Here is a 576,716-nt window from a genome sequence, read left to right on the forward strand (position 1 = left end):
TTTTATTTGTATAATTTTTAACCTTGTCAATTTGGGCTTTTATGTTATCTAAAATTTGTTTTTTTTTTACTACGTAATTTGATATAGCTCTTATGTAGAAAAATGTATTTTGTCAATTTATGTCACTTGGATTTTATTAGTTCATGCGATACAATATAAATCACCATTATAAGGGAAAATTGGTCCATAAAATTGTATATACAGAACTCCTTTGGGTGATCGGGTCACTAATGGACTTAATAATATTGTAAATCTAACGCTGTCGTCCAATACAGTGTTTTAACTTCCCACTGTAGAAAGTTATTGTAAAGGGTCCGATTTTCGAAACTTCTTTGCGTTTCATGGTTAGGATAAGGCATTAACACTAATTTGGCGAAAAAGAACGTAGGCATTTATTTCGTCGTCGATATCGCACGAACAAAAAATTATATCGACTTCGTTGAGATTTCGATCGATTTGTATTAAAAGCAATATGATCCGAAAATAATTTCATAACATTCGATCGAGCCGTTTCGAGTCGGCGAGCTTTTTCTTAAATTTTATTCTGATAGATATCGCGGGGACAAAAATTGATATCGACTTCGATGAATATCGACTCCAATCGAAGCGTATTCACGGCAATATAATTCCGTTATAACTATTTATTATACTGGGAAATTCTTCGTGTTCAGACTCTATCCACGGCTTGTTTAAAAAACATTCTAGTCTTCTAGTATTGGAACTTTTCTTTCCAGCAATTTTTCAATATCGTTAGAGTAGTATTCAACACATATTAAGTCGAAACTGTTAATTCTAATTAATCAAGTAGCCTGCCAAATTATCGTTAACTGAGCTTCTTACTTTTAAAATTATTAATAAAGAAAAAGAAGGATGTAACACCACAGTTTTAAAACAAAAAGAGTAAAATGTTTAAGATATTTATTAATCACTATTTCTCAGATTTTAAAAAAGAATCATGTGAATCTTTCACTACCCAAATGGCATCAATTATTTTGCCTTGGTCAATCGAAACAAAGTCCATATACAAGTGAGTGTGATTAAATACTTTTAAAGTACTGTAACCATAATCCCTGGACCGAAATGCTGAATATTCAGGTGCTGGAATAAAATTATTATGCCCCTCTGAACAACCTGCTGATCCGGTTGTTACATGAACCGGTGCTTTAGGATTCACATAAGGAAATTCCATGCTACCATTCATTACTGTATAATTATAAACTGGATAAAACCGTTCGTATATATGTTCATGGGCCCAAATTTCCATATCAACACCATATTTATAAAATACGGATTCCAGACCATATTTTGGTGGCTCACCAATTCCAATACGAGTTGCTGCTTTCTTAAAATTACAGTCATCTTTGTCGTCACTGGTACAATACATCGGACGATGCGCCAAAACAATAATCCATGGATGTTTATCACGATTTTTAGGCCTTGTTGCTTCTTCTAAATCTTTAATTATCCATTTATATTGTTCTTCTGGTCCAGTAAAATATTGTGGATAATAATAAAATTCTGATGAGAAGCAAATAAAATGTATAGGTCCAATATTTACGCTGTAATACAATCCGTCATTGTCGCCGGGCATTGTAAATCGTTCTTTGTAGTGGCTAAAATTACTATAATTTTGAATAATTAGTTTCGTTTCAAAAGGCAGTTAAAAAAATTTAAATACATGTTTCTACAATAATATACTTACTAAGCCTCTTCATGATTTCCAACTGTAGTCATATATGGTACATAAGCAGCAACAGATTCAATTTGTCGCATAAATTCATCACCAAATTGTCCATCATCCTAAAACAAAACCGAAATTTCAAATAAAATAATTATGCGTGAAAAAATCAAAAGTTAATTTACCATATCCATGTCGTATGAAAAATCACCATTATGTATTATAGCATTATATAAACCATCTTGGGCTTCCTTTTGTAATTGAGGAAGTGATCTACCCTCTTCATTACCCAAGTCACCATAAATAGCTATGTTTGGTATCCAATTATCACCATCAGGGAATGTTTTAAACCAAAATATAGGCGACCATCCTTGTTCTCCACCACATCGATATTCTAAAAACAAAACAAAATTATTTGCTATTCTTTTCCTAAACAATGTGCGCCGTTTGTATCATTAATATGAATACTATTATTTGTAAAAAAGTTGAGACTCCAAACTTTGGAGTCTCATAAACATAGCTGCAAACTGATTAAGAAGCCAATAACACAAGAGATCGATAATTAAATTCTTGGACTATGTGTGTTTTTTTAGATTCTTTATAAATTAAAAATAACAAAGAAATTAGTCATAAAATTATCAATAAAAAAATAATTACTGTAAGTAGTATTTGCTTTTAAATCGGTTAGTGTAACACGATGTACATATTGTGCTCTCTTTGCTTTTCCACCATCCACAAATTTTTTTCGATAGCCCACAGATCGTAAATTAATTTTATCGACACCATATTCAACAATACTTTTACCAAAGGTTTTATCGGGTGTTGACCAAGTAACAATTATATCACGACTATTATCACTCAGCGATAAATGTATTTGTTCCGGTTGATATCGAACGTAACCGTAAACTGCTAAACTAAAATAAGTTATGCTTAGTAAAAAGCGATAACAAAACATCATTTCTTAAATATTTTAGTTGAAAGAGTATATAAATTATCGCCCGAACTTATAAAATATTATTTTAATTGAAAATAATATGATGTTTAGGTTATCAACAATGACAGATCAGGATAATTAAATCAATTATATTATTTTTAAACTAATGATAAACATTTAAATAACAATTTATATGAATACTATACTTTGTTTTGACTACCATTTTGTACCTTGATATTGAATTTTTTTTTTTATTAGACACTTTAAAATAATTTAATTTTTGTTGTCTTTATCGATTATTACAAAATCAATTGTTTATATTATTATAAAAATTAAGATATTCTTAAGATAAAAGTTGTATCATATACTTAACGATAATAGTATGGATGTATAGGGAATTCAGGTTAATATAATGTTTCAATATACACACATTTCGAAAACATTTGTTTGCGTTCTTTAATCTTCATTGTTACTAAATATTGTTAACTTCTATTCGCGTTTTTGCAAAAAAAAAAAAAACGGAAAATAGAAGTTATTGTAAACAAATTATAAACAAAATTTTAATCCTCTCCTAAATTTGAGTTTTACGTTTCTGAATACGTAGATTTCAAAAACATTAACAAAATTCTATTTATAATTCTGAAACTGTCGGAGATTGAAAGTTGAAATGGTGTAAGTATCCAACGAGGGCCAAAATTTATTCAATGATTACGGTTACGGGTGGGTACCAAAACTTTGCTGGAATTTGGATTGATATTAAATTATTACAAAAAGTTTTGTTTTCAAGATAATATTTTAAATATTTTGTAAATTTTACTTTATACTTTTTCATTGTTATCATGTTTACATATTTTGACATTTAATATGGCATACAGTTTACATGCTTTTTTTATTTTGATAAAGTCAACTCAAGTGGTTATTGATAAAAATAATGAGAGCACAAACATAAAAATTAATCTTTATACTAAACAATGTATTTATACAATTATCAATTAACTGATTTTTTACTATACACGAGCATAACAATTGGAAAGTGATCAACACAGCTTGGATTGTTTTACCCGTTCAGATTAGAATTTCTTACATAAATAAATAGGCAACTATATTGAACATCAAATGTTGTCAAAAAATCCCCCTTGAGCAAGGCACTTACTATGAACTATTTTTTTTTTTTTTAAATAGCGTAAATTAGGTACTATTTGAATTATTTCTATTTCTATTATGATAACATGTATTAATAAAAAAATAATAATTTATTGCAATATTTGAAACAAAATAGCATTTGTTTAAATATTATCATTATTACAAACAATTATTTACAAGTTTGACGTTAAATTAAACAATTATTTACCAGTTTGACGAAGTTAAGTGCAATGTCTAACCATTTTAGTTTGTTAATAGTCAATAATAATCACAAATAAACACGACCTTAAAGGTAATCCACACGATTTACAAGTCCTAAACACTAAAATAAACTCAGTACAAATACATAAAAAAATCAGAAAAGCAAATACGTTCTTATTAACAACGGAGACTAAGTTTACGAAACAATTTAATAATTTCTGATTCGATAATATATTCCTTGATCGAATTACACAAAAATATATTTATATAGAGGAAAGAAATATATGCTACGACACTGGTAAATTGTTCGGGTAAATATTAAACAAAGCGATAAAGGTATTGAAAAAGCAATTCATTTATATAAATTGCATAAACCTTCATAATTATAAGCATTACATACCTGCTATAAAATTTTAAAACATCACGAAGTGTAGAATCAACAAATTTTTTTTATTGGGCTTCAATATCATTATGTTTTGGCTCAGTTTAGTACTAGTATTAGTTAACTTTAATTATATACAGAGTTATGTAAGATATCAACCCGAACAAATTCATTTGTCGTTAGGTGATAATGGAAGAGATGTAGTTGTTACATGGTCCACTCCGGATGTAGTTGGTGAAAGTATAGTTGAATATGGAATCGGAGAAATTACCTTAAGAGCTATTGGCAATCCAGGGGGTGTTTTTACTGACGATGGAATCGAAAAACGTAGACAAGAAATTCACCGTGTTAAGATATCAAATTTGGAACCAAATACTATTTATAGTAAGTACTATTATTATACCTCGGGTACTAAAGTCAATTTTTTTTTTAATTTGATTTATTTTTGAAGGATCGTGATAGACGTGCAAATATTTCATTGATTAAACTTTAAGCACGCCTCACTTATAACATCGCAATAGTCAAGGTTTTTTAATTTTCCTCATTTTAGAATATCGTTGTGGAAGCAGAAAAGGCTGGTCTTCGGTATATTGGTTTAAAACACTGCCAGCAGGTGATTCTTGGATACCCAATATTGCTATTTATGGTGATTTAGGTAACATCGAAGCTATTTCACTACCTCAGTTACAAAAAGAAGCCCAAAACGGGATGTATCATGCCATTTTTCACATTGGTGATTTTGCTTACGATATGGAAGTTGTATGTTTGTTTTTTACATAACTCTCCGCTTGTATTTTGATAATTAACCATTTACTGTTTTGTAGGATAATGGTCGATATGGAGACGAATTTATGCGACAAATTGAGCCAATAGCCGGATACGTGCCTTATATGACATGCCCTGGAAATCACGAAAGTGCATAGTAAGTTATTTAAAAGTTATTGTCCTACGGTAAAAATGTTAATTATTAGCGAATGTTTTTTTCAGTAATTTCAGTCATTATAGAACGCGATTCACAATGCCTGGTGGGAATCAAGGATTATATTACAGTTTAAATATGGGACCTGTTCATTTTATATTCTTTTCATCTGAAGTATACTATGACTCACAATATCCGGGACCTCAACGCCAATACAATTGGATTGTAGATGATTTAAAAGAGGCTACTAAACCTGAAAATCGTGCTAAACGCCCATGGATTATTGCATTAGCGCATCAACCAATGTATTGCACCAGTTTTAATCAAGATGATTGTACAGTAAGTAGAACAAAAACCCGTGTTGGAATGGGAAACCCACCAAAGTATGGATTAGAACCATTATTTTATGAAAATGGTGTTGATATGCAAATTTGGGCACATGAACATACTTATGAACGTTTTTATCCCATCTATGATTATAAAGTCTTGAATGGAAGTATCGATGAACCTTATGTGAATCCAAAAGCACCCGTGCACATCATTACTGGTTCTGCTGGATGTGAAGAGGGTCATGACTTTTTTACTCCAAAATCTCCAGAGTGGAGTGCTTATCGGTCACGTGATTATGGATATAGTAGGTTGAAAGTGTATAATAATACACATTTATATATGGAACAGGTTTCAACTACAGCTGACAAAGTAATTGATGAATTTTGGATTATTAAAAATAGTCATGGTCCTTACAATTCCCTTTAGTTTATTTTGTACATATCACATATTTTCTAATAAAACTTCGTTTTTATACTTTACAAATAATTAACAAATTTAAATCAAGTAACTGAAAGCTTTTGATTGTTACGACATGATCACAAATTCATTTATAAAATTTTTGTTCAGCAGCCCATTTAAGAAGGGCTGCCAGAAAAATGCTGTTACAGAAAGATTCCGTTACGGTGAGTACAAGGATATTGCTTTTTGTCAAGTTGAAAGCTATAAATTTCAATCACTATATCTCTCCATTGTCAAACATTTCTTACTCCCTTCACTTAACTTTTCACTATTTATTTACAAATCTATATCCATTAATCAACACATAAATATAGTTAGTCTATTCGGTGAAGTAAAACCTCCCGAATAATACTTCTTAAATTCTTGATGTTAAGATACTAAAACCCTTAAACTCTTTGGTGAACTAATCCCATAATCCATGCAAGTTAAATATCTAAGAATAACAACCGTAGATGTTAAAATTATATGAAATCCTCAATTCGACAGCATAGCCCTGAGAGTGACAGTATCCCTGATATAAATCGAACACGATCCTATTGTTGGGTGTATGATCTAGAATAATGCCAACAGGATATAAATTTAAGAGACCATTTTAAATAAAATTATTCGGCAAATGCCGCGTCGTCATTGAACAACAACGTTATTCCTTTTGACAGACAAGATAGAATCTGATCCTCGAGCGAATCCAAAACTGAAACCGAAGAATGCTCAGGAATATAATCTTAATAAACGAGAATAGACATCTTTTTAAGCCTTGGTAAATATGCCTCGAAGTTCCAAGCTTAAGTGCATGCCATCTATCATTTTCAATCAAGAAGGACAGGAGCTTTAAAATTATCCCAGAAGCACAACCTATAGGATTAAAAAAATTCTAAAAAAATTTACTCCATCACGATTTTGAGTTATAAGATGAAATATTGCAGATATAACTAGGACGATACTTAAGTTTTTAGGACGAGGAAAAAAGTTTTTGTATATATTAACTTTCCCCAACCATAATTAGAAAAAGGCTTTACTTACCTCTACGAGAGACCCATCAAAAAAGTCCAAATAATGTTTTTTTTTTACTGTCCAGAACAGCATTCTCCCTGTATTATATAATTGCCGCATTTACGCTAACTAATATAGCCCGGTGGCTATACTCACAGTAAAAATTTACAATTATCAACTGATTTCTAAAAAGAAAAGCTAGCCGTTTCATCCTCGTGTAAAAATATTCATATAAGAAGAAAAAAAAAATTTATAATATAACTTTTCTTTTAATTTAAATATTTCCCACATTAAGTTGTAATAGGTTTTATTGTATATTTTATAGAATTGCCATTGCATTAACATTAACGAAATACTATAAGCAAATATTATTGGCGTCTCATAAAAACATTTCAATTATCTTTCATTTAACAATACATCAGAATAATAATTATTATCAGTAATCAGTCGATAATTTTATTTTTAATTTTGTTGGTAAATAACAAATCTGTGCTAATATAATAACTATTGTATTAATTTTGTAAACACCAAAATAAAATAACCAGTGTCGGATCTAATTTTCGGAGGCCCATGGACCAGAAAAAATTTTGAAGGTCTTTGTCTTCGTAGGAATTCAGGATTTTCTGAATAACTAAAGAATTTGTTTCACAACGATTCACAATTTTTTAGCCTTGCTTTGATTGCCTCTGTCAATTATGTTAAAACTAAAATCAAAATTAAACTGATTTTATATTTACCCAATTGTTGTTAGTTAATTTATGTCAACAATTTTAATTGCGTAAGTGTGTTCTGTTGAATTTGCCACACTATCCATAAAAATGTAGAAGTAAACTTGATACCATAACAAAATTTGAAAGTTAAATTAAAATTGATTAAAATATTAAGAAGTTATAAGTATATTCAAAGATTGTTGCCCGTCTCTTTCTTACAAAACATAACTTTATATGTAATCTCTATGGCGATACTCAAGAATGACGTCACTTTTAAAGTATCTTCGTCTTTGTTTAATCAGGAGTATTATCATAATTTTTTATAAAAAATCTGTAGCACCCTTTTAAATATGGCTTCATAAGGTACTCGGGCCTATAAGGCTTGTTCACTTCAATACAATATATGTGATGTAAGATACGAGTAAACCAGTTAAATCTCAATTTGCCCATTTTTTTACGAGGAAAGTACTTGTAATACTGCAAGATAGGTATAATCGAATACGCCAGTAAAATCTTACAAAAAACTAGATAGAAAAACTAAAATAGCAAAACCAGACAATGTTTTTTCACCTATTACGCAGGTAGCACAACTTTTTTTTGCTTACAAAATTTAAAATCACTATAAAGAGCCTCTATAATCTATAATCAATATCGTTTCAGTGAACTCAAATTACTATGAAGCCAACATTGTAAATGTTTACCAGTTACATGTGACTCTCAAATATTGTTAAAAGAAGGTACAACTTTTGCGAGTCTGCAGATCTGAGATGACAATCAAACAACTTTTTCACTATTAATAAATGGGTTATTCCTCTACTCTTATTGCTAGTTTCTAAATAAGCTAATAAATAAGCTCTTAATGAATGTTAAAAAAGAGTTTTAATGTAACTTAAATGCATACAATTGATTAGTGTTTATAAAGACTATAATCCATCGTGTTCATTCAATAATGTGCTATAACAATCTTTGTCATATTTACTAAGAATAAACTTTTACAATTAGATTAAATCAAAAAATTAAAATGGGGACATACAATGAGTTCATTTGATCAGATATCTGTTGACAATGCCGTCTATTAATTTATCTAAGCACCTAAATAAGCATAATAATTAATTAATTAATTAATTATACATTAATTATAAATAATAAGTATTCAATAATAATATACAAAACTATACACACCATATCGTAGCAATAGGAGTTATTATGAGGAGACACCCACAACTCAAAATTTTAAAAATAAACCCTTCTTTCTTCTTTACATCCAAACAAAAATTATTTAATTTATACAAAGAGGTAGATTTTCTCTCAGAAAGGTTTATATACAAGGTGGACTATTTAAATATTTATTGGCTAATCAGATTCGACCTAGTTCTTCGGATTTCGTTTATAGCCAATTTAGATCCTAAACAGTAAGAAATAAAGTAGCACTTGAAATTAGAAAGTTGATCTTCATAAAAAAGCTAACATTTTTCATCTAAACCATTTTTTCGAAAATCGTCAGCTTTGGAAGGAAATGCGACTTCAAAATATGTCATTATTGCATTTAATCGAAAAAAACACGCTAACTACGAAAAAATGCTTTAACTAAAAATTATCAAAGGCGATAGAGGACATTCGCCTTTTCTTTCGATTAAATGCAATAATTACATATTTTTAAGTCGCATTTAATGCGAAAGCTAACATTCTACAATTTTTCTTCAAGTAATTTTTGACTGGTTAGCTAAAAAACGAGCTGTAAACCATTATCGATTAAAATGGTCCATCCTATATAACTCAAGAGCCAAAACCTATCAAAATTTCGTGCATTCGACTACCTCTATTAATATATATATATATATATATATATATATATATATATATATATATATATATATATATATATATATATATATATATCAAAAAGGCAGGCCATAAAAATTTATCATGAATGTAACGTTCAAAACACCATTGTTCGCGTTATAATTACAGTACCTACATGCCATTTTGTTCAAATATTTCTATTGTGGATTCTGAATGGGATATATTTTTATAACCATTTGTTTGTCAAAGAAAAAGAACAAGATCTTTCGACAGCAAATAAACTTTATCAATGGAATGTTTGTTTTGTAAAGAAATATGAAAAAATACCATTACTCTGGAAACAAGTTGCCAAATTCTGCGACACTGATATTTAAAATAAAAACAATTATTAACGATAAAATCAGTTCTGTAGAAAAGTAAATAGAAGAAGAATATAAATTCACCGCAATTTTTACTTCGATAAGAGAAATAAGTAAATTATTTCCTTAAGTAAAAAAATTGACACAAAAAATAATTATGTTTTATTCAATTTTTCTTTTACTATTAATTCAATTTCATTTTATCCAAAGTTATGTTGAATATCAACCTGAACAAATACATTTGTCGTTAAGTAACAATGGTCGTGATATGGTCGTTACATGGTCCACTCCAGATTCAACTGGTGACAGTATTGTTGAATATGGGATCGATAAAATTAATTTAGAAGCAATTGGCAAAGAAACAATATTTGTTGATGGTGGACCTGAAAAACGAAAACAAGAAATTCATCGAGTGCTCCTGCCAAATTTGAAGCCAGATACTGTTTATAGTGAGTAAAACGTGAAACTATTACCGTAGTTCTTAACAATTTTACTAATTGACTAAAAAAATTTTTAGAATACCGTTGTGGCGGAGAAAAAGGTTGGTCACCCGTCTTTTGGTTTAAAACATTTCCAGCAGGTGATGATTGGATACCCAGTATTGCTATTTATGGAGATTTGGGCAATAAAGAAGCACTCTCACTTCCCTATTTACAAAAAGAAGCTCAAAATGGAGTATATGATGCTGTATTGCATATTGGTGATTTTGCATATGACATGGAAACGGTAATTTAAACTCATATCATTTTTAAGCCTTCTGTACATCATTTTATTTTTACTATTTTACAGGATAATGGAGGCTATGGAGATGAGTTCATGCGTCAAATAGAACCAGTTGCAGCATATTTGCCTTATATGACAAGTCCTGGGAATCATGAAAATGCTTAGTAAGTAATATCCTTTCGAATTTAACGCCGTTTTAAAAAAATTTATAATATTCAAAATTCATTCAGAAAATGACAAACTATAAAAAGCTTTATTTGGGAAACTATTGGGTCTACGGAGGCAAATGTAGTCTCATATTGTAGTAAATTTAGCCTACTTTTAAAAAAATCCAGAAAAGGTCCTATCAAGAACTAGTCGTTTAGAATCGCTTTTTTAAAATAGCCTTCTGCGCTCGAGGTCACAAATTTGGATTATTCATTGGGCCAACATCATAAATAAAGAAGTCTAGGTCTGCAAAAAATCTAAAAACTACTGGATTTGGTGCAAGCTCTGATGTATACAGCTACGTTGATAAACTTTGAAATTGGGTCTACAGAGACAATTCTGATCTCATACTGTAGCAAATTTAGTCTACTTTAAATACGTTCTTTCAAGCGACAATGTTACTAGATTATTATTACACCATTTTTATTTTGGCCTACTAAGAAATTTCTTTTTAACACATATATAAAACTATTTAAAATTTTCAGTAATTTCAGTCACTATAAGGAACGATTCACAATGCCTGGCGATAACCAAGGATTATATTACAGTTTAAATATTGGCCCTGTTCATTTTCTATTCTTTTCGTCCGAGCTTTACTATTACACAGAATACTTAGGACCCGAAAAACAATACGAATGGATTATTAATGATTTGGAAGAGGCTACAAAACCAGAAAATCGAGCTAAGCATCCATGGATTATTGTTTTAGCGCATCGTCCAATGTATTGTACAAGTTTCAATTCAGATGACTGTACATTTAAAAATACAAAAACTCGTGTTGGGCTTGGAATTCCACGAAAATATGGTTTAGAATCTGTATTTTATAAATATGGTGTTGATATGGAAATTTGGGCACATGAACATACTTATGAACGGTTTTATCCGCTGTATGATTATAAGGTTTATAATGGTAGCATGGATGAACCTTATGTAAATCCAAAAGCTCCAATTCATATTATATCTGGATCTGCTGGTTGCCAAGAAGGGCATGATCAATTTACTCCAAAACAACCTTCATATAGTGCTTTCCGTACTCGTGACTATGGATATACTAGATTTAAAGCCTACAACCATACACATTTGTACTTAGAGCAAGTTTCTATTAATGCTCGTAAGGTGGTTGACCAATTTTGGGTAGTTAAGGATAGTCATAAACCGTACACTATTTTATAAAAAAAATTTTTAGTATATACTTATGGAGTATTTTTATTTTATTTCCAATAAACATTTTAAGTATTTAAGTTTTTTATATGCTTATGCAAGTTGTATATCATTTAAGTAACAATTAATAAAAATATTATACTCAGTTGTCTTCTAAAAAAATATTTATAAATTAATTAGAAGATATCTGCCCGCATTACTGGGCATTTTCTGCTTTTTGAAACAAAGACTATCACGTTATATCTCTCTTTTGTTCACAATTTTATGGATTTTAATTTTTCAGAGGGGAACTTTTTTGAAAATGAAGTTTTGCCCATGATAATCCCTAACATTGTAGCTTTCTATAGGTCCAATCATTAAATTAACCTAATTTTTATACTTTTTGGATCAACAGAGATCCATTGAGCTTCATCCAATTTCAAAACAAATTGTTTTTCCCGTTTTTCTCGATTTTTTCAAAGGGGTACCCCTTAAAAAAATTGCAAAAAATCGAAAAATTTTTGTATCTCCAATTTCGATAAAACTCAGTTTATAAGGTAATTTTGACCCAAAGAGTACAAAAATCGGGTGCAATTGTTGACTGCTCGAATAGTTTTTGAGATACGGGCTAAGATTGATCCAAATATTGCGATATCTCAGAAACTCTGCATCCAATCATTAAATAAACCCGATTTTTATACTTTTTGGATCAAAATTACCCCATCCACATTTCAGCCGTCGATAAAGACAAATTAATTTTTTTATATTAATCTGACACAAGCGAAGTTTTTTACGCGTTGTTTTCATCACAAGTAATGATTTATCGAAACTATGAAAAATAAAAGTAATTGAAAAGAGTAATTTAAGCGAGTGTTATATCATTTCAATTTAAATCGATAAAAATCGCATTCGCATTTGCGAATATTGGAGATCAACATTCGCATTCGCAAAAGTGCAAAATTATACATTCGTCCCATGGCTAAGATGTAGATATGCGTACGAATAATTCTTGTTATTTGTGGTACCCGTCACTATTTAACGACGATTCTCGATATCGTTGTTGTTGGAGGCTTAGTGAAGCCTAAAATAAATATTCGGATGTTATGAGTTCTTGACATCGATTGTCACAATAAACACCATCATCAGAAATTCAGAACTAAATTTGCTGTCGTTCACTAAGCTTAACATTACCCCCTGGCTTAGACAATGCGATTTTCATCTGGATATAGGATAAGTAAAAAAAAACAAACGATATAAATATTTCTTTGCATTTTATTAACGTTAACTGAATTTTCTGTCTTAGTAATTGACCAAAATATTGTTAATTATTATATATCAAACGCATACATCTTTGGAATGTTTTTACAATAATGCTACGAAATTTTACTGTCAAAAGAGAATACGTTTATGTACGCGGTATGTCTTCTTACAATAGTTACTAACATTAAAAACTATGTAAACAATAATTAATAATAATAAAATAATTTTGTTCATAAGAAATTCAAAAACTAAATATATCACACAAAAATGGTCCCTAAATTTATGTCGAATTAATGTATTTTGATCACAAATTAATTGAAAAATAAAATGTAACATTATTTTGGTTGTCTTTAAAAGAGAATTAAACTAAAAAGGGTAAAAAGTGATTAAACTTTTAAATTTAACGTGTCATTAACTTCTGTTTGTGTATCATCAGTTCGTTGTATTTCACTTGGTTTCGCTGTCATCGTTAACATTGGTGATAATTCAGCAATATCATCTGGATCTTTTTCTAAATGTTCACAATTACTGCCACCACAAATTTTACATTCGAATAGATCGGGCAAAACTGCTTTTAACATTTTCTGAAAATAGTAAATATTTAAATAAGAAATTGATATTTGTTAAGTTTTAGACAAAAGACAGAATAATGCACAAATTTATAAATGGATAATGTGATAAATACAGTTTCTCGTCAGTGATAGGTAGGTAGTAGCTATTTCCTTATATTTTCCTAACATTTTGTATCATCACGAATTTAATATTGAGAATCTTCTTTTTTCCTTTACAAAGTCCAATGAGCTCGGAGGTTATCGGTAATCACTTTAGCGCGAAATAATGCATTTGCTAAAGACATTCTTTAACAGATGCAATGCAGCAGAAAGTTTTCTTACGATTCCTTGTTTTCGGAAACTTTTAATCAATTACTTAATTTTATTAAATATTGAACAAAAAGTTCAAACCTTTTTGTTCAATATATTCTGGTGTGACTGTTTACTGAAACTGTTTACATGTATATGTCAGATTGAAAATGTGATATTTAAAGGAGTCTCTTCATTCACATATCTCGGAGAGCAAGTAAATAACGAAGGAAAAACTAGCACAGCGATAAAAGAAAGACTCCAGAGAGGCAATCGAGCATACTTTGCAAATGTGAAGCTCTTGAAAAGCAAGCTGATTACAAGAAGGACAAAGTTGAAAATATACAAGACTTTGGTTCGACCAGTAATAACCTATGGAAGTGAAAACTGGACACTCACGGTAGAAGATCAGGAGAAGATAAGAAGGTTCGAACGGAAAATAATCAGAAGAATCTATGGAGCGGGACAAATCAATGAGACAGAATGGTCGGAACGACAGCGAGATATTAGAAATCCTGGACGGTGAAGATATTGTTAAGTTCATCAAATCCCAAAGACTTCGTTGTTTTGGGCACGTCCAGAGAATGGAAGACGATTTGAGGACAATGCGAGTCACTGGATGGGGAGCCAAGACCCAGGACCGCAACGTCTGGAGGCGCATTGTGGAGGAGGCCAAGGCCCACGTCGGGCTGTAGCGCCTATTGTTGTTGTTATTCTGGTATGACTGGTTAGTTATTCGATTTTGTAATCGACTTTAATTTAAATAGGTTTTTTTTTTTAATTGCCACCGACTAGTTTTGGAGAAATCTATGAAAACATATCATCCAACTACTTTTTTCCCAAAAGATCAATCACCAGTCCAGTCAGTCTTCAACTTCATATAAAAAAAAAAACAAGCTTTTTATCCAAAACTGCGCTAGCGGTCGTACGTCCTTAATATAAATGTATAAAAATGTATTCTGTTTAAAATTACCTCTTTCCAAGTCTTTCCCTCTGATTTAATGAACACAATTATGGCAAATGCTGGAATGCATATTAATGATAATGAAGATATAAACCATCCAAGTCCTATTGCCCAATCCGGATACGTATAATTTCCATTATCATATGTTGGAGGTGTGTAATCAATCAAGGCGAATATCCATAAAAATAATAATAACAATGGTGCTAAAATCAACCAACAAAATCGAAAATATAATGATGGCGGATGTCCTGTCATATCTTCAACATTCTTGGATAATCTCCATGCACCATAAAACCATGCAACAGCAATTATTTCAAAGAAAGCTAAATACATAATCGATATGGAAGCGGCATAATGATCGATTAATTGAAAATAGTAAATTCCTCCCTATTAAAAAGATTAATTATTTTTAATAAATATTAAAAAAATTTTAATTACAAAATAAAATGTAGTTAAAAATACCTGTGTAACATTTGGTAGACCAAATATAAACGATATTACACATATAACTAACACAACCATTTCATGGCATACCAAATTTTTACGAATCCATCTAGGAAAACCATCTTGAATTGATGTCACAACTACTTCAACTATGGCAAACTGAAATATAAAGAATTCAAAATTACAATCCAAAAAAACCAAAGTAATATTAGTTTTTTCACTAATAAGCAACATAAAAATAATATAAACAGGTTTCCTGCGAATAAATTCGGAGCGTATTCCTTTTATTAATTTTCGGAGTATTTCTTGAACATTTCGAATTCAAAGTTATCTTATATACTTGTATCAAAAACCCAGATGAACTATTGATACTCTAGTCTTCAGTATCATCATTAATCATTCGGTGCTGAAGGAATTTAGTACCGCCTCACGGCTTAATTTAAGTTAGTAAAGAATCATGTAAAAGGCGCTCATTAATTGACATAAAGTCATAAAGTTAAAAAACTCGATTTTTTTGATAACACAGGCAAATTTGATCCGATCTTATAGGATTTTTTTTTGAGACCCACTAATTTTGGGTCACTCTTTTCAGCTGTAATGTTAATTTTTCGCTAGCTATCATTTATGTGCACAATTCCGGGACCAATACTCCACATTCTTGAAACCTAGGTCATTTTGGATCACAAATTTGAAAAGTATGGCCCCAATTTACTAGGATTACATACTCGGTTTATTAAAATTGGATAAAATTTGGATGTGATAGAGCAAAATTAAATTTTTTGGATTCTGATGACGTCATAAAGTTAAAAAATTATATATTTTTGATATTACAGGCAAATTTGATCCGATCTTATTGGAATTTTTTTTGAAACCCACTAATTTTGGGGCATTCTTTTCAGCTATGATGTTAATTTTTCGCTAGCTATCATTTATGTGCTTAATTCCGGGACCAGGACTCCACATTCTTGAAGCCTGTTAGAACTAGGTTAATTTTGATCACAAATTTGAAAAGTATTGCCCAAATTTAGTAGGATTACATACTCGGTTTATCAAAATTGGATAAAATTTGGATGTGATACAGCAAAATTAAATTTTTTGGATTCTGATGACGTCATAAAGTTAAAAAATTATATATTTTTGATATTACAGGCAAATTTGATCCGTTCTTATTGGAATTTTTTTTGAAACCCACTAATTTTGGGGCATTCTTTTCAGCTATGATGTTAATTTTTCGCTAGCTATCATTTATGTGCTTAATTCCGGGACCAGGACTCCACATTCTTGAAGCCTGCTAGAACTAGGTTAATTTTGATCACAAATTTGAAAAGTATGGCCCAAATTTAGTAGGATTACATACTCAGTTTATCAAAATTGGATAAAATTTGGATGTGATAGAGCAAAATTAAATTTTTTGGATTCTGATGACGTCATAAAGTTAAAAAATTATATATTTTTGATATTACAGGCAAATTTGATCCGATCTTATTGGAATTTTTTTTGAAACCCACTAATTTTGGGGCATTCTTTTCAGCTATGATGTTAATTTTTCGCTAGCTATCATTTATGTGCTTAATTCCGGGACCAGGACTCCACATTCTTGAAGCCTGTTAGAACTAGGTTAATTTTGATCACAAATTTGAAAAGTATGGCCCAAATTTAGTAGGATTACATACTCGGTTTATCAAAATTGGATAAAATTTGGATGTGATAGAGCAAAATTAAATTTTTTGGATTCTGATGACGTCATAAAGTTCAAAAATTCGATTTTTTTGATAACACAGGCAAATTTGATCCGATTTTATTGGAATTTTTTTTTGAAATCCACTAATTTTGGATCATTCTTTTCAGCTGTGATGTTAATTTTTCGTTAGCTATCATTTATGTGCTTAATTCCGGGACCAGGACTCCACATTCTTGAAACCTATTAGAGCTAGGTTAATTTGGATCACAAATTTGAAAAGTCTGACCAAAATTTAGTAGGATTACATACTCTGTTTATCAAAATTGGATAAAATTTGGATGTGAAAGAGCAAAATTAAATTTTTTGGATAGTATGATATGTAATCCGTTCATTTTTTGTGACACTGAGATACCAGTAACTTTAAAGCTTCCTGACCGTAGAGCTTTTCTACTATTTTTCCACTTGAAATTTTAGTCTCCTGTTTTTTATGAGTGAAATTTGTATACGGAACCCTATAATAATATTACAGGCGAAACACATTGTAAGAAATGTAATAAATAATAATAAATATTTCTAGCTGCTAAGCAATTATAATAATAATGTATTTATTTACATTATTATATCCAACTTTTTACGAGTAGAAAATTTATTGTTCATTGTTTCCATCTATTATATTTCATACAACTTACTCACACAAAAAAATAAATACTATTTTGTTTGTTTTTTATGATGAAAAATAAAAAATTATACATTTTATTTTTTTTTTTTTTGTGTTTTTTTGTTTTTACAAATAAACTCAAATGTGTTATATGCAAAATATAATGTTGGTAATAAAAATAATAGTTAATATTTTGTATTTAATAATAATTTTATTTACCTGACTATTTAGTCCTAAACAAAGCATCATAAAAAAGAATAACACAGACCATACTTGTGATGCGGGCATTTTGGCCATTGCTTGTGGGTATACAACAAATACCAAACCAGGGCCTGAAATAATAATATTAAAAATGCATGTTAATTTTTTTTTATATGAAGCTTTCAATCAGTGTAGAGCTAACTGGACCATAGACATTATATTCAACAGTAGACTGTAACAATTGTATTTTTATAGGGGAATGTCTGATTATCAACGTCTGATTAAAGATATAAAATTGAAAAAACTCCCTTACCATCGTCAATTACATCCTCAATTGATGTATTCTGTTCAGTTGCAATATTCCCAATCGTTGCAAATGCAAATATTCCAACCAATAACGACGTAATGGCATTTACAAATGAAACCGCTAAAGTGTCATGTAAAATTGTGTTATTATACTTATTATAACTAGCAAATGATATCATTGATCCAAATGCAATACCCAAAGAATTAAAATTTTGAGCAACGGCATTTACCCAAACCTAGAAAAAATTAAATTATTGAATTCCATTGCCAGAAAAATTATTCATTTGATAAATTTACCTTTGCATCTAATAGTAATTCCATTCGTGGTGTGAAAAAATATCGTAAACCACGATCAGCACCTTCTAAAGTTAATGATCGAGCTAGGAACAAAATAATTAATAAAAATGGAAATGTTGCGGTGAAATATCGGGCACGTGCTGATGATTTGATGCTCTTCCATATAGCGAAATATACAATTACCCATGCGCATAATAAACAAGCGACTAGATCCCATCTTAATACTCCTGGTTCTTCAATTCCAGAACTTATTTTTAATACTTTATAGCTAAAACAAAACACAACAAACGTTAATTTTCCAAAATATAGAACATTATTTAAATGTATTAATATTTGCATTCATTTCCTAAATTAAGATAGAAAAATATTACGGCAAACTCTTTGAAGGGCCAAAACAAATCTTTTCCTAAATGTGGCCCGAATTCCAGACCGTTATCATTATAGCACAATGAAACTAAATATCTCAAAGGAAAAAGAAGAAAAATTCCATAGTTTTTTACTAGGTTGTAATAACTGCGTACTAAAAAGTCGCCCTCTCAGGGTAAGTCTTAAGACTTTATATCTGGAAGTTTTACAATTTTGCTTCTTATGGCGCTAACTCTGCACAAAACTAATACCAAAAGCTATTTTCAATTATTAATGAAAAATGTTCATTATTTAATGTTCATTATTTGTTTATTTTAACTATAAATATTTTTATCCAATTAAATGAATCTCTCGCTTCCTAAGCAGTGTCGGTCCCTTAAAAAAATTGCAAAAAATCGAAAAAAATTTGGTATTTAAATAAAAAGGAGTCGATTATTATAATATTTTTTAAATAAAATTTTGCTTTGTCTCAATTAATTTATGAATAACTTTTAGTAAATTTTTTTCATCTTACTCAAAAAATTCTTCTGACGGTGTTCTTGAATTATTTGGCCTTGTAATATTATGAACATGATGTGGATGATTATTTATTGGTGGTATCCAGCATGCAAGTGTATTCCAACTACCATGACAATGACTCCATGGTGCATTTGGACGAAATGCAGCAAAAATATAATATATGGCATATGCAATTAAAACACTATAATAGGTAGACATTAAAAATGATATAACTACACTGGCAAGACCAGCACCTGAAAAAAAAAAAACAACAACCAAATATAAATCATTATAACTCTTTAATTATAATTCAAAATCGTAATAAAATATTTAAATATGTAATAATTATTTTATTCGTTACATCCGACTAAACACGACCTCAATATGTTTTTATTGCAAATGGTTTTTAATTTAATCATGTTTTTACGCAATTTTTATGTCATCAAACTATCAAATTTATTTTATTTTTCTACCAGTTTTAATGTCGAACTGAATTGGTGATTAAAGAGAATTGAAAAAAATACTACTCGAGCCAGGACTCGAACCCGGCTTCTTGGATTCATTTCAAGCGCCCTACTAATTAGGCTATTCTAGTTCTAGACACAGAGTGCAATTTTTCCAAATCATTAAACTTTTATTTTTACTTTGTTTATTCACTTATTTATTATTAGTTTACGCTGTATGTATCATATTAAAAATCATCAATTATAATCGAGAGACCATGATGTAAATAAATATCGTATACATGATTACAAGTAAACAAAAACAATGAATTGGCGATGCTTGAATCTATGATTCTAAAATTGATTCAATCTGTTTACTTGCACAATAATTTAGAAGAAAAATTTTAGAAAAAATTAAAGAAACACTCAAGTACTTATAGCATATTTTTTTAAAGCTCCTTTTCCCGTCAATTTTTGAGCTATTCAAAAAAACATGCTTTTGAGGAAGTGCATAAAAAAAGCAGTAGAACAAAAGTTTGTTATTGCAAAAAATACTATCAAAGTTGATTTGAGGTGTTTGTTTCCCTACAGTATTGAAAAAAGTTTTGGTTTATTGCACGGTACATACATATAAACCAAATGCATGCTTTGTAGTCATATAATGTGTTATTTTTAACTTTGCAATACTACGCAACTACAAAAATATCTAATATATTGTGTGCAAGTGCTGCTTATAAATTTGATAATATAGATATCTTCAATCATCAATATTCTAACTACAGTCGTCTCTGTTCATCAAATGATGGATCTTCGATGAACTCATAATTAAATTGAAATTTTGTTTTTATATCATCGACAACCTTTTATTTTTATGGTATCATTATAAACTACAAGATTGTCTAAATATTTTAGATAGTTTTTTATCACAATCTCTAGATTTTTTGATATAGAAATATCTAATTGAAAAGGATAATCTATATGATTCATCATTTTTTCAGCCAACTTTGAACGATAAAATAATAATAAAAAGCCCGATGACCTAAGAATTTTTTGTGATTTTTGGAAACTTTGTTAATCAAAAAATATGCCAATTAATAAATATTGTATACCTTTAAATATTGGACAAAGATGACCGATTGCTCCAATTGGACCACGTCCAGTAAATTGTCCCACAGCCAATTCCATATACAACATTGGAATGCCACATATGATTAAAATTATAAAATATGGTATTAAAAATACACCTGAAAAGATTTTTAAGCTCAGTTAATAATTTATTATATATAATAATTTGAGCTAAATAATTTCAATAAAGAATAATAGGGAATTAAGTTTGAGTAAACCAAATTTAAGTTAGGTAGGATCGATGAACATTTGAAGAATTTTGTTCAAAATCCCATCATCAATACAAAAGCAATAGCTCCATTTCCTTTGGCAATTTGCTAAAAACTACTCTATATAGTAAATCGTTGTTGAAAAAGGTGCCTCAAATTGTTTTCTGCCGATATTGACGGATTTTACTTAGATCAACTTATCAACATTTAAAGTTTGTATTAATGACTTTTTGTATGTATATCTTATTCGTATTCCTCAGACTGAGTTATGTAGTTTTCAAATGCAATTACCTTGCATAAAAATTCTATTTGTAACATGACCTAAAAATCTATGGCTACACAGTAGGCAGGTAATAATAATTCATTAATCATTTCTTAATTGCTTTTGTGTGTTTTGTGAATTCAGTTCATGCAACTTATTTATTGATTTTTTTTTAAATAAAACAGTAAGTAATAAGTATCATATGTGAAGTAAAATAGCCTTAATTATGCAAAACAAATAAAAATGTGTAGTAAATTTATCTGTGCTAAATAAATTCAATGACATAATTTTAATAAATAAAATATTATTAGCAAAGGTTTGATAACTAATGAAATAAATATTATTTATTACCTCCGCCACTCTTGTAACAAAGATATGGAAACCTCCATACATTGCCAAGGCCAACACTGTATCCTATACATGCAAGAACAAATTGCATTTTTGACGCCCATTGTTGTCGACGTGTTGGCTTCAGGTACAAACTATCAGTATCTTCGGTTGTTGCGCCACCACCTAGACTAGAATCATCGAAACTTCTTGTATCCTCTGGTGGTCTGTAACAAATAAACAAAAAAAAAAAAAAGATTAAATTGAGTGAAAAACTCGGCGAAAAGAAAATATATAGGTATTAAGGTGGTTCTGGTGTTAAAATTAACGATATTGGTAAATGTTCCCGCAGTTTTTATGTAAATTAGATTTGACTGGAAATTTCTAAAACTAAAGATTTTTATTGAGGTTTCCAGGACCACAAAGTTCTAATCGCATGAATTCTTTGAGAACGTGAATTTTTCCTACTAACGTAACTCAACTTACAAGTGAAATTAACCCTCGACAAATTTTTCAGGGATACAAGCTCGTACTTGAAACATATCTAAGAATACTTTCCACCAAATTACTTTTTTCCTTAGTGCCTTCTAAAAACTGAACCGATTTCACAGCGGTCAATCTTATAAAACCCTTATTTTCGTCCTATGAACCAGCCTTGATTTAAAAATTATTTGAAGGATAAGATTCAGAAAAAGACTCCAAACAAAATTTGTAGACTTCGTAAAAAAGTTTGACTTTTCGGACAGCAATGGTCATAAAAGCCGCTAAAGTGGCTAAAGTCGCTATGTAAACTATACTGACTGTATTTAATACAGCCTTGTTTTTAATTTTATTAATTATTATTTTTTTATACAAATAAACAACAAACGTTTATCAATAGCTACACTTTATCATTTTAATGAGACTGTTATTTTTACGACGATACGCTTACGATTTCATTAATAATCTGTTAAATATTTCTTGGCACATATATACCTATCGAGTATAAATCGCTGCGCTGTATTTAATCACGTACACAATGTTTTTCAACGATTTATATTACTATAGTTTTACAAACTTCACTTTTAATTATTGTTTCTCGGTAATGTTTTATGAAAGAATGTTATGTATGGCCTCCGAGAGTAAATACCTTACAGTGCAAATGGAAGAGACCCGTAGTGCGTTATTGCCACACGACAAGAACACAAGAAGCACGTTTTTTTTTTCATTATATCATATACGGCTTCATCTTTTCTTTTCTAGATGAAATTCTAAAAGTTAAACATTGAAAACGTGTCTAATCCACTAATATACCGGAGCGTATTGGCTCTATGAAAAAATTGCATTCTGTTCATTGAATTTGTTAAAAAAAACTAAGCCTTTTGTTAATTAAAGATTTACAGTTTTCTAAGAAAGTTAAAGCAATCCAAATCACAAAAATTGATAAAAATTTATCAATATACTACCAATTCTATATGGCCTAATACAAAAATTGTATTAAAATTATCGTGGATCGTTTAATAAACAACTGAAAAGGCCGGTAAATGAAATATATTAAGAATAGAAGTTGAAAATTGTCAATTAGTTTTGTTAAAACCTTTCAAACTACCAAGCTAAACCAAAATATTATAGATTTTGTGTTTTCTACGAAGGCAATCCCGGATAAATTAAAAATAAACAATAATGATAAATATTTTGACTCCCCACTCGCAAAAACAACGATAAAACATTCATATAATCGAGATAATGAAATTACCTACATAGATAAAATTTTTGTGCGAAACAAATTGACTAATTATAATAATTAAATCATAATAAATCATAATAACTAATCATTTAATAAATAATAACTTAAGTAAATTATATAGATTTTACATAACAACCTCAAATTTACATAAATTTTTATTCACATCAATTGATAGAAAAACATGTTTACTTTAACACAAAACTAATGTCTTTTAATAATTCATAAATACATTAAAATATTATAACCTGATATTATGTAGGTAGCTCTGCTCTTAAGAGTTAACAAGGGAATTATCGTGAATATATCATAGAATATTCTAAAGGTGGGTTATGACATCTCTATAGTATTGAGTTAGAAAATTAAATGTTACATATTTGATAATTTTATTACATTTTAAAATGGAAAAATTGTGTCAAATATAAGTTAGTAATATTTATTTTAAACTATAAAATAATCCATAAACTTTTTATTCGACAATTTGTTGAATTAAATTGGTGAACATCAACTGAATGTTTATGAAGGAAATCAGGAAATTGAGAAAACCATTATTTTCTCACTTAACTTTTCTTGAGAATCGGCATATGTTAAAGACAACTGTGGTGTGAAGATAATTGTGGTGTCAATGTAATGCGAGAATAAAGAATACGTATTTTCGAGATATTGAAACCTGAGAATGGATCAATATTACAGCTGTGATAGCTAATCATATTTCATACATTTATTATAATTAACATCCAAAACTCAAATATTAAAGATGCGATTTTAAACATCTATAACGTGGTTTATTTCTCAACTTTTGTATGAGCTTAAAGAGTAATTTTTCGGACCAAGTTCTTTTAAATCTAAGCTTACTTAAGATATTCCGATACTTAAGGTATTTCGAAAGTGTTACCAAAAAACTGAAATTTGTGTGTCAATTAATGAGTATTTAAAACGCCTTCGGTATAAATTTCGATTTGAGTCGATCTCTGTACGGTTTACGAGATGTTAATTATTTAAATAGCCCTTTTTACATGGATTACAGCCCTTTTTTATGAAGAATTCGTAATAAATTTGGTTTTTAGTCAGTAAGTGCTTTTAAAATTAAATATATATATAAAAAAATTTTAGATCGAAGGAAGATTGTGGCGGTTTGGGAAAATGTGTAACGAAAATTTTGCACTTGCCAAGCGTAAATCTCGGAAATAATTTAACATTTTATACGAAACTGATTGGTATGCTTTTCAGCACTCTCTGAAAGAGGTACATCATTGACCTGACATCATCTTCCGATCTATAAATAATATTTGATATTTTTAGACATAAGCGACTTTGAAATAAAATCATTATCGATTTTTAATCTTGAATTATATTTTAATTTATTACTATAATGAAAGCCTGAGTATCGAAAAATTATTTATATGTGTATATGTATGTGTGAATAAGAATGATCATAACATTGGCGTGAAGCCAAAACTAATTATGTTATTCGATTTTATTTTAATTGTATATCATGGGTTTTCTAATATACAACTTCAGACGACATTTTATATGCAACATGTGTCTTAAATATTAAAAGTAGATAAATAATATTGATTGGATTCAGTTGTTTATTTCATCAGTGCGAATTGTTTTTATTTATCAAAGTCATTTTATTTTTCAAAATATATTAAGACATACACATCGTTAAAAGTTGTCTTGTTTAAAATTTGTTTTACTTTTGATTTTCCCCGTAAAAATTATCCTCCACATTCCAACCTATATGAAAGTGAAGTGTAAGTAACTTCAAAATTTCCAATGAAAACGCTTACTTTTTAATGCTTTTGGGGACTTATACCTGGCCAAAAATTTAAAATCTCTGAACAACCTGATAAATGGCTCGTTAACATAGTGTCATTTATAATTTGAAATATGCTTGAAACTCGATCAATAAATTTTATCGAGGAACAAAAATCTTCAAGCAAAGGATGTGATGCATCATTGAGAGCAAGGGATGTGAAGGCTATAACACGGTGGTCTTTACCAGTCTTTACTTTCAAAACCAGCGAAGCGAACGGGTTTCTAGCTAGAAAACAAATAAAACTATTTTTGTATAATTAAAAAAGACCCTTTAAAAATATCAAACTCGTAGCCCATTATTCGATAATTCAATTAAAATGTATTTGAACACTCAGTTTCAATGGGAGTATAATTCAATATTATTACAAACAACAAAAAATTGTGTAAAAGTACAGTAAAAACCTTTTAAAAAATCAATCATTCAAAATATTTAGTTACAAAAAATTAGTTAAATTAAATTTTTTTTGGCAAATTTATATTCTCACTCAGGAAACTGTTTCGAATGTGAATATGAACAAAATCAAATGGGAAAAGGTTTTTCTATACAATGCAATCTTTCATTTGGTCCAATGTTTTCAATATAGAAAATCCTAATAAATTTTTTTTACATATTTATAAAAATAAATAAATTATAATTGAATTGCTTTAAGGTCATCAACTGTGTTGATATAATAACAAATAAAGAAAATAATATTCATAAAATTATACATAATATACTATTTTTATTAAAATTAATAAAAATCGTATAGTTTTCTTACACACAACTGAAAAAAAATTATCAAATTTAGGTTCTATTTTACATTGGTAAGAGGTCAGTAATAAAGTGACTTTTATCAGTGAAATTCTTGCTAGGCATAGAGATTTCAATTTCTTTTCAAGTAATTTTTATTGCAAAAAAACTCATTCTGCCTTAAGTTTTCATAGCCAAAATATTTAAATGTCTTGTACGGCAAATATTTCCAAGCAATTTTAATTTTGTCACTCCGCATAGCTCTGTTACAATGGCCTGATCCTAAACTCTGCATTGATCTAAACTAATATTACATCCGACTTTTACTATAGACAAAAACTACATGGACTTATGTAGTTGATTATGGTAAAAATGTATTTATTAAAATCTTAAATAAATAGAAGGGCATTTAAAAATATGTATTTGTAAAAATAAATACAGGTATTTTTATTAATTAAATTAGTAATTTTTAAATAAATAAATTAATTAATACATATCCTGAATATATTTGGAGTAAAGATTTAATTTTATCTCAACATTTGCATATAAATTTAAGTAAGTCAGTAAGTTTTGTATTAATTTTTTCAAAAATCTCAAAGGTCAAATTACCTACTATCTGTCCACTCTGATCCTCGGGTTAGTCGTGCCTTTAATGGGATCAAGTTAGCACGATTCTGTAGTTTTAGGGCCCTTGCGTTTACCCTGTGATTCAGTCTAATCCACGGGTTGACATTTCTATAATGAAATCGAATTACCACGGGTTTGCGGGCTTTGATAATTTGCGTTATATGTTATCTTATTTGTTCTTTTTCAGCGATTAAAGCTAAAAATTCTCCATATTTTATTTCCACGGGTTGGCATTTCTATAATGAAATCGAATTACCACGGGTTTGCGGGCTTTGATAGTTTGCGTTATATGTTATCTTATTTGTTCTTTTTCAGCGATTAATGTTAAAAATTCTCCATTTTGTTCTAATATTCTTGTATATTTTCTTAAGAGATATTTTATCTGAAGATACTTTCTCGTGGGAACATTTCGCCAAGGCGATATTCTGTCTAAGTTGTTTCAACTATTCGTATAGTACATAAAAAACATTTATTTCCTTCGAATGCTAAACAATATATTAATTCAGTTATGTTATCTAATATTTAAATAGAAACAAAACAAGTGAAAACAAACAATTGACTGAGTTAATTGTTGAAATACCATGTAAAGACAGTGTTGATTAATCTGTCACATTACACAAACATACATATCACACAAATATAACTGATGCAGCCATAACATACATACTATACAATTTGCGCTCTCACGGGTTAACAGTGATGTTTATGAAAAAATGTCTCAAACAAAAGTTGTTTATTTTTTTATAAGGAACATTTTTTATATTTAAATTTTTGTTCTATCTCTAATGGTTTCAAAATGGGTCGTACGGACTCAAGACCCAATTGACCTATGTTGCTCATTTACGAACTTGGCCTCACTTTTTACGTCCTCAGCACGCTATTAAAATTTCAGTTTGATGAGACAACCGGAAATGGACTAATAAGGTGATTTTATGAACACCTATACCAAAATTTTGTTCATAGCATCAATATTTTTAAGCGTTACAAACTTGGGACTAAACTTAGTATACCTTGGTATATTTCATATACATGGTATAAAAAGACAGATGATGTTTATGATTTGATTATCATGAATATATTTTGAAATTCAACTATAAATATTTACATTACAAAAAAATTAATTTTATAATTGATTGTTTCCTTTAGATTGCATGTTAGTATTTTTTTCGTAGGTAAAATCTATATATAATTAAATGAGTGGCCTTAAAATAGTCAATGCACTTTGAAGTGGCTCACGCAAAAAGTTATTTTTAAATATAAGATAAAGAGTTAAAAATAAACAAATCAACATTTTTTATCGATTTATTAATTTAAATATGCATCATCTTGTTTTTAAATAGTATATTCTGTGAGATTTCAAATCATTTTTTCAAGAATCTTGAATAATGTATAACCTTATTCTTATTCAGTGGCGTAGCTCTCCTTGGAGAGGCCCTGTATCACAATAAAGGGGTCCAAATGAAGCGAAAAGGTTTCTCACACTTATCACTTCCTCCCAGGAATTTAGCTAGCCAAACAATTCAAATAAAATATACACTTTGCTTGCCTTTTTTCGGTAAATTTATTAAATTATCTATACCTTTTTTGGTTACACACGTTAGGGGCCTCTGTAGCCCGGGGCCTCCGTAACATTTATACGGCTGATACGGCGGTAGCTACGCCCCTGTTCTTATTTAACCCTAAAGTAATTTTTATGTTATTTTTTGAAACAATACATAAAATAATTAAAAGCACACACTTTTTATGGGCTCTACAATCACTAAACCCATTGATATATCCTCCTTCCCTTAAAAAAAAACATCACAAAGACATATCTCTTTGTATACCTACATCTCTGGAAAGTAATTTCTGGAAAAACTTTTAATGATTATTCTGAAAGATAGGTGGTGCGCAAATGAAACAGCATTATTATAGAAATAAATAAATTTTAGAAATAATTTACTTGTTTAATTTTAACTGATTACACATGTAAATAGTGTTCTTCATCTTTAAATTATTAAAAAGTATATTATGTAACATTAAGTAATATTAAATTTTCATATCTCATAATTATATTTTAATGTCTATATTGTAGATCTTCTATTCTTTTAGTACAGTCATAGCCATACAATATTTTTCTATTATAAAATAGTTTGCAAATATTAAAAAAATGAACAAAAAGAAAGGTTATGTTAGGTTAGGTTATATTGTCTGTCCACGAAGGACACACTTAGGCTATAGAGCCCATTGTGATATCTAATTTGTGTTCTACCACCTTTTTCTCTGATAATTTCATTTATCAGCTACTTAATTATTTTCAGAGGCTGAGTGCACCTCCTCCATGCATATACCATGCACTTTACCAACCCATCACTATCCAAACCACCGCGCACCGTTTTTCCATCTTCCGCAAAAGTAGTTAATTTTTTATCGATGAAATTTTATACTGTCAACTTAAGTTTTCATATAATCAACGAATGTTTTAAGAAAACCCAATTAACACATATTTTTCTCATAAGTGCTTTTTCCTATGCTATACACGAATTGTAGGCAGAAACTGGAAAATTTTTTAAGTTTATAGATGTTTAGCAAATAAAAAAATCATAAAAAATAAAGACATGTACTATGTACACAATAAAAGTTATAATAATTTGTCTTTGTTTCGCTGTACAACAATTTTATTATTTTTTGTATTATTAAACACTTTCTTTTGTTCTGGTTTTTATTATGAATCAAGATAAATGCAATATTAATATAAAAGCTGTCTCTGCACCGGAATTGAATTCACAAAATTCGATGAGCATTACGTTAAGCTGCTTATAAAAGAATTTAGAAACATTTCCCGCAGTAAACTTAGAGTTATGGTAATTGGCTTTTAACAGATTTTTCGTTACTTAAAGGTTAACTGGAGGTATTAAACGGGGTTTTACCGCTCTTCTCTGCTATTAGAAGAGGTTGTTTAACCGATGACTTTTTCAAAATGGAAAAATCTTTATCGACTTTAAAGGCACGCATATTTACATCCAATTCTTATTACTATTACAAATTATGAACAATGTTTCTTTCTAAGGTCTAATGAATAACTTTATAATTTTCTTTCTCAGGTCTTCTATGTATCCTAACGATACATGAAACTCGAAAAAGAAGTTTAATCGAGGAAAATGCTTCAAACAAAAAGTTTCAAAAGCACACATCCTATACAAGTATCGAATTCGAACTTAGTATTCAGGTTCCTCACACTGATTCATAGCTGACAAACATTAAACGAACACTTTAAATTAGAAAGTTGTTCGTTTATAAAAACGCTAACATTTTTTGGATAAAGCTCTAAAAAAAAGAAAAATGGAATAGAAAAAACCATACAAAAATGATTTTAAGAAGGTATCTATCTACTCAATCCCGGTCATTAATTATATTTTTGATACGATAAAAAAAATAATATTATGCACATTAAAAATAAAACATTAATTATTATTATTTATTTATGAATAATTGATTGACAAGAATGTTAATAAAAAATAATTATTTATATACATATTATTTTATCTACCATACTCATGTAATATATCTTTGCTATAAATTATAAAGAAAATATTTATCATTGCAACGATATGAAATTCTTATTGTCCGAAGAGAAAATGTATGTCTAAGCTAATTTTATAATTTCCTCATTGTACTCAAACATTAGCCATGTAAAGATTTCGAAATCGCAACCATTTATTGCATTTGTCCTTATCCTTACGTTTAGGGCACTCTCAACCTGAAGACAAGAAATTGGCCCAATTTGGTGCTTTTAAAATTGCAATGATAATTATAATGTCCAATTTCAAAAGCGTCATTATGAATCTCGCAAATTTCTTGTCTTTAGGCTTAGGCTGTCCTTACCAAATGAAAAATTAGAGCCCATATTTTGTGTTGGAAAGTACTTTCTGTAAAAAATGACATTGATATGAAAACTTAATAAAAAAAAATATGTAAAACAACTTTAACCAAAAGCTGAACGAGCTTTCCACCTGTTTAGACTGTTATTATCTAAATAAATTTCGATTTTTGCCCCAATTTTAAACTGATCTAGGAAATTGGGGCAAAAGTCGAAATTTATTTCGACATATCCTAGAGTTCTCATTTATTATCTTCGATAATATTTATGTTATTATCTAATAGAATTTTTACTTTTTTTCCCCACTTTCAGGCATCAGAAGGATCGGAAATTATTCACAACAGATAATAACATAACGAAATTAAATTAACTATAAATTTAAAAGTGTTGGAGATCACGAGGTGTATTAGGTTAGCGTTAGCGTTGGACTTTAGTCTTCAATTAAGTATTGTAAAAAAAGTATTAGAAAGTGTTAGAAAATATGTTGTTAAAATTATAGCAAGCAAATATTTTCTGTAGGTAACCAAAACCTTTTTCAATCGAAAAAACGACAACTATGTAATAATAATTAAAGCTGTACAATTAACAATTAACTAAGTGATTCTTATCTTTGGTAGCTTTCGATTACCGTTCATAGATGGCGAACAACAAAGTGCATTTTAATATTTCTTTGACTAGGTACCTACGGTTACACGGTAGTGTTGGTTTGCTACAGACCTAACTAGTTTTTTAATGTTCTGTAATTGCAAATAGATTAAATAATCATATGTTTCATATAAATCATAATAGTTTGTTGATATGAATCATTTGTAATAGATTAGTAGAATTAAATTAAAATTTAATAGTATCTTAAGAAAAAAATAAATATCTATGGTGATTAGGGAAATAACATAGATTTACAAAATACCCTTTCAAAACATACACATTTTTCCTACAATATAAAAGATAAAGAATTTCTAAGTAAATTTGTTGAAATCGCCATCCTATTTGCAAGTCCTTGCAAATAAATTCGCCTAAACACGAAATATTTTCTTAACACTGGCCATTCATTAAAAATCGAAATTACGAAACCTAACATAAAACTTTATCTTTAAGTATATTTCAAGTTTCTTTGTTCTTACTATAAAGATATCATAAACATTAATAAGTTTATACATACACACTGGCAAAGTCTTAAAAATAACTTGTTATTTACATAAAAAAGAAACGGGACAACAAAGAAAATATAGCAATAATTAAAAGAAATTATTGTTGCTAAAAATAACTACATTACACTACATATAACTTCTCTATATATATATAAATAAATATATCCCCAGTATGGTTAAAATATGGCGCCAAATAATTATCGAACAACAACATTCCTAAGGTGGAACTGGTATTAAAGGTATGTTGTACGTTTTACTACATTAAGTATTATTCATTGTAGTAGTACATACTTTATTTACACAAAATTGAAATATAACAGTACAGAAATAGCTGTGATCTTGGAGATTATGTAAGCGAAAAGTTGTTGGTTTCGTTAGCATGCTCTCTTTCTCAAACAAAAAGGTGAAAACCCCTTTGAAAAAATTGAGAAAAACGCAAAAAAAAATTTGATGGAACTCGTTGGATGGAGTAATTTTGATCCAAAAAGTATAAAAATTAGATTAATTTAATTTAATGAGAGTTTCTCAGATATCGCAATATTTGTATCAATTTTAGTCCGTATCTCAAAAACTTCACCCGATTTTTGTACTTTTTGGGTCAAAATTACCTTATATACTAAGTTTTATCGAAATTGGAGATAAAAAAAATGTTTCGATTTTTTGCAATTTTTTTTAAAAATCGAAGAAAACGCAAACAAAATTTTGTTTTGGAATTTGATAAAACTCAGTGGATGGGGTAATTTTCATCCAAAAGTATAAAAATCAGGTTAATTTAATGATTGGACCTATTAGAAAGTTACAATGTCAGCGAGTATCATCGGCAAAACTTCATTTTCAAAAAATTTAGTTGAGTTCCCCATCTAAAATTCCCAATTTAAAAATAGTTTTTTTTTTCACAATACTATTTAACTTCACACATCTTTGTATTTATTCAGAAATTCACGTCTACATGTAAACACGTATACGTATATTGGTTTATACTTACCTTCCTTCACCATCCAGGTGAATATTTAGTATCCACTTCAAAGAAAACATGGTCAATTTATAAAGTAGGTACTTTAAAGTATATGTCTATAAATATATTACATACATTTATTCTATGTAAATTACACTTTAGTACAAACATTGCAAAACCAATAATTAAATTTTCATTTTTTACAGCATAGCAATTAGTTAAGTACAAAAACAAACATTCATCACATTTCATACAAATTTTAGAAAAACTATATGTTAACCCCATATATAACTTCGTTATTGGCAAAAAATGATTGAGACAGTTTTGTACCTGATGTATTTTAGGAAATTTTTGGAACGGTCGAGGGTATAATAGACTCACATTACATCCTGGATGTTAAAAATGTTTCGGAACTACAGCCAAGCACGAAAAATAACAGTTTTGGAGAAAAAGTTTCATACAAAAAAGTTGTAGAGCAAAAGAAATAGTATAATTTCTGATATTGTGAGTGAATATGGTTTTCAAGGTCACTGAAAAGTAAACTCTAACTTTAAGTTGGTAAAACATAAAATTTTAAACTTCAAAGTTGTTACTCCAACAACCAAAAGAAATCAACAACTTTTGTTCGAAACATCATTCCTAGGACTCAATTGAACTCGAAATTATATCGATTCTTGTGTGGAATAGGTTTTTCATTGTAGTCATCATAATAGACAAAAACTAGTATTTCTGCTCTGTTCGAAATCGAATATGGCGGCTTTTTAAGAAAAAATTGGGCCTACTTATTGTTCGAATAAACGCATAAAAGATAAGGAGTTTAACAGGCAGGCTAGCCTATGAAAGTTCGACTGTAGCTCAAAAAATATTGATTCTATAGTAACGTCCAGTGAGGTGACAGTTAATTCTTAACAGTTACGTTTTTCTAGGTTTAAATTCCTATACTATTTTGCGTATATATGCGCGAAAAACTTTTATTTTTCAGAGGATAGCTCAAGATTTTTTATATTTATTTCACTATAGATTTCTATAAATAAAATAATCTAAAATTTAATCATTTTTACATTATAAAATACAAAAATTGAACCAGTTTATCTGCAATATGGTTTATTTATTATAGAATTAACGGAACATTGGGTGTGTGAATAACGACTTAAAATGCAATGGCTTTTATTCTTAAGCTATATTACTAACATTATCATAAATCAAAAGTTTAAAAAACTAGCTTGTGCATTTTTTTTTTACTTATTCTAACATACCTACACTTACAGGTAATATATTTCAAGATATATTGTCATGATTCATTCTTGATATTTTTATATTCATATAGAAAAATCTATTTGCACAGCTAACACTCTAGGGATATTGTGACAAATGGCTATATGTGTGTTTTTTTCTTAATGAGCGTTGAATATTTACCATTATAATTGCAGTGAGTATTTTTTTATTGATTAATTCAAATAATTAGTTTTAGGTTTGATTTTAAGTTCACTAACATTAATCTTTATATAACTATATATTATAAATGTTAAAGTAAGGATGTTTGTTTGCTTGTTTGTTCGGTTGTTTGTTACGATTTTACGCAAAAAAATGAATGGATTTGAATGAAACTGAACAATAATGTAACTGATACATCAGAATAACACATAAGCTATAAATTTATAAAATTATATTTAAAAAAAAAAATTTAATTTAATCTGACATTTTACTGTTCCATCTATGGTCATCATTTTGAAAAATAGAATTAAAGATTTCTGTCAAAATTTAAAATAGTAAATGTCAAACAATTCATGACCATCTTTTCTGATATACTCTATGAGCTATGACTATTTTACACTTAAAAAAATTGAAAAGAAAAATTGAATTTGTCTACTTTTTAAGATAAGCGGCAGAGAACATATCTTTTTATACCATGTATATATGAAATATACATAGTATTATAAGTTTAGTCCCAAGTTTGTAACGCCTAAAAATATTGATGCTACAAAAAAAAAATTGTTATAGGTGTTCATAAAATCACCTAATTAATCCATTTCCGGTTGTCCGTCCGTCCGTCCGTCCGGCCGTCCGTCTGTCCGTCTGTGGTCACGATTACTCAAAAACGAAAAGGATATCAAGCTGAAATTTTTACAGCGTGCTTAGGACGTAAAAAGTGAGGTCAAGTTCGTAAATGAGCAACATGGGTCAATTGGGTCATGGGTCCGTAGTACCCATCTTGTAAACCGTTAGGGATAGAATAAAAGTTTAAGTGTAAAAAATGTTTCTTACAAAAAAATAAACAACTTTTGTTTGAAACATTTTTTTGTAAACATCACTGTTTACCCACGAGGGCGTTAATTAGGTACAAATTTTATAGTATGTATTAATATAGGAATATCAAAGTGAATATCTTTTGTTATTTACATGACGTCAAAAAAAAACAAACGATTGCGCATCAACACTTGCGCATTATATGAGAATATCAGTTAAATATGTCAGATATGTATGTATGTGAAATGTGACAGAGTTATCAACACTGCCTATACATGGTATTTCAACAATTAACTCAGTCAATTGTTTGTTTTCACTTGTTTAAATTTTCTTTTTTACTAAAATTACCTTTATTAATCCTTAAAAAAGGCAGACAAAAACAATCAAACCGTTTTTACTTCATTATGGACTCCCGTATGGTAATCTTTAAAATTGTCTTAATTTCTAGTAAGTTAATATTTGATATTGCGCATAATACACATTCGTCATAAGTGGAGATTTCTTCTAACAAGTTTTTTTTTCAAATTTCACAACTCTTATACTATTTTTTTCATTAATCACCATTTATTTGCTCATAATATTGGCTGATTTGAACTTTGTAACTATGAGCAAATACAATATATACAACTAGCCTGATACCCGCCCGTTTCACTGGACTTAAAAGTAAAAAACACCGTTTTATAGCATCCACCTGTCTTGATGTGCACAGTTTTCAATTTTTTTAAATAATAGTCATAATTCATTGAGTATATCAGAAAAGTTGGTCATGAATGGTTTGACATTAGCTATTTTAAATTTTTACAGAATACTCTAATTTATGCTTCAAAATAATGAGATTTGCTTCATCTATAATCATCATTTTGAACCATCAATTACAGATTTCTGTTAAAATTTAAAATAGTCAATGTCAGATTAAATTTTTTTTTTTTTAAATATATCGTTATAAATTATAGCTCATGTGTTATTCTGCAGTATGAGGTATATTGCAGTTGCTGCAGTTTCATTAAAAACCATTCGTTAGTTTTAGCGCGAAAGCGTAACAAACAAGCAAACAATCAAACATCCTTACTTTCGCATTTATAATATATAGAGATAGAGATGGAGATTAATAATATTACTTTTTATTACCTACTTCTATTAATCCCATCACCGTGGTTTACTATGAAAGGATGATCGTATAATTACAAAAAGAATAAATTATGCTATAAAAAAATTAACCTTCAATCAACTAATGAGAATTTTTGTTATGTTTCAATGAATTATAAGATCCATATTGACTTTTTAAATTTTGTACTTATTGTATAAATACAAAAATATATTGACTTAAAAATGACGTCAACAATCATAATCAGCCTGTTGGGTTTTATTATCTCTACAAAACTTTTTTGTTTGAATTATAAAATTTTGAAACAAAAAAATTTATTCAAAAAAATGTTTTATGATACAAAAAGTTTTTAATTAGCTTATCAACAATTTAAAAATAGAATTTTATAGTCTAAGATACGAATTAAGGTCGACCATCCCCTATATGCTTGTGGAATGAGAGTTATTATGATTATTTATTAAAATATCCCCTATTATTTTTGAAATATAAAATAGGTTGTCAAGAGTAAATTTTTGATTTAGTCCTACAAGGTATCGAAGTTTTGGAATTTTTATTAATAGTAACCTTGATCAAATTTTTTAGGCAACCCAGTGTGTGAAATATTAATTAATATATTGTTTTAGCGGTCAGTATTCCTAGAACTGAGTGTGGTCAATGTTGCTTGACTTCAGTGATCAGGTGAGAGCCGATGTTTTCAATGTGCTATATATGGAGTGTGACGATGACGCAAGTCACATCATTTTTGTTCATCCAAAAAGTGCTCAACATGCCTAAAGAAGTTTTCGCTTCAAAAATATAGTAAAAAATCTCTCCCTTTCTAGTCGCGAAAAATGTATAATTTTCAAGTGTCTATCCGGAGATAGACGTTTTCGATAACTCCACGTAATTATAAAAGATAATGAGCTTTTACAGACAGTATAAATTAAAAACCCTTCAATAAGTTCACTTTTTCCCAGAAAAATATAAATAAATCAAAAAAAAGCTTTGTGACAATTTTGTGTATTTTCTAGGTCTGTTTAGAACATACCCATCAATCGAGGGAATTAATTAAATTTTTCGAATGAAGGCATATTATTCTCCAATAGCATCTAATCATACAAATAATTCAGTCATTAGCATTCGATTTCCGGAGCTGTTATAGACTAAAATCACATAAAATATTTAAGCAAAATATTTCAAGAGAATAATAGCAAATAAAACAACGTAAATCAGTACCTTGGAAATACAAGCATTTTTATTTTTATATAAAACAATTACTGGAAATGGGCACGTCTTTAATAATAATTCAATGAAATAATACCTAAGTGTTTTATTGATTTCTAAGTATTAATGAATACATAAATTAAAAATTCATATTTCAATCAGATATGTTCAAACTGTGCAGTCAATTATAAAGAAATAATACCTCTCCAAGCAAATACTTAAATCAATACATATTTAATTTTTAAGATATAAAAAAAGCAAACAAAAATAATTAAAAAATAAATAAAACCAATTTCAAAACAATAAACTAAGAAGTAAATTATAATTTAATACGATATACTGAGCCATTTGATTAAACTGAGTCAGAAATGATTAAATATGGCGCACTTTAAGAAATAAATTATGGAATACGTCGTACCCAAGAAGAAAAAAACGGAGGTGCAGCGTAAAAATGCTGGCAAGTCTGAATAGATTTACAACATTGCATATGTTATATAAAGTAAATTTTCAATTTATAGGATATTATAACAGCGCTTTTTAAAATACGTTCATGCCTAAAATCATTGTCATCTTTCTTCGATAAAGTATAGAGTGTGGGTAATAGAGGATCGAAATAAATTTTTTTATTACTTTAGATGAAGAATTCTCACTTCATAAATAGAAAAGTGAAGTTGGTTTTTAAAAATCTTTACTTGTATGCAATATATGAACGTTTAAAACTCATAATTAAACAAAGAGGAAGATACCCACTATTGACGTCATACGTGGGTATCGCCATAGAGATTTAGATATAAAACTTTGTTTTGCTAAAAGGACATGGGAATCTTTGAATGCAATCTTTGATTGCTTATAACTTCTTCGGTTTTTTATCAATTTTAATTTCATTTTCAAATTTTGTAATGGTATAAAGTAAAGTTTTACATTTTAATGGGTAGGTAATACGGCAAACCGACATCAGGATTATTCTCTATTATGTTATTTTGTCTTTTGCATTTTAAATGTGCCCTTCGTCTCTTTATTATTTTTACATGATGCCCATTTTGAAAGTCTTTGTCAATACAGTTTGTTTTGAACATTATAAAATACGAAATATAAAAATTTTATTAAACTTTATATATTTTAAAACAATATGCAATACACGGTAACCAATTGGTGTGGATATCGCGAAGTCAGTATAGTTGTATAGAAGCCTATTCAATACAAAAATATTACTTAGACTAACATAGATGCCACAGTATCTGTTTCTATACCATACTAGCATTGTAGTAAACGCAATACAAATAACATAAGTATTAAGAACGTAAAACTCGAATGGAGAAGGTAGAACGAAAATAAGCCCTACCTGGGCGAGGTCTAGTTCTCTCGGTAGTTCCGTACTTTGCACTGCGCATCAGACTGTTTTTGTTTTCAATTTTTTTTTCTTTTTCAATCAATTGAAACTGATTGAAAACATCTTCAATCACTCAGACAGTCTGATGCACAGTACGAACTACATAACGACCTATGACTAGACCCCGCCCAGATAGGGGGTATAGAATTAAATTCAGCCACGGGCTTTTATGTCCTTATTATATACGTTCTTGCGTAATGCATTTCTTACCGTGTACTTTCTTTTGCCAATGTAACATAATAGTTACGCTTAATTGAATACCTGCCCCAGGGAATAATTGTTACGTAATACTTAAATGTTTCCTATCGATAATTTACTTAACGTAGGTACTCTTGTAGAACGATACTCGCATCATCTACTCATATTGATATTAATATTTATTCATAAAAAAGTGTATTATTTTTTAGCCAATGTTTTATTTAAATTTTCTATTCTTTTTCGTATATTCCTCGTATGATAAACTCGTACAGAAACCAATTGGTCGATGACAAACGAAATACGACAAAAGATCCGGTGAACAAATAATTCAAGCCAAAATAACCATGATCAAACGAGATTAAAATAATCGATGGCAAGTTATCAAATATAACTAGTGACAATATTTGGGATTCTGTGATTACGATCCTCCTTTGATCCATGAGTTGTTCAGGATTAATTGGGGTCTAATAAGCCCAAGTCTGCGGATTTTTATTATATAAAGAGGTAATTTATTACGACTAATAGCTTGTTTTGAAGAAAAAATGCAAAATTTGATCGGTTATTTTAGACAAAGGTTATTTTGTCATTGATTCTTTAATCATCAGTGATGAAACCAATAAACTGTGTTAATTGACAGTTTTTTATTGCCCTTCTATTATTACGGGCCTGTAAATTCATACCGGAAATTCTTACATTATTAAATTTTTTTATTCAACATTATTATAAAATTCACATGTTTATTTCAATTGTTGCTATTTTCTATTTTTTATTAAGGTCAATCAATACCTAAAATAACTCAAAACTAAATTACATCGAACATTAAGGCTTTCTATATTTGATATAAAAAATCTTAATAGAACTGAAAATTGTTTACTTATTACTAGACTATATTTTTAATGCATTAAACAAGTAATGTGCAAATATATAATATTCCCCGGAGGACAATTTAAAAAATTATTATTATATGCATAACATGATTGATTTGTTATCAATTAAATCACAATTGATTTAACATTAACGATATGATTATCATATTAATTAAATCGAAGATAAAATTTACAACTTAATAAAAATTATCATAATTATATATTGTTAGTATAATTATATTGCCAATGCACGGATATAAAAATGTAAAAAATGAAATTTATCTGTTATATGTTTTTTTTTCACAATTTTAAATGAAACGCCTACATAAAACAATATATTAGTTTCTTGATATTTAGCTGTTTTTCACTGGGGAATTTCCTATTCAAAACATTGATTGTAGAACTCAATAAACTATGCAGTAATTTTGTAAAATAAATCAACAAAAATCAAAAAGGATGGAAACAAAGGACCACATTTAACACTGATTTCATTTTTGGTTGAGAATTTCTTGAAACTCTAGATACAAGAATTAAAATCCTTGAAATAGCAAAAATGTGGACTTTCTATATACCCAGACAATAAGCTGTATCAAGAAAAACGCTCTAAACGAAAAAAGAGAGGCTCAAAGAGATACATCTTACATCGGCATTGATTTCGACCTAATCGTTCAAATTTAATTAAAAGCTCACTCTGATCTATAACTAGTACGAATTAGAAGAACACTTTATATAAGGTTAGCTTATATTGACTGTCCACGAAGGGCACACTTAGGCTACAGAACCCATTGTAGTAACATACATGTGTTTTACCACCCTTTCCGCTGATAATTTCATTCATCAGCTCCTCAATTTCAGAGCCCGAGTGCACCTCCTTCATGGATATACCATGCACTATACCAGTCCATCACACCTTTTAATTAAATTAATTTTTGTTGGGACGACGGGAATCGAACCCGCTACCCTATGCATACCGCGAACGGAATTGGATACGGTTAAGGTGTATGTACTGAACTATTAGGGTTGGGAAAACTTTATATTAAAATGTTGATTCTTATGAAAAGTCATACATCATTACCCGACTGCGCGACGCAAAAGAGTGGTAATGTTTCTATCAGTTTATGTACTGCCGCACTTAAGACATCCAAGGACCAACACTTTTATTGATTAAATTTATGACCAAAATAGTAATCTTGAAAATATTGCGAACAAGTCCCAAAAATATTTCAATATAAGCAAAAATCATTTACTAAGAAATTATTCATCTTTTGTTTTGTCTATATACCACGTAGACCTTTGATCACGTTTTTGCAACGCATAAATTTATCAAATGTTGTATAAATTTATCGTTTGTGATAGGGTTAAAGATTACCAACTGTCTAAATATCACTAAACAAAATATGGTGATTATTTTCAATAAACTTCTAGTTTGCATTTTATAGAAGGTATATAGGAGGTAACTTAAATTCAAGTTAGCTTGTCAAACAACATAACGAATTGTTCTGTTAAGGTCGTTCACATTTAGCTAATTCATTAAAATGAATAAATAAATTTATAAACCTATTATTACCACCATCCGTAAAGATCTTACCTTTATCAAACAGTACAGTCATATTTAATTTATATTTAAGGCGTGATGGTATACAGTGAATACCAATTAAAACTTATATAAGCATATAATAATTAATCTTGTATAATCAATTTCAATAATAGACCAATTACACAGGTCAGCCAAAAAAATATTTGCAAGTAACATTTATAGGATATTATTGATAAACTAGCAGATACCCGCCCGCATTGTTCGGCAACTTCTCCTTTAAAAACTATCACTATCACGTTATAGCCCTCCCTTTTGTTCACAAATTTATGGATTTTAAATTTTTTGGCGGTGAATTGTTTTTGAAAACGAAGTTTTGCCCATGATACTAGCTGGCATTGTAACTTTCTGTAGGTCAATCATTAAATTAACCCGATTTTTATACTTTTTGGATCAAAATTAACCTATCCACCGAATTTTATCAAATTCCAAAACAAAAATTATTTTGCGTTTTTCTCGATTTGTTCAAAGGGACACGCCAAAAAACTTCTAAAAAATCGAGTCTCTTAATCGAGGCCCAAAGAGATCAAAGAGTTAAGAGCTTTCATTTAATTTTTATTGAGAAATTAACAAGATAAAAAAACGTTCAAATTCAGTCTATTTTAACAATTGTTCGAAGCTCTTAATGTGAATTATGATGCCATTATTTCTACTATGACGGTGTTTCCAGATAAATGTTTTGCGTTGGTTGTGTATGGATCCAGAAACACAAGATTTTTAAATGGAAGTCACTGTGTATATCATTCATTTGTTTATAAACATTCCTATAAAAATATGTTATTCTTTTTTTTTATAATATACAAAGTGGGTCTGCAAGGTAGACAAGAAATTAAATTTTTTACTTAATCTCTTTCTTAAAAATCAATTTTTTTGTATCATAACTTTATTTACCAAGAAGAATAAGATATGAGCTGCTAATGATAAAATAAGGAAGATATTTTCTTGAAAGAATTAAATCATTAATTAATTTTAATACTTGTTTTTTTTTCTTTGATAAAATCCAAAATTTTTATGTCTCAAAACTTAAAGTACTGTTTATCAATAATTTTTTATAAAAGAATAATTTATCCAAATACATACATATTATGTTTACATAATATCATAAAACCGCCTTGATAATGAATTTTGAGCCTCTCAAATTAAAATAGTCGTTTAACCTTTTAATTTTCTGACAGAAAGTGATTGCTTTCAGTCGGAAATTAGAAATCAAACACTTGCTGATATCTTTACTCTTTGAGTCGTTCAGCATTAACTGCTAATTCTAGGTCATTAGGAGTGCAAAGTTTTAATGGTTTACATAATGGTGTTGATAGTTTGTAACGAAAGAGAGCGCATGATTAGTAGAAATCCACGAGCACCGAATATCTGAGGACCTTTAAAAATATACATACATTATATACCAAATTTTGACAGGAATGACTAAGTTACTTTATAAGACCGTCAATAATTTTTGGTGAAGTGTATTCTGTGTATTTGGAACTTTCAAAATCATAGCTCTGTTCTACTGTTCAAGCGATCGTACCCCAGAAGTTTTTGGAGCAGTCCGAGATTGCTGTTCTAGATTAGCCTAGTACCGTGTGATTTTGGTCTCTTTCCACAGATCATCAGGTAGTTCGAAGATCTAGCTAGTGGAATATAATATATATTACGCGGTTTGAATGTATACATAAGTGTATCGGCAGAATTTTATTTTTTTATATCTAGCTAGGATTTTATATACTTAAGAAACACTCTGGCATGTGCTAGTTTCAACGAGTTTATGATATTTCGATCCCATCAGATTAGCAGCCGCAATAAAGGAGAAGAGAAAATAATTTTGTAATCATGTAACAAATTTTTTAAACAAGTTTAAATGTTTTAATATTTACGTTTGTTCTAGATCGTATGCTCTAAAATACAAAATTATTAGCTAAAATAGAAGTTTATTCAAAGTTTCAAAAAATGTAATTTTCCTGAATTTTACGTGACCAAAAAGTTGTTAATTTGATATATAAAGATCATACCCCCATCATGGTTTATTACGATTGTTTTAGTCACTCTATGTTCAACAAGTTATTAACTACAAAAGAAATACCGCTCTGATAAATAATTTTGATAGTGAAAGCTAATGTAAAAACTTTTTCATATAACCTTTACGATTATCAAAATCACATTTTTAATGAATTCTTTGATGTGATAGTATGTTTGTTACTATGACGATAATTATTAAAATCATTGCAAATGAGTGACATAGTAGTTTCTTAGTATATTCCATTTGAAAATTAATTAAACTCGTTTTGCATCATTATAAAATACATTAGATTAGATTCTAAGAAATTTAAATCATTTATAACCTAGAAACTTTTAACAAATTTCATTAGAATAATTACTCAAGACACACCAAGGTAACTAAGCTTTTCTAAGACCTTTCTTGAATAACGGGAAAATTGTTTTTTTCTAGCTACAGGCCGACAGAAATTTAATTTTCTTATGCAATGCAGTGTTATATGTTCTAGGTCAAACTGTACCTACAATAGTTGTTTAACATAACTTTTAGCCGTTTTACAGAACAGTTCCGTTATGCATAACAGCTGAACGACGTTCAGCTGTGATAATTGATAATTGGGACCTGCAACACGCCAACTGGCGATATTAATTCGTACTAATTAAAACAGATAGTGCACCCGCTTCCGATAGTTCGAATTTACACTACCAGATAGCAATAAATGTACTAACCATTTTAAAGGCTAATCAAAATATTCAAATTCATAGCACATTAATCTCGCCAACTGACGATAATAATTTGTAATAACTAAAACAGGATGTGGATCCATTTTCAGTAATATGTATTTAGACTACCAGGTTACTCACCATTCTTCAATGATAGGATAATCTTTAATTGAATACATATATTTTTGCAATGCGAAAGTGATTGATTTGCTCAATTTTGTTAAGGGAAAATTCTATTAGTTGACGCAGCCCCTGTATTACCGGATTTTTTTTTCCAATTAGAGTTGGAAGGTTGATAAGGATTATTAATCACTTATGGAGAGTTAAAATTAAGCTCAAATTAATTTTAGCTGGTAGAGTTTATTTAAACCAAAATGGCACCGACCAAGACAGAGTGTATGATGTATATGTATGTGCATTTGTATCTGCACTCTTTCTTGTTCGGTGCTACTTTGGTTTGAACGAATTTTACGAATACGAGTTATAACAAAAACATCAGCATACAGGAATAACTATTACTTTTTGTTTTTGTTTACTTTGAATCATGCATACGATATTTATTTACATCATGGTCTCTCGATTATAATTGATGATTTTTAATATGTACATACAGCGTAAACTAAATATTGACAAATATCTTGTCTAGTAATCTTAATTAAAATTTATTTAGGAATAACTAGTTTAACTAATAAAAAATTAACTTTCAGTTTTAGTAAGACCAACCAAATTTTCTCTATACAAAATTCAAATTCAACAAACAAAAACGAAATTTGCAATTAAAATCCAATTATTATTAATAAACAATTTATCCAAATATTTATGAAATTTACTTTCGCAATATTCATAAAATTATACCTTAAGGATTCAAATTTAAATAAAGTTTATTTAATTATAAATATTAAAAAAAAGAAAAAAGATAGATAACTTGTTTCCTATCAAACAAGTGAAAACAAACAATTGACTGAGTTATTTGTTGAAATACCATGTATAGTCAGTGTTGATTACTCTGCCACATTACACATACATACATGTCACACATATATAACGGATATACCCATAAAATACATACTACACAATTTGCTCTCTCACGGATAAACAATGGTATTAACGAAAAAATGTTTCAAACAAAAATTGTTTATTTTTTACATTTAAACTGTTAAGCTATCCTTAACGGTTTACAAAATGTGGCAAGAACCAATTGACCTATGTTGCTCATTTACGAACTTGACCTCACTTTTTACGTCTTAAACACGCTATAAAAATTTCAGCTTGATATCTCTTTTCTTTTTTGAGTAATCGTGACAGACGTCAGACAGCAGACGACAGACAGACCACCGGAAATGGACTAATTAGGTGATTTTATGAACACCTATACCAAAATTTTGTTCATAGCATTAATATTTTTAAGCGTTACAAACTTGGAACTAAACTTAGTATAACTTGATATATTTCATATACATGGTATAAAAATGTATAAACAATATCTATCAAAAAGAAGAAACAATATTTCTAATTTGTAAAAAAAAAAACATCTCGCACGCAAATTGACAATTAAAAAGATTTTTTAATTTCATTTTTATTTTGTTCTTTTATTATTAGTTTAATTAAATAATTATTCGAGTACAAGTTGACCCATTTCTTTCTTAATTAATTTATATTGCTTTTTCATTATATATCGTTTTGTATTGATATATTCTGTATATATAAACCCTTTCGGCAAACATAATTACATTCAGTTTGTTCGTTTGTATAAATGAAAATAAAAATATATTTTATATATTGCATGTGTATTTACTTTAATCAATAATATCGAGGAAAGCGCCTAATTAGTAAAGCCAATTATCCCTATAATAAATGTGAAAGTAAGGATGTTTGTTTGTTTGTTTGTTTGTTACGCTTTCACGCCAAAACTACCGAATGATTTTTAATGAAACTGTACAGCAATATAGCTCATATATCAGAAGAACACATGAGCTATAAATTATAAAGATGTAGATAGATATTTATAAAACAAAATTTAAAAAAAGTGTTGTGGAAGGGGAATAATTGAGATCAAGAGAGGTGGAGGCTATAAAGCGGTGGTTTTTCGGAAACTTTAAAGAAGCGTTTGAAAAATAATTGAAATTAGGCAATATTTGATCAAATCGACAAAATGCACGATCCTTTATAACAACACACGTGCGATTATTTCTTTCTTCTCGTTTATTTTATGGGCACATCTTCTGGAAATTTTAAATTTATACAAGCCTTGTCATTCAAAACAAGCACTTAATTTTAAATCATGAAACATCTTGTTGTCATTGAGAATTTTATTTATAGAATTACTTTTCCAACAGCTTTTAATTCCGTTTTATATAATTTTTTTTATTTCCTCTGAAAAAATGGCTTCATTTTTTAGTGAAATTAGAATAAAATTCAAGAAGAATAAAATTATTTTTTTTCTTGGGAAAACATGAATTCGCGGTGGAATCTCTATCTATGCAAAAATAGAAATAATGATTTTCTTCTCAAGTGCTTTCTCTATTTTTACTGTCCGGGTAGAATTTTATAATGGATTTTAAACTAACTTCCCGGTGAGCTAGAAACTTGAAATTTGGACTATAGCTCAAAAGTGGATGACAATGCATAAAAAAAAGAAGAATAACGAAAGAGAATATTTTTTGATTTGATAAAATTAAAGCTTAGGATAAAAATGCAAATTCACATCAATTTCTTTTAATTTAAAAACAAAAATTAAAAAACTTACTTTGATACAATAAGATATGGAATTCCATTCTTCAAAATAGCGCGTTTTCTATGATCACTTCGAATTTCAACATGCCCGTATTTATTATTATTATTTGATGATAAATTACATTTTTCAGAATTATTAACAGCACTATTTCCCGCCCTTTCAGTCATTTCAATAATTGAGTGTGTTGGAGATTTATTAATAACTTCCTATTAAAAATAATAAAACTAAATCATAACCCATGTAGGTACAGACGATGAACATAAACAATCACTAGCTTCAGACAGAACATACATCAAACTGTAGGTATGATCGTTTTAATTCAGACTAAAAAACTATATTTTCTCACCTGAGATTTACAACAAATATGAATATTATTAGCACATGGATAGCAGTGTATCAAGTCACGGACTCGTGACAAAATATTTGCAAACATATTTATTTTTTATATTATTAATCATATAATTATTATTGTTTACTTATTTTTTAACACTAAACGGAAATTTATGAATAAAAAATTTATTAAATTATATGTATTATATCAACAACAAAAAAAAGGATAATAATAAAATCTATTTCAAAATTACTAGTTTTTGGCATATTTTAATTATAATAATTTTTTGCATTATTTGTAACAAGCGCCGTTTTAGTGCAAACTAATGATCATAAAATTTATGTAAAAATATACCTAAATATTCTGATTTCGAGTCATAAAAGCACATTTTTCTTTTATAATATTAAAATTAAAAATCGTAATTTTTAAACTGTATATCACGTGACCTAAAACGCGGGTAAGCCCTGATGTGATGTCATATCGGTATGAATCATAGACCATCAGTTAGTTCAGTGTAGACAGCTGGGTATAATATATCCATGGATAATAAATATTTATATTTATTATAATTAGTTGTCTATGAATATATCTGTCAAACTTATCTGTGTTATTTCGTATAACGATGCCGATATTATGTCACTGAATTGGATGCCCGCGTTTTTGACAGTTTAAAAAAGGTTTAAAATTTAATTTAAGTTTTTGGCAAGAAAACGTGTGTATTTTTTCGAAATAAATTTTTGGTGGCTTTTTATTAGCAAAATCAACATTTTGAGGTACTTTTTCATATATAGTAGAATACCCTATTTCAATTGTATCAAAAAAATTAAATATAGTAATAACTCGAACTTACGTGATAGGTGGGACCGAATGATAACCGTGAAACTCGAATACGCGTATGTCTAGGGTAGGACTCCTTTTTTATTTCTCGAGGGATGAGAATTATCAAGTTTCTAGAGTTATTTTTAAATTTTTGCTTTAGAAACATTTAAGATATCCAATGGACGGTTTCGAATTTCAAACCCTTGTTACTGAGCCCTTCACAAAGCTTGTGCAAAAATTGTTTGTACACCTTAATTCAATTAATTCCTTTTCTTTCGCTAGGGTTATCTGTATTACTCGTATCAACGATCACTTTTTCATTTTTTTCTTGTATTGTGATGAAGATAATCGTAATAAAGATTCTTGCTTTTAATGTATCAAATTACAGTTCTTCTAAGAAAAATGATACAATTATTCGATATGTGAAACGACTTCTGACTCGTCTGCTTTTTTTGCGACAGCATTTTTCTATTACAGATAATTTTGAAATTTAAAATAATTGGTCTGGTTTGCTGTAATGTATTTCCATAGAAAATATTTCTAGTGTGTGTATTTTTATTTTATGATTCGTAAACTATGTCTTAGAATATTTCTTTTCACATTAATCTCTCGATAAGTACTTAGTTGAAAATATACAATGTTCAATTTTGTTTTTTTGAAAATTATTTAATATGGTACATTAAATTCTGTTTTTAATGTAAAGAATCGTCTTATATTTCTTGAAATTGAAATATTAGTATATTATGGCTATAAATAGAATGTTTTTTCGAGAAAAAAAGATCATTCCATTGAAAGTAGGTGTATGTATTCTAGTTAAACGCATATGTTTAAAAACATTTTCCCCGTGGTATTTATTATGATATGTTTTATGAAACCTTCTAAACGTATGTATAACCGAAACTCTCTTCTCAAATACATCAGAGTTTTTTCACAAATTAAAAAATGTAGTTCTAGAAAAAATCGGGAGAAAATTTTTGTTTCCGATTTCGACAAAACTCTGTATATAAGGTAATTTTGACCCAAAACACACAAAAACCGGATGTAAATATCGATTGGATGCATAGTTTCTGAAAAAATCGCTCTTTGTGTCCAATTTTGGATTATATCTGAAAAGCCACGCATCCAATCATTAAATAAACCCGATTTTTGTATTTTTTGGGTCAAAATTACCTTAAATAATGAATTTTAACGATATCGAAGGCAAAAATTGGGTTTATTTAATGATTGGATGCGTGGCTTTTGAGATATTATCCAAAATTGGATATAAAGAGCGATTTTCTCAGAAACTATGCATCCAATCGATATATACATCCGATTTGTGTGTTTTTCGGTTCAAATTACCTTATATACAGAGTTTTATCGAAATCGGAAACAAAAATTTTTTCCCGATTTTTTAAAGGGGTACCCCTTAAGAAAATTGCAAAAAATCGGGAAAAAATTTTTGTTTCCGATTTCGATAAAACTCTGTATATAAGGTAATTTGAACCGAAAAACACACAAATCGGATGTATATATCGATTGGATGCATAGTTTCTGAGAAAATCGCTCTTTATATCCAATTTTGGATAATATCTCAAAAGCCACGCATCCAATCATTAAATAAACCCAATTTTTGTATTTTTTGGGTCAAAATTATATTATATAATCAATTTTAACGATATCGGTCCCTGGCGGATCGGGTGATCTCAAGGGTCGCATCAGATCCTACCCACGGCTTTTTCTATTTGTTTATGGTTAATATTGTGTGTAACAGCAATTTGGGAAGAGTATGTCAGAAAAATTTTTACACATCCTTGGAGACCCATCGGTTCCGAAACGTGGCTTAGAACTTTCAAGTTATAAATGGAAAAACGCGTTTTTCACTTTGTCGAAGGTAAAATTTACTTTTGAATGTAGCAAATTAAATTTATTATCCGTGCGTTTAATTATTTATTCAAACGTAACAATTTTTAATTTATGCAAAATGACTAAAATATCTAGCGATTAATTAAATAAATATTACATATAAAAAGTAAAATTAGTTTATTTTCATGCAAATTATTATTGAATAAAAGTGTGAATACGCAAATTTTATGGAAAAAAAAATCACTTTCAAAAATCATTAGTTTGCACTATTTTCAATTTATAAATATATTATTGTCGGTAAATTGATTTTTTCGATCAATTTCTTTTTTTTTTATTTTTGTGTAAAATAAGTTTTATAAGTTTCGTTTTTCTTAAATTGAAAGATTTCGATAATACACAAGAACTTTTTAAATTGAATTTTTTCCCAATTTATCCACTTTACTTGGTTAAATAGAATATATATTCGATATATACTTTAAACACAAATTAAATAATTTTATATAAAAAAATAAAATAAAATAAAATTACGCACTATTTACTAAATTTTTATCAGAACTAAAATCTTTTCGTTTATTTGGTAACCATTTATATAGAATATTTTTTATGTAATCCTTGACAAAATGGTAATAAATTAAATGTAGTTAATTGTATTCACTATTTAACAAAATTAAATAATGTAAGCATTGATTTTTTAACAAGAACGTAATTATATTTGCCGAAAAATTGAAAAAAAAATGACACCTATAAATAAATAATTAGTACATTAAATAAGCCATAAAATATGTATTTCTATCGTTAAAATATTGTACTCTTATTTGTTTTATCAAAATCCAAGGTTTTATGTCATCACAATGATACCATTTTACTTTTTATACTATTTATATATGAAATATACATAGTATATTAAGTTTAGTCCCAAGTTTGTAATGCTTAAAAATATTGATTCTACGAACAAAATTTTGGTATGGGTGTTCATAAAATCACCTAATTAGTTCATTTCCAATTGTCCGTCTGTTAGTCTGTCTGTACGTCTGTCATCACGATAACTCAAAAACGAAAAAAGATATCAAGTTGAAATTTTTACAACGTGCTCAGGTCGTAAAAAGTGAGGCAATTTATAATATAAATAATTCATATATCTGGTGGAAGCGCAGATAACATTTCATAGAGAAATTTTTTTCTCTAAAATCGATAAAACTTAGTATCTAAGGTGATTTTGACCCAGAAAGTACAAAAATCAGTTGCATTTGATCACTGGTCGAATAGTTTTTGAGATACGGACTAAAATCGATCCAAATATTGCGATATCTCAGAAACTCTGTATCCAATCGATAAATTAACCCGATTTTTATACTTTTTGGATCAAAATTACCCCATCCATCGAATTTCATCAAATTCCAAAGTAAAAAAACCTTAAAAAAATTACAAAAAATCTATAAGTTTTTTCTATATCCACTGTCGATAAAACTCACTATATAAAGTTCTTGAAAACTTAAGAATGCTATTCGATTTTAAGAAAAATGTATCATTAGTTTTTAATTTCCTAAGAGGGAAATCGCTTAGCTAACGCAGCTCTGGTACTAAGATTTTTTTTTTTTACACGTTAGTACAATGCCATAGTCTTCGATACATTGTCTAGAGATGGAATATTATATTTGTTGCAGATAATCGGTTTTTGAGAATATTTTGAGAAAATTAATTGATAGACCAAACATATCCATACAACTCTTTTTGTTGAAGAGAAAAAAATTTACTTAAATCATTGTTGATAACAGTGAAGATTGTTAATAACGGCTGTAAATTTTTTTAATACCACCGTGTTCAAAAAAAAAAACATTCCATCATCGGTGTTATATGTGAACTTTAATCTTTTGGTTTCATATAGACATGGGCAGCTGAGGAAAAATTTCTTCTAATCTAATCTACAAATTAACATGAAAGTTAACAGTTTGTATAGATTTCAATAGTGGGTGTAAGATATTTTATAAGTATAATTACATAGTTAAGAACTAAATTAATATTTAATTATTTTATTCTAATTTGTCATGGTTAATTAAAACTAACTTTATTAAAATTCCATCTCAATATATAAAAGTTTTCAAACAATAAACCAACCACCCACATAATAAAAGTTATGCATTTTGACTGAACTGATTTTCAATGATTTATGTAGGTGAATCGTGAAAGTAGATTCGCTAGTAATATAATAATAGTATTTTCTTTTACCCAAGTTCCAAAACTTTTGCTCAGATTTCAATATTTGATCAATATAATATTATTAATAAACTAGATATAAATTTTGTGTTGTATATTTACTAAATAACAAAATATATGAAGAGTGAAAGAGAGAAATAGAGATATCGAGAGCATAGGGATTTATATTTATATACATACTATTAGAGTAATAGAATATTTGTTCACACAAAATATTACTCAAACAGAAAATATTCCACTGTGTATTGACTATAAACTCACTTACTAAATATAATACGATCCGATGTACTAGAAGCAATACTGGTACTGAGTAGTCTACTGGGTGAGTAATATAAAATTATAATGTTCAGCTTTTATCTTAAAATGAATTTGGGATACAAAAATATCGCTATTAGATATAAAGCTAGTGCACCTTTTTTGGACTTATTTGCTATAGGTAAAAAATTTATGGGAGCGTAGTCTTTAAGTCATCCATGAGCAAACGTGGCTTAGAGAAGCCACTCAGACTTCTGTCTCTATCATACGAGTAAGACAGTGATACCCTAACCAGTGTCAACCAACAATACGAGTAAGACAGAGACAACATTTTTTTTCTACCTATCTCATTACTATTAGAGAAACTGAGATAGGTACTAGAGACATGACACCTTTCTCGCTTCCTCCTCTATGAGCAAGCAATACGGGTTTGTATAAAGACACACAATAAACTTTATGGCACGCAATAAACTTATAACAATGGTGGCTTTGATTTAAATAACTCGCCCACGCCTGCTTTAAGTAGTCTAACAGCACTAAGCAAGGGATATTGACAGAGCTGCTCTTTTCAAGATATAAAACGGGAAAATTTTAATAAATCCTCCAACACAAAATTCATAAATATCTGCTTTTTTATATTCTCAAATGATGATTACCGGCTCCCAATTTCAATTATGGCCAGACAAAAAAAAAATTGTCATTATTCAGAAAAATTTTTAAATTCGATTTGATGAATAGTGAAAGTTGAGAAGCTCCGACAGTCGATTATCTTCTTAGAATAGAAAATAAACGGATGTTCATCAATTTTAAGATGAAGAGGCAATTAAAATTTGCCGGATTCGCTAAAAAGGCAGCTTTCTCATCATATTTTCTTAGTATTGCTAGACCTAAAGAATACGTTCAAACAAATTGAATTGTTGCAAAATAAGTACACGGCCTTTATACCTATATGTATATGTGGGAAAAAATATCTATTATCAAGAGGAAAATATTAATATCAGCAAGTAATATTTGTATGTAAAATCTATCTTAGCTGATAAGGAAAAGGTTTCTTCCGTAGGTTTTCCTTATGAAGGTATTTTTTAACACTAAGAAAATCCAACTTAAGGTTTCTTAACAGATTGTATTTTTTTTTTTTTTTTTTTGATAACTGTTAAAATTAAACTATGAGAAATATTTCTTATGGTTAGCTAAATTTTTATGATGGCATTGATTAACTTTCAGGGTCGTTTTAAAAGCAAGTCACGTTAATAAACTATAGATAAAGAATACTTTAAATAAGAAAGTTGTTTCTTATCAAAAATATATCAGGTTTTGTTGAAATAAATTTTGAAAGTTGTGTGCTTTGTAAATAAGTTCACTTTTGTGTAAAATATGTTTAATACACAAATCGCTTGGAAGTTCAACACGTACTACTATGTTAAGCTTGGAGCTGTGAAGTTACGACATCGATTCCCAACAGAGGCAGTCGTTATATAATTAGTAACGAAGTACCATGTTTGTGGAGGTTTTCTTCAGTATCCCCCTTTACAGCCGCCCCCCCTAGTCCATTTACCGTCTTCACGCAACCTACTTTCCTTTCACGCAATATAATGAAATTGATTGTAATTGGATGTAGTTTAATAAATAAACATTAAAAAATAAATGATAAAGGTAGGTGGTGGTTCTGTTATGAACAGATATGTTTGAAAAACTGTAATTGATGGGTACGTATGAGTAAAAAAGACAATTATGTATTATTTATATTATTTATGCATTAACTTGCGTTCCCACTTATAATCATTCTTATTAAATAAAAATCTTCAAATACTACCTATATACAAGTTTTATCTGGAACATTATTGAGTCTTATCGTTGCTTAAGGTAGTTGTCTTGCTATGGGCATATCGACAGAAAATTCTAAACTTGTGTATACTTATTAGGAATATAATAATACGTAGTCGTAAACGAAGTCGATTGACCGTCTCTAACTCGAATTAAATACAATTAAAGTTCGGATACTCAACATGGAGAGCATAGGAAAGGTTGCGTTCTGTTGTGTTTTTAACAAGTTTTTTAATTCCAGAAAAAAACTAGGTTTAAGATATTTTCAAAAAACTAACTGAACATTCATGAATTTGTGCGTGTGAGTTTAAAAAAAAACCAAAACTATTGACCGCTTCATTCTTGAGATATAGTCACTCAAAGTTATTTAAATTTTTGTATAACAGAAACAATTATATTTAGAGTATAAGTAGTTTAAGAGAGATGTCTATTATATACAGAATTACAGATCTTTATTATCATGATATTATCATACAGAATACGTGATAAATGGACAGTCGAGTTAAAAGCATGTTAAAATTAATACTTATTTGAGTGTGCTAAGCATATCTATACGTACATACCACTGCTGCATGATGTAGTACACTATTTTTACAATATTGTACCAAGACCAATACCTTAATTTAAAACATTTAATTTTGGCTTAGCGATATGAAAATTAACTATTTTCTATCGTTTTGCTATATTTAAAAAAAAATGTAACTTATCCGAAATGTGTACCTAACAAGTATTACTTGCCGAACTGTTAATATCATATTTCAATGAGTAAGCTTATATTTTAAAATGAATCAAATGTTTTAGTAAATGATGAAAATTTGTGGAGTTAAACAAAATTCCCTCTTGAATAGTTAGTATCTCTATAATTAAATAATTAGATAAATTATATGAAAATTTACTAATTATTGATAATCCAATTCTATATGGTATTAAAATTTTCTAATGAAACACGTTAAATGAATTTAAGTTAACGAATACCTATATTAGAAACTGCATAGAAAAACCACCTATAGATAATCCAATAATATGACAGTCTTAGGCTTGGTATCTCAGAAAACAAATCCTTATCTTAGAAATTATTTCTTAGTAAATTTCAAACCTTACACGTGCATAAAATTGCCTGTAACTAAGTTGAATAATAATAATAAAGTCATTTCTAGCGATGCCAGCCATGAAAGTTTGAAAAAAGAATAAAAACTATTTTAATCGGTATAACATTTACGAGAATTTAAAACAGGAATGCTTTATAAATAACTTTTACAATACCCAATATTTCCATGCTTTAATTTTTTTTTTGCAGCATTTTGTCACTTACCTGCAAATAAAAAAAAAAACAAAATAATTAATAAAATTAGTATTGTAAAATTCATTTCTGTGACAATTTCCTCCGTATAAAAATATTTATAATTTATTAAATTACATTTGTATTGATTTAAAGATGTATTATGAGCATAAAAGCAATTTTAAATAAAAAGCTTGATTATATATTATATGAAGTTGGACTAAGTCTGGATCAGGCATATTTAACATTGGTTTTATGGTATGATATGTTTTTATAGATTTCTCCAAAACTAGTCAGTGGAAATTTAAAAAAAAAAAACAACTATTTAAAAGAAAAAATTGTTTTTTCAATTTTGTAAAAAATTTTATAATTCGACAATATAAGACGAAAAGTTTTTGATATATCGAGTAATTTTCAAAATATCGAAAATTTTGATGAATTATTTAGCTTTAAAATATTTCGAGAAACCAAGGTAGATATCGAAAAATTGTATCCCTATTTTTCGTCTTCATTCATGAAGTTATAACAAAATTCATCAAAGTTGAAAATAAAGTACAAATAATTTCAACCACAAGTATAAAATTGCCTTGGCGTTCGTACTTAACGCATAAAACGCACAACGATTTTGAACTAAAATATCAGTATCGTAAGAAATATGATACTTAAATGGTAGTAAAATTTATTTTTTCAATTTTGTTGGTGATAAATATTTTCATTGAACTGATATAACTCAAATTTTTTTAATTTTTTGTTGATAATTATTGCTGTAAAATTGTAGGTACCATCTTAGTCAAAAAAATTTTGTATAATTGAAAACGCCTTTCTTAAATCGACAACTTTCTTATTTTATTGGTAATCTGTTTAGATTTTACTAGATTTTCCATCCACACACATTGAATTTGAATATAAAAATTTTTTCCAATTTTAAAACAATCACATAGTTTTCTTGCTTCTTTTCCAGTGTATTTATTTCCATTTACGTATAATTCTAGGAATATCGGTTCATTGATAAAAAGCTTTTATTTAAACTCAATTCCTGTATTTGCTAGTTTAGTTTTTTGTTTAACCTCTATGTAAAAATTATAATGTTGGGGAAAAAATTTTTTACTTAGCAAAAGAAAATACATTTATGATTTTATGACTATTAATTTATGTATACTCAGTGTCACAAAAAATACTTTTCTTCAGAGAAATAAAGGCTTTGAGAAATAAAACCTATCTGATGAGTAAAAAAGGGAATTTATCTGTTTTTTTAGTTACAAATTATAGTTATATTCAACGGTTTAATTAGGTCAAAGCTGTACTGTTCCTCTAGCTTTTCATCAATATTACGAAAATTTCAATTTTATTAAGTATAAACCTATATATCTGATTACTAACAGTAAAATTAGTTTTGAAATCAAAAACTTAGCATGTTCATAAAATTTTGATTATAGCGTAGTTCCTAAGAGCTAGAAAAGTAAAAAGTTTGGTAGGAGGCTTGTGTAGGCTGAAGATTCAGGAAAAAATCATTAAGTCTTGCAAATTTAATATAAATTAGGCACATTGAGTTACATAAGATTTAACAACAGAAAAAACGGAATACTTTCATGAAATTTCGATTTTAGATATGAATCCGACGACTCATTTACGAATTTAACCTCCGTTTAACCATTCATTCCTCATTCATCTATTCAGACCAATGCAATGCCTACAAATGGTATTTTTATAATCTCAGAATTTCATGGAAGTTTGAAACTCAATGATACATTAAAAACTCGCCATTGAATTTTCAATTGGAAAACATGGCCATATAGATATATCCAACTTCTATTAATTTCATTTTATACATGGAGGTAGTATGGCGTCTTCCCAACGTTATCCTTCCTCCATAGAAAACCTACATTTATTTATTACACACATGTCTAACGCCTACACTTACAATATGTCGACAACTTATAACCCAAAAATCTTTTATAAACACACAATACAATAATTGATGTTAGTAGGACATTTTATACTACACTGACAGAATTCTAAATGGTAAGTAACTTGGGTAAAAAAAAACAAAATTTTGATAAATTAAAATCCACTTATAGTTTAGGAGCCCAGTTTCATTCCGTAACGTGACACACAAGGTATTTTTTAAAAGCTTTAGAATGAATTCGTTTATGTGGAAGCTATCCTTATAGGCTACACATTCAACTGCCCAGATTAATTACTAATTATTTTATAAGAAAAGCGATGATTTTAAAAATGGTAAATAATATTTCTCTATAATAGCTTTCGTTTTGTAATTTCTGAACTTCCTCTTGTATATGTCTGGCATAAGATTTGGACCTAAATGGTTATGTTTTTGACAAATATTGCAAAGTAGAGCCTCCGAGCAGAACATACCTTACAGCTTTAAAGACAACATTCAATTCTTACAAAGGTAAAAAGCACACTCTCGTAAAAGTAATTGTTCAAGCATAACATATCGAATGCTAAAACTTGATATTTTTAACTTTAAAAATTAATTTTCATGATTGAAAAATTTCATTATCATATTAACAGTTTAAAAAATCTATTCAACAAAATTATTTATCTATAAGGTAAAATACATCTATGAAGAAAAAAAAATGGTTATTGAGAAACATTGTACACTATATTACAGAATCTCTATATATTATCAATGCGAAAGTATTCATGTTTGTTTGTTTGTTTGTTTGTTTGTTTGTATGTTTGTTTGTTTGTTACACTTTCACGCTAAAACAAGCAAATGGTTTTTAATGAAACTGTACAGCAATATAGCTCACACTTTAGATAATAACACATGAGATATAATTTATAAAGTTATATTAATAAAAAAAAAAAAAAAATTTAAATTAATTTAATTTGACATTACCATAATACTCAATTTCTGATATACTCAATGAATAATTACGACTATTATACATTTAAAAAAATAGAAAACCATACATATATTTTACCTGTGTAAAACAATCCTTACCATTATTTCGAGTGTTATAGAAAGAGGATAAGCGAGAGCAATCTTGCTTTTAAACTCAGCGAAGCGGGTGGGCATCACTCTAGTAATAATATAATCTCATGGGTAGAAAATTTTCTAAATACATTATTCATATGGTATATATAGAGAAATTCTAAAACAAACATTACAGAAGATAACCATTCGATTTACAAGTTCTTAATTAACAAGTGTAAAGATGTTGATACACCATCAAAACAAGTTTCATGAAATATTCAAAACAATTTTAATAACTATTTGTAAACTCTAAATGTATGTATATTATTAGCACTTAAATTACTGTAGCAATTTAATTTCTTTGAAAACTTAGAGTCATGAAAACTTAGGTGTAGAAGGTTAAGCACTGGGTCAATATTGGATGTCACAAGTTAAATGAAGTCTGGACATTTAATTTCGCCTTTTTTTTTTTTGGTCACACCGTGCCTAGTTTTTACATGGATCGATTTAATTAAAACATATTTGAAAGTATATTTATTAAACGGATTTGGCACATCTGGGATCTGAACCATAACATATGTTTACTGCCAGTTGAAAGTCTTGGTTGACGCGATTTTTTGAACTCCCATTAAAAGAAAAAATTTTTACTAATTAAGAACCAACTTGGTTCATTAGTTTCGGTTAAGGCTTATGCAGGAGCTGGCAAACCAAGATTTACGCTAGCAAGCTTAGCATTTCCAATTTGTGTATTTATCAAATAGTGAAAAATTAAGGAGGATTCGCACCGATTTCGCACAAGTATAAAATAATACATAATACGAATAAATTACTTGAACAAAATTTAATCTTACAACACAAAACTCAATCTTAAATAACATGACAATTAGAATTGTATAAATACTCTATATATACATATATCTAGTCATAAAGACAGAAATTAGTTACTAGATTTTAATAAATACATTAATCTAATGTATTATTTTCTGCCCATACTTTCCAAGCGCTCGAGAAGTTGAACACCCAAGAGTTCGACGGAAAATTGGCTCATGCAACACACGACAAACCCCGATTAACTTTTTCGTAATTATTCGGACAACAATTATTTTCTCCAGTGTGTAAAATAGCCTTTATATTCTGATGTCGTTTATTCATATTAGTGATGTATCAGATACCCGTATCCGTTTTCTTGAATACCTGCCATAAATAAAAGATCGGTATCCGTTTCATTTTTTAGCGGATCTCATACGGATATTTTGTATGATTTTTTCATACCAAATAAAAGAAGTTAAAAATTAAAATAACAATAATTCGACCCTTTTAAATTGTACGAGTATATTCATCGTTTAGAAGTGCTCGACGCATATCATAACATACAAGTCTGCTTAAAGAAAACAAACCTTAATTTTTTACTATATTTCTGTCTGATTCAGTTTGAGCAGACATCAAATAAAATTATACATTCTTGCCGATCCGGCACATCACTAATTTATATACAGTTGTTACACACATTTGATATTATAAAATATAAATTGCTAGAGTGTAAAGCTAACAAACAGTAAGTAAAGTAGATAATACACATATCTATCTATATTTGCAAAAACTGAATCTATCCATAGATACATGTACAAAATAGACACATACAAGGTGCACCAAAAATTTAAATAAAAAATACTTTTTTTACCGACAAGCTTTTATTTGTACTAAAAGTAAAAAATAGTTTTTCTTATGAATCACTCACAATTGACTATTTGTCAAAGATGGGCGCCCAATTTAGAATATCATGGACGATTCGTAGCGTATTTTCTTACGAGTGATGAAAAATTATTTTCTACTTAATATTTTCTAAATATGGTGGAAGCGATGGGAAAATCAAGGCATACTTATCATAAAAATGCATTGTCATTCAATTTTCATATGCATTCTCGAATGGAGCTCAATTGGAAACCAGGAAGTGATTTAAATTTAACTTGCATAATTTCAGGACATCCTACATTCATTCAAGTGAAGTACCAGGGAAATTTACAAAATATAAAAACCTCCGACAAATGCATTAATTCCTTGTAAACCGATTTTTGGAAACTAAGCTATAAAATGTTCTCAATGGAGTCGGTTCGACCGTTTAGGGGCTACGATGAAACTAGGAAACAAACAGACGCGCAGATAAACACTTTAAACTTATAACCCTCCTTCGGAATTCAATATTAAAATGATGGTCAAGGACATCAGATGAGATGAAAAGGATACTTAGAGAGCTATCATTTTTTAGGACAAATTTTTGGAAATATTTAAATTGATTTTAAATATTTGAGTTGACTTAACCGATTGTCAAGGAGTGGTTATGTTTTTCGCCCGTATCTTGTATGTATGTATGAATGTATGTAATTATGTATATTTATTTGTAACTTTTTTTTTACCTCGTATCTTCCAAACGGCTCAATGAATTTCAACATTTAAGGTATATTTAAACTCAAGTGTTCTTAAATAGGTGTTGGAAAAAAGAAAACAAAATAGCGGATTTTTTGAGCGAAAAGGTAATACATTAATAAAAAGAATTAACTATTGAAAGGGGTATCAAAATAAAGGAAATTAAAAGGAGATTACAAAATTATATAAAAGTTATATGTTTAAATTTAAGTATGAATAATAAATTGATTTCAAAGTTTTAATATAGTATAATAAGAGGGTTTTTTTAGTGCGGGGCCATTAAAAACTCAAAAATAAAATAAGTAATAAAAAAAAAATCAAAACCCGACTGTGTTAAATACAATCTGAAAGAAACAAATGCAGTAGTTTACGTAACCACTTTAACAGTCGGGGCCCATTAAAATCTAGACCAACTAAAATCTTTCCAATAATGAGCCCCGACTGTTAAAGTCACTATGTAAACTACTGGACTTGTCGGGGCCCATTAAAATCTTGACCAACTCTATGTAAACTACTGGACTTGTTTCTTTATTTTCAGATTTTATTTAACACAGTCGGGTTTTTTATTTTTTTTTAATTATTTATTTTATTTCAGATTTCACAGATAGATACTATACTCGGATCACCCAGTATATCTATAAAAGTACTAATTAATCTTTATATACATAGTAATTAATATGTTTAACACTTGAAGTGTTTTTGAAAATGACTGATATATATGAAGTAACATTACCATTAACATAATTATTAAATGAATTATATTATGTTTAAATAGGTGTAAAAGTACATAAACGTACCTATATAGCATACATGTGATAAATAACTAATACACCTATAAATAAATGATAACAATATTTTAACAAAAAAAAAAATTATGTCGTGTTCTTGAAAAAAATGAACAAATAAAATTTATTACTTTTGTTGAAAAATAACAAAAATTATATTTTATGTATAATAGCGTTGAAAGTACGATGATAATTTATGATAAAAAATTAAATTTGGTATCTTAGCAAAACATTTGATAATTTTATTATGAAACACAAGTGAAATTTACAAAATTTAAAAAACCCCCGACAAATGCGATTTATTCTTTGTAAACCGATTTTTGGAAACTTAAATATAAAATGTTCTCAATCAAGTCGGTTCGATGGTTTAAGGGCTACGATTCCACTGAGAAACACACAGACGCACAGATAAAGATGGTCAAGGACATAAGATGAGATGAAAAGATACTTAGAGAGCTTTAATTTTTGGGACAAATTTTTGGAAATATTTTAATTGAAATTGAAATATTTGAGTTGACTTTGTTCTTTAATTATTGTTTTGAATTACCTAATTATTTTACCATTTCACTTTTCGAAATGACTTGAGTCTGGTTTATTTGATCATTCATTTCCATAGTAATTATTTATATGTTAAAATTATATGCCATGCCTTTTCCAAACTGAATCGATTTTGAAGATTTTCGCCAATTTTTTAATTTTTTCGCCTTCAAAACTCTAAGCTCTCACTATGAAACATAGAGAACACTTTCCGTTAAATTACCTTTCAAATGAATCAAAAAAATTAAAATCGGTTCATCTGTTTATCCGCTACGATGCCACAGACAGACACACACACAAAACGGTTAAACTTATAACACCCCTTTTTTTAATTCGGGGGTTAAAAATAAGGAACACCAAAGACGTATATGGTCACCAAATTAGACGCATGAAGATGAAATTGAATTCTCATTGAAAACTCATGTCCACTTCGAAAACACATGTTGTTGGAAAATTTTAAAAATATGGAATTTAACTAATTTCTGATAACATGTAGTTAGTATACAAAACAAATTTTAAGCAAACTTCTTGTCATTTTTTATCATAACGTCACTTTTTATTTCAAGGATTTCAAAATTGAAATAAATAGTAAAAATCGATAAATAAATAATATTCAGAGTAATAAGAAATTCAATCTAAATAATATATGCATACCTACTCATTAAATTTAATTATACAGAAAATCATATTTTCACGAAAATTACACCATAATTTTGTGAATTGTTTTAATAAATTAAAATAATTGATAGAACTATTGAACAAAAAATATATTCCATACCTACTATTTATTAATATTTTAAAAAACATTTACTGTTCAAATTACATTCATTTGGGGACATAATATAAGCTACATTTACTGTTTTATATACCTAAATTTGATATATAGTTTTCTTTAAAGAGGTCAAGGAAAGAGTTAATCTAACAAGTTGTAGAAAAAAATAAGAAAATATAATGAAATTCAACTTTTGTAAAGCATATAAATTTTATCTTTCTTTATGATAAAAAGCTGATAAAAAGTATATTACATTTTTTATTTTATAAAAATGCTAAAAGACAAATGTATGTTCATTCATACGGGGACTATAGAATACATATTAGCAGGGCCGTAACGAGGATACATAGCGCCGGTGGCAAGTATTTAGGTTGCGCCTCATAGGGAATCATATGGAAGGCAAAATAGAGGAGAGTTGCCATAATCGTGTCTTTTTACCTTAAAGAGTCGGTACATAATTTATAAACTTTTTAAATTTATTCAAACCTAGCTCTAATAGGTTTCAATAATGTGAAGTCCTGATTTCGGAATTAAGCACATAAGTGATAGCTAGCAAAAAATTGACAACACAGCTGGAAAGAATGACCCAAAATTAGTGAGTTTCAAAAAAAATTCCAGTCAGATCGCATCAAATTTTCCTGTGTTCTCAAAAAATCGAATTTTTCAACTTTGTGACGTCATCAGAATTCAAAAAATTTAATTTTGCTCTATCACACCCCAGTTTTATCCAATTTCGATAAATAAAGTATGTAATCCGACTAAATTTGGGTCATACTTTTCAAAATTACCCTAGCGCTAATAGGTTTTAAGAATATGGAATCCTGGTCCCGGAATTAAGCCCATGAGTGATAGCTAGTGAAACACTGACTTCACAGTTGAAAAGAATGACCCAAAATTAGTGGGTTTCAAAAAAAATTCCAATAAGATCGGATCAAATTTTATCAAAAAAATCGAATTTTTTTAACTTTATGACGTCATCAGAATCCAAAAAATTAAATTTTGCTCTATGACATTCAAGTTTTATCCAATTTTGTTAAATCAACTATGTAATCCTACTAAATTTGGGCCATAGTTTTCAAATTTATGATCAAAATTAACCTAGCTCTAATAGGTTTCAAGAAAGTGGAGTCCTGGTCCCGGAATGAAGCAAATAAGTGATAGCTAGCAAAAAATTGATATCATAGCTGAAAAGAATGACCCAAATTTAGTAGGATTACATACTAGTGGTTGAAACTTTTTCTATCTTCATATCTTCACCCGGACGGATTATTGATCAAATATGTTGGCAAATCAATCCAAGTATAACGTCCTTCAATCTTTGCATAGAATTATCAAACACTCTATATTTTTAAATCAATATGACATCTGTTATGTATTATTTCATTTTTTAATTTATTAGGTATTTAGTAGATTATTACCTGAACTGTAGAACAAAAAATAAGTCATGAAATGATAATCTCTCAATATACAATAAAAAAAATGCAATAAACATTTATCGTATAGTTAAATTGTTAAATCATCCACAGATAATATCTATAACTTACTTGTACGTTCTTCGTTCTCATATAATTTCTATAGAACTTTTACCTTGATAAAATATATATCATATTGGAAAAACAATTAATTTAAAAAAAGAAAAAATATGATCATTTATTTATTATTAAAAAATTTATATATTTATTAAATTATATAACTTTATTTATTAAATTATATATTATAAGTAATGCTTTTAAAAACGAAGATAGTATTTTTGATTGCATTCTTGTAAGAAGAAATGGGCATTTGAACAAGAATTCAACCCACAATCTCTAGCTCTCTCGTCAGTACTCCCCCTATAATCAGTTTAGTTATTTTTTAATTCGCACAAGCTTCGAACAAACTAGAAAATTCTGGCTAAATGAGGGTAAAAGCCATACCGAAATCAATATTATAGTTTAGAGGAAGTAAACGAACACAAATTCGTTATTTCGATTGGTTAATGCGACAATCAGGTACACCTTACAATTTTGGAACTACAGGGCTTCTAAATAAATTCAATATTTTATAGTAACTCTGTATACTAAATAAAAAAAAAAGGATTTCATGCACTCCAACGGTTCATTGTGAATATAAACCTTTAGTTACTACTTTCGAAGCAAATAAATAGATATCCATTCTTATGTAGATACTTTCTCTCTAATGATAGAAAATAATTCAATAAGTCTACTTATATTTTAATTGATGAAATTAGGGTGTAGGTACTACAAGTAATATTAATAAGTATCATTTCCATTAGCTATATATCCTAATTTAATTTTATAACACTTAATATTTATCTTGATTTCATCAATTTAAAACAGTTATTAAAATAGATAGTTGTATAATATATTACAGAGTGGTTTCAAACTTATCCACACCCTTATGGAACTTTAATGCTAGAAAAACTCTATATTTTAACTCTGTTAAAATTTAAATTTAGTTTAATCTGTTAAAATCAGTTCGATTCTGAAATGTGCGTTTGTCATGAACACGAACACAGTTTGATATTGGAGAGTTTGATATTGACAGAGCCTAAGTGGGCGAGCGCTAGTCTTCCGATCGTTTGTCCACTTAGACTTTGGTTGCGGGTTCGAATCCAGGCAGCGGCAGTGTGAACAATATATAATAAATGGGGGCTGTAGAATTGATCACATTGTCGTCGCTTAGATAAGAACGTAGTAACCGACTCCACACACATCAAAAATGTAATTGTAAAATATGTTTGTAAATGAATAAATAAAGATTAACAAATAATGATGTGGGTGGCCTCTGTTATTGGCGTATATGTCAGAGAAACGGAGGTTAAACCCCATTATTATTATTATATTGAAGGTATTGATACGTGGTTGATGGTATTTGATAGTTAACAGTTAAAATTTACATTTGCTGTTGACATAAAGCTTGTGTTGTATTTAAATTAAACAAGTTATTATCGCTAAAAACTTTTAACTCTTTAGTAATAATTTTGGGACAGCCTGCATACGTAATTCAATTAATAACAGTTGTGACAAGAAACTCAATCGATTAGCAGACTTCAAGTTAAATTTAGTTTGAAAAACTGATATAAATTTTGTGAAATTATACATTAAAATTGCCCATATAATTTCAGAAAATACAGAATATTTCAAAAACCATGAACTTAATTAAAGTGAGGTAAACCTATGAAAAACACATTTATTTTGATCGTAGAACCTGAAAATGAAATAATAAACAAATGTTCCGTTAAAAAAAAAAAAAAAAAAAAAAAAAAAAAAACTTTTATACATTCCACGTTTCTGGTCACTCTGTATATTCTGAAAATAATTTAAAATGTACATCCCTCCATATATTCCTGAAAGACAATTTGGTTAAAATCAAGCCGTTTAGCCATAATCTTCCGAGTCGTATAGCTTGAACAATCCTGTATATAATAAATACATACAGTAAATCAACAGGTTCCAAGTTTATCGATTTTGTTCGCCGTTTCTTCAAGTATTCAATTTTTTTTTTTCGATTTGGACTAGTGGCGCAAATACACAATGACATTCTTCTATCCAAAGACAAACAGAAGGAAAGAGACTGTCGTATATTAATTAATCTATATCTGATCTTTCTCGTACGGTTTTTCATTTCAAAGTGGAGTATTTTTGTGAGCCATTTATTCAATTTATAATTCAATAAAATAGTACATGACTGTATTTGAATACGATTGCCATTTGCATGCTCAACTCACAAAGACCCTTTCTAATGTAATATCATACATAATGTCTTCAGTATAATTTAATATATAAATCTGTTCAATTATAAATAAATCAATTAAGAAGTACAGGAAGAATGAATGACCGCCTACAACAAAGTACTTTGTTAATTTTAAATGTAATTCTTAACATTCATGTTAAAAGTTATTAGTTTCGACCCGTAAAACAAAAATGTCATGATATCATCAATCTTGGCATCGATTTTAGTCCGTATCTCAAAAACTATTCGACCAGTCATCAAATACACCCGATTTTTGTACTTTTTGGGTCAAAATTACCTTATATATTGAGTTTTATCGAGATTGGAGATTAAAAAAATTTCTCGTTTTTTTTGCAATTTTTTTAAGGGGTACCCCTTCGAAAAAATCGAGAAAACGCAAAAAAAATTCACTTTTGGAATTTGATGAAACTCGGTGAATGGGGTAATTTTGATCCAAAAAGTATAAAAGTCGGGTTAATTTAATGATTGGATGCACAGTTTCTGAGATATCGCAATATTTCTATCGATTTTAGTCCGTATCTCAAAATCTATTCGACCAGTCAACAAATACACCCAATTTGTGTACTTTTTGGGTCAAAATTACCTTATATATTAAGTTTTATGGAAATTGGAGATAAAAAAGTTTTTTTTTGCAATTTTTCGTTTAGTATAATAGTAACTGAATTCATTATAGCCCTATAGCGGGTATGAATTCATTATCACACTAGGGCGGTAATGAACAATTTTTCTCACGCATACTGAATGAGAAAAGTACTACTTTTCTCGTGGGCGTAAGTAAACTTTGCTAGAATGTATCAAAATATGCAATCATTTACTTAATTGAAAAGTAATTGATCTGGTCTTTGAAAGCCAAATCTCGTACATGTTGAATTTTTTGTAGAATACTTAATAATCTGATTCATTTCATAATGATGATCACATTTTATATAACGGACTAAAAGTCTTTGTAGCCGCTAGTTATAGTATAGCTACTTTGCGTGTGATTAGTTTATAACTACATTAATTATATGTATAAATGTGATTATTGATGTAAAAAAGGTTTGCAAATGAATTAATTCAACAATTTAAAGAATTTCAATATAATTAATTTTTTTTATATTATATTCGCTTAGAAAATATTTTAGAAATGTTAATAAATTATAATGAATATTTTAATATTGTTTGAATCATCGGTATTCGATTGAATACAGTTTCCTGTCGAATAGAACCTTGATGAGACTAAACTATGAATGAATCACATGTGTTGATCAAACAGAATAAAAGGAATAAACTAAAATAAGCACTAAATATAGCCGACATAACTGGCTTTAATAATAATGTTAAACTGGCTTAAATATTAAGATAAAACACTTTTCAAGCAAGGCTTATTATTTTTCTTGGTGCTTATCGTATACTCAGACTATCTTCTTCTATTTTCACACCCTGTATATATGAAATATATATCAACGTATATTAAAATGAATTAGAACTTCGAAATATCGAAGATTGAAAATTTCGGTGTAATTATATTCAGTCTTCATTCTTTCGAAAATTAAGCCAAATATCGAAAAATTGTATTCTTAATTTCCGTCTTACTACATCAAGTTAAAACAAAATTCATCATCAAAGTTGAAAATTTGAGAAATAATCCTGCTAGCTTACCTAATCTACCTAGCTCGAACATATTTCAGGTATTTCCAGAATATGGACGGACTTGTCGACAGCATCAAAATAATGTAAGCTGTGAGATCTCGAAGTTTCAGAATTTTTTGTCGTTTGGATCGCGAGATAATCAGCTTCAAAGCGATTTCCCCATTCAAAGTAAGTAAAATTAAGGAATGATTAATGTTATGGAAATAGAGTATTAAAAAAAGATATTTAACCATAATTTTGCAATTTGTTAAATAATTTGTCTGTAAATAATTTTTCTGTATATGTGTTATAATCTTTTTCCTTCCTATTTAGAGTAATGGATGATTCATTTGGAAGTACTTTCCTCTTTATCATACAAAACAAGCATTATTGTTTATCTCTTTTAAATTATATCGTTCAAATATTGGCCGAAACTGCGGTTACCATGGTCTACTATGCAGTCTTAGTTTTCGAAGATGCATTCGACCATTTTAAGTGGTATTTGGCATGTTAATGTTGGCTGCCAGTTGCTCCATCCTACAGACTATTTAGACTTTGGACTTTATTTAACCCCCGTGGCGCCGTATTGTTAGTACTAAATGTCCTGGAGATCATAGGCATCAATTTCAGGAAACAAATAGACCGTTGTCATCGAACGATAGTCGTCATTGACAGTTACGTTTAAGCTAGACTAAAAAAAACTAAAAATAGACTTTAAAGGGATGTTATTAGTTTGGCCGCTATGAGTGTGTGTCTGTCTGTGGCGTCGTAGCTCTGAAACGAATGAATCGATTTTGATTTTTCTTGTTTCGTTTGAAAAGAAATTCAATGGAGAATGTTCTAAGCTAGGTTTCAAGTGCACGTTTAGGGTTCCGTACACGAAAAAAAAATTGGCGATAATGTTCAAAATCGAATCAATTTGAAAAAGGCTTTAAGGAAACCGGTAATTTAATGGAGAGTCTTCTTAGATATGTTTCAAGTGCGATTTAAGGTTACCGTAGCCGAAAAATTTGTCGGAGTTTTTTTTTTTGTAAATTTCACTTGTATATTTTTCTTTTTTGAAAAAAGTACCATTGAATGAATCACTCATTACAATCCACACATCAAATACATACAAAATTACATATAATAAAAATAAATATTATTAAAATGAATATGAAATAATAACGCATATCCTGCGTGTGAAATTTATGTGAGAAAATGAATAATTTGCAATCCTTGAGGGCCACTTAAATACATTTTATTTATAAAGAATGTAAATGATAATGATGATTATTATTATCCATGGATTAATTTTATTAATTCGTATAAATTATTTTTGAATGAATGATAAATGAATGCATAAATATACATATAGGCAAGCAGAACTGAAAATGTAACTATAGTCATAACAAATGAAAACAAACAATTGATTGAGTTAATTATTGAAATACCAAGTATAAAAAGTGTTTATTCATCTGTCACATTACACATACAAACATGTCACACATACATAACTGATATTACCATATAATACATAGCGCCCTCGCAGGTAAACAGTGATGTTTACAAAAATGTTTCAAACAAAAATTGTTTATTTTTTTATAAGAAACATTTTTTACAATTAAACTTTTGTTCTATCTCTTACGGTGAACAAGATAGGTCCTACGGACTCAAGACCCAATTGACTCATGTTACTCATTTACGTACTCGACCTCACTTTTTACGTCCTGAGCACGCTATAAAAATTTCAGCTTGGTATCTCTTTTCGTCGTTGAGTTATCGTATTGACAGACAGACAACCAGAAATGAAATAATTATGTGATTTTATGAACACCTATATCAAAATTTTGTTCGTAGCATCAATATTTTTAAGCGTTACAAACTTGGGACTAAAATTACTATACTATGATATATAATACATACATACATGGTATAATAATAAGTAATCTAAATTAAGTGAACTTCATATAATAATGACCTTACATTTAATATTTACTATGTGCAATTGAAATTTGCATTTGTACTAATATTGATGAATAAATTAGTTGAAAGCATTTATTATTCATTAAATTCTACACCATGCTTGGATTCCAATGTTCATGTGTGGGACCATTCATAATAAATATTGTTGTTTTCAATTTTCTATGAATTACGTTTTTCTTTACCTCTATAAATCTAATATTATAGAAATAATGTATTTGTTTGTATGTTTGTTTTTAACCACCGGACTAAAAAAATGGGGTTTTATAAGTTTGACCGCTGTGTGTGTGTGTATCTGTGTGTTTGTCTGTCTGTGGCATCGTAGCGCCTGAACGGATGACCCGATTTTAATTTGTTTGGTTTTATTAGAAAGGTTATTTAACGAAGAGTATTCTTAGCTATGTTTCAAGTGCGAGCTTAGGTTTTCGTACCCGAAAAAAAACTAAAAAATTGGCGATGATCTTCAAAATCGATTCAGATTGGAAACGACATGGCATATAGATAATTACTATGGAAATTAATGGTCAAATAAACCTGGTTCAATTCATTTCGAAAAGTGAAATGGTCCAATAATTAGGTAATTTAAAACAATAATTTAAAAGAACAAAGTCAACTCAAATATTTCAATTTCAATTAAAATATTTCCAAAAATGTGTCCCAATAAATGATAGATAGCTCTCTCAGTATCCTTTTCATCTCATCTGATGCCCTTGACCATCACTTTGATATTGATTTCAGAAGGAGTGTTATTAGTTTAAAATGTTTATCTGTGCGCCTATGTGTTTCTCAGTAGCATCCTAGACCCTAAACGGTCGAATCGGCTCGATTTAGAACATTTTACAACAAAGTTTCCAAAATCGGTTTACAAGAAATAAATCGCATTTGTCGGGAGTTTTTTAACTTTTGTAAATTTCACTTGTAATGAATGAAGTTTCCTTGAATTTGTCTAAGGTAATTAAGGATATTAATATAGTTTCAAAATTAAAAATGAATTTATCGTTTTCGAACTTCAAAACTATCACAAAGATCACTTTACATTCATATCATTTTATATCTACTTCAACATTAAAAAAAATTCGTAGCACAGGAGCTGCGTTAGCTAAGCGAATTCCCCCAGAGATGGAAAAATATAACGTCTTTTTCTTAACATGTCATAACTTAAGAAAGTTTTAATTTATTGAATATAATGTTAAAGGATATAGCCTTTTATTTTGCTTAAGTTTTTGATGTAAGTTGATAATATAATTGCACGGTCAATTTATTTTGTGGTCAAAAGATGGTTTATTTATTTTATGGTTCAAATCACTTTAAAGTTTAAACTATTTATTTATTACTTACGTATTTTATGTCTTCTAAATTATTTGTTAAAAATATTTACTCACCTGTAAAAAAGAAAAAAAGAAATTAATAAAAATTTTATCATTAGTTTATTTAAATATTAAAATGCAAAATGTATCGACTATGTAAAGCAATCTTTTAGAGACCTTATTGGTCTAATTTCATACGAATGGTAGGCTTTATTCTAACTCCCTTTTATAGACCCTAGAACGATTTATGGGGATTTTTCGGGATATCCATTTTTGTGTGTGTATATTTCTGTCTAGATTTAATTACTGTCAATGAAATACCTGTTAAAGGTATCAATTTTCGTGATCTTATTGGTCTAATTTCATACAAGTGGTAGTATTTATTCTAACTCCCTTTGATAAACCCTAGAACGATTTATGGGGAGTTATGGGGAGTTTTGAGGAAGACTTTCATCTCTACAGCCCCTCCATAATAAGCTAGAGCCTCGAAAATTTCAAAGTGAGTTCAATTAGTGTCAATAAAGTTCTTTTTGATATAGTCAACTTTTCACCACTTCTTCTTCCCCTGGCAAGAATCTTTTGTCAGTAAAAAAATCCCATTTCAAGGGAATAATAATAATCACAATCTAATGAAGAGAAATATAACCTTAATGATCTCTGCCACTTTAAAACTTTTTTTTCTAATGCACGTATTAAATAAACGATAATCTACATATTTTCAACAAGCTACTTATGAAAATTGGTAAAAAACACACCTTTTAGGCTTTCCTTCTATAATTAAACGGTTAGTTTATACAATCAAATAAACCTACACCATATGCTCTAAACTCTAGAGCTATAGACCGTTTTTACCTAAAGATATCTGGTATCAAATTCTATTTCTAATTATATAATTGTTCTATATATATATACATTTTCTTCCTACGGAAATTAGTAATATAAATTGTTTTTGTGTATTTGCATAATTTTATCATATTATTATTATAACAATAATATATGTAGGTAATATGATTATATTATTAAATTAGAGATGAAGTTTTTTACATACAATTTGCATAATATAATATTTTGTTGAAATAATATTAGGTCATGAAAATTGTGTAATAAGTTATAGTTGTGCTTGTGTCAGAATAGATAGTGACTGGCCAACATAATAAAATATACACCAGTCTGTCAGTCAGTTGTCACACAAGTTTAGTAATACAACAATAGGAAAATTAATATACCTACGTTTCTAATATAATTCTTTAGTTCTTGGTTTATACTAGGGTTACTGGTTTCTAGACCTTTTTTATTTCTCGAGACAGGATAATTCTTGACAAAGATTTCTCGAGTTTCTCAAGTAAGTATTTCGAGAAATATTAGTCCTTTTTTAGTTACTCTAAATTGTATTTATTAATTAATAAATCAACAACAATCAATTAAGAAAACTAGACACGACTGTTCTATATGAAGATTAAATTATCTTTTTTGTAGCTGTCAGTTTCCAAATGTACAATAATCTTTAATTAAATAAAAAATATTTTGTAAAATTAAATCACTAGAACTACTATAGTATATGGCACGCCATTTTACTATTTAATGTCCGAAAAAAAATGATCGTAATAATAATACATTATTATTATGTTATCATCATAATAATAATCATTTCCATTATGTACATTATTTTAATTCAATCATTTTTATTATGTACATAATTTTAATTCTCATCTCTCTTTTCTCATCTAATCTTATATCAATCTCTCTTTTACTAAGATTTATTTTACAAAATATAAAATATAAAATATAAAAATTCTGATTGAAAAAAAATAATTAATTAATTTTTTTCTCGATAAAAATTTGCCTATTAAATAATAAAATGGCGTGCCATAATAGTACATATTTTGATAACAATAAACTTGTTTAACAGAAAAAACATTTTGCTAACATTTTAAAATAAAATTAAACTATTTATGAACTACTATATGCAAATAACATTACAGTCTTTGGATTAAACAAATCATAATTCACTTTCAATACAATGAGAGCATAGTATGCCAACTAAAACTAAACCAGTTACCCGCAAAATAATCCAAAAAGAAATAAAATTTTAATTCAAAGCTTTTTCGTTATGCAGTAGACTTTCAGGAATACAAGATCATCAACAGCATAAACTGATGGTTTCTTATTTTAGTTTTAACAAAGTTTCACTATAACGAGAAAATACGTTCATTCTCCGTCGATGTTGGATTAATAATCACTGCATCTTTGTAAATTTTTGAAGATTAGGCCTTCGCTGTCCTGGAGACTCAAATAATTGTCTTTTTTTCTAAATTAATTTGTATCTATGTGAGTATGACTGCAGGCTTTGCCTTCAGGGCGCGCGGCGGTTTGACATTGATGCCATACTGTAGGCTCGTTACGTGTTATATGCGTGTATTTTCTAGTTAACTATTTTCGAGGCGTTGAGTTTTTTCCCCGGCTCTATTAAAGACAAATTTATTAAGAATTCTCGAGGCTAGAATTCTTGAGCAGAAACCCTAGTTTATACCTATATAAAGGTATACCTAATGTAGGTACATATATGCAAAAGTAATAATAAACAACTTTACATGTGCCTTCTATTTAAAGTAAATAATATTTACAGGGTTGGCATTTAGCATCTTAATACCTGATCGAGGAGCCAGTGCCTAGCATTTATACAAATACTAATTTTCGTTGATTACTCCTTGTTTATGTATCATTTGGATCTTGGCCGATTTGAAACAATTTCTGTACTGAAACTCCTTTACCGAACTATAAGCGCTCGTGGCGCGAATTTACGGCGCCTATCTAGGCGAGGTCTAGTCATCGATCGTTGCGAATTTTGTACTGCGTATAAGGCTTTCTTTCTCTATTTCTCTCGAACGACGATGTTAAGTGATTGAAAACAAAATATAGCCTGATAGCAGTACAAAGTACAGAACGCTACCTCAAAATTCTCAAGTCTAGATAATATTTTATATTGAAATAGATACAAGAGAAACAGAGCTTCCTAAACATAAAATATTTAAAATATTTGTTAGAAATTTTTCCAAATTTTATATGTACGACCTACTTAAATTGAGAAGATTAAATTTTTTACCACTACAAATAAAAATATTTTTACTTTTTTAGTATGCATTATTAATTTATAACACTAAATAAATAATCCATGGTTTATAGTTGCAATTCACCAAGAGCATCGACGAATAAGGTCATGATGAAATAAATTTAATTTTTATTTACAAATTCTGAATTAAAAATGCATATACACATTGTTCGAGGTGAAATATGTATACAAGGTAATAATTTTATTTTATTTGTAAAATTTGTGACGCCTTTAACCACCACGGTCATCCACATCACATAAATCAATATCAAGAATATACCTTAATTAAACGCATAAGATTTCATTTCTTCTATAGATTCATTTGTAGTCTTCTTTTTATTGTGTTTTTAGCTATAATTTTTAATAAATCTAGTGCGACATTACCCAGATAGATAATAAATTTAATACAGTTCTGTTTATAAAGACAAATATTTAAATCATTTGAAATATAGAGAAAATAATGTCTATACAAGATGTTTCAAAATGTGTGTCTATAGTCGCATCAATGAATGTTTTTACTCGGGAGTCCTCAATAACAGCTCCGATTTTAATAAAAGAAATAATCCGAAATAATCTGAAGGGGGAAAAGGCAATGTCACGACTGATATATCTACGCCCAGCCTAAATCGATAGTGATAGAAGTTTCAAATTTCAAGAAAATATTGATTTTATACTGTAGATGTCACGTAAGAAAGGATTTTTCGAAATTCATCCCGTAAAAGGGTGAAATAAGGGATGAAAGTAAAAATCCATTTTTACTTTTTAACCGATCCATTTTTAACCGATTTTAAAAATTCTTTCATCTATCGAATACCATATTTTCAACAAGTGACTTGGCCATTTCTCTGTTATCTCTTTTCGTTTTTTGCGTTATCGTATTCACAGACATAGACGGACAGTCAAACTAATAATCAGAAATGGATTTTATGAACACGTATACTAAAATTTTGTTCGTAGCATGAATATTTTTAAGCGTTACAAACTTGGGACTAAACTAAATATACCTTGATATATTTCATATACACATGGTAAAAAAATATGGTGCTGAATTTTAAACGTAACAGAGTCTTAGATTGAAACAAACCAGATATTTTATTTACTGAATTTGGTTTTCTTGTTAAAAAATGTGTCACTTTTGTTGAAAACATCACCTTTACAAATTTAATGCAAATTATTAAAGAAGTTATAAAAGAAATGCTAATATTTTTGTCATATATGGTTTAGGTTAGGTTAGGTTATATTGGCTGCCCACAAAGGACACACTTAGGCTATAGAGCCCATTGTGATACCATATATGTGTTTTACCACCTTTCCGCTGATAATTTCATTTATCAGCTCCTCAATACCATGCACTACACAAGTCCATCACAACTGTTAATTAAATTAATATTGTTGCGATAGCGGGAATCGAACCCGCTATCCATGCATACCGCGAACGGAATGGGTTACGCCTTAACCAACTGAGCTAATAGCGCGACTTTGTTATATATACACAGATCAGTTTTCGATGTCTAAATATTCTAAGAGCTCTACTAATTACTTAGCTATCCATACTTTTACATCCTGTACAATAGATACATTAAAATTTATCCTCCTATTCATAATACAAATATTAAAATTACAATATTTATAATAAGTCATTTAATTAACTATATAAGGTCCACATAATTTTATCATTTTCAAAGCAATTTTGAATATATGTATATAATAAAATAATATAAACAAAAGAGAATAAAATATATTTCATATATTTATGGAGCCATCAATAATTTTCCTTTAATTTTCAAAATTCTAATGAAATATTTATCTCCATTGAATATTTTCATATAAAGCATATTTTCAAAATTAGAATATGATAATCTTTTTATCTATTTGTTCAAGAAATATAATTTTGAACGATATTTATCTAGTGTTAATTTTATAGAAATAAGAGATATTTGTATAATTCTTTTTTTTTAATATTTGTCAAGAATAATATAAATACGATAAGTAACAGGTTAGGTTAGGTTAGGTTAGGTTAGAGTGGCTGTCATGGGGTGGAACACACTTAGACCATAGAATCCGTTGTGATACCGAAAAAGGGTTGGCCCATCCCGGGCCACTACACCATGAACCATTTGGAGCTGTTTAAGAACAGCAGGAGAGCTTTGACGTCGACGGACTTCAGGTCGGAGACTGATAAGTAACAAGTAATCAACCTTTTTTAACACGCTTATATTAACTTCACTTGTAACTAATAATGTAATAAAATCTTAAAAGTCAATTTTAACCAACTTCTAAATAATTGATTAACTTGAAAATTTGCACATGTATCAAGGTCTGATGACAATACAATAATTTAATCATTTTATCTCAGTATCCCGACTAAGATCAATAGGAATAATATATTTTTTCCTGTAACTAGCATGATACCCACCCGCTTCGCTGGGTTTAAAAGTTAAAGCTGGTAAAGATCACCGCGTTATAATCTTCACTACTTTTGCTCTCATTTACCTCTCTTCCATAACACTCGAAATAGGGGTAGGGATTGTTTTACACAGGTAAAATATATGTACAGTTTTCAATGATTTTTTTAAACGGAAGCTAGTCAAAATTCATTGAGTATATCAGAACAGATGGCCATCAATTATATTTTGTTCATCATTTTTCAAGAAATCTTTAATTTATGGTTCAACATATAAAACATATAAGTGTAGGAATTGATTAGGATTGGTTAGAATGATTGAAACAACCCGTTAAATTATGTATAAAGGCAAGCATGGCCAGTATATAATCGGGACTTTAGTAAAATAGTTCAGATATCATTTATAATAGATTAGGATAATATTAATATTATTAGACACTCTCCATACGGAAAGTCGTCAGTTCGAGACCCAGGCACATTAATAGATGTTGTAGACCTTTTTAAAAATTTCGTAATTTTCTTTAAGAATAAACATTCTCGAAATACGAAAATCGAAGCATAAAATTAAAAATGTCTATTTCCATAAATTCAACACTCGAACCACGGTTAAATCTCTGTTCTGTTTATTAACAAACTAACTCAATCAACTCTAAACTTTTTTCAACTGACTGAAAACTTTATGGTTAGATATTGCTTTGTTATGGATCAATAAATTTTCACTTATTGTTAGATTCATGTGAATATCGCATAAAAACAATTAAAGTTAAGTGAAAAAATTTTCAATAATTAATTACAATAATATAAAACTAATTATTGTTATAGTAGTTACCGGATTCATTGAAAATTCAATTACCATCCATAGAGTGATAGAATAATATTTTTAAGGGAACATCGTGTAAAACGGTAAGTAATACATATAGTACCTAACCATGGTTCATAGGAGCCTTCTGTGAGGAATTATGATTAAACGAAAAGTTTCTTTTGTATGACCTCCTAGAAGCAAAGTTTATTGCCACTGTCTCAGTTAAGAAATGTTCTGCTTCCACTTTTTAGAAGAATTCGATATCGACGACGAAAAAAATGTCTACAGACGTATACTCAGTGTCACAAAAAATGCTCGTTTTAAAACATTCTAAGTGTTACTATTATAACATAACATATAATGAGTACGCTTAGAATGTTTTAACTGTGGCACTTTTTTTGACAGTGAGTGTACGTTAAAGTTATTTATTAAGCATTCTCCTTTTTAATTTTCGAAACTGTTATACCGATTAAAATTACTTTTATTCTTATTAACTTCCCAATATAGGAAGTTATCGTAATGGGTTCGATTTGGGTCCATGGGTCCAAACGCACGTACGTATGTACACACACGCACACACACATACACATAAGTCTTCCCCCAATTTTATGTTAATGCCTTGCCCTAACCATGAAACGTATAGATATGCTGAAAATTTCCATTTCGAAAATCGAACCCATTACAATAACTTCCTATAGTGGGAAGATATATTTAACAAATATAATTATCATCGGTTTTGACCCGTATTACCCTACATACATATCGAATTTTATTAATTAATTTGTGAAATTTAATTTAAATTTTAATCAGTTACCATGTATTATTTAGACGCATTAACATATTTTAAAATAAATTTACCTACAATCAGTATTATGAATTTTAAATACTATGTTATAATTTTAGTAAAAAGTACGTAAACTTCTGTATCATATGGAATGCAAATTTTTCATTTTTAAATTGATATCTAGTACGACATTAGAATGCCCATTAAAATTATAATATTTAAATAAATTTTAGAAAGTTTTTCATCATTTTCCAATTTAGTTTCCATTAAATTAAAAACATATTCATGTTTACAAGATAATCTGGTTATCAATTCAACTGTATTTTTAGCCCCCGAAGTAAAAAAAAATGGGTGTTATAAGTTTGACCGCTATGTGTCTGTGTCAGTGTCTGTCTGTGGCGTCGTAGGCCTAAACGGATGAACTGTTTGAAAGATAATTTAACAGAGAGTGTTCTTAGCTATGTTTCAAGTGCGTGCTTAGGTTTTCGTATCCAAAAAAACTAAAAAATTGGCGATGATTTTCAAAATCGATTCAGTTTGGAAAAGGCATGACATATAATTTTAACATATAAATAATTACTATGGAAATGAATGGTCAAATAAACCTGGCTCAATTCATTTCGAAAAATGAAATGGTAAAATATCTAGGTAATTCAAAACAATAATTCAAAAAGAACAAAGTCAACTCAAAAATTTCAATTTCATTTAAAATATTTCCAAAAATTTCTCCAAAAAATGTTAGCGCATTCATCAGAGCTTTAACTCAGTAAAAGTTTTTAAAGAGGAGTTCTCAGGTCTCAAATTTTCCCTATTCATTTTTTTTAAACGCTCTGTATGTAGATACAATTGTATAATTTTTTAATTGTTTTGTTCCGCAATAAAAACTATTGCAGTTTTTAAGATATACTGTGTCAGATTTCTTACCATTGTATATGCAAAAAACTTTTTTCATTTAACAAGGCCAAGACAAAACAAATAAATCTGTTTTTTATGAATTATTATTATAAGAATTTTTTAATTGTTTATTTGTTTTATAAAATAAAAAGTAATAGATTATATAATTAGTTACTTGTCAGTATTTCATTTATAAATTGTTATAGACGTCATAATCTATAAGATAAAGGAATGATAAATTTATTGCAATTTGTTTTATTGCATAACAGAGATTATCAAGACTTTTTTTTTTTAATTTTTAGTTGACCAACAAATTTTTATTTCATATGTAAGGCGTACAAAATATTGAGATATATTTTTATACCATGCATATATGAAATATACATAGTATATTAAGTTTGGTCACAAGTTTGTAACGCTTAAAAATAATGATGCTAGGAAAAAAATTTTGTCATAGGTGTTCATAAAATCACCTAATTAGTCCATTTTCGGTTGTCCGTCCGTCCGTCTGTGGACACGATAACTCAAAAACGAAATAGATATCGAGCTGAAATTTTTACAGCGTACTCAGGACGTAAAAAGTGAGGTCAAGTTCGTAAATGAGCATCATAGGTCAATTGGGTCTTGGGTCCGTAGGACTCATCTTGTAAACCGTTAGAGATAGAACAAAAGTTCAAATGTAAAAAATGTTTCTTATCAAAAATTAAACTTTTGTTTGAACATTTTTTCGTAAACATCACTGTTTACCCGTGAGGGCGCCAATTAGGCTGAAATTTTATAATATCTACTATACTTGATTATCAGTTATGTATGTATCACATGTCTGTATGTGTTATGTGATAAAGAAATCAACACTGACTGTGCATGGTATTTCAATAATTAACTCAGTCAATTGTTTCTTTTCACTTGTTTGTTATTATTATTGCAACAGATGCAAAAAATATTGTCAACATGAAACAATTATTTGAACGATGTTATTCATGCAATTATGGCGCCAAAACTTAATTTAAAAGTCCAATAGGTTGATAATACTCTAGTACACAATATACAATTGTCCCACCTGATAATCAGAGTTAGGAAATTTTATTACGTTCTTGGCAACAAATTTTCCTAAAACAAATCTTCTTAACACTAACATTGATATTGAACATATTAAACACCGTAATTGTTTGCTTTTTTTTACAATAGTGTGTAAAATATTTACACTCACTGAGTGGAAATAGAAAAAAATACAATGTAAGAGCACTATCTTTTTCTATACTTACAATTTAGTATTTTATACCGAGCCAAAAAAGAACAAAATCATTATTTTATACAGCATTGTAATCTGTATACCGGGGGTAACAGAATAAAAATATTCAATAGTCTAAGGGTTGTCACGGTTCACGAAAACATGTATTTTGGTATGCGAACATGTGCCCGGAAACACTATCTTTCAGAACTTTACCGTTAGAAATTATTTAATTATTTAATCGTTAGAAATTTACAAGAATACGTCTAATAGCTGGCGATTCTGTTGGCATTATTCATTGTGTATACAATACATCAGTCCCTTTGTAAGAAATATATGATGCTACAAATTTTGGTATAGGTGTGCTCATAAAATCACCGAATTAGTCTATTTGCCTTTTGTCCGCCCGTGGGCACGAAGATCATAGCCCTTCCGTAAGGACTCGAATAAGGTCAAGATTTCAGATTCCTTTTTCTCCAAAACTATATAAGATAGAAGGTTAAAAATTTGTAAGTAGCTTCAAATAGTGAATTTATAAAAAATGATGCAAACCCTGATATTCAACACTATCTCTACAGACTATTTCAACAAATCTATACAGGCTATTAACTCACTCAATTGATTATTTTCAATTGTACGAAAGATTGTTTCGAAGAAAAGTTGCTGATATTATTAATTGAGAAACATTTTTGCTAGTTTAAGATTTGATCTATCTCCAACGATGTATTACATTTAGAGCTAATTTCTTTTTTCCATAATTCTGGTACACAATGTGTTAAAGATACCGCAAATCTTTTTTCGAACGAATTCGACACGGTAGGTATGCAAGCTTCCTATGTTTGTAGCTTATGAGAGGAGTGAATCAGGATACATGTTCTCCACATCACAATTCGTATGTCTTCGACTATATCTTTTTTGACGATTTATATCATGTAATTGATGCACCCTGTATAGAAATATATGAATATAATAAGTAGCTGTTCCAAAGTATTTAAATTTCATAAATTTTTATTTGACACAAAAAAGAATAGTCTGATTATAGTATTAATGGTGCCAAGTTTCAAACATAAATTGATTCAACGGTTAAATACAAAATATCATTGGCAATGATTTCAAATATTTTTTTAATATAGAACAAAAATTTATTTTTAAAATTGATCGTTTATTAATTTTAATTATTTGTTGATGTAATTATTCTTAATAGAGAGAGTATTACTATCATGACACTAATATTTTATCCAAAAAATATTTTACAAAAAGAACTGTTTTTGTTCTAGATAATATAATAATTATTCAGTAGTTTACCGGTGCAAAATTTTTCCAAATTATTCTCTTCCCACGTTTACTTCGCCTCCTTTAAGCACAAGTAGGCACCCGACCTGAAAATTTCCTCCGACAATCTATGAAATAATCTTATTCCGGTAAATTATTTATTCATCAAACCTGAGGCATTTGAATTAACTCAATTCAACCGTCTCAAGAAATATTCCCATGAAAATCGATAGGTTCTTAATGAGAAATTTTATTACCGAAAATAAGGGAATTTATTTGTATAAATATTTTTCTTATTAATAGATAAATTTTCATAAAAAAATCGATTGAACAAGACAAATTTAACGAGAATTATGCTAAATTTACTAAAGTAAATACAGAATATATCAGTTCTTAAAAAAAAATTGTGATTGTAATTTCTGATAAACGTATGTTGTTATCCAAATTAGATTATAATATACAATTTAAAAAAACTCATGAGCAGAAGATCTCTGTCACTTTGGTCATATTTTCCTCATCAGAGGATTCTATTTATGTAATGTTTACTATTGAAGTGGGATGTTTTTAAAAATACGAAATATATACAAAAAAGAGCATGAAGAAAGACCGAGGAGTTAGCACTAAAACACACTATTTTTAACATTAATTCAATTATCAATTAAATTTACAATCCTCTCTGCTTCATCAACGGTGATTAAAACTTTAAAAACATCGACAAAATCGCTTTTATCTTTAGGAATTCGCTTCAATATATATTCGCTTCAATATTCCTGTTATAATTTTTTTTTAAATCAAGCCGTTTAGCCATAATCTGTGTCGTATAGCGTGAACAATCTTGTTTACATACAAATAGATCATTCTTTAAAAAGTTTAATTTTCTTTTCATTAGATAGATTTTAAAAAAATCTTATTTTTTCGTTTTTCAATCAGTGTGCATTTTTCTAGTTTTATGACTGTTCCCATACATTTTGTTGACTTTCCATACAAAGCATAAGTCTATATTTTATTGTGAAAAAGTGACAAAAAGAAAACCTTGGAGATAGATACGATTACACGAGTGTATATGTATAAAACATTGATAAAAAACTTTTAACAAAAAGAAAACCAACTTCAAAAGAAAAGCTTTTCCAAAACAAATTAATATGCACTAAAATAATTTTAACTACATTATATTATCGTTATTTTTTTACTTTTTAGTGCATATTAATTTATTTTGGAAAAGTTTTTCTTTTGAAGTCGGTTTTCTTTTTGTTAAAAGTTTTTTTATTTTGTAATTTTTAGTGAATCTGAGGTACACTAATCAATTTGTCACTTAAAAAAGAACCATCGAAATCGGTTGGCGTGATATTGAGTTATTCATCCTCTTGTCGTGAATACTTAATGTAAATTTAAAACTTTTATGGTTTTCTCATGAATGCCGTTGTCAGAACTGGGCCAAAATGAAATGGAACCACACGGAAAGCACCAGATATTCAAACAGATAAACAATCATCAAAATCGGTTCACCCAGTCAAAATTTAACACACATAAAAAAAATAATAATAATACAGTCGAATTGATAACCTCCCTCTTTTTTTTCGAAGTCGGTTAATAAAAAACAACATATATACGTAAAAGCCGAAAAATAATTTTTTTTCCAAACTTCATGAATAAAATATTGATTCATAAAATCAAATTATTTTCATATATGAAGAAACTTTTTTTTATACGTTTTCATAACAAGTTTATAAAAAATTAAAATGTCATTTTCTTTGATGTGACTTTTTTTGGGGTTCTGTTTTTGTTTGTTATACCTAACCTATTATTATTACACAATAGCGGCATAATATAGTTAATAAAAAAGTTTAATAGATTTATTCTTGATTTAAGTAATACAATTTGGATTGAAATCTTTCATGTAATCTAAACGTGTTCCAAAAATTTGAGCTTCATATGAGAAACATGATTCATATGAATCGCGAAAAATAAAGCCCCTCACGTTTTGGTCTTGTCTCGTGTAGTCTCCTAGAAAAAAAACCTAATATTTTAGCGCCTGCACTAATAGAACACAGAATAATCAGATTTATTTCTATTTTAATTTTAAAAGATCGTTTTTTGAGGAAATAATTAAAGGAAAAACATTATTTTTTTAATTTTTATGGTATAATTACATAATTACTCCATATAAAAATACTATGTAGGTACTATATACAAAAATAATAAAAATAACTTGATAAAAACTCTAATTTACAAAACTACATGTATAAATTATTGAAAAATACGTACTATTACAAGTAATAAAATTGAAAGTTACATGTATAAATTATTGAAAATATGTACAAGTAATAAAATTGAAAGTTAACTATTTTATGAGAGTCATTATAATACTAATTTCAATCAAAAAACAAGTGAAAACAAACAATTGACTGAGTTAATTGTTGAAATACCATGCATAGTCAGTGTTGTTTTCTTTATCACATTACACATACAAACATGTGACACATACATAACTGATAATCAAGTATAGTACATATTATAAAATTTCCGCCTAATTGGCGCCCTCACGGGTATACAGTGATGTTTACGAAAAAATATTCCAAACAAAAGTTGTTTAATTTATGATAAGGAACATTTTTTACATTTAAACTTTTGTTCTATCTCTAACGGTTTACAAGATGGGTCCTACGGACCCAAGACCCAATTGACCTATGATGCTCATTTACGAACTTGACCTCATTTTTTACGTCCTGAGTACGCTGTAAAAACTTCAGCTCGATATCTTTTTTCGTTTTTGAGTTATCGTGTCCACAGACGGACGGACGGACAGACGGACAACTGGAAATGGACGAATTAGGTGATTTTATGATTTAACACCTATGACAAAAATTTTTTCCTAGCATCATTATTTTTAAGCGTTACAAACTTGGGACTAAACTTAATATACTATGTATATTTCATATATACATGGTATAAAAATATACAGTGATGTTCATTCTTTCAATTTTGTACAGGAAACATCTTTGGTAAATGTTGTAGATCGAATACCTACTTTGTAGTGAAACGTAAGGATGCTAGAGGTAAGATAAGTCAATTAGAAGAGAAGTTAAATTATACCGATTTCTTGTATCAATTATTGGTTCAGATAAAAATTGGTGTTGTCAAGTGAATCGTGTATGTGTAACAGCTAGTTATTAATAAAGTCAAACTTTATACGCTCGATTACATAATTAAATACAATAATTAGCTTATTATGATTATAAAACAGATTTTTGTTCATTTTTTTTATATGTTCTCAAAATAATAAATATTAAATTCTTGCCTTTGGTTAAATTCCACAAATAGTTTTATATTTCATTTTTATACACTCACAAACATGCATGTATCATCAGATTATATATATAATTAAACAAAAGTCAAGGACCTTTAATTTTAAAAATATGGAGTGGCAGAAAAATAATACCAGAATTTCAAAATGCATTTACTTTCAGTCTAAGCCAATATAAAAATTCTACCAAAAAATTTAAGCAAGAATTCACAAATTTTGTTTCTTAATAGAGAGAAAAAGTATTGCGATCGCAGTAGAAAGTTCTCTGGAAGGATATTCCCATTGTTGGAATTTCGGAAAGGTTTCATTACGAACTGTTTTTTTAAGATACAATATTTAATTTTTTCGAATTATTAAAACAAAATCTATTTGAAATAGAACATGTTCCAATTGACTGATCTCCCTACAAATATTAGAAATGCGTCGATAGAAATGCGCAAAAGAAATTTAACATACAATGTGCCTGATATTTTTTTGAAACACTCTACAAATTTATGAATTACATGCACTAATTCCAAAATATATATTATTTTTAGCATTTTAAATTTGGTTTTTATTTTTGTTATTGTTTCTTTTTCAGTTTTTTTTTAATGATTATTTTTAATACGGTCATTGGACAATCCTCAAAATTTTAAAGTAAAAATATAATATTTATAATCTCTATAAACGTCACACAACGTCTGTATATTTGTCGCATTGAGCTATCTTAATTAGTCGTTCAATTATTGGGCTAACGTCTAATACAACATTTAATGAACTGGCTGGCTAATACTTTGTCCATTCGTATACAATAATAATAGGGCGACCATTTGACAAAAAACTTATTCACCTTCAAACCAATAACACTAAATAGCCCCACTTTAAACCATGTTGATTTTTTGGAATAATTTTCTGAAGCTAATACAAAAAACCGCAAGTCAATTCACCTAGCAAACAATTTTTTCGTAAGAAAAAGGTTCGCTTACTATACTAAATTAAAAATTTGTCGACAAAAGTTAAACTTCCATGGCATTTTTATACGCAAAGAATTTTATTTTTAAAACAAGCACATATTATTACGACACTGATTGCCAGGTAGCCTACAATTAAACACTTTTGGAATTCCTAGCCACCGAAAGGTGACAGACTTGCCACATCCCAAACTAACAATACAATAACTCAAAATAATTGACTGGCAAAATAATTTTTAGATTCTTTTGTCAAGTTTTCGTGACATTCATCTGTACATAGAGGTGTACAGAAAACTGTAGTGTTAATTATAATTACAGACATGTGTGTACAAGGCGTATGTATAGTAAATGTAATCTTAGATTTAAATTTTGATGTTAATATATACAGTTATTAACTACATACATGATTATTAGCATAACTGTAATGAGATAATAATATAATGTCCATACACGTGACGGTGACGGACGATTTATATGAAGAAGCACAGAGAAAAAAAAACAGTTCAAGGTTTCACGCGATGATAATCATCAATTTATTAGACTTAAGTATTTAATTTATCTAATCAATTTTACCATTATTTGTGTACATTGAACGTATGCTTCCGATGCTAATTGAAATGATTAAATCTTATTAAAGTGGGACTAAAGTTACATTGAAGGTTACGTTGACCCGACATACAAGGACGAAGTAAAGTCAAATGTAGCTTTTGTCAGCATTAAAAGCAACAACTATTTCTTAAGAAGATCCTTTCGCCGAAAATGTTAATTAAAAATATAATATTACAAAGAACATAATTTCTTTATAATATTTGTAGTAGTGAAGAAAAAATTTTTCAAAAATGTTAACATTTGTTGGCAGTCTTCCGAGAAGGTAAGACCCTACCACCTTTTCTTGAAATATACTACCAGTTAACGATCAAAAGGAGTGAAAAAAAAACTGAAAATTAGTTTTTCAAAATATTCAGGTTTCAATTTCTGCACTAAAATATATACTTTACCGTTCCTTTGATCGAAATTTATTGAGAAATAAATAATAAACAGAAAAAAAGTAAGTATTACCAGAAAAATTTGTTCTTATAAGGCAGCAGAAAACTACTTAGATTTAAGATCATATTTTTTTTACTATATAATTTTTAAAAAGTCAAATACTTATTTTAATCAATTAAGAATGTTCTTTCGCCGCTCAGAGGGCGAAATCACCAATTTAGGTGGACAAAAGTTTGAAATTTCTGAGTGCTTGAACTGTATTAATTTGTCACAAATAAATGACGTATTTAGGTTTGTACATTGTATCTACAAATATGGCCATCTTGAAATTACATATTTTATTATGATCTTCAATTATGATGTTAATACCATAACAAAGTTTATGTGAAGTTAACACTTCCAAATATACATCATCCCGTTAATGGTTTTGTTATAAACAATTTTACAAAGACCAGCATAAAGCGGACAATTGAAAAAGCGCTCATTAGTTTACAACATTGACGTCACACGACTCATAAAGTAAATAAATTCGATTTTTTTAATAACACAGGCAAATTTGATCCGATCTGATTGGAATTCTTTTTGAATCCCACTAATTTTGGGTCATTCTTTTCAGCTGTTATGTTTGTTTTTCGCTAACTATTACTTATGTGCTTAATTTCGGGACCAGGATTCCATATTCTTGAAACATATTAAAGCTAGATTAATTTTCGTCACAAATTTTTAAAATATGACCCAAATTTAGTAGGATTACATATTTGATTTATCAAAATTGGATAAAATTTGGATGTGATAGAGCAAAATTAAATTTTTTTTTATTTTGATGACGTCATAAGATTGAAAAATTCTATTTTTTGATATCACAAATCTGATCAAATGACAAATTTGATCCGATCTTATTATATACTCTTTAAGATAAAACGACACGATTATGGCGACTCTGAAACAAAAATTATACCAGCTACCTTGCCTATACTCCAAATGTCGAGTCTTAAATTTTTGAAAATACCCATTTTTTCATTTGTTATAATATTCGCATTTTCGGATGTAAACTTCACACAACTCATTATACAACATTATAAAACATTAAATACGATGAAAGAAATTGAACTAAGAAGCAATCTCCGCCTGCTTAGCACTTCCTTGGTAGATTTTACTAGTATTGTAATCGTTAGGTTATACTTATTTCTTAGTCACGCAATTTCATCGTTAGACCATCATTAGTTTTTTTTATGCTTAAATACAAACTATAGCGTAATGTATAACACAGAGATATTGTTTTTAATCAACGTTAAGAACCTTCCTTAATTTATTTGTTCGATTTGAAATTATTCTACATGCAGTATATACATCTATTATGTCAGGATTTATTCTCTCTATTTTATTAAATAATTATTTTAATTTTTGGTTCAGTAAATTTTTTGAAAACAATTATTTGCCTCAAAATTTCGAGTGAATCGTGTGTATGAAACTTGGTCGTTTGAACTGGAAAAAATATAAAAATCAGGTTAATTTAATGATTGGATGCAGAGTTTCTAAGATATCGCAATATTTTGATCGATTTTACTCCGTATCTCAAAAACTATTCGACCAGTCAACAAATGCACCCGATTTTTGTACTTTGTGGGTCAAACTTACCTTATATACTAAGTTTTATCGAAATTGGAGGTAAATAAAATTTCTCGATTTTTTGCAATTTTTTTAAGGGGACACCCCTATGAAAAAATCGAGAAAATTGACAAAAAAAATTTTGCTATGGAATTTGATGAAACTCAGTGGATGGGGTAATTTTGATCCAAAAAGTATAAAAATCGGGTTAATTTAATGATTGGATGCAGAGTTTCTGAGATATCGCAATATTTGGATCGATTTTAGTCCATATCTCAAAAACTATTCGACCAGCCAACAAATGCACCGGATTTTTGTACTTTTTGGGTCAAAATTACCTTATATACGGAGTTTTATCGAAATTGGAGATTTAAAAAAAATTTCGATTTTTTGCAATTTTTTTAAGGGATACCCCTTTAAAAAAATCGAGAAAACGCAAAAAAAAATTTTTGTTTTTGAATTTGATGAAACTCAGTGGATGGAGTCATTTTGATCCAAAAAGTATAAAAATCAGGTTAATTTAATGATAGGACCTATAGAAAGTTACAATGCCAATGTTGATTAAAGGGTTGAAAAATGGTATATAAGTTGAGCTATGCAGAACCCTCCAAACTGAGATAAAGGGTTAAAAAAATGGTATATAAGTTGAGTTATTTTCAAGCTAGTGTGAGGTCTTTAAAGCTTTCTAAGTATCTAATAATAAAAAGCATTTAATGAGAGACAAATTTGGTATTAGTGATGAAAAATCTCAGCTGTTTGTGAATTTTTTTTTTCTTTTTTTGAAGATACAGGTATCTCAATGATCTTTTAAGTAAATTTAGCCTCCATTCTACTAAATATATATTTATTTATACATTTTGAATCGGCTAATAAGTATATCAAACATATAAAAGAATTAAGACAATAATTATAAATATAAGCATTTAGAATAATTAAAAATAAATAATGATAAAAATGATAATTACTACTTGCTCTAGTTAATTCTCTAACATGTGTGTTCTGTTCTATAAAAGTGTATGTATAATTGTAAATAACTATACATGTGTATAAATGTACAGAGTATCACAAAAAGGACAAATAAGCTAAAAAGGAACTCAAAACATTAATTAAGTTTTAACACTCTGTAAGCGATACATACTACCGCAATGAAAAAACATGAATGTATTAGAAATACAATATCGTGTTTGATTTTACTGATATGTATTTCTAAGGACATGAAAGATAACGTGATATTTTCTCTTTCTCTAAACAGTAGTTGTATTAGCGAAGTAAATCTGTCAATGATACAACGAATACTATCATATAATGCTCATCCGTGTACATAGTATAGTACATAGTAATCGACATAGCACATTAGCAAATTGAACAACGTTACCGCTTGTACAATTCACTTCTGGATTAGACACAAATATTCGTCGAAGACTTTGTTTACTGGGTTTTCGTAAACTAAACAGTCAATTACATTCTATTTAGTCTCAAAGTATCTCTAATTTGTTTATTTACATGTATCTAGTTTTGCTGCCAAAATTATTTTTTATAGCAAAAATGCGAACTAAAAGTGTTCAAGAATGTCTTCTATTCAGTTTTTCCTATTCTTAACGTGTTAAATAAATTTGGATTTTTTTACAGCTTTACGTTGTTGAAAACTAAACCTTTGGAATACAATAAAAAAGCGATCGATATACAATATAAAAGTAAAATAAAGCTTGTAAAAACATCTAAACATAAAGCTATTACCCAGTTTACAAATATGTAAATATACTTACTTCTAAAATGAAAATAAACAAACATTTCTGAGACGTAAAACCAGTCATCTCTACTTGCAGAACCTCACGTCACTTCACAAAATTACGTAAAAAACGCGTGAGTAGCTTATCTTCATCAATAAGGTCTCATTTTCCCTTTATAAGAGCTTTTTGATGCGGTCGAATTCATATTTTTGAAGAAATGAAATCCCTATACATTACAAATGTGAAAGTAAGGTTGTTTGATGTTTGTTTGTTTGTAACGCTTTCACGCAAAATCTACTGAATGTATTAGAATGACATTCTATAATAATATAGCATACATTAAGTACCACATGAGCTGTAATTTACAAAGATGTAATTTTTTAAAAAAAATTTAGTCTGGCATGTCATTACGCATTCATCATTTTCAATTATGAGCATCATTTTGAACCATAAATTAAATATTTTTGTAAAAAACGTAAAAATACAATTCATGGTCATCTATTCAGATATATATACTCAATGAATTATGACTATTTTACATTTAAAAACAATTGAAAACTGTACATCCATTTTACCTGTGTAAAACAATCCCTACCCCTATTTGTTGTGTGTTATGGGGAAGGGGAAAAAGTGAAGTGAAGCCTATAACGTGGTAGTCGTTCTAGTCTTTACTTTTAAACCAAGCGAATCGGGCGTTTATCAAGCTAGTATTCACATAAAATGGCGGGATGAAGGCCTGGAAAATAATCTTATCAAAAGATACTTCCACATTAATTAAATGAATGTATATGGTATAGGTAGGTATATAGTATTTGTAACACTTTGTAAATGTACGTATGTAATAAAGTATTGATGATTATAATAATTATAAAAAGTTTAATTAAAAACAATCATTTATAATATAACAGAAGTTACCTACATTCTACATTCTAATTAAATTATTTTACCACCTGAGAGTATAAATGAGAGTATATAAACCACACATCACGAAAATATAATCGCCTTATATGTAATCAATAACACATATTGACTATAATAATGAAGTTCAACTTATTTGAATTAAAGGGACCATTGATGATGCTCAATATAGTACAGGAAAACAAATAGTTATACAGGGTGAGCCATTTTAATGAATAAAGTCTAATAGCTCGTTTTGTTAAAAACATTTTTTCGAAAAACGTTAGCTTTCGAAGAAAATGCGACTTAAAAATATGATATTAAAGTCTATCGATAACTGTAGGTCAAAGTCATGGACACAGGCAAATGTCCTCTATTGCCCTTGACAAGTTTTGCAACAACGGCATATTTTTAAGTCAAATTTCCTCCGAAAGCTGACAATTTGCCCCAATTTCTTAGTCCGCCACCAAAGTAGCAAAGAGTAACATTCATAATAAGAGTAATCACGACTAGCTAATTCTTACTGATGATGACTACTTGGTAGTCGAAAAACGTATTTATAAAATACAAAAAAATTATCTAGGAAATTGGGGCAAAAATCGAAATTTATTTCGAAATATCCTAGAGTTCTCATTTATTATCTTCGATAATATTGATACTATCTCTTTCCGTTTAGGCTCTAAATTGGCTACTAAGGAAACTTGAAGAAATACATTCAATCTGATATCAGAACTAATGTTTCCCATCAATCTGATACCCCCCCCCATCAAACTCTGCAACTTCTGTTAAAGTTATTTTTTGATTAGTTAACTGCGAAACGAGCTATTAGTCATTATAAATTAAAATGACACACCCTGTATTTATTTCATTAAAGTAATATAAATTGATAAGCAATGGAGAACAATGATTGATAGATCTATTTTTATTTATTCGAATATTTATATTCGGATAATTTACACAAGCAATCTTTATATTGAATAAAACATAATACTCTTTAAAGTTTCATTCATAAAAAATTAACGTCATGCTAAACATAATGATATCTTTCATCACTCATTTATAACGAGTGTTGCATAAAAAAACTACCTATTGGTTTAGTTCTTTCGATTAAAAAAGTAAAATAGGCGAAATTTAAACTCATGAACACTGATATTCGCAGGACATAAACATACAAAAGGATTCTGACATACAATGATCTCAAAATAACATCAAATAGTTATAAGCTAACTTTAAAATCAACGGGAACTCCAAAGTAAACTAAACGTGTTAGTAAATGTTACATAAATTATTGTGACGAAATAAACTTTAAAAAAATGCCCATAAGGTTCCCAACTAAACTGTTTTATTATATTATTACCCAAATGCGTGACACGATTGCTTATAATATTCAACCACGACACACAGAACCACTTTTCTTTTGTCCAATCAATAATCAGGATCTTGTCACCTTTTCTGTATTTAATAACAACTGTCATTGTAAAGACAATGTAATTTCAAGGAAAAGAGTGACAGTGTCCGCTACAAAACTTACTAAAGATTAAAACACAAACAAGATTTTTTCTAGTAATCAGCTGGTATAAAAAAACACTTATTCCATTTTAAGAATTATTAAAATAATAGTAGTATTACGCATATATTATACAGTCAATTTGATGAGTCAGCTCGCGAGTTATTAATAATAGCATGGCTACATTATTGACATGCAAAGAATAAAAGTATGTTTACGGAGAAAAATGGAATTCCTACATTTAAAAAAAGCTTATAATTATGTATATTTTTAGTATTCCGTAGTTTATGCATATTTATGCATACTTACATAATAAATATTCAGTAAAAAACTTGAATGTGCAAGATTACGCAAGACTATGCAAGTGCAAGAAGCAAGTCTACCACAGGACTACTAAATATCTATACTCCTAATAATATTTGTCTTGAGACGTCTAGTTATTAATGGAACAAACGTACAAACGGAACTTATTAATGTTTAAATAAGGAAACTTCATATTTCCTCCTAACTAACTTCTTGGAAATGATGGAATATAGAGTAGTTTGTAATTTTCCCTTGGCTCGTAGTCAAAAAGCTCAACAAAGCGATACAAATGAACTCTTGTGCTTTTTACTTCCCGCTGTTAATTGACATAAGTTTACAATTACTTTATTTTGGGTTCTACAATAATAAATTAAACTATACAACAAAAATCATCAGCACAAAAATTATCTTATATCATCAATCTTCTATATGTGGTATGATGAAAAACTAACAATCGTCATTTCCGGTAAACATCAACGGATATGGTCGCATATTTCGTTTAAGAATTTTGAAATTTACTATTTTAACGTTCACTGAACTATCCTAATAGTATAAATATGTAAAATGAACCTACATTCTTTGTATATTTTACCTATAATAGGAGAAGGTAAAGTACCTAGATAACAGAGAGTCGTAAGGTATAAATATATCTTAAAATTTTGGACTTCAGGGAAAGTCAATGAATCTTCATAAAAACTGTGCGAATGCACTGTTTAAATCTAACTCAAAGAAGTTAAAAACAAAAATGTTTGCGATCTTGTCTAGGAAGTGGAGCCACTCCTTCTCAGCGATGGAAAATTTTATATTGAAAATGACAACGGGAATTGATAAAGAAAAGAATTCTTAGCAAAAAGTGTCAGTGAAACATATTTCGAAAAGTCAATATTATCCGAATTACTGCCGTTTGAAATTCGGAGTATTTAACGTCAAATAATAGAAAAATTTGACGTTTTTTGAAAAAAAGTATATCGTATACTTTTTAAAGTACCATGAAAAACCTTGAAAATGACAAAAGTGTCAAGTCTTTTGCATAAAAAATGACGGAGTTAGCAGTTTTGGATAAATATTTTTTGAAATATTGCAATTTAGTTTAACAACATTAACATTGAGAACCAGTCTTTAGCCTACCTACATTGTAATAAAATAGTAAAATACCCTCATTTCAATACAAATGCTGTTCATTAAAATCAATAACTCGCTAGAAACACAAAATGATTCGAGATACATTTGACTCAGGATACTACATCGTACCCTAATAATTATAATATTATAGTCATACTAATGACATTTCATCTTATGCAATAAAAAACGTAACACCTACCGCCCACTTTGCTCATTCAATTCTGTGAATTTATTTCAACCAAAATATTAATATATTACACACAAACCATACAATTTATTGAAGGTCTTTTAAATTTAAAGTGATTTGGTCACTAACAGTTGGTTGATGTTGTTGAATGTTATAATACTATTATAGTGATCCTTGCTTGACCTTACAAATTAAAGCGGTCACATTATATCGGGTGTCCTCCCTCATGCTAAGGAGTCAAATATTCTTTGGTTTGGAAGTTTAAACATCAAGTTTGTATTACTAAAGTCAGCATAATTTTGGCAACTCATTTAAACAATGTTAGACATTAAAATAGCCTTCACCATCTTGCTCTTATCTTATCCTCCTTCCAAAACACTGGAAATGGGAATGGGGAATTGAGTGTACACCAAAATAATGAAAAATGCTAATTTTTTCATGAAAATATTAACAATTTTGCTCTTTGTAAAATATCAACAAGTTGGCTCTTTTTGTCAATTTGTAATAGGCTGAGTTTAAAGTTAAGTTATTTTAAAAAAGGTGAGCCAGCATCCTGTATCAATGAGTAAAAAAATTCAAATCGATATTCCTATAAATGACGAAAATATGAGGATGTCTTCATATTAAACGCGACACACTGTATATATTTTTATAAATTATAACTCAAGTGTTATTCTGACGTATGATCTGTATTATTGTAAAGTTTCATTCAAATCCATTCAGTAATTTTTTCGTGAAAAACTAACAAACTTACTTTCACATTTATAATATATAGGGATAGCGATTACTTACTTACTCTCTTAGTTTCCTCAAACTACATGATTTTTCTCAAGTCATCAAATTTGACGTACATAAGAATTTGATGCTTGACAGTTCTCCATTTTGCTTTGCTGTAGTTGTTTAAAAAAAATTACTGCTTACTTCTTACTTAAATTATTCTTACATAAAAATTCGATATTTTAATTAATGAAATTTAATTTCCCAAATTGATCTTCAGGAAAATTATTATCAAATCTAAGTTTTGCTATCTAAAACATTCATTTCAATGTTAAGTTTAAAATTCAAGCTATTGTTACACCTTGTATATATATAGGTAATACCTATACAGCTATTTAAGAGAAAGATATCCGTAAATCAACTAAATCATTGCAGACTAGATTTTTGCAATCTTTATGTGGGTTTTATATTGCAAAATATACAGTTTGAAATTTCTAAGAAATTTAGTAATCAAGTTCTAAGAAAACAAAAATGATATAGTCTGACATTTGACAAGTTTAACAACCATCCGTTGATAATCTTATATCTACTAGCATAATAAATTATATATTTATTTATATTTTACCTTGATTAAATTCTAAGACGGTTGTTGTTAGCTTAATCGGCAATCAATATAATCCATGACCTTGATCATGAATAGATTGACGATAAAATATGAGATCTATCTTAAAATAAACTTGGCTAAAAATACTACGTATTACATATACATTTATTCTTATAATCGTAAAAAACTTGAAATTCTTCGTAGGTCATTTACATTCTTTTATTTGACAAGATTGGTAATGGCATAGCTTTCAATTTTGCAATTTTATTTGAAAGAAATTAACCCAAATTCATTAAATTTGCAATTTTGTCGAAAGTTCCGTAGTATCGAAATGATTCAACAAAAAAGCGATCGAAAGTTACTTGTTACTTGATGCAAATCTGGTTTTAAGTTTTTGATGGTATTTAAAATGGCATGCCAAACCTGCTGTTACGTGCAACGTGTTATAGGAAAATATTTGTCATGCTTATTAGTTTTCCAAATTAATCTAAAGAAAATTAGCCTTGTTACATAATTAATCAAACCTCTAAAAACACTCTTATATCTATCTAATAAGTGTAAAATCATAAAATTAATTTGTGATATTACCTACACTTATATCCATTTGTGGAAAACTGTTTTTTCCACACGTTTTCCTAGATGCTTGTACTAAAAGGACTATAATGTATTTTATACTCCCTTTAGTATGAGCAGTCCTTTTAGTATAAAAAATTGTATTCACTTAACACCAGAACTACAATATCTAGACAGTATTTCTGGCGTCAATGCCCAATATTATGTATGTTAAATACATGCTAAACTACAATTTCTGTATTAACCCTTAAACCCTACCCGGGGGTCCAGCAAACCCCAGAGGATGAATATTTCTAAATATTATTGCAATAATTGAACGCACTTTTATGTCACTCGAGTCTAATCTCTAGTGACGTCGGCGGCCATCTTGTCATTAGTCGAGCGTCAGCGCTTTCACTTTTTTGACGGATTTATTGCAATTTATGGGTTTGTCAGACCCCAGGGTAGTAATAACGCAATATAAAGTTTGCCTTTTCACAAGAACTTACGCTTTTGTCTTACTGTCCACCAAAATCCAAAAAGAAAAAAATTGTCACCATGTTGTCAACTATGCATCCAACAGCAGATCCTGATGCAACGATTCAATTACCAGAGATGATAGAGTATTATAATAAGAGTAAAGGCGGAGTTGATTTGATGGATCAGCTATGCCACAAGTACAGCGTGTCCAGGAGATCAAAAAGGTGGCCAATGGCTATTTTTTATGGCCTTCTGAATATAGTAGGTGTGAATTCATATGTCTTGCTAAAAATGGCCACGAAAAGAGCTACAAAAAGACGTCATTTCTTGAAAAAACTTGCCTTAGATCTGATCACCCCTCAAATGGAAGAACGCTTTACATGGCCCTTTTTGCCCATGAATCTTCAAGTTCTCCTAGGTGGAATCTTGCAAAAGAAGCGGCCATTGCAAGAACCAAGTTCTGCTCCCACTGCTAAGAAAAGATGTGCCATGTGCCCAAGGGGTAAGGACCGGAAAACCAAGGTCACCTGTGGCATGTGCCGAAAACCTCTTTGCGGTGAACATACTGAGGCTATGTGCCAAGAATGTGTTACCAAAAACAATTAATTTTTTTTTTTTGTATTGTTAAATAAGCGTTCATAATATTAAATAGTAATTGTAATTGAATTGTAGTTTTATTTTGTAAGTATAAATTTTTATTTATTGGGGTCCTTAAAACCCCTGGGTAGTAATAGTGTTTCTCCAGGAATGGGTAGGGTTTAAGGGTTAATGAAACACAAATGAAAACGTAAAAATCTTCGACTACATGCTATCATCAAGTATTGACTTAGGTACTGTTCGGGGTGTAATCTTGTCATACTTTATGCAGTCGGGGTTTTTTGATTTTTCAATTTTATTTTTTTATAATTACAATTTATACGTGCACAAAGAATATTAAAATCTTGCTATATTATTTATTACATCGTTATTTTAATTGTATTTTCTAAAGCCTCTTTGAAGTTATCGTTTATAAGTACACTCTTTAAATCAAATACAACCACAAATTATAATTATAAAATAATTTTATATTTAAAATATTAGTTAAAATGTAATTTAAACGAAAGTAGTTTTATTACAATATTTATAATAATATTTATAAAGAAAGTAAATGTCGATTAATTTAGCACCCCCACCAACGACTTCATGTTCTTTTTTTAAAATAGTCCGGCTGTTGGGGCAAGTTCGGGGAATGTTCATTTTCAAAAATGAAATTCAATTAATTATTCTATATAAAAAAGTCATTAAGAACAAACAACATAAAACAATATTTGTTTAAATAAAAAATAATTAACAATATATTTATTCTATTACCATTGGAAACATTTACGCTTCATTTAACTTTTGTGTCTAAAAAAATTTCTATGAGGGACGTGATATTTTATTAATATAATTATCTCTATTAAGAGAAAAATTAATCGTAAAAATTACCAAGAAACACCCATTATGGTGAGCTACTAATATACCGTATACGCGAAAATCAAATGGTCGAGCGAGCAAGACAACAAGAGAACTAGAAAAACGAAACTTCCGTCATTTGGCAGCGTAATTCAGATTTGGAGGTAACAGTCCTGAGGTTAACGATTTCAATCTTGTGTTTTATGATATATGCCTGGAATAGTAAAGGCAGTGGCTAAGCAAATTATAATTATAGTGGCTCAGGAAATTAATTGGGTCGGGCGGGCATGACGACACAAGAGAAATTGTGTTTTTGCAAATTTGGCAACGTAGTTCGGCTTTGTAGATAACAATCCTGAGGTTATCGCTTTCAATCTTAAGCTTAATGGAATACACGAAGGCATTGGTTAAGTCGTCAACATAATAAATCAGTGCTGTTTTTTTTTTTATTTTAAAGAAAATCACTGGCCTATTCCTGCTAAAATCAATGTCATTTAGAATACATGATCAAGCTGGAATCAATCAACAATACTTTAATTTCTTATATTGTAATGAATTATTATACAGAAATGTTCGATTTACATCTAGACATATAAATATCACGAGTATGACAGAGTACATGCGTTAAGCAATGCATCTAAGTAAGAGGTATTATAGGTGTTATATAAAATTGGAAAAGTGACTTGTATCGTGGCTTATCTGTTATACTTTATCTATTCAACTAAGAAACTCCCACTCACCAAGCGTCTTACAACTATCTCAACGCATATCGAAGCTTCAACACATGTATATAATACCTCTCACTTAAATGCATTGCTTAACGCATGTATTCTGTCATACTCGTGATATTTATATGCCTAGATGTAAATCGAACATTCTGTATATAAATATATGTATAGCCGACTTAATCGTGGTTCCATACTGTCCTGTCGATGGCCACCACTTTCTAAAATTTACCCAGGGGTCTGGCGAAAATGTATACCAAATGTCATCGCTTAACCATGAAGTACAAAGTTTCTAGAAAAAATATTCGTTTAAACGGACTATAATGAATTAAGTTTATCTTATTTTTCCTTCTTTTTTTTAATACCTACATTTTTAATTTTTTGTAAGTTTTATAAGTGTCATAATAAAACTTTGTAAATAAAAACTTTTTTTAACATTTATTCACAATCAATCTTATCTTTCCCTTGTACATATGTTTTCATACACAATATGTCAATAATAATTAATTAGCTTGAAAACAAACAAAAAATTAATTCTTAAACTTAACATTTCTATGAAATCATTTGCATAAGAAATGTTAAAACTGGTAGACAGTAGTTAGTTACATCGCATCGTAGGATATATAAAATGATGCGAACGCCACATAGCCTCTGTATAAAGTCAATTTCACATTTTTTTAGTATACTTACACCAGATTTTTATAGTAACATCTCATAGATAGTCATATCTCCTCAAATTGATATAAATATTTTATGTTGGTAACTAGGATTTGAATTTGAGGGTGGAAAAGTGAAAATCAAATATTCAAGATGGGGCTATTACTTTTGCCTTTCTCTGATTACAATTTTCAAATTACTTGACCTTTCATATTAGAAAATAAGGTGCAACATATTTCAATTACTTTCTTACTACCGAAATTGAATTTAGCGAACTTAAAACACCTTGCGAGCGTTCACAAAGCATGTTTGTGTTTAAAAAATAAAAAGTCATTAAATTAGGTTGATTTCTTCTGAATGTTTTTCTCGTGAAACCATATCTCATACATCCAAATCCGCTTATTTGTTCATCGATACACCACGAATAAAAATTGTTCTGTTCTATTGATAATCAATCTCTGATACAAAGTTATTAGCATTATTATACATAAAAAGAAATCGGAGGGGAAATACATTCCCCCAGACTTTTTTTAAGAATCTTGAATTTCATAAAAGCAGGTGGAAATTGGATGCAAAGTGGCAAATAGATCCATCGTTACCTATCCGTCAATGTTTGGCGATGAAGCCTTATCGAAAAAATTTCGCTATCATTTTCAGAGATTTATGCATCGCGCTGATTGGACTTACGAGATCAATTCTTGGGGAAAATGGCAGATAGAACTTTATCTCTGACTGGTATTCGAAGCTGGAAGCAGTCATCTAGAATTTTACCTTTTTAGACCATTGACGCCTATAAAAATTTTCCCGTTTTAAAACTTTTACCAACATACAGAGGAAAATAACATTAATATAAAATAAAATTATTGCACGTGTCAAATTTTTAAACATAAAACATATAAAATAAGATATATTTTCTTTCTTAGATAAAATCACCAATAAAATGTTGTTGTGCTTACAATTAATTACAAACAACTACTCCCACGGCACAAACACCTTTCAAAAGGTTGGTTTGTTCTGTTTATTTCCTCTTTCCATATGTGTACAAATTTTTAACAATTATTAACAATTGAGAGTAACACCGAAGAAAACGTTAATACTGAATCATTAAATACAATATTAATCGTTATAATTTGGGATTTCTTATTTTGCTCGGAAAATTTCCAGTGAAATATTAAAAAGATTTCCAAAATTATTATTCCCGATTTTAAAGATTTTTTCAAAGGGTTACCCCTTAAAAAATTGCAAAAAAACGAAACAATTTTTATCTCCAATTTTGATAAAACTCAATATATAAGGTAATTTTATAACATACATTGATCTATATTTTTCTATAAAGTTATTAACATGCAGTTCCCATATAGGGGATGAATTTCCAAAAATCCCTTCTTAGTACTCACTTACGTTACTTAAGGAACGTTTGTACAAAATTTCAGGCTTCTAGACTCAACAGTTTCAACTGTGCGTTGATCGATCAGTCAGCTTCCATTCTTATATATATAGATATAATATATTATTTTTTAAAATGTTTTTGTAGCTATTTTTATCGTGATCATTCATTATTCTATGGAAATAAGTATTATGGCTTTTTCACTAGTATTACGGGAAAAAAGACGTTTGGCGCCAATTTCCTTTTAATTAATTATTCATTCTATTATGGTAATATAAATGATTAATTATTATTGCTATATCAATAAATAGTATCTAGTACACGTTCTTTATACCTTAAAGAATTTAAACTTGACTTAAGGCAATTGAATTACCAAAGGATTTTTCTGATTACCGCAATCAAGAAAATTTTCTGAGGAAAAAAGGTTCAATTCTTTATTATTTTTAAGACCTACAAGACCTACATGTTCCAAACGAAAATTATAATAATAACAATTAACCGTTTTCCGTCAGAATTGAAAATTGTTTTTCCGTTTTCCGTCAGTATTGAGAAACTTATTATATTGCTTTACGTTTTCCTTATGACAGGAATTCCGTATTCCGTGTTTTCCCAACAGAGTCGTATAAAAGTGATACTTGAACTCCAAATAAGTTCTTCGACAAAAAAATAATTTTCTTTACGCTTATCGATTTTAGAAATGCGAAATAAGGGAAAATAAACCAAAAAAAAATATAGATTTATCTTTTTGTAAAAAGATAGAAAATTCGTGTGTACATTATGGTCGGACAGAATGTCGCTACATGAAATTTGTAAATTGTAAATTTAATGAGTATAAAATCTCTAAATATTTTTAATTTGCTATCAAATTAACCATCATCATCATACTTATTTCTTATAAAAAAGTTGATTACCTCATTGACGTCATTAATTAAATTTACAATATAAATACAAGTGATACCCACAGAACATATTGTAACCATAATAAATGTAGTTTCTCACGTTTTGGCTATAAATTTAATGTGTTCATAAACAAGCTATTCACTATAGACAATATTGAAAAAATGCAGGTATTATAAAAATTTTAATAGCAAATACTGTTTAAATTTCTCCAAATCGCATATAACAGGGATGGCCAAACTTTTAAACTACTTATTTGGTAAAATTATTTCTGCAGGAACCTATGTTTTTTAGGAATGTACTTATTTACAAATTGGGGTTTTTTTTTAACCTACTTCAAACAAAAAAGGAGGAGGTAATCAATTCGACTGTATTCTTTTATGTGTGTTACCTCAGAACTTTCGACTGGGTGAACCGATTTTGATGATTCTTTATCTATTTGAAAGCTGGTGCTTCCCGTGTGGTCCCATTTCATTTTGGTCCAGTTCTGGCATTCATGAGAAAACCATAAAAGTCTTAAGTTTGCACGACAAGAGGACGAATAACTACTTCAGATTCACTTAAAATCCCAAAGGAAAAAAAGTTTTATCAAAAAGAAAACCGACTTCAAACCAAAACAAATTAATATGCACTAAAAAGTAAAAAAATAACGATAATATAATGTAGTTAGAATTATTGTTATTTTTGGAGTCGATGTCAGCCAAGCTAATGTAGCAAACTGTTCTGTCAGAGTTGTTTCCTTGGCTAACACCGACGCCAAAAATAACAATAATTTTAACTACATTATATTATCGATATTTTTTTACTTTTTTGTGCATATTAATTTGTTTTGTTACAGTTTTTCTTTTGACGTCGGTTTTCTTTTTGTTAAAAGTTTTTTTTTTATTTACGTTTTTATTCATAAACATTGGTGCGAAGTTTAATTCTTTAAATCTCAGAGTAAGATTACGGCCCATTAATTATTACCCATTACGGCTTCATTATTTTTGTTGACCTTAAATAATGATATATTTGACTTCAATGAATTTTTTTTCGTATATATGCATCTCTAAATCAAAAATATCATTTTTTACACAAGGTATTTAAACTTTTTATTCAAGAACAGTAGAAAGTATCGTCCAAAAGAAAAAATACATAATTTTCAAAATATTTTATTATACAAATATCTACGTACATTTGATTCGCATGAATTGAATTGATGCCATTTCTTAAAAAATTTATAAATAAAAACCAGTTCATTATTTAGGTTAATAACATTGATTTTTATTGTAATTTTAATGAAGGTTTGTAATTTAATTTTGGTAAGATAATTAGTTACGCATATATGCGTACAATTTATTCATTTAATTAAGTAAGTAGTACTTTCTCATATTCAATAAAAAATTATAATTGAAATGAATAATTTCATCAATTGTATTGGAATACATCTTCTCCACTATATGAAACGCAAAACCTATGTTAATTTAAAAAGAAAACTTCTTTAATCTTTATTTTCGATCTTTGCCCATAGAAATATTAAAAGAAAAAATATTCATTTGGTATTATGTTGCTTTTTGTGTAAAGAAACAAGAAACATTACTAATTTGATTAATATTCGATAATGTATAGAAATGTAAGTATATCTTCTTCGAGAGTAGTTTAATATAAATAATGCTCTCATATTGTCTAGCTCAACAAAGTACGAAAAGTGTGCGAACTGAAGAAATATTATCAAAAAAAATCCATTTTTGCTGGGAAAATCCACAAAAAGATCCAGTCAATTACTTAATATATTCAAAATTTTAAAAATTTATATACAGGTAAATTTGGAAATTTGATTACATCATTACCATCGATGAAATGGAAAAAAGATATTATTAATAGGAATAGAACAAAAACCCTACGGGACTATAAAGAAAACCTAGGCCCAACAATCACTGAAACCATAAAACTTCGGTTTCGACGATGTGGGGTCTTGGAAAATCTACGTTCGAAGATATTGAAGCAAGTTTGTCTAAATAGTATGACAAAAGTGACAGGCATGAACACCGAAAATTCCGCTCTTATAAAAGTTGAAATTGTTTCAAAACGAAGTATTAACGCAAATAGTGAATTTTAAAACAGGACAACAAATATCTTTTTCTTAAGATTATTTTGGATAAATCTTGTAGATAATAAATCTGGCTAATTCGTTTGAAACACTACAACTTCAAGCATTTGACTGCCTCCCCTCACACAAAGGTTATTATTACCATTCATGGGTAATTAAATCTTTGTCTACAAAAATTATAGTTTGCCTAAGTATATGTATGCAAAAATCCATGTAATGTCAGTTTCTTTTCTTATACATTTTATCGATTGACCATTATATTTTTTTAAACAGGCGGATGAAATATGTTTAAGCCCTAAAACATAGCATATAGGAGTAAATAAATGTTTTAAGCACGAAATCAGAGTCAATTTGCGACAAATTTTCGAACCCTTCAATATATGTTTCTCTTTATATCGACACAAATTAATGATACCTCCCTCAACCTCAAGCAATGCTTCTGTCAGTGGAATCAAGTAACGTAGTAAAACTCTTTAAATCAATTTAAGATCCACAAATATAATTCAAAGCATTTCTTAATATTCTATTAATGAAAAAATAGTGATAGAAATATTTTATATTTCGAGGAAGTCCCTTAAATATTATTTAAAAAAAGGCGCGGCAAAACTTTCAAAGTTAGAAATAGTATTACCTACGTATGTGATTAAATTATATCTTTAGATATCATGGAAACACTTCATACTGACAAGATAATAAGGATTTTGTATTAAAAGATAGGAGAGGATTAAATTCTTTGTGAAGACCACTGAGTGCTCACATACTACTTAGGTAGGGTAAATGGGTATAGATTGAAAAAGCTATATAAAAGCTTTAACTATATTAATTTAATCTTATTGATTTACAATTAAATAAACGCTTAAATTCTAAGATCTAAAATATAGGCCGTAAGCCGATATCGAAGTAACTCTTTCGAAATGTGCAACTTTCTACTATTTTTTCGTACTAATTTGCTTTTCGTTTAACATATAGGTACGACAGGCAAAAACGAAAGTTGAAAAACTATTTTCTATTATCACAACAGTCAATTCAAATTTTCTCTATTACCAGCTTACCTTTACTAATCTTCTAAAAGAGAAGCAAACTGATTCATAGAATTTTCTCTTCATTATAGAAATTTTAGGAAATAACATTAAATTTAAGTAATATCTACTTACGTTGGAGGATTAATAATATTCATAAGTTCCGATGGTGAGGTTGGTACTTTACGTATGACCATACGTTTACCATCTGTTGAACCAACACCAATTGATGCTAATGAGCGTATTGACGCAGCATCCGAAAATGCTGGCCGTATTTGACTTGCCGTATCTGAATAAACAAATGACCCAGTTCGTACAAATGTACCAACATTCGTTGGTCGATTACCAATTGGATGTTCATCAACGGATTTAATTGATCTCATACTGTTATTCATAAAATTCTTATACGGTGGTGATTGCCGATTGACCGGTAACATACCAGGTAATTCTATTGCACCAATTGGTATTCGTACTGAACTACGTCCCGATGATGTCGATGCCGTTTCGTCACCTTTATTATTACAACGATTATTTTGTTGTATTTCACTATTATCCAATTTTTTATATTTTAAATTATTATTTTCATGAGCATTATTGTTTAAACTACTAACACTAACACCACTATCACAGCTAGTTAATTTTCTATTTAAATTTGTATTCGAATTACGAATTGTTACTGATGATTTTTGATTTTTACCATTACCATCCTGATGAATATCTTCTTTATGATTAACTTGATCATTATTATCATCATCTATGACTTCATCATCACCTTCCTCTTCGATTGTTTTATTTTTTAATGCATTAAAATGTAAAGAGTTGATCCCTTTTAATTTTTGAGACACCTTGCTTGTATTATTTATGGTGTTACTATTCATTATAGTAGGGGAACTCTCAATAATTGGTACATCCATTTTGACGACCATGAATTTTTATTAAGGAATTAAGTTTTGAATCATAATAATATCACATAAAACATAATTATTCACTTAAAAATTAAATACATTAATTGACGGAAGACGCGATCTATACTGTTGGTTGCTTTCAATGATAATAAATGTGTAAATTATCACTAATTCGCACAAACAAATAAATAAATAAACAAACACTAAACACACAACCACTTAAAAAAAAAAAGTAATATTAGATTAGTGAAGACCAATTATTTGGATAATCTAATATCTGTAATGTTACCGGTGAAAACATAATATTCTTTAACACGTTTTAATCTCTTAGTCCATCCGACTTTTTAAAAAGAAGCAAAATATAAAAAAATTAATAATTGTTGAACGGATATGTGGTTTGTTGATTATACTTAAAAAAAATAAAACAATGTATAAATTCAACACTACTCAGCGAGGTTCACGGCGCAAACATCAACTGACAGTTGATGATAACATTAAAAACGACGTGTTGAGTCCGCGGTCCCCCTCTTAAATTCGCGGATCTGTTATAAATACTACATAATAATAAATTTATTATATATTAAACATTTAAGTACGTAGGTATTTTTAAAATAACTTAACCAGTTTTTATTTGAAAAAAAAAATGAGTAAAAAAAAAATTACTATTTAATATTATATATATTCTTTGTTATCTGATCACAGGTATACAATAATAACATATACTTCTTTTCTTAGTTAGTCTAGCGCGGTAAGTCAGACAAGTCAGTTGTATGGCTGTATAACATTATTCGCGCCAACAAAAATATATATAGACACTTGACGATCTCGTCTGAAATATTATTGCTGTTTTAATTTTTTTTTTTTTTTTAAGTTATCTAGCTGTATAATTAACTAAATACAAAAAAATATGTTTTAAAACAGTCGAATGACTTCTATACATATGTAAAAATCCAACTACTTCGAAAGGAGAGTAGACCAAGGCCATTTCTACTGAATTCCTGGATGACAGTGATGCGTAGAAGAGCATTAAAGCGAATGATCTGGCAAGGTTAAACGTGGATAAGGAAGCTACTGAACAGCCCAAAACTAAGGCTCGAAATAATAATTACTGAAACGCAGAAAAAATGACTGAAATAATCACAGGAAATTTTGTAGAAGGGATGAACTTCAAAAAGTGTAAAATTACACACTGTAATAACTGAAGGGAGTGCAACAAGCAGGAATAGATAACATTACCCAATATGACACTGCTCAGCATTGGAAAACACTGGTCTTTACAAAACACGCTCAATCGCAATAGGGCACAGTTTTTTAGTAGAATCAGAGGGAGCAAGTGAGATAAAGTTTAATAAGGTAATGCTTTGCTCCAGGCTGGAAATACTTTAAGACAGAGGATGAATGAATAACGGATATGTATAGGTGCGTAAGAATAAGTGCGTTACCAAACCGAAAGAGCGGTTCCCTGACCAGTCCCTATTATATAGAGACGCAAGACTCGATAAGAATTTTCCAATTTTTATTTTATTATACAAGTATAGATATAGCCAGCTTTTGTTCCGGGATCACAATTTTTGTCCTGGAAGGGACAGTTCTAAAACTTTAAGCCTAAAAATTAACCAGTTAAATTTATAGACACTCCAGGTCCAGGTTGGAACAGCTGTTCCTCCTACCTTATCCTCGGTATGGTGAAGTATTTTGCGTTTTGTTCAGAAAGCAAATCTTAAGGTTCCCATTAAGACATTTTTTTAGTTTGTATGTATATAGAGGTATAAAAAAACGTAACTTTTGAATTGTTTATTGTTAAATAAATTATTTTAATTTTTCTAAAGTTTTATCTTATAATTTATGTGTCTAAGTACCTACTATAATAATTGATATTTAGTTTTAGATGGTGCTGTTTCATACTTATGCCAGACCTACCTTTATTACAAAAGTCAAAGTTTAATAGTGCCAACGGCACACACTAAGGTCAAATTTTACTAAATTAATTTATTTAATTTTAAGATAATTATTTTTAATTACAAATATAAACTATTGTTGTAAATATAAATGTTACAATTAAATCATTTTTTATACAATCTTTACAATTGCCTAAAATTTAATATTATTTAAAATAATAAATATGAAAAGTAGTATCATTCCCCGCTCCTTCATTAAGAACAACCTTTTTTAATTTCGCTTCTATGACAAAAGAAAAGAGTGCGGTCGTGGGACCTTCGTTTCCACTCCAAAAGTAGGTACTCGACTTCGAGAATCCGAATACATTAACTTTAGATTTTAAACCAAGAAAACAATATAATTTTTACCTATGACTTTTCTGATTTCGAATTTATGTTAGCGTGCAAATAAATCAAGTTCGCAGAACGAAACCTTTTTTTAAGATGGCTTCTGAAATAATTTTTATTTTTAACTGAACGTGCTACTTCATAAGAAATTGAACTATTATGTCAATACTGGCAATAAAAAAATACATTTTCCAGTTCCAATTCATTGGTCATATCAGAACATAAATTTAAGACGACAAAATTCAGCTGATCGTTTAACAACATATTCACAACTACTCTAATAAATAATGTGACTGAAAACATACACAATACAATTATATTGTTGTCCTTTAAATAAATATACTAACTTAAAATATACATCAATGAATAACAAGTTGCCTATACCACAAAATTGTTTATTATAAAATGTAATTATTGAGAATTTTTACACTTTCTGATAATATACCACAATATATGTGTTTTCTTAGCGGCAAAAACTTACTTAAGATAAAGATAAAGATAATATTTTAAACCATCGAAATAATTATTCTTATTAAACAATATTCTTAAGAAACAATACTTTGAAAAGAATCGAAAAAGTGCAAAGAACCGTTTTTTTGCAGAAAAAAAAAACGACAGAAAAAGCATTTTAATAAAAAAAAACAAAAATAGGAGGTTGTAACACTAGAAAAAACGAAAAAAAATGAGACTTTCGAAAAAACGCATTTTTCGTCATTTATTTTCTCGGCTTATATGACACGCATCAAATTTGTTCGGAGTTAAATGGTGTCTTTTTGTAAACAATTTTCTTCTGTACATTTTTGGTCTCAAAATTCGAAAATTAGTCGATGGATTAACTTGAAATTTTGACAGGTCGTTGCATTTTTACCCAAAAGTCTCCACGATTTCATTAAAATGTACTCATATTGAAAATTTGTAAGTAAAACTGCCGTTGTCACGGTAAAAGCTACATTATAAGAGAGTAAGACAGGAAATTTCATCCCCAAAATGTTTAACATAAATGTGATTTCACTGAACTTCTTCGCTTTTTGACTTAAAAAAAATACTTATCAAGTATCACTTTACATTTTTTCTTACGAATCTACAATGGTTGAACCTAAGCAATTACCTCAGATGTTGGCACGCTTAAAATCGTTTGACACTCAGTCTATATAACTCTAAAGTCAATATTTCATCAGTGTGTTAACTGTGTGTAAATAAAAAAAGAGAGTGCTATAGCCATGCTATAAGATAACAACAAGGATAAACTTGAGTAGCTTAGTTAACACAAAAATCAGTGGACTAACGTGACGTTTATTGAAATGAAAAAAAAAATGGCCGGTCCCATTGATGATAAACTTTTACTAAGTACTTTATTATTGAAAATGATTTATAAAATCAATAATATTCAATTATTACGACCTTCAAAATTAATTAATACTCCTATAACCATAGGTATAGTATAATACATTTTTTATTCTAATTGAAAAAAAGTAACGATAACTGATTATCCACTTAATAATTACTTCTTGTATCAATAAAAAAAAAACATTTATTTGTAATGTAAGTAAGTATTATCATAATTAAAAGTTAAAATGTGATATGACCTTTTGGCTTTTCATAAAAATAAAAATAATAAACTGTTAATTATGTTGTTAATAACAGTAATACTGATAAACTACATGATTAATTAACCATAAAAATTAACAACCTTGTAAGTAATATTTTTCCAAGTTATAGACTTTTATTAACCTTTTTTTTATATTGCTACTTTCACAATACAGTAGTGTAACATATTTTCTTAAATACTTTTCCTGAAAATGTAAAGAAAAAACTACCAATGAGTAAATTATTCAAGTTGAGAATTTTATTTACATTATTTACAATTAACAAAATTAGATAAGATAACAATTAGTATTTAATAAACTGCAATTATTTCAAATGTTTTAAGTTGTTTAATGAAATAACCAGTATTAAGGTACCTTCTCGAATTTGTTAATAAATAATGTAAGTTTAAAGTTTTTCTACCTTAATGTCCAAAATAATTGTATTAGTATAAAAATTTCTAAAGAATTATTTTACAACATATCAAACTGGTATCGATAAATATCTCAAAAAAATAAATCAATAAAAACATCCTGTTTTTATGTGGTTTCATTTTGATATAAAAATTTTTGTATATAAAGTTTGAATGATTTACTTTTATGTTTTAGTTCAAAATGGTACTCGATATAAAAAATTTAAAATTGGAACAAAAAACTTTATATCAACCACCATTAAATGAAATTGCTGAAGGTATTTGGAAATTATTAAATCGTTAAAAAATTTTCTAATAAATTTTTCCACATTTGGTTTTAGTGCTTAATAATGGTTTGAAGAAAAACTTTTCTACTGTTCAAGTTGAAGTTGTTGATTGTCCAGATTTAACGCAACAGCCATTTACTTTAGCTTGCAAAGGTACGTTTTTATTATTTTTTAAATATCGTATTGATAATTAAAAGAAATTTTTTCTTTAAATAGGCCTTGGAGGAAAGACAAGTTTGTTAGAAATTGGAGGGCCACCATATCTATTGCCATTAGTTAATAGAAACAAAGTTTATGAATTGAATCAAATACCAGCTGCATTAGGTTTAGATCCAGCTTTTATTATTGGAGCAGGTGCTGGACCTTTTCCTCATGCTGGAGTCAATTGTGAGGTGAGTTGCTAATAGGGTATTCCATTACTTTTGAAAAAGTACTTCAAAATGTTGATTTTGCTAATAAAAAGCCACCATAAATTTATTTCGGAAAAATACACTCGCTTTCTTGCCAAAATCTTAAAATTTAAACCTTTTTTAAACTGTCAAAAACGCGAGCATCCAATTTGATGACGTAATATCGGTATCATTATACAAAATAACACAAATTATTTTGAGAGATATATTCATAGACATCTGATTATAAGAAATATAAATACTTATTATCTATGTATATATTATACCCAGCTATCTACACTGAACTAACTGATGGTCTATGACTCATACCGCTATGACATCACAGCAGGGCTTACCCGCGTTTTAGGTCACGTGATATACAGTTTAAAAATTACGATTTTTAATTTTAATATTATAAAAGAAAAATGTGCTTTTATGACTCGAAATCAGAATATTTAAGTATATTTTTACATAAATTGTAACTTTTTTCAAATTTCATGATTTATTTTTTACTAACGATAATACCCTATTATTACCTAAAATGCCAAAATCTAATACGATAATTAATTTTAGGGAATGATGAATTTATGCATTTGTAAAAATAAAACATTAAATCAAACAAGAATAGCGAAAGTCAATGCTGAGGATCCATCTAAACACATTTTGGAAACACTCCCTGAATCGGAAACTCGATGTGCTCTACTCGCTAATCTGTTTTGTTCAAACGGCCAACCTGGAAAAGTGTTGAAAGTTCATTGTAAGAAACGAACAGGAAATGATGATTTTATTGCAGCTATACGGACAACACTTATGGAATTTTATAAAGAAAAAATTGTGGGTAAGTTGAAATTATAAGGGAGTTTTTGTAAATGTGTAAACTTTTAAGTCGAAATTAATTTTAGGCTCATTGAAAATAATTTTATACAATTTGAGTTTAAATATGGTTTCGGGTCTAAGAACACCGCGGCTGTCTTCAAAATGTTTTATTATTTCACTGTACATAGACCTAGACCAGAAAAACGTTCCAATGATTCCAATATCATGGCGATTGACGTTAAATTCCGCTTAAAGTTTATACTTTTAAAAAACCTTCCTTTAAACCAAATTTCCATTAAAATTGATAATCTCAATAAAAAAATAAGAAATTTTATATCAGGATTGGGTGGAACATTTTTATTAAAAGAAGGGAAAGCTAAACAGCACGTAATGCCTGATTTCTCAAAAACGCCTATTACATCCGACCAGGGTGTTAATGATTGGCTAAAATTTTATAATATGTCTGCACCACTCATTGCTGTCGGAACTTTAGTGACTGGTGAAACTGTAAGTAAATAATTTACTGAACTTTTAGAATTAGACGAAGAAGGTGGTATGCTTCATTATTATATTGCATTCCCCAATTTCATTAAGTATTGAGACCCCTTGGCTGTTTTTTGCTTTTTTCAGGAAAAACGTTTACCATTCGCAATTTTAGCTAGCTTGTGTTCATTTTTATATAGCTACGTTTCCAAATAGCAAAAACGGAATCCGTTTAGTTTTGTCACCATTTGTTTGATTCTGCGAAATTGTTAACTTTAGAGACTTCTTTAAAATAATTAAATAATTTTTTTTAAATATTTGTTTAGGAACTCGATCTACGTGTCCAACATTTTCATAGTTTTAGTCACCACGGAGAAGGTGGACATTATCACATCGATACAACTCCAGAGACAGTGGAATATTTAGGTTATTTTAACCTTGGTGAAATTGTATATCGTTTAGATCGACCAGAAGGTGGTCATAAAATTGGCCGTGATTAATATTATGTTTTGTATTTAAAGATTTGAATCGTAATGACATTCCCATTTCTATACAAATTATCGTCTCATAATTATGATGTTAAATGTTTCAGAGTTTATAAATAAATAATAAGTAACTGTTACATAACATAATATTTTATTTCTATTGAATTTTGGTATGCTGTTTGTGCTTCGCTGATATTAACAACGAGAAACAACAACAAAAATTCTATGCTTTGATACATGCTAAACTTCTTACATAGTCACCCAATATTAGGATATAAATAATTAATTGCTACGTTTCGTTAACGTTATTTTTTCCCTGCAGAAAATTTGAAATTAATATCTTCGTAAGTACTTTACAATTCATAAGAAGAGCGGATTATATTTTAAATTAAATTGGATCTACACACTTTTTTTGTTATGTTGAAAATCCTTTAGACTGAGAACTCATTATAAAAATTTATAGAAGAATTGCATAAAACAACGTTCCCAATTTTTTCTAATCAGTATTTTGATCATCATTCAAGGTTTGTGTTTCAAAATAGGCTTCGAGTAGTTCGTTAACGCACTAGTTCAAAAGAATGTTCTTTTAGATGAGCTGTGCAAACTAGTTCATCGATAAATTGATTCGTTCTTAGTTTCTCAGAACTAATAGTTTAACATACTAACGACCTGAAGCGTAAAAATTAAATTATTCTTATGATAAAGTTGTATGGTACCCAAGTTTATCCAATTTCCGCAAGAACAAGCTAACTAGTTCACCACAAGTGAACGAACTAAGATGAGCGATCTCGAAGATGAATTATAAATAAATTATAGTCTACATTCTATAATGTCCAAGACTACATCAAGATCATGCTGACCAGCATCACCAATATGATGACGTCATCAATGATACTGTTAAATACATAGGAATGAAATGTCAAACCGTGATGCGCAGAATGCTGGCAGTATTTAAGAACAGATATTCGAATTACAACTGTAATACACCAACCGGCATCTATGAAATATTATTTTAAATACTTTTACATAGCTGTAGAATTATAATTTATACGGGTTTATAACCTAGATATAGTATTAAAAATTATTAACATAGATGGCATTATTTAACACTGAAATCCCACAGACTCAAAGTGTTGAATATTTGGGAAAACCCTTCAAAGGCAGTTGAATTGAACTCAAAACGTTAAAAAACGTCTTGCCCTTGGAAACGCCTAGTTTCCAAAAAAGGTCTACTTATAAGGACGGTTTATATGTCCAACTTAGGTTAATTTTAGATATCAATATTTTCTTTCTATAAGATTTTTCCATTTAAAAAACGATGTAAAATGTTTATATTTAATAAAATGATGTATTATGGGTAAAGATTAAGCTAGGCACTATAGACCCTAAGACGTATTGTAATTTAACATTGTCAACTGTCGATATTAATAAATAATTTTCAACTTCAACCTCATGGCATTATACAGTATACAGGCAATATAAATACGGTAGTTGCTTGATTTCGAATTTGTCATATTACGCATAAAAATGTGAAACTAGCCTTGATGCCATGACAAAATTTGCAAGTGAAATTACAATTGATTAAAAAATGCAGAAGTTTAACAGCTTTCAAAGATTATTGCCCATCTCCTTTTAGCAAAACAAACTTTTATATGTATTTTATATGTGTCTCTATGGTGATATCGGACAATGACGTCATTAACCTCTATCTTCCTCTTTGTTTAATTAAGAATTTTAAACGTTCATATTTTGCGTACCTACTTCTATAGATTTTTAAAAAACCAACTTCACTTCTTCCCGTGCAGTGAGAATTCTTGACTGTGGGTGATAAAGAATATTTTTAGTCAACATGCCTATTCTATGTCTTTGAAATAAATTAATATAGACCTTTTCATTACGTCACAAGCACAGCCGCTCTATTGAAAGAGCGGTGGTTTAAAAATTTCAAACTGTTTTGTGCAATGTTCAGACAATTTCACATTGTAGAAACTCTCATTAAGTATTTAGCATTAGAAACTTTTTGGGTAAATATGGCGTACTATTCTAATCTTAACATATTTTGCTCTGTAAGTGATTACGCAAATAAATTTAAATATGAATAAACAAATAACATGCACATTAACCAAATTGTTCATTTAATTAAATATAAAATAAGTCGAGCCTCTTATACGAATATATTTCATTTCGATTTTATAATTATGTAATTTTTTAGTAAAGCTAATTATCCAATTGAGCACATTAGACATTTCATTTCTTTAAAAATTATTTTATCATAATAGTTTTTTTTAATTGTTATTTAATATTACTTATCAATTTATATTATCGATTAGCGATGAACGTTTCAATTGATTTTCCTAATAAACTTGTAAAATGTCCATCTTGAGGTGGTATTACTAATGTTAAATGGCAATTATTACTCCACCATCGATGCCATGACTCCATATGTTTTCGAAATCGTAATATTAACCACGTAGAATACGCAAAATCAATAGATGCCATGCCTTCAAAATAAACTAAATTAGAGATAAATATATTAAGTTGCATAGTTTTTTCAGTAAATGGTTATATTTTCATTTTTGTCATAATAATTAGCTATGAAAATATACAGGGATGGAATTATAGAGATATAAAAGTGGAAACTAGCCTGTAAGTGGAAGAAGTGTTGGATATGTAAAAAGTATTTTAAATACCTGTAATTGCAATAAACGCCATTAAATTGCCCACAAAAGATTTTCGTATCATCATAATTTGTCGAACACTTTCACAGGAAACCAATAACAAATACGTAGCCAGTAAAGCTGCTGGTGTATAAAGACAAAATCCTAAAATATCACTATATAGTTCTTTACTGTGCTCGGCAGGGACAAATATCCAAATCAAAATGCCTCTTAGCATACTATACCTAGGTAAATGTAGAAAACTTTCAAAATAATATTCTTAAAGCTGGAATTCATACAGATCTATAATCCAATTTAACTGGCTATAATACAGCCAATTTTTGTTTTGTGGACGCTCACATGCCACAATAGGAGTTAATTTTAGGTAGAAGTAAGGAGCAAATATAATAACAACAAATGTATTTGACCAAATTTAGACTTAACCACATTAAAAGACCATAGTGGCTATAAAGATAAATCAGATTAGAAAAGTGATGTCACGGGTGAAAAACTCTTCTTTTGTATTTGTCAGACTTCTTAAGTCAATTTTGTCTGAAATATTTCCACATAGGTAGTCTAACTTTTTTTACACAGTTTGCTTTTTTATGAAATATATATTTCAAATGAAATAGCTTAGAAAATAACATACTTAGGCGTGCGAATTATTTGGTATTTAAATCTACAGAGCTCACAACGACTTCGGGATGATTCGCGCAGCCAACGTTCCAAGCACGAATGATGTGCAAACGCAATGGATCCTCGACATTTACATGGACCAATTAATGCTTCATAGCTTTCTGTACCATAACATATTCGACAAACGTTTATCCACGATTTTGAGGGCATCATCTAAAATTTATAATTGTTTTTAGTATAAATTTATTTTTTAAAGTTCACTAATTCCAGCGCAGGAAAGTGAATAAATGTCATATTCAACAGTAGCGCCTTATTTATTTTAGGATATCTTCATACGTCAGTTTGTAATACGTGATGATTTCAGTCGAAAGTGCCCAAATTAGAGCTCAATTGAACATTTGGTGTCCAAATTTGAGTCAAGTGGTTCAGTTGATGACATGCCAGAGATTGGCCGACAAAAACTGTTCGCATAAAGTAAAACATCACTACTTTGGGGAATAGTGTTCAAGAGATATCATAACTTTAACTTACAAAAATTGGAAATTTATCAACTAGTTTATGCCCAAGTAAAATAAAGACTTCTGTTTGATTAAAATCACAGGTTTCAATGAGTTATTGTGGTCGAAATTCATTGATCACTTAATTCCAGGAAACGGAAATATGTCTCATTTTCGATCATTCGATTTAGTATCTCTAGACTTTTTATGGAAATTTTTGCAACGTAAAGTGTATTTGAATTTAAAAAACTACCACCCAAGATCGATCAAGAATATTATCGACTGCAAAACCAGACGTATTGAATATTTGATTCTTATTCATATTCAAATTAAACAGAAATTCGATTATATTTAATGCGCCGTTTACTTTCCTGCATCTGAATTGCGAACAACATATATCCATAATGATCTTTACCTCTGCTTCATGACTAACAATATCGCTGTATATTATTGTGGTTTCTTGAATTTTATTTGGACTGTACATTGCAGATGATACTCTTTGAAGGGTTGAATACATTAAAATATAATGCGTCATTCTAATTAGATTGAATTGTTTAAGGATGTCTTCATTAGATCTTACGGCAGCATTGCTTGTTTCAGAAGAAAAAACTACTTTATTAAAAAAATTTGGGTGTCAAGATGTTTACAAAATAACATGATATGAGTGATAAAAGTCAAAGTTTTTTTAAAATTTGGGTCATACTTTTCAAATTTGTGATCAAAATTAACCTAGCTCTAATAGATTCCAAGAATATGGAGTCCTGGTCCCGATATTAAGCACTTAATTGATAGCTAGCGAAAAATTGACATCACAGCTGAAAAGAATGACCCAAAATTAGTGGGTTTCAAAAAAAATTCCAATAAGATCGGATCAAATTTGCCTGTATTATCAAAAAAATCGAATTTTTGAACTTTATGACGTCATCAGAATCCAAAAAATTTATTTTTGCTCTATCGCATCCAAATTTTATCCAATTTTGGTAAACAAAGCATGTAATCCTACTAAATTTGGGTCATACTTTTCAAAATTAACCTAGCTCTAAGAGATTTTAAGAATGTGGAGTCCTGGTCCCGGAATTAAGCACTTAAGTGATAGCTAGCGAAAAATTGACATTACAGCTGAAAAGAATGACTCAAAATTAGTGGGTTTAAAAAAAAATTCTTACAAGATCGGATCAAATTTGCCTGTATTATCCAAAAATACGAATTTTTGAACTTTATGACGTCATCAGAATCCAAAAAAATTATTTTTGCCCTATCACATCTAAATGTTATCCAATTTTGATAAACAAAGCATGTAATCCTACTAAAATTGGGTCATATTTGTAATCGAAATTAACTTAGCTCTAATAGTTTGTAAATCAAATTGAATTCATACCAGTCTCAACTGAAGAAGTCCGATCGGTGTCCGTTGAATTACCTAGGGTATCATTGGATAGCTCTTCTGTGTTGTTTTTGATGTTTGAAGATGTGGAGAAGGTATCGTAAGCCGTACTGGTTGAAATAGTATCCGAATTATTAACTGCAGTTTCAGATATCTTGTAAGTGGTTTGCGGTGCACTTTTTGACATATTTAAAATTGATGTTGCATTTAATCGAAAATTCTTTAGTTCTTCTTCACCATCAACGGCTACAAACATTCCCGTTACTGTACTATTCGATTGACAATTAATGTCTGGTCGACTTATTAAATTTGTACCGCTGCATATTTGGGTTTGGGACATTTTTCTGTGTAAAGTATGTTGTACTGATCTGGATTCTTGAGGCTCCATTTTTTTAAATAATTTCTCTTATTGAATCTTATTAATGTTATAATTTAGAGACATTTTGGTATCATATTTTTACTCATTTTTATTTATTTAAATCCATATTTATTTATTTTTTTTGTAATTTTAATGTTTATGCATAAAATTCTGACATTTAATTTTGATTTCAAATGAAAAACAAATGTGAAATGAAGTTATGGATAATACAAGGTGAGTCAGTAAAAAAGTATCAAACTTTTTAAAACTGTTACTACGGTTTAGTAGGTAGATACCTACCAATTGTGTTGTAAATTTTCGCAAGCTTTTTGAAGACTGGCGTGTGTTTCTATTTGATGAAACGGTCTTTGTAAAAGTTGACTTAAAATATTATTAAATTGGCAAAATGTACTACGTATATTATGTTAAGTTGCTAGGGGCCATTCATTAATTACGTAAGCATGCTTTTGACGATTTTTGAATCACCACCCCCTCACCAAGCATATATAAGATTTCTTGAAACCACCTCTCTCCCTCATCTTACGTAAAATTCAATCTCGTTTTGCCGAATAATAAAACGTTGTTAGAAACGGATCAGTTGCACTAAAACTCACAGTTTGACGTAAATTAAAGATTTTTATTCTATAGCACAGAGACTTAAGTTCGCAATGTACAAACATTATTTCTTATATTAAGTTTCAACTCCCCCCCCCCCCCATATGCTTACGTAATTAATGAATGGCCAAGCAAATTACGTTAAATTGTTAAGTCCAAATTAACGATTTCTCTCTGATTTTTTCTACCTAAGGAATATCGTATTCAGCACACTTTCTTTTATATAAAAATAGTCAATAAACTGGCCTCTTCAATTTTTTGACGGAAATCGATGATTTTGACTTCACTACGACTGGTCTATATGAAACACGTGACATTTTGCGAGAGTGATGTGCGACCTTGGTGATAAATTGCCAGAGGTACAATTACAAGATAGTTTTTTTTAAGTTAAATGATGGAAAGCCTTAAATAATTTGATAGAAAACAAAAATAAATACATCTTGAGGGTTTTTCCGACACACTTTACTCAGTATATTAATTATTATAGCCGCACAATAATTATTAATTATAATATTCAAAAGTATTGCATAAAAATAATTTTTATGTAATGAGTTTTCTATCTAAATAGATTCTTACAACAGATGGTTTTCCCCCAAGGATTGATATTTCGATAATAATTTGATAGAAAACATGTAGTTTCATAATAAACGTATTATAGGTAATTTTTTTGCATAAACTAGTTTTTGCCCACGGCTTTCACTGCATACCACTTTCAACCCTCATTTTTACTCCTTGGGTATGAATTTCCAAAAAGCTTTTCGCTACCTCTCATATATGTGCCAAATAACGGGACCAGGACTCCACATTCTTAAAACCTATTATAACTAGGTTAATTTTGACCACAAATTTGAAAAGTATGACCCAAATTAAGTGGGATTCCATTATTGGTTTATCAAAATTGTATAAAATTTGGATCTGATTTAAAAAATTAAATTTTTTGTATTTTGATGTCGCCATTAAGTTCTCAAAATCGATTTTTTTTGAAACCCATTAATTTTGGGCCAAGAGCTTCCTCTTTCGTAGATATTTAAAGAAAATTTGAGTTATTTTATTGTGTGTATAGCTTAGTGTTTTGATATGAATAAAAAAGCATATACAAAAATAGAAAGAAAAGTTGTATGATTGTAGTTCATTGATATTTAAACCACCTGTAGATAAGGATATTTATAAGTCAAAATAAACACAAAACTTAAACCATTCTAATTGTTATTAATATAACATCACATGTAATTCATATACATATAATGTTATAGGTATAACACGTGTATTTTTTGTGACACAGAATGTACACATGTAAAAGTTCAGATTTATTAAAAATAATTTATTTGTATATCATAAAATTCAAATCGATCAAAATTATAATTCTTTATGGATATTAAATAAAATGCATAAAAGGTCAGTAGCGAAAAGCAAAAAAAAAAATTGTGTTATTTAAGGTAGTACCTACACGAAAGTGATATTCCAAGAATTTCTCAAAACTCAGAATATAAAATATTTAATTCATAATACACTTGCTGTTAAAATTAGAAGATGATTTACCATGCCATACATGAGATATTAGCAATTAAAAGTGACGCAATTTGTACGTGTACATGGGAGAAGTGTATAAAAATACACAAATTTACAAATATTATATTTATTTACCAATGAATGACGTCCACCATCTCTATGAAAAACTAATATAATGTAGAATACTATATTTAGAAAATATATAAATAAAAATTATTTACCATATAGTTTCGATAAAAAACTTAAATAAATAACTCGTTTTAGCGATGATTTTTGTGGAAAAGATATGAAGACTAATGTTAAAGGCATATGTCATAGTGTGTGTGCTTATATGTATACTAGAATCAGTAGTGAGGAACTACAGTCTTTTGAAAATAATATATGGTATATGTATAATAGTCATAGTACAGTTAATGCACTGAATGATAGTATTAGTCCAAAACTTTTTGACTGGACGGTCGCGGAGGAACTACCTTAAATGGCTTCAATTGTAGCCCAATATAACTATCCTAAATTTTTTCTCCCGGAGCTGTAGTGGTTTGAGTGAAAATGTACCACCATAAGGTCTAGTATACATGCTATTTCAATAATTAACTCAGTAATTTGTTTTTTTTTTTCACTTGTTAACTCAAAAATTGCCAACTTTATGTTAAATGTTCACAAAATCGACTCTGGATTTCAGGAGTAGCAAGCAGATTATTGTTAATTCAATGGTGGGAGAAGCTGAAATTTTCTTGAATTTATACTTTGAGCAAAATGTAACGCTTCACGTTTGAGTTTTTCTAAACGGAGTATTCGTGCGAAGGTATATTATTGCGTAAAAATTTCTTCTTATCACATTTGCTCTTTATTTTATTTATGAGAAGCTCCAAGATGTTTCAGAAAATTTTAAAATAAATAAATTACCTGAGAATGAAGGTGAACCAGTGACCGGTGGATGGAAAAACATGTGAACATGACTAAAATCTTAAATATAACCCACTCTTTGTTTTACTTTAAAAATAAAATTTACTACCAGCCTTAGGGGCTATTTATTAAATAGTTCAAGCAAAATTTCGTGTTTTTTAACACCATCTCTCGCAACGCTGCGTCATATTTACTTACCCCTACAAATATAACGTCACAATTTCTTGACCCCCCTCAATGAATTTTCAAACAAATTAAATTGGCAATATTCATTCCCCTTATCAAACTTTGCCAAACTAAGCAATACCCCTCCCTGTAAGCCTTACGTATTTTATGCCAAAAGCATTTTGCATTTTTGTTTTAAATGATTTTATTATTAAGACAAATTTTCAATCATAAGAAAATGTTATAAATTATAATAAATGTGGCCTAGCAGGTTTCATACCATACAAAATATCCTTGAGATTTTAAAAACGTTTTTGTTTTTTTTAAACTATAAAAAATTAATGAAAGTTACTAGACAAACATACAAAAAACCGACATTGACTTTTGTGGTCGCGGAATTAGCTATAGGTAATTGAATTGAAAATGTAGGATATTGTTTACAATTTTTTATAGTAAGTAGATGAAGCTTTTTAAAAACCTAAAAAATTAACGATAAGGTGATAGTGGTCACTCTGTTACACTATAATTCAGTATTACAGTTTATTTCAGTATTATACTCTGAAAACCCAGACATTGTAATCCAGTAACCTTGTTGCCTGAAAGTATGGGGTAGTTTGCGTCAAATCCGGTAGTTCTGATTTTTTGTATATGATATTGGTCCAATCCAAGTTTATGATCTTTAGAGTCGAATGCAACTTTGTGGGAAATCGAAAAAACCGAGAAAATTCCGGCTTTTTTCAGATTTTGGCGATTATAACTCTAAAAGACTAGTTTTTAATAGTACCTTTTTAGGACGTTCCTAAAGTAGACTAAGTTTGTTTATATATGAGGCTAGAATTGTTTCTGTAGATCTAATATTTTCCGAGATAAAGCCTTCCAAAGCTTATCATTTTTTCGAACTTTTGTGCAATACGCTTCGTCATTCTGAATGACTTTTGACCCTGACTCTTCGTATCCCCTCGTTAATCTGAACGACAGAATATTGCAAAAAATTGTGAAGTTAGAAAAAATAATTAACTTAGAAAGGCTTTATCTCGGAAACTATTAGTTTTATAGAGAGACAATTCTGGTCTCATATAGTAGCAAATTTAGTCTACTTTAAAAACTAGTCCTTTAGGGCTATAATCACCAAAATCTGAAAAAAGGCAAAATTTTCACAGTTTCTTTCGATTTTTTCGGCATTCGAGGTAACAAACTTGGATAATTCATTGGGCAACAATAAGTAATAATTTATTGTTAACTTTAACACGCTTTCTGTGATTTTATAATCTAATTTAAATAATAAACAAAATTTCTTGTTAGGAAATTTATTATTGTAAAGTCTGCCAAATATTTTTTTTTTAATTTCATGATTTTACTTCATTAAACATTTCCTTAATTTTAAAGGAACTATTGTAATCGTGAACAAATTTGTTGTTGAAATTTCATCGGAAGTATTCATTTCAAATATCTCTGATTCCATTTGGAATGTTTTCGACGCGATTTCTGTAGGCCGTACATTGTTGAAGTTTTGAATTTTGGACTGTGCAATATGTAGTGCACTTCCTATTTTTTACGCCCTTGTGCGTAACGAAAAAACTTCGTTGAAAGTTAAAATTTTTGATTTAGGATTTTAAAATGTTTTAAAAAAATATGAAAACTTATTCCTTGAAATTCTTCTGTAAAATTGATCCAATTCATAACTAAAAAAGTCATGAAGTTTTTAGTAAAAAAAGGAATATCTTTTGGCCCAAAAAAGGACAGAATCCATCAATATCATGGAAATTTACTATGTCCTTTAAATTTTGCTGTGAAGCATCAACGGCATCTCCATACACATACTTTTAAAACTATTAAAAGGATATTCCTTCAAATTTCAACCTTGTGGGAGCAGGTTATGAATTACTACTTCTCTGAAAACTTTACTATTTTCTAGCACATACTTGCAACCATCAAAGTGCGCTGGCAAAATTGTAACCTTGTGAAAGTGGGCTTAAAAAAATTTAAGGGATGATGACGCAGCCGCGATGCTTACTTGAAGGGTACTTTCTTAATGAACCGATAATAAAAAATTTTTGCAGCTTTATGGTATACGGGTTTTTCATCTTTATGGTATCGGAAGAACCACTAGCTCTTAGACTAAAACCATTAATAAATAATGAAATATTAAGAAAATTATTTTTTTCGTCGCGTCGGATTTAAATAAAGTTATCATCATTGGCTCATTGTGCAAAAAACCAAATGTGTTGTTAATCGAGTTTTGTAATATTTTATAGAAAGAAATTATTTTTTAGTTATTTGCAAGTATTTGTACATAGTGCCCTTAAAGATCCAACTTGTTAACACTAAAAGTAAATTTTTCTGTAGCAAGAAATCAAAAATTTTGAACTAAATTATATTCATTAGAGCGATTTTTTTTCTTCTTGAGATTTATTTTTCATTTTCGTGTGATTTTTCGTTTTTAAGGTATGAGCATGGGGAACTCTCATATAGAAAATTTGTTCTTTAAATTCATAACACATCTTTTATATTTCAAATCGTCGAGATGTAAATTTTTTGATGGGGTTCTACCAATCAAACTTTTTGTCACCAAAATTTTTGTTTTTTTGTAGAAAATGAGGGGTGAAAACTCCAGTTGATTGTACTACATCTATTTATATTTTTGAGAATATTATGATTTATAAGACATTAGGTATTATTTGTATAAATAATTAAGATGTCTCATTTCAAATTGAACTTCGATAGCCTTTTTTAAAGATAGGTACTATGTGAAATATTTTATCAATTCAAAAATTATTTCCAACATAAAAGAGAAGCTATTATAAATAAATAGATAAAATAAAAAAACCTTATATTTCTTACTAAACAAAATTACAAAAACATGTTTACTCTTCAAACAAATAAAATTAATTATACTACTATCTTAAAGTGCTAAATAAACTAAGCAGCAAAAACTCTTCGTTAATCGAAGGTAAAGGCCTCGTCTAGAGATTTCCAAGTGGCTCTATTGGCTGCTGTATCCACCCCAATCAAGAAAAGAGAAGATATTAATTAATTAATTTTTTTTTTTTTTTAAATTTCTAACTGCTATAGGTAGTGAAATCATGTATGTTTTTAAACATATAAAAACAAGATAGTGTAAGATAGTCGGGATAAGTTGTGAGTGACTTTTTGCAGATATAGACATAGCTGTTTCAAATTTCGAGAAGATTAAAAAATTTTTTAAGTGTGCCACTGAATATGTTGGTTAGTAATACATATAACATGATATAGCTCTCTGTAATAGTATCCCGTTGTTATCCAGGCATATATATTTACAAAATTTTGTAATTTTTTTAAAGCAATAAAAAAAGTTTTCAAAATAACTACAATCGTGAACATTTTCAAAGTAGTATTAAAGTAGTATTAGAAAATGCTGAAAATGGTGCTATAATGCCTATTATATAGAAGCCATTCTCAAATTTTCTAGTATGTAATAATCATTTAACAAACGGGGTGCTGTTCCGCGGACTAATATACTAATTATAAATAGGTTACTGGTTTTCATCAATGAGTAGATAGATTAACAACATAAATGTAGGTACAAACAGTGGCGTAACTACCAGTTTTCACTGTGTTCAGTGAAAGAACAAACAGACCAAGGAACTCGGACCCCGCTGCTTTTTCCTTCCCTTGAAACGCAAAAACCATTTTTTTAACATTTATTAAAAATTGGAAAACTTATGCAAATTATGTATAAAATTATATTGTCAATGGGTTTTTGTCTTAAATTTGAAAAATTAGTTTATACGTTTCATTAGTATCTGATTTACACCAAGAAAGTATTATTTAAAAAAAAAAAAAAAAAAAAACTATTTACCTTATGTATTTTGCATTTTAAAAAATCAATTCAAATTTACTTCTAAAACAGTGTAGAGTGTCATGGTGTCTTGAATGACATCAACCGTGACATACAATTATATTTGTATATGCAAGTATACAAGTATTTGCAAGTTTACACACATCCAAATCGAAAGTAGTTACGCCACTGAGTACAAATAATTACTACTTAAAAATAATTAATACATCATAACATAATAATAATTAAAAATAATTTGTTTTTTAAATAAATTTTTACTAATTGTATATTTGTTTACTTTATGCGGGCCTTAAGGCATTTTATTATATTTACATTGTAGTTGAATACATATGGAAGATAACTATATGTTTTACGTTCATTCATAAGTCGTACAAGCGCTAGCCTATCCTCTTTAGGCTTTGAAAAATCGATTCTACGTCTATATTAAACGTTTGTCCAAGATGATATTCCAGAAATAAAAGTTATCTAAAAGAAATATACTGTTTCCTTACTTTTCTTAAATTATAAAACTCAATAGGCTCTATAAAATAATGACTAACTTTATTAAGTTAATATGACGAATAATGAAATCTCATAAGATTAAATTGACTCTACAATTTGACCATTACTTTGCTTAATTAGTGGATTCATGACGTCATTACCTAAATAGCTGGTTATTCTTCTTAACTATAACATATACAAAACAAGTATAAAACATACACACACAATTTTTATTAATCAAAATACGTTTGAGAATTGATGGGTATTACAACAATGAACTTGATAATATTAAATTAATTTATTTAAACACGTGAATCATAAATATGTAAATTATTATCGATGTTTTTGTGTGTATATATTAATAATAATAATAATTAATTAATGTATTTATTTATTAACTTAGTTTAATTACATATAAAACCGCGTATTTAATATTATTTGTTATAGTTTATTGTGATAAAGTATTTTTTTAATAAATAGGGGTTTTGTATAATTAAAAATAAGTTGTCTTAAATATGAAACAATTTAAAAAACCATTGATTACCAAAAGATGGATACAATATGCTGCTACATTATCAGGTTCGTTTCTTTTATAAAATTTCTCGGTAAACTTAAAATATGTACGTAAATTATAACAACGATCGTTTAAATCTTAATTCAAATAATTTCGTTATTAATTCTATAAGTAATTGAATTTTATATTAAAATTCCTAAATGTTGTGGTATTAGTAATAATTATTCGGTATTAGTAAAAGTTTATAAACAAAGCAAGAAGCATAAAAACTAACATAGTTAAATGATTTAATACTCGGGGTTCACTGGCATATATTGAAATATACAAAGAAAAAATTTCAAACAAACTGTTTATTATAGCGTTTGCTAATTTAACCGGTATATGTTTTTTTGTGTTTCAAAAAGTCAAATTTGAAAATAAGTAACTTAAAATAATCATAAAGATTTAAAACATAAAATCAGTGACGGATTTACTAGGAGTAGTCTAGGGTAGTAGTTGATCTTTATGGGACGGACTAAGCAAAGACAAACGGGTTGAAGGGTAGCATTTGAGTCTTCTAAGTTGACATTGCGTATATTGCAGTATATAGAGGGGATAAGTGAGGTAAAGGTTGGATCTCTTAATGAATCAATGATTCACTAAATAAATCATTATCACAAGCGAATGAGAGAAAATTATACTATGTCACTTTTTTATTTCATTCTTTAAAAGAGCCCAGCGAACTTCAAGGTTAAATTCAGCGATATTTTCCAAAGGGATATAAGTGAAGTTGATGTTTAGAGGGTGGGCTAAGCGAGGAAAAGCAGGTTAAAAGATAGAATGTGGGTCTTTAAAATTGGTTCTCTAAATGAATCAATGATTCATTAAATGAATCATGTAAAGAATACATTAAAATGAAACATTATCACGAGCGAAGTCGTGGGAAAAAGCTAGTCACATTATATAAATGATAGATAGCACTTCGAAAGGCTCTATGTACACGAGCAACAAATTGTTCGGCTGATAGAAGCTTTTCATACTAAAATCGGGTGAAATTTATTTACGATCTACTTTAAATCAAGAAAAGCATAAACGCCTTAGCTCTTTTATGAACAAGATTTTATACGACGATATAATTGATAACTTTGTTAATTTAAAATCTCGCAAACAGATAATGTAAAACTTTTCTTATTTAATTGATTTCATTGCCATCATATTCAATTGATTGTTAATAGATAATTTAATAAGGAAATTGTTCCTATTGTCTTTAAACTGTACTGTAAGTTGTTTTAAGGCATACCCTTATCCCACCTTATAAGTAGTGGTACAAAATTGAGCTTTTCTTAGCTAAAAAACATACCCAAAGACTATTTCTTGTGTAAACTTCACTAAATCGTGAGTTGGAAAATATACCTAATCTAGAAACTGACACAACGCCCCCTTAGTTCACAATCATACTAGTAACAGAGCACAAATTATAAAATTGCAATTTATAACAAAGAAAATGTAATTAATATGATTGTGAACTTGAGTATTGAATTGCAGAGGTTAGGTAGGCGACAAATGTGTAAATTCGTCCTTGTATAAAATTGATAATTCATTAGAAAACATTATTGTAAGAGGCTGACAGATGACAATGAATTAAGAGTAGAATATTTGAAATCTGAGAAATTCAAGTTTTATTTACAATCACGTATAGCTGGCTCTGGGGAAAAATCTCGCTTTTAAGTTCATGAAAAAATAATGTGCCTCTCGCAGATATAATTTATAAGCTATAATTAAACTATATTGTAGAACAAGTATGAAACATGTCACTTGCACATGACTGCGAATTTGGAAACACGGAGGAAGCGAATGGCTATACTGCTCGTGTGAGTAAGAGACCTTCTAACAATTTCCACACGGTATTTTCTGTGCAATTACAAAAAGTTAATTGCCCATTGAATACAACAAATCTACTTGTCGTGAAATGACCCACCAGGCATAATTTGAAAAAAGATGCCCTTATATGCAAATCTATAAGTTCAAGCACCATGGCAATAGTTTTGCGCGGTACAGGTGAGAATATGAATGACACAACTCTTGGTGACTCACCCCTGTCATCAAAAATGTACGGTGTTGCTGGATACTAACTCTGCATCAATATTTGAAGCGAATTACATAAATACCGCGCCGAAATAAAACCGGTAATTTCCGTACCGGAAGTTTAAAAACATTTTTGATCTCCCGTCAATTCCCCTTCGTGATTTATTTCTGTACGGCATTTAAGTAATTCGCTTCGAATACTTATGCAGAGCTCAAGAGTCAGAACCTAGTAACGCCGTACATATTTTCTGGTGCAGGGGTGAGACACCAAGGGGTGTGACATTCATATTCTCACCTGCTTAAACTTACCTTCACATATACGAGCATCTTTTTCAACACGATTTCTGTTGGCTTGTAGCCTACGATACAAAATGTTTAGATTACTTGGTTGAAGAAAAAATTAATTTGAGATAGGGGATACATCTTGTCACTTTTATTTTCTTTTTGAAGATGACAGAATTAAAAGAGATTTTCAAATAGGAACAGTGAACAGACAGGCATTACTTTATGTACACACGAACCTTGACAATGGGATACCCGAATACTAAAAATGTGTAACTGAATATTGGAATCCAATAGCTGTAATGTAATATGTTGACACAGATATATATGCGATTCATTTAAGAATTATTATCAAATTTTATGATTAACCTTTAATGCCACAGATTTTAAAAATATACAAATGTTTTTATTATTTATATTGATAAAACGGTCAATTTATTTAACATAGATAAAATTCCATAGGTATCATCATTTCTTATAAGAAATATACAGATACTTTGTAATACATCTCATAATGTATGGATGACGTCTTTCTATAAAATCTTTATAACAGGATCAAATCATAAATTGTTTATTATTAAAAACCGGTTCTCAAATTTTAAATTTTTCAATTTATTTTTGTATCTATTTAATTATTTAGTAGTTAATGTTAAGTTAACATGACCAAATTGTATGATGAGGCATAGAAACATACTGTTTTTTATCAGGAAGTACATTTCTTTTTTAGTTGAAACCACAGCTAGGCCATTCGACTGTACTCATCTGAAACTTACAAGAGCGCAGTTGAGAAGGGTGGTGCGACTCTTGACAGGACACTGTCGATTGAACTATCACCTTCATAACATGGATATCTCTAATAAACCCACTTGTAGAGCCTATATGGAGGATGACGAAACTTCCATTCATGCTGTTTGCACTTGCAGAAGTCTTCAGGGTGTCAAATTCAGAATGTTCCAAAATCTGGGAGAGATTCCGGCGGAGAAACTGTGAATTTTCTGCGTGTCGTCTGCAGAATTCTGCCTTGACAGAATCCTATAGCTTCATCTGATTTTAATAGCATCTCTTACCCGAAAACGAGGAAGAAGTTTTGTCTTCGGGTGACAGGTCGTTCTCTAGGAGGACACAAAGGTCTCTCGGTCTAAGAGCTAGGGATCCATTTGCGGTACTCCTCTCATGTTTTATTATTATTATCATACAAACAAGTAGTTTTAACAAGCACATCATTTTATCTCTTTGGCTTCTGACCCTTAACTTTTTGTACAGTTCATTATACGAATTCCTCCACAATCTCATTTAACAATTCATTTCTTTGCTGTCCCATTGCCTGTTCTGGAAATTTCTGGTGCAACTTTCGCTAGCTTGTGGCGACTCACATTTATAGCTATAGTTTTAAAATAAATTGTATTTGAGTTTTTTTACTATTCGGGATCTGTGCTCAAAATTCTCCCTTCGGAACCCTTACTGCATAAACCAAATAGGATTGTCTTTAGATATGTATGAATAGCATAAAATTATTTAAAAAATAAACCTTATTATTTCATTTCGGTATGTATATTAATTAATGTAATAGCTTTTAATTAATTTATAAATTTTTAAAAGTAATTTAATCTAACAAATATGCAAAGACTTTACTTGCTTGATAGCTAAACTACTTAAAATTAATATTGACGCGTGTACTTTTTTCACCCTTTGCCACCTTTAGCTACCCGCCTGAGTAAATAATGAATTAAAATGTTTAGTTAATATTTTGTTTCTGTTTTCAGCTTCATTAACAATGTTTTTGTGTGGCATGCATTTTGTATGGACGTCACCGTCTTTACCAAAATTATATGCAAACGATTCAACAATACCAACGACAGTAGAAGATGGATCATGGATGGCATCAATTGAATTATTTGGTGATATTCCAGCTGCACCTGTTTCAGCATTTGCAGCAGATTATTTTGGCCGAAAAATGACCATGCTATTAACTGCAATACCATTTTTAGGCAGTTGGTTATTAATTGCGTTCGCTAAAGATACGAGCACACTTATAACAGCACGATTTGTGGCTGGTTTTGCCACTGGATGTATATTTACAATGCTTCCCATGTATATTGGTGAAATATCTGATCCAGATATACGTGGAAGTTTAAGTAATGGACAAATGGTCATGTTTGATGTTGGTTCATTGTTTTTCTATAGTGTTGCACCATGGATTTCAATCAAATTAATGGCATTAATAGGAAGCATATTTCCATTGATTTTTTTTGCTACATTCTTTTTTATGCCCGAATCGCCATATTATTATTTAATGAAAGAGGATCCACAAAAAGCAAAAGAGTCATTAAAACGCTTACGTGGTGTACGTAATATTAAGGAAAGTGATTTTCAAGAGTTAATCAAAAGCATGGAAATTGAAAATACTCAATCATCAAAATGGTCCGATTTATGTAATTCCTATCTCAAAGGGTTAATTATAGTTTTAGGATTGAAAACGTTACAAATAATGAGTGGCGTGTATGCGATATTGACATACGCGGAATTAATATTTGATCAGGCTGGTGGTATATTTTCCGGTAAAACATCATCGGTTTTATTTGGTATTGTGCAATTCTTAAGTAGTTTAGGTTCCTTATTATTTGTGGATGGGATTGGTCGTCGACCTTTACTAATAATATCCTGTATAGGATGTTTCCTTGCATTGTCAGCCCAAACAGTTTATTTCTATTTACAATTACACAATCTCTATGAATTAAATTTTCTTGGTTGGATACCTATATCAAGTTTATTGTTTTACACAATGGCGCATGGTATTGGCTTAGGACCGATTCCATATCTAATTACTGGAGAAATATTTCCCACGAATATTAAAGCAAAAGCATTATGCGTTCTTGATCTTTATGCTGCTCTTATTGAATTTATTGTATTAAAAAACTATCAAATTATTGCAAATTCATATGGTAGCCATGTTCCGTTTGGTATATTTTCCATATCTTGTATTGTAGGTATTGTTTTTGTTCTTTTGATGGTACCTGAAACTAAAGGGCAGACTTTAGAGCAAATACAAGAAATTATGAAAAGTAAAATACATGTGAAGCCAAAATGTTTAACAAAAGTTTGATAATTGATGTTTTTTATTATTAAATCGCATTTTCTAAATGGCACGTAATTGAAAAGAGTTAAATAAATGTTAAAACAGAGTTTTCAATTTTGGTTAGAATATTAACTTTAAGAAAAGAAAGAAGGATGTTGATTTAAATTGAGATTTGAAAGTAACAATTACGAATGCATGAATTTGAAAACGGAAATGTATTCAAATTTATACATATTCTCATATTTAAATTTATACATATACATATAAAGAATGTGGAGTCGTGGTCCCGGAATTAGCCACATAAGTGATAGCTAGCAAAAAACTGACATCACAGCTGAAAAGAATGACCCAAAATTAGTGGGTTTCAAAAAAATTCAAATAAGATCGGATCAAATTTGCCTGTGTTATCAAAAAAATCGAATTTTTTAACTTTATGACGTCATCAGAATCCAAAAAATTTATTTTTGCTCTTTCGCATCCAAATTTTATCCAATTTTGATAAAAAAAAAGCATGTAATCCTACTAAATTTGGGTCATACTTTTCAAATTTGTGATCAAAATTAACCCAGCTCTAATAGATTTCAAGAATTTGGAGTCCTGGTCCCAGAATTAGCCACATAAGTGATAGCTATCGAAAAACTGACATAACAGCTGAAAAGAATGACCCAAAATTAGTGGGTTTCAAAAAAATTCAAATAAGATCGGATCAAATTTGCCTGTGTTATCAAAAAAATCGAATTTTTTAACTTCATGACGTCATCGGAATCAAAAAATTTAATTTTGCTCTACCATTTTCAAATTTTATCCAATTTTGATAAACCAAATATGTAATCCTACTAAATTTGGGTTATACTTTTCAAATTTGTGATCATAATTAACCTAGCTCTAATAGGTTTCTAGAATGTGGAGTCCTAGTCCCAGAATTAGCCACATTAGTGATAGCTAGCGAAAAACTGACATCACAGCTGAAAAGAATGACCCAAAATTAGTGGATTTTAAAAAAAATTCCAATAAGATTGAATCAAATTTGCCTGTGTTATCAAAAAAATCGAATTTTTTAACTTTATGACGTCATCAGAATCAAAAAAATTTTATTTTGCTCTATCACATTAAAATTTTATCCAATTTTGATAAATCAAGTATGTAATCCTACTAAATTTGGATCATATTTTTCAAATTTGTGATCAAAATTAACTTAGCTCTAATAGGTATCAAGAATGTTGAGTCTTGGTCCCGGAATTAGCCACATAAGTGATAGCTATAGCTATAGCTTTGTATAAGAAAAGTAATTTGACTAACGAGTGTACTAAGATTTTATTGTAAAAATCTGTGGGTTCTCTGTTGAATGTGACGGCTGACTGACGATCCAATTCATATAATAGTCAAATTTAATGAAACCTTGAATTTTATCAAATCATATACGATATGCCATATAATTATTATAATGTATAAAATAAACATGTATGATATAATCCTATTAAACTTTGGCAGAATTAATACAAAAGTAGGACAAGAACCTCTTTTAAATTAAATGAATGACCCTTTTTAAAAACAAATTTATAGAAAAAAATAATAACATATATTCAAAACTATAATATTATTATTTGATTAAAAAAGGCAGTAACAAGTTTTTTTCAAAATATTGATTAAAATGTTATTCAAAACATCGATTATAATTTATCATTTATTAAACATTATAAGTTTTAATGTTTCGTCATGGAGAAATTTCCTATGGAATAGAAAAAAACCAAATAAAAGAACAATGTGGTGATTGAGCGAAAATTGTAAATAGTAATTTTCTTTCGTTCAGTTGAAAAATTTGCTCTACATTGTTTTATATCCATGTCAAGAACTTAATCACAATTTTTTACGATTTTACAAACATTAAAAGAAAGAATTTTTTTTGAAATATCAAGCATATCTATGCTAAAAGTAAAATTGGGTTGAAATAAAACTCTGCATGTTTTATATCGACATGCGTGCTTGTTGGATATTTATCGTATAATTTTAAAATCTCTCAAAATTGTCTTGAGATGTCGATGTTTTTAGAAATATTCAAAAGTTACAATTACATGTTCAAAAATTCATTTATTAAATTATTAAAACAATCTAAACATGTATTTCAAAATTCAATCCAGTATGCTGATCAGTACATACAATGTGATGATTACATTTTAAGCTGCACTAATTTCAGCAAACCGCCTTAAGTCCATAAGAATCTATATTAAAATATGGCTGTGATATAAACAATAGGCCGCGGCCGTAACTGTTTATTTAAAATAAGTAGGTAATTTACATCTAGTCGATATAATTAAATTTGTTTATTTTAATTAGGTTTATTTTATTTATAGTGTCAGGGTAATTTGTGTAATAGATTCAAGATGGGACAGAATATTGTGCGATTTTGGAAATACGCGGAGCGTAGAGACGTAAATTGACAAATTTACCATTTTGCGATAAAACAAATTTTGGAGTTATTTGTGTTGAGCCTATTAATTGTAGAGTACCCTATTTTGACGGGGATATTCATATACAAGATATTTCTAAGGAGACATATAATTGTCTTAGAATTCTGTTACATAAACCACCAGGAAGGTTTATGTCAAGCCTTTAAATTATTATAATAAAAGAAAAATTATTTATTAATGTTAAATGTTTATATGTATAATGGCTATCTTTTTATTAAATATACATTTTTTATAAATGATTTTTAATTTCTTGTTGATTTATTTTTAGAACCTAAAATTCAAGTTTAGCAATAAAACAAGGTCTGTTTAATACTGTACATTTTGAAGTTGCAGGTATTTTTCAAGCATAATAAGGAGCATTTTCCCTGAAGTTTTGAAGAAATTTCAACTTTCAACCATTTCCAATTTACTTGTAAAAAATGTTACCTTTTTAATAATTTTAATAAGGAACAGCTTTCTTATTTAAAGTTTTCTTCCATCCCATTTCCATAATTAGTTGAGAGCTCAGGTCGGCTTTAATATATGCGTAAAATATGCGCCTATGTACCTAACTTTTTCTTGTTAGAAACATTTTTCTTGATAAAAGTTATTTCAAGGTATTTCTATACACCAAAAAATTAAAATGAAAAGAAAATATTGAAAATTTCTTCATCAATTAATTGCTCTTTTATACGTCTTTAGTGAAAAATTCATATCGATTCTCTACGGTTTATGAGAAATGCATAATCAAAGCCAAAAAATTTTTTATGTACAGTTTTTAATTTTGGTACGATTATAAAGCTTAAAACTTGAGAAATATTATTAATTGTAAATGGTACCATTTTTAAAAGCACTTATAGACTAAAATACCACCATTTATTACGATTTCTTTATTTACCACCATATAATATGGGCTGTTTTAAATAATTAATTTATCGTAAACCGTGAAAGAGAATCGACTTGAAATTTATACAGAAAGACACATAAAATTTCAGTTTTTTGGTAACACATTCGTTTAGGTACCGAAACTCCTTAAGTTAAGTTAAAAAAACCTATTGTAGGTAAAAACAAAGTGCAGGGTGGTAGAAGTGAAACATAAAATATCAATTAAAACTAAAATAATATAATCTTTTTTTTCAATTATTTTTCATTATTTTGTGTTAAATTTCATTGTCTGTTTTTCATGGTAGAAAGAATTAATTCATTAGATAGGTATTTTGATCTAGGGAAAAAACATACTTAATTCTGTAAAAATTAAAATAGTTTTTTTTTTTTTTTGCTTTAATTTTAATGTATAATAAATTTTCCATTTGCAAAATTGTAATTAAAATATCACTATTCGAATAATTTAAAATTAGAATTCATAATTGTATGTTGTTCTTAATTTTATTGAAGCGTAACATACAAAATTATACTTGATTAATTTAATTTCATAACATATTAAAACAAGGAAGATAGTAGGAAATTTTGTAAGGAGCATTTCTACCTTGAGAAAAAATCTTGTACGTATCTATTGAATCTTCTTTCCTGATTCTTTAGTAGGTATCTCAAAAAACTCTTATCTAGCGCAACATATATTTATAAAAAAAACTCGCTACATTATTTGCCGTTGTTAAATATACCTAAATACTGTAAGACTGAAATGGCAAGAAGTGCCTTTCAAGAAATTTCAAAAAACATGGTGTTCATTACCACCTATTCTATCTATGCGAAGAATGGTAATAAAAAGATAATTAAAAAGTCATTAGAGCTTATAAACAATTAGATAAATCGATACATTTTTTCGCTATAAAGTATAAACAATTATTTTGCTTCAGAGGTGTTGTATAATAATTTATTGGTATTCGTTAAGGTCTCTTCAACAAAATGAGTGGCCATACAACCAGCTATAGCTTTATTAAAAGAGACAATATTACCGAAAATTGGGCGTAGTGTATTCCAAAGTTGTAGAGCATAAAAGTATCATCTATGATAATTGTACCTATAAAGATTGATTGATTAGTCTTGCTCACATTAACATATTGGACAGATACTGCGCAACATGAAGCTGCGCAAGGTAAAAGTAAGATGAAATATATGGGTTGAAAAAATTAATCCATAAAAGTAATTTTTTTATTATACTTACTTCTTTTCTTTGCTTAAACTTTTTCACGGGAACTACGGGAAAAGTGTTAAAATTCGATCCTAAGTTTTTCCGTAGGCAAGCAGACACTACGAGTTAAAACAAAGGGAGTAAAATGTTATTGACCCTGTATGAAATAACAAAAATTAAAGTTTAGTATCTATCAATAATATGTATCATTACCATGATGTTGTTTCAAATAAAAATAAAAATATTTTTTACCCGTGCTGAAATTTTAATAGCGTTATAAGTACATTTTTTTAATAATAATGCCAAAAAACGAGATCGTTTCGGTGGTAGAAAAGGTTGCCAGGCACGCTAAAAAATATTTCTTAAGATAGGAAAAGATAAAAATCAATGAATGAATATATTATTCAATTAAATTTTCGGGCAAATAATGAAAAACAATCTTTATTCTGAAATAACAACCAAAAAAAATTAACAATAAATCTCTTTATAAAAGGTCAAGCATGTAGTGAATCCCTGTAGGGCTCGTTGGGAAAATTTTACAGCTTTCAAAAAAATTATTAATTTTACAAATTATTTTACAACAACTTGTGCGCTAATTTTCAGCTTGTTACCTCGCATTAAAATATTGAGTATATTTTTATATTCACCAATTTGATTATATTATTTATATAATTAGTATTATATTTTGCAACATTGTTAATTTGTTATTCATATAAACGACCCCCTTAGAAGTCATACAATTGAAAACATCTTGATAAAACGGTATTTTTTAACAATATAACTAACAATTCATATGAGTAAATTTCCAGATTATTACAAATGAATAAATATTTTTATAATTCTTATCAGTGTTATCATTAAAGGTCAGAATCTATAAATGTGTATAGCCGTGAAATTTCTTCTTAAATATTATTTGTTTATTCTAGGGTCGTAATAGTTTTACGTTTTAATAAGATATAAATTATGTTCAAAATAATATTTTCATTTTTGTATTGAAATAAAAATCGCAAAAAATATGGTACAGTAGAACCTCGATAAGTTAAAGTCCAAGGGAAACACAAAATATTTTAAGTTATAGAGGTTTTAAGTTATCAAGGGTCTATGTTAGGTAAAGGTTAATATAGAGGTATGTACATGTTTCTATGTACCCTAGTTAATATAGAGGTATGTACATGTTTCTATGTAGTTACTGAGGGCCTATACAGAGATTATTTATTTAAGTTATAGAGGTTGCTTATTTTAAGTTATAGAGGTTTTGGGCTCTGATGGGAAGGGAACATAGTATTTGAAGTAACAGAGGTTTTTATGTTACCGAGGTTTAAGTTATCGAGGTTCTACTGTATTTTAAAAAGATTTTTTAACTATAGAGGTACCTACACTTAAATAGATAACGCTTCTGATTTTATTGTAAAGCAGTTTACATTTGTGCTATATCTACTGATATTTTATCACCATCTAGTCTGACCAATCAGCATATATGTTCCAAAAATGTAACCCAAACGCCAAAAATTGCATAATTTGTAGCTATAGAAAATAAATAAATTAGCTGATAAATATAAGCAATGAGCTTTTATTAGTTTATATCACAATCTAGACAAGTTTTTAGAAAAAGGGCGCAAGGAGAGAGATTTGCAAAGAATAAAAAAACGCACCATCTCTGGATTTATTGGAATAATCTCCAGTTTTTCTGAAATTTTGATTTAGCAGCCCTATTTGGATATCAACAGTGCAACGTTAAAATTCACAGAAAGTTCAGCGTTCGTTAATTGAGTATTTGTTGATCTTTAACTTTCTGGGTCGAGGTGGTATCACCAAAGAAGGCTGGGGGTCAACAACCCCCTAAAAATTCAGAAATCCTTAACCAAATACCAGTCATACTCCAATTTATACTTCTCATTCGAAATATCAAATATTTTTGTATATCTGCGGAATTCTACATCGTTTTTGAGAATCTCTGAATAATTGTTATATTGTATAATTGTTGTTGTTATATACTGTATTATCGTGTTAAAAATGTGCCTTGCCTTTAAAATGTGGCTCCTCCACGTACACGTTTTCACCTTTCTATATCTTATGCTTTTGGATATATTTTTTGGTATTGAACTGCAAATATTGCACATTGGACATGCAACAAAATGATATATACCTACTCAATTATCTTAATTAAAATTTGTAATAACTAAACTGCTTAATTATTGCAAACTGCACATAGTTGTTAAAATATTTTTAATAAATTATCTTTTTTCGCCAATTATAAAAAAAAAATTTGAATTGAGATTTAAGTTCATATGAATCACATTTTAATTTGATAAAGCTAACACTTGGGTCTATTTTAAAAATATATCATATTTTAAAAATTCTTCCAATCACACAAATTAGTTATTATTATAATAATTATAATTATGAACAATTTCTCTTCTTCATTCTTAGTCTGTAATGGGTAGTTTAGTAGTGCTAACTTAATTATACATTTTAATATTTAGTGTAGTTATCAATACTAATATATAATTACGTACATTTTTTTTATAAATATATTGAAAATTAATGGATATCAGAATTATTGCTAGATCTCTTTTTGGACGAAGATGGCTACAATATTATGCAGCAATTACATGTAAGTAACTGTTTTTAAGAAATATAAATTTTAAGGATTCAAGTTTTTTTACTCTTTCCTAATTTGAACGATTCTTATGTCTTTAACCTTTATTTGTTAGAGTAACAAATATTAATCGCGTTGGTGGGTTTAATTAAAGATATTTTTATGATTCCTGGGTATGTATTAATTAAAAGATTGACAAATAAATGAAGAGTTAGCAAACAAAGAATAGGTGATATCAACAAAAAAGGACTTATTTTTAAATATAAATATGTGTACAGCATAGATGGACGGCAGAAGACTTAGTAGGAGTAACGAATGTCCTTTCCGCCCCAATCGTCAGGAATTTCCCACGTGGTTGCAACTGGGAACAAAGTTTTATATTTAAATAATAAACTATGTTTAACCTGTCTCTCAAATTTTGTCTCTCACTAAAATTTAAGCTTGCTCTAATTTTCGACACATCCAGATAATTGATATTATTTTCGAATTATTAGAAAAATTGATCGTTAGCCTTCTTTCCCTCAAAGGATCTCGATGTATTTCCAACTTACCCTTGGCATTTTTTTGTAGGCCTGAAAGCCTAAGCGTACGCTAGAACGTTCTATATGTACAGGTATAAAATTTACTCTATTTAGTCTAAACTTTCTTAAAATCCCCGTACCCGACCAAATTTACAAGAAATAAAAAATAAATACCCGAATTTCCATTTTTCGAAGCTTAAACATAGTGCTAAAACATTTTTATTCGTTGCGTGCAGAATGCGTTGCCCGCGGTATTACTTATAACTTCTATATCGTTTCATTATATTGTGTATTAATTTTAGTTTTCAAACAATGATTTCATCCCTTATGTAATAATATTGCCTATATATAAGTAATATCATTTAGAAATTCAGGCAATATTAATTACATTATTTATACAAACAATGTCTAAAAACTCAAATAATAATATAATAAAGCGATTCAGAAATTTAAATATTTCCACTTGCGGCGCTGAATTCAGTTCTGCACGCAACGAATTGTGAATTAATTTCAAAAAAACTAAACTGTTTGAGGATAGTCCATCGAAAAACTATTTGTGGATAATCCATCTCTTGATTTCATTTCCAAATTATTTCGCTAGGTATAATACGTTAACGATTCAAAACTGCAAAATTTCACGGTTTAAGCCGTTTATAATATTTCTGACACCGAGCCATTTGACGTCTTTTGCAAGCCCAATCAGCAAGCTGTAAAAGTATAAACCGTGCAACACTGTTCAAGAATAAAATTCAACGTTTTTGCAAAACTATTGAGCTCATAAATTGAAATGTGATTATCGTTACTGTTGGTAGAAACACTTAGACCATTAAGTACATAGACTGAGCATGTTTACCCTTCACCCCACCCCTATTTCAATAAATCGTACTTAGCTTTTTCAATCTTATATAGGGTTTGGTTAGTTATTTTCGTTGTTATTTGGTGCTTTGGTGCACCCCTTTGTGTTTGGCAGTAGTTTTATATTAATTACTATTTTAAGTGCTACAGTACTCTATCTAGAACATCGCTATAAAAAATAACTCTACTACTTTTGACTAATAGATAAAGTTTATTTTTTTATCTGATGTAATAATTTGTTTAATTTGGGTAACTTTTGTTTTTTGAACAGACATAATTATCGTATATCGACATTCGTAATTTAAGGGTCAAATATTTTTTTTTAAATTTTAATTAGTATAAAGAAACCAAAAATCTCTTATTGTAATTATTATTATGCAATTTTTTTAAAGTAAAATGTTGATAAAAATTTTGATTGTGATTTTGTGGCATAAGGCAATACCTATATAAAGAATTAAATTTTCTTTTTTAATTAATTAATTATTAGTTAATATTCAGATTATTTTTTACTTAATATTATAACTCTGATAATGATAACTCCGTTAACTTCAAGTTCAATGTTAAAAATTTTCCATAGATAACAAATATTTTTAATGTTTGACCAATGTTAGCTCCCGTTTTGTTCCCTCCACGTATAGTTAACAATTAATATTTATTCGATTTTTGTAAACCGGATAGTTTAGGCAGTAATTGATAGCAAAAATACCCTATAAGACCTTCTTCATGTTTCAGGTACAATAGCCATGTTTATATCTGGAATGACATATGTATGGCCATCACCAAGTTTACCAAAATTAATGTCAAGAACTTCAGCAATACCTATAACCAAAGACGAAGGATCGTGGCTAGCTTCATTTACACCAGTCGGTGATTTATTTGGAGCACCATTAGCTGCATTTACAGCAGATTACTTTGGTCGAAAGAATGCAATACTCATTGCCACTGTGCCATATTTAATTCATTGGTTAATTATATATTTTGCAAGCTCTTTACCACACTTATTAATTGCAAGATTTTTATGTGGTTTTGCTGATGGACAAATATTAACAATTTTACCAATGTACATTGGTGAAATGGCTGAATATGATATTCGCGGACGTTTGGGTAATTTAATAACGGTCATGGCGGATTTGGGAACATTATTTGTTTATTGTGTGGGTCCATATGTGTCAATAACAGCAATGGCCTTGTTGTCATGTATTTTTCCAATCATGGTATTCATATTATTTTATCCAATGCCAGATTCACCGTATTATCACTTATCAAAATTAGATTATTTAAGTGCTAGCCGAAGTTTAAGACAATTTCGCGGTCGTGATGAAGTAGATGAAGAATTAGTTCAATTACATCAAGTTGTTACCGAACAAATGATCCAACCAAGTACATGGGGTGAATTGTTTAAAAATAAAACTAATCTAAAAGCATTGTTAATTGTAATTGGTTTAAAGTCATCACAACAATTAAGTGGAATATCTGCATTTCTGGTGTATTCAGAATTAATATTTACAGAAGCTGCAGGAAATATTGATCCAAGCATTTCGGCAATGATTTTTGGTTTCATCCAATTAGTATCCAGTGCTTTCTCCGCCGTGGCAGTGGATTATATTGGTCGCAAACCATTATTAATATCTTCATGTATTGGATCAGCAGTTGCACTTTTTGCTCAAGGGACATACTTCTACTTATTACAGCATAGTTATGATGTAACAGGCTTTAAATGGGTTCCCTTAACTTCAATGTTATTATTTATTGTGATGTATTGCTATGGTTTAGGTGCAATTGTTTTTATGATGCCAAGTGAAATGTTCCCAACCAATATTAAAGCAAAAGCTTTATGTTTACTTGATTTGTATTTTGCTCTTACAGCATTTTTAGTTATGAAATTATTTGAAGTAGTTTCTTCGAATTATGGTGATCATGCACCATTTTATGGTTTTATGGTATTTACATTGATGAGTATTGTTTTTATTGTCTATTGTGTGCCAGAAACAAAAGGAAAAACTCTACATGAAATACAAAGTATTTTGAGTGGTCATGAGTCTGGATTTGTTTCTGAAACTAAACCTTTATTGCCATACAAAACCGCATATCCTATTATACCCTGTGATACGGGTACTAATAATAATCGTTTTTATAGTCGAAATATTTAGGAGGTTAAATACTTAACGAATCTCGACCAAATCGTGGAAAGTAGCTGGTTCTATTTACGCATGAATAAGATGGTGAAAATACTCTATTGGATGATATTTAAAAGACTGTTTATTGTAGTGTAGATAATGAAGTTAAACTGCCTTAAGAGATTTTGTCACATTCTTCTTTAGTTCATCCTCAAAAAATTGATTTCAGTTAATTCAACCACTTACTATAGGGGAAAGTGTTACAAAATGATCCCTCATTGTTTTAAGTGAACTCTAAATACAAGCAAAAAGTTCAAAATAATAAGTGACTTTAATTAAATGTATCTAATTGCCGCTGGAAAAACGGAAAATAGATTTAAAACTTAAAACGCGAACTGTGTGAATTAATAATAATAAAGTATACTAGATTAAATAAAATACGGAAATGATAAAAATTAAAAACACAAATACGCAAAATATCAGTTTATAAAATTCCTAAAAATAGAAATAAACAATAGCACTTCTTTAACTCCCAGTGAGTATAATTGAAAACTCTTCGCACTTTTTGCACACTATACAATTTCATTCGTGTTGTTCAAAAATAATTTTTTTTTTCTATCATGAACAAGTCTATTTAAATGAGATAAAAAATGTGTTCATTTAACGACTGAATCATAAAAAGATATTAATAGATTTATTAATTAAATGAGTTATAGTTACATTTTTAATTGTAAAATAAAACTAATTTATTGTTTTTTTTATTTATTGTTACAGAGATTCTAAAGAATAAATTATAAAATATGATGTAATTAATTATGTGTTTATTTTATTTATCATTATTCCATATTAAAATACTAAATTGTTAGCTTAAAAATTGTTAATTTTTAGGTACAATAACGATCATAACAGAAAATTAAAGGATTTCTGAATTTGGTTTTCTAAATTTCTTAAAATATTTGTTGTTAAATCCGAAATTCGTAGAACACCTGGGTGAATTATTAATCCTGGGGGCTTTATTAAAGGCAAGCCCAATTCGTAAAACGCCATTAAATTAGAAAACTTGACTATATTCTGGTCGAAAATTATTTTTTTTTTTTGAGAATATTAAAATAAAATTGGGAAACTCAGTATAGTATTAATTGTCTGGTTGGAAACTTGATTTCTAAAAAAAAAACTTCCAAAACTTCAGATAACAAAAACTCGGTAAATTAATTATTTTTTCGGTTCGAAATATTTGTTCGTCAATCTGCCAAGTAGAAAAACAATTTGAAAAAGTTTAATTTATATACATGACTTCATTTGCCCTATTGATGTAGCTTAAAATTATCAATGAATTATTAAAAATAAATTATTAATAATCACATCAGCTGAATAATATTTGTAATCGGTCTACATTGAATATAAGTTTAAATATAGTTTATATATCTAAAAGTCTGTGATTAGGTTTATTGTTTGGTCGATAAGTCAGAAATAACCTTAAACTGTCAAATTTAGGACATCGTTCATAAACGTAAACATTAGCCAGAGTAGTTTGCAATATTATTGTAGCTAAAAAATAAATAAAAATGGGGAAACGACAACATCAAAAGGACAAAATGTAAGTTTTTATATAAATTCAAAAATTAATTTGATTTTAATCTTAAAAAATTATTTAGGTACTTAACGTACACCGAATGGACTGAATTATACGGAGGAAAAAAATCAGGGCCACCATCAGCTGAAGATGCAGCTTTTAGACGTTTACCTTTTGATCATTGTTGTGTATCTTTACAACCTTTTGAACATCCTTATTGTGATAAAAAAGGCAATGTTTTTGAACTACAAGCAATTATTAATTACATCAAAAAATATAAAACAAATCCGGTTACTGGAGAGGTATGATCACTCAATTCGGATTCGGCTTTACTATTTTATTTAAATATTATTCTTTATTTTAGGCATTAGATACAAAATCATTAATAAAATTAATTTTCCATAAAAATGCCGAAGATGAATACCATTGTCCAGTTATGTTCAAAACATTCACGAAAAATTCACATATTGTAGCCATTGCAACCACAGGGAATGTGTTTTCTTATGAGGCAGTAGAACAATTAAATATTAAAACACGAAATTGGAAAGATTTAGTTGTAGATACTCCTTTTGAAAGAAAAGATATTATCACCATTCAAGATCCTAATAATTTAACAAAATTCAACTTAACAACGTTTCATCACATCAAGAATAACTTGCGTGTTGAGGATGAAGGTAAATTTTCTTCGGTCATTGTAAACATTGAATGTAAATCTGATATGGGTACCGGGACACAGGAACATTCCAGGAAATTGTGAAGCCGACGAGCTTGCCAGAAATGGCACAATGCGGTTCCATTTGCGAACTGCAAGTTACTCCTGAAAAAGGCTTATCTTAGATGGAGGGAAGAACGTACTTGTGGTACTACAAGACAGATATGTACTGAGTACAATCGCAGGCGTTCCGAAGTTCACATATCACTTCCAAGGGCCTCTGTTCGCAAAGTTGTTGCAGCTATCACAGGACACTGACTGGGCAGCAAGCACGCTGAACGCTTAGGCCTGGCAGTGTATCACGACTACTGCAGGAGCTGTCACAGTGGTGACGAGGAGGAGACAATGTCTCATCTTCTCTGTCACTGTCCAGCTCTTGTCTTGAGGAGATGGAGTTACTTGAGCCAGCCTCTCTTTGAAGACATCTCCGATCTAAAGTCAGTCGACGTCAAAGCCCTCCTGCTGTTCTTAAACAACTCCAAATGGTTCATGGAGTAGTGGCCGGGGACGGGCCAACCCATTAACGGTATCACAACAGACCCTATGGTCTAAGTGTGTCCCACCCCAGGACAGCCACTCTAACCTAACCCTGGGCTCGTGAACTACTTTTATACAATTACTTATTTTTTAATAAATAAAACATTAATATTTTTTGTCTGTAGAGGAAGTGGCTCAAAGAGGAGATCCAACAGCTCGGTTGAAAAAAATTTCTAATGAAACTAAAGCAATACTAAACGAATTAAACGAACAATATAAGAAGCCCGAAGAAACTGTAGAAGAAAAAGCTAAACCTGATAAATTTAATGCTGCTCATTATTCAACGGGAATGGTTGCAGCAGGTTTTACATCTACGGTGATGGCACCGCTTACAGAAGTTGAGCCAGCAATTATCCATGAAGATTTGGTTCGATATCAAAGAGTTAAAAAGAAAGGATATGTACGTTTAATCACAAATATGGGTCCCTTAAATTTAGAATTATATTGTGATGTTCTTCCGAAAACATGTGAAAACTTTTTGAAACATTGTGATAGTGGATATTATAATGGTACCAAATTCCATAGATCAATACGAAATTTTATGGTAAATTGTAAGCAGATATGTAGATAACTATTTTTGTGTGTAACTAATTTTGTTAATAGATTCAAGGTGGCGATCCTACGGGTAAAGGTACCGGTGGAGAATCAATTTGGGGGAATAAATTTGAAGATGAAATTAAACCAAATTTAACCCATTCAGGTCGTGGTGTATTGTCTATGGCAAATTCTGGTCCAAATACTAATGGTTCACAATTGTAAGTATTAATGAGGTTATTCGGACACTATCGTGTGTTTGCGTGAGTCTCGCGATAAGATAATTTGGAGTAGATGGTTAATGTGAAAAAAAAAATATCTAAGTTTTTTGAGCTTTTCTCAGATCTTCTGAGGATCAGTGAATGAACGCAATCACAGGGTTAACCAAAAAGCCAAAAAAACTTACAGACCCGTGCTAACTCGAACCCATTAAAGGCATGATCAACCCGTGGATCAACGAATGAACGCAATCTCAACTAAAAACTATAAATTTTCACCAGCTCCGACAACGGATTCGTTAACTACGTAAAAAAGTTAGATACACGATAGTGTCGAATAACCTTACCGTAATAATTCACTAAATTTAAAAATATTTATTTTTATTCAAATTTTTCAGTTTTATTACATATCGATCTTGTCGCCATTTGGATGGAAAACATACAGTATTTGGTAAAGTGGTTGGTGGAGTGGATACTTTAACAGCAATGGAAAGGATTGAAGTAGATAATAAAGATCGTCCAATCGAAGATATTATTTTAATAAGAGCACAAGTTTTTGTGGACCCTTATCAGGAAGCTGATGAACAGGTATTATTAACCTCTTTTTATCTCTACATTATATACTACAAACTTAGGATAACGATCGACCTCAAACCTAAAAAATCGGGCAATGTAAAGAAATTTTTTGATGCTAGAAAAGTCAAAAAATATTAATATAAGGGAAAAGGATTTAAAAAAGTATTTTGAGTCTATAGAATTGAATTAGAAGGCCTAATTCTTCATCGAAAATTCGGAATATGAATTTGCACCAATTTTATTAACTACAATATCCGTTTTTGGAAACAATTTACCTTAGTGAATGTTTTTTATCAGAATGTCACGCAAATAGATATTTCTTTTCTTTTCGAATAGAAGAATTTCAAATTACGAAAGTACAAAATTGGCCAGAGAATTTTTGTTATAATTATGGATGTCAGAGAATTTCATAAAAACAATTCGATTGTCACACTCTATATGTTTTACAGAATATATTAAACTATAATAGTATTTTTTACTGAATATGTTTTAAACTATTTTTTATTTACCGTGTTAAAATTCATTTAGCTTACGAAAGAAAGAGAAGAGGAATTAAAACGTTTAGCTGAAGAAGCTAAAAAACTCGAAGAAAGCAAAAAGAAAAATGTACCATTAAAAGTTTACAGAGAGGGTGTTGGAAAATACATAAATCCAAAAGCAATGAAAAAGTAAGTATTTAAAAAAAAGAAAAAAAAAAAAAAAAACTCCAAACACACCTCTAAACATAATTAATATTTTTAGACAAAATGATCAAATGGCAGAAGTGTCGGAACCAGTTAAGAAAAAATCAAAAAATGCATCATATAAATTTGGAGATTTTCAAGGATGGTAATTATCAATAATTAAAAATATAATGCAATTTTGTAACATATATTTAAAATAAGAATAATTTTAAAATTTTCGAAAAAAAAAAAAACGTATCAATTTACCTGAAATTTCCACGTTTTTGTATTTAAATGTCATCAGTGCTTAAACAGGCCGCTAAAGTCTTAATAATTACAGTGTGTTCTCAAGTACTCATCCAATTTTGAAGACTTAATAATGGATACTTTACTGGGCAACAAACAGTAAAAGATTCCGGTAACTTTTAAAGTAACAGACAGATTTTCTGGGATCAAAATGCTACTCGAAAGTCGTTATATTAAATAATTTCAAAAAAAAAAATACCGTGTACATTTCGTAGAAAAAGCACATTCCCGAACTCCTATAGTTAATTTCATATTCGTCCGGGAATGTATTGCTTTTCCTACTAGATACACAAACTAATATTTGTTCTTTCTAAAATTCTACTAATATTTGGGAACAAAAGTGAAAGTCCTGATGTTAAAGTAATAAATAAGAAATCGATTAAAATTTTACATTCAATAACGTTCACTGGTTGATTTGCAGTATTCAAAAAAGTTCAAACTATGGTAGGCCATAATGAGCACTCGTATGTTATCCTCTTCTATCTTTTCTATTATCTTTTGATCTATACCTTACCTTTTTCCGACAATCGATTCAGGTTGGATACATCAAAGGTATGTATTAAATTTGGATTTATATAAGATAAAAGGTAAAATTAAAGCATTTATTAATTTCTGCAACAATTTATACATTACCAGTCAAAACAATAAATACATTTTTTTTTTATAATCATTAAATTCAAAGAAATCTAAATTTCTTAAGTAATTAAATAATATATTTTATTGATAAAAATAAAATTGACAAAGAATTATGAATTAATAATATATTAATATGAATCCATTCCCATTGAATTTTTACTTTCGGCAAGCCAACCCAGTTGCAAATAATATTTTTCCTTTTCTTTTTTGCTTCTTCTTTTGTTTCTCAGCAGAAGTATTATTGTTAGTAATTGGTTTTTCATCATTACATATTTGATTTGCTGATTGCTCCAGAGCTAATGCAATTGCATCACTGAAACTTTGCTTGTATTGTGGCGCTGGTACATAATCATCATTTTGTTCTGCTGAATCACTATCATTACCACCAAATTGTTGATGTTTGATGTCAAATCCAACACGACAATTTTTACCAGTTACCGATATTAATTTAGGTGGTGATGCTGTCTCAACATGTTTTGGCGCTGTTGGACTCTTTAATGTAGGCCAAAATGTATTTTGCACTTTTGTTTTGGACAGCATCTGTAATTAAATAATCGATTTTAGTTTGATTAATCTTAAAAAAGTAAGTGAAAAAAGATTTCAAGGACATTTATTATACAAATACTTCAACAATACTTTTCAATAACCATAGGATTTTCTTCAAAATTACAAAAGTTGAAATTTAAAACTATTTTAAGCCTAAATATCGTCGAAATGTCTTAGTTTAATAACAGATAGAGATTTTATCCGACCATCATGACTACTCAAAAATGAAGAGTTGAAATTTTAACAGCGTTAGTTTATGCCTAAATGTGACTTCATAGTTGGCGATCGAGTCAAATCGAATAATAGGGCATGTAGATTTAATAATTGTATAAAAAACGTCCTACTAAAAGTCCTTATATTCCAAACTATTCACGTTTGACTATTAAGAATTTTTAAACAAAAAATTTTTTTCTCTTTATTCTATTAGTGTAGATGAATTTCAATAAGTTGAATAATAATGGTTTATAAATACTTACGTTAGCAAAAGAAGGGCCAGAAATATTATTTGAGTTATCATTTAAATGTAAATTTGATACATTTTCAGTAAGTCCATCTGATGATGATGGCGATGCATTAACATAATCATTCAATGATAAAGTACTCTCAGTAGTAAAACTTGTTGAAGATAAAGGTGGACTTCCACCATCCTCAAATGAGCCAACAATTGGAAATTGATGATAAGATTGAATTTGTATTTCTGGCGTTGGATAAATTCCCATTAAACGGTTTTCTTTTTCAATAATTCGTTTTTCATGTCTTCTTTCATCTCTTGCACGTTTTTGCCGGCGTTTACGACGCATGTCAATTTGATCTATAAATCATTATAATGTATATATCAATTACAATTTACAAATCATTCCAAATTAAATATGAATTATACCTTTAAAATGTTCGAGAACTTCTAATGTCACATAGGGTGCTCCTAATTCTAATTCGGCAATTTCAAATTGGCATGTTACTGGTAAATGTTGCAAATACCGCATTCTCTTTCGTAACTCTTCAGTTATAGAACCATTTTCCTTCTCAACAATAACTCCTTCAATTTTTGGTGGACAACTTTCTAAACTTCCATATAGATGTTCAAGCATTCGTATATTTAAAGAATGTAAATAAATGTGCTGACCGTCACTAGCTAAAAGTTATGATTTAATCATTAGAAAATTTGTTAAAAAACAGAAAAAAGATATTGCTAACTGCTACCTTGTGTACACGTAATTATGGATAGTTTGGTAAATAAATATACGACTACTAGCTTCAACTGAGTCATCCACTCAGACCCGGATTTACCATGCAGACAGAGTAGGCACGTGCCTGGGTGGCAAGAACTGAAAAACGGCAAATTTTGGCACAAAACTTTGAAAACTTTTTTTATTCGTAGAAATTTATGTTTTATTCAATCATTTTCCGTACTGCTGCGAGTGAAAAACTACTTGAAATCAAAACGATTAAACGCACTCGCTTTGTTAACTATAATCAGATTTGCTCATGTCTTTAGATTGTGATAACATTATCAATGTCTTGCAAATTTCTAAATATGGGGCTTTATGCACTAATAGAACAAAAACCCTGTAGTTAATCCATATAAATTCATAATCATTATAGATTTTCCTTATTAAGAGAAATTAATTCAACTATGTAATAAAAATCGACAAAGGAGAAAACTATAGTTTTTTTTACCATTATTATACTCGGTCTTGAAAATAAAACGTACAAATCTAAAAAAACTCTCGACTTAATAGTTAGGGGCTAAAATGGCGAAGTTTTCTTGGGAACAGAGCTTGTACATATATGTTTACATGTATTGAGTTTTTCGCAGATTTACTAGTATCATATATTTTTAAGAATGTTTCCGTATAAAGAAGGTAACAGATTCTAGAATGTAATAAATCTAACCTTGATAAAAATAAAAATCTTTTTGAACAGTTCCTCCATTATCCTTATTGTCATCAGATTTCGTATTTTCCTTTTCATTGTTTTTATTGAATGCCTTCTTATCAAATTCTGCTTGACAATATTTTTCTAATACACTTTTTTCTCTAACAGATAGTAAGTCCAAAGCTTGTTCAACGAAACATTTTTCAGGACAATTTTCATCTAACGATAATTGTATTGATAATTCAGTTTTCTCACGATCAACTATTTGTAGAATCTAAATATTTAACAAACACTTTAATTGCTTGTTATACGTAAATTTTACAAGGTAGAACATGAAAACCTGACGTATTTTTAACTTTATTGACCCGGCAAGATATCATCCCATCATGGTTTATTCGCAATCTATGATAACTTCAACAACGGTTTTAAGAAGTAAAGACGCATAAACGATGAAATCGATGTGACTTCTGATGCGATGATTGAAAGAGAAAACTTTCGCGACCGGCTAGAACAGTTTGTGTAAAATTATTTAGCTTATATACCTCCTTGAATTTCAAATTTGTTACTTATACATTCGGAGGAATACAGGTTGAGACAAACGGATCGACAAGCAGGTATTAACCAAAGTGAATTCTAAAACAGGTCTGTTTTACATGGAATGTACAAAAACTTTCAAAATTAAACTTTTGTGTTCATTTCAAAAATCGTCTGGTTTTTATGTTCATCGTTTATCAAATTTAGAAATATTACATCATTTTCTTTAGCGAGTAATAATTTTGAAAATGCAGTAGTGACATTTTTTTCAGAAACGTTTAGTATATTATTAGAGCGATGATGTTGAACTTCTATCATTGGAACAGCAATTAACGAACCACGTTCACGTTTCATAAGAGTCATTTCTATTTTATTTCCAATGACAATTACATTGTTGTAAGGTTTTGCGACAACACTAGAAAATTAAAATAAGTACATATTTTACAAATATATTTTTTTTTTTAATTTTTGTAGATGGTACCTTTTTAAATCTTGTTTGTGTATTGCTTCAAAACAAATTGGACACTTTCGCCAAGTTTTATCAGACAGTGCCAAGTAATGTAAAATACATGACCAACAATAAATATGTCCACAACGTGTCATTTTAGCAGCAACTGGTGTATAAAGACATATTGGACAGCATGGAAATTCTGATCCTTGTACATTCTAAGCGTTTTAAGAATTAAATATCAGTTTTGTTAAAAATGAATTACTTTAATGGTAACAACTTTAATCGATAATTAAATGAAAAAACCGCATAATAGACAGGGTCAATCGTGAATCCTAGTCTATTATGCGATTTTTTTCCATAATTATTTATTAAATATTACTTAAATGATTATTTAATACATTATATTTGTAAATATTGACCCAGAACTAAAGTACGTTAAGCTGAGCACAACACCTTCTGCGCCCTCTATTTCAAAAATGGTTCAACATACAAAAAAAAGTTTCAGGCAAAATTTGTAGAAAATTTTATCCTCTACAACTTGTATAATAAATGGTAATACGATTGAACGCAAAAGAAACGAGATATTTACAAAAAACTGAATTTCGATACCTTTGACCATGAATATCTAACGACGCGAACGCGTTATCATTTGTGACTTTCGAGACAACATTTGTGCTATCAAAATAAAGGTTTGTACAAAATTTGCTTATTCCTTTAGATTCCGAGGTTGATTACTTATTTTGACTAAGATGATCGGGTTATCAGTAAAATCATTGCTTCATTAAAATAAAAAAAAAAGCAGATACTTTATTACTCTTTCGAGACAAAACTGTCAAATTAACCAAATTAGGTATTTACTTTAATCCAAAACAATTGATAACATGAAATATACTGATAAAATATCTACTTACAATTTGCTCAATAAGTTCCCAATTGACAAGAGCATCCGGATCTTTCATATAAATTTCGTAATTACCATTAACATTCACCACGAATTGACAGCTGATAAAAGAACAAGAACATTGAAATATTTGAAATACTAAATAAAAACTAAGTAAATAAACTATGGCTATTTCAAAACATACGTAGCTTGTAAAAACTCTTCTTTATTGTATTTATGCTTTAATCCATACTGCATTCGATTATTGAAATTTGATGTTCTGTATGCAGTCGATGTTCCATCATTAGCTGCCTGTCTTGGAGTGTAGTGAAAATTTAACAAATGGTTTAAACTTTGTTTCTTACTGCCTGGCAGAAATATAGAACCAATTTCTGCGTTATCTAATGCTACCCCGGCATCCTCCTTTCCACCCAAATTACATCCAGAGTAATACGTGCCGCGTGGTTTGGGTCGTTTATCCAAGACAATTTTATTACGTTGTGGAGTAGGTTTTCGATTTGGCTCATTTTTAATAGAAAGTGAACTGCCAGCTGGTTCACGGCGTCTTCCACCGCTCCGAGGCCACGGTTTATTTGCAACATCTGCATAATATTAAAGCACAAATTTGATAAGATTATGGACTTACAATAGATTATGAAATTAATAGTGGGGGATATAATGTGTGATGTCATACCTTGACCTTTTTTACCCTCAGAACCAAACCCCTTTGATTGAGCTTGATTTGAACGATTTGATGATTGTTTTTTGTCCATAATGGACTTTTGGTGTTGTTTCTAGTGTTTTGTTGGAGTTTGCTCCCCCGTACGGAGTTATAATATTCACTTTCAAAACATACATTTTAGTTAGCCATGTTTATAATATTACAATAAAAAAAATACCAATACAAGGTACTATTTAATAATTAATTTCAATAAATAAATTTAGTAAGGAAACTTAAGAACGTTACAGTTTTTGGGGAGTCAAATCTCCCTGTCGTCGATGTCGACGATTTTGAAGTAAAAAATCAACTATCACACTCGTCCCAGAAATGGCGACGAGAAAACTAAAACAGAATTAATTTTGAGTAAAAAAAACTTTGTTTAACGCATTGCCAACTTATATTATTTGTTTATGTATTCATATCGGTCACCCATGTCTTGAAATGAAATATAGCGCCAATTTAAAATAGTTGGCGATTGAATTATTTTGATTCTATTTAATTTTGAATAAAATTAAAAAAAAAAAAACTTCAATTTAAAAAATCCTAGTGTATAACCTAACGTAATTTGGACCCCCACAAAAATTTTTTTCGGGTTGATTAATTATAAATCTTTTTTAATCCATTATTCGTCGTTTGTTCTTCATTGTTTGATTATTAAAATTATTTTTTCGATCGTTGTTTATTTATTATTTATTAAACACTTATTAACCATTAAGTTAGTCCCCCATACTATTGATTTTCACTTTTTACTTTCTTAATCAGTGTATATTTTAAGGAATTATTGATTGTTCGTTTATTATTAGCAATTGTTGGATTATAAATATAGAAAACGTTATATATTTTAAATTTTGTCTTATTTTTTAATTTTCTATCCTATTTTTCTTTCAGAACAAAATTATCAATCAATTAATTATTTAGTAAAGGTAAGTATTAAGTTAAATATATTAGTTATATATAAGCCGAGTAGCTGAGTGGATATAGCACTTGACAATGAAACCAAGGACTCTAGTTCGTATCCTGGTGGAGTTAACATTGTTACTTTTATAATAAATTTTTCCTGACGCTACAATTTTTCCACTCTTTTTATAGTTTAAATTATAAATATAACCCGCCCTCTTGTTATTATAATAACGTTTGTTATGCCTATGTCATAAATCACTATTGTGTCAGGGGGTGGGAATTTAAATAATCATAAATATATCTCACTCTTTAAAAACATGTTCTCCTGTTGCAAAATTTAAAAAAAATTGTACAAAATAGCTTGGTTTATAAATATTTCACATTAATTAAATAATTAAATTTTTTTTTTTTGTTATAAAGAAATAAAAAACTATATATTTTAAATTTTGTTCTATTTTTTAATTTTCTATCCTATTTTTTCTTTCAGAACAAAATCAATTAATTATTTAGTAAAGGTAAGTATTAAGTTAAATATATAAGTTATATATAAGCCGAGTAGCTGAGTGGGTATAGCACTTGACAATTAAACCCAGGTAAACTAGTTCGAATCCTGGTGGAGTTAACCTTTTTACTTTTATAATAAATGAATTTTTCCTGACGTTAAAATTTTCCACTCTTTTTATAGTTTCAATTATAAATATAACCCGCCCTCTTGTTATTATAATAACGTTTGTTATGCATATGTCATAAATCACTATTGTGTCAGGGAGTGGGAATTTAAATAATCATAAATATATCTCACTCTTTAAAAACATGTTCTCCTGTTGCAAATTTTTAAAAAAATTGTACAAAATAGCAGCTCCGCGATCTTAGCACCTCATGTGCGGAATTTCGATTGACCAATTATACCATCTGAAAGGTCAGAAATTGGCCATAAAAGGTCAGTTGGTCTCATTAATTGGTCAGCATCAGAAAATTTTTTATTAAAGATTGAAAAAACTCCACCTATGCGCGATCGGGAAGCATTCGCTGATAATTGGTCAGCTAATATAAATCAGTCAGTTTAATTTTTTTTATATTCAAAAAATAATATAATTTCGAAAAAATTTTCAATTTTTTCAACATTTGTACTAGGAGAACATAAGTGGGAATTAGTAGTTCCTGATAAGGAGAAAGGTGAGTAAGTGTTTTCACCCCGAAAGTCTAAAATTTTATTTTGGCAGAAAGTTATTGGTCTACCCACTAGAGGTCACACTCACCAAACACGGGTGTGCAGACCACAAACTTTCTGACTTACGAGGTGACAACAATTACCTTGCTATCAGGTACTACTTATTCCGTCCGTCCTTGATGTTCTCCTAGTAGAAATGTGAAAAAAATTGAAGTTTTTGAACGAAAAAAAACTAATTTTTTCATCATTTACTAGGCAAACATGCTGTGGTGGAAATTTGAAAAAAAATGAAAATAAAAATCAGATTTTGCTTAAAAGAATTAACGAACTTTTTTTTAATATATGTCCTCACCTAGTTTCGAACCAAGGGACTATTTATTCGAAGTCAGATACGCTAACCATTATACCATTAGGGCTCTGTTATTCGTATTAATAAATAATTATATTCATTTTCGACTTTCTTAAATTATAACAAAAAGTAAAACTCATTTTCGGAAAATTTTGAGTAGTATTATTACAAAAAAAAAATGGCAAACGAAGTTTGAAATACTTACCTATCGTGAAGTTCAAAATACTCACCTATTTTTAACTGAAATAATATTGTATAGCTACAGAGAGATGGGGAAAAATAAAATAAAAACAGGATTTGAGTTTTCAACTTTATTTAAATGAAATCAAAATACATAAAAACTATTTACGAATTACTTGCACATAATTCCATATAATTAATTTCATCTTAAAAAAATTTTTTTGCATCAACTTTTTTTTTACAAACCAAATACCACACAAAAATAAAATGAAAATCCAAAAAGAATATTACGTATTTACAATCCAACTTCTTTATCTCACCTATATTTTATAAGAATTTGTTTGTACCTTTACTAAAAAAAAATTAATTAGTTAATTAATAATTTTGTTCTGAAAGGAAAAATGGGATAGAATAAAATAAAACAAAATTTAAAATATATAACGATATTTATTTATTTATATTAATTTGAAAACGTTATCCCGAAAATTGATTTTTTACTATATAAAATAACCATTATTATTATTCATTCAAATTTTTTATAGGTGACATATGTACAAATATATATAATACAAGTGAAAACAAACAATTGACTGAGTTAATTGTTGAAATACCATGCATAGTCAGTGTTGATTTATTTATCACATTACACATACAAACATGTGACACATACATAACTGATAATCAAGTATAGTACCTATTATAAAATTTCCGCCTAATTGGCGCCCTCACGAGTAAACAGTGATGTTTATGAATTTTACATTTAAACTTTTGTTCTATCTCTAACGGTTTACAAGATGGGTCCTACGGACCCAAGACCCAATTCACCTATGATGCTCATTTACGAACTTGACCTCACTTTTTACGTCCTGAGTACGCTGTAAAAATTTCAGCTCGATATCTTTTTTCGTTTTTGAGTTATCGTGTCCACAGACGGACGGATGGACGGACGGACAACCGGAAATGGACTAATTAGGTGATTTTATGAACACCTATGACAAAATTTTTATACTAACATCATTATTTTTAAGCGTTACAAACTTGGGACTAAACTTAATATACTATGTATATTTCATATATACATGGTATAAAAAGAGTGAAAAATTTAAATAAAAGGAAAAATTCATTTTTTTAAAAGTAAAAATTTTATCCATTTTTTTTTTTTTTTGATATGTACTACTATCAAATATACATGTATATTTGATAGTAGTACACATGAAGAATGTAGAACAGGAGAAAGATCGCTATGTACTAAAGCATTAGCGTACCTGTCCCTAAAAATTTGTAGAATTTATAGTTCATTTTTCAGCCACCAGTCGCGCTGTCAACAAGAAGTAGTACCTGTGAAGTTAGCTGTTGTTGTTAGCATAATGTACAAATTGATATATCATTTGAAATTAGCGCACAACAGACCGCTTTTATTGATACTACATATTGATCGCAGCGCCTCACTTATTTTATACATATTTTGGGGACAATATTTTCTATAGCGATCGTTCTCCTGTTCTACATTCTTCATGGTAGTACATATCAAAAAAAAAAAATTTTAAAAAAAATATTTCCCCTACTCTGTCTGGTTTATAGTGAAGAGCTGTGCGTAAGTACTCACTGCCCTGATAAAACCATCCGGCTCAAAGCATGCGCGTTACGTCAGAGACAACTTTTTTAATTTTTTTTAATATTAAATTAAACTGACCAATTATTTATATTAGCTGACCAATTATCAGCGAATGCTTCCCGATCGCGCATAGGTGGAGTTTTTTATTTTTTCTGCGAATGAGGTGCTAAACTTATTAATTGACCTTGAAAAACTTTAATCTTTAATAAAAAATTTTCTGATGCTGACCAATTAATGAGCCCAACTGACCTTTTATGACCAATTTCTGACCTTTCAGATGGTATAATTGGTCAATCGAAATTCCGCACATGAGGTGCTAAGATCGCGGAGCTCAAAATAGCTTGGTTACGCTAAAATTTGAAACTTTTTAATAGGAGAACATGTCCTATAGTTTATCTCACTCATATTCTCCTATTACAAAATATTAAATTTTGTAATTCTAAAATAAAAATAGAAGCTCGTTGCGACAAAAATTTGAAATTTGGTGATAGGAGAACATGGTTTATATTTTATCCCATTTTTTTTATAACATATTCGCCTATTACAAAATATTAAATATTTTGCTTGCTTTTTAGCTGTACATGCTAAAATTCTTGTTAAATGAAATTTTATAAGATTTTGTAATAGGAGAACATGTTATTTCACAAAAAAAATTAATTATATTAGTCCCACTTCCTATTTATGTCATAAATCACTTTTCTGTCAGGGGGTGGGAATTAAAATAACTTAAAATATACCTCGCTCACTTACTTATTTGTCACTTTTGGTTCTCATAACTATTATCTAAAAAAATTGACATTATCTAGGCATAATAGTTATTAAATTAAAAATTTTGACGGGACAATGCTATATACGAACCGAGGTACTCCGTAACCGGAGGCGACTTGACTAGCCACTACTCCACCTTTGACATACTATATTTATCAATAATGTAATATACATACCTTTTACTCACCTTTTTTTTCAATAAATTTACTTATAAATGAATGTTTTGTTAAAAATATGTTCTGTTTGATATTCCTGAAATCGATGTAAAGGATAAAAGATAAAGAAAGTGTAAGATCATTTTGTATTCATGTGCATTAATTTAGCTAATTATTTTGACTCTCCTACAGTTAATTAAAATAAAATTTACAGTAAATTCAAACAAATTTTATTGTATTTTCCATAAAATTTATATACATATGAACTTTTATAACAATGTTGATTTTTGTGTATTGTGTTGTACGTGTTCTTAATTTTTACAATAAATAAATAAATATGTAATTATGAATACAATTAATAAATATTTATATTACTCGGCGGTATAGTGGGTACTTATCATACTTTTTATTTAATTTACATCCAATTTTAAATAAAATTATTTTGTAGGCTTAGTTCACAATGTATTATATTAGTTATAGCATCATAAAAACGTAGTGTCGTAGTAGTTCATTCAATGAAATGAATAAAGTTTGAATGTTAACCTTTAATTATCTAAACCAAATAATCATATTATAAGTGTAATAACAACTAAATTCCACAACGTTAATAAATATTCATGTTTGTACAACGTAGAGCTACGTTCAAAGCGTCTGTAAATAATCCTAGCGAATATTTGTAACCAGCACACGGGTCAATAGCGCGGCATCCGCTAATTCTTTTTTACATTCTTCGAACTCTTTTCTCTCTTTTTGAAATATATTTTTATTTCTTCTTCTTCCTTTTCTTTTGCCATTTGTTTTTCAATTCGAGCGTCTAACCAAGCCACTTTTAAAATTGACTGTCTTTGATTCATTTTAATTTCTCTAACGAATGAATTATTTAACAAAGTTGATATAATTTTTTTCCGGCTTCCATACGTCGTGCTACTTTATGTTTAGCTTTCAAATCTTGATTTATATCACGTAAAACATCTAATAGAATTTCTTTTGTTTTTTTTATAAAAACGTTCATTTCGTTTTCTAGCTTCTTCTTTCTGACGCCCGGACGTGAATATTTATTGACGTCGTCGAATTTAGTTGTTGTTAAATTTATAATATAATATAATATAATATGAGTTGAACATTCAAACTTTATTAATTTCATTGAAACATAGCATGCTACTAATATAATTGTGAACTATGCCTACAATTTCAACCAAGTCAAAAGTTCTAATTTAATTAAAATTTTCCATAGGTGATAATATTTGTTGTTAATTGAAAATGTACGGTTTAAAAATTGTATGGAATTTATAATAATTTTTGGGATATTTGTATCAGTAATTAAACATTAATTAATTCCAAATTATATTAATGTTTTTTGTTGTTTATTTTTCATATAGTAGCATTCCTATCGCGGTTGAGAACGTGACCTTGTCAACAGCTCTTCATATCTCTGAGATCTATATTTAATGATTTTGTAACATATGATCTTAAGATCATTTCTTGGAAATCAATAGTTTTTAAAATGCTACGACTATGAAAAACACACTTAAATGAAAATAAACGACGATAAGTTTAATCGGTACATTAGCTTTCAGAACGAAATTTTAATTTATCGTTAAAAATTTTTTGTGAGGATACAAAAAGCGATGGTTTTTAAATCGATTTATGCAAGCATTTAACATTACCTATATCAATAATTTTTTTAAACGTTAAATAAATCCTCGCCGTATCGGGGTGCTAAATATCCAGAGACTGATTTACGTCTTTTTGATGTCTTCCAATCAGGACCCATGATTGTAAAAATGCACTTTGTTTTTGTCAAGAAATTTGTAAACCTCAAAAGCTATCTCGTTTACTCAGAATGGTCAGTACGCATTTATTTCACGCTTTGACTATTATTCCATTATATATAAAACTCTACACATCGTTTATTTTATTTAATAATAGTAGGAAATTTGAATACAAATTTAATACTTTAATAATATACAGAAATTGTGTCTCAATATTTATTATTCAACGGTTCAAAGACTAATTAATTTTTGCAAATAATGTTTTGGAATTAACAAACCCTGTTTGAATGAATAATCATTTCTTTTAATCCTTTTAAACATTACCTTACAATAAGTAAGGTATCATATTTTAAACAAACATTTTAAGGAAATATTTTTAGCAATACATAACATGTTAACATTTAACTTCAAAAGACACTTCTGTAATTTTTATACTATTTAAAATCACAAAATTGACGTCTAGGATATATAATATTTTAAAATCTAGGGGAAAAGGAAATTTTAAAAGAAATTTTCAGTTAGACGAATACAAATTCTAAACATTGTTGAAATTTCCTTTAAACACCCGATATATATTTTATAAAGACAACAATGAACTACTTATTGTCAGTAGTGTTACTACTGCTTAAAATTTGGCTAAAAATTAATAAATATTGTGAATGGTGAACATTTTATCCTTATTTAAGGTAACTGCACACAGATTTGGGGAAAATACAAATTAGGAATCTTATCACACATGTAACATTTAAGATTTCATCGCATTTGAACGATATATACATTAAGTTCGGAAAACAGCCGTTATATTATTTTTACTTAAAAATGGCTCGTCCAACTTAAGTGTTCTAATTGTTCAAGGATTACCAACATGAATATCGTGAACACCATACTCGTTTCGATAACAACTCAATCATTTTCGGGAACGCCAATAAAAATTACATTTAAATATATTAAGCTGATTTTTCTCATCAAACCTAGTTTTTTAACTTCCCCGAAATGACTTTTCCCTAGGTATTGTAGCGATCATAATATTTGAGCGTGCAAAACTTATTGTAAAACGAAGTTGAACGTTTTAATATTGCTAAGTGGATAATGCCATTATTTTTTTTTTTTAACTTTTAATTTGATTTAATTATTTTCAAGAAATTACTAACTATGTTTGAAAGGGGAACCGCCATGAATTACTCGGTATTAATTACTCTGGTCGAAACAACTCGGTCATTACAACTCCGGGAAATACAACTCGGTGTCAAAAAAAAGTCTGTCAAAAATACTTGGTGCAAAAACAACTCGCGTTAACCCTGTGACATGCCTTTAATGAGGTCGATATACACGAGTGTGCGGGTTTTTTGGCTCTTGCAACAACCCTGTAATTGTTTTCATTCAAATGATTTTCCCAAGGTCTGCATCCAAACTGAGAAAAACTTGCCGGACTTTCTTGGTACCGAGTTATTAGTATTCGAGTTGTTTTGATCGAGTTATTTTGGTATAAAGTCATTTGAAAGAGCCAATTAGAAAAATGATGAAAAGATTTGATTACAATTTTAAAATATATACGCCATTCATTTATTATCATTTAAATGTATAACTTTTCTAATATTCTTACTTCTCATTAATATAATAATAATTTCCAGGTACTTGTGCGCAGACGCCTTAATATACAATAAACACAATGAAGTTTAAATAAATGAAATTGCTCAATATTTTGCAGCAGTAGTAGTATTTAAATAAATCGTTTTGGTATATATAATATTAATATATCAATAATTTTTTAGTGGAGAAATGGCCATAACAATATTTTGAAAATAATTGACTAACAAAACATTCGAATATTCAAGACGCATTTGTTGTTGGTGACGTTGGCCGCGATCCAACTGTAAAATCCTTATATTGGGCAAAAACATATATCTGAAAAAAATATAATTAACAAATCATAATTTTGTGAATGAGCATTCAATTATAATAATACAATAACATCGCTGAATAAAAAGGGTTAGTATGCGCTAAATTGAAGTCCGAAAATATTTTAATGGTAAATAAGGGATGGCACCAGAACACATAAGTTGCTCCTCTCAATTTCTGTGCTACCCAAATTTTCTTTATCTTCTTTTTAAAGCAAACTTTTATGTATCTACCATAATATTGGATTATAAAATTGATTTTAAATAAATACCTTGTCCTTAAGTTGTTGGCAAAGTTGTAATGCTACTGTAAATAAAACTAGCACTTCATTCAACCACGGAACAGCACATTCGGCCTGACATGAATCAAATTTCATGGTACCATGATTATTGCTTAGTTGATAAACAGCAAATATTAATTTATGGCTTTGGATATAAAAACTAATGGCTAAATCTTCAGCGAGATTCGGTGACAGAGATTTCTAAAAAAAATAAATTGTTTAGTATATTCAAACTTTTGTTCATCATATTAGGTCATAGAATTCAATATAAACAAGAAACCTGTTTTTTCGAGTAAGAGAACATTTTATTAGGTCAAAATGTGATATTCAGTGACTATTTTTCATTAAAATTAATTCTGCGAGGTACAGAAAAAAAAACTTTTCCAAAACTCTCATCGACCTCTACATCGTGATGTATATTGAACGAGGCTAATCCGTAGTTTTGAGACGACGCAAAGTTGATAAGGAGCATTCATTGGTCACAGATAAAATTGACAGGACGCGAAGCATTTGGTATATCATTGCAAATATCGAGTGCTTCAAGTAAATTTCCTGTCCAGCAATGCGTTTTCGAGACGAGCAAAAAGAAAAAAGAGACAAGCAAAAAGAAAAAAGAGACAAGCAAAATTTGATTAAACATTGCGATGATTAAAAAATCGATAATTAAGATAGTTAAAATTTATATGGAGGGATTCTCGATGAAAAGGGTAAACCCCCCTCTCTTGTACGCACGGGTCTGCTTTCTTAATTGATTACTGCAAGTGTTTAGCAACAGCATTATCACTAAACATTTGCAAAAATTAATTAAACACTTGCATTCGTACTTTGAATAATGAAAGTGTAAGAGGATTTATCAGTAATTTTTAAAAAGAAAACAAAAACTTGCCATATTTCTACTTTTCATCAAATCATCAATAGCTCTTTTCCGTGGAACTATTAACGATGTACGACCTCGTTGCAAGCATCCTAATATGTTCGACAATACATGTAAAACTTCATCTGATGTTCTACAAACAAAAATACACAAATCTAAGTATTTACGCCTTTTCATTAATATAGTGCACAAATAAAAAAAAAATTTTTTTATTACCGAAACATATAATTTTTATCAACATTATCTATGTGAGCCATAGCTTGCTGCAAATGATTTGCTGCATCTTGAACTTGCTGTAGTTTCCAAGGACTTTCACTTAATATAGATGTTCGGCAAACTGTATTTTGTTGGCGATGAACTCGGAAAGAAATATCCTGTCAGATAAAAAAATAGTTTAATTTGATTAGTTAAGAATAATATAACTTGAGAATATTCAAAAACGTTAATAAGATAAAAACTACTTTTTTGATTTCTCATATTTTTACCCACATTTTACAAACTAATCCATAAAATAATATTTTGATTTCAAGCCAAGAATTCAACTATGGAGTACAGAGTTAGAGGACAATCTGTAATGGTTGTTTGACTCAAAAAGTGGCACCAAAATAGCATTAAATGAAGGAGCTATAGAGCTTAATTCTCTTTAATTAAGATTACTAGACAAGATATTTATCAATATTTAGTTTACGCTGTATGTATCATATTACATCAAAAATAATCGAATAGATCATGATGTAAATATCGTATGCATAATTATAAGTAAACAACAACAATAAGTAATAATAATGAATAAGTGGATAAACAAATTAAAAAAAAAAATTCATTAAGTTGAAAAAATTTCATTTGTGTCTAGAGACGAATAGCCTAATTGGTAGGGCGCTTGACATGAATCCAAGAAGTCCGGGTTCGAGTGTATTTTTTTCAATTCTCTTTAAGTAAAATAGTTTGTTTTAGGATATATAAATGAAATAGAACCTACTTACATAAAAAATTTCCCGTATAAAATTGTATACAAGATTTACTTACTGCATGTGTAATGCTGTCTCCAGTTAAAGTAACAACACATTTTAATTGTTCTGAAGGTAAAGTTAGAATAAATTTATCCGGTTTTCTTAAATTATCATTGCCATACAGAGAAACTGGAAATCTATGTTCACATTCCTGAAATAAATATTAACATAATTAACCGTTACACTCATTGAGTAAACTTTTAAAAGAAACTTACCGTCAAGATATTGTGAATTTGTTGTAAAACTGTGTGTACTTCTTCCCGAAGCATCCACTCAAATTCAATTTGCTAAAAAATAAAAAAAATTATTACAGTTATTTTCAATCTTGAAATGAGTACTTAGTAAAGTTATTTTATGATCTTAAAATGTCAATATTTATACAAATACTAACCAAATTTGAAGCTTCTTCCTTCTCGTAGTCTGCCATTTTTGTGTTTTTGACAGCAGCTGTCACATAAAATAATTGGAATAATGAAATGACAAATGGGTAATGTCAGGACAAAATTTATTGTTTGAAGTGAAGAAAAAATTTTAATTACTGCTAATTAATCAAATCCATGTGACTAATAATAGTTACATAATTAAACTGTAATTTTGTAAGGTAAATTTAGGCCAACAATTTTTTTTAAAACCAATCTTTACGCAGGCAGTTTTATTTGTAACTGAAACTATTCCTGATAACATTCATATTACAGAAGATAATCCCATAATATTACAGAAGATAAGCCCATTTCTTTAATATTATTTTGTACTTTTAATATAATTTAGATGCCTAATTTTTTTCCTAGGATATCGAATAACGTCATTTTTAGAAATACAGGCTGGTCCCTACTGAATAACTTACGAACATTATGATATCAAAAATAAACAGATCTAAATTTTACTTGTACTAAAAATTTTATCGCTTTGAAGATAAACTTTTTCGTATATAACACTTACCTTTATAAAAAAAGGCATATTAAATGAAACTAAAACTCAAATGGACATAAAAATTTATTTAAATATGTATTTTAATATTCATTGTAATGTTTAGTTTTATCAATGTAATGCGATAGAGTTTGGCATCCGAGGGTCTTTGTCGATAATTTGTTCTTGCACATTTATTTCAATACTAAATTTCCCTCTCCTCGTTCAAATTTCTACCTCTTCAGAGAAGATATCTGATAACCAAACATCTTACCATGCCTATCTTACTTATTTACTTGTAAGACATCACTCAAGCTTGAGTCTCTAAGCGAGCGGCGTGAGTGTTCAACTGTCTCTTCGTTTCATTCCCTGCAGTAATTGTCGTTTTATCCTTTTTGGAGAATTGTTCTGACTTACGAGAGTCTGTCGATAATTTGTACTTGCACATTAATTTCGTGCTTTTAAAATGTACCATATTTCCCTCTCCTCGTTCAAATTGCTACCTCTTCAAAGAAGATATCTGATAATCAAACATCTTACCGTGCCTATCTTACTTATTTCCCCATAAGACATCACTTAAGTTTGAGTCCTTGAGTCTCTAAGCGAGCGGTGTGGGTGCTCAACTTTCTCTTCGTTTCATTCCCTGCAGTAATTGTCGTTTTCTTCTTTTTGGAGATTTTTTCTGACTGTACAGTGTTTACCAGACGCTGTTTGTGTTTTTATTTTGATTGCCCTTTTATGCTCCTAGCTTTGCCAGTTCGTCTCTTTTATTTTTCGCCTACGCATTGATTTTGCCGGTCTCTAATAAAATTGACTCTCGCATCCCTTTTTTGAAATATTTTAAATGAGATTGTAACGACCAAGTGATTCTTATTTCTTACCGATCTTATATAAGATCAATTAGATCTTACCATCTCCCATATATTACTTTGTTTTCACTAACAACCGGTTACCTTCAGAAAGCGGGGTTTCAAATCATCAATCAAGTTGTTGTCATTTTCCATCAACCTATTCATCATTATAGGTAGAAACAAAATTCTAAGATTGGTTCCGATACCGGGAATCAAAATCGAGCCACCTGGAGATAAATTATATCTATACTGATATAATAAAGAGATAAAATTTGTTAATTGCTAGGATTGCTCTACTAGGACGTGGGAGCATAGGGTAGAACGTAGTGATCTTAGGGTAAATTCTTTCTACCTCATAAAAAACCGAAGTTTTATTTGCATACCAAGTGGCGGACACCAACTTGTAAGCTATCCAAATCATAATATGAATGATCCTTACATGTGTATCGGTATATACTTGAATTTTAAAAAATGTGATAAAATATATATTAATAATCAATTAAAACATATTTCATATTTATTGAATGAATCACAACTATTTGTTTAAAAATAATTATTGCAAAATAATCATTTTTTTGTTAGATTAAATAAAGACAATAATGCTCTTTCAACATATTAACATATATTAATAATAGAATATTGATTACAAAATAAATAAATAATATATTTGAATATTAATCAAAGAACATCTATAAGAGGCTGGTTTTATAGACGAACTTTGTTTAATATACTTATCCCTTTTTTTTTTTCTTTTTTTTTAAACTGGCGATTAAATTGTATTTATATTTTTATTATAATTTTTCTATTTTATATTTTTGATCCATTTGGTTTTTCCTTTGTAAATGTGCTCATAGAATTAGGAAGAAGATCCAATATGTATAGAGAATTTCATTTTTTTTATTCTTTAGACTCTGTATATGTATAAAGAAGCCACTTAGTATAATTGTTTGTTTCATATTCAAATGTTTCATAGATTACAAAATTAATTATTTTTTCTTACTAGATGCAGACAGTGAAGTTTTGAATAGACCGTCAAAAAACTGTTCCAGTAAAGACAAACCACATATCTTCTATCTTTGTCAAAAAAGCGCTGTTTGATAAAGGTAACAGAAATTTATTTTCTTCACTTGAATAGTTTTTTGACAACTGTCCCGAAACACAAGCAAATCGATGAAAACGCCTATTAAGCAGCAATTATTATAGGACCACGCACAAAGTGTTGAGATTTCAAACCTCACTGAAAAGTTCTGAAATTTTGATATTAGACATTCTGATCAAAAGCACTCATAGGCACGATATTAAAAATTGCACAGATTTTGTGATTTAAATGTCTGAAAATCATGGATTACTTTCAAAGCGCAAAACAATGCACGCACTCATGAGTGAGTATATAAATGAGTGTATGTAAATTTTCTAGACTTACTAGAAAAATACTGATACTTTTTCAGAGTCATGCGATGTCTTAAGATCGATTCGGCAAATCTCGTATAGCTCTTATTAAAGTTCAACTTGGAATGCGTTACTCACATATCATATCATGATGTGAAAGGAATCCTTGATCTCCAGACTTGTAAATCACAAAATCTGTCCACTGTTAAATCTTGCGCCTATGTTATACGTCATAAGTTTTAAAATATTAAAATTTGCAAATTTTTTACTTAAATTCAAAATCTTATCCCTTTGTGCATGACCCTTTTTTGTCAATTTATGTATTTTCAAGAAAATGTTTTATAAACTGTTAATTATCAGAATTAGTTGTACTGCTACTGTCTTCATCTAATAAGCCGAGATTTTTTTCTTTTATTGATAATTGATTTTGTATTAATTTGACTTATTTGATTAACTGATATACAATCAATCAATTTATTAAAACTAAAGAACGGATTTTAGGTAATATGCCTTTCATTAAATTTTAGAACTTCTCAAAGTCACACCCGGTTTTGCCATTTTGTTTTATTGGATGAATGTATATTAGAATATTTCTTCCTAATATCAAATATTGAAAACAATTTTGTTTTTGTTTTCTTTCTCCCCCTCCTCGAGGGTTTTCTTTTTAACGAGGTACTTATTTCAGATCCTGTAATCATAGGAATATAAATACGTCGTTAGAGAAGTTTCACCTCAAAAAATAAAGACTGATTATATACATAAATCAGTTATTGATTAAACACTTATATATTTCAATAATAGAAAAATAATTAGGAATATCGGATTAAATAGACCGATTACTACATTATGGATTAAAATTAGCTAAACAATCTATACATTTAAATGGGATGGATTTTACATACAAAAATTATAGATAATGGGTACATTTAGTAGATAAATCGATCAGTGGTAACTACTATAACCAATAAGATTTTTTCTAGAATATAATCCTACTTAATCTGATTGATAAAAATACTGATTCGATCTTTCGACTGAATTTACCCAATGATTGTGCTTTACTGTTAATGTGTACAGCGACTATTTTGTAATTATTTTGCATTTTTTCTTTTTATGACCTAAAATCCGCTCTTTAATTATGAACAACGCCAGGAAATGAATAATTTACATTCAAAATAAATATCTCTGAAAATGTTACTAAGTATACTTGATAAAGCTTTTATTAGATTAAATTTTTTATTTATTATTTACTTCGGTGACGTTGTTCATATTTTGGGAAGACGCTGCAGTGATTCGAAAGTTTATATTGAAAAGTTTTTAATAAATAAAATGAATTTTTTTTTGAAAAAACTTAATACTACAAATGAGTAAGAATTAATTTCTACCAGGAAGCATAAATTGATGTAAAATTTTACATTTGCCTCAATTCCTAAATTAATTAGAAAGTACTCTCAATCAGCAAGAATTAGAGTATCATTCAATAAGTATCGATTTAGTGACCTTATTTGGCCGATAAGCGTTGATCATTTAAACCTTCTTGAGGTAATACGGCTCACAGTTGATATTGACAGTTAATATGCCAGTTTCCTCTTTAAATAATTGACAGTTTTAAGTGTGCATCCACTTTATATCGAATTCGAATACACCATTTTAAATACATTTGTATTGACAAAACTTTCATTAAAAAATACATGCGTCTTCCCTTATTTTTTTAAAAATTTGCGTGGGGTAATTTTGATTTGAGTTGATCATACTTGATTTGGTATAAATATTTACCCTCAAAAGACAAATAATCGTCCACAACATGATGAAATAATTATTCTAATCATTCAAATTAAATTTTTTCAAATATTTGAAATAAAAAGTAACAAATTTAGGCACATGTTTTGCATATACGCTAAGTGCAAAATACAGCTAAATAACACAATTTTGTTAGTGGTAGTCTAGAGTATTGAATACTTTGCCAATGGCTGTGATCATGACTGCCTAAATTTGTTTTAATTATTTAAACAAAAAACTTACATATATGTTTTAAATTCCTGTCCATTTTTCAATAAATCCGTGTACATATTTGTTTTAATAAATGGGGTTCTAATTTCTTCTAAGCGTTAAGTAAATTAAAGAATAAAAAAATATGGTTGTATTTTACCACAGATAGTTTACTGGGAAACTAAAATTTGGTTTACGGTTAAATGAAACATTTGACCGCAGTTATTAAAAAATAAAACTTAACTACATTATTTTTAAAGGCCTTCATTTGCAAACTAAATATTTTAAACCATTTAGAGTCTTAAGTTTTTACTTGTATTTTAGAAATCTGTTTCAGTTGTTACGGCTAATAGCTAGAAATTATTTTAACTCAGTAGATAGGATTAGAAATCGGAAATTTTGCCTACTTGAACAGATATTAAACAAAGTAAGTGCGCCTACTTCCAATATTAGTGGATTGTGCACGCTTTTTCGTGTAACAAATATCTAATTGCAAAGGATAAATTTGGCGCACATAATAGGCAATAAGTTATATGTGGAACGGGAGCTATTATTTATGCAGTCATTATACAGAAAACTATATAAATCTCACCCTACACAAACCTGTGTTACCCACTGACCTCCGTCTACATAAAACTCCTACTCGTTACCTCACCAAAGATATTAAAATCTTCTCAAAGCCATTAATTGTAACGGCCCCCATACAAGACTCTAAGAGAAAATAAATAAATTATTAATATACAAAGTTTGTTTAAATTGGCTCTCTTGAAATTTCAGTTGCAAATTAATACTTTTTTGAAATTAGTATAAAATAATTCTTGATTTGATATATTCGCTTTAATTAGCCATTTACATAAAATATAGGTATTAGTTGTAAATATAATTAATTATATAATATAGATATATCAATCTCTTTTACATCAACAAATAGATAAATATTAAATTGACTATAATGTATATATATATATAATATATTCTTTTTTTAGTGTTTTTTTATTTGTTTTCTTTGAGACTAGAATTCATCACTAATAAATATCAACTTTGTACCATAAAATAAATATATGCAATTCTTTTCATTTTGTTAAAATTTTACTTTCGTTTGATAGAATTTAAATGAGAAAATATATTTTTTATTTTTTTTTTTATATACGTTAAAATAAACTCTTATATGGCATGATAGAGATCTATAATAAAATTATTTTGAATAAATATAAATTAATATGTATAGTACATACAAGTTGCGACATTTTAATCGATACATCCAAAAGTATTCGATTTTCGAAAAATCTTTCGAAAGTGTTCTTTTATCTCTTATTGGTTAGGAACTTGAGTTGGCTATTAAATGATCCCAAAGACTTAAGTCAAGTTAGATAACAGAATTAGATTTCCCGTTTCAATGATAATTCTTGTCTGAACCATATTTTTATAGCTCGTGTATTTTAAGAGATCCTTGGATGTATCATTTAAGTTGTAGAATCTTGTATATTTGTCATAATCACTTTGCATTGGATGCTATCTATAATAATAAATACATTTAACTAAACTATTTATTGTAAAAATAAAATTTTAAATAGCATTTGTAAAATTATTTTTTAATTTCTTGTACTTTTATGATATAATTCAAAATTATTGATATAGAGTCAGTGATAAAAGCGTACATATATTAAAACAAATATTTATACAATCGACGTTGATGTGTCGAAACGCATCTAATCATTTATGGTGGAAAACATTTAAAATGTAATCCAGTAAATCTGCGAAAAAAATTCTTCCATCTACAATGGTCAGACTGACGATCGTAAAGAAGTAATTGGCATGCAATTCCGAGGATTACTTAATTAAACACTCTTATGTCGCCAATGTAGTAGGCAGTTATAGGAAATCAAATTTCCTACAAAAAAAATCTTAATATTTGTTTTAATAGATGTGCGCAAGTAATGTAAAATTTATGCACCCCGATCACACACAAGCGAGTAGGCTCTTGATACATAATTTCATAGAATTAAAAAACAAAGAATGTCAGCAACAATATTGTAATATTTACTCTTAGGCGTCTTTTATAATATTATATTAACTACACTAAGGCTTCTATTATTAAAAACGCCTCCTAATCACAGATTATAGTTTTTAATTTAAAACAGATCTGCAACTCCCTGTAAAATTTTTACTATTTTCGTTCTCTGAAGGTGCCTTTCTCCAGGTGACTCTACACGTTATATTCGTATAGGGCCATCTATTAGTTTTGATAATAATTTATCCATTGCAATGGTTGTTGGGGAAACAATATTTTATATATTTTTAAATAAATAAACAACACGTCTTTCGAAATTCCTTTGTTTGTCATTAAAATTCGTTAAATTTCTTTGTATGTATTCTCAATTGATTGTCTTTATTAACATTTTTCATGTACAGTAGAGTTGCCTATTTATTTATGTAATAAATTATAATCTGTGCTCCTAATAGTAGAAGCCATTCATAGATAATTTGATGTGGCATAGTTTTTACAAGCGTATTATAGAAGCACCCTCGAATATTATCTTGAGGATCCTTTTATTCTGCAATTTGTATTTAGTATCATTTCTCGGTTTCACAAACTAATCGTTTTAAATAGAATTAGTTTTAACTATCAACCAAGTTGGAACTAGTTAAGTATTTGAGAAAAATCAATTTTGAAATTAGCATTCTAAATATTGCCTTACATAAGGAATACAATTCTTTCGTTTTTAAACTCTTCACCATTTCAGTATAATTTTACAATTTTTGCAGCTGACATATATTTTAATATTTTAGAGAAATTTTTGTTGCATACAAATATATATATATTTAGTTCTCCTCCCTAAAACAGTTTTCGATTGAAAATTTACCAGAATGTAATTGGAGTGCAATGAAATTATTCAAATATACAATCTTATATTGTTACATTTATGGTTTTAATTTTAAAATGAATATAGAGAATTATTTTAGCATAAAATATAAAATTGAATATGCTTAAATAATTCAAAGCACAGATTTAGTTAATGTAGATATATGTGTTTGTTGGACATTTAAGAAACTAAACTTGAGCTAAAAACAGAAAAGGTTAAAATTTATTTTACTGCTTTTCAACAGTGGCTGGCAAAGCTTTTAATATGGCATGCACTTCCTCAGCAACAGCCATTAAAACGAATTCAAATTGTTGTTTAGTTGTAACCATTGCTGGTCTTTGATCTCGAATATGTTCTAATGTTGCTGCAATATCAATTTCTTTTGCACCCTTTGACATTCGATTTAAAACCATATCGATTAAACAGTATGTTCCTGTACGTCCAGCGCCATCACTAATTTTAAAATTATTGAATTAGTTAAAATTTAAATAGGAATCGCTAAACCATATGGAATTTAAATCGTTAATAGTTATTTTTACCTGCAATGTACTATAATTGGACAAGATCGTCCACGATATGATTTATTCACTTTTCTTCGGAATTCTAACAAAGCTTTTGTAGATGTGGGTACTCCAAGTTCAGGCCATGATAAAAAGTGAAATTGAGTAACTGTACGAGTTTCGCCAGTTTTCATGTTCTTTAGGTAAAAACTTCGTACTAAGTAATCATCACACCAAATATGCTCACTGACTAAATGCACTTCATATATATGGTAGATTTCCGAGCCTTCTTCTGGCCAATATCTATGGCACATTGCATTTCCATTTTCAGTGAGACGTGTTAACATAACCATTACAACAGAACCTTGTTCCCAAACCATTTGCCAAAAATCAGCAGCAGTATTAGGTAATGGACCTTGTGTTGCTATGTAAGCGGGATTTCTTGGATCATGATCAGTCTATAAAAACAAAAGCTAATTATTGTTGTAGAACTGCGAATTATTTTGAAGAAAAACTTACAATTGTTGAAGCATTGATGTAATCAGATTCGGTGAAATTTGTTAGACTACTTAAAACAACCCTTGAATGATCATACGGTAGAACATGAGGATACCGATTTTTGTCAATATTTTCCTTTTTCTGTGAAATTGTAGTTGCACACGGTTCTGCTTCATATGCACACAATGCGACCCATTCTTGTTCAAGTCTATCTTTGTTTTTTAAATGATCTTCCATATAAGACTAAAAAAGTAACGAAGTCAGACTTTTCAGTCACATAAATTCAAAAATTTTGATCTTACCAGAACCATATGGCCAGTTGAAATATCCATATTTGAAAGGACAGGTTCTTCACTCCTGCAAATGTTATATGTTTATTAATAAATATACTTATTAGGCATGTTTTATCAATAAATATGTTTAATCAACAAGGATAACTATAAATTTTACTTAATTTGTTAATTAACTGATTAATAACTAATAATAATTCTAATTGTTTAACAAATTGAAGGCAAAGTAATATCCGAGAAAATGGCATGATTTGTACATTATGCTGTAGAATTACCAAGAAGATGTACTAGAGCGGCTCGAAGGACTCTGTTGATCTGATTCCCTTGATAAAGAAGTAATACGCCCATGTACACCCTCTGCTTTTTCTACAACTTGCGTTTGAGGACATGGCGGTGTTCCCGTAGATATTTTAGTAGCCATTCGTGATCTGCATAATTCCTAAATTAATAAAATTTTATTATATTTAACCGAACTGCATAACATTTATATATTAAATACTTGGTAATCTTTGCTAGCCTCAGTATCTTTCACAGTTGAATTAATGTCTCGTATCTTTTGCCTGGATGATGCATGTCTCCAAACTATTCCCAATGTCACGCAAGCCATTAACAATGCTGCTAAGACGCATACAATCAACAATTTACTAACAAATACTTCCTGATCAGCGTTATCCAACCATTGAGAGCTCCATACCAATGGTTGCTTTGTCTAAAACATAAAAAACACATAGATGTTTCAAGATGTAAGGAATAGAACTATGGATTTAGGGATAATTTTGTTGCCTTTCTTAAATCTTACCTTGTAACCTATTCCAACATTGGTGACTTCCACTCCAATTTCAGTTTTAATTTTATCTTTAAGATTACCTGTAGAAAAATATTTGAATAAGTTTAAAAATATATAAATACTTATAGAGGTAGTAATTTTTACCTATGGCTTCGGCGACTTCCGATGCATTCATGCCTAAGTTATTTGGTTCTACTTTAAATGTTACTTGATGTGTGTCCACTCTATAAACGTAAAATATAGATTTTAATCGATAATAATCGATAAATCGAATTAAGTACATCTAGAGGAATGGTTTACAACATACAAGGGTTGTCAAAGGCCAAGCTTTGACTTCATTTACTTTATCAAAACATATTTACTGTATATTCATCCTCGGACCTATACATGGTGCCCAGGTTTTACCTTAGTAGCCAGTACCACATTATTGAAGCTCTAACACCCAGGCCCACTGGGCTGCTAGAAACAGTATTTCTCTTCCGAAACTTAGTAGACCATTATAAAATAAACTAATTTTAGACTTGCTGTTCGCTCTGATATAAATATTGTGCTACAATAGAGTCCCTTGTAACTTCATTACTTCTAAAAAACCTCTCGCCAAAGGTATCCCTGCCTCCAGAGAATGAGTTGCATTAAAGAAGAGCACAGGAGACCATCTTCATCTTATCTGGCTTTATAATTATCTTCTTTACAGTAATATGGTCAGTGCATGCTTAAGAATATTATCGTATTAATTCGAATTATTATAAATCTTTTAAAAGATTAAGACTTGGTTATCTTAAGGCCTTTACTATTAAAAGAATTAAATTCTTATAAAAAGGCTTAGAAACACAAATTATCCGCTTAATCATATGTTTTGAATTGGTAAAATTAAGAATAAAAATATATTACTTGTTGTTGGTAAAAGTGCCTTCATCCAAGTGCAACATCTTTTCCAATTTTTCAATTATGCGTAACCCTTCATGCCATTTACGTATTCTAAAACGGAAAACAATGGATTAAAGTTGAATAAAATTCTTCTTTTTTTTTAAATATTTACCCTTCCTTAAAATTTACATAGGCATACGAAGCATCTACTTCATACTTAAAATGATGATGTGCTAATGAGTGTGTCAATGAATCAGCATCAAAACTACCATCTAATGATTTTTTCTTTTTCCCATTTTTTCCTTCAGCGTCTACGTGCTTACGGTGCTTTAAATCTGAAATTATTTGTTACGTTAAAGCTTTATTTTTATTCAGTTTTTCGAAAAATTTGTATTGCCAAGATTTCAAAAAGATTACAAAGTGTTTATCTAGCGTGTTTGGTAATTCGATGTCTTCCTTGATAGGGGGATATACTTTGACCAATCTGTAACAATTTTGAACTCATTTAGATCCTGATTTTATATGGTCGAAATTGTTGCAAATAACCTAAGTGTCTGAGTATAATCCGTTTCAAGCAAGCCATCGGATTACAATAACACATTGTAAATAAAGATATTAGATGCGCGTAGTCGAACTGATCGCTCAGTTAGTACCGCTATCCCATATATCGATAATCAATTTTTTTTAAGTACATGGGATACCAGTACCAGCTAAGCGCTACCGAGGCAGCCATTAAGACAGAAATAAATAAAATGCCTACTTAAATGTAATGTTTGAATTTTAAGCTACTAAATACTTTTAGAATACTTGATATAATCAAACTTAATGACTACCAAAGATAATCCAAAGAGATCTCGAATTCCTTATGTTGAATATACTAAAGATTTGTCTTCAATGATTAAAAACAGAAATAGTAAAATATTTTTACCATCTTTTGAATTTAGATTTCACACCTTTTCCTTAGTAAAGGAATTTAACTAAAAGAGCGTAAAAAAATTTGGACCAATTTAATAAGTTAGGTTTATTAATTTGATTATAATATAAATTTTTTTTTCCATTCTTTTAAGGGTCTATGGCTAACTATAATTGCAGGCTTCTACAAAACTAAAATTACTCAGGTAAATGTAGCAAATTTAAGAAATTTTCAAGTGTAAATAACTTAAAAAAGAGAGGAGGTAAGTTTAGAATTTTTGAAAAAAAATGAATTAATTTCTTTTTCGAAAGTAATAATTGGCGTTTTTTATATAAAAATAGAGCGAATTATATTTGCTCAAAATTGAATTACCTACTCTAAAAATTATATGAAAAGCATTTGGGGAGCGTCAAATCAAATAAAATTAAATAGTGGGGTTCATTATAACGTTTAAAAAAACTGCAATAAAACTGACTATTTGCAACTACATAAAAACGTTGGACTATGAAAGAATCCTGATATAAATATTCATTTGAAAATATTATTTCTGCCTGGCAACGGCCGATAATGATTGTGTCGTTGTTAGCAGGGGCGGATTTATGCGTAGGCAAAGTAGGCCTGTGCCTACGGCGGCAAAAAATTCGTTTCAATTATTGAACTTTTTTTTTTGTTTAATAAAGATGTAAAAATGTGAATTTTTTTCAATTTTAGTCAATTTTGCGTGAAACAATCATTTGAAAAAGTCGCCACTTCACTTAAACTATATCTAGTCACTATGTTCGCGAATGTCACTATCCTGGAAGTTTTAGAACGTTTCTCAGAAATACTATAACCTAACCTTCCGTATTGTTTTGGTCAACTGTACCATGTCAGAGACTGTACTGAAGTATTTGAATCGTTTACTTGCACTGCAGTAGCAAATTGTACTGCGGAACGTTCATTTTCATGCTTGAAACGTATCAAAACTTATTTGCGTTCCACGATGAAAGAGAACAGACTAAATTCTTTGGCTATATAATGTGTATTGAAGTTGAAACTTTGCTACAAGTTGATCTGAACAAAATCATCGATACATTTGCGGTTGAAAAAGTCTGACGTAAAAATGTACATTGAAATAATTGAAAAATGAATTGTTTTTTTGTTTTGTAAACGTTACTTATGATTAAAAAGTTATTTCATTTATTATATTAAATATTTTTCAATTTCCAAATAAATAAAATAGATTTTTGTTTATAAAAAAGGCGGCACTTTGATGCCTGCTTATGGGCGGCAAATTCGTAAATCCGCCCCTGGTTGTTAGAGGTCTTAGGAACAGTAATCCCAGCATTAGTATCAGTCCTCATATTTTGCATAAATAAATCTTTCTAGCGCCTGAATTAATTAATAATTGATAATGTTCAGCAAATAAAAGTCGCAGTCGCCCTCTCCGTAAACTATCGCTTTTTGGCCGCGTGTTTTCCACTGAATACACACATTGTATATCTTTGTGATTGTTTCATAGACCTCAATTTTCGGGTGTATAAACTAACATACATTACTCTAAAACTATTTTTTTTTTTAAATGTAACAAATTAATGCAACAATGAAAACACCATGATATGATATTTTGCTTTCCTACTTTGCATAATATTTCGAGCATTGTTAAAATCTTCTGGTATCAACATTCCATTTAAATCATTAAATGTATAAAGAATTCATGTATATATAAAATGTTTTATGTATTTATGTGAAATTTCTGTTATTCGTTTGTGAAAAAATTACCATCTTCCGATGTTTTATCATCAAATGGTGGACCTGGTTTCTTAACATCATATCGTTCATGTCGTGTAAAACCCCAACTATGAGTTAATTCTCTAGTGCCTAAAAAATTTTCTACTATGCAAAAGCGATTTACTTAAAATTATGCATACGTATAAAAAACATACCTGATTTTTTTGGACTAGGCATAACTACAACCCCACCTTCAGTATAAATTCCAGATGGTATATTTTCATCTTCGTTTAAATGACCTGTTAATATTCTATTTAATTGCTTTGAATTTTCTTCATTTTCTTGGTTAGATTGTATTTTATCAAATTTTTTATACAATTTTGAAGGTATATGACTTTCTCCACTTCCAGGTTCATCTTCAACTGGGTGAGTATACTCTAAATCATCATAATATATACGAGGCTCTGGAATTTCGTCAATATGAGATTGAGAATATCTAGGTGCATTCATATCTTTTTGGATTAGTTCAATCACATCTGGTTGATAAGGTTTTTCAATATTATTACTTTCCAAACGACTTGCAAAGTTCAATTTGTTTGGAAGGATGTGTCGTTGATTTTGTAAATTTTCTGATTTTAATAATTGACCATTGTCTTGATTGGGTAATGGATACTCGTTTAAAACCTTATATAGGACGTTGTTTAAATTTTCAGTTTCAAATGGTTCAAGGTTTTCTGAAGGTTCATAATATGGTTCATTTTCATTTTGATCTGAATAGTATAATAAACGTTTACGAAAATTTTCATTCGCAAAATCATATTTAATAGGTAGTTCATTGCCATTAATTGGGATTAATCCACCCAAATCATCTACATCGGATGATCTACGATGCATAGCTGGTAGAAATTCTAATCCGTCATCAAAATATTCAGCAGATTTCTTTTCAATATTATAAGCTGGTAAATTATAAGGATCCATGTCATTAACGTCATTTGAATCTGGAAACATTGATCCATAAAAATTTGGTGTCAGTTCTTAAGCCAGTTATTTCATTTTAGCGAGAATAAAAATTTGAGAATCTATTCGATTGACCTTATTAAATTATTGCTGCGCCTAACTAGACAAGATTGTCTCGACTGACATGAAACATTTTTGTTACGGGCTACTTTGCTAGATTTTTCGGGAAAAAATAGTATCTTTATGGTTGATGGCGGGACTCTCAATTATTTGTAATAACTTATAATACACAATGCATTATTACCTTCAAAATTTGCTTCTTCTCCATCCGCTTGAATATTTTCTACATCATTTTCATCATAAATTGTGGGAGGGTAATATATTTCATCAGCAAATGGAGCACTTGGATCGGATAAACTGGGCATAAATTTAACAACTGCTAAAGGATCATTCACATCTTCAGCATATAATTCAACATCTTTTTGCTTTATGTAGCGATGACAATTGTTGAAATCATGAGGGATACTAAATTTAATAGAATAAATAAATTTTATTAATAACATATATAAATAATAATCCCTATCCTTATATTAGACCGCGGGACACCACGGTTTAAAAAAAATGATAAATACATACATGAAACTTTGAGAGTGGTTTCCTTTTGATGAGTCTATCAAACTTTCTTCTACGATTTTTATCGAAAAAGCTGCGTTTTCAAATGATCATGATGACATCATACTTGAGTTAACGATCTGAAAAAACGTAGCAGGAAATTTTTCGGACACTATGTCCATGGTTATCAAGTGGTCATAGTGTCCGACTAATTTCCTGCTCTATTTTTCCAAACGATAACTCAAATATGACGTAATCATGCTCATATGAAAACACAGCCTTATCGAAAAAAATCGTAGAGGAAAGTTTGATAGACTCGTCAAAAAGAAGCCACTCATGTTGCTACAAGTATAGAATAAAAATGAAGTCTTTTCAACGGTATTTATCATTCCCGAAAGAATTAAAAAAATTCCATATAACAAAGAGTAGATAAGAAGCCTTTGCCTACATACAAGAAACAAAATATTTCTCATTTTCTTTTTGGACATACACACTAATAGACCTTCATTAAATTTTTTTTAATCGAAAGTGAATGTCTCGATGAATGAGCTAATTTGTGCCTCCAATTTTTTTTGAGCCATGTAACCGAGGAAAAAAATAATGAAATCATTATAATTTAAATTGGCGAAAACGTCCAAAAACTCCCGAGCTCATCCGAACGGGACTGTGACGTCGATTCGGAAGTTGACTGCCGTGTTTACGTTTTATTTATATGCGATTACTTTGTAAAAATCGTCAATGATAGATAAACCGGTCAATAGTGACGATGAAAAGTCGCGTAAAATATATCGGGCGTGTTTAATGCCTCTGTGTCCTAATACTATTTCAAAACAGCCAGAAAAATTTTATTTTTCCGTGCAAATGGACATGGCTATTACAAAAAAGTTGTTTGATCGTGCTCATCGCAAGGATCCGATTGAAAAATGGAATTACTATTGTTGCGAAGATAGCTTCGGTTGTTATTATAAAGCAACCGTGGGTCAGTTAAAAAATATTTTTAATCAAACCAAATAAATTTTTTAATTATCGCTTTTTACCCCCTTTGTCGATTTTCATAAACAAAACGATAAATGGCTTCAACTAATTATTATTCTTTATAGTAAATTTTTTAAATAAAAATAAAAACTAAAAAAATTATTTAAAAATAAATTACTAAAATTCTATTGAGCAAAATATATTTTAAATTTTTTAATAATTTTAATAATTATTCAATTTCTATAATGTTAAAACAATTTTTCTATACCATTTATTTGTTTATTTCGAACGAATAAATTTAGTATCTATAAAATTTTGACAAACATTTTACTTACGCAATAAATTTCGTGTTAAAGAATAATTTTGACATTTTAGAAATTAAAAGAAGTATAAAACTTACTTATTTTTAAAAGCGTATAATATTGCCTGAAGTAAACATTGCGTATAAGGATGACTCCAATGATAGTTCCAAATTAACAGTTCACGTAATTCATTTTCAATAATCTCTAATTGTTGTGATGTTAAATATTCAAAACGATATAAATCATCCGGTTCTACGGTTGCTTGTAAACAACGTCCAAACAAGAAATCTAAAAAATTTATTAAAATTTTAAGAAACTTCAAGTTATAACTCAACTAATTTTCACCTACCATCATAACACCATTCCACCTTTTCCATACACAAATTTTCATTAAATAAACAACCTACAAATTTATTAATATCAATAAAAAATTATTTAGGGCAATATTTATTTAATTATTTTACCGATATTCCCATCTCCCTGTACTTGGTACAATAAGAGAATGAATGTTGTAAAAGACGTAAGCCATGAGAAAACCTGCATGGCCTCTGAAATATCACATAAATATTTAATAAAATTTTATAATATTCAATTTAAATAAATATTTTTATTATAGAATAAATTCGAACAAATAAAAAAAAATGATGAAGATTAGTAATTAAATAATATTCCCTAATTATGAAAAATAAATAAATAGATAACTATAAAAAAAAAATTACAAATAAGTTACATCTAATTAAAATTATCGAATTTCAAATTGTACTACTTATTTAAGTGTCTAACAGGTTGTTTGATTACAACGCAAACAAACAGAAATGATACCGATTAAAATATTTCATTAAATATAGAAAATGCACCTCTTTTAATAAAAAACCGTTTATGTTTCGTTTACAGCATGTCTTTAATAATAATTTAAACTGATTTTTACACAAAATTATATTTGATAAATATACAAAATATTATTCCAGATGTTAGTCGTTCAAATTACAATGAGTGTTTGTATAATTCCCTTTTCACATTTAGAGTGTGTAGGCGTTCTCTAGGCACACGGTCGCGTTTTACCGGGAATCGATTTTTCCTACATCCCACATAAATATGATAACTCTATATAAGTACGTACGTTGGTGGTATATATCTGTATACCTATTATATATAATAAGTACATATAATACATGAACAGTATAAAAAATGTTTTATTAATGGAAATTATCGAATTATACGACGTAATTATTTTATTTTATTTTTCTTACCTTGCATAGTACCTATGTTTACTTTTTATTGTCATTAATGTAATGAAAGTTAGTACAAAAGATTTAAAAAAAAAAAAAAATTATTTAAAACAAGTCAAAACAAACAATTGACTGAGTTAACTGTTGAAATACCATGTATAGACAGTCTTGATGCCCACACGATATCCACTTTTAAATAGCCACACACACTTAACTGATATTACCATATTAATTAATATGTATTAATACATATACTATAAAATTTTTACCTAATTAACGCCCTCGTGGGTAAACAGACAAAAGTTGTTTATTTTTTGATAAGGAACATTTTTTACATTTAAACTTTTGTTCTATCTCTAACGGTTTACAAGATGGCTTCTACGGACCCAAGACCCGATTTACCTATGTTGCTCCTTTACGAACTCGACCTCACTTTTTACGTCCTGAGTACGCTATAAAAATTTCATCTTAATATCTCTTTTCGTTTTTGAGTTATCGTGTTGACAGACAGACGGACAGACGGGCAGACAACCGGAAATGGACTAATTAGGTGATTCTATGAACATCTATACCAAAATTTTTTTCGTAGCATCAATATTTTTAAGCGTTACAAACTTGGGACTAAACTTAATATACTATGTATATTTTATATATACATGGTATAAAAACTAAAAAAAAAACACGCTTTTGTAACTTGAGAATAATTCTACTTTTAAGTTCAACAACAAAAAATTGAGTTATATATTCTTAATCACTCTAAATTTCAATTTTTGCACCAATTTCTTAGGTCAATTTTTGTACTATATAAATACGTATTTCGACTATCAAGTAGTCATCATCAGTATGAATTAGCTTATCGTAATTACTCTTATTGTGTATGTTACTCGTTGCTACTTTGGTGGCGGAATGCAGTCGAAGCATTCGAAGAATCGAAAAAACGTTAATTCTGCAGTCCTGGTCAGGATAATCAGACAAACTTATTAAATTATTGTATTTTATGGATACTTGATAAGTGAGCGTTAAGTTTCAATCCAATCCGACGCCCAAAGAAATTTTTTCAGACCCTAATTTATTTAATCACCTCTGTTGTACTCTTTCCTCAGGAGCTATCAGTATATTGAGTGTAGCAAACAGTACACCACTGTCAGCAATACCGCTCAACGTTAAGGCGTTCAGTCTTATCCATTCAGAAGAAAAAAAAATAAGATTTAGTTTTAATAACGTTAAATATTTTTATTTGAAACGGTATATATTTTACACAAAATCAAAAGTGTGAGTGTCAAGATTATTCTCCTATGATTGTATACGTATATTTTTAGAAATAGGAGCTTTTGCTAAGAAATACGAGTACATTATTTTTAATTATTAAAATGCATGTTTCATTTACAAAGGAAGTTTTCATTTTGAATTTCAAAGTTCAAACCAGCCCCCGCAAATAAAGCCGTGGAGGCATTGGCTAATTTTTACACTATTATTTTTCATTACGTAACAACTATGTAGAAAAACTAATTAACCATCTAATTGTATTAAAATTTTGACTCATCGACAATCAGACTTTAACTCATCGAAAAACTGCAATTTTCATCTCGGCATTATCCCCAAATTATCCAAAGTGTACCCCCCATCAAAGAATACCTCGAACACTCTATATTCTTCACTCAATTAATATTTTCATTGAATACGTAGACTAAACAATAATTATATTTCGGTGATATGTGCGCTTGTTTCGAAAACAAGTCAATATCTCAGTATTTTGATTTGTAGGTGGAGGGTATACACATACGTTAATATTTTGTTCACTCATTGACGTCAGCAAATTCATATGAAATTTTCTTAATGTTTTTATTCTTCTTCTGAACACGTGCTACTATTTTTATTATGCATTAAACAAAATGTGACTTTAAAATATAAATGGTAATTAATATGCATACTTGGACATGTTATTATAACCCATTAACCATTAAAATTATATTTTTTTAATTTTAAAAACGTTGACGTCATTCAGTTTTGGTTCTTTAATTAAAATAAAATTTTAATGCAAAATAATTTGAATAGTGTGGTGTATTTATGTATTACAAGATTGACGCGCTTGATGTGTTCTTGGACTAAATCGATCGTTTAACATGATAAAGCTTTAAACCCTAGCCAAAATTTATTTATAAATTATTCTAGTTTATTTATAAATTCTCGTAAATTTCTATACAATCGATAAAAAATGAGCCCAGAAATTTTTTTGTCATATTCCACTGTATTAAAAGGAAAGGCGTAAATTATAAATCAGTTCCGTGACCCATGAGCAAGCTTTATAGTTTTGGGAATGGCTGATATTTGTTTTCCGCTACTTTTGGACAGCTTCAGTGGCTCCTTTTATTAAAATGAGCTAATAATTGATACGTAGGAGGTATAGGGTTTTATATTAGGAAGATTGATGTTATTTAAGCCGGATTTTTTTTCATTAATGGCGCATGATATTGTAATAGCTTGATTTATATTAAATATTATGATTTTTCCTGTTCATTATTTGTAAAATTTTCGTTCCACTTTCTTTCAAGGCAATTTAAGGGTAATAATTTGGCCAGGAAATTTTACTTTGGGAAAGACTGGATTGTATATCAGAATATCTTTGATGATTTCTTTCTGTGTACATCAAGGAACGAACGTGAAATGTAGACTACCACATCATGACAAATGCTTCGGTTATATGTCATTTAGGATCAATATAAGATTCATAAAAAATTTCGAAAAATCCCATTTCGAAAAAAAATATTCTTTGGAATATAAATACATCATTTCACTTCCATAAGCTATAAAACAGGGCAATGTTTTTAATATTTTCCAGTGAATGAGACTTACCGTTTTAACAAAATCATGGATTCGTATCGATTTATATAAAAAAATTTTCAATATAATATGAAAGACAACAGTGTGTTGACGATTTATTCAAAATAATAGTTACACATGCAAAAATAATACTTGTTTTCTATACGTATTTTCACAAACTTTTATTTAGTAATCCACTCGTTGTAAACACTTTTTCACATCCCTAATTTTAAAAAAATCCCGAGATATTTAATCGGGTAATTATTTGGATACCATTTTTTATCTTTTGTAAAAAACATTTCTTTTAAAAGGTACTAAAAATGAAACACAATTAAATAGAATTTTTTAATTTTGTATTTTATTGAAAATGATTTAACATTTATTTTGACTGATTAAAAACATAAAATCATAAATATTACAGGTGAGCAATAAAGTAATTCTTATAATATTATATAACAATACCAAAAATTGTTATATAAAATTCAATTATTTTTGTTTCAAGCTCATCACAATTATTTAATATAATTCCATCACAAATACAATTTTTTTTTATTTCTTATGATTTAGAGCACAAAGTTATATGAAAAAACAAATTGTTTTTAAATATCTTTTTTTTTAATTCGTTTCTTAAATTATACGAATGTTGTCGTATTTTCATACCACTTTGTTAGTATCATAATTAATACACACAATAATGTTTCATTATTATCCAAAGTAAAATCACAAATATACACTTACAAGACTCACAAAACATTTTTTTATTTGTCCCTTTTTTTATTTATTAAATAACCATCACAAAAATTTCATATATTCCCGAATCCATCATGTCTTTTGGTTTAAAAATTATATTACAACATACATAGTATTATTTCAAAAATTAAATTAAAGAAATTTTAAGAGAACTAATAGTCCTCTGCTTTCTCTCACATGTTAAGCATTATATTATAAGATATTTACAGCTGCTTATTTATACTTAAATGTGCCATGGAATTTAAATTTTTTTTAAAAATTATTATTGCACTTCAAAGTATTTTTAAGCTGCATACGATAAAACTGTGAACATTTTTAACGCATATCTATTGACATTTTGCATTTGATTTATTATTTTATATAACTTATTGTTCAATTACATACGTAAAAATAAGTAAATACACAATTATTCTGCTCTTTAAAAATAATAATTATCAAAATATATTATTTTTAATAAAAACCACACATTCAAATTCACTAATTTAGTACAATTCATTAAAAAAAAAATTAGACATATCCAAATGCGTTAACTTCTTGGACTATCTTTCAATAATATCCGTTTCTAATGTAATAATAGACCTTTTTCACATTTTTTTTCTTTTTTTTAAATGAAAGTAAATGTCTTGATAAATTAACTAATTTTTTCCCCCGATTTTTTTGGAGCCATATGACCGAGAAAACAGGCAATGAAAATCATTAAAATTCAAATAGGCGAAAACGATCCGGAAACACACGATGTTACACGAAGGTAGGTTTGACGTCATTTAAACTTGATAATAATGATATATTAATACGACTGTTGACACTGTTTTATTGTCATTGCTTGTCGGATTGACATCACACAGATCACGTATTAAAACACTCTGTATGTTCTATGTTGCAATATTTCTGTTCGAAGTCAAACTACGGAATTAAATTTTAGAGATTAGGGCAATAAGCGTCGTTTAATTAATAACTTGCCTTAATTTAAAAAAATTAAAGTAATCTTAATGGGTTCTTCATCCAATAGTTATATTTAGATGTGTGGTTTTCTATTTAGCACTTTCTTTTCAAAATATTTGCTAATTAATTTAAAAGAACATAATTTAATAAAAGCATTTTGTACCAAAAAAAATGTGAGGTAATTATTTTCTATTATTTAGCAGTTTTAAAAAGCAATTGAAAAATTATTCAAATACCGATTTTAATCGAAAATCTCGCATTATTTAATTAAATTTTATTTTTTTGAAATTTACGCATTGTGTACGAAAAGTGTCAGTTATGAATATTGTAATTGACTTTTCCGATAATCGTGTGTATACCGCTTTTATCTAAATTCTATTTTATTAAAGCCAGTTCGAAAAATCTGCGATATAATAAAAATAGTTTTTAATCATGTATATTAATATTAATGAATTTTTTTTTCGAATTTGGCACTTCCATAAGTACAGATGTAAAAAATTTTAAGGATATAAAATTCTTTTTAAGTTGATTAAATTTTAAGTGAAGCATCCTAATAAATAAAAATTTAACTGTGTAATTGTTGATGTTTTAACTACCCCACTTGAAAACTTAATAAAAAATGTACACATTAAAAACTAGCTATTTAGTACCCTACCAAAAACATAGAGGCGTTTTCTAAACATAAAATAATTAAATTTATAAGATTTTTTTGAATAAAATACTTTAAAAAAAACTATTTATTTTTTTTTTAAAATTCTAGTATATACAAAATTATTTTTATATTATTTAACATATTTCTTTTTTTTATTTCATTAAATAATAATAATACATTTATAAAATTGAAATTTATCCGTGTTTATTTACGAATTGGGGACATCATTATTCAGGTTTTAGTTACTTTTATTTTTCAAGGTTAGGTATTAGATAATATACTCGTTGGATTTTGTTTATAGATTAAAATAGGATGGATATGTAATATTCAGACTATTTCAGTTTTTATTTTTTTGATAAAATTTTGGCAAATTAGCCCTGCAATGATACTTAAAAAATTGTTATATAAAACTAGTTTATACCCAGTCGCTTCGCTCGATAATTCAAAGTCAATGTTGCCAACTTTCAATTCTCAAGCCCACTAAACAGACGTTAGAAATCACTAAAAGACTACTACATAACAGTGTTACTAGAATATTTTTCGATGTTTATCATAAAACTTTAAATAATGAGCATAAACGATATTAAAATATTAAATAAGTTGCCCTCTAAAAAAACTTGCTTGTTAAAAGAAGAGTTAAACTAGTAGTTTTAGTAGTAAAACTACTGAATTGGCAATACTGTTCAGATATTTAAATAATATGAAGTATTTCCCCCCACTGCTCTGTGATAAAAATAAGCTTAAAATGATCACTGAGTTAAAACTAAAGCCAGATTTAAATAAAATTCCAAAAATTTTAAACATTACCGAATATCAAGTTGTTTTAAGGTTTGAATGATCATATTGTCATTAAATATGGCTTAAAATATTGAATAATTATTTAAAAAACATCTGTAATTTTCACACAGGCACGAAACAGATTTTATTTAAGATAAGAAGGATACTAAGTATTTAATATGAATAATTTTCTTAAAAAACCCTATAGAGAAAATAGTGATAAGCCAGCGATAGTTTACTTACTTTTGTTTGCAACCCAAGCAAATTTCAAGCCGCAAAACTCCAAACCCAGGTTAAAAACATAAATTCTACATGTTAAAAATGAATTAATATTTCAATATCAAATTTGATCCCCTGAATTACGAGCTGGGTTTAAAAATATTAAAATTTTCAGTTCAAAAAAACCTTGTCAATGTATTTAAAATAGTTAAATATAAATATTGCCAGATTGACTTCTTATTGTAAATAAAATTTATTTCAATGTATAAAAACTCTTAAGCGGCCTTCTTGGAGCACTGATTTAGACATAAATATATCATTTAATTCGTATCATTTAAAACACAAGGCGTATATAGTCATTAAAATATTAGTTGAACTTGGAACATATATTATAAGACAACTTGTTTTAATTATATTATTTGACTATCACTTACTTTATATGAATTCTAAATCAGCTTCCTCGCTAGTCTTTCAAGCGTTCTTGTACACAATCGACTTTTCATTCCGCCCCTATCTTGTACAAAGGATATTTTGATATTAAAGACGGCATTTTATTGATATGTAAATTTCGCCCGTCATATCCATTAAACATAACTTGATATCAATAAGTTAAATTTTATACAAATACACTAGGATTTCAGAAAAAATATGGCTTAAAAGCGGGTAGTATCCAGATACGATCATATGAGTAACTCTCTGCTTGCAATTTTTATTATAAAACATCCCGCGCCAGCTTACGTCAAACATGTTCTAAATATTACATTTTTTAAGCAAAAAAATCTATTTTCCTAAATATCATTGCATGGCAGTACTTTTATTAAAATATTGTTTGATTATGATGATTAGTTGTAATTTTATAAGAAATAACTAAAATAAATTTTGGTATTATTTTAGTAAAAAATTTCTATCAAAATTAGGAGCCATATATTAATTATAGTCATTTTTTTAAATTACTATTCGTAATAATTATTAATCTTTGGTTTAGATTCCTCACTTTTGAATAAATATATATTCGTTATACATGTGATTCAAGAGGCACTTTGTACACTCTAGTTTCAGGCAAACTATGTGGTCTAGGACCAACAAGATGTTTACGTAATGCAACAATCATACCTTCTGGTCCTAATAAATTCACTTCTAACAAAAATCTATCACGTCTTGTTAAATCCGGTGAACTTGTTCGTAATGGTTTTTCTTTACAACAATATTGATTATTGAATTCATCTTTATGTGTTGATTGATCGCAATTTGTTTGATTATGAAGTCGATTATCTAACCAATGTACTTTATCAAAATCTTTTGTACCACCAACAGTATGTCTACGTTTTATTGATCGTTCTGGCATACCATTTTTACGTTTTAATTTCGTTGAAAATGATTTACGATGATTCGAACTACCAAGTTCACGTTTTTTACTTATATTACATTCAGTTTTTTCATTTTTTGTTAAGCTGTCAACTCGATGTAATTTCTCGTTTTTATCAGATGATCGATTTAAACTTTCTGAACGTTTTAATTTACCATTTGCAGTTGATACTTTTACTTTCATATCAGCTTTATTTAAAGATTCCGATCGTTTTAATTTGATTTTTGATGGTTCAAATTCTTTTTCGATTTTATTTGCCAAAATTTGATTTTGTACAAATCGATCATTATCCGGCATTGACTCATTATCAGCGCTAATTCCTTCTTTTGAATCTTCATCTTTTTCTTTTTCAACTACTTCTTTTTGTAATTTCGGTGATATGGATTGTGTCGAATCTTGCTTTTCTAGTTTTTCAACAGCATTTTTATGTAAACTTGGGTTTCGGAATAATTTAAACGGTGGTTCGGCTAAGGTAAATGTTTTCATTGGTATATTTTCATCGGATGGATATAATTTATCTGGTGATTCATCAAAATATGGGATATTTTCATCAACCACAAGCGGGGATGATGAAGTATTCAATAAACTGCGTAATTTTTTATCAAATGTTGTTGTTAAACTGGTTAAAAGATCAGAACCTGAAAATATATTTAAAATTTTATTTAGTATTTCATATTTTTAAGTATTTGAGAACTTGTACTGACTAAATAAGATTTCATATTTCATTTTTATAAGCAAAATGTTAAGTTATTAAGCTAGTAAAACTATTCACCAATAAAAACATATTTTTGTCTTTATAACTTAAAAATGCCACAAAAAAATGTTTTGAGTGATGAACATTTTTTGTTTGTTGAATTGTCTTATAAAAATGATAACACAAATGGCTTCAATATCAGCATACAAATCCTCCTAATAAAGATTGTTCACATAATCCACTAGAATTGTAAAACATTAGCACAAAACAAAAAAAGTTCAAACAGAAAGCTTCTTTTCTTTGAGAAAAATAAAAATATACTCAAATAAAATCATTAAAAACAAACTAGTTACGAACAACTGGTCAATCCAATTTTGTTCACAGTTTAATATATTACACATAACATGCCGCTTGCTGAAAACAGTGATAAAAAAAAACAAAAAATTATGTGCATACTCGGGTCAAACTTATGAATGAATAATATGTTGTTATATTATGATTTCAAAATAGTTATTAAGAGAAAATAGTTTTTATAAACTTTTATACAAAATCAAATTATGTAACTATTATTTAAGGCCCAATGTTTAGGATTAATACCTATAAAAGTTCATTAATATAATTTAATGTTGTTTTATAAATTACCCAAGTAACATTCTTACTTGGGAACCCGCATAAAAAAGTGGATAAGCTTTGGGTGTTGTTAATTGGTTAAGAAATAAAGAATTCATTTGGGATGAAGGCTAATTTTTTAAAATCACTTCAGGTGAAGAATTCTCACTGCACGGATAGAAAAGTGAAGAACAAATGGTCAGATTTTCAGACAAAGGCTTTTCGATCTGTTCTCCGTTATTATACAAAATGATATGTTAAGTCGATCTTACCTCTTACCCCCCAAAAAGATAAGTTGTCTGTTTTTTTTATCAAATTTAAGCCCCCCAAGCTCTTTGAATTATCATTACCCTACATCTTGGGCCACGATAGTCAAGTTAGTTTCAAAGATGATAAATTCAAGCAACATGTCCTTACTCTGTTATTCAATTGGGAGTCTTTTTAAAATATGATCGACTGTTAAGATTTAAGAGTTAAATATTACAGATATGCAAGCTATCATAGTTAATCATTCATACACTTTTCTTGTATTATAATTTCCACCCATAATCAAAAATAGATCTTATTAAAATTCAATTATTGTACAATCGATTATATTCATCTGAATTTATGTAACATTTAGATAATTATCTGATTTATATAACATTAATATGAATTCTCCGAATAACTAATTTTAAAATTAAAACAAAATCAAAACATGACACACAAATCAAAGCATTGTAAAATAATAATGATATTTTAATTGTGCAATTAGTTCATTTTTTTGTCAATTGATGTGTGAATAATTCAGCCAGCAGTTTTTTGAGTAGTACCTCTCAAAAGTTGGTATGTGAATGTGACCTGTGATTATATGCGCGAACATGACGTGGACTGTACAGTTGTGCCATTGCGTTATGCACTCGAATCGGGGCCTTAGTGCCTATTACATTATATCATTTATCACATTATATATATACATTCGAAAAATCCTAATAATTTTCTTAAAAGTAAAAACATATTCAAAATGTCATAAACAAAGAGGATAACTGACATTTTGAATTATATTCAAAATATTAACAATTATTATAATTATTTGAACAATAAACTTACCATCATCTGATAAATCTGTACTACGGCGTAAATCATTGTGCATACGATCTAATGAATCCAAGGAACCACATCGTTGTTGCAATGGAACATTGTAACTACCACCGCTTATACTAGACGTTACCTGCTATAAAAAAATAAACACAAATTAAAATTAGCATTTATATTCAACCAACTTCAATACTCGGACAGTATTGGGATTTGTTTGTTAAGTTATAATGTTTTCTGGGAGCTTAAAAATTAAAATATTACAACGAAGAAAAAAAATACGTACCGATGATTCTCTTCCTGTTTTAAGACGTTTTAATGTTCCATTGTTCGATGAATTTACATTTCGATCTTGCATTAATTCATTAAAATTAACATTTTCTACAGAACTGCCACGTCTTAATACACTGCGATTTGATACTTGTTCCGCACTTCCTTGGCCAATTGGCAAACTACATCTAGATCTGGGATCTATATCATTGGCACCATATCGTAAATATGTATTACCATCAGCACAAATTTTATACGTGTTGCTATCATCATGCTTGTTCAAATAATGTGTATTATTTAAAACATTTGAAGTACTAGCATTCTTACTGATTGGTAAATATTTATTCGATGCCATATTTTCAGTTTTTGTGTAAGGCGAGGTATCCGTTTTGTTACTGGTTGGTAACTGTTCGTTCGATAAACTTAATTTCGAATCGTTTGCCCATTCCATTTCATTTCGTCGTTTATCTTCTTCCAAACGTCGTTTTGCTAACATTGCACGTGTTTCTTGTTCGAATTTCCTGATACGTTCTTGTGTAGTTGCCGACAGACCGGCATAACTACGAATTGTTCCATTTGTAATGTTTACAATTGGCCGATATTTTGATGATGAGGATGATGATGTTATAGACGATGTTGAATTGTTTGGTGATTTTCTTTCGAAATCAATAACTGTTGTTGGGATTGCATCGTGATGTTCTATCTCATTCTGTTGTATTGATTCATTATCGACAATCTGAATAAAAATTTTGTATAAATTAAATTATAATTAAATATCGATTTTTAATTCCATTTTATAAAAATTTAAATCTCTTATAAATATCCTAGTTTAGTTTCTAGTAAATATAATAAAAGAAAGAGTTCGAAAAAGGTTAAACAAGTTTCATAAATTATTTAATAGATTAATTACATTTTGGTACACAGTATAAAATTTGTTTAGAAACGCTGGGCTTTGAATAGTGATTTATATTTAAGTCATAAAATTGGCAGATCAGAAATAAAAATCTCATCGAGGTTAATATATAAAAATGATAAACCAGTATGAAATGTCATACTCTATAACTCGGAAATAATCAATAATGTAACAATCGAAAACGCCTAGATCAAAGGTAATAGCGAATTGAAAGGAAGCACTTCTCGTGAAGCTCATATTATGCCACTGCCCAGTTGGGAAAAAAGTGCCATTATAAGAGCACATAACTTTCGACGCGTTTTATAGAAAATACTTTATATCCAATCAATACCTAAAAAGTTTATCAAAGCAGTTGTCTTAAATAAATTTGGAAATCGTGAAAGAAACTTACTTCGCCATTTGTAGAATCATGATCATTTTCATTCTTCGCATCTTCCAGATAATTTATTTTCGAGTGATTTCTAGATTGAGATGGTAATTTATTTCCTCTTTGAATTTTACGATGAGCAGCTGATATTATCGTTGACTTTATTACTTTTGCCACTTCTTTTCCCGTTGAGGAGGATTTCATACCTGAAAAATATAGTTGGTTAGTAATGAGCGATTGCATATTTATTTTATTAATCTAAGCGTATATTTCTCAATTGTACCTTCTATTTTATCAATATTATTTAATAACAAATTATGGTTTGCTACAGATGTAGTACTTTCGGTATCCAAAGAACTTTTATCGTTTAATGGCGGAAGACTAAAATTATCTGCATCATCTTCACAGAAGAACCAATCAACCTAAAACAAACGAAATTATTCCATTATAAGCGTAATTTACAGATTTACATTCATTTTATTTAAAATATAACGACAAATGAATATTTTCTTTTTGTGAAAAATTTTGCTCACGGCTATTAATTTATATTAATTACATATTGCTATTAATTTATATTAATTACATAAAAACAAACCTCAAAACTCAAAAACGATTGAGAACTTTTATCAATTAAAACACAAGTACGCTGGACAATTAAAGCTGCATTACAAGGACTTCATGACAGAGTAAGTTAAATATTAAATCTGGAATCGGGAGAAACGATACGATTCTAGGAGTCTCCTGATCAAATCGAGGTGGCAACTAATTGAAAATGAAAGTCAAGCAAGTGAATACTTACATGGCATAGTAAAGATTCAATAATTCGACACTGATGTTGCATATCAGTAACCATTGTTACCATATTATCATCACCAGCACGTACTAAAGTTGGGCCAAATACAATTGCTAAATTTCTGGCTTCCATTTTATTAACTTCGGAGTGTTCAACAATTCGTTTTAAATGTAACATTAAATATTTTAATGTTTCGTAATGATGATCAGGTAAATCATTTAATAATTTCCTAATCATAAGTAATCTACGATTATTGTTATCAATTTTATCAGCTTCAATAAATTTTGGATATAATGATGTTGTAAATAATGAATCAGGAAGACGTCGGAAAAATGATTTTAATAAACTTGATACTACATTCACATCATTCCATCTTGGATCCTAAAAAAATACATATTATTTAATAAAAAATTAATTTTTGATGTTAAGCGTAATAATAAGTTTGCCTGCCTGTGCTTCAGCATGTTTTAAAAAAAGCAAAAAAATTTCGAATACAATTAAATTTTACCTGTAAAGTCGAACTTGTAAATCCTTTATTGACTTCATCTGTTAATAAAGTAATAGCTGCTGTATTTCCAGGAACTCGATAAATTCCAATAACATCCAGACCACGTTCTTCAACAATTCGTGTACAAATTTCAACAATAAGTGGCACAAATTCGGAAAACATTGAAGGTGGACATAGTTCAATTGGAATACCAATGGTAGCACCCTCCGGTCCTGTTGGCGAACTCGGAGATCCAGCACTATGATGAATTTTTCGGAATTGTTTAACAACACGACCCCATGTTTTTGATTTTGGTGATGGTAAATTTTCAACAGCCTGCGATGATTTACGTGTTTTATTCACTGGCGATTGCCCAGTTGGTGAGCGATTACGAAATGAAGTTAATTTTCTTATTGATTTATGACCGGGTAACGGAGACAATCTTGTAGCACCTTGCACTTGAACACTAGTACCAGCAGGTACCTGTTGTGGTACAGCTTGCTGTTTACTAGCTATCGTAGCCTCTTCTTCAGTTTCATTTGTAGCTTGTTGTTGTAATGCTCGCACCCAATGTAACATTTCCGATGTATTATCGGCTTGTAAAAGAATTTCAGCACCTGCCACACTTGAAACTCGTAGCACATTTTTTCGTTTCGTATAATCATCAGCTACTTCAACTACACTATAACGTACATCTAACGAAGGTGTAATTAAATCTGCATTCATATCGGCTAGTCCCATTGGACTCTAAAATTAAAGAAAAAAAGGTTTAGTTTCCAAACTTCTTAAACTTTTAATTTTTATTATATATTTTTATCAATCAGATGGGTGCAGGGTCCTAATAATATAAAGAGTTCATATTTGGAGATAGTGCTCTAGAGGTGCATAGCAACCAATTTTTCGGTATCGGTAACCTTGTTATCGATATGGTTTATTCTAAGATTATTTCTTGACCTCTAAAAGTTTAAGAATATTAGAAGCCCTAGGCTCTTAAACTACTCCCCTTAGGGTTAATCCTTATTAACTAGTTTTGAACGAGAATTTATACTATTTTGAAGTTACAATCGTAATAATAAAACTTTCATTTAAAACATTTATACAATTCGTATAAAAACAAACAAACAAACAAAAACCTTATATTCTCATGAATAATAAATATTAATTAATTTAATTGACTTTCACTTAAGTATTCTTTTTATTTAACAATTAAAACTAATTAAGAATTGTTTTTAAATGATTTTAATATTATGTTGATGTAATAATAAATCATTTGTATCCTAAATGATTTTTGCAATTTAATTAATTAAGTAATTAATGCGATTTTATACTATGTAATCATCATATTGTTTGTTTCATATATTGTAATTATATAAATAATATACAAAAACAGTGGCGTTCTAATAGATAATAATAATACTTTTGTAATTAAATGAAGATATAAAATTTAATATTGTAGTGAATTTGCATGTTCTAAAATTATTATTTTATTTATTACAATTTGAAGTATAAAGGAAAATAATAATGACTTATTATTTAAATAATTATTAAAATCAATACAGTAATTAAAAAGTTACAGATCTTTCACATTTTATTTTCCTACCATTACCCTAAAAATATAATTTATATAAAACACTGGTTAGAATATCCGTTTTTAGGAAGCAAAGACAAAATTCTAACTATTTGTTCGACCTAATGCCAGTGTCTCCCCCTCATAAAACGGGCGGGGAGCAACTTTTTAATGGTTTTTTTTTTCCTTTGTTACGACTTCAATATATGGTTATTAATAGGGAACATTCATGAAATTTAAATTTGGTTCAAATATTTTTCTTCCGTAACTTTATTGACTGGACATTTCAACTAAATCATTATTTTAGTAATTAATGTCTTTTTTATTACTTAAAATTAATTAATAAAAGTACAAATTCAGTGAGGGCATTTAAAAATTTCTAAAACAGAAATTCAAATTTTTCCATCTCTTATGTCTTTGGAAATACCATTAAGTAATTTAGTGTACCTACTGAAACTATGATTGAAACGAAAAGAATTACACTAAATATTACAACATTCAAATACCTTACTTGATTTTAACTATTATTTACTTCTTACATGCTAGTAAGAGAAAGAGTATATGATGTACAAATTATTTTAAATTTATATAGTTATGAATTTCTTAATTTATTTGAAAAGGAAATTTTGAACAAAATATTTAAAGAATTCTAAAATATTATTTGTGCAATTTATTTTTAATTGTATTTGAATTTCATTATAAAACATGCATGCAATTCCATGTAACAGCTGCATAAAGAGTGATTTTTAAATATTCATTCATAATTCAAAGGTTAAATCTTTAATTCATAAAAAATCTTTAATTCAAAATTCAAGTTTATATAATATAAAAAGATATAATATTTTTAATATTTATATATTTAAACATGTGATATTGACAAATCAAAGACTTTAATTCGATAATTTTTTATATTTTAAAATTGCCGAATTTACGATTATCTAAAGCATTACATAGCCTCTACATCCGGAAGAGGGGTTAAATTAAGCGTTAGTTACTTAAATAAAATAATCAATGTTAGATACAATATTTAAAGCGGTTGATGTTAAGTCAAAGTCCCCAAACATATTTTTTGTAATAGCTTTTTTGTTTTTTATAGTTGCTAAGCACTAAACTGGATATCAAATGAAGCCGGTGTTTTTCCAAAAATATAAGTAATCATTAAAAATCGATTAGGGACTATTTAGAAACTATCAATTGTACCCGATCAATTTAAACATTTCAAGGTTTAAAATTCGCACCCGGCTGAAATTTGATAGGATTCATCAAAACACCATCATAAATGAAATCTAAAAAGTCCTCATCGATTCGAGATGTGGACGAAAGAGTGTGGAACGTTTTTTTCGCGATTTTCACCGAAACGATAAGTTTTATCATAAAATTAGCTCAGATGAAAATTGTAGATCAGCTAATTAAATATAAAACATGTCTCAATACACTTTTTTCCTAAGCGCCACCGTTTCTGAGATATAACGATTCAAAAAGTTGGACGAGTTGTAATCGCCAATCGTCTAGTTTTGAAATATGTGCCTGTACTAATAATTAATTTGTCGTTTTGTAATAATAGGACAAAGTTTTTATAAAAAAATTCTTACCCACGAGCCCGTCGAATTCCATCGTCTTAATTTACGTCCAAAAAATGTATATGAAGAAAAATGTAATGGTATGCATGATAACGAACCCAAATGTGAACTTTTATTTCGCATATTAATATACAATAAACTTAACGGAATCTCAATCATAACATAATTTAAAAAAAAAATTAAAAAAATAAAATATATTTCAAAAATCAACAAACAAACAAAATTGCAAAAAAAAATTAAACACTAAAATAAAATCACACAAAATTCACATAATCTTTTGATGAGCATTATTAAACACCAAAACACAAACAAAAACATTCACGAAGAAGACACTCACACCACTAGACTAGCACTAGAAGAAGAAGAAGATGAATGTTAATGCTAATGCTAATCATAATAATGATGTGATGGTAAGAAGTTGAATATTTCAAATAATTTTATTTCTAACAGTTATCAAAAGTTTGTAATATTATTGCATGCACACCTTTATAGTTTATGAACGCATCAAGCGTAACAATAATAGAATAATCAGTAAAGATACATCAATAATAAACATATAGATTCACATAAGCGTGAATAAAATAAGAAAGTGTGCATAACACTGCCCTAATTAGTGTATGAACGTAGTTAATGTTAATAATACTTATACATACGTATACGTATATAGATGCTTAACTTTAAATTAACTTTCATTTTCATGTTATTATACTTATTTATAATTATGGTCTCTTTTTATTTTAAATTTATTATTGTTTTTATTCTATTGTTATATTTTTTATTGCAAATATATACAGAGTTTCAAAATAAATTCAAACGTTATGAGATCAACAAATTGAATCACAGAAAGTTGAATAAGGAATATCAAATCAGTACATTACATTTAATGATTTGATTCAGTTGGACGTTTCGTCTCTTTACTGAGACTTCTCAGTAACTTCAAATCCCTAACTCCCTTTCCCTAAATCCCTATATATATTACACATGCGAAAGTAAGGTTATTTGTTTGTTTGTGACGCTTTCACGCTAAAAACTACTGAATGGATTTCATTGAAACTATACACTAATTTAGCACATGCATCAAAGCAACACATGAGTTATAATTTATAAAAATATATATTTAAAAAAAAATAAATTTTTTATGACATTTCACTGCGCCATATACGAGCATCAATCATATACTCAAACATTTACTTTTATTTATCTTAGGTTAGGTTTGGTTAGAGTGGCTGTCCTGGGGTGGGACACACTTAGATCATAGGGTCCGTTGCGATACCGTTAATGGGTTAGCCCATCCCTGGCCATTACTCCATGAACCATTTGGAGCTGTTTAAGAACAGCAGGAGGGCTTTGACGTCGACTGACTTTAGGTCGGAGAGGTCGTCAAAGAGAGGCTGGCTCAAGTAAGTCCATCTCCTCATGACAAGAGCTGGGCAGTGACAGAGAAGATGAGACATTGTCTCCTCCTCGTCACCACTGTGACAGCTCCTGCAGTAGTCGTGATACACTGTCAGGCCTAAGCGTTCAGCATGCTTGCCGCCCAGCCAGTGTCCTTATTTATCTTAAATAAGAATTATTTGAGTAAGCTCAGTTTTTGAATAAAGTTTTATGTATTAGTTACAGCACAAAATTTATGAAGACACTGTATTTATATTATACATAAATTATAATTTTAAAAATTATCTTACCTGGTGATTTCGATAATTATAAAGAAGTAGCTGTGATCCTTTATTTAATACTGCCCATACTTGTTTCCACGAACGATCTGTAGCACGCTGTAATCATAAAAAAGATAATTACATAACGAATATTAATTTTATTATTAAAATTAACTAATGTCTCATCACATTTTATTTTAAATAATTTTATAATAATTATAAATGAATTACCTTTCGATCTTGTAAAGTCACTTTACAATATAAAGAGCCTTCTTTAATAATCGGACAATGATTTTCCTTATCGATAGCGGTAGGCGATGGTGAATTTCCACTTTTAGGTGAACTACTGAAAATTTAAATATAATTTTGTTTAAGTACTTATCAATTAATTTCAAATTAATTTGCAAAAACAAATTAATCAAATAAAAAAAAGCATAAACTCTTGTCAAAGGCAAAAAATTATACAACATCTAAGTTATTTGCAATCTAAAATCTTATCAATTTTAAAGGATAATTAATTTGAAATAGGAAAGAGTTAATAACTCCTAAGAGTTATCCTCGGTGTCAAATTGTACATAATTTTTAACAATATACATAATACCTTCCTAGTTGGTCACGCTAGTGCTATTTTCAATGTTATTTTTTACTGACCCAGTGTCGTGTGTTTATGTCGCGTGTATAAAAATTGTAAATTCAATAATTTAACCTTATTTTTAAAGGTTTTAAAATGAGGTTTGGCATCTTATAGCCGACATAGCTTCTACAAATGATAAGAAGTCAAAAATATTTTAAATTATTCAATACATATTGTACAAAAGTTAAACAAAGAAGATTTGAATAAATTTCTAGCATCCCAGTCAAGACCGAAAAACGAGTATAGATCAGGGTGTTTAATTTTCTTACTTTTGTCTCGGAGGATGGTTGGAAAGTATTTCAGGTTTTATTTAAGCAAGGGAAAATTGAGAGGCAACCGCGAACCTAAAATAGCTGTCATAATTACAAAAATTAATCAAAGAGATCTTTTTGTGAACTTTATGAGCTATAATTATAAACTATATTGTAATTCATTAATGTCTATAGAATCGATGCATTTTTTTGTTGTTGCCTTGTTCAGAGCCTCGATACAAAATACCATCAGAAACGTCTAATTTCAAACGATTGATGATGAAATGATATCTAAAAAATTATAAAATTGTTTAGAAAGCTAGTTAGAAAGAAAGTTTTAACAGTCACGATAATGTGTTAATTGTTATATCATTTTCTTTTTTATTTAACTATTCAAATTATTATAGCGGTAATGTATTAGATTAGTTGACAATGGAATTTTTTCAGGTAAATTTAATGAATTTAACGTGAATATTATGTATTCAAATATATAACATTAAAATAATAATAATTAACTAAGATCAAATACTTATACAACTCATACCGGGTAAAATAATAGCTTTTAAAGAAAACTTGACTTGGGAAATGGGCGGGCAATGTAGTTAGGGGAGAAGTAACGTTAATTCGGAAGTTTTAAGTTCCCCGCGTGTTAAAAAAAGGCGGAAAATGTAAAATCTTTAACTATACCCGTTGCGATGATATATCAACAAGATATAGGGAGATAATTTGAAAATTGTTAATTTTTCTCGCAGCTTTACGAGGGAGGTGTATAGAAATGAATTTTATATAAACCTCACTCCAAAATCAATTTGCCAATCTCCTTTACTCGCCTTAATTCAAAATAATACAAGTTTTCAGAAAAATACATTTGCTTTTGCTTTTTATCTTTCTAAAAACGTTAGACTTTTTTATGTCATTAAGTTTGCAAAAAAATTCTATTTACTTTTAAATACCCCCATAATAATGATAAATAATTCATTAAACGTAATGGTTTTGAAAAACAAACAAGCATTTTACCGTTAATAAAAAAATAAAAGGTTTTTTTTTTCATTTTTAAAATTATCAAAATAAATTCATATTACACAATTAATTAAATTCATAATAACGTAAAAATTATTCTGTTGTAATTTATAATATAATATATATTAGATATAATAAATTCATTTCTCGAGTAAATATACAAATGTAATGGATTTCCGGTGTTATTTGTAATTATAATAATATCCACATAAGTTACAAGAAATTACTTAATAATATACGTAGTATATGTGGTTAAAGACGAATATCATTATCATATCATTACTTTTATATTTAATATTATATGAATTGTATATACAGAGTGTATCAAAAGTATGCATACAGCTGAACAACTAGTCAGGATATTAAGATATTGAACAATCTTATATATTATTTCTCTAGACTGTTTTCTGTGGCTCTGTGAGATATTCCTTATTCCTTTATCAAATTCTATGATTTACCCCTCATTTTAAAGCTTATCGTGCTCATGACGAAAACTAGAACCATGGTGAAACAAGGTTTAAGTTTCTTTTTTTTAAAAGAAAAAGCAAAATAAAAAAATTAAGAATTATTAACAATTTTCTTCGAGTTTTTTCAAACTTTATAGAAATTTTATGAAGTACAATAAAATATTAGCTTTTCTTTTACTATACGTCTCAAAAAAAATTTCAGCTTGATATCTCTTTTCGTTTTTGAGTTATCGTGATGGCAGACGGACAGACGGATGAGTAACGACGGGCAGAAGGTCAGACAACCGGAAATGGACTAATTAGGTAGTTTTATGAACACCTATACCAAAATTTTGTTCGTAGCATCAATGTTTTTAAGCGTTTTATAAACTTGGAACTAAACTTAGTATACTATGATATATTACATAATATGGTATAAAAAAATTAAAATATAGGACAAAAATGTTAACAAATTTTAAAATTTTTTCAAAGAAAACGAATTTGTATTAAAAACATATATTGTTACGCTGTAACCACACTTTTGGGACACTCTGTACTGTGCTCATCCAACCAATGCAAGCAATTTAAAAATTTAAGTACATCCACCACAGTTTTAAGACATACCACCATATAGTATCATCTTCTCAATGAATTATTATGCATCGCACACGCTCATAGATAATAAAAGTATCGCTTCAATACGCACACCATCTGTTTTCATTTAAATTTATGGTAGAAAAAAAAATACAAATAATCATTTTTTTTTCATCTAATTTTAATATATTATGGTTAATTATTAGTGTAATTAGAAGCATTTTAAAATCATTTAAATCGAATTAAATAGATAATTAACAGTTTTTACTTTCTTATTTCATGATTTTAAGTGTGATTATTATTGTTTTGGTATTTTGAAAATATTTGTTCGCATGTTGTACAGAATTCGATATCAAGAAAAATATTTTTTTTTCAGGAGTTTCACTCAGATTTTTTTTATAATGAATATTTGAATCAATCATATAGAACAGGAGTGACGGACTCGAGTTCGAGTCTCGGCTTCTGTGTAATTTTTCCGTTTCTTTTTATTTGTTCAAGTCAATAATGGAGATCTTAAAAACAATTTATTTCTTTAAAATTAAATTTATCACATAACTACTACTTTCCTGTAAATAATATCAACAGACAAAATTTCGGTTCAGTTAGTTTTAATCCGGTAGTTGACGTATTGAAGTGGAAACCTTCGAATAAATACCACCACTATCCATAGACTGGGCCACTATAGTAATTCTGTGTCACTGATTAATTAATTCAATATAAATGAAGGAATAATTTTGCGAATCTGAATTTCTGGATATATAGAAAAGGAGTCATTCAGGAAAATTTGAATTATTTACCTCTAAAATGTCTGTAAAGTACGTATATGAAAGCTACATGCATTCTATTTTTATATTTTCACCCTAATGCACACGCACTTCTAGCTAAAAAGTTGGATTAACAAATATAAAATGTATTCCCTAGATATAAAGCATCAACAAACTTCAGTGTAAAAAAAAAACAACAATAAACATTGGGAAAGAAGCAATTATTATAGTTATAAGCTAAAAAAAGTCGGAAAATAATTAAAGCTTTATGTAAAGCAAATAAGCTTATGGGAAACAACAAACACCTCACCCTAATATTGATCTAGAATGTACAGATCTAGGATGCTGTTCAAATATACGAAGCAATTGTTGAATATCACCAGGAAACAATGGAGGGACCCAACGTCGATGGGTACTATATGATATTATATTTATTACATAATTATTTTATAAACTTACTTACAATTAATAATAATTAGTGACTAAATATGCCAATAATAATTTTTGATGCAACAATTTCAACATAAAAAGAGCTTGAATTTTAAATAGATACTAGTATTAAGTTTTGATAATCACTGATTATTGTTAAAAATATATATTTACCTTCGTAATGCTTGTGGTCTTGGTAAATCTTCAGTATCGCTTACATCAATATCACTATCCATTAACATACGATCGCCAAGAGTTGCCTTCAAATATGATACCCGACGAGTGGCTCTTTCTTCATCACCTAAATGAAATTGTTCAATATTATAAAGTGTTTCAAACTTTTCTCAATTTTCAAAATCTTCGATACTCAAAAGTAAAATCTTAACTTCTTGAGTAAGGGAGTATTTTGTTTACTTTGTTTTTAATTTCCAAGTTTTATTACTTAAGGAGATTCACATGTAATAGCGAGTCATTTAAAAATTTGCAAATTAATTCAACATTAGTTAATGATTAATAAAAGTGGGTTTCCCAACGAACTACGGAGATATTTGATATTTTTTATGAAAAGTATCACATCGATCACATGGTACTTCGGTACATCCGACTTTTAAAGAATAATTTTTCACTTGGCAACACCGCCAAGGAAGTAATTAAATAATAAGAAATCAAATAAAAGTTTCTTTATTTTTTAATTACTTGGTAATTTTCAAATACTTGGTACTTGGATCTCCTTTAGATTGAAAGAAAAAATGATTTAAAATAAAAATAAAAATTACCTATAGCACTTAAATTAGTTCGTCGTATCACAGATGGCATCGTTAGATCAGGAGAATCTGTAAAAAGTAACATTTTTGTATATTTTCAATTGTAAACGACAACGATTATTTTAAGACAAAGAAATATTAATGAATATATCAAATTATTTACAGAATTCATGGAATAAGTGAAACAAATTAAGCTTACAACATTATGAAAAGTTATTTTAAGGGTTATTATTTGGAAATTGATTCAAATTTTTAAAAGTTTATTATGCAACAAAGTGTAGAAAGTTGTCAATTGTCCTTGAAAATGGAGTTAGTTTTTTATCGCAATAAGGTTGTGAAGGGTAGAGGTAAATAAGCCCAATCTCTTATGGCTCTTTGACTCAAATAGTATCCACAAAATAGCATTAAATAAAGAGGCTAGAATGGCGCTCATGTAGAGGAAGGTGTGACTGCATATGCCATCTTAATTTAATGCAATTTGAGGGACATTTTCGTAACACAGAGATTGTGCTCCTACATTTCTATCCTCCATAAAAGTGGTATAAGTTTTCTCAACGGCAAAAAACCACACTTGCACAAAAATGATCAATTAGTTATTTTTAAGATATCTTCCCACATGGGCTCTCAATATATTTGAAAGTCGCTAATATACGTCTTTTATTTTCGAAATTAATTTAAACACTAATTATATACTTTTTTTAAAACATTCCTTATTAAATAATCATGCAATTATTGCTAAGTAATCTTAAACTAACACATGCTAACTGCTAATTATATATAAACAAACAAATTAAGCTAAATTCTATTTATTCTAACATTAAACTAAACATTCTATGTGATTTTAAACAATAATATCTAACCTGGTGTTACGTCATCAATATGTAGTATAGTTTCGGAATCTTTGAAACATTGTCCAAGTGGTTCAGAAATTGGTAGATGTGTTGGTCTAACGGCTGTTTTCATTGTTGTGGGAGTAACAGTAATTTTTATATTGGATTTGTTAGGTGATTGAATATTATTAGGTGAGGAGGATTGGGGAGAATTATTAGTGTTTGACGCTGGAGATGCTATCTCTTCAGTTTCATTCAGAACAGTCTCCTTAGGAGTACCTTGGTTTTGACAATCTAAATAATATATTCAACATTCAAATCAATACAATAACTACTGTAAAAATAGATATTAATTTAAAAGAAAAACAAAAATCAATCAATAAAATTACTAAACTAAAATATACTAAACAATCAAACTAATTTTCAGTGCACGAAAAAACACAAATCAATGTACAAAAATTGAAACTAAACAATCGATTCTAATTAACTTTTCGGACATACGTGCAATTACTTCTTACATTTAAGTTATATTTAGATTTATACCTGTGGATTTAACCGAAGGTCCTCGAACAGCAGCCAAATAGGAGTCTTGCCGTACGGCTTTGTGCCTTTGTTTTTCTTCCTCGCTCATATTGTTGTGGGTCGTGCGCCAGTCCAACGTCACCCGGACACGACCCCCCACACCCCCCGAAAACGTATCATCATTTTTTGAATAATTCCATGAACCTGTTGAATTCGATCGTGCACGGAATCTTGTAGGTGGTGCATCTCCCTCAAAATCACTATCTATAAATTTCATACGAAAATTAGAATTGTTTTTTATATAAAAATGTAACATTTACTATCATACATGATTTTGGTAATTGATATCAAAATTTATTCTCAGGGAATCAAATGTTAATTAATTTTTAAAATTATTCCTAATTTTTTGGTCTTTTTGAAAATACTTTTCATTTTATAAAACATAAAATACAGAATGAATTACTTTAAAAAGCAATTCTAGCCTAGTAAGGTAATTTTCACTCTTGTTTATTCGAAAAATTACGATTAAGATATAACGAATTGAGCATTACTATGCGTTTTTATACATTTTTGCGTGATCCGAAGCTGTTCGATGTTTAAGTATTTTGTCTATAAATAATTTAAGGTAAAGTAACTTATCCCTAAATCATTTATCTTCAATTTTATGTTCTTCAACAGGCCAGGCTAGAATTATAACTATTATCAAAGATAATATCTAGATCAATTTTGTATTATATAAATAGGTATTTAGACTACCATGTAGTCGTCATCAGTATGAATTAGCTAGCTCTAATTACTCTTATATTGTAAGATACTCGTTGGTAATTTTTTTATTATATAATACATATCTATATAATAAAATAATTGATATAGAAGGCTAGAATTGTTGTTTGAAGTAATCTTAGCAATATGATATGTTTGGAGCATGAGCACGAGTCCTTTTTTGTTCTAGGAACCGATAAAGTAATGAGGATTATGAAATTTAAGACTGATCATCAAATAAGACTCTGAAAAATTATGAAATATGCTAATCTATTGAGAAGTTCACACAAATAATTAATTACCAGTAGATAGAAAATGAATATTCTTGAAGATTAAACACATTACGTATACATGAAAATTTTTTTACAAATGGTAAAGAATAAATGTTAATTATTTTTGGTTAGTTTTTACAGAATTAATTTTAAGATGAAAAAATACTGAGAACTTGTTACAATTTAATTCGTTTTAAAACCCTGGCTATATTTTTAGGAAAAAAAATGTACGTTTTACATGCAAGTTCTCAATATTATTATAGTTTAAATATTAATTAATCAATGACTTTATGTCACACTACGAAAAACAAAGTACATTCCACATTACACAGGTCCTTAGGGAACATCCATAAATTACGTAACACATTTTAAGGGGGGGGGGTATTTCAATTTGTTATGCATTGTTACGTTAAGGGGGGGTGTCAATCTAACATATGTTACGTAACAAAAATTTAATTATATTGCTTGGATTAAAAAATTAAAAAAAAATTTCTAATCATACTTTTATAATTATATTTAATTATTGAGATATAATTCAAATATTCGCGCCATGTACAGAAGCGCTGCTATTGGCATGATACCGCACTGCTGCTATATATACGCGCGAAGTCATTTGTTTTTCCTTGCTATAGAGATACGCAAAAATGTTCATCAACAACTGGACTTAATAATTCAACATTTGACTTTAATTTGCTTTATAAAAAATGACACCAAATATCGGGATTCTTTATCAAGATTTATTCAGAGCTTATAAAAAAGCTCATCCTACAATTTCTTCGCAGCAAGCACAACTTGAAACAAATAAAATTTGGAATGACTTTAAAAAAATTAAAAATAAAGATGAAATGAAAAACAAACAAACAGAAAACACTAAGACTAACAATACTTTATTTTGTATTCTTTTAGATTCTATGTATGATTAATAATAATGAATTTGATGACGTGGAATGGATAGATGTTGATGATATAGAGGAAGACGACAAAGAAACGACACCACTTCTTGAATTAGATAATTCAAAAATTCCTGTAATTGACTCGATAACCGACTAGTTCAAACCCAGTTGGGAAGATGATTTTGCTCAAAAAAAATGAACGTTAATTTTTCATATTACTTCTTTAATTAATAAACTAAATATGTAGCAATTGTTTTGTGCAATAAATTTAAATTTAAATAATTCAAGAACTTTTTCTGTTGAGACAAAATGATTATGTTACGTAACAAATCCTTCAGGGGTAGGGGGGTCTGGTAATTTGTTACGATCTGTTACATACCAGGGGGGGGGAGTCTAAAAAATCTTCAAAATGTGTTACGTAATTTATGGATGTCCCCTTAAGTATATACATTCCAACAATCATGTTTGGGATTCTATAGATTATTTTCAAAAATATTATGAAACTTTGTATTAATATAAACTTTAAGACTTGATTCGAATTTAAATTATTAAATTAAATTAAAATAAAATTCAAAGTAATTTAAATAATGTATTAAGCACTTCCTAAATGTACAACATGAATATTTTCCGAACATCATCTTTTTTTTTTTTTTGAATAAAAAATTTTTTTAGTACAGTCAAAGTTGTAACAGATTCAGGAAAATTAAAAAAACTGCTCACTTTTTGCTAAAACCTGGTGGAATGTTAAATAAAACGGATCACGTAAAAGTTTTACACAAAAAAAAAATTAATTAATAGGCAATTTGTATTACGTATATGTTATACGTGTATAATAGTTTTTCGATTATTTGACAAACACTCACCTAAAAACACATTCCACCATGTTTTAGAAAAAAAGAGAGCGGTTTATTTCATTTTCCTTGGTTAGCCGATTTTTGAATATCTTTACTGCACTTTTACAAAGTTTCATAAAAACCTTTTGAAAAGGAACCTTAAGGACCATTCTTAAGTATAAGTTTCACATGAATATTACCACAAGTAAAAAGAAACATCGATTTCATACACAAATAGTATTTTCTAACCTGGTGTACTTTTATAATCGGAGGGAGGTGGGCAATGAAGATATTTACTACCAATTGGAATAGCCATATTTCCTTTCAAGGTATTAGTTGACATCTTATTTTTACCTATATAGTTGTTATATTTTAATTGCCAATTTAATCATAAATTTCCTTAAATAACAAAATATTTTTGTAAAATATTATTACGAACCTGCATATTCTAATGATCGACTCTCTTTATTTGTTAATCGCCTAAGACTTTCACGTTCTCTTTGTAATTCCTTATTCAGTTCTTCAGTTCGAGTTTCAAATTCTCGTTTACGTACGGCGACATTAGGAACAACACGTTTTGAACTTAAACGAGCTAGTTCACTACTGTACAAACTTGTACGATCACTTATTGATCCATTTTCATCATCAGGTATTGTTTTACCTGATTCAAATTGTCGTGTTCTTTTCCAAACAACTGCTGGATAATGACCACTGAAATTATTTAATATTAAATTTTAATATTCACCGTAATCAATATATTTCGTTATTATTAGAAATAGGACAATGCCTTTATGCATGGTTTGAATATTTTATAACACTTAGGTGCGAAATAGGCCATGCTTTCATTTATATAAACGAAATAGGCTACGATTTCCATTCCATGAACTAATTTTGATTAAAAATCATTCGTTTCAGATGTTGACACATAGTTACTCGAAACTTTGACGCTTTGCAGGGGGTATTCTTTCCCACTGGACATATGAGAAGTCCATTATACTTTCCGATAAAATTTAAAATCGGATGACTTATCATCTGTTTAAATTTTTGCTAAATAAAACGTTATAAATATACCTGTTTTCAGACAGTTGACAATCAGATGAATTTGAAGAAGTACCATTTGAATCATCTGCACCAAAATTTGTTACTGTTGATGGTATATTTTCATGTATACGACTTAAAGTTGAAGCAAATGCACCCTTTTCTCTTTGACTTGAAGATTTTTGTATTGGATTAAGAGACATTTTCAGCCCATCCGATTGATATTGTGTTTCACTATCAGACATATAACATTGATCTAAATCATATTTATCACGGGATGAATGTTTTTCTTGATCCTTAATGAAATCTTTTTCAATATTTAAATCGGATTTAATTCTTTCAAAATCTTGATGTAATGGTTTCGATGACGATTGGCGATTTGGTGGCCAAACAGGTTTCTGTAATTTTTGAGGTCGTCCATAAAATTCTCTTTGTATCACCATTGGGTTACTACTACTTTTTACATTATCTGTTGTTTCTAAAAATCCAGTTGGTTTACTAGGCCTCTTTAAGAAAGCTTCTTTCTTTTCAAAATTTTTCCTTAATCTAGACATTATTACAGAATCGTCAGTATCTTGACCAGTTAGTGTTGACGAAGAACCAAACGAACTTAAACTGTCTTTACTGCCATCAGCAGTTGATGAATTCATTGAATCTCGACGTCCAGCGTCTAAACTTAATCTACATCCCGATTTATTTGGATAGAATATATTATTTATTAATGGATCCTTGCCACCACTTATATTAGAAGAAAATGGAAAAGTATTTATGTTTACATTCTTGGAAGAATTTCGTTGTATTTGATTTCCATTATTCACAAGAATATTGTCACCACTATTCACACTTAAACGTTCACTATTTATGCTACAGTAATCACCACTTTCATAGGATCGTGTTTCTTTCGAACTATCCGATATACTACTGCCTTCACTTAATCGTCGAACAGAATGTCTTCTAAGGCAAGGTCTGGCTGATGTTGGTACTTGTGGTTGAGCAGTAGGTCGCATTAGTGGAGCTTGCGGTTGTGCTCTGGATCTTTGGTGCAAATTTTGGTGATAGGGTTCTGCATATATATTGTGAAAAGCTCTTTGTTGTTCTTGTGAAAGCGAATTTCTACTACGATTGGCAGTGTTAAAAATTCCATCATGTGGCATATTATAAATATTTTCTATTGGTTGATAATAATTCGAATCGGTCATAGATGGTGCAGCGGCGGCAGCGTGTGCGGTGTGCATGTTAACTTCTTGAAGCTGTCCATGAGGGGCTGTACGCGCTAAATGAGGATTGACCACAGTTGGAGGTTGTGGAATCATTGCAGCTTTATTGAAAACGTTTGGATTATGATGTAAAATGTTAGGTTCTTGTATAGAAGGCCGTCGATTTGTTTCTGGGTTATGAGCTGTTTCGCAAAAGTACTAAAAAAATTAAAAGCATTACGTTAGTCTATATTATTGTTAATAATACAATTTTCTAAAACATTATTAACCTTTTGAAGTACGTCGTCCTGTTGAGGTACAACTAATAAATGCAAATATTGTGGACTACGCTTAATTAGGCCAACAACTTGTGCATAAGTTAATCCATTTATTGTTTGACCATTAACTGACACTATTCTATCACCTTGTCGTAAACCAGCTAAAGCACCGGCACCTCCTTCCACAACTCGTTTTACAAATATCGTATCCATTGGTTGTGTAGGAAATCCTCCTGATCCATCGTCCTAAAATTTCAAATAAAAATTAAGTATTTTTTGGATTTATAAACAACAGAGGGTGCTGCGACCCCGAGATTTACATGCCAAAGGCACTAAACTTATTCAGTTATTCCAAAAAAAAGTATTTCGGTTTAGGAATAAAGATTCAAATAAAAGGTCCAAAGAATTTAGTTTTAATAAAAAATGTCCTAATATTTTAATTTTATCTCAATAATTATCTAAAAAGTCAGAATGCCATTAATGAAACACTTTTCTTGGTTTTTTTCATTTTTAACCAAGCCTTAACGGCTTTCCCATTAAATTAAATTCTAAACAATTAATGTTTGAAATTTTACTTCGAAATGAAGTTACTGTTGGAGTAGTTTTTTGCCTTTGTCGAAGACCCTCAAAAAAGCATCTGAATACTTTAAATTTGCCCCTATTCCTAGATAAACTTATCCCTCATTTTGTGGCCATCTCACTTCTACAAATTTAAAATTTTTATTTCATATACCTTAAGTTTGTTATCAATTTTCCTTAATAATTTGAATAATAAATAATACTTACATCGAGTGGTTCAGGAGGATATACAATGAAGTGTCGTAATGTAAATCCAAACCCATTTTCTTGCCTTCGTAGATAAAGACTTCGAGGACCTCTGCTGCCCGGTGGCAATGGAATTACTCCTGGTGGAAGCGCAGAAACTGATGACGATCTTTGTTTTGGTGTAGCTCCTTGATTCTGTGGTGACACAGAAACCTAAAAATATAAAAGAATTGTATTAATTATCTAATGAACAGATGTTTAAATAATAAAATCTACAATATTTGTTATTAATTTTGAAATTTATCAGTTTTGTAGATATGAAGTAAGTCTTTTTCTGATTCATAAATTTAAATTTTGTTTTTATTTACAATTGATTATCATAATCTATAAATAGTATTTATTTCTGTTTAGAGTTCAAAATGTAAATGTATTATTTACAATGTTTGCAAGGAAATTGTAATTTCTCACGATTTTATTTAAGTAAGCTGTAAATTTTATTTAAGTAAATTTTAGTTTTCGAATGGTTTCCTATCACAAACATATGAGCCATGAGGGATAAAACATGTCTAACTTATACAATCAGTCTAATTATGTTAAATAACTTAATTGTTAAATTTTCATTATATTCAGCAGCTACCTGTTTCATCGCTATTCAAATTTAATGGACAAAAAAGATACATGTGAAAAACATAACCCTTCTTGTTGTAACAATATGTCATCATTCTTTTTTGAAGTTGTCATCGAAGTTATGGAGAACAATAAGTGGTGAGTTAATATAATGTAAAGAGGACCCTTTTCAGTTTTCATTGACGCTTCTTATTTGCACAAGATGTCAAACTAAAACCATAGAATATTAAACATAGAGAAAGCGAGGGATCTGCTAGCCTCTAAGTGAATCATTGACGTTAGAGTTACATAGACTGAGTGTCAAACGATCTTAAACGTGCCAACATCTGAGGTAATTGCATAGGGAAATTTCACTAAATGAAAAGAGACTAAACATAATCAAGCCACATAAGAATTTCTGGTAGAATAGGAATAATACTCAGACTATATGTTTTTATGGTGGAAGCGCAGAATAACGTATTTAAAAATTTGTAATATAAAAATTTATGTGACATATTATTTTTCAAATAATATTATTTTTCAAATAATATGTGTACAGTAATGATTTGTAAGATTAATTTCAGAACTTACCAACAGATGCCGATAGCTGTTGATTTTCTAAAATTTAAATCTTTTAAATACACTTTTACAAACAGATTGATTCAATATTTTTGAATGGGTGTGTTTTTGTATATACCTATAAATAAAAACTGAAAGCTTTTTAATAGCCATGTTTATACAATTTTTTGTATGTAAAAAGAAATTAAATGTTATATGCTGTTTTTGTTTTTTATAAATTAAGTACTTAAAACAGATCATAAAAGAACATTATTCATTAAAACAATATTAATCATACGTAAACAAAGAAATGTCATCATTTTCTAGAACAATTACAAAATTGTTTTAAAAATAACTGTAAAATATTTTTAAAAACATTTCTTTTTAAAGACAATATGCATCGAAATTAAGTAATTATCAAAAAATAATGGCTTATTATAGTAGTTAATTCAGTTATTTAAAAATATAAAAATGTTTATCAGCTATCAAGGTGAGTTGGCTTATTACATACACTGAATTAACAAAAAAGTAAATTAGTTGTTCTTCGTCAAGAAAAGTCAAATTGTTGTACTGCTCATGCGTATTTTAGGTGATAACCTGATAACGTTAATTTTGATCACAAATTTGAAAAGTATAACCCAAATTTAGTAGGATTACATACTTAGATTATCAAAATTGGATAAAATTTGGATGTGATAGAGCAAAATTGAAATTTTTTGATTCTGATGACGTCACAAAGTTAAAAAATTCGATTTTTTGATGACACGGGCAAATTGGATCCGATCTTATTGGAATTTTTTTTGAAACCCACTATTTTTGGGTCATTCTTTTCAGCTGCGATGTTAATTTTTCGCTAACTATCACTTCTCTGCTTATTTCCAGGACCAAGACTCCACATTCTTGAAACCTATTAGAACTAGGGTAATTTTGATCACAAATTTGAAAAGTATGACCCAAATTTAGTAGGATTACATACTTAGATTATCAATTTTGGATAAAATTTGAAGGTAATAGAGCAAAATTAAATTTTTTGGATTCTGATGACGTCATAAAGTTAAAAAATTCGATTTTACAGGTAAATTTGATCGGATGTTTGATGCAAATGTTGTGCTAAATATTTCCAACATTCACATTTTTCGTATTTTTATAAAACCCCATCCACAATAATGTATATTTTAAAATTACTTGTCTGTACTGTAATAAATACTATCAAATAAAAAAATAACCGACATAAACTTGATGATAATACAGAAATAGCAACACCACATCACATAACAACCAACATGAATGCAGAATACGAACGAATCAAAATACTCGTCAGTGGGTTGTTTGCGTTAATTGCGGCTAGAACGTGTTCGTTTTAAATTAAATAATATCTGCAGCAGACATATATACAACATATACGACTATAGTTACATACTACCACTATAGTAGGTATTTATGAAGAAGGCCGTATAATTCATTTATATGTAAGGACTTTTATATATTTATTACTGGGGCAACATACACCAAAGTCCTTGATTTCAGTCTTGGCAATTTTACAATTTACCGTGTACACTTTTTTTTATCTTTTGACTACCTCTATATTATTTTTATACAGGATTCGTCAAGAAAAAAAGATTTTGATTATAAGTTTGGTTCTGATTCTAATTCCAAAGAGGTCTCTGATTTGATACTACGCAGTTATAAAATTAGCATCGGTTATTGCAAGTAGCCTAGGGCTTCTTCACCTTCTGCCAAAGTCGCTTCTTGCTAGTAAAAAGGTTTTTTCCCCCTACTTATTCTTTAGATTTTGTGCTTTGTACTTCATAGCTCAACTTACACCTTGTGTGAAGTTATCCAACTCCAGGCATCAGGTAGATTGACTTATATTTCGTTATAGCTATATATATATTACTCAAAAGGCTTTTGTTCGCTAAGAATAAATCGGATAGGTAAGAGTTTCTAATGAGTAATCATCATATGTAGATAACAAAAAACAAAATTATTTTTTATAAAATATAAGGAGTACCTAGTATTATTTTTAGAAAATAAATTTAGTAAAATTAAGCATTCAGTCACGTGACAGCAAACACGAATCAGAAAGTGCTGCGTCACGCCATGCCAAACGTTATTACATTTTAATAGAACGAAGCAGATTACTTGATTTATTGTCATACACAAAAAAAGATAGGTAAGTCGTGATGTCGTTTAAGACGCCATGGCATTCTACACTGTTTTCGAAGTAAATTTGAATTGGTTTTTGAAAATACAAAATATACAATGCAAATAGTATTTTTTTTAAATAATACTTTTTTGGTGTAATCAGGTATTAATGTAACGTATAAATCAATTTTTCAAATTAGGATAAAAGCCTATTATTTGAGTTGTTTGATAGTTGTTCTCGAAAGCATACTCTTACTAGTCTAAAAAAATACTCGTTTTGATTTTTGGTCTTATAAAATAATAATAATTTGACTTTTGATAATAGCGTTTAATATATTCCCTCTGAGACATTCTGTATATTAAATATTACTACAACATCAGGTAAAATTTGTATATACTGCACTCGAGTATTAACATTTAATTGTAAGACTTAAGAATAGTAGTTTTAAGTGCACTTAATGTGTTGATTGAATCATGTTAATTAGACATCTACAAGCCTTAACTAAATTAATACATTACTAAACAGATGTACAGATATGGCGGCAATATATCTGTAAAAAAATTGGGTCCTAGCTCTTTCTCGGAGAACGAGCCATAATCTATTAACCAACACGATCAGCTTTAAAATGAGAGGTAAGTCATAAAATTTGATGAATACCAGGACACTTTATATTCTTGAAACCTATTAGAGCTAGGTTAATTTTGACCACAAATTTGAAAAGTATGGCCCAAATTAAGTAGGATTACATACTTCGTTTATCAAAATTGGATAAAATTTGGATATGATAGAGCAAAATCAAATTTTTTAAATTCTGTGGACGTCATAAAGTTAAAAAATTCAATTTTCTTAATAACACAGGTAAATATGATCCGATCTTCTTGTTAATTTTTTTGAAACCCACTAATTTTGGGTCATTCTTTTATACGCAACCAACCAAATCAATATTTCGCTGAGTAAAAACCACTTTTAAGAGGAATATTTATCTAAATTTGTTTCAACAAAACATCATTAAAATTAAAATCATAAAATAACAAATAAATATGTTTACTAAAATTATGGTTAATGAAAATTTCCATTATTTTCCAAATACTAAATTCGTAAATAACTATTTTTAAAATTTATTTGTAATAAATTTGTCAACAGCATAGTCCGAACTGTCCGAACACACAGCTCACACTCACTAAATTAAATTTTAGAAATGTAACATAATGAATTGTGATGATCGTATATATTCAATATGTTACACATATCATGGCGTTTGACTATAATTAATTACTACGATAATTTAATAAAAATTAAATTAATCTAACATATTATAATTTAAATACAATATTTCGATCAATTTTTAATAAAACGGAAACTAGAGTGAGAATCGAATCCACATAGACCGATGGATAAGAATCGCAAATTTCAAGATCTCACTTAGCTAGTGTTGCGAACTTAGTAGTTTTGCTTTTACTACACAAGCACCATTCTGATTAATTTTAGAACTGTTATTTTGGACAGTTTTTTACTTTGACCTGTATTTAAGATTATCCTTCTTACCTCTACCCTCCAGGAATTTACAAGTATTTATTTTGAAAACAACTATTTTTTAAATTTATTTGCAAGTTTATAAGCTTCAAACTGCGAACCACACTGCTAACAGTTAGTAAATTAATTTTTTTTAAATTTAACACACTGAACGGTGATTCAATATGCAAACATGTTACGCACTTTATGGTATTTGACTTTAACTAATTGCTACAATAATTGAAAAAAAAATTAAATTAATCTAACATAAATAATAATTTCAATACACTGTTGTTGTTATTTCTTTACAGATGAAAAATGATAAAAATCATTTGGGAAAAAGGACGTCGTCATATTATTATAATACTAATGAAGTCGAAATCAGATAATAATGTTTCTTTTTTTTGCTTCATTAATAATGATATATGTTTTTTATAACCAAACAGAATGGTTCAAAAAAAAGTTTCAATTGCGTGCAAATTTTACAATCCTTTAAATTTTTTATTTCTAATTACTTTTATAGATAAATCGCATTTATATGAACACGAATAAATAGATTTTTAATCCACAGACCATGATTTAATAAACTTCATTTTGGTACAGAATTGGAAGAACTCACAATAATGTTAATTGTATAAAAATTAATCGATTATTGAGCTTCAAAAAAGTTTTCATCATGCACAAAAAAAAAAAAAACATTACCATTCGGCGCTTCTCAAAAGGAAAACAAAAAATTAGTCAAATTGACGTATAAATTTTATCTTTTACGACATTTTTAATGCATTAAAAAACATTTACGTGATACAAATATTATTTTTATTCATAACTTATATTTAAATTCAATGAATATAAATTACTTGCTAACTTGGCTAGTCATGTGACGGTCGAACTACTTTAAAGGATATTTTTTGTTCTTTCCCTGTTACAAAGTCCGAAACACTTGAGACAGTCTTTCTTTCATAACCTCTAGGAGTCGACGTCAAATCTCTTCTGCTTACCTTGAACAGTTCTAATTCAATCAAGGAATACGGGCTGCTTACTCTTTTAAGTACGTGGGACGAACTCTACTTCACGTGTCAAAATGGGGTTATGGTCTAAGCGTGTCTCTCACTGACATCAGCGGTAATCAAACCTTACCAAACGTGCACAGTTAATGTGAACCAATTTGTATATAAAATAAATTACAAAATCTGTCCAAGACTTTTAATACATAAAATTTAGTAACCGATTATAAATTAATATCAAGTAAATTGTTACATGTTTAAATAATTTGTAAATGATAATGATTAACAAATAATAAACCACCAACCAAAAAAAAAAAAAAAACATTATATATTTTATTTAATTATTGAACAATGTAGAAATTATTTGCCAAAATGTCAATGTAAACAAGGCTCCCTGTTGTGTTTATGCTTAATAAATGTTCTGTAGTTAATATTGCAAAAGAGTCAGTTTTATTCAGTGTACAATATTTCAGTCAATCAGTCGTCAGTTATTCATAAAGTATTAAGTGACGATTGATTGAAACAATATTTTTTTTCAAAAAATATTTTGAACAATATGTTGCTTTATTCATCATCTATCAAATATTTTTTTTTTTTATAAATATCATTTATTTTTCATATTTATTTTACAAATTCTTCGAATTTATTTTGAGCATGGCATCATAAATGTTTTAATGAATTACGAAATATTTTTATTTAAGGCGTAACAATCAAGTAGAAAGATTTTTATATCATGTATCTGAAATATATCATAGTATATTAAGTTTAGTCCCAAGTTTGTATCGCTTGAAAATATTGATGTTATCAAGAAAATGGAATTTTTTAACTTAATGACGTCATCATAATTTAAAAAAATTGATTTTGCTCTTTCACATCCAAATTTTATCCAATTTTGATAAACCAAGTATGTAATTCTACTTCATTTGGGCCAAAATTGACCTACCTCTAATAGGTTTCAAGAATATGGAGTCCTGGTCCCGGAATTAGGCGCAAAAGTGATAGCTAAAATTAGTGGGTTTAGGAAAAATTCCAATAAGAACGGATCAAATTTGCCTGTGTTATCAAAAAAATCGAATTTTTTAACTATATTACGTTTCAGAATTCAAAAAATTTAATTTTGCCCTATCACCAAATTATGATATTTATAATATTGTAAATTAATTAGCGCTTTTTACATGATTCTTTACTAACTTTCTGTTTTATGTATAAAACATACGTTTTGTTTTGCGCCTCTATTTCCGTTGCGCCGGTGGCGGGTGCCTCCTTTGCCACGCCCTAGTTACGGCCCTGGTGCCTCGTTATATTTATTTCAAGCACTAACATAACAAATGATTATAAATATTTTCAAAACCTGCTCGTGAGAGAAGGAAAAAGTAATTAGGTTGAATACTTCAAGAAATTTTTGATTATATCAAACAAATATAAATTAAAATAAGAAAAATTAAAATCATTGAACAAATTTGTTCATTTCTGTAAATATTTTTGAATACATGATGATGTCAAACTAATGACGTCAAACATATTTTCAATACACAAAAGAGTTCCTGTTTATTTGAAAATTAGTTATCATTAAAATAAGTTTTGATTACCGTTGCCAATCTTTTTATCTGATAAAAAAAAACTTTTAAACGATATATATTAACGTTTTGGCTACCAAGCTATGTATAATATTAACAAATAAACGTTATATAAACAAATTATAGAAATATATTTAAATTTTTCGTAAATAAAATATCTATGATACTTTAATCGAAAATTTAATTAATTTTAATTAATTTCAATTAATTTATTTAACTATCCATTCACAAAAATCTCCATGGTAAAAGTTTTAAAAGCTATAACGTACAATGGCTTAGTATAAATACAATCTTAGTTTGTGAAATTGACATTTTTATTTATGTAATTTTTCTATATGTATATATAAAAGTATCGTATCACGATAGTTAGGTTAGGTTAGGTTAGGTTAGAGTGGTTGTCTTGGGGTGGGACACACCTAGACCATAGGATCCGTTGTGATACCGTAAAAGGCCCATCCCAGGCCAATACTCCATGAACCATTTGAAGGTGTTTAAGAACTGCAGGAGGGCAAGTCCATCTCCTCATGACAAGAGCTGGGCAGTGACAGAGTAGATGAGACTGTTACAGCTCCTGCAGTAGTTGTGATACAGTGCCAGGCCTAAGATCCTGTCCAGTTCTGTCTTTTTATAAAGAATACATTTTTTTCGTAAAGCTTATAATAAAAAAGTTTTCCATATGTAGCCAATTTATAGCTACCCTGTATACTAAGAAGTATATTCAAAATTGTAAACTTTGCTTCGTTTTAAGAAAAAATATTGAAATTATGTGATCATTTATATAATTGAACTTCTGAAGTAATAAATTTCTGAATAAAATTAACCTAATTATATTTAAAAATGCCAAAATAAAAATGAAATAGGTTGAACACATCTTGATTTGTCCGTCCCATTGATGCTTTTATAGAAAGATATTCATCATTTTTTTGTATTATTAAAAATATTTGTAGCCAGTAGCGATTTAAAGTCGACATACACTATAACTATAAATAATAATAGCTATACTAACATTCAATTTGAATTATTAAATTATAATAAAATTATAGGTTATAACATTATTATATTTTAAAGTCATTGATTTATATGATAGGATGCCATAATTAATGAAAGTAAAACTGAAATGTTAAACAATAAATAAAGTAAATATTTGTACCATGGCATAGCATAATAAGTATTAAGACATTATTTTATTATAGTACCTATTATATTGAACGAGATAGCGAGTTAGTACCTTAGTGTTTCGCTAAGGAAGTGAATAACGTCTCCGATGCGTTTTAAAATAATATATACTTTTAATACAAAATTATATTTTGGTTTGCTATCTCATTTCAAAACTTATTGTGTTAGATAATGACGAAAATTAGATTTACGATCTATAAATGTATCGCTTAGGAAAGAACAGGCTAGAGAAATAACATTAAGATTTAATTTTGTTCCTTATGTAATTTGTATATCATATTTGTAATAAAATTGTCTATAAATAAAAAGAAAGTAAATTACTCACTTTATTATTTATCTATCCTGTTAAAGTTATGATTAAAGTATTTCAAGTTTGGAGTGTATTTTAAAGTTATTTTCGTAATATACACAATGCCAAAAAATACGAAACGAATAAGCAATTCGTTTTAGAAGCCGTCTTAGAAATGGCACAATTTTCAAACGAAAATTTGTTGGCTCAATTTAGATAACCTAGAAGTGTTCAGTACGAAAAAGCCATCAAAAGAATTATTGTGACAGGAAATGAAAAAAATGAAAAACATGCCATTCTCCTAAAATAAAAATCATGTCGATCCGTTCTTCTCTTGAATTAACTTTCATTTTGGATTATAAAGTGAACAAAAAAATCAAAAAAGATACTACATGCCAAACGAATAACTGAACTGCGAAAAATAGTTTGACTTTTCAACAAAACATCCATAGTTGACTGAATGTATACATCCATGCTGACCTGTGTAAAGATGGACCAAGTTATAACAGCAGCACTTAAAAATATGTCATAATTGCATTTAATCGAAAAAAAATACGCTTAAAGTGTATCGATAATTGTAGGTCAGTCATGAAAGAAACCCAAAGAACTAGGTTCAATTTGATGTCAGAACCTGATTTCTTCCACCAAACTCTACAAAACGAGATATTTAGGTGTATAGATTAAAATGGCCCACTTTGTATACATACCTATTATGTAATGGGTCCTATAATTATGAAAACTAACTTTATAAATCTTCATAACCAAGACCCAAGATAAATTAACTGTCAACGACAAAAAACCTAATTTTATATCTGCACTCTTCAGAGTATCGTTCTATATAATAGCTAAAAATACAAATGAAAACAAACAATTAACTGAGTTAATTGTTGAAATACCATGTATAGAAAGTGTTGATTACTCTGTCACATTACAATATATCACTGCTATTCCCATATAATACATACTATACGATTTGCGCATAATATGCGCTCTCACGGGTAAACAGTGATGTTTTCGAAAAAATATTTCAAACCAAAGTTGTTTATTTTTGTATAAGGAACATTTTTTACATTTAAACTTTTGTACTATCTCTAACGGTTTACAAGATGGGTCCTACGGACCCAAGACCCAATTGACCTATGTTGCTCATTTACGAACTCGACCTCACTTTTTACGTCCTCAACATGCTATTTCAGCTTGATATCTTTTTTCGTTTTTTGAATTATCGTGATGACAGACAAACTATTTAGGTGATTTTATGAACCACTATACCAAAATTTTGTTCATAGCATCAATATTTTTAAGCGTTACAAACTTGGGACTAAACTTAATATACTATGTATATTTCATATGCATGGTATAATAATAGCATATAAATCATTTTGTTATTATACCGCATACCGAATAATAATTATTATGTGAAAAATAATGAAAAGCCAGTGAAGATAGGATGATGTATGTACATTTGAAGTCAAGTACATTTTCCTCAAGTAGATCCAAAAATGTTATCTTTGAATATTCACGCTCTGTTTAATAATAATACAATTTTAAAACAATGGTGTTATAAATGATAAGCTAGCATATTATTTTGAATAAAGAAAACAAAAAGTGTTTTTTAATATGAAATGAAAGCTTTGTCTTTTATATTTAAGAAAGAATAGTATCTCAAATTCTCAACTGTTTTGTATACTTAAAACAAAAGATTTATCAAGAATAAATTTTTGCTTATAATCATTTTCAGGATACGTTTTTTTTTTGTTGTAAAAATGAAATTCTATTTGAATTATATTTATAAAAACAATTACTTTGATTACCTGCATTTTTTAATTATCACAATTGCTTGGAATTTTGTCATTAAAGAACAAATATGTCAAACAAAGTTAATTATATTTAAACACATTGAATGGAATAAAAATATAAGTCTTTTTAATTATTCAAAACACTCAAAAAAAGACGCAATAAATTCATCACGACCTTGATATTTCAGTGTGAAAATTAAACTCAAGAAAATCACTAAATTTTTCTTTTGGGTAGGCAGCACGCCTCCTGTAGGTGTCTTCACCATGGCAACGCCTCATATGAAGGTATGGATATATATAAAATCGTTAAGTAGCGAAATCCTATATCAAAGGCCTATATTTTTGGGAAATAAAATGCTATCTTTAATAGACAGACCATAACTCGGCAAGTATTGATTTTTTAGGAAATAGAAACAAATTTTTTTCTTCATTAGTATATCAGCTTGTTGAATTATTCGAGTAAAATCTGCTTAAGGGCGGTGGTTTCGAATTTGCTACAAAATAAAAAAGTACCTATTTATCCTTAATAGGGACAAATCTTGGCCAACTTTTAAATGAAAAACTCGTTTAAAACATATACAGAATGCGCCATATTTTATATCAGTATGTATACATTGAATAACTTTTTCTTGAGATAATCAACAAGCTGTTTATCAACGACCAACGTGTCCCAATCAACTAGTTGAAGTGGTCAGAAAGCATTGCCCAGAACCCAGAAAGTGTCGCATCGTCATCAAACAGTCGCTCGAATGGTTGACACAGATCCAGATTTTTTGAAGCAAATTTTGATGACCGATGAGGACCATTCCACACTCTCTGGATGTGTAAAAAACCAAACTGACGCAATAGAGGTGGTCATTTGATTGATGTTGCATTCAAAAACTAAACCAAATAAATAACAAAGGACCAAATTGAATAAAGGTGGACATACATCATGTCTCATCATCATGTGTTTGTTTTTAAATGAGTTTTGAAAATGAAAATTTGTAAGTCACACCCCTCTACAGTGGGTCCAAAGAACATTTATCCCAAGCTACATCGTGGAATCATTAAGTGTAGGGTCGATGACACCCGGATTACCCGGACTATAAGTAGATACATCCGTTTTGATGAAATATTCGAATACTTCACAATCACTTCTGTTACTTTTTATTTGAAGTATTCTTTGCATTGAGTAAACTGTAATAAAGATGATGAAACTGGAACAACCATTAGGATAAACATTTTTCTACAGAAAACAATCTATATTACAACTGGTGTTTGAGTAATTATTTCAAGTATGTTTTTTTTTATGTAAACAATTTATTTGTAATAACACAATTAAGTTGATTTACTAGTTAATAAAATAAAATAAATAATAATAATAAGAGCTGACTGACTGACTTGTCGTGATCATTATTGTTATAGTAGTAATTAAACATCTCAACAAGTTTGTTTAATATCAATTAATCTTAAATAGACCACCCGGTATATATAAAAAGGAATATAATAACGTAGTACAACAATGAATGTATGGTGTTTGAGAGGTCTAGATCTAGCAAACAGCAACATCAGCCAACCACTATTGTAAACATTAACTTAATTGAGCAAGACATTCATTATTTTATAAATTATATGTAAAGACTTTGGTATGATATACAGGGTGTTAGAAATAAGGTACAAAAATAATTGTACTTTTGATGTTTCTACGCCAAAATATATCTACTTTAGCAGAATTACTTCCAAGAATAAATTTGTAAAAGCATAATTAAACGTATAAATCTTTAAAGAATAAAATTATTATGGAGTATATTTTAGACTACAGAGAATTTTTTTCTGCATTAAATTACAGGAGTTATTTTTTATTTCGATAAGTTCCGTATCACGTACTGAATGTAAATGCCCAAAATTCTTACAAAAATAAGCGGGGGAAAACGGGATTTTGGTCAAACGGTGTCGGGATTTTGGTCAAACGATTTTTTCGATTGGAAAAAGTTTTAATAAGATCTTATCCTACCAAATATTATTTATTATTAATTGATTGAAACTGAAAAGACTCCTTAAAAGTTTTACTGCCGTTTAAAATATTAATCAAGGTCTTATATACATCAATTTATCAAAATTTCTTTACTACATGAAACTTACGCAGTCTTTAAGTAAATTGACGAATTCGCCGAAATTTTCCAAAAACCTACCATATCCATATTATTGATTAGGCGATTACTTCTCAAAATTAAACATACCTGAAACAAGTAAAATTTAAAATATTAATTAAATTCTAATTCTATAAAAGGTTTTGAAAATCAATTTAAGAACTAAAATAACACGCTATGTTACACTAAAAATTGTACAATAATTTTAATTGTGGTGAAAAATTAAAAGCGCGAGGTGCTCTCTACATTCCTTCCTTATTGATTATTCTATTATTCTATTGATTTGACTTTTTGAATATTTATTATTCTATTGATTTGACTTTTTAGTGCAATGAAACGTGTTTTTATGAATTATTTAAACTATAATTTATTTTCTTGCTTTTTATTCTCGCTAAGTTTCAAACTGTGCACTCTTTGGATAACAAAGTAGAATTAAAATAATTAAATAATATCATTAAAGTAATAAATATAAGATTATTCCTGGTGATTCTGCTTTAGATATTGGGATAAAATTATTAAATTATTGTCAATTAAAATTGACCTCTAAGATTTTATTAATTTGTTAGTTACATGTGAAGTTAAAATAAGCGTTTTAAAAAATCATTTCGCAAAAAGTTTAGGAGATTTACAAAATTTTTTTTTTTGTAAACATTTGGTCCCACATTGTTGTTACATTCTGTATATTTACTAATAATATAAATTTAAGAAGTTTCGCTCAATTGCACTTAAAATGACTTTATATAATATGTATATAAATATTTACTTGTTGAATAAATATATAATGTGTATTCAGTATAATATAATGTTAGATAAATTTAAATATAAAATATAATTATTTATATATTATATTATATTATACATAATAGTATTATTATTATTTTGTTATTATTATAGATTAATAAACCGCAAAATATTATTATATATTAAAGTGTTTGAAATTCAATTTACTATTTGTTGTTCAATAATATCTGTTTGTAATAATGACAATCATTATATAATAATTATTTCTTTTATATAAAATAAATACTTGTACTCAATTGTGTATTTTCAATTTCTCAGTCCCTACCCCTTTTTTAAATCACAAAATCGTGTTTTTCGCGGTTTTTAAGACATACCCTCATAGTCCTCTCCCTCAAACTTAGCTAGAGGTTTATAGTACAAGATCCGAATTAAGGTCGACCTTCACCTATCTGCTTACCGAATGAAAGTTATTTTTTATGAAATGTAAAATATTTACAAATATCCCTGTTTTGGGTTGCCTTAAAAAATATGGTCCAGACAACTTTTAATAAAAATATCAAAACTGGGAAAGCTTGTAAACATTATTTTTTGACTGATTTTGTGGACAATCATATAGCACCGTATTTGCAATAAAATTATCTTTATTTATATATGCGAGTCAATGAATTAACAGATGAACGTAATTACTATTCACAACCTGTATAAATGCGATTATAGTGAACGAAAAAAGGCAGACAACATAGCTGCTGCATATTCTTTATGGCTTTTACTTTCGAGTAGATCAAAATTCGTAAGATTTGCAAGTCAGTGAAAAATTTCTAAAAATTTTACTCTTGATATTTTCACTAAAAGTAGTCTGGACCACATTTTTTTAGGCAACCCATTGCAGGGATATTTGTTAACATTTTATATTTCATAAAAAATAACTTTCATCCGGTAAACAGATGGGTGAAGGTCGATCCTAATTGGGATCTTAGACTATTAATAATTGGTATATAAGTTGATTTAGAATATGCCTTCTGTAGGTATTAAGTTTCTACTCTATTTTTATCATTTGTATGTTGGTATTTCGACACAAGTATAAAATAAACCGAAACCGGCGAATTAAAAAACAAATGACTTAGTTAGTTGCTGAAATACTTTGTAAAGAAAGTGTTGCCAGTGCTTGCATTATTAAGTACCTGGATGACCGACCTTTGCTCTTTTTTTTTTGATTGTTGGTAAATTGAAACCCAGCTAGATAGATTTATTGCCTCCAAAACCACTGTATACTAAATTTCATGAAAATTGTTGGACTCGTTTTCGAGATTCCTGTTATATATATATATATATATATATATATATATATATATATATATATATATATATATCAGGATGGGTTTAAAAACCAACACAATTTATGTGGTATTAAATTTTTTATAATTTTTCTTTTGTTTTATAAGAATATTTCACAAGACCGCTAATTACAGCTACCTGCAAATCAACTCTCTATCTTTTATAGTTTTGGAGAAAATACACACCAAAATTTTGTCCTAATTTGCACCCTCACGGGTAAAAAGCATTTATAGTTTTGTTCTATCTTTAACGGCTTACAAAATGGAACCTTGCTTCTCATTTTAAAATCACGATTCTCTTTGTTTCGGACTAAATCATTTACAACCAATCTGATAAAATGAATAACAAATATTTTCTATCTTAATTCAACCTATTGCTGTCGGTGCGAAAAAATAAACTCTGCACTTGCGCTTATGACATGATGAAATGGCCTATTGATGTATGTTGCTCATTTACACACTAGCCTCATTTGTTACGTTCTGAGCGCACTATAAAAATTTCAGCTTGATATCTCTTTTCTTTTTTGAGTTATTGTGATGATTGACGAACCGGTAATGGACACCTATACCAGAATTTTGTTCGTATCATTAGTATTTTTAAGAGTCACAAACTTGGGACAACAAATAGTAAATCTTGATTTTTATTTTATATATACAGGGGGGTATAGAAATTGAGATACAACGAAAATGTATGCATCTCAGACACCTTCTAGTTTTGATATAAAATTATTATGATTTTAATGGTCTCTGCTTAAGTCAATAGTCACATAAAATATTGTTTAGGAAAGAGAAACTTTAAAGTTATACTAAAGAGCTTATTTTTAAATCTTCATTGAATATTATCAATAATTTATAATTCAAATAATTTTTTTTAATCTTCGTAATAACAAATAATAATAAATAACTTTTTTATTCACTTAATGTACATAAAAACGAATTTATGAGCCAATAATTCTTGTAAATTATCCAATATCTATGTAATTTAATTAAATTATTACCAATTATTAATATCAATTGAATAGAAAATATGAAATGTTTATAAGATAGTAATATTTCTTCCAAGATTTCGATATACCATAACTTCGTTCGTTTGATATAGGTACCTATAACCAAGTTAAATAATATTCCCAGAGAAATTTATGTTTAAAGTTCAACATAATTTGAATTTTTCCAAAATTTTTGATTTTTTTATCGAACAAATTATGTAGAAATTAAATTTAGGTACTTGAAAAAATGGTAAATTAAAAAGAATTTAAATTTTATATTTTAGAACTTTGAATTTCTTGATGTTACGCCGAAGCCTAATAAATTTTCTAAAAACAGTTTAGTTTGAAAGTGTCTTTTAGTGTGAGGTCCATTTTGGTTGAATATTTAAAACGTATTTAATTTAAAAATGATAAGTTGTACTAAAATACTTAGTACTATTAATCATCTAATAAACAACATAAACATAAATAATGTTATACACTGCATATGAAATAACTTTACCTTTTATAGCACATCATTTTGGGATTTCATCTCCGAAAAAAATGAAAACAAGGGGAACTTTGTGAAAACATATACTATTTGATGAGTATGCTTATACATTCTTAATTTTTCGGGCACAACGTCGGTTTAAACAAACTTTCTAGATCATTTCTAGAAATTTCTAGAATTTTCTAGAAAATTTCGAATCGATTTTGACCGTTACACACATTTTGGAACTTTCTAGATCATTCCAGAAATTTGTTCTGAAAATTTCCGAAAGTTCACATGAGTAAGAAAATGGCACATTTTTGTCGCCCACAACCACCCACTTCCACCCACCGCAACCAAACTCCTTTGCTTTCACCAGGAGACCAAGGGGTATTTACCGCCCCAACGGGAAGTTCGTACATCCTTAAACATTCACACAAACACACACGGAATTCTTCTACCTCCTTCTCTCTCGCGTTTTACTGATTTCTGTCTAAAATGAGAGAGTTTTAGTAAATACCATTTTTATAGAGAATAATGCTCTTTAAATTAATAATCTGTTTATATTTATGTTTTTGGAGCTGTAAATTTTTGGAAGATAAATGGTTATAAATGACTGCATTAAAAGTATAACATAAAAGCAAGAAAGCAACCAAGTAAAATTGTGAATTATAGCCTTTATACGGAATATAAACATAATTCAATAGACAACAAGATTGTTGTATGTATATTACGCGAGAAAAATGTTCTTAGTTACTGCTCTGCGTTTATAATGCTGCAATCCATTCACACACACACACACACACACATTTATACACTAAACAAAAAGGAAAGTAAGATACCATTAACAATGATAAAATGCAATTTTGTTACAGAATTCGGCTTGAAGAGATTTTTACTTTATTATCGAGGAAAATTTCGTATTAGAACCAAATAATGATGCTCGTAGGAGTTTATGAAACAGGTTTCAATGGTTTCAATGCAAGCGATTATGGAAGGATACATGCTAGCAGTGGTACACAAAGCCCCATTGAACAGTTTAAAATTATGATCAGAAAACTTTTCAATGAATAAATTATTGTTTGAAAAACTAAAAAGCAAATATTATATACTCTTCACCATCACACCGTTGAGAGTTTTATCAATATTTCAAGCTCAGCTTATCCTGGCGATATTGGTTAAGATATCAGGATAAAATTATTAAATTATTGTATTGTCATCCGACCTGGATATGTTTGTCAATTTTCAAGTTAATCGGATAATTAATAGTAGATAAAATTTAACTAGTAAGATTTTATTTCATTGTTTGTTAGTTACCAGTGTTGCCAAATTTAAATTCTCGAACCCACTAAACAGACGATGGAAAACCGCTTGATCTCAGTTTTACCATAATATTTTTCGAGACTGTTATAAACTTTCAATAGTTATCATAAATGATTGAATTATTTACCAACTAAATTTTTTTTGTCCTCTAAAGAAAGACTAAAATCACTATTAGGTATAAGTTAGGCCACACTGTTAGTTATAAGTTAATATAAATTATATAACAACACACAGAAATTAGACATTTCTGTATCACTAATCAAACTCTATATTGGCATCTATGTCTGGCACCTTGCACTTCGTTCCAATATTAGGGTGTTTATTTACCCAGATTTTTGAAAATGGATTGCGAACTCATTTTGTAAGTTATTCAGTGTATCTGTAATATATAAATCGACCCGACAACTTAACAAATATACATATAAAACTTGTAAAATAATTTTTGTTCATTTTAAATCTAACATAATAAATCATAATTTATATGAAATAGAATAAATCTTTATGTAGTTTATGTTGTAAGTGTTGTTTGGTTACATTAGCATTAGACAAAGATGAAATAACTAATATTTATATATATATTAAAATTGATTATAATATATATTTATAGTTGATTGTATATAAAATGAAATTTTCAGAGTTTTATACTTTTACTAACAACTAAGTTTTTCAGAACTAAACTAAAAAAAAAAATTCAATCATCTTAAAAAAATACAATACATTCAAAATCGCTTATAACGACAATGAAGGGATTATTATGTTCGTTATAGTCGATAGTCGTTATATGTACATTTTTATATTAAAATAAAAGTATGTGCAAATATACACAATACACATGGTAGTTATTGCCTACTATTTCAATGAAAATTAATTGCTATATACAGTGTGTCGCATTTAAGATGAAGACATCCTCATATTTTCGTTATTTATGGAAATATCGATTAAAAATTTTGCATAGTCATACAGGGTGATGGGTCACATTTTTTAAGTTTAACCGAATTTTGAATTTTTCAGTCTACTACAAATTGACAAATAGAGCTGGTTCTTAATATTTTGTCTAGCGTCAGAGATGATTAAAGATATACAAAAAAAAAAAAAAAACTATTAGAAATTGCTTAGAAATTGCTCTTTCTATGCCCGTTTACCAATTTTTATTACAAAATTTGCAGTTTTAATTTATTTTGATTCACAAGTTTATTGAAATATTTGAATACACAATACTATGAAATTATCAATTGGTCCAGTTTTTACATTCCACAGAACACTAGTTATAAAATTAAAAAATAAACTTTTAATTATGGAATGTCAAAACTGGACAAATAGATAATTTAATAGTGTTATGTACTCAAATATTTCAATAAACTTGTAATAATTTTGAGTAAAGATCAAAATAATGAAAAAATTAAAAAGGCGAATGAAAAATTTGGTCATGAAACTTGGTATACGGGTATAAAAAAGTATTTTAAGCAACTTTTTTTCATTTGTCAGTTTGTAGTTGGCTGAGTATAAAGTTCAGATTTCGGTTCAGTCCTCTTTCAACGACAGTGAATTATCTTGAATTTTGTTTAAACAATAATTCTTTTATATCTTCTATCGATGGATTTATTTTGGAATATTGATGAAACCCAAATAAATTGATATGATAATTATCATGTCACGATGGGTGGCCGTGATAAGATTAACACAATATTATTTTAGTTTTATATTAAAAGGTGATCGTAAAAAAAATTTAAACCAACGTTTCTACCTTCAGGCTTTGGAATGTAATAAATCACACTTTGAAATATGATTTATTCAATCTCAGCTAAAAAAAAAAATTAATTGTTATATTTTAAGAAGGGAAGGAAATATTGGTTAGACTGTTGGCCTCCGTAATTGGGATTTTCTGAATGTTCCTTTCCGCAATCGAGTCGGCTCTCAACTTTATAAAACATTGATTATAATTAAATGTCATAGGTCTATCGATACCCTATCATGTACACCCGGAGCATTGTATTTAAATGCAGACTTTTCTCTTATACACATTTTCTAAAGGTATTATTCTACTATGGAAGGACCATGACAAATATTTAATTTACCCAACACTATCATAATATCAACAAACAGATCAGTCAGCATTTATGGCGACAAGTAAATCTTTTCTCTCGTCATTAATAATCACAAAAATAAACATAAACTTACATCCCATCGTATAAAGAATAAAGATAATAGTAACGATGATAGTGATATTCATTTAAAGAATAATGATAATTAGTGCAATAAATAAGCCGGAAAATGTGGAAAAGTGGTGGAACAGCTCCGATTTCAAAAATTTTTTGTGAACGTATTCCTTAGACCTCTAGGAACATTCAGCCGCACTAACCTTGGCATTGGAAAAAAAACTGAGAAAGTTAGGGTAGTTTTCCCATCCCCAAAACTCTCTAAATAGTAGCAGTGAAAACAAATCCATATTTCAACTCAAAAATCGTCTTCCGAGGGTTTTTGAGGTCGTTGATCATGAATTCAAGATTAACAAGCAACTGAATATGGTTTCAACCCCATTAAAATTACCCTTAAAGTGATAGAGACAAAAACTTTATTAAATTCAAAATTTTGCCTCAGAAATCGTGTCTCGTGGAGCTTTTAGGTTCGGTGTTCACAAATTTAAGGTCAAAAAGCAATTGAGGATTGTTTCAACCCCCTTAAAACTACCCCTAGAAGTGACAATGATAAAAAAAAATTGAAAATTCTGAATTTCACCTCAGAAATTGTCTCTCTCTGGTTTTATAAGTCATTGATAATGAATTTGAGGGCAAGAAGCAACTGAATGTAGTCCCAAGCCACCCCTAAAGGCCACCCCTAGAAGTGACAGAGAAAAAATTTAAAAATGTTCCTCGAATATCGTCTTTCGGGGGGTTTTTGGGGCCGCTGATCGCGAATCCAAGGTCAAAAAGTAACTTGGATGGTTGCAACCCCATTAAAACTACCCCTAGAAATGTCAATGATAAATAAATTTTGAAAATACTGAATTTCACTACAGAAATTGCCTCTCTGCGGTTTTAAGAGTCGCTGATCATGAATTTGAGGTCAAAAAGTAACTGAATGTCACAGCATCCTTATTAAAACCTCCCCTAGAAGTGACAGAGATAAAATTTTAAATTTGAATTCTCTCCTCGAATATCGACTTTCGGGTAATTTTGGGGGCGCTGATTACGAATCCAAGGTCAAAAAGTAGCTGAAGAGGGTTGCAACCCCAAAAAAACTACCCCCAGATGTCTTGCCATCAGATTCATTATCAACGACTTCAAAAACCACAGAAAGACAATTTCTAAAATAAAATTCAAAGTTTTCCAAATTTTTTAATCATTTACCTAGGGGTTTTAAATCATTTAATAGGGTTGCAACCATCCGAGTTACTTTTTGACCTTGAATTCGTGATTAGCGATGCCAAAAACCCCCCGAAAGACGATATTCGATTAAAAATTTAAAATTTTATCTCTGTTTCTTCTAGGGGTGGTTTTTAGGGGTGGCTTGGAACTACATTCAGTTGCTTCTTACCCTCAAATTCATTATCAACGACTTCAAAAACCGCAGAAAGACAATTTCTGAGGTCAAATTCAAAATTTTCAAAATTTTTTAAATATTGACACTTCTAGGGGTAGTTTTAATGGGGTTGCAACCATTTTCAGTTGTTTTTAAACCTTGACTTCATGATCAGTGACCTCGAAAACCCTCGGAAGACGATTTTTGAGGTGAAATATTGATTTGTTTTCACTGTTACTATTTGGGGATGGGAAAACTACCCTAACTTTCTCAGTTTTTTTTCCAATGCCAAGGTTAGTGCGGCTGAATGTTCCTAGAGGTCTAAGGAACACGTACACAAAAAATTTTTGAAATCGGAGCTGTTCCACCACTTTTCCACATTTGATGGTATTTTCCGGCTTATTTACTGTAGTAAATAGTAGCGATGATAGTAACAAAATAAATTGAAAAGAATCAAATATAATAAGTCCAGTAGGCGGAAGTGAAACAAAATAAATTCAAAAAGAAAAAAAAACAAGGCAACACAATTGTACGTTATTTATTGAATAAATAATGTAGAAATGTGGGCTTAATATGTTAAGTGTATCGTTGTAGAATAATAAGTAACGCAACAATTATGTACAGAGCAAACACAATGCAGGGATGGATGAAATTAAACAAATTTTTTATTTAAAATCGAATTGTACTTTCACTTAACCTATATGGGCGTCTGTGAAATAATAAATCTATGGGTAGGTACATTCGAATTTAAAACAATAATGCCACCTTTAAATAATGTAATTTGAGCAGGAGTCTGCTGTGATTTTTTAGAAGTCTAGTCTCTGTAGAATGACGGATTAATGATTTAATCTTATAAAACGGCGTTCTTCAGAAAGAGAGATTTACTCAGTTACTTTGGTGTTTGGTGTTTTCTGTTTTTTTAAGGTTCTTTTTAAAGATTAACATCTTTGAGTTATCTTTTGTATGATAACTCATTTGACAGCAGATACACGCTGGTATGGTATAGACACAGATACTCAAAAAGTATCTGATAATCAATTCATAGTATAAAACAAAGTCGCTTCCCTCTATATGTCCCTATGTATGCTGAGATTTTAAAACTACGCAAAGGATTTTGATACGTTTTTTTCTAACAGACAGAGTGATTCAAGAGTTTTCTAACAGATAGAGTAATTCAAGGACATGAAGCTCACTTTTGGTTGGATGGATACATTAATAAACATAATTCTTTTGGAGAGAAGATAATTCCACTGCCAAAACATCATTACATCCAGAGAAAGTCACTGTTTGGTGCGCTTTATGGACCGTTTTAATATATTAGACTATGGATGATGGACACAATGTTACAGTTAAGAGACAGTATTATAAACTTTTTCGTACCTCAAATGGGTGGAATTAATGTGGCTGACGTGTGGTTCCCACAGAAAACTCAAAAATATACTTGATGAACAAATACTTTCAATAGACCTGTTAATTGACCTTCAAGATCGTGCGATCTAGCCCCATTAGAATATTTTCTTTGGGAATATATAAAGTCATTTGTCTATGCAGATAAACCCAAGATGGTTGAACACTTGCAAGACAACATTCGGCGAGCTATTGGTGAAATACTACCGCAATCGTTGCAAAAAGTGTATGAAAATTGGAGATCCAGATTGCACTATCAACGATTGGTTCAATTTTTTTGAAAGGTAGCATAATCACTTTCATACGTATATTTTGTATAAATGAAATTTTATTTACGTTTTATGAACGTTCTTTACGCTTGATTATTGTACATATTTTTTCTTCACCGTAAAATTGAAAATTTTCTAATGAAGATATGACACAAATTTTTTATTGAACTATATAGTTGAAAGTTTATTGAATTACCATCGCTATATATTTATTAGGTACACAGGTACACTTTTATGTTGTACTAAAGCTTTTTATTGCGGTCATTTGATACGTGAGATTTAGATTGTTAGATTATTTGTGTCAATTGTGCTGCATTTTACTATTTCTTGATATATCCGAGCCAATGCGGGTCATATCTTAACACACAAAATAAAATTCGATTTTAAGAATTTTATATACGTCTAAAGAATGGTTAGTGTATATGTCGCAGACGGATTGCCGAATCAGTTCTTTTACAAAATAGTTCCGTTATACATAGCCTTATCTGCAATCACAACAAACGTTTGTTGTATGACGACCATGATGAAATAAAAAGAAATTAAATAATTAATGTTACAAACAAATATATATTGAACTATAAAAAACGAATAATTGAACTCAGAAACAGCTTATGGCAATAGAAAATAGATTTTTGTTTATTACGTTACATAACCTAAATGAAAACAAAGATAGTCAGTTATAGGGGCTGTCGAAGGAACTTAAAACTTTGGAAAAACTGTGTTTTTATTTTATTTTATTTTTTTTTTAAATGTCATTATTCATTTTTCAATCAATTTTCTAAAATTAAATAAATGATCACATAACACTTATTTAAAGATGTTATGACAGGCATTGCAGTGATGCGAGATGAACTGCGTTCTATACACAATTATTTATATAGCTATTATGTAATAAAATTATAATTATTGTTAGAAAAACAAAACTGAGATAAGAAAATTGTAATATAATTTTAAAGAATACTCATTGTAAAGTATTAAAGGAAAATTTTAAAAACACAAAATTATCAAATTCGGAGCCTGGATAACTCATCTGAAAACTGGTACATAGTTTAAGGTGGTAAAATATAACTTGGTAAAATTGATAGGATTTAATTTTATAGGGTTTTCAAAATCGCACACTTCTCTGTACATATATTATGGCTAATCTTTTTTTTTTAAATAAATATGCTTATATGAATTTTGTAAAAATTGTATTTTAACGAGATGAAAAAAACCGTTTTTGATTATAATACAAATATAACGAGATTTAAATCATCGACTCGAATATCGTTTAATTTTTTTTTTCAAATTTAATTTTAATTTTATTTTAATGGTTCTTTAATAAACGATACGGTACTGTGATTTCGATTATATATTTTTTTCGTTTAATTCATAAATACACGACGGTAACTTCGTTTTTATCCAAGTGACAACAGTGTGATTTGGACTGCCGCTGCCTGGATTCAAATCCGCAACCTCCCAGTCTGAAGTCAAATAGTTAAAGACGATTACCGGTAGTAGTTAGGGGCCATCCATAAATTACGTAACACGTTTAGAGAGAGAATAGGTCAACGAAATCAGGGGTAAAAAAACAATTTTACTTCACAGGTATTTATATTTAGAATATTATTAAAAAAAAGTTGCAGAGTTTGATGGGGGACGTCATGTTTTGACATTCGATTTCACATAGTTCACCGGGTTACTTTCATAGTCAACTCAGATCTTAAACAGTAAGAGATAGAATAACACTTTAATTTAAACGAAAGAAAACGAGCTGTATACAAAAATTTTGTGTTTTTAGTTTTTTCAATTTTTTGAAATGTGTTCTATATACATTGGAAATCGTTGTTGCTCCGAATACTTGCGCCGAATGTTCCTATTAACTACCAGATTGGTGAACCCTAGATATCGTGAATGTACTTTTAATAAATGAAACATAATTTAGTATGACTAATACATGTTGGAATTTATTTGAATATATAATAACAATCATAATAATAACAGTTTAGAGAGTACGCGAACAAACAACAATCCCTATAAATATGAGAGTATGATCAAGCAAGTCGGAAATGTGTAGGTAAAAAAGAGTAATTCTTTTAGTAATCATTTTTAATTCATATATAAAATAAAAACACACAATTCACGTTTCAATTATTTAAAAATAAAATTTGCTTCTCGTGAAAAAATTATCTTTAAAATTTAGCATGTTATAGCCTGTGTTTCCCCTTAATAATAAAAATGATGTATATGGTTTATTTTTCAATTAACTTTAGGATATACGTCTTGCCAGTCTGTATCACTGTGTATCATTGCATAAACATATATCATCAACATATTTATTGTTATTGTCATAAAATGTGTCTCTCAACTTAACTGAACTGTCCGAATGTCTTTTTTTTCAAACATAGTAAAAATCGCTTATAACGACAAAGAAGAGATCAATAATTATAAGAGACGGTATAAGGCCGATCTTCATCCATCCGATAAACAGATGAGGCATATTTTTATGAAATTTTATTGATTTTTAAACACTTTAATCATAGTCACTTCAATAGTTTTTCTATCGAAAAGTGTTCAAGGCTATTTTTAATTAAATTAATTTTAATAAATTTTTTCAATGAAGTTTTTCTGGTAGACAAGCCTATACCATTATTTTTTTTTCTTCTAATACCAATATCGATGGGTGAACAGATCGGTATAGTTTTACCTATATTGACTTACCTATTTATATGTTATGAACAGGTCTATAACGATCTGGTAACCAATCGAAATTGGTATTAGACAAAAGATAATTTATTTACAAAAATAATGGTATAGGCTTGCCTGTAAAAGAACACTTTTAGATAGAAAAACTATGATAATACTTTCATAAAAAGTAAGTCTCATCTGGTTGAGATGGTTGAAGTTCCACCTTATGCCGTCTCTTATACTATTAGTCATTATTTCTGACTAATTCCAACAACAATTTGCCAGTATAATCAATAAATACGTTAATCTGGTACAAAATAAAATTAATAACGTTAAAAATAAATTGTATAGGGTTCAAAATTGAATTGCGATGTTGTTTTGTTTAACTGACGAAGTATAAAGAATGAAAAAAAGAATGCATACACATGCGTTGATCTTTGTAGCCTTTATATAGACCTATAACTCCAATGTATATTGGTCGCTATAGCCGATGTGTTGCTATTAGTCGCTACATTCATTACTCATATATGCGATTATACACGGGATGAAATTTTTTGTGGAAATCACTGTCAGTATCGATGTGAATACTGATTTGACCATTGAGGGACTAGTAAAATTAGCAATAGTTATGGTAGACGAATCAATGCAGAATGGAAGTCAGACCCATACCCTTCTGGTGGATAGCCCTATCCAATACTGTAATTTTACTTATGGTAAGATAGATACTATAGTATCTAGCTTTATACCATACCAGCATTGAAGTTAACACCATGCATTTCTTACCGTGTAATAAGCATTCATTCGGGCCGTTCAATTTCGTCATTATAATCAATTTTGACTGTAGTCAGTTAATGATCTCGTTCGTATCAGATCACTTGTATATTATTAATAATATTAATACATGTTATTACATTTATAATCAAGTATTGAGCTGTGTATATGATTATTGCATGGCGAAAGTGGCCTTGTATTATGGTGCTGTCATGTTTTAATTGACATATTACTCTAACTTTCAATTAAAACATACATATTAATAATAATGACATTACTTTATTTATACAGGGTGTGTAAAATTAATCGCATGAGTAAAGGGGTTGGCTTTAAGCAATACGTAACGTTGCATTGTCAAAATTGAAGAACACATTACAAATAACATCATAGCTTTGTCAGCACTTCAATCATCAAAAGAAAGAAAAACAAATGAAAACAAACAATTGACTGAGTTATTTGTTGAAATAGCATGTGTAGAAAGTGTTGTTTACGCAATCGTTTTTTTATTTTTACGTCATGTAAGTTAAGAAAGATAAACAAATAACCGTACAATGGACTAATTAGGTGATTTTATGAACATCTATAACAAATTTTGTTCCTAGATAAAACTGAGTAAAAAAACAGTCTTTTATTTTTTAAATCGCTTTCAAATGATGTAAGTGCTTATAAAATTGAAAATACTTTTTTTTTACACGAAAAGGTAAAATTTTCATATCTTTTAATTCGTAATTCGTAAAAGGTCACCTTAATAGGCACTGGGTCTTAAAATAAGTATAAATATTATTAATTAAAAAATTTGTAACAGTTTTATTAACCGTTTCAAAAGTTACGAAAGAAAGTTCATATCTATTTGATAATATACTAATAATTTAAGAATATATATAGACCTAAATAAAATATAAAGAAATATAATCTGGCTTATTTTTCTTGTCTATCGGAAATCGGATTAATGTCAAATGTAATTAAAATAAGAATTTATGATACTGAGAAAAGTTTATACTAGACGTTTAAAAAAGGCTTTTAAGAATCAGACCAATAATTTATTTACTCCGAAATGCAAAAATCAATCAAATTTCTTCTACTTTCAATTTATTATTATCCAAAATTACAATTTTCAATTATTAAAATCGAAATATCTCGAAACATTAATTGAACTTAGAGAAAACGCTTTTCTTGGTATACTACAGTGTTATTCAAATGATGTTACTAGGTAAAAGGGAAACTTATAAATATCATAATTTGGGGATTATGAAAATTAAACTTTTTGATTTCTGAATACGTCATATAGTTAAAAAAATCGATTTTTTTTATAACGCAGGCAAATTTGATCCGATCTTATTGGAATTTTTTTTGAAACCCATTAATTTGGGGTCATTCTTTTCTGCTGTGATGCCAGTTTTTCGCTATCAATCACTTATGTGCTTATTTCAGTTATCATGATTCCACTTTCTGGAAACCTATTAGAGCTACGTTATTTGTGATCACAAATTTGAAAAGTATGACGATCCAAATTTAGTAGGATTACATACTTGATTTATCAAAATTGGATAAAATTTGGATGTGATAGAGCAAAATTAAATTTTTTCGATTCTGATGACGTCATAAAGCTAGCTACCACTTTTGTGCTTAATTCCGAGAATTTGATACTATATCATTTAAATAAATTATAAAAGTTTATCAATTTAATGTACTCTTTAAGGTAAAATGACACGATTATGGCGACTCCCTAATTTTGCCTTTACTCTTATGTTAAAGACTATCAGTATACGAATTTTCATAAAAATCTTTAGAGCCGATCCCGAGATATATAAGGCGCAACTTAAATACTTGCCATCGGCGCTATATACCCTCGTTACGGCCCTGCGTAAATATGACATAAATGTTTTGATTTCATTTTCGAGATGAAAACAAAAATATCTAATCAGAAAGTTTCATTTAAGTTAATTAAACAAGTGAAATGCAATTTTTAATAAAATTTCAAAATAATTACAATTATTATATTAATTTAAAAAAATCTGTATAAAAAGAACATAACAGGATGCTTTTTAAAAAATAATGAAAAAAAAAAAAATGTATACACATCCAGGAAATAGTTAGATATTTTTTTTTGTATACATCATAATACTATACAAAATAATATGATTATTTATAGAAACAAACTGTTTTGAAGAGATAATAACAATTATAATGTGATTATTACATTTGTGAATATAATTACAACAAAAATATTTATTAAAAAAGTGAAATTTTTGTGAAAAACATTCATCTCATGTCGATTTATATAAATTTAAATAAAAAAGTCAAGTATGAGTTTGGAAGACACATTGCGGGTACAGTATGGTATATGGTACTTTCAATTTTAATGGATTCATCAAAAAATCTCCGAAAATACACTAGCTGTAGAAATTAATTTGAGGTAGGTTTTCGGGGTCATTTAATAGTTAATTCAAGTTCATAACAGAGAGAGAAGAATATTCATTTTAAATAAAACAAATGAAAACAAACAATTGACTGAGTTAATTGTTGTAATATCATGTATAGACAGTGTTGATTACTCTATCACATTACACATACATATACATGTCACACATACATAACTGATATTCCCATATAATACAAACTATACAATTTACGCCTTTGCACCCTCACTGGTAAACAATGATGCTTACGAAAAACTCAAACAAAAGTTGTTTATTTTTTTTATAAGGAACATTTTTTATATTTCAACTTTTATTCTATCTCTAACGGTTTACAAGATGGGTCCTACGGACCCAAGACCTAATTGACCCATGATGCTCATTTACGAACTCACTTTTTACGTCCTAAGTACGCTATAAAATCGTGTTCACGGACGGACGGACAACCGGAAATGGACTAATTAGGTAATATTATAACCACACATACCAAAATTTTGTTCGTAGAATCAACATGTTTAAAGCGTTACAAACTTGGAACTAAACTTAGTATATCTTGATATATATTACATATATACATGGTATGAAAAGTAGTTCATCATCAAACGAATAATATTTATTCACAACTTGGTTCTTTTGGAGAAAACGACTTAAAAAAATAGTCATGATCCAATTTAATCGAACGAATATACGCCAGGGTCAGAAAAGCCATTTTGATAATAGTTATCCAGGAAAATGATAAGGGGACGGATGAAAAAGGTCATTCGTCTGTGTTAATGACAAGGACCTTAAGGTCAATTTATCAATTTCCAAGGTATTGTTGTTGAATCAAATTAATCCATGACTGATTTTTTTAAGTTCCATTTCCGCCGAATGTATTCGATTGTAGAAAAATAGTTTCAAATAAAAACTGTTAGTTTTTTAAGAGAAAATGTGTCTTTTATCACTAATCGTTTAGGAAATTAAGTTGACTGATAAATGATTCAAAAAAATCTAGGTCAAATTATATACCAAAAAAAGATATCTATCCCGTAAAATTTAATAATTTCTGTCTGAACCTGACCTGATGTTGTTTATTAAAATTATTGAAAAACACTAATTAATTAAACTTAATGCATTAAAAATTGTGAAAATAAAAAATCAAATTGCTCAAATATTATTTTTCAAATGAAAATTATCATAATTATTTATTAAAATTTGTGAGACAATAATATTAAATTTTCAATGTAAGTCATAAATGCAATCCATACAATTATATATACATCCATACAATTCGATAATTAAAGTAGTGTATCGTTACCATGGAAACGCCTCCCATAAAACTCACAAACGGTGCGAATAATGTTTGGTCAAAAAAGTTAACGTTTTATAATAAACTATTCAAATGTAGAGATGCAAATGGTCTCAACACTGATGGTATTTTTGATTCTTAGCTCTGATAACACTTTTAATAAACCTAAGTACCATTATACTTAATATTCCAATTAAGCAGTCAGACAAGATTTGCATTCATTGAAAAACATAATTTTTTTTTCAATATCACGCTAATCAAGTTGGCAAAATCAATTTTATTACAAATAATTTTTTTTTTCAAGTTAATAATTTTTAATTAACAATAATTAAAACCATTTAAAATGTGACACTCAGTAACTCAATAGAGCATTACGCATACGTAATAGGCACAAAAAAATGACGTCTGTAAAAATGACGTAAAAAATTGAAATAAAAAGATCATCAAAGTAGAATTCGAAATCAAGTTGATTAACAAATCAGTGTACCAGGTTATTAATTCATGTTTAAAAAAAGCCTTGGTGGATATGGTCCTTAGAAACTAAACCAATAACTTTTTGATTGATTAATAATAATTATATTCATTGATAAATTATGGGAAATTGTATTTTTCTCAAATTCGCTTATGATAAATATCCACACTACTGAAAAAATATCAAATTTTGTAGGTTCCGATCACACAAGTATCGATTTTCGAGCAAATTTTGCGACCAGAGAAAGACCGTTTGTATATAATTTTAACTATGGCTGTAACGTGTGTTGAAATTGACTTTTAGCATAAAGTTATGCGACACGTTTAAGTTCTTTCAAGCGGATTACCTTTCTGTGGATGTTTGAGAAGGTACTTCAGAAGCGAAGTATACTGGTGGTTGGTAAAGGTGTACGAACAGAATGTTTTAAAATGTTTAGGTGTTTTCGAGTGCGACTCAAACAGAACATTAACTAAAAGTTAGAAGTAAATATTCAAACAAAAAATTTAAAGTCATTACATGACACAATATTTTAGAACGAAAAATTTGATATTCAAGAACAAATAAAAAAAAAACTTTATATTATAGAAAGTGGTAGAGCTTATTGGCAGAGGAGGACCATAGCCTACGCCATGGCGGAAGGGCGACAGTGTAACAAGGGGTCGGTAAACATGTTATTAAATTTTTTTAGGAGCAGAATAAAAGTAAGTCTGCTTCTGCTACGGGGCAATGCTGGCGTATTTACTAATTTTATTCAACAAAATGGTATATATCTTTGTAATTATCGGGATTACAGAAAAAATAGTAAAATAAATACACAGAATGCATGTATCTTTGCAAAAATTAATCCAAATTTTGCGTTTTTCTCTTCTTTCAAAATAAACTTTATTTTTTTACGCTTCAATTTGATTACAAACTTCATGAGATCGTCTTGTGATGCCCTAACGCCAGTTCAATCAATTTTTTATTAGCCATATAGTTTTTTCCTAACTTATCTCGTGTCAAAAATTTAGCTACAGACAATAAATTACATACATACATTTTTTTAAAGATTGTCAAATTACTGCAACTTCAAAACAAGATCATAAAATTTTTTGACGATTTTCAGGTAAAAGATGCTTTCTATCAGAGAGTTAAAAATAAAAATTAATAAATAAATACAGATGAAAAAAACGATCAAATGTATAAAGAATAAGAAAATAACAAACAAGTGGGCAAGGTAATCATGTTATTAAAATGAAAACAATCGTCTGTTATTTTTATTAATCACAGACTTAATTAATAATAATGTTATGTTAACAATGAATTATGATAAATAAATTTATTACATGTCTTCTTTATTTAAATATCATAATCATCACATCTCAAGTAGTCTACAGTGTTATACAAATATTTATATGAATCATTCAATTTAAGTTCAACGAGTTGAAAATCCTAGAAATTCTCCCGACAAAGTTCTCTTTTTGTAGACGATGGATGTCCATGGCTTTAGTTTTAGATATTTTGTACATAATTTTGATCAAGTATTTTTATAATTAAATAAAAATTTAATATGTGGACAGGAAATATTTTTTGGTGAAATTTTATAAATTTTACTGGCTATAGTCTACAGTACAGAAGAGAGGGATGATTTCGTGACTAACACACTCACGAAACTTCGCGAGTGGCTTCATTTCAGTGTAACCTACAACGTTTTTATTTACGAAAACTTTGGAAATTGCGTTGGCATAATAAAACATATAGTTGTTAAACTGACGTAGGACTGAGAAAACGGCTCATGAAATATGTAGGCCAGTACATTTAATTTTACTTATATGTATTTATTAAACAATTGTGTAAAAATTAGTCCCGATTATAAATTTTCATACCCCCGTTTTTCCGCCATCTTGGGGGGTGGAGGTTACATCAAAAGTCGAATTTTAATCGTGTATGACTAGGATAATGAATAAATTCATAAACTTTCATATATAATTTACCTTTCATCCTGTACTTAAAATTCTTATGTCGTTTATGCCTACAAATATTTTTATTAAACGAATATCTAAAAGAATATAATTATTTGAAACGATCGTCTACCATCATAATAATAGTTTTATGTTTATGTTCTGATAGGTATTCCAGAATCAGTTGAGATAATAAAAATTTATGTTAATGTACCTACATAAAAGACATAAAGTAGGCCAAATTTTAACAGGAAAATTAAAATATGCTAATATTATTATCATACAAATTTATATAAAGCACTATAGTTTGTTCAAATTTAATTGCTAGTTTGCTAAATTAAAGAACTCTCTAATCTGTTATTTATTAGATGCTAAAAGTTTTTCAAATGTATTTGAAATACTATTAATTTTTATGCATAAATTACATAATTTATTTAAAACATTCTACACCTCTATCAGTAATGAGTTCGTTCAACTTATATATGTTTTTTTTTATTTTCAAATTTTAATTACAAAATTTAAATAAAAAAAACGGATAGATTGACAAGGTATTTTTACATTTTTTTACATTGTATATTTTAACAAACAGCTGCCAAGAAATTGCACAATGTTAACTTATCCAATATGTATGTAAGTATTAGGTTAATTACATTTTGTGATTTTTCGATGGAAACTGTCGTTAAGTCACCATTTGATTTGACGAGACAGCTGATATAAACTAAACGAGCACTAGTATTAAAATTTAAAAAAAAAAATGAAAAATAACAAACAAGTGAATTAATAATTAATAGTTGAAACAGTCTTTACAGGGTACTGTTTAGTATCAGTACTTGCATTTTTTTAAATTTCATTTTCTAAAATTTCGATAAAAGTCTGTATATAAGGTAATTTTGACCCAAAAAGTACAAAAACCGGGTGCATTTGTTGACTGGTCGAATAGTTTTTGAGATACGGACTAAAATCGATCCAAATATTGCGATATCTCAGAAACTCTGCATCCAATCATTAAATTAACCTGATTTTTACAAAAAGTACAAAAACCGGGAGTAGAAACTTAAATGTATGTTCAAAGATTTTTCTCAGAGAATTTTATCATTCGTCATGCATTTTAATTCTACTCGTAACGAAATTAAAATTAAAAACGTACCATACATTAGATTGAACAATTATTTTTCAAAATTAAGCATACCTGAAACAAAAAAAATTCAAATTATTATTATGAAATTATTAGATAACATGACAATTTTTTTTAAATAATCTAAATATATGTGAAAAAATCGTCGTGAGCGTTCAAAGTCAATTTCGCAAAAATAAGTTTTTGAGAATGTCTCGTTTCCTTTGCCTTCAGCCGTAGTATGTACTTATAAAAGTTCTAGAGAATAAAATTATCTACAAATTTGGCTTGCAAATTTTTTTTTTATTACAATAGAATTTTCCCTACAAATGGAAAAATTAATGACCTAAATGTTTTAAAACACGTTTATCATTAAGTTTAACTTTAAATTAGAAATAAATTTGACAAAAGTCACTAAGGTGACTATTATTTTATCTATTAGTTAAATGCTACATACAAAGTCAAGAAATAAATAATTCCACTTGTGAAAATTTATAATAGCAAAATATTATTATCAATTTGCTTACTAATAATTTTATAGCCATAATAAAATTATTTATAACAATAGGTAAAACTATTTTTCATAGATCATTAAACACACATCTGAAAATTATAAATGTGGTATTTTGTTACTAATAACAATTTAAATATTACATCTTATGAATTATAAAAAAAAAAAACGAATTACGTATTATGTTTTTTAAATTTTATAAAGTTAATAAGATCTCTTTCCGGTTTAAGTATTTCACTGATGGGATGATGATATATTTAAATAAAATAGAAAGTAAAAATTGTAATCTATTCCAAAATTGTTATTATTTTTTTAAAATATATTTCATGTATTATATCTTAATTTATCTTAAGGGAAGTTGAAATTAGTTCTAGTCATAGAATTAATTTTATAAGTTAAATAATTTTAAAACTGACGTTTGAAATGTTTTTTAAATTATCGTGTTTATTAATATCGTGTTAATAGAAACAATTATTATTTTTATACAGTAGAATCTCGATAACTTAAACCTCGGTAACATAAAACCCTCTGTTACTTCAAAAAATACTATGTTCCCTTCCCATCAGAGCCCAAAACCTCTATAACTTAAAAGACGCAACCTCTATAACTTAAATAAATAATCTCTGTATAGGCCCTCAGTAACTACATAGAAACATGTACATACCTCTATATTAACTAGGGTACATAGAAACATGTACATACCTCTATATTAACCTTTACCTAACATAGACACTTGATAACTTAAAACCTCTATAACTTAAAATATTTTGTGTTTCCCTTGGACTTTAACTTATCGAGATTCTACTGTAAAAGGTTTTTAAAAAAATTTAACGTCGTATAGTTTCTGATACTTTTCAGTAAATAGATAGATCTAAGGTCTTCACGAGAAGAAATGAGTACAAGTCCAATACTCAGGATACTATATTGGATAAAGTATTTACCTTGAAAGAAAAAAGTCACTGGAAAACGTGGGCAATGCATGTGTTATTTTAGTTACAAGTGTTTATGACGACATTAATGAGAAATTGCCCATCAAGCAATATAGTATAATTTTTAAAACATTAACCCGTTAGCACTCGCGTTCGGTAATCTTCAGTCACGTGATGAGAGATTTGCTCACGCGTTCTGCACATTCTTCAACTTTCTTATCAACTTCTTCTTCTTCAAATCTTCTTTTATCAACTCATAGATAAAATTTTATACCATTTGAAAAATAAAAGTTATTTGTGTGCGATAACCAAATGCTCATGTGTTGAAGGATTAACAAGTGTGTGAATTATAAACACATCGAATAAAAATTAATATCATTTTGTACAAATTATTTCTATTTAGAATCAATATTTTAGCCAACCGAAAAATGAAAGCAATATACTAATCGTTCAGTTTACATCTAGGCATAGACGTCTACCACGAGTATGGCAGAGTACATGCGTTAAGCAATGTATCTAAGTAAGAGTTATTGTAGATGTCTTACAATTAACTCAACGCGCATCAAAGCTTCAACACATTTCTATAACACCTCTTTCTTAGATGCATTGCTTAACGCATGTATTCTGTCATACTCGTAGTAGGCCTATGCCTAGATGTAAACTGAACACTAGGTATATTAATTTATAAGAAACTATTTATTAATGCTTCAATTAAAAATAATGACATAAGTTTTTATTATTTTTAATTTACAAAAAATAATTAAATCGAATTTTCATCTAACAAAACTTTTCAACTGTTTTTTAATCAAAAATTTTACGTCTACACTGTTTGATAGTTCACGACTGAATGAAATATCATTAAATTTTATACTATATACATCACCATCTTAAAATTCCTCATCAAGGTCAAAATCAATCTTCTCTAGAGCAACTTGTATGAAACATTGTATTTGTCATTCAAAATATTTATGGCCAATATAGTTAAACAGAATGCATAGTCTGAATTATTAATCTAAATAATAATTCTATGATTTATGTCATTTTATATAGCGAAGTAAACATTTTGTTCACACATTACTTTGTAAACATAAAATATATGAATATGAATATGTCAATACCATCCAATAACAGAAAGAAACACACAGAGCACACAGAGCAAATATAAAGAATATGAAATTGTAATTCATTTTTTTTGAATAATAAGCTAGTCCATTGAATATAATAAATAAGAAGTCTTATTGAAAATTATTGAAACATATATAAACACGTGTTTTTAAACATTTTATGTATAAAAATATGAAGCTTATAAAAGAAGCTATTTCACTAAAGCTACTTTTTTTTAAACAGTGAAAACATTTTAATTTATAAGAACATTGCCTTTGTATGGACGTACAATGGCAAAATATAGTAGTCCATGGAAGAAGTTCTCAAAAATAAAGATGTATTTTAAAATTATTTGAATTTTTGATAAATTATACTTATCAAAAGTATCAAAAGTATTGTGGTGTTAACAATTAACCCGACAATATAAATAATCTCTAGACAATTCTTAAAAGAAACAAACAATATCGTTTTATATTACTTAAACAGAAATAGAAAACATATACAAGTAAAATATATGCAACAGAACATACATGACAGTTCTAGAATTTGCTAGACTGTACGATAATAAGAACAAATATTTACCAAAATTTCAAACAGCAGTATCTATCTTTGCGACAAATTATTGAATTGGAGCTTCAATAGCTGATTTTAAAATTTGTACTTTCTAGTTTTGGAATCTGTTGCTTAAGGTCGTACCCAAAAAAGCGAGGGTGTAGAAACATTTGAGACTTACGTTTCAAAATTTCCCAGTTCTGTTAGAATTCGACGAAACAGCAAAATTTATCGATTATACCATAGTTTTTGAAATATTGATGTCTAAAGTCTTAGAGAAAATCAATTACAGAAGAAAAAACACACAAAACACACAAATGTCATTCATTTCATTACTTTAAAATAATTTTTTAAGGAAAAACGAGAGTTTGCCATAATTTTCTTTATAGGAAAATATTTGACATGCCTTTAACTAATGAATATTAGTTTTTCAAATTAATGTTAAGAAAATTAACCTTGTTACATAGTAAAACTTAGCTTTAAGAACACTTCAATGTAGGATTTGTAAAAATTTGTTAAAAACGCAAGCTTTAACAGCTCAAATCTAAAAATTTAACACCGTAAGGGCTATAAAAAAATGTACCTGTTTATAAAGAGCATTAATGAGAATGCATATATAAAATTTAAAGATGATCCTAAGAAAACTTGATATTTTGGGAACGCCCTTAATAAAACCTCGGTATATAACTATACTACAATATTTAAAGTCATTTAACCCCTTCATTGGGTTGGGTTACATTTCATAAATTTCCGTAAACCAATATAAAGAAGAAAATATTTCAGTATTCGCCACTGGAATTTAGTAGCTAATAAAAATTATTTGAGCGTATGAAATTTAGTAAATTGTTTGCAGACAGGAAACAATTTTCAAATAACTATTTATTGTAAAAAATAAATTATTTTTATCACGAAAATAAATTAGGAAAAGCAATTAGCAAATATTTATTTACGTGAGATATAGCAGATTGTAGGTAATGCTGCTTGTGATGTGTAAGATAGATAAAAAAAAAAACAATCTATAAGAACACTCACATCAATAACTAAAAATGTAATAAAATGTAACAATAAAAAAAAGATTGTGTTTGGAAACAATAATAGAATCTTAAATGGCACCTGAAAAAACTCGTAACTTTGTGTAAATGATTACACAAGAGCTTTTGTTCCTATTTTCCCCAAAAATATACTACGAAGCACATACACAGAGATTAAAAAAAATTGTGGAAGTTATTGTTTTCCTTGTCAGAAGAGGAATATTTGTATGATTATATAAAAATAATATTGTCTTTTATACATGTAACTGTTGACATGTTGTTGACAACGATAAATAATTTTTTTTTATTTACAATTTTCCAAGAACTTTTTACATATAAAATCAGTTATAGTATGAAAGCTGGCGACGTTATCGAGATATTATTTTAAGATAGATAGAATTTTCAATATGTCTTTCCTTATTGAATTTAGATAGGGATCTAGTACGGCTTACAACTGACAGCCCACGGGACAGTATCTTTTTTGTTACATGATCTTAGACTCGCCAAAAGGAAGCCACTAACTATTGCAAATTTTTACTATTTTATGATTTTCAAATCAGCATTTTTTGCAATTTTTGGGTTTTTGCAAAAGTAAACGTAGAAAACGTAAGCGCTTGTCTTAAGTAACTTTTCCCCAACGTTGGCCAGCTCTTATACCATTCAATTTTCAATTTGATTGTTTATATAAAATGGTTTATTTAAAGTTGAATTTGAAAACAAAATCATGTATTTTGTCAAATATGTGTCATTCAGTGTTCTATAAAAAATTGAATATCTCACTCAAAAAACGAACACAGCGAACGTTTCAATAAAGTATGATACACAAAACATGTTTTCCTGGAAGGAATGTGATTGTCATAGGTATTGTATTATACTTTTTGTCGAGTCTAGTATAACGCTAACGTGTTTTATGACGTTTATTTAAGTTGCGCCCTCACGGGTAAACAAAGATGTTTACGTAAAAATGATTTAGACAAAAGTTGTTAATTTGTTTATAAGGAATAACTTTGTACATTTAAAATTGGCTTATCTCGGTCAACTTAGAAGCTAGAAAATCGAAAAAAAAACGAAAATGTGCAGAAATACTTCCACTAGAACTTTTAGTTGATGAAAACCCTCAACTACCCCCAAAAAATGGGATTAGGTACGCCCCTGAGAAGTCGACTATATTTTACAAAGTGTTTACCACCTAATAATCAACTGTGGAAAATTTCAAAGATGCATTAATTTTTTCTCTATTACCATGATATCTTTTTTCATTTTATTAGACTAATTGAAAACTGCCGCAGTTTTCAGTAACATATTTTATAAAATGTTCCAATCGACATATAAGGGTTCGAGTGACATAAAAATTAGTTTAAGTGATAGAAATTCACCGGAATACAATATGAATATGTAATAGTACTTCTAAAATTCTCTGTACTTGAATTTCATCCAATAGATTTTAATCGTAAGTTAAAACTACAATTTACATTACCATAGCTTTATGTAATATTAATAAATATATATTAAGAACGAAACGATATTTTATCAATAAAGTTCAATAAATATCATAAAAATATTTAAATATTAATAATATTATAAACGCTAATGACGCACGCACTTACTCTACTCAGTAGAATAAAGTTTGTACTAAAAGTCGTTATTATAGATAAAAATTACAAATTATGGCAAATAACTCCATATGATACTTTGCATTCAACACGAAATGGACTGTGGGTGTAGTAAAGCATTGGATATAACGTATTTTAATGTGGTATGGCTATTTATGAATTAATTGTCCTGGAAATACGAGTAAAGTTTGTATTTAGTGGGCAGACAAGTGGGGAGTAGGCTAGAGTCTGGGCTAAGTGGGTGGACTAAGCATAGTATAAGTTATTAATGAATTGGAGCTGCAGGTTACTTAAGATTAACAGTCGCTGATCAAAAGTTATCATTAAATAAATTATAGGTGAAACGGATCAACTAGTTTTAATATAAAATTCTCCTAATCTTGGATAGTTTTTAGTATCTCATATCTCAGTAGTAGTGTATCATTTTGACAAGATCCTAAGAATTTTTATATTATATTTAAAGAAAGGACAGTCAGTGATGGAGACTGCCGAAGAATAACTGAAAACTTCACAACAAAGGCCATCTATGAACAGTAATCAGAAGTTAGCCAAGAGCAGAATCGCTTAGTTAATAGTTAATTGTACATATTTAACTATTATTAAATAAATGTTGTGTCGATTGAAAAATGTTTTAGTTTCCTAGGTTAAGGTGTTATATCTGTAGCTATATTCATAGCATGTTTCTGTCGCAAAACTATAAGATTTTACCCTACCAAATATTATTGATTATACATATATTACATATCGTTTTCACTTCGAAAAAAATCTCGATTTAGAACAATCGAATCAAAATAAAGCCGAACTAAGTCTTCGTTGAAGCAACTTTCATATCAAAACGCTAAAATTACCCACAATATTTAAAAGAACTGTTAGAAGAAAAGCTAAAGAAAAGCTAGTAAATACCAGAACGGAAGAAAATGAGATTTAACGATATTTCAAAACATACACTGTATACGTGTGTGCTAACAACATCGATTTTATGAACAGAATGTTCAATATCTCATGCAACTATAAAATAATTATTTGAATGCACGCATTTAAAATAAAATGCATTCAACTTAGAACAAAAAACCTCTATAAAGTTATCTTATTAATTAGTGATTTAAAGTCATTGAAAATGAAGTTTTTTTCTTTTTCTTTAATAAGTTATTCCTTTTTCTATAATTAAAACATGATTTCAACCGTTTTATTATTTACATGAATAATTGATGTAATGCAATAATAAATATATTTTAAAAAATTTTTAAGTGCATGGATGTGATTAAGATAAATGATATTACTCAATAAAAACTTTATAAGTATTCTGTTTACTGTAAGTAAAAAAATTTTTATACCATGTATATGAAATATATCAAGATATATTAAGTTTAGTCCCAAGTTTGTAACGCTTAAAAATATTGATGCTATGAACAAAATTTTGGTATAGGTGTTCATAAAATCATCTAATTAGTCCATTTCCGGTTGTCTGTCGTCTGTCCGTCTGTCATCACGATTACTAAAAAACGAAAAGAGATATCAAGCTGAAATTTTTATATCATGCTGAGGATGTACAAAGTGAGGTCGAGTTCGTAAATGAGCAACAAGGGTCAATTGAGTCTTGATGAGTCCTTAAGACCCGTCTTGTAAACCGTTAGAGATAGAACAAAAGTTTAAATGTAAAAAAAGTTCCTTATAAAAAAATAAACAACTTTTGTTTGAAACATTTTTTTTGTAAACATCACTGTTTACCCACGAGGGCGCTAATTAGGTGCAAATTTTATAGTATATAATAATATGGGAATATTAGTTATGTGTGTGTGGATTTTTAAAAGTGGATATCTTTTTTTATTTACGAGTCAAAAAACAAACGATTTCGTCATCAATACTGTCTATACATGGTATTTCAACATTTAACTCAGTCAATTGTTTGTTTTCACTTGTTTTTAGTTACTTTATCAATCAAAATAAAATTATTTTGTAATCATATACAAGGAAATTTTTTCAAGTACTTAGTATATTCAATACGATTGCATATTATTAATAGCGGATATTACTTATTAATATGAAAATTATAGAAAAGTTTAAAAATTATACAAGCTGTTCCTTTGAATGTGGTCCTTGTATAGTGTGTAATGCATATCACCAACTTCTGGATTGAGAGCCAGGCCAAAAACAAATTCGTTGAATTTACTAAAGCATATTATTTGAGGTATGGTTATAGTAGTTTTGTACACACACATACTGCGGCCAGTCAAGCGAACGATAGAACAAGGGTCTGATATATGCTATAGAAACGGTTAAATTTTACGTGTTACTAAAATGAATTTATTAAAGCTGAAAATTGTTATACAGCTTGTATATTGCATATAGATAACAGTTATGATTATCAGTCAGTTTAGGTGTTAGAACAAGGCTGGTCAATCAGCCCTTATCCTACATCACGCGACTAAACATTATCGAGCGGTTGACGCAAATGCTTTACTTTTACAGAAAAATGATCAGTGAATCAATTGTGTCTTAATTATTATGGGTCGTTTCTAGAATAATAAAATTTAATCTAAGGTAACTGTGGAATAATATATGTTTAAGTAAAGAGCAATGTAAAATATCAAATCGGTCGATATGGGAAGTTACCTACGGACAGTCAATGTAGACGGTGGATACTACAGTGGCGTGCTAAGAATGTTGAATTATTGTGTAAAAATAAATTAGTTAAATTATTAGGCGTAGTAAATGTTTGTCAAAAAAATTCTCCGTGTACTTTAAATAAAATAAAATATGGATTTTATTAATTAATAAATAAAATATAATTATTAATTTGAATAATTACGTTAAAATAACATAATTGAAATAATTGCATAAATAAATTATAACTTATGTATATTATTATTGTTGTTTATGAGAATAAAATAAACACCAAGTTGTGAATATACTTTAAACGAGTTAAGTATTATAAAAGCATTTGAATGACAGCTCAATGAAACATGCGAGAAAATCAAACAGAAAATAATAATATTATGAAATCAAGCTTCAAAAATAAAACAATCTGTCAAAGAGTTTGATTTATCATCTCAATTAATTCATCGAGATATTTAATCAAAGTTTAAATTTTCGGAATAAGTGAATTGGAAACTTGGAAATCAAAATAGCATTTATTTTAATATTACCATTATTATTAAAAATTATTTACTAGTTTGATGTAAGTTAAATGCAATGTCTAACCATTTTAGTTCGTTAATAGTCAATAATAATCACAAAAACCACGACCTAAAGGTAAAGAACACGATTTACAAGACCTAAAAACTAAAATAAACTCAGTACATACCATAAAAAAGTTGGAAAATAATATAAACACACCTAAAACGACCCAAATTAAATTATACTAATTAGTTAATGAACAGGGATACAACGAAAACGGCCTGAACACTTAAATAAACTCATTACACAAATGGTCCTCAAAATGTTAATAAGCAACGCAATCAATCGAATTTTAACGACATTCAAACAAATTTTGAAAGCCGTATTATTTATTTGTTTAAAAATATATAAAATATTGTTTCCCCAACAACCATTGAAATAGGTAAACTATAATCCAAACTAATAGATGGCCCTACACAACTATAACGTGTAGAGCCACCTGGAGTAGGGCTCCTCCAGAGAACTAATGATATTTCGAGAAAACTGTTATTCAAATGATATAAAAGAACGTGCACAAAATTATTAGCACTCATATTAACTTCATTTTTGTTGGAGACAATTTATATGATAATATGTAAAATTAAGATTTAATCTACGCGGCTATGAATTTTTTTGAACACGATAAGCATTTTCTTATATTCCGTTAAACCATGTAAAATAAAACAGTGAAATAAATATAGTGACTAATTTTATGAAATCCAAAAAATAAAATAATATATAAAAAAATTAATAGGTTCTCAATTTTTATCTACAAATCTATATAATAATTTTGAAGGTTATGATTAAATTTCATATGACATAAAAGTAAACAAACGACCTGTTATTTATTTGAATTTTATTCATAATCAGGTGCAAGTAGTGAACTACTTCAGCTCTGTGTAGCTGTTACCCGAAGAATATATAATGAATGCTCTGTCTTCACTTGAGCTTTTCAATTAAAATTTCAATGCCATCCATAATGTCCCAAATATAATCAATCGTCTTTACTAAAACGGCTATTTTTTGTTTACAAAATTTTGTGCGCATGGCCAAGTAAATTCATTTTTATAGAATTCAATTGAAGATCTAATAGCAGTTTAATTGTCAAAATATATTCGATCCATATAGAACACCCCTAAAGTGAGAAAGAGGGTGTGTTTTTCCAAAAAATTTCTGTAATAGTGTCCCATTTTTGACCGCAAGGTTTGGCATTTCTGATCCAAAATCTTTTTGTTTTAGTTCTCGAAGTGCATATATGCTTACGTACTTCTACAAAAACTGCTAAAGCAAATTTAAAATTAAAATTAATGGAATGTTAGTTTCTATGACGCGAAGTCAACGGCTGCCTCGAGGATCAAGTTTCAGCCTTTCTAAAGAATAAACAGGCAATTTATAGAATGTCTTAATATGTACTCTGTCAGTAACAAATATAGCAGCTATCTACCTGTCTTATAATAATATCAATATTAATTATACTAAATTAAGTACAAATTCTATATTTTATATAATATCTATCTTTTTACATAAAATAAATTTTATTTATTGAATAAATAAATAATATTGACGATTTATCTTTTTAAATTGAAAAAGTTCAACATTGTTTAAATGAAATGAAATAAAATATTTACTTTTAATTTATTGAGCCAGTCAAATAAATCAAATTCTATTTGTTTTTTTTTTTTCGTAATTTAAATATTCATTAAAAAGTTTTCCGTATAAAAATCAAATACACAAACAATTATATTCCATGTTTGGAAGAAGAGATAAAATTTTTATACCATGCATATATGTAATATGCAAGGTATACTAAGTTTAGTCCCAAGTTTGTAACGCTTAAAAATATTGATGCCACGCACAAAATTTTGCTATAGGTGTTCATAGAATCACCTAATTAGTCCATTTCCGGTTGTCCGTCCGTCCGTTTGTGGACACGATAACTCAAAAACGAAAAAAGATATCGAGCTGAAATTTTTACTAGATAGCGTACTCAGGGCGTAAAAAGTGAGGTCGAGTTCGTAAATGAGCATCATAGAGATAGAACAAAAATTTAAATGTAAAAAATGTTCCTTATCAAAAAATAAACAACTTTTGCTTGAAACATTTTTTCGTAAACATCACAGTTTACCCGTGAGGGCGCCAATTAGGCGGAAATTTTATAGTATGTACCATACTTGAATATCAGTTATGTATATCTCACGTGTATGTATGTGTTATGTGATAAAGAAATCAACACTGACTATGCATGGCATTTCAACAATTAATTCAGTCAATTGTTTGTTTTCACTTGTTATTATATATCTTCAGTACCCAAGTTTCTTATATTCTGCTTCTATAATATCTCGACCAAACAGTCCAGCAATAATACGACCACATTGAAACGTCCCAATGGTCTTGATATCGTTTTTCCATGTTTGTGGTATCCTGATGAAAGCGCTCCCCATGTTCATCTCTAAAAAGCTTCATAGTTATCCGGAAGGAAGCTCAAATGAGAATGTAAAAAGTGAATTTTCAAGGACATATTACAACCCGGATTGAAATGGTGACTGCATATTTTCTATAAGTTTAACATAGTTCTCACTTCTTTTTATTTCGTAAGAATTTTTTGCAACAAGACGAAAATCATCCCAGATTTTTTTTCTGTACCTTCTAGAACCGAGCCAAAGTTATCATCTTTAAATAAATTTCTTATTTGAAGACCTACGAATATACCTTCCTTGACCTTAGAACTTTCTGGCGGAGATATTGAAAAGCAGTTACATTTTGTTCATTGCTTTTACGAAATTTTTCATCAGTCCTTTATGTTCTAATATGCAATGGCGGAAGTAACACTCTTTTTGGGCAACTAAAGGGTCATTAATATTTTTTTTTCCGAGTTAAAGTGTCTGATGATTGGGCCACAACTTTTTTTATAATGCTCTTTTCTATCACGACTATCCCAAACAGAGGTACGACTTTCAAATTCTCGCAAATTTGCCATTGCTGTTCATTATACTTAATCTGTGACAGAAGGGATTTATAAATTTGTATTATCAAGTTTAGTGAGGATTGAATCATTAAATTCGGAAAATGTCAAGTATTGCAAAAAGTTAAACTAAAAAATCACTTTTAATTGTCAATATATATATTCAGCATAGGCAGTTAAGTAGAAATTTAAAATTATTTCGAATACTTTTCCATTGTAGACCAGTATTATTTTTCGAAATTAAAGAACAAAGAAATTATAAATACGTATGCATTTTATTATGAAATCACAGAAAAGATTACATTTTTTTACTTCCTATTTTATTGGCACACTTAATATAAACAACAAAACTGATTCTTTGATGATAGTCTCTCTACATGATTTGAAATCTATTGATAATTATTATAACGGCAGATATGGATATTTTTTTTGTACCCACTTCCATTATTTATTTCACCTTTCTGTTGTTCTTATTTTGTTGTTGTTTATTCGTGGGTTGGTTGATGATTTTTAATTGACAATTTGATAATTCTCTCTTATAATGTTTGATTTCTTTTGTAATCATTTCATAAAACACTTTACGATTGTTTTTAATTTGATTGATTTTTGTATAATTTATCGATATATTTCTACCACTATCTCCAGCATGTGTGCTAAGACCTTTCATTTTTTTTGACAATTTATTTTGTTTATTTTTTTTTTTTTGATTTATTATGTTTTAGTTTTTGTAGGATATACAATGATCAATGTGCATACAAATAAATCTTTCTCAATTCAAGTCATACAAAATCGATTAGATTTTTATATCACTATGCAAATCAATGTTGTTAGTCACGCGTTTTATTCAAATATTATTGATTGCTCTGATCTCATATTTAAAAAGGGTCCGTAGGAAAAAAAAATCTGTATACATTCTCAAAAAATATTAATTTTAAATCTGTCTGCGTTAGGACCACACATAAAACATGCTATTCATAAAAAAGGCGACCCTTATAACTGTTCATAACTGTCGAAAATATTGCTACATTAAATTAAATTTTCGATTTTTTCTCCTGGATAAATTTTGTATTATACAGTATGTCGCATTTAAGATGAAGACACCTTCATATATTCGTTATTTATAGGAATATCGATTTGCAATTGCACAGACGTCAGTCAAACAAGGTGATGGGTTACATTTTTTAGGATACTTAAAATATCAGTTATGAATGTGTGGCTATCTAAGAGTGGATATCTTTCTTTACTTATGTGACGTCAAAAAACAAACGATTGCGTGATCAACACTGTCTATACATGGTATTTCAACAATTAACTAAGTCAATTGTTAGTCTTCACTTGTTTTTAGTTTGTAATTTTAATTTGATTTTTAATTTAAGTGACAAAATCACACAAAATTCGAATTTCATTGGCTTAAAAAGGATCACGTAATTCATGCTCAATAGACATGTGAAGTCACAAACGGGTGACTTAATTTTTAGATGGTTCCTTAAAGATAAAAGCACACCTTATCCATGATAATATCTGAAGTTGATATCCTAAATTTTAATCATAAATAATAATTTATAAAAAGGTAGAGGTTTAAGTAAAGTTTTTTTTATCATCTAGTGATTTGATAATAAATCAATATAAAAATTAAAGTGATTACACACTTATACGTATAAAATTAAAAATAATTTCATTTTGATAATAATTGTCAAATAAATTGTTATTATAATATGAATGAATTATTATGTTCTAATTATTAATTGGATAATATTTAATAAGTAATAATAATTAACATTATTATTTGTCCTTTGATAATACTAATAATAATAATATACTTATTTATATATTGTGAACTTTAATTTAGATAATATGACCTAAAATCATTCTTAATCGTAACTCATAACAATGATTTGTTATCAATTTTATGAATGAATTTATTGTGCGTTATATTATTAAATATTACTCTATTTTGTTGTACGTAAATGAATCAGTTTTTTATTTTACTATGTTGCATCATGCAACATAGTTGCATATGCAGTGCCGGATTTACCTCTGACGGGGCCCCAAGCAACCTCAGGTTTTTGGGGCCCTCATTGTAAAATATCCCCCCCCCCCCGACATTTCAAAATAATGAATAACTAGTTAATTTTGCATAATCAATATATTTTACAGTTAACTTATAATTACAATTTTTTTCTACTTTTCTCAGTCGCAACTTGCATGATAGGAGAGATCTTTTAATTTACCAATATTTATGATGTGAATGAAGGAAACCCTATTGAAAATACAGAGAAAAAAAGGACATACAATGTTTCAATAGAAAAAAGCATCTAAACAAAATCTCATGAATCAAGCATTGATTCCTTGTCAAAGGCTTGGTTTACGAGCTCTCGCTCTACGCCAACATTTATCTCGAGCTCGTGAAGAAAAACTACAAAAAAACTAGCATAACCACTTACTTCGTCCTTATTTAAATAATTAACCACTCCCTAAATTATAATTCACGCAAGTATTCTAAACAATTTTTAACTGAAAACACGAGAAAAATACGTATGCCATTTTATTGAATTATAAGTTTACACCATGATGCAATACTATATCATCAGCTATACTCGGTTCAATTAGAGTGATTCATTATTAAAAACACGAAGTCTGATCAGTGATTAATATACTACCAAATATACACAGGAAACAAGCATGCTTTTATTTTTAATCTTTCGATATTCAATATGTACGAAAAGGACTCACACCTTGAACTAAAATTAACATAGAGGAAAGGAGACTATTGCGTATCATAACGTTGCATACTCATGACTGGTGACAAATGGTGTAAAGTGGACAAAAAATGGCAGTTTTATGTAGCGGGGCGGTTAAATGTGAAACAAATTCGTACACAGGAGCAGTGTTAGCTAAGCGAATACCCTCAGAGATTGAAAAATAACACAGTTTTTTTTAAATCGAATATTGTATTTTTTTCCCCAAGAATTTTTATTTCGAAAACTGATCAAAAAATACAAAAAGATTTTTTATTTCCTGATACCAAATTTTATTCAAATCGGACTTAAATTGCGACCGCTAGAGAGTTTACAGACTTAAGAGTTTTATATACATAAATTTTAACGATGGTCATTTTTGACATCATTTAGGAGACGGGTGAGTACGGTTTGCGTTGTTGCCAACAACCGTCGTTTAATACTTCGAAAATAATAATCATAATTGATTATCACTAAATTTTTTGCTTAAGGGCTTAAACACAAATCTGTACTCCATCATTTGACTAAAAATTAAAAAAAAAAGAAAGTAAAATCAGGTTGATTTACAGACTCTATAAAGTTGAGTGGTACGATTTTGACAACTCTCCTCCATAACAAATATTTAGTATTTATCAACCCTAATTTTGTAATTTGCAAGTATAAATAAATTATTTATATATTCATACCTGGTATTATATGTTGTATTTTTAATTTATTGATTATTTGATTAGTAATTTAAGGTATTCTTGTGTATTTTTTGCAACTGTTCGCTTTATAAATAACATTCAAATGGCTTCTTTCTTGGTGTTTGATTCTCTATGGATTTATTATATTACATCATAAGTTGGTGTTAAATGCATTTAAGCAAAATATGTTTATTTGCGTATGAATCAACCACGTAGATTCCATTCGTTACATACTGTCATAAATCATCATAATATACAAGGGCGGAACTATTTTTTGGTGCAAGAGAAATTTTTAGCTCAAAAACTCATAATTGGTAACCTTATATTTTTATGGTATTATTATAAACTACAAGATTGTCTAAATATTTAGGATAGTATTTATCACACTGTCTATATTTTTTGATATAGAAATATCCAATTGAAAAGGATAACCTATATGATTCATCATTTTTCAGCCAACTTTGAACGATAAAATAATAATAAAAAGACCGATGATCTAAGAATTTTTTGTGATTTTTGGAAACTTTGTTAAGGATGTATGAGCATGGTAGTGGGGGCACAATTTTAAAAATAGATATTTTCAATTTTGATGATAAGTTTATATTATTGCTTGACGATATAAGACGAAAAGTAAGAATAAAATTTTTCGATATCTGGCTTAATTTTCAAAATATAGAAAATTGAAAATTTTTTTTAATTATTTAGCTTTCGATATTTCGAAAACCAAGACACATATCGAAAAATTTTATTCTTATTTTTCGTCTACATTCATGAAGTTATAACAAAATTCATCATCAAAGTTGAAAATAAGATAAAAATAATTTCAACCCTTAATCTACCCTGCTCTTACATCCCTTATATGGACGGTGACACTTAGTTTTTTTTCTTTTCTAATTCATTGCTAATATGTTAACTTTCTATTAAAAAGTTTTTTTTTAATTTGTTTTCATTCATTCCAAATGAAAATTATCAAAAACTTCCAAAATATGTCGTTTTTTGAGATTCCTCCATAAGAGCCAAAGTATTTTATATCGATTTTTAATGACTTTTTTCTTAAAAATTTGCACGGTTACCTAAGCCGAAATTTTAACCACATATTCTTTGAGTAAAAGACTACCTACAAACAAATTTTGAGCCTTTAAATCAAACATTGTTGTCATGCTCATACATCCTTAATCAAAAAATGTATTTATAAAGTTTTATTGAAATCCCTAGTATTATTCAATCTTTGCATATCTCCTTAAATGGGGCGATTTTTAACGTAGTGTTTAAATAATTTGTTGGACCACTTCTATAATTAGTTTCGGTATTTACTAGACAAAAAAACATAATTTGAAATGAGTAATAACACTTGTAGTAAGTATAGTAATAAAGAAACTATTTCCGTTACATTTTTGTGGGATAATCTACATAATAATAAATAATGAATGTGCTACCACAATTTATACACGTCGTAATGCATAAAATTTATAAATAAATATATAGCTAGGTTTTATAATTATTATTTTATTTCTTTACATGTGTTCTTTTCAATTTAATTGTATTATCATGTGTCAAGTCAAGCATTATATGATTGCTTACACATACACAAGATTCAAGACTCAAGAGTCATTTCATTCTAATGCTAAAAAATCTGTTGGTGTTGATGTAATTAGAGGTAACTAATCTCAACAAACGGTAAGCAAGTGCATTTGTTGAAATTCAGAATACAACATTATGTCTTAAGTGTGTGTATATCAAGTAAGTTTGTTCATGATATGCTTTAAACTTGTGTGTTTGCAGTTGAAGTGAACGACCCGAGTGATTGGAAAAGTTAAATTTAAGCTATCCTCACAAGCTAATGGAAAAGACAAAAACTATGGATGTATCCGATGGAGAAATTCCTAAATTCATAAGATAGGCGGTTAAAATATTGAGTGGAAATCTTTGATAACCAATCTGAAAAATACACCCCACCAAGGATGTGGTTTACAGACAAAAAATATCCAAGACTCTTGCGAATGTTTTTCAACGTAATTTTTTTCTATTTTTAACAAAGAGTTTTGTGAAAGTGATTAGATTCTTAGGAAATTCCATCAAAAATGTATTAATTATTATTATTTGAATTCTTTTTTCTCACTATAAACAACCACTGTCAAGGCTAAACTAAGAGGATTAAAAGAACCAATAAAGTTCAAAAAAATTGTTATGATACGTAAATTCACCATTACAGCTAGGGGATCTTTTTTCCGTCCTGTGGAAAACTGTTTCATCTTACCGGTCCCCCGACTGTAATAACGATTTTACTTATCATAACAATTTCAGATGAAAATATTTTCTTATTTTCATACTTTTAAGAGCACGACTCTGTAATTGTCGGGGTTTTAGTTTTTGAACTTTATTTATTAAACCATTTTGGAGTTAAAATATATTTGAAGCCATATAACCAGCGGGCGATCAAGATAATTAGCTGCAAAGTTCATGATTTCGAGGGTCAATGTATGTAAAACTCACTGTCTTTAGAGCTATTTTTTACGATATTAAAACTTTATCTCGACAAAGAGTGGGTTTTAGCATAGTAACCTGCAATACCGTGCTGGAAATATCTAAGCCAAGAGATAAATCAACTCAAGAGCAACGGATTCACCGTATTATTTAGGGAAGATATGTTACCAACTCATATAAGTATTGATGGGACATTGCCCCTGCCTCCTTAAAATGTTTACAGCAAAAAGGGGAATGCTAATTAAATGGTGTAAACTTCATGTTTTTGTATTATCAAAAAGTCGGAAAAAGTTCACTTGGCCCATATTATCAGATAATAATGACTAAACTAGTGCTTTTTGAAGAAGAAAATGATGTCATAAAGCGAATGTGACGCGTGATATTTTCAGTTAATCTCCACAAATTTTGTTTTCTTAATTAAACGCGAAGCGAATTAAGAACAAAACAAAAGACAAATTATACAGTTAAAAGCAAAGCAGAACAAACTTAGTTACATAAACAGACTTATGTTACATATTATAACTCCTACAGTAAAATAAAGTGATCCCCGAGTAATACCAGTCGATCTTAATAAACAGTAGTCGTCGTCATTAGCAAGGTCGAGCCCACCTTCCTCAATTCATAATACTGTTGGCATCTTATTAAGAAAATCATCATCTTTCATTCTTCCCATTAATTTAAATACTATTTTTAGGTATGTTCTTTTTTTTTTGTTTGTGCAACATTAAGACATAATTTTGTTGAATTTTCAAATAATTCACACATTGGAATGTGAACTAGATAAGTCTTATTATATTCAGTTCAAAAAACATTGCCAAGAATAATTTTGAATAATATATCATTAATTTTTTTGAACAGACAATTTCTAAGAAGGTAGGTAGTTCGTTACATGTTATTTTATTCTATTTTTGCACTTTTTAAGAAATACGGAAGTTTTAAGAAATTTTTTGTTTATTTTTGACACAGAGTAATATTTTCAGTTGAAATTTAAAAAAAAATTAATTTAATTACACACTGAGAATAAATTTATGAAATTGTGACAACTCCGCGCGGAGTTGGCAAATTCGAAGTTGAGTCAATAGAATTATGATTCACCCAAGTATGTCGGAATCGGAGTAACTATGCAGCTTTTTTTAAACCAACTGCGCGAGGGAATTGATGTTAGGTTTAAGGTGGAGTTGAGTACACTAAATTCAAATTGGATGAATTCATTTTTAAAACACCAAACAAGTAACTTTTTAAGGTGCAATCCTTTGAAAAAATGGAGAAAAACGGAAAACAAAAATTTTGTTTTGGAATTTGGTGAAACTCGGTGAATGAGGTGATTTTGATCCAAAAAGTATAAAAATCGGATTTATTTAATGATTGGATGCAGAGTTTCTGAGATATGGCAATATTTTGATCGATTTTAGTTCGTATCTCAAAAATTATTCGCCCAATCATCAAATGTACCCGATTTTTGTACTTTTTGGGTCAAAATTACCTTATATACTGAGTTTTATCGAAATAGCAGATAACAAAAATTTTTCAATTTTTTGCAATTTTTTTAAGGGGTACCCCTTTGATAAAATCGAGAAAATCGTAAAAAAAATTTATGTTTTGGAATGAAACTCAATGGATGGGGTAATTTTGATGCAAAAAGTATAAAAATCAGGTTAATTTAATGATTGGATCAAAAGAAAGTTACAATGCAAGTATCATGGACAAAACTTCATCATTTTCAAAAAAGTTACCATTGTGAACAAAGGGAAGGATAAGTGAGGTCTATATATGAGGGAAGGATAAGGTCAATATAATAACATCCATCACCAAATTGAAAAGTCTGAACACAAATATTATTTGTATTTAATATTTTCTCGGAAACTGCCTTAAATTAGATCATTCTACGCATGTCAGTATCCAATTAGTTATATAATATGCTTTCCATGGCTATTATACAAGAGTAATTTACACCTCTAAAAATGTCTATAAAATTTTTTTAACTAAACCATAAAAATATGACATATTTCATAATTTAAGTAAAATTAAACGATTAATAAAATTCATGATTGGAAATAAAAATTTATTTTCGTAAAGTATATGTACATACATGTTCGTATTTTGTCACATCCGCCATACAATGAGACGATAGAAAATTATTAAAACAGCTGGAGGATGTTTTATACACATAATACATAAGAGTTTTGACGTATAAACAGGTTCATTAACGACAAATCACTTAATTAAAATATTAAAAATTATTTTTAATATTTAGAATTTTATTATTCAATATATAATACAATTATATTTAAGTTTCATAATTTATTGTACAGGTGTATACGCAAAGAATTGAAAATATGTATTTTATTTTATTATTGGGGCGTTGTCAAATGTGAATGTGATTTTTATTTGTTCAGTTTTATGTATATTTTAATTTATAGAAATTTGAAACTAAATACGTTTTTTAATAACATTTCTGAATTCATATGGCCTTTCTAGCAAAGAGATATTCAGATGATACACGGTAAGAAATGCATGGCGTTCACTACAATGCTGGTATGGTATAGAAACAGGTATACATATAGTATCCATGTAAGCATAAGTAATATTACAGTACTACCCACTATTTATTAGTAAGAAAGGATATTTTACAATTCAATCTCTATTAAGGCGAGCAAATGGGACATAGGTCTAATTGTCCTAGAAAGTTGACTAAAGTTTGTGTTTAACGGTTCGGCTAAGCGGGGAGTTGACTAGCGGGTTTTGCTAAGTGGCCGAGGTAAGCAATAGTATTAGCTATTAATGAATAATAAGAGCTGTAGGTATTAATTTAGATTATTAAGCGTTGATCAAAAGTTATAATCAAATAAATTAATTGTAGGTGAAACACAATTCAAGGGGTCAGCTAGTTTCCAATTTTTTATGTACCATTACCTAAATAAGTTCATAAACAGCTCTCGATATCTGAGTGATTGGTTATTGACGCTGATAACATTGATACTGTCACCATAATGCCATAATTGATAGTAAGGCTTTCTATATAAAGATAATGTGACAATTGTGAAACGAGTACCATTTGAAGTTCCCGACATTACCGGCATTTTCGGTTCATCATAATACATGGACTACAAATCATGGTGTTTGAAAAAAAGTACCTAATATTCGTGTTCATGTACTAAAGTAGTAGTCCATGTACTATAGTGTCAATGGTTAAAATGCTTTTAAACTGAACGAAAGAATTGAAAAATGGAACCGATTGACGTTAGTAAAATTTCCTATGTTTGATCGCGATCGTTTGCTGTGGTGAATAAGGGGAAAGGGAAGTAGCAAATCCATGTATCAAGTGTATATCCAACATGGCAGTTCTGAACTAGCAAGTTTCCGAAAAGATGTGGTAGTTCTGAGCAAGCAAGTCTCCAAAATATGTTTAACCAACTAAAAATTTGTTTGTATTTGTCGCTTTGGCTGCTTGACCCTCTTTCCAACATTTATTTTAAATACCGATATCTTTCAATTAAGAATTTTTCAACTATAACCCATAGAACAGGATAAGTTAACTAAATTTGTTCATGCCTACGGTAGCACCCGTGGGTAAATGTATTGCATGAGCAAGGTAATTTGGAACATCACTGCGATGCAGAATCTAGGTTGCCAAATAGATTTTATAATAATTATTTTAGAAGAAGTTTAGCAAAGATCAATTACATGAGATATTTTTTTAAGATATCTATTGATAAGGTGTATGTATCTAACATAAATATTAGCAGAAACAAATTCGATAATCTCTAGCTTTACGATTCTTGCTATTATTTATGAGTTTTCGATAAACGCATTTATATACGCTATTATCTTTAGGGATAATAATATTATGTATTGTAATTTGTAAACCACAATAACGCTTTAATTGATGACGTATTGTTTACAAAAACCATATATTTTTGATTCGTTTCAACGAATGAATTGTATTTTAAAAGATTTATGATTATTACCTGTTAAAAATATCAAATAAATCAACAATATTTACGTCGTATTTGCCATTGTAATTGTAAAAATTTTTAATACAATAATTGTTTTTAACAAAGTTATAACATAATAATTAAATACTATACCGGATGAAATTCAAGGATATATCACATACGTTGTTATCATATAAATACGGTACAGTTAAATCTCATTACGGGTGAATTATGTTATAACTTGACAATATAAGACGAAAAGTAAGAATAAAATATTTTATTCTTTTTTTTGTCTACATTCATTAAGTTTTAACAAAATTCATAATCAAAGTTGAAAATAAGATACAAATAGTTTCAACCACAAGTCTTAACTTGCCTTGGCGCTCGTACTACCTTAACTCTTGACATCCTAGGTACTGTATCTAAATTACTCGTAAAAAAAAATTTGCCAAGTTGAGATCTGTAATAAGTTTCCCTTTAATTAACATTTTACTACAGAGTAAAATGGTTCGGATTAAGCCCTTCTACTCTATCTTTTCTATGGGTAATTACAATTTAACAACTCGACCTAGTAACCTAGTATAATTACTTCCCCTCCCCCCCCCAACTAAATTATGTCTATTTTTTACTTCTAATAAATTGAAAACTGATAAATAGTCGTTATTATACTAATTAAATTTGTTGACCAAATGGTTTTTCGAATATTTCATTAAAAAGCAAAAAATACTTTTAGGACCTAGCCATTTAATCCAGAAAGACCAATACATCAGCCTTCCTTACTCAACTAAAACTTAAATATGCCATGAGCTGAATTACTCTTATTTGGTATTTTTTGTTTGATGAGGTAATCGCAAATCGAGTTACAGCAGTATCTAACCTAATCTATGAAAACTAATCAAAGGCGGAACGAATAATTTGACAAAAACAAATGCCACCTATAAGGGCTTATGCTCTCACTAAAGAGAATTTTTGAATATAAAAATAAATGTTTCGTTGAAAAATTTGAAAGTTATCCAGTACATTTATTCAGAGGCTTGACTGTATTACTTACATATACGCAACAGTTTTTATCAGTTTGATTTAAAATTGAATTTTGATCAATGATTTTTATCATAAACGTATTGTTTCCTTTATGGATCATTCAGGGTTGCACGTATGTTTGTCTCTGATAAACATGAACTCTTTGTATATTCTACTTGCAAATTATTTGCTCTTCAAATGGACGAAAAAGTAACGGATATCACACTAAATGTTGAATATAGAATATAATTATTTATCATATTGAGAAAGGCAATTTACACCATTTCTCTTGAATATTATTTTAGTTTATAACAAAATTGAAATAAAGTAGGTGTAGTCCTCTATCTATTAGCCGTTATAGAAAATGGTCCACTCTCTATGTTTAACTTTTTAATCGATTTAATTTAATAACCATCACAAACTGTTTGTAAAAAAACTCAAATTAAATATTATTTTTAGTCATTAGTACTCAATAAACCATAATTATAAAACCATAAATATTAAATTAGCTATAGTTATTTAAAACTGATATTCCTATATATTATAAATGTGAAAGAAAGGATGTTTGTTTGTTACGCTTTGACGCAAAAACTACCGAATGGATTTAAATGAAACTGTACAACAATATAGCTCATACATCAAAATGACACATGAGGACTAATTCATAAAGATTTATTTTAAAAAAAAATTAATTTTATTTCAAACTTTCTCTTAACTGGTAGCAACAATCTTCATGAAATTGTCTCAATCACAGATGGACTACACATGATAGATATGCGATCATAATAACCAAATACTCTATTTAAAGCAAACGCAAAGAAATTTTCGTAATTCATCGATTCGCTTTATTTACACGATTATATATTCCAACTAAGTACAATTTTATTTTCCAGCAATAAAATGCATCACGTCTTTAAACTAAAATCAATCTCTTACAAGGGAGTAATGATTTTGTTTATTTAACTTCAGTGATTTTGTACCAATGAGTTCATATTTTAAATTCAATCTCATTCTATTGTAAATACAAATATTTAGCTGTACTTGTTCCAACCTAAAGCAATTGTTTGAAAGCATTTTTACTTTATTTCAACATGAAACGGCCAACTTCGGAGTGAGGTTGTCAGTATTTTAAGTTTTATTCAGTTCTCTTCCACTTTAGATTGTCGGGAACACAAATTTCATAGGAGAGTGTAGATAATCAAGCTAGACAGTTTAGGGCCACAAACCGGAATGGATACACATGATTACCTTAATGAGTAATAAATAATACATGATTTATATTTGTTTGGTACAAGAAGATATTAATCATTGAACTCATAAAACTGCATTATTATTAATTTAACAACAAAAACTTTCTCACATAATATTTCAATTAAGATTCTTTTAGTATTTATGGCAAAAATAAAAACATAAAAATTATATATCGATTCAAAGAAAAACTTTCATTTTCTATTACCTACTAGTAATTATCATATCTATACAAAAAAAATGAGCTGTAAATTTTCATTTTTATTGAATGTATTTTTAACCACTATCCCCATAAATGCAGACTATTGTACGTATACACAAGTGAAATTTACAAAACTTGAAAAAACCCCCGACAAATTTTTCAGGTACGGAATCCTAAACTCGCCCTTGAAACATATCTAAGGACACGAAAAAGGGTGGCCCATCCCCGGCCACTACTCCATGAACCATTTGGAGCTGTTTAAGAACAGCAGCAAAGCTTTGACGTCGACGGACTCCACGTCGGAGAGGTCGTCAAACAGAGGCTGGCTCACGTCCATCTCCTCATGACAAGAGCTGGGCAGGGGCAAAGAAGATGACAAATTATCTCCTCCTCCTTACCACTGTGACAGCTCCTGCAGTAGTCGTGATACAATGCCAGGCCCAGGCGTTCAGCATGCTTGCCGCCCAACCAGTGTCCTGTAATAGCCGCAACAACTTCTCGAACAGAGGCCCTTGAAAGTGATACAAAACTCTAAATTCGCACTTAAAACATAGCTAAGAACACTCTCCATTAAATTTATTTTCAAACGAAACAAAAAAATCAAAATCGGTTTATGCTTTTAGGTGCTACGATGCCACAAACAGACAGACACACACACATAGTGGTCAAACTTATAACACAACTTTTTTGGGCCCGGGGGTTAAAAATAGTCTTAGGTTAAAAATACCTGAAATGGAAACGTTAAGAGTTTTTATTCATGATATTCTGGCTAATACCTTCTAAATTTCGACTTTGTATCCTTTCTCTATCTTTCAGCATTCTGAGACGAGACCCCAGTATTTCACCGTTGTTCTCAGGTCATATCGATATTAAAAACACGTTAAAATCTTATCTTATCTTATCTTTCTTATAATGTTTGCGTTCTCTGATTTGATATCTTAAATCAAATCAACGAACAAACTTATATTATTGTAAGAATAAGTATTGCGAAAGATACGAAAATTTTAACATTATTTTTGGATAACAATTGATTGATATATAATTTAAATACACTTATTTTTTTTTTTTATTTCGTCGATAAAAGCTTTTTAAAGTAATTGAATAAAACTTTCTATTTAAATTGATCGAGTTTAATGTTATTATAAGTGATTTTAAAGCTTTTACACATTTTCATAATAATGTAATGGTATGGAATTTAAAATATATTCGAATTCAATAGCTATATTATAATCGTAAATCTCTATATATTATAAATGCGAAAGTACGCATATTTGTTTGTTTGTTACGCTTTCACGATAAAACTAGCGAATGGTTTTTAATGAAACTGTACAGCAATATAGCTCATACATCAGAATAACACATGAACTATAATTTATAAAGATATTATAAGTAACAAATAACAATAATTTTAAGTACATTATATTATCGTTATTTTTTTACTTTTTAGTGCATATTAATTATTTTTGGAAAAGTTTTTCTTTTGAAGTCGGTTTTCTTTTTGTTAAAAGTTTTTTTAATTAGTTTCATAACTGAAATAGAATATATCAAATCAGTAGATTGAAGTTTTTTTAAATGTTCGAATTGTTAACACCTAAATTAGACAAAAATAGGGTGTTATAAGTTTGACCGATACGTGTGTATGCCTGTCTGTCTGTGATAGCATATCTTCTTAGGTATGTTTCAAGTGCGAGTCTGAATTTCGCGTAAAAATCTGTCGGAGGTGTTTTTAAATTTTGTAGGTTTCTGTTGTATAAATACAGTTTTACTTTACGAAGCTCATAGCTCTTTTTTTCCATTTATAAATTTTTATTTTTTTTTTTGTAAGTAACGAATTTGTATCAATAATATTTTATAAACAAATAATATAAATAAATAAAAAAAAGAACAAAGTTGCAAAACCTGATTTTACATTATAAAATGCGTTTCTTCTACATATTATAAGTTATACACTAATGTGAAATGATACAATAATGTATTTGTGTTACCTACCATCTAGGTTTAAAAATCAGTTTGGACAAAGTGCGAATTGAAAAAAAATTGAAAGCGTTTCTAGCTTTGAAATTCTATTTAAACATTCAAAATAACATAATTTGATGTGGGTGGCTAAATAAATACTTTCTGATAAGTTAGGTTAGTCTAGTATGTTTAGTTTTATTCTTAAATAAGTCAAAATAAGTTTGGGGATAGCAAAAAAATATTTTTCTTTTAAAATCTGGCAAACAACTACATGTGTCTGCAATCTGAAATCCAAAATTTCTATGACAAATGGTTTTGAAAGTTGCGAAACGTACAAAAGTCACGGTAAAGAAGTCTGTCAAAATGTTCTTCGATTCATGGATGCTGAAATATATATTTTCTACGTAAGAGTAAAGAATTATTCTCTGGCTTGACACCTTACTTTGGAAAGCTGCACTGGTTAGATTCAAAGCGAAGCAATTGTTCTCCTACCATCTTTTTACCAAATTTTCAATCAATTTAGCCGAAAACTATTTTCTTTAAGAACTCTGTTCCATACTTTAAAAATTAAAATGTCTTTTATCAATCATATCAATGAATCTGTGTGTAATAATTTTTGGCAAATTTCTCGCTTGAAAAGTACTTCTTATGGGCCATTTACCATAATTTCAAACTTAGACAGTAACATATGTGTCTTGCAGTTGAGTCTGTTTCGTTATTACAATCACAATATTTAATATCTTTAAGTACAAATCGGCTTTAAATTTTTTATAATACTTTTTAAATAAAATAAGTAAAATAGTGCAATTCCTTAAGAAGAATGATCTGTACTTGATCAGGAATCTCATGGAACATGGAACAAGGAATCTTATATGGCACAAAGTCTCATGTGGCAGAAAGTTTAATATTCGAGTTTTTGCGTACCGAACCTTTCTAAGTACACTTAAATCAGGCGCACTCTCGTAAGCAAAACTATTCGGACATAAATTATTATTGCTTTCTTAACTGTAATACTTGAGAGAATAAAAAATGTATGCTGCTACCAAAATTATAGCGAGACTTGTCTAAATGCGCTATCAAAGATTCACGTTATATTGAAGCTGTCATCTTTGTAGCTTATAGTTCGATTTTTATATTTGACTCTAGGCTAATAATGTATAAAGAAATGTATGGAAATCGAAATTGATTCAATTACAGGTATGCCATTTTATTATAGCGATGTAGAGTATGCACTGAAAATCGATAAAACAGTAAATCAACTGTCTATTTTTTTGGACCAGGTTGCCGAATTTTCAAGGCAATTCGCAGCAAAGAAATGAATACAATGTTATATTTATCACAATTACATTTTATGCCAACATAAAGTCTTAGTTTTTATTTTGACGTATAGACAGTTGGCTTTTAGTAGCAATATTTTAGTAACCCCCGGACAAAAAAAGGAATGTTGTAAGTTTGATCGCTATGTGTGTGTGCCTGTCTGTGGCATCGTAGCGTCTGAACGGATGAACCGGTTTTAATTTTTTTTTTTTTTTCATTTTGAGATTATTCTTAGACCTATTTCAAGTACGAGCTTTGGGTTCCGTAATCGAAAAACTTGTCGGGGGTTTTTTAAATTTTGTTAATTTCACTTATATTGATGTTCTTTATTTTTGACGGACTCTGTTTTCCAGTGAAGGAACTTTACTATAAAGGTATGCACCTATAAAACTGTGCATAGTGAGTGCATTTGTGAATATTTTTTGTTTTTAAAGTATAATAAATAAATTCGCTGTATAGTCAGCGTATACAGTTTTTCAATGTAACCAATAACATTCAAACAGTCAGTATAATATATTTTTCATAACAAATAAAGCAACAAAAAAACATAAAAGGTTTATTTATGGTTTTATATTATTATTTATATTCATTGAATTTGATTCGTATTTAAAAAATAACTAGACATATTTAAACCTGTAGCTGTCGTGTTATTTGTTGCTGCTGCTGATTTTATATACCTGCATTGAAATTATCTTTCTTATTCAATGAATTCTTTTTCCCATTAAAAAATAATTGCCATCACTCTTAATTTGTGTTTTTGCCTAACTATGGAAATTCAGTAATTAATGGATAAAAAGAAATTCACGATTATATTTTACGAATTAACCTTGTAATTTTTTCTTTAATTTCACCTAATTTGTCTAACTAGTAACATACAGCTGATAAAAAAGTATGTGAAAGAATCTTTTAAACAATCATTATGACATATACTTTATGGTATGACATTTTATCTAAATTTTCGTTACAATGCTCATAGAAAACCATGTTTATTTGGTTATTGGTGAAAAAGAGTATAACGTAAACATTAGCATTTTAAATTAAAATGTGTATTAGTTCTCTTAGATTAGTTTTGATCTCTTTTTGCCCTGGAAATTATCATTGCTGAAGTTTAATAATACTTGTGACAGGCTAAGAATTTTGATTGTAAAATAATCAAAAAATTCCAGCAACAATAGACTTCATTTATTTTAAATCAATTTAAAACATAAAAGCTTTGAATTATTGATAACTTACGTATTGAACCCTAATTTTTGATAACCACCAAATTATCGTCAATAGTTCTTACCTGCAACAAAAGAAAATATAAAATTAATGAAGTATAATTTAAACAAAATATCATATCTAGATAACTTATTAAATTTACAAGATTTAAGAAAAAATTCCAATAAATTGTTCGGGTACGGAACCCTAAACTCGCACTTGACACATACCTAAGAACAGTCTCACAAAAATAATCTCAGTTAATTTAGTCTACTGGACATCGAACGCCTACTTGAAAAATGAATGGGCGTGTTTTCTCATTATCGGGAAACGTACCTCGTTGTCGTCAAAATAAGACACCGCCTATCAAGTGATTCTGCTAATGCTCCTGTATTCATGAAAGTGTATTTTATAAGGAATTAAAATTTAATTTCTGTGTTGATGATTTTGCGGGTTACTTGAAGAATTTTAGTTGGTATACTATGTTCAAATTAAAAAAGTAGTATTGAAAGTTAACTATTTAATCGATTTAATTTTACTAATTATTTTTTATTAAATTAAACACTGTTATACATTTGAGAACTATTATGGGCATAATAATTATAAAAAAGTACTACCCTATTCTTTCCTTTACTGACGAGTAAGATGTAGTTTCCGGTATGCTTAGTGTAGCGGGTTCGATTTTGTGATGGGCTGGTGTAGTGCATGGTATATGCATGAATGAGGTGCACTCAGCCTCTGAAATTGAGGAGCTGATAAATGAAATTATCAGCGGATAGGTGGTAAAACACATATATAGTACCACAATGGGGTCTATAGCTTAAGTGTGTCCTTCATGGACAGCCAATATAACCTAACCTAAACTAAGGTATAGTTTGTTTGATTTATTGTTTGTTGTTGATTAGCTAATTAATGAGTGCAATTTATGGTAACTATAAACTTAAATTTGAATTAATCCCATTTATAAGTCTAATTTGTAAAATTTGATAATTGATAATTTGATAAAAAACTTATTAATTTATTAATATTTTTTTTTATTTAATTATCTAAAGTGGAGTAATTTCTTTAATTCAGGATTTTGCATATTTAAATTATACACTCACTAGATAAGCAAGAAAAACTTTAACTTTCAAATTGCTACAAAAAACATATGTAAAATCATATTATTTTAATGATTAATATGAAGCAATAACGACAATAAAAGGAAATAATAATATATATTATATGTCAATTAACACATTTTAAAATAAAAAATAATTACACGTAAATTACATCTGGTTGTTGGTACTTGATTGGCCGTTGTGCTTATTAATTATTTATGTATTTATTACATGATGACGTAAAAACTACATTTATGTTGTACTGTACGAGTGTACAGTGGTAATTTTATTCTTCAAAAAAAAAAAAGAAACAAAATATGATTTTTAATAAATAATTAACCCGTGATGTCAATAAAAACAATCTTTCACTATAAATTATAAATTGTTAAAAAAAATAAAACGTTTTTTATTATACCTTTTTATTATAAAAACGTATTGGTAATCTCTATTATATTATAAATGCGAAAGTAAGGATGTTTGTTTGTTTGTTTGTTTGTATGTTACACTTTCACGCTAAAACTAGCGAATGGTTTTTAATGAAACTGTACAGCAATATAGATCATCTTCATAATAACACATGAGCTATAATTTATAAAAATATATTTAAAAAAAATAAATAATAAAATTTAATCTGACATTTACTATTTTAAATTTTACAGAAATCTGTAATTTATGGTTCAAAATGATGATTATGGATGGAGCAGATCCTATAATCATTATTTTGAACCATAAATTAAAGTATTCTGTAAAAATTTGAAATAGTAAATGTCAAACCATTCATGGCCAACTTTTCTGATATTAATGAATTATGACTATTTTACATTTAACAAAATTGAAAACTGTGCACATCAAGAGAGGTGGAGGCTATAAAGCGGTGTTTTTTATTTTTAAGCCCAGTGAAACGGGCGGGTATCAGGCTAGTTTTTTTTATAAAAACGAATTGGTAATTATTATTATATGGTAGAAAGTCTACTTGCAAGAAAATCCGGTGATGATGATGATGATGACGAAGCAGTAAAATACTTTCTTTCTAGTTTTATTAGTAAAATGGTAATTCGTCCATTGAAATATAATTGTCATCGAGACATACATTCTACAAATGATAGGTTATCATATCTCATTCGATAATATTGTATAAAAAATAATTACGTGTAAATCAGTTATTGTCATGAAATAGAACTTCTTTCTTTTCATCTCAATGCTGTTGTCGTCTGTTTACAATGCCAATACCAAATACATTCTTAAAATGACAATTAATGATAAACAATTCCGTATAAAATCATTAATTTATAAAAAGTTATAAAATTCGATTTTTTTGATGACCCCGGCAAATTTGATCCGCTCTTATTGGAATGTTTTTGAAACCAACTAATTTTGGATCATTCTTTTCAGCTGCGATGTCAATTTTTCGCTAGCTATCACTTTTATGCCTAATTCCAGGACCAGGACTACATATTCTTGAAACCTAGTAGAGGAAGGTTATTTTTGACCAAAAATTTGAAAAGTATGCCCCAAATTTAGTAGGATTAGATACTTGGTTTATCAAAATTGGATAAAATTTGAATGTGATAGAGTAAAATTAAATTTTTTGGATTCTGATGACGTCATAAAGTTAAAAAATTCGATTTCTTTGATAACACAGGCAAATTTGATCCGATCTTATTGGAAATTTTTTTGAAACCCACTAATTTTGGGTCATTCTTTTCAGCTGTGATACTAGTTTTTTGCTAGTTATCACTTATGTGCATAATTCCAGGACCAGGACACCAAATTCTGGAAAATTGTAATGGCTAGGTTAATTTTGATTATAAATTTGAAAAGTATGGCCCAAATTTAGTAGGATTACATGCTTCGTTTATCAAAATTGGATAAAATTTGAATGTGATAGAGCAAAATTAAATTTTTTGGATTCTGATGACGTCATAAAGTTAAAAAATTCGATTTCTTTGATAACACAGGCAAATTTGATCCGATCTTATTGGAATTTTTTTTTGAAACCCACTAATTTTGGGTCATTCTTTTCAGTTGTGATACTAGTTTTTTGCTAGTTATCACTTATGTGCTAAATTCCGGGACCAGGACACCACATTCTGGAAACCTGTTATGGCTAGGTTAATTTTGATTATAAATTTGAAAAGTATGACCCAAAATTTAAGGATTACATACTTAATCTATCAAAATTGGATAAAATTTAATTGTGATAGAACAAAATTAAATTTTTTTTATTCTGATGACGTCATAAAGTTCAAAATTTCGATTTCTTTGATAACACAAGCAAATTTGATCCGATCTTTATGGAATTTTTTTTGGAACCCACTAATTTTAAAATATAAGAGATAATAATTAAGGATACGGGAAAAATTATGAGCTTTAATAAAGGTTCTTTGAGATGAGGCTTTATTCAGCCAATAGACCAATTATAGCCGTATTATTATAATAACTAAAAATAAAAAATTATCGGTGAAATTTTCTTTTTAAATTTACCGATATAAAATTATAAGAATATAAAGTAGATACAATAAGAGAATTAGATCACTAAGTAAAAAAAATCCAAATCTAGTAGTAGATTGACATTTAATGCTATATAAGCATAGTAGTTTCATTTATACCAACTTTAATAGTTAAAACCATTTGTCAACTTCATGAGAATAAATTATTTTATAAGTAGATGTTTCACATCTTATTCATAAAATGTTCAAAAAAACAACTCATCAAATAAGTTTTTGTTGGTTTTTATTTATTTAGATAGTCATTAGTAAATCATTAAAGCTGTTTTTATTATTATTCATAAATCTAATTATTGCGTGTTTTCTTTAAGAGTTTTATCATTTATTTAGTAAATACAAAAAAAAAAAAAATTAGTCCTCTATGTATTAACTACAAGTATGATATCAGAGCACCAAAGCGGTGCTTCTTTAGACCGTAGGTTTATTTTTCGTCAGTAGCCGGGCGGCATGATAGATTTAAAATGGAGGGTAAATCATGGAACATTTTTAAAGGTATATGTATACAAATACATTAAAACAAAACAAAGTCTAGCCGTGTATTTCTAGGCTCTATCTCTAAAAACATTTACTTTCGCATGTCAATATAAAAATAATTTTCTTTATCAAGGAGGTGAAATACGTTTACGCATCTACTGCTAGGGCAGACTACCAGCTAAAACACCCCCATTTGTCTCCCGGACACTTGTTTGGAACTGTAATGTCAAATAATAATCCATAATAGTATTATTATTATTATTATTATATAACTTCAGTTCGTCAGACATATGCGTCTTTGGCAGAGGCCGCTCACATCATTATTTTTAATCTTTATTTATTAAACTACATCCGATTACAATTTTTATAATGTGGGTGGAATCGCTTCGTTCTTATCCAAGCGATGTAAGTGTCATCAATTTACCGCCCCATTAATTATAATTATGGCAGACTGAAGCTGCCTGAATTCGAATTCGGCATTTTTAAAAATTTAAAATAGTAAATGTAGAACAATTCATGGCCAGCTGTGTAAAACATTCCCTTCGAGTGTTATGGAAGACTATAAAGCGGTGGTTTTACTTTTAAGCCTAGTGAAGCGGGCGGCTATCAAGCTAGTATACTATAATTTGGAGCGCTTATTCCTATGCTAAATGCATTATGTAAAGCATGTCACGATAGGGGTCGTTGATCAAACTTTAGGTATATATTTTAATATTTACCTGGGTTACAATGAACTTAATATACCTATGGAATATTAGGTAAAAAATCTTGTATTCCATCCATTTTTTAGGAGACTTATAAGTAGTTTACTTACAGCTTTGATCATCTGTCTGATTTCAATGGTTTCTATTAAATTTTCCATTTAAGAACGATTATAAGATTATTTTTAATTATAAGATGATGTAGGTAAAGTTTAGGCTAGGAACTATAACGGATTTCGATATATATTGTAATTTGACGATAAAATATACTAATTTTGAATTTGAGCTGTTCAGTTTTTATGTTGAAACATTCAAATAAATAATTTCATTTTTAAGTTCAGTTCAGTTCAGTTATTTTATTTTTTAAACTGTTTTGCTGGTATTATTAGCACACAAAAATTCCCGAACATTTACCGAAACGTTCCAAAAATATTTTTTTGAAATCATCCTGCTAAATAAAATTTAGCGTTCAGGTTGATTTGAAGACTACTGCCATTGTAAAATTTATTGCAAAAAATATTATCATAAGAGATTAGTTTGTGTCATTTTAAAATATAATAGAATGCCGTTATAATCCGTGGTTTTGCATGGTAAATATTCATTCATTGAATAAGTTATCCATGTAAATGTTTTGCTGTTAAATGTAACTTTTTTCTTTTAACCTTGAGGCTTCAATCTCCTTACAATACGTAGAGGTTACTGTGTTCAATTATTATTATTTTAATGCTTATGTATTATTGCGTCTTGGTTTTATTATACCCTAGATATAAAATATATCAGAGTATATTAAGTTTAGTCTCAAGTTTTTAGCACTTAGAAATATTGATGATACAAACAAAATTTTGGTTTGACCGCCCGTACGTCTGTCAACAAGATAACTTGAAAACGACAAGAGATATCGAGCTGAAATTTTTATATCGTGCTCCAAATCTAAAAAGTGAGAGTTTTAGTAAATCATCAACAGAGGTTAAAAAACGTAAGAGACAGAATGAAAGATTAAATGTGAAAACTGTTTCTTAAGAAAAATTTTGTTTGAAACATTTTTTCTTAATTATTTTTATTTTTCCGTGAGGGTCCAAACTACAGCAAAACTTATGTTTCCATTTTCTCAAAAACTATAATAGAAAATTTGCAGGTATCTTCAAATAGTGTGTCTTTTGATTCTAATTTCATACTATAGATAATATAAAGGCGGGCAAAGCGGCCAATTTTCGGGGGAATTTTTTTTTTTCATAAACAATCAAAAAAATTCCTAGAAAAATTTTCGGTGGACAAATGGCAGTTATTTATTCTACATGCTACTAAAAATAATAAAAACACTGTGTATATAAGGTGTTTCAGCAATTAACTCAGTCAATTGTTTGTTTTCACTTGTTTTCTTTTTTATATTCTCAATGTGATTATAATCAATTTTATTGCAAAAATCATTTCAAGCAGGTATTTTTTTATACTTCACGTATGTATGTGGATTTGCAACTGTGGAAACTTTAATAAATCATCATATGTCAAGCGTATAATATTGTCACAGATAAAGATAAGTACTTAAACAATAACAACAAAAACTTTAAGTCGGTTTAAAGTAAGTATAGAAGATCAGCGATTTAAAAAAAAATGATTTCAATAAACACAAAAAAACATTTAACGGTAAATTGGCGTTATTATAATTTACAGATTGTCTTCTTCTCAGTAAATTCAGAGGCATGCTACCTACTGTGATAAATGTCGCGAATTTATTTTACGTTGAGATTTATGAAAAATATAAAAACTTATTTATTCCCACTTTATTTTAATATTTTTCATTAAGGTGTTTGTTTCCCTATAGTATTGTAGAAAAGTTTTGGTTTATTGCATGGTACATACATATAAACCAAATACATGCTTTGTAATCAAATAATGCATTATTTTGAGCTTTAAAATACCACGCAACTACAAAAATATATAATATATTGTCTGAAAGTGATGCTTATAAATTTGATAATATAGATATCTCTCTTCAATCATCAATATTCTAACTATAGACATCTCTGTTCATTAAATGATGAATGTTATATATGATAGCTTTTGAGAAAATTGTCCAATTTGGGATTATATCTCAAAAGAAACGCATTCAATCATTAAATAAACCCAATTTTTATATTTTTTGGGTCAAAATTATCTTATATTATGGATTTTATCGATATTGGAAACAAAAAAAATTTCTCGATTTTCTGCATTTTTCTTAAGGGGTACCCCCTTTTTTCTTAGGGGTAAAAATACAAAAATCGGGTTAATACATCGATTGGATGTATAGTTCTTGAGAAAATCGCTCTTTGTATCCAATTTTGGATTGTATCTCAAAAGCCACGCACCCAATCATTGGTTAGGTTAGGTTAGAGTGGCTGTCTTAGGGTGGTACACAGTTAGACCATAGAGTCCGTTGTGATATCGAAAAAGATAATTAAATAAACCCGAATTTTTAGATCAAAATTATCTTATATAAAGAATTTTATCACCTATTATAAAATATACTACGGTCAAATTTGGACGGACTCATTATGCAGTTTATTTATTAACACTAACAGCATTTTACCAATCTGAAGTCCGTGCTCTACGATCTTAACTCTAAATTTAGCTCTGCTAAAAGTTTCAACTTTATAATTTGAATAACATTGTGTTTTTAAAAGAATTCTAAAAAGCAATAAAAAAAATCACATTATTATGTAAATGTATGAATTATTATGTAAATTTCATTTTCAACCAGATTTAACAAATATGTATATTGATTTTCAATGTATGAAATGTTTTTCCAAAACCGATGACGTCAATAAAATGTAATAAGTTTTAAACGATACCTACACATTGTGATATTAGCATAGATAAACATTGTATTCGATGAAGAAGATAAAAAAATTGATGAACGGATATAATTATTTAAAAAAAATAAAAATTTTAATACAAAATATTAAATTGAATCAATGTATTTATTGAATATATAATTTAATAATGAGTCAACATTATAATCAATTTTTATAGCCTAGCATAGCTATTGACTGAGTTTGATTAAGTTTATAATAATATGGTACTGTTAATATTTTATATTTTTAATGATTATTAATAGCGTTATATAGTTTAATTAAAAATCATTAATTTTGTTAAGTATATGATTTATTTATGATGGATTTTTTTGACATCTATGTACAGACTACAACGAAGCTCTATTTGGAACTCAATTAGACCCAGTATGTCGAAAACTCTTTGCTTTTTAACCAAATGTAGTGAAAACAAAAGTATAGTCCCCAACTATTAATCACCAGGCAGTTAAGATTTTTACATACAAATGCAAATCAGCTCTTTATTATACTTCTTAAAAAAGAAAGATACTAATTTGTAAAGGCCTCGTGAACATGGTTTTTTGTATAACTATCGAAGAAACCTAGCTAATCTTGCTGATGCAGGGAGCATGCATGCATAACGAAAATTTAACAGATCTTACTTGTTTGTTCAATAAGATGTTATCACGTAAATGAGAAAGATTTTTTTCTGAAAAGATGTAACGATTTACATAGAGAAAAACGATGTTTAAAAAGGTGTTTTCACTTAAAAGGGGAAGACACATGTTCTCCCCATTTAAGTGGTAACATTTTTTTGGAGAAAATCTACCCCATTTAATAATCTGCTGTAATATATCAAACAACAGTGGAGGTTAAGAGAAAATAAGGCTAAATAACGTCAATATAATAATTTCTATATAGAGGTAACGATGTCACCATCAAATTTTTTCTATTAAATTCCTCATAAATCAGTTGATTATTTTTATTCAAAAATGATTAATTTTAATGTTATGAGCTAGAGTAGAGATACACAGTATTTAATTAATAAATATTTTAGTTGATTATTCAATATTCTTAGTGATTGGCGCCAAATTTTTAGAGTCATGGGCTGTAGAAAATGTACTTACACAGGATTGTACAAGCACTGATCATGATAGTAAAAATAAAAAAATTCTTCGGAAAGCGGATCTCCTTTCCCTCTTAACATAAATAACACAATATTGTAATTTAAAGCTTTAAATAGAAAAATTTTTCAGACATAAGTTTAGCTTCTAGAATTTCAAAATTGTTGACCGTTTGCCTAGAAAATGGGAAAAACTGGTTGAAAATTACCGAAAAAATTTCAAGTTTAAACGTAACGAAGTTGTGATAATGTAGTTTTTTTTGGACCGGCAATTTTTAACTGTACCAAATTCAAATCAATACTCGAACATTTGTAAAACAATAAAGACTTCTTAATACTGTAACGAAATATCTATCATCTAAATCGAACTATATACAAGAACTTTCTTACGATGATTCAAGTTTAGAGAAAGGCACTCTATCATTTCACTTCTTTATAAAGTCATAAATTGTGTCTTTTTACTATTGCAAAAAAGCTATAAAATTCATAATAAAATTTTAATTTATTCTCGAAAGTTAAATATAAAAAAAAAAGTTTTTTTTTTAAATTTCTTAAAATTTTTGTAGGTATTTATGTTAGTAAGTATTTTTATTTTATTTTGGGTTCTATTGCTTTCATAAAAACTTGTTTTTTGTTTCAAAAAAATTCGCATACCACTAATATCAGATATGCAAATATTTGATATGTGTCTAATAATATTTATTGTGATATTGAAAAGTGACATTTTGGCGGACTAAATATTTGTTGTCTGATGTTAAGTAAATCACAGATTCACAGGGGTATCAAATGAGGTTACCACTACTAACCCAGAAATAAAAAATGACCTAATACGTACTTTTTTTTTAAATTTATTTCTGTCTGAGCCTAGTTCTCAGCTAATTTTCTTTAAAAAACTGAAGCTGTTGCATTTGTACCGATTATAAAAATGATCGATAGTACATGCATCATTGAACATTCTAGTAATCACAGTTTGAGTTCGATCTAAATGTTCGGTATCTGATAAATGCTTTTCATACTTTAAAGGTTGACTTAATGAGCAAAAAAAAAATTGGCGGTAAAAAAGAAGAGATGAACGTTAAATTTTTCAAAATGATTTTTCTTTTGGTATTTTGGAACAAAAATATGTTTATAATTTGTCAATTTGTATTTTTTGCCAAAATTTTATCATTTAAAAAAAATTGAGTTATTAGACGTTAAAGATAACAGACATACTTTAGAGTAAGTGCAAGGAAAATTTTATGTTATGTCATAATAAATATCCTGATCAAACCATACGTAATGTACGTACATATTGTAGTTTTCGAGATAAAAATTAAAAGAACAGTAGTTCACGAATCTCCTGCATTACGGATTGTGAATCGTAGGCAGTTTTTGTCTTAATCTAACCAGTTCAAATGGTGGTTCTTTATTTTGGGCAAATACAAAGAAGTAGTTAAAGTAAAAAACTTGTCTCTTATTTTGATTTGAACTTTAAACTGATTTCTAAGCTGACCTTTGATCCATACTGGCATGGCGTGGATACATATTTAAAGATACATATCGTATTCAAGGTTACGATCAAGGTTAAAGAAAATATTATGAAGTTTGTGTTTTGGAGGACAGATGATTTTTTGATTTAATGATAAATCTGTATGATTAATTGAAATAAAGCTTAAATGAAAAAATTATTCAAAACACTGATATTTATTATAACTAATCTGTTTTTCAGCAACTTATAAAGAATGAATGTAAATTTTAAAAATAATTTCTTTCAAAATAAAAAAAATTTGTTACGCATAAAAATAAGTAGTTAACTGGGAGAAATGTTTTTTTTTCTGTTTGAATGTATAATGTATTCTATGGGTTCCGTTATATTTCGTCTTTGTAATACAATTTACCTATAGTAAATTCAATAAAATCGGAAGCATGATATACCTAACCTAAAAATTGTTTCCATAATCGCATTAAACAAATTTTATTCAATTATATGGATATTTTTCTTATAAATTGAATACGAAATATCTTGATATAGAAAAGTGATTAGAATTAAGTTGAATATGCGTATGAAGGAACAATCCACGAATCAATAATTTTTCTGTTTTGCAACTAATTGTTCTCACTGTTTTCCACTGTAAATTAGTTGCAAAAATTGTTCATAATATATAGACCTCGAACATTTCGTTTATGCAAATAGTTCAGCGAATAAAAATTATATTTACTTTTTCTATATTTATGTTTCCTGCCTTCAGATGTGGTTGAAAACCCACATCTGGACCAAGCACCCATCAGAAATAAAAAATGAATAAGGGTTAGTTACAAGATATAAACATAAAAAAATTATTTGAATATCAACTACAAACTGGAAAATATTTGTAAAACACAATATCCAGTAAATGGACGATTTGAATCTGTTTTCAAGCCTTCAACAACAATTTTAAATAATCGGGGACTAAGTTTATTAATGGGGGCTCGATTTTTGCGATGGAATGGTCTGAAAATTAATGAGATTACAAAACCATAAAGTTGAATTTACAATAACTTCTCGAAATTCAAATTGGCCTAAATAATTTCTGAGGACAGTTGTCAAAGAATCAGTACCCTATCTTCTATCGGTTATAACGACGAAATTTGGTCACTTCGATGTCTTTATAAGCGATGTTGACTGTATCTCTATTTTGAGAATTCAAAAGGGCACACTTTATTCTGCCATTCCATTTTATTTTACTTGCAATGTATGTATGCTTCCTCGAGTGGAATCTTGCAACTCAATTTTGAAGCAGATATCTTAAAAAAATTGCACTGAAATAAAATTTGTATGCATATGTAAATCGAATGACAATGAATTTTAATGGTAAGAATTACCTGATTTTCCCATCGCTTCCAGCATATTTTATAAACACATATTTTTTAAGTTTTAAATTAAAAATTTTAATAAAAATAGAGACAAGCTTTTATTGTACTAAAAAGTAGAAAATATTTTTTTTCTGTGAGTTACTCATATGCGACTGTTTATAGAAACTTGAAGCTCTAGCTTTTACAAATAATAATAATAATAATAGCCATTCTTTTCCGACCTGTAGGTCATTTCTTAAAAGTTTATATAGTATCTCTCAATTGGGTGTGCCTTTTGGCATAGGCTTCTTACAACTGTCTCCACTGTGTTCTATCTCCTGCAACCCTTGTCCAATAAGGTCCCAAAGTGAGGCGTATTTTATATTCCCATCTTCTTAGTTGGCAACCATGCCTTTATTTTGCCGTGTAGCCTGTTTGCTCCACTTATTTTTATTACACCGTAGCATATGGTCGGTCTAACCCCATTTTTGGTTATCAATGCGGTAGAGTACATCGGTTAGTTTTGTTTTGTTCCTGATTTCAGATTGTCTGATTCTGTCTTTCAGCTCTACTCCAGACATACTTCTCTCCATAGCTCGTTGGCAAGTTACTACCTTCAGGAGATCTATAATTTTCAGACAACCTTCAGCTAAAATTTACTGATATAACATAATACCATACATAAAATAATTTAATGTTCAAATAATATGAAATTAACATTAAATAATGTAATAATTTTGTCCGCATTTTATAATACATACGTTCCATTTTTTTTTCAAACAATTGGTATATATTTGTTTGCATTGCATGTATTTTTTATTAGTATTTTTATGGTTCAACAACGTATAACGTATATTACTTTTCATTCAAATTCGCTGTAAATACGATGATACTGACATACTTTTTTTTTGATTCGTATTACCCGGTAATTTAAAAGCAATTAAATGTTTTATTTTTCATTCTTTTTGTAAAGATGTGTATTTTGTGTATGAATTAAGTGTAGTCCTATATATTTATCAAAATATCTATTATTAAATTACTAAATAAAAAATAATAATATGAAATTTGTGTGTTTTTTTAATACAATTCTTTGTGTGTAAAAATGAAAGATGTTCTAAATTATTATTATACGCACCTATTATAGTTTATTCAATATGCGTATATTATTTATTTTTTATTAATTACGCACAAAAATATATTATTTGTGTTTTTTTTCTTTTCATAACGGTAAATGTCTTTCAATTTTGTATTGAGAAATGACGATCCTTTAGAAAGTAAATTAATTATAATATATGCTTATTTTTTTATGTAATGAAAGAAAATGAAAACCCTTTTAACCGACTTCAAAAAAAGGAGGTTCTTAATTCGACTGTATTTTTTTTAATGTTTGTTAAATCAGAACTTTCGACTAGGTGAACCGATTTTGATGATTCTTTATCTATTTGAAAGATGGTGCTTCCCCTGTGGTTCCTTTTTTTTCATTTGGGTCCAGTTCTGACCTGCCTCATCCATGAGAAAACCATAAAAGTCTTAAATTTGCATTTAAGTTTGCACGACAAGAGGACAAATAACTCAATATCACGCCAACCGATTACGATGATTCTTTTTTTTGTGACAAATTAGTTATTATACTTCAGATTCACTAAAAATCACAAAATAAAAAAAAAACAAAAACAAAACAGAAAATTTTTAGAAAACAAATTAATATGCACTAAAAAGTAAAAAAATAACGATAATATAATGTAATTAAATTGATTGTTATTTTTGGAGTCGGTGTCAGCCAAACTAATGTAGCAAACTGTTCTGTCAGAGCTGTTTCCTTGGCTGACACCGACTCCAAAAAGCTTAATTTAATGCTGAAAATCTTTTTGCGTCATTTTTAGATTGTTGTAATACTGTTAAAACGACTAGACTACTAGGCTTATCACCGAAGTTCGCTGCTTTCAAGCAAACAAATGACAACAGAAATCAAGAAAGAACCCCTTTGTCATTTATAGCCGCATTTGATAAGGTCTATTTTTATTGTCCGAAATTTTTGAAATGCGGATAACTTTCAATAAGTACTCTTGTGGTGAGTTTTATGGAAGTCAAGATTTCAGGAAATATATTATTAAAACCTTTCATACTTTATTCGAATTCAAAAAATCAAAATATTTTTTTTCGTTTTTGATTAAATGAATGTCATTTGTGGCATCTGTATATTGTATTTCTACCGATTTAGATTCCTTTAAAATTTTCATGCTTTGATAGATCAAAAATTAAGGTAGTTATAAAAAAAATTTTATTTTTATTTTGCCAAGATAAGAATATTCCGATTGTGGTAGAATGATTAGTATTTTTACAACATAAAAAAGATACGATTAACTAAATCACTTAACTTTACATCAGATTGTTTAAGAAATATTACAATAAAAAAAATCCTATTCTTGGTTTTACCTTATTAAAGACAATATCGTATATTTTGCACATAAATCGTTAGGCCTTAGCCTGAGAGTCAGACTCCTACACATCTAATTTTTTTAAATAAAATCAAGTTTAATAAATATAATTTGAACAATGTATAAATTAACTTTTTTTTTATTAAAAAAATTTCAATTGTTTTATTAAAAATAGTAATTTGTTTGATAAAATCTATTATAGTTTTCAATACCTATAAATTTTTAGTTGGTGTAACATATTTATCCTTTCTATGTCTATATTGTTGCATATGTGAGCACGTGTATTGAACTATTATATTATGACCACCCAAGCTATCAATATACATCGACTTTTACATTTTCATTTTGTATAAACAACAGAAATTGCTAAGGAAAAATATTGTACCTTGACGATAATGTACTTTAAATCACCCTTCAGTTTCTTGACAAATTCTATCTACGAGACAGGAACCACATGAAGACAATATTTACTTATCAAAGGGCAAACAACCGAAAAAATGGTTGTACATGTGTTTTTGTTGAGAAAAGAAAGGAAAAAGCCAAACTCTTTACATTTATACATTGACTATTGTAATTTTTGTTTTAAATCACACCATTATGTACGTTCTGCATCAGTTAATGTTACAAGTATTTGTCTTTTTTACAGGTCTTAGTTCTATAGAAATTATGCAATTTGCAATTTTGTTGATTGTGAGTCAATAAAAAAAGGAATTTAGACCGTGGAGTTCAAGTTGAAAAGAAGAGAAGCCTATAAGAGAAATTCATAGTATTTTCAATGTTACAATCACATATCTTCTATGATGAAAGGTGCAATCGGTAGGAGTGATCCTCGAGTAAATTAAGACGTGTTCCAATGAGTGTGTTCTATAGTACATAATGGGCTTGTACCAATCACACATTAATAAAATATAAATTATAAATATAGTTTTTATCGACAGCGCCACGTAATGTTTAGGAAAAATAATGCTATAAGTAAACAATATCTCCATTGTTATGACTTTATACCATGTATATGATATATATCATAGTATATTAAGTTTAGTCAGAAGTTTGTAACGCTAAAAAATATTGATACTACCAACAAAATTTAGGTATAGTTGTTTATAAAATCACCTAATTACTCCATTTTCGATTGTCTATCAGTCAGTCTGTCAACACGATAATTCAAAAACGAAAAATGATTTCAAGCTGACAGCGTGCTCAGGACATAAAAAATCAGCTCCAGTTCGTAAATGGGCGACAGAGGTCAATTATGTCTTGGGTCCGTAGATCTTGTAAACAGTTAGAAATAGAACAAAAGTTGAAATGTAAAAAAATGTTCCTTATAAAAAAATTAACAACTTTTGTTTGAAACATTTTTTCGTAAACATCACTTTTTATTCGTGAGATCGCAAATTATATAGTATGTATTATATGAGAATATCAGTTATGTATGTGTGACATGTATGTATATGTAATGTGACTGTGTAATCAACACAGTCTATACATGGTATTTCAACAATTAACTCAGTCAATTGTTTGTTTTCATTTGTTAAAAATAGCTTTAAGCCTATAACACTTATGCTTGAAATTGATGTACAAATAAACACGCATGCGTATGCAATATCCCGTTCCTTCACTTCTCAAATTACTTTTATCTAGAGATATGACCAAAGCTTCTTATTTTTGTAAGTTTTTTTTTAATCGTTGAGTGAATTTTCCACACATTTTGAAAATAGGTCCTTACGTATAGTTTTTATAATAAATTAGGATCCAAGGTACAACACTCTCCCATACATAGTACATACATTGAGTATAATAAAATTAATGGTTTTTAATTTATTATTATAGTAATTTTACTGTCCATAAATAGTTAATATATAGTATTTAAGATGACTATGTTGATTGTTTCTCAGTGTCTATACTATATATGATTGCTAATTATATTTTCTCTTAGAGCTATTTGCACTTTTTTTTTATAATAATATTATATTGTGATCATTTAACTTGATACAATGTACCTACAACAACTTTAGATACTAATATTTTAAGGGTTTTCAATGAGAACGTTAAGTTTTAATATTTAAATAAAAAAACTCAACATAACAAAGTAAATCGTGCTTTATTTTGAAGCTCACGACTTCTTTAACAGGACTCCATTTGGATTATTTTGTATAACTTAGCTATTTTCTTTGAATTAATTGTTATTTACTTTGCATTGGGCTATTTTTATTTGAATTTATCTGAAAAGTGAATATGATTTGCATAATTTTACAAACTGTTGAAAACCTTAAAATCAACATTCATGATATATTTTTGTCAGAGAGTTTAGTTGTACAAATGTAATTCGATATTTCTTCAAAAACCTTTGACAGAACGTTTTTTTAGCATAACATAACTTTAATGTCCCAGCTACAAAAAAAAAAACACAATTTACTTGAATACGTTCATTTGCTGTTTTTTTATTCAAATTAAAAAAAGTATCACTCTTAATGAAAGACCTTATATTATTGTTTATTCTGTATAAAATCAATATAACGACTTAATATATAAATTGTGTTTAACATATGGTTTACACTTTAATATATTTATAATGTTTAAATCAATTTTAATCAATCGATTCCATTCAATCATTATGTCCATTTTATGTGTTAGTAGTATAGGGCGTAGTTATGCGTTCCCGAAAGAAAAATTATGCCACTCGTATCAATAATTGGAATCCTTCAAATAATTCTAGCCTTCTACGACATCATTAATCCAGTTTAAGGTAGATTTTGGTGTCTACGACTGTAAGATAAATTTTGCTTCGAACGGCTTACGATAATCATTCAACGATAGCAGTGTAATGTATATTTCTTATGCACATCGCGAACTTTCTTATCTCAGCGCCTATAGATACAATCGATATAGGTGATTTTAGGTACATTAGGGTGTGAGCCATGGTATATTAGGATGTTGTATATGCATATATAATGGACTACACCTGTCCACCAGAACTACTTATTAATTTAATTTTTGATTATCCTAAGATTCCTTTTTTGGGCATTTCACGTAAGGAATTGGTTACAGAAACAATTTCCATTATGATCTTTTAAATAAATGTAAGTTTTGGCTTAAAGTACTACACCTTCATTTACTACTAAGAAACGTGAGAAAGTTGTATTTGACGAAATTACACGAATAACGATTGCCTGAGTTAAAGGTTAAATAAATTTTGGAACATTCAGGGTAAAACGCCTAAAACTCTCAATTTCTATTACTTTTACTTTTAAGAAACATTTTACCATTAACAAAAAAAGACACGCAATTTCGATGTTTACATTATGTTTGTTGTATTAAAGTCTCGAGGCAAATATTATTGGTGCCACTAAAGACCATTAGTAATAGTAGCCTTGGCCACTCCTTACATGCATATCTTATCTAATAAGGAAAAAAATTGTCAACAATTTTCAATGTTAAACTTTTAAGTAATTATTAAATATAGAAATAAAACAAAAACTTATTTGAAAATCAGGTAAAACTTTAAAATATATTTTAAACTGTCCGTCAATGAAATAAATACACGGTTCAGTTCATTCACGAAGAAAGATAAAAATATTTGATTTCGTTGTCATGTAAACTTGCAAACCATTAAGCGGAAATGATAATTATGTTTTTTGTATTTTTCTGACGGCAAAAGAGGGTAACACTATTGTGTTGTGTTTGGATTATCAACATTGAAAAAACTGAACTAATGTGACATAAATAATTATTGGCAGTAGAAAGGTTATGGTAAATTGGATAATGAAAATAATTGAGACTGGAATCCGCTTTCTTCAAAATGAGGGAAAAAGTAGAATTGTTAATGAAGGAATATTTGAATAAATACTGTGTTTACTTACGTATTTATATAAATTCCATGAATAATTACATTGAAAATTGGCTTACCTGTAAAATAGAAAAAAAAATTTTATAATTTAATGTAAATTTAAAATAAACAGAAAAGTAAGGATGGTATATCTGTCCGCTTTGCTGGGCAATTTCTCCTTTTTAAAACAAAGACTATCACGTTATAGCCCTCAATTATTCTCTCTTGTGCTCACAATTTTATAGATTTTAACTTTTTTGAAAATTAAGTTTTGTCTAGCTCATGATACTCGCTGACATTGTAACTTTCTATAGGTCCAATCATTAAATTAACCTGATTTATATGTTTTTTTGATCAAAATTACCCCATCCACTGAGTTATCAAACTCCAAAACAAAATTTCTTTCCCGACTTTCCCAATTTTTTCAAACGGTTACCCCTTAAAAAATTGCAAAAAAACGAAAAATATTTCTTATCTCCAATTTCGACAAAATTCAGTATATAAGGTAAGTTTGACCCAAAAAGTAAAAAAATCGGGTGCATTTGTTGACTGGTCGAATAGTTTTTGAGATACAGACTAAAATCGATCCAAATATTGCGATATCTCAATAACTCTGCATCCAATCATTGAATTAACGTGATTTTTATACTTTTTGGATCAAAATTACCCCCTCCACTGAGTTTCATCAAATTCCAGACCAAAATTTTTTTTGCGTTTTTCTCGGTTTTTTATAAACCCCTTAAAAAAAATTCAAAAAATCGAAAAATTTTTCTCATCTCCAGTTTCGATAAAACTCAGTATATAAAGTAATTTTGATCCAAAAAGTACAAAAATCGGGTGCATTTGTTGACTGGTCTCCACACTACGATGCATCAAGAATTGCTTCACCGAAAAGCACCAAATGATTGATACATTTCGGCTAACTTTGTAAACGCAACGCAGGTAAAAAAGAATATGCTGCTAATTTTTTGAACAGCAGCGTACGCCAATAAGTCATTTCCAATTGTGAAACATTTTTAACCGACTTATGTTCTCATATGCGTTGTAAGTATAATGGAATTAATTCGGTATAAATGATATAAAACACTTGTAACGGAATTACGTTTATATTGTTAAAGTTGTAGAAGGTAGGTATAATTTTTTATTATCAAAAAGTCATGAATTTGACAGTAATTTATTAGAATTCATCCAAATATATTATTTTAATAATGAAACAATGAAATGTGAATTAAATATGCGTATATAAATAAATCCAGGATATGACCTACTTTTCAGTGGATGCGAATAGGTGGAGTTGGTAGTTATAGTTTTACCTATATAAATTTATTTTATATGTTATACTCATTAACTTTTCTAAACAATGCCATATAAAATTTAAAAATTACAACTAACAAGTGAAAACAAACAATTGACTGAGTTAATTGTTGATATACCAAGTATAGACAGTGTTGATTACTCTGTCACATTACACATACATAAATATCACACATACATAACTGATATTCCCATATAATACATACTATATAAGTTGCACCTAATTTGCGCTCTCACGGGTAAACAGTGATGTTTACGAAAAAATATTTCAAACAAAAGTTGTTTATTTTTTTTATTTAAACTTTTGTTCTATCTCTAACGGTTTACAAAATGGGTCCTACAGACTCAAGACCCATTTGACATATGCTGCCCATTTACGAACTTGGCCTCACTTTTTATGTCCTGAGCACGCTGTAAAAATTTTAGCTTGATATCATTTTTCGTTTTTGAGTTATCGAGTTGATAGACGGACGGACGGACAACCGGAAATGGACAAATTAGATGATTCTATGAACAGCTATACAGAAAATTTTTCTCGAAGTCTCAATATTTTTAAGCGTTACAAACTTAGGACTAAACTTAATATACTTTGTATATTTCATATATAGATGGTATAAAAAAGCAATTGACTGAGTTAATTCTTGAAATACTCTAATTTTATTTTTTCTATGAGAGAAAAAAAACTTTCCTTCTATCTCTTATTAGTTATACGAATATGGGTTGATTTTTCGGCCACCTTAACAGACGGGTGAAATACTTCACTTGGTTAGGATGCCTCCCTTCGAATATAAAAACTTTTACTCTTTACCATTATTAAAAAGACCATTCCCAAAAAATATTAAAGCTAATGAAATTAAAATGAGACTCCAAACAACGAATTCCAAATTTTTTTTAAAGGTTATTTCTTTAAATGGTTTCAAAATATTTTGAGAATCTAAAGATAATAATTATGATATATTAAATAATAATTGTAAAATGAAAAATGAACATTATTTTAAACAAAAAAACACGTGTAATACATCTATCAAATTTGTTATGAAATATATCATAATTTACATATGCAATCTTTATTATTTCTTAACAAATTGTATAAAATTTTGCATGCAATAATAAATAACACAATGTCCGTCACAATATAATAAATATTATTAATAAATATGAAATAATATTATGATTAATTGTACAACGTACCTTTATTAAAAATTTTAATGCATAAATTACCAAATACAATTCAATTATGAATCAAATATATGAATTTTATAAAATTCAAATCAACACACCCAAAATCAATTTTAAAGTAGAATCTCAATAACTTTGCTTGTTATGTTACTTCAAAAAATTATATTGAGATGTTTATTGTAGGCCCAGCAAATTTTATTTAATTTTTTTTTCATTTGAAGAATAAATGATTAATAGAATCTAGACTATTGATCATTTATTCTGATACACCCGGTATATGTCAAATGAACAAAATAAGAGACTTAGAAAATAAGAGGCTAGACTCTAGATGATGATGATAAGGTCCATAAACACAATAATTTTTAACCCCCGAACTAAAGAAAGGGTGAAGTTTGACAGCTATATGTGTGTGTGTCTGTGTGTTTGACTATCTGTGGCTTCGTACCCCCTAAACGATTGAACCGATTTTAATGTTTTTGGTTTCATTTGAAAGGTAATTTGACGGAAAGCTAAAAGCTCAGCTTAGCTTTCATGTGCGAGTTTTGTACCCGAAAAAACTAAAAAATTGGCGATGATCTTCAAAATCGATTCAGTTTGGAAAAAGCATGACATATAATTTTAAAATATAAATTATTACTATGGAAATGAATGGTCAAATAAATCTGACTCAATTCATTTTGAAAAGTGAAATGGTAAAATAATTAGGTAATTCAAAACAATAATTCAAAAGAACAAAATCAACTCAAATATTTCAAATAAATTTCGATTTTTGCCTCAATTTTCTAGATCAGTTTTTTGTATTTTTTAAAATGCGTATTTTTGACTACCAAGTAGTCATCATCAGTAAGAATTAGCTAGTGATTACTCTTATTATGAATGTTACTCTTTGCTAATTTGGTGGCGGACTGCACGTCCGTAGTCAACATTCATAATAAGAGTAATCACTAGCTAATTCTTATTGATGATGACTACTTGGTAGTCGAAAATACGTATTTTAAAAAATACAAAAAACTGATCTAGGAAATTGTGGCAAAAATCGAAATTTATTTCGATATATCCTAGAGTTCTCATTTATTATCTTCGATAATATTTATATCAAATATTTCAATTTTAATTAAAATATTTCCAAAAATTAATCCCAAAAAATGATAGCTCTCTAAGTATCCTTTTCATCTCATCTGATGTCCTTGACCATCACTTTGATATTGATTTAAGGAGTGTTTATCTGTGCGTCTGTGTATTTCTCAGTGGCATCTTAGCCCCTAAACGGTCGAACCGACTTGATTGAGAACGTTTCATATAGCTAAGTTTCCAAAAATCGGTTTACAAGAATCAAATCGCATTTGTCGGGGGTTTTTTAAATTTTGTAAATTTCACTTGTGGTATGAGACATATGTGTCTAGTAACGCTCCCTTTCATAGCAAGAGTTTATAAATACTTCAAACAAAAGTTGTTGACATTCAACAGTTCTGTAAAAACTTTTTTAATTTTCCACCAAAATCGTTTTTAGAGTAACTGATTGCGCAAAAAACATCATAATGTTATTTTATTAAATGGATATGTATTAAAATTAAAATTTTCTGGGCAGCCTCATTCAATGATGATTAAAATTTGCCACATGAATGTTATAAAAAGAAAATAAACACACCTATACATTTTAAAGTAGTTTTTAACATTTGAATCAATTAAAACATTAAAATTAGTTGCTTGTTACATCAAAAATAATTATAGCGATAGCTGCTACGTAATGTAATACTATTTTTATATTATATTTATTTATTTATTAAAATTATTATAATTTTAGAAATAAAACACATATTTCAAAATAGAAAATTATTTATTTACATAAATTATTTATTTTTTCAATATGTGTTGTTACATTTTATTTATAATATAAAATAAATAATTCTAGTATGTATTATTGTATTTGGAATTAAAATTAAATACATACCTAAATACAGGGTGGCATTTTAAAAGCGTAATTTAAAGAATTATACGACAATTCGGATAAAATATTTTGAAGAATAAAAGAGAGTTTTCTATTGAGAGTGATAGAACTAACTCAAATTAAACAGTTTAATTAAGTGTACAAAAAATCATAAAAAGCTGCGATTGTACATAAAAACTGGAAAATCTTGAAAATAATTCATACAGAGATAGGAATCATTGACTCTCAAATATCTCAAAAATTATTGACCTTACACCAATGCATTCTAGGACACTTTTAAACAACATGTTAATAACTACCTTCCACAAAATTTAACCATAGCCCAATCTCTATAAGATTTATACATTTTCCTTTACCCTCGTACTTATCAACTCCCAGTTTTTAACAGAGGTGAGGAAATGAGTTGTCAAAGTAGAAGACAAATTATTACAAGATTAAGGAACATATGGGACATTTAAAATATGGAAGATTAGAAAAATCATGTGTAGCGGCTCACGTTATCGAAAATGATCATAAAATTGACAAATCGAATTTAAAACTTCTAAAATCAGTACCCAATCTTAGCGAATTAGATGCTTATAAAAACATCTACATTCTAAAACTGGGTAATGAAACAATGAACTTGGACAAGGGACCTATTCCAAATTCGGATTTAATAATAATTGCAAAATCAAGGTTGAATTTCTAGAATTAGTAATGGAATGTAAAAATAAAAAATTATTTACTTTCATGACTAATTTATACTTTTTAATTTAAGTTTGACTTTGTAATTTATTATTATTTTGAACGTCAAAAAATACTCGAATATCATTGCGCATAAGGATCATGCGCATTGGTCAAGCACTAGTCACCTGAATGAGGCTGATGTCACTGATATTACAATTTGACAGATACATAGAACAGTATATTTTGTAGGTACATGAAAATACCAAATTAGCAACGAGTAACATACACAATAAGAGTAATTACGATTAGCTAATTCATACTGATAATGACTACTTGAACAAAAATTGAAACTTCTACTTGAGTTTAGCCATCAATCAGCCTTTTTCCAACTTGATGTGGCTATAAAATCACTTGAAACCATAACCTCTCAGTCCAATTGTCAAACGCACCAATGTTGAACGTCTTGAACGAAACATGCCTTGGTTATATTTTTTGTTAGATAATCATGATACTAAAGACAATGGATATTATTTTTGCAATATTACACTAATTTTCATAGAAATAATATTTATTTCTTTGAAATAAATATTTGATTTAAAAAGTAAATGATGGACCAGTCTGTAATGAAATAGTAGTGCCTATGTATGTATTTATCTGGTAAATCATGATATTATATTTATTGTATATGGTATATGGTGTATTGTTAGTACGTGTACCATATACAATAAGCCATATAAATACCTCGACACATGATGCGTGTGTATTTTATTGTGCTATTTAATGATCTTAAATTCTTTTCACCGCGTGATTTCTACACGCTATTCATACAAATAAATATTTAAAAACAAAACAAACGATATTCAAATTTTGTTATTCTTTTTTGTAATGCTCGTGTTATTTGAGCTGGTCTTCTAGTCACTAAATTTATGTCGAAAATTTGAGGTGAAAGTGAGTTTTGTCTTTTTGGCGTTATATATTCCGCTCTATAAAGAAGAAAAAACTGTTTACTTGAAAAAGCAGTTACTCGAAGTAAAAGAGAACGATTTGTATTATTAATGATACAGACGTCCAGAGATCAGACCCATATTTCGGGTTAAAAGACGTGGAAACGAAGAATTCATTACCGAATATATACATATATAAAAGAAGAAGCTGACTGACCGGCTTATCGTTAACGCAAAGCTGAAGCCGCCGGATTTAGGAACATGAAATTTTGCTCATATGTTCCTTAAATGACGTAGGTGTACGATAAATACGGATTTTTGGAAATTCAGCTTCTGAGGGGTTAAAATGAAGTTTGAAAATTTGTATGAAACTTGGTCATTTGAGAATATTCATGAATTTTTTTTATTGCTTTGATAAAAGCTCATTCTTGTAGATAAAAATTATTTTTCGAAGAGACCAAGATATAAGCCATCGAAGATTTATTGGTATCCCTTTCTAGCAAAACAGAAGCTCTTATGGCAAAAATAGTATAGACGTATATGACGTCAAATAATATGTCCGATCTCTCTGTTTAATATCTGTCTAATTAGTTAATATGAAAATTTATCATATAAGAAGTTAGAAATGTAAAAATTAGAGAATAGAAATAAGAATGAAAGTTTGTTTGGAAGTCGATTGTATGGAGTAGGAGATGAATGTTTGCATGGTGTCCGCCATTTTGGTGGTGAAAATTCATAAAATTGTAAGCAAAAGGGAGGATAAGTGAGTGTAAGGTATAAGTGAGAGTTATAAGTCAAAGATAGTCTTTGTTTTTAAAGTTGAGATTGCCTAATGAAGCCGGTGTGTATCTACTAGTTAATATATATATTTCAAACTGAATGCGGTTCCATTATGTGGAGCCTAAAACACTTATTATTTGTTATTAGTCTCAAAAATGTACTATTTTCTCTCACACAGCCTGGAAAATTTTTTTATTTCATACAAGTTTAAAATTCATAAATGTAACTAACGTATTCACGTTATAGATAGTGAAATTTGTTTTACTATCAGAAATATGTGTTATTTTATAAAATAAATTTTTTGAAAAATGATAAAAATTTCCTTGAAGCCTACAAAATAATTACACTTGAATGCATACATACAAATTAAGCACCTGTGTGCGGTAACGTTTATTTATAGCTTGTATATATTTTGTATTAGATATAGAATGTAATTATTTAGTAAATAAAATAAGAATACATGAGTTCTACTTTTGGATGCATTTATTAGAATTAAAATAAAACACATATGCTGGTTGGTATATAATTTTTATAATAAACATGTTTTCAAAGTGATCAATAAATGATTCGACAACACAACTATAATAAGTGTTCTTTGAAAAATGACTTAATTAATAAAAACTTTTACTCATAAATTTCATGACTGCTATTTTGTTTTACAAAAAATATCCCATATTGTAGTATATTTGCATGTAAATTATATATAAAATACTTAAGGATGTTCCCAAAAAAATCACATTTTCTTAGAATCATCTTTAAATCGTGTGTATGCAAGTTAGAAGCAAGTTTTTAATAGACCTTAAAGTTAGAGATTGGAACTGTTAAAGTTAACATATAAAGCATATAAATTTGTGGTCAAAATTAACCTAGCTCTAATAGGTTTGAAAAGACGAGTCCTGGTAACGAAATTAGGCAGATTAGTGAAAGGTAGCGAAAAACTGACATCGCAGCTGAAACGAATGACCCAAAATTAGTGGGTTTCAAAATAAATTCCATTGAAATCGGATGAAATTTGCCTCTGTTATGAAGAAAATAGAATTTTTTAACTTGCTCTATCACATGCAAATTTCATCCAATTTTGATAAACCAAGTATGTAATCCTACTAAATTTGGGTCAAACTTTTCAAATTTATGATCAAAATTAACCTAGCTTTAATCGGTTTTAAGAATGTGGAGTCCTGATCCCGGAATCAAGCATATAAGTGATAGCTAGCGAAAAACTGACATTGCAGCTGAAAAGGATAACCCAAAATTAGTGGGTTTCAAAAAAAATTCCAACAAGATCGGATCAAATTTGCCTGTGTTATCAAAAAAATCGAATTTTTGAACTTTGTGACGTCATCAGAATCCAAAAATTTAATTTTGCTCTATCACATCCAAATTTTATCCAATTTTGATAAACCAAGTATGTAATTCTACCAAATTTGGGTCATGTTTTTCAAATTTGTGGTCAAAATTAACCTTACTCTATTAGGTTTCAAGAATATGGAGCCCTGGTCCCGGAATTAGGCAATATTTGATAGCTAGCGAAAAACTGACATCGCAGCTGAAAAGAATGGTAAAAAAATTAGTTTCCGTGCAATATTGAAACACCCAATAGTTGGTAGTAGTATTCTCTCATAAAATTTAGCACAAACATAATGAAAACACTAAATATGTTCAGGTCGGATCAAGGATATTTAAATAATCATAATTAAATTGTAATAAATAATATGTAACAGATTGTGTGTTGTTTTTATGTTCTCATAATATTTATTGTATACCTATACCTAAACAACAACAACAACAACAACTTGTTTGATAAAGTTATTACAAATTAATAAATTATATTATTCTTGGATTACCTTGTTTCCAATTATATTAATTATAACTTTATTTTATTCAGTTCGTAATTCCTTCATTTTCTATTTAGATAAAATCAATTGATCCATTTATTATAACTACCTCGACCCGTAAGGAAATCTGCAGTGCGGCACGGCAGTGCGAACCCAAAGCCCATCTTACCGTCCGCGGGATAAATGTTAAGCAGGTGTTTAGGATTCAGGATAACCTGGTTGAAACGGATTGAAAGATGATAGCATGATGGTGGATTATACAGAATGTTCGATTTACATCTAGCCATATAAATATCACGAGTATAACAGAATAGATGCGTTAAGCAATGCATTTAAGTTAGAGGTATTATATACATGTGTTGAAGCTTCAATATGCGTTGAGATAGTTTTAAGACGCTTGGAGAGTGGAAGTTTCCTAGTTGAATAGATGAACTACAACAGATAAGCCACGATACAAGCCACTTTTACCATTTCATATAACACCTATCATACATCTTACTTAGATGCATTGCTTAACGCATGTACTCTGACATACTCGTGATGATTATATGCCTAGATGTAAATCGAACATTCTGTATAATATTGCAATGGTTATAAAGGGGAGATACTTGAGAGCAAGGGAGGTGAGTGTTTTAACGCGTTAGCTTTTGTTTTTAAAGTTTAAATTGACCAGCGAAGCGAGTGAGTAACTGTTAGTATTATGAAAAGAATAAGCACAGATGTTAAATAAAAATGATAGTAAATTATGTGTTTAAAAAAAATCAATAATTACTAATTAAATAAAATAAAAATGAAAACATATATAATATAAATAAAATCAACAATCAACAATAGTAATAAAAATTTAATAAAATTAACCTTATTTCACATTGGCCTTATTATGTTTGAAAATGATTAATAACAAACACATATCGATACGATATTCACATTACACATATAATTATTATTTATACAAGAAAATTGTATGCACAATATGTTAAGTTCTGTTCACATAAATTATTACTATATACTGTATAGAATTATAGATACATTTCTATACTTATTAATTTTTCTGATATCAAATCATTGTATTCAACGCGAAAATCGAATTTAAAAAAATGTATTTGTGTAACTATCCTGTTTATGTATGTAAACTTAAGGCTTTTGTCTACTGCTTCGTTACTCTCGAAAAGGCACATGTTTTAACACATGGCAGAGATTTACTAAACTCGAGAAATTTCATAAGATCTCAGTTGAATTCAATGTGAAAAAAGGGGGATGGTTTAGAAAACGAGTAGATAAAAATTTTCAAATTTCTGCTACTGCTATCTTTATAAAATGCATATATAGACTCTGAATTAAAATAAACGCAAAACTAAAAACATTCTAAGTGTTATTATTATTATAATATTACATGTGATGCCTATAACATTACTACTATATAATGTTATAATTATAATAAGAAATGGTATAACTCGGGGACTCAAGTACATGGACATAAACAAAGTTCAAAAGCACTGTCGGAAATAACGATACACAAAAAAACTCTTTAAATTTCGTGTTAGGAACCTGATTGGTTTGAAGAGTCAGATAAGACTTTATATCTAGATGAAAAAGCCACAAGGGGCAAAAATGTACGTGGTGCAATGCGTAGTACAATATCGGCAACTGAACAAGATTCTGTTGGAAAAGTTGCAGCGCTCCTTTCGTGTTATATCTTTCCCTAGTACCCTAGTTGCGATAATCATTATTACTGGATCTAAGATAGAGAGATTTTATACCGCTATCGAATATATCTAGCCGCTAACTAACAATGAGGGGTGTTATTTGTGGTATCGTAACTCCTAAAAGTTTTCTTGAATCATAGCTAAGCATACAATCAAAATCGATGCCACGAAAACGATGCCACAAACGAATCGATCCGACCTGATTTCGTGTCGAAAGTTTCTTTATATATATATCAGGAATTTTGGAAACGACTCCAACGATTTTCATGAGATTTAGTAAGCAGGAGGTTTTTGGGGCGAAAAATCAATCTAGGTAAGATTCATTTTTAGAAAATGTTGTTTTTTCCGTGTTTTCAGGAAACATAAACTGTAAAATAAAACTGAAACATATACTTCCTGACACCTTTTAGCGAGTATATACATTGTACGTGGTTTGTTTCTTATATATTATATAGTGTGCTGTCCGCGTGGCTATGTAAGTTTTGGTTGATAAATAGCTGGTGAAATACGTATATCGTATTCGTACCAATTTGAAGTTTTTGCCTGGAGACGGTTCTTATATTAGTGGTAAAATTTGTATCTTTTTAACTCGAGTCATATCCACCGCAGCTTAATACTTATGTAGTGGTCATTGAGCTCCACAATAATAATAATCATAAAATATTTGCATATTGTGTGTCGGTTAAGTTGAAAGTAACAACACAAATATCAAAAAATGAAAAAATCGTATACAGATAAAAAAAAAACTAACCGCGCGACATATTGTATTAATAATATGTTAATGTGTACTGTTTTTTTATTATCGTATTTATTTATACGATAAATGATGTACAATCGTAAACAATTAAAGTTTGTCAACATACAATTATTGTTTTATGCAATTGTTTATAAGATAAAATATTCGATAATCTTTAAAGAAATTTCTCAGAACTGATATATTTCAAAAGTGATCGTAGATTTTCTGCTGAAGTTTATCTGATACAATTTTTTAAATGTTAGTACGCATGCATACGTAGCGGCCTTTGAAGAAAAATTGTGTATTGTCATGAACAATTTAAAAAAACAATCCTAAATATCTGATGATATTTTAGATACCGCCTGTTTTTTACAAAATGGCACCCAGATGAAAAAAACGCCTGAAATAAGAAAAAAGCTACTTTTTGGCATGTTTTAAAAACGAAAAGTGGGAGCAAGATAATTTTTTTTAACAATATGCAAGGGTTTAAAAGAAGGCTATTTTTTCCCAACGAAATGAGACATTTTCAGTGCGATTATTTTAGAAGATACAAGATTTTAAATCCAGAAATGTCAATTTTGCTTGGAAAACGAATATGTTGGTCGAAATTTTTATAGGTTTTTAGCATGGTTAAAAAATTTAGATTGAGCATATTGATCACATTTTATAGAATTGAACGATGCTTTTATTATGTTTTTAATCTCTCGGTTTTCTTTATTTGTTTGTTATGAAGGTACTTTTAACAAGAATTTCTAATAAAAAAACGTAATAAGCACATTAATAATGAGTAAAAGAATATTTTATTAGAATCAAGATATGCGAAACCAATATAAAGTATATGATGATACACTTGACTAAATAAAGGACCCGGCACTTATCTTTATCGGCATTTGATCTCGGTCGAATTTACTCATATTTGCAATATTTTATAGATCTAACTAAATTATTGTAGATAAGAAAAATTTTAATTTAATTTATTGGAGATAAGAAAAATTTTTTGATTTTTGGCAATTTTTTTAAGGGGTACCCCTTTGGAAAAATCGTGAAAATCGGAAAATAAATTTTGTTTTCGATTTTGATGAAACCCAGTGGATGGGGTAATTTTGATCCAAAAAGTATAAAATTCAAGTTAATTTAATGATTGGGTGCAGAGTTTCTGAGATATCGCTATATTTGGATCGATTTTAGCCCGTATCTCAAAAACTATTCGACCAGTCAACAAATGCACCATATTTTTGTACTTTTTGGGTCAAAATTACCTTATATACTGAGTTTTATCGAAATTGGAGATAAGAAAAATTTTTCAATTTTTTACAATTTTTTTAAGGGGTAAAAAAAAATTTTTGGCAATTTTTTTAAGGGGTACCCCTATAAAAAATCGATAAAATCGGAAAAAAAATTTGTTTTGGAATTTCATGAAACTCAGTGAATGGGGTAATTTTGATCCAAAGAGTATAAAAATCAGGTTAATACGGTCTAGAGAAAGTTACAATTTCGAACGATACCGGTTACAACAAAACACGATCAATCTGAAAAACATTAAGAAGCTTCCCTTAAGTGTCACATCTTTGGAAAAAATCCGTATCTCACAACACCATCCTTTAACTGTTATTGTTTGATTCTAATCTTTAAAGATCAGCCAATCTATGGATATTTGTGATTACAAATACCTACATCATTATGTACTTACCGTGACGATGAACCAAAACCAACATGCAGTGTTTTTGATTATATAATAGCTTTTAAAAATTTATGTCTATAGTTCGTACAAAACCAAGTGGCACCGAACAAGAGAGAGTATAGATATAAGTGCACATACATATACATCATACACTCTCTCTTGCTCGGTGCCACTTGGTTTTGTACGAACTATATCATGTCTAAAAACTGTGCACGCCACTAAATATATTTGAAGTATATATTGTCCCGTTTTTATTGAACGTCAGTATACATTTTTCCTACTACGTGAATACACAAGTACTCAATACTGCTAATACAAAGATAAAAAAATGAGCATGAATTGGCCATTCATTTCTTTTGATGTTGGGCTAAAATGTGAAGCTCATTCGCTCTTCTTTGAAATGTTTTCTAAATGAAAACTTGTTGAACGTTTGTATGTAAATAAAATCCACTCTGGAGAGCATTCATTGTACGTTATTTTTATTATATTTATTACAACTTCATTTGAAACATATACCAAATAATAAAATACATGCGTAAAAAATTTGAATTAAAACTTGACTGCCAAGATACAACACAAAAGTAAAAAAGAACAGAAGACTGAACAGTCAGTGTTCACATTTCAAAGATAAGAATTAATGATATAATCAGAAACATTTTAAAGTGGGTAGGGTCATTATTATTATTTATTTTATCTTTGATCACACTGATAGGTACTTTAATTCAATGTTTTGCATACAAAACAATATATATGTATTATATTATTGTGAGAATTAGTGAACACAAGCGTAAAGGATTATTATCAAGTTTATTATAAAACAAAGTGTTCCACAGGTAGTCTGCCAGTAATATTTATACCTGAATAAAACAAACATCAGTATTGAATTTTTGAAGAACAAGAGAAATTTGCAAAATATAAAAACCCCAGACGTAAAACTAAAAATTTTTGCATTTAATATTACTCCAATTCAAATTTTTCCAAGCTTTTCTGTTAAAGTCAAATGTTATATTTGATAATTAAAGGTAGATACTTCCCAAAACAGACGCTACAAAAATATTTGTAACGTCTGTCTATCTGTCAACACGATAACTCAAAAACGAAAAGAGAGATCAAGCTGAAATTTTTATAGCGTGCTTAGGACGTAAAAAGTGAGGTGGAGTTCGTAAATGAGCAACATGGAGCAATTGGATCAAAATTACCTCATAATAGCATTAACCTGCAATTCATTTTACCATACTACCATGAAATTTAGACCACGCAGTACGTTATGTGTCAAAAAAGACGAAAAGAGATTAATAATATAAATAACAATATTAAAAATGAACTCAGGTGCAATCCAACACAAGTGTCGTGTGACTTTTTATAATCATTATGCTACAAAATATATTTTATATACCATGTATATGAAATATACCAAAGTATACTAAGTTTAGTCCCAAGTTTGTAACGCTTAAAAATATTGACGCTATGCACCAAATTTTGGTATAGGTGTTCATAAAATCACCTAATTAATCCTTTACGATTGTCTGTCTGCCAACACGATAGCTTAAAAACGAAAAAAGATATCAAGCTGAAATTTTTATAGCATGGTCAGCACATAAAACGTGAGGTCGAGTTCGTAAATAAGCCACATAAGTCCATTGAGTCTTGAGTCCGTAGGACCCATCTTGTAAACCGTTAGAGATTAAAAAAAGATTAAAAGCAAAAAATGTTCCTTATACCTCAAATTAGGCGCAAATTATATAGTAAGTATTATATGGGAATATCAGTTAAGTGTGTGTGACATGTATGTATATATGTTTGGCTATCTATCTTTACTTCCATGACCAAAAAAAAACAAACGATTACGTAATCAACACTGTCTTTATATGCGTTTTCAACAATTAACTCAGTCAATTGTTTGATTTCGCTTGTTTTTTCACTCAAGTTAATGTAAGCAGAATATTGATTAGTTCGATAGGATTAGTTTTTGTTTATTATCTTCACTAATCGTAAGTATAAATAACTCTCAATTTCAGCGACTGACCTCCGAGTTACTGAATAGCCCTCGTACTTGAGTCAAACTCCAAAAATAAACATATAAGCGATACAAACTCGTACATTTTTTGTGCAAAGCTTAATATTTTCTTTTTAAATGTTCACATTTGTGATTGTGACTATCAAGTGATATTTCTTCACATAAAATATAATATGATCATAAATAATGAACAAATAGTTAAATAAAAATTTCATATCGTTATCGAAAATAGATAAATTCAATTGAATATATGTAGTATGAACAGAACAGAACATTACAAAACATAACACACATTCATATTATGATTGTGAATATTTAAATTTTTAACATCAGTTTATTGTTGTTACTTTTTAATACACACATTTTATTGTCACGTTTATACGTTATACCACCTATAGAAAGGTATTGCATTTCTCGACTTAAAACAATTGTTTCAGACCAATAAATAAATGTTTTTTGTTTGCTTTCAAATCTTTTTTCTTTTAAACAGTTTTAACTCAGTCTGAAAACTTTTATTTATCGAAAGTTTTATAAATCTATTTAGTATTTGGTATTTAGAAACTTTATGATTTGGAAAAAATTGCTTTTTTTACAGTTGCAATATTATTTTATTGCAAATTATTTGTCTATTATTTGACAGTCAGATGGCGTTATCTGTTGACTGGATTGAGTATTAAGTATTCAATAGATGGCGCTATGTTAAAAATACAAACGTTTCATATAAGTTACAATTATTGTTCCTCTTCAATAGTTTACTACATTGTATATAACAAGAATACTTTTTCATGTTGAAATTGTACAAATTTTTAGAAAAAATCAAAATTGGAAAATAAAATGATTCAACTTGAACAGATGTTACATCCATAATAGTATTTAATTTTTTCATGTAATTGTATAAATTACATCATATTTCAAAACTTGTAATTGGTTTTGTGGTAAGTAAAACATTTAGCGTAAACAATCTCACCCGCCACATACATTATTAGATATTGCCTTTTTTAATTTAAAATTTATGACTAGATTATATTTCCAAGTACACTAACCAACTCATGTCCAGTAAGTGTGTTATTTCAATTTGATAACGTAGACAAGGCGCTGACTGGATGTATAAAAATGTCGAAGCAAAACATTTCTTGCAGGCCCGTTTTTCAGGTATTACAACAAAGGCTTTCTTAATAGTTTCTTAATCGTTGATACGATATTAGGATCAATAATAAATAAACCAACAAATCGAAGCTGCGAATGAATATCATAAAACTTTCGGAAAAAAATTTGCCAAAATTTCAAGTCAAAAATAATATTTCCTTGGAAAGACCTAAATCTGAAATTTTACATGATGACATCAAAATGTTGATTCTTTCTTCCCGTTCTATGAATCATTTTTGGATTAATTAGTCTTATATGAAGAAATGTACAAATTTTCATGCAATCAGAATTATATTTCGCTTAAAAGCCCATGCCACAGAGAATGGGCATAAACTGAGCAGTAATTGTTTACATTTTAAAGTGCTTTAAAGGGTAAAAATTTTGAGAGGAAGGCTACAATTGTGTCTTGACTGAATTACATATATGCAAGAATATTGCACGATATTTGCAAGAATAGGGATCCCAGTTATCAAAAATTTGTCTATATAAATCATTATTTGGCTTGCATTATTATTACTGAGCGTACCAACTTGAAACTTGGAATAGATGTGCCTTATGGAACAATATTCCGGAATAATAATAATAACTTGAACTACTTTTATTTTAGATAAAGAATTAGGGTTCCGTATCAAAAAATTACTTAATTAAAACAAATACTTATTATAATAGAAACTCATGAGGTAATGAAAAAAGTGAAGGATAAATGGGAGATATGGTTGGTAGCGTCCTTGTTTTTAAAGTTGATATTTCCCAGCGAAGCGAGTGAGTAGCTACTAGTTTAAAATACTTCAAGAATAAAATTTAGTTAAGAAATTAAAATAAATAATTGATTACAGCATATAAATCTTTTTTCTTTTAAATGTAACCGCATTTTTATTGATTTCCGTCGATATGAATTTTTTAAATAAAGACTTCCATAAATAATATGTCTAACATGATGTAAATTAATTGATGAATGTAATTGATGATGATCAAATATAATTTTCAATTATCAAGAATTACAAATGCTTCCTATAAAAAGATATTGTCTACATATGTAATGCATTATATCATTCATCGCATCTTTGTATGTTATTTTACACATTCTTTTAATATTTTATGCTTTATAAATTTTATTGAAATGTATTTCATTTTCAATTTAATTCAATTTAATTTTATACAGGATGTCTATTTAACTACAAAAACCTGATGTGAATACATCAATGCATCATGTAATAAAAAAAAACTTTAAACAGATAGAAAACCGACTTCAAAAGAAAAACTTTAATAAATTAATATCCACCAAAAAAGTAAAAAAATTACGATAATATAATGAAGTTAAAATTATTGTTATTTTTGGAGTCGGTGTCAGCCAAGGAAACAACTCTGGCAGAACAGTTTGCTACATTAGCTTGGCTGATACCGACTCCAAAAATAACAATAATTTTAACTACATTATATTATCGTCATTTTTTTACTTTTTGGTGGACATTAATTTATTTTGGAAAAGTTTCTTTTGAAGTCGGTTTTCTTTTTGTTAAAAGTTTTTTTTTATTTTGTGATTTTTAGTGAATCTGAAGTACACTAACTAATTTGTCACTAAAAAAAGAATCATCGAAATCGGTTGGCGTGATATTTAGTTATTCGTCCTCTTGTCGTGCATACTTAATGAAAATTTAAGACTTTTATGGTTTCCTCATGAATGCCGTCGTCAGAACTGGACCAAAATGAAATGGGACCACACGGGAAGCACCAGCTTTCAAATAGATAAAGAATCATCAAAATCTGTTCACCGGCCTTGATAAGCAAAAGTATGCGAAATTATCAATGTTACGTTTTAAAATAGGTGAAAATCACATTCAAAGATTCCGTTACATAGATACATAGGATGATATATACCGAGCTAATAAAAAGCGTGTAAAAATTGAGACATTAATGAATTACTAACTAATAGTACAATAAATTTTTTTACCTTACGTATGGAAGAGGCAAAAGGAATAATATTTGCAAACAGGTGGCAAAATATACAGAACCGGTTGATTGATTTACATAAACCATTTATCAAAAATTACACAAGATTGTTAAATAACTGAAATATTCTTGAAGACACATTTTTTTGTCTGTGATTGTAAGATTAAAAAGTTAATTAAGAAAATCGCCCACACATAATTAGTATTACCATTGAAATAGTGTAAATAAAAATTATAAGTGCGCAAAATATTATTTATTAATGAAATAAATGACACATACAAACAACACAGTCAGGAAATTGGATTGATTTCAATAAATAAAAACTAATATCTTCGTCATCATACTGCAACATTAACGTTCTTACACGGACAGACTCATAGACGGGAAACATTTATTTATTATCACAAAAAAATAAATATAAACAAAAAAACTTTATGTCGTCAATGGTACATGATTATTTGAAAACATTTAATATTTTATGAATATAATTTTTATTATCATACGCAAAAAATTTTAAATTAGCACGTTTAATTGTTTGTTTCATTTATACCCCGTAATGTAATACGTACACATTGTACCTACATACAATCTTCTCTTCTGTATACTTAAAAGGCAACCGTGGCTGATGATATATCAATACTTAGGCTACGGTAGCTTCTCAAAAAATGAATATATGATCATACTTCAGATTTATGATTCAAATTTTATTTAAAAATTATTTTAGAACTAGAAAATTAGACGAAAATCGAGAGTAAAATTTTTCGATATATACTATAGTTTTTGAAGTATTGATGACTAAATATTTAGAGAAAATCACTAATAGAAAAAATTAACACAAATGCATTTCATCACTTTAAATGTATCTTATAATAAAAAAAAAACTTTTAACAAAAAGAAAACCGACTTCAAAAGAAAAACTTTTCCAAAACAAATTAAAATGCCCTAAAAAGTAAAAAAATAACGATAATATAATGTAGTTAAAATTATTGTTATTTTTGGAGTCGGTGTCAGGCAAGGAAACAACTATGACAGAACAGTTTGCTACATTAGCTTGACTGACACCGACTCCAAAAGTAACAATAATTTTAACTACATTATATTATCGTTATTTTTTTACTTTTTAGTGCATTTTAATTTTTTTTTGGAAATGTTTTTCTTTTGAAGTCGGTTTTCTTTTTGCTAACTAATTTATCACTAAAAAAAGAATAATCGAAATCGGTTGACGTGATATTGAGTTATTCGTCCTCTTGTCGTGCATACTTAATGCAAATTTTAGACTTTTATGATTTTCTCATGGATGCCGTCAGAACTCGATCAAAATGAAATAGGACCACACGGGAAGCACTAGCTTTCAAATAGATAAAGAATCATCAAAATCGGTTCACCCAGTCGAAAGTTGAGGAAGTGAGGTAACAAACATTTAAAAAAAAAAAACAAATAAATTCAGTCGAAATGATAACCTCCTCCTTTTTTGTTTGAAGTCGGTTAAAAAAACGAGTGACGCTTGTTCTAATTTTCTTTATAGAGAAATATTTATGCTCTTAAAACAGTTCAACGCAAACTTTAACTGCCCCAATCTATAAAATTGAAGTAAGGGATATTAAAAAATTTACCCGCTTATAAAGGGCATTAATGAGAATGCAGACGATTTAGGTGATTATAAAAACATTAATTAAGACTAAGAATCTAAGTTTTGATTGCTATTTATCATTGAGTATCCAACAACACTTGAAGAGGCAACGTTAAGAAGTGAGTATCCAACAACACTTGAACAGCATTTACGTTATGAATTTCATCAAGAGGGTTGCAAGGTGATGGGTACCCATTTATTGTTCGCTATCTGAACTTTATGCACAACTCTAATTTTAGGGATCAATGACAAAAAAAGTTGTCCTATTTAAACTTTACTGACTAAAATGATCAAATCGTTAACCGATAAATTTTTTATTATTTTTTAATGAACTGAATGAATAAATGTAAATCAAATTTTTACCAACCGTGTACTTGTAAGAAATATCTCGACGAATGAAATTTTTGAATTTTACGGGCGAAGAGTTTTTAAGTGAGATATGTTATTTTCTGGAATATGTCTTACCTGAAACAAAAAAAACTGAAATTAATTAAGATAATAAAATGTGATTTATATTATTTATTAAAAAAAAAGACTTATGGATTTTTACATTACAACTTTTTAAAGCTCTAAATTCACATAAACTATTTTTTAAACACACCATTTTCATGAACTCGGGGGAATGGCCTTTCTTGTTCTTGATACATTTTGTCGAAAGAATTTTTTGATAGCTGCCGTATTTTCTTTCAATTTAATTGAATAATACATTATTTTTAATTCGCATTTACTACGAAAGCTTAAAAAAAGTTGTTTTTTTTTTATATAGAACAGCTTTCTTATTTATCGTGTTATTCTATCTATTGCCTTTTAGGGCTCCGAAGACTCAGGTCAAAATCGTTGCAAAGTATGTTGCTCCTTCAATCTGAACAATTTTTGAAAAACAAGATATATTTTTCTACTATACATGTACCGTTTTCCTACGATTAGGCTACACTTAGAGATTTTCAAATACTAGAAAATATCAAATTTTATTACGATTGTCGACATTGGACGTTAGAACATTTGCGATTTGTTGTAACGTGTATTACCTACATAAAATCGATTAAATAATTTAAACAGAATTTTCAAAATATACTGAAAAATGTTACATGTGACACAATAAAATAGAAAATTCTATAACTACAACAAGTCTGTTATTTATTTAAAAAAAAATAACTGGAAAAAAACTAGTTTTAAATAAAACATACTCACCCGTATGTCATACTTAAAAGAATTGTTTATATAAAATGTACTTTTTCGAAGAAATTGATATCAACTTTAAAAAAATTATAATTATTTGATTATAATAATATACAGTTGTTTTACACACGGAAGTTAAAATACATTTTTTTAAATAAATAAATAAAAATATTTATCAAGACGATAAAAATCTATTTTTTTCTTTTCTTTTTTATTGTAGATTCATGTTTATAAAGAATTAGGTGTTACAAAAGCACCTGCCTGCTAAAGTGTGTTAGGGCCTGTTGGTACCAATATGAAGAAAATGAGAGAATGTGATACAACCAATGCAAACCCAGTTGAAAATTACATAAGAAATGATCAAAAAATAATTGGCAGTCATAAGGACTGTCGATAGAAGTGAAAACTTTGAACTTTTAGTATAAAAATTTGAAATTTCATAATATTTGAATTAAAATTATCAACATCAATCTGGTTTTCATATCTATTGACACTCCGAGCAACAATTATATGCATGTTTCTATGGTTTTTAATTATTTAAATATATTACGGGCTGTACAAGATTATGACAAAATATAAATACAATTCAATTGAAATAACAATTAATACACAATCATATGATTTGTGGATAGTATTGTGTATTTACATAAATTTCAATGTACTTGTTATATACGCAGCAGTAATGTTACACAATACGTCTAGCTACAGATATACTGCTATAAGCGTGTCGGCGTGCCCACAACGAATCCATAACATTTTCCCCTACCAAAACATGCCCAACATCGCTAAAGAAGTTTTCACTTCAAGAATTTTCCTTATTAAATCGTTTAGACGGTTAAATAATATATTAAAAAATGCCACAACACGCCACCAAAAAATAAATAAGCGAAGAAATATCTAATAAAAACTTCTTCATTTAAAGTATAACTTACTAAGTGTTTCAAAGTTGGCAATTATTTCATACAACTTAAAAAAAAATATGTGATAATATGGAACAGCTTTTGATGTACATTCAAAAGATTTTCATTTGGGCTAGTGTGTAAAAGTGATTAAATTCGCATTTGACATCCATATTTAACTGCTAATAAACTGCCGATAAAGAAGAATGCAAGGAATTTTTGCATCGTTATATCTCAGAAACGATGGCTCTTAGGAAATAAAGTATTGAGACATTTTTTTATATTTAATTATCCCTGTAATTTTCGTCTGAACTAATTTTATGATAAAACCGTTTCGCTGAAAATCGCGCAAAACACGTTTTTATGACCTTTAACTCCGCGTAAATTTTTTTCACATCTTGGATACACTAAGGCTTTTTAGATTTCATTTATGATGAAGATTTTAACAATCCTACCAATTTCAGTCGTTTGCGAATTTTTGTACCTTCGGATGTTCAAAATTGACCGGATAAACTATAAAAATCGTTTTATAGCAGCAGGGTAGATTTTTCAATATATGAAAACAACTTTGGAGCACGTAGTGTGTAGTTATATTATAGTACACATTAACAAGTAACACAACTCACATTAAGAATGTTAGATTACTTTACAAACTAACTGGTTATTATTTATTTATTATCTAAATCTAAAGTAATTATCTTTTTAATGTTAACCATAGTAATTTCAACTATTAAGAGTTGGTAAGTTAATTGTGATGCAGAATAAAATTATCGCAATGTGTAACATTATTAAAAAGGAACGATCAAACTGGCCTAAATTTTTCAGTACAGAAGAAACGCACGCCTCTATTGCATCAGATAGAATATAAAAGTCTAAAACGAAAAGTTCTTTAGCATTTTTTTATCTGCTGCACTTTTCTTTGTTCCGTTCCTATGCATACGTTTACGCCAGCGTTACGTTGAAACTCTCGCGTCCCACTTTTATAGTTTCATAATATTTCCCTTCCCCTACCCCATTGTTTTATCGCTGTAGCACTGTTCTGATTATTGTAACAAAAAATGGAAGAAGGCTCTTTATCTTAGAATTTTATTTTTACCTAATGCAACAAAGGCTCTCGTTACTTCGTTGTACCCTTTCTCGACACAAGCAATTCGTTAGAACTTTTCTCGCAAAGGTAGGTTTTGGAATATCAGAAAAACTTGTAATATCCTTAACTTAAAGCCTTAACTTAAATATCCACTAGTATACAACTGACTCACTATAACTGGAGTATATACAAATGTTTAACTTTATATGCATACAGTAGAGTCTCGGTAATCAAAAACGTCCAGTAATCGAGACATTTTTTTCTCTCCTTTTCCACACCGCTCTCTATCAATCGCAATCAAATTGGTCAAGTGTGGGTTGGACTCTTACACAAAGGAACTTTTACCATTGTTCAAATAATGACAATATATTCTTTTTAAGTACAGTTGGTCAGTTTTAAGCAAAAACGTAGTCTTGTGATTTTTTCTCTAGACGCTTAGTTTTTGAAGAATTATCATGTGTTTTCTCTTCAAAGGGAATTCGCTTAACTAACGCAGCTCCTGTACTACGAAATAACATCAACATTTTTAATAATTCTTATGGTGGCCATTTCTTATTTTATTTATAATGAATTTTTCCATACAATCCCAGTAATCGGAACAAATCCAGTAATTGGAACATCCCTGGTTTTTTATTGAATCCCAATTATCGAGACTCTACTGTATATGTAAAATAATCAAATAAGAAAGAAGTTAAGTAATAATGTAGATTGTACTTTTTTATACATTTAATTTTCTCTGATAATAGTAATAAATGTTTTATTCATAATTACTATAATTATTCCATTTATACTGAGAAATAAAAATAACTTTTCTTAACACAATGTTCTGGGTAAGTACAACATCTCATGCATGAGTTGCAAAAAAAAAAATGCATTTTAATATAATTTAAAAAATATGCATATTAAAAAAAAAAGAAAGAAAAAAGAAAAAAGCACCCACAACACTTAAATAATTTTAAGTAATTTTTAAATATAGAATATATCAAATATTTATGGTGCATTCAAAAATAAAATTTATTAAATTTTATTTGTAAAAAATAACGTGTGAAAGTAATTTGCATAAATACTGATAAAGGTTGATATTTTATTCCATTAATAAGTTCAAAAATTTAAGATGGCTCAGAGATAATAAAGCCTTTAAAATAAATAATATAGCTTTTAAAAATTCCTTCCCTGCAGTATTTTTTTAAAGCGGTTTGATAGCTTAAAAATTGAAGAAATTATTAAATAGAAAACCGAGTATTTAAAAAAAAATTTTCTGCTTAAAAGCCTACTTGTTTCAACTCAACTATCATGTTAGAAGTAATAAACGGAGAATCTATTTTAGTACAAAAGCTTTTTTAACATAATTTCGAACTTTATATGAAGTTATTGAAACAATAGTAACATCATCATAGACATTGAAGTAAGTTAATATCTGCTGTAAGTATAGTGAACACTAATTACTGTTGAACAACAATTGTATTTAGTGATATTTGAACATGATCATTATAATATGCTTCAAAAAACTTTTAACAACATCTGCTTTTGAAACAATTGTTTGATGTGCTGAATAAACAATAGTACAAAAATAACTAACTAATACACTTTAGTTCGTTTCTATTCATTCACAGTTACAAGTAGGTACACGATTCAAACAATTTTCAAATAGAAAACTTTTCAATTTTCATTCTTCCATGTATGTATAAACTTTTTTATCAATGCAATAATATAATCTTTTGTAGTGAAGGTACAACTAGATTCAAGAAAACATAATCAACGCGAATAAAAACAGCATTCTCTAACGTGAAACAAACATTCTCTTTGTCCCTTCGGGTAACTTTTTAGCGCACGGAATGAAACTAATATTTCATTAGGAAAGGTCGTCAAACATGTATCTGCATTATCGTAGCAACAACAGGTCGTCGCTTCCTGTTCTTTTTCGTTATAACAACTTTTGCACTAGCGATGGTGCATTACTTTGCCGAAGAATAACATAGAATTTCGATATGTTTCATGGAGATGTCATCCAAAAACGTGATCGTCAAATAAGCTAGTCTTTTTGTACTGAGGGCAGTGTCAGAGGGTCATAGTTTCCTCTTCATCCTATAGTGATAAGCCCATTATGACAGTTTCTATGGTGATAGGCCAATACTTGCAATATGTTTATCTCAAAGTCAGTGCCCTGAAACAGGTACAAATGTATTGCTCGTTTAAGACCGTTTATATCATCTACTTACAAAGGGGTTGAAGTAGTAGCCATATTACAGATCAGTAAGGAAAAAACAGAATCCATTTTTGGAAATTTTTGTATTTTAACTCTGGCTTTATCATTTTTGCAATGCCACAAGTATATTCCTATTTCCATTTCCATTGGATTTTCTTAAAACGACATAAATCAAATCCTTTAAGTTCGCAACGGGTACATCTGAAAGTTTAAAACGTTTGAGTCCAACAACTTTGTAGCATTCACATCAAGTTTACTGTAATGTTTTAAAGTTTATACCGTTCCTGTGCTTTGACTATAATAAAGGATAAGAGAACCTTTAGGCGTTAGTTATAAATCGTCTCTTGCTAAAAACAGTCTGAAGGAATCTTACTTCAGGATATTCAAAGTAACCCCAGAAGATCAATGTAAAATTTCGCCTACACTACACATATTACAGTATGGAATAGGGCTATTCATCAGAAGTATTATGGGTATCGCTTATCAGCATGAGTCTGATGTTCATACTTGCATTGACTCGCCTGCCATAATTATTGCTAACCTTACCCTCAATATAGTATACAGTATGGCGTTCACACCGATACTGACATAGTGATGTCCACAAAAAATTTCTTACCGTGTACATGTCTATCTCAATCTATTTGACGAAGACGAATATCATCGAGAATAATTGCACATGGCAACGTGAAATTTTTTCGATAAATTAAGAAGAAATCATCCATGTACATTCTTCCAAACAATTTGCTATTATCTTCGTAATGTATTGCAGGTTAGATTGTTTGATTTGAACATGGTTGTTTTATGATATAATTGTTAAATATGTCACACGTAATAAAAAAGATTTGGCAGAATTGTATTCTTTAATACAAAAAAAGTTAACGATAAAAGTTATTCCATTTGCTTCTATACAATTTTTTATGTATTTTGTTAATTCAACAAAAATTTATACGAAAAACAAAGAAGAAAATTTCTTTTTATTGATCAATTCAAACTAAGAAAATGCATGTATTTTTGATCTTTTGGTAACATATTGTTTTAATTTCTAAATCGTGTAAAAACTACTGAAGATATAATGATTTCTTTAAATTTTTTCGAAATAGTTCATGAAGTTGAGTATTTTAGTGTGTCTCACCTTATCACAGTCGTAGAGTAATATAAACTCAACAATTTTCTTTCTGTGAGAAAAAAGGTTATCAGTAATATCCTCTTATCAATATTTGCGATGAATACTTATCAAAATGGATATTTGATATTCTTCTGGACTTCATAAAGTTCATTCACCATTTGTTTCTTGGGTGATCTTTCGATATGCTCAACATAAAGGCACTTTTGTAGCCTTAAACAAATTGTGTAATATTAAAATTAAGGGCAAAAATATTCCTTGTCACAAATATTTCTTTCAAAAATATTTTTTCACTCACGAGTACACCTAAATTGTTTGATTTTGAAGGTATATTTTAATCAAAAAATCAATCATACATGGAATTCACGTAGTTCTAACTTAAATTTTGTAAATTTAAATTTAAACAAATTGCAGAAAACAATTAAAAGCTAATAATAGAATGCTCAAGTTACTTGGAAAATTTGCAAAAATCAAATCGGAGCCAGTAATTTCTTAAAACAATAAACAAATATTCTATACATTAAATATTGTTTACAAAATTTCATCGTGACCTCACATGGTATAATTTTAAATTTTCTAAAAATATGTTTTAAAATTAATATTTTGGAAAATTAATCGATAAAATTATTTATTTGAAACTTTTGTATAAAAAAATTTGAAACGAAGTATAAAACAAAAAAAATTTTATCCGCGTATTTAGTTTAAAATACGTCATAATATTTTTACCTAAGTAGAAGAAAATTAATGAAAATCGTATTTCCAAATTTAGGAAGAAAATAATAATTCGTTCATAAATTTTTATACCATGTATATATGAAAATTATCAAGGTATACTAGGTTTAGTACCCCAAATTTGTATCGTTTAAAAATATTGATGATACGAACAAAATTTTGGTATGGGTGTTCCTAAAATCATCAATCATTTCCGGCTTTCCGCCCTATAACACGATAATTCAAAAACGAAAAGAGGTATCAACCTAACAACTTGACAACCTGTGGTAAAATTTGGAAATGAGCAACATATGTCAATTGGATTGGGTTCGTAGGATTGGATCTTGTAAATCATTACACATAGAACAAAAGTTTAAATATAAAAAAAGTTCCTTATAAATGAATTGGAAATTTTTTTTTTTAACATTTTTTCGTAAATATCACTGTTTTTACCCGCGAGGGCGCAAATTAGTTTAGAAATATAATATAGCATGTATACAGGTATTGCATATATTTTAAAATTATACGTTACATATACTGTATGTGTGTTTATTTGTTTATACCATATCCACTGAGGAAGTGAGAAGAAAGATCTTATTACTTTGTGAGTAAGATCTATCTTTCTTTACTTACAAAACTTAAAAATTGTGTAATCAACACTGTCTATACATGATATTTCAATTAATTAACTCAGTCAATTGTTTGTTTTCATTTGTAAGATATGATTTTATTATAATATATATATATTAAAAATGTTGCAAATTAAATTAATTAATTAGAATTTCTGAGATTTGCAATAAAAATATATATAACAAATTCATTATGTATTATACACAGAATTACTGTTCTACAATTAATTACTGTGTTAATTAAAATAAACAGTTAAATTAATAGAATTAACTGTAATAAAAACATAATATATAGATTAAAAAAATATTAACATATATTATTATTATTATTTATTACAAGTTATGAATGATATTCCTGAAAACAATATGAAATATCACTTGTTCATTTGTTTGTTTGACACAATACTACTAACAAAATAACTGACTTTTGTAGAGTAGACAATATCCGGTTGAGAGTATGCAAAAACCGTTGAGTGTGACTTTTTTTGTCTTATAAGTACGGTAATTTTTCACATGAACAGTTGCAATTAGGTATAAAACATTGAAAAATTATTATTTTTTTGTTAGTTTTGATATCTCAATATAAATAGATAAGTAGTTATAACAACGCCGATATAAAATTATTATGAAACAAGTGAAAACAAACAATTGACTGAGTTAATTGTTGAAATACCATGTATAGAAAGTGTTGATTAGTCTGTCACATTACACATACAAACATGTCACACACATAATATAACTGATATAACCAAATGATACATACTATACAATTTGCGCATATTTGCGCTCTCACGGGAAAACAGTGATATTTACGAAAAAATGTTTCAAACAAAAGTTGTTTATATATTTTTTTATATTTAAAATTTTGTTCTATCTCTAACGGTTTACAAGATGGGTCCTACGGGCCCAAGACCCAATTGACCTATGTTGCTCATTTACGAACTCGACCTCAATTTTTACGTCCTAAGCACGCTATAAAAATTTCCGACTGTATCTCTTTTCGTTTTTGAGTAATCGTGATGACAGACGACAGACAACCGGAAATGGATTAATTAAGTGATTTTATGAACACCTATACAAAAATTTTGTTCATAGTATCAATATTTTTAAGCGTTACAAACTTGGAACTAAACTTAGTATACCTTGGTATATTTCATATACATGGTATAATCAAAAATTTCGTAAAGCACATAGTCAAACAGTTCAAAATATCTGAAACACAGGTACCAAAATTTAACAAATCCGCTTGCTTGAGTGAGCTTTTCTTTCAAATCAAAACATTAAACTGAGATATATGAGAAAACGACTTGAAAACAAAACTTAAGCAGTTTTGTGTAAGCAATACAGGATAGGTTCCCCCCTCCGTACATTGTATAAAATTTGACCAACTGTTAAGTTTGTTTTTACAATTAAAACAGAAAATCATACAGCGTAAAAACTAAAAACATACATGTAACGAACACATAATTATTTTAGAATAAATTCACTCAACTTAATCGAAACGGAAGCATGGTTTCCGTGCAAAATATATTTTATACATTGTATTGTGGTGTACTTTAGTATTGTTTAAAACTATCTTCATAGTTTATGAAGAAGTTATCAAATAAATTTAGTCTTATAAAAACAAAGCAGCTTACAAAATAAATTATTCATTTAAAAATTATATTTTTGAAATTTCCTTACTCTAAATATATCAGTTATTGTAATTTCTACAAGAGAATCTAGTCTACTCCGTTAATTTCATTCGTTTCATCTTCGAAATATAATAACTGAACTGTTAACTTTAATTATAAAAGGGCGTATGGGCTTACTACGCTTTACTCTTACGTACTCTGAACTATTAAATTTTGGAATATTCTAGTTAATTATCAATCATCAAATTCTATCAATAAATTAATGAGATGTTTTTAACTAACTGTATCTCATCTTGTAAAATCTAAAATTATGCATTAATGGTTCGCAAACAAGTTTTTAAATTGTATATTATTAAAAACAAAAGAACGGGATACGTCAAAATACATTTTAAATTTAGTCCTTAAATAGTGTCAGTATGTTAGCAATGTATTGGATTTTAATGACAAGAAATGCTCTATCTAGTGATATAGAAAAGAACTATATGTGTTAACTCACAATTTAAGGTCCTAAATTTGTATAAAACTATGTAAAAAAATTTATAAAACAACACAAAATACAAAGCTTATATATAAAAAAAAAATTAGGAAATATATCGCAATTATAAAATATTAGGGGAGTAAATATGCCACAGCACATGAAAATGTATTATGAAGTTAGTATCGTTTGTATTTTCATTCAATGAAAAAATCAGCTTAGTCTAACAGGTATGGTTTACATTTTTTTTTTACTCGTGGTGCTGACATCTTAGCATTAGAATCTAATAAGAACGACACATTTAATAAAAGGTTGATATTGAAGTGTTAGATTGTTGGTTTTTTCAAATTTTCTAACATTTTTGCATGTGCATTTATTCCCAAAATTTGATAATAATAATTATAATTAAACACAAAAAGTTTTTTATTATAATTCACACTTATTATTCTAATTCAAAAAAGAATAATAAAGCCTTATTATTCTAATTCACCTGTAACCACCGGAAGGGTTTAATTAAAGGGTTAATGTCTAACAAATGAGGTAGCTCCACCCGTCATCCGGCCTGGCAGTTGAAAAAATACAAAGGAGAAAAAAATCAAAATGCATTGAATATTTATCAAAGATCGTCAAACAAACACATTTGCAAAAATTTTAAAATATGCTATAATAGCGATTTTCAAATCTTAAGATACTTAACAAAATAAAAACGAAAAAAATTCAGTCAATTGAAAGATTCATTAATTCAATTGTTTATTTTTCTTTATCGGTTAATAAACATCAAATATCAGTCATTTTTTTACATTTTGAATTGTTACACTTACATTATAATTATGTTTATATAGTAAAAAAAATGTTTTTTATAAATATGTCAATCAATCAAAAAAATAATATTATTTAAAAAAATCTTAATTGCATTGATCAAATTAACGGACTTACATCTTTGTTATTATATAATTTTTTATATGCAACATACTACAAAATGTGATCGCTTCAAGGCTCAATAATCTATAAAAAATTATATCAATATTGATGTAACTAAAGTAATTAAACCATTTAATATACATATAAATATTATTTTTATTATTTTGTATTATTTATTGATTCAATTTTTTAATTTAATAATTAGGTAATTATTAATCGAATATTTAAATTTCACATATTATTTCATAAAAACTTATATGAAATGTTATTTATTATATTATAAACTTGTATGAAAACTTATATGAAAAGTTTATTCTAATTTTTGAAAACATTAAAACTTAGATTATATTATTTTTATAATTATGTTGTTTTTCATCAAAACCAAAATCAAATTATAAGTCAATTTCGAATCGAAGGTATCTTTATATTATGATTAGCATATACCCGCCCGCTTTGCTGGACAATTTCTCCTTTTTAAAACAAGGACTATCACGTTATAAGTCCTCACTTATCCTCTTTTTTGTACACAATTTTATGGATTTTAATTTTTTGGCCATGATACTCGCTGACATTGTAACTTTCTATAGGTCCAATCATTAAAAATTAACCTTATTTTTATACTGTTTGGATCAAAATTACCCCATTCACTGAGTTTCATCAAATTCCAAAACAGAAATTTTTTTCCGATTTTCTCGATTTTTTCAAAGGGGTACGTACACCCTTTAAAAAAATTGAAAAATCGAAAAAATTTTGTTGGCTCCAATTTCGATAAAACTCAGTATATAAGGTAATTTTGACCCAAAAAGTACAAAAATCGGGTGCATTTGATGAAAAGTCGAATAGTTTTTGAGCTACGGACTAAAATCGATCCAAATATTGCGATATGTCAGAAACTCTCCATTATAGTAAACCATGATGCTCATATATCATTTTTTACATTTCTAACTTCAAAATTGACCAAGTTTCATACAAACTTCTAACACTCTTTTAAAATATTTTAATAACTCAGTTACAATATGCCACGAACAGAAAGATTTTAATCAAAGAGGGCGCTAACTTTTAAGACTTCCTACAGGCGCAACTTTCTCAATCCGTCTCTGGTCTTGGCCAAGTCTTGCTCTGGCAAATGTAGTCTTAGTTTTAACCTTTTAACTTACAGTCTTGCAAGAGAAAGACCTTCAAATAACAAAAAAAAAATGCACAAATAAATACAGTTAACAACATCTGTTATTGAAAACCAGTTTAAAAAGCTTCCTCAATTTTTGAAGTCGATTGAAAAAGGCAATCAACAACAAACAATTGAATAATTATTTGAAGCAAACACTATAAACTAATCTTTGTGGTCAATATATCATGAAGTCACGTCACAATTTGAAGGTTGTAAGTTCTGTTAGTTGGATTCAACATATTATGAACATAATCAAAAAATTGATATTTGAAATTTTCATTATTATTATCCAGTAGTAAAGTATTTTATTTATTAAGAATAGATTATTTCTTATATTCATTACATTCCGATCACCAATAATATTTTAGCTCCAGTGCCAGACGTAGTATTTGGGGGTCAGTCCGCATTGGCTGGAAATTTGAGGCACTATTATCAAGGCCGAATCTTGTTCTTGTCAAAATATCTTGCTATATCATGAATAATATTTATTAGAGGGTATTACATTATTACTTAAACCCTTTTCAGTAATTTTTCAAATGTGTTTTTATAGAAAAACTTCATGAGACCACAACATGATAGAATGTGTCATAAAGTAGGATATTACGTTTGTATCTTATATATTATTACCCTAGCAAATTTTTTTCTGTCCTACCCATTATTTTCCTTATTTCTTTATCAAATTCCATAATTCATCACTCATTATCAAACTTATTATGTCTTGGTTTGTAAAAAATTTTGTTTGAGTTTGAGAAAAACGCAAACAAAAATTTTGTTTTGGAATTTGATAAAATTCGGTGGGTGGGGTAATTTTGATCCAAAAAGTGTAAAAATCAGGTTAGTTTAATGATTAGATGCAGAGTTTTTGAGATATCGTAATATTTGGATCGTTTTAGTCCGTATCTCAAAAACTATTCGACCAGTCAGCAAATGAATCCGATTTTTGTACTTTTTGGGTCATAATTACCTTATATACTGAGTTTTATCCAAATTGGAGATTTAAAAGAATTTTCGATTTTTTGCAATTTTTTTAATGCAACCCTTTGAAAAAATCGAGAAAATAAGGGAAAATTTTTTTTTTGAAATGTGATAAAACTCAGTGGATGGGGTAATTTTGATCCAAAAAGTTTAGAAATCAAGTTAATTTAATGATTGGAATTTTAGAAAGTTATACAATGTCAGCGAGTGTCATGGACAAGACAAAAATTCATTTTCAAAAAAGTTACAGCCCCCCCACCGAAAAATTAAAATCCATAAAATTGTGAACAAAAGGGAGAATGAGTGAGGACTATAACGTGATAGTCTTTGTTTTAAAAAGGAGAAATTACCCAGCAAATCGGGTGGATATCTGCTAGTGAGGTATATGACTTTAGTTGGAAAAACAAGCATTGAAACAGTATGAATATAATAAATTCACAACATATTGATGATTTGAATGTGATCAAAAATTTCACTGGTAGTCAATCACTTACAACAAATAACATCATATCACTTATGTAAATAATATTTGTATACATTATAAACAGTGTTAATATTAATGATTCATGTCAATCAATTCAGTCGTCATTAATTTTATTGATCATTTATTACCAGCTACCACCACACCATACACCATACACCAACTGATTCTGTTACATACAAAACTGATCAATAATGAATAAATTATCTATTTAAAATGTGTAACATTTATCATTATTTTAATAACTTCAGTTCAGGTTTACAGATGTGATTCTGTCCATTTTTTTGGTTTTCTAACTAATATACAACCATAATGCTAGCCAAAATTTTTTTATGTCTTTCTGTCTGTATGTATTTTGTCTGTCTATTGGATTTGTGTGCCTGTCTATTGGATTGGATGAACCTATTCGAAACATAATTTAATGGGGAGTATTCTTAGCTACGTTTCAAGTGTATGTTTAAGGTTCCATACCCCAAAAATTTGTCGGGGAGTTTTTAAATTTTGTAAACTTCACTTGTTTTATCATAAGAATGTTTCTTAGTCTCATAGCATCATCAATTGTTTCTTAGTGTAATTTTTAATCCAATTATAAGAAAGAAATATACAAATAGGCAACTTACATATTTAAGAAGCTTTATTAAAAATACTCTGGAATATTTCTTACCTGAAAAAAAGGAAAAATCAAATTAATTCTAAAATAATCGCTTTAGTTATTATATTATTTAAAATACAGGATGGTAAAATAAGATGTTAACACTCAAATGGATAAGACGTATATCTTAAGAACATAATATAAAAGTAGGTAATGCATAATTTAAAATAATAATAGCGTGATACCCACCCTTTCAGAGAAACTTTTTCGAACCCACCCTAGAATATCATTTTGGATCATTCAGATCAAAAACTCTCACATCCACAAAAATTTATAATGAGTAGTTTTCGAGCTCAAAGCTGCAAATATACTATAGTTTTAGTATATGACTACGAAAATTTCTGTAAAACTTTTTCAATCCGTCCCCAAAATATTTTTCGGTTCATTCAAAAGCTCTCAAAGTCACAAAATTTTTTAAGGAGTAGTTTTCGAGGTATGGGAAACTAGATTGTCCGTAGCTCGAAACCTACTCGTTGAAAATTTTTGTGACCGTGAGAGCTTTTAATCAGAATGATCCAAAGAACATTTTAAAATGGGTAAAAAAAGTTTCCCAGAAGGCATTTTCCTATCTAAAATTGCAGGGTGCTTTATGACAGTTTTTTTTATTTTAAAAAAAATTTCCTTCTAACTGTCCTCACTGTCCTCAACAAATATTCACAAATTTGAGGAGTAGTAAAAATTTGCACACCCTCCTTAAAGAAAAATTCTCGGCTTTGCGTAATTTTTATAAGGGAAGACTACTAGACGTGGCCTTGAAAAATTTCTATCATGAATGAAATGGTTTTAAGACTCACAATTTACATGGATTTGTTAAAAAAATTCCTTACACAATGGTCTACTTTTTAAGTTATCGATATACTTTTAGAATTTAGTTAAGCTTTTACAAGAGTATCAAAATTATGAAATAAAATGTTTCGATTTAACAAATTATAAAATAGCACGTGTTTAAGCACTTCAAACAAACATCAATTAAAATTGGAAAATTTATTTATAATTACAAAAATATTCCATTTTCAATTCATTCAATTTTTTTATTTAACTATGAATACTATTTATATCTCTTAACACATACTATTATTATGAAATAGTAGCGATTTTGTGTTTGATTATTTTTAACCGGATCTTAAAACTTTTTTGGTCATTAACATGTGTGAACGGATAAGGAAATTGAAATGAATTTATATATCAATGTCTTTAGCACAATATTTGAATGTCAAAGAATATTATTACCTAATAATAAGTCGCTTGTTTCATACTAATTCATAGTTTAAGAAGAGTTATTAGAACATACTCATTATACAAGATGGGACATTTTAACTATGTTGGCTAATAGTTTTGTAATTAGCCAATCAAAAAATAACTTTGGCAAAGTTTTATGAGTTTCATTGGGGGGGGGGGGGGGTACACCAGATTTGATCCAGTTCTTCCAGTTTCTTTAATAGCCAATTTAGATTCCAAACGGTAATAGATAGAATAACATTTTAAATTATAAAGTTGATTCTCATAAAAAAACTAACATTTTTCATCTACACCATTTTTTCGAAAATCGTCAGCTTTCGGGGGAAATTCGAAAGAAAAAAACAAGCTAACTACGGAAAATTGCTCAAGTGTCCATGCCTTTGACCGACTTTTATCGATAAACTTGTAGCGTATTTTCTTTCGATTAAATGCAATAATCACATTTCCTCCAAAAGCTAAAGTTTTCCGAAAAAATGGACCAAAACTGATGTCAAAACATGATATCTCCCATCAAACTCAGCAACTTTTTTGTTGTTGGTTATTTTTTGTTGGCTAACTACGAAACGAGCTATTATTAACTATTATAGATTAAAATGACTTACCCTGTAATGAAAATGATTTTTATTTTATATTCACATTCATAGGTATAATTAGCGTAACATGTTTCAGCCACAACGACCATCCCCAAATTGTACAATACTAGATGAAAATTATCGTTTATACACAGATTTGTGGAAAATTAGTTAATAAAAATGAAAAGAGCTGTTACTGACCTTTCCAGGGTAAAATGCCAATGTTATATAATCCAACCGCGCTTATAATCCAAAACTTTTTGATAATTTTATAGCACGATAACTACCTTAATACTCTTTTTAAGTTAAACAGAGTTATTTTAAGTTTGCATGACACAACTATTATTATTATAAGAAATGCAATAAAAAAATCATATAAAAAGAAGCGGGTGCTGTTCAATGAAACAAATAATGAATAACAATCATATGTTTATAAATACAATAAACGTTTTTTATACATAAAAAGAACAATTACTTTTAAAAATAGAATTTCATTAGACGAGTGTTATGTGCTCAGTTCGGCATTACTTAATCTAATGTACGCGATTATTTTACACTTACTATACAAGGTGGCTTTTTAAGTTGACATATTATGCTTGAAACTACAAAAAAAGAATTTAATCGAGAAAATGATTCAAACGTGCCCGTAATATTTGTGTATCTGTCTGTGAAATCGTTTTTTTTTTGTTTGTGAGGTAATTTAATCGAGAGTGTTCTTGACTATATTTCAAGTGCGAGTTTAGGGTTCCGTACTAAATAATTACCAGAAAGAGATGGTGATTTTCTAATGAATGAGCAGAACGGATTATTGAAACATAACTAAAAACATTATCGTTCAAAATATCTTTCAAACAAACAAAGAAAAATCAAAATCGGTTCATCCGTTTAAGAACTACGATACCACAAACGAATCGATCAGACCTGATTTTATGCCGAGAGTTTCTTTGTTAAATCAAATTTTTTTAAATTGATTTTTGAGTAGGAAGGGGGCAAGATAAACGGGTAAAATGGAAATTACCGAGGAAATCACACCAAGTGACGTGTCGCACATGTCATTACACGCGCAGTCATGTTGATTTTACACACTTCAATTCGACTCGCGCCAGTTACTTAAGACTACTGCGGTTTTGTTTATTAGACGCGTACTATTACAGAAACAAGACATTTTTGCAGTGAAATTGATCGAAAAGAGTAATAAATATTAGTTTTGATCATAACAAAAAAAAAAGTTACAGAAAATTAAGTATATTATTATTAAACCGGGCAAATAATAATAAAGAAATTGTCAATAAGAAACTTGATAACTGAGGCACAATTTTCTACTAGTAACAATTATTATAAACGTTTTTTTAATTAAAATAATTGCACTTTAAACATCAAACAATAATAAAACAATTAATGAATGTAAATAACGTACTTAGCACACCATATCTACTGTGTGTTACATAAAAAACAGTAAACAAAATTTTGATCAACATATTCTAAGCAAACATAAGAGCCAGATCGTGGCTGATCATTGGCTAGTTATGGACAAACTATCTAATTAACATTTAAGAAAAAAATAAAGAAATTAAAAAAAATTAAAAACAGTATCGGCCGACGTATTGATAGAGCACTTTTATTGAACGCAAGTATACATATAAACAAAAATTAAACTTCTTACTGAAAGTTGCTATCCTGTAAGTGTGTATATGTGTTTTTATACAAAATTATTTCAAACGGTAATAGCCTGAACATCCCAATTTACTTTTGACAAATTACTTAGAACATCCAGTAGGTATAATTTATAATCTAAAAATAAATTGAATTATCCACGTTTGAAAAAAAATAATAATTTGTTTAAATATTGTATATTTATTTAACAGCCATATTGATTATTTTATTTCTTTTCTATTCTAACATTCATTTCGTACACACTAGAATGGTAAAGATACACTGTTGTTTAATGCTGTAACTAAAATTAATTCGTCCTTGATATTTGATCAATTGATAAAAAAAAATTCTGTTGGTTTTTTAATTGTTTTTTTTTTTTTTTTTTGCTATTAAGAAAGTAAGCATAGTAATTCAAGAGTGATAAGAGTTGGTGATAAGAAATATGATTAATATTATTGTTTGAATTTTTTTGATTAGCATAAATATATGTTACAAACAATACTTTTATTTATGTGTATTACAAAATTTATTTCGCTTCTTATAGAGTACTGATGATTAAAGAGATAACAGCAGTAATTAGTTTAAAAAAATTCTTTGCGGAAAAGCTAATTTTTTAAGCAAATTACCTTTTAAGAAATTGAAAAAATGGTACAGTAAATCTGGCATTTTGACTGGAAAAAATTACAATAGTGACTCTGAGGTTATAGATCGTTAGGGGGGCATGTAAATAACTTAAAAAATAATTAAGAGAATTTTTCGTTCCGCTGTTTTTGAGAAAATCCAAAAAAATGGGGAAAAAAAATTTGGAATGCGTTTTTCTCGGAATCTATTTATTTAAGGGAAAAGTTTTTCAAATAAAAAATGTAGAAGACACTGTCAGCTACATTTTATGTCATTGGAGCAACGTCATACGAGTTAAATTACAAAAAGTAGGTGGCGTTAAAGTATCAAAAAAAGGGTTTTCCACGGTTTTCATTAAGAAAAAATGATTTTTTTGTAAAAGTGTAAATGAAAAAGTTGTTTGACTCAAAATTAGCTTCAACTTTTATTTAAATAATTTTTTTGTAAAACTTACCGTTTTTGAAATACAGCTTGCTAAAAAATCTGAAAGTTAAGTTTTTTTAAATTTTGAAAAGGAGTACTTGATTTCCTTTTTATTTTCTTGGTTTATTTTAAACATACATTGTTTTACTATAGCTCGGAAATGGTAAGTTTTTCATAAAAATTGTTTAAATAAAAGTTGAAGCTAATTTTGAGTCAAACAACTTTCTCATTTACACTTTTACAAAAACATCATTTTTTCTTAATGAAAATCGTGAAAAACCCTTTTTTTGATACTTTAACGCCACCTACTTTTTGTAATTTAACTCGTATGACGTTGCTCCAATGACATAAAATGTAGCTGACAATGTCTTCTACATTTTATATTTGAAAAACTTTTCCCTTAAACCAATAGATTCCGAGAAAAACGCATTCCAAATTTTTTTCCCCCATTTTTTTGGATTTTCTCAAAAACAGCGGAACGAAAAATTCTCTTAATTTTTTTTAAAGTTATTTACATGCCCCCCTAACGATCTATAACCTCAGAGTCACTATTGTAATTTTTTCCAGGTCCGGCCTTTTTTTCGTCTATATTGACTGAATCAAAATAACAAATTTTAATATTAACAATCTTAACCTTTTAAATTTTATCCAAATGGGACATAAATTACGGACGCCAGAGAGGCTATGGACTCATAAACTATGTATATGTGATATATATGTTTAGATGAGAATTCTTCAAAAAGAAAAAAAATTGATTTTTGCAATTTTTCAAGAATTTTTATTTTGAAAACTAATCGTCTTTGGTTAAAATGGATCAAAAAATACAAAAAAATTTTGCATTTTGAAATAATTCAAAATTTTATACTTTGCGCTTGAGCACGCTATAAAAAATTCAGCTTGATATCTCTTATCGTTTTTTGAGGAATCGTGATGGCAGACGGACAGACGACAGATAGGTAGGCAGCTAACCGGAAATGGACAAATTAGGTGATTTTATGAACACCTATACCAAAATTTTGTTCATAGCATCAATATTTTTAAGCGTTACAAACTTGGGACTAAACTTAATATACCTTAGTAAATTTCATATACATGGTATAAAAACACTTATCAGTTGATTCACCCAATATATAAAATTTGATGTCCTAGGGTTTATCCAAGGATTTAATTAAAATATTTTCATAAACAACATGTGACTTGAAACAATTAAAACGTGAGTTTTCTGATAAATTAAATTTTAAAATATGTTTATAAGAAAGTGGCTAACAAAGTTAATTTAATCAATTTTTTTTCATAACGGTTTATTTAAAATAACCATATAATAATTTTTATTTTCTACCGTCAGTAAAAGTTCCCGCATGCAGATAACATGTGAATGGGATAATTTTGTAAATACCTGAGTCAAAATTTTGTTTTTGAGCATTCAAAATGCTAGTGTGTAGTATACTGCGATGGGCGGTCAAAAATTTATGATACCCTCATGATTTCGTTGACACCTGGTATAGGTATATACATAAAAAAATATTGCCTATTTTCGATCGACTCATATAAACACACTTCCAAAACAAATTCAATTTATTCCAAATACAATATGAAAATAATAAATAAATCAATAAATCAATAATACATTACACAGTAACAATAATAACAATAATAACGTTATTACATTTATTTACAAACTAAATGAAAACCGTAAAATCAATCTCATTTCCTAAATGTGATTAACTTGTACCTAAATTTTTTGTTGTTGTTATTACATATAGTATATATTAAATTTAATCCAAAGTTTTTGTCCATCATCATGATGCTTTTGTTCTATCTCTAATGGTTTACAAGATAGGTCCTACGGATCCAATTGACCTATGTTGCTCATTTACGAACTCGACCTCACTTTTTATATCTTAAGCTAGCTGTAAAAATTTCAACTTGATATCTTTTTTCGTTTTTGAGTTAAGTAAAATTTTGTTCGTAGTATCAATTTTTTAAGCGTTCCATAATTGGGACTAACCTTAGTATACCTTAATATATTTCATATACATGGTATAGAAACCCAATAAAAAATATTACTCATACATACAGTCTAGAAAATTAAATTATTACAAGACTATTAATATCAAAAAAATAAAAAATTACTAATTTTTAGAATTAATAGTATAATAATAACAAGCATTTAATAATAATAATTTTTTTTAATAAACTGACACAAATTATTAAAAATTTTTATAAAATAACTGTTCATACTTTTTTTAATACAAACAAAACAAAAAAATTACATTAACTGGGACTTTATTTAACACACGGAATATTTGCACGTAGCATTACAAAAAATTGTACTTATTTTTTATTTTATTATACTGTTAATTGTTGGACATACTTATTGCATTTTTCAAAAATGTGTCTCCGCCTTACAAAAACGTACAGACAAATTTTTACCTGACATTAATTCTCTAATTACCGTAGAATTCCATTTTAATGATGCCGCAATGACATCCATTCATTATGTCCCAATTTTTATATATGACTAGCTGACCCGGCGAACAATGTTCCGCCTTAATGGCAATAAATAAGCAGTTTTTTTTTTTTTAATTGGAAAAAATACAAAAAAAATTAAATACCTACATTAATCATTCATAATTATTTCTGTATTTTAGTACATAGGTTGCTCTTCATTTAAGTACCTTGTGATACACGACATTTTTTGTTTTATTATCAGGCGCAAAAACAAACAACGCAGATGGTCTTCCGACCCGTGAACATGCCACGTATAATTGACCATGGGAAAAACATGAATGTTCTAAAAAAATTTTCAGCTAAATCGGTTCAGCCGTTCTTGAGTTATAAGTGGAGTAACTAACACGACTTTCTTTTATATATATAGATGTGTCGAGCAATGACATTAGGAATGGTGGTACAGACAATAAAATTTTTAGTAAAGAAGATGTTTGGAAGTTTACGGATTCAAGTAAATTATAGTACTTAATTTCGAGAATTTTTTAATCAATACTAATAAACCACTAATAATTTAAGTGCTAAAATATAACATATAAAATCTGAGTGTTTTCAGAACGTAAATATTTCTATAAATTTTTAACTTTGACAAGATAACAAATTATGGTAAAATCAAGTGTAAACAAACCATTGAGTTAGTTGTTGAAATATCCTGTATAGAAACTGTTGAATGTCAGTGCTTGCATTATTATCTTTTAAATTAGAAAAGTTAAAAAAACAAACATAATTATGGCGACCTTTCGACCGCCATTTGTTTTGGTTTTCGATAATTTTCGAAGTTAGTTTTTATATATTTTTTTTGTTTTCCAAGAATCTTTCATAGGACCATTATTGGAAGCTACAGGCAAATTATAAGATTCCAATCTTTTAAGAGAAAATGGACATCAAAGTTTTGTCCTTATTTGCGTCCTCTCGGGTAAACAGTGATGATTACGAAAAATGTTTCAAAAATGTTTATGTTTTTATAAGGAACGCTTTTTACACCTAAACTTTTGTTCTATGTCTAACGGTTTACAATATGACTCTTGCGGACTAAAGACCCAATTGCTAAATGTTGCTCATTTGCGATCTCGAACTCACTATTAACGTCTTGAGCACGCTATAAAAATTTCATTGTGATATTGCTTTTCGTTTTTGAGTTATCGTGATGGCGGACGGACGTACGGACAGACGGGCAAACGGAAATGGACTAATTAGTTGATTTTATAAACAAATATACCAAATTATAGCAAAAAAGCGATTAGATTTTTAGTTTTTAGAGCTTTACAAGCATTCTACCTACATCAAAAAGCTTCTACCTACTTTAAAAAGTTTGGACTTCAAAAATTAATTTCGATTTCGATGATTTAATTTTTTATTTATTTCGATTTCGATAATCAAATAAATGGCGGCCGACAGACTGCCATAATTGTGTTGGTTTTTCAAATTCTTTTAATTTATAAAAAAAATTATGCATGCACTGACATTCAACACTTTCTATGCATGATATTTCAACAATTAACTCTGTCAATTGTTTATTTTCAATTTCGTTTTAGTTTAATACCTTCGTACGATTTTTATTATGAATTTGAGTGCTAGAAATAGTTGATAAAAGTAGATTCGTGCAAAAATTAAACCAGCCAAAGCTATGGGAAAAAGGAGCTTTATTTTTGAGCATGTCTATGTTCACAAACTGTTAATAATTAAGTTACTTCTAAGATTATAATATTAATATAATATTAATTATAAAACAAACATTTGCATTTCATTCAAAAAACAATTTTCTGACAATATTCTGATAATATTCCATAGATTCTACAAATCCATTTAATCTTGAAATTAATTCGTAAAAAACAGATACAGGCAACTGGCTTTCCTTCTCCAAAAGCACAAATATATAAATCATGAAAATTCGTCACCCCACCTTAGCTCCAAAACTAGTAAATCATTCTAAAATTGTGTAATATTCGGAAATTCAAAAACAAATTTGTACTTTATTTTAATTCAAGGACGAAATAAATTAAGAAAAAAATTTCCTATTTAAAGTATTTACACTATGACATAAAACACTCTTGAGTCGTAAAATCTTGAATGTTTAATTAACATCACTAATTAGTCAATACCCAAATTAACATAAAACAAACATATTTCTTTACCTTATGATAATCTGAAATTCTGTCAAAAATATTCCTCGAATCAACGCCCAAAACTGCGATCGTGATCTAGAAACTCAGCTTCGATTTATATATCAAATAAAAAAAAACTAATATTAAAAAATCAACGTTTTTTTAACAAAAAAAATTTTTTTTTTTTGCACTAAACACAAAAATTTGCACAAAATATTTTTAAAAAAAAATCACATTCCAAAAAAAAAAATTACACAATTTCAAAAATCATCACCGCACATCATAAAAAGAAAAATCCAAAAATAGTTTATGTAACAGTGTACATATATTACACAAAATGTGGAAAAACTGATCAAAATTTGTGAAAATATGAAAATCCAATTATAACACTTTCATACACAATGGCTCCAACAATACTAAAACAATATTTGGATAACCAGTCTCGTACAACGTGACATTTCGTTGTATGGATTCCCCCACTATAATATGTAGAATATGTATAATACACACATTACTATCATATGGTAAGTGTTAGACAGAGTACGTGTGCGTAGGTATGAATGAATTTAATATTATTCTATCTTTGTCTGTTGTTAATTCATTCTAACTAAAAAAAATAATTTTCAATATACCGGCAAATAAAATTTCGTCTGAAAGTATATTAAGAAAAAAAATAAACAATAATTGTTTTAATATTTTTGGTTAGTAAATGTTGTTGTTTGTTATTGTTTTAAAACTGTTATATTTATTTATTAGACTGGACTTGGACTATAGCACAAGAGATATAGGAAAAAATTTACCTATAAGCAGAAAAATTTAAGGTAAAACGCAGAAAATTTGCCTACAAATACTTGAAAGGATAAAAATTTCAAAGCTGCTCCCACGCGGATGGAAAACCAGTTTCTTTTTTATAAGTTTAATTATGATAGCACACTTTTTTTATTGAATGTTAGTCCAGTTAATCTACAAGTCCAGTGTTTAATTTGACAAAATTACTTTCAGTTACGTTTACATGATAGTACAGGGAAGGCGATTTAGAGATTTAGCTTTGGCGAAAAGTTCTTATAAGTGAATTTCCAATGCAAAGAGCAATAATTTTACAAAAAGACCCTTTTTTCGAGCAACTTGTTCAAATTGCAAAATTTCCTGTAAAAAAAAACTATAGTTTTCCCGAGCCAGGTCCTAAATTTTCACATAATAACAACATTGTAGTCATTTTAAAAAGTTATGTGCAAATTTAAAAAAAAAAAACTAAATTTTCGCCGGGTTTTTCGGTTTTTCTCGGAAACTACGTGTTCACTTTTAATTTAACGAACGGTATTCGATAGGTTATTTTAAGCAACAACTTTTCTTTTAAATTTTTTGGATTGGACGTCATCTTTTTTTTGAAATTAAAAACTGATTTTTTGACTTTTGAAATTGTTTAAGACCGGAGAAACTCGTCAAGCCAAAAACAAAACACGCTATTCTTCTTGGAAACATATTTTCTGTTTTCTGATGAAACTTTGTCAACATTTTTCGTAGATTACTTAGGCTATGTACGGCTTTCGAGTTATAGATGAAAAACTAAAAATTTGGAATTAGCAAATCAGCTTATACAGAAAATCCCAAATTACAATTAACAGAATAATATCGACATCGAATTGGTGATATTCCTTCCAGCAATTTCTGTTAAAAAAAGATTCCTTTCAAACCATAATTAACGAAGTGGTAACAAATGAATTAATCCAGAATCCAAAAGCTGTAAAATAAGTTTTTGAATGGAAATCCGATGTACAGTGTCCTTCGACCTGTTTATATTAAATCCTCTATAATAACTTTTCTAAATGTCATTCTACATCCAATTTTTATACCAGAAAGTCATATTAGAGATATGAAAATTTGCAGAATTATACAATTTTTTTTTAGCTTTTTAATTTGTAATACTTTTTCAATTTGTTCATTTTTTTCAAGCTCCTCGTGACAGAAACTTTGACGGCATGTTCTTTTACATCCTTTCAACTATCTATAACCAAATTTTTATGAGCAAAAATTAAATTTTGTTCTCTATTGCTTGTACTACTACTAGAATTCCAATTACAATTTTATGCCACCGAGATTTAGGTACAGATTTACAATCGTGAAATAAAATTGATGTAGTAAATTGTGTTTCATGACCTACATACAAATAAGCAACCAGTCTGTAACATATCCAATTCTCAAGACATTTGAAATTTTTTATTTTTCGAAAACAATTTACCAACAGAACAATGTATAAGAGAAAAAATTGTTTACCATGATATAATGGAAAATCAAAAACTTATTGTTTCTCTTTTATATACTATTTTACGTGAGTAATTTAAGAAATTATATGTCCCATAATATTCCTTCGAGAAAAACAGTCACACACAAAAATTCATTTCATTTTTTAACAGTTTTTTCCTAATATTTTTTATTAAAATAAATAAAAAACCTCTCTCTGTTAATATAAATTTTCACGTACTGTTTCTTGTTTAGAGTTTACAATAAATAAGTCTATACTTTTAAAGCTTCAATTTTACATGTCTGGTTTAAAAAGATCCACAAATTTTCCTTAATGAACAAACTACCTGGGATTGGGCAAACTCGAATACACGAATTTAGGACCAAATGAAGGTATTAATAAAACGATTTTTAGCTTGCTGGAAATTAATTCTTCGAAAAACATTAATTTGATTAGGCTACTAATAAAGTATTTATTTTCATCAGAAGAATTACAACGGATTTGTACAAATTAAAGCTCCCTACAATAAATTTCAATACACCTATTGTAGAGATAAAGATTATCTGAAAATTGGCTACAACGTAAGAAAATATGTAATAATTATTAAGGATCAACCTTGGGAAAGAAATGTGGCATGGCGTCTAGAGCAAGCATGGGTAAACGTGACTTCCAGGTCACTCGGACTCTTTATTTAAAACACGAGTAAGATAGTGATAACCTTACCAGTGTCAACCTAAAAATACGAGTAAGACAGAGATAGGTAGAAGAATCGTATACCCGTCTCGCTTCCTCCTCTATGAGCAATGCGGATTTAGATAAAGAGACACACAATAAAGTTTATGACACACAGTATAGTTATAACAATGGTGACTTCGACTAAAACTAACTCGCCCATGTCTGGCCTAGAGAAATTTATATGTGTATACAGATACTTCTTCTTGAGTACCAAAACCTTTTCCAGTCTATTGTTACATGAGTTTCCCAAAAAAAAAAAAAAACAATTGAATATATTGGAATTAAGTTGCACAATCATTGACAAACAGATATATGTATTCTATTTAAATAATATATTATGTTTTATTCAATTTAAAAAATAAATACAAAACGAATACAAATAGGAAATTTGTAAATTGTGTATAAGAACACGCCACAACACCACCCACACCCATGACTATACTACACTAAACTACAGTCTACACTCTACAGCTACAGCCACAGAGACAGACATTATAATGTGTCTAGTTTTTAACTACGACAAACAATTGAGTGAGAATAACGTACGATTGAAATCTTTTTACTTCTGTATATAACTTAGTGATGGGACGAATGTTGTATTTTGTACATTCGCGAATGCGAATATATATTTCCAATAATCGCGAACGCGAATAATTTTCATATGAAGCGCTCGCAAATTGTTATATATTAACTTAATACATAAAATTGGGAATTTTCATGGTTATACATAACTAGCTGTCAAGTACAAGCTTCGCTGGACAACTTAAATACAAAGATTATTGGGTTATAACCTTCACTTCATATGCCGTTACTTACCCTTCTTTTGTTCACAATTTCTTTTAACCTCTAAAATTATCAGTATTTCTCTACTATATTATGCATGTATTATAAATAAAAACCTTCCTCTTGAATCACTCTATCTATTAGAAAAACCACATTAAAATCCGTTGCGTAGTTTTAAAAATCTAAGCATACATAGGGACAAACAGCGGGAAGCGACTTTGTTTTACACTATGTATTGATGTGTAAGTAATAAAAATAAGCACAATGACGGCAGACCAAGCACATCATGTTTCGCGTCAAATTTTTATCTGATTTAGCTATTTTATGTATATCAAAGAATTTATTAAATTAATTTTATGTGTAAAATCATTTTTATAAAAATATCCAATTCTTTCTTATCGTAAAAGAATGCGTCGTAAAAAACCAAACCGAATAATCCAATAAAAACACACCGCATTAGCCCTTTAAAAGCAAACTTTAGTCTGTTTTGACTCGAGATTAGTTTGCTATAGCATTTATTTAACAGTCGAATATAACTGTAATTAAAAAGTTAAGGGAGGGTTCACCACTTCACCAGTTAAGGGATGCAACGTATGTTTTTCTTAATGGAACCGGCGAGGTGTCTAGAGATGAGATAGGATCGATAGTTTTTCATGACCAATACAACACAAATATAACGGATTTTTATTTTAAAATTTCGAGTGGAAACTCAAGGAGTTTCAAACTCTGTTCTATAATACTGGACAGAATACCTAGAGAAGAAACGCGGTTGTTTGGTGAAATAAAAAATTACAAAAAAGTGGAAAATCGAAATATTCATTAATTAGCAGTAATGCGCAGCGTTGCCTAGATAAGTCCGGCTAACGCACAGATTAATCAAAAAAACCAAACGTGAATCATTATTTTATGCTATTATACAAGTGAATGATTGCTTATATTATGTTATATAATTTCTCGTCGCTTCCACCATCGTGTAAAAAAAATTATTTCCCACGCATTCCTACTCACTCACAGATATCTGCAGCTACCCAAATTCTTCAAGTCAACTAACAATGCTTAACTCTGTTAAATATTGTGCAATGTAAAGTGGAGGTGAAATCAGGTTTGACAGCACAATATAATCGATGTGAGCCTATTTGTATATGGAGGTTTTGTGGTAGTTTAAAGCAGATTTTTTCATGAACAAGAACGTAATGTGAAAAATCCTATTATTTAAATTTTATTTATGTACTAGCTGACCCGGCAAACGTTGTTTTGCCATATAAATAATTTCCTAGTAATTTCTAGTGTAGACAAAAAATAGCTTACTTATTGTAAGTATTTTTTTATGTTAGAATGTGTATATTGTATGTATGTAAGAATGTGGTATAGGAATGATTAAAAGTTAATATGAGAGTTACACTGAGAATAATAATTGTCAACGTTACTACTACACTTGATGCATAAACAATAATGATGGCCGACAACTGTGTAGGGAGTAAGAAAGAAAGGGGACCGGCTTCGTTTTCATCCCTACTCCTTGCTGTTTACTGGGTCAGAAGTGACACCTGTAGACATCTGGCGGGGATAACTAATTAAATGACGATTGATCAGTTTTCGACCGGAGAGGAAAAATGATTAAATTACTAAAATGGCTATTAAAAAATAAGGGTTGATCGTAGAAGGGTGAAAATTGAGGATTGTATGTATTTTTGTATGTTGTATCATAAAAAAAGAGAAATTAAAAATTTTGTCTAAAAAATAAAAAAAAAAATTTAGGGGTGGACTACCCCTAACATTTAGGGGGATGAAAAATAGATGTTGGCCGATTCTCAGGCCTACCCAATATGCACACAAAATTTCATCAAAATCGGTCAAGCCGTTTCGGAGGAGTATGGCAACGAAAACTGTGACACGTGAATTTTATATATTAGATATATTTTGAGCACAGAATTTTGTTTTTATGAAAAGATTATTTCACGTATACAAGTGGAGTGATGTATTATGTGTATTGTATATTTCTCATAAATTTTTCATTTGTATTGGCATTCTACCAACATTTTTAATTTAAATGACAGCCATTAGATTTTAAATTAACTCTCCTATTGACTTCTGTTCATATTTTATTCAATAAATTTCTATCATTTTTGTATGTTCGCATCAAAAGTTAATACCAAAACGAATTTTCTGAAATGTAGTGAGTGCGGAGTACAACATTATCAAATATCGCTGTTATGTCACTAGTTTCTATGTCATAATAATGACACGAGACTCTTAGATTGAAACTGTTTATAAAGTAGGTAAAGTGCAAAGTACAAAATTTTGAATTTTTTCAAAATAAAAATTTGTTTTGTATTTTTTTGATAAGTTTTAAGCAAAAAAGTACTCTTTTTTCTCTAGACGCTTAGTTTTCGAAATAAAATTAAAAATGCAATAATCGATTTTAATCTCTGTATGTTAGTTTTTTTCCTAGAATTACAAATAAAAATCTCTTCTATGATCTCCATATTTATTATCTAAACTTTAATTAAATTTGTCTCGAATAGACGGTCGATCGACTTCAAATTTTGATGGTAATTATATTATAATGCCGGTTTTCCACTAAACGGAGAGTTAGGTTTATGTTTTCTAAAACATGAAAAACAAAAACAAAAGTGAAACTGTAATGGCCATTACATTGCTAGTGCTTGTGTTTTGTTTTTGTTTGTACGTTGAGTGGAAAACCGGCATTAGATCAGTAATGAGTATTAAAGAAGTTTCTGATACTATAGCCATAGTGAGACAACAATCGTTAGTAGTTATGTACGAAAAATCACATAAGTTTCGAACAAAAGTTTGTTTTTATATAAAGAAACCCGTTTTCGTAGAAATTTCTCTATCCCTTACCAAAAAAACTTCAAAAGTTCCCTTAATTTAAAACATTTTAATACTTAACTATGACGGTTCACTTAATATTTCCTTTAAAAAATCACCAAAATCGAACGAATCTCGTGGAGCCTATTGCGAGGCGAAAGGGATCCACAACACTCAAAATAAAAAATAGGGAATTAATGAAAATTTAATCAAATTCCACGGGAGTAAATAATTCGATGGAATTGAAACAACGGAAAGGTGATTGCGGATTTGAATTGAGTGAAGCAGAAAAGGATCACCGCCGTGTTGTTTTCCAGGCCCGCTTGTAGTAACTATAATTATGAGCATAGCATGAAGCCTACCGAAAAAAGTTTACAATTCCATTTTAAAATTTTAAAAAGTGCTTTTGACTAACAACTTTCCATAAATACTACAATATACCTTTTTCGTATTTTAATCGGACGTCTATTTCTCATGCCAAAATAACAAATGTACACCTTGGAGGTAATAATTTTAGCGAAATTAATTTATAAACTTAATAACTATTTAAATTTTTCAAAAACAAAAGATCACCTGTCCACAATAAATTGATTTGTATAATTGCGTTAATTATATGCACAATTTATCAAAACGAATAATAAAAACAAAAGTAAGAATCCTTTCTAATTGCTTGATTGTAGCTTTCTTTAAAAAATAAACAAATGAATATGGTGTTTTGACCTAGTTCAATCATCATAAAAATATACACCACCTGCTTTAATTATTTTCATTGATCAAAAAAGAACTATTTAAAAAATGACAAATATTAATTAAAAGACAATTCAAGATATATTTATATAGTTTTATTTACTGTACAGTGTTCGTCATCAGTTGGCATCGCATAGAAATTACAGATACACAAAAAAAAAATTTTAGGACACTCCTACAATTAACGATATTTAAATTAGTCATAAATATGTCTTCATGTTAAAAATAGAAATCAATAATATACATCCAAATATGCAGCATTCGGTTAGATCTCATTATATAGATACTATTTAATTACTGTGTGTCTCAAAATTGTGTTCGTTTGTAGAGTATGGGTTAAATTACATTTTTTACTTTTCTTTGAAAAAAATGCTTATAAAGAGCTTGTTGTATTTATGGTATCGCTACGGGGGGTTAACAGAATAAGTGCCTACCAATAATCTCCGATTTTTTTTACAAAGCATTCCTAATCCTAATGAATTTTATGAACAAAATAATAACTATGTCTGTCTGGCTGTCAGTCTTTTACGTTTTTATGCCTAAACTGATGAACCAACTTTGTTGAATACGGGTATACAGATTGATGGAACTTTAGCTTTGGGTATATGTTACTTTATCGCGAAAATAAAACTGATAAATTAATTCTCCCCTAAGGGATACAAATAAGTACCAAAAAAAAAGCCAATGAAAACATACATATGGGCAAAATTTTTCACGTGAAAGTATTTTTCACCTTTTACGTAGGGAACAAAACTTCTTTTTGCTAACAAAACGTAGTTTCATACTCTCCTAATGGATCTAAATAGCATACCAAAAAAGCAGCTTTACATCTCCTTCCGGCCATCATTTGTACTAGTTTTCGAAAAACAAATATTTTCTAGAAACTTTACTTTTGCATCAGGTTTACTAGTTGAAGCTACCTACAAATTTTCATCTCTCTTTCTTTTATATTTTGGAGAAAATAGACAACAAAGTTTTGCCATAACTTGCCCCCTCACGAGAAAACAAAAGGAACATTTCTGACAATTCTTTTGTTCTATATCTAACGGTTTAACATAAGTAAAACTTAAAAATTTGACATTTCTGAAACCATGTAAATTTTTATGTCCAATTTTTCAAGCATCATGTCTCTAAAACTATTAGACATATGTAGCTGTGGGTTGGCTTCAATTGTTCAAATTTGATATACTCTCAAAAAGATGGTAGCAACTAATGTCAAAAGCTCATAATTTTTGAAATAAACTGCAAAATAAACTGCATTTAGCAATTTTTCCCGGATAACACAGGTGCCACAACCTAAGAAATTCAAATAACATACCCAAAAAGTAGCTTTATATCGCGCTTTGCGATTTGAGTGTAAAATTTGACTGGCGTATACGTGGTTACCGTGTTAATAGTCATAAGGCTCGTTCATGTTTACGAAAATGACCCGTAACATGTGGCGTGGTTTAGTTATTTAAGTCAGCTCGTGCCCGAGTTGGTTGCAGTTACAAAAATAATTTTTTTTAATACATTGTATATATTGTCAAATTTAAATATATAACTTTATATCTATCTACATATTGATTGTAAATAAATTTTTAATGAATAATAAATTAATAACTAATGAAGTTTGAAATGATAACAGTTAACAAAATGTCAGAATCCATTAACTCAACTAGTTTTCTCTATAATAATTCGATATAAATTTATAAATTATTATTATTATTATTACTAATATTATTAGTTTGATTTTATTATTATTATTGAATATGACAAGTGTCAGTAAACTAGCTTGCTTGACTCGCTATTAACTAACACTTTCACGTCCGCTCATCCGGCTAAAGTTGTTTCGTTTATTAAAATAATGATAATAACATTAATCGAATACAATAATTAATAATCAATACCTTTTATGCACTGTTGTGTATCACAACATACACAAACTCAATACAACCTACGCAATCAATTTATGAATAGGTACTATTCAGTGTGAAAAAATTGAAGCGCAGGCACGTAAAATTATTAATAACTACTTCATTGGACAAAGAATCAATCGATCAACAAAATTTTTTTAAATTTTATTTGTAAGAAAGAAGTAAATGTTTATAAATATGATTAACTGTATATTTTTTATTTCTATACATTTTTAACCGACTTCAAACAAAAAAGGAGGAGGTTATCAATTCGACTGTATTTTTTGTGTTACCTCAGAACTTTCGACTAGGTGAACCGATTTTGATGATTCTTTATCTATTTGAAAGCTGATGCTATCCGTGTGGTCCCATTTCATTTTGGTCCAGTTCTGACAACGGAATCCATGAGAAAACCATAAAAGTCTTAAATTTGCATTAACAATGCACGAAAAGAGGACGAATAACTCAATATCAAGCCAACCGATTTCGATGATTCTTTTTTTATTGACAAATTAGTTATTGTACTTCAGATTCACTAAAAATCACTAAACAAAAAATTAGTGGGTTTAAAAGAAATTAATTCAAACACGATAAAATCTGGCCATAATATCAGAAAAATTGATTTTTTTATTTTTATGACGTCATCAAAATCCAAAAAAGTTGATTTTGCTCAACCACACGCAAATTTCATCCAATTTTGATCAATCAAGTATGACATCCCACTAATTTTGGGTCATTCTTTTCAAATTTTCTCTAACTTAGTGTATCTTCAATGAACTTCGAAAAATCGGTATCGTGATTTCCATATACATTCAAATTTTATCCAATTTGGATCAAACAAGTATGTAATTCCACAATATTTGGGTCAATCTTTTCATATATTTGGTTTTTTTTTTATTCAAATGAGTTAAATACATTTTTTTTAAACAAACAAATTTTAATCACATTTTTGACTCAATTATGAGTATATTTTTAAAATATTTTAAAACATTTTAGAATATTTTTAAATTAATAATTAGCAAATAAATTTAGTTTAAACTAATTGTGTAGATAATGATTGTTAAAAAATTTCAAAAGCAGGAATAACAATTTATTAATATTCAAGGTAGTACTATCGGTAATAGACTTTGCATTCAAAATTTAATGAAACTTGGCATAGTTGTTCATTATTATATCATAATTAACCAGTTAAATTTTTAGAAGACTTCAGAGAACTGAAAAAAAGATATTTTAACATTGATCCTTATGGAAAATCACAGATTTTATTTTATTTCACAAAACTGGACGTTCAGATTTTCAGTTCTCTGAAGGCCCCTAAAAATTTTACTTGTTAATTATGATATAAAAATGGAAAATATGCTAAGTTTCATTAAATTCTGAATGAAAAGTCTATAACCGATAGTACTACCTTAAGACCTTAAGATAGTTTTTTTAAATAATCGCATTTGAATTTCGTTCACTTCTGGAATTTATAGGATGCTTTTAGAGGGTTTCTTCCATTTGGACTTTTGATCAGGGTAGCAATATCATGTATCAATATTTTTCAAGAAATTTTAACCAAGAACCAAATCCAATCTTAAATGTGTGAGGTCCTTTTAATCAATAATTAGTTCAATTAAGTAGATAGATAGTGTATTTTGAATAAATAACCAACGATCAACAATAACGCAACAAACTTATTATTCATGTGGTATTGTGTACCTGTCTCTCATAGTCTGATATATGTGAATACACATCACACATTACACACAATTTATATAGTTAAAATATTGTTTGTGTTTATGCATAAATTCATTAATTTTCAAATGATTATTACAATCCATTAATGGATTTATATTAATGGCGTGAAAGTGCTTCAAATAAAGCCGATTATTATCGTTTTATTTTCAAATCTTACAAATCATATTAAAGGAAGAACATCAATCTATATAATACATTAGACAAATCGACAGTAATAAATTACGCTAATATCTACATGATAAAAAGTAATCGTGGCGCATATTGTTGCTGAGCTACTACGGTATTGATTGAGTGTAGAACAAAGCTATCGTTAGATTTAGAAAAATTTACCAACTCCACACTACAATTTATTAAAATTAGCGTTCGTTCAATGGTCGAATTTCCAATGGATCCTACGGAATATAAGATAATTTTATACAAAGAGCGATTTTCTCAGAAACTATACATCCAATCGATATATTAACCCGATTTTTGTACTTTTTGGATCAAAATTACCTTATAAGTAGAGTTTTATCGAAATCGGAAACAAAATTTTTTCTCGATTTTTTCTAAGGGGTACCCCTTAAAAAAAATTGCAAAAAATCGAAAAAATTTTTTTGCCTCCGATGTCGATAAAATTCATAATATAAGATAATTTTGACCCAGAAATTCCAAAAATCGAGTATATTTCATTATCGGATGCGTTGCTTTTGAGATATAATCCAAAATTGGACACGAGGAGCGATTTTCTCAGAAACTATACATCCAATCGATATATTAACCCGATTTTTGTACTTTTTGGGTCAAAATTACCTTATAAATAGAGTTTTATCGAAATCGGAAACATAAATTTTTTTTTCGATTTTTTCTAAGGGGGTACCCCTTAAGAAAAATGCAAAAAATCGAGTAATTTTTTTTGCCTCCGGTGTCGATAAAATTATATAAGATAATTTAGACCCAAAAATTCCAAAAATCAGGTTTGTTTAATGATTTTGGATGCGTGTTGGTGAGTACAAGTATACATTACAAAAAATAAGTTAAAAGAAATCTCAGTTACTTTAAAATTTTCGCAAAATAATTTGAACATCCAAATGTAATACATAACTAATTTATGATAATGTATTAACCTACAACTTTCGACCCTAATACTCTGTAACCTTTAATTAAAATTTAGGTAAACTCAATATCGAATCAAGTGCACACAAAAATTTCCACCTTTTATTAAATTGATTAAAACAGTTAGCCAATAAGATAAATAATAAAAATAAATAACTGATACTGATAGAGGCAATAAGCATAATTGATTTGAAAATAACGGTACTCTAATAGCAGCTTCAAGTATAAATAAAAGAAAATAAAAGTTTAGTATCTTAAGGTATTTCGTTATGCGTAATTCAGAATTCATATATTTTTTATTATATTTACTTGTTAAATTTATTTTATAATTGTACCTATGTAAATACAAGATGGTCCACATAAAGCATTTTTTGTTAAAAATTTCAAAAATCAAAAAAGGGATGTTTTGAACGAAAAAAATTACTATTTGACTTAAGGTAGTACCAGCATGAAATCACTTTTCGACAGATTTGGCCGAATTTTTTTTCTCGGGTTTATAATAGCTTTATTTATGAATTCCTAAAATTTCATAATTTTTGACCGTTTAGATCGCGAGATATTTAAAGACAAAGTTCGCGATTTTGAGGGTCATGTCCCATTTAAAGCATGTAAAATGTCCGGTCTCTCCAACTATTTTTTATGATATTATTATATACTGAAGAAAAAGTAGAAAAAAATGTTTATACAATACAATTCTAAAAAAAAAATTTAGAAATTAATTTTCACTTTCGAGATATTAATTTTGACGTAAATTGATCGAAATTGGGACGTTGGCATAATTATTTCCCATTTTAAACGGTCAAAATTTCTGAAACTTTGGGAATTAATAGTAAGCATTATTAAATTCTTAAATTTAATTTTTCGTTAAATTCTGTCGAAAAAAAAATTGTACCATTGCTTTAACATAGAAACTGCAAATACCATGCTGGAAATACCTTAAATTAATATTTTTCAATTTTTGTTATTTTACTTCTACATGAAAAGAAATGCATGGCGTTTACTACAATGCTGGTATGGTATAGAAACACATACTATGAATATCTATGTTAGCATGAGTAATATTCATAGAAGGAATAACATACAACCATAACGTGGTCAGCCAAACGGTTGATCGTTATAGAGAGAGACCTGAAAAAATACGCGAGTAGCGTCTTCGTCTGTCTTATATTATCTCTCTATGGTGGTTTCTTTTTTCGGTCTCTTTTTTAGCGATCAATAATTCACTTATTGCGTTCCCAATTTTTTACGCCTCTATGTTATATAACCTCTTTGGTAATATTACAGTATTGAATAGGGCTATCCACCAAACGTAAGTATCGCCAACCAGTATAGACCTGACGTCCATACCGCATGGACTCTACCATGTCCTATTGCTAATGTTACTCTTTCCTCAATGGTCAAATTAGTATGGCGTTCACACCGATACTGGCATAGTGATATCCCAAAAAAATTACCTACTCTGTATGGTGTTAAGGTAGTACGAGCACCAAGTTTAGACTTGTAGTTTAGATGATGAATTTTGTTATAACTTCATGAATGTAGACGAAAAATAAGAATACAATTTTTCGATTGGTTTTTGAAATATGCAAAAGCTAAATAATTAAACAAAATTTTCAATTTTTGATATTTTGAGATAACGAACTCTAGATATCGAAAAATTTTATTCTTACTTTTCGTCTTATATTATCACGTTATAACATAATTCACCATCAAAATTGAAAATATATATTCCCCATTACCGTGCTCATACATCCCTAATTAGTCGGGTACATTGGTTTTTTTGATTTCAATAATTTATTATGGTTTAAACTTTAATTTAAATAGCCCATATCATCCATCTACCATTTTCCCATAAGACCATCGGACAATCCTCCCTTAAATATTCAGAGTTGATTAAGAGGTAATCCAACTTCATATCAAAAAAAAAATAAAGCCTTTAATCCAAAATTGTCCTAGTACACGTACTTCCTTAAAAATATTTTGACGGATGCGTCTTCCGTTAATATATCACTAAGCCGAAACCGAAGCCAATAGCGTTAAATTTACTAAACGGTTAGAATTCCGGATGCGAACCTCTCTGTATACATCACATAATAACCTAAACGTTTTATTATTCATATCCCAACAAAAACATTTATAAATAAATAATTATTATTGGTATGGTAAAGTTTTATAATATAATAAATCCAAAAATTCACTAATTAAAATAAAAGTAATTAAATATGTAAACAATATAAATAAATAATTTACATATACAGGCTATCGTCATCAACATTAACATCAATTCACTCACTAACTATGTACAGGCTATCAAATAATTGTTCAAGTCATGTGTTTAAAGTAAAAAGCCCACACAAATTATGAAACATTTACACCAAGTCTTTCTTATTTTTTCATTTTTATATGTGAGAGATTATGTCAAACTGTAATTAATTTCATGCACGTGGTTTGTTTAAAATTATTATTTACTGGAATCTATATTTATGTACTTATATTTTCGATTTAAAAATCAATAATTTTATTTAAGTTTATGCATGAAATGCGCGTGTAAACAACAAGAAATTTTTAAAGTACAAATTAAGGATAATAAAATTAATTTTCATCAAATATATTTAAATAAATTGCTGCAAATATGAAAATTTAAAAGAAAAAATAAAATTTGGGGGGGGGGGTAGGTGTTGTATGGACTTATAAAATGTAGAGAAATAAATATAAGTTTCCAGCGAAAATATTTGTACATCTTCGGTTTCTTTGTGACACGTTATAGAATAATTAAACTTGGTCGGAGTATTAGTTTATGTTAGAAAACTAGAATTATTTAGGAGTATATTTTAAATTAAGTATAATTCTTAAAAAGTAGAAATACACGCTTAAAATAGTGCCGTGCAATTTTGAAACAACCTATATACAATCAGTTATAGGTTGTAGTCAAACATATATACAGGTTATTAAAACCATTGAAACTTTACAAAAAAAGAATCTTTATTAGTAAAAAGCATTGACAATTTATTTTGTAAAAATAAAATTGATTTAAAAATGTTTCTTTTTTTTTTTATAATTGCTATTAAATTTTACAGAACTAACTACTGACTATAAGCAATTAAAAAATGAAGTCATTTTTGTGAATATTCAAGGCTACGTTTGTCATATTTATGGGATTGTACATTTAAAAAAAAAAGACTACACTGTAAAAAAAATCTAAATTTTCTTATCTCCGTGCAGAAAGTGTCAACTTTCGTCTCACTGTGAAAAAGGAAGTTGTCGTTTTCTGACTCCATTGGTGAAAAAAATAGTATACACACCACGAAAGCAAGTAAAGAATATCTCAGAGCTCATGTTTGTCACCCTCGGCTTTGCTTCGGGTGACAATGAACATGAGATCTGGGAAAATATTAAGAATTATTAGTCAATGTAGTAGACTTTGGTTTAGTAACTTAACAAATATGGCCCATCACCCTGTACAACTGCGCAAAATTACAAATCAATATTCAAAGAAAATATGGGGGTGTCTTTATCTTAAATGCGACACACTGTTTATTATTAAATCATTGTTAGTAATAGTTCTTCTAAAAGTCGTGCAAATATATAAATAGTAGACGACCTGTAATTTTATAAAATATGGTTTTTTATGATAAGCTGCATAGCTTGGTGCAATAGAGCGTTATTAAAACTAAAAACTACATATAAGTGAATCACATAGCATTAGGTACAACATATATGAATATCCCTTCTCGGTTGATCAAATTTATTGGTCCAGATAAGAAATAAAATGATATCGTAAAAAAACTTTCGTTTTGATTTTAAAATTACCACAAAATTTTTTAACAGTGTATTTAAACAAAAATCAAATTGGTTATTATTTATTTATATGAGTTAAACAAACCATCAATATTTTATTTTGTATAAATTATTGTGTATTATTCCATATATGAGATAATATGTTTTTTGCTATTATTATTTCATTTATATTATAAAAAACCGATATAAATCAAAGCTTAATTTATTCGTTTCCAAATTCGTATCTATCATGCTTATTCGCTTCATAATTCAATAAACAGGGTGGAGTTCCGTAAACTCAAACAGTGGCGGAACCACGGGTTGAGGAGTTGGGTGAATTTAGGTAGTATAAATGCTATAGAAAGCGCGTCGTAGACTTACTAATGTATTCGGCCCGTACTCACATACGCTGTCCCAATCTGGTCTGGAAAATGCAAAAAATTCAAAACAGTTGCAATTGGACGGTTTCGAAAATCCCCCTACGATATACGACTGAAGCTTTTCACAGAGAAACTAGGCACCCAAAATACGTATATTAAAGGGTATTCACCCAAACCATTTCGAAATCCTATTTCTAATCATCCCACACAAATCCTTTCCCGGAAATCAACGAATTGATCATAAGCAAGACGAGTTCAAGGAAAGGTTTTGAAGTTCCGAGAATATATATTTGGGTAATTTTTAAGTTTGTGTAACATTTTATTAATAAACCGGCTTAGTGGCCGAGCGAGTAAAAGCGCCATCGTCTTTACCCGTTTGACTAATGAGTAGGAGCTTGCGAGTTCGAATCCAGGTAGCGGAAGTCTGATCAATTATAATTAATGGAGGGGTAAATTGATCACACTGTCGTTGCTGGGATAAGAACGAAGGAACCGACTCCACTCACATCAGAAAATTAATTGTAAATGTTAAAAATAATGACGTGGGTGCCTCTGTTATAGATGGATGTCTGAAAACGGAGGTTATACCTCATTACTTTTATTATTCATTATTATTGATTACTTAAGAATTTTGTCTATTTGACATTAGGGTAAAAATGGCGAATGATCATACTCACATATATTGAGCTCTAGTTATAGTGCTTGTTTTAACATACCATACATACCATTCGCTACAGAATCCCGTCAATTGAAATTGTATGTGTTTAACACACTCTTAAATATATGATCATTTATTTAAATATTTTCAAATTACACCGTACAAATTTACATTTGTAATTATGTAGTGTCAATGCCATACAATAACTACATTTATATATCTGTAAAATGTGAATGTGTGTAAATAGTAAATTAAATGTAGTAAACAAAACTATAAAATAAAAAATTAGTTGAAAGAAAGGTGTAATCATCAACCCATGTTGATTAGCAGCAATAACTACCTATATTTACGTTACATAATTGGACCAAGGCCATAATCTTTATATATTACGTTTATAAGTTTTGGAGAACATAGCGGTGTAATAAAAAACGAAATAAATAAAACATACGTATTTCTAAACAGAAGGCTAATCATCAATCTATAAATGCATACATAAGGTAGTTCTTTCCACAGCTGTTTAGTCAAAAATTATCGGCTTATTACCTAAACTCTACGTATTCGCACCGTGCGTGAGTTTTTTTGGAGATTTCCATGGTAACGATACATTACCTTATTTATAGAAGTTTATGGATGCATATATAATTGTATGGATTGCATTTATGACTTACATTGAAAATTTAATATTATTGTCTCACAAATTTAAATAAATAATTATGATAATTTACATTTTAAAAATAATATTTGTACAATTTGATTTCTTATTTTCACAATTTTTAATGCATTAAATTTAATTAATTAGTGTTTTTCAATCATTTTAATTTGACATTTTCTATAACATTAACATGTAAAGAATTGCAAATTAATCATAACAACCTCCTTTAACGCCAAAATTTTTCACTGGAAGCGCTGGCATCGATTTTATTGTCATATTTATCATGACTACGCACACAACGAATATACCTAAAACTAAGTTTAAATAAAAATTTATTTTACCGTTACTGTACTGTTACTATTTCGGTTTCGCACAATACTAAGGATGAATACACATATATACTAGAATGAATACACAATAACTCCCCTCCTTTAAAAAAAAGAAAAAGATAAAATCTGCCACAAAAATTGGTAATTCAATTGAAAATAAAGTTAAGGAAAAGAAAAATACCCGCAATTTTTGTAGAGAAAACTAATGATTTTTGTATGGATATGTTCAACAGACTTGTGGTTTTTCGTGAGTTTTTTAACCTTACAAATTACGTATTTGAAATTTAATTTCTTATAATAAATTATTTAAAAACACACAAATTATTCACTTTTATCATTTTATTGTTGATAAATATTTAAATTAATTTCGAAAATTACATGTTTTTTAAAGTGATATTTAAATTTGTTATGTAGTTAATTTAAATAACTAAACGATTCATAATTTATCAAGTTTTATAGTCCGGACATTTATGAATTTAGCTACAAAATAACCATAGCGGATTTCACTTGAATATCTAAGTTTTTGAGATATTAGAATCAGTAATACATTTCAACACATGTACAGGTATATGTGTAATGTGATAGAGTAATCCATACTGCCTATACATGGTATTTCAACAATTACCTCAGTCAATTATTTGTTTTGATTTGTTTTATTTCAATTGGCTGGATTCTGAAGTTTTTAGCCCTTGCGTTCAAAAATGCTACGTGTTTTAAAATTTTTCTGACACATCCTTATCCTTAAAACTACCACTTCCAATCGGAATATAAAAATTACAATGGTCACTGACTACAAGAAACAGACAATCGATAATTTTTAATATTCAAAAGCTACATCCAACATTTGAAGAAAAAAAAATGATCTAGTTTCTTCAAAACCAATAATAAATAAATGACTCAGCAATCGAGACACAAAACAAAAAAATAGAAATTAGTCAGTTCAAATCCCAGCGGTTGGATGACTAATACAAAAAAAAAAGAACGATATAAAAAAGTCGGAAGTAAAAAAAATTATTCACCATCGCTTTGTACACAATATGTATATTGAATTCCTTAAATTTCATACAATACAAGTGAAAACAAACAATTGATTGAGTTAATTGTTGAAATACCATGTATAGACAGTGTTGATTGCTCTGTCTCACATTACACATACATAGATGTCACACATATATAACTGATATTCTCGTATAATACATACTATATTGCGCTCACACGGGTAAACAGTGATGTTTACGAAAAAATGTTTCAAACAAAAGTTGTTTATTTATTTATAAGGAACAATTTTTACACTTAAACTTTTGTTCTATCTCTAACTGTTTACAAAATGGTTTCCACGGACCCAAGACTCAATTGACTTATGTTGCTTACTTGGTTCGAGTGTATTTTTTTCGATTCTCTTTAATTAAGATTACTAGACAAGATATTTGTCAATATTTAGTTTAGCCTGTATGTATCATATTTAAAATATCAATAAATCGAGAGACCATGATGTAAATAAATACCGTATGCATGATTAAAAGTAAACAAAAACAAAAAGTAATAATAATAAATAAGTGAATAAACAAAGTAAAAAATTCAATGAGTTGAAAAAATTGCACTCTGTGTCTAGAACTCGAATAGCCTAATTGGTAGGGCGCTTGACATGAATCAGAGAAGTCCGAGTTCGAGTGTATTTTTTTTCAATTCTCTTTAATTATGACTTATGTTGCTCATTTACGAACTTGACCTCACTTTTTACGTCCTCAACACACTATAAAATTTCAGCTTGATATCTTTTTTCGTTTTTGAGTAATCGTGAAGACAGACAGACATACAACCGGAAATGGACTAAATAGATGATTTTATGAACACCTATACCAAAATTTTGTTCAAAGTATCAATATTTTTAAGCGTTACAAACTTATGACTAAACTTAGTATACCTTGGTATATTTCATATACATGGTATAAAAATATGAAAGTTTTTCCATACACATTTTAAACGCTGAATAATGATATTATTTTCAAAGAAGAAAAATTTTTATATAAAATAATAAACAAATTACAAAAAAAAAGTGATAGTACATGTGTAATGTGCTATGATTATATAATGTAGGTAAGGTATATGTATATATATGTAGGTACTTTCACTTCAATTAATTTTTTTTAACTTCGAAAAAAATAAAATAGTAATTTAAAAAAAAATGTGTGTAAGTTTAATTATCTTTATTTTTTGTATTCTTACGTGTTTTTTTTACTAAGTACGTTGTTGATATGAAATGTGTATGAACTAAGTACTTATTAAAAATATATTACTATTATAAAAGAACTTTTTTTGTTAAACAACTATGCGAACTTGCATGTACAAATATTAGTTCAGTCATATTGCATTTAGTACAGCGGTAAAGGATGGATCGGTGTGTATTCGTTGTGTCTTTTCCCACTCATATACCTTTTCTCTTTCCTAGTATTTTGACCCGCTGACTTCGAATTCCAAGTGCTAAATTATCAAAAGTCAAAACATTGTTCAATTGCTTATTCATTTTACACAAACAAGAGAATTTTTTTTACATTTCCGATTTTGCAACCAACATTTTGAATCAAAATGTTAAGAATATTTCGAATTTTTCACGTTATTGCAAAATAATGATCATGGCGCTATATTCCCACTTTTTCGCTCATATAGCCACTTCTAACGAGCTAGCGATTTATTATTATTATTGGGGAGACTCACACAAACAATAATAAAACCTTACTAAACGGCTCTGGAGCAAAATAAATGATTTTAAAGAATGAAACGCGAAAAAATGTGTCTATTAAACTAATTTTAAACATTAGACTGAAACCGAAGCCGAAGTACATTTTAGATGATATGAGTATGATCCTCTGGTTTGGGTATGATTACCTTCTCCAGAGTTATAATTGTTTTAGGATAATCACCATAACATTTGTTCTTGACTAACCGTAAATAATACTCCGACGGATAATAAGTTTTCGATTTTATATTTTTAATAATTTGATAAATGATAGATTTTGATGGTGCATATATTGAAAATAGTTACCATAACAAGTTTTCAATATTTCCCAACATTAATCGAGAATCAATTGACAGATAAATTTCTGCCACTTGAGAGAAGATCCTAGAGCTCCTATTGGCAAAATAGTCGCTAGTTCAAAAGCATGCCAAAATATGTCTCTCCGTATAGATTAGCTCCCTACAGATTAGTTTCTCAAATATCACAAGCATATGATGTTGTTCGCCGAACGCTTTAGTATTCGATCAAATTTTCACTGCAAATTTCTTCTAGAAAGAATTCAGGCCCACGTTGATCTCTTTGTGAATTTACGGTTCAAATACGTTTTTCTAAACACTTATAAAAATTGATCCAATCAAATTTTAGAGCAACTTTTTGAGTATATCACTCTTCATTGAAGAACTCATTTTTCCACTGGTTCGCACTTTATGCCACTGTTATCATACTAACCTAGTTTTTCTGGTTATACCATGCATATATGTAATATGCAAGGTATACTAAGTTTAGTCCCAAGTTTGTAACGCTTAAAAATATTGATGCCACGCACAAAATTTTGTTATAGTTGTTCATAGAATCACCTAATTAGTCCATTTCCGTCTGTCCGTCCGTCCGTCTGTGGACACAATAACTCAAAAACGAAAAAAGATATCGAGCTGAAATTTTTACAGCGTACTCAAGACGTAAAAAGTGAGGTCGAGTTCGTAAATGAGCATCATAGGTCAATTGGGCCTTGGGTCCGTAGGATCCATCTTGTAAACCCTTAGAGATAGAACAAAAGTTTAAATGTAAAAAATGTTCCTTATCAAAAAATAAACAACTTTTGCTTGACACAATATTTTTTCGTAAACATCATTGTTTACCCGTGAGGGCGCTAATTAGGCGAAAATTTTATAGTAGGTACCATACTTGAATATCAGTTATGTTTGTGTCACATGTATGTATGTGTTATGCGATAAAGAAATCAACACTGACTATGCATGGTATTTCAACAATTAATTCAGTCAATTGTTTGTTTTCACTTGTTCTTTCTATTTTTTGCACTTGACTGTGTATTGTCTCTATATAGAGGTAATTTGCAAGCAGTAAACTAATATGATTCATACATAGACCTAACAATATTTTTACACTGTATAAACTGAAATATATAAAATAATTAACTTGAAATATACCTTCAGGGATTCAAAATGTATTTAGTAACATACATTTCATACAAAACTTTACACCACCTTGAAGGATAATGAAGAATTGTTAAATTTTGAAAGTTTTTATAATTTGCGTTAGATATGGTTTAACAATAACATGTACCTACCTATACATCTTATACAGAATGTTCGATTTACATCTAGGCATATAAATATCACGAGTATGACATAGTAAATGCGTTAAGCAATGCATCTAAGTAAGAGGTATTATAGATGTTATATGAAATTGCAACAGTGACTTGTATCGTGTCTTATCTGTTGTAGTTCATCTATTCAACTAAGAAACCCACTTTCCAAACGTCTTACAACTATCTTAACGCATATCGAAGCTTCAACACATGTATATAACACCTCTCACTTAGATGCATTGCTTAACGTATGTATTCTGTCAAACTCGTGATATTTATATGCCTAGATGTAAATCGATCATTCTGTATACTATTTCTCTAGCCCGTTTTTCTGTGTAATGACGAAAAATAGACTTACGGTTTCAAAAAAGTACCGCTTAGAAAGAAACGTGAAATGAACAACAATTGTTCCGGGTTTTCTCACAGCCAGGGGAGATACTATTAGTTATGAGGAGAAATTCTTAATATCGGATTCATCAAAATAAAAATAGAACAATTCGAACCTTAATCGTCAAATCAATTCTTGGACGTCTATGACGGTTTATGTTTTATAACATGAATGTCTATGAATGGACGATCTAAAATTTTAAAAAAAAACTATTATACTAATAATAACAAATAAATAATAAACGTCAATTATAAAAAAAAGAAACAAATCCTTGAAAATATTATAATCAATGCAAAAGATTGGTATAAATTGATAAATTAATAATACCTTACAGCAAATCAATTTGGCAGTTTTAAACTTTCTAATAAAGATTCAAACAACAACAGGTACCTTATACAAAAACAAATTAGTAAATGTCGAAAAATAGATTTATCTGATGCGTTCATCTTTCGTCCGCGTCCGTTGTAAAATTATAATAATAGTCAAATCACATAAACAATACAATAATATTTTTATACACCAAGAGCCAAACGGTCATATTTGGTCGTGCACTGGACTACTTGCATTTTAGTGGAGTCAATGAATACATAAAACAGGCTTTCTTAGGAAGTCCTCAGGAACAGCTCCGATTTTGATGATTTTTTTTTCAGAACGATTCTTTTTGTATATTATTTAAAATCAGAAACATTTCAGATGGGGGAAATAATCTGGAGGGGGAATAGCCAATGTCGTGACTGATATATCGACTCCCAGCCTAAATCGCTAATGATAGAAGTTTGAAATTTCGAGAAGTTATTGATTTTATACTGTTAATGTCATATAAAAAAGAATTTTTCGAAATTCATCCCCTAAAAGGGTGAAATAGGGGATGAAAGTTTGTATGAAAATATATAAAAACCGTCATTTTTGAGTTCCTTTCTTAACCGATTTTAAAAATTTTTTCACCTATATAATGCTACATTATCAGCAAGTAAAATGGGCTATATTTTATTTTCAAAAAAATTAAGGTTCCGTAGCAAAAGTTAAAATCAATTAAATACTGAAACCGACATTTTTGAGTTCACTACGTTACCGATTTTAAAAATTCTTTCACCTATAGAATGCTACATTATCAGCAAATAACTTATGTTGTATTTTATTTTCAAAAAAGTTAGGGTTCCGCACTAAAATTTAATATCAATTTTTGGTGTGCGTGGAAAAAAATCACGCAAGAATGAATTTTTTTATATAAGTTGCAAAAATATTGTTTAAACAATATAAATAACTAGTAGTTATCCACGTTATAGTCTTCAATTCTCTTAAGTTCCCTTATGTTCACTATTTAATGGATTGTCCTGACCATGACTTTTAGTGCGAATCCCGAATAATTTTGAAAAGAACATTCGGCCATGTCACTTGTTGATAATATAACATTCTACAAGTGAAAAAAATTTTAAAATCGGTAACGTAGTGAACTCAAAAATGTCGGTTTCAGTATTTAATTGATTTTAACTTTTGCTACGGAACCTTCATTTTTTTGAAAATAAAATATAGCCGATTTTACTTGCTGATAATGTAGCATTATATAGGTGAAAGAATTTTTAAAATCGGTTAAAAAATGAACTCAAAAATGACGGTTTTTATATATTTTCATACAAACTTTCATCCCCTATTTCACCCTTTTAGGGGATGAATTTCGAAAAATCCTTTTTTATGTGACATTGACAGTATAAAATCAATAACTTCTCGAAATTTCAAACTTCTATCATTAGCGATTTAGGCTGGGAGTCGATATATCAGTCACGACATTGGCTATTCCCCCTCCAGATTATTTCCCCCATCTGAAATGTTTCTGATTTTAAATAATATACAAAAAGAATCGTTCTGAAAAAAAAAATCATCAAAATCGGAGCTGTTCCTGAGGACTTCCAAGTAAAAACACTCATTGACTCCACTATTTGTGTATTATGTTTATCAATAAGGTAGGAGGAATAATAAATTGGCTCGTAGCAAAATTATACACTTGCAAATTGGGACTTAACAAATTACGCTATTTTTTCGTTTGAAGAAGGTAGATGAATTCAGATTTTCAAGGGTAGGATAAAATTTTCTAAACAACCATTAACATTCCTGTCGAACTTTTTAACTTGCCAGAAGAAGTTAATGTAATAGGGCCGCTCTTGAAAATCTCCAGTTTTACATATTTCCGCGGTTTAAAGGCCGCAATATCCGAATCAAACTTTTTCAAAGTGATGTCTGTGTATGTATGTGTGTGTACGTATGTGCGTATGTTCGTTCGGATTCTTTCGCCTCGATTATCTCGCGAACCAGTGATGACATTAACACGTGACTGGGCTTATTCGACGCGTAATCGCGTATTTAAGAACTAAAAGAGAATTAGTTGAGCCGTTTTTAATGGTAATAAAAAAACTGGAAAAAAATGAATAAACAGAATCCGAAAAGTTGATAAAATCATTTATCTATGGAGATAATGATCGTTCCAGCATAAGCTGTATAAGCATGTTCAAAGAATAATCTATGAAGGCTAACAAGACTTTTTTTTAATGATTTCCCCCTTCTGGGAAGTTAGAGGTAATGACTACAGGGGTCGCACTCACGCGACTTCAGTACCAAACCTACTATCTACTGCCAATTTATTCAATTTGTGGCTACCCAGTAAATTTGATGTCAAAAGTGAATAACTGAATGTTAATACCCTACTGTGTATCGGCTAAAAATATCCAGCTTCTTAGGGAGCGTTACAGATAATAATGATGTCCAGCGTACAATCAACATTTTACGAAAGTCTGGCTCTCGGAGTGTTAGTAAGTCTATAACCAAACTGAGTCAGTTTGTTCACCATAAAAATATAATAATTTATTTATTATTAATTTATGCTGTATTAAAGGTGATGAAGACTTTCTTTTCAATATCAAATTTCTATAAATTGCACATTAAATTATTTTTAAATATAACCAAACCTGTTATATATTTAGAATTCACCACAAATAACTAATTTTAAGGCTTCAGGCTGTTTTATTGTTTTATTTATTATGTAAATTATTATCTAAAAAAAAGATATGAGTTTTATTTCTAATTACCAGTAAATGCTTTTAAAGTATAATTTATTTATGCGGAACTGGTATATGGCCCAGTCATTATAGTAAGTTCACCTCGGAATTCGAGATACCCAGCTGTAAGTCTGTAAATAGCTGTATATTGACACCCTAAAAGTTGTCTCAAAACCTACATATGGTAGGGTGTAAGCAACTATTAAATTTCAAGGACAAAGGTCACAAAAATCGGTTTTTTGCGCTTTTTTTGGAAATATCTCATTTCCTATGGGTTTTTTGCTATTTGTATTTATTATCAATATTGTAGAATACAAAATTCTCTACAAATTTTGTTTAAAAAAATTTTTTATACGGTGAACCGTTTTCAAGTTAGAGGGCGGAGAGCGCGCGGTCACCGCATCACTTCAGGTCAACCGGTGCCACCGGTCGAAAACGCGCCATTTATAGTTGATGAACTATCAATAAATCAATGATTATAAATATTTGTCAATTTTTATTAACTATTATATTATATTTTATCATTTTCTTCATGCATTAAATCTATATCTATTCAATAATACTGATAACCGTTTACTAAAATTAAAAAATAATTTTCTTTAAAAAAGTTGGGAAAGGAAATGTAAAAACGGAGATATACTATACTAAAAGTTTTGATAATTATCCTCATTCCAAAAAACATATTTTATTTCTGCACGCATTAAGTGGCTGTGACACAACTTCTGCGCTTTTTAAAAAGGGAAAAAAATCATTTTTAAAAGTTTTTGAGAAACTGACAAATTTGGATGAACTAGCTGCAGCATTTGAGGAAGAAAATTTTTCGGCCCAGAGATTATTAGAGAGTGGAACTCAAACCTTATTGGCAGTCTATAATGCTCCGAAATCTGTGAAAAGTCTCGATCATCTTCGTTATACGCATTAAGTCAAGTATTCCACCAACAAGTGCAGCTGCTCATCAACATTTCAACCGTGTGTATTATCAAGTTCAAACTTGGTTAGGACATGATTTGGAACCCCAGGTATGGGGTTGGGCAATGCGAAATGATTTTCTGGAGCCTATTATGACAATTTTACCACCTGCTCCAGAAGATTTGCTAAATACAATTTTCTGCAACTGCAAAAGTGGTTGTGGTTCGCGATGCGGATGCAGGAAAGCGGGCTTGCAATGCTCTTTAGCTTGTGGCCAATGTAATGGGCATGCTTGTCTCAATGCTTTACCATATCAGAGCGACATTAACGAAGATGGAACCTTTGATCCCGAAATCATGGAAGAACTTGAGACAAATGTCGTTGAAGACGATAATGAAGACCAGTTTGAAATTTACCAGCAGCCAGAAGACGACAATGAAGAGGAAGAAGATGTTTAAAATTATAAATTGTAGTTTTTGTACCCTTTATTCCATTTTTTTACTTTCAATAAAAAAAATTTATTCAATGATATTTTTTTAATAAAAAGATTAATTCATAATTTATTTGTTTTTTTTTCTCCATGTAAGAAGTTATTAATATTAATTAGGTTAAAATTCAAATATAATTCTTATATTTTCATTAACAATTCTGCAATTACATGGGCAGGTAAGTGTTGTTAAATAAATTAATACTGAATAAAAAGTGGATAAGTTAGGAAAAAAATGATAAAATATAATATAATAGTAAATAAAAATTGACAAATATTTATAATCATTGATTTATTGATAGTTCATCAACTATAAATGGCGCGTTTTCGACCGGTGGCACCGGTTGACCTGAAGTGATGCGGTGACCGCGCGCTCTCCGCCCTCTAACTTGAAAACGGTTCACCGTATAAAAAATTTTTTTTAACAAAATTTGTAGAGAATTTTGTATTCTACAATATTGATAATAAATACAAATAGCAAAAAACCCATAGGAAATGAGATATTTCCAAAAAAAGCGCAAAAAACCGATTATTGTGACCTTTGTCCTTGAAATTTAATAGTTGCTTACACCCTACCATATGTAGGTTTTGAGACAACTTTTAGGGTGTCAATATACAACTATTTACAGACTTACAGCTGGGTATCTCGAATTCCGAGATTCTTACCTAATTTAAGCTTAAATGACTGGCCTAATAGATGGATTCCATGTTTGTTGAAACATACAAATATTCAGGAAGGTATATGTATTTAAAGAAAATATCCAGTAAAAAAATACCATCGCAAACATGTAAAATTTCGTATTAGTATTTCATTCTCAAGAAAAATTCATGCGAAATATAGAAAATTTAGGGTAAATAATATTTTTGTAAATTTTAAGATATCCACCAATAATTTCTTATTGTATTTTAGATTCTATTCGAAGAAATTTGCATCAATATTTTTCTGGGCAGAATAGACTTAGATGATAGCTCGGTAATCTCCAATTCAGTCATTCGGTATTCCATGTAAACATGATCTTTGAAATGTGTCTGGAGATCGCTTAGTAAACCAAGAGCTACACACAATAATTCGATTTTTAATATTATGTGGTCCGTAGTTTGTGTCTAAGTATTACCAAACAGTAAAACGCAAAGATTATCGATTTATGGCTGATTATTGAATTTCAACATTGAATAACGAAAACGCGAAAGACAAAAGTAATAAAATACGGAAGTAAGACTATACTTTTGATTATTATTTGAAGAAAAAAAAAACTTTTAAAATTGGCTTAAAGAAGTCATTAACATGAAACGAGGCTTTGACGAGAATCGGCCCTTTTTGGAGGAAAAATTCATACTGAAAATATAGCAGTAACACAAGAAAATTCCATGAAAAAATGTACCATGAATGCTAGCCTGATATCCGCCCTTTTACACCGCATTATAGCCTCCACCTCTCTTGATGTGCATAATTTTCAATTTTGTTAAATGTAAAATAGTCCTAATTCGTTGAGTATATCAGATAAGTTGGCCATGAATGGTTGGACATTTCCTATTTTAAATTTTTATAGTTCAAAATGATGACTATAAATCTGGTCCATCTATAATTATCATTTTAACTATAAATTACAGATTTCTGCAAAAATTTAAAATAGTAAATGTCAGATTAAATTTTATTAATTTATTTTTTTTTAAATTATATCTCATTGTTATTCTGAAGTATGAGCTATATTAACAATTAAACATCCTTACTTTCACATTTATAATATATAGAGATGCGTAAAAATGACAAATATTGTATGTAAAAATAGTAATAAAAAAATGGATATGGTTCACATATAGGGTAAAATAATTACTTCAAGAATAACTTTTTAATGGAATTTAATATCAAAGGAAGTACAATTTGTGATAATAAGAAAACACACACGAAAAAGAGAAGGTCATTTGTTTATCAATGAATTCTAACAAATAAAAAAAGACAATAACATTCATTGACATTTAAAATATTTTACGAATACCAAAGATAATAACTTTAAAATATTGAGGTTTCACTATTATCATTTGTTGTTATATGTGCAACCTTTCAAAAATTTCCCCTTCTTGACATTTCATTGTAAAAAAATTTAATTTAAAAAGTTTAATAAATCTAAATAAAATTGTGGGTCACGTGTTTCCTTCAAAAATAGTTAACAGAAATATTATTGAATAATAAAATAGGGTGGAGTTATTATTAATACTTGATGGAAAAAAAATTGTTATTTGTAATTAACAATATTCTTATAACGCAAAATATTAATAAATTTATAATTAATAGTTTAAATGATATTGATCAAAATAAATTGCCTATTAATTTTAACACATATTTTGCACATTTCAAATTACACAAAAAAAATTCAAGACAGGTATATTATAGGTAGTTCTACAAATTAAGAAATTTTTGGCGTCTCAGCTAAAATATCATGGATAAATTGGCAGTACATAGTCGGTGTAGTACTGAAGTCGTGTAAGTGCAACCCCTGTAGGTCCACACGACTAGCTTCCCAGAAGGGGAGAAAACATTACAAAAAGGTCTTGTTAGCCTTCATAGATTATTCTTCGTACATGTACTGCAGCTTATGCTGGAACGATCATTATCTCCATAGATAAATGATGTGTTTTATCCTCTTTTCAGATTCTATTTATTCAGTTTTTTCCGGTTTTTTATTTCCAATAAAAAACGGCTGAACTAATTCTGCTGAAAACTCTTTCAGTTCTTAAATACGATTACGCACACATCGGCGGTGACGTTCATCTGAGTCAATTGTACAAACGAATGACACAAAGGCTATCACCTATCTTTTTTTCACCTAGCCAGAATTGTTTTGTCAGTCCGAAAATCAGATAGTTTACAAGAATAGAACAATAGTTATTTATTTACAGCTTGTTGTAAATGGGCTAATTAATTGGGTCATTGCGGAGCGCCAGAGCAAACTACCTTACGATTGTGATTAATTTATTTATACCCAAATATCAGAGTATATTTGGCCTAAATTAATTGGGCGTGATTGAATTAGATGATGATGATCATCACGATCAATGAATAGGCGTGAATTTAATAAACTTATTAACAATTTAAAAAAAACTGTCAAGAGTGAATCGGAACAGTACAGAGTGATATAGCCAGTCATTGTGTTTTGAAACTATTTTTAAATTATCCCAGCCTGTTCGAAAAAGAAGTGAAAAACCTAAGGGTAAATACAATTTTCAAGGAAGAATTTTATGCAAAAAAAAAATGTTCTGTAAAGTTTTATTCAAAAGTTCGTGGTTTTTGAATTATTTTAAAATATCAATTTTCTAACTGAAAAATTAGTTGCTTTTAAACAATTTTCTGCGAATAACTCGAAAACTGATGGTACATAAAAAATGTGTTAGCACAAAATAAAACAATAAAAGAGATAAGTTTGTTTTTCGTTTGTGTAAAAGCGATATTAACTATTTCGACTTAAGGACGTTCCCAAAAATCACGTTTTCTAAGGATCACCTTTAAATCGCATATGCATTCTCATTAATGCCCTTTTATAAGAAAGTAAATTTTTTAATAAGGTGAAAAATTTTTAGATTTGAGCTGTTAAGGATGTATGAGCATGACAACAATGTTTGATTTAAAGGCTCAAAATTTGTTTGTAGGTAGTCTTTTACTCAAAGAATATGTGGTTAAAATTTCAGCTTAGGTATCCGTGCAAATTTTTAAGAAAAAAGTCATTAAAAATCGATATAAAATACATTAGCTCTTATGGAGGAATCTCAAAAAACGACATATTTTGGAAGTTTTTGATAATTTTCATTTGGAATGAATGAAAACAAATTTAAAAAAAACTTTTTAATAGAAAGTAAACATATTAGCAATGAATTAGAAAAGAAAAAAACTAAGTGTCACCGTCCATATAAGGGATGTAAGAGCAGGGTAGTTTAAGAGTTGAAATTATTTTTATCTTATTTTCAACTTTGATGATGAATTTTGTTATAACTTCATGAATGTAGACGAAAAATAAGAATAAAATTTTTCGATATGTGTCTTGGTTTTCGAAATATCGAAAGCTAAATAATTAAACAAAATTTTCAATTTTCGATATTTTGAAAATTAAGCCAGATATCGAAAAATTTTATTCTTACTTTTCGTCTTATATCGTCAAGTAATAATATAAATTTATCATCAAAATTGAAAATATCTATTTTTAAATTTGTGCCCCCACTACCATGCTCATACATCCTTAACGTTTGCGTTTTTAACTTTCATTTTCAAAAAAATTATTTATTCAGTTCATTTTTTTTTTCAACTTTCTATTTTGTGTTTTGTGTGTAACGAAAAGTATATTTGATCCTTTAATAAAATTGCTCGAAAGAAAATGTACTATTTTTTTATAAATTTGCCCTGTCGATGTGGGCAGACTTTTTCTAACATGCTTTTTATGTAACGAAATTTTTATACCATGCATATATGTAATATGCAAGATATACTTTTAGTCCCAAGTTTGTAACCCCGGTTGTCTGTCTTTCTGTCTGTTGTCTGTCAGTCTGTCATCACGATGACTCAAAAACGAAAAGAGATACCGAGTTATGATTTTTATAGCGTGCTAAGGACGTAAAAAGTGAGGTCAAGTTCTTGTAAACCGTTAGAGATAGAACAATAGTTTAAATGTAAAAAATATTCCTTATAAGAAAATAAATAACTTTTGTTTGAAACATTTTTTCGTAAACATCACTGTTTACCCATGAGTAAATTATGTATTATATGGGTATATCAGTTATATATGTGTGACATGTATGTAGGTATGTATAATGTGACCGAGTAATCAACACTGTCTATACATGGTATTTCAACAATTAACTCAGTCAATCTTTTGTTTTCACTTTTTTATCTTTTAGTTTCAATAAAATGAGTATATTATGCTTGTATTTCAAAAAGAATATTTTACTTTTCATTACAAAAAGAATTTTAATAATTATAATAAAACAAATTATTAATTTTTAAAATAAATTTCAATTATTATTGTACTTAAAAAATAATAACACAAATTCCCATTTAGAATTGAAAAATTGTCTACGATAGAGAAAATTAGTAATTTGAACTATGGGAAAATTAAACGATAAACCAATAATAATATTTCAGGGTTAATTCTTAAATTTTACAATTTAATATAAAACCTTGGATTTAATCGAATTGAGACTTATCGTAATTATTATAGTTTTCATTTAGAATGAGCTCACGTTTTTATCATATATTTTTTCATCACGTTTCCTTGAAGTCTTTCTTTTCTCATGTCAGACTTCGTCACTTTAAGCAGTCTTTTGCTCTCTCCCTTATCTCTCCCTGATTTTTTTACGAGTCGCACCTTACGTAGACCGTTTGAATTGAAAAATTAAAAAAAACTTTTAACAAAAATATAACCGACTTCAAAAGAAAAACTTTTCCAAAACAAATTAATATAATTTTAACTACATTATATTATCGTTAGTTTTTTGCTTTTTAGTGCATATTAATTTGTTTTGGAAAAGTTTTTCTATTGAAGTCGGTTTTCTTTTTGTTAAAAGTTTTTTATTTTATGTTGTGCTTTTAGTGAATCTAAAGTACACTAACTAATTTATCACTAAAAAAAATCATCGAAATCGGTTGACGTGATATTGAGTTATTCGTCCTCTTGTCGTGCATACTTAATGAAAATTTAAGACTTTTAAGGTTTTCTCATGGATGCCGTTGTCAGAACTGAACCAAAATGAAATAGGACCACACGGGAAGGCACCAGCTCTCAAATAGATAAATAATCATCAAAAATGATTCACCCAGTTTAAAGTTCTGAGGTAACAAATATAAAAAACTAAAAATAAAAAATACAGTCGAATTGAGAACCTCCTTTTTTTGTTTGAAGTCGGTTAAAAAAAGCATTAATGTCGTTTAGAGAACGTTTTATATACATGAAGTAAATTGATTTATTTTTTTATTGTAAAGAAGATTTTTAATATTTACTAGAAAACCTTCATGAAGAAAGATTATTATAAATATCCCATGCTCATCTTCTCTTTTTTATTAATTATAAGTGTAATAATATATGATATTTATTAGACGAAAAATGTTAATGCATTAATTAAACAAAATAAATAAGATAATTTATATATAAAAAATTAATGTGAGTAATTTTGTAATTAATTAAAAATTACTGACTTACATGATACTCAAAAAATAAAAATTAAACTAACTTGAATTTTTTAAATTCATTTATTTCGTAATTGTGTTATGTTTATAAACAGGCCTTGGTTATAATAAATTCGTTCTGCCTCATTAGTTATTTAAATATAATTTTTTTTATAAGATAAATTCTTCAATTAGTCGACATTCAAGGGAATGAAAAAATACATGTCTACAAAAAACAAAAACAAAAAAATTTATTTTAAATTATTTTGAATTTTATGAAATTGATTCAAGAAGTTTTATTAGTAAGAAATACAAGAAATATAGAGAAGAAATTAACTTCTTGTGTCTCGCTGAAAATATGGTTATAGATAGTTAAACGAATTTAAACTAACATGGTAAAGTTACTGTGGAGCTTTTAATAACTGGGCATTGAAAAATAAAAATTTAAATGTTTAACCAGTTTCATTTTTTAAACGACTATCTAAAATCAAATTTTGCTGAGATACTGTCGAAAATCAAAAATTAAAAACGAAAAAAAGTACTTTGTCATAATTAACCATAAAAAATATCAATCATAATAGATTGGGTTTCGTTTTGATAAAGATAATATTTACTTCCGTTTTTCCTAAATCCAAATGCTTAGTGTAAAAAACGCTTTCCTTTACCTTAATGATCTAGTTGACAACATCTGACCAGTGGCGGATTTAACAGGTGGGCAAAGGAGCATTTGCCCACTGGTTACCCTCATAAGATTCAACAAAATGTGAATATTCTTGATACAAAAACCAATGGAGTAAACCTATTACTTTCGATGAAACTAGAGAATAAAGGGCAGCATTTCAGGGGGGGGGGGGTGGTTTAACTATAGTTTTAGGGAACGTAGGGATATTTTGCCATAAACAATATCAAAGTTTAATTAAAAATATTATATTACTCACGAAGTATATTTTGCAATAATGGAATATTTTGAATGAAAAATTTTGATGCAACCAACATCTCGAAAGCGGCTTAATTTTGTGAAAAATATCACTCGAGACTTTAGGTTTTAGTATCAAAGATTTCGATCAGACGAAAAATATTCGAATTCGATTCCTCTTAAAAAGTGGTAGGCATAAGCAGGGAATCTTTCAATCTGGCAATTAAGCTTTTTGGAGTATTGAAACCGTCAGACTTATAGCATAGCCATGAAATCGCGCTTCAGATTTCTGCATACTAAATTACCTCCAGAGGCCGCTCTAATAATGAAATAACAATTTAATTTATTGAAATCTTGATAAAATTTGCTCAAGATCATCTGAATTGTACATATTGTTTTTCTTTTTCTTCCGTTCAATCAACCTTGAATTGTTTCATGCTTAATCAGTTTTTTTTGTTTAAAAACGATGAATTGCACAAATTTACTTTGTGAAATTTTTAGAACATAATTTAGGGTTCAACAGGAAAGTCAGTTCGGGCCAAGTTCAGAAATTTTATTTAACAGGGGGAAATCAAGTGGGGATGGTGGAGCAGTCATGAAGAATCTTGGGTAGGTAGCTAGATTCAGGTGGCTTTAAAGGTTAAAAAAATATATGCATGTGCTTATGCGAGGGAAGGGGTGTTAAACTCGCATTCCTACGTAAAATTTTATGAATTGAAATTTTATATTAGAAATAATGCACTCTGCGGCACACAATTTGCTCATAGCAAATGTAAAAAAGATCCCATACGTTTTCCCTAAAATATATTTGGTGTTATACATGTGATAACTATTTTTAACAAATCTTGGAAATTTTAAACCTTACAAACCTTAGAATTTTAAAGAATTAATAAAAATGGAAAATCAATTTGTGCAAATTTTGTGACGCAGAGATATGTACGTCGCGAACTACATACTATATTCTGTGCTAATATATAAAAATCTTGAATTTATGTGAAACTGTGAGTTTTAGTGTAACTGAATCTTTTCTAACAACGTTTATTATTCGGTAAAACGAGATTGAATCTTACTTAAGAAAGCTAGGGAGGTTCGAGAAATCTTATGTATGCTTATGTGGGAGAGACGCGGTTTCAAAAATCGTGAAAATTATGTTTAGGTAATTAATAAATAGTTCCTTACCCGTGAGAGCGCAAATTAGGTTAGAAACATTATATAATATGTATATTGTAAATATAATTTATACGTTACATCTATCATGTATGTGTTTGTTTGTTTATTACTATATTCACTGAAGAAGTGAGGAGAAATATACTCTTATTACTTTGCGTGTAAGAGTGACTATAAAACAAACGATGGCGTAATCAACAATGTCTATTCATGGTATTTTAGCAATTAACTAATTGTTTGTCTTTGTTAATTCTTATTTTATACTTCTCTTGTTGTATTCAACCCATTGTTCAACTTTGAAGAAAGCCTAGGAAACTATAATTGAACCTTTAAAAAATACTTCCATTTTACCTACAGAACCCAACGTTATTACAACGCCATTACATGAATAACAACAATATTTCTTAATCATTCATGTATGTATGTTATGTATATTTAAATAATTGACTTAACAGTCACAGTCAATTGTTATTACTATTTTGAAGCTTGTTTTAAAACTTCTAAAAAAAGTAATAACAATACTTGAACAGTCATTAATGACTACAGAAAGTACAAGAATAATAATTCTTTAAAAAATTGTCATAAATGTTTCATTGTTCTCAAAAGATCTTAATTTTATGCAAATTAAATGTCTATATAAATAAAAACACATATATTTATGAAATATAATGAATATGTATGTACAATGTACATGTCACAGGCATATTTTATTTTAACTTTGGACAAATGTTCATTTGATTATCAAAGAAGGCACATGCTGACACAATAAACAGTCAAAATGACTGACAATAAATATATGCAATTTTTTTTATATTTAGGTAGATGAACTAGTATGTAAATGGTAATGAAAGTTAATTTTGGAATCTTATATATTTAAACGAGCAATTCTTGTATATATATATATATATATATATATATCAATGATCTTGGAAATGGCTCCAACGATTTTCATGAAAATGAGTATGTAGGGGGTTTTTGGGGCGATAAGTCGATCTAGCTAGGTTTCATTTATCGGAAATGTCGTTTTATCCGTCTTTTCATGAAAAATTCATCAGACATCTATTGGTGTATAACGTAGTTAATGAAATACAATGCAAATTATAACATAACAAAAAGGAGGCGTTTGAGTAGTCTAAAGTGAAAAATATGACTCTTGCTGACATCTATTGGCGAATAACCGAGCGAAGCTCAGTCATCCAGATATTATTACTAAAAAGCTAACAATAATTATTTCAAATTTTAAATTTGACAGTTATGCCTTTTGTAATATTAATACTTATTGTATTTAATACATTCGGCTCTTAAATGCCCATTCCATTACAGGATTACTCAGTAAAACAGATTTATATAAATTTAAAGTGCTTTGGAATGGGTTTTTATACCCTGTATATATGAAATATATATCAAAGTATACTAATTTTAGTCCCAAGTTTGTAACGCTTAGAGATAGATATTGATGATAAGAAACAAATTTTGGAATGTGTGTTCATAAAATCACCCAATTAGTCCATTTCCGATTGTCCGTCCGTCGACACGATATCTCGAAAACGAAAAGAGAATCAAGCTGAAATTTTTAAAAGTGCTCAACGTTTTAACTCTTTAGTTCAAAATGTAAAGAGTGCGTTTGTGTTCATAAATGAGCAACATTGGGTTTTGGGGCCGGTGAGATCTCGTGTAGATCATCTAGCAAACCGTTAGAGATAGAACTAAAGTTTAATTATAAAAAATATTCCTTATAAAAAAAGAAACAACTTTTGTTTGAAACATTTTTTTGTAAACATCACTGTTTATCCGTGACAGCGCAAATTGTTTAGTTTGTATGTTATGGCTATATCAGTTATATATGTGTGACAATTGACCCATGTTGCTCATTTACGAACTTGACCTCACTTTTTACGTCCTCAGCACGCTATAAAAATTTCAACTTGACATCTTTTTTCGTTTTTGAGTAATCGTGATGACAGACGGACAGACGAAAGACGATAGACGACAGACAGATAGACAACCGGAAATGGACTAATTAGATGATTTTATGAACACCTATACCAAAATTTTGTTCATAGCATCAATATTTTTAAGTGTTACAAACTTGGGACTAAACTTAATATACCTTAGTATATTTCATATACATGGTATAATTACAAACTTGGGATTAAACTTAATATACCTTAGTATATTTCATATACATGGTATAAAAGAAAACAAATCAAATCAAACAATTGACACAATTAGACAGACGCAATGCTGTGCAGTCGTATAATTTCCACTTGAATATTTATCAAACACTCTTTATATGGTTTGAAATATGAACAATAAAAGATTTGTGATTTATGAAATATAACAGAAATAAACAAACATTCTATAATAAATAAATTATAAGTTATTGATTTTTAAAAGATATATCAATGAAGTTAAGTATATATGATTTATATCATATTCTGGTTATTTTTCATATCAATAAATAGATAGTTTTTGTTATCTATGTCAAATATTGCACGAGTTTCATTTCATTGTAATGATTATATGAATACAATATAACAATATACAATAGTTATACATTCTACAATTCATATTTAAAACTGATCAAATAATTATGGTTTATTGACACAAATGTGTATTTGCATAATCTGAAACAATTTTAAGGTCGCTAAAGCCTATTATTACACTTTCAGTCGAAGCAGTGGTGGAATTTTATTATAAACTGAAAATACTTCTTTTATTGTTCGAAATATATACCATTTTAAGCAATCTAGATGAAAATTATTTTTAACGAAGGATTTCTGGAAAGTGTGATTGAAGTAAAAATTGCTCTACTTGGAACACAACTCAAATTCGTAGAAAATAAGAGATAGATGAAAATTAGAAAGTTATTCTTTAAAACATTTTTTTTGTCAATCGTATAATTTCGGTGAAAATCTAATGCATAAGTTTATTGACACTAGTTTTTCCATTCGATTTCTACGGAATCAAATCCAAAAAAATAATATGTTTCCAACGAAAGTTGTTGAGTTTTTATAAACATTTTTTCTAAAAATCAACCGTTGAAGTAATTTTCCACTAATAACGGGTATCTATCAAAGTGGAGGTTGTGCGTGCGATAAAAAAGTTTTCCAGTCGCGTGAAGGGGAATATCCCACTTTCATGAATTTTCGTAAATAAAAAGGAGTCTTAGGTTGAAAAAAAGCAGTAATAAGTTGGGAGTCTTGGTAAAAGGACGCTACTCACAAAATATTAGCCGGGTAATAATGACTTGGAAAAGGTGCTCGGATACAAGAGGATATCTTAAGAAAGGCCAATCTTAGATGGAGGGAGGAACGTACTTGTGGTACTACAATCTGGTCTGAGTACAATCGTAGGCGTTCCGAAGATCTTATATCACTTCCAAGGGCCTCTGTTTGCAAAGTTGTTGCGGCTATTACAGGACACTGGTTGGGCGGCAGGCATGCTGAACGCCTGGGCCTGACAGTGTACCATGACTACTGCAGGAGTTGCCACAGTGGTGAAGACTAGGAGACAATGTCTCATCTTCTCTGTCATTGCCCAGCTCTTGCCATGAGGAGATAGGCTTACTTGAACCATCCTCTGTTTGACGACCTCTCCGACCTAAAGTCAAAGCTCTATTGCTGTTCTTAAACAGCTCCAAATGGTTCATGGAGTAATAGTCGGGTATGGGCCAACTCTTTTTCGATATCACAACGGACCCTATGGTCTAAGTGTCCCCCCCACCCCAGGACAGCCACTAATCACTTGGTGGCAAATTATTTAAAATAAAATAAATATAATAAGATCTTTGCATTAATTTTAGATAAAAAATAACGTGGATTACATACAGCGAAATATTGTCGTATACAATAAAATTATAAAATATAGAGGTAAAATAGCAATAAATAAGTATTACTTGCAATAATGGTGTATTTATTGAATACGTATAAAGGAACAATTAGTAATGTTTATGAATTAGTTAGTTACGTTCAAGAAATGTTTATGTCTGCAACTGAGACTGGTTGTCGTAACTGTTTAACTGGTAACTGGATTGGAGAATTTATTGGCCACCAATTTATTTATATATTCGTTTGTTCAAATAAAACATTCAGCTAAAGGTGCGTTTACACTAATATCATATGAATAAACCAAACAAATATCAATAGTAAAACAAAGTTTATTCTTTTCAAAGTGAAAACTTCTTTAGCCGCGTTGAGTGATTTTATAATAAAATTTTTTTTTACAATACTTGGATAGCAGTATTTATCATGAAATTCTCTCCGTGCACCGTCAACATTTTTAAATTCATACCTTTCGCCTATTTCAAGAGTTTCTGGTAAAACCAAAGTTCCATTCGCTTTAAAGGTTTTCAACTGTCTCCACTCTGTGTTTATTTGACAAAATGGATTTGACAGCGCTCGACATTAGCAAAAAAAAAAGTATTATACAATCAGCTCTGATGGTAACAATTACCATCATTGATTGCAGGATTTATCGACATGATTTTAGCGGTTATTATAAATTCTGATAAAATTTACGATATTTAAGTTACCAACAAGATGTTAATAATTATAATACAGATGGTAAATTTTACTATCTGTATGGTACAGCGAAAAATTATAATAGTTTTTGCAATTATCGATATCAGTTAGCCTGTTTTTACAATACTTGGATAGCAGTACTTATCATGAAATTCTCTCCGTGTAGTGCTGATATTGGCTAACCGTAGCAAATAGGTCGTATCAATAACCAGAAAAATAATCCGACAAAAATATTTTGAAATTTAATTTACCGAAGAAAACTTTCAAGCTAGACGTGCCTTTAGAAAATTTATTTCGCTGTTTACTGGAATCAGCAAGATTGATAGATAAATGCGGTCGGCATAATAACTTATGCGTATTTAACTACATGTTCATGTACACATACCGTTACAAATACAACTACTGTATGGAAAATCACTCTCCCCTTGATTTATGAATTCCGAAAATATCTATAGGCAACGTGCAAGTGAGATGACCACAGCACACAGACACAGCTAAAGAAAAGAACGTTCATATTTTTAAGAACATAACGTAAAACGTAATGTAAATGTTTTATTAATGTGTAATATAAAACAACACCCACGATTACCTATGAATAGATTGTTTTAACGCTGTCAACCACAAATTATTATTATTTTTATGCTAAAATAAAACTCAAATCAACTTTTAAGGACGTTCCTTACACATGGAAATATTATTTATACAATTTTTTGAAACTTTGTATTCGTTGTGTGCGTAGTCATGGTAAGGACAATAAAATCGATGCCAGCGCTTCCAGTGAAAAATTTTGGCGATCAAGGAGGCTGTTATGACTAATTTTCAATTCTTTACATGTTAATGTCAAATTAAAATTATTGAAAAACACTAATTAATTAAACTTAATGCATTAAAAATTGTGAAAATAAGATTGCACAAATATTATTTTTCAAATGTAAATCATCATAATTATTTATTTAAATTTGTGAGACAATAATATTAAATTTTCAATGTAAGTCTTAAATGCAATCCATATAATTATATATGCATCCATACAACTCTATAATTAAAGTAGTGTATCGTTACCATGGAAACGCCTTCAATAAAACTCACGGTTCGAATAAATATTTATTAGAACATAAGAAACGATATGAATTTTTTTATATTTTTTACCTACTTTTTATACCATGAAAAAAATTTATATGAAAAAAATGTCATCGCTGTTGTAATTTTGATTACTTTTTATTATTAATTTATTTAAAGTGTCTGATTGCCAGAAAAATGTTTTTTTTATTAATTTATTTGACTGGTGATAAACAACTTCAACCAATCTTCGTCATAATATTTTGAAATGTATGCGATTACGTTTCAATTTTAATTTTTTTTTTAAATCTCTCTGTTTTACGTGCAAAACAGAGTTAGTGTCATAAGTTGTAAAGGCAACTTCACATGCTCAACAAATTTGAAACTGAGTATTTTTGACTTAAAATATTTAATTATGTTGCCAAAAAGCGTCAAAACGCGAAAAATTGAATATACTTGTAGATTTTTCCGAAAATATGAAAAATTGGAAAAATACAAGTGTATACAACTGTAGATAGAAAAATATATGCTAACGGTTTACATGATGGGTCCTACGGACCCAAAACCCAAATGACCTATATTGCTCATTTACGAACTAGATATCTCTTTTCGTTTTTGAGTTATCGTGATGACAGACGGGCAGACGACAGACAGAGACACACGGAAATAGACTAATGAAGTGATTTTATGAACACCTATATCAAAATTTTTTATGTAGCATCAATATTTTTAAGCGTTACAAACTTGGGATTAAACTTAATATACCTTGCATATTACATATATGCATGGTATAAAACATTTTGTTCAAAAAATGTATTTACTGTGAATTGCAATCAAAAAAATAAAATAATTTTAGATAAAATGGATTTCTTTTTAACATAAAATGGAATTAATGTAAGCTTATTCAAAATTGAATGAAACGAAAAACAAATTTTGTTAAAAAAAATTGCATTTGTAAGTAATTAAAATCAAAACATTAAAAAAAAGTAATGAGGTCAAATTTAAAGTCTAATTTACAACTTTTAAAATATCGACCAGTCAAGTTGTCTCCTTTTTAATGCTCGGCCGGAAACATTCTTCTTTTTTTTTAATTTTTAAGTGATAAAACATTTACAATGCAGAGAACAAAAAACAAATTTTTTCAAAAAAAGTAATCACATTAATTTTTACTTTTAACCAATAATGTGATTTTATGATCACAAAAAGGTAACTGAATTCAATGAATTTTTTTCTAAAACTATTTTACCGTATGATTTTGTCTGTCTCCAAATCAATTACCACTATCATAAATCATAAAATCTACTTGAAAAGATACTTTACGTTTACATTTTCGGTTTAAGTAATTTTGTTGTTAATAAAAATATAATTTTATTAATTACTTTTGGAACTAATTAATATTTAAGTATAATTAATTACTTATGGGAGTAATTAATTAATCAAAAAATATAATCATTTTATACCTTAAATTTATGTAATATATCAGGAGTATACTAAATTTAGTCGAAAATTTGTTACACTTAGAAATATAAATAGCACTTAGAAACGACGAGACATCAAGCTGAAATTTGTAGTTTGCCCAAGAAACATCATTGTTTTGCCTCAAAGAGCCACCATAATTGAAGCAAAGTTAAGTTTCCATTTACTCCAAAACTATTAAAAATATAAGGTTGCAAATTTGTAGGAAGGTTCGAATAATGGATCTAATAATTTCATATCAAACCCATACGACAATATTACGGGGAGGTTAATTTTCGGATAAAAATATGTATGAATTCAAACTCGTTTCAAAGTATACAGATTCCAAAAAACGACAAAAACCCTGGCGTTTCCTTGATACAGCGTAAGTTTTCGGTGACGTCTTTGAATAATTTAACTGCTTAAAAAGCGTTACGCTACTACTTTTTTTTAAAGTATACTAAATTGAATCATTAATGCATTTACTAATTATTGCCACTGCTATAAATAGTATATATCATACTTCGAGTTCGTTGTCAACCGTAGTAGCTCAGTTGGTTAAATCGTAACCAATTTCGTACGAGGTAGGCCTAAGGTAGTGGGTTTGAATTCCACCGTTACAACAACAAAATTTATTTAATTGATGCTTGTAATGGATTGGTATAGTGCATGGTGTATGCATGAAGAAAACGAAGGTACTTAGTATCTCAAAATAATTGAGAAACTGATAAGTGAAATTATGGAAGAGTGATAAGTGAAAGCAAGGGAGGTGAAGCCTATAACACTGTGTACTTTACTTTTTAAAATCAATTAGTTATAAAATTGTCAGGTAATCAAAATTTACATCAGCCCATTCTCACTTTTTTAATACGAAATATGATTAATTTTCGCGGTTAATGCTTCTCCTAATTGAGCTACAGGGCTAAGTATTTGTGTGAGAATTAAGTTAATGTTAAGGAATTATTCCTCATTCGCTCTTTTAGGTAAATATCTCAAATGATCAAAAGCATGAAATCTTTCTCCTACTTAAGTTTTTTCCTTTGTGTGTTTTTATCATTTCGATGTAAAGGAATGGTTTTTATCTCGAATACAATAAAAAGTTTTTAACTCTTTAAAAGAGAAAAAATTAAATTTTAACAAAACGTAAATATTTAGAACGAGTGTAATAATTTTTTCACCGAATGGGATAATAATAATATACATATTTATAAATTACATACATTTAAAAAGTTTCAGGTAGTGTTGTAGATTTAAACAAAAAAATGGGGGACAGTCTGGTGGCTGGTTGTTTGGCAAGGTAATGTTGCCAACAATCTGTATAGGTATGTATATATGTGTATGCCTTCTATTTTTGCAAAAATAACAGATTCCACACATTCCACGAAGACTTTGTCACCATGAACATCAAACTAAGTAAATATGCGTTTGTTTTTATAATATGTTTTTGTATTTGAAAATATTCACATAGTTTTCACTGAGTATACAGAAGAGCCACATTTATGAAACAGATTACGTAAAATCAGGTAACACCAACAGATTTTTAATCAATTGACTTTCAAAAAGAAACTTTTAACAAAAAGAAAACCGACTTCAAAATAAAAAAATTTCCAAAACAAATTAATATGCAGTAAAAAGTAAAAAAAATATCGATAATATAATGTAGTTAAAATTATTGTTATTTTTTGAGTCGGTGTCAGCCAAGGAAACAACTCTGACAGAACAGTTTACTACATTAGCTTGCCTGACACCGACTCCAAAAATTACAATAATTTTAACTACATTATATTATCGTTATTTTTTTACTTTTTAGTGCATATTAATTTGTTTTGGAAAAGTTATTCTTTTGAAGTCGGTTTTCTTTTTGTTAAAATTTTTTTTTGATTTTGTGATTTTTGGTGAATCTGAAGTACACTAACTAATTTGATAATAAAAAATTTATCATCGAAATCGGTTGGCGTGATATTGACTTATTCGTCCTCTTTTCGTGCATACTTAATGCAAATTTAAGATTTTTATCGTTTTCTCATGAATGCCGTTGTCAGAACTGGACCAAAATCGGTTCACCCAGTCAAAAATTCTGAGGTAACACACATAATAAAAATACAGTTGAATTGATAACTTCTTTCTTTTTTGTTTGCAGTCGGTTAAAAAGAAAGCATATTTAACAACGGCATAATTTTCATTTTCAAATCTTTGAGGATCATTTTAGGGATTACTCGTAGACCTTTTTCTTTCAAATGAACAACTTTATGATATAAGGTAAAAAGACACAATTTTCAATCATTTGGTGCGGATTACTGAAAACTAATTATTCATAGAAAGAAGATACATTTGATTTTAAAAATAATTTTCTATTAACTACTTTAATTGTGGTCAAGGATTTTGTATTTTTATTTTTAGTACCTGTGTATATCACCTTACAATTAAATTTACAATTAATCTTTACAAAAAAAAATTACTCGCTATAATAAACAAAGCAATTTTTTATTTAAAATTAATTAGATATAATTAATTTGAAATAATAATCTAAAAACTCACTGATTAAGGTAGTTCCTCAAAAAGTGAATGTATGATCATACTTGAGACTTCTGTTACGAATTTTATTTTTAAATTCTGTTAGAACTTGAGAAAATTAGACGATAGTTAAGAGTAAAATTTTTCAATATATACCATAGTTTTAGAAATATTGATGCCTAAAGATTTAGAGATAATCATTTATAGCAGAAATAACACACAAATACATGCAATTTCATTACTTTAAATGTATTTTATAGAAAAACGAGTGTCGCTTTCTATAATTTTCTTTATAGTAAAATAATTCATATTTGAAATTGAAACACAGCGCTATCTATTGAATACTTATAAAATATAAAAAATTTTGAGGGAAATTGTATGCCCATCACCGCCATCTATTGACACTTTATAGAACTTAGAAATGAATTCAACCCTTTATAATATAAACCTTAAATTCGTAGTAAAAAGTCGACACCTAATAGAGCTAGGTTAATTTTGACCAAAAATTTGAAAAGTATGGCCAAATTTAGTAGTATAACATACTTGGTTTATCAAATTGAATAAAATTTGTATGTGATAGAGCAAAATTAATTTTTTGGATTCTGATGACGTCATAAAGTTCAAAAATTCGATTTTTTTATAACACAGGCAATTGTTATCCGATCTTCTTGGAATTTTTTTTGAAACCAACTAATTTTGGGTCATTCTTTTCAGCTGTGATGTCAGTTTTTTGCTAGCTATCACATATGTGCCTAATTCCAGGACCAGACCTCCACAATCTTGAAAGCTATTATAACTAGATTAATTTTGGTCACAAATTTGAAAAGTATGGCCCAAATTTAGTAGGATTACATACTTGGTTTATCAAAATCGGATAAAATTTGGATGTGATAGAGCAAAGTTAAATTTTTTGGATTCTGATGACGTCATAAAGTTCAAAAATTCAATTTTTTCAATAACACAGGCAATTTTTATCCGATCTTATTGGAATTTTTTTTGAAACCCACTAATTTTGGGTCATCCTTTTCAGCTGTGATGTCAGTTTTTCGCTAGCTATCACATATGTGCTTAATTGCGGAACCAGGCGTCCAAATTCTTGAAATCTTATAGAGCTAGGGTAATTTTGATCATAAATTTGAAAATTATGGCCCAAATTTAGTAGGATTACATACTTATGGTTTATCAAAATTGAATAAAATTAGGATGTGATAGAGCAAAATTAATTTTTTTAGATTCTGATGACGTCATAAAGTTCAAAAATTCGATTTTTTTGATAACACAGGCAATTGTTATCCGATTTTCTTGGAATTTTTTTTGAAACCAATTAATTTTGGGTCATTCTTTTCAGCTGTGGATGTCACTTTTTCGCTAGCTATCACATATGTGCCTAATTCCAGGACCAGACCTCCACAATCTTGAAACCTAATAGAGCTAGGTTAATTTTGATGACAAATTTGAAAAGTATGACCCAAATTTAGTAGAATTACATACTTGGTTTATCAAAATTGGATAAAATTTGGATGTGATATAGCAAAATTAAATTTTTTGGATTCTGATGACTTTTTATCCGATCTTATTGGAATTTTTTTTTGAAACCCATTAATTTTTTGTCATTCTTTTCAGCTGTGAAGTCAGTTTTTCGTTAGCTATTACATATGTGCTTAATTCCGGTACCAGGTCTCCACATTCTCGAAAGAAAAACAATTGACTGCTTGACAATAAACATATTGTCGCACGCAATTGGTATTTTGAGATTGAAAAGAAAAATTAGGCGCACGCAATAGGCAATTAGCTGTTGGTTACACGAAAACCAGTGCGGAAAGGGAGTACTTTACCCGGAAAAAGAGTACCTACATGAGTGAAGTAAAAATTTCTACCCACCAATATTTTTATTTGTTTTAAAGAAGATATTAATTTTATAAGCTTTGGCTAATAAAATTGTTGATTGCATTCAAAACTAAACAATCGTCAATAAAACTGAATTCTCTCATTTTATTTAAAAGGTCACAACTATAATATCGTAATTGAAACTCCCAATTTAATAAAATTATTTTTCTTGACTTTAATCATTAAAACGATACATCAAAATATTTAATACTGATAAATCCTTAAATATTTCAAAATTATTATATAGCGTGCAATTTTAATTGTCATTTCGAAGGTAACAGAAAAATGAAATCATATTTATTTAAGAATCCGCATCAAAATTATATAAAATGAACTTCCCTCGTATTAGTGAAAATATTACGTATAAATATTCTAAATTTGTGACATTGGTCAACCTGTCAAAAAAGGTGAATCCGTGATTATTCAAACCTTATTAAATTGGTTTTTAAAAAATGTTAAAAGATACCTTTAAACGGTTCGAAATTTCGGTACAAATTACCTTTTTCAAATAACTGAAATTCTGTATTTTTTTGGAAATGGTGGTGGCAGGAAAGTATTACTGTAAGGCTCAAAAATAGCTCCAAATTCCTGAACAAATATTTTTTTGAATTTTAAACAATCGGAGCACGTATTTTTGTATTTTGCTTGACTTTTCTGAGAATTCAATCAATATTTAACTTTCGTTTAAACGACAAGCCATGGTCAAAAGAACAGAATCAAACTTACATACAAAATCCTGAAAGCTTGAGTCATACTTATAATATTAAATAATGATAAAGTTGTAGTTAATTGCAGAAGAATTCAATTAAATTGTCAAACATAAATTTTTAATTAATGATATTTAAAAATAAAACTCCTACTTCATTAAGTTGGAAATTTTTTGCCCTGCTCATTAATATAATAATTTGTATGATTTATGTTTTTATAATTCATCATATGTTTATATTTTAATTTATAAAATGTTTCAAATTTCTACTTACAAATAACATTCACCAAGGAGTTAGACCTTTATATTCCTATGCCTCCTACATTCTCCTCCAAATTATTGGTTGAATCGAACCAGCGGCACTTTCGTGAAGCGAAAAATTTTGTTAAATACTCAATTTAAAAATTCAAATAAAGCCAACACTTGGCTAAGAAATTTATGTTGGAATCGGAACACAATGAAGTAAACAAACTAATGTTATATTGATATTAAAAGTATAAGTTGTTAAATTAAATATTTTACTATTAGTTAGTTAGTATGTGTGAAATAGAATTTATTTAGTAATAATTGAATCATCAACAATGTAAAATTATTGTTTAAAAAAAATTTAATATAAAATAATGATGATACAAATGATATTTTTGATATGTTTATTTTATTATTTCAATTAGTATTTGATGACATGCAACATATTTATAAACTTTCAATACTGAGTGTCCTGTCATATACGATTTTTAAGGCACAAGTAGTATTTTTAGCCAAAAAATGCAATTTTTCTTACTTTTTCAATTTTTGGTGTTAGCTTCTCAATTTATAGTCGCAATAATATCTTAATGCAAATTATTTCTATTTATTTGACAGTCTCAATTATCTGTTAGGTCCAAACGATTCTAATAGATGGCGATATCTGCTGAATGGATTGAGAAATTATTCAATAGATGGCGGTATGTTAAAAATACAAACGTTTCATATAAGCTACAATATAATAGCATAACCACCACGTGTTGCTGAGACTAAGGTATAACCTAAATTTATTTTGTAATAAACGAAATACAGTAATATTCAATTGTTTTTACTTTTTTAATTTTTCAGTGATCAAAATCAGTCATGGAAGTCGCCATGTTTTTTTATAAATGGTATCTATATAAAAAAGTATGCTGGTCTTCATGACTGCTGTCCTATTACTGTTCCCCTTGAATAGTTTACTACAATGTAATATAACAAGAACCTTTGCCACAGCAAAGCATGGCCGGGTCTGCTAGTTATTACCATTTTCATACCATAAACTTATACAATATCACAAAAATTAGAGGCGCCAACTTGTACATAAACTATATACACATCAAAGCTAATTATTTTATATTATTGTATAAATTATGTTAACATTTTAAAGATCCGAGTCAATTTTTAATTAGAATTTTGTTGACGGATGATAAACACAAATTAACGTATAATAAATAATATGAATGTGTATAACGCTATGGGCCATTCGCAACGTAATAATGCCGCTATATTCATTTCACACAAAATATCACTTTTATAGTTTTATCTTTAACTTATATCGTCTGTGTTTAAATACAAATTTGGAATAAATAAGACAAACCGCCAACATTACAGTTATACAAAGGATTCAATCGAATTAATTTATAAAGACTACTGTAGTTTTTGTAAAACTTTTACCTTAGTTATTATAACGGGTGTCCCAAATTCGCTCATGTTCGCGAGGTGATTCCAGATGACAACCGAAGAATAAAAAGTTACATGAATGTAGGTCCGAAAATGAGATGTCTTCTTGTTACAGTTAAAAAATTCCAAGGCCCTTACTAGCATTAAATGGAGTTGGTAAGAAATTAGGCACTAATTAATTACTTAAAGCCACTTACTAATTTTCAAACACAATATCAATTTGTCAATTTGCACGTTGAATACAATAACCGTTACAAATTTGGCTTCGAAGAAAGAAGTATTCGACATAGGGTACGCAAAGCAATAAATTATGAACAATTTATAAATAGCTTAAGCAAAAAAAAAAAAATCATATATTTTAACAAATTGAGGTGATTAATATTTGTGGGCGACGACCAAATTTTGCATGACCTATTCACATAGTGAATATTTTCTGTTAAAAAAAATTACAATATTTGACAGTTAATTTAAAAATAAAAAAATTATAATAAGATGTGCCCTAATTTTATAACTTTATTACTACAGTTAAATAGCAATTTAACATTTTAGAATGAAGAATGAATACATTACACAACAGTACGTAATCCATTCAATTTGTATTTGATGGATAGATGGATGCATCGTCCGTCAAGTGTACACTTTTTTTTTTGTGAAATTATTATTCCTTCAATCACATTTGTTTCTTTCTCCGTAGGTTAGTTATATTCTTAGATTATAAATATGAGCATTTAAAATTTGAGCAAACAAGATTATTTCACATTTTTCGAAGAAAATAATTTTTGAACGAAGTCAGATTACACCGATTAATGCACTGCATCCTTTTTTTTTGTTACATAATTCATTCGATAAGTTTTTACGCCATCTAAAAAATTCCTTTCTGTAGCATAGGGATCTGAAATGTATTGTTATAACAAAAAATGAGACTAACAAAAAAGCAGTACCAAACTAATTTCAGATGGACTTTCGACGATGTTATATAATATACAAGGTGTTCTATAGTTGACTGCAGAACTTTTGACTTCCTAATTAAGCTTACAAAGACGAACGAAAAAGTTATATACCAAATTTCGATCTGAGGCCTAATTTTCGAGATAATTAACCAAATCAATTAATAAATTTATCCAATTAAATGCAATGATAAAGACAGCAAAAATTTTTTTCTTATTGTTCTTGTCTTTATAAAAGTAAAGAATGTATTCATATAGATCAAATCACAATTGCATATCAAATCTATTTTGGAAATTTTGTTACGGAATACTTAAAAAAAATTGAAAAATAAATGAAGAAAAATATTAATAATAGAACCGGTTTTTTTTTTACACAAATCATCAAAAATAAAATAGGCATTGATTGATGAACAAACGTGTATTTGTTACGTTTGTGTATAAAATTGAACTCGCATCAAAATATTATTAGGTATCTATAGAAAATTATCCATGAAGTGAACACTTAAACAGAATTGTACATTAGCATTTGTTTATTGTGTAAATTACAGAAACAACTGGAAAAGTATTGCAATAGAGTCCTTTTGGATCAAATTTTTAGCATGTACGAAGTTTTGTACCTTCACTCAGAGATAAACTTTTATTATTGAACAAATTTTATAAGAACTAAACAAGTAATTGAACAAATTTTAAAATAACACTATAATAATTTCAAAAAAGACGTTTTTCGCGACTTTTTTATTGTCATATTTCTCTGGGCTATTCGTTGTGTGCGTAGTCATGGTGGGGATAATAAAATCGATGCCAGCGCTTTAAGTGAAAAATTTTGGAGATAAAGTGGGCTGTTATGACTAATTTGCAATTATTTACATGTTAATGATATAGAAACTGTCAAATTAAAATGATTGAAAAACACTAATTAATTAAACTTAATGCATTAAAAATTGTGAAAATAAGAAATCAAATTGTACAAATATTATTTTTCAAATGTTAATTATCGTAATTATTTATTTAAATTTGTGAAACAAGAATATTAAATTTTAAATGTAAGTTTTCAATGCAATCCACACAATTATATATGCATCCATTAATTCTATAATTAAAGTAGTGTATCGTTGTCATGGAAACGAAATTCACGCTCGGAGCGAATTGGACTGGATAAATAAATCCTATAATGAAGTGTTTTTAAGGAACCATTTTTTAAAATTTTACAGAAATCTTTAATTTATCGTTCAAAATGATGATTATAGATGGATCAGATCTATGATCATCATTCTGAACCATAAATTAAATAGTCCTGTAAAAATTTAAAATGGTGAATGCCAAACAAATCATGGCCAACTATTCTGATACACTCAATGAATTATGACTATTTTACATTTAAAAAAAATTGAAAACTGTGTATATCAAGAGAGGGTGGAGGCTATAAAGCGGTGGTTTTTACTTTTAAGTCCAGTGAAACGGGCGGGTATCAATCTAGTTTCTTGTATAAGTGATTTGTATAACTCTTTAGGCATCAATATTTCAAAAACTATAATATTTTTTAATTTTAATCATTTTCCCAATTTCTAACAGAATCCGCCCTAAAAATTTGAAACATAAGTCTCAAATATTTTTTTATACTTTCATTTTTTTTGGGAACATCTTCAAGTTCAATTTAGAAAGCATGGCTGACTCGTTAAAGAAGGTTCTAAAGTACACGTTATTCCGTTTATTTGAAATAGAGAATATGAACTGTGTGTGTTGAGTTGCGTAGATAATTACACACATGCCAAATTAGAAAGCATCTTTTTTTGTGATTTACAAAAAAAAATATAATAATAATAAATTAATTTTCGATAAGGTATTTTTTTTTGTAGAAATTAATCAAAATAAACGTTAAAAAAAGATATTAAAAAGTAATTACACTTATTTCATTTACACTTCATTTTAAAACACTTCAATGACCTTCTTCGTTTGATGATTTTGACTAATATTTGAATTCAGAAATTATCCTCGTTCTAAATTGTAAAATAGACCAAGTATTTTCAAGATAATAAAGAAAGATAATTTTATCACGAAATATTTTCTAATTATTATTCGAGATTTTATTTGAACACCGTTATTAAAGGCACATTTTGAGAAAAGGCCGTTTAAAATTACCTTTCATTAGTTGGCGATTATTCTTTTATAGTCAGCGATTTGGCTAAACTCGACCATATTATAAGTCAAATAATTACTCATAAGCTGTTAAGCAAATTGATGTTTTTTAGCCGGTTAGTTTTTTAAAAGTAATTACGCTCGTTAAATAGTGTTGATGTCGCAATCGTTTGTTTATTAACGTCACGTAAGTAAAACAACATATCCACTCTTCGATAGCCACACACATACAAATGATATTCCTATATAATACATACTATAAAATTTGCACCCTCGCGGATAAAAAGCGATGTTTACGAAAAAATGTTTCAAACAAAAGATGTTTATTTTTTTAAGGAACTTTTTTTGCATTTAAAATTTTGTTCTAACTCAAACGGTTTACAAGATGGGTCCTACGGACCCAAGACCCAATTGACTTTTGCTCTTTTACGAACTCGGCCTCACTTTTTATGTCCTAAGCATGCTATAAAAGCTTGCTTTCAGCTTGATATCTCTGTTTTTTTTAGTTATCGTGTTCACAGAAAGACAGACGAATAATCGAAAATGGACTAATTATGAACAACTGTACCATAATTTTGTTCGTAGTATCAATATTTTTAAGCGTTACAAACTTGGGACTAAACTTAGTATACCTTGATATATTTCATATTTACATGGTATAAAAATTCGAATTTTCGAGTTAGTCCCCTGAACAACATTAAACAGGAACAAAAGCATTAAACTTGTATAATCTTATATAATTATTTCTCTGGCGTATTTTCTGTCAAATCGCAAGATCTTCCTTATAATCATCCATTATCAATTTCTATGATTTAAACCTTATCGTGCTGGGTATTGACGAAAAATAAGATTCACGGGCTAAAAAAAGTAGCGCTTAGGAAAAAGCAGGCTAGGGAAATAATATTAAGATTTAATTTTGTTCAGTATGTAATTTGTATATCATATCTGTAATAAAATTGCCTATAAATAAAAAGTGTTGATATTTATCACTTATATATTATAATCTCTAGCATGTTTTTAGCCCCGGATACCGCACTGCGGAATTCCTCAAGAATCGAGCTAGTATATATTTTAGTTTGGGCAATAGTAAGTACCTTTAAGCCAGGCATAGGCAAACGTGGCTTAGAGACGACACTCAGACTTCTGTAACTAGAACACGAGTAAGACAGTGATACCCTAACCAGTGACAACCAAAAATACGTATAAGACAGAGAGACAACATTTTTATTTATTAATCTCATTACTATTAGAGAAACTGAGATAGGTAGAAGAGTCGTATACCCGTCTTGCTTCCTCCTCTATGAGCAAAGCGGACTTGCAAAAAGAGACACACAATAAAGTTATAACAATGGTGCGACTTCGACTTAAAATAATTCGCCCATGCCTACTTTAAGCTGTAATAATAACAATACTATTTTAAGTATAACTAGACTATAAAGTAATGTTAATGTATTGGAACATTTAACAATGGCTAGTTTTGAAATGACATCCCATCATATATTTTTATTTGTGGTTTGTTATTACAGATACAGTGACCTTGAATGTTTTAATGTTTAATAATATAATCAAGGTAAACAGTTAAGTTAGTTATAGTTATTATGAAAGATGAGCTTTGTTGTAGGTAACTGATATATTTAATTATATGAAAAACTTTACTTCAAATACCTAATAAAATATTTATGAACGGTTGTTGTAGGTAATGTAATGTTTTATTACTTATAATAATTATTCTTTAACATTTTCTGGTCCAAAAGTCATTAAATTCAAATTTGACTTGAAAAATTTTACCAAGGTTATGATTTCATGTGTAAGAGATATTTACGAAATAAGTTGGAGGTCAAATTGACACTATTTTAGATCGTAACTTGATTTTTATACTTATTGGATCAAAATTACTCCATACACCGAGTTACATCAAATTCCAAATCAAATTTTTTTTTTGCGTTTCTCTCGATTTTTTTAAAGCATTCAAAAAATTTCAAAAAATCGAAAAAATATTTTTACTTCCAATTTGGATAAAACTCAGTATATAAGGTAATTTTGACCCAAAAAATACAAAAATCGGGTGCATTTGTTGACTGGTCGAATAGTTTTTGAGATACGGACTAAAATCGATCCAAATATTGCGATATCTTAGAAACTCTGCATTCAATCATTAAATTAACCTGATTTTTATACTTTTTGGGTCAAAATTACCCCCATCCACTGAGTGTCATCAAATTACAAAATACAAAAATCGGGTGCATTTGTTGACTGGTCGAATAGTTTTTGAGATACGGACTAAAATCGATCCAAATATTGCGATATCTCAGAAACTCTGCATCCAAACATTTAATTGGTTTTGTGAAACATTCCAGAAAAACAAAAAATACATTTCAGACTACTCCAAAACCGCACACTGATCTCCTTAATACACTTAAGTCCAAAAATGGCTCCCAAAAAAATCATTCATAAAAATTTCACACACATGGAATTAAATTTTTAGAATAATCATCAAAGTCTTCGAACATGATTATCAGTTGCTTATATAAACAATGGTGTTGCAATATTTGATAAAGGCTATGATAATAAAATTTATCTTAATTTGTTTGATTACAAAAAAAATTAATAAAAATGAAACAAAACAATATTTTTAATTTCAATTATTGTTAATCATAATTAATTTATATTCACAATATGTTTTATATCAAATTCAAATGAAAATCTCATAAAATATGAATCATAAAAAATTTTTAATAAATAACAATGAGTTTTTTGTGTTGTGCTATGTAATATTTTGGCAACGTATTTTATTATTTAAAAGCTTTGTTGGTTATGGCACACTCACGCGACATCTTTATAATTTAAATATCAATAGTAAAAAGATTTGAATATTTCTTTTTCAACTTTGATTTAAAAAATTTTTTTGATTTGATGTAATCCAAGTAAAATCAAAATAAAAAAATTATGAACTCTCTCCCAAATGATAAGATGAAATAATAATATTTTTTAATATCGAAAACAGTTTTAAGATAATTGACGAAAAATTTTGAAATAGTAAATTTTTATCTCTGTCACTTCCAGGGGTAGTTTTAATGGCATTGCAACCAGATTCAGTTGCTTTTTGACTTCAAATTCATGATCAGCGTGTCCGAAAACCACAGAGACAATTTCTGAGGTGAAATTCAGAATTTTCAAAATTTTTATATCATTGGCACTTCTAGGGGTAGTTTTAATGGGGTTGCAACCATCCTCAGTTGCTTTTTGATCTTTGATTTGTGAACAGAGAACCTAAAAGCTCCTTACGAGACGATTTCTGAGGTAAAATTTTGAATTTAATTAATTTGTTATCTCTGTCACTTCCAGAGATAATTTAATGGGATTGCAACCGTATTCAGTAGCTCTTTAACTTTGAATTCATGATCAGCGAACTCAAAAATCCTCAGGAGGCGAATTTCGAGGAGAAAATTTGTTTTGTTCTCACTGTTACTATTTGGAGTGCTTTGGGGATGGGAAAACTACAATAATTTTCTCAGTTTTCTTTGTAATGCCGAGGTTATGTTCCTAAAGATCTAAGGAACACGTACAAAAAAAATTTTTTAAATCGGAGCTGTTCCACAACTTTTCCACATATGATGGTATTTTTCGGCTTATTTAATTATTTAATGTACTAGTACATTCAAAATAAGTTTGAAAGTGATTAACAGAAATTTTTTCTACTAGAAATGTTTATATAGAGGTAATGATAGTAATAACAGAGACAGAACCAAATATATTATTAAATTCAGTTGAACCTTGATCTCTACAGTGTGAAATTTACAATAATCTAAACAAATCATTAATTTTAAATATTATTGATATCATCATCACTTCATACAATTCGTACATTATATCGTGGATTATTACTACCGGAAAAATTAAAAGAGCAAATTGTATAGTAATTAAATTACTGAATACTTTCTAAGTATAATCGAAATTTAAAAAAAAAAAAAATAGGAATCATTAAATTATTCACCAATAATAAAAATCTAACTACCAAAGAACTATCAAAGCCAAAAAAGGGCTCATATACCAAAAACCGATGACTTTGCTACGGGACCCCGCACGATTAGGCAGGAATATTGCTTTCTGTGAAACTTTTCAAACCGCCCCCAAAATTTTATTCCGATCGTTCTGATCAAAAGCTCTCACGGCCACAAAATTTTACACAAGCTACACATATATTATAGTTATAGTATATGACTACTGTGTGTGGTTGTATGTGAGTGTGTGTATGCGTGTCTAGTTTTATTCTGTTGTAACTTTTTGGGATTAGAAAAAGTTCCACAGAAAGCCATTTTCCTAAACGAACAAAGACGATTGATAAATAAAATTTTAAATTTTTAGTAACGATTTCATTTTAACACGTATACTTGGAGTCAAAAAATACCTTGAATACAGATATCAATCAATATCTTTATTGCTTCTGTTAAAATATTGTAACTGTAGCTGTGTTCACATACCACATGTACTGAGGAAACATTCGCAATTTTAACTTAGATCATCATGTAATAATATCTTTAAAACAAAATTATATTTAAAAAAATTTGTTAATAGCTCATGAATGATTAAACATATTAAATTAATGATATACACGGAAATCATTAAAAAAAAAGTTTCAAATTTACTTTCGTTTATTAATTTTGGTATACTATAAAAGTATTAAAGTAATTCAGGAGAATATGATCAGTTCAAAAATTTCAATAATCTCCCCAACAAGTGAAAACAAAATTGAAAAAACCACCGACAAATGCGATTTATTTTTTGTAAACCGATTTTTGGAAACTTAACTATAAAATATTCTCAATCAAGTCGGTTCGACCGTTTAAGGAATACGATGTCACTTTAAACTTATAACACTCCTTCTTAAATCAACATCAAAGCGATGGTCAAGGACAACATATGAGATGAAAAGGATACTTAGAGAGCTGTCATTTTTTGGGACAAATTTTTGAAAATATTTTAATTGAAATTGAAATATTTGAGTTGACTTTGTTCTTTTGAATTACCTAATTATTTTACCATTTCACTTTTCGAAATGAATTGAGCCAAATTTATTTGACCATTCATTTCCATAGTAATTATTGGTATGTTAAAATTATATGTTATGTCTTTTCCAAACTGAATCGATTTTGAAAATCATCGCAATTTTTTGCTTTGAATGGAAACTTTTGTTAACAATCTAAATTGTGTTACACTTACTTAAAAGCCTAGATATGCTATTTGAATCATACTTTTTAGATCTCTTCAAATGCCAAACATAAAAAAATCACATTCGAATGAATCTTTTTAAATTCATGAATAAATAATAATATAAAACAAGTGAAAACAAGGAATTGACTGAGTTAATTGTTGAAATACCATATATAGACAGAGTTGATTACTCTGTCACATTATACATACATACATGTCACACATCTATAACTGATATAGCAATAACATACATACTATACAATTTGCGCATAATTTGCGGTCGCACGTGTAAACAATGATGTCTACGAAAAAATGTTTCAAACAAAAATTGTTTATTTTTTTATAAGGAACATTTTTTACATTTAAACATTTGTTCTATCTCTAACGGTTTAAAGATGGGTCCTACGGAGCCAAGACCCAATTGACCTATGTTGCTCATTTACGAACTTGTCCTCACTTTTTACGCCCTAAGCAAGCTATAAAAATTTCAGCTTAATATCTCTTTTTGTTTATGAGTAATCATGATGACAGACGGACAGACAGACGAGAGACTGACGACAGGTATCTAATTAGGTGATTTTTTGAACACCTATTTATAACATCAATATTTTTAAGCATTACAAACTTGGGACTAAACTTAGTATACCTTGGTATATTTCATATATACATGGTATAAAAATTCATTAAACATTGCCTACGGTACAAAATATAGAATTAACAAAATAAGAATTAGAATATTGTTAATACTTAATTTCCGCATTTGCAATTTAAAATGTATACGAGCAAAAAAAAAAACAACATATTATATTATTGATTGTAAAAACAGATTATGTCATTTAGATGAAACATTTGTATGAATAACACCTCTTTACCAGCCCACAATTCACAATCGTATAACTGTTAATATTATCATCAATGAAGAGGTTTAATTATCTACCTGCTCTATCTGGCTCTACTGTAGCTGAAGCTGTAGTAAACACTTTGTAACCGAAAATAAAAATCAACAAACCATTTATTATAAACTTAATTTGCGATATGAATCTCTTTGTACATTCTGTAACGAATAAGGCAATAATTATAATACATGCGACGAGCATACATGTTAATATTCATTAAATTCTTGATATAAAATTTAACAAAACAATTAATTAAAGACGTCAAGTGGCGTGTTGGATCCCTTATCGAAATACCTGTTTTAATTTAATAGGCTTAAGAAAGTATGATCAGGGTAGCAACTTTCAGTAAAAAGCTTGATTTTGTCCTATATTTAGGTTAGGTTAGGTTAGAGTGGCTGTCCTCGGGTGGGACACACTTAGACCATAGGGTCCGTTGTGGTACCGTGAAAGGGTTGGCCCATCCTCGGCCACTACTCCATGAACCATTTGGAGCTGTTTAAGAACAGATGGAGGGAATTGACGTCGACTGACTTTAGGTCGGAGAGGTCGTCAAAGAGAGGCTGGCTCAAGTAATACACTGCCAGGCCTAAGCGTTCAGCATGCTTGCCGCCTAGCCAGTGTCCTGTGATAGCCGCAACAACTTTGCAAACAGAAAAGTCTTATATTTAGTTTAAATGAATTCTTAAAATTTTAAAAGGGTTATCAAATTATTTAAAGAGACATGCAAGGATTGAATAAAACTAGGGATTTCAATAAAACGTTATAAATAGAATTTTTAATTCAGCCAAATATCGAAAAAATCAAGAAACGATTTTTTGTCAAACTTTCGATTGTTAAACTCGTACACATACAACGCCCCTCGGATTAATTGATTCAGTCGTTCAAATATCAATTTTATTTTGAGACATGTCTGTATAAACTTTTGAGTATTAAAATGTGTACACTCTGTGTCACAAAAAATGCACTTATTGCAAATAGTACAATATGTAACCCGTGCATTTTTTGTTACACAGAGTTTACACATTTTATTGATAATAGTTATAAATTTTGTTCATTAGTATGACAAATAATATTTTTGGGTATAAAGAAAACATATCGATCGATTGATTGATGACATAAATTGAACACAACTTGGTAAGAACATGACAATTTATACACATTTTATATTTTTTATTAAAATATACATATTATATATTTTTATTACAATAATCGATCATCGTCCGATGCCGATCAAATATAATACTTGGCAACAACACAAAAATATCTTTTTATTAAAAAAACTTTTTTCACATGCTAAGTTTGTACAGAGTGGGATAGAAAAGAGTGCGATTTTGAAAATACTCTAAAAATAAATTCCATTAATATTTCGAAATTATATCTATACCATCTTCAACTATATAAAGAAATTAAATACTGATAAAAATTAACTATAAGTTATGTAAAGCCTGTTTTGTTTTTAAGTAAATTCAGTTAATTTAGCAAATGTAGTTCTTTATAAGTTTTAATTCCAACAAAATGACATGAAATGATTAACGTTACCAGTGTAGGATTTGAACCACTTCTTGTCGGAGCCATTCTTGCATAATCGTAATGCTAGGGTACCATCCACCATTCTAGTGTGATTGAATAGGAAAGGAAAACTAACTGATTTCCAACACAATTTACTTAATTAAAAATATTGGATTAATTAAAAACACAATAAAATTTGCTTAAAAACACAATATGGTAAAAAGACAATTTGCAGAAATTTATGTGATTTCTTTTTATTGGGTTTTCAAAATCGCACAATTCTCTGCCCCACGCATAGTACCACTATGTACTATGTTTTAGCACAAATAGCTACACGAAAAAACCCATTCAATATATTATAATGAAGCTTAAAAGATTTATTTAGTTCAATGTTCTGCAATATTTTTCGTATTCATGTTTAAAGAATTTAATGTGTAGATTATTTTAATTGATACCTAACTACTTTTGATAAACACTCGGCGCTAAAATTAACGGGGCAAAATTTTCTACCAAAGTCGAAATTTTTATTCTAGAGGCAAAAAATAAAAAATTGGCATGGGTTACATTCCTACATCCAAAATTTCAGTAAATCATATGAAATTTCATATAATTTGATGGGACTCTCTCTATTTATTATAAATGCGAAAGTAAGCATGTTTGTTTGTTACGCTTTCACGCTAAAACTAGCGATTGGTTTTTACTGAAACTGTACAGCAATATAACTCATACTTCAGAATAACACATGAGGTATAATTTATAAAGATATATTAATAAAAAATAAATAAAAAATTGAAAAATTAATTTAATTTGACATTACCATAAATTACAGATTTCTGTAAAAATAGTCAATATAAATATTTCACGGCCATCTTTTCTGATATACTCAATGAATAATTACGACTATTATACATTTAAAAAAATAGAAAACCATACATATATTTTCCTCTGTAAAACAATCCTTGCCATTTTTTCGAGTGTTATAGAAAGAGGATAAGCGAGAGCAATTTTTATCAATCTTTACTTTTAAACCCAGCGAAGCGGGTGGGTATCACTCTAGTATCAACATATTTCTTTTAATTATCTGTTTTTGCCAATTCTTTTGAAATATTCTATTTACTGAAATAATCTTCTAAGAATGGTGATAGATTAGTATTAGATTTAGTTTTGGTATTATTTGTTTCTTGCTCATGATATCAATCATTTACAAATACCAATATTTACTAACTGTTTAAAACACTTAAAGCTAGATGGATGTTATTTGATTGATAAATTTAATAAAGACGTTGTAAATATTATCCAATCGAAAGAAAGTAATTGTATGTGTATGTTATTATAAAGGTAGTTGGGTAATACAGCATTATAAAGATTAATCAATAACTTGTGGATTTTTATGCTTTATAATCATTCTATTCGTTGTATGCAGAACCGAATTCAGCGCTGCTATCGGAAATACATATAACTTCATATCATTTTATTTTATTATTAACTCCAGTTTTCATGCAATGTTATTATTTACTTTTAGATATAGGTAGGCAATATTATTACATAAATGAAAAAAATCTTGGTATGAAAACTCAAATCTTAATATATAAAAAAAAAAAGTCGGGCTTGCTCGAACACTAATAACTCGAAAACGGCTCGACCGATTTTCGTGGTTTTTGTTTTTCTGTATTTGTAACTATTAAAAAGACCCCCTCCCACACAAGGGGTAAGGCAAGGAGATGACATTTTTTATGGACATACGTTTTTTTTGAGTATACTACTTTAAAACATTAAAAAAATTTTTACCTATAGATTGTTAAATTGCCAGGGCGCTGCTCCAAAAAATTAAAACCCATGAAATTGTGAACAAAGGGGGGAGATATAGCGCGGTAGTCTTTAATAACATGAGCTTTACATTATTTTATAAAAAATTAGGGTTCGCACCAAAAAATTAAAATGAATTAGGTCCAATTGTGAACGCAGCAAGCTTCACGGCCGAAGGCCACGTAAAGTACGTGTTTAGCTGGAGGAGTTAGCAGGACCAAGCATAGTATGACTATTTATGAACTGGAGCTGCATGGGAGCACAGCGAGCTAAAAGAGGTAGGTCTAATAAGTCACAGGTGGGCTAAGCGGACGGACTAAGCATAGTAGAGCTAAGCATAATGAACTGGAGCTGCAATTGTATGAAGATTAATAATCGCTGATCAAAAGTTATTAAAATATAACTTATAGGTGAAACGAATCTCCCCGAATAACTATGTTTTTATGAGGATCAACTTTCTAATTTAAACTGTTATTCTATCTCTTAACTTTTGGGAATAAATTGACTATTAAAGCAACCCAACGAATTAGGTCCAATCTGATGTCAGAACATGATGTCCCACATCAATCTTTACAACTTTTGTTTAAGTAATTTTTTGATTGCCTAACTACAAAGCGAGCTTATTATATTAAAATATAGCCATAATATATTATTAAAAAAAACAAAAAGAAAACCGACTTCAAAAGAAAAACTGAAAATGCACTAAAAAGTAAAAAAATAACGATAATATAATGTAGTTAAAATTATTGTTATTTTTGGAGTCGGTGTCAGCCAAGGAAATAACTCTGACAGAACAGTTTGCTACATTAGCTTTGCTGACACCGACTCCAAAAATAACAATAATTTTAACTACCTTATGTCATCGTTATTTTTTTACTTTTTAGTGCATTTTAATTTTTTTTGGAAAAGTTTTTCTTTTGAAGTCGGTTTTCTTTTTGTTAAAAGTTTTTTTTATTTTGTGATTTTTAGTGAACCTGAAGTGCACTAACTAATTTATCACTAAAAAAATTATCAGCGAAATCGGTTGACGTGATATTGAATTATTCGTCCTCTTGTCGTGCATACTTAATGAATATTTAAGACTTTTATGACTTTCTCATGGATGGCGTTATCAAAGCTCGATCAAAATGAAATGGGACCACACGGGAAACACTAGCTTTCAAATAGATAAAGAATCATCAAAATCGGTTCACCAAAGCAAAAGTTCTGAGGTAACAAACATTAAAAAAAAATACAGTCGAATTGATAACCTCCTCCTTTTTTCTTTGAAGTCGGTTAAAAATAGTTCACCCTGTATATTAGTTTGCTTTAAATTAAGTATAAAGACTATAAATTCATTGATTTACGCTTACTATTTAACAATATGTTCAACACACCATATAAATATAGGTTAAATTATTGAATGGACATGCGGTAATGCACAGAAGTGATTTTGCAGAAATATATAATAATACATAATTGTTTTGATTAAAAATGTATTATATACAAGCTGATTACGTTCTTACATATACATGTATTTGTTGTCTGGGCCCCGGGGTTCAGTGGAGCACCAGGGCAAATGAGACGGTGACCTGTGTAAGTTAACGGTACACCACCATAACAAATACTGTATAGTATTATAAGTGTATGATGTATTATAAGTAAGTACATAGAATCACATATAACATACACGTGTATAATACCACCAAATGTTTGATATAGTATCAAATAGCAAAATCATTAAACATTTATATAAAAGCACATTCGGCACTCAATAATAATCAAAATAATTGCAGTTTTGAAAAATCCTGGTAGTTTGCAATTATTCTTTAGTGGGATAAAATTAAGGAATAAAAGGCTTTTATATGGATTACAAGTTCGGGCAGCAAAACCTCGGGGTTTTTCTTTTCACATCAAAATAAGTATTTTTTGAAATTTTTTACTTTTCCTAAGTGGTACAACATGTCTAACCAACAAAATGGCGTCAAAAATGGCATATTTTTTCAGAAATTTTACCAATATTATTTTATTTTCGAAAGAGGAGACTCATCACATATGGGGGGGGGGGGGGGCGTCCCCAAGTTATGTAGATATGTATACATATATATGGTAAAACAATTCATTTGACTATAACTTGAAAAATATTTGACTGATTTTAATGAAGCTAATAACAAAACTAGGTTTTAATACATACAACTTTCAGATACAATTTTCAGCCAAAATTCCAGATTTAGTGAATTTTTTAAAATAGCTACCATTTTATGCCATTTTGTCCCACGTGATTAAATTTTTTTTAAATTGTAATATTTTTTATTATCTTTCGATTTCATTTTGATTCTTTATTTCAGGTTGCATACCCGTAAAATAACTCCTTGACCATATTTTTGCGAAATTTGGAAATAATTCTTTGCTGAGTGTATTGACATATGCAGCATTTTGCTTTCGCTTCAGAAAACTATATGGTTTAAAGGGTAATTGATTTGAAGCGGAAGGAAGTTTAAGGAAAAAGATCTTTTAAAAGACTCTAAAAATGAAAAAGGCCAAAAAATTCGCGGTATTGCCTAAGATTTTCTCAAGTTGCGCGATAACGAGCTATGTTGGACAAGCTATACAGCACTGAAATACAGGGTGATCCAAGTTATAACACCAAGACTTCAGCAAATGGTGAATAACGTTAAAATAATGCTAATTTCTTAATACACTTTTAATCGGATAAACCTCCTTTTCTAGCTAGATACAAAATGTTGAAATTTTGGAAAAAATGCCATTTTTATGAGTATTGCCAGAACGGCTGGTTGAAAAATTGGAAATTTGGAACATAGTATGACCTAAGGTTCCTTCTTGATTTAAAGCTGTGGTCATAAATTACGAAAACTAGCGATGGAGGTATGGGCATTAAATAACCCAGTTTCGAAAAAATCTCTCACGCCACTGACTTCATTGCCAATTCAATAATCTTAAGTTAAAGTATTCTTTCATTTCCGATAAAATCAGTGGCATAAAAGATTTTTTTCGAAACAGATTTATATCACGTCCAAATCTCCACCGCGTTTTCGTAATTTAGCACTATAAGCTAGCTTTAAATCATGAAGGATCTGTACCAAAATTTTAATTTTTCAAAGCACCCGATTCGTTAATACTCACAAAAATATCATTTTTTCCCAAAATTACACCCTTCACACCCTGTATCTAGGAAAGGGCGTTTTCTCGACTATAAGTGATCTACAATTTTCTGAAGTCCTGCTGTTATAACTTGGACCACCTGGTTTAAGCATAAATAATAAAAAATAAATGTAAAATGTGTTTAAGATTTTAATTAAATTATACTGTAGTAATTAAAAAAAATTTACTTAATTAATAAACAATTATGCAGAAAAAACTGTAATTCATTAATGAATAATAAGTAAAGTATAATATTTTTTTTTATAAAAACAAACACAAACCTGAGCTGATGTTGTTGATCGTGCATGTTGTTGTAATGATGTTTTAGGAGTTTGCGGTTCCGCTGGGGAGGAGTTTGCCACCGTTTCCTTGGCAGCATCTTCATCGTCTGCCATCGGAATCTCCTGTAACATTGAAATCATGTTTTTAATATAAAATATAAAAAAGTAAAGAGTAGAGTAGAGTAGAGTAGAGAGTACAACTGTAATAAACTATTTATAAAGATGCATGCACCAGGCAACATAAGCTAACATACTCAGAAACTCTTCTTTGCTTGTTAACGATGAAATATAGTAGTATCATGTTTCAACGAATAAAATACATAAATCAATAACATCTTATAAATTGCAACTTTTTGCAAATTTTTTTCTTGAAATTTTATCTTTATATTTAGACCAAATCTATTCGTACCGTGCATGAGTTTTATGAGAGGCGTTTTTATGGTAACAATACAGTATTTTATTAATATAATTGTATGGATTGCATTTATAAAATTGTATGGATTGCATTTATAGCTTACATTGAAAATTTAATATTATTGTCTAACAAATTTAAATAAATAATTATGATAATTAACATTTAAAAAATAATATTTGTACAATTTGATTTCTTATTTTCACAATTTTTAATGCATTAAGTTTTATTAATTGTTATTTTGCAATATTTTTAATTTGACATTTACTATAACATTAGCAGATACCCACCCCGCTTTGCTGGGCAATTTCTCCTTTTTAAAACAAAGACTATCACGTTATAACCCTCACTTATCCTTCCTTTTGTTCAAAATTTTATGGATTTTAACTTTTTTGAAAATGAAGTTTTGCCCATGATACTCGCCGACATTGTAACTTTCTATAGGTCCAATCATTAAATTAACCCGATTTTTATACTTTTTGGATCAAAATTACCCCATCCACTGAATTTCAACAAATTCCAAAACAAAATTTTTGTTCCGATTTTCTCGATTTTTTCAAAGGGGCACCCTTTAAAAAAAATTGCGAAAAATCGAATAATTTTTTCTATCTCCAATTTCGATAAAACTCATTATATAAGGTAATTTTGACCCAAAAAGTACAAAAATCGGGTGCATTTGATGACTGGTTGAATAGTTTTTGAGACACGGACTAAAATCGATCCAAATATTGCGATATCTCAGAAACTCTGCATCCAATCATTAAATTAACCGAATTTTTATACTTTTTGGATCAAAATTACCCAATTCACCAAGTTTCATCAAATTCTAAAACAAATTTTTTTTTTGCATTATTCTCGATTTTTTCAAAGGGGTACTTCGACATTTCGACATATATGGAAACTTGTATTTATCAAAAATCAGATTTAACGTAGTTCCAGCATGGTATTTGCAGTTTCTATGTTAAAGCAATGGTACAATTTTTTTTTCGACAGAATTTAACGAAAAATTAAATTTAAGAATTTAATAATGCTTACTATTAATTCCCAAAGTTTCAGAAATTTTGACCGTTTAAAATGGGAAATAATTATGCCAACGTCCCAATTTCGATCAATTTACGTCAAAATTAATATCTCGAAAGTGAAAATTAATTTCTAAATTTTTTTTTTAGAATTTTATTGTATAAACATTTTTTTCTACTTTTTCTTCAATATATAATAATATCATAAAAAATAGTTGGAGATACCGGACATTTTACATGCTTTAAATGGGACATGACCCTCAAAATCGCGAACTTTGTCTTTAAATATCTCGCGATCTAAACGGTCAAAAATTATGAAATTTTAGGAATTCATAAATAAAGCTATTATAAACCCGAGAAAAAAAATTCGGCCAAATCTGTCGAAAAGTGATTTCATGCTGGTACTACCTTAAACTCGATTTTAGGCACATTTAGTTTTTTTACTCATTTTTAGGTATTTGTTTATATCAAGATCAAGATCAATAATTATTTTGGTGTAAGCGGGGATTCATATTTCAGTTGACCTCTCGTTTCAACGAAATTTCTCATCATTAACAATTTCAATAAATGGTTAATTGCTCAAATAAATTTAGATTTAAGATTTTGAAATTTACATTTATTCCTTCAATTATTTTCGATTTTATGATTTGAAACAAAACTCACTATAAAATTTTATGATACCCAAAAGATAAAGTACAACCATTTGAAATATCGGATTGCAAGATTCCGGTAAGTTTTTTGAATGATTTTGTAGTATGTAGTAGGGAGTAGTATATGCAATGTCCCTGGTTAAAATGTCGTATATACACGGTGTTCTGTTATTGACTGCAGATCGTGGGCCTACAGAATAAGCTCATAAAGACGAAGGAAAAAGTTATTTACCAATTTTGGATCTGAGCCCTAATTTGGGCGCTACAGGTATGACAAAAATTGATAAATTTGTTCATTCACTGAATATCATTCGATAACCAGCAGCCAATGATAATCAGTAGATATTAGTAAATTTCATTTAAGAATATTCAACTTAAGAAGGGATATCAAGTGATTTCATTCGATTATATTATTTTGAAAAACATTTAAAAAAATTATTTCATTGGTTTTTGTCAAATCCCTACTTTTTATATTTTTATTATATTTTTGCAAGAAAACATTCGATTATATTCTTTTGAAAAACATGTAAAAAAATTATTTCATTGGTTTTATATTGGTTTACGTTAAATTAAAGACACGCCTTTTGTGATGTAATTTGTTTTTTACTAATAAGTAATAATCTAATGTTTTCTTGCAAAAATATAATAAAAATATAAAAAGTAGGGATTTGACAAAAACCAATGAAATAATTTTTTTAAATGTTTTTCAAAATAATATAATCGAATGAAATCACTTGATATGCCTTCTTAAGTTGAATATTATTAAATGAAATTTACTTATATCTACTGATTATCATTGGCTGCTGGTTATCGAATGATATTCAGTGAATGAACAATTTTATCAATTTTTGTCATACCTGTAGCGCCCAAATTAGGGCTCAGATCCAAAATTGGTAAATAACTTTTTCCATCGTCTTTATGAGCTTTTTCTGTAAGCCCACGATCTGCAGTCAATAACAGAACACCGTGTATATTTGAAATAGAATATAGTACGTATTGTTTGTGTGATATGATATCCTGTGAAAATTAATTTCATATGCAGTTTCTGTAAATTTTTTATTTTTTTATGCAAAACATAAAAAAAAAACCTTATTGGTGTGTTTTCTATACACTAAATGGTAAAGAAAATGAGAAAATTACACAATGCACAAAATACAAAAACCCACTTTTAATTAATAAATAATTAATAGTTTTGAATAAAAATTATCATTTTAAATTATGAGCCAATCTTCTATTATTTGTAAATTTCTGTAAAAATTTCAGCTTGATATCATTTTTCGTTTTTAAGTTATCGTGTTGACAGACAGACGGAGAAACAACCGAAAATGGACTAATTAGGTAATTTTATGAACACCTATACCAAAATTTTGTTCATAGCATCAATATTTTTAAGCGTTACAAACTTGGGACTAAACTTAATATACAATTTATATATTTCATATATACATTGTATAACAATTTATATATTTCATATATACATTGTATAAAAATTGGAAGTCAACATCTACTCCTTTTAGTGTACAAACAATTTATTATTAATGAATATTATTATGATTGTCATATTCATATTGTCATTCACATATAACAAAAAAAATCTGTAATGAAATCATTTGTGCATAAACTGTGGCAATTTTAATGAATTTATTTTACATAATTAATAACGTACAAATTAAATAAAAAATATCTCTAATATGAATACCACATCACTTCCTTGCACGCTTATAATGTAATTAAAAAGGATATTAATAATTAATAATAATAATAATACATAAGAAGGGTAACGCAAATGAGTTTCTAGCACTTAGACCCAAGGGTTCTTCGGTGCCCTTCTTGAGAATAACCTGTCATTCGAAAGCACAGGCAGGACATACCTTCTTCGTCGAAATTGCTCTCAGGATTGATGGATCCAAATTTTCGGATTCAAAACATTCTATACCGGGCCCAAACATTTGCATATGCAGGTTTCTGCAAGTCGAAATTGTCCTGTCAAGAGTTCCACCATCTTTCTCAGTAAATTACAGAGCATCTTGCCATGGGAATAAGAGGCTCAGATAACAGAGGCGTCTAAGACGATCTCTCTCGTGTCAACGAGCCCATTCGCTTTAAAGCCAGAGTCGCCTGGTATCCAAATTAGCCTAGCTGTGTTATTCTGTTGCTATGAATTTCCTACAAAATTCTAAGACGGAAAGTCCCTAGGCATTTATGATTTGAAGCAGATGATGGTCTAGAATCACAATTTTTACAGATATCACCATAAGTTGATATCTGTAAAAATTAAAAGTTGATATGGAAATATCATTTATGAATGTGTGGCTATCTAAGAGTGGATATCTTTCTTTACTTATGTGACACCAAAAAACAAATGATTGCGTCATCAACACTGTTTCTGGAATAAATGTATAGAATCAAATATAAAATTATACTAAAACTAAAACCATTAGCATGATAGTATTCATAATATGACGGAAAATAAAACGCATATTGGGTCGAATGTAGTGTCAGTCACATACGGAATCATTCATGTAGGTATTTAATAATTGTTTGCATTTGTCTACAGGTGTGTCACTTAGAAATAAAATTTTGTCCTTCAATAAAATATGCACTGATAAACAGATATTTTTTAAAGCCTGATACTTAATTTACATTTTATGATTATAAAAAGACTAGCTGTGAACTACCCGTTTCGCTGGGTAGTTTCAATTTTAAATACAAAGATTATTTTGTTATAACCTTCACTTCATATGCCATCACGGCCCCTCCTTTTGTTCACAATTCCATCGATTTCATTATTTGGTATAGAGCTCTAATTTTTTTGAAAACAGGCTATATTAAACGCAGTCGGGCTTTTTGAATTATTTAAATTTATTGCTATTATTATAGCAAGAGTAAAAGCCATGAGAGTAAAAATTTACAGTAAAAAAAATGTACATATATTTGACGTGATCTAAATTGTAGGTACCAAGTACGTCAAAAATATAGATTTGATTGAAAATTTTCCCGTATTTATAAGATTTAAAAACTAAGTATTATACAATTTAGCAAAGATTCAACTCATCTGCACAGCTTCTATATATGGTACCTCAGTAATTATATAAAGTACACTTACTTCATTTATTTTAAGTAATAAATACAAGTCAACCTTGAAATTCAACCTTAAGATATTCAAGTCACGTCAAAATCGTAAAGTCAACACTATTTTATTACAACAAATGCAATATAAAACGCTACAAATCATATTACCATTTTATTAGATCAGTCTAAATAAAAATTTTCATCGAATATTCAAATCTCCCACAAATAATACTGATATATAATCTTAATTAAAAGTTTTTAATTTTTCTAATCGCAAATATTATCGAATGTAATTAAATTATAGCCTTCAGAACGTCAAAAATTTAATAATTTTTAACGAACAGTTTTAATATCAAAACCATATTACAAATGAATCTCTAATATATTATGGAACTCAAGGTTTTTTATAACACAAAACTTACAAATTAGTTAAAAGATTGTTATTGAATAATAAATAAATTCTTGACCATTTAATAGATTGACCTGAATTAATAATAAAAGTTAGATAATAGTTATTATAACAAGCAAATCAACAAAATCAAAGAAACACATCTACACAATATTGTATGTAAACAAATATTTACGTAGTATTACAAAAAAAAAACTAACCTGTTTTTGTCAATTTTTGTTCATTGGAAAATATCAAAGTATTCTGATTACAAACAAAAACATTGTATTTTTTTGATTATTTATGTAATAAATGTTACATTATTTTAAAAAACAAAACACAATCGAAAAACATAAAACAAAAACATAACATAACATAATCCAAACTGTCAAAGGATTTACACTGTAATGAAACAAACGCGGTGCGAACACTTTTATCTAGGTGGCTATAAACACTTTTATTTGCATTTATTTATAATACCAATTATTCAAATAGAAAAAAAAACCATTACTAATATAATTACAAATTGTAATTGATATAGTTTTAATAATCTGATATTACAGGTATCACATATGTACACAAAAAAATGACTCACTCACCTTAACAGATTAACTACCTACAATGAGTTAGATAAAAACAGCGCATATGGTTCCATTCCATAATTATGCTCGCACAATTTATCACAATTTTAAAGAATTTTTTTAAATACATTTATTCACTATTAATTTACATTTTTTATTTATTTATAAAAGTTTATTTATGTTTAATAAATTTTTAAAAATTATTGTTTTAAAAAATATAAAAACATTAAAATATGAATATACTTTTATTAAAGCGGTATAAAAACATGGCAGCAATTTTTAAACAAGAATTTATTATCGTTTGGTCATGCTTTTTAATTCAATTGGCGGGAATATTTAAAAATCATGTTTTGTATTCAACAAATATTTTATAGATTTTTTTTTTTTAATTTTAAACTACACACTTCTTAATAAAAAAATTAAATTTTCGATTCGTAAATTTAAAATATATTTATAATTTAAATTGCGATTAATAGGATAATTTTTTTTGTCAATGGACAACGGGTGATTTAAAATAAAACTACGATGCAGATGTTGAATAAATAGATGTATATTAAGAATTACCATAGTAATTTACAATAATAATGTTGAAATGTATGCATGAACTATCTAATAATATAAAGCCTACTCTTCATAAAACCCTTACTAACTTGGAGGGTGTAAGTGCCACGATTTTGAGAAAAATCGCTTCGATCTATATCTCCGTAATCATTTATCTAGGCCAAAAATGGTAATAACCTTTATTGTAGATAATTAAAATTCATATCTTTATACCATGCATATGAAATATACCAAGGTATATTAAGTTTAGTCCCAATGAACAAAATTTTGGTATAGGTGTTCATAAAATCACCTAATTAGTCCGTTGCCGGTTGCCTGTCTGTCTGTCTGTCTGTCATCACGATTATTCAAAAACGAAGAGACATCAAGCTGAAATCTCTTTCACTGTTTACCTGTGAGAGCGCAAATTGTATCCTATGTATTATATGGGAATATCAGTTATATATGTGTGACATGTATGTATGTGTAATGTGACAGAGTAATCAACACTGTCTATACATGGTGTTTCAACAATTAATCCAGTCAATTGTTTGTTTTCGCTTGTTTTTTGTTAAACTTTTTCTTGCATATTTAATGAATTTTCATCATTACATTAAAATATAAAAAATTCTTACATCACACGATGGTTTACGGAAATTTTTTAAAACTGTAACTTTCAACTTATTATGAAAAAATAAAAACAATTTTCTTATAAAAGTTACATGCGATTATTCCATTTTTGTCTTTTATAGGATTTATATTATATATAGGATTAAGAATGGGATACTCAGTAAATAAAAAAATATTCCAATAAAATAATTATATATTAATTTTTATACTGTTTCATTTTTTAAATTTATAATTTTTACAATATGTATAAAAAAGTATAACTAAAATAAAATTAAAATTCAAAATGATAATAAATTTACTTATTTAGGTAGTTGAGAAACATATACATTAATTTTACTGACTATTGCTGGTTTATTGCCACATTTCGATTGTACATATAATAAACCTTGTCTATCTTTTTGTTCGTAAGCGATTTGTGCTGCTTCTTCAAATTTCCTAAAATAGAAAATAATCAATCAAACTATTTTAGTAAACAGCAAAAAATAATTAAAATATAAAAAAATTCACTACGTCTAAAGTAAAAGTATACAGGCCCCTAGAAACTGATAAAATGATATTGAGTTTGTATTCTATTAAGTTTGCGAACAATATTTCCTACCCTTGCATTGATTAAATTATAAAATCTAACAAAAATTTACACATTGACAGCTCGAAATTCCATCACAAATGAGTTAGGGTGTAAAAATTTTCGAATACCAGTTTATTGAGCTAAATAATTGTTTGGGTAAAATAAAAAGAAGAATTACATTTAATTATAATCGAACTTACTTAGCTTTCACGTAATATTTGATCTTCAAATCTTCTCGAACTTTTGGTAAATATTTAACGGCTTCCGAAGTATTATCATACTTCAAACAAACATCAACAAATGGTGCGTAACCAACAGGTGACTTTTTGGATTTCGAAAATTTATCTAATTCGCTCCATTCTCCTTGTTCGCCCAGTGTTTGAATTCTTAACCACCAATATCTTAAAGAAAACAGTTTTAATAATGAATCTTCACGTGTAATTTCGAAACTATTTTTAAATTGTTTCAAATTACCGTCGATCTGGTACTTTGTATTCATTTCGCATTTTTTCTGCTAACTTAAGTTCGTTAATAGTTAACAGTAGGTACAAAGTATCATGAACAGATTTTCCAATGAACTTATTTCTTGGAAATTTCTCTTCAAATTGTTTCTGATGACGTAATAATCGAATAGATTCTTCACATAATGAAGCATTGATATCATTTCGAGCAGTTTTATACGCATCTTGAGCCGCTGCTAACGACGGTTCTCGGCTTAATGCATTCTAAAAGAATTAAAATACATCTTAATATGCAAATAAATGTTAGAAAACTTAGGTACATAAAAATTTTCAAGGATTTTTTTTTTTTAATAATAAGAGAACGTTCAAGTATTACGTAACGTTTATGTAAAGGGGTAAGGGTTATTTAAGAAATATTAGTGAAAAATTGGTAGCTCAAAATTCCACATTTTATCCAAATCGATAACGTTCAACTACTAACGAAATGGAGTGGATGGCTGTATAACTTGAATGTTCCCTTAATCAAATAAATAAGATTAATTACCTTTGGTTCAAAACTTTCTCGAATATATTCTGCGGCTTGAGCATTAAAATTATCTTCTTGGTGATAAATATCAAATAAAGCTTGTGGATTGTGATCTCTACAATATTTCAAATATAATGACAAAGCCATTGGAAAATTTCGAATAATCATTTGAAAATCAGCCAATGGTGTATTTTCACGCATATGAAATATTACTGTGTACACTAAATCGGTATCTCCACTTTCAATAGCTTTTAATAAAGCTGGTTTATTTTCTTTTAGTTTTAATAATAATGGAACTTGTTTACGAGCTCTTGGTTCATAATCTAATAGCTAAAATTTAATTATTTTAGTATATTAATAAAATTTATTTGTGATTTTGATTAATACCTTGATTGCCAATTTTGTACGTCCAAATTCTTCTGCTTTACTTGCAATATCACTATATGATATCCCCGGTGAGTGGCCTAATTTATTAGCAATCTGTTGGGCTATCTCGTCCCATTCTAATTGAGATTGTGTTACCTAAATTTCAATAAATCTATAAAATTTTTTAAATCATAATATCAAGATAAATCATTCACAAAGAAATTCAAACCTTATAGCACGCCCAATGCACATATATTCTGTTCGCACCTTCTTCATTGGGTAGTCGAAGATGTTTTGCTATTTGTATAGCATGGTAGTAAAATCCTCGAGTCACCAATCGATCTAATAAGTTATGATATTTTCGCGCATGCATTCTAGATATTGTTAAGAAAATGTAGTTTTAATTAAAATAAAAAATATTAAGCATATATATTAATATGGTCCTCTGTGCGCTCCTTGGGAGCAACCTGTCTCCCGAAGGCGAGACGAATCTGAGTGAGAGATGCTATTTTAAACAACCCACAGCTTCTCGGCCAAGATTTATCCCAGGATTAATATACAGGCGTTACAAGTGGGATAATCAGATATCCCTATGTTTCGAAGGTAGTAGTTCAAACGACAGTATCCTGTCAAGAGTTCCACTACTCTTCTCAACTGTACTCTAGCAAGTTTCAGGCGAGCACAGCCAAATGGCCTAGCTGTGGTTATACACAGTTTGGCCTGTCACTTGCCCTACACAAAATCCCGGTAATCAAGATTGGCTTGTCGTAGCTATTCTTTGATTCGGTAAATTACGGAACATCATGCTATGAGAAAACGAGCCCGCTGGTTAATTCTCTTTAATCCTAGAATTCCCCGGTACGCAAATCAGTATGTCTGTGTTATTCAGTGCCAGGTGATTCATTTCCTTGAAGCATTCATAGACCGTCCCCAATTGAAATTTGTACGCCTCAATTGGAGTGACTAACTGACAAGATGCTATGCCCCATAAATAATCTAAAGGATATCGTTTTGCCAAGGAAGATGGCATCATTTGGTGGTTCAGATTCAGAATGCTTCTGATGTTGTTGGTTTGATTTTTGGCAATTTTATATTTCCTTATTTCGAGTTACTGATATCAGGGAATTTACAAAATTTCAAATTATAACACTTTCATTTTTTGGGATATTTTAATATTTTGTAAAAACAAATATTATGAAGCATCAGGATGGAATTGGTTCTCCCGTAGGTCCTAAACAAAATATATAAATCGTTGAACCTAATAGATATTACACATACAACAGCCAAATCAAAACCCTGCTTATTTTTAAATTTTATCTCATTTTTTTTAGAAAGGATACTCAGTGTACGTGAGGGGTATGCCAATCCGTCTATCACGAACAGTATTTAATACTTTTAGTTCTCTACACATTTGAACAAAATTATTTGGATCAAATTCATCAGCTATAAAACATTTTCCAAATTGTGCTGCCTGGAATAAAATTTATCGTGTATTAACAAAAAAATTTTTAAATATTATTTTTCTTAAAAAAAATACATACTCGCATCAACATTTTTTGAACTTCAGGATCAAATTCATACCCGGCAGCTTCAATGCATTGAGTTACAGCTTCATCTAGCTTATCTTTAATCAAACCAATGTATTCATCGGCTCGATGACTTCTTTTCTGGAAATGTTTGGACGCTTCTAGTAAATAACTACCAGGGTCAATACTATTGATACGAAGAACTCTTTGAACAATTGGAGGGACCTTAAATATATTTGAATATATAACAATTTACAAAATATTTATAAATTATAGATAATACTTTTTGTAAAATTTCATGTTGGTGATTTGTTATAATCCGAACACAGTCCAATTCTTGAGCCAAAAACAATGGTGTATCATATGAGAAACTTATTTTATCACCTTCGCTCTGACGACTTACTAAAATTATCAATCCTGGCCAATAACATACAACTGCTTCACCTCCGCACCTAAATGTATTGAAATTTTTATTTTAAATTTGCTGATACTTTAACTAGTGTTTAAAGTTTGATAATTCACGATTCTTCTATTCGAAAAATACATTAATTTCTATTTGCTCATATCAGAAAATAGCCATAATCTGATAAAATACATTCTACCAGGTAAATCGAACCGATAACGGAGAATGAATCAGAATTTAGAAATTCCCAGACATTTCTAGGTTTTCCAGGTCGATTGCCACCCTGACAGATTTGATATGACAGAGTTAGTGTATATTTCTTCATGTTTAATATTTTTTTACTTTGTTTTAGGTCTATTTTTTTCCAAACATTGAATAATACAAATTTTTTTAAATGGTGGCAGAATCAACCCCAAAGAGGCTCGTAATGTTTGTCTTGTTAAGGGTCATTGCTAAGGGTCTTGTTAAGAAATTCATTAAATTTAAGAGCCGATCGAATTATCAAAATTAAATTGCACATAAAGTGTCTATTAATTTAACTGACCACATCATTTGTTTGGGAGCTGTACGCTTATCCAAAAGTACTTCACTATATTTCGTTCGTAAATCTACACTTCCAATCCATAAATAACCAGCGTCTGTAAATAAAGCAACTGCAGTAGATCGTCCCTCGTTGTTAACAGTAACAGCAATATCCAAAATATTTCCTTCAGATGTTGGATTAGCATGAGCTAACGCCATAGTATCACCTTGAGTAAAACGATACAAATCTGGTGTAACAGAACAAACCAATAATATTTCTGGATCACGTTTTTCAAAAATCACTTCCCAATTTATTGCACCAGTTAGAGAAACTAAATGAAATATACATACATATATAATTTAACGTTTTAATTTTCATTTATTTTACAAAAATTACCTGGAAGTTGGGAAAGTTGCCGAACCTTAGGTACCTTGATATCATTAACCAAAATAATCTTAAAATTTGAAGTCAAAACAGCTACACCAGTTCCTTGTGGTGTATAAAACACTTTTGCATCCATTACCTAAACATTATTAACTGTTTTTGAAATCATTTTCCGTAGTAAATCAATGAGTGTGAGAGAGTAAATATATATTAAGCAATGTGTATAAGAAAGACATTATTGGATGCTTGTATTGCTACTATTGTACTGCTACTGTTCTCCATCATGCAAGGAGACATTTAATAGTATCTTTCTTTTACACAGTGCTTAATGTACCTGTACTCTCTCACACTCATTAACGTATTATCAATTCTCAAAAATAGAAATTTAATTGAACATCATGTCAAGACAACCATAAGCAAATGAAAAATATATTATTTAGTTACCTTATGATCACGAGCTTCTTGACCCATACTAACATGTACTTGAAACTTTCCAAAGATATCATAAACGAAAACCATACCATCTTCTTGAATACATAATAAATATTCATTGTGGGTCCAACCTAAAGCTACAATAAGTCCACTGCTCCACTAGAAATGAAATTATGATATTTATTAATGATTAGTGATGAATATATTTACAAATTTGACATTTACCACAACTGAAGATATTTGCTTTCCAGATCCGGAGTAAATAGCAATTACTGGCTTTCCACCACCATGAATTTGAACAAATTTATTCCGATCTCTAACTAGAGCAATTGGTCCACCAAACGGTGCAACCGCTATCAATGCATTCTCCAAATTCATTTCTGGGTTTCCAAACATTGAGTATACTTCAAATTTCCTAAATAAATGTAAATTTGTTAAATAAAATTCTATTCACCTGTATAACAATTATTAATCTATCTTACCTATAATAAGTATCAATATTACCCAGCAAACACCAGTCGGCTGTTAACATCGCCGACATTTTCGTTGATTTAAGTTACTTTTATAAAACTTTTATAAAATTCAATTTTCTTCACATTTGACAGCTGTCAAAATATAAAGAACTATAAAGCCAACAGAGCACTCTTTTGGCAACAAATTAATCACTTTAATAATAACCATAGATGTTCAATAGAGATTGAAGTGATTCGTTCTCAAACGCTTTAATATGTAGTGCCTAACCGCCTAACGTGGCTCAATTTATTTAAAATGATTAACTTAACAATGTTATCCTAAAATACAAAAATTTAGAATTATTATTGGGGGTGCTTAGAACACTAAAGTGCTTTTGCAAACATTACTTTAATAATAATTAATGTGAACAAGGCTTTAGTAAAATAATATACATAGATTTTTACATGCAATTCTACAGTGGCCCCGGAATTAAGCAAATAAGTGGTAGGTAGCGAAAAACTGATATCACAGCTGAAAAGAATGACCCAAAATTAGTGTGTTTAAAAAAAAAATCCAATAAAATCGGATAAAATTTGCCTGTGTTATCAAAAAAATCGAATTTTTAAACTTTATAACTTCATCAGAATCCAAAAAAATTTATTTTGCTCTACCACATCCAAATTTTATCCAATTTTGATAAACCAAGTATGTAATCCAACTAAATTTGGGCCATACTTTTCAAATTTGTGATCAAAATTAATCTAGTTCTAATAGGTTTCAAGAATGTGGAAACCTGGTCCCGGAATTAAGCAAATAAGTGATAGCTAGCGAAAAACTGACATCACAGGTGAAAAGAATGGTCCAAAATTAGTGGGTTTCAAAAGAAATTCCAATAAAAATAAAATTGACGTTCCACCGAATTATGTAAATATGGTAGTGAGAAGCAGAGAAGTAGATACTAGATAGATCATAGACATGTTGATGGACCTCTACTAATTCCAATCTTTTTTTTTTTACAGTGTTGTTATAACTGCTAATTCAGTCATACCACAATCGAATATTTACAAATATTGAAATTATAATTTGTCAAAATAAACCAAAAATTTCTGATAAATTGTAGTGTTCAAACGTGATTCATGTACATTTAATCTAATAGGTGGTTAATAAAAGTTGTATTAAAATATTATATAATCTATGGAGTTGAAAATAAGTAGATGAAAATTTCCTTAATGTGTAAGCTTTTATCGAGATATTTTACCTCAATTTTATCTAATTAAAAATATGACTTTGTTAAACAAATTATAAGTTTCTTAATAATAATACAAAAATGAATCGAAACCAGAATTCGCATGGATTAGCTCGAAATTTAATACCAGAGCAAGTAATACAGAAACGAAAACGAAGAAGAAATAAAAATAGGAAGAAACCTCAAATCCACGTAATGGATAGAATCGATTTACGAAATTTATTAGATGGTGACCAGAAACGAAAAAATACTTCTAATAAACGTAGCCATGAAGAAGACAACGCACCAACAAAAAGATTAAAAAATCATCACGTGTCCAGTAAATTGGAATCTTCATCATCATCTCGACTACCGACATCACCACGTACATCTAGCAATTTTAAATCACCACCAACATCTCCACGTGCATCTAGCAATTTTAAATCTCCACCGACATCTCCACGTGCATCTTTAAGTAAAAATTTCGATTCTGGTAGTAATGCCCGAAAATCGAATAAAATTTCATTAGAAAATCTTTCAAATTGGTCAAATACAAATACATCGCCACTGACAGCTAGTAGAAGACATTCTGTTAGTCCCCGCCCAAAGAAAAATATAGCTGCACAAAGATTAGAAAGTTTAAGAAAATCACTTCCTGAAAATATACACTCCGCGACAAGTACTATAAGCAAAACAGGTATTTATTTTATCAGGACCTTAAAATGATGGGAGCCCAAGAGGGAATTTGGGTAGTAACTCGAGCGCGTCAGATTAATACATATGAAGAGTTTCTTGGACCTACCTTAGTACGCCACCCCAAATATTAGCCCTAAATATGGGGGGACGCTCGTACGGCAGACGATCAGATTAGCAAAAAAGAAATTACATCACACTTAAATCATCAGATTATTGAAATGTAAATTTTTTAGCGTGTGATTAACCCACCATATCTTAATCTGACACGCTCGAATTAAAATTAATTCACTTATCGCAATTTTTTGTACTAATCTGATAATCTATCCTACGCGTTTCCTCTCATATTTAGGGCTAATATTTGGAGGAGGTACTAAGGAAGGTCTAAGGAACCCCTCATATGTTCTGACGCGCCGGAGTTTTTACACAAATCCCCTCTTGGGCTCCTTATTAAAACCATTAACAAAAGAAAAAAATTTTATCCTAAACCACCTATATATGAACAAAAAAATTTATACATAAAAGCGTGAAACACTCGGGCCATTAGACCATATTCAGTGGCGTATAAAATCCTATTCATTTAAAGGTGACTAGAGGAAAAAAAAGTTTAATCAATAATTCCATTATTTTAGAAAAACATTTATCGAATTCATCAAGATTACCAGGTAATAATTTTTTTAATAATTCAAGGCTTTTAAGGTTTTCATGGGATACATATCAAGTACTTTAATTAACAAAAGTGTAATTCTTAATTTCGAAAAGAGATTACGATCTGAAATTTTAATTGCATATTCTAAAGCTAAGTATTTCTCCTAGTTTATGAACGAATCAAATCATTTGATTAATTTCAAATGCTCCAAAATTTTATCTTGGAGAAAATAGTGCGTATAAGAGTTTTTTTTCGAAAAGGAGCCTTCTTAAAGTGATGTTCCTCTTGACATTGATCTTCATGATGGTTTGAAAAATGGGGCGTTCTAAAATACAGATGAACCATCGATTGTTAAACGTGCTTTTTTTTAGCATATTGTCTGACGAAACAGCTAGCTCGGCTATGCCCACCCCTCTTGAGATTTGGACCTTTCAAAATTAGCGTTTATTAAACTTCATTTAACTTAATTTCGCCTATTATATTAAAAATTGTGATACTTCGCAATGAAATAAAGAGTTGAAAATTACAGGACAAGTGTAAACCGGTTAAAAATACAATACGCTTTCACGAAAAATTAAATTGCTTGTACAAGATTTTTTAAAGCTTAGAGACGCTCAATCAATTCAGTCATACCTTTCCTAAAGCTTAGATACGCTCAATCAAAAAGGGTCACGTTAAATACAATAAACAGAAAATATCGATTCTAATTTTCTGAACTATTTAAATATAAACACCCTTAGTTTTTATAAATAGTGATATAATATTGATTCAAGGGAAATAATCTTCTTTTTTTTTTTTTAATTTTAGAAATAAATTCATCAAATGAACATTTGTGGAATTCCCAAAGTCTATCAGGTAATTTTTATTAATATTTATTTACAACTAAAATTCAAGAATTTAAATATCCTGTTTTGATTTTAGGGAGATCGAATCGATCATCTGCCAATGATCGATTAAATGCGTTAAGAAATAAATTAACAGTTCAAGCCTCAGAAACACAAAATAATATCGAACCATCAACCTCCACGGATAATATGGAATATCAGGAAGAAATGGAATGGGAACAAGTACCTGAAGAGCATATTATTAAAAACGTAAGTTGTGAGTGGAAAATTCGTCTGTGATAGGCATACCAGCCGATATGAAAGGGATTTTATTGTGATATAGACATTTTAATTTTAGAAAAATTGTTTTGAGGTTGTTTCAAGTATTACGTAAGTAAGATTACGGCGATTTAAATAGCTTTTGTCCCTTACAACAGCTTTTGTTTTCCTGATGTACAAGCAAAAATAATCTTGTTTACTACCTTGTTTGAATTCAGGCAGATAACATACCGTGCCCCCTCACCCATGAAGCGATGAAGTTAACAAGAGGGCAAAAGAAATTTTTTTTTTATTTTCCGACAAAAAGTCTTTTTTCTTAAAAAAAACATCATAATTTGATCAGGAAAACGAAAATCAACATCAAAATGTTCAAACCTATAATTTCTTTCGATATATTTTAAAGAGAAATATCATCTACACATCGATGAAATATCATTATTTTTGATTTTTTATTTATCCTGCTGCTCGATAATGTTAAATTACAATGTTACCAATTTTATATGATTGGTAATACCAAGATACAGGACAAGAAGCGTCCTAAAATCAACGTAAGTTTACTTACGATAAACTTGAACAACCGCTTTTTAAAAATATTATTTGTATTAAAACGGGAAGTCTAGCAATAAAGAACATAAAAATTCCTGCAATTAGTTATTTGTTACAAATTTCGGTGTATTTGAGGTGCAAATTTCTTTAAGGTGCAGAGCTATTTTTTGACGAAATTTCTTCGGTTAGTTATTGATCTTCTTGAGCTTCCGGTATTGAGAGGCTGGCGTTTGAGATTAATAACTGGGAGTTGCAACTCGAAAACTGGCGCCCCGAATTCGGTAGTTACAATTTCGACTACCCGATGGTATTACTTGTACTTACCATTTTTTAAGGTCAATAAAAATATTCAAATCACATAAATCCCGCCAACTGGAGATAAGAATTTTTACTATTAAACAGAAAGTGGGCGGATTTTTCAGTATATAGTTTCAATTAAGACCACCTGATTACTACAAAATAATAGATGAATTTCTTTCTTAGTACTTGGGTAATGTGACCAATATCGGATCGTTAAATGTACGTTTTTCCACATGGTTTTCATACAATTTTTTTCTTTCGGAAATAAAACTAGATATAAATTTCAAAATTTTTTAACAATTTGCTAGGTTGATATTTAATACCGTAAATACTAAGATTCCTCTTTCAAAAACATCAAAATCTTAACATTTTATCAACTTAATATATTATCATCGAATCATTCCTTCGAATCATAGTTTTATTACTTTCCACAACGTCAAGGGTAAGAAGGATTTGCCTTTCATAACATAATGGATCAGAAATATGATTATTATTTAACTGAAAAACGCAATTAATACTAATATGTTTATTTCCAGATTGTAGAAATTCGTAATAGTGTACAAGAGAATCCAAATATATTCAATGGACTTGAATCAAGTTTTTGTTTTCATGATAGTTTGGATATGGTATTTAATGCATCAAATGTTCGAGAAAAGTCAAAATTTATAATAATTATCGATACAAATATATTTTTATCCGATTTACAAATCGTTAAAAATTTACTTAATTGCAATTGTAATGGTATGCGAATTAAAAATTCAATGGATTTTTACAATTAACTGTATCTAATTTTGTATACTCAAAAAATTAAAATTTTTATAGACAATGATTTAACTATTGTTGTTCCGTGGATGGTGTTTCAAGAATTGGATTTTTTTAAAACAAAAGGTGCGAAATTAAAACAGAATGCTCAAATCGCTGTACGTTTCATTAATGGGGAATTGGCAAATAAAAATCCAAAATTAAAAGGTCAAATAATATGCTTAATTATTTTTGTTTTATAGGGTTTACTAATATTTCATTTTTTATTTTTACAGGCCAAACAGCGTTAGAAGCGGCTGAAAATGTGATAACATGTCGGGGACCCGATGATAGAATTTTAGATTGTTCATTACAGTATAAAAGTGACAATAATATAACTGTAAGTCTATCATTTTCTAAAACAAATTTTTTTAGATGTAAGCTTAATTCTAAAAGGCTAAGATCCAATAATACAAATATATTCCCCTCGTCTGTTGATTGATTATACCGTTGAATAGGTTTATTAGAATATAAACAATTTAGAAATGTGTGTCTGTCAGAATAGTCCTGTTGCCACTAATATTAATTAATTATATTTATTCCCTAGTCACCAAAAAGTGATTGACTTGCCACATCTTTTTAAAATTTTGTCGCCTTATTATGTGTCTGAGCTCTGCAACTTGTTGCCATGAAAACCAGTTTTTAATAGTACCATGTTCCAACTTTTTATCACAACACTCTTCCATTGTACTTTTTTTGCGTCAATGCAATCAAACTGTGAGAAACATCAACAAAATTGTTACTTGCCGCCGCCATATTGACTCTGTATGGGTTTCAGCGCCAAATGGCAAAAAATGAAACTAAATTTAAATTACTAGACTAGGCAAATAGTTAAAAGTTATCGACTTAAGTCATTTGTCTAGATGTTTGAATGGCTGAATATCGTTCAGACCACTAGTTGAACGGCGCCATTTAGTAACAAGGTTAGGCGTTTAATTAAACGACTAAGCTAGTTGGTTGGGACATATACATCAAAACTAATAAATTTAGAGGTCTCTTTGAATCTATGATTTTTGTTTTTAGATAATTTTATCAAACGATATTAATTTAAGAAATAAAGCACTTGTAAATAATATTGAAGCCTATTGTAGTGATGAAATTCTAAAAATAATAGCATCGAAAATGGAAAATGTAAATAAAATATCTGTGCCAGTAATGGATAAAGACTTAGAAGAAAAATTTCGACAATTTCATAAAATATTAAGTAATTTTTTATTGAAAATGTTAGAAAGAGAAATGTACATAGCATATGGTGATTTGTGGAAAAGAATGGTGCAATTTAAAACTACATGGACCGTACCAACAATAATCAAATGTATACTGAAATATTGGAAATCAGTTTTTAGTTTTGTATATCCAAAGCATTTGCGACCATGTTTATCACAACTATTACAATCTTTTGATGATTGTGAGTTGAGTAAGTATTTGTATAGTGTACTAAGTGGTGATTTTCAAGTTAATAAGTTTTTGTATTATCTTTTTTAAAGGTGATCCAGACTTAAAAAATTTAATAGATACCGCGTTAGCGGTTTGTTTACATTTGCAAAATATATCTGAAGAATATTTTCAAATTATTTTGCCTATTATAAAAGAGCTCAAAAATCTATTATGAATTTATATGTATGATATTGTAATAAAAAATTATTTAAATACGTTTTCAAATTATTTGTTATTAATTGAAACATGGAAGATTTTAATTATTTTTTTATAAACAATATAAACTTTACAAACTAGCTGTTATACGTCTGCTCCGCTCGACAATTACAATATTAGAAACAAACTCTAAACAATAACCTGAACAATCCGTCCCGTTTTCCTATTTGTCCTCTCAAAATAATGTTTTTGCGTGGACTTATTCAAAGGCAAAAAAAGGATCGTTTCTGAATTCAGTTTAAGAAGCTACTAATGCGCAGTCTCGGAAGTGCTGGGGTTGCGATAATTAACGCTATATATACATAAAAAAACGATTTTTGGTCAATATCTCGGAAACCATCAACTTTATGAAAAAAAGTTTCCATTTCCACGCACATCAGTGGTCGTCTAAATCTGAATATTTGGCGGATTTCTACTTGATGGTTTTTGTTACATTCTTTTTACATAAAGAATTGAGCATACCAATTATAAACTTACTTTATTTAAAAAAAATTAAGTAAAGCTGAAATAAACTGAACTTGCGTATTGACAATATTATTTCCATTTTTACGAAATGTTTATAATAATACATAAGAGGGATCCTATCAATGGATCCCTAGCATCTGGACCAAGGAAAACTTTGTAGGAGTGCTATTTTAAGGAGGTCTAGGCTATAGGCATTGCTCTCAAAATTACTATGTCCAAGGGTTCGGAGGGAAACATTCTATATGTGACACCCAGCAGGTTTCTGTAGATACAAATAACATGTATGAAGTTTTTATCATTCTCCATACAAGCCCTACAATTGGGATCTCCAAGTTATGAAGGTAGTAGTTCAATCGACAGTGTCCTATTAGAATACTCACCACCCTTCTCTACTGTGTTCTGGGGAGTTTCAACCAAGCCTTTAAATGGCTTAACTGTGATTATGCAAGGCTTGCGCAAAATCCCAGTAATCAAGATGGGCTTTTCGTAGCCACTCTTTGTGTATTATATATTTGAGTTTTTAATGGAATAAATTGTGTTGCCAAATTGAATTAAAAACATACAAAAAATTTATTATAACGGGAAAACAATGACGAATTTTATTATTTTTAGAATTGTTTTCTATTTTAACTTTGTGCTCAGGTATTTAGCTTTAAATTTTTTAAGGATTTCTCTGAGTGTAAGAAGCATTTGATCTTTGCATGAAATAACAAAATTAATTAATTATTTTAAATCTTATTTTATTTTATAAATAAATTTTTTAACAATTAATAGATTAATAGCTGTAGCTGATGATAATTTTCATTTATTTTATATTTTTATTTTGTTTTGAAAACCATGAAAAGAATTAAATAAAATGAACCCAGAAACAAATTTTGTGTACAAAATAACAAATTTTGTTTGCTATGAACAAATGCAAAAAAATCACAAATATAAAAAAAAGCAATATGCTCGATTTTTCAAAACACAAATACAGGAAAACACAGTCAATTTAATCTTAACTATCGAATTATTCAAATAAATCATTAAGTTTTTGTTATAACGATAATTTTGATATCAAATAAATTTACAACACTAAATAATTTTAATATTTACATGGAAAAGTTGCAGCATTTATTTGAAAAAAATGACTTATATACAATCTTCTTTTTTTTGAAATTTTTAAAGGTTAAATAAAGACGTTCAAGAAAAACTAGATGGCTAAGATTACTGGGACGTGTTTTTTTAAAGAAAGTATATATTAAAAATACAAATAATGATTTTTCATACGTATTTTCCGTGTACTCTTTCATATTCTTTTACAAAATATAAGAACAGAGGATTAGGGAGAGATGTTTTAAAGTGTAATTGTTGGTACTAACTAAATAATTGTTCAGTAGCTCTTTCAAGATCCCAATTGTATGATGATAAAGCTACACGAGCTTGATGTTCTTCAACTCCCATATCTAATAATCTTTTTATCTTTTCCGAGCATTCTGGTGAGTCATTGGGACCTAAAATACGCATAAATATTATTATTATTTTAAAAATCGGTCGTTTTTTTATGGAACAAAAGTCAGGAATAAGAAAATAGGCATGTACGAAGTTGTTGCTTGTAAAAGACAAACTTCATAATAACCTAAAATTTGACCTTGATGGTTTTTTCTACATCCTAGGTGAACACGATTTCTATTGAATTTTAATGCTAAGAAAGAATCTATCTAACGGAATCCAAAATATGGATTCTCATTTGAAAATTCCTGGACCATGAAATAAACCATCAACATCTTATTTGACCTAAACTTTTAGTATTTCTAAAACTTTTTAAATAATATTCAAATGGTCTATAGAATAGTACAATTGATAACAGTGCGCTCTACTAAATGTAGAACTCTATCTGTTAATATTTTTCGATAACGAAAAACGATTTTAAATTTGTAGGGCTACATGGTGGGGGGTACATTGAAATACCCCTTAATCTTATTAGAGTTAACAGAACGCAATATTTTAACATAATATTTTTTTAAAATAGTGTAAGATTAAATTTAACTGGGAATTAGTTACATAGGTAACACAGTTAAAGACTTAATCTATATCTATAAAATTCTTTGTCCTGAATGACTGACGGATCATTGCACAGCCTAAACCACTAATCGTAGGGACCTGAAACTTGGAGGGTATGTTCTTTATATGGCATAGGCATCCGATAAGAGAGGACTTTCCAAAATTCACCCCCTAAGGGGGTAAAAAGGGGATTATAATTTTGTATATGGAAAATCCATGTTAATAATTTTATAGACAAATATAGATCAACGTATGCATGTTACCATAGCTTTTTTTTAAAAATTCATGTGGTTTAAATATATTTACAGAGAATTTTAATTTTTCTTCTCACAAGCGGTATGTTTGGAATCATGATTTATAATCTCAATCAATGATTCACTAAATGAATCATTATCACAAACGATTGAGAGAAAAGTATACTGTAACACTTTTTTGTATTACTGTATCACTCATTTCATTCTTTAAAGGAGTCACGTTGTTTTCAAAGGGGATGTAAGTAAAGTCTGTTCTCTAAGTCTTTAAATTTGGTTCTCTAAATGAATCAACGATTCATTATTTGAATCATTTATGAAATACATTGACATGAATCATTATCACGAGCGAAGTCGTGGACAAAAGCTAGTTAATTAATATAATAAAATTTGAACGAAATTATAAAAAATAATCACGTCCTTGAAAATCTATTAATTTCACATTAATATACACAATTTAGAATCTGTTTTACACTGGATGAGTGCCAAAAAACTAAGACACACATACTTACAAAATTTTACAAGAAAGTATTACACCTGCCAATTTAAAAAAAAATTAAAACAAAGACTTTAAATTAAGAAAAAAAAAAGTAATTTTACCTCCTGCATAAGCAGCCGTCCAATGTCTAGCTGTTAATTTAAACATCCCTAAATTTTCTTTAAATTGTTTTGCTACAACAGCATCTTGAGGATCATCTGGTTCTGCTGCTGATAACAAAGCCTGTAGGGATAGTAAAACTGTTCGTAAAGTCATTGCTGCAGCCCTAGAGAAACCGAAAATTGTAAAGTTAATATCTTTATTAAATAGACTTTTAAACATACTAACCATTGATCTTTTAATATGTCTAAGCAAATAGCTCCCGTAACAGAAGAGATATTTGGATGCCATATTTTAGTTATAAAACGAACCTTAAAATTTAAATATCATTATCAGTTAATGGATCGTCTAATATCATTCATAAATTTGCGTGAAATGTTGATCATTTTTACCTTTGGTGGATTAAATGGGTACGTTTCAGGTACTTTAATCTCTAATATAAATGTGCCTCCTTCATAGGGTGTATCCGGAGGACCAGCAATTTCCCCTTTTAATTCAGTATAGCTATCATTAATTAACTCAACTTTTATAGCACATTTTGCAACCTAAAAAAATGAATTTGTTTTAATAATTTCTAATTAAACATGTAAATAATACGTCATTTATTATTGACAATTAGTGATATGTAATATTTTCAAGTTGAAATCTATTTCTATATTTAAAAAAAAAAAATATATCAAATTAGGACATTGATCTACAATGATATAAGTAACAAAATTTTTAGTTACCTCCTCACTTTTGATCACTTCTTTAAATTCCCTTTTTATTCGTTGAGTTGCTATATTAGCCATTACAGAAAAATTAATTGATTTAAAAATGTGTATATAAACAAATTCAGATACTTTAAATAATTAACAACACATGTCAAAGAAATGCCAAATAAATACTGGATTTTTGTATATTTTTCATTAAAATTCTATTTGTATATTGTGAATTTCAGTTTTTTACTATAATTTGACATGAAATTACTTGCAATCGTTATGGTTTTACCAATTTAAAAAAAATGTTACTAACATGTGTAAAATAATCAAATAACCTTTTACAAATTTTACTAAATACTAGATAACTTGACCAAAATAATTAAAATGAATTTTTATCGCTTTATTATTATTTATTAATTCTATATTCTTTATGCCTTGAATTAATAATGACTAAGCACCAAAAAGTGACATCTAATGATATATTATCACAATTATTACAAGTCTAAATAATTTTTATTTTTATGGTACTTTTGTTTATAATTCTGATAATGGAGTAATGTCACGTCATAACAAACATATATTCTCTGTAACAAATCTTGAGATAGGTAAAAAGACGTAAACGAAACATGATTTTTCAACCAAATAAAAATAAACTTGTAAGGGTTTTCGTGATATTATTCAAATTCAATACCAAAATTAACAAGTGAAAGAAAACAATTGACTGAGTTAATAGTTGAAATACCATGTATAGACAGTGTTGATGACGCAATCGATTGTTTTTTGACGTCACGTAAATAAAAATAGGTATCCACTTTTAAATAGGCACACACATATAACTGATATTCCCATTTTAATACATAATATAAAATTTGCACCTAATTAGCGCCCTCGTGGGTAAACAGTGATGTATACAAAAAAAATGTTTCTAACAAAAGTTGTTTATTTTGTTATAAGGAACATTTTTCACATTTAAACTTTTGTTCTATCTCTAAAGGTTCACAAAATGGGTCCTACGGACCCAAGACCCAATTCACCTATGTTGCTCATTTACGAACTCGACCTCACTTTTTACGTCTTGTGTACGCTAAAAAAATTACATCTTGATATCTCTTTTTGTTTTTGAGTTATCGTGTTGACAGACAGACGGACAGACAACCGGAAATGGACTAATAAGGTAATTCTATGAACACCTATACCAAAATTTTTTTCGTAGCATCAATATTTTTAGGCGTTACAAACTTGGGACTAAACTTAATATACTATGTATATTTCATATATACATGGTATAAAAACTTATTTAGATATGAAATTATTTATTTTACATTGTTGCTAAAATAATAATCATAATACAGAGTGTGACTTTACACTTAGATGATTATACTATATGATTTTTAAAGTGTTTATTCTAATAAATTTCTGTACTGGCTAGTACACTGGATTTAATTTAAGAACACACGCATTTTAATGACCTTTTTAACATTGACCTTCAGTTATTTAAAAAAAAAAATCAATTCAAAAATTTTTTATTGAAAATATTTCTTCAAGGCCTAAATAGACTTAACATGTTTACCTAAACTAGTTTATGCGTTCCAACACTGTTAAGATTTTTATACAGATCGACTTTGTAATTTTTAATTTTCCTTGTAGCATTATAGCTACTTTTAAAGCTGAGTTTTGCTCTGGAAGCAGTACATAAAGAATGAAGTACTGTACATGCCAACACTTGCAAAAAAACAAAAATAAAGCTTTAATCTTATTTAATCTACAGTGATCGCAGATCCTTAACCCAAAAATAAGTAGAATAATAGGGAATATTCATGAAATTTAAATTTGGTTCAAATATTTTTCTTCCGTAACTTTAATTACTGGACATTTCAACTAAACCATTATTTTAGTAATTAATATCTTTTTAATTACTTAAAATTAATTAATAAAAGTATAAATTCAGTGAGGGCATTTAAAAATTTCTAAAACGGAAATTCAAATTTTTATACGGACGTGACATCAAAGTACGGGCTTGTCAAACTTGTTGAATGATATTAATTACTCACATTTTATATGGTATTTCATTAAATTATACTATTCTATGGCTTTTTATTAGAAAACTTAATAATAACGAGTGTTAATTCTGTGTTGTAAATTAATTTTTTTAAAGTGTAAATTATACATTGAACTGTCACCAATTGGCAGATCACGTACTTATACGTCATCAACAGAGAGCGCCAAAAAACTGCGTTTAAAAATCTCAAAATTATAATGTATTTTAAATATTTTTTTTACACTTAAATACAGCATTTTAAGCAGTATTTATATTTTTTTACTTTGTTTATAACGGTGTAAACAATGAATTAAAAATATAAAAAAATACATGAATATTCTCTATTAAATAAAAAACAATTGATTAAAAAAAATAATTATTTTATTCAAAATTTCTTGATTATAATAAGAACAGTTATTTGTTTAGAAGTTACAGTAACAATAAAATAAAATAGGTAGACGTACTACAAAAAAATAATTATTTAATATTAAAAATTCTAATCCTCTTTTCAGTTAAAGCAATTAATTGATTACGAATTTTAACATAACACATATCTATAATTGGATCAGGTGCTGGTAATGTTTGAATTAAATTCCCAGACCCAACACTCCAAACATTTATTTGTTTCTTAGTTTCTTGATAACACAAAACTAAAACATCGTTCGCTAACTCAATTTGACAATTACGCGAAAGTTGAGTTTGCGTAGTACCACCTTGAAAATAATGAATAGTTTTTACATTAAAACAATTCTCGTCACCGTTTACTAAATCACATAAAATATGACGACAAAAAACCCATCGAGGATTTGGTCGTGTTGAAATTAAAATTTGCCTATAAGTTGTATTATAATTTAATGAAACAAACGGTCCTTCTAAATTAATTTTCTTCGGTACACTTTCTGTTTCTAAATGTTCAAACACCCAACAAGAATTTAATTTACAACAAATTAATCCACCTCGAGGTAAGAATTCACCCGTTCCAGAACAAACACTAGCTAAAGCTATCACTGAAGTTGGATCGTTTGGAGTTACAAATGTTTTTGATGGTTCCGATGGATTTCGTACATCAAATTGTAATACTTTTTGACCACCAACATAAAACAAATTTGGATCGTTTGCATCCCAACAACATGACCACAAGGGCATATCAGTTTGAAATGTATTTATAATAACATTTGTTGCAACATTCGTTAATTTTGCAGATTTATCTAACGAAACACTTAAAAGCCATTCGCCAGTTTGTGGATGAAATGCTAGATCTCGTATTAATTTCGAATGTAAAGGTACAAATTGTTTGATACTATAATCGCTAGTCTCTACTTTGCGTATACCAAAACCGGAGAATAATGGATTTGGAGATTTTAACGTAACAACAAGTAAATTATCATAATTATGTGCCATTACACGACAAGCATTATCTTTTGATAGCTCAATCGCTTTATCAAATGTAATTCTTACAAGTTTATCATTTTGTTCATCTTTTTTATCAATATTAGTACATTTATTTTCTAAATCGTAGATTCTTGTTGCTTGTTGTTGAATTGTTATTTGTTGATTTCTATTAATGGTATTTAAACGGGATACATCTTGATTTAATCGATTCCGTTCACTTTTCACAGATTCTAATTCCGTTTTTAAATTATCTATTGAAACGGTATCCGTTGCTATAATTGTCTTAGCAAAAATATGACGAATATCATTCATTGTAGCTTTTGTTTTACAAGTAGGACAAGATTTACGATTTTGACTTTGTAACCAGCGTACAACACAATTTTTCCCAAAAAGATGACCACATTTTAGCGCACAAAGACGATGCTTTCCAGAATTTGTCCAATAATCAAAACATATTGGGCAAGTTCGACCTTCATCTTCATCTCTATCACTATCAGATTTCACTCGTTTACTTTCTGGTGATTCCGATCCTATTATTCTTTTACGTTTTAATCGAAATGAAACATTTTCTTCACCTTCCGGTTGAGGTGAATTTGGAGCACCATCCTCCATAACTTCTTCTTGTTGAGCATCGTTATTTTCTTCTTCAATTGATGGTTCTACAGTTTCAGAATTATGTATGTCTGATTCAGGTTCTGATTGATTATTTACAAGAGTTTCTACGGAGCTTGGATATGATTCTGAATCCTCGTATTCAGTGTTTGATGGATCCGAGGATTCTAAAGTATCTGGTAAAGTCTCTGGTCGAAAATCTGATTCATACGAGAAATTTGAAGCAGAATCACTTATCTCCGAGTTACTTGATTCGGACATATCTTCAGTATCAGAAACTTCGATTTCTTCTTCATTCGAGTCTTCTTCGTAAGGTGTGTCGCCCTCCGTTTGGCTACTACTATCATCTGTTGAACTCTCCAATGTACTTAAATTAAGTAAATGAATGCTTGAAAAAAACAGACCTAAATTCGAATACAATAATTAAATAATGTTCTAACATTATTATCAATAATATTACCTAAACTAAAAGTAAAACTATCCATTAGGTCCGAAGAAATATTTTGAAGTTCGCTACCATTATCAATATTCGTTTTATCAAATCACTTTTTGTGAACTGCATTCGATAGTTTCTATTTTTGACAAAATTCGACAATTTTTTACTTTTGTCAAAAATTTGTATATTCGTTATTAAAGCAAGTTCAAAAAATTTATTTAGAAAAATAATTTGATATGAACTGTTTATTTTGTTCAAACTGTTTTTCAAATTTCAATTAGTAGGTTATAAGTTTTATATTGGCGCTATTCACTTACAAAATAATGTTCAATGGTTTGTAGTGTAATTGTTCTTGTCAAAAAATTATAATGGTCAAGTTAAAAACATTCGAAAAAAAGTTTTTTTTGATAAATATGATGAAAGGTTTATATTTTTGTAAAAAAGTTTACCATCCTTTACTACTCACATCAAAATATTGTACTCTGTCTAATATTATAACTTATCTTTGTTTAATATTTTAATAATTGACTATGATTATACTAACATTACTAAATGTCGAATGTTTTGCATAACTGTCAAATATATAAAAGTATTAAAAGTTTAATGTTTAGATCTTGGTAGAATCAGACAAGACTCTTCTGGAAACCTATCTTTGGTAATATTTTGTAAATTTGTAATAGTGTAGGGCCGTAAGATTTATACTTCAGAATCCAGGGCCGTTCAATGAATCTTTATAAAAACTGTTCGACGGCAATGTTTAAAGCTTACTTAAAGAAGTTAAAAACAAAAATTTGTGCGATCTTGAGTCCGTACGTGAATGAAAAATTTTTTTAAAGATATTACGATTTTTATACCTTACGGATCTGTCACTATTATATATAAATAAGTGCTTCATTTTTTTACCCATTTTTTACCTTGTACTATTTTAACTGCGGTCGATATTTAATTCTACTAAAAGTTATTTACATATTGTCAATTGAGGGTTTCTAGAAAGTAATTGAGAAATCCCAATTGCTAAAAGTCGATTTATAAGTAGACAGCTGCTACGCTTGATGGCTATCAGAGGTGTAAACATGATTTTTATTTCATATAATGTTATTGAAAATGAAATGTTAACAAATCCCCTACGATTATAAAAATCATAAGAAAAAAATAACTAAAAATATTAGTTTTTTAGAAATTGAATAGAAAATGGTGTGTAAAAATATTTATTAATTGAAATGTCCATATCGGTGAGTAAATGTTAAATTTAAATAAATTGGTACGAAGCATAAATGTTAAAATACAAATTTTTGTTTTAAGTGAAAAAGTTTTTATAAAACAATGTTTATTTTTCACTAAATAGGCCATAAACACTCATTTATTATTGCAATATAAATTATCACTTTTAAGTACGTATTAATAAATGTTTTACGAATTTATTATAATAAATTCGGGCAAATAAGTTGGTTTTTGTCAATTAGAATATTTGACAGATATTCTAGGTCTTTATTTTGGTACCTTGATAAAAAAGCAATCAAAACTTTGGCAGTGTTTCCAAGTAGTACCATTATTGTTAAAGAATAAAATTAAAGGCGATATTATGGAATTTAAGAATAATTATTGTTTAATTCAAAGCTCGGAGGTAATAAATTAGAATTTTTTAAGAAATAATAATGCCATTAATTACGTGTTAAAAAAACAATTATTTTAAAAATATTTTCAAAATAATCTTATTAAATTCATATTTATGTCAACAACTGTATTATATTTCATAATTCAATGCTCTTGTTAAATTTTAATCAGATATCAGTTAGGAATTTATAGAAAATGAAATGCCGGTTAAGATGTAAATTACTCTTTATCAACATTTCTGTTTAGTCTTAAAGAAAGCTATTTATAGACTCCCGGTGACTGAAGTTTTCTGTCATAAGCTTGTGGAATAAACACCGAATTAAAACATATGTAGGTTCCCAAAAATGTGTTTAAATAAATAATTTTATTACTTATATTGGATACTTCGGCATATCTTAAATTTATTTAGAATTGTAATACTAAGGATACACAATTAGTTTAAATTTAAAGATCACTTTTCCAGATATATCTGTATATTGTATGACGTCACAAATAATTTAGACAATTTTATCCAACTAATGTTTATTTCTAGGCCGCACACGCACTTACAATTTATGTAGCCTATTTGTACTTCTTTGATTTAAAATAAATATACATATAAAAGTATCCTAACGTCCATTGAAATTTTTCCATTCTGCTTCTTACTCATATTATAATAGGGTATTCCACTATTTTTGAAAAAGTACTTCAAAATGTTGATTTTGCTAATAAAAAGCCACAAAAAATTTATTTCGGAAAAATACACACGCTTTCTTGCCAAAAACTTAAATTAAATTTTAAACCTTTTTTAAACTGAAAAACGCGGGCATTCAAATTTGATGACGTAATATGGGTATCACTATACGAAATAACACAAATAAGTTTGACAAATATATTCATAGACATCTGATTTTAATAAATATAAATACTTATTATCTATGTATATATTATACCCAACTGTCTACACTGAACTAACTGATGGTCTATGACTCATACCGCTATGACATCACAGCGGGGCTTACCCGCGTTTTAGATCACGTGATATACAGTTTAAAAATTACGATTTTTAATTTTAATATTTTAAAAGAAAAAAGTGCTTTTATGACACGAAATCAGAATATTTAAGTATATTTTTACATAAATTTTAACTTTTTTCTTTCATGATTTATTTTTGACTAGCGATAATACCCTATTAATTAATAGGAAATATTGAAGATATTTATTAAATGACCCATAGAAAGCCAATCTTGTGGGTTCAGCAGAATAATAATAAAGCAAAAAGGCGATTTGCAAAAATAATTTGACAGGAGATTTTCAAAGATATAAATTTTATCATTTGTTATAATTATTAAAACAGAAAAACTTTATTGATCGCTAAATTTGTTGTAGAGAGCGTTGAAAAAGACCCAATTGAGATGATTTTCAAATTTTGTCATTTTTATTACGTGATTTCATTACCCAAGCTTGGAGATGAAGAGTAGCATATTCGAAAAATAATTTTTTTTTCCCACTTTGCTTTTGAATCCAATTTGATAATTTAATATTTACAGCATGGCTATGAAAGATATAACTGAACCAATATTGCACAATATTACTCAAAAATGAATTTATCAGATTGCGCAATAAAAATCAAACTCTTCTTGATTGTTATATTTTTCAATATGATATACAAAAGGTCTAAACGGTTAATATTATCGTTAATAAATATTGATCTTCTGTAGTACATTCATATTGAAGAATATAAGAATCAAAAAAAGTTTGAATTTTATTGTGCAATATGGTAAATTAATTTGTAAGTCTTAATTCATTTGTAATACATTTTATGTATAGAACAGGGTGAAGTAATTTCTTTATAAGTAGTTATTTATTTACCTTTTAAGGGCCACGCCAATCTTATCGAATAAATTTGTTAAAAGGTGTCTCGTAATTACTATATTCGTAAAAGTATTGACTATCGAGCATAAATGTTACTTAGCGTTTTTAATTGAGTTGCTTCCACGCTTGATTTCAAATAGCCGTCATACTGCCAGTCTTTGCCACTATTTTTCTATAAAAGAAAATATTGTAACAACAAGATCACACTTGAGTTTATCCAGTTAGGATCCACTTTTTTTCTTGGTTTATTTCAATCACACCTCCCTCCGATATCGCCTAAAAGTTTTGTCCGCTACTATTGTTTCTGGTTTATAAAAAAAGAATGCTTTGCCTTTACCGTTGCTTCCAGACGATTAGGGCCTTCCTTTTTCCTCAGATTTCTACACCCCCCCCCCTATATTTATGTCCTTAGATACTTTTTAGTCATATTTTCTCCGAAAATATAGACTTATGTCCTATATTGAAGATCAATGGGAGGAATAGTGTGGGTGCTAATCTATATAGCCTCTCAAGATTGACCTAAGGGGTTTGGTGTGAAGGTTGGGTTAGTGTCAGGGAAGTGCTTTGGGGGGGGGGTGCCTACTTTCATGACTTGCCCCATCTTTTGTGTCGAAATATCATGGTTTTTGCGACTTTGCGCTCCTCCGCAGCCTGTCTAAATTGAACTAGAGTATTTAAAAATCTGTATACAGCAGCTAGTGTTAAGAAAATGCTTTTTGAAGATGCCAATTTCCAACTCTCCGTCTCCATATTTTTACATATTTTACAATTCAATAGAAAAAATTAAATACTTAGCATCTGATAAGGGAGAAATATGATTTTAGTAATGGAACTCATTATCTCACGATTTGTTTAAATTTTTGAGATTTTTGACTATCCACACGAGGCCTATTCACACTTGACAGAAATTTTTGTAGTCAGTTTTATTTTTAAAAAACTTATTTTTATTTATAATTTAAGAGTAAATTTGTAAAATATTCAATGACCACCACAATAGATCATACGGTGTGAATACATTAAAATGAATTTAAGTAAATGGCTGATTGCCAAAAACTGTACTAAATTTATATCTTATATTTCACATTTTCACTAGTGCAGATGTAAATGGTGATAATATCCATACACACCACCCAATTATCATACAAATAATAATTGGGTTCCAATTAAACATTTTGTGGTGGCAAGAAAAGTACTTTTTTTGTTTTTATTTTGGATACACTATTTTTGTATTTTGTTATAAATAAACATATTTATTTTGGAAATGCTGAACGAGAAAAAATACGTTCACGTGTTTTAAATAATTTATTTGAATATATATTTTTAGCCAGTTTTTACTTTGTTATAAATATTGTTTATTAGTACTATTCTTAGGTAATATATTTATTTTTTTGTTTTATTTATCATGATGTGATTTTTCGATTAAATTTTCATTTGCATATTTATTTTCTTTTAAATGCGAGCTATAAATAACTTTCCATAGACCATTTAAGTTTTGGTTGCTGTATAAAAAATGTCAAGTTTATTGTTTAAATATTATTAACTTTCTGATAGAAAACTATTGTTTTCATCCGGAAAATTGAAAAAATAACTTTATGATATCTTAATACTTTGAGGTGTCTGCTTACAATGTTTTAACTTCATTTTTAAAATTATAAATGTGACGTGGGTTTGTATGTATATCCGTCTATGGCAGAGGTGGCGAACATTTTTGTATCAACGTGCCATTTTTTCTAAAGAAATTTTTAATGAGGCCATGAAATAATTTTGACTTCGTGATTATAGGGAAAATAATAATACAACCAAGTTTGAAATACTCGGATACATTTACTAACTTGCACTTTTTGTTTGTTTTTGTTTTTTTTTGCTGAACTAACCATATTTAATATAAGTTAAAAATCGTAAATATAACACAAATAAACTTTAAATACGGTTGTGTCAACGAAATTGACTATTATACTGTGTGTAAACAAATTTTGGGGTCAGTACCAATGGTAGTCCACGATGTAACTACAATAACAAACGAGCACGCATTCGTAGAAGCACTTGTGTTCTTTCATAATATAATACTTCATGGTGAACTTGTGATCGGTGGCGTGCCCAAAATATTGTGTCGCGTGCCATTGGATCGCCATCCCTGGTCTATAGTCAAGTTTGGATGACCAGATTCAAAATAATTCGCTAGTCAACCACATGGCACTTGATTAAAACGTATTTTATATTTTACAACAATACTACTGAATGTAAATATTTATAATAAGTAGGGATGTAGAAAACAATTGTTACTAAAATTTATCATGTTTTACGAAACACATAATTTTGTACTTCTGGGCTAGTATTTACTTAATTAGGTCTACATCTAAAGCAAGACAGAGGAACGTGTTTATTCTATTTGTTCCTGATATTTATTGCTGAAAGTTTCTGAATGTTTCGTCATGTTTTTTATTGTTTTATGGCTATGTAACGACACTAAATCTACAGATGTCGGTTAACACTATCAAAAATTCCATTGTTACTTTGACTTTGGTAAAACAGAAATATTTATCTGAAGCAAATTTTAATATAATTGATCAATGAATACAATCATTTACTTTATCAGAACGTTATTGGTCTTTTTTAAAAAGGTTATACCCCGAATGATTTATTTAAAATAATTTATTTTATCCTAAACTTTGCGTTCAATTCATTAGCAATGATTTATAATAACGGAAGACTATTGGCATTTTTCAAAAGAAAAACGTTTAGTTAAAAAAAACTAAAAACACTTGTATAGGTACTTATTAATTGATATTTTATTTTCTAGAAAATGGTTTGTACATCAGAAGAAGCCACCGCAGAATGTGTCGTTCAGGATACGATTATGAACTCACCAAAACCAAAACTCATAAGTGTCCGTCCGTCAACATATGTCCATCAACTAATTAACGATGTTGCTACTCAATATAATTACGAAGAAGATAAATTTCAATTAATATATCATCCGATGCGAGGAGGAGATCATACCGTTGTAAGTGTTTTCTTTATTTTTAAAGTCCCGCAATAGTTAGACAATTCGAAATTTTGTCAGAGTTTGTATTACTATTGCCGCTATTGATAACTGGGAGTTGTAACTCGCCAACTGGCGATAATAATTCGTACTGATTAAAATCCGAAGAAGACCCGAAATCAGTAGCTGTAATTTCGACTACCAGATGACAATACTTACCATTTTTTAAGGCCATTTTTTAATACCGTTGAGTTGGTGGAAATTGAATGTCATTTCAATGGTTACAGTTTTCGGTTATTTGAAACGATAATTATAAGGCTCATAATTATAAAAACTGACTTCTTATGACAGTGTATGTTGTTAATTAATAGGTGGTGCTAAATGACGAAAAACAGAAAACACTAGGAGACATTGGTATTGACTTTGAAGAAGGCGCAAAGAATATGTTATGTATAGCTGCAGTAAATCAACCAAAATATAGTCCTAGAAGGAAAGCAGCAATTGTCACAGAAAACAGTGAAGATGATTTATTATTAGGTGCGTCGGCTAGTCCAACATTAGATGATCTTTTACCACCATTACGTATGCCATGTATTGGTGATTCAGTAGCTGGTAGTAGCAGTAATTCCTATAACAATTCACTAATAAAACGTGGAAGTATTGGATATGTTGGACTTGTAAATCAAGCAATGACATGTTACTTAAATAGTTTACTACAAGCATTATTTATGACACCTGAATTTCGCAATGCATTATATAATTGGGAATTTGATGGAAAAGATGAAGTTGATTCAATCCCATATCAATTACAAAAATTGTTCCTTAATTTACAAACATCAACAAAAGCGGCTGTAGAAACAACTGAATTAACGCGTAGTTTTGGTTGGGATTCAAGTGAAGCTTGGCAACAACATGATATACAAGAATTATGTCGTGTTATGTTCGATGCATTAGAACAAAAATTTAAAAATACAAAACAAGCTGATCTTATCAATCGTTTATATGAAGGGAAATTATTTGATTATGTTAAGTGCCTCGAATGTGGAACAGAAAAATCTCGAGAAGATACATTTTTAGATATACCATTACCAGTACGTCCATTTGGGAGTACAATAGCATATGGCAGTATAGAAGAAGCATTACGAGCATTTGTGAAACCAGAAACATTAGAAGGAAGTAATCAATATTTTTGTGAAAAATGTAACAAAAAATGTGATGCACACAAGGGATTAAAATTTACAAAATTCCCATATTTATTAACATTACATTTAAAACGTTTTGACTTTGATTACAGTACGCTGCATCGAATTAAATTAAACGATAAGTATGTTGTATTGCTAGTAAAATTTATTTTTTAATTTTATTTAATTTAGAATCAAACGATTGCGATTACATCCTACCTTGAAAAAAGGTCATTGACTACGATTCATAGACCACATATCAAATTGTTAAGATTTCTTGTTGAGAATGCAAAAATGAATACTCCGTATTCTGTTTATCGATTTCATTTCAGTTCTTCGATGATAATGCAAGTTTATATTTCTCGGAATAATTGTGATATCGTTTAATATCTTATATCGTATCAGATTGTATTTCAGTTAAGGAAAAATATTTTACGTCTTTAGTTGATAATTCTGTTTTCAATAATTATTCAGTTTCTTAAATTTAAAGTCTTTGGAATACAGTAATTTTTGTACTATATTCAATATTTATTTTTTTCAGAGTGGTTTTTCCTGAAACATTAAACTTAAATAGTTTTATAACAAATGGGCTTAAAAAAGAAGAAACTGATTTAGATGAAGTTGTTGTAAAATGTGATGATAGCAGTACAACTGACAGTGGTTCAGCATTAGATGAGGATAATTATCAATCGACAGATGTTATTGGTTCCAATTCAAATAACCAGTTATCGTTCAATTATCGTAATTTGGATATTGATTATCCTGATTATGATGAAGGTATCGATGTGAGTGAAGGAACATCAAATAATCATCAAGAAAATGAAAAAAATAAACGTCATGCTGCTGAACCAGGTCCTTATATGTATGAATTATTTTCTATTATGATACATTCTGGTAGTGCTTCCGGTGGTCATTATTATGCTTATATTAAAGATTTCAAAAAAGGCGAATGGTTTTGTTTTAATGATCAATCTGTTACTAAAGTAAGTACAAGAATATAAAGTTGAAAAGTTGAGTAATTTTATTTTGCTTTAAAAATAGTCGCAAGTCTAGTTAATAATAGCCAACAATAGAAAGCCAAAGGCGAAATAACTTCAGTTAAAAATTGATTCATCGTCAATATTAGCCGCAGTGAAAAGAGTGACTGGAACTTGTTGTTTGCTCTCGGACTATTACAGCGCTCTTAATTTCCCAAAAATAGCAATATGAAAATTGATTCAAATTTTCTTTACAATATTTTAAGAATATAGGCTTAAATTATATATATAATTAAGAAGTCAAAAAATTACATTGATAGTTTATAATATATATTGTTTCTCTAGCCTGTTTTTAGGTCGGTCCGCGAAATATTCCTTTATCAAATTCCATGATTTACCCCTCAGATATTCCAGAATATTTACATTCATTGCGAATAATCAAAATTTTCGAACTGAACGATTTTACCTGAATTTGCCATTTTCAGAATAAACTCTAATTTGCAAAAGACAATCTTCATTCATTGGATGTTAATATCTGTTCAACATTTCATACCTTATAAAAATTACAAATTGTAGCGTTTAGAAGACAGTAAATTATAATTGTTAACCCTTTTAGTAGGTGTCTAAATCTTAAGTTAAATTTTATATTTCAGATTACATATGACGATATTCGAAAAACTTATGGTGGCGGTGGTCATATGCGTGGTTATTATTCGGGAGCGTTTAGTTCCAGTACAAATGCATATATGCTGATGTATCGACAAATTGATAAAGAACGAAATTGTGACGCAATAACAATTGACACATTTCCACCGCATATACAAGAATTATACGAAAAAATCAAAGCAAAGGAAGACAGAGAACGTGTATGCCGTGAAAAAGAGAGTAAATTATGTAAATTAAAAGTATATGCACGGCATCCTACAACCGATGAAATTATTGATGGTAAATTGTACATATTTAGAGATACAACATTAACCGATGCTACACGACTTGTTCGAACACATTTACAACTTGATGGTCTAATACCGTTAGAACAGTGTCGTCTTGTTTCTTATGATCGAGTTCAAGATACAATTGAATGTAGTTTCGAAGGTAAAGAAGATGAGCCAATTGGCGAGATACTGTCAAATGGTTGGCGACGTACGTGTAAAACAGAATTTTTACTGGAAATGAGACAGAAAGATGAAGAATTTGAAAAGTATCAACCGGGTACACTATTTTTAAAGGTCTTTATGGTTGATATCGAAACAGAAGTTGTGGAAGGTCCGGTTGTTATTCGAGGAAATCAATCACAATCAGTGAAAGAATTAAAAAAATTAGTAGCTAAAAAGTTAGATTTAGATGTAAATACATTAAAATTAGCTGTAGAAAAATATAGTGGTCGTCCAAGAATATTAGAAGATTCACGTACCTTAGAATCTGAAGGGATTTATTCATCATCCAAACTATATGCGGCTAAAGCATTAGATTTGAATCCGAATAAACCGTTTATTGTTTCTAAGTTCAATCAAATCATTGATCAGTATGAACATGTTATTTCTTTACAAATTGTTCTACCTGAAGTTAGCGATGGTAAGTTGAAATTTTTACTACCTTTCGTGGAGCTAATACCTTTTTTTATTGCGTTATTTCACGTTTGTCTGTACATTGTAAGCAATGCTTAAATTTAATACTTATAAATTTTTTTTAAATAAACTGATATACGGCAACAGCTGTCTTGAAACCAGGATTAACCCACTTGCTTCGCTGGTTATCTTCAATTTTAAATACACACAAGTGCTTAAAAATGTGAGAGTTTTATACAAACTTTCATCCGCTATTCCCTTAACGAATGAATTTTCATAAAAAAGTGATACAGTAAACTTTTGTCTCAAACCATGAGCACATATATAAATTTTTACATTTCTAACGTCAAAAATGAAAGAAGTTTCATATAAAATTTCACCCCCTATTTTATCCCCTTGAAGAATGCATTTTTTGAAAATAGTCACACAGTAATTGACTTTGTGTCATGCATCTAGACCTAGCGGTTTCAGCTGTACGTTGATCGGTCAGTCAGTCAGCCAGTCAGTTTCTTCCTTTATATATATGGATTTTGAATACATTATGATCAACAATTGATTTATTTCTTACAGAAATTCTAGAATCACTGGGAATACCGAAATTAGATCTTACTCAACAAGCTACTGATAATGTTCAACCTGAAAAACCACCTACTGAAAAGCTACCTGTTGAAAACCCACCTACGGAAAAGCCATCAGAACTTGAAGTGAATGTTTGCAATGAAACTGCTACACCTATTATTCCCTCTGTTGCTGGACCAATTACAGTAAACATGTCTGATTCACCAATATTACAAAGAGGTTCACCATTACCTGTTGAAGTTGGAAGTGATCAGAGTAATAGTGAAGATAGTAGTTTAAGTGATAGTGATAGGTATGAAATAGTAATTTACTACTTAAGCATTTAAGTACGGCTAATTTTGAAGAACTTCATTTAATAGATGGAATATTTTTATTGCAGAACATTAGTTGGAGATGTTCCTGATGATGAAGGCCTCGCACAGCTATCTGTTTCAAGTACATCACCATGTGTTTCGTCTCCTGATGAAGCTAAAAAAGTAAGTATTTTTTAAACTTCAGGAAAAATATACAAAAAATATAAGTTTTTAAAAACCTGAAAGTAGTGGTTAATAAAGTTGTTCTAGTTAGGAGTTGTAAAACATGTAAAACCAATAAACGGGCTGCTAATTTTACATAGTTTAAATAAAATTAACCTTTTAATGTGATTTATAGGTGGAAGATACTTGGGACGATTTACAATTGGTACAAACTTATTTAAATAAGAAGATACACTACTTTAAAGCAACTGAATTAATAACAGAAAATAAACAAAATAAAAAGACCAGAATATTAAAAATATTGATAGACAATCGAATGTCATTGAGTCAGGTGAAAAAAGAATTGGAACCACATGTTGGAGTACCAATGGATTACTTTAAAGTGTTCAGACACTATTTAACTGCACAAGAAACCGAATGTGTACGGTTAACAGAGGATTTTGACAAATCATACAGCGAAGGTGAAAAGATTGGTATTAAATTAGGACGAGCTTTACGTAATGGTGAATACCAAGGAAAAGTTTATCAATTAGTACCAGATGATCCTGAACCAATCAAATATTTATGTGATTGGATTGTTGCTAAAGGTACTACAGTTGCTGAAATTCGTAAAGGAATTCATGAAGAACTTAAACGTAAAAATTTATTGGATGTACCATTTGATCGATTTCGATTACGTAAAAAGAATTGGAAATATCCTGGAAAAGTGTATTTAGATGACGAAACGTTAGATATTGTGCTATCAACAAACTGGGAAATATTTGTACAAGAATTGAGTGAACCAGAAACTGTTCATAATTCAAATCAAATTATTATTTTTGTAAGACATTGGTGTCCATCCACAATGGAATTAAAAGGATTCAAAGAAATTGTTCTGGATAAAGGAACTACTGAAGAATTTAAAGAAAGATTATCAGCAATGTCAGGAATACCTGTTGAATGCTTGGAAATATGTGAAACAAAAAAAAGTTTTCCAAATGAATTGTCTGTCTTAAATTTACATATAGATCCAGATTGGACGTCACAAAAAGCTGCAACTGGAAAATGGACTGATGATTATTACGACGATGGCCAAGTCTTTTTGTATAGGTAAATTTTTTTTTTGTTTATAATTTCACTTGCATGTATCAAAGTAGTTTCAAGTAAGTAATCTTACTTAATTAACTTTTTATTGAAAATTATCCTTTGGCTAGACAAAGCTTTGCTCCGAACTTCGTGTAAACGTTAAGTATAGTACAAAAGTCGAAATATAAAAAGTGTTCCTTATGAAAAAATAAACATACTTTGTTTGAAACATCTTTTCGCAAACATCAATGTTTACCCGTGAGGGCGCAAATTATGTAGTGTGTATTATATGTTAATATCAGTTATGTATATGTGGCTATCTTTCTTTACTTACATGACGTAAAAAAACAAAAACAAACATTCATGAACATTCCCTATTAAGTCAGTCAATTGTTTGTTTTCATTTGTTATACATATTTTTCGAATTTTTGTCTGATATAAAATAATATATTATATAATTAATATATTATATAAAAAACAAAAATAAATAAATTAAAAAAATATGTTTTCTTGAAACAGAGACAGCAGAGAACAATTAAAGGAGTTAACACCTGAAGAGAGAAAAGAACTATCGCAGAGAGAAACGGCTCGTATATGTAGATTACGTGATAAAGTGTCAATATATTCACCACGAAGAGAACGTGGATTGAAAATATATTTGGATTCAAATAAAAAAGATGAAGACAAATCGTTTACTGAAAGTGAACAAAAAACGACTGATAAAGTGTAGATATTTCAGTTTCAGTTATTGTTAATATTAAAACATTTGTTATATTTTAATATAGATTATAAAAAAAAAAAAAATCATTCGACCTCAACAATCAAAGAAACAACAAAACACCACCCACCACCATTCAAAAAAAGTAATTTTATAAATAACGGATCGTCGTTCAATTTTGGCATAATAATGTTTTGTACTGACGCAATATTTTTTATCTTTTTCTTTTTTAAATTGGATTGGGTAAGGAAATGTTCAAATTAGAATGATTAGAAAGTATTTGACGAAATCTGAAAGTACTTAAAACTAATATCTATGTTCATTTATGTTTTCTTTTACAAAAATTTGGCATTTTAATTTTTATGGTTCAGTATTTTATTTTTGAAAATTTAAAAAATTGTTTAGTGAAAAGTACAACTTTTTAGATATACAAACGGTATATAATTTCCTTATAATTAACATTTCTACAGTAACTCTTAAATATATTCGTCGAGTTTTTGTTTTTAGATACCAATTAGTAAAAAAAGTATCTTAACCTTGTTTGTTGAATAATTAATGTAAAAATAATTTGTATAATAATCAATTTATAAAATTGGTCGATATATAACTAAAACAACACAAAAACTAAAATTTTATTGAAATAAAAGTGTTCATTTATCTTACATTTTAGATTGAATATTCAAATTGAGATTTTTTATTCAATATGTGGGCTACTGCACTAGAGCAATATTCCATTGTTTTGTACGGATATTGATTACATGACGAGAAAATTTTAAATAAAAACAATTAACTTCAGGCAATGTCAATCCTAAGGTTGAAGTCGTATGTCTGACGCATTCGTTATTAGTCAATCAAGAGACTGAACAATATTATGCATCTGACATTTGATAACACGATATAAGACTTTAAATTAACATTTTAAAGGATATTATCACTTTATCGTGTCAGTATATTTTTACGTTTCTAATATCTGTGATTTCATTTCTATTAGAATAACCCCTTTTCACATTCGAATTTATAGCCAAACCAATTTGTGCTGACGGATCTTATTAGAGGTGCGAATGTTAAAAAGGCTTATAATTATCTCCAGCTACGTTGTATATTGTAACTTTTTTTTTCATTAGAGGTGGCATAGTGTGATTTCGGTGGATGGAAAACATAGTGTGGTTGGGTTAGAAAAAGCGACGACAGAAAATATTTTCTTTTCTATATTATGATGATACTCAAGCATATTTATATTCGTATAAACGAAGGAATCTTGTTACTGTGCAGTCAACATACTAAAAATCATTTTAGTTAATTTTAAAAATACATATTTATGTAATCAAAAAAAGTTTTGCATCAAACAAAACATTCTTATTTCTGATTCCTATGTAAAACTTAGCACAAATTTTTCTACAACGAGGGGTGAAAACAATTATTAATCATATTTTTTCTTTTTAAAAGTAAATCAAATTATGTTTTAATTATTATATAAGAATTGATGATTTTTGGCTTGTAATATGTTTAGGATGAAACAAAATAAGCAAAACAATATTAAAATTTTTTAATTTAATTGCATTTTAAAAACATATCTTTTGCGTACTTTTAATATAATTTATTTCTACAACTGATATTGCTTATCTTGCTTCATTTATAAAACTATTTATAATACATATTTTACTATGAATTGTATTTGAAGTATTTTCCAACATATCTCAAGTATTTCAAAAATTTCAGATGTTTTCGAGCTTTTGAACTCATATATTCTGATCAAAGTTGGTATATGAGTACGAGTCACTTAGTTTGTGTCTAGAAAATTGCGTTAAGATAACGGTTGTTTTTTTATAGTTTTTGAATTTCAAAATGAAAAAGTACAAAAAATTATAGTAGTGGCCATGATTATCTTGATTTGAAAGATAGTCTTATGCCATTTCAATTTAATTATGATTTATTTGGATTTTTCTGGTTTGTTAACGTAGGAAAGCGGTTCCACATACCTGCAAAAGTTCCTAATCCAAAGATTAATGATGTTAAATCACACGATCTTGTCCATTTAGTGAAATATCGCAAATCGTAGTTCTGATGTAAGTCTGATGGAATGGAAAATTAACTTTTCTCAAGTCAGATGTTAGCAATTTGAAAAAAATATACTTTTAAAATGCATAATAAGTACCTGAAGACATGAAAATATCGCTAAAATTCTGTATGGAAAATCATTTTAAATACAATATGAATATTTAAATGCAATTATTAATTTTTTTGAGTGGGAATGTGTTTATTTTCCGTCAAAAGTTGTAGAATATATCAAGTGCATTACAAAAATGAAATAAATCAAATGAGTTTACAAACTTTTATTTTTTATCCTTAATTATGTTTTTTAATTTTTTAATCGCTCGCATACGTATAAAATCGATATCATTACTGTAATTTGTCTGTAAACCATGTAAATATTCGTCGATTAATATAATTTACAGACAAAAGACAATGATAGTCTCATGGCGATAAAAGTTTTACAATTGAGTGTACAAATTTTATTAAAATTGGGAATTTTTCTCAACATAAATAAAGAGTTAGAGGTATTTTATGATAATTTGCCTCACTAATATGAAAAAATACATTGACTTTAAAATATAATTTCTGACATATTTCCATTAAATTGTTTAATTCTTGGAATTTGAATTAAATAAATCACTTTTGGTATAATCAGACTGAATGATTGGATAAAATAGTAATTGAGAAGTTCTGGATAGATAAAAAATTTATTAAAAAGTTAACACAGTGAACCATAGAATACAGTTCAATCAATGTATTCGACAAAATTGGAATAAATATTTAGTTATAAGGAATTAAAATCACGTTCATTTTGGGTGAGGCTGTATAATGTAAAATCAGCTTTTTTTATTGAATTGACGAAACGATTAAAAATATTGTTAGTGATTTCGCATCGAAAAGTAAAATTATTTTTAGAAATTAATCGGAATAAAAGCATTTTTTTCTGTTGAATTTCGTTGGTTTAAATTATGTGTTTCATAAAATAAAATATTAAAAAATTTCTTTTTACATATTTTTATGAAATATATTTATTGAACTCAAGTCGAAAATGTTTTTATGGTTTTATATTTAATATATTTTTGTTCTTACTTAAAGAAAAATTTCTCAAAAGAAAGAAATTATACATAGAGAAAGTATACCTACGTGAATTAGTGAGTTGAGTTTGCAAATATTGTTCAAAACCTTTTCACAAAATGCATTCTTATTATAGTGGTGCCATTTAATATTTTGTCTTTTTCGAATTTTTAAAAAATTATAGTAAACATTCATTCTGTGTTTCAATTAGGGCTGTCACAAATTTTAAGTTCGAAAAATTTCAAAACTTTTTCCAAAATTTACCGATGTTACAGACTCGTTTTAATTGAGATTGTTCTGTTTTAATCGTTAGACAACGAGATCCTTTGAAATTTGCAGGAAATAACGCATTTGGTTTATACCCTCAACAGAACCATTTAACTCTTTTCGATATGTTTCTTGACTGTGGAAAATTTTCAAGCAAGTTGCTTATAATTTCCTCGGTATCTTACCTACCGAGTATCTTACCTACGAGTATCTAATAGCTATCTTACCTATTGAAAAATCGACGATATTTCAAGTTAAAACGAGGGTTTAAAAAGTGGATATTTTATTATCAATCAAAAGTTCAACGGTTGTCGTTCACTGTTATATGTTAAAGTTAAATCATAACCTTTCTTTTGCACCACCCTGTAGAAACCCTATAGTTGATTTCTGATTGACATAGCTTATGTTCCTTTTTTTAATACTAGTACGCTGCGCCGAATGATTTGATATATAATTGCTGTTTATGTATTTAACATAATCAACGATGAAGGCATCTTACTGTACAGCATACTGGCATATATAAATAAACGCAGTATTAATGAAAGTGGCAGCGCTAATTTCAATTGAATGTCATGAAATTGCAATACATTGAGTAATATTTATTTGCTGATATTATGTGCCAAAAAGAAAAACAATCAAAATTTAGAACAGTTTTACAAACTTAACTTTTTAAATTTAGAACGGAATGTGTTGGAAGTAAATAGCTTCTGAAATGTGTTAAAAATATATTAGTAAAATTTTAAGTCATATAAATTATCCTAGGAAAATTATTGTTAAAATAATCATACTTGGATTTAAAACATTTATTGATATATTAATAAATTAAAAATCAATTTTAATATATTAAATAATTATTTTTAATTTAAAATCGTCATTAATGACATAAATTTTTAGCTTTAAACAACCTCTTTTTTTAATTGCATTTGAATAGTAATCATTTATTTGTATTTTTGAATAATATTATTCATTATTTTTACAACCCTTTCTTTTTCAGATTCATATTTAAAATGATTGGGACTCAAATGTAATTTGATTTTATGAAGCACCATTTTTTATTTAATTTATGTTAAAATAATATTTTATGTATTTATCCAGTGATTACTAATCGATTCTTATGAAAAACTTAATTATTTCCTTTTATAATGAGTTTCGATTTGTATCTTGAGGCAAAAGTTGTAATAACATTGGTTAATAATAGAACAAGCTCAACCCGTGCGGAATTCCGCAGCGTAGTATCCGTGCCTAAAATTTATTTAAACTGAAACAAAAATTTTTGATTATCTCCTTATTTTATAAAAGTATAACCTTTTGAGGAAACGTTACGTTATTTATGTTGAGACGAATCATTAAAAGGCTGTGAATGGTAGAACCCCGTAAATGGATATTTAATTGTAGTGATTGGCCTATTTGAAAAATTAAATTCGAACTCATTCTAATTGGCTTAACCAATCTGTTTATAGTTTTTAGAATTTGAATGGTTTTTGCTTCTAGAAAAATCACTGGATTCATATATGGATACATAAGTAACTTTCTATCAACGAATTGTGATAAGTTTACTTTTTTTTTTTATTAAATGACGTTCTCAGTTTATATAAAACAACTGCAATCCCACATTCTAATTTTGAATAGTTTTAAACAATGGACGAGCCATAAGGTCTTGCGCTATAAAAATATTGTGTAATGTTTTTAATATGAATTTTTCTCGCCCAATCGATTTGATTGCTGTGCATGGCTTTCACACATTTGTAAAAAATATTTATTGTGACTGATAAATAAAACAATAACAAGTTCTTATTAATGTTTTTATTTATTTATTGATGCTACCTGTAATCATATGGGGATCTTTTCAGATTGGGAGATAATGTGCAGTTTCAGATCGTGTAATAATTGTAGCCCATCATGGGTTAAAATATTAGGAAAATATTTTAACGGAAAAGGATACAGCAAGGGTCGTTTGTACCAAATTGGTTTGAAATTCTTGAATTAGGTTTGGATTAGTTGGAAATAAATGGTCCAGTCAATGAAGTAATTAAAATAATATAAATTAATTTAAAAAATGTTTTATTATTTTCTATATACAACTTTTATATTCAAATTAAATATACAAACAATCAATACAATATTCACACTCATTATATACAATTTCACACAACACATTACAGAATTTTCTAGAAAAAAATTGCACATCTCTACATACCTAAGTGATTTCAAATGAACTTTTTTACATTTGTACAAAGAAAATTTTTTTTATACATCTTTACCTTTACTACTGTCTGTTATATAATTTATTGGTTTCATAATTTTATTTTCGTGTTTTATTAATTATCTAACTATTGATAACTATTTGCCTGCGGCTTAACAAGGTCGTTAGATATATTGAACAAAGAGGAAGATACATCTTTCTCTGTTCAATACATTTAGCGTACTTGACGCTAGATATGTACCAAATGATTAATTTTCTACAAAATTTAAATAACTTCAATTGGTTTAACCTTATAAAAGAGATGCAGAGTTCGAAAATCAAATAAATATCGTATTCCAGAATTTATCAAAATTTTACTCGCAATGTTTTTGGCTAATATATGTTTAGACATTTTATCTGATTTTCATTGCTCCCAACTATTACGGAATATTTTTCGACGCGTTAATATTACAAAGACTAGGTTGCTATAAATTTATTCATCGTATCGCAATAGGAATAATTTGATATCTAAGAAAATTCAATTCGTTTCTGAACTATTATTTTTACATTGAAAACCTTTAATATATTTGGTTTCTAAATCACGAGGGAAATATATTCCTGCGCTTATCTTTTTTTTCTCTTTAACAATGCAGATGAATAAAATTTACAAGAGAACATTACAGTCAAAACCGGTTTATACAATATCGGTTATAATGCAGAGATAAAAATGAAAGGTCCCGACTGAATCCCTATATAAATACGTACATGACTGTGTCGGCTAAAACAACATTGGTTACAACGACATATCGGCTATAGCGGCCAATATTTATAGGAATAGGGAGTATTCATGAAATTTTTTTCGCATTTCTTAACAAAATATGTAAATATCGCAACATTAATGATAAAAAGTGAAATTAAAATTAAAATCGGGCAAGATCAACTAGTAATTTTAGATAGAAAGATCGAACATTGTATTTGACGTCATATACTATGTTTGACATAAGAACTCCATGCTAAATTTTGTTTTGCTAGAAAGAGATACAAACAAATCTTTAATGACTTTTACCTCGATTGTTTTTATAGTTATTCGAAATATTTTCTACTGTTACATGAATGAGTTTTTAAACTAATATCCGGGAAGTAACGGGACAAGATTGGCGAAGCACTTCAGCTTCTAATCTACATACAAATAAATACAGTTGACAAATAAATTATACAGCCAGTTAAAGATTAAATAATAAAATCTTGAGAGTAATCGAACAGTTTGGAAAAAAAATTGATGTTTCCATTTTTTGAGATTATAAAATATACCATAAACTCGATTTTCTGTTTATAAAAAGCTTAGAATAATAATCTTTTATGTTGATTGTAATCTATAGATTTATTCCTTGTATATTGTAAAGTAACTTGAACATTTTATAAAGATAGTTATCAAAGATGGAATGAGTATTGTTTGTCAAAATATGTTCAACCTAATAAATATGCTCGTTGAATTTTAATAAATGTCATTAGATTTCATTTTTGATAAATTTAAATTATATAAAACAGCGTAGGGTACGATTAAATAAATATTACTATAAAAAGAATTGTTTTTTTTTTTTTACAATTTTAAATATGAAACTTTCTAAAATTGGTCATGTTTTAAAATAAGATTACTATTCAGCGATATTGAGCTATATTGCATCGTCGTTTATACATGAGGATGCCATTGTACTAAATAAATGTTACGTACAATTTGCTTGAATATGTTTTACGTGGATAACATTTCATTAATAGATCTTAGGATGGATCTTAGATTAATTAAAGCAACTTGTCTTTACAGTCTACAGAACTCTATAATTACATTTATCTACTTAATGAAAAATCAGTTTAAATCCCCATTTTTAGCGCTGAATTTCAACCAAAAAGTTGTGGTAAATATTAATTAAATCGTGTAACGATTAATTAAATCCTCTTTGGAAGCTATAGAGTGAGTTGTCATTGATTTTTGATTGGCCAATGCATCTGAAGTCAGCTTAATCTCGCACTCTCAAAGCTTGAATTGATTTTCGATAAATCCAAAAGTCGAAACAGATTTAATAATTAAGTTTCAATATATTTCTTCACATTTCATGAATATTTTAAATAATAAATTAAGTATCGCTAGTACGTTAGAAAATATCACAATATTTGTTATTATGCAAAACTATTGACAAATACTATTTATGTTAATCAAACATAATCAGACGGTTGTACTGTAACAGTTTCATTAATCGCTGAAAGCCTAACAATTGGTAAAGCATTTATTTTTCGTAAATCGTTCAATCTATTTGCTTCATTATTAGGTTCCCACAACGGTTTCGCCACACTCACATTATGTATTACACTACCAACAATTTCATACGCCCGTTCGGGAATTGTTGTCACTGATAAATCAGAATAATATGCACTACTTGGTGCCGATGATATTGGCGCATCAGGTTCTGTATCTGATCCTGTATAGGCGGTATTTTGATATGCAGGACTGCAATTAGATTCTCTGTCTAATTCCGCGTACAATGCTTCTCCAACAGCCGCATACGCATCGTCCATATGTGTATAATGATTTTCTGCTGGGACTGAATTTGCTGGTGAAAACTGTATAGAACTTGTCGATGTTTTCTTTGATGTTAACCAGGACCATACTCCGGCATTAGGAACTGTTGAGTTATTTGGATTTGCATTGTTATTTGGCCCATTTGTATCCTTATCGCTATCAGAATTTGGAGTTGGTACTCGTTCCCGCATTCGAAAGTTTTGACAATTTTCGATTGTTACATTGTTTGATTCTAAATTATTTGATGGACTGGCACATAACGAACAAAGACCTGCAACAATAAAAAATAATTTTAAGTAAAGCCTGCTAAGATAATTAACCAAACTAGCTTCAGTTGATATTAAATTTAGCAAGTAAAACATAACAATTAAGAAAAAAGCTAGTACTTCGGCGTACTTATAATATTCCGAACATTCTTGGACAATCTTACTATAATTTAGACCAGGGCTTCTTAAACTTTTGTAATTCACGACCCCATTTATGATTGCGAGTTTCTTGACGACCCCATACAAATATAAAAGAAAAATAAATTCATATTTTTTGATGATTTATTTACATATTAGGTAACAATATACATACATATGAAACATGTATGTATATGAAACATGTATACATATGAAAATATTTAAGTTTAGAATTCGTTTTGAAACATACAAAAATCTAAAATTAAAAATTGCACAAAAAATTATAAAATTGTATTTATTATAGTTTCAAAAATAAAAGTGGATTCTGACCGTCTTAATTCTCTCGAATATATTCAAGTAGTTGCGTGGTAAGTATTAAATTAAAGTATAAGTTAAAAATTTAATGAGATGGATGTGCCTGTTTTTTATTGCATAACAAATCAAATCTTGGTGGAATGTTTGAAACTGCTGGACGCAAGACCTCTTCAACATTTTTTATCGCTGAACGATATTGGGATTTAATATGTGTTAAAGCTGTTTCTTCAGCAATAATAAATAGAAATTTTGTTGATAATTATTTCTCGGGATTATTTCGGCTTTTAGAGATTGACAAAAATAAATTTATATTTTTATTAATTCCAATAAAATTTCATAATTCATAGTAAATGTTATTCAAGTTATTATAATACTCTTAATAGAAATGCAGGTACAAACAATCTTTCCGATCTAGAAGATTTTATGTTATATTTATCTACGATAATTGTTATTTTATCTTTATAACAATAATTTTACAAGTTAAAAAACACTTTCTGTTAAATTGTATTTTTACCTCTCGCGACCCCAGAATTTTGCTACGCGACCCCAAATGGGGTCGCGACCCATAGTTTAAGAAGCCCTGATTTAGACGGTTTTCAAATATATGTTTTATGATGCCTTTGTTACTGCCAGATCTATAAACTATACAAAATTTTTCGGGCTTTAGCTCCAGGTCTAAATTAAAACAATTGAAAATTTGTATTATATCAACAGTTTTTGACTTATCGTAAATACTTTTTAAGTGAATTACATCAATTTTAAATTCTAGTGTAAATAACAAACTTTAAATAGTTTTCTTTTTTAGAGTAGCAAGTTTTTGAAAAACCATAATAAATACATTAATAGTGCAGTGAGGTTCTGAAAATTACACTTTATAGTGAAGTGAAGTTTTGAAAATCTTACTCTAATTTTACATTTCGCAATAAATTTTTTGGAGAAAACGGTAAACATTTCGTAAGAAATTTTCTGGAGAAAACTGGTGAGTCATTAACTCTTTATTGTTAACATTTTAAAGTTCATAAACTTACCTCTTGAACCAGATGTTTTGAATCTTCGCCAATGAAGAATTGTGACCATAATTACAGCACCAATAACCGCTGATATTAATGATACAATAATTAATGTTAGAAGCCATCCTAATTCTCCGGGAGCTTCTGAAAAGAGAGTTAAAAAATTAATATTTTTATTTATAAAAATATTACTTAAAATACGTTTTAAGGAATTTCATAAATAAACTATCATAAATATCAATTACCTATCGACAAAAACCATTAATGTCAATTATTAATATTTACTCCGTATTTAGATTTCATTATGGTTCATATAAAAGAAGTTTATTTACAAAATTAAACAACCATAATTAATTTATTAGTGGGATTATATATAAATAATGTGCTATGGTATGGATTTAATTACTTTACTCGTGAGAGCAATCACCCTCCGTTATCCATGGTACAACAGCAGCCAAAGTTTTAGTTAATTCATAATGGCAGGTATCTTTCGAGGCCGCTAAAAGTTTTAAAGCTTTAGACATAAGACATTTGTTTTCTCAAAGTGTCATATGCTGTATGCTCAAAGTTAAAAGCTTGACGGTTCTGGCGATTACGATTTTGATTTGGCAATCAAAATGATTCACCATTATGCAAATGAATCACATTGACTGATGGATTATTTTAGGTAATTGAGGGTATATTTTGTGTCGTAAGCAACATTGAATTACCTCGGAATACTTGCATATGAAACAATTCATAACTTTCGCATAATGAAAAACGATAAAGTATTAATTGAACGCAGGAATATCTTTAGCCTCAGCTATGGTTTATAATTTTAAATAAAATTTAAAGATGATCCATAAACTGTGGTTTAAAGAATTGAACTAATAATATTTTATTTATATTAATTGTAGAGTGGAAAGTTAATTATACACAGTTTGTTTACACATAAATCGTACAAAATGGTACAACGAGATTAAACAGCGGGAAACATTTAACTATTAAAAATCTTTGTATGTACGAGTATATTATATATAGACAACATTAAAAGAAAGAAGCCTAGGCTATAAAGGTGGAAACTTTTATTCGAATCAGACTATATAGACTGGGCGCCGGTTAGAAAACATTGCCATTCCAAAAATACACTTCTAAAAATTCTATGGGGAAATAATGCTTAGCCTAGCAACTTTTTCTTCTACGAAAAATACCACAAGTGTGGCGTTTTTTTGGAGGGCTAAAAATTGGCGGATACCTGCTTTTTATTATTCTAATACGGAGATATTAAAATTAAGACTGCAAAAAATGTTTGGCCCGGCACACGAGAAAATAGAGTTTTCGTCGTACGTTTCTGTTTGGACAAAATGATTTTTCTATTTCTTGTTCAATGCCTCAGAATAGTTTATGAAAGCGAAAGAGTATAATTAAGCCACATAAACCTTTTTAGGTGTTAGACTACTGCCCTATGTCTAACAAATTTCCCGACATAAATTTACAAACCCTCGATATAAAATTAGGTCTGGTCTATTCTTGCGTCGCTACGTAGCTTCTAAACGGATGAAGCGATTTTTGTTTTTTTTGACAGGTAATTTTATTGAGTGTTATTACCTTTTTTCAAGAAAATCTGCTCATTATTACATCTTTATATTATTTATTACTTCTTTTCGAGTTGTTATCGTATCGAGGATGGTATCCTAAACTTGTACTTAAAACATAGCTAAGAACAATCTCGATCAAATTATCTTTCGAACATAAAAAAAAAATCCCTTCAATCTTTTAGGAGATACGATGCTACAGACAAACACACATATACGTTAAATTTTACAACATCCCCCTTTTAAGATATCATGTCAATCGATTTCTAATTTGTTATTCTATGATTCTACCTGTTATAATGAAAAAGCAATGAAAAATTTTCCGAGCCCGTAAATAGGAATACTCAGTTACCGAGAACTTTCTTATATAAAAACTTTCCAGACAGGACATAAAGAAAGCCTCAATGGTTGAGAGAGATGACAATAAATTTTTTTATAGATTGGGGCTTACGACAATGTATGCTAATGGGCACCAGGACTAATATCGCAAACGTTTTAAAGGTTGTTTTTAAATTACCATTTTAAAACATTAATTGCTTATTTGTTTTTAAAGTTTATACGATTCGTATAATCATAAATAAAGCAACAAAGCAAGGTATTAACTTTTATAATTAACCGAAAAATTTATAATTAAAAAAAAAAACTTAACACATTCATTCAGATTCTTGGTTCTTCCTACGATTTTATGTATTTTTTGTATATTAATGAAGTGATTTGCATTTAATATTGTAACATTCATTTATTTATTTATGATGACTTTTATTGTAATATAGATATTTTTATTGATATCATTTTATTACAAATTCTATTAGTAAACCATTTACTTGGGTACTCTGGTACCTACTTGATACCTGCTCTACTCTGATAGTCTGTTGTGAGTCGTTGTGTTTTTATATCAATGCATTCATTCTATTATTAATGGACACTTCGATTTTGGTGATGTTCTATTTTCGACAAATATACCTAATTTCCACAGATTGGAAAAGTTACCTAGCCGTTGCTAAAAACAGACTGAGTTATTTACTTTCTTTTTATTTATAGGCAATTTTATTACAGTTATGATATACAAATTACATATAAAAAAAAAAAGAAATTTAAATATTGTTTCTCTAGCCTGTTTGTTTTCCAAAGCGAGATATTTTTAGACCGTGAGTCTAGTTTTGGTCATTTCATAAGTCCAATCAGTAAATTAACCTGATTTTTATACTTTTTGGATGAAAATTACCCCATCCACTGAGTTTCATCAAGTTCCAAAACAATAATTTGTCCCAATTTCGATAAAACTCAGTATATAAGGTAATTTTGATCCAAAAAGTACAAAAATCGGGTGCATTTGTTGACTGGTCGAATAGTTTTTGAGATACGGACTAAAATCGATCCAAATATTGCGATATCTCAGAAACTATGCATCCAATCATTAAATTAACCTGATTTTTATACTTTTTGGGTCAAAATTATCCCATCAACCGAGTTTCATCGAATTCCGAAACAAAATTTTGTTTTATGTTTTTCTCAATTTTTTCAAAGGGGTGCGTAGACGTACCTCTTAAAAAACGGTAAAACTCAGTAACGGTAAAACTCAGTATATAAGTGAGAGCAATATTCATTATTATGGACAGAAATTAACTTACGTTACTTAAGGAACATGTGTACAAAATTTCAGGCTTCTAGACCCAGCGGTTTCATTTGTGCGTTGATCGATCAGTCAGCCTTCCATTCTTATATATGTATAGATTTAAATTAAAAGAATAATACTTAAAAAAAATATATAATTTCAATGTTTCAATTATTTTGTATACATTTAGAATTTATTTAATAACTTAAAAACTCATTAAAATTTTACAAATATTTTCAACTTGTATACTTTTGAACGTACGTCTGTGATTCATAAGTCCAAATGACTTATACAATGTTGAAAAATTTATTTTTAATTTTTTTTTGTACTTAAATTGATAATATTTATTTTGTTTATAGTCTTCTTTTATTTATAAATAGGTACTCAAAATTTGTAATTTTTAACTTTTACATTTAAGTTAATTTATAAAATTTAAGTTTATGTTTGAGAGATATTTTTTAAAACAATGCAGTTTTTGATATTTAAGGAAAAAATTCTTTTTTAATTTTTAAAATTTCCCATTTACACAAGAACATTTATAATTTTTATTTAGCAGTCGGAACATAATCATTTTATCAATATCTTCTTAAAATTATTCATATATAATGGGACGACTTTTTGTTTGTTTGTCCGTTTGTTACTCGCCTGTAAAATTTGTTGTGAAATGAATTTCAATAAAATTTTTAGCGAAATGCATATATTTCCGAGGGGGGGGGGAGTATGCATACTTACACAATTAATTATACCCTGTATATATATAATATATATGAAGGTATGCTTAGTTTAGTCCCAAGTTTGTAACGCTTAAAAATATTAATCAATTTACGGTTGTCTGTCTGTCTGTCTGTTAACACGATAAATGAAAAACGAAAAAAATATCAAGTTGAAAATTTTATCGCGTGCTCAGGATGTAAAAAGTGAGATTCAGTTCGTAAATCAGCAACATAGGTCTAGGTCTTGGGTCCGTGGAACAAAAGTTTAAATGTAACTATGTTCCTTATAAAAAAATAAATTTTTGTTTGAAACATTTTTCGTAGAAATCACTACTTACTCGCGAGGGCGCAAATTAGGACAAAACTTTGGTGTACATTTTCTCCGAAACTATAAAAGTTAGGGAGTTGAAAAGTTAAAGATAGCTTCAACTATTGTGAAACATTCTCAAAAATCACACTTTCTTAAAAGGTCGCCTAAACGCCGGCCTCTAATTTATAAAATAAAATAATGTAAGCACTGATATTAAATAATTAACTCAGTCAATTGTTTTGTAACCTCGCGCCTACTTTTGCTTGTGGATAATTTGCCTTTAATGAAGATCATTTTTAACATTATTTTCTCGAGATATTGCGTTTTGTTAGATTTTTACGTGCTATAGATTTGGGCACATTGACAAATCTTCTTTTAATATAATTATTACAAAGTACCTTCATAATTTAAACAATTAAACAACACATGCTGACAAAAAATAAAAAACAATTCCTATATACAATATACATGTATAATGTAGATGTTTATGGACGCACCACTCGTCTGTAATAAATTATATTCAGATGTATGAACTTTTTCTTTCTTAATTATCCATAATATATCCTATTTATAGAACCTACAATATTTTTATATTATTTTTATATGTCTAATATATTTATGCTAATGGAAGGAGCCAGGCCAAAAAAAAAAATTCGTTGAATTTACTAAAGCTGATCATTTGAGGTTTGGAGTAGATGTGTACACACTCATACCGCGGTCAGTCGAACGATAGAACAGGGGTCAGATATATGCTATCGAAATGGTGCAGTTTTACGTGGTACTAAAATGAATTTACTAAAGCTGAAAATTGTTATATTGATTGTATATTGCATATAAATTACAGTTATGATTGTCAGTCAGTTAGGCGTTAGAACAGGGCTGGTCAGTCAAGCCTTATTTATGAACAATAAATAGAGAATATTCATTTATGAATTCCGTGGTATTTAAATGAATTTATTAAGGCTGAAAATTATTATACAGCTTATATATTGCATATAGATAACAGTTATGACAGTCAGTCAGTTAAAGGTTAGAACAGGGCTGGTTAGTCAGTCCTTATTTATGAAAAATAAAAAGATAAGATTCATTTATGATTTCCGTGGAATTGAAATGAATTTATTAAAGCTGAAAATTGGGAACGATTGAACCCCTGTTCTATCGTTCGCTTGACTGAACGCAGTTTGTGTGTGTACACAACTATTATGACCATTCCTCAAATGATCAGCTAATTAGTAAATTCAACAAACTTTTTTTGGCCTGGCTCCTAATCCATACATAGGATAGATGCGTACATATTATATTTTGCTACATATGTTATGTAAACTAAACATTTTAGTTAATTTATTTAAAAATTGTGTAATTTATTTTCAAATGAAATATTACTTTTTAAATGAATAAAAATTAACTATAATATGCAATATGAAATGAAATTAGAGGCGGTCACTAACTCTTAAATGGTGAAGTAAATTCAAATCATACGATATCTAATTTTATTTCATTCATATCACATTTAGTTTCATTATAAATATAATATTTTTTTAAATTTTTGCGGAAATAATTAAAAATGTGAATCGTTTGAAATATGAAACCATTTGGGTGTTTTGTTTGCAATTAACACTGAACTGCTTAACAGGGAAACGAAACACGTGTCCGTGTAAATATTTTGCTACGCCCTTAAGATCAAATTCTCTTAACTTGATTTATATATTTTTTTTCTGCAACGAACTTTTTTTTTAGTATTATAAAACAGATTTTAAAAATGACATTTTTAAAAAAATTTATGTTCCTAGATCTAAAGTGCCCAATTACGGTAAAGATGATAGCGCGTGCAGTTTGATACTTCCAATATTAAATTTTGGAAAAGATTGTAAATATTGAAATAAAAGTAATTTTCTGAGTAATGTTTCATTGTTTACACGGTTTTAAAGAATTTACTCATTTTTAATTTATGTAAATTCTGGGAATATAAAACAACATTAATTTATTTAGTTCTTAATCTGAATCAATTTTTTCCATGAACGGTTTTTTAAGGCAAGCCTCCCTTTTTTATATTTTAAAATATCTTTTTTCTGATATCAATTTCGATTGTCTAAAAGATCGTTGTAGATCTGTTCATACCATATAAAAATATATAAAAAGGTAAGTAAATATAGGGAACTACACCGATCTGTTAACCAATCGAAATTGGTAACAGAAGAAAGATAATATAATTACGAAAATAATAGTATAGGCTTGCCTGCAAAAAACCATTCATTCATAAAATTGATTAAAATTAATTGAATTAAAAATATCCATGAACACTTTTCGAAAGAAAAACTATGATATGAGTGTTTAGAAATCAATAAAATTTCATAAAAAATGTGTCTCATCTGGTTATCAGATGGGTGAATATAGACCTTATATCAATACCAACTCTTTTAGATCAATAAGTTATATCTTAAAAAGATATTCAAAAGTAAAATATGAAAATATAAAAACTGAATTTCAAAAAATACACTGAATTACAGAAATTTGGTGGAAGCGTCGTGAAAATAAAATATTAAAAAGAAAAATTAATCTATTTGAGAAAATTTTATATCATGCAGCTTTTTTTGAGGCTGTGGGCTAAGTTTAGGGAGAAGGATAATAAAAATTCACTTGTTATTTGTTATTCTCTTAAGATGGTAATTTAACAGTAAATGACAAAGAGAAAAAGAATATTATTTATTTTTGGGTTGATATTCTGGCGCAACTATGTAGGTACCGAGATTAAGATTGTACCACACTTAGTCGAAAAACACTATTCGAATAATTGGTAAAAAATTAACATTGCTATTATTATAAATAATTTTTCACGGAATACGGAACGCTAAATAATAATAAAAAAAAACAACAATTTTGATTTAACACAACACATCATAACCTTCTGCAGTCAGTCTCAGAGAGTTTAAGTTACCTAGATGATATTATGTATGAAGAAATCATGTTTCATATAAAATCAAGTAAGGTGTTATTTTCTGGACAGGTTGTCTGTCATAAGAAGTGATATCTACTTTAAATAATAATTAAAATAAATTTATTAAGTTTTAAAGAAAATTATTTTTTACAATTAGGAAATGTGATATTAATTCTTGTAATAATATATTTATATAAATATTCATTTAAATATATAATAAATATGTACGTGTTTGAGTAAAATGTAATTATTCTACAGGTTGATAACTTTTTTATAGGAAATTATTATAATTGCAACATAATTTGTATACTCACGAGCAAAAAATATCGACTTCATAGATATTTCACTTTTTAATATTTTGTAATAAGTTTTTGCATTTTGAAATGCTTGAATTTTGATCTCTTATTTGAAAAGTATGACCCAAAATAAAATTTGGATGTGATAGAGCAAAATTAAATTTTTTGGATTCTGATGACGTCACAAAGTTAAAAAATTGATTTTTTTTATAACACAGGCAAATTTGATCCGATCTTATTGGAATTTTTTTTGAAACCCACTAATTTTGGGTCATTCTTTTTATCTGCGCTGTCAGTTTTTCGCTAGCTATCACTGTTGTGCTTAATTCCGGTACCAGGGCTCCACATTCTTGGAACCTATTATAGCTAGGTTAATTTTAATCAGAAATTTGAAAATTATGACCCAAATTTAGTAGGATTACATACTTGGTTTATTAAAATGGGATAAAATTTGGATGTGATAGAGCAAAATTAAATTTTTTGGATTCTGATGACGTCATAAAGTTATAAAATTCGATTTTTTTGATAACACAGGCAAATTTGATCCGATGTTATTTGAATTTTTTTTGAAGCCCACTAATTTTAAGTCATTCTTTTCAGCTGCGATGTCAGTTTTTCGCTATCTATCACTTATGAGCATAATTTCGTGATCAGGACTCCACCTTCTTGAAACCTATTAGAACTAGATTATTTTTGATCACAAATTTAAAAAGTATGACCCAAATTTAGTAAGATTACATACTTGATCTATTGCAAATAATATTCAAGTTTGTTTCGCTTTCAAAAATTATTTCTGGAAAATTTAAAGGCTTTAAAAATTCTCTTAAGATTTGAGTCATTTATTTTGCGCTCCAGTGTAGATGCAATTATTTCTAAAAACTAGATTTTTATAAATAATTGGTTAGTTACGTTTGAACAATTTCTTGTATCTTCAACAAAATCATTCTTACGTTTACGTTTGCGTTTCAAGACGTTACCATACAAGTAATATCGTAGTAAACAATAATATCTGATTTTAGATTGTAATGTCATGATTGTTTTATCTGTTTTGCAATAAAAATATGTCTTCAAACTTGTCACTGCCACCGTTATTGTTAGTCCTTATAAATTTCAAATGTGTTTTTTTTAATAGTTACATAATAAGAATAACATCATTAAAAATTATTGAACAAATCAAATAATGTGTGTATCTATCCTAAATTTTTCTGAATTAATAGTTAGAAAAATGGCAAGATAGGAATTTATCTAAAAAATAAATGTTTCAAATATTATTTCGCTGAAACATCTCAGAATCAATTAGATTAATGGAAGATTTGAATCAGTTTCTAGTTGTGAAAGTTCATTACGAAAGAGTAAAGACGTTGTTCGTTCTTAGAATAGTTTTTTTTATCGATATTTTGAGGGATTACGAATAGTTACCCAGAAAATTTTAAATTTTCGAATTTATTAGGTATTCTTAATTTTCTCAAAATTGACCACTGTTTATTTAGTACAGAACTTCAGAATATTATTTGACAGAATATAAATCTGGAGAATTAGTGATACAATAATTTGAAACAAATATAGGTTTGGTTCTAAAATAGAAATAGAAAAAATCTCTTAAAAGAGAAAAATAATTTATGAAAATCAATTTATAAATATAATCCAATTTTCTGTTTTAATTCCAAATGGTTTATTTAATTTTGTGGTGGTAATATTGAAAAGTGTTGGCGAAAATAAATTAATATCAAATTTGGGTGTTAAAGTTAAAGTTTTTAATAATCTACTAGCTGTACTTTGCAAAGCTTCGTTGTGAACAACAGATAGCAAGGTTGCTGGTACACAGCAACTCAGCACACTTGAAAAAAGTTGCTTTCTCACGGTCGCGGCTTTGTTACTGGGGCGAATAAACATAATGAAAATCTAATAAAAATTTGACAAACCCCCGATAAAAGGTTTTTTAAACGACGACCACAATTTTTAAATGACTGAACTGATGTACATGTAACTTGCAGTATTGTAATGTACAAATCATGCCCTTCTATTTGATACCTCCACTTGAGTATATTTGAAAATATTCGTTGGTTTATCCCCACTTCCACCTCCATATTCCCTTTCGCCGAGGGTTTAAAAAACAATCTTTAAATCGGTTTGTATATCGTGTCAAAATTTGAGCTCCATCAATGGAGAATTTTTTGATTTTTTGAAGCATTTTTATATAGATAATCATTTTTCAAAAAAAAAAGCTTGTTTCTTTGTCTAAAAGCTTCATTTAAGTATGCACAAAAATCTCTTTAAAATAATAAATTGTATCCTGAAAATTGTGCATTTTAGGAATGAATAAAAAAACTATCACCCAGAGAATTCCGATGGCTTTAGCTTAGATTAATGATTTAGACGCTTAATAAAAAATTGAAGGAAGTGAAGAAGGTCGCTACACTATAAATATAGCGGATGAGTTTGTTCTTAATGATAATAAATTATTTTTAATAAAAATACAAACCATATGCAGTATTAGAGGCAGGTTATGTGTAAAAAAAAAGTACCTCCCTCCTTTTTAATAATTATATATATCATTTTTCTATTTATAACATAAATCATGGAAATTTTTTTGGTTTCATTAATTATATTTAAATACCAGCATATTTAAATTATCGGACCATTTATTTGTTCCCGATGCATCTGACTTATAATCTTAATAATTCATTTATTTAAATTTTTCCGACGGAGGAAGTGAATTCATAATTAGTGATAATGACAACGATAACGCTAATTAGCGATATAATCATAATAAGGAAAATCTATTGGGCAAATATTCGATACAGTATGTTAATTTTTGTATAGGAATTTTAAGTATTCATAAAATGAAATTATTTAATAAGTTTTTAAAATATAATATTCGGATATTGATTCGATCTGGTAGATGTCGAAAACGGCTACCGTTAAAATGTGTTTTATGTTATCTAGACTGTGCTCATTACTTAGAATATATAAAATAAAATAATAAATAGTAAATCAAATATTAGAATTTATTGTTAATGTTTTTTCTATTTACGAATTTAATGTTTTACTTCAGTTTATAACGACACGCATTTTTCGGCCAATATTAATATTATGGAAATATTATTTTAAAACTGACGAAAATAGATATTCTTCCCACAAGTTATAGAGTTTCTACAAGTTTCTAGAAGTTATATATTTCTTTAAAAAATCAGTATTTCATTAAAATTATAATATTAATAAGAAGAATAAAAATACAGCTTTTTTTAAATTATAAATTATAACCAATTTTTCGACCAACATATGGAGTCCTACATTTAACATCAGCTCAGCTGTCTTTTGTCTTTCAATGGCCATCAAAGCGCAATCCTGCTAGCCTATCCTCTCTCATTTTACTCCTTAGATAAGTTTTCAGACGTCTGAGTGACGCAAATGGCCTTTCAGCTATTGCTGTGGTAATTGGCCAGTAAAGACTAATCTCAAAAAAATGAAGTATGCATGGAAGAGTTTTACTTAAATCATATTTTAAAAATAGACAAGCATGCTTGCAATTTGACGGTTTTTCGATGGTATCTTGAGAGTTCCTAAAGTTATTATTTGCAAAGGCTCTATATATTTTGTATCCATTTAATTTGTAGAAAGAACATGATTCATTTGAATGTGTATTATGCTATTTGTTTTTATATATAGTGTTAGATATTTTAAGACGTTTTTTATGATGTTAACGAATATGTAAAATTTCCCATAATATGTAGTAACTAAGTTATTTCCATTTTTTTAAGGACACCTCGTAATGATGCCTATGGAATGTTCGACTTCTTTTTGTACCATAAAATCGTTGAATTTAAAAACTTAAGATAAATAGCATTTTTTCGAGATTCGATAAAATTTCAAAATTAATATTGTTTTGTTCACTTTATCATTGATTAACACTACTGTATATTAAAAACTATATAAAGGAGGATTTGAACTATTCAACCAATTTGCTTAAACCTACTACATTTACACGATGTTTAACATCAATTCGCCATTAGCTTAAGATTTTTGAGTTATATATCTTCTTTTGTTTAATGATGCTATTGCGATTATTACAGTAAAACAGCATTTAAGATCATTAATTGAGAGATGATTAATTATTAATATAATATTTCATTATGTATTTAATGATGTAGAGAATAACACGACTAACTAAGAATAAGAGCCATCAATTTTATAGAATACATTTTATAAAATTGATGACCCAAGTTTGTAACGCCTAAAAATATTGATGCTACGAACAAAATTTTGGTATAGATGTTCATAAAATCACCTAATTATGTTAGTTCATTTTCGATTCTCTGTCCGGCTGTCTGCCAACACGATAACTCAAAAACGAAAAAAGATATCAAGTTGAAATTTTTATAGCGTGCTCAGGACATAAGAAGTGAGATCGAGTTCGTAAATGAGCAACATAGGTCAATTGAGTCTTGGGTCTGTAAGAAACATTTTGTAAACCGTTAGAGATATAACAAAAGTTTAAATGTAAAAAATGTTCCTAATAAAAAAAAAACTTCTTTTGTTTGAAATATTTTCTCATAGACATCACTGTTTACCCATAAGAGCGCAAATGAGGCGCAAATTATGTAGTTTGTATTAAATGGGAATATCAGTTAAGTGTGTATGTATGTTTGTATGTTTGGCTATCTTTCTATACTGATATGACGTAAAAAAACAAACGATTGCGTAATCAACTGTCTTAAAATGGTATTCAAACAATTAACTCAGTCAATTGTTTCTTTTCACTTGTTATTATATGTCATTAATTTATTTTGCCATAAATAATAAATAATTAAGGTACCTACACATATAAAATCAGTCTCTAGAATTCGTTACGTAGGTACTCGGTCGTGAATTGAATATCGTAAAAACTTAAAAGAGATTTCTCTGTATTCAGAATGCACAGAAGTCAAATGGAATTGACGACAAACATCATACAAAAATCACTATATTTTCATGTTCTTTATTTTTTTTGTAATTAAGTACTTTTTCATTACACTATGCTAGCATAGCACTACACTGTTAAAGCAGTGTGTGAATGAATGTGAGAACATTATTTTAAATAAAGCAGACTAAGACTAAGACTAACACATAACTTCTCTATTCTTGGTTGTTGGTTCTCTTTATGAGACATCACATGAATGGAACAACATTTATGTAATATAAATAATACCTATATATATTTATATGTATGTGATATTACACAAAGGACTAAAAGGTATAAAAAATATAAACATATGCACAGATGTCTATGTCTCATTCTAAGCAAGCCGTCGTCGATATCACCTTTACAGACGAAACCAATAAATTTCTGATTATGTAAATAGTCCGCGAGAAAGCTCCCTTTTCGTTAAATGTTCAATACTTACTCAAAACTTTTGGCGAGTCAACCAAACTTTCTCTCTACGATTGCTTTCGAAAGTGCAGCTTTTTCAACTGAGCATATTTAAGCTATCGGTCTGACAAAACGTAAAAGGAAATTTGTCGGATACTACGACCACGTGATAACATTATTATTAAACAAATCAGCAAAATTGAATTATGTAGGTATGTAATGAAAAAGAAAAATGCTTAAGCACGGCATGTTCGAGGTGGTAGACAATTTCGCTGCTGCAGTATTTTTAAGCTTTTATTCAAATTGCAATGCATGAAGGTATGTATAACAATGCATGGTAAGGTAAGTGAAGTCCCGATTTTCCCATCGCTTCCACCATTGATATACATATGTTTTATAGATATGTTGTTTTATGCTTGGAGAGTATAAAAGCGAATTTTTGGGTAAATTATGAAAATTTCAGTCTGTTTCCGTGAATCATGTATAAGAATGATAGTTTTAATTATCATGATCTCTTTTCTTCTTGAGTTAATCATTGTCAGCCTGAATGCAAATCAATCTTGAAAATTTATCTTTCATAAATTCCCTATTTCGCGCTCATCGTGAATTAGAAATATTGCCATCCATGGCAGATATCAATAATAAGTCGGTGGTACGCAGGATTGGTAGATAAAAGTTCCAAATCTTATCACTGTTTTTGCGAATATGAAAATTCTCAAGAATCATTTTAGTAATCATTAATCTATAACGCCTTTTCAAGGTACAAAAATCGGTAAGATTTTTGTACAGATTTTCAGTAGTCCTTGATGTAAAATTAATAGGGACACTGGAGGAGAGGGACCCATTTTTCTTGGTGAAACACATCTAAATAGGCAATAGTTACGCTACTGGGTAACAATGAAAACGAATGGGAATTCGAGCTGTCAAAGAATTAGAGTTATTGAAGCTGTACTGCAGTCTTACAGAACCAAATTTCCAGAAGGTTGAAAACATTGATTTTTTATGATTTATCACATATAATACTTTTGATTTCGATTTTCGTTGTGAAAAAGACAACTTTCTATCAGAAAGTAATTATTATGCACAAGAGTTTTGTGTATGTGTTTGTGTTTGTAAGAGTTGCAAGTGCGTCAACAAAATCATTTTCATAAAACAAGATCATTTAAAAAAAATATATAATTCATTTCATTCTTGAATATTCAAAAATGTTTTTTTTGTTTTGGCGTGTCATCGATGATTGAGATGTTGTTTAAATTATTAAAAAACAGCTTTTTTTTTGTTAACTTCATCAACATCTTGGTTTGTGAACGACGCACATATGCATGTCTTAAATAGACACATTAATTATTTTTTTTACCTTAAAGAGAATAATAGTGATTTTTTTTATGTTAAAAATTATGGATTCAAACGTTTTTGGTCGTATGATTGGTATATCGACTAAGCTTTTAAAACACAGAGAGAAGAGAATTACAAATACAAAATTACTAATCGATAAGTACTCTTCCGCAATTTTATCAAACATCAGATTTCCTTACACCACAAGGGAAGTAAGTCTGATAAAAGCTAAGCCACTTTCAAGCTTTCCCATTTATTGGATTAATATGTAATTTTTTAAGAAATACATATTTTTTTTCAACTTTTGCAAGTAGGATGTTGAAGAATATTTTCCAAAAGTCACTCGTAAATATCGATTAGATTTTGTAAAACATTGCTTCTTGAAGAAGGTATGGTGCCACGAAAGACTGACGATTAACTCTATAAATAATTTTAGTTTGTTTGATTGAATTTGGAGGGAATATTAATGGCTACTAAACCTTCAATAAATTCAGTCGAAGTTTATTTTGTTCATTTTTTTGCGCATAATTCTTTGGTTTTTTTTCTCTCCATATCTAGGAAGCAAAAGTAAAGAATGTCTCAGATCTTATGTCCATTCTCGCCGAAGATGACAATGAACATGAGTTCTGAGATATTCGTTACCTGCTTCCGTGGTGTGTTTATTGTTTTTCGGCTCAACGGTGGCGAAAAGCGGCAACTTTGTTTAGCGCTGTGCTAAGATCTGAGACATTCTTTACTTTTGCTCTCTAGATGTATGTATGATCATAAATTTTAAGTTCATAAAATCAAAATAATCCAGTCACCTTCCAAGAGAACGTCCCACGTTTTGAGAGACTGAGAATTTTCGTCAATGATCAGTACTTGCTGACAGACAGTAATGTGATATTAGTTTTGAAACCATAAATATTTTTACCATCATTAAATTTGAGTGGGATGTGGGCAATTACAAAGGAGAACAAAAGAAGCCTCTACTGAATTTAACTAAGGTAATAATTCCGTCGCCAATAAACAAAAAACTGAACTTGCACGTTTTTACAAAAACTCGTTGCTAACTTAATAAGTTAGCTACTAAGAGCTGATATTCGCACGGATTGGAGGCTTAGAAGTAGTCCTTAATCAACCCTCAAAATATCAATCAAACAAAAGAAAACACACGGCGTGGTTCTAAATATTATTTGGATCATTAAAACGCTTTCGTTACATTGTACAAAAAATTAGCTTCTTCAAAAGGCAACACTAATCAAAAACTAATGGAAAAACGCAAAGGACGGCAACGGCAATGTGTGTAAAACAATTTTCCGAAAATCAGAGACCGTCTTTAATTACTTTGAAATGCAAATAATGTCTTTAATCACTTTGAAATTCATTGAATAAATTTTAAATAACTCAACATACCATCTAACGATGAAAAAAGACTTGAAGAATCTTTCCAAGCCCAGGAACATAAATCACATGTTGTAACTCCATCAGGTGTAATATCATCATCTAAAAATGCTGGCCTTGGTGGTGGAGGTACAAAATTGCCAGCCCATAAGCCACCCGCACTTGCATCGAATGGCATTGGTGAATCCTCATCAAAGTTACTTGGCCACCAATCAATTCCATCATTAGAATCACCTAAAAATGCCTCAGCAACATCGGTCAAGCTGTTTCCTGCTGTGGCATCTCCCGTGGGAGGTATCATAGATACCTGAAACAATAATATTCGTTTTTAAAATAAAATAATGTCAACAATGTCTTCTATTAAAAGTTCAAAATAAACTTTGTAACATCAGAACAATTAGTGGAGTAAACATAGGCATAAAAATATCAAAACTCGGATTCAAAATAGTTTATACTTTAAAATTTTGGGTTTTAGTGAAGTTTTTGTTTTTTAAAAAAATATCTCAAAAATAAATGTCACAAATTTCGTCATGACCGAAGTTAAAGTAAATCTGATCTTGAATAAAAATTAAATTTTTTGGCTACGAAGATATGAGAACGTAGGGATTTGGGATGGCAACGAAGAAATTAAGGAACAAATTTTTATGCCATTATAAGCTAATAGTATTATGTCACGATGAAATTTTTTTTAGATATTCTTGTACCAAAATACATAAACAAGCCAAAATCTGATTTAAAAACCGACTTAAAAGATAGCACGGCGTCTCATTTTTTTCAATATCGAAAAGTTCTAAAAATTAAATCAGTGCTGGCTAAAGTGGAGAAAAATTTGTGACAGAGCAAATAATTATGAATAATTTTCAGCTTCTGATCAAATTTTGTCGATTCTGCAATTTTTCACTGAAAAATCTAGCAATGGAAAACGTCCGGCACAATGGCATTTTTGGTATGCAAGTTGGCATGGTCGCAAAGAATATTGGCTTTCGGTCTGCGAATGAATAAGGCCCAGAAATTTTTGCCAAAGACCATTCTCAGTCTTGATGCTAATATTTTTGGCGGTAAACTCTAGATATCACCCTATATAAATTCGATTCGTTAAAACGAAAAAACTTGGAAAATTGTCCTGTTTTCTTAAAAGATCTTTCAGCTGCTTTTGAAGTATATGTGAAGTAGAGGCAACTTTATTTTCTTTCAGATTAAAAAAGCATATTCTTCTAGTTATTACTTAATTGCATCATAAAGAACCTTTTTTTCGTAAAATAAGCGGGCTTTTCAAAAAAAGTTGTTGATGATTTCATATTCAATGTAAAATTTAAATATTTTCGAAATGGAGGGAATCTTCCACTCAATCCTAAAATCCTTCTACTTATTTTTTAAGTACATAATAAGGAATCTTTTTATATCAAAATTAGCGAGCTTTTTAAAAATTTATTATTCTTATTTTAAGTTAATAATAAAGCAGGCAGACTACATCACAGGCGGTTAAGACACTTTTTGCTTAAAATTTTCTGATATCGGTAATTAAATATTTCACAACCATTTTGTTCAGTAAAATGAAAAATTAATTAAATCCGATGTCTGAAACTATCTTCCAAATAAAAACCTAATTCCACCCGACTATAAATTATATTAGAAGAATACATTCATAGTGCCGTCGGCACTGTATTATTAAGACAACAACATTGTATATCTTTATATATACGAAGATCAGTAAAACATTTGGCCGGATGCCCACTGGTTTTATCCAAGATAATGGAACAAATGAGATCTCTCGTTCATATAATATAATTGAACTTTTAGTTTGGGTTCGATTATAAATAAAATGGATGAAAGTTTGACACACGATACTTGAATATAATCAAATACTTCATTAAATTCTGTTTAATGAAGTATTTATTGCAATGTTGGTAACACAATTAACAATTAAGACATTCTTTAATGAAAGAATTATATCTTCGCTATTTGACCTCTACATAGTCTTGCTAATATATTACTGTGAACTATTCACATATAAAAAATATAAATAAAATTGTTTGCCGATACTAACGCTCAAACGTGTATAATTTTTTTTTTTTTAATTTTAATTTTGTTCCTTTTAAAAAAATATATTTTGTAATTTTTTTAAAAATAGTTTCATTTTATACTTAAAATCATAGAACCTTATTGGTAAAAAGTTGACAAAAAGGTTTATAAAAAGCTTAGCACAAGCAGGTATACAAGTATCTTTAAAGAAAGAAGCTTTACCTAGTTATTACAATGAAATTGTAAAGAAGCTTTAAAAAGAATTAATTTTTATATTTAATAATAAAGAAGGTACACAACGACACATTTTTAATTAACTTAATCCATTTATTTAATTTTAGACACGAAAAATAATTTGTATTGACAATAAAAATTTTTCTTAGAAACTCTTTTCCTTAATTAAAAAAATTGGTTATTTTTGAATTATTTTATATCAACGTTTCAAATTCATCAGATAATCAGATAATTAAAAAATAAGTTAAGATTGATTGGGGAGATTTGTTTATAATGTTAAAAAGTTGAGCGGTTACGGGTTAGGTTAATAAAACGTTTCAATCAACAAAAAATATGTTGCTAAAAAATAATGCCCCACTAAAATCACTTCTGTCGAAACCGCAACTGGAATTTCCGCTTTTGTCCTGCTAAAACTATGGTTTCGATGAGATACTACTAAAAATTGTTTACGATATATTGTTATTTCAGTTACTAAAAATTGCTACAAAAGGGAAATCTCTATTCGCTACTGTTGAATTTGTTAATTGCGACGGAAAACCAGAAAAATATTGATAATATGATAAAATTGCTTCCATAAAATGTGATTTCGTTTGGAAGAAATGGGTTTAAAAACATTCGAAAGCAGAAAATTGATATACGTCAAAACATTTTTCTAATCTAACAAATTTTCCGTATCTACAAAACTTATTGTAATATATAGTTCTAGAAAAATAATTTTTCAATACCTGTATTGTTTTTTTTAATTTAAATAAACAATTTTAAATCATTCCAAAAATTGAATGCATATTGCATGCGTGTATTAAAATAATTAAAAAATTGCCGAACGAAATGTATCTAATTTAACGGTAAGAATACTTTACCGACAGAAATATATCTATTTTAACGATAAGAAATGCATTCCAATCTTTCCAAATATTATGCAAAATAAAAAAATTGTATATTCAACACGAAAACGTTAAATGTTTTGAATTATAATTTCAGTAACCTTTACAATTTTTGGTTTGAACTTTTCTACATCTGTAGATTTTTAATAAGTATTAAGATATTTTTTGATTTATATTAAGTTTTTTTCATCCAAATAAATCATTTTCAAACTTGAGTATTATTTTTAATAACTAACTTCGTGAGACAATAAATTTTGGTTTTTATACAAACTTTAATTTCCATTCTTTTTCATTTTTACCTTACGTTTACCTTTACATAAATTTTAGAAATAGTTTAAAAAAGCGAATACTTTTTGATTGAAAAATATTTGATTGAATAAACTATAAATTCAATCAACTCAAAATTATCTGTGTTTAAAATGAAAAAACTTTAAAATCACACAATTTGGTGGAAGCGCAAGTAAATTAGTAAAAGAAATATATGTTTCTTAAGTCTTATTACCTATTTATAAATAAACTTTGGTAACCAGGAAAAATAACTAAATCATCCGTAGACTGCGCGCGTATCTTCTTAATAAAAAAAACGAGCGCACAATTCAAACTAACATACACTTTTCCATAAAAATTAAATTAATACAACGAAAATAAGTTAAAATTAACGTCGTTTTGTACAACACATAAACACATAAATATATATATTTAAAAATAATTTCACTTGTAAAACAATTTAATAATAATTCAACAAGAACTCAAAGAAGTAAAAACAACAACTTATAAAAAAAACTTTTTAAAAATATAAAAAAACACAAACGATGAGATGAAGAGAAAAAAAAAACTAAACACAAAAATTTACTAATTAATAATGTCAAAACACTATTTAAACGTGAACATAATCCATATGCAGATATAACATAAAAGCAGTGAGTAATTTTTTTTCGGAGTCGTGTAGTGTATGATATATCTTAGAATGCAAGTCGCACATGAAGCACAATGCACACATGCATCATACAACAAACACACTACACAAACGACGGACGAAAAACGACCCGCTACAACGACGGTAACATTACAAATATACCAACAGACATGTATATCGATTCGTCACTCATCACCATCAACAGAGATGTTTTCCTTGTGGTAGAACGAACGTTACGACGGTCATGGCGGGGGAACTGCACACACACAATATATACATTCTGACTCTGATGTGAGATCTGATGATTTACTACGCATGTGCTAATGATTTTATTTTTATACGATATGTATTATATTATTATATCTAGATACGATATTACTTAGGTATATATAAGCTATATGAGTGTGAATATGGTCCTTACTTCTAAGTAAAGTAGCATTGGGGGATTTAAAATTAAGAAATCTACAAGAAATAAGGACAAAAAAAAAAACGACAACATGCAATCATAAAATTTTATCTTTTTATAAATTTAACACAGTTGTGTTTTGTGTCTTGTTTGTGATATTTATTAAAAAGAATTAGTGGTCGGTATCGTCGTCATATGGCGTACTCTTCAACTTCATTTTGAATTAGTCTTAAAACTTCCTTTTATAAGATAAGTTTATTGCATTGAGAAATGTTTTGAACAGATCCATTTGCTTTTGGTAAAAGTAATTGAGCGATTTGACAAAGTTCTGACATCTTCTTTTGAAAGTATACCTATACAAGAAACCCGTTTGCCCAAAATTTGAAACCGTACAGTCCATCCATAGGGCTGAGCATTATATTTCAGGTTTATATTACCTAAAATATAATAATAAATGAACTATAAATTTCAGGTTTTATATAATTTTAAAAAATTAGCATCTGAAAGAAGTCATTCATTTTACTCAACATTTTTTATAGCCGCAACTTACATTGATCATGCCCTAAAATCCAAATATTGCTTTAAAAACAGGCTACAATTCAATTCAAGGGAAAGATTAGATTACATCTTCGTCAAAATCACGCTGGTTTCTGTTATGGAAATAAATATAAAACAAATATGATAAAGAGTAGTTAGGCACAGCTTCCTTGCGCTTCCACCAACATTGAGGAATTTTTTTATCGACTATCAAAGTGAAGTGAAATTATAATATTAAAAACTACAAAAGGAAAATATATTCAAATTTATCAGAAAAACAAACTAATGAAGAAAATGGCTTTTGCCTTATTGCATTAATGAGTCATTATTTGACAAATCTATAAGAATTTGTCTCAAAAGTGTATCCAAGTTATCCAGAATAACTGAATAGTAAAGAAATATATTTCAACTGACGTTAACATCCTTCAGTTAACTTTTGGGCAACCATATTGAGTAGACATTGATTTTCCAAAAGAAATAGTTTATAAATTGGTATCTAACCCTTATTTAATGTATACTTTCAAAATATAAAGAAGGAAAATTTTTTTCTTAAATTTGAGCGATATTATGTCAATGTGGTTGAGAACAATAGGCCTGCGTCCTAAAATTTGTTAACTGTATCAATCGACGTTCGTTATCGAGTCAAAACATTGTGTTATTTCAATTTTTGGATAACTACAAAAACTACAAAAATATGAGGGATTTAAATGTACAAATAGAAAGAGAAGAAAATAGCACATGGTGACGTCATAACTTGCGACTGTCATAGAGACTACATATCAAAAGTTATTTTGCAAGAAAAATATTTAATTGCTTATATCTTTCATGGTTATGAATCGATTTTAATTTTAATTTCAGATTTTGCTATCTATTCTCGCACATTTTGAAATTTTAACGAAAGATACATTGAAACTGACATAAAAAACTAGCCTATGATACGGATGGCGCCCAGATCAGAGTTCCGACCCATTTATTTTCTAAATATCAGTCTATAATGTTCAATTTATCTTAATATTTTATGACTTTGCAAAATATAAATAATAAACATGATGAATTGCAGCATTCCTTTATGAACGTTGTTATGAACAAAAATCATTGACATAAATTTGTGTTTTTATAAAATAATTTTGATAAAGAAATTTGATCGCATTCCTTACAAAAAACTACTGAATTGTATATTTATTATGATTTCTGTGTTTACGTAAATAAAGAATTTAGTTTAAAAAAATATCTTTATAAATCCATGTGTGGTTAGTGTAGAAATGAAGCATGGAACATAAATTCTTAAATATGTTCCTGTTTATTGTGTTGGGAATATATTAATAAATGCCACACATAAATAGTTTATGAAATGGAATTTCGACTATTTTCTTGTTCAAGCATGTAAAATTTTTGAATTGATGTATTTATAGATAGTATTATCTTTTTATATTGTTCAGGAGAGAACAATTGGGAAATGATATATTTAAGTTCTAAAACAGATTGTCAGAGTTATATAAATCATTTTTGAAATTTGTAGGTAGACATTATAATTTTATAAAATTTAAAATTTGTGAATTATGATTTATATAATAAGTATGACCTTTTTGTTACTCCTTTTCACTTACAAATCGTAGAATTTTGCAAAAAAATTAGTCAATAAAAAAAACCCGTTTTTAAAATTGTATTTTTGTTTTATTTAATTTAAGTCGACTTATTTTAGACTTAGTCTTATCAATAAAACCGAAAAATGTAAGAATATTTGAATTTACAATAAAAAAAAATTAAACTCGCTCGGTTTTTCAACGCGATAAGAAAAATAGTAGTTTTTAAGAAAAAATACTGAAAAAACAAAGAAATGAAAGCATGCTTTACTAGAAAAAAATCGAAAAATCGCGATTTTCAAAATGCAAAAATGGATATTTCGGAAAAGCCGTGCGTGATTGGTAATGAATTATATCAATTATACGGCAATTAAATTTTTTTTAAGAGTTGCCTTACATATTCTGCATAGTTATTAATCTCGTCGATGAATGATAAAATCTTGAAAACTCAAAGAAAAACGAAAATTTAAGTGTAAAATTGCATTCAATTCATTCGTCCAAAAAAAAAATCGAGTATTTGTTTCTCAATTTGATAAAAATAGAAAACGATAAATAGTTCCGTTTGTTGTCTGTTCTGTAACTTTGTAGGCATAATTTTGCACACGATTGCTTCTTTAACTATTCTTACAAAAATTATTTCAGAAAGAAATAATTAAAAATTTTGTTTTAGACATTACTTGTCGCCTTTTTACCTTCTTAAACCTTTATATCAATAAGGATCACTATCAATTAAGTTCAATTTATTGGCGCTTCCACCAATTTCTCTATTTTATAGACTGCCATGCTTAGTATAATTATAACAACTAGGTAAGATCTAAAACTTCTGATACGATCGTACATCTTAATTACGAGATAGTCCACTTTGAAATTTTCACTCAAAACTCATCAAGTTTTGGAATTTAAAAGCTTCTTATCGCCATGATTAGATTCACTAAGAAGTTGATAGTTTAAAGTAAAATACAGTGTTCACGAATGAACATCTGACTTAATTTTATACTCAATCTGATTATTTATCAGCCATTATTAGTAATCAGGCCAAGAATAAAGATTAGCCAATTAGTGAATACCACCTCCTATTTTCTTATTTAAATGAAAAAATTTACATATTCATATTTTATAAATTTTAAATTAGCCACAAAAAAACTTAACGATTAAAAAAAGGTGAATTTTAATTAAAAAATAAATTTAGTGTTAAAATCCTGTAACCTTGGCAAGTCAAAAAAAAGTTCAGGTGATATGAATAATACTATTATGAATTTAAACTGTCTTGTTGATTGACGTTTGTGACAGGATATACAAAATATATGAAGTATAAAGAAACGAACATAACTTTTGAAATATAAGTTTAATAATTTTTAAATTAATACAATTATTTAGCCCAATTTCTTCGAAATGGTATTTCATTTATAATTCTTACACTAACATAATAGAAATATTTATATATTGTCGATATAGAGTTGATAAAACAATATTAATCATTTTTTAAAAGACGGCCATTGTTTTAACATTATTTTGCTTTGTCTAATATCCCACGAGTTGTCAGTACAAAGTTTTTTTACCTACTTAAAATATCTATATTATAAATTGTACACTTTTGATCAAAAAATTAAATCGAAATTAGCTTAGCCTAAAAATATCTCTCCTCTCGAAAATTCACTTTTTCTTCATAAGTATACAGATCAGGTAGGCCCGAAGATCTGAATCAGATCCGAAAATCATCTATATAAATGCCGATCTTTAGATCCGAAGATCTTCTATACTAATGGCTTAAGAACTTCTTTGTTATAAGTTTGAAACGAATTTTTGAAAATAATCTTCCCGTTACCTCCACCATTAAATAGATTCCTATTCCGTTGAAGTGGCTTCGAAGATCTATACACACAGTCGAATCGTTTATCACACGGAAAACAATACGGGAAGGGAGTATTTTCCTGCAAAGAAAAAAAATGCTTTTCAATCGACGTAAACAGCTTTGATATTTAATCATCAGTTTCAAAAACTTTTTTTTTATAGAAAATTTTTATATTATTCTCGATCTCCGTTTCGTAAGTGAGGCTTTTGTTTACCTAACCAGGAAAATATTGAATGTCAAGCTTAAATTTTAAGCTTAAAATTGATAGATTATAGACGACATCAAAAATTTTACGAACCCAGTGAAAAAGTAATACAACACAAACGAAAATTTTCTTAGAAGTTAACGTTGTGCAGCTAAGTAAAATTAAGCCATTTAATGTCATTATATCAGTCATTATGTCAGTCTTAAACAGGTTAAACTCTTAAAAACGGCAGTGGTTTATGGAATGACTAGGCCAGTTTTTCCCAAAGTTGCCTATATGGAGCTCTTTCAGACTATTCCAAGATAAAAAGAGTATATGGCGGCCAAAATAAGAATAGAGAGTCTATAAGAAAAGAAAAGGGTCTACTAGTGGCGGATCCACGGAGAGGGATTATAAGTTCAAACACTTATTGTTCGGATTATTCATATTTCGTTTTATATAATTTAACTTCAAAATAAGTGGTTAAAAATCTCAAAAATCTTAAAAAAGAAGAAGATGATATAATATAACCAACACCAACTCCTTTCCTCCCCCCTGGGAAAATTCCTGGCCGGTCTACGCTAACGAAAATAAAAATAAGGTGAAAATTTTTCGGTGGCGGTGTTCATGGAAGGTGCAGGTAGTGGTGTATGAACGAAGGTTAAATGGTAAAAAATATTGATTAATGGCTTGTGAAATAAAAAAAAATAGAAAACTTTGGTCGACTGATAGATGGGTCGTGAAAAATTTACACGAGGTAAAAAAGTTTGGAAACCACTGGGCTAGATCATTAAATGAGAATTTTTTGTTAGATAGTTCATTCATGAATTTTAACAGTATTGTTATAAGTTACTATAGTTTGTTGGTAGCTATCATTAATTATGCTATTTTATAATTTCTGGAACCCATTCCAAGCATATTGTAGTAGTTTTATTTAAAGAAACCGGTTGTTGTATGGTAAAATTATTTTTCCAATAATATGTGTATATTACGACGAGCACCGATAATTTAAAAATGCATCAATTTATTTTCATTCGTACTGTACTTTTTGTATGTATGAAACAAAAATTTTTATATGATATGTGAAATTAAGTAATTATATAGACGACGGACTCATCGTAACAATCAAGTAGAGATAGAAGAACGAACCCCTACCACAAGATCATATGATGTCTTCATTATTATTAGACCTTGTTATTTTAGTGTTAGATTATTATGGTTCGGTGTCAAAAGTTTTGCCTTTAATCACCCAGGCAGATGTGTAGTGTACCTATTTGATTTTTTTTTCACTTGGAGAGTTTTGTTTATTACACACACGAACACAGTTATAAACAAAAGTTTGACTTCTGTTTATTTTTTTGTACTTAAAAATACCATACTGTGTTTCAAACAAAGAATATTATGAAGGTAAAATATATTTTTGTGGGTTGTTTTAATTAGGTTTTCTTCTTGGTACTAATCTTTTAAAACAATATTATTCTTTTAATTATTTAGCGAAGAGTATAGATATTGATTTATGGTTAAATATGTAGGGTAAAACAATTAAGAAAAATTAGGCCGTATATTGGAATCGATATGGTAAACAAATTCAGAGAAAGGTTTGATGAATTTTAATGAGATTTTGTTATGAAGTGAGGTTATTAAAATTATTTTATGATATTATTAAAACTAGTCTTTTATAACTATGGTGAAGACCTTTAGAAGTGAAAAATTGGAAACTAAATATCGATGAAAATGAATCTAATTTTGTTACACGGAGGTTTTTGGGATCGCTGAACTTGAATATCACTACGAAAATGTCGCCCGAGGTACCTGGTGCTTAGTCTCTTGGAGTTTTACGAGAATATGTAACATATTTCGTAAAAACTCGTTTCTCGGGGGTTTTCGGGGAAGCTGAATATTGCTACGAAAATGATACTCATGGTAGTTTTACGACAATATGTAACAAATATCGTCCTTGAGCACTCTCTTTTCGCCTACTCTGGACACCAGGTAACTTGAGGGCCATTTTCGTAGTAATATTCTTCTTCATCGGCCTCGAAAATCTCCTAGTAACGAGTTTCGACGAAATATGTTAATTATTCTCGTAAAACTTCAAAAGACGAGGTGAATACTACCCGCCTTGGGCTCCATGTTACTGCTCACGAAATCCACATTTTATTGCTTTACTACTTCGACTAATAAGGTATATTTATTAATTTATAAGCTTTCGAAAAACCTTGGAAACTTTAGATTGCTGCGGGCTTGTGTTTCGAAATACAATCATATTGTTGTACTAATCAGTCAAAATTACTAAAGTTCGGAGTTAAATAAAATATTGTAAAGACTGCCGCTCCGGTATTGAAAGTATCAATACTAGCATTAGACAAAGTAATGTAGGAGAATTTCAAAACAACGGCAATTTTTTTTTCTTGTCAATCGAATTATTATTTTTTAGATAATGATTATAATTCCGGGCACACAAGTACTATTTAATTGTATATGAATTGAATTAGTTATGAATTAAAAGAACTATATCTAACTGCCCGAACATCCGGATTACTGAATCTATAAATTAATAAATAATTGCAATACCAAATTGATCTAAACAACATTTATAATTATTAAGTAAAGCGTAAAATTTGGAATGATAGTAAATTACTTATTTTAGGAAGAACGAACCAATTTTTTCCAAAAGTGCTGCAATTATTCAATCTGTATTTATTTGAACGTAAAACCTCTTCTTTGAAATTGTTCAAAGCAATTAACAGTAAAAAGAGCAGGATTAAACCTAAGTGTTTTCTCTTAGATAAGATTCACTTACGTTTATTAAAAGTGGGTAAGTATAAGTTTGAATTTGCGGCATGTTTCTGTAGCTTTACTCATGAGTACAGTTTATATCATCACAGAATGATATTTTCAATCCAATAACTCGTACAAGCAGGATAATTAAATTTACAATGAAAGTAGAATTCTAAATCTTTTTAAAATTGTTCAATTAATAAATAAATTCAATATTTGATTTGAATTGAACATTGGGTAAAATTACAACTCAATATAATATCTACTTGATTTTTAGGCTTTAGCCTTCTTGAAAGAATCTCAAAAGTTAATCGTTTTGTTTCTTAGTTGCTCCGATGATGTTGAAGCGCTAGGAAGGCGACAAAAATGAACTATATTTGGGGGTTTTTGAAATATTATAATTTGTTTCCAGTGGCTATGTTGGTTTAATTTAAAATATTGTTGATTGTAAAAAATTACTTCCATGCGCTTCCACCATAAAAGTGATATTAAATAACTGATGAAAGAAGTTTGGTTTACTTTTAAGAAAGTTGAGGATTATTATGAAAATTAATATAAATTGTGCTCTTAATATTTATCACTTTAATTAATTGAAACAAGTCAATTATAAAATTATTAAAAATTAATTTTGTTTATGTTTATTTTTTTTTTATTTTTGTTAAGTAGTGTAGTGAAAAAATGTTCAGGTAAATTGTAGCTACAAAATAGAGGCATTAAATAACAACAACAAAAACATAGTCAGGTAAAACGAAATATTCTACATCTACATAATATAAATAAAATACTTGATAATATTGAAGAACCTTTACAATTATCATACACACCAATGCCCATCAAGTAAAATACCGCTTGTATATAGAATAAACCATCAAATCGGACTGTGTCTAGTCAATTCATGAATTTTCAGTAAAAATATTGAAGTAACTCAACTTCAATGCATAAAAATTTGACAATTTTTACTTAACCATAATATCCCGAAGTTTTCATAGTAAAGTAGGCAACATGGAATGGTAAAATACTATATACTTTTGAATACTCAAAATAAAGAGTTTATACAAGGCGAAATTATTTTGCTGCCATAAGTGTTACATAACAGAAGACTAATAATTATTAGGTTTACGGAAAAATTATATCAACAAAAGTTATTTGTTTTTTAATAATGAATTAATTTCTAACAGTAAGTTGTCTTCATCTCTTACCAGAAAGAACTCTACAAACCTGGGTCTTTTTTTGGCCTTATGCGTTATGTACCTACAACCGCATAAAATTTCGAATTCCGCCAGAGAAGCGTTCTTTATTTTGAGTATGCAAAAGAGTATAATGTATTCTGTAATTCCGTTTTTTTGTTAAAATCAATGTGATTTAATTAAGCAACGAGTTTTTAACATAACCGCACGAAAGGTTATAAAAAGACTATAATGTTTAGCGAAAATATAAACCAAGGTGACCTAGGAATTTTCAAGAAAACTCGATAAAATCTTGATTAAGTAAAGAACCAATGAATACTACATGCAATCGTGATGTAGATACTCATATTCTGGACTTGTGTCTATCAACTAAATTCGAAAAAAATTCATTATGAATCAGAAACAACAATGTTTTATATATAACAATTATTTAAAGAAATTATTTTCTACCTGTTAGTTCAGTTAGTTACAAAAGCGTGTTTTTTTTAGTTATTTTAAACTATTATTCATTTTGTGTTTTTTAGTTTATAAACCTATTATTTATTTATCAAAAATTCAGTAAAAATTCAGTGGTGGGAGCGCAAATAAAACGTATATATCGGTCCTCTATAATTATGCCAAATTTCGAGTTAATTTTACATTTTGAAGGGGGTCAAAATCATGTTCAAAGTTTCCGTTACATACTAACATACCAACATAATAACATACATAAGTATGAAGCTTATAAAAGCGTGTTAAAAATCAAGAAAATTGATTTTCCGATTTCTATAAAACTCTCTAAGTGATTTCAATAAAACTCTCAAAGTGATTTTAACTTAAGAAATTCAAAAATTCTCGTCCTTTGATAATTGGATGTATACTTTACGAGAAAGTCCTATACGGATTGTGCTTAGAATCCGTGATTTTTGCGTATATAGCACCCAAAACGGTTTATTGATATTTTATATACTTATATACTTTTTATATACCAAGTGATAAAAAAATTTGTTTATCATCCCCATTATGAAAACAGGAATATGTGAAGATACACATGGCAGCTTTATTTAGGCTAAAATGTATATTTTGGGGAATGTTTGAATAAAATCAATCCAATAGTTTTTACGTGATGTGCATATACAAATTATTTTATTACATATATTTTATATAGTTACGTAAATAATGAATTTATTTGTGCACGACTCTTTCACGGTTTGCCCGGATATTTAGTTATTACCATGAATATAGACATTATAAGGTTTGATGGATTTCAAGTTTGCCGCACCGACATCATATACATACATAATATTATATTTATGATACTACTTTAATAGAGTATTTTGACGATCATCATCATGACTGACTGTAATAACAATACCTAATAAAAAATAAAAAGAAACAAATATACAAGCATACAACAAAAAAAGTAAATTAAGACATCGCTGTTGTATGTTGGTTGCTCTGAAGAAGTTTTTTGTCTTATGGGTACCTAGTACCTATATTATTAGGTACTTGAATTATAAAAAAAAAAACAAAACTGGTTCGATACGTTCTCTTGTTCTTTTTGATGATGGTCCACTTGCCTTTACCTTTACTTTTTGTTCTATTGTATGTAATCATACACAAAATACAGGCTAGCCCTCTGCGTATACCTATAATTTGGTTATCAAAATATATATAAAATAATTGAGAAATTAAGTAGTTAAATCTTCTATAAAATCGAATTCAATATGTATTTTGGTGTTAATATTTTATCAATAAAAATTGTTTTTTTTTTTTTGGTTATACATTCGTAGAAATTTATTTGTGTAAGTTTTGATTAAATAATTATTGATTTCGTAATAATAAACCTAAGAGAGGTAAGATTGTTATTTGATAGATTTGGGTCCAGATAATTTGTTTTGTTACCAATTTTTCGAGAAATATTCTTTTTAACAACCTTCTTTAAGAACTCTTTACAACTCATTTACAGTATACTAATGTTATCAAGTTATGGTAAAATACACTTTTGTGTATCTGGGCTTTTGGACAAGGTTCCCGACAAAATCTGTTTTTAACTTGCTATTTGAGATGCTAAAAGTGAGAGAATATATTTGATAAAGATATTATTAATGGTCCAGTAAGCTGGTTATTCTCGTTTATTGGCTCATGCAAATTTTTCAACCTCATGAAAATTTGCATGTAACGATTAACTTGTTCAAATTACCTTTCAAAAGTCACGAAAATCAATGAAAATTGTAAGAATGTGTAAACCTAATATTATGTAAGCTCATTATACTTTTATAGAAGCACAAAAACCATGTAAATATTTTTGGCTGAGTTAAAATTTTGATTTAACATTATGAAAGCAAGTTATGCTGTTATGGAAGCACAAAAACCAGGCAAATATTTTTGGCTGAGTTTAACTTTTGATATTTGGTACGTTTTGGATCAATTTGATTAATTCAACCATTGACGTCAATGATACTTTTTTACATGGGGGTAGTATAAGAATGCTTGTCTATTTGTGACACTTTCTCCCTCAAAACTATGTAAATACCCTCAAAACTTTATGTAAATTATTCATAGATTGATATAATTTTCGCAAGAATTTTCCATTTTAGACCTCATTCTAATCAATAGAAAAAAATTTACGATGGTGAAAATATAATAGGGATAAAATTCGTCTACATTTAAAGGCTAAATTATACATCATACCAAAAATTTATTTTTACAAAAAAATACAAACAGCTTTTTTGGTACATTTTTAAGTCATAAAAAATACTTATTCGCTTAGACGAAAGTTTTGTAATCATTCTTTCTGATAGTTTTGAGCTTTGTATAGAACGTTGGTTCTAATAACAGAAAAAGATTGGTAAATTTATCCATAAAACGCTGACGAAATAGAAGAATGGTGGAAGCGACATGAGAAAACGTTAAATAGTAGAAGTGTATGGTGGAGACCATTTTTGATATGTTCAGGATATGTTCATATGCCGTTTTATCATTGTTTTTTCCTACAGCCTTTTTGGATATTAGTAATTACTGCATCATTTTAAGGTATATATGCTACTATATATAAAGTCACGCCAAAAAATCATTCTTTCCGTTATGGATAGGTACTCATCCTATTCAACTTAAAATGCGAGAAACAAAAAATGGTTAGCAAATTTATAGTTAAAATGAATAAACACAATTGTATTTCCAAAGAAAATTAATCAGAGTGATCAATTCCAAGTGTTTTTAATAGACTTTTTGCATATATATCTTACGATTGCATGCTTAATGTTCATATTATGTACAAAAAGTGTTAATTTTGAGAGTCATTACTTCTCATGATCGACACGGTCAATTTAAATCGAATTAGTCTTATTTTAGTACGATATAAAATATAGTGATTTTGATTTCTTTTTTTTAAATACATAAAAATTAAAAAAATTAAACCTTACAGGGCATTAATTTTATAAACAAAAGTTTTATAACATTAATAAATATATAATAATAAGGTATCCGAGACGAAAGCACCTAATAGAATCTATTATTCGTGTACAAGGTGAGCTAGACGTAGCGCAACAAATTCAAGAAGTGTGTTCTTCAAAATAAATTAAGGATATAGAAAACATATACATATTGATTTCTTTTTAATTACAGAAAAATTTCTTTTTAATTACAGAAACAGGTTTTGACACAGAAATTCACCAAGAGTACTCCTGCATTCCCTGTGGTTAGTCATCTTCGCGTACTCGTTTTAAATGAAGTACAATAGTATTAATATTATCTTGGCTCTATCACATCCAATTTTGATAAACCAAGTATGTAATCCTACTAACTTTGGGTCATACTTTGTGACCAAAATTAACCTAGCTCTAATAGGTTTCAAGAAAGTGAAGTCCTGGTCTTGGAATTAAGCACATAAGTGATAGCTAGCGAAAAATTCACAGCTGAAAAGAATGACCCAAAATTGGAGGGTTTCAAAAAAAATTCCAATAAGATCGGATCAAATTTGCCTGTGCTATCAAAAAAATCGAATTTTTGAACTTTATGACGTCATCACAATCCAAAAAATTTAATTTTCTCTATCACATCCAAATTTTATCCAAATTTGATAAACAAAGTATGAAATCGAACTAAATTTGGATCATAATTTTCAAATTTGTGATCAAAATTAACCTAGCTCTAATAGGTTTCAAGAATGTGGAGTCCTGGTCCCGGAATTAAATGGGTAAATTGCATTCACAAGCTACACCCTGTAAAAATACTATACATGATGATGATAATTTTCAAAAAATAAAGAGAGACATAAGCAATCAAGTAAAAGATAGAAATAAGATATTGTTTTAACTATAAGTATAATAAACAAACACATGAAAACAGTAGCTGAATTTTGTTATTTTGAATTTATCTAACTAATAACATCAATGTGTAAATAAATATTAAACACGAACTAACGAACTAAAACTAACATATAACGTTAACGTAGTAGGATACGATATAGGCTCCTATACGTAAATGTTTATATAAATACATTCAAACATTAGTAGTAAGTACGTAACTAACTAAAACTACAGCGAAATAAATTTAAAAATGATTTAGATGTGTGTTTCATTTAAATGAAATCAATGGTCGTCTCTCTATGTATACAATATACCACTAGTTTGTATGGAAGAAGTAATCTTTATGGCTAATTTTTATTATTCTAATAAAATGAAAAAAAAAAAATAATATGACGAAAGAAATACTCATACGACTTCTATGTATCGATAATATGATAATATTATATTACCAGGTCTCATCGATTGTTTTCTGGCATTGTAGCTCCTAAATGGTTGAACAGATTTTAATTTTAATTTTGTTTGAAAGGTAATTCGAACAGAATAATTATTCTTAGTTATGTTTCAAGAAAATCTACTCAGCCGTTTGAAGGTCATCGTATCTTATCTACTTATTTCGGCTACGGAACCGTTAACTCGTCCTTGAAACATAAGAAGCTACGATCCTACAAAATCAGGTTTGATCGATTCGTTTATGACATTGTAGATCCTAAACGAATGAACCGATCTTGATTTTTTGTTTTTGTTAGAAAGGTAATTTGATCGAATGTGTGTTCTTAGTTATATTTCACATTCGAGTTTAGGATTCCGTATCCGATAAGAACTAAGGAGATAAGAGGCTAAGTAGATCGAGTACGGAGCCCCAAGCACAAAGTAAAAAAAACATGTAATTGTATGGATTGTATATACGGTTTACATTGAAAATATATTATTTCTAACAAATTTAAACATATTTGATTATTTACTAATGGAGTCGATTTGCAATGCTCTACGTGCTACGCACATTTTTATTTGTAAAATGAGGAGGATCACTTTTGTTGGCCCTGCCTTTCATTGTTCTTAATAAGGAGGGTCATTTTCATTGGCCCTGCCTTTCATTGTTCTTAATATTGAAAGTAAAAAAGAAAATTTGAAAAATGTTTTCTCACTCACAGTCAGATTTGAACACGGGACCTCCGGTGTGGAAATCCAATGCGGTGACACGCCGCCAACACATTTGTTGATAAAATATCATAATTATTACAAATTATGTTAATTTACATTTTAAGAGTATTATATATGCAATTTTGTCTCTTATTTTCACAATTTCTAATGCGACCAGCTAAATTAATTGTTATTTTTCAATTATTTTAATTAGACATTTACTATACCATTTACATGTAAAGAATTGAAAATAAAAAATATTTTTTATTTTATTCTGTTTAGAATTTGATTTTGTTCATTTTCATGCATTGCCATCCCATTATCTATTTTCAAAATTTCAAGTTTCTGACACATCAAGAAGCTAGTTTAAAATTAATTACAAAATTTAATCTGAACAGGCATACACAAATGCAAGTTAATAAAAATTTGGGTAAAATATTAATTCCGTAATAAAAATTAAATACAAACAAATAGCATTATAATAATCTACGTAACTGTACACAGGCGTAAAGACAAATACTGTTTATCAAAAATAACTTAAGCACACGTTTATTATTTTGTCTTTGTAAAGTTTCAGTTGGATAATAATATTAAGTTATATTTATATGTAATAAATATCAGATTAAACATAAATTCAATTTGATTTTGGTCATTTGTCCATGTCCAAAAATATTTTTTTGTTTTTAAATAATACCAACATCTAATAAAATATATTGGTTATTCTATTGTTTTTGATAGTTTTTTGTTTATATTTGTATATATATTATATATACAATATATGTTTTCAATTGTTTTGGATGCGCTTTCTCTTTTAAATGAATTATTATAATCTTAATAAGAATCTTTATTGTAATCTCAACCATATAAAAAAAGTCAAATATTCAATGTCGCGTCGCGTCTTCTCGAATATATAAAAATTATAATTTCTATAAAAATATTTTTAGATTAATAAATTTAATTTTGTATGGGACCGGATTATATAAATTTTCGTAGTAATTGGTAGCAAATCTGTTCAAATATTTTTATAATATTATACTCTGTATACGTGTAATATTACTCTACAAGTACTATTGTTTTTGAAATATTGTTTGTTTTAGCGAGTGGTTTCGTTTATTATTTAAAAAGGGCCTATCAGTCAGTTTTGATGTCAGATCCTGTATGAGCAAAACCACTACTCTGTTTCTGTACCTTGTTTCAGATAAAGCAGAGATTCTCGAACTTATTTTGCCTACCGTCCACTTCGAGAATCAATTATTTTTCAGCGCCCCCTATCCTATATATAATTTTTACCCGATATTTTATGATTTAATGCGTGCAAATATATTAATTTTAAATTACAAATGAGCTTCACCGCCCCAATGTAGGCCTCTAGCACCCACAAGGAGGCGATATCTCCCACTTTTAGAAACAAGGGGATAATGTGACGTAGGTGTGGTATGTGGTTGCGCTTCCACAATAGAAATATAATGACATGCTGTGCATTAGATGGTAATACAAACTTTAATCCTTGAATAAAATGTTTTTCGAATGTTTTTCACAATTGGAGCCGTTATATGACGCTGAGATTGAGTTTCAGGAATTGCTATTGAATGAAATTTTTTGAATAATTTTTACCGCTTATAGCAAACAAGGTCGGAATTCAGGTATGATAACGTCTGCTAGATCTACTAGTATTTTCATAAAAGTCTTATTTCTTAGGGCTACCAAGCTCCAGGGTTTCGTTTCCAAATCAAACCAAACTGTAGAAAACAATAAATTTTGGGCTATAGAAAAGAAACACGGCATAAAAAATGATAAGGGTTATCGAAATATTAAAACTATTTATTTAACATAAATACAAGAAAATATTAGTATAATTTTGCTTATTGCCGTAAAACCGCATCCAACTCCCAGATTATTTTATTAAGTAGGTATTTTTTAATACATAATAAATTTCATCGTCATATTATCTTATAAATATAAAATTTTACACACATATTAAATAACATATTGTGATTAAGCAATAAAATGAAATTGTTAAATAAATCAAATATATTAATGGATATTTCAATGGCACCTAAAGATAATTTTCAATTGTTGCTATTTATTAAACAATATGACATTTGTATTGACTTCACTATATTATGAAGATGAATAATAGTCAAAAAAGAAATACATAGGTATACATATACCTCAATTGTCACGATACGTTTGGTTATATACGATTTGCTGGAACAATGGTTCATCATTAATGAATCTTATGCTATAAAGTTTTATACCTATTATTTATGACGAATTACTACATATAAGTTATTCACCTTAGATTAAAAGCTATGTATTCGTACCTTTAAAATTGATAAAAAATAGAAATAAAATTTTAATTAATAACCTTAGTCGGTCAAAATTTTGTTTCATCTAAACTGGAAATTTTTGGTTAGTTATATATTTATTAGGGTAATGAATAAAAAAATAATAACAATTTCTAATAGCTAAAAATCGGGAATTAGAATAATTACAGAGGTATTGTAGTTGAAACATTTTCATTTCCTTCTAGATGCTCCTCTGAGCACGTTAATTTATTTAATCATCTTCTGTTTCTCGCATGAGTTAACACATACTAATCAAGTGTAGAGCTTAAGTGGCCTCTGTTATAGGCGTATTTGTCAGAGAAACAGAGGTTAAACCCCCATATTACTAATAAAGTGTCGTTAATTTTTTGGGACATTACAGACTGACAAATTCTAAGATTGCGAGGTTTTCTCTTGAGTCAGCATTCCTCTAATTGTTCCCCCTAGCTACACGAATTTTCAATTTTTCAAATGAGTTTTGCAAGAAAATCTGGTGGGATATTACCCAGTTTAGTGGATAAGTTTTTTATTATAAGATCAAAATCTATAAGAAGCAATTAAAAAATTCTATGTAGTTCTTTTAGTTAGAAATCTGTTGCTTCTTATGTCAAATTAGTCCACATCACGTTAAAAGTTATGCCATTTCTCTTTAAATTTTTAGGCTTGTTATGATCTATATTTGTTCTTTTGACTCGATAATGCTCTAACAAAGACTTACAAAGACTTTTTGTGAAACGTGGCAGTTTTCCAGAAAACGTTGTTTGCAGAAAAAATTGTGTGTTACCGGTTAGCTTAAATTTTAGCATTCCTTTTTCGTAAACGGGACGCAGTTTTCGGATGCTATCAAGCATTTTTAGAAATAAAAATAAGAATTCAGAAATTATCTCTGATAAAAAATTTAATAAGTTTCAATACAGCATTTTAAAATGGTTTCTCTGCTTTCGCGTTTGGTACTAAAAAGATCCGTTGCCAAATGACAAAAAAAAAAGGTAAAATTCATCGACGTGCCTTGGAAAAAAATCCGAAAAAGCTGATGTTTTTAGATGGGAATTTGGTGGAAACGATACAAAAAATATATAGGGAATGTGCAAGGAAAAAAGACTAATTTTCAGTCTTCCACAAGAAAAATACCAAGATTCTATTTAAAAATTATGTTAAACGGAATTACAACTTTACTTTAATATTCTCATTTTCTTTATGGCTCTGAAGATATATTCAATGATAAAATGCATGTATGTATCTTAAAAATTTCATTTCGCTTCTATATTTTTATTAAAAAGACATTTATAATCATAGCACCTAAGGTAAAGCAACGTTTAGTATTCAAATGAGTGTTTTTTTTTTTATTAAATTGAAACTAATAATTTCCTTTTTAAAAGTTAAAGTTTAAAATTTAAATCACGTTTAATGGTGACACGCACTTTTATTTAATATGATTACATATGTACCTATGGATCGGATCTATTTCATTACTTAAGTGTTATAAAACAAGTTGTTGATGTGTTATTTTTTTTCTAAAACTACTTATTAAATGTAAATATTCTTATTCTATTCGTAATTAACTTATATTATCTACATATATTTCTCTCAAATGTAGCACAGGACTGCCGTGCGTGCTTAAATGAGCTGGCGGAACAAATGAATGTAAACGTGGTATAGGTACCGGGACACAGAGACATTTCCGGAAATTGTGAAGCCGACGAGCTTGCTAGAAATGGCACAATGCTGCCGGACACAAGCATCAATAAATATTCGGGAGTTCCATTTGTGAACTGCAAGTTGTTCCTCAAAGAGAATATCAAAAAAGGCCAATCTTAGATTGAGAGAGGAACGTACTTGTGGTACTATTAAGACAGATATGGTCTGAGTCCAATCGTAATCGTTCCGAAGATCTTATATCACTTTCAAGGGCCTCTATTAGCAAAGTTGTTGCGGCTATAACAGGACATTAGTTGGGCGGTAGGATGCTGAACGCCTGGGCCTGGAAGTGTATCACGACTACTGCAGGAGCTGTCACAGTAGCGAATAGGGGGAATCAATGTCTCATCTTCTCTGTCACTATCCAACTCTTGTCATGGGAAGATGGACATACTTGAGCCATCATATCTTTGACGACCCCTCCGATCCAAAGTCCGACGACGTCAAAGCACTCCTGCTGTTCTTAATCAGCTCTAAATGGTTCATGGAGTATTGGTCGTAGATGGGAAAACCCTTTTTCGGTATCACAAAAAATCCTATGGTCTAAGTGTGTCCCAACCCAGGACAGCCACTCTAACCTAACCTAACCTAACTTACATATATTTATTTTATAAATTTCTATAAAGTATAAAAATAAAAAAAAATTAAATAAAATAAAATCATTTTTATTATAATTAGCAATAGCCATCATGAATGAGGATAAAGATTTTGATATGTGAATTGAAGATTATAATGTCCACTTGTACTTTACATATAAGTACATATGTTACTCTGACAAGTAAAAATATTTGTATGTCTATCTGTCTGCTCTACCAACAGTGTTCTTTATACAGGTATCAAATATAATTTTATGTGTACGTAAACTTATATTTAAAAAAAATGAACTGCTTTCTCTATTTGAGGGTTAAAAATGGTTTCTTTACTTTCGGGTAGAGTACCAAATATAAACCAAATAGCTAAAACGAAAGGTAAAATTCGTTGATTTGTTCTTTTTCGATGTATTTCATATTATTGAAGAAGACTTGCTGAAGATAAAACTTTTCAACGACTTTTTCCCTTATATGAATACTGCGCAGAGATGATTGTAAGAGAAAGTTATGCGACAAAACAATAGTATACTCATTAAATACCTGGTAGAAACACGTATGAGCTGATGTTTTTATATGGGAATTAAGTGGAAGCAATGAAAAAAATGTAGAAAGAAGTGAAAGCGGAAGGAAAAAGAAACTAATTCTTTATAACAGAAAGGAATTGTATAATAACAGGAAATAAAACTTAATTCAAAATTTAATAAAACTCCCAATAAATAAAAAATTTTAACATTGATCTTATTTACTATTGCGTATGAATATATCTCATTAATTACTGAGCATAAATTGGTCCCTTTTTTTCTTACTACACAGAAAGAAAATTGATAGCATATCTTTTAACTACAGTGTATTAAGAGAATCTGACTTTCCATAGCTGAGCTCTGGAGGTGCGTAAATCAGTAAAAATCATTCAAAATATTAAATCGACGGCCCGAGTATGCACTTCTTAGACTTTTTAAGTTTACTTACAAAGTTCTTAACCGCCAAATTCAGTTTAGAGGGACTGAAAATATGATCAAGGCTTTTAAAGGTCAAAAAAAGGCTTTTAAACGGTTAAACAAATCAAGAAGAAACGAACTGATTTTCTTGAAACATAGCAAAGAAAATTCTTGTTCAAATTCAAGCCATCCTTCATAGAAAAAAAAAAAACTTAATCAAATACGGTTCATCCTTTTGGGAGCTACGATGTGACCGCTAGACAAAAAAACCAATGCACAAGTTAAACAAATAACGCTTCTTTATAGTTGAGCCATGGCTAAATAATACAAAAGTAGAAGTTTCAACCAAACATTAGACCTTTCAGGACTTTCCTTCTCAATCTTTCTAAAATTGTAGCTTAGCTACGACTCGCATCTTGTGGAAGTAGCAAACTGGGAAAGGAAAGTGATATTACAATGTTCTAAGACAAGTTCTGGTCAGACAATTTTTGTTCTTAACTACAACGAAAATAATTTAAAACTGTTCATTGAGGAGTAGATTTGCTCAAAGCTTTTGAAAACTTTTTGAACTTCCAGTCGCTTCCACCTTTTAGTAATTGAAGTAAATATTACCTAGGTATGTAAGGTTTGTAAAATATTACATTTTGTAGTGTTTAAAGTGTTGTAACTAGTTCAATTTTTTTACTTTTAAGAGTACCTACATTTAAAAAGAGAAACAACATTATACACAGATAGAAAGACAAGCAGAGCAGATTGTTGACAAGGGCATGGTGGTGTATTCAATAGCCGTGACATTATCAGGATTCTGTTCAAATCATGACATCTGATCCATGTTTATAAAGTTAAAAAAAATATATAAACATTATCTTTTGAGCATAGTACACAGTATATTTTATATGTATAATATAAATGTAGAAATGTATTATGAAAGATAAAACTCCTGGTCGAGTCCGTCGCTTATAATGGAAATGAAATAATGAATCATTTTTTATTAAAACAAACAAAAAATAATCTTCATCAATTACTTTTACAAACAACTTACTTATAATCCAATTTTTATTTTCTTTCTTCTTAGATTCATCAATTTAATTCATTTGTTTATCATTTATTATTACTTACATTTGTTAATTTATTATATTGAATAAAAAATATCCGATAACTTCCTTGTTTGCTTGTAAACTAGTCAAAAAGAACTTCAGTGTTTTCTACATCGAATGGTTTTGTCTGAAAAAATGGACGGGCAGAAAACCGTCTGCCAATTGAAAAATAAAAAAATCGTGAGCAGCAGAACTCCATCACTAAAGTCATATTTTCCTTCATTATAACTTAAAAAAGGGGTGTTATAAGTTCGATCGTTATGTGTGCGTGTCTCCCTGTCTGCTGTGGCGTCTTAGCGCCTAAACGGATGAAACAATTTTCATTTTTTTTGTTTCGTTTGAAAGGTATTTTATTGGAGCGTGTTCTTAGTATGTTTCAAGTGCGAGTTTAGGGTTCAGTACGTAAAATTTGTCGGGAGTTTTTTTAATTTTGAAAATTTTACTTGTTCATTTTTTGAAAACGTGGAGTATCTACATAAAAGAACGTTTAGGTGGGATGGACAAATTTACTCCTTCAAAAATAACTAACCTACCAACCAAACCCAAGCTACTTAAATAAAGAAGACTATCCCTACTTGCATACCGACTTTAAATCCTCTAAGTTAATTTGGAGACATTCAAAGACATAAGAAACCGAAAATACCTGCTATTTCCACATTTAAAAAGGACGGGCTGGGATCATTGGAACATCCATCCACCTAGCCGAAGTAGTAGTAGGGGGCTGTTGGGGATGCTTAAATGTAGCGGGACAGAAAATTAGATTAGATTTCATTTTGTCATGAAAGGGATTTATACTCCCAATCTCCTCTGTTTACCACCAATTCAGAGCCTAAGTCTATTTTTTGAGGAAAAACCAATCCGTATATTTATCCGTACGCACAAGCGAAAAATAAAACTGATTCAAGCAGCTTTGGAGATGACTAAAATGGTTTTTTTCGAAAATATCTTCACTTGGTTTTCAATTTTTTCTCGATTACATTACTTTCTTCACAGTAATGCACAAGGAAGTAATAAGTATATTTTATCGTTGTGTCTTTATGGGTTCCTATAAATACACAAGTGAACAAAATTTTTGTTAAAGGTATGTTATTACCATTTTGTTTGTGACATTTGTGTGAAGACCTCATGCTGATTGTGGTCTCACAGCATGCTTATATACACAATTTTAAATGGATGTGATTTGAAGTTTGCAAATATAATTACGCTCTACGAAAAGATTTTGGGGTCTGTTTTCTGTTAATGATTTATGAAAGGGTTCGTATAAAACCGAATAAATGAATAAAGTTATATCCCTAACATAATTTATCAATTATTTGAAAATTTCCACATATTTTTCGTTTTTTTCGTTTATTTGTGTGCGTAGTCATCTTCCAGTGATTTTGGCGTTAAAGGACGCTGTTATGACTAATTTGCAGTTCTTTACATGTTAATGTTATAGAAAATGTCAAATTAAATTTATTGAAAAATACTAATTAATTAAACTTAATGCATTAAAAATTGTGAAAATAAGAAATCAAATTGCACAAATTTTATTTTTCAAATATAAATTATCGTAATTATTTATTTAAATTTGTGAGACAATAATATTAAATTTTCAATGTAAGTCATAACTGCAATCCATACAATTATATATGCATCCATACAATTCTTTAATTAAAGTAGTGTATCGTTGTCATGGAAACGAAACTCGCACACGTTGAGAATACGAATTTGTATTATTAAGTTGAGATTTTTAATAGTAATTGTGGGACATAATCCGGTGAATTTTTCCGTAGTACTAAATTGGCTAGCATTTAACTTTTTGGAAATTAATAATTTTTATTCCGAGAGTATTTGAATGAACGTTGATCATCAAGGGAATGGTAGAGGACGACAAAACAATCATTTACGGATTCATGTTTCACATACTTAAATAATTGAAACGCCTAACTTCGTAGTTAGAGGCTTCAGAAACTTTACACTTCGTTTCGGATTTGTGCCGAGTTTGTTTTCGACAAAAATGTTTCTCTTGGTCAGCCGAGTCACGTTTTTGAACTTTTAAGTTTCGATTGAGTCTTATTACATTATTTCAGAGTCTTGCTTTGAATAACCATTAAAAAATTAATCAATTATCTACATGTATACCCCAATTATCTACATATACTACCCCCTGATAGTCACCTAATCGAGTTTATAGTATGTCTGCTTACTAAGACAGGCGGCGATGGAGTGATACATATATCGAGCACATTGAAAAATTCTCTAGAGGATTCATTCATTATTTTCCTCAATAAGTTTGGTAAAAGTCTTGGTCTTGGTCTTGCAGATTTAGGACTTGCTCTTGCAGAGTTGGTACTTGGTCTTGATGTTGATTTATATAGATAGGGCCTTGGTATTGGTGAAGAAGTGATACGTTATTGATTTTGATTTTGAAAAATTTGCAAGACCAAGACAAAGACTGCAAGACCGAGACTGATTATTTATTAATTCATAAAATTTAGAATAAGGTACTCATATTTCACCATAAATGCTACTAACTGCGACTCGAATGGTTTATCAAAGTGTGTACCAAAATTTTTGTAAGCAAGTATACTGGACTTCATTTAATAATATTTATTATGTAATCAATTTTTATTTATTTAAAAAAAAATATTTTTAAATCAAAATGACAGTCAGACATGTTAATACAATTATCATTATATTTTTATTTATTTAAGCTATCTTATATACCACGAACTCGACTTAAATTTCAACATATTATATTTAAATATATTAAATTTATTATTTTTATTGATTGAAATTAAATGGTTATTCCATTCATATTGATAACAAAATATATTTGATATCAATGTATGTCTTTTAATTTTATATATTGAACAAATTCTTTTACTTATCAATTTTTTTCTTTATTTATTAATAGTTGAATCATTCAAATTAAATATTTACCTAACTTTATATGATAAAACTGTGAAATACATGTGGTATTATTAATCCACATCGAAAAAAGCTTAAACGGAGATAGAGAATTTATTGAAATTTTTATAATCCTGGAGGAATGGAGAAATGTTTGCAAAAGATCGGCAGAAAATTTAAGCTAGAGCATTTGCTTTATTGTTGAAGGAAGAAATAAATTTTTCTAACATAATTGACTTATTTACTTTGGAATTTTGAAAAAAATAATACTTTAAAAAACTAAACTTTAAAAAACTAATACTTTAAAAAACTATTAACTAAAATAGACTGCTAATCAGAAGAGCGGCAAGACAAAGGGGGGGGGGTACGTAAAAAAAATGGAAGAGGACTTTTCGTCTTAGAATTTTATTTTCTAACTGATTCAACAAGGACGTCCGTTATTAGGAAACCCTGTTGAGCCCAGAAAACAATACACTCCTTTTTTGAGACAATAGTGTAAAAATAGTTCTAGTAATACAACTTTTAGCACTGACTAAAAAAGGCTTTCTTAGTCATGATTTAATTAAATTTTGTAAAATGTGTAATTTAAACTTATCTTCGGCTAGAATACAAATACAAAATATATAAAACGATTATTTTTAGCATGATAACATAGATTTTTTGAATTTTTTTATTCAATACCTTTTAAAATATTTTCGTTTTTGTTCTACTCTGCATGAGCTGGACTAACACTACTTTTAATTATCACTTTTTTCATAACAAAAAAGGAAGTTTTTACAAACGAAAAAAATCTTTCTTTTACAATTCATGTGATTCTATATTAATAGAGCAGGGTATACGTTTGAATGCCGGATTTCATTGTAACACCTATCTGTATTTATAGCAACGTTATTGTGGTAAAATTATAAAAGAATAATAATGTTTACATTTAATATTTGTTTATCAATATTCTTTTTTGTGTAAAAATCAAAATATATTGAGTTATGATTGACAAATAAATTTTTTTTTGTCAATTTCAATTAGAAATATTCAAAAAGTATATACGTAGCTTTTAAAGTGCTATATTGAATAGAATACTTAAGATATTGATTTAATAAAAAGAAACAGCATTATTGATGTACCAAGTGTTAAATATTGACAGCAACATACAATATGTATTCATTTAATACAATTATTATAATATTTTTAGTAAATTATAATTGCATTTAAAATATATTTTAAGTATGGTGTAACGGGTGTTTCAAAATTTAATTTACAAAATTAATTAAGAAACTAATTCAAATTGGAAAAAGAAATTTTTTTTTTTTAAAATACGAAGTAAAACATTAAACGTTTAAAATTTTGATCTACCTATATAGGATATATCACTTCCAATATGGAATACAGGATATAATATTTTATCTATGCCCAAGGGAGATAAGAACTACTTTTCTCACTCAGTATGCGTGGGAAAATTAGTTCGTTATCGAACTAGTGCCGTAATGAATTTATTACCACACTCTAAATTACTATCAAAGTCATGAAATGTTTTCCTGTCTGTGACATCGTAGCGCCTTAACGGATGAACCGATTTTAATTTTTTTGGTTTCATTGAAATGTAATTTAACGGAAAGTGTTCTTAGTTGTTTCAAGTGCGAGATAAGTGTTCCATACCCGAAAAAACTAAAAAATTATCGATGATCTTCAAAATCGATTCAGTTTGGAAAAGGCATGACATATAATTTGAACATATATTACTATGGAAATGAATGGTCAAATAAACCTGGCTCCATTCATTTCGAAAAGTGAAATGGTAAAATAATTAAGTAATTCAAAACAATAATTCAAGTTGATTCAAGTCAACTCAAATATTTCAATTTCAATTTAAATGTTTCCAAATTTGTCCATAAAAATGATAGCTCTCTAAGTATCCTTTTCATCTCATCTGATATCCTTGACCATCACTTTAATATTGATTTCAGAAGGAGATTTATAAGTTTAAAGTGATTATCTGTGCGTCTGTGTGTTTCTCAGTGGTTTCGTAGCCCCTAAACGGTCGAACCGACTCGATTGAGAACATTTTATACCTAAGTTTCCAAAAATCGGTTTACAAGGAATAAATCGCATTTGTCGGGGGTTTTTTAAATTTTGTAAATTTCACTTGTTATAAACATATTTCTTTTAGAGGTAACACATGAATAAATGATATTTGTAAGTAAATTTATTGGACACCCGATATACATTTACGTATGATATATGCGTTATTAGTACAATACTTAACAAGTAAAGTGATGATTGTGATGAATATTTTGATGATTGAAAAAGAAGTGGTTTAAATATTATTATCTATTATTATTTATGTATTCGATTGATAGACATTAAGAACAGTTCAAAAAGGTTTTGGTCTTCACAATTCAATGAGATGAATTGAATTGTAAAGAGAAGAAGAAGAAAAAAAAGAATTTATCCATTAAAAATATACTACTACTACATGAATTTATTTGTATTGTGTAGGTACTTATTATGTGGTCCGTAAAACTGTTTTGTGTATTTGTTAAATATTTGTGTTCAATTGTTTCGTATTATACCGGAAATCGATCAGATTTAATCGTTTATAGCGATATAACATGTTCATGTTGAATACTTTGCTTTAAGAACCAATTTTTTAGTATTACATATAAATTTTTCCAAATATTTGAACAACATGCGATATCTCAGAAACTCTGTATTCAATCATTAAATTAGCATGATTTTTATACTATTTGAGTCAAAATTCAAAACCCCATCCACCGAGCTTTATCAAATTTCAAAACAAAAATTTTGTTTCCAATTTTCTCGATTTTTTTCACCCCTTAAAAAAATTTTGCTAAAAATCGAAAAATTTTTTTCATCTCCAATTTCGATAAAACTAAGTATATAAGGTAATTTTGACCCAAAAAGTGCAAAAATTGGGTGCATGTGATGACTGGTCAAATAGTTTTTGAGATAAGGGCTAAAATCTGCCCAAATATTGCGATATCTCAGAAACTCTGCATCCAATCATTAAATTAACCTGATTTTTATACTTTTTGGGTCAAAATTACCCCATCCACCAAATTTTTTTTTGCGTTTTTCTCGATTTTTTCAAGGGGTCCCTTAAAAAAATTGCAAAAAAATCGTGAAATTTATTTTATCTACAATTTCGATAAAACTCAGTATATAAGGTAATTTTGACCCAAAAAGTACAAAAATCGGGTGCATTTGATGATTGGTCGAATAGTTTTTGAGATATGGACTAAAATCGATCCAAATATGGTGATATCTCAGAAACTCTACCCACCCGCTTCGCTGGGAAATGCAATTTTAAATATATAGAATATTTCGTTATAAACTTCACTCCATTCGCCATCACTTATTTCCACTTTCGTGCACAATTTCGTTTTAATTTTTAGTGAGATATCATAGTTTTTTTTTTTAAACAAAATACATCCGTCTTTGTTATTCGCTGATAATGTAACTCTCATATCGCTTGGGAAAAGGATTATTATCGTTTAAATATTGTAATTATTGTATATTTAAAACCTTGGTAACATTAAAATATACGTTGATCTATATTTGTCTATAAAAATATTAAGATGCATTTCCCATAAACAAAATTCGCATCCTCTTAAGAGCCCCTTAGGAGATGTACTTCAAAAACTCCCTTCTTAGTGCTCACTTACGTTACTTTTCAGGTTTTTAGACCCAGCGGTTTCAGCTGTGCGTTGATCGATCACTCAGCTTCCATTCTCATATATACAAGATTAATAAAAACTAGAGAAGAAATTTTAGTGATATTAATTATTTGATTTGAAAGGGGTTCATTATAGTTTTGAAAGGCGTTTATTATAATGAGGCTACGCAAGAAATTTTGCAGTTCATAATTGCTTCGATAATATATTGCTATAATAATGTACTATGAAATTCGATTATGGAAAATATTTAACGACGCCGTTTGTAGCCGTACTAAAAGGGGATATTTGATATTATCCACTTTGTATTTATATTATTAATAATATTATTTTTATACGTAACTAACATACATGATATAACTGAAATGAATAAAATATAATTATAAATATAATTTATAAAAGAAACCATTTATTATCAATATTAAAAAAAAAGTAGATATATGAGAATGAGATATTTTATTTTTAAAAAATTATTTAAAGTGAATAATAATTTATTACGTTTGTGTAAGGTGTATATGAGTGTATGTATGTGCGTATTGCTTATGTATATGTTGTGATGATTGAAAATATAATTTATATATATTTGGTTATTAAATATTATATTATTGATTATAATCCAGTAAATATGTATGAAAATATGGGGTTGCTGTGCAAAAGGTCGGGTAGTTTTGATTTTTGGATATGTTGTTAGTGTTGAGCCCATGACTTAAAATCCAAGTTTTCCACCTAGGGGTGCCAAGGCGCGCCGCGGGGCGCGCCACTTTTTAATGAAATATCGAAAATTTGACCATTCCTAAGTGAAATCTCGCGAACGGTTTATTTTACAGAAAATATTATTTTAATAAATTAAAGGGTAATTAATTTGTGACAGTTTAAGCCCAACACCAGGTTTGTAGCGTAAATAATGGCTGAATTATAGATCTTCAAAATAAATTAACTAAGATAATTGGGATCAATGATATAGGTTGGTAAACCTGCATTATTAATTGATCAGCTGAGTGTTAGTAGTTTAGTAAAAACAAATTAATTCTATTGTCATGTTATTGTCAGATTTGTTGTTTAAAATGATCTGAATGTTCGTGCATGGTTATTGCTTAAAAGTATCATTTTTAAGATACAGAAGTGGCTAGGTCAAGAGAAAAACCCTCTTGAATGGGGCTGGGTATCTACCAGATTTGGGCTCTCTCCCCTCAAAATGGACAGAGATGCAGCTCCTGAATCCCTTCTTAAAATGATATCTTGCAATTGTAAGAAAGCGTGCAAGAACTCATGTGGTTGCCGTAAAGCTGGTCTTATATGTTCTTCTCTATGCACCTGTTCTCTAGGAGAATCTTGCGAAAACGTTTCGGAAATAAATCCGTTTGAGGGGAGCTTTGAAGACGAAGACGACATGCTGGCGTCAATAAATAACTCTAAACATGAAGATATAGGAGAGTTAAATTTTCCACTGGATGAAGAGAACAAGGAGCATCAGGCAGAGCTTGAGCATTTCCATCCTGGCCCATCAAAAATGCGAAAACTTTAAATAGATACTGTTATCGTTATTTGTAACAAATACTTCCAAAGTGTACTGTATTGTTTTAACTAAATAGGACATTCATTGATAAAAAAATGTTAATATATAACTCCTACAAACACACTTTTCATTCTTTCTTTCATAATTTTATTAATACTTTCTTTTATCACGATTTTCACAAATCTTTGAAAAATTGGTTTATTTTGAAGGTTTGTATTTCAGCCATTATTTACGCTACAAACCTGGTGTTGGGCTTAAACTGTCACAAATTTATTACCCTTTAATTTATTAAAATAATATTTTCTGTAAAATAAACCGTTCGCGAGATTTCACTTAGGAATGGTCAAATTTTCGATATTTCATTAAAAAGTGGCGCGCCCCGCGGCGCGCCTTGGCACCCCGAGGTGGAAAACTTGGATTTTAAGTCATGGGCCTAACACTAACAACATAGGAAAAAATCAAAACTACCCGACCTTTTGCATACCACAATGTATTATTTTACTGAACTATTATATTTCGAATTTATTATTATAACAAATACAAGATAATTTATAATACTTAAAAAGTTAAAATTTTATGTAAACTATCGACTGCTCATCCACTGTTATTAAAAATGTAAAACATAGACAAAAAAATTCATCATTTTATTATACCATGTATATGAAATTTACTACTATCCCATATATATGAAATTTACTCCCAAGTTTGTAACGCTTAAAAATATTGATACAATGAACAAAATTTTGGTATGGGTGTTCATAATATCACTAATTAGTCCACTTTCGGTTTTTCTGTCTGTCTGTCTGTCCGTCTGTCATCACGATTACTCAAAAACGAAGAGATATCAAGTTCAAATTTTTATAACGTGCTTAGGACGTAAAAAGTGAGGTCGAGTTCGTAAATGAGCAACAAAGGTCAATTGAGTCTTGGGTTCGTAGGACCCATCTTTTAAACCGTTAGAGATAGAACAAAAGTTTATATGTAAAAAATGTTCCTTATAAAAAAATAAACAACTTTTGTTTGAAACATTTTTTCGTGAACATCACTGTTACCCGTGAGAGCGGAAATTTTGCGTAAATTGTATAGTATGTATAATATGGGAATATCAGTTATATATGTGTGACATGTATGTATGTGTAATGTGACAGAGTAATTCAACTCTGTCTATACATGGTAATTCAACAGTTAATTCAGTCAATTGTTTGTTTTCACTTGTTTCCAATTCTCTTTAATAAACATTGACTTGATAAGTTATTTGTCTTTTTTAGTTAACATTGTATCATAAAAAACGTCAATTATTTGTGTTAAGTTATTAAGTTATCATACGTCAACTAACAATTCGATGTTACGTAGTATCATTAACAGTGAATCACCCAGTAGAGAATAGTTATAGAATAGATAATCATTATAATAATTTTTATTATTAGTTTTTATTTATTTATGTGGGACTCACAAACAACTTTTTATGATTAATTAGGAATAATCTTATCGTGAAATTTTTTAAGTTGATACCGCACTAGGATATATTTATTTGATTTAGCAATTAAATATTTTAATAATTTTTATTTAGTTTTTTTATAACTTTTTTAATTTTATTGATATAATTATTGTGGGCGATTGATAATGTGTGATTAATATTATACGCTGCACTGAAATTAACATGTATGAAGGCTATCGACTATAAGTGAAGATTTTTGTTAAAATTATAATAATTTGTATGAAATGTGAACTTCTGCATTAATTTTGTTTAAATTGGTTAATGATTGCTCTGTGAAAAGAGCACATTTTGTCAGTTGATGATTCAAAGAATATTATTCAATTATTATTTTGGTTTTTCCATCTGGTGGGATGGAAAATCTATTATTTATATACATTTTCGGACTAGAAACCCTTATTGACCGTCCTCAGAAGACTCTACCAAAGTTTCATCACAATCTAATCAATAATTCATAAGTATTATAAATACTAATTATTTAAAGTTGTGAAACAAGGAATGCCACTTATTAATAAACCACACAGTTTTATAGCATTCCAAGGTATAAGAACAAGAAATAAACGATATCTAATTACTTAAGACAAGAAAATTAAAACATTCATACTTCTTATTAAAAATTTCGTATTTATCGTATAAAAACTAGATAAAAACTTTACGGGAGTGAGTTGACGATATCTTAGTTAAATAAATACCTACTATTGGGTAGAATGTGTGTACCTTGATGGACCTATACTTTGGTTTCTCTAAAGTTATTGCTATTTATGAGACATATGATTAGTAAAAATTTACATTTAAAGAGTTATATGAAGAAAAAACTTACATACCACAACGAAAGCAATCGAGATAATGCTTGTGTGAGTGCCTTTGTTTTAAAGTAAAACAGAAATTACAATTTCTAGTTAAAATTTTTACTTTGACGATTATTAGCGAATTACCGAAGGAAATGGAGCAGTTGCTTTTGTACTGATGATGAAATTTTGAAAAATGTTCGTCGATCCTACCTAATAGATGCCAAAAATGGCATATGCATAAGTTTATATGTCTGTAAACTCTCTAGAGGTCGCAGTTTAAGTCCCATTTGAATAAAAGTTGGTATCAAGAGAGGGTTTGGTATTTGAAAGGTCAAGTTCGTTAATGAGAAAAATGGACGAATAAACAAGGGGTGGTCGGATGAAAAAAAAAAATTAAAATTTTGAATTTTTTCAAAATAAAAAATTATTCTGTATTTAAAGCAAAAAAAGGACTCTTGTGATTTTTTCTCGAGACTCTTACTTTTCGAAATAAAAATTCTTAGAAAACTAAAAATGCAATATTAGATTTTAAGAAAAATATGTTATTTTTTCAATCGCTGTGAATTTTTTTGTCTACCATTTGAAGAATTGATAAAGGTAAGTTGTAATAAAGAAAAAGAGGTTTAAACTGTAGGTCGGGTGTAGGATTTGTTGGAAAATTCGATAATTTTTGTACGTTTGCCTTTTATAATTAAAGAAAGTTATTAAAATAGGAAAGCTTTTGGCGATCATTTCTACGTTTCATGTTGTCAATAACTTTCTTTATAACATAAACGGTGCTTCTATTATATTAAAAAAAATTCTTTAAAACCACATAACAACTTGTAAATTGTGATCCCAAGGTACAAGGTACAACACTCTTTCATACACATATTCACTATAAACATCTTATCAGATTTTACAATGTTTATAAGTTTTATATGTTAATTTAGTATCATATTTCAAATATTCGTAGACATTTTTAATTATTTGGTTATTATTATGTTTATATCAACAAAAATAAAACAGATAAACATCAAATATAAACTATAACACCCCTCAACATACTCTAACTCAGACATACACACATTATTTTTTTTATTTTTAATTAATAAAAAAAAAAGTATGTTTATATAAAAAGTAATTAAAAAGTATTAAAAATTAATGTTACATCACATGCATGTGTAGTCAGTCTATTTCATATTCAACCAATATATTGAAAAGAAATAGCAAAATCATCTTTATTTACAAAACTCTAAATTGAAATCATATATAGAAAGTTTGAAAAAAAATATAGGTGGAAATTTAGTTTGTGTTATTCCATTCTTAAGACTGATTGAGTTACTGAAAGTTCTTATCGTTAAAGTTTTCGAAAATATATCTTTGTATTTTCACTCTAGCAAACGACTCAATTTAATAAATATGGTGGAAGCGCAAATAAATACATTCCGCAAGAAAGTGATGAAATTTTTAAATATGAAATTATTTGAGACATCCGCTTCAAATTTTCAGGGTGGATTCTGTTAGAACTTGAGAAAATTGGACGAAAATTAAGAGTAAATTTTTTGTGTATATACCATAGTTTGAAATATTGATGCCTAAAGATTTAGAGAAAATCACTTACAGAAGAAATAACACACAAATACATGCAATTTAATCACTTTAAATGTATTTTATGGAAAAACGAGTGTTGCTTGTTATAATTTCTTTTATAGGAAAATATTTGCTTTTAACTAATGAATATTAGTTTTCCAAATTAATCTCAAGAAAATTATTTGCGTTACATAATAAAGCATACACTTCAATATAGGATGTATATGTTAAAAACGCAAACTTTAACAGCTCAAATCCTAAAATTTAGCACCGTAAGGAGCTCAGTTGGCTAAAACATAACCAATTCCGTTCGCGATATGCCTAGGATAACGGGTTCGATTCCCTCCGTCACAACAAAAATTAATTTAATTAATAGTATTACTTATTATTGTTGTTCACATTTAATTATGCACACAATATTTACATCATGGTCTTTCGACTAATTTTGATATATAATATGTTACATTCAATCGTAAACTAAATTGACAAATGTCTTGTCTAGCAATCTTAATTAAAGAGAATTGAAAAAAATACACTCGAACCAGGACTCGAACCCGGACTTCTTGGATTCATGTCAAGCGCCCTACCAATTAGGCTATTCGAGTTCTAGACACGAATGCAATTTTTTCAACTCAATGAATTTTTTACTTTGTTTATCCACCTTATTTATTATTATTACTTATTATTGTTGTTCACATTTAATTATGCACACAATATTTACATCATGGTCTTTCGACTAATTTTGATATATAATATGTTACATTCAATCGTAAACTAAATTGACAAATGTCTTGTCTAGCAATCTTAATTAAAGAGAATTGAAAAAAATACACTCGAACCAGGACTCGAACCCGGACTTCTTGGATTCATGTCAAGCGCCCTACCAATTAGGCTATTCGAGTTCTAGACACGAATGCAATTTTTTCAACTCAATGAATTTTTTACTTTGTTTATCCACCTTATTTATTATTATTACTTATTATTGTTGTTCACATTTAATTTTGCACACAATATTTACATCATGGTCTTTCGACTAATTTTGATATATAATATGTTACATTCAATCGTAAACTAAATTGACAAATGTCTTGTCTAGCAATCTTAATTAAAGAGAATTGAAAAAAATACACTCGAACCAGGACTCGAACCCGGACTTCTTGGATTCATGTCAAGCGCCCTACCAATTAGGCTATTCGAGTTCTAGACACGAATGCAATTTTTTCAACTCAATGAATTTTTTACTTTGTTTATCCACCTTATTTATTATTATTACTTATTATTGTTGTTCACATTTAATTATGCACACAATATTTACATCATGGTCTTTCGACTAATTTTGATATATAATATGTTACATTCAATCGTAAACTAAATTGACAAATGTCTTGTCTAGCAATCTTAATTAAAGAGAATTGAAAAAAATACATAAACAAAGATAAACAAAGTAAAAAATTCATTGAGTTGAAAAAATTGCATTCGTGTCTAGAACTCGAATAGCCTAATTGGTAGGGCGCTTGACATGAATCCAAGAAGTCCGGGTTCGAGTCCTGGTTCGAGTGTATTTTTTTCAATTCTCTTTAATTAAGATTGCTAGACAAGACATTTGTCAATTTAGTTTACGATTGAATGTAACATATTATATATCAAAATTAGTCGAAAGACCATGATGTAAATATTGTGTGCATAATTAAATGTGAACAACAATAATAAGTAATAATAATAAATAAGGTGGATAAACAAAGTAAAAAATTCATTGAGTTGAAAAAATTGCATTCGTGTCTAGAACTCGAATAGCCTAATTGGTAGGGCGCTTGACATGAATCCAAGAAGTCCGGGTTCGAGTCCTGGTTCGAGTGTATTTTTTTCAATTCTCTTTAATTAATTAATAGTTGTGATGGGATAGTGTACTCTATAGTATATGCATGAAGGAGGAGCACCCAGCCTCTGAAAATAATTGAGGTACTGATAAATGAAATTATCAGCGGAAAAGGGGTTAAAATACATACATGGTAAAAGAATGGGCTCAATAGCCAAAGTGTGTCCTTCGTGGGCATTAAAAAAGGGCATTAATGAGAATATATATGCTCGATTTTCTTAAGAAATCGTGATTTTTTGGTCCTTTCCGAGGAACAACCTTAAGACATTTCGAGATCATTTGTCTATCTAGGTCTGTAGAGCATCAGATGAAATTTATGTCTTATTCTTGCTAGATTTTTACTACTTAATATTAAAATGTTAATAATTGTATAGTCAAAATATTGTTATTATGACATCGGTTATAACGATGAACTGGTTACGACTGAAAGAAAAAAATCCGGACTGAATCAAAATGAAAGACCTCGACTTTCTTAATGTAATGCATAATTTCTAAATTGTTGCCAATTCGAAATGTAATAAAAATTAATTATTATCTCCGTGAAAATCTGTAATACTTATTTGACCTTTTTTAAGGATAACCCTTAAAAGAATGGTTTGAGAATGTTATTGTCCTTATTTATTGAACATCAAAAACGTTACGTTTTCAGTTTCAGAAATTTTAATTTTAATATTTTGGCCCTCTAGTCTATCCGTTCCGTCTATTATAACTTTTTATCAGGGTGACAATACCGTTCTTTATCTAGAGTTACAAGAAATTTTATGTTTTTTTTATTCAACCTTCAATATTTACTAATTCACTGTATATAAAAAGCGAATAATAACGTTCCACTACCATATTTTTTTTTTGGTAAAGTTAATTTATGCTACCTGAAGTTGATGGTACTGATGATGATATATACTGTCATAAAATTTAGAGTCGTTAAAATGTCTTTATTACTAAAACCACGAACTAATTAAAAACGCTTTACATAAAGTAAGTTTTTAAGTAGAAGGAATATATAATTCACATGAATAAATGTAATTTATTTTAACATACTTTTTTTATAACGATGAAGTTATGAGTTTTTGAACAAATTAATTAATATAGAAATCTTCTATGTATAAATTATATTTTAAGAAAATGGGGGTAAAAAATGTGTTTGTTCGTTGTTGAATTTATATTGAAACCAAACAATTGACTGAGTTAATTGTTGAAATACCATGCATAGATAGTGTTGATTACTCTGTCATATTACACATACATACATGTCACACATATATAACTGATATTCCCATATAATCCCTACTATACAATTTTCCCATAATTTGCGCTCTCACGGGTAAACAGTGATGCTTATGAAAAAATGTTTCAAACAAAAGTTGTTAATTTTTTTATAAGAAATATTTTTTACATTTAAACTTTTGTTCTATATTTAACGGTTTACAAGATGGGTCCTACGGACCCAAGACCCAATTAACCTATGTTGATCATTTACGTACTCGACCTCACTTTTTACGTCCTGAGTACGCTGTAAGAATTTCAGTTTGATATTTTTTTTCGTTTTTAAGTTATCGAGTTGAGAGACGGACGGACGGACAACCGAAAATCGACTAATTAGATGATTCTATGAACACCTATACAAAAATTTTTTCGTAGCATCAATATTTTCAAGGGTAACAAGCTTGGAACTAAATTTAATATACTATGTATATTTCATATATATATGGTATAAAAAGTTTGTTCAGGAAACTGTAAATTAGTTGTAGAGAACACATTTATCATTTAAAAATTTTATATCTGTTTGCTGCTTGTCTATAGGTGTGACGAGTGTGTGTTTGCTTGCTGCACATGAAAAATTAATTAATGGATTTTAATTAGATTTTCAATGCAATAAATTTTATAGTTTGCAGGCTATATAATAAGCGCTACATTAGCGGCACATTTGTTACTGACACAAAAAAATAAAACACTTTTAATTAAGTTAATTTTGATTGCAATCGTGAATATACAAGTTTTCTGGTTATAATTGATTTATCTGAGTTAACTTTTTATCATATTTTTTAGGGCAAGTTGCGAATAGATTTTTGAATTTAACAAAATGGTTTGAAATTTTCCGTCTTAAATAAGCTAAATATCCGGATGGTTTACAAGCCAAATATCCCTTTTGTAGTTACAAATTTCAATTTAGAGACCCTTAATCATAATATACCCTGATTTGTATCGTGAACCATAACGCATAATTTTCTCTCACGCATTACTTTTACTCAACTTACTCATTGAGTTTAAAACGTTATTATACTCAATTTCTGATACTCAAAATTTATCCATAGATTTTGTTTACTACATACAAAATTCGAATAAACTCTTTATGCCTTTTTGATGTATTCAAATCATAATCAAATTTCGAAATTGTTCTTTGGAAAAAAAGAAAGATTGCAAGTGAAAAACAATCTAGAAATCCACATTATAGTCCAATGAAATTTTTTTTAAACACTTTACTTACAGAAAAATATCATGCTGTTGCAAAGGATTACCGACAAGCATAAATCGAAAACTTATAAATGTATAAATCATAAAAATTTTTTCCGTTGGTTAAGTATCCGAGCTACATAAATAATAGTGTATTGATTCATAATAATTTTGATTCTGTAAGTCTTTTAATATAATAGTCTCGTTTATTATTTACATATAAAAGATACTTAACACCCTATGGATTTTAATAAGATTATCATTACGATATATTACACATGCCACTTCTATTACCACGTAGGGTGTCTCACCACACTACACCACACCACACCACACCATATCCACCATCTCATTGCAACATCATTACACAATAACAATCTCTTATTTACCTCACTGCTCCGTACTCTGTCTCTAGTCTGGCCGACTAGATTTATTTTATTTTATATTTTTATCCCTTTTTTTGATTTCTTTATTGTAATATTGTTATTGTTATTCATCTCTTTAAATATGCCATAGCAAAAGCCAGTTAAAATGTTCCAGAATAAAATCTTTTTACGGACAAAAGATCTAAGTTAATAAATAAAATTTTTCATTTTTTGGTAGTTTTTAACCTCCGAATTAAAGTAGTGAATTCTATAAAGTCTGCCCAAAATTGCTTACTGACACTTTAATTGTGGAGTAATTCACTGAGATTTTTGACTCAAAAAATATTTACTTCTTTTCAGGACCGAAAAGACACCTGAAAAGACCCCGGAGCAAAACCAAATTTGGGGACCCCATCCAAAAATTACTCGTTATAACAATTTTGTAAAAATAATAGTATTTTATCGATAACAAAATTGCTAAAATTACAGCAGAAAAAAGTCTTTCAAATTTTATCCATTTAATTTGAAACTACTAAATGAGCCTTGTTTTTTCATGCATTTTCCATTAATTATAATTGATAAAAAGTTTATATTCTTAATAAAGTTAATAGTTTTCTCGATGAGAAAATATAGTTCACAATCGAGGCTGTGTAACAACTCTCTTAATTTCTGAAACTTAGACACATATTGGACATGTATCAACTGAAGTGAAGTTTGAAGTAATTGATATAGAAAAAGCTATGGGCGCTGAATTTGAACTTATTCTACAGTATCAAGAGCAGATTATTTCTGAGCCAAAATAAAATTTTTTTCATACCTTGCCTGGGAAACTGCCCCGGTTTTCTTAATATAGTTTCAGCCCTGCTTGCTATAAGAACAACAACACCTAATTAAACGCGTTTACTTAAGTTTTTTTTTTGTATTGCGTAGGTATATTTGGTTCGAGCTATGCATCGTTTTAATTTTTCATTTCATAATGAAAATAATTCACACTATTTTTGAGACATTGACTTATTATTGAATTTTATTATTACAATAATTTCTAAGAAATCATGTCACGATTTGATGAATTGAATTGTTTTCAAAAAATATAAATAAATAAAGATGTGCATTGTAAATTTTTTGATATCAAAACTACATTAATAATATTTATGTGGTATAGTCATTTTGGATCTTCTTGCATTATAATATATTTTATTCGTCTGTTACGTCCATCGTTTTATAGCAGTCAGTGAACAAAAAAAACGAGCCACTAATCTATAAATGTTGGGTATTATAATACCAACTTATATAGATTTGTGTATACATATGTACACCTACACTTTTTCATTTATGAGCAAAAGTAAAGAATCCCTGCAGAGGATCATAAATTAGAGATGTTATCGCTATGGCATCGACTCTCTTGACTCTCTCGACAAAGAAGAATTCATTGGTATTCGGATACATTGTGATAGTGTTTTGTAGTCTAATATGTATAATACATTTCTTATTCTATACGAACATATTGGCTCTCATTACTTAACCACTTTTTATTTTCAAAATACAGTCACAGGATTTTTAATCCTTTTCCAATAATTCTGATCAGGGCTGCATCATGGTTGGTGGAGGTTTTTAGGCTAGTTGATAGGGGGAAGAGGGGGACTCGTTACCAATAAACATGAAAAAGAATGCGGAGGCCAACTCAATGATATTATATCTAATCATACTGGATTGATATCGAATTTGCCACATTACCAAGTAGACTTGGAACCATAACAAAATTTGAAATTTAAATTGATTAAAAATCGATATAGTTATACGCATTAAAAGATTGTTTTCCCTCTCTTTCTTCAAAACAGAGTTTTATATGTCATCTCTATGGCGATACCTAACAATGGCGTCACTTTTAAAGTATTCTCTCTTTATTAAATTAGGAATTTTAAACGTTCATATTTTACGTATTTCTAAAGATTTTCAAAAACCAACTTCAATTTTCTGTCCGTGAAGTGAAAATTCTTCACATGAAGTGATAAAAAAAATTTGGCCATCAACAATGTTGTTTGTAATATCGTCAATCATGAGAATCATGAATCAGGATATAGAAGATCTATTGGATAAGAAATTGAGAACCTTTTCCAGAAACAAGTCTTGAATAATGTCAATTTCAGTAAACAGAACCATGATGCTGGTTAGACGGTCTTGTTCTATACTTGTACGTAATCTGTTTTTGAATAGTTTCATTTTGGAGAATGATCTCTTTCCACTCTTATTGGATACCACTCTTGACAAATATATGCGTAAGAACTAATGATATCAAAAATTTTTGGAATAGGTGTTCATAAAGTCACCCAATTTCCCAATTTCCAATGATCGAGCAGAAATTTTCATAGCATGTTCTTGATGTAAAAAGTAAGTTTGTGATCGTAAATGGGCAACCAAGATCAATCGGATCTTGGCTCCCTAAGACTCATCTTGTAAACCGTATGAGATAGAACAAGTTTAAATGTAAAAAATATTTCTCATAAGAAAATAAACAGCTTTTACTTGAAACTTTTTTTTGTAAGTATCTGCTTTTTCCGTGAAGACACAAATTAGGGAAAGTTTTCTTCTTTTGTCTATTTTTCTCCAACATTTTTTTCTCTCTAAAACTATAAGCTTCAAATTGTGAGTAGGATCTCATCGTTTGAAGAGCAGGAAGCTTCAAATAGTGAGTTTATTGATTCTTATTTCATACTAAACCATTCCGAAAATATGAGGGAGAGAGAAATCAATTTTCAGGGAGAAAAAACTTTCGAAAACAAAAAAACTGGCGGCCGGAATTGTTTTTTATTTATTTATAAAAAAAAATAATGCAAGCACTGATATTTAACACTGTCTATACAGGGTATTGCGACAATTAACGCATTCCATTTTTATTTTTACTATGTAAACAAGTGAAATATATTCATATACTTTATACTTTACTTAAAACTAGGTATATATATTCACATTTATATAATTTTTTGATAAACATACGGTATATTTATTTATTTGATAATATTATTGTATTCTCTCGTTGAGCAGCATCTATTATTGTTATTATTATTGATAGTTTGAAATAGCATATAATACTACTTTATATTATAACCTTTGTATGCTACAATAAAATTCAATATCGTTACCTTTTGTATTTGTATGGCAACATTTAAAAAAATTATTTATTTCGATCTGATATTTTATTATTAAGAAGAACGTCCTTATTATTATTATTATTATTCTATTTTATAAACAATAGGAATTAATTAATTATATAAAAAAATATGAAATATTTTCGCTTATATATTTTTTTTTAATGTAGCAGTTATTTTAACAAACAAAACAATATTTATAGATTACATCATTCTCATGAATTTAGAGGATAATTTAGATTACGTAGGCAGTTTAGAAGTCATTTTAGTGGAAATATTTTTGATGTATTTATCAAATATTTTATATTTATCAAATTTTATTTATCAAATTTCTTGTTACATCCGCGTATATGAATTCTTTAAGCAATTTATTACATTGTTAGTCTTTTACAGTTTCTCAATGTATGAAGATAATTCTACCTCATAGTTTCCAAGTAATTAACTTGTATGTTTTTAAACAAAATACAGTGAATTTAAAAATCTATCTGCCTTTTTATAACCTGCTCCGTTAATTCTCAATTACGTTAAGTTCGAAAAATACCGATTTATATTATCGATAAAATTTTGAGTTGATTGGGTTGATACTTGGTGGAAATCTATTTTAAATGAAAAATAAATGCAATGCTTTAAATGAAAAGATTATTTATTTGCGCCAATTACTTCTCTTTGATTTATAATTTTGCCATAAAAAAAAGATTGCGACCTCGAAACAATGGCCACAAATAATAAATTTTTAAATAAAAGGCGTTCAAATTCCAGAAAACAAATTTAATTATTTCGTAAACGAAAATGAAAATGTGAGTATTCTCCAGATCGCAAGAGTCCCAAACCAATTTTCGATTAAGATTGTTGTTTTTTTACTAAATTGGCACTATACCCTTCCGCTTCGTTGGGTTTAAAAGTAAGGACCACCACGTTATAGCCTTTCCTTGCTCTCATCTATCCCTCTTCCATAACACGCGAAACAGGGTTATGGATTGTTTAAACAGGTAAAAGTATATGAACAGTTTTCAACTTTTTTTCTTTAAAAATAAAATAGTCATAAAGTATTGAGTATACCAGAAAACCCTGGTTGAACAGATGGCCATAAATTGTATCTCGCTTGCCTCTTTTGCGATTATGCTTTACAGGTATACTCATAGTTGAATGTCAAGAAATGATTTAAATTTATCTCTTTCACATTAATAATATATCGGGATAGGGATAATTATGAAAATAAAACTAAAAATTTGTATTTTATTTTAAATTAAAGTGACTTATCTATCGTATGTTTAATTTTGTTGCAGAATTCAATTTAATTATCTACGTTTAATAATAATCATAAATAATATAAGTTACTATTTTCAAAGTGATGAAATCTATTAAAAGCTTATTATTATTGATATCGAAGAAGTGTTATATTATGGCCGTACCATTATTTATTAAAAATAACTTGCACTTACAATATTAGTAATATATTTACAGTCAACATTCTCTATAAAATTTGTTTTAGAAAACAGTAATGAAGGTTTTTTGACACAAGGAATTTTTTCTTGAATCAAGAATTTCAAAGGGTGAAATATTCGTGGAGCGAGAAAGAATTGACTTGTGGTAAGAACTATTTCATGGCATTAAAAATTTGTATCGGGACTCAACAAAATTATCGTTGTTTAATAATATTCTTGAGTAAAGAAAATTAGTTTTTTCTGCATTTTCCGTCCTTTCATAGATCCCAATAATAACATGAGGAAATATAGGGGATATAAGTAATTGCCAAAAGTCAAGGAAGATACAAGGCTTAAGAATTCCTGACGTAAATAAGAAACAATAATTTAATATAATAGCACTCTCTCTATAAATTTTAATATTTACTTTGCTTATGAATCTTGTTCAAATGTCCTGGCTAAACAGAAAATAAGTAAATCGCAACCATCTAACCAATGGTAAAGATATTGCACGACACAAATACAAAAGAAAACCTTTCTAGAAAAAGATTATCAAATAAAATGATTTTACTCTTCTTAGCACTTCTACATTTTTATCACTTAACATTTCTCTTGACGAGGAAAGCTCAACTCGCACTTGAAACATAGCTAAGAATGTTTTCCAATAAATGGCTTTTAGAACAAAACAAAAAAAATCAAAATCAGTTCATTCGTTTAGGAGCTATGAAGCTACAAAAAATGCATACACACACATAGTGGCCAAACTTATAACACCCTTCATTTTGGTTCGGGAGTTAAAAACAAAGAATAAAATACCAAGAAATATCAAGAAATATCTGCTTGATTGATTTTAACTTTCTATTGAACGGAACGTTGTTATTAACAAAGGATCGTGAATGAACAAGACAAAAACAATGAATGTTTATGCGCCATGCCACTCTAATAAACACAGTTGACTGTAATAATGCATAAATAAATAGATATATAAAGGTTCTGCCTATGAATTAATACTATATTTCCGTTAAAAACGTGTGGTGTCATACATTTTAGATAAATATTGTGTTGAACGAGGACGATGAAGCCTGTTTATTGAAAAGATTATAATAATAATATTTAAAATATATAAATTGTACCTATCCAAGAAATATAATATAAATACCTATGGGTACAGGATGGATACATTAAAATACTATAATGAAAATTATTTTGCATCGTAGCAAAAATATAGAAAAAAATATATATAAAAGTTAAGAAAACTACAAAAAACTATTAGCTACAATTTAAACTATTATTTATTAATATTATGGAATGTTATCTGCGCTTCCACCAGAATTATATGAATTATTTATATATATTACAAAATTGTGAATCCTGATTATTTTGATCAGGATTATCGGACAAATTTATTGTACTGTAATCAGTCCTAGACAAGTGTGCGAAGTTTCAATTTAATCTAACGCTTTGAATTGAGTGAAAATCACGTTCTAAGATTCCGTAACATAGATACATACTAAGCTAATAAAAGCGTGTTAATGATAGTCAGTCATGGAAACTGAAACCCAACCCGCTTAAAAAATTTTTTATTTTATAAATCTTTGACCAAAACTGTTGGACTCACAGGATGACATCTTTTAGATAAATTGAACCTGATCACCAAGATAGTCTCGAGGGCATCCGGTTCGTTGCTAATTTGAGGAAGAAAACTTTGCCCAATACAAAAGCAAACATATTTTGTATGAAATTTTTCTTCTAGAATCAAAAAATTTCGGTAGAAAGAAATTAATAATCAGAGACCATTAAATGCTTTTCACGAATTTTGCTTGTTTTTTATTGACACCACCTTTCTCAGTTAATGATTTCCTTTATATCTTAGTAGTGTCATAAATTGAATCCAAAAATACACCTAGATTTTGACATTCAAATTTGTCTAAACTATTCGATTTACGGAAAAATGTTTACGAACAAAAGATGTTTACTTTTTTGAAAAGTCCAACAACATCAGTAGCAAGTCCGGATGACTCTGAAGGTCAAGAGTAAATTTAAGTTGTGAAAACATGGCCCAATTTAATCCAACATTTTTTGTATGAATTTTTGTTTAGTACTCCACAAATGAGTGCCACATAAAAGATTAAAATGTTCCACCCTGTATATATCTATATAAGTATAAAGTAAAATGAGTGTTATGTATTATGTGAAGCGTAGGTTTATTGTAAATCATACCACCATACAACTACAATATACAGATAATGAGGATTGGATTAACTCTTGATATTATTATAATAGTTGGCATTGGGATCTTGTTGGCTCTGACTTGACTCGTTCGTTTGTTTTGTTGGCTTTAGCTTTAGCTTTAGCTCTCTGGCTTTGGTTTCGATATATGGATGAGCTATATATCAACAAATAATACACAGCCCTATCTATATAATGTAGGTATTATAATAATGATTATAAATTGTTTTGTTCAAATAAATATTGTACTATAAGCATATTTTATGTTATATAGTGTGTTTGCTTTAATAATACGTGTCTGTTTTGTTTTTAATTTTTACATTCTGGTTGCTATTTTTTCTGGTTATTCTATTCGTACTATACATGAGTTTTATTTCAGCGCTTCTATTGTAACAACATGCTATTTCATAAATTAATTTTCATGGATGATCAAATAAATCTTTGGACTGCCCAATATTTTACGTATATTTTATTAATTATTTTTAACCCTCGAATCAAAAAAGGGGTGTTAAAAGTTTAACCGGTATGTGTGTGTCTATCTGTGGGATTGTAATGCCTAAACGGATGAACAACTTGGATGGAGATACAGTCATAATTACTTTAATAATAACTTCTCATAAAAACTTTTATATGACTATGCCTTATTGACTATTTATATATTTACTTATGAACTGATATTTGACCGATATCTCTTCTAATAAATGCTAATAAATAAATTTTTAAATCAACAAATTTCCTAAAACTTTTACTATAACCATTTTTTTTAAAAATTAATATTTATAAAGTTTTAAACCTTTCAATATTGCAAGCACCGAGTGAAAGGTTAATAAAAAAGGGGTATGCTTAGTGTAATGATGAAAGCTCAAAAATATATCAAACATGTAAGTGATACTGAAATAACTAGCAATAAATAATTTTCCATCTTGCAAAAGCAGCGACGGACCATTGAAATTATTTTTACGATAAACAAAATTTGAAGGAAATTTAATTATCTACAGCAAATATTATTACCATTTTTGGCCTTAAACAAACAGTTTTTCTCAAAATGGTGTCAATTCCGCCACCATAAGGATTTTTATAAGGATGTACTTTTAAATTTGTAGTATGTGATACTGAACCTATTTTTTTTAAAATAACTCCTGTAATTTAATGCAGGAAAAAGTGTAGTCTGAATTAGATGGGCAAACATTTTGCGCATTTAAAGATTCATATTACCTAAATAAAAAACAATTTAATTGAATTATTCTTTGAAGGGCTCCATTTTACTATGTGCCTTTTAGTTTTGTCTAAAAAAATATAAAGAATACATTATTACCGTCACGAGAGAGACGGGAATGCTATCCCGACTTGTTATCAATCAACCTAGGCGGATTGAGATTTTAACTCTGCTAAAAAGAAAAGAGTAAAAAAAGCCTTTAAAAACAAATTCTGTTTAAATTGTTTTTTTATTGAAGAGATATGCATCGTTACACGTGCATAAATTTTGCCTAACTGTAATGGAATCGTTCAAGTCATTTTGTGGTAATATCAAGCATTAATTGTTATACCATGCATATATCTAATATGCAAGGTATACTAAGTTTAGTCCCAAGTTTGTAACGCTAAAAAATATTGATGCCACGCACAAAATTTTGCTATAGGTGTTCATAGAATCAGCTAATTAGTCCATTTCCGGTTGTCCGTCCGTCCGTCCGTCTGTGGACACGATAACTCAAAAACAATTTTTACAGCGTACTCAGGATGTGAAAAGTGAGATCGAGTTCGTAAATGAGCATCATAGGTCAATTGGGTCTTGTGTCCGTAGGATCCATCTTGTAAACCGTTAGAGATAGAACAAAAGTTTAAATGTAAAAAATGTTCCTTATTAAAAACTAAACAACTTTTGCTTGAAACATTTTTTCGTAAACAACACTGTTTACCCGTGAGGGCGCCAATTAGGCGGAAATTTTATAGTATGTACCATACTTGAATATCAGTTATGTATGTGTCACATGTATGTATGTGTTATATAATAAAGAAATCAACACTGACTATGCATGGTATTTCAACAATTAATTCAGTCAATTGTTTGTTTTCACTTATTTTTAATGATTTTTAATGCATTATAATAAATAGTGCCTCCTGTATATAAAACAGATATTTATATGCAATTAGATAATATTGTTTCATTTCATATATGGACTACGTACGATGTTGGATTGGGACACGCATAAATAATATTAAATATATAAATATTAAAAGTTAAATATAATACCAACTAAATGATTCACCTTATAATATTAATATTATTTAGTGTGAAAGAATTGTTATGTTATGTAGAATGGAATGGGAAATGAATTATTATATTCGTTTTTCATTTTTAATCAATGGAATACTTTTATATTTTTTATTTTAATTATTTTATATTATCGTTCATTCAAGTTAACGCTTTTAAACATAAAAATTATCTTACGAAAATGTTTCAAATAATGCAAGAAAAAATGTTTCAAATAAAATTTGTCGCTCTATAATTTTTATAAGAGATGTGTTGACATTATGGGAGCAATTGAAACTGAGATAATCGGGAAAAACTGTTTTTTTGAAATTTGATCTTGAATAACTTATGAAGCAAAAATGTGACTATATACGAAAATTAAGCTCCTTTAATAAAGAATTAGAAATTAAATTGATTTTAATACTTTTTGGATCAAAATTACATCATCCACTGAGTTTCATCGAGTTTCATAACAAAAATTTTTTTTTCGATTTTTTCAGAGGGGTACTTAAAAAAAATTACAAAAAAATCGAAAAATTTTTTTCATCTCCAATTTCGATAAAACTTTGTATATAAGGTAATTTTGACCCAAAAATTGCAAAAATCGGGTGCATTTGTTGACTGGTTGAATAGTTTTTGAGATACGGATTAAAATCGATCCAAATATTGCGATATCTCAGAAACTCTGGATCCAATCATTAAATTAACCTGATTTTTATACTTTTTGGATCAAAACTACCCCATCCAGCGAGTTTCATCAAATTCCAAAACAAAAATTTTTTTTCCGATTTTTCTCGATTTTTTTAAAGGGGTACCCCTTAAAAAATTGCAAAAAATCGAGAAATTATTTTAATATCCAATTTTGATGAAACTAGTATATAAGGTAAGTTTGACCCTAAAAGTACAAAAATCGGGTGCATTTCTTGATAGGTCGAATAGTTTTGGAAATACAGACTAAAATCGACCAAATACAAAAAATACAAAAATGTCTGTTTAGTAAAAAATCGGCATTTCCATTAAAATTTTGAAACTTAACTTTATATACTCTATATACACAGAGTACACCCTCCAACCGTTTAATTATTTCGACTTCATAAAAGTTATTCTTGGTAGTAAAATTAAATGACTTTGACTATAATTGTATATATATTTAGTAAATATCTAAAATAAGTAATGAGAGTTAGTTAGTTTATCTGGCTGATATAAATAGTAAATATACAGATATAGATAGATACATTCATTTGAATTGTTTGTGTTATATAAAAAGTTTGTGGTCTTAAATCAAATGTTTGTCAGGTATGGTATATCTTTGGTATGTGTTATGTTTGTTAAATGTTAAATGCATAAATAAAATATATGAAGAGTTGAGGGGAAGTTGCCACACCACAAATCAAAAATGATAGTTTTGAAAATAAACAACACTTTCATTATTATTATTATTATATGAATATACGTATAATAACACATACGTTCATGTACCCATGAACGTATGTGTAGAATATGTAAAAATATGTATGATGAACGTTATAATAGCGCTAACTAAACGTTTATAGAGTTTATTCGTTTTAGATACAGAGTGTTCGAGTTTTTATTGCCAAATGTGTGTCTTGGATTGTCATGTATTTTAAGTCTACTTAAAATTAAAGTGTTCTGTACAAAGTAGGTGGACGGAATAACTGAGTAGTTTGCAGCGCTGCTCTCTTATAAAATTTGCAATAAATCATATTTTTTATTTAAAATATGGCTATTATTTTTCAATTGTTTACATGTAAAGGTACATTGGTACAGTAAAGGTAAAGGTTCGTTTCACCTACGATTTATTTAATGGTAACCATTTATCAGCGATTATTAATCTGAATTAACCTTCAGTTCAAATTCGTTAATAGTTATACTATGATAAATCCGCCTGCTCAGTCCGCTAAGTCCATCATACTCTTCTTAGCCCGCTCGCTAAACACAAATTTTACTATTTTCTCTTGGACAAGCATTTGTCTTCGGTGTGGCTGAAGCCTTCGGCAGTAGAGCTCGCAGAACTCGATTATAGCTCTAATAAATACTTATTCACAATACAGGAATAATAATAAATACTACCTCAACAATATTTAAGTACGCAATTATAGATAAAAATTGTGGGAGCGCAAATAAATACATAGTACATACGAAGATATTATGAAATGCCCTATTTATATGCGTTTCCACCATTTATTGCATTTGATATTTTGTCTTAAAAATTCTAATGTTAACATAATAGTTTTTTAAAATTTGTTAGAAAATAGTATTCAATATTCAATGTGAACCATATATACAAACCATAGACTTATATGTCCATCCATATAGTTTAGAGAAATCTATGTAAACATATCATCCATCTACCGTTTTTCCAAGACCAATGCTAGGTAGGTATGCCTACTTTTTGAACCAAAATTGTCCTGACGCTCGTACATCCTTAATTTATTATTAATCTTGTATAAATATGAGGTATATGGAAGTTTTTTTGTAATAATAAGCGATTTTAGATAATTGAAAATATGTGAATAAAACAAAAAACTTTTTCAAACCATTTGTAATAAAAAACCATTTGTAATCATTTGAAAATATCCAAAGTAAAGAAATGCCAAATCCAATTTTAAATGTGCCGTGGGTTGTTTGTTCAAACGGGCTGGTTTTGATTTCTGGTGCATTCTGTACATATTAATAATTTTATAAATTACAGCACATTATTAGGTGCATGTTGAGTGTGCCTGCGTAGTAGTGTATCTATAGAAATTAAAAATTTAATTTTGTGTTTTGTATAGGTATCCGACTGACGTATGTTCTGTTATGTTGGTTAAATTATGATTTTGTTTATTTTTTTAATTTACCTAACACTGAAATAAATAATTAAATCGAATTTTTAACTTCAATTATTTTTTTTATATGTTATAATAATATGAAAGTTATGTATATTTTGTATTTTATATTTTGTGTTGTTATCATTATAAAATGTTGCGGTACTTAAGGCCATTGTTTTGTTTTTTTATTTTTAAACGAATATTTTATTAAAATCTGAATTATTTATTGGATCGTACAGTCTAGCTTAGCATACATATACTTCGATTTATAATCATTTGAATATCCCTGTAATGTATAATTGGATGGTTTGTTCAATTGAAGATGCATGGGAACGTATTTAAATAAATGTTTGAAATCCACAAAATGATTCCAAGTTGTCTGTGTGGCATCAACACACAATGCATTTTATTTTGATCACGAAATTTTGGGTGATTGATGTTTTCAAGTATCTTAAGAATAAGAATACGTTTTGAGAAAATTTCAAATTTAAGGGATATATATTTTCGTAAAGCATTCCATATTTTGATAGATTAGTTTTAAATGATAATAGAATGATCCTCAGCCCAAAAAATGGGTCGGGAGCCTGATATTGACGATGAAGAGCGAAAGGAGAGGTGTATACCTTACGACTTTTGTTTTTTGAGTTCTGTGCGATATACACGATGCTATCGAAATCTGTGTATTTAAAGAAAATCACTATTTAGAAGAATTACACTATTTTTATTTTCATTTCTTTTCTCATGAATAGTAGTTTTAATAAGTTAATTGAACGATAGATAATAGAATATAATCATTATTTTTCGATAGCTGATTTAATATATTTTACCTACATAAAATAACTCTATTTAAGTATTAAAGTTCAAAGTTTAATTGAATGTCAAGTCGTGGATATAATATAATTCTAATAGGTAATAATAACAACCATTCACGTATCGTGTATCAAGCGTTTGCTGTCTTACCAATATAACTTTAACTATTTTTAACCGATGAAAAAAGGGTAGGTTATCAATTTGATAACCTACAAGTGCATTTTTTTGGTTAACAATTTTAAAACCCGAAACATGTATCAATATAATTTAAAATAAAGTGAACTTAGCAAATTAATTGTTGTAAAAATTATTTTTCAACGCCTAATTTTATTAAGTAGCAATTATATGAAGTCAAATTTTAGTTACTAGAAGACAAACAACGTAGTGAATAATTATCAATCTGCGTTTGTTTTCAAGTAATGTGTAATAAATATTTTTTAGTGTTTCAAAATGCAAAATTTCGCTTTTGTTGATTTGTTTTCTGTGGTCTAAATCACACTTTTTGGTGGGTCTTTTTTATAGATAACGTATCCCATTCCATGTCATTCAAACTAATTTGCATATCTTTAGTGTTTTTTTACAATTACCTTATTTTCCCCTATATATTCGGGCGGTAAACGTACCTAAAACAAAAATAAAATAATATTATTTAGTAAATATATTACATAATGTACAATATTTTAATTATTAAATTTTTATGATGTGAAAAATATATGATGATTATTTTGCAAAGGTAAATAATTTTAGTTTTTAATGCATGATTAGAAATTATAAAATATATTCATAATGAACTTATAAAACTAAATACGATCATATTACAAAAGAATTATTGAAAATTATGAAAGAATAGATGTATTACATACCAATACCAGTATCAAGATACAATCGGACGTAAACTCCACGTGCTTTAAGTTTGGAAACAAAACCATAATTATATATTTTTTAGCCCATAGTTCGCATTAGTGATATACATTTAGGTACTGATAATCATACATTTTGTATCTAGCTTCAATATAAAAAGTCGGATATTATTTTATTTTTAAAAAGTATTAAAAATACTGCGTTTTGTGCACGGTCCCAGCAATTTATGTTAGCTTAAATTAATTAAATATAATAACTTGTCGAAAATTGCAATTTTCGGTGTGTTATACATTGTAAAGGTACTACTATATTTTGCTGAGTGTCACGTTAAATGATTTTCTTTTTGTGAGCCAATACAGTTCCTGATTACAAATTTGTCATATCATGCACAAAAATGTAAAACTAGATTTGATACTATGATAAAATTTGAAAGTGATTTTGAAATTGATTCAAAAACGAAGAAGTTATAAACAATCAAAGATTGTTTTGCCATCTCTTTTTAACAAAACCAAGTTTTATATGTATTTTATATGTAAAAGCGTTTAAACGTTCATATTTTGCGTACTTCTAAATATTTAAAATAAACCAACTTCACTTTTCTGCTTGTGCAGTGAGTTTTCCCTCCGATTGCGTTCATTCACTGATTCAGAGGTTGGCCATGTCTTTAATGGGGTCTGCGGGTTATTTGACTTTTTGGTTATTCCTGTGATTACGTTGACTGATACTCAGAAAATTTGAGAAAAACTCAAAAAACTTAGATAATATTCCGTTTACGCTAACCATGTACTCCAAATCAATGTTAGCGTGAGACACACACGATAGTGTCCGCATAACCTCAACCTTTTTATTATATAAATTTTTTTACACTTTGCCTTGCTTACTTGTAATTTTTTTATCTGGTAAACATTTTCCTTGCAGAAAGTCATCTTTTTCTACTTCAAGGCAGTGAAAGTACCTATTTTCCCTAGCTATAGTTAACTCTGACTATAACTCTGAAGTACATGGTCAAATTTTAACACTTTTGGGTTTTAATAAACTTTTACGGAAAAGCTCAATAACAGTCGACTTCACCTAGAGAGAGGTACTGGAGGATCAACTGAACTTTTTCTCAACCGTAGGGTCGATTTTGATAAAATTGTTAGTGTATTTGAATGAATCTCTGGATGGTTTAGTTCAGAATTGAACTCGTTAGATGATACAAAAGCGTTTGTTGAATCGGCTAATAACAAAAAAGCTAATGTTTGGGTAAGACTACGCGTGTCGTTAAAAATGTGACTTACATCATGATTCTACCATCACTCACATCATGATTCTACCGTCCCCAATCATGAGTTTCAAGCAGCCCTTGGAGTAATCTTTCAACGGAATTTACTTACATCTGAACTCTAATATAGGATTATATATACATATTATTGGTATATAATATTATTATTATATTTAAATAATAAATATTGATGATTGTTTATAAAGCAATTAAATTAAATGACTTTATCATCTATTGAGTATAGCCTGTATGTGTCTGTATAGGTAAAGGTATATAGGTACGTTAAATATTATTGTGGATTATTATTACTTTACTTTGCGTCCATAATATTATTATATTTATATATGTATATTGTATATAATGCTTAACGTTATTGTATCCGTTGCACGATGTTTTGTTTTATAATTTTGTGTTTTAGGGTTCCGTATTCAAAATTTTAATGAAGCCATACATAAAATTTTCAGTTTAAAAATTTTAGGCACTGTAACGAAGAACCGGTATTTCTAATTAAAATAATTAAAAGAAGACCTTGAGTCACGAATAAGCATTATCTGATTGATGATTTTTTGGCCGAAGAACCCCAAAAATTTTTTATTTCTAGCGCTGCTATTTGAGAGTAAAAAAAATACACTTTTGGTATTTGATGTGGAAAAAACTTGGTTTCCAAATTAATAGGACCATTGTATTCTGGTAGCTGTAATCGCATTCCTAATATATACACGTTAAGTGTTTTTCGCATTTTACAGCGAATTGATTTCGATTTCTTAATTTTGGCTGTGTACAAAAATAACCCTAATTAAACCAAGTGTACCAACTTTCAGGATTTTGTTGTCAAATAACAAAAGTAAAAATGCCGTTAATGCGTATTTTCTCTACTAGTTCCGTTTTTACAATCTGGTTATGATTATTATTACTTCTACTATTACGGACTCTACGGCTTTCAAAAAGTATTATGTTTAAGCTTGGGATAAGCAATAACTACTTTTATTGTTATTTTATATAACAATCTACTGAAGAAGAAAGGCAGAAGGACTTTTCTACGACAAAAGAGCCTCAGGTTGATTTACAAAGACTAAAAAGACGGAAATCTTTTCAATCATTTTCGTTAAAGAAGCGACGAAATTCATATTTAGATAATAAAAAAATTTGTTTGACAGTCGCATAACATACATAAAACGGACACCGCTTACAAAATTTTTTCCGATTATGCTTTATTTATCATAAACTAATCGTTAAATCAAAATGAGCGAAAATTATAGGAGTAGGCTAGAATTTTTCCTACTTTAATTTTTCTCAGAGGCATCAGTGTTGGAGATGTAAATTATTTTTTGGGCGTTATTTTCTGGTCCTTTAAAAGACTGTTTTTAATTTAGTATTACTGAGGTAACCTTAGAACCTTGTTTAAAACAAAACAAAATACATACTCAAATATACAGAAAAATAGTATGTACACTCTTTTCCTACCTTTACGAGTAAAAGAGTTTCAAACAGACACCATGCACTAAGTATACTAAGGTTCGGTTCGCATTCGTTGTTATTGGAAGGCCTATTATTTTATTTTTATTTGTATATTTCTTGTGTATTATTTCTGCCATGTATAATAATATCATTATACACAAAAAAACATAATAATAATACCCTGTACAGTGTACTGCTTGCCTTCTTACCTACTGTACATTAAAAAAATAACAAAATATATAATGTTACTTAAGTAACATTTATTAACAAATAAATGTATGATTTTATTTAATAATTACTTTATTAACTCTGTTCATGTTTTAATATTATATTGTATGGATGGATCGGGTTGCCGAACTTTTAAATATGAAGGTTATCATATACATTACATACATATATACATAATATTCAATTTAAATATTCATATTTAAAAAGGTATATTTTATGTTTAAAAAATAATTATTGCAAAAATAACTTACCCTATAATCATGTTTATAAGTATGGTCAGAGAATAAGAGTTGTCATGTACCAACTTTGTATAGGCCAAAAAAAAAAAAAACGTGGAATTTACTAAAGCTGATCATTTGAGGGTTGGTTATACTAGTTTTGTTCACACACATACTGCGGTTAGTCCAGCGAACGATAGAACAGAGGTCAAATATATGCTATCGAAATCGTTAAGTTTTACGTGGTGAAATTATGAAATTACTAAAGCTGAAAATTGTTATATTGATTGTATATTGCATATAAATAACAGTTATGATTGTCAGTCAGTTACGTGTTAGAACAGGGCTGGTCAGTCAGCCTTTATTTATGAACAATAAATACATCAGATTCATTTATGATTTCCGTGGTATTGACTGAATTTATTAGCTGAAAATTGTTATACAATTTCTATATTGCATATGCGTAACAGTGATGGCAATGAGTCAGCTAAACGTTCGAACAGGGCTGGTAATTGCGTATTTTCGTCCGCTTTTGGTATATTAAGGTAATGTTCATACAGCAGAAATACTTATTTCTGAACGAGTTACGGCAACTGTGACACAATTATTTTAAATTATGTAATGCTCCTCGAAAAAATAATAATTTTAATAAAAAATTTTGTAGCTCGTTTCATAAGTGATAATAGATCATAAACTATTAGCTGTAAAATCTGAACGTAAGATTCGTTTGCGCGTTTGATTATAATTTTCGATATGTTCGATTTCTAGATTTTTTCATTATTATCTATTATATCGATACTTATGACACAGGCACTTATTTGGAGGACAATTCTATTGGACATTGAATGTCGCCAAGGATGCTGTTTTTAATAACAACAGTAACTATCTCCTTTATAAATAGCGATTCTTGGATTGTCGAATTCGTCACAATTTTCAACATTTTATGGAACACAATTATTTTTGCGCCTGTACTTGTCTGAGTTGCTACCAATTTCAAGAAAAATTTCTAAGTGAGAACATTAATTTTCTAGAATTTTTACAAAACATTGGTAGGGCAAGCATAAATTTTTATAGGTATATTTATATCAATGAGAACACATAATGACGAGCACCTACTAAAAGGCTCTCGTTTCTCCTACTGATTCTCAAATATTTCTTCTTGCTACTTTTATTGCTGAAAATATAATTTTCTAAAATCAGGAATTTAAATCGTTCAACACTTTACAAGAACTAAAAACCAAATTAACGACTCACGTCAGAAAACAAAACGCCAATATAAATCATAACCAAACTTAAAAAACAATAAATATATTATTATAAACATCTTAATTCTAGTATTTCGTTTACCCATATTTATTATAGTGGTGTAATTTATCTAAATAGTTCACAACATACATGCATGCATGTGTTTCTTATAAATACAGTTGCTAAAAAACTATCGTTGAGTGTCTATCATTAAGTATTTAACGACATCGTTAAGGGGAATTTTTATGATCATGTTGTCAACTGAACTACACTGTTAATGATATCACTAAACACTTTGTACAGTTCATAAACATTGTAAAATACTAAAACAATATTATTTTACATCGTAAACATTCTTATAGTTTTATATTTATATTTTATTTGGGGTAAGATGCGGTACCTATAATCAAATGTACCTTGAATCATTTTGTATTTCTTCGGCAGATATTGATATTAACAACGAAACAGAATTTGTATTGAAATGAGGGAATTTAATCAGAATGCAGGTAGGCTGAGGACTGGTTATTAATGTGTATTTGTTTTCGAATAAACTAAAAATAAATTTTTTAGCGAACTGCCGAAGGCAATGGATCTATTGCTTTTGTACTGAGGATGGAATTTTGAAAAAATTTCTTCAAATATTCATCGATCCTACCTAATAGATGTCAAAAATGACCATCGTTATATATGTATCTATACGTTTATGTGTCTGTAAACTCTCTAGCAGTCGCAATTTAAGTCCAATTTGATATGAAAAATGGAAATGATAAAAATTGACCGGTAAACAAGAGTTTGAATCGAAAAATATGATTATTGTATTGATACAAGGTAATATGTATGCACTATATTTTTATTTTTTAGTCTTGTTTTTTATGGATTACCTTGAATTCATTTATCTAGCCATCCAAAATCTAATTTAATACTCAAAAATAAAACTTTAAGCTGTAGCTGGACTTTCAAAGTAGTGAGGGGTGGTTAATTATGAAGTTTTACAATAGCTACCACGTTTGTCGATAGGGGTTAAAAATTTCCATTCTAAAAAAAAAAAACAACCGTCATGTTAAGTAATAATAGTGCTACAGACAGAGACACTTTCCATTTTGATAATTTAATGCAAGGCTATATAGAACACACAAAAGTGAATTTTGATTCTCTTGGCACTACACCTACTCCTATTATTTAAATTCAATTTTAACTATTTTTAAATTGCGATGTTTTTTAAACAATAAAATGAAATGTTTTTTAATTGTTTTAATTGTTTACATCATATTTTAGTTGAAGATGATGTGGGTGTATTATTTTGGTATAAAAAAACTTTTATTAGTTTTTAACAAATTTTTATTTTAGGAACTATTTAAAAAAACTATAACGCATTAATTGAATCATAGACGAAAAATTAAAAATCTCTTTTCAATATATCTAGCAGTTTTTCCATCAAGATGTAGTAAACTTCTGTTTCGTTGTGTATTTTTGAATTTAGTTATGATAACAAGAAGATAATTTCATTATAGTGATATATTATCTTAGAGCCAGTTCATAAGGGGGTAATTTTATTCGCACCGTGCATGAGTTTTATTGCAGGCGTTTCCATGGTAACGATACACATAATATTTGTGCAATTTAGTATGTTATTTTCACAATTTTTAATGCAACAATATTAATTAATTGTTATTTTTCAATAATTTTAATTTGGCATTAATTATAACATGTAAAGAATTGCAAATTAGTCATAACAGCCTCCTTTAACGCCAAATTATTACACTGGAAGCGCTGGCGTCGATTTTATTGTCCCTACCATGACTACGCACACAACGAATAACATAGTTCACTGCAGTTTTGTTAATGCATTTTTAAACTTCGGTAAAACTATCTGCTTTCTGTAGAATCAAATTAAGTGTCACCTTCAAATAAATCGTTTTATTTCGGCGTTAAGTTGAATAAAAACTATCAGCATTTATTAGAAAAGTTTTTTGGGATATCAGCAATTGATATATGTGGCACCAGGATCCATTTTTCAGGATAGGGACTGGTCTAATAAATTAGATGTACCTACAAAAAATTTTTATTTTAATTTTAACACTTAAATATTTTTAAGTCAAGCAAAATTAAGAAACCACTCTAATGCAATGGAACATAATCTGACACATTACAAAAATCATAACACAAATAAAACAATCAACAGATCAAAATTCCAAACGTTAATATTAGATAAAATAACTTGATTAAATAATACAAATTAGATACACGTAGAGAGAAAAAAAAAAAATTTTTTTTATACTAAATGTCAAAGTGGAATTAATTTTAAAATGACATTAATACAGATTATTTATAGATTAATATTAATGGATAAATAATTAGTATCCACATTTATAAAAATAGAAATATAGGGCTTATAATATATATTGTAGTTTGTAGTTAAATGCGGAAAGGGTCTTTATAAGGACATTTATAATATTCTGGTTTAATATAAAAATATAACCTGCTTTTTATAATCCGTTCTTAGCTATTAAATTAAAATAATATATTATTATAAGAATATTATTTTTCTATAAATATAATATGTTTATAAGGTAAGAAGAAGATAATAAAATTATACAAAGTGTTTTTTAACCGACTTCAGAAAATGTATGTAAGAGTATCTGCGTTGATTCAATTGAATAATTAAAGATGCAATAGATACTTCATTTGGACCAAATGTCTTAGTAGCATCAATATTTTTAAGCGTTACAAACTTGGGATTAAACTTAGAATACCTTGGTATATATTACATATATACTTGGTATAACAAACCGTGGGTAGGGTCGGATCCAAGCCTTTCGACCGGAACGGCTCGACCGAATGTTATGAAATTCCTTTTGGACCATAATGCCGTTAATACTCTTCGATCTGCAACTCAACGAAATCGATATCATTTTTTATTCCCACGACTTCGATGATAAAAAAATGACCACGAACACACACACACTTAGTGTCCTTACCGAGAAACGTAAAGATATGTTGAAAATTTCGATTTCGAAAAACGGACCCATTACAATAAGTTCCTATACTGAGAACTTAATGAGTGTTATGAAAATAAACAGCAATTATTAACCAACATTTCAAAATGATGGTTACATACTTATGTAAAATATTATCAACTCACCATAAACTATTGACGTATTTTCTTTTTCTGGCTTTAAGGAATTTGAAATGCTAATGAATGAAAAATCATCAATATTTTTTGCTTCTTAAATTCTTTCTGTTTTACTTCTAGGGTTTTAAGAAATACACTTTTATACAATGTGTGCTGCATTTTCAACATCTTGTTGACTGTTTTAACTAATTTTAAAATTCTGTGATTTGTACAAAAAATAATACCTTAAAAAAATATTAAAAAGCGATGGTAATTAAAAATTATTATAACATAATAAAGGCGTCAGCCGGTTAGACATCAATTTTAATTAAAAATAAAATAAAGTTTTTATATAAATATTTATCTACTTAGCAAATAATATTTGCATAAAAAACTAATAATTTTGTTTACACCTTTGGATTGTCAAAAATAACAAAAAATTGAACACCTAGTTAGTTTGAATCATTTCATGAGAATTGTTAAAATGAAATACGAGGTCTTTGTAACAAAAAAAAAAAACATCTTTATAATGAAAATTACCTCCATGGTTGGTGGCATCAGTTTAATACAACAACGGATTAAAAACACACCGGTTTTGTGTTAATACTTAGTTATATTTTACTTATTTTATTTGTAAATTATGACTCACTTATACATTTCTGAAAAATATTTCACATAATATTGAATTTTTTTTTTTAATAATAATAATCCAACACTATTTTTTAAAATTTTATTTATTGCTGAATATTTCTTGTCTTACGTAGATACTAATTATGAGAAAAAAATTACAAAAAAACAGATTTGGGTGGTCGAAAAATATCTAGCTTTTCTATGAAATACTCTTATGAATAACCTTGTTTATACCACCTCGAATATCCTTTTGAAGTTTAAGCATACTATTTGCAATTTATCTCGTGGATAAAGACATAAAGTTGTATATAGCAACACAAAAAAGATAAATTTATGCCAACCAGAATTAATTCCCAATTTATTATTCTACAATATTAAACAGTAATAATTTTTTGTGTATATGTGTACGGGCTTTGTCGAAAAATAGACTACGACCTATCATCATGACGTTTCCTCGTCTCATCCCCCAGGAAGGCTAGGTATGATAATATTATCAGAATAAGTCGAGATATTGCGCTTGTAGTTAGTTTTGAAATTAATGGAACTCAAATTGTTTCACCATAGTTGATCTATTATTTCTATTTTTAGATCGTTTTAGTTTCATTGCCGATCAGATTTTATGAATTCTTTCGAACCAACTATCGTGTGTGTGTGAAATGAAGAACTCTTTTGTTTTATAAAAATGCATTCTTTAAATTGCATATTATTTTTTTTGTCTCCATTTTCAGTTGAAACAAGTTTGTCGTTATTTTTGTTAAACGAGCAGGGTTGGATTGAGATTACTGAGATCCTTGAGTTGCTGACAGAACTCTTTTAGAAGTTTAGAGTATCTCTGTGTTTGTCTATCTGTGGCATCGTAGCGCCTAAACGGATGAACCGATTTTAATTTTTATTTGTTTCATTTGAAAGGCAAGTTAACGGAGAGTGTTCTTAGCTATGTGTGTCAAGTGCGAGCTTAGGCTTACACACTCGAAAAAAACTAAAAAGTTGGCGATGATCTTCAATTCAGTTGTGAAAAGGCATCACATTTAAATAATTACTATGGAAATGAATGGTCAAATTATCTTGGTTCAATTCATTTCGAAAAATAAAATGGTAAAATAATTAGGTAATTTAAAACAATAATTCAAAAGTAGAAACTCAACTCAAATATTTCAATTTCAATTAACATATTTCCAAAAATATGTCCGAAAAAATGATAGCTCTCTAAGTATCCTTTTCATCTCATCTGATGTGCTTGACCATCACTTTGATATTGATTTAAGAAGGAGTGTTATAAGTTTAAAAGTATTTATCTGTGCGTCTGTGTGTTTCTCAGTGGCATTGTAGCCCCTAAGCGGTCGGACCGACTTAATTGAGAATATTTTATAGCTAAGTTTCCAAAAATCGGTTTACAATGTAATATATCGCATTTGTCGGGGGAATTTCAATTTTTGTAAATTTCACCTGTTCATTTTTGGGGGAGGTCCTTCATGTGTGTCGGACCTGAGGCATCATATCATTGTCTCCATTCTAAAACCAACTCTGACAACTCCGTTCAATGCATACGATAAGTATGGTATTGGTATGGTGTTTGGTGTAAAAAGAAGTGCAAATAATGACACTTTGTAAATAATACAATATTTGTATTTTTAAAATATCTATTGTATTCGTATTGTGACTTTGATTGAAAATTATTTGCGTGTTTGCATTTCAATATTATATACCTACATCGATCGTGTTTGACAACTTGCTGCACACAAAATAAAATACATACGATATGTGTTTGCTTGTTTTGTTTTCATTTTTTTTGTTTCAATGCTAATTTTTTTCTACACTTTGTTATAACACCGCGATAAATAACAAGTGCATGATACTTTTACGTCTATATACATGCAAGAACCATTACGTTTGAAATATAGAGGCTAAGTTTACAGTTGAAAAATTGATATTAAATTTCCATCGTATTTTTTGAAATTTGGTACCAAAAATTACGCAAGGGAAAATAAACCATTGACTGAGATAATTGATGAAATACACCCTACACGTACAGACTGGTAATTTTTCCTAGAAAATTTACCTTGGTTTTTTTTTCCGTTTTTTGAAATATATATGCTTTGAAACTCAGTTTAAAAAAACTTTCCCCCGAATATGGACCCCCTATCATGTATATGTCGTAAGTTTTTAATATGGAATTAGAATCAATAGAATACTTGAAGATGCTTACAAATTTTTAGTTTTTAAAAGATAGGGCTCTATAGTTTTTGAGAAAATGAAACTAAAGAAAGCTTGGTTCTAATTTGGACCCTCACGGGAAAAGAAATATATTTACGAAAAAATATTTCAAACAAAAGTTGTTTTTTCATAAGCAATAGCTTTTAAATTTCAACTTCCTCCAACTTATGTTGCTCATTTACGAAGTCAAACTCTCTAATTACGGCCTGGGTATAGTATAAATGGCTTGATGGCTGTATAAATGGCTGGGCATTCTCTTGGCTTGATATCTCTTTTCGTTTTTGAGTTATTGTGTAGACGGATGGGCGGACGGGTGGACAAGCCGAAATGAATTTTATGAACAGCTATGCCATAATTTTGTATGCATCATCAAAATTTCTACGCATCTTCTTAGAAAAAAGAGTAAGATTATTAGTTTTAATCTGTTCACAGAATTAAACATAATCCGTGCTCCATTTTTCCATTTCATTTTTCGATCCATTCCATAATTCTAATAAAAAATGTTTATTTAATCTTGATTTAAAGTTTATTTTAGTGAATGATATCATTTTAATGACTGAAAATACCAGTGAAATTCTGTTTAGATTCTTCTTTAAATTTTAGAAAACATCACGAACGAACCAACCCCTTTATTTCTTGGTTAAATTTTTTTCTAGGAAATAACAAAATAACAGCGGCTTTTTAATTAGTTCTGAAACTAATTTGAAATGAATTCGTTTTAATTGAGATTTTTTTGTTAATTTTTGGACTATAATATCTGTATACAGAAGTTTTGTCGCGGTTATATCAGATTTTCTGATTACAATACATGCATGTACGTAGTGTTTTGTTTTGCACTACATTATAGGTGATAGTATTGATACCATCAAACTACTAGAATAAACAAACATATTCATATGTATTGTTTTAAAATATAGTGTTTCTATTTATGTTCAAGAGGGAAACATGAAAGGGTCAAGCACTATCCAAATGAAAAACTGGTTTCAGTGGGATTGGTTGATTTTTAGAGATGTGTTGAGTGTTCTGGTCAATATCAAATAAATATCTCTAAATATACTGTTTTTCGCTAAAACTTTGCCATTTTTATCGTTAGTCTGTTCGATCAAATTAATGAAGACATGAAATTTGACGAAATAGATGTAGATTGTAGATGCTCAAGCACTTATTATTATTAGAAGATATTTCATTGAACAATAAAAAAAAAACTGATTTAATTTTGCTCAATAACCAACAAAAGATCGAATAGTAACGTAAATATTTTATGTTAAAAAAAAATAATATTATAACTGTTATTGTAAAATATTATACATCTCGTTATCTAAAAATGAATGAATTTTTCTTAGCGAATAATGAAGTTTTCTAATATTAATCGAGAAAAATATAATTTTACCAAAAGTATTTTAAATAATAAAATTTGTGACTAATAAAATTGTAGATAGTTTATTTAATAAAAGATTTTGAACTGCGCTTCCACCAATTTTTGGTTTACAAGAACAGTAAATTTTATCGTATAACGGAAGTATTACTTTCGTCCTGCTACTCGAAACGAATTTATCACTTTCTTGCCACAGCGGGTCGTAATATTATATTACACACCTAAGAAGTAAAAGTAAGGAATGAGGGGCCAAAGATCTCATGTTTCCGAGGTGATTTTGACGGTGACAAATATCTAAAGCTTACTTTACTAGCTTGCGTGGTATAAATACTATTTTTCGTGCCGCTGTAGGTAGAAAGTAGTAACTTCTGTTCGGGTAAGCAAGTAGAGAAGCACGGAGCAAATAAAGTTTCGGAGGATTTGCCTCGAGAAACTATAATCATGATATGTGATACATTTTTTTACTTGTGATTCCTAGGTGTTTACTATTTTTAACCCTCGAAGTTAAAATAGGGGTATTATAAGTTTTGCCGGCCACTATTTGTGTGTGTCTGTCTGTGGCATCGTAGAACCTAGACGGATGAACCGAATTTAATTTTGTTGGTTTCATTTGAAAGGTTATTTAACGGAGAGTGTTCTTAGCTATGTTTCAAGTTCGATTTAGGGTTCCGTACGCGAAAAAGAACTAAAAAATTGGCGACGATCATCAAAATGCTTTAAGGAAAAAGGTAATTTAATGGATATGTTATTATATATGTTTCAAGTGTGAATTGAGGATTCCGGATTTAAAAAATTTGTCCGGGGGTTTATTAAATTTTGTAAATTTCACTTGTGGATTTCCCTATCTTCCACAAAATCTTTAACTGTGGATGACACGTATAATACCTAGCCTTTTAAGAAAAAGTTCAAGCTTTAAAATTATTTAATATGCTTTACTTATTTTAATTAAGATATATAAAGTTAACGATCAATTCTTCTTTTTTCCCAGAATATTATTTTTGATTTAATCTATCAATTGTTATAATATAAAATAAAATATTCCTTTTTATAAATTCAAAATACAATCAATTTGTCAAAAAATATTTTATATTTGATATATAAAATATGATTATTGCTAATTTGTTGAAATAATTCATTTATATTCCTCAGCAGACCAGTGCAGCCTTTTGAATGTTTAAACTTAGTAAGAAGACGTCGTCCGTACTCCGTCCATAGTATATACGTACGTTTAATAATATTATGTTGATGGTATGTGTAATTGTAAGGCTGGTCGTCCTTGAGCTGCCAACAGTTTGTAAGATGTCTTAATCGTAAAAACTTTGTTGAGTATAAACACAATATTATTAATACGTACTTCTTACCTGTCTGTAGTATTTATATGTGCATAGGTACTATGTGTATAATATTAGTTCAAGCTCCTATGGCAGTAACAAATATGTCATAAACACTTTGTAATAAGAAGGTGAAAATGATATAGACTGTCAGCTTGTGACAGAAAAACATAACAATCTTCAGTACAGAGAGAGGGTATAGTTTCGTGATTATCACTCTTATGAAAGTTCGTGAGTGGCTTCTTTTCAGTGTAACCTACCACGTTACATTTCCGAAAACTTTGAAATTGGGGCGTTTTCAATGTGGAAGACGGGAAACATGTCAATTAAACGGCCTATTGACAAATATGAACAATTACTTGCTTTTTTCTTGAATGCAAGATAAATGAATATAATAAAAGAGAATAATAGTAGCCTACAAAAATATTTGGCTGTTTAGCGTGACCTCCATCCCCAACATGTCAGAAAAATGCGGGTATGAAAATTTATCAACTACCGGCTAATTTTTACACAAAAGCTAATTGAATATTAGTAAAATAAAATGCTCTTACTGGTCTACAAATTTCATGAGCCGTTTTCTCTACAAATTTCTTGAGCTATTTTATGATCAGAAATGTAGTGCGAAAAAATGTGAAAAAAGGAGAAGAAAAACGAAAAGGAGGAGAGACAGAGAAAGAAAACGCTTTTGAGGTTTCGAATAACTCAAAAGTGAATGACAATGCATTAGCCCTAACGAACTAAAAAGTATAAAATACTTAAAATACCTGTAAGATTTAATTAAAACGAAAAACATGGGGCGCATCCTGCAGACACAACACTCTTTATAGTTATGTAATGCATGCGCCCCATGTTTTTCGTTTCCAATCTTACAAGTATTTTAATTGCAATTTATTATTTTATAGATTTTAATCTGTTATAAAAAAAGGTATATTAAAAATTTTTAAAAATTTTTATTTTTTTAAGATGTTTTATGACGTATTTGTTACTGCCTTGGAAGATTGCTGAGTTTCAGACTGTGGTATGTTTATGTTTTAAATTGGTTTACACAAAAAAAAAAAGATGAGCTAGCAATTCATCCCAATGATGAATTTTGTATTTGCTTAAATAAATATTAATTATCATATCCTTTATGGCCAATTGACAACTTAAAATTCAAATTTATCACTTGCTACTTAAATAAATAAGCAACTATAAATATTCATTCCTCTTGGGATGTGTGAAAGATATAGGTACTACAAAAAATTTACATTTTTAATTATCTATTTTTATAATGTAACAAATCTTTTAACTATCGTTTTCTACTTTTATGAGCATGTAACTATAAAGCACAGAGGGGTATCCAACGTTTACTTAAAATTTATTTTTTTAGTCGTTAACGCATTAATTTCACGAAAAATGGCTGGTTTCGTTCCATGACGTATCTATGTTGAGAAAGTCGCATAATAAGCTCATTTTCATTTTAAAAAGTTCTTAATAGTAATGATGATTATAAGAAGGGTATTCCAGATGTGTCTCACCTAGAACTAAATGTCTTTGTCTGTGCTTTTTGTTTTAGAACATCTCGTCACCAGGAGGCGGAGTGCTTCCATTTATCAAGTACTCTATGAAATAAGAAGTCTTAACATCATTAACGCCTACCAATAATTTGTAGCACTTGACCCGTTCTTGCACTTAAAATTTCCATTAGCAGGTATAATAAAGTAGCAAGTTGACATATTCTACTAAAAGAAAAATAAAAACTTCCGAAATTAAAAATTATTTCCTTTAATGTCTTTGAAGGTACCAGGTTTAATCTTGATGACGACTAGCCTTTAAGTCATTGAGATATACCATTTAAAATTTTAAACTAATTGATTGTCGAATTTGAAATATGTTGTCCATAGTGTGCCGATTTTGATATTTTGGGATAAATGCAATCATGAAAATAATTTGAAAACATTCAAAAACCCTTTTTACCTTCTTTGAACATAGGTTAGAATGGTTGTCCTGGCGTGGGACACACTTAGACCTTAGGGTTCCGAAAAAGGGTTGGTCCATCCCCGGCCACTACTCAATGAACCATTTGGAGCTGTTTAAGAACAGCAGGAGAGCTTTGACGTCGATGGACTTTAGGTCGAAGAGGTTGTCAAAGAGAGGCTGGCTCAAGTAAGTCCATCTCCTCATGAAAAGAACTGGGCAGTGACAGAGAAGGTGAAACAATGTCTCCTGTTCCTCACCACTGTGACAGCTCCTGCAGTAGTCGTGATACACTGCCAGGCCCAGGCGTTCAGAATGTCTGCCGCCCTACCTGAAAAAGCAATGAAAAAGAACACGAACATGTTCTTTGAACATGAAAAAGCAATGGAGAAAAAACAGTCTTCGTACCCTTTTTTTCACATAGTTTTACAGCCACCGGTTTGCTTCAACATAAGTTTCTATAATTACTTAATAAAGATTTTTTTATATTACACCATAAAAGTTTACAACTCGTGAGTTAAATTGTAATTGCTGAATAATTTTAAATGCAATTGACGGAGAACAGTCAGTATTCATTTCACGAATCTTTAATATAGGTAGTATTTTCATGTTTTATAGCTTCAAAATTTTAGTGTAAAATGTTAAACGTGAGAATATTTGTCTATTAAATATTTTACTCATAAAAATAAATATATGATTAGATGAAAACTAGCACTACCGTTATTATATGATGCTTCTAAAAATAATTAATGATCAGAATATGGATTTGTGACGTGATTTCAAATTGTTCTCTTCCAATGAATACATTATTATCGTGTGACTGTAAGACGTTGAATTCTTGTCGTGTACTTTTTATACCATGTATATGAAATATACAAAGGTATACTAAATTTAGTCCCAAGTTTGTAACGCTTAAAAATATTGATACTATGAACAAAATTTTGGTATAGGTGTTCATAAAATCTCCTAATAGTCCATTAACGGTTGTCTGTCTGTCGTTTGTCTGTCCGTCTGTCATCACGACTACTCAAAAACGAACAGGGATAGCAAGCTGAAATAATATATATTTATAGCGTGATTAGGACGTAAAGAGTGAGGCTAAGTTCGTAAATGAGCAATATAGGTCAATTGTGTCTTGGGTCTGTAGGAACCATCTTGTAAAGAGATAGAACAAAAGTGAACAAAAGTTTGAGTGTAACAAATGTTCCTTATATAAAAAACTATTGTTTGAAACATTTTTTCGTAAACACCACTGTTTACCCATGAGAGCGCAAATTATGCTCAAATTGTATAATAATTATTATATGGGTATACCAGTTATATATGTGTGACACATATGTATGTATATAATCAACAGTGTCTATACATGGTATTTCAACAATTAAATCAGTCAATTGTTTGTTTTCACTTGTTTTGAATATATCATTTATAGTTATAAAACACCTTATTCGAAACATTGCAGCAAATAAAACTTTGAGGAAGTTATTCAAGATAAAATAATACAAAGAGACGAAAATTTTTATTATCACCTTCAAGTGTATACGTTCGAATATCGAAGTAATGTTCTCACAAAAATATTTGTGGTTTCCACGAGTTTGAAGGCTATACATAAGTCTCTAAAGATGGGCGGATTAATTTTTGGATGGATTCAAATTGGAATCGGAAAGATGGGAAAACACATAATGGCATCACAATGAGCTCCATGGCCTATGTGTGTGTCCCTCGTGGACAGCCAATATAATTGAAAAATTAGGTTTTGTGTGTTTGCAGTAAAAATTTTGTTACCGACTGTAATTTTTACATATTCGTATTATATAAAACAATTTCTATAAGACGAAGTAAATTGAGATGTTTAAACTATTTAATGTAGTGGCAACCGGTATTCACCAGAGGCAAATTTCAACTGTCTATTGAAAAGAAGTCATTTGGAATATATGTGACTTCACACAAAGGCGAAATACCATGTCATTAAAAATGTTACTTGGCATTTATTTTTTTTTTAAATTTAAACTTCTGGTCAAATATTGAAAGGAAAAGTTTCAAATTTATTCTAAAAGCTCCAATATTTTAGTTTTTGCTGTCTTATGCGATTGAATACGTCTCGTTTGAATGACATAAAACTTTAATCGAGCTCAACGTTGTGGTATCATGACAGTTACTTAGATATTTTACGTATTTTTCTGTTTACCAAGTCCTTGATAGAAACATTCCAAAAATAAACAGTTTGGGATATTTTTACAAAGCTGAAATTTTTAATACTGCTGTTCATTATAAAATTCTTAATCTATATTTAGCACGCTTTCTATAACGTTAAACTCCTGGTTAAAGTCTCCGTTCTAACCTGATGGTACTACCGTGTATTCGACCACTGGTTCTTAGACTATTTTGTTTTTCATAGATGAAAACTGCTTTGAGCTCTTTCAGATTACTTGGAAGTAAAAGACTTCGCATATTTTCCATTTTGCCTTCTCATAGTGTGGGAAAAACTTATTTAAAAAAAAGATATGATTTTCAGCTTTGACCATACTTTCAAAATATTAAGACTAACAATAAAATATTGTTCCATTCATTATATTCGAAAGTCAAAAATATAAACATCTGCCATTTCTTTCGCGATAACCATCTAATTTGACTTTGATATGAACTTTTTATTATTATAAACTTTTATATGGTTATATAATTATTTGGATTCTTAATGACATAATATGAAGTTAATATCGAAATAATGTTCAAAACTTAGAATCTATCTCTCCTAAACCATCTACAAATTTGATATTTTAATTTAAGTCAAGTCATATTGAAGATTAAATCATTATTCGAAGGTTTTTATTTGTTGTAACATCTGCTAGCATATTTTTTTTGGTCGTTCAATTTTCCTTTTGATGAAGGGCTATTTATTTTGAACACATTGTATAGTAATTATAGGTTGTGACTACCTTTTTTTTATTTTAATGACTTAATTTAATATTACCAACATTAAAATGGTTAGGTTTTTGTAGTAACCATTTGAATTTGTAGTAACCTAGACATATAAGATATATAAAGCGAATAAATAAATTGAACTGATAAAGATTTTAATTTAAAGCCACGTTCTAGCTGCAAGCAATGTCATAAGCATCTCAATCATTTGGTTCGAAGGTTATATGTATATATATATATATATATATAACATCTGCTATATATTTCGATATAAAGCTATTTATTATGAACGTTTGTGGTATAATAATGGGTTTTAACTACCTTTTTAGGTTTACCGACTTTAATATAATATTTTCTACAAGAAAAAAAAATCAGTCGTTAAGTCTTAAAGTCGGTATTTCAAGGTTAATAACCATTCAAATTGAGTCAAAAAGAAGAGAAATATCAGAGTGTGAATTTGTATATGACAAAAAAATATGTACAAATAAGGGCAAAAAAAAAATTTTGTATACTTTTTTTAAACATGTAGTATATTCATGTGTCATGTGTATATATGTATATACGGTACATTTTACATAAAATATGGCTATGGTGAAGAGTAGACCCTCCTGAGTTTGGTACAGGGACCCCCTACCATGTAAGCATCACCTTAATTTTGATAAAATAAAAAATGTAGATACTTCATAGGTATTAAGTTGTCAAAAAGATAATTGAATGTTATTTTGTTTTTTGTTAATTTTAAAATCTTGCGTATATATACCGTATGTTTGTTGTTGGCTTGGCCAAGCAAAAATAAGAGAAGATTCGTATTCTGTGGTAACATTTATACATATTTACAGGAGAACTGTAAAATTTTGAAAGGTTGAATTTGATAATTATATTTAATGATTTTTATTTTTCGAAAGATTAAATAAAAAATTCGTTTTAAAATTAATAATTGAAAACAAATAAAAAAACTTGTAAGGTTTTTCCAAAATCACACGTTATAAATTGTGTCAAATGTATTGCCTCCTCACTTTTTATGAATTAAATTATATCTTCATAATTTTATCGCGGGGTTTTTTCTATGCCTTCACCAATTGCATCAACTTTTATGCCTGTCGAAAGTCTAAAAAAGGCAAGAAAATTATTTAATGCAGTTGATAATTGCTTATTAGGTCCATTGAACAAATTTATAGATAGAGCGAGATATTATTTCACCTTATTTTTGAATCCAAAATTATAATCGATGTGAGGAAAAATAGCATAGATATTCTTCTTGAAAAATGGGCATTATTAATTTGAGTATTTGCCTGTTAGTGATATCGTAAGCTAGATCAATCGGAGTGAAATTAAAATCTTTGAGGAAAATTTGATCAGCCACTAGTAAATTTTCGTTTTTCTAGTTGTGTAATAACCCGCTAAATGATAAAAGCTTGGAAACGATACGAAGAGCAAAATGATTCGAATTTCTACATTGATTTCAACTTACGTTCTATTGTTTCAAGTATTATAAATTTTGGTTACCCGTTGCATAATAACATCAAGATGTGCTGAAAAGACTAACAAAAGCGGCGTATAGAAACTGGCATTTGTTGGGGTTGAGGGGTGGGGTTATAAAACACGAAATTTTCAATTTTTTTCATTTTTTATCATCGCAACAAAATGTGACATTGTGCGACGAAGGGACACGATGTCACATCTTGTTGCCTCCCTCTCCCCTAAACGTGTGGCGTAATTAATGGCCCCTAAATGTCCAACTAAAAATTTTACAAACTCTTTGTAGATATATGCATGTTAATTATATTGGTGTGTTGAATGGTGATGCTTGATTCTGGATGCTGGTGCTTGTGTGTGCCACAAGATGTAAATAAATAAATAAAATATACACATTCGAAATAATATACAAGTAAATTTGATTTATGAATTTTATTAAGCGTCGGTCTGCTTTAACTCTCAATACATACAACAAACAAACATAGCTACATATATACTACTAATAATATAAGTTTTGTTTGCTCTTGGTATGTCTGTTTCAATTCTATTGTAAAGATTTAATTTTGATTGCAAATTTAATTTTAATGGTCGTGACTGACCACCAATGGACTAGCCTTGGCTGGGTCGTTCCAACATTCACTCTACACTATAGATGATACGCATCATTGGCCCGCGGAAGAAAACCTCCTACTTTTGTATATATTATAATGTAGATATATTATATTGTGTGTGGACCTACGGACGCGGCGACTAACAGAATAACTAACAACTAACTATGAGGAAAGTTATTTTGTAGTAAAGTTATTTTTTTTATGATAATAAATTATACCTGAAGTATTTTTATTACTAAAACAATTATCATAATCAGTGTGGTGTTTTGTGATAAGTGTTGGCTTGAGTAATTTTGTTTCAGGATGTAATTTATTTTGATTTGTCATCTTAATGAGCAATCTCTTGCCTCCGTGATCGGCGTCAATAGTAAATATTTTGAATTATAAATATTTTACAAGCAAAAAAACAAAGCTTTACAATGTACGGTACCGGAAATATTGTTAAGTATTGACATGTTCTGTTCAGGGGATGCCTTTCGTCCACGAACGCAATTGCAATTCTATAAATTAAATTTTATAAATACATTTTTTAATTAACAAAGTTTCCAAAAATAACAAAAAATTCCTAGGTCACGGAGCTTTTTATGATAGCTGGCAGAGTGTGATAAAAAACTATTTAGACAATCTTAGTAGTTTATAATAATACCATAAAAATATAGTTTAGCCGATGATATAAAACAAAAATTTAATTTAATTATGAATTTATCGCAATCCATCATTTAATGAACAGAGACGACTATAGTTAGAGCATTGATGATTGAAGAGCGATATCTATAGAATCAAATTTATAAGCATCACTTGCACACAATGTATTATATATTTTTGTAGTTGAGAGGTATTGTAAAGCGAAAAATAACTCATTACTTGGCTAAAAAACATGATACATTAATATAATATATTACGATGTTCGTGAAACAAGACCTCACTTCTCTAATTGTTATACTGTTTGTTATATATTCATTGTCTGCCCATTGTATATAATTCACCAATGTCATATGGTTGTTTCATTTTAAAATTTTAAACCATAATTTAGAGTGCAATTGAATTTGGTATATTGCAAAATGTCGGGATTATTTATAGCATAAAGTCGACCTCGACATATTTTCAGTTATGGTTTTAATGAAGTGTGAAACGTTTAAAATCGTCTTTGATTTTGTAACTTTTTTTTTTTTTTTTTTTTTAAATCGTTATAAATTCATGTGTAGTACATTACATTGATAAGTTTATTTTAATCTGTAGTATAATAAATTTAATACATAAAAATAAGGTTTGGTTTGGTATTTGCTTAATTTCATTGTGGTCTAAGCGTGAAAGAGTGCGCGGACAAAGTACTTATACTCATCAGATTTTCTCTGGATCTATTTTAAGGTTATTTTATCTGAAAACAAATTAGAAGACGTTTAATCGTTTAATTGGCCGTATATGAATAAATTTCCAGAGAAGTTTGAATACACATAAACATCAGTCTCAAAATGATCAAAGATAATAATCAATCAACATGAAAAAGTCAATAAAAAACACGGTGATTACCAAACGATACTCCAAGACTGGAAGAAATCACATCAAATTTACATCAAGAGAAAGTAGCACTAATTTGAGACATGAGCCCAAGCGGTGAGCTCTCTACTTTAGAATTAATAGAGTGCCTTATGTCTCTAATGTTCCACTTGTTTTAGAATAAATTCGATTATCTTTTACCCAGAAACTTGTAAAACTTTCCTCTATAAAAGATCAGTTCGTACCGATTTGAGGTTTATTTCGCTAATTAAAACAAAAAAACTCAATTTGGAAAAGTTTATTATAAAGATTGATGAATGCATGTTCCATGTGGTGTTTTTTGGATAGGGACTTTGCCCCGTTTCACTTTTATAGATTGTTTTTTTTACACTTACAATTGTTATTTATTAAAAAAATAACACTTTCAAAGAAACAATATGGTATTTATACATGTAACACAATCTGCTGTCAATTTAGATTTTAATCTAAATTTTTACGTTTAGTTATTTGAATATCTTACTGCATTTATTTAAATGAATTGTACTGATTATACCAATAACTATTATATTGTGTAACATTAAATATCAATTCAAGAATGCGAGTATAATACTTTTAACAGTTTAATACAAAATCCGCTAGATTTAATTCGGTAATACTCTGCTAATATACAATATCTGCTAATATTAGAGAAATAGATCAATTTATTTAAAAAAAACCATTTTGTCATGTTGGGCATGTATATTTTAATAACACTGGTTCACAAAATTTGATTTTTTTTGTACCATTGATGCAATATATTATTTTGTATAACTTTTGGGATTTATTCGAATTCGGCTTCTAAATTATTATAATACATATGGTTTTTGAAATAATTTACCTTAACAAGGGGAAAGTCCGTTTTTCGATTAGAATCAAAATTCCGTAACAGCACTATATAATTCTTTTCTCATATGGAAATTGGAATTATGGAAATCTGAAGCAATTTTCAGATTCGTATTCAGCACTTCAAAAACTTTTCAAAAAGTATAATGTTGTTTTTGGTATAAAATATGTGTTGACCAGTCTAATATTACTTAATATATCCGCCACCAAATTAGCAACGAGTAACATACACAATAAGAGTAATTACGATTAGGTACGTTTCATACTGATGATGACTACTTGATAGTCGAAATACGTATTTATATAATAAAAAAAATTGATATAGGAAATTGATAAAAATGTTAGTTCTTTATATACATTTTTTTTTATAACAATTCGTTTTCTTTCTATTTTTAAAATTGAATGTAGTTTATCGTTAAATAGTTTTCTTCGAAATAAAATCTTAGCAGTACACTGGCCAATGAGAAGATTCATTTCAAAATGCGTGAAGAATGGCTTATGCTGATTTTAATAGCTATGTTAAATTTTTATTCTCTGCCAACAAAGTACTAAAAATTAATTTCTTAATATATTTCCGGCTGACCATATGATAGTTTAAAAAAAATCAAAATAGTTTCTTAGCCATAAAGCCTGCAGTCTTGAAACTACTGCTGATTTTATAATAACTTTTTTTTTTATATATGTTTCACATTTTATGTTGTATACAAAACATTTGTTTTTTTGCCAGGGGGTTAAAAAAATAAAAATCCGCTACTGTCATATACAGATGGTTTACGGATATTAAATGATTGTAATTAAAAATGATTTTCGTGTTTTATTAAAATTATATAACTAAATAAAAAGCCAACTGGTAGTAAAAACATGAAATGTCTGCTAATGTACTACATCAAAATAATCTTAAACGTTTTTTAATTAATTTTATTATGTTTGTTGGGAGTATTAAAGAAAGTGTTTGGAAATTAAAGACTTTAATGTCACCTTCCCGCAACTACTAATCTGTCAAAATGCTGTTGAAAAAAGTATTGAAAGAAGTTTAAAAGTACGTTGTTTATGGTATTCTTCAACTCTTTCGTTACTTGAAAATTTTCTGCCATTTTTTTCCTCGTATCCTGTTACTAATAACATTCGTTAAGCGTTATTTAATTAAGAACGTCGAAATTTAATTTTCTTTCTAACCCAAGCTACTTCTATTAATACTCATAAAGGTATATAAAAAGAATCATGAAATTTTCGCTTTATTATGGGTTTACGGTGTAATAGTTGAAAAAAAAACTAAAAAAAATAGATAGATATCGATCACTCCACGCTTTGAAATTTGCAATACAATTATGATTAATCCAATTTTTAGTGTAAATAAATGTGTTTTTTTTTTTTAAATTTTTTTTAAATTAGAATTTATTTTCTTGTTTTTAGCAAGCGCCAAATAAAAGATTGTGATACTCTTCAGGTAACAAAGTAGAATAAAAAAATACTTGAATGGGTATCGAATTGGTTTGCTGTGAAAAATTTTCGATTTTTACCATTTTTTTGAAATTTTACGTCGTAAGCAAATATCCTCATCTTTCTAGCATATATAGAAGAAAAAAGATAGTTTCTAGGATATTTTTTCCATTTTTGAGGTGTTGCGACGTATATCTTGAATTTGTTTGCTTTCTGTTAATTTCACTTTATTACTCGACGAATGAAAAAAACCATCATGCTAACGTCAATAGAAGTGAAAAGGGTAGTTTTATGTGTGTTGTCCATTTTTCGGGGAGTTGATTTAGTTATTAAAACAAGCGAAAAACAATTCAATGAGTTGACTGTTGAAATACCATGTATAGACATAGTGCTGATTGCGGAATCGTTTGTTTTTTCATTTCATGTAAGTAAAGAGAGATAGCCACTCTTAGATAACCAGACATACATACATGTCACACACACATGACGCCTTATTTGCGTAAATAAAAAGTTGTTTCAAACGAAAGTAGACAAACGACCAAAGTCTATCACTTTAGACCGTTCGGCTACATAGGCTCTTTAATAATGTAGTGAATAGTAATAGGAATGGTATGTTAGAAAAACCTTATCTTTACTGGAAATAAGAAAATGATTGTACTTAGTTATTTCATTCTTGAATATAAAAAAGGTGTAAAGTACGAAAAAATTTTAAACAACAATTTACAATTTCTGTAAACAAGTACTTGGAAAACGAAAATATTTACTTCCTGCAATGTTAAGGACATATTTTTTTGTCTAGAAGATATTCTTTGCTACTAGTACATTTTTTAAAGTGCATAATCAAAAAATCATCATCTTTTTCATCGATTAAAAAAAGTTTTTGTGGCATGTAATTGGTACACCTTGTATAATGATTGTTGTTGTTGAACGAACGCAGGTTTCATTGTATATGATAATAATAATTGGAGTTGTATAAATGAGTTATTTGTTTATTTCTGTTTGTTTCTGCATTTATTATTAAAAGTTGCATGGACATGCACATGCTGCATCTCTTACTTTTTCAAGTATTTGTATATATATGTGAATTATAATAAAGTCAGAACACAAGTCGTCGAGATCTTCTATTTAAAAAAATAAAACACACAGGAACGGATGGACACAATAATGTATTGGGCAACATAAAATATATAGTAACTCTGAATGATATTGTATCAGTGATTGCATCTTTTTGTGCTTATTTTGTTTTCAACGCAGAATCATTTAATTCTTTTAATAAATTTCTTGTCATGATTTCAAATCACAACAGTTAATTTAATTGTTTTGTTTATTCTCTAAGGCGGATTGATTTACCTTTAACAAAAAAAATTAATTTTACTGTTTTTTATAGATTGGAATATATAGATATTATTTTTTTATACTTGCGTGATTCGCCGTTAGTGAATGTTATTGTAATTTTTGTAACCTTATTAAAGTAAAGAATTTCTATTTCATTTTATAAAAGTCAGACTGGTTTAACGATATGGGAAATAGAGAAAATATTTTTTGTTAAAATTCCATGTTCTTGTCGACATTATAGATTATTGATTATTGGTCCAGACGTTATTTAGATTTGAAGATATCAAAAAAGGGTACTAGAGTAGATTCTACATTGATTGAATGTTTTTTTTTTTTTTTTTAAATCTGTACCTCTATGATAAAATCGAGGAAAACGCAAAAAAATTTTAGTCCGTATCTCAAAAATTATTCAACCAGTCGTCAAATGCAGATTTTTGTACTTTTCGGGTCAAAATTACCTTATATACTGAGTTTTATCAAAATTGGAGATAAAATAATTTTCTCTATTTTTTTGCATTTTTTTAAGGGTTGATAAAATCATGAAAATAGCAAAAAAATTTTGGAAGTTAATGAAACTCGGTGGGTGGGGTAATTTTGATCCAAAAAGTACAAAAATTAGGTTAATTTAATGATAAGATGCAGAGTTTCTGAGATATCGCAATATTTGGATCGAAATTGGAGATAAAACAATTTTTGTAAGGAATACTCTTTGATAAAATCGAGAAAATCGCAAAAAAAAAAATGTAAATTTTAAATCCCTAAGAAAAAAGGCTGGATAAGTGAGAGCTAAAACAGTGGGGTATCTGATAGTCTATAAAAGGTCTTTAATATAAAAATGAATCGCTGAATTTGTTGCTAAGCGCAAATCTCGAGTGCGGCTGAAGCGATTTCGATAATTCTTTTTTTATAATATTCCTTGAAGTACGAGAATGGTTCTTACGGAGAGAAAAATTTAAAAATTGAAAAACTTTAAAAACAACACTTATCTATATTCCTAGATATAAAAATAAAGAATCGACTATTAGGCGATACGAAGTTCACCGGGTCAGCTAGTTATGTATAAAGTACAAAACGGGAGTGTATAAAATATTTTAGAAGATACACCGGATATCCATCTAGCTAGGATTTCTTATGAAAATATAATTTGTAAATAATGATAGAGGTGCTTATATGAATGGGAAGGGTTAAATGAATCAAATTTTTAAATAATGTCATTATTATGAGATGGTACATTAATTTAACAGGAAGTTAACTAGTTTTAAACATATTTTCATCAATAATTACCTTATGTTTTAATTTACTTAATTCCAATTTCATTCAGTTAAAATAAAGATTATAGGGTTACATAAATTAACCGTAAAAACAAAAAAAATAAAAATAAAAAAAACGAATTTAAATTTTAGTTTGAAAAATCATATTATTATACCATGTATATGAAATATATTAAGGTATATTAAGTTTAGTCCCAAGTTTGTAAATCTTGAAAATATTGATGCTACTAACAAAATTTTGGTATAGGTGTTCATAGAATCAATCAAATCAATCATCTAATTAGTCCAAATTTGGTTGTCCGTCCGTCCGTCTGTGAACACGATAACTCAAAAACGAAAAAAGATATCAAGCTGAAATTTACATATGTCAATTAGGTCTTGAGTCTGTAGGACCCATCTTGTAAACCGTTAAAGATAGAACAAAAGTTTAAATATAAAAAATATTCCTTATAAAACAATAAACAATCATATAGGGATTAATGAATATGTGGTTACATTTTTAATCTACGATTTTTTTGTAGACTGAAATATTGTTCCTGTCATGTGAAAAACACTAAAAAGTAAACGATTTTTAGGATTAAAATTTGTAATACAAACCACTTGAAAATTAAAACTAATAAGATTAAATTGATAACACCTAAAACACCATTAATAGAGATTTACACGTATCTCAAACATTAGAAATAGAGATATAAAATTTTAATGACTTTTATTCGGATTACCAAACTATATTTGAAACACACAGGGGTAAAAGTTCATGAAAATTATAGCTGCAGTGTTATAATCTCCATAGATATTTTACTAGGATGGGTATAATTAAAACTAATTATATGGCAACATCATATAACATATACAAATTGGATGTAAGCTTATGTACAGAGTGTCTTTACTTATTGAAGTTTTTGAATTTATCCATTACAAATAAACAAACAAAATCAAATTTTTAATCTTTATAATATTAGTGTAGAACAAATGACTGTAGTAGATATTCAATTATTCTCTTTATAAATATAAATTTAATCTAATTCACTTTACTCTTTCTTAACATGTAGATCAAAAAGTGTAAATTCATCCAACCCAAAATTTTTTTTATAAACGCGTAGACCTTTCTACAGTATTTATTGACGTTTCAACGTCGATCACGCTCATAAAATATACAAACTCTCTCAATATGAGCAAGTTTGACCGATTTGACAGCAAAATTTGATAAATTTTTATAAAATAAAATAATGACGAAGAGTAAGAATTAATCTATAGTTGTTAATTTATCAGGGTCGTTATTCTACGGCTACGGTTTTCATTTTTTAATTTGTAAGCAAGTGAGAAAAAGATCATACGAATCATTACTGCCTGTATGCAAACAATTTTCAGTTATTGTATTAAACAGAAGAATTGTTTTCAATGTACAACAACATCTCTTTACCAAACGATAAATGCTATACAATTACTCCATTGGAATGATACATTTTTTGATTCAACTTTGCAATTTTAGATGGATGCAATTTTTTTGTATTGTGTTGGGATACCTTACGTGAATTTAAAATAAAATTGTCGAGGTCATCGGCCTCCTTATGTAGCCACTATCGTGAAAAAGGGTGCCCGAAAAAAGTAATCCAATAATTTTGTCTACTTTTTTAATTTTTTTCTCTGAATTAATAATGAAAATGCTCTATATTAAAATTGGAGAAAATTAAGTTTTAAATAAATAAATTCTTTAAGATTATTTGTAAAATGTATCGTTAGTGCTCCGTTTGTTCAAGATGTGGATTTTTGAGGTGGCCGATGACTTTAAAAACTCAGTTTTTTTAGATATTCTTTCTGTACTTTGATTTTGTCCCTTTGGACTTATCACAATTTACATTTTTTTTTACATTCTATTACTATTGCGATAGGTGCTAAATTAAAAATTAAAAACAAAATTATAATATACTCTACTCAAAAGAAAAAACTAAACAAAACTAAAGATTAATGCCTTTTATACTGTCAAAACCCACTCACTTCAAATATCTATTACTGGCTTCTTCATATTTTTTCAAGAAGTAGCAGATTGCATCATTCACACAAAATGAAAAAATGACGAAAAATGAAAATGCTCTTGTCTTTTCTATTTAAAATTTTCACTGCACTTTTGCCTCTTAGTCCTGCTATATCGTAAAATTTGTTTCTCTGGACTGTCATTCAGTAGCATATAAAACATGCTCGAAACTTTCTCTTTTCCTAGTTTTAAACGCATAATGAATAAAAGCAAAAACAAAATGGTGCCTTACCAAAATTGCTATGTTGAATATTGAATGTAACTTTTCAATGGAATAAAATTGTATGTAAAATATAAATAAATAGAATTTGTAAAATTTATTAGTGTAATTTATATTAAGTGTTAATAACATAAAAATTAATTATATAAAGGTGTAGACATACAAATGTAAATGACCTGATAAAATTTCATTCTATATGTTCAATGTTCATTTTATTTTATTTTTATTATTGATGTTTCACTATGATAACAAGTAATTATTGTGTACATATTGGGTGGGATTCAACATCTATACTTTATACATGTACATAATATAGTGATTATGTTATTGTACCATCTACTTTGAAGTTTTAATTTGCCGGTAGCTTCTTTAATTGTTCAGATTTATATAATAACGCTTAAGCATATCACTTTTGTTTAAAAATAAGTTCGATTTCAAACAAATGAAAATTATATTAACTATAATTTTTAATAACTTTTTGTTCTACCTACCAAAAGATAATAATACCTTAGAACAGGTATGGACGAGTTATTTTAAGTCGAAGTAACCATTGTTATAATTTTATTGGGTGCCATAAACTTTATTGTGTGTCTCTTTATCCAAGTCCGCATTGCTCATAGAGGAGGAAGCGAGACGGTTATACGACTCGTCTACCTATCTCAGTTTTTCTTATAGTAATGATATAGGTAGAAAAAAAATGCTGTCTCTCTGTCTTACTCGTATTTTTGGCTGCCCATGGTTAGATTGTCACTGTCTTGCTCGTATTTTAGATAAAGAAATATGAGTGTTTTCTCTAAGCCACGTTTGCACATGCCTGCTTTAGAATCAATGTTTATTGGTTATTATAATTCTGTAATTATCCCGTTGTATATTTAAAATCTATGTCTTAATTCGGTAAAAATCTAAAATTTTCCGTAAAGTTTAAGTGTAATGGCGTCAATTATTTAGACGAGGAAATTTAAGGTAGTGCTATCTGTAATAGACTTTTCATTCAGAATTTAATGAAACTTGGCATAGTTGTCCATTTTTATATCATAATTAACCAGTTAAATTTTTAAGGGCCTTCAGAGAACTGAAAAAAAGATTTACATGAAATAAATACAAGCTTTATATGAAATAAAAAAGTTTTCAATTAAAAAAAAAAAAATCTGCTTTTCAAATTAGGATGCCTAGGTCTCCAGGTACTCCGAGGAATTTTGTTAACATCGGATTCGTATTCAGCGACCCCAAAAACAGAGTTACCATTTTCAGTTCATTTGGTACATTTGAAGGGATAATAATTTTTTTAAATGCATTTTTTAACGCACAACCGAGGAAAATTATCTTCCCATAATTTTCAATGTTCACAAAGTTTATAAATACCTTCCAAAACCTAATGCAAAAAAACCGTATCAACAACGGTACAAACCGTTTATTTGGGACAAAAACACTTTGTTGTCGGATTTTATCTCGCTTAGAATATCACTTTGGTGGCACTATTAGGCCATGAATACATACTTTCTTATACCTCGACCGTTAGATTTTCTTCAACGTAATGCATCATAGTTAATCTGTTTTTTCATGTCATCTATATAAATATTTATAATAAACATGTACAAATAAATTAATCATTAGACCATTATTAAGAAGATTGATTCAAATCATACCCGGAGCCGATTTATAAGGTATTTTATGGTGGTAAAATCAAATTAAATGAGGAAACGGTGAATATTTTGTTATCCTTCTATTGTAAAAATTATTTTTTAGCTCCCGTATAAATAAATACCAAACAAGTTTTACATCTGGTAAAAAAAAAGAGATTAAAAATAATAATATGTTTGGGATGTTTCCGAATCGCAGCACATAAAAAGATTTTGTCATGTAGAAATGCGTGCATAATTGGCTCCCGTATAATAGGATATGAATATTTTTTTAACTAGTAAAGAAATTATTATTAGTTTTCTAGTCACAATTACTTTAGTGACTTATTGTTCAGGTGTTTTTACCGAATATATTTTAAAATTCGATTTATATTACAAGAGGTTTATAAATATTGAAGGTGAAATTATTTCAAATTTTAGTTCAAAGTACACGAAATTGAAAGAGCTGTTTCATGGTGTATTGTTATCTTTATATTTCATAGATGCGTTAAAATTTGAAATTTATATAATAAAACATTTATTCATTATGCTGTACTAGCGTTTTTTTAATGAGGGCTAAGACAACGTGCCGTTTTTTTCAGCCAAACCGTCGGTTTATATAATCTATAGCTGCGATTTATAACCGATCGTGGAAGCCACTCACGAATTTTCAAATATGTAATATTTAACAAAGCATCCTTTCTGTGCCACAAAGTATCTTTAAACTTTTTAAAATCTGTAATTTATTAAGGCCAATATTATTGCTGGCTATCGGCCTATAAGAGTAATTATCAATGTAAATACCGCCTGTATCATTTGAAAGATTTCAATAAATTACATCCATCTAGCCCTTGCGTTAATACTTCATTTCAAACCTATGATGCGACCGCTAGTAATACGATGTAATTCAATAAATGGTAAATCTTTTAGTTTCATTTATTTTAAACTCACTGTAAAACTAGAGATATCTTACCCAGGTGTTGTACTAATATGACTACCCTATTTAGGTATAATATCCCGATATTTCTATTTTATGTGGTTTCTTTTTTTGTCAAAAATTCTTTCTTTACATATTTCCACTAAATTTAACGCTATGTTTACAAAAATATTTTTTTTTTACCTGCAATTTAAATAACATCACTAAGATGTGTGTAATTGTGTAATACGTATGGGAATGCATTTACATGGATAAGAATGACATAAATAGGTTCATGAAAAATGTTAAGATATTATTTGAAACTATCGTTGAATGTGGTAACCGACGGAAGACTTTACAAATACGATTACTCGCGTGTCATGTGTTTTGTGAATTTATACTTTGTAGCTTGACAGTTCATTATTTATATAAAAATGTTACAAAGTTTTGCCGTTCTTTAGAATGTCCGAAAATAATAAAAATTGTGAATATTACAAAAGATGAATATTGGTTTAGTTAAAGATATACAGTTTTATTTTTAATTTTATTGAAATTCTTTTTATTTAATTATAAGTAAAGATAAAACGATTTTTATATTCTTATAAAAAAATTGAGCTTTTGAAACATGCGGAAACTATTGCTATTTGGATTATTAATTATTTTTATGTTAATCATTGTGCTTTAATTTATTACTCCAATTATGAATATGTGCTGTTCAATGCAAAAAATTAAGTTGAAAATCTATCGATTGACGTATGGTAAGTCCGATTTGGATGCGTAGGTGTCGAGAAAATTTAAAAAATGAGCGGAAATAGTCGTTTTCGTTCATTACTCTTTTTCAATCGTTTGGAACCAGAGATGATAGGTAAATGTCTGGCAGTAGTATATAACGTTTGCATGATCAATAGGAAGCTGATGTTGTTGGAAGGGCAGACAATTTTTTTCAATTTTTAGTAGTTTTATTTCCACCTTCTCTGGAGAGAAAATTCAGAAAATTAGGATTCACGGAGTTTTTTACGTGAATCTCCTTAAATAAGAGCATGCTATAAATTTTTAGAACATCCAAATAAAGTTTTTTGGCAGCAGAGGTCTAAGATGAGAAAAAATAAATCTAATCAAATTTAAACATGTAATCGAAAACTTAATAATTATTCTTCAAATAAGAAAATGAGATCGTTGGAAAAAGAAAACATCAATCGTAAACATTAAAAAATATCGAATATGTAATGCCAATGTACAAAAGGCGTAAGATAAATAACGTTATTCTAGATTAAAATTTATTCACCCACTCACTCGACATCATTGATAAAAAACAAGAAAATAAATTAACTCTGCATGACCATGAAGAAGATTTGCAATAGAATTTCTTAGCTAAGTAGACTACAAAACTTCTTGTTTAATTTTTACTATATGTAGACCTCTATATGCAGAATATTAAAATATTATAAAACATCCAGACACAAATATTTCGTTTTAATAATGAAATTTTGAAAGGAAAATCGGTGCAAAATCGATCCCAACATTATTTAACATGTAATTTAAAATTAATTAAGGAAAAAAACAGAGCATTAAGGTGTTTGTTTCTCTACAGTATTGAAAAAAAGTTTTGGTTTATCACGGTACATACATATAAACCAAATACATGCTTTGTAGTCAAATAATGTGTTATTTTTAGCTTTATAATAGATACCACGCAACTTCAAAAATATATAATATATTGTGTTCAAGTGCTGCTTATAAATTTGATAATATAGATATCTCTCTCCAATCATCAATACTCTAACTATAGTCGTTTCTGTTCATCAAATGATGCATCTTCGATGAACCCATAATTTAACTAAAATTTTGTTTTTATATCATCGGTAACCTTATATTTTGATGGTATTCTTATAAACTACAAGATTGTTATCCAATTGAAAATATATGATTCATCATTTTTTCAGCCAACTTTGAACGATAAAATAATAATAAAAAGCCCGACGAGCTGGGAATTTTTTGTGATTTTTGGAAACTTTGATGATCAAAAAATGTATTTCTAAAGTTTTATTGAAACCCCTAGTATTATTCAATCCTTGCATATATATCTCCTTAAGCAAACTGTTTTCACATTGGTACTTCCGAGACACTGGAGGCGCCGAGATGTCTTGACACATTCACCATCATACATTGTAGGATTAGAATACTTTCTTAAATGTTACCTTACTTTGTAGTCTGTACAGAGGTATCAAATGATATAAATGACTGTTCTTGTACTTGCATACAATCTAACTATTGCTACATCATACATGCATAATATAAGTGCAATTAAACTATAACAATTTATTTGTTAAGGATAAGAAGAGTAATTGAAAAAGGAAGAGTGAATTGAATTTGAATAATTCGTATTCATATTCCGTTTGGCTAAAAACTTATCTAGACTTCTATCATGTACATTACAATAACAAGATCGTTAATCACTCTGTGTTCAGTATTGTGGCTGTAATACAGTGAATATAGTAAGTACTTCTTGCTTGGGAATAGTATGGTGGATAGTGTTTGTTGTGTATTGCTTTATTTGTTGGCTGCTGTAAGGTTTTGCTGGTAGTATTTTAACGGATAGTTCATTTTAGAAAAAATACAATGCGTATCAAAATTGTCACTGTATAATTTATTCAGAGAAATCTTTTCAAAATATATTAAATAAATTGGCAGTACACAGTCGGTGTGGTACTGAAGTCGTGTTAGTGCGACCACTGGAGTCCACACGACTAACTGCCCAGAGGGGGAAAAAACATTAAAAAAGGTCTTTTTAGGCCTTCATAGATTATTCTTCGAACATGTACTGCAGCTTAAGCTGGAACGATCATTATATCCATAGATAAATGATGTGTTTTATCCACTTTTCAGATTCTGTTTATTCAGTTTTTTCCAGTTTTTTTATTATCATTAAAAAACAGCTCAACTAATTCTACTGAAAAATTCTCTTTCTGTTCTTAAATACGGGACTACGCGTCGAATAAGCCCAGTCACGTGTACATGTCATAACTGGTTCGCGAGATAATCGAGGCGAAAGAATCCGAACGAACATACGAACATACTAACACACACAGACATCGCATTGAAAAGGTTTTCTTCGAATATTGCGGCCTTGAAATCGCGTAAATATGTAAAACTGGAGATTTTCAAAATCGGCTCCATTACATTAACTTCCTCTGGAACTTAAAAATTTTATTTTAAGATGAATAATAATGATTTTCGTCAAATTTTTCTGCGACGCCCATGATTCTAGTAAGCCTCGCTTATTTTTATAAGAATTTCCCCTTGAGTTATGAACAACGAATTTTGACTGTAAATTGTTTTGTTTCACCTTTCTTCAGTGTATGATGACTCTTACATTAGTGCTAACTGTATTGATTATATCATTATGTGGCATACAATTTAAAAAAATATTATTTTCGAAATTTTTATCTCACTCAGTACAAAAAAAAAAATAAAATCATTTCGGTCATTAGAGGCAGATGATGTTGATGTTGATGATGATGATGGTCGTTTGTTTGTTTTCTTTATCATTATTGTTATGTTCGTTTCATTTTTTAACTTACTTCGTAAGTTATTTATTAACTACGCTGTTTAATATAAGTTATAATAACAACAAAAATAATATACAGATATAATATTTAGATATATGTATATTATTTGAATGTGTATGTGCTGCTAATGATAATTTACACGGGAGAAGAAACATATTACAATAATTAATCAATGTTGTGAAAATTTCAATTGATTCCACTTAGCTATGCTTTTATATTATTTTTGTTTCTTTTCCTTTTTTATTGTTTACCTTAGCTATTTACATGTTATCGTGTAAGCCATGCATTTTGTGTGATGTACGTGGAACTTACATAAAAAAAATTTTTACCCAATTGTCAAGGAGTGGTTATGTTTTTCGCATGTATCTTCTGTGCATGCATGTATTAATGTTTGTTTGGACATATCTTTATTACCTCATAGCATCCAAACGGCTCCCCTTAAAAAAATATAAACCCCTTAAAAAAATTGAGAAATACCTTAGAAACTCTGCATCCAATCATTAAATTAACTTGATTTTTATACTTTTAGATCAAAATTACCCCATCCACCGAGTTTCATCAAAATCCAAAACAAAATTTTTTTGCGTTTTTCTCGATTTTTTCGAAGGGGTACCCCTTAAAAAAATTGCAAAAAATCGAAAAAAACTTTCTATCGTCAATTTCGATAAAACTCAGTATATAAGGTAATTTTGACCCAAAAAGTACAAAAATCAGGTGCATTTGATGACTGGTTGAACACTTTTTGAAGTACGGACTAAAATCGATCCAAATATTGCGATATCTCAAAAACTTTGCATCCAATCATTAAATTAACCTGATTTTTATACTTTTTGGATCAAAATTACCCTATCCACCGAGTTTATTATTATATTTAGAGCTCACTTACGTAACTTAAAGAACGCGTGTATAAAATTTCATGCTTCTAGATCCAGATTTTTCAGCTGTGATTTGATCGATCAGTCAGCTTCCTTTCTTATAAATATAGATTTTTGATATAAAACTTTCGTTTGAATAAACCACGTATATATTTCTGAAAACAATGAAACAAAAACGAGTAAACGACAACCATAGGTGTCAAATTGACAGTTTAAAATTTTCTCTATTGCAATTTGGATAAAGACACACAATCATGGATAAACCTAGCACATAAGAGAAATTAACAGTAAAAAATTATATTTAACCCAAAACATTATTTTGTTAGATATGAATAAACACTGAAGATATATAATGTGCAAATTATATAACGTGTGAATGGACATTTATTTATTTTTTTTGGTCAATGCAGTGCGGCAAATGCACATGCATTGTGAATCATATTATAATAGATGATCCATATGACAGTTTGGTTCTGCCTTTACAATTAATTAATTTCATTCTCAATAAATACTTGAGATACAATACAACAATATATACTATATTTAATAATAATTGTAGTATTTATATAATGAAAAATCGATCTTGTTGTCCGATCGATAATTAGTTGTTAAGAAATGTTTAAAAAAAATGTTTTTATCGTTTATCGAACGTACATAAATCATCACTAATCTGAATAGGAATAATATTGTAATGCTCCTTGAAATATGGTTTAGGGAATACACCTAATGGGGGGTATATCCATATCATTTGGAAAAATGTTTAAGAGTTCAATAACCTTTGTATAGTGTTATAACCCACGAACTTAAAAAAGAGGTGTTATAAGTTTGACCACTATGTGTGTGTCTGTGTGTTTGTCTTTTTGTGCTATCGTAGCGCCTTAACGGATGAACCGATTTTAATTTTTTTGGTTTCGTTTGAAAGTTATTTTAATGGAGAGTGTTTTTAACTATGTTTCAAGTGCGAGCTTAGGTTTCCGTATCCGAAAAAACTAAAAAATTGGCGAATTTGAAAAATGATGCAGTTTGGAAAAGGCATAACATATAATTTTAACATATAAATAATTACTATGGAAATGAATGGTCAAATAAACCTGCCTCAATTCATTTCGAAAAATGAAATGGTAAAATAATAAGTAAATTAAAAACAATAATTCAAAAGAACAAAGTCAACTCAAATATTTCAATTTCAATTAAAATATTTCCAAAAATTTGTCCCAAAAAATGATAGCTCTCTAAGTATCCTTTTTATCTCATCTTATGTCCTTGACCATCACTTTGATAATGATTTAAGAAGGAGTGTTATAAGTTTAAAGTGTTTATCTGTGCGTCCGTCTATATAATATGGTATCGAAATACCTAAAGCTTTAGATACAGGACCACAACGATCACATTAAATACGATAATTCGAATTTCTTGAACATTTAAATTTTTTTTATATACATACATAAAATGACTCAGGGGAAAAATGTCATCACCTACATATGAGTTTTGAGTTTTGTATATAACAAAAAGTCTTTTTCATTGAAATTTTTTACTCTTTCAAACACTTTCACTAACTGTTTTGCGGTACCAATGCCTTGCATACTGACCTGCAACCTTATCGGTACTTTTAATAATGATTAAAATGACTTCACTTTGTAGTACGGAATCTTACAAAGAATTCCGACAAAGAGAGAAAAAAAATTTACAATCCTATAAAATATACAATGTTTAACATTAAATCCTTGGATCTTATGCAGGTCGGAATACCTTTGAAAGAATTGTATACAATGAATAATTATTATTGTTGTTAACATGTTGTCTCATATTGTCAATAATATAATATGCTTCTTTCAGAATACTTAGCATGTATCCTATACCGTACAGTATATAGTATTATATTGTAATTTATTAATTTTTGTAAAAAAAAAATTTATATTTTGTTACTACAAAAAATGTCGGTCATGTTACTATTTACCTATATACATATATTTTTTGTAAAATTATTACTGAGAACTTATAATAACACACAAATTACAAAAGATTAACTGTAGCTTAAACAGGTTTATTACACTCAATATTGTAATATATATCGGTTTTATCCTTTAATATGTTTTAGTTTTTAACCGACTTCAAACAAAAAAAGAGAAGGTTCTCAATTCGACTATATTTTTTTATGTTTGTTACCTCAGAACTTATGACTTGATGAACCGATTTTGTTGATTTCTTCTCCCATTCCATTTTGGTCCAGTTCTGACAACGGTATCCATGAGAAAACCATAAAAGTCTTAAATTTGCATTAAGTATACACGGCAAGAGGGCGAAACACTCAATATCACGACAATCGATTTCGATGATTCTTTTTTAAGTGACAAATTAGTAAGTTTTCTTCAGATTTATTAAAAATCACAACATAAAGAAAAATTTAAAAAAAAACCGACTTCAAAAGAAAAACTTTCAAAACAAATTAATATGCACTAAAAAGTAAAAAAAATTACGATAACATAATGTAGTTAAAATTATTGTTATTTTTGGAGTCGGTGTCAGCCAAGCTAATGTAGCAAACTGTTCTGTCAGAGTTGTTTCCTTGGCTGACACTAACTCCAAAAATAACAATAATTTTAACTATACTAGCTGCAAATTTCCAAATTTTATGTTTTATTCTACTAAGATTACCTTTCTACGCTCTGATTTGATTGAAGGTTTAAGATATGATATAAAGAAGGTCTAAGAACTTATGTATATTTTTATAATTATTAGTAAAAAGTTAGCAAAATTTGGGGTAGGTTATTTGGTCTCATACTCGTGGGTTCCTCTTTTTTTCGAATGTCGGACAAAAACAGCAATCATTCTTGAATCCATACTTAATTAGTGTGGTTTTTCTTGCACCCTTGCTCAGTATTGTTTGAAAATGATTTTAAAATTTCCAAGAAACGAAATCGCTCTCAATAATCAAGCGTACTTTATCCCTTGCAATAAAGAAAGAAATATCAAAAGCTCAGCCATATTAAAATTAAATTTTTCATTACGTTGCCAGCACTTTTACCACCAATCATATTAACAACAGCAAATAAAAGAGATGCATCAACCAGCAGAACTCGTAGATATGAAATTGAATTATTTCGTGTATACAAAACAAACTTTTTTACCCAAATGATTTACACAAACAAAAATAATATTTTATCTATTAAAACAATGTAATTGTCGCGTCGTCATCGATAACAATAAATAAAATTGATTGTCTAAAACAAAATACATATACCTTATACAACAAAAAGTAAAAACGAATTCTTTATAGGTATATAGAGTTTATACTTACTATAGATATGTATTATTATACCATGCATATATGAAATATACATAGTATATTAAGTTTAGTCCCAAGTTTGTAACGCTTAAAAATAATGATGCTAGGAAAAAAATTTTGTCATAGGTGTTCATAAAGTCACCTAATTAGTCCATTTCCGGTTGTCCGTCCGTCTGTGGACACGATAACTCCAAAACGAAAAAAGATATCGAGCTGAAATGAGCATCATAGGTCAATTGGGTCTTGGGTCCGTAGGACCCATCTTGTAAACCGTTAGAGGTAGAACAAAAGTTAGAATCAAAAATTAAACAACTTTTGTTTGAAACATTTTTTCGTAAACATCACTATTTACCCGTGAAGGCGCCAATTAGACGGAAATTTTATAATATGTACCATACTTGATTATCAGTTATGTATGTGTCACATGTTTGTATGTGTTATGTGATAAAGAAATCAACACTGACTATGCATGGTATTTCAACAATTAACTCAGTCAATTGTTTGTTTTCACTTGTTATTGTATCATTTGATGTGAGCGTTAAAAAACATAAAACATGTAACAAATAAAATTGTGATAAAGATTTATATACAATTATTGTATTGCGTGGATGTTGTTGTTGTTGTTGTTTGAATTGTTTGTATCTGCTTGTTTGTTGGTAGTTGTTTGTTGGTGGAGTTAAAAAATATTTATCAAGTGTGTGTTTTGAAACGTGAATGAAGATCAGGGCCGTAAACATTGAAACGGCGCCAAATTCATATTTCAATAACCTTTTTTTTTCCTAGCCAACCCCAGTAGCTCAGTTGATTAAGGCATTATCAATTCCGTACGCGGTATGCCTAGGGTAGCTTGTTTGATTCCCACCGTCACAACAAAAATTAATTTAATTAATAGTTGTGATGGGCTAGTGCATGGTATATGCATGAAGGAGGTGCACTCAGCCTCTGAAAATAATTGAGTAGCTGATAAATGAAATTATCAGCGGAAACGGTGGTAAAACAGATATATGGTATCACAATGGGCTTCACAGCCTAAGTGTGTCCTTCGTGGGCAGCCAATATAACCGAACCTAACCTTTTTTCCATGGAAATTTATAGATTGATTCGAATTGCCGTATTTATAAGCAAACTGTAATGCTTAAGAGGAGGATATTCTTCAAACTTCCGATAGCGCAGATATTAGTACCTGTCTACCTCAAGAAGCATACTGTTGCGCTTGTATAAAAAACTTTTTTCGACCAAATTGTTTATATATTATTTATTAAATTTTCGCTTATATCATTTCGTATATACATAGTGAGATCAACATAACCCAAAGTTTCATCTAGAGAAAAGCAGAGATTTTTCAGTTCTTATATTCATTTAAATTTCTTTTCGACTTTTTCTTTTATGAATGATTTTTTTTTGCTTTTTGTCGTATTTCGTACATTTTCGCACCTATCACTTACATCGTCTCTTTTGCAGCTTTTTTATTTATCAAACTTTAACATTTCTTATATTGTAAATCATATTATTTCACTCCTCTGAAAGATTTTTGAATTTAAATAATATAAAAAAGGAACATTTAAAAAAAAAATCATCAAAATCGAAGCTGCTCTTGAGGAATTACTAAGATTGCCTCTTTTATGTATTAATTGATGTGACTAATGATACCATTTCCAAGTTAAGAATCCCATTTTGTTAGGGAAATATTGTTAATTAAAACTTACAATAGAGTCGTAATTATTATTATTAATTTAAATAGTAGTAGCCAATTAAATTATTCGTCAGATAATAATAAAAATAATGTATTGTGAATCTGTCGAAAAATGAGCCATGCTTCACATTCACCTTCAGAAACTTCTTGAATAATTGATATCAACGTGAATAATTTATTATAATTGCAGTTCAATGGGAGCTACTGACTGAGAGGTTGCGGGCTCGAATCCAAACAGCGACAGTGTGAGCAATTAATGGGACGACAAAATTGATCACATTGTGAACAAAGTAACCGATTCCACCTAATAAAAATTTAATTGTATATTGGGTGTAGTTTAAAAATAAAATAAATAAAGGTTAAAATAATGATGTGGGTGTCCTTTGTTATAGATAGATATCTGAAAGAAACGAAGGTTAAACCCCATTATTATTATTATATAATTATCATTGATACACCCTAACACAAGAACTCCATTTCCTCCGATTTTTCTCCAATTCCCCCCATTTCCAACTTCATTTCCCCAATTTTTATAATAGCACTCCGTGATTTATAACGGAACCCTAAAGAAGTTTTATAGTTTTCTAGTTATATATTGGCAATGCTGTATGTAACGTTTATTATTATTTTATTTAAGAAATCACCTCACATGGGTGAGGTGATGTGTGTGACACCATTAAGAAGCCATACACTACTAATTACAAGACTCGAACATATAATATGGTCGAAGTAGTATTATATTCTTACAGTTGTTATTTCAACTTTGTAAAAAAAAATAACCAAAGATTGTGAGATTCTTCTGTTGCGGTTCGGTCGATTCACTGATAACATCGACATAATCAGTTGAATCGTATATTATATTATCCCATTTCACATACGTATGTATTGCAAAATGGATTCGGTTTCAATAATATCTATACTTGAAATATATATCGAAAGCCTTATGCCAGAAGACCATTATCACCAATTTTCGCTTTTAAGGTATTTTGCATCATTTGTTAAGGAGCACATTGTTTTTATGGATGCAAAAATATTTACTGAAATAAAGAGTAACTGATGAAAATGGTACACTTAAGGAACATCAAGTCTAAAACTGATTCTTTTACTGAAAATCACTCATTTAAAGGACTTTTGTGGATTTTCATCACTATCACTGATATTTTATTATTTGGACACGAATGGAACCAAAAATTGAGCAGATACTGGACGACTTTTAACTCGTTTTGGTCCATTTTACCAATATATTTCTTACCTTATTCAAATATCTCTGAAAAAATTCCAAAATTTCCCAAAATTTTGATTAAGTTTTGTGGGTGGAGTTGTTGAGAGCATGCATTGAACCCACTCTTCACTTGTTAGATGAGAAATCTTCTTGTTTCTTGAATGAAAACCTCTTCGTTTGTTTTACTTTTCAAGAAGTAAAGAAGGTGAATTGAAAATGCAGAAGGGCATGTATACGCCGAACAAATAAAAGTACCAAGCTAAATGGGCGTATTTACATAAAATCTTGGAAATATTAGTGACAAATAAGTCTTTCTGGCATAAAGTCCTTAATATATCGTATTTTGTTTCCAATCATAAACATTTATTTTTGATACAGCTGCAATTCTTTAATGATAGCGTATTGCTGTAGAGTTGAGATTTTGTTTTTATTTAAACGATTTTTAAATATTTTCTGATATAATTTAGATTTAAATTGCAGATTGTGAAATTTAAATAATGTTGACATAACTGTTTCTTAAAAATTCTTGCAAACAGCCAATTGATTTTGTGAAATTAAACTTTGTCACCTAAAAGCCACAATTTATATAGTTATATAATTCTTCTGTAGATGTTTTTTAAAATAAGGTTATTTATGAAAGTATTTTCTTTGTTAATGTAGTAAAATTACAAAATGATTTTTAAATGAATTTTATTTATTGTAAAAAAGTGTGGGAAGCTTGATTTTTGTTATGTAACTACATCCCCATGCCTTTTAACAATGAATTTAGTAAAAACATTAATATATTAAGACTAGAAATTAATAAAATAGACATTTTTCACCTCTGTGCAGAAAGTGCCAACTTTCTGCTCGCTGTGCAAAACGAAATTTGTCGCTGTTTGCCTCCGTCGGGAATAAAAATAGTATACAGACCACGGGAACAAAAAAGAATGTCTCAAATCTCATGTTTGTCACTCTCGGCTTCAGGCGGCATGAGATCTGAGACATTCTTTACTTTTGCTCTCTAGATGTGTAACATTCTATAATTACGACAACAAATTAATAGAAGTAGAATGGCTATATTTTTTCCATGTTCGTTTTTAAAATTATAAAATTTAAGCCTTGTATACATTTTGACAACGCGTTTTTGTCAAAGTCAAGAATTTGACATTCTGTTTTCAAGAGCGCGTCTTAACTGTAATAGTATAATGAAATATAAAGGTATGTACTACTCCCATGGGCTTCTAAAAGTATTGACACCCTTCTACACATGCTAGCATAATGCGTTTTTTGGTATTCGAAGTTCTTCATTCCTGAAAAAATCGGTTTTTATTTGTATAAACAAATTTTTTTGGTACCGCAGTAGGCGTTTGTTATTAACCACCAAGTTTTCCTGATTTTCGTGCCTTTATGTACTCATAGCTCGAACTCCAAGGGTCGATTTACAGGATTTTTTGTTAGTATAAATATAATCTTCTGATTAGATTTTAGTATAGATCCTATTAACCTAAATTAACAAATGATATTGGTAGTGAAAATTTCATTGGGAAGATTAGTTTTTGCAATAGGGGATCGGATAAAATTTTTTTTATCACTTTACCCACCAGTTACGTCATACGTGGTTATCGCCATATTGATTACATATAAAACTTTCTTTCGCTAAAACGAGATGGACAACCTTTGAATGCAATCTTTGATTGCTTATAACTTCTTCCATTTTGCAATCAATTTTAATTTCACTTTCAAATTTTGTCATGGTATCAAGTCTAGTTTTACATTTTTATGGGTAATATGGCCATAATTCGACATCAGGATTATCCCCTAATTTATTACTGATTTTATGTACATTATAGAAAAACAAAATTTTAAATTATACTAAAAGTCCAAGGTTAATGTGATATTTTGAGAGGTGTAAATTGAAGTTGAGTTAAAGAGTAAAATAAGATCGGGAAAGGTCAATACCTACTATTGTGTGGTGATATTTGTTTATAGAATTGAACTTGTCCAGCAATGTGAACGGGTAATGACTATCTAATATACATTCAAAAATCGAGGATTAACATGTAGGTACTTTACTTCATTATATAAACCACATAAATTCATGTATTTCCATTTATTTTGCATATTTACGACCCTATTAAACTGTTCTCAAAAGTATCACATCAAATGCGTAGTTCAATAATGTAAAGTATTTTTCTAATAGCCGGATTTATAAAATAATCATATTTCATATTTCAATGATGTCATGTTGGTATGTTTCATCAATTATTTATCAACAGTAGTTGAAGTTATTAAGGGTTTAAACCTTTATTAAAATATTCACCGTCTGTCTCATTTTATATCATAAATATTGTGATTTTATAATACTCCCAATAATATAATAGGATAAACATTGGTTTTAAAACTTGTTAGGGAACATGCACATTGCAATTAAAGCCTAGAGTCAATCTAGTTGGATTCAAAGTCTCATTGAAATGCTGTCTATATTAAACATACTTGCTGAATTTTCTTTAGAGCGTGATTTTTGCAAAGTCCATGTCAAGACGAGGACAGCTGCCTTGACCTGCTCCTCTCTCGGTACTCGCAAGTACGAAGCTCTTTTCAACCACCCGAAAAAATGAAAAAATTATTTTTATACAATATTATTATATATTATATATAATGTTATAACTTAAAAACCGTTTAGAAAAAAAGGAAGGTACCGTCATCGAATCCGATCTAAGTTTTCAGGTTTAATTAAAACCTCACTCTGATTCATAACTGACAATCATTAGACGAACGCTTTAAATTGGAAACTTGTTTCTTTATAAATACGCACAGATTTTTAGTATGAAACTTTTGTTTGTGAATCGCATAGTTTAGACAGTAATTGCAAAAATCTAGCTTTTTGTGCATTTGTTCATTCAATTTGAACAAAAATAGTCTTTATAGAGAAAATAAACAACTTTTATTGGCTTTATAGGAAATTTTTTTTCGAAGATGCGTATAACAATTTTGGGTAAAAATTTCCAGTCCGTTTTTGCTTAAAACTGTACTGTTTGAGGAAAAATGTTTCGAACAAAAAATGTAACTTTTTTTAATCAATCAACTTTATAATTTAAAGTGTTCATCTATCGATGATCAGTTTTAGAGTAGAGTGAGCTTTTCATTGAGCTTGAAAACATAGGTCAAGTATAATGCCTGAGTAAGATGTGCGCCTATATACCCACCATTTTTCACTTGAAGCATTTTTATCGATAAGAATATTTTTCGAGTTTATAGCATTTGTCAACTTTGAAAAGCGATTTATAAGTTAAATTTGGAGTACAATCGAACGGGTGCCAAAAAAAATTGATTTGAAGGAAACATATTTTGAAATGAAACACGCGCTTGAGAACTACCTGCATATAAACTTTCCATAAAATTTTTCAATTAAGGATGTATGAGCATGGTAGTGGGGGCACACATTTAAAAAGAGATATTTTCAATTTTGATGATAAATTTATATTATTACTTGACGATATAAGACGAAAAGTAAGAATAAAATTTTTCGATATCTGGCTTAATTTTCAAAATATTGAAAATTGAAAATCTTGTTTAATTATTTAGCTTTCGATATTTCGAAAACCAAGACACATATCGAAAAATTTTATTATTATTTTTCGTCTACATTCATGAAGTTATAACAAAATTCATCATTAAAGTTGAAAATAAGATAAAAATAATTTCAACCCTTAATCTACCCTGCTCTTACATCCCTTATATGGACGGTGACACTTAGTTTTTTTCTTTTCTAATTCATTGCTAATATGTTTACTTTCTATTAAAAAGTTTTTTTTAAATTTGTTTTCATTCATTCCAAATGAAAATTTTCAAAAACTTCAGAAATCTGTCGTTTTTTGAGATTCCTCCATAAGAGCCAATGTATTTTATATCGATTTTTAATGACTTTTTTCTTAAAAATTTCCACGGTTACCTAAGCTGAAATTTTAGCCACATATTATTTGAGTAAAAGACTACCTACAAACAAATTTTGAGCCTTTCAATCAAACATTGTTGTCATGCTCATACATCCTTAAAGCTATAGATGATGGTAATTCATAAAAGTCACAAAAAAAGAATGTTCACACTGTAAGAAGACATGATGGAGGAAACACCCTTCAAAATAAAATCCAATAACGACAGTGCCTCATCTAAACAAATAATTATGAAGGCGGTAACTTAGTGTATATAATAGTCGACACGAATGACGGAACAATAATTGACGGTGCAATTCCCCTAGTATTTATATTAAATCCATAGGGGCTGCATATATGAAGTAAAAAAAAAAAACAATGCAATATGTATGAGCCTATATTTGAGTGATTCATAGTCTAGACAATATTAATAATTTATTGTAGTTGCATTTAACGCAGTAATGAGTTTTTTTTTTGATATGTCGTGCTTACAAAATTATTTCAGTAATGCCTGGTAATATCTTAATCAAGAACAACAGTTTGGATATTTCAATTGTAAAAATTAAAACACGAAATAGCACATTCTTGTTAAACACGTGATACATAAAACGCGATACTTTAGCTTGATGAGATTGGTTGAACTGTTGCCCTAAATAAATTGGATAAAATGTACAAAATGCGAATTTAATACAATCTATAGTGCAATCAAACAAGGATTTAACTTCTGAATGAGTGGTAATAAGCTAATTTGGTTGCTTTAATCTTTTTAAACACTGGCATGGTCTTTATTAATTCTTTATCTAACAATACATACATTGCACAGAACATGTCATAATCATAGGAAAAGGGCAAGCAGCTATGGCTGGCTTTGCTAGGAACTACACCAAAATTATTTTCTTTGTAAAAATCTAATGGAAACCACAGCTGGCACCCCATAAAATGGTAAGATGACTCTCAAACCGAATCACTCGTGATGTGAATGGGTTTAGGATGTGGAATATCGATGGTAGGTACTAAGATGAATCCAATGATACAAGCATCTTGTGATATTAAAACTCAAATAGTTTTAGGAAAATGTTTTTTTTGTTGCAAATATTTTGGTTTCTTTTTTCCAATTTATAGGGTGAATCTGTAATGAAATTTTTAAACAATTGTGGAGTTTAAGCAATTTATCATCGTGTCATTTTTTGAATCACAAGTAATTTCTGGCTATATACTGAAAAATGCTCAGTTTTTTGCACCAAAAATGGTCTATGGACAAAAATCGATTGCAGAATGGACTATTTAGAAAACAATGTTCAAACCACTTTGAAGCTGTTGACTTGCATTTTTACAGCCTATTAATTCAACGCTAAGAATATCTTATTTGCAGTAATAAATATTGCTTGGAAAATTATACTTCCTAGAATAAACTCTTCTATCTAGTTTTCTCAATTCATCAAATTGCAGTTTTGAAATTCAACTGGAATTCTGTTTTCCACTGGGTATTCTAGTATGCCGAGTATCATGGATGTAATAATTTTCAACCAAAAGAAAAATTTTGCGCTTTCTTTATGAGAAGAAAAATGTTTATTTTTCATATCTTGAAAATGCAGCACTTTCAATACAAGTAGTAGAGAGAAAGTTCGGCAGACGTGCAGAAAGCTACTCACGAAGTTTCCAATATGTATTGACATTTAAGAAAAAGGGTATTGTCCCGCGGACTAATAGCGTCGATATAGTTTATGTACGTATTATGGTGAACTTGTTTTGTGGTATATCAAGGATATTTTACAAACACATAGTTTACAGTTTTAGTTTTATATATATATACGTACACTCAAGATTAAATAAATTGAATAGAGAAAGAAAAATAATCCTTAGTTTTAAATCCTTCATTTTAAACTTCGATAGTTATAAAAAGTCTAAAAATCCTTTTTTTAACTTTGGTAACTGAGGAAAAAGTAATAACTTAGATGTGAGAAGCTGCACTACAATATATTAACTCTATAGCATGATAAATACACATTTTCCGGTGCTATATCCGCTAACTTTTCGACTTATGATTCCAGCAAAAAGTAATTATAAGTAGTTAGGATGTCTTTTTGTCAGTCTTTGTGTTTTAAAGAATTTTTAAGAGTAAAAAAACAAGTGAAGAAATAGAAAAGTGAATTCAGTAAGATTTGACATTCTTCTTTGGGAAAACTTTTCATGAAGTAGGTAACAAAAAAACCGTGATGATAACATCACAAACACAGTTAAGAGAATGTTACTGCGCAAGCTCAGCATCGTTCAGATTCCTTTCATAAAGTCATGCAAAGGGAATAAGTTCAATCGTCATTAACTGTAGGTAATATAATAACGAATAAAAATGTATTGGATGACGTTAAAGATTCTAAGTTTTGATTTATTCTGCTCTACTATGTCGTTTCGATGCCCAACTATGAAATATTTTGAAGAACCAAGAGTTTAGTTATAGAAGAGGTTAAATGGTTTGTTACTTGAGGTAGATAATTGGTACTCATATGTTCGAAAAACAATTCAGCACTTTTAAACAAATCCCATCTCGTTATTTAGCCCAAAGCGCTGAATATGATGATTTTATTAAACAGAAATATTGAGTTTTATACTGAAGACGAGTTCAATGAAAATTCGTATTTCTTTTGATAAAATTAAGCACACATTCGTCATTGATAAATCCACTTCTAATGGTTGATTTATACGTAGTCCCTCCACAACTAGAAAATTTTCGTAAAAAACATGCAACACAACAATTTTTTTGTCTTGATGTTGAAACCTTGATGAACCTTCTGAAAGACAATGCTTTACTTACGTTAATTTTCGTGGAAGATAAAATTAAGTATTGGAAAACAAAACAAGAATTTCTAGATCCATAACAACTGCTGTCTGACAACTAGAATCAAGGGTGTTATTGCGAATAATTTATACCAAGGCATGTTCGTTTTTGTTTAAATTGTTATGTACATAAATAAAAAATATATTTATTTTCAAAGATACATAATACGAACTAAGGAGTGTACGGTATATAAAGTACACTATCACCTTAGATATCATTCTGAGAGTGTAGTACTACACGTAGATGAAATAATAAAAAATAAAACATTGAAAAAAAAACAACTGAAACAAACCGTGGACAATACAAGACGGAAAAACATCCTACCACCCACATAATAACAAAAATAAAAATAATAACAATAATAATAGCACAAGAACATTTAGTAGAGTGAATGCAATGCGGCAAATACATAATATTACAATACAATAAATAAATAAATTTTTTATAGTTTATTTATAATAATCAATACATATATTTCTTATGAGAGCTTCTTTTTTTTGTTGTGTTATTGTTTTTTCTTTTATTTCAATCAAACAATAGAGTGATTTAAAACAAAGCACAATATTCATGTTTGATTTCATTCTGTAATTTGTTCCACCAATATTATTCGATGAGAATATTTCTGAAATCATTTTTATTTATAATAATCGTTTGATTAATGTCAAATGAGTGGAATTTAAAAAAAAAATATAACTGAAAATAAGTTTTAAATGAAAGCAATTTACTAGTCATGATCAAAAGACTTACCATACTCACCTTATTGGCGAAAAAAAGTCAATATTCCATTACATATCATTTTTAACTGCCTTCAAACAAAAAAGGAGGAGGTTATCAATTCTACTGTATTTTTTTTATGTGTGTTACCTCAGAACTTTCGACTGGGTGAACCGATTTTGATGATTCTTTATCTATTTAAAAGCTGGTGCTTTCCGTATGGTTCATTTCATTTTGATTTAGTTCTGACAACGACATCCATGAGAAAAGCATAAAAGTCTTAAATTTGCATTAATTATGCACTACAAGAGGATGAATAACTCAATGTCACGCCAACCGATTTCGATAATTCTTTTTTTAGTGACAAATTAGTTAGTGGACTTCACTACAGCTTTCGTCATCAAATATTCTCTTTTGCATCCAATTTATATCTAGACCAGAGCTCAAATTCCAGAAATTACATTAGTATAAATAATTCGAGTACCTATGTATAATTTTTTTCTCACATTTAAATTAAATAATTTAATTTTAATCATAAAAATTTTATCAAATCATTTGATATTAATATAATTATGAAGGGGACAATATAAATTTACTATCGTACGAAGTTTTTCAATTATATAAGTAATTGTTTTTAACAACTTTGATATAATGTTAATTTTAAAACGTTTACAAATGTATTTGTATCATGTTACGTTTATAATTCACAATTGTTTATATAAATAAAGTTTGTCTCTCTGATTATTGTACAGAACATGATGCTTTCCACTTCTGTCAAGGACAATAAAATTGTAACCATTGTGATCGAATAAGAAGTAAATTTTCATCAATTGCTCTAAACCAGCGACATTTTGCGATAAAAAATGATGAAAATCCTATGAAATTATGGAAATAAATCACAAATTTAAAAAATATTTTTGTATGTAATTACTATTAGTAAAGAATAGTTTTTGACCATAAATGTTAATTGCATGTTGTAGGCATTAGTACATAATTACAATGACTTTTAATGTTCGTTTTTTTTAGGTTAATCGATTGGCGATTAATTAGCGACAAAATTAATTAAAAGTTGAAACATGTAAATGCAATGTAATAAAACATACCGTAAAATATGATGATTTCTAAAATTTCTAAATTTCGTAAATTGAAGATTTTTGAGCATTAAATGTCTTACGATAAATATTTGTATTATACATTAAATTAAAAACAATTTGATACATTTTGACCTTCCGTTTTTAGCAAAAATACTACTTTTAGTTAAACACTTTCGTTGGTAACTGAATATCCTTAAATTTTTCAATCATTTTTTCAATTTTTAAAAATGATTTATTGCTAATATAAACAGGCATACAAAATAAATAAACTGTAAATAATAATTACTAAAAGTTATTTCTTAATGATTTGTGTGTCGTGTTGAAAAATTTTAATTACTTTTACTTGTTTGGTGATGATTTTATGGAATAATATTTGTATAATGTTTTTAATTTCTTTTTAACTCCATCGCTGTGCATGTCAAATAGTCAAAATCCTAATGAAATAGAATGTAATTATCCTCTTTTTATACCATGTATATATGAAATATACATAGTATATTAAGTTTAGTCCCAAGGGTGTAACGCTTAAAAATAATGATGCTAGGAAAAAAATTTTGTCATAGGTGTTCATAAAATCACCTAATTAGTCCATTTCCGGTTGTCCGTCCGTCCGTCCGTCCGTCTGTGGACACGATAACTCAAAAACGAAAAAAGATATCGAGCTGAAATTTTTACAGCGTACTCAGGGCGTAAAAAGTGAGGTCAAGTTCGTAAATGAGCATCATAGGTCAATTGGGTCTTGAGTCCGTAGGACCCATCTTGTAAACCGTTAGAGATAGAACAAAAGTTTAAATGTAAAAAATGTTCCTTGTCAAAAATTAAACAAGTTTTGTTTGAAACATTTTTTCGTAAACATCACTGTTTACCCGTGAGGGCGCCAATTAGGCGGAAATTTTATAATATGTACTATACTTGATTGTCAGTTATGTATTTGTCACATGTTTGTATGTGTATTGTGATAAAGATATCAACACTGACTATGCATGGTATTTCAACAATTAACTCAGTCAATTGTTTGTTTTCACTTGTTTATTTTATATTCTTTTCGATAATCATAAACTTAAAACTTTCATAAATTGGAACAGATGTCCTCTTGTTTTGGAGCTTTTCCGATACTTCTGGACTCAACATATAAAATCATTTTAAAAACACCAGAGATAGTTAAGAAATATCTATTAATTGATCATCCTTATTTACATTTCACACCCATCAAAACAAAGAACAAATGGTGGTGTCAAAAATATTTTATTTTCAAATCATTAAATATATTCTGTGATATGTCATAGGTACGTGGCAACGCCATAATTTTTTTACATTTTATATAATTAAAATATTTCATATATGTGATATTGCGTAATATTTTAAAGTAAACATAATTTTTGTTTAAATAAATGACTTTATTTGTAATAATACTTGTTTTGAAACAATAAAAACAGATAACATTTAAAATCGATAGACAATAAATATGTAATTTGAAACAACAATAGAAATAATAATAATTGTAATCTAATATTATAATGTTTTCAATAAATAATTCTCATAACAATAAAATTTGTATAAATAAAAATTAATATAATGATTTATAAGCTTCTTTTGTATTCAATCTATAGTTGAGTCGATAGAGGCTGATAATTAATTTTAGGTATTATAAGCTTTCCAGTCTGTGACAAGTATCGAGGATCGTCATTGAATAATATTCTATTTGAAAAAAATCTTGTGAAAAGAAACACCATAGACAGTTTAAAAAAAATTAGACGCACACAAGCACACGTGTTGTAATATATCCGCCGAATTTTCTAAAAATCAGATGATAGCTTGATCTTCCTAAACATATTTTGATTCCTGAGTTTCTTACCCTTCTAGGGCTTCTTCTGCTCCAGGATCCTGATAATTCTAGAGGGGAGAAGCAGATACGTAAAGCTATAAATTTAAAAAAAAAAAAAACTATTAAATTGATAGATGTTATATACTTTTCTTTGGATTTTTAACGGACGGTGTTATTCGCTCGCATCGCTAGGACATTTCAGAACTACCGCTTAATAATCTTCCCTTTCCTTGCAATCACTTATCTTCCCTTTTATTCACAACTTCATGCGTTTTAATTTGTTGGTGCGTAACTCTTCTACACCATTGATTCTGAATACATGATGTCTGAAGGACAGTTTAATATTATATGTCTGACAAAATAAAGAAAAAGTTTCCACCGTTTTTACATTAAAAATTCAGTAAAGGCAATATAAAAATAAACTTACTGAAAGAATATTGTATAGTAATAATAGGTACATTATAAGCATATCTGCTATTCGTTGTGTGCGTAGTCATGGTAGGGACAATAGAATCGATGACACCGCTTCCAGTGAAAAATTTTGGCTATAAAGGAGGCTGTTATGACTAATTTTCAGTTCTTTACATGCTAATGTTATAGAAAATGTCAAACTAAAATTATTGAGAAAACACTAATTAATTAAACTTAATGCATTAAAAATTGTGAAAATAAGAAATCAAACTGCACAAATATTATTTTTCAAATGTAAATTATCATAATTATTTATTTACATTTGTGAGACAATAATATTTAATTTTCAATGTTAGTCATAAATGCAATCCACACAATTATATATGCATCCATACAATTCTATACTTAAAGTAGTGTATCGTTACCATGGAAACGCCTCCAATAAAACTCACACACGGTGCGAATACTATTAAGCACATATAGAAGAAGTATATTTAATTACAACAAAAAATCAGTATTTCAAAGTATAATCATTTATATAAAGTAATAAAAATAAATTGAAGAAACGAGATATGAATTTCGTGTAGTATATGGGATTTGATTTTATAAAAAAAATATCTATTTTTATTTATATAATTCAAATGTATACTTTTAAATATATTGTTTACATTAATTTTAAACAAAGTTATCATTCGTATATAATCAACAATTGATTTCAACAATTTAATTAAAACATTGACTTTGTATTTATATGTTTTGTAATTTAATAATGATATTCTGTTACTATTACTGTAGTCACTCAGTCAAAGTTACAGTCATTGACGATGATGATAGATTTATTATTGAATTTAAATGATATTATTGTTTTGTTTGTTTTGTAGAGTTCTGTTTCAATCTCTATATATTATAAATGCAAAAGTAAGCATGTTTGTTTGTTTGTTTGTTTGCTTGTTTGCTAGGCTTTCACGCTGAAACTAGCGAATGGTTTTTAATGAAACTGTACAGCAATATAGCTGATATATAAGAATAACACATGAGATATATAAAGATATATTAATAAAAAAATGATTTTAATTTGACATTACTATAAATTACAGATATCTGTAATAGTAGTCATTTGAAATTACCAAAAATTATAGATTTCTGCAAAAATAGTCAATATAAAATATTTCACGACCATCTTCTCTGATATACTCAATGAATAATTACTATTTAAAAAAATAGAAACTATACATATATTTTACCTGTGTTATCAATCCTTACCATTATTTGTTATAAAAAGGGGATAAGCGAGGCCAATCTTTATCAATCTTTACCTTTACACCCAGCGAAGCGGTTGGGTATCACTCTAGTATAATATAATATTAAATTTTAATAAAATTACTACATACCAGATAATAATCAAATGTGGTATTGTTTATTTGAGGTTTAATCGGATTTATCTGTTACAATGTTAGGTTAGTTACCTACACATTATAAAATTCTATGTACAACATAATACATTTGAGAGTATTATACTAATTTTATGGAGATTGGGAGAAACAATCATAGTTCAATGATTATATTTATTTCACATATTTTCAATAAATCAATTTGTTAGTGTTAAATAATAATCCAGGTAGATTGTTTTATTTTCAATGGATAATTTTATCGAAATGGATTCTAGTAATGCAGTTATTTAAGGATGGACTTTTTTTTGTATATATGTAACGTTTCAATTTCATAGTGCTTCCGGTCCGTTTTCACTTTGCTTATAAATTTATGGCTATTTTTTTGAAAATGAAGTTTTGCCTATGATACCGATATCGATTTTTTGTAGTCTAAGGAAAGATTCTCGGACCTTTAAGAACTGCAGTTTATCTCTAACGGATGGAGATTTTTTTGTGATTAAAGGATAATTTTTTGGGATTAAGTTATCAAAAAATTAAGTTCCCAAATCTCTTTGAAAGTTCTAAAATAGCAACTCGAAAGTAATTCATTACGTTTATCTTCTATTATTAAGAATCAACAAATCCTAAGTTACGGCAGCCCAATAGCAAAGCATCTTTAGAGGAGCAACATAACATAAAATTATATTTTTATGGCGAACAATTTACTGCTCGTTAATTACGATATCCATACTACGGTAAGTACCTTCTTTTATCGCTACAACGCTATTTTATAACGAATTAAAATTTCACAGTTTTGGTAATAAAAATTATCTGTCAATTATCTAATCAACTTTGATATGGATATTTTCTTGATGAACATAACAAAACAAATTCATAGAAATAATTTAACAGAAAACTGAATAGAAACAATATAATTATAATTTAATGATTTATTAGTGAATTTTTTTTATAAACTGTCAATGATCCTTGCAATGAAAAAAACAAATTGATTGGCTAGTTATATGGAATGAATAATAACATTATTCACATGACTGTTAATTACCATTGACGGTTAACAAAAATGTTTAAAAAAAGTCTCTCTAATACCCATAAAACTATCACTCATGTAACAACAGCTATTCATTAAACTTATAATTAAATATTAGCAAATGTACACAAAGTATCTCAAAAGAGTGTACCATTTGTAGAATAGCAGAAAAAAGTTCGTAAATGAGCAACATATTGAGTCTGTAGGACTCATCTTGTAAACCATTAAAGGTAGAACAAATGTTTCAGTGAATGTAAAAAATGATTCTTATTAAAAAATTATACAACTTTTTTGAAACATTTTTTCGTAAACATCACTGTTTACCCGTGAGGGCGCAAATTATGTTTGGAACTAGCATATACTGTACCCACTGAGGAAATGAGAAGAAAGATAATATTTTTATTTATTTTTTTTATGTAAAAGTGGCTATCTTTCTTTATTTATATGACATAAAAAACAAATAGTTGCGAAATCAGCGCTGTCTTTGCATGGTATTTCAGTAACTAACTCAATCAATTGTTTGTTTTCACTTGTTTTTAGATTTCGTTCCACACTTAATGAAAAAATGCAAAGGCCGC

General features: G+C 28.7%; 19 protein-coding genes across 31 annotated transcripts; 8 read left to right on the forward strand and 11 right to left on the reverse strand.

Annotated features, from left to right (window-relative positions):
* Nucleotides 1–928: 928 nt before the first annotated feature.
* LOC123295932 (acid phosphatase type 7-like) lies at nucleotides 929–2,754 on the reverse strand. The gene is made up of 4 exons (XM_044877394.1): nucleotides 2,336–2,754; nucleotides 1,864–2,072; nucleotides 1,703–1,800; nucleotides 929–1,622 (listed from the first exon to the last, which is right to left on the reverse strand). The coding sequence occupies exons 1-4, from the start codon at nucleotides 2,634–2,636 to the stop codon at nucleotides 929–931; spliced, it is 1,302 nt and encodes a 433-aa protein (XP_044733329.1). The 5' UTR covers nucleotides 2,637–2,754.
* A 1,616-nt stretch (nucleotides 2,755–4,370) lies between these two features.
* On the forward strand, nucleotides 4,371–6,019 carry LOC123295581 (acid phosphatase type 7-like). Its single transcript, XM_044876985.1, has 4 exons — nucleotides 4,371–4,722; nucleotides 4,889–5,097; nucleotides 5,163–5,260; nucleotides 5,326–6,019. The coding sequence occupies exons 1-4, from the start codon at nucleotides 4,428–4,430 to the stop codon at nucleotides 6,011–6,013; spliced, it is 1,290 nt and encodes a 429-aa protein (XP_044732920.1). The 5' UTR covers nucleotides 4,371–4,427; the 3' UTR covers nucleotides 6,014–6,019.
* Nucleotides 6,020–9,864: 3,845 nt separating this feature from the next.
* On the forward strand, nucleotides 9,865–12,011 carry LOC123295933 (acid phosphatase type 7-like). Its single transcript, XM_044877395.1, has 5 exons — nucleotides 9,865–9,965; nucleotides 10,119–10,357; nucleotides 10,426–10,634; nucleotides 10,698–10,795; nucleotides 11,324–12,011. Exons 1-5 carry the CDS (start codon nucleotides 9,865–9,867, stop codon nucleotides 12,009–12,011), a joined length of 1,335 nt encoding a protein of 444 aa, XP_044733330.1.
* Nucleotides 12,012–13,300: 1,289 nt separating this feature from the next.
* Nucleotides 13,301–106,473, reverse strand: LOC123295169 (sodium- and chloride-dependent GABA transporter ine-like). Of its 2 annotated transcripts, XM_044876411.1 has the most exons (11): nucleotides 47,135–47,181; nucleotides 46,801–46,994; nucleotides 21,904–22,106; nucleotides 21,066–21,200; nucleotides 19,530–19,767; nucleotides 18,650–18,917; nucleotides 18,360–18,588; nucleotides 18,065–18,177; nucleotides 15,525–15,665; nucleotides 15,072–15,449; nucleotides 13,303–13,822 (listed from the first exon to the last, which is right to left on the reverse strand). In XM_044876411.1, the coding sequence occupies exons 2-11, from the start codon at nucleotides 46,953–46,955 to the stop codon at nucleotides 13,625–13,627; spliced, it is 2,058 nt and encodes a 685-aa protein (XP_044732346.1). In that variant the 5' UTR covers nucleotides 46,956–46,994; nucleotides 47,135–47,181; the 3' UTR covers nucleotides 13,303–13,624. The 2 variants fall into 2 exon arrangements, with proteins under 2 accessions (XP_044732344.1, XP_044732346.1); XM_044876409.1 differs by lacking the exons at nucleotides 46,801–46,994; nucleotides 47,135–47,181 and adding an exon at nucleotides 105,241–106,473 and having other exon boundaries at nucleotides 13,301–13,822.
* A 3,743-nt stretch (nucleotides 106,474–110,216) lies between these two features.
* Nucleotides 110,217–112,893, forward strand: LOC123295144 (ester hydrolase C11orf54 homolog). Its single transcript, XM_044876376.1, has 7 exons — nucleotides 110,217–110,281; nucleotides 110,488–110,569; nucleotides 110,633–110,731; nucleotides 110,795–110,970; nucleotides 111,541–111,805; nucleotides 112,124–112,290; nucleotides 112,593–112,893. The coding sequence occupies exons 2-7, from the start codon at nucleotides 110,494–110,496 to the stop codon at nucleotides 112,764–112,766; spliced, it is 957 nt and encodes a 318-aa protein (XP_044732311.1). The 5' UTR covers nucleotides 110,217–110,281; nucleotides 110,488–110,493; the 3' UTR covers nucleotides 112,767–112,893.
* A 2,119-nt stretch (nucleotides 112,894–115,012) lies between these two features.
* On the reverse strand, nucleotides 115,013–118,366 carry LOC123295755. 2 transcript variants are annotated; one of them, XM_044877201.1, is made up of 5 exons: nucleotides 117,920–118,366; nucleotides 116,957–117,153; nucleotides 116,058–116,257; nucleotides 115,442–115,653; nucleotides 115,013–115,252 (listed from the first exon to the last, which is right to left on the reverse strand). In XM_044877201.1, the coding sequence occupies exons 1-5, from the start codon at nucleotides 118,311–118,313 to the stop codon at nucleotides 115,071–115,073; spliced, it is 1,185 nt and encodes a 394-aa protein (XP_044733136.1). In that variant the 5' UTR covers nucleotides 118,314–118,366; the 3' UTR covers nucleotides 115,013–115,070. The 2 variants fall into 2 exon arrangements, with proteins under 2 accessions (XP_044733136.1, XP_044733135.1); XM_044877200.1 differs by having other exon boundaries at nucleotides 115,013–115,264.
* A 7,928-nt stretch (nucleotides 118,367–126,294) lies between these two features.
* LOC123295047 (facilitated trehalose transporter Tret1-2 homolog) lies at nucleotides 126,295–131,993 on the forward strand. Of its 2 annotated transcripts, none has more exons than XM_044876252.1 (2): nucleotides 126,295–126,375; nucleotides 130,420–131,993. In XM_044876252.1, the coding sequence occupies exons 1-2, from the start codon at nucleotides 126,312–126,314 to the stop codon at nucleotides 131,757–131,759; spliced, it is 1,404 nt and encodes a 467-aa protein (XP_044732187.1). In that variant the 5' UTR covers nucleotides 126,295–126,311; the 3' UTR covers nucleotides 131,760–131,993. The 2 variants fall into 2 exon arrangements, with proteins under 2 accessions (XP_044732187.1, XP_044732189.1); XM_044876254.1 differs by lacking the exon at nucleotides 126,295–126,375 and adding an exon at nucleotides 129,542–129,818.
* Nucleotides 131,994–138,764: 6,771 nt separating this feature from the next.
* Nucleotides 138,765–143,027, forward strand: LOC123294759 (facilitated trehalose transporter Tret1-like). Its single transcript, XM_044875898.1, has 2 exons — nucleotides 138,765–138,885; nucleotides 140,979–143,027. Exons 1-2 carry the CDS (start codon nucleotides 138,816–138,818, stop codon nucleotides 142,394–142,396), a joined length of 1,488 nt encoding a protein of 495 aa, XP_044731833.1. The 5' UTR covers nucleotides 138,765–138,815; the 3' UTR covers nucleotides 142,397–143,027.
* An 829-nt stretch (nucleotides 143,028–143,856) lies between these two features.
* On the forward strand, nucleotides 143,857–147,353 carry LOC123294624 (RING-type E3 ubiquitin-protein ligase PPIL2). The gene is made up of 8 exons (XM_044875715.1): nucleotides 143,857–143,960; nucleotides 144,019–144,238; nucleotides 144,301–144,610; nucleotides 145,311–145,729; nucleotides 145,789–145,940; nucleotides 146,336–146,525; nucleotides 147,042–147,181; nucleotides 147,255–147,353. Exons 1-8 carry the CDS (start codon nucleotides 143,929–143,931, stop codon nucleotides 147,343–147,345), a joined length of 1,554 nt encoding a protein of 517 aa, XP_044731650.1. The 5' UTR covers nucleotides 143,857–143,928; the 3' UTR covers nucleotides 147,346–147,353.
* An 868-nt stretch (nucleotides 147,354–148,221) lies between these two features.
* On the reverse strand, nucleotides 148,222–153,470 carry LOC123295642 (RING finger protein 10). Its single transcript, XM_044877060.1, has 9 exons — nucleotides 153,098–153,470; nucleotides 152,609–153,005; nucleotides 152,435–152,525; nucleotides 151,554–151,738; nucleotides 151,289–151,487; nucleotides 150,557–150,812; nucleotides 149,544–149,795; nucleotides 149,140–149,474; nucleotides 148,222–148,657 (listed from the first exon to the last, which is right to left on the reverse strand). Exons 1-9 carry the CDS (start codon nucleotides 153,174–153,176, stop codon nucleotides 148,274–148,276), a joined length of 2,178 nt encoding a protein of 725 aa, XP_044732995.1. The 5' UTR covers nucleotides 153,177–153,470; the 3' UTR covers nucleotides 148,222–148,273.
* A 7,077-nt stretch (nucleotides 153,471–160,547) lies between these two features.
* On the reverse strand, nucleotides 160,548–164,644 carry LOC123294708 (protein rogdi). Its single transcript, XM_044875827.1, has 7 exons — nucleotides 164,489–164,644; nucleotides 164,313–164,384; nucleotides 164,114–164,248; nucleotides 163,304–163,461; nucleotides 163,100–163,220; nucleotides 162,205–162,414; nucleotides 160,548–161,939 (listed from the first exon to the last, which is right to left on the reverse strand). The coding sequence occupies exons 1-7, from the start codon at nucleotides 164,522–164,524 to the stop codon at nucleotides 161,865–161,867; spliced, it is 807 nt and encodes a 268-aa protein (XP_044731762.1). The 5' UTR covers nucleotides 164,525–164,644; the 3' UTR covers nucleotides 160,548–161,864.
* Nucleotides 164,645–172,011: 7,367 nt separating this feature from the next.
* Nucleotides 172,012–181,508, reverse strand: LOC123295616. 3 transcript variants are annotated; one of them, XM_044877027.1, is made up of 17 exons: nucleotides 181,362–181,508; nucleotides 180,969–181,052; nucleotides 180,854–180,907; nucleotides 180,603–180,792; nucleotides 178,920–179,140; nucleotides 177,874–178,656; nucleotides 177,710–177,808; nucleotides 175,208–175,370; nucleotides 175,060–175,146; nucleotides 174,313–174,392; nucleotides 174,181–174,248; nucleotides 173,899–174,090; nucleotides 173,657–173,820; nucleotides 173,394–173,448; nucleotides 173,113–173,334; nucleotides 172,633–173,051; nucleotides 172,012–172,546 (listed from the first exon to the last, which is right to left on the reverse strand). In XM_044877027.1, the coding sequence occupies exons 2-17, from the start codon at nucleotides 181,045–181,047 to the stop codon at nucleotides 172,321–172,323; spliced, it is 3,102 nt and encodes a 1,033-aa protein (XP_044732962.1). In that variant the 5' UTR covers nucleotides 181,048–181,052; nucleotides 181,362–181,508; the 3' UTR covers nucleotides 172,012–172,320. The 3 variants fall into 3 exon arrangements, with proteins under 3 accessions (XP_044732962.1, XP_044732961.1, XP_044732963.1); XM_044877026.1 differs by having other exon boundaries at nucleotides 172,013–172,546; nucleotides 173,881–174,090; XM_044877028.1 differs by lacking the exon at nucleotides 177,710–177,808 and having other exon boundaries at nucleotides 172,013–172,546; nucleotides 173,881–174,090.
* A 7,307-nt stretch (nucleotides 181,509–188,815) lies between these two features.
* Nucleotides 188,816–405,577, reverse strand: LOC123296735 (rho GTPase-activating protein 23). 6 transcript variants are annotated; one of them, XM_044878349.1, is made up of 22 exons: nucleotides 405,098–405,216; nucleotides 399,336–399,458; nucleotides 211,581–211,772; nucleotides 210,807–211,040; nucleotides 209,354–210,735; nucleotides 208,722–208,993; nucleotides 208,532–208,636; nucleotides 205,544–205,786; nucleotides 205,031–205,294; nucleotides 204,183–204,239; nucleotides 203,581–203,707; nucleotides 203,288–203,392; nucleotides 199,500–199,614; nucleotides 199,299–199,385; nucleotides 194,488–195,213; nucleotides 193,986–194,360; nucleotides 193,470–193,608; nucleotides 193,211–193,392; nucleotides 191,923–192,642; nucleotides 191,652–191,775; nucleotides 191,375–191,481; nucleotides 189,779–189,897 (listed from the first exon to the last, which is right to left on the reverse strand). In XM_044878349.1, exons 2-21 carry the CDS (start codon nucleotides 399,447–399,449, stop codon nucleotides 191,378–191,380), a joined length of 5,667 nt encoding a protein of 1,888 aa, XP_044734284.1. In that variant the 5' UTR covers nucleotides 399,450–399,458; nucleotides 405,098–405,216; the 3' UTR covers nucleotides 189,779–189,897; nucleotides 191,375–191,377. The 6 variants fall into 6 exon arrangements, with proteins under 6 accessions (XP_044734280.1, XP_044734279.1, XP_044734282.1 ...); XM_044878345.1 differs by lacking the exons at nucleotides 191,375–191,481; nucleotides 405,098–405,216 and adding an exon at nucleotides 405,476–405,577 and having other exon boundaries at nucleotides 188,816–189,897; XM_044878344.1 differs by lacking the exon at nucleotides 191,375–191,481 and having other exon boundaries at nucleotides 188,816–189,897.
* A 1,349-nt stretch (nucleotides 405,578–406,926) lies between these two features.
* Nucleotides 406,927–412,422, reverse strand: LOC123295935 (vacuolar protein sorting-associated protein 16 homolog). The gene is made up of 14 exons (XM_044877396.1): nucleotides 412,299–412,422; nucleotides 412,042–412,231; nucleotides 411,829–411,975; nucleotides 411,397–411,523; nucleotides 411,022–411,331; nucleotides 410,358–410,526; nucleotides 410,090–410,299; nucleotides 409,889–410,019; nucleotides 408,778–408,922; nucleotides 408,570–408,704; nucleotides 408,201–408,512; nucleotides 407,670–407,920; nucleotides 407,396–407,596; nucleotides 406,927–407,062 (listed from the first exon to the last, which is right to left on the reverse strand). Exons 1-14 carry the CDS (start codon nucleotides 412,355–412,357, stop codon nucleotides 406,927–406,929), a joined length of 2,523 nt encoding a protein of 840 aa, XP_044733331.1. The 5' UTR covers nucleotides 412,358–412,422.
* Nucleotides 412,423–413,515: 1,093 nt separating this feature from the next.
* On the forward strand, nucleotides 413,516–419,198 carry LOC123295936 (transcriptional protein SWT1). Its single transcript, XM_044877397.1, has 9 exons — nucleotides 413,516–414,191; nucleotides 414,820–414,852; nucleotides 415,644–415,691; nucleotides 415,758–415,930; nucleotides 417,322–417,526; nucleotides 417,608–417,754; nucleotides 417,823–417,926; nucleotides 418,610–419,003; nucleotides 419,074–419,198. Exons 1-9 carry the CDS (start codon nucleotides 413,597–413,599, stop codon nucleotides 419,196–419,198), a joined length of 1,824 nt encoding a protein of 607 aa, XP_044733332.1. The 5' UTR covers nucleotides 413,516–413,596.
* Nucleotides 419,199–420,853: 1,655 nt separating this feature from the next.
* Nucleotides 420,854–423,558, reverse strand: LOC123294867 (ubiquitin-conjugating enzyme E2-22 kDa). The gene is made up of 5 exons (XM_044876046.1): nucleotides 423,325–423,558; nucleotides 422,989–423,141; nucleotides 422,825–422,907; nucleotides 422,599–422,762; nucleotides 420,854–421,197 (listed from the first exon to the last, which is right to left on the reverse strand). Exons 1-5 carry the CDS (start codon nucleotides 423,385–423,387, stop codon nucleotides 421,061–421,063), a joined length of 600 nt encoding a protein of 199 aa, XP_044731981.1. The 5' UTR covers nucleotides 423,388–423,558; the 3' UTR covers nucleotides 420,854–421,060.
* Nucleotides 423,559–425,698: 2,140 nt separating this feature from the next.
* Nucleotides 425,699–427,960, reverse strand: LOC123295012 (E3 ubiquitin-protein ligase RFWD3-like). Its single transcript, XM_044876211.1, has 2 exons — nucleotides 427,800–427,960; nucleotides 425,699–427,743 (listed from the first exon to the last, which is right to left on the reverse strand). The coding sequence occupies exons 1-2, from the start codon at nucleotides 427,822–427,824 to the stop codon at nucleotides 425,813–425,815; spliced, it is 1,956 nt and encodes a 651-aa protein (XP_044732146.1). The 5' UTR covers nucleotides 427,825–427,960; the 3' UTR covers nucleotides 425,699–425,812.
* A 1,001-nt stretch (nucleotides 427,961–428,961) lies between these two features.
* On the forward strand, nucleotides 428,962–441,171 carry LOC123294713 (ubiquitin carboxyl-terminal hydrolase 47). Of its 2 annotated transcripts, none has more exons than XM_044875834.1 (9): nucleotides 428,962–429,007; nucleotides 434,044–434,247; nucleotides 434,598–435,550; nucleotides 435,949–436,390; nucleotides 437,038–437,959; nucleotides 438,523–438,823; nucleotides 438,911–439,007; nucleotides 439,183–440,096; nucleotides 440,592–441,171. In XM_044875834.1, the coding sequence occupies exons 1-9, from the start codon at nucleotides 428,996–428,998 to the stop codon at nucleotides 440,800–440,802; spliced, it is 4,056 nt and encodes a 1,351-aa protein (XP_044731769.1). In that variant the 5' UTR covers nucleotides 428,962–428,995; the 3' UTR covers nucleotides 440,803–441,171. The 2 variants fall into 2 exon arrangements, with proteins under 2 accessions (XP_044731769.1, XP_044731770.1); XM_044875835.1 differs by lacking the exon at nucleotides 428,962–429,007 and adding an exon at nucleotides 432,569–432,614.
* A 6,866-nt stretch (nucleotides 441,172–448,037) lies between these two features.
* On the reverse strand, nucleotides 448,038–470,002 carry LOC123294869. Of its 2 annotated transcripts, none has more exons than XM_044876052.1 (4): nucleotides 469,805–470,002; nucleotides 466,175–466,469; nucleotides 450,670–450,792; nucleotides 448,038–449,193 (listed from the first exon to the last, which is right to left on the reverse strand). In XM_044876052.1, the coding sequence occupies exons 2-4, from the start codon at nucleotides 466,461–466,463 to the stop codon at nucleotides 448,559–448,561; spliced, it is 1,047 nt and encodes a 348-aa protein (XP_044731987.1). In that variant the 5' UTR covers nucleotides 466,464–466,469; nucleotides 469,805–470,002; the 3' UTR covers nucleotides 448,038–448,558. The 2 variants fall into 2 exon arrangements, with proteins under 2 accessions (XP_044731987.1, XP_044731986.1); XM_044876051.1 differs by having other exon boundaries at nucleotides 450,670–450,795.
* Nucleotides 470,003–576,716: the final 106,714 nt, after the last annotated feature.

This window comes from Chrysoperla carnea, chromosome 3 (assembly GCF_905475395.1).
Source record: "Chrysoperla carnea chromosome 3, inChrCarn1.1, whole genome shotgun sequence".
Lineage (NCBI taxonomy): Eukaryota > Metazoa > Arthropoda > Insecta > Neuroptera > Chrysopidae > Chrysoperla > Chrysoperla carnea.

Coding starts and splice junctions, on each gene's coding strand:
- LOC123295935 (XM_044877396.1), bottom strand. CDS start 412,357: ATGTCGGCGATGTTAACAGCCGACTGGTGTTTGCTGGGTAATATTGAT. Junction 412,232..412,298: donor AATATTGATACTTATTATAG/GTAAGATAGATT, acceptor ACATTTATTTAG/GAAATTTGAAGTATACTCAA. Junction 411,332..411,396: donor GCAACTTTCCCAACTTCCAG/GTAATTTTTGTA, acceptor TATTTCATTTAG/TTTCTCTAACTGGTGCAATA.
- LOC123295932 (XM_044877394.1), bottom strand. CDS start 2,636: ATGATGTTTTGTTATCGCTTTTTACTAAGCATAACTTATTTTAGTTTA. Junction 2,073..2,335: donor AAAAGCAAATACTACTTACA/GTAATTATTTTT, acceptor TTTTGTTTTTAG/AATATCGATGTGGTGGAGAA. Junction 1,623..1,702: donor GGAAATCATGAAGAGGCTTA/GTAAGTATATTA, acceptor TCAAAATTATAG/TAATTTTAGCCACTACAAAG.
- LOC123294759 (XM_044875898.1), top strand. CDS start 138,816: ATGGATATCAGAATTATTGCTAGATCTCTTTTTGGACGAAGATGGCTA. Junction 138,886..140,978: donor ATATTATGCAGCAATTACAT/GTAAGTAACTGT, acceptor TTCATGTTTCAG/GTACAATAGCCATGTTTATA.
- LOC123295616 (XM_044877026.1), bottom strand. CDS start 181,047: ATGCAGGTTTTCTCATGGCTTACGTCTTTTACAACATTCATTCTCTTA. Junction 174,091..174,180: donor ATGTTGGAATAGGTTACAAG/GTAAGATTTAAG, acceptor TTTATGTTTTAG/ACAAAGCAACCATTGGTATG. Junction 173,449..173,656: donor CGCTCTAGTACATCTTCTTG/GTAATTCTACAG, acceptor TAACATTTGCAG/GAGTGAAGAACCTGTCCTTT.
- LOC123294713 (XM_044875834.1), top strand. Junction 438,824..438,910: donor AGTTTAAGTGATAGTGATAG/GTATGAAATAGT, acceptor TTTTTATTGCAG/AACATTAGTTGGAGATGTTC. Junction 439,008..439,182: donor CTCCTGATGAAGCTAAAAAA/GTAAGTATTTTT, acceptor TGTGATTTATAG/GTGGAAGATACTTGGGACGA.
- LOC123294867 (XM_044876046.1), bottom strand. CDS start 423,387: ATGGCTAATATAGCAACTCAACGAATAAAAAGGGAATTTAAAGAAGTG. Junction 423,142..423,324: donor AAGTGATCAAAAGTGAGGAG/GTAACTAAAAAT, acceptor TCATTTTTTTAG/GTTGCAAAATGTGCTATAAA. Junction 421,198..422,598: donor GACGGCTGCTTATGCAGGAG/GTAAAATTACTT, acceptor TGCGTATTTTAG/GTCCCAATGACTCACCAGAA.
- LOC123295169 (XM_044876409.1), bottom strand. CDS start 106,031: ATGGTCGTCAAAATGGATGTACCAATTATTGAGAGTTCCCCTACTATA. Junction 21,201..21,903: donor TTGTTACAAGAGTGGCGGAG/GTAATAAATAAT, acceptor AAATCTTTTCAG/GTGTATTTTTAATACCATAT. Junction 15,666..18,064: donor GTTTAGGACTAAATAGTCAG/GTAAATAAAATT, acceptor TTTATATTTCAG/TTTGCCATAGTTGAAGTAGT.
- LOC123295933 (XM_044877395.1), top strand. CDS start 9,865: ATGAAAAAATACCATTACTCTGGAAACAAGTTGCCAAATTCTGCGACA. Junction 10,358..10,425: donor GAAGCCAGATACTGTTTATA/GTGAGTAAAACG, acceptor AAAAATTTTTAG/AATACCGTTGTGGCGGAGAA. Junction 10,635..10,697: donor TTGCATATGACATGGAAACG/GTAATTTAAACT, acceptor ACTATTTTACAG/GATAATGGAGGCTATGGAGA.
- LOC123295144 (XM_044876376.1), top strand. CDS start 110,494: ATGGTACTCGATATAAAAAATTTAAAATTGGAACAAAAAACTTTATAT. Junction 111,806..112,123: donor TTATAAAGAAAAAATTGTGG/GTAAGTTGAAAT, acceptor ATTTTATATCAG/GATTGGGTGGAACATTTTTA. Junction 112,291..112,592: donor CTTTAGTGACTGGTGAAACT/GTAAGTAAATAA, acceptor ATATTTGTTTAG/GAACTCGATCTACGTGTCCA.
- LOC123295047 (XM_044876252.1), top strand. CDS start 126,312: ATGAAACAATTTAAAAAACCATTGATTACCAAAAGATGGATACAATAT. Junction 126,376..130,419: donor ATATGCTGCTACATTATCAG/GTTCGTTTCTTT, acceptor TTCTGTTTTCAG/CTTCATTAACAATGTTTTTG.
- LOC123295642 (XM_044877060.1), bottom strand. CDS start 153,176: ATGGACAAAAAACAATCATCAAATCGTTCAAATCAAGCTCAATCAAAG. Junction 150,813..151,288: donor TACTCGCTAAAGAAAATGAT/GTAATATTTCTA, acceptor TTAAATATTTAG/ATTCTACAAATAGTTGATCG. Junction 148,658..149,139: donor CTGGCCCTTCTTTTGCTAAC/GTAAGTATTTAT, acceptor ATTTAATTACAG/ATGCTGTCCAAAACAAAAGT.
- LOC123295012 (XM_044876211.1), bottom strand. CDS start 427,824: ATGGATAGTTTTACTTTTAGTTTAG. Junction 427,744..427,799: donor TAGTTTTACTTTTAGTTTAG/GTAATATTATTG, acceptor ATTCGAATTTAG/GTCTGTTTTTTTCAAGCATT.
- LOC123294624 (XM_044875715.1), top strand. CDS start 143,929: ATGGGGAAACGACAACATCAAAAGGACAAAAT. Junction 144,611..145,310: donor CTTGCGTGTTGAGGATGAAG/GTAAATTTTCTT, acceptor TTTTGTCTGTAG/AGGAAGTGGCTCAAAGAGGA. Junction 145,941..146,335: donor AATACTAATGGTTCACAATT/GTAAGTATTAAT, acceptor CAAATTTTTCAG/TTTTATTACATATCGATCTT.
- LOC123295936 (XM_044877397.1), top strand. CDS start 413,597: ATGAATCGAAACCAGAATTCGCATGGATTAGCTCGAAATTTAATACCA. Junction 415,692..415,757: donor GAATTCCCAAAGTCTATCAG/GTAATTTTTATT, acceptor TTTTGATTTTAG/GGAGATCGAATCGATCATCT. Junction 415,931..417,321: donor AAGAGCATATTATTAAAAAC/GTAAGTTGTGAG, acceptor GTTTATTTCCAG/ATTGTAGAAATTCGTAATAG.
- LOC123294708 (XM_044875827.1), bottom strand. CDS start 164,524: ATGGCAGACTACGAGAAGGAAGAAGCTTCAAATTTG. Junction 164,385..164,488: donor AGGAAGAAGCTTCAAATTTG/GTTAGTATTTGT, acceptor TTTATTTTTTAG/CAAATTGAATTTGAGTGGAT. Junction 161,940..162,204: donor GCCAACAACTTAAGGACAAG/GTATTTATTTAA, acceptor TATTTTTTTCAG/ATATATGTTTTTGCCCAATA.
- LOC123295755 (XM_044877200.1), bottom strand. CDS start 118,313: ATGGAGCCTCAAGAATCCAGATCAGTACAACATACTTTACACAGAAAA. Junction 115,654..116,057: donor CAAATAATTCGCACGCCTAA/GTATGTTATTTT, acceptor ACATTTACCTAG/GTATAGTATGCTAAGAGGCA. Junction 115,265..115,441: donor GGCGTTTATTGCAATTACAG/GTATTTAAAATA, acceptor TCTCTAATTTAG/TTTATTTTGAAGGCATGGCA.
- LOC123296735 (XM_044878345.1), bottom strand. CDS start 399,449: ATGGCAGACGATGAAGATGCTGCCAAGGAAACGGTGGCAAACTCCTCC. Junction 208,637..208,721: donor TCGATCATTAGAATATGCAG/GTTCGTAATAAT, acceptor ACAACTATATAG/GTAAAAATAAGATGTCAACT. Junction 203,708..204,182: donor AACTAATTTAAGTGCTATAG/GTAATTTTTATT, acceptor AATTTCATTTAG/GTGATGAAGAAAGAGCCACT.
- LOC123295581 (XM_044876985.1), top strand. CDS start 4,428: ATGTTTTGGCTCAGTTTAGTACTAGTATTAGTTAACTTTAATTATATA. Junction 4,723..4,888: donor GGAACCAAATACTATTTATA/GTAAGTACTATT, acceptor TCCTCATTTTAG/AATATCGTTGTGGAAGCAGA. Junction 5,098..5,162: donor TTGCTTACGATATGGAAGTT/GTATGTTTGTTT, acceptor ACTGTTTTGTAG/GATAATGGTCGATATGGAGA.
- LOC123294869 (XM_044876051.1), bottom strand. CDS start 466,463: ATGATACCTCCCACGGGAGATGCCACAGCAGGAAACAGCTTGACCGAT. Junction 450,796..466,174: donor TCTTTTTTCATCGTTAGATG/GTATGTTGAGTT, acceptor CTCTCTTTTCAG/AAGCTCCCGGAGAATTAGGA. Junction 449,194..450,669: donor CAAAACATCTGGTTCAAGAG/GTAAGTTTATGA, acceptor TTATTGTTGCAG/GTCTTTGTTCGTTATGTGCC.